The sequence below is a fragment of the Brachyistius frenatus genome, unplaced genomic scaffold (genome assembly GCF_029030835.1).
Source record: "Brachyistius frenatus isolate BFR_SWC_R1_liver_20210118 unplaced genomic scaffold, ASM2903083v1 Contig_144, whole genome shotgun sequence".
NCBI classification, from domain to species: domain Eukaryota; kingdom Metazoa; phylum Chordata; class Actinopteri; family Embiotocidae; genus Brachyistius; species Brachyistius frenatus.
The window spans coordinates 426,119-1,002,834 of NW_027210743.1; the positions used below are offsets into that span (position 1 = coordinate 426,119).

The window sequence follows — 576,716 nt, forward strand, 5'->3', positions numbered from 1 at the left end:
TGTTGAAGGGATACAGAATTATTTCATCAGCAGAACAAATTTTCACTCGCCATCTCACGCCCACTTGCACTTGTGTTTATGTCTCCTCATACACATCGATTCTCACCAAAGCCAAAGGATGAGAAACTTCAGTGGGTGAAGTGATTTGAAGGAAGACAGTTGAGTAAGAAAATCAGGGAGGCAGAATGTCAGAGGAAAGAAGCGTGACTTGGCCAAAAGGAGGTCTGGCAGTTCCTAATCATCCTTGTTATGTTTGATGCTTTTTTGCCTTAATGTCAGACGCAGGACACATACCTGCCAGTATGTAGATTTATAAGATATATAATAGATATCCTAGTATATTTATATCACGTCTGTATGCTTATTTCTGTGAGTATCAGTGTGTCTATACACAATGTATTGCATTTGAAGGGGAAAGGGAAACATTGCTGCCAATTAGTCGTTATATTGTTGCTGTGCTCGGACCAACATAAAGAATGTGTTGTAGTTTTTTAATTTTTTTTTATCAGGACGGCAAAATGACTATCTTAAAGCTATCTGGAGGCATTCAGAGAAAATAAGAAATGGGAATGAAGGTTATGCAGGAGCTCAGATTGATTACCGATGTCCTTTGTTGAAATCTGACCGGATACTGATTTATGGACAGGCTGGGAGTTGATGAGTGTGTGTTTGTTTGCATGACTAATTGTGTGGTCATAAGTAGGCAAGTGAATACCAGTAAGAGATAGCAGGATGTTGTCATATGTGTCATTGTTCCCTCACTGTCATCACCATATCCCGTTGAACGGTGTCCAGGATTCAATCAGCACAGCTTAAATAGGTCACAGTTTGTGTTTGTTTTTCACAGGGTAAAAAAAAGAAGAAAAAAAAAAGAAGAACACGCGTGTGGTCCTTTTAGGAGCAAGTTTCTGCAGGTCAGTAACTGAGCTTATCTGAAGACGCCACAGCTTGGTGCAACAGAAGCCTGTGTGTTTGACCTGCTCTGTCGCAGGATGGAGCAGAGCCGTGGGCCACCACACAGGCTTTTCATCTGGTGGAATGGGAATCCAGGATTACTATTGCAGTTACTTAAATAAAAGATTCCCATATGCATTGGCCTTTTACTTTAAACATGTCGCTTTGTTTTTGTGGCTTCTTGTTCTGTCATAAGCTATGAAAACATTAATATTTAATTGCCATACAAACACGATACTGTAGCAATTGTTTCTTATTAAGGAAATTATTCAATTAATTGATTGCTGCCATTCTTTTTAAATGACGAAAAGAAAACCATGGGAAATGTTTTCTTTGAACAGTTTGTGTACAGTTTATTTTTATATCATTCTGGTGGATGGTCTGGAAAAATGAATCACGTGTTGATGATATAGCTATAAGCATTACCACTCTTGTATATAATGTAATATTGGATTGTAAATTATAAATTTATCCAAGTCATAATGATTGACAAATAACCACTTAAAATAGTTAAGTGAACCACTGAAGCACTGCAGGCCACATCCTCACCTTTTCATTCTCTGATTATGTTTTAACTCACTTGTGCAAACATTCTGTCCTATTTTTTTAATCGTCCACATTTATTGTTAAAGTCAAATATATTTGTACCAGCACTTTATTTCATCAGGTTTTGAGGCAGGTAGTGTGTTTCAGGTAGTGTACAGTCTATGCTGGTGGATTGGTCTTTGGCAGTCACTTGTTGATTATATTCCACTGGGCCAAATCACAAACCTTCATTGTGCAGCAGTTAGTGTTAACCCCTCTCTATTGGCATAATCAAACAAGCTAGTCATTCTCTATTAAATGTCCATGTGAGATTGAATTTATTTGACTGATAAAGTCAAATGTATGCCGCTGTAGTCACATAGGATGTGACACATTCAAAGGAGGTAAATGTGTCCTTATCTAACTTGGCCATTCCTAGCACTATCACCACCTCTGTTTTCTTAGTAACTTTAATCACTATCTAGCCTGATAGCCTAAATGTCCGTCCCATGGTGGCCTACTTAGCTGGTTCCCATCGGGGTTGCTGTCAGGTTATGTTGTCGCAGACTGACTCCCTCTGAGAATAATTCTCTGGGCTTTAACTCATGTGTTTGTTCACAAGTAAGAACGATTATATAAGAAAAAAAAAAAAACATGAAATGATTGTAATATTTGTAAATGATCTTGCTGTAATGTGTAAAATGTGTCCAAGTTATTTTTTATTATATTATTTTTATGAAAGTTTTTCCTCTTGACAGAGCTGAGGTGTCATTTTGTGAATAAATGCATTTAATAAGCAAACATCTATATATATAAAACAATATTATAGTATATCAGTATATTTTTCTTTTATTTCACTGTTCGGTACTGTAAAGTGTGTTAAAAATACAAATAAAGCAAGATTTTTATATTAAATGCAAGATCATTGTCATGTTTGCTATCACTTTCCTTGTATGCTAGTGGATCACTGGGGGGTCTCATGGCAAATTAGTTGTCAGTAAGCATTGTTTGCATTAATACTGTTCATTTATTAACTCGGGGCTGGTAGTGTAAGCTTATTCCTAATTATATATGGATATGTCCGTATGGATGGTTGTTTAAGGTAGTGAGACTATATTTGAGAAGCATATAATGATTATGGGAGTTTAAAATATCATTTTATCTATTTGGACGCTACTTTCCTGTTTGTCTACACCCTATTATTAACTATAACGTGGGTAAAAGCGTAAACAGCTGTGAATACCTTTGTTTGACGCTGGCTGGCACTGGCATGAGATGGCTGCATCCTCAAATGTACCCAGAAGCCTCTGCTTCAGACGAGCGTAACCACTCTCCCCGCTCTCCGCCAATCACAAGAGCTGCACAAAGCGACGTCCAATCAGAACGAAACAAGCGGCGAGTGGATAAAATGCGCGCATGCGCTCTTGTGCGATACAGAACGAGTCGCCGTATTGACCGGTAAGGATGAGCTATTAGCGACCTCGAACATATCATTTACATGTTGTTTTTTGTGTGTGTCTTTGGCCGCTTTGTTTTACTTTGACCTTATATATATATATATTGTCGCTTCATTTGTTTTTTTTTTGTTTTATTTGCGAGTAAACTTGTGGGTTTTTGCCGAAGCGTGAGCTAAATTCGCTAGTTAGCATGCGTTTATTAGCTTCGGCTAACTAACTAAAAGAACAACCGCAGATACGCGACGTCGTATTTTGTCAGGCTGTGACGTCATCGGCGCTTGCGTTGCACGCGTGTAGTTGTCAAATCATCTAATCCGTCTTTTATTTGATCGACAGGCGGTGCCGCTGCAGCTGAATTGTGCTTAACTTCGCCGTGCGGACCGTCAACAATGTCCTGTCGGTGCTTCCTGCTGCTGCTGCTGCTGCCGCCGCTGCTGTGTGTGGGAGTCTCGGCGGTGGAGGTCCACCGTCCCCGCGGTGTCCCTTTGTCAAGTGAGCATCTAATAATCTCACTAAATCTCACCCACGAGTATCGAGTTAGTTTTGTGTTTAATTATGCCTCGCAGTTTTGTTGGTTTCAGTCACACGCGCTTCCAAATTTCGTAAATGATGCCCATCTGTTTTATTACGTCACAAAAAGTTTTGATTTGTAAAATCAGACCTCTGTTTGTTTTGTTTTTTTCCAAGTCAAAAACTTTTGCTTGCACGTTTAATTTTACTTAATGGGCGAGAGTTTCTAATGGTGGGTTTGACCTGGATTCACAATTCCCCTGCTCCCTCTGTTAAACCATGAACATGGGAGGACTGTTGTTAAGCTACATGGAGGGCAATTTACATTATATTGCTCTTTTTCTTTAAAAAAAAAAAAAATCCACCAAAGAATGGCTGCTGCTAATTGGTCTAATAAAAATATGATGACTCAAAATGTTCAATAATTACAAGCTTCAGATTGTTTATCATTTATTGATGAATCTGAAGAAAAAAAATAAGATTTCATGGTTTTCCTAGCGGTCATTACTGGAATCTGGTATCATATCTTGTTAGTTTTCCCTGCAGCTGTGCACGGTCCTGTGAGATGCATGCAATGCACATCAACTTTGGACAACAGAAAGGGAAAATTCTTGATTTTTTTTAATTTATTTTTTTTACCTTGAATGCAACCGCTTCATGAATGAGATCTACCGAACATGAAAACGATCAACTTCATAATGCTCTGTGTCACGACATTTTGTCTTTAGAAGTATTTGTTTGTGTCGGAATTGCTGTGATTTAGGAAGTAGATCTCCATCGAGGTATGAATCGAGATGGCAATTTTTAATATGATTAACCGTGCTCATACGATTCACTGTTCGACTTCCACAGAACGGCAGTTCTATGAAGAAGGGAAACCTTTTACTTGCCTGGATGGCTCCCGCACCATTTCCTTTGACTGGGTAAACGACGACTACTGTGACTGCCAGGATGGTTCTGATGAGCCCGGTATGTGTGCTGAAGAGTCCTGTGCTACTGTCCAAAAATATTCTTTCCCACAGTATTATGCATCTGGTTTTTTTTTTTTTTTTAAATAAATAATTTCTTTCAGGCACTGCTGCTTGTCCAAACGGCAGCTTCCATTGCACCAATGCAGGTTTCCGACCGGGCTTCATCCCTTCTTCCCGCATCAATGATGGAATCTGTGGTACGGATTTTAAACTCTGCTGACTGTGTCTTTTTTAGATGTGCTGCGTGGCCGTGGTTTTCTTTAACATCCGCGTTTCCTCTGCAGACTGCTGTGACACAACTGATGAGTACAACAGTGGTGCTGCCTGTCAGAACACCTGCAGGTGGGACTGCTTTTGGATTATAACTCTAATAACTTGTGTATGATTTAAGTGCCTATAGATGTACTTACAAACACACGGAGTGTCAAAAAATGTGTTTTAGTTGAGTACATTTTTGTATGTGGGATGTTGCAGGGAGTTGGGGCGTAAAGAGAGAGAGAGCGTGCAGAAGATGGCGGAGATTGCAAAGGAGGGCTTTGTGATTAAACAGCAACTCATCCAGGAGGCCAAAAGTGATCTAGAAGACAAGAAGGTGTGAATGACGAGATAACATTTGGTCTTTGTGTGTGTAATAATTGAGATTTAGAGCTCTGACGCGTGGATTATTGCGGTGTCAAAATTTTTTTTTATATTGCGATACTGACACTCCAGCAGAGACATTTAGAACTACTTTACACAAACTACCTTATCAAACTATCTCGCCTGTCTTTTGCTTATTTTATACATCCAGAAACTACATATTGGCCATCTGAAGTCTCCTTTTAAAAAACATTTTAGATTAACAACTTGCCTTTGAATTATACTACAATAGCTTTCTATGTGACTTGTGCTGCTGTGTTTGCATCTAACACATTTTCTATGAAATTGTTTAGAGGAGATGTTGGGCATTGTTTTCTAAATCAAATGGATTTACAGATATTGTGCAGATCACATTTGTTTAAATTTATTATTTTAATTTGTCACAACAGTTCAAACTTGCCGATGTTCAGGCCAGTAAGAAGGATCTGGAAGTGAGGGTGGAGGCTCTGAGAACAGTAAAGGAGACTGCAGAGCAGCCAGAGAAAGAGGCTAAAGAGCGCCATCTGAAGGCCTGGGAAGGTAATTTGAGATTTGAAAGTATATCGCCATCTACTGTTTGAAAAGAGTATCACATTACAGCTTCTGTAGTGAGTGACTTTTATTTAAACATTTGTGGGTAGATATTGTTTTCAGGATGGTGCGTACATTAGAAGTAGTAGACAAAACACTCACTCGTGCAAAGCTTATAACCTGAAATGTTTGATCCTGTATTACTGTATAAAAGTATGTGTGTGTGCTCAGAATCACTGATAACTGAACACGCAGTAAAATCCTATTTTGGTTTCAGATCTAAAAGAAGTCGTCCGCATGGAAAAAGACAAGGCTAAATTGGCTGAAGTGTTTCTTGAACTGGATGATGATGCTGATGGCTTGTGAGTAGTGGCAACCTCCAAAATGAATAGCACCCAGAATGAGGGAAAATGTCCAGTGTAATCAAGCCTACCACGGACAGCTTCAAAAACAATCATTAATTATCTAGTCCGAAGAAGAAAAAAATGCAGGATTTGTAAATATGCCATCGTATTTAATGAAGTTGTCTTATTACTGCTCTTAATGTAATTTAAATTACTGAAATCCAAAATGTTGTCACACAGCCAACTCAAATCTGATGACATGCCACAGAGATCACTACGTTTTCTGAACTAAAAATGTCAATGAATAGATTATCGCTATTTCAAATGAAAAGATTGAACGGCCATGCTTTTTGTACAGAATATAGACGTTGGCTGATCTTTCGTGAGACAGTAACTCTTTTTTTTTTTTTTTTTTTTTTAATTTTTTTTTATTGTTTTCCTCATTGACTGGTGGAGATAAAAAAAAAAAGATGTGGTACTGCAACTCATTGAATAACACATTTTTTTGTGTCAGTGTCTCAGTGGCTGAGCTTCTGTCCCACTCTGAGCTCGACCCAGATTCAGACGGTTCATTCACAGAAGCTGAGGCTCAGGTAAGACTTTTCTCTTTGCATTGTTGTTAAAACGCACTGCGCAGAAAGTGTACTCGTCACGAATGGCAAATGATTCAAAAGCTTAAGGAGGTGAACGAATCAAAGTTGTGAATGTCGTCTTTGGTCTGTATAGGGACTGTTCGGAGGAGTGGACCAAGTGGACTCGGTAGCATTTGAGTCTGTTTGGAACAACATCAAAGAGAAATATATTTCTGAGGTAAGAACCTGTAAATTCCTTTTAAAGAAATCTGTGTTAAAAAAAAGGCGCTGCTCCTCCAAGTTTGTTACTTTGTTGGCATCAGTCCAACGCGGGCACCCAACCAGTAGTGGAGACTCCACCGGAAGAAATGAGCGAGCCAGTCTCCGACAACGACTCTGACCAGTACCCTGAAGATGACATCCCAGAGGATGAAGAGGAGGAGGATGATGAAGAGGAGGAAGATGATGACTCGGATGAGGGAGACTATAAGGCAAGCCCTCCCGAGTTTCTCCCATCAAGCTGATGTTGGATGATTCTCAAGTTTATTTTGGCGCGTCACCTCTAACCTCTGCTTGATTTGCAGGTCCCTCCTACGACAAAGACTCAAGAAAAGAAGGATGACGACGATGAAGGGACGATGCCACCCTTTAACCAAGAAACGCAGAACCTCATCGATGGTGAGTGTGTGTGTGTGTATGAAACTCAGTGACTCAGCCAGTCCTGAGCATTTGGGTCACACTGTAAAATACCAGAAAGACACCACAGATGTGACTGCATAACCCATCAGTTCACATTTTAATGTTTGAATTTAAAACATTTCACTCATTCTGTTCCGCGATAACTCTTTAATGTAGAAATAAAAGGGTTTATTGAACAGGTGTGTTTCTTTTATGTTGAACAGGTTTGTTACTTGTCTTGTATAAATGCTTTCAACAAGAAGTTATAATTTGCTCAGACTTTTGACTGCGTGTGCATGTTTGGGCTGAATTTACTGCGGGGGTATGTTTTAAGTCGCTGCGTCTGATTCCCAGCTGCTCAGAAAGCCAGGGATGAGTTTGACGTAGCTGAGAGAGCTCTCCGGGATGTGGATGATCAGATCAAGTAAGTGCTCAGCCTGAATATGAAGGAGCGTCTGTGCCAATAATGCAATCAGCGTTTGTTACCACAACTGCAGTCTAAATTTTCATTAGCCAAAGTGGATGATTTTTTTTTTTTTTTTGTAGCACAATCAGTGTGTTATTAGTCAAAAGACTGTCAAGTAAAACAAAAAGAAGTTACATTTTGGATTTGGTGTCTTTTTTTTTTTTTTTTTTTGCAGGAACCTTGAGAAGGAAATCTCCTTTGACTTTGGACCAAGTGCAGAATTTGCCTACCTCTATAACCAGTGCTATGAGTTGTCTACTAGCGAGTATGTGCACACAAAAAAAAAGTTCTGTATTTATTATTTGATGCAAGTTCTGACATCTGAAGGACCTAAATCTTTTTTTTCAGGTACGTCTACAGGTTCTGTCCGTTCAACAGAGTATCCCAGAAACCCAAGTATGGCGGTTCAGAAACTAATTTAGGGTAAGAGAATATTTTTGTCGTGGCAGTTTTGCTCAGTTTTTTTTTTTTTTGCTGCAAACTTGACTCATCTTGTATTTTTCATCATTTGCTTTTAGATCATGGGGCTCATGGGCGGGCCCTGAGGATAATATCTACTCTGTGATGAAGTATGAACATGGAACAGGGTGCTGGCAAGGCCCCAGCAGATCCACCACTGTGAGTCTCAGCAAGTCTGCCCTTACTCAGTCTTTTTTTGTTATGCTAACTGTGCTTTGATGCTTGTTTCTTATCGGACAAAGTGCCAAAATATATATTCTTTGTCCGTCAGGTTAAATTAACATGTGGAAAGGAGACAGTTGTGACATCTACCTCAGAGCCAAGTCGCTGTGAGTACCAGATGGAGTTTATCACCCCTGCTGTCTGCCAGGACCCTCCGAGCCTGGATTCTGTGCTTCATAAGCACGAAGAGCTTTAGATCCTCTTGATTTGTGAGTAACTCCAACCTGTCCGTTTTTGGTTTTTTTTTTTTTTTTTTACAGCAAACCTCTTCGGTAATTCAAAGCAAAATCTCTCCGTATTCTGAGGTCCCATATCGATCCTCAAATGGGTCCTCTGGCCCCGAGGTGTTTTAGTGAAGTCATGTTTTTGAACATGGACACAAGGCACTCTTAATCATTACAATGTCTTCCTGTTGCTCACTGAAGCAAAATGAACATCTGTGACAGTCAAAGCTGTACAGTGTGAAATTTTAGCATTTTGATTTGAAGAAAATCCCCTGAGCAGTTACAGCTTCATTTTTAGAGGAAGAGCAGGACAGCAGCAAGACCAAGGTAACAGCACCTTCGTTTCAGTCCATCGTATAATGAACGGGAAGTTGGGTGTGCCACATCAGTAAACTGACAGTAATATTGTGATGCACTCTCCTTTTTCTCATTTAAAAACTAATTTGACCAATACAGGTTCATGTTTTGTTTTTCCATCATAGAGATTGTTATGCTTTATATGACATCAAAATAATGCTATGTTGTGATGTATTGTCAGTTTGCCTGCAAGACCCACAGCTAATGCCGTAAAGACTGAACAGATATCGGGTATAACTTCCCTTAAACTAGTCAATGATCGTAATACTGCAACTTGTGTAACTTTAATAGCAGTTTTAGGTTTGTCCAAGAGTGGAGTAGAGAGGGCCTGTTGCAACAAGAGTGGACTTTTTGAATGTGTCATGGTCCTAAAATAACATGGCATGAAGCCCATGTGCAAGTGCTCATTCTAAAATAACACGAGAAGCGGATAAATCTGTGGCGTAAATGCTTACACCTCGGAAATGAAACCTACAGGGATACATTTTTAACTAAATTGCCCACCCCTCTAATAATAAGAAAGACATGATTTAAGCAAACTGGCCACTGAAATGAACGTGCATGCGCTCTCCTTGCAGGCTGTTCTCATGGGACCACAACCACTGCAGCAAAACGAAGTTGCCATGCTGTGAGCGGCATCACCTCGGTGTCTGTTGACAACTGAGAATAAATTATGGAAATTCCAATGAGTAATTCATCATAGTATCATCTATACACTTCCAACAACCACGGCTACCTGTTGGGTTGATTCTGGTGTTTTCTGTCAAATGTAGCGTCATTCCATTGTTTTCAATAAAGGTTTTTTTTTTTTTCCCATATCGTCTCAAACTTGTGTCCATTTTTACTATTAGTATAGTCGCTTTGTCTTGATCAATGATCAAAACATGGAAGGTAAGCAAACAAACCAGACGTAACGAAGGTGACTACGTTATGGTAAAATACAATTATTTTAATCAGTTTGGTTGAACTTTTATTATTGTTTTGACAGTCAATAAAGATTGGCTCAGTCATATTTGTAACTTTTATTTTATTTTTTTCTGGCATGTAAAGTACAAATAATTAAACAATTCCATGAAAAAGTCTTCAAGCGTCTTCAGCTGAAATCCCAGTAATAAATATCCTAGTCTAAACTGAAAGGTTTATTTCTTTTTTTTTTTCTTTGTTAAATTTTGACATTGTTCATTTGGTCATGTTTGGAAGTATGAGATTTTGTATTTTTTTTCCCCCGACATTGGTGTCGGCAGAACTTGTTTTGATCATTTTCACCTTTTTGATTTGTTCTACCATTCCAGGAAAATGTAAGAAAAACATCACTAAGTTACTGCGTCCCCTCTTCTAAATAAATAGACACAAAATACAGTTGGTTGAGAAACAGAAGGACCACTCACCCCTTTACTACCCTAGAGACTCCCAAGAAAACCTTCCTGCAGCTTGTCTGAGCTCTGTAATATTTTTTTGTTTTGAGCTCTTGGCTGGGTTTCCAAATGCGTCTCGGTGCCAAAGAACGCCTTTGTTTCAATAGCACAAATTGACACTGAAATTGATACAGGTGATTCCAGTAATACAATGCTTTTACAGAAACATTACTCTTGATATCCTTTTTGTAAATCAATCCATCAGCATAAACAGGAAAGCATCTTGTGAGCATATTAAACCGAGGACATCCCCCTCTGGTCCTGGATAGTCGTCGGACCCTCAAATGGGCCAAAGCCTCGCTACAGGGGCTGCTCCATGTCTCAGGGGTTCATCGAGTGGTTGAAAAAACAAGACTGTGATTAGATTAAATAATTAAAAGATTTTCATTTAACAAGACAAACAGAACACAGGCAGTAAAGGCATAACATCTAGCACACAGCATGTATGTTTATACACTTCAATTAGTTAAATATAGCAGTGCATTCTTTGACTATGGAGAACGTTTCCAAATTGTACTTCTAAAGCTGTTTTTCTATTTGTCCCCCTTTTTAAGAAACATAATGGTGTAACCACAATTTTGGCAAACTTAAAGTCTTTTAAACTTGCAAATATAATGAAATAAACCATAAATATACACAAAACATACTTTATACGAGGCAATAATAATAATCATAATAAATAGTTTTTAAGTTAACAATAAGTTAAAACTACAAGCTTAAAGTCGCCCAAATAATACAAGTTTGTTGGCGCTATTTTGAATTTTTTCTGTTTAAATTATTTTATGTTGCAACAAAAGCTACCACAGACTTTACAAACACAATTGAACACAGTTTGATTGAAATAAAAAATCTAACTAAGTCTAAAATCTGCATACACTGTAAAAACTGCAACTAATTAAATAATGGAAGAAAAATAACAAAATGTACCCAATCAATGCAACCAAACATAATCTTTGACCCATGTGTGTTCTCTATGGCAACAGCAACAACACAAATACGCTAATTTAACAAGTGAGTCTTGATATGTAAATGAAATCAATAAATTACAGGGAAAAAAATGATATTTGAAATCGACATGGGCTAAAACTGATGATATATTAGACAGTATTCCTTTCAAGGTCATAGAGAATTGATCTATTAAGTCAGCCAAATAATGCAGTTTGTTTGAGCTTGCATGGTCAGAGCACAAATTAGGGGGCTGAGGAAGTGACAATGAAATTTCTTTTTAAGATCAGAGCTCTCATTGCTTGTTTGATTTAATAATTAGTCCGTTCATTTGAATGTTTTTGTCCAACATTTTTGCTCCTTTCACTATTCCGCAAAACCTTTTCAGTGTGACATTTAATTTCTTTTTTAAAAAATATATATCATTTGTTCTCAGTCAATATAAAAACAAAGCACATTGCACTTACTGTTCCATAGGAAAGTTTTTTTTTGTATTTTTAAATGATTATTGTTGTTGCTCAAGCAGTGTAGTACTGTTTCCTGCCATGGTCCTTGGCTCTCTGCTGTACATCGAGGTGTAGGTTTTTGTGTAGGCTGTGTATGAAAAGGGCATTTCCGACTGTGGGTTTGGTTTGTGGGTGCTGACTGTACTCCATTGGACATGGCTGGGTAAACAACTCCAGCTGCAGTTCACCGCGGCATGTTATCTCGGTTCTTCCTAACGTCTATCACTGGTCTTACCAAGTGCTCAGTCCTACTGTGCTATCTCCTGCAAATTGCTCGACCCAAAAATAGCTCGATTCGTCCTTTTATATGGCCAGCTCTGGACACACCAGCAACAATCATTCAGAGTATTTCAAGGGATGAAACAGTATGAGTGAGAGGAGTATTTAAAGTGGTGCAATGTTGACGGTTTTAAAGGATAAAGACAGAGCAGATGATCTAAATGTCAGGGGAAATACATTAGTTGGATGCAACTTTCCTTTTGTCAATTGATGAATTGATATGTCAAATAGAATTTTGTATATGCCTTGTATTATTCAGCGTCTGCATTAAACGTGTGCAAATGGGATTGCTTGCATCTGTTTCATTTTAGCATTTGGTTTAGTGGTTCCAAGATTTACAAATGTAAACTGATATGCGCAACTTATACGTTCAAAAATAATGATAACTGAAATCGTAGAGGGTCCTTATTCAATAAATAACATAGATTTGTACAGCAATTACTCAGGGAATAATATAGTTAGTCTTAATTTATCCTTCTTGGTACTGACTTGCAAAGCAATTCTTTGGCAAAAATCAAATCTATCTAATCATGAAGACTCATGCTCAATGTTCATTATGAATCTGCGTCTCTGTTTGAATCTGCATTTGACCTTTTTTTTTTGTTCTTTTTTTTTTTTTGCAAGCAGCTATTGAGTTTTTCAGCTGGGCAACGAGCCGTTCTCACTGCAGCGTTGTCTGGGATTCTCAAGTCAAAGAACTTCACTTCACTGCACCATCGTTGAAGCAACACTGTACACAACTTCATGACTAAGAGATGCGAGTGTGTCTAAGCACTCAAAAGTACAGATGTGTTTTGTCAGGTTATACCCCCAACTGTTTAAATTTATTTTATTTTTTTTACATCAAATTTGGTGTTGTTCGGTTCATTTCAAGCGTTTGGATATGGTTAGACAGTTAAGTTTGTATGAGATACATTGTTCCTTCGCCCCCTCCCTAAATCCCCACCCATACACCGCATGCTTGTTCCCCCTTGCTCTGCAAAGATCAGAGGGTTTAAAATAAAGCCATGCGATGTCCCAATTTTTCCAAGCTTAAGAATCTGTAAAAATTCAGCACAAGGTCTTGTTCCTTTGTATGTATAAAAATAGATTTATCTCTAATGTAATCCTTTCAAAGAGATCGTCCTCTTTGGCTAACACAGCGTCATTTAGAAAAGCAAAAGCAAAAATGTCTTGAATATAGTTGACCTTATTTCATCTGTTATCATGTGCATATGTCTTGATATTGAAAGACATTAGCTCTCCCCATGGTAAATCTGAAGTCTGGGCTGTAACAGACATTTCAACTAGACAGGTTGGCCTTAATGTTCCATCAAAGGTGCCATAAATAATTTTCATGCAATTGGGTTGGGGATATTTTAGAAATGCTATTTTTGTGGTAGTGCCAAACAGATCTGAAGCAAATAAATAGATACTTTTCTGTTGTAAACAGAAGTCTAATTATGACACTTATTTGTAAGCTTGATGTTGTACAGTCATCTTTTTGACAGGGCAGGAGTTCAAAGTTTCCGGGAAGCTTTTTAAGCGAATCGAAGGGTTTTTCAAAGTAAAACTGAGGAGCATTTGGCAAAGTTGGAGGAGCTGGTAATCTTTCTCCTCAATAGATCAGTGATACATTTTGTTTTACATCGCCAGATATCGTCACACACACACACACACACACACACACACACACACACACACACACACACACACACACACACACGGCTTTAAGTCAGTTTTAAATGTTCAGTCATTAGGAACTGCAGTCCTCTTAATCTGCTCTACTCCTGTTGTTACTGTAGATCGCATGTACTCTGCTGAAATGTAAAACGCTGACCTCATTCATTCAGGGAGCTTCTATCTGTGCACTAGACTGAAGAAGAATACCGGTGCTCTTTGCGTTTTTGCTCATGTGTGCTGCCTCGACCATTGTTCAGTCCATGGGTGTGGCATTTCACCATTTTTCATAGCTATAATTGCTGCTACTTGAATCGTAATTACATTAAAAAATATCGAATTCAGTCTTAAGACAACGTATCAAAACGTAAGCAAAAACAGCATCATCTGCCTGCCTTTGATATGACAATTAGCATTTTTTTTCTTAACCTTTTGGCACCCAATGACCTCTCATTGTTAAAACAAAATCCCACACCAGATCATGGCTGACAAAAGCCGTGCAAAAATAAAAAAGGCCTTTGGATCATGTAAAGCACAGGTGCAGTCAGAGAAAATGATACAAAAAGGGAGAAAAACACCGGTATTTTCCTTTGACATGGCTGTGTTGTGGTGGAACGGTTTTCCCCTCGCAGTCATCACTCTCTCGCCCAGCAGAGAATTACTAATGAACATCGTCACCATGGGAGCGCTGCCACTCTGCTCTAAGTTCACAGACAGTCTGCTTGTATCGAATCCATCTTGAGGATAGATTAGAAAAAAATACAGTTTTAGTGGACTAAATATGTGTAAATCTTCTACTTACTGAACTGTGTTTCTGTGATACATTTAAGTGTACTATTGTGTTGTTCGGTGTGAGACTGTGAGGGAAAGAGTGATTCTAACGGCCTTCGGACTACTCTTCTGTGACCAGTATTCATTAGTGAGCCTAAATCATAGTGGGTCTGAGCTAAGAAGCTCAGATAGGGTAGAGAGACTGCCTTTACGCTAGGCACCACCTAATAGGTCAGGAAACAGTAGTCAAAGTTTCTAGAAAATGCTTACATACTCGGCTATTATAACCACCTTAAATATTGAATATATAGTTATATTTTAATAGACGTATATAAGAGAACACTGTTTTTTAATTTCATTTTCTTTGATCTAAAAAAATCGCTGATTCAAAATGCCCAAGTGTAAAAAAAGTGACTACATCCTCTCCAGCAAGATAATGGGAGAGATGGCGGGGAAAGAGTTTGGGTAAATTGCACATATTCGTAAATTTTTGATCATTTTGTTCATCAGTTGTCATTATTTGCCTGAATTCAATCAAAGCACTCCGTACACATTCTCCGTCACATTCGTTAGACTGTCTCCTAAATAGATAGCTCTTGCCCCTACCCAACAAAACCAGCTACGTACCCCTTCTAATTCAATCCAGGCAAATATAGGGAAGGACTAGCATGTTGTGTAAAGAGAAAAGAAAAACTCCACGAGTGTGTTTGTTTGGAACTCTGACTTGTGTATGCTTGCGTATGGATTCATTTGTGTCCTGTGTGCATCTATGTGTGCATCTTCATGTCTGTGTTTGTGTTTCCATTTCATGAATTTGCGTGAGATTATGTCAGAGAGAGACTCAGTCCAGGCCCATGTAGAGTGATGGCACAGGGAGCTCAGGTTGCTCTCCATGCAGGTCGAAGGAGCTGGTACCAGCAGCCTCTCTCGCTCAGGCCTTGTGCTGCTTGCTGGTCTTGAAGGAAACCTGCAGCACTCGGTCGCCCAGGCGATAGCCATTAAGGCTAGCAATGGCCATGGCGGCTTCATCGTAGTTGGTCATGGTGACAAAGCCAAAGCCCTTACATTTGTTGGTGGTGAAGTCACGGATGACCTTGACATTGGTGACGGCACCGAAAGGCCCGAAGAGCTGCCACAGGACGCTCTCGTCCGCCTCGGGGGACAGGTTGTACACAAAGATGCACCAGCCGGCTCCAGTTGGACCAGTGAGGTTGACTCCGGCCAGGCTGGTCATGCTGTCAATGGTGATGGGTGAGAATCTGGGGAAGAGAGTAGGAGAACTACCATGGGTGTCATTCTGAAGTTCCACACAGCATTCAATGCTCTACACTGTCTCTTATGAGCATGTGTGCGTGACAAATGATAACGCTTGCAGTCGGGTATGGAGTCAGGGGACCCCATCTCCATCCCCTCGGCTGTACAGTAAGTAGATAGATATGTGTGGGCACCACAGTGGCTCCAAACTACCTGCTTTCATACAAAATGACACCGCGTGCCCTGAGACCAGACACCCACGCAATCTGCATATTTTCTCATTTTCTCTGCTGACCAAAGCCTCTGGAAGAATTAAACACATGAATCACAATGTTCAACTGAAACCACGGTATTGAACAAAACACAGAAACCTAGAGAGGGATGAAAAGCAAATTGGAATCAAATCATACAAAAACTGGAGCAAACAGAGGAGACGCAAACGGAATCTGGTATGTCCATGCTGGTGAAAAAAGGGGACATTAAAGCAACTGAAACTGACAATGTTAGTTCATAAATAAATACATAGAAATTATTTCTATTAATTAAAACAAAAGAACGAAAAGGTTAAACAAAGCCATGCCAGAATACCCTGCTGTTAGAAAGCGTCATCATTGCTTTTTGCAATTACAGATAGTATTTTATTGTCTGAGCTGCTTCCGTAACATGGTTAAATGGGCTGAGGGCGTTAAGAATCATGGCTATTATATCTGATTTTCGAGATGAAGTCAGCAGGTGGTATTCCGGGCACTTTGTTTGAGGTTTTATTTTGGCATGGATGCTTTTGAAAGTACACCTTTGGCATTTACCTCTTGACTCCGTAGCTGGCGTTTAGTAAATTGTCGAGTCTGCAACGCAAGAGGGAGAATGAAGGGGATGCAGAAGTTAGTTATGAGATCTACACGGAAGGGAGGGCTTTCATGTTATCATGTAGCTCCTTCACCAGCTGGCCTCCAGAGGGCATCCTTCACTGCAACGCACTCCCAAACCATCCAACCACAAACTGCTGGTGTGAAATAGTCCTCTGAATACGGTCTCAGCTGGTATTTATTGTTTATTTTGAGTTCCGTTTAAGCTCCCAAAAAAAAGAATCCCCTTTAATAGATTAATTGTAAGCTAAACAAATCTTGAAACTTAGGCCATTTTACATTTACTGATTAAAAAAAGTAAGCGAACATTCCAAACCAAAGGTTATCTACAGTTGTTTGTGAGATTCAATAACAAGTTCAGTTCTGGAAGCCTTTCAAAGGCTTTATTCGTAATTACCCATGTAGATGTGGCTAACATCTGGCAATTTCAATCTTTACGATGCCTATAAAGCCTATGAAGCATAGGCGGCATTTAAACCAAAATTTATTTAGCTTTACTTTTTTATTGTACTTGGAAAAATCTGGTTTCTTACATTGGTTTTGAGCTGTTATTTGGATCTGGTCCCTTTCCAAGTGAAGGGATCACACTGCAGTTTAAAAGAAAGTCAGAGGAAAAAGAGTGAGAAGGAGGGACAATATCATATTGCCATTTCCTTCTTTACTATAAAATAGTGATAAATACTTAAAGGAAGAGGTTAATAGTTAGTGTTATAGTGACAGAAAAATATATGATATATTTTTTTGTTTTTTTGAATGTTTTAAACCACACAGTTTTACGCATTATAAATCTAAATCACATTTGTTGTTTTGTAGAAGTGCCACTCCTTCTGCTGGATTAAACATAGCCACTGAGAAATATTTACTGTTAGCCATTCTCTGGTGTAGTTGAGGCTTGATAAATATAAAAAAAATAATATTTTGCAGACTGACTTTGGCTATTGACACAGTAATGATATTCTTACTAAAACAATGCAACGTTGACACACTTAACAATTGTCATATGCTCAAGCACAGCAACAGAGCAGGATTACCTCAGACTTGGTCTTGAAACAGTATCTCTTTCAGACTATCTGCTGGTTAGTAGGGGACTCATAGGTGGGGGGTGGCATGAGGTTTTTAAAGGTTAGGTACCTGAAACGCTGAGTCTGGTGGTGCAGGGGCCCCGTGTAGCGGCGGGCAGCAGTCTGGTACAGCTGAGTCAGTAAGGCCTGGCCTGTCTTCTGGCTGGGGTTGTTGGCGAACTTGACAGTGATGGGCTCGGCGGCACCCAAAGGCTTCTGTCCATTCAGTCCTTTGATGGCCTCCTCTGCTTCATTTCGCTTGTCAAACCGGATGAAGCCCACTCCTCGTGATATGCCTGCTCCGATTAAGAAAACAGACCAATGTTACTACCTTGGCATCAGAGACTGCCGCTGCCAAACAAGGTTGACTAAACTGACTAGGGGTAATTAGATACAGTTTATCCAGATGTATTGAGTCACAGCAGGAGATATGAATTAAGGCTGTACCTGTGACTTGGTCCACTAGGATGCGGGATGTGATAATGCGACCGTATTGGGAGAACAGCTGTTCCATGTCCTTCTGGCTCATGGTTTTGGGGAGTCCACTCACGTAAAGGTTGGCATCACGAATGGAAGCCGAGCTTGGCCGGGCATATGATACCTATTAAACACAAATTAAAACAATCAGTCAGGTGCATTTTATTTGTCTTAGAGGGCTTCAATCAGAGAAGAATCGTCACTTTAACTTCACAAACATGTTTTTTGGACCCTGTGGAACTGGACTAAGTTCCCAATAGACTTTATTTTAGGTCCTACTGATTCATCCTCATTTGTTATCTCCACACACCCAGTTGTCATTTTGAAGTGTGTGGACTTAATCAGTGCCTTTAAGCTCATGCTCAGCCACAATGGGACTATCACAGACACTCTATGACGACTGCAACCCAAAACCCAAATTGAATCCAATCATCGGTTAACAAGGCCAGATGTCAGCTTTGTTTCGCAGTGAAAAACATCAGCCTCAGTTGATATATTTTCCTGAATTCACCAGTGACTTAATTAGTGCGCGGCCATTTTTCACGCATCTGTGTTTATATCCCATATGGTTTACTATTGGTCTGCTTTCAGACCATTTTCATCTCGTACTGCGGACCAATATCTTAATTGATCGTAAAAGCGATAAGACATATTCTTGTTTTTGTGTTTGTGTTCATGGGAGCATGTGTGAACACATTCTGGGATAGATAGTCCGGTCCGGCGCATTGTTAAGAGTGGTGTGTTTGTGTGTGATGAAGAGACAGAGTGAGTGTTGTCTGAGATAGGCTGAGCTGCCCTCCCTGTCCTGCCTCCTTTCCTTTGTCTCTATTCTCTGGGGGAGAACAGCTCCACAGGCAAACAGCAAACAATATAACTGCATCACAAGACTTGCAAGATCCTTAACAACTTATAAACATACCATTCACACACACACACACACACACACACACACACACACACACACACACACACACACACACACACACACACACACACACACACACACACACACACACACACACACACACACACACACACACACACACACACACACACACACGCACACATTGTTTATATCCATATGCTATGATGCATACAAATGCTTAAGAATTTTTTTTAGACATAGTCAAATTTATTTTGCTTATTGCATCGGCACAAAGAAAGCTGTGATATCAACATATTATCTTTCAAATGAATACAGGTGTTCTGATTTCATCCATCAGCACTAAGCACCAGTGTCTTTTGTGTACACAGACAGACTGTATGAGCAGGAGGGTTGTGTGGTGCAGTGATTAGGGTGTTCTGGACGAGTCAGGGGGGAGTTGCTGTGTTCGGGGAGCAGAGGCTGCCCTATAATTAACCCTCTCCCTTTCGCTCCCACAGTACAGATGGTGCCTGAAGCCCATATGGCCTCTAATCCTGTCATTGGCATTCTGCTCTCTGAGCTACCCCCTACACTTCCACTGCTGCCCCCCTCCCTCACATCCTCACCGCCTCCTGCAAAAATCAGGAGCATAAAACTATGCTACTGACCACAGGAATTATTTTTTTTTTAAATTAGAAAATAGACTTTTAAGGATGTAATTATAAACGGAGCGGTCTGTGTATGGGTACATCACATAATTATTGAATGTCAAAAGAAATGATTAACAATGATGTATAATAATTGTCATGGCAGTTTATGTACATGGTTGCTCCAACGTAAAAGTAATGTATCTTGCATTTGATATCTTGTGCATATTTTTTATATTATATAAATGCCTTTATGTGTTTGTTCATCCAAGTGAGCAAATAATTCTTGACTTTAAGCTCATTGTTTGATCGGTCATGAGTCAGAATTAACGCCTCTTTTCATGAACAGCTGTTGGAAGATCACCTGCTCTTCTCTCTCTCTGAGATTTGATTTTTCAACCCTGCAGTTTTTCTAAATGTTTGATGTACTTTGATCAGGTTCAGGGGGGAGGATGGGAGGAATTAGGGTTTAATAATATGCCCCCTCTTTCCCTCATCTGATTTTAGGACAAAGCGCCCCCCTAATTATCCTAGATTGGAGGCAGATGGGCTAACCTGGACTGACCCTGGTGCACTGCAGTCAGGCTCCCTAATTACATTTCCATCACAATAACCTCTGCATGCTGTCCGCCCCTTGCTTTCTGACCTCCACTTTCTCCTTCTCTTTTCACCCTTTCTCCCACTTCCTTTGTTCTAGGCACCGCTCCCTTCTGCCTCCTCCTCCTCCTTGTTTTCCTCCCCTCCCTCTGTCACGTCTGTCACCACCTCTCCCCACAGCCCCCTTGACAAAATCTCCACTTCCTATCTTTTTGTCTGGCACGCTGTCAAGAATATAAAAAAGAAATAAGAGGGATTGTGGTCGAAAATAGAGGCTTGCTCACCTTGATTGTTTTAGTTTGCAGTTTGAGACCGTTGAGTGTGTTGATGGCCTTGTCGGCGTCATTTGGATCCACATAGTTGACAAAGCCATATCCCAAACTCTGACCTGGAGACAAAGGAAAGAGGCACAGTGATGTTTGAGATGATCAAAACCAGTTGTGGTGATGATATTTTCAGTGCAGAGAAGGTGTTGTACCTGTTATCTTGTCTCTGACTAGCTTGCAGGACTCAATCTCTCCAATGCTACCAAACAAACTTTTGAATTCTTCCTGGGTCATGTTCTGAGGCAGATAGTTGACGATCAGGTTGGTTTTGCTGTCGTCTGTGGAGCCATTTGTGCTAATGACCGGGCCATTAGGCAGACTGGTTCCGCTTGGACCGTTGGACACCTGGGTTTCCATGGTGCTGATTATCTGCTGAGGAAGAGGGTGGAGTTAGATTCATAATTTATAAAGAGACACAGCGGCGATATACAGTGGCATTAATATGCTTCATGTCTAATATTTAACACACTATAATATATATGTAAGTAGAAGCTATACACACAACAGACTGCCCACTTTGTCATTGTCAGAGGGAAAGGTTGGAAATCAGCATTGCTAAAATGGAGATGGATATAAGGTCTGATTTATCATCTCCCCTCCCCCCCTTTTCACCCCATCTTTCCTCATCTCTCGCTCCCTGCCTCTGGTCCTGCAGATGTCACAGTCCCTTTTCCTTACTCCTCCCCTCCCCCCACTCTCTTCCAGGGTCAAACACCATTACATCGTTACACAGGAATGGATAATAGTGATGGTGGTGTGTGAGGCTGCCAAGCGAGTCGGGGGAATCAGGAGTGGCAGAGGTCGAGATGATGGACAAAAGGGAGAGGGACATTGTTAAATGGATTTAGCGCTACGACAAATTTGGAATATCATGCCTTGGTTAAAAAGAATAAATCGGGATTACATGTTTGTTCTTCTGACTGTGTTAAGGTTCCTTTATAATCGGCTGGTTTTATTATTATAAGTGGAGGGTTAGTGTCCTGTTTGTATCTCTCGTGATACTCTGGTGTGCACCATGGTGCTTAACTTGAGCCCCTTGAGGTCAGAAAAAAAATGTGCTGCCCCGTTTTCCCCTTCCTCACTCTCAACACCTTGCTCTTTGTGTCTGATTACTTCTAAAGTCAAAATAAAAGACTGCAAACTCTTTTTAAATACAAATAATTTCAATGTATCGATAGATTACAGGATGCCGTGACTTACTTTGAAGGTGATGTTGATGGTGATAGTGATGGTTATGGTGATGGTGATGGTTCTACTCTTTTGTTCAGCTGTTTGAATTAGAAAATATATCCTAGAGGTATCATTTTTAAACCAGTGACAGTTTCAGCCTCATCATCAACTACTTTAATTTTACTTTCAGTTTCGGATGAACATTTTGAATATAATGATGTGCATTTATCGGTTATTTTCATTTGCGGTTCAATTAATGCTCTGATATCATTAAATATTTAAATTTCACTTATCAAATTTTATAAGTATGTGTGTTCAGAGTTAGAATGTGTTTATTGAGTGATGCAACTCAAATATAACCTCTTCAAAATGGCCCTGTGTGGGCATTTGCAGTATATATTTTTAACTAAACTGCTTGCATTTTATTTATTTTTTTATTTCAATACTTTGTTACAGCAGCTTTGTAAATTGCCTGGATAAACAGGCATACATAATGCTTGTGTGCTAGGGGGGCCAACATGTAAATAGTTCTGTCAGGTTGTGGGATCGAGCTGTTGCAGATCTTTAACTGGTGAGTGCTATGTGAGTCAAAAGGGCTAAATGAGTCTTCTCTAAAGCTCTTGGGGTCTTACAGTGAAGTCCAAAGCAACAAAGGGACTTAATTAATGAAGCTTCAGAAATATTTCAACATTATATTCAGGGAATTTCCCACCTTAGTCCAGATGTCACTGAGACATAAACATCCTTTATGACAGAAATGTTTACCTGGCCAATAGCCCCTGGCTTTTTACATCACGTCCTCTAATAATGCACAATCAGCTTTGTTTTTATTATGTCAGCAGAGTAGGCATTTTATGCTTCTTTAAGTTTGTTTATTTATTGTCAGCATCTGAATTTCCTTCTTTTTACCTCTTATCATCTCTTATAAATCCACTGCTGTGTTGTATCCATATAGGCTGTGTTAATGTGTTATTAATTACATCACTAAAAAAAAAATAACATTTCTTCATTTGTATCTCTGAATGCATTCATCATGTTGTGTTCTCTTTCTTTGTCTTGTGCCAGTGAATGGATCGGTTCAACGAACCATGCTTTTTCCACTCGTCTGTGTAACCGTCAGTCTAGCTTTGAGCCTCACCTTGACTCGCGTTGCCCAGGTACCAGCCCCTCAAAGACTGCATTGTTTCTGCATTGTCTGAATGGCTTCCTTACTTTGAGCTGAATGTGTGTTTGTCTGCGCTTATTATTAGCAGATATACAGGTTAGATTTGTCTGCCTTGTATTCATATTATATGGCTTTGTAGGATCAGAGAATATCAGTAAGTCAAATTGATAATGACAAGGGGAGAAGTAGCACAGTGACAGAGATAAGACGGCCTAAAAATAAGATACTTCAAAACATGCATCTACGCACAAAGGGTGAATGACATAGAAAAGCAATCTGTCACGTAAAGATTTTGATGCACAACTAAAATGCCACCTGAATATCATTTTTGTGCCCTTATAAATGATGATGGGTTACTTGTCTTGATAAAAAAAAAAAAAGGTGGAATTTGGCTGTTATGTTATATTTATGGCAATATAAACCTTGTATGTTGTGATGCGATACATGTGACTAACAGAAATATGAGCAACTGAGTGTGTCCCAAATATAACAAAAACATTTTGAAGGCAAAAAAAAAAAAACAACAGAAAAAAAACAACATATTAGGGCAAATTTGACTCGCCAACTGAAATAACCGTCAGCGTGGCAGAACACACATTCCCAGTGAACAGTGTGAAGTTATATAATTCACAGACCCACCGAGGATGGGCTGGGCACAGAGATTGGCTGACACAAGCAGCAACTAAGATTAAGATTTTCACAGAAATCGAGGGCAACAACATGCTTTGAAGTTATTAGAAACAAATACAATAGATACAAATTACAGAGGATTGCTTCATTATTTCATGTTGTACACCAAATCAAACAAAAATCAAATAGTCTAGACAAACCGAATTTCTATCTACTGAAGATGAGTTATTGTAATGTTATAGAAAGGCCTACAATAATATGAATCATCACAATAAACTCAGTATACTTCAGTTATCAACTCCATTAATTTTCATCTAATGAAGACAATAAATAGGGTGACTCCAGGGGTGCATCACATCCTGGATGTAAATATGGCCCGGGACCTTTGTTGCATATAATTGCCCCCAATTTTTCTCAACATATTTCTGACTAACTACTAAAGACAAAAATGTGCCAAAGAAATAAGGATTTAAAAAAAAAAATTGTAGAAAAATTGCTAAATGATTTCAGTTGTTATGGCAGCTCTGTGTCCCCCTCTGCCTTTTTTCTATTTTGGGGTTCTGTGAGATCTCCCTTAATATTTAATGGACTGCATCAGCATCGCCTCCACATGGGCCCAGACTTGCACGCAAACAAGAGTCCTGCCTCCACTGCCAAACACATGAACCCAGACTTGCACGCAAACAAGAGCCCTGCCTCCACTGCCAAGCACACGTACCACCTACACTGTACACTATTAAATTACAAAACACAGAAGCATTAGAGGACTAATTGTAAATGCATTCTGTGTTGTCTGTCTTCTGATGCATACAAGCAGCTTTTCCATTTCATTTCTGCTCCAGATGCAGTACAGCACTTAAGGCTGTAATGTACAGAAGGAGAAGTCTCTCCCAGTTCGTAATTTTACATACAGTTTTAATGTCTGTAACACAAAAAGATGTTCTCACCGTCAGTATTTAGTTTTCTTATGCAAGTGTTGGGAAAGATAAGTTCATGTAGAATAAATTCAATTGCTGTATGTCTATTATATGTATTTTTTTATTTTAGTGTAGGTAAAACTATAAATCAAAGCACACAGTAAATATAAATTGATATATTTTTTGAATTACAATTTGAACATAAGATATCTCCTCATAACCTTGTCTCTAGTTCACATTATAATGCATTATATCAAGATTTTTTTTTTTCTGGAAGGCATGAATCAAAACTGAATGCTAGGCTAAAGTGTAAATGAGCCTTCTAAATAACACAGATTACAGGATTATCCCAAACAAAGGGCATTAGCCACACTCTCTGCAGCTTAAGGGATCATGGTGGCAGCTGTAACACAACAGGACGACAGGAGTCACAGCTCATGTCAGCCATGCACTGAGACTCCATCCTATTCTCCGCTCCGCAGACTACAAATAAAAGATTTCTACAAGATTTCAGATCCCGGAGTTATGTGGCGCTTTGATAAGACGATGGGAGACAACGTCAAAGGCTGGGGGAGACAAATCTGCCTTGCAAGCCCTTGCAGCATGCGGGGCGCTATCCAGCGTGCTGAAAAAGGGAGTGGCTTTCGGACGATCTTATTTGAGGCCACAGATGGCCGTGAAACAACCAAACATCACCGAGGCCTCCTTATTTATATTTTGTTGATTTTTAAAAGCATTTTAATCCCAGTTATTAACAGAATTTGTTTTTTTTTTCCCCAATCATTTCAATTTGGCAAATGCATAACAGAATCCCTCGATTTCTCTGGGTTTTTTTTGTGTGTTTTTTTTTTTTAAATTTTATTTAACCCCCCCTTCTTTTAAAAGGCAAGACTTGTGAGCTCTGCAGGCATTCATGAACCGGAGCGCCTATTTGCTGAATAAACGTATTGAAACGACCAAACAAAAGAGCCACCCGTTCCTCCTCTTCTCCCTCGCAGAGGCTATGGCAGCACTATGAATATTAATGTAAACAGTGGCGCTTTGTGTCGTGGCCAGGGGCTGCAAGACTCTCCGGGAACAATGATTGTTACAGTTGCCAGCTTCAAGTCCAAAATGCCGTGATATGGTCAAATATAGAATCACCAATTATTTACTATTCTTTATCGAGATTGTTTTCCCTCACAGAATTAGTAGTCTTAAATTAAGTTGAACATTAAAAAGCTCGGTAAACCGGCTTTAACACGGCGAGCATTGGACAATGACCAATGTTATAATTGTAAATAATATCATCAGAGAAAATAATATATTTCCATAACCCTAGTAAAATGATCTATCAATATGAATACTAGTTTTATATATCCTGTGCAATAAATTTATATTGCCTAAAAAGAGGTATGCAAGGATAAACTGTAGTCCAACAGATTCATTTTGCAGCCTCAGAAGAAGGCAGCTACCTCTTCCTTCCCTGCAGGCGTTATATTTGTTGCTGATAATTACGTGAAGTCAGGGGCAACAGGAGGCAAATCAGCGCTTACATAACGTAATTGCATTTAACGTCTCAACCTGGTTGTAGACAGGACAAATCTTAACTGCAAAAAAAAATTAAACATAACACAAAAACAACCATCATTTTATTTTGGACACAGTCTAAAATTGCTCTAAGCTTTTAAATGAATCGTCCCAAAATGTAAATGTTTAATTCTATATAGGCCCGGTAGTTTTAACTTATAAAATCAAACAACTGCTTTACAGTGATGGCCTCGACTGTCCTTGTCCTTGAATTGTGTAAGTGCCTTGGAAAGGTTATCTGACTCAACGCTTTTATTTGCTTGCCACTGCGGTACAGACATGGAAGACTGCGGACCATGTGGAAGGGAGCCACAGTCACTGTCGGTGTGACACTGTGTAGGCCTGCAAAGGACAATAGGTAACGTACAACAAAGAGGAAATAAAACCTGCGACTGAACGTGTCAGGTGGACAATTCGAGCCAGTGCTGCCCAACTCCATAATTTCCGAAGTTGGCCATTTCAAATTCATTGAAATGAGACCTTAAAGTTAATCATGGTCCTATATTTGGATAACCAACTCTCTCGCCCTGTTTCCTCTAAATAATTTATTTTGTGTACTATTATTAGCCGCTGACTGAACAGTCTAAACATTTTATGTGTAAATAGCAGGCAATCCAAATAATAATGGTGTAATTCCTAAAACAAAAAAGAAACTAATAGTGATTTTTTTTACGTCTGACTTTCATAAACAGACTTCTTAACACCTGTGTGTAATATTAAGGTTGCACCATCAGCAGCATCCACGCTGACTCCCTGTTTCCTATTTATTGTCTCACTTCTGTAATTTTATGTAAATGCGTCTGGTCTTAATTGGCCTGCTTAAATAAACTATCTGCTTTCAAGCGTGGAGCGTGTCAAGAGGCAAAGTGGAATAGACCGTTTGAGGCTTCAAGGCCCTCGTTTGGTGCTCAAGTCCAGCAGAGACACGCCCAATCCGGCCGTCGGCGCACAGCAAAGCTAATTTATCAAGCGCTCCCATCTCCTTTTATCCGACAAGCGCAACGCAAGCATGGCCATCTTGTACGTATACGTGATGTGATACTTGGAGAAATGCGCTTTAAAATGGAGATGTCCGTACGCGGCCCGATACTGTCGCGGCCTCTGAGATTTCCAGGCCATTTACTAGGTTGCATCGCAACGAGAACCCTGAGGAATTTGGACTTTGTCTGATTCAATTCTAACCAATGGATGCGTAATTCCCCCCCCCCGCCCCCCTCCCTCCCTCGGAGTGACTCGACCCTTTTTTTTCCTTTGCCTTGCTGGATGGGCCCGCAGCCTCCGAGGCATCATGTTTTGTCTCCGAATCCCGTCTCCAGCATCCTTGTGCCGCACCAGGCAAAGACAGCCTGTCCTCCCCCCACTGAGCGCAGCGCCTCATCGCATCTCTCCTTCTCCACCGCTGTAATCCTGCGGAATTCCTAAACCTTGACTCTTGATCGTCAAAGAAATATATTGAGAGCCGCGATATTTACAGTCGAGTGGCCGAAATGCTAAAACGTAATACCTCTGCTATCTAAAATGGCAGGATAAAGACTTTGTCCAGCGCTGAGAATGACTGCAGGCTGGAGCGCAGCCGGCATGGCGCATCACTCAGTATGAGATTGCTAGTTGCCTGTATCGATCGTTAATCTTATCATAATAATATGGCAACGCATATCGGACAAAACGTAGGACACTAATCCCAAAGCTCCTCTGTGTTTTGGCATGTGGGCATCACCCTGGAGCTCCACTCAAAATGATACTCATCTCCACAAAAGATATGCGAGCAGCAAAGATGGTAAATGAATCTGTTTATGGCCACAACACATGTGTACATGCAGCTAACAACAAATCCAACACAAAAGGGCTGAGATGCAATGGAAGTGTGATGCTACAGCATCCCCCTCACAAAAATAAGAGAAATAGAGTCATACGTACAGTAACCATTCTTGACGTACAATGAAAGAAATCTAGGTCCTTCTTTGCACTGGTCTTGAAGCTGAAGGCTGGGTGTCTTGTATGCTCTTCGGCCTTTATATTATATGGCCCTTCTGTGTTCTGTCAGGAGTCCAAATTAAAAGAAAAAAAAAAGAAAAAAAGGAAAAAAATACAATCTTTGCCAAGGGATCTCAGCCCTCTGAGATTGTAGGTGTCCTCTATAGGATGAAAATGAGGAGAAAGGGGTTTTCTACTGGATGGTGATGAGGGAGAGCGTTCTCTCCGAGTGGCGTGGGCGATGGTTCAGAAAAAAAAGAAGCAGTGATCCTCAGCAGGGTGTGTCCAGGGGAGGGTGTTCTGGTTCTGCTGTTTTTTGTGTGTAATTCCTTGCTCCTCTCGCAGTCTCCTTCTGTGCCTCTGCTGCAATGTTCTTCTTTTATGCATCCTCCTGGCTGGCAGAGCGCGCTGCTGATTGGCTAATTGTGCAGGGAGGGTACTACATGGCAGCCATTGCAATGCGCTCCTCTCCCATTATCCCCTTCAGGAGAGATCACCAAGAGTCCTCCCCCTCTTCCCTCTTCCATCCCTGCCCTTCCATCTCTCCACTCCCTCCTTCTCGCTGCCCTTCCTTTCTTCCTGCCCCCCTCTTCACACACACACAGAGCGGAGTGAATAGGGCTCCACCTGCACTTTCGGAACAGATGGGTGCAGCAGAAGACAGTGGACTTGTCTCTCTCCTTCCCCACACTTTGCACTTACTTCTGCCTCAGCACAGCCCCTTCCTTTCTCTCGTACTCTCCATTTGGGCCTGTCTGAAACCATAGCACACCACCGCACGCCTTTGTCTTTGCAAATAAAAGCAATTTACAGCGCAGATCAGCAGACTTTCTGAGTCCACATTCTCAGCAGAATTAAAGCAAAGTGGAAGATGACAGAAATATGCAATGATTGGGTGTGAATTGTGGCTAGAAACAAAGCATTTAACCCATACTGCCACCAATGAGTGGATGATTCCTGAACCTCCCAAAGCAGATGGTTAGCTATACGGTCAGGTGCGGACATGAGAATAACAAATTAAATGCCCGCTGAATTAATTCATGTCCATTCAGGAAAAAGTTGAGAAAGTCGCAGTTGTAGCTGTGACCACGCTGTGCTGAAAGATGTTTTTTCTTTGCTTTATGGACAACAACGTGGCCATCAATGATTTTTGTCTCACTTTACAGTCAAAGTATCCCCTTCCTGAGTAGTTCTCAGCCCTCTCTGTCCACCTCCTGCTGCTCCCTCCTATGTCCTTAGCTGTGTGGTGAGTGCTCACTGAGACATGCTGTTTGGGCTCATCTATAATGCATCCCCTGCCCCGGGACATCATGTGTGACAAATGACCTATTTCTGTGCAGACCCCCATAGGGCCTTGACCTGGGGGGGTGGGTGTGCGTGGAAGTGTGCATAAATCAGTGTATGTTTGTTTATTTGTGGATGAGTCTGGGTTTTTTTGTTCATTTGAGGAAGTGAGATGGTGAAATACATTTTTGTATTGAATTAATGTCTCCTGTGTCTTTTTTTAATTTTTTTTTTTTTTACTGTTGACTGGACGAGTGGTGCTGATGTGATCGGTTCCTCAGATTATCTCTCCTGAAGTGACCTTGAGGAATCCTCAGATGTCTGTGGCTGTAAAGAATGATGGTGTGAGGGAGGAAATTGTTTGCGTTATTGACGCTGGCCACTTGCTTTTGATCGATCTGTGGATAGATTTTACTAGCCTCACATGAAGATATACCACAGGACACATAACGTATTCTCATTGCCTTATATTCTACTGTATGTTTGTACTGTTTCTCCCACCTTACAGTCTCTCCTTCCTCCTCGCTCTTGTATCGCCCCTCTTCCTTTCTGTCATTGTCCTGCAGCTCTCTTCCAGTCAGATTCTGAACATGGGCCCTGTCTGATATTTTACATAATTGCCTTACATAAGTAGCAAGCTTGGCTCAGAGCTTGGATGATATTAGTGGAGATGAATATTGCATGAGGAAAGCACTCGTTAAGCGTTAATAAGAGGATAGAGATGGAGCCCCACTGTCAGTCTGTCTTAACCCCGCCCCCACCGTTCTGACAAGCAGTGACTCAACTCAGCCTGGATGCGTTGGAGCCTTTGAGTCAGTTTGTTGGAGGGAGGACGAGTGTGTGCCCATGTGTGCAAATGCACACGTGTGTGCTTGTGCCGAGGTGTATGGACGTCTGAGGAGAGATGGCGAGATTCAGTCATTAGGTGCTTATGTTTTTTCCGTCTTTGTTTGCTGAATAAAAGCGGCTCTTGTAACACAAAGGCGCCCAGGTCCGTCAACTGACTGCAGCCCCACTTACAGTTCACACTTAATGTGAATAAATGGGCTTAATTGTGGCCCCTCATTAGAGTCCCGGTTAGTAGCACGGCAGCTGAATCCTCCCCGTGGGTAAGAGGGCATTTGAAGCGCCTATTGTACATCACTGAATCAAAGGATCAAGCATTGGTTTTGCTTAAAAGCCTTTTTGTTATTCTACTGATTATTTTCTTATTGTTAAAGGTTCCTCCAGTAGTGGTGATTAGGAGTCTTGCTGCAATGGTCTTTTCCTTTCAGTATATTACGGAATGCACCTTGGTGCCAGAGAGATGAACAAAATTAGTCCACTGATTTTGAAGTTCATCAACACACAGGGGAAACACTGCTAACTGCATAATTTTCCCAGAAAACACAGTAGAAGAAACATCAAATGCGCACATTTTACATAGAATGTTTGATTTTAATACAGTTATATCTATACAGCACTACCAACACATCAATAGTATGAGTTACAAATTCATAAAATTAGAAATCTGGGCTGTGAATATATGATGATACTTAACTTTTTAAATTCTAAAGACATTAAATCTGAATTCCTGCGCCCTTTCTGTCTCCTCGTCTCTATTATTCTCACAGTATTACGTCAAAACCAAATGCCTGTTGCCATTGCCCTGCGGTAAGGTAGTGGCCTTGTGTGTGTGTGTGTGTGTGTGTGTGTGTGAGAGAGAGAAGGAGAGACAGGAGGGGGGGAGACAGGGAGAGTGAGAGAGTGACACTATGACAGTGTATCTGGGGGATGGGTAGGATGATTCAGCCTCAGGTCTGGTTAATTCAGTGGTCTCTCTACTATAGGCCTGGCTCGTGGCAATTGGGGGGTTTTGTGGCAGCAGCAGTGAAGCAGTTATTGCTTTCAGGAAAGCTTCCAAAAATAAATTAGCCTCTTTTTAAAAGGACATTTGTTGATAATGGCAACTGGCCTAATTCTACCCTTTATGTATTATTTGGCAATTTTCTTGTGGTCTCCCTCCTGGGTTCACTCTTGCACTCTTCCTCTGTCTCTCTCTTCCTCTCTACATCCTTCTCTCCCTCTGTCTGTCTGGATGTGTTGTCTCTGGGCTATTATTAGAGTAGACAGGCTGGTGGGAGGAAGTCTCTGAAGTAGACGCTCTTGTCATTTTTTTTATTTATGTATTATATTCTGCTTTCCATGTGCCCAGTTAATTCTCTGTGTACAGTATCTGCCTTTTGTTTGAATGTATTCAGTGAAGGGCAGGTTATGTCCAACCCTTTTTGAGTTATTATTATTTGATTAGAGGAAAAATCACACATGCTGATAAATATGTGTTAATCATAACATGATCTCCTCCACGGGTTCATGAGTGTGTGAATTTTCATGTGGCTTTGAGGTTGAGTTAAGCAAGACTAACCACTTTTACTGCAACCATGTTTTACTTAAAAACCTTTTTAAATATAAAGCCGTGGATATTAATCTTTCATTTTGTCCTGTCTGAGTTGGTATCTAGGGAGAGACCTTAAATACACAAAGCTCTTAGACATTCTCTTTGTTTTTTTCTCCTGCTTTTTTCCCCTGCTGCCTTCTTTCTATCTGACATGGAAGAAAAAAAAAATACATGTGACAGACAAAATGTCTAGAGGTGCGAGTGTGCCTGTTCTGTTATGCTGAGCTGTAAATGCTTGTAATGAACAGTAAATAATTGAAAACACATTTCCAGCCTTCAACCTAAAATCTATTTGCGCTTTCATGTTGAATTTGTTGTATTTACTTGGCAGTGAAAAAGCAGATCATTAGATAGAGGAGATGAGCAGTCTGAATAGAATAACCTTTTCTAGAAAAGCTCACTGATTTAGCCCTTGTACTCTTTTTTTCTCCCCTTCCATCTCCTCCTTCCTCCTCTCCTCTTCCAGTCTCCTCTCCCTGTAGTCCAGCTCTCTCCCCCTCATGGCCCTTCCCCTTTTCAGTAATAGGAGACTTGAAATCAATAGCACATTAGTCTGGCCGGAAACTCTTGTGGAATTAAATATGAATGACTGAGATTGCAGCTCTACCTGCTGCTGAGAGAGATGCATGATGGCTCTTGGGGATATGGGATTTTTTTTTTTTTTTTTTTTTTCATTCCTCCCTCCAGTAAGCAGTCAGGCCATTTTGTGCTGTTCTTACAGCTTACTGGATCACTGGGCTACCTTGTTTTGTTGGCGATCAGTGTGCAGCAGCGTAAACATGGACGGTTATTGTTCGACGTAGTCATTTCATCCTCTGCACTGAACAGTGTCCACTCCGATAGCATAATTTAATAGAGCAAATGGGATCACGGACGTCACAAAGCCGCGACAGCTCAGGAGGCAAGAAGAATCAGGCGGCCACACCCATCCTCCAAGCACAGCAGCAGCACCATTTAAATATGAAAGAGCACTCTGGTTATTAGCAGATTGCATCTTACTTTTTTTCCCCCCAGTATTTTCTCCAAATACAATGTGTGCCTTCGCTTTCATTCAGCTTTCAGGTTCGCTGCTCTGTAGTTTCATTCTGCAACTTTTTACATGTACATTTTGTTGCTTGCTTGTCTTCCATTTTCATTAACTGGCTCACTGTGTAAAGTGGGACAATTTCTTTTAACCTGCTGATTGGCTTAAAAGCATCATTTTCAAGGAGGCTACAGAGTGCTGTCTGGTGGGAGAACGGTAATATGAGACAAAAAGCCACTGCGTATACGCTTCTGGGAATTGATGGAGGCTTGGGCACCAGTAAGCTAATTCATATCGATGATATAGAGGTAGATGTATTTGTGAGCTATATTTCACTCCATCAAAGATGAAACGGTTTGTGACAGATGGAGTGATATTGTTCCCCTGTATGGCTCCTGAGTGTGGCCCCTCCTGCTTTCCCTCCCTGACAGATGTAGGGGGAGGACCACAGTGCACTCTTCTTTCTTTCAATTGATTTGGGTGCTTGAACCCTTAGGGACTGGAGGATGGTGGTAGGACACGGGGGTGTGGGGTTGGTGGTAATGGTGATGGGGGGGTTTAGTCATTTCCTGCAGCACAGAACCTATAAAAAGTCTAAAGCAAATGCTGTAAAGAACTCAACATATTACATGCATACATCTGCATATATTCAAACATGGCAGCACACTAATGGCTGCGTGCTCTGTGCACTGCACCGACTGGAGCTTGAAGGGATATTTCCATAAATCTTGGTTAGAGAGTGACAGCATAGCATGCATCCATGCATGTAATGTAGGCAGAGGAGAAAGTGTGCCTGCTCATACCAAGAAATATTCAACTGATTCGCTACAATTCATTAGTGAAGAACACTAGAAATATATTTCTTCTGTCCTATTAGCTGAATATGCTGCTTTGTGGCTGATGGAGGGTTGATTACCAAAAGATGTTGGTTTGTGTGTCTCGGAGCAATTAAGCTTACACTGAGTGATTCAGCAATGATTACCTTTAGCCCCACTCTCCAAACCCCAACTGTAGGATCAACATTAGGAGACTTAACAGCTGTCTTGTAGCAGATGTGTCCTGTTGCTGCACTGCACTCTCTGCCCCTGTAGGGGAAAGGTCAAGACAGGGGTGGAGGTTAAAGCGGAGATTTTCCTGAAGACACTACATGTTGATGCTTTGAGAGAAACAAACAAATGAGCATCTGCCTGCCCCTTGTAGGGACACCGCCACGAGATGGAGATTAGACATTTGCATTATTGATTACAATTTTAAGTCCGGTGTAATTCCTCCACGCTACTTTAAGAGTAGATGAATTAGCAAGATCAAGATAGGGTGACTTTTGCAGAGATTTTTTTTTATCATTAAAATTAACATGAACAATTATTGTATTTCTTATTTCCTCTTATTTTCTTTTTTATCTGAAAAAAATAAATGTAAGTTTGTCCTTTCTTTTGAAGTTTATGCCAGTAATGTCCTGGAAGTAGACCCAGTAAAAAAAAAAAAAAGTGGTTAATGATTTTAATAGGACTCCCCGGTGGGGTGGGATAGAGAGGGGACGTGCCCTGGCCACAGGCGCGTGGCAGAGGAGCAGGTGGATGACGGGCAGCTGAGTAGTGGGCTGCAAGGGGGAGGAGGGATGTGGGGTGGGTGGGTGTGTGTGTGTGTGTGGGGGGGGGGGGGCTCCATTTTGGAGGACTCTTGGGGTTGAGAGAAACCCTGAAAAAAGGCAACCCCATCTGGAACTGAGGTGGGGGCTCTGGTGTGAAAGAGATCTAGTGGGTGGTGTCTGACACGCTCTCTTTTGTTCTTTGGTAACGCAGCAGTGATGGTGGTGGTGGGAGCTCGCGCTGCCGTGGGGGCTGGGCGCTCAAACAATAGTGCAGATCTAGGAATTGAAAGCCTTCGATGAACAGAAAGGCAAGAAAGCAGGCAGGGAAGGTGTGGACAGAAGGATAAAGCAGGCACGGGTTCAGCCCACTTATAGTAGGTGGGTTTTCAACTAGGCAAGGACGCTGCAATGTCACACAAAAACACAGTACAGCTACCCAGTGAATTCATATTGAAATGTTCACAGAGTATATTTTGGTTAGTTTAATTGGATATGTCTGGGATTAACTGTATGTACATATGGATGCTGGGAGAGGAATATTATTTCATCAATAAACAAATCAGTTATACTGTGCAATAAATTTGAATTTGCTGAACCTTGGCGCAGCAGAGAAAGAAAGATGAGTTTTGGCATTGTGGTGGAAGCGTGCCTGTATAGGGGGGGAGAGAGGGGGGGATGGAGAGCGCAAGCTTCATTTATTTTCATTAGCAGTATCTGTGGGCCAGACTCCTGCTGCGAACTGTGATGCAGCTCTGAGTGCCGCTCCATGCATAAATATATATCCCGGAGACGTCTGTCCTTGCTCAGCTATAGCCGCGCCTCTGTCATGCAAGGTTAATTTTACCTCCGTCTGCCGTCTCTCCATTTTTCACATGTCTCCCGTACAGTTTGTGCCATTCATCAGCCACCTCACAGAGGACAGTCGAGTACCTGCAGCAGCTCTCCAGGGTGCTGAATAGGACCACTGTGGGGTAGAAGGAGAGAAGGGGGGGCTGCAGCAGTGAGCAGGGCTATATAATTTCTTCATAGTAGGCATGGCAGGGAATAGAGTGATTGCAGGCAGGCAGGAGGGAGATGTAGACCTGCCACTATCATAAACTGACAAGTCCTCCATTATTGGGAAGAGCCTCTGACAATGTCATTCCATATTTACTCAACTAGGACAGAGAAGACCCTGTCAGATATATAGTTTCTGACATGGTTGCTTTGTGTCTCAGGATCCATTGTAGTTATTTACCTTTAAAAAGATTAATATATTATTCATACGATTAGTACGCCTTTCACTCCTTGTACATAATAGGCAAGTAAAGAAGGCTGTGGCTATTTATTATCTCCTTGCAGAGGTCAAATTTGCAGACTGAATCTTAAACAATCACTGACGAGGCATGGTTTTCTTTCTTTTCAAGTCATGGTGAACAGCCCCACCTGCTGGTGTAGTCGCAGTACAACAAGTGCAAGTAGTCCTCTGGATGTTGCTGCTGTGCATTTTGTTCCCTATAATGAGATAACACCCGGGATCAACATGATAACAGTTATTGTAATTTTAAACAAAAGATTTTAAAATTACAACATTGAATCCTGCTCATTTTTCATTTATGAACTTACTGTTAAAGTCAAGTCAAGAAATCTGCTCTGTGAGAGCTTAAAACTTCTGTGGCCCACTTCCTAAATTTTGCACAGAAATGAAAGCATTGAAACCTTAAACTGAGGTTGGATATGCGCCATTATGAGGCCGCTCTAAACCGGTCAGGTGAGATTTCTGCCCGAACAGATGGTGGACATAGCTCCATAGTGCAAATTGGTCAAACCAGTGTGGAAGTATAAGAATGCCGGATGTAAAGTAGTGATCTTCACGGCACTATGCAGAAAGAAAGAAAAAAAAAATCCTCAATATTGTAATTTGAAAGTGCACAAAATGACGCGTTTGAATAGATGCTGTAAAAATGAATGTTGTAATCGTTGCGCGTAATGCAATTTAATAGATTTGCATTTTATTTTGAAATTCTACCGGATGTTGGTGGCAGGTACGACGAGCGCACAAACGACAGTCAACGGCCCCGGTTCAACTCCCGGCCGCTAGGAGGAACAAGGAGGGGATCCCTCGCCCGGTCCCGGCGTGGAGAAGGAAGCGGTCTGAGAGTCCGCATCCCCGCACACACTCACAAGAAGACGGGACCGAGAGCCAAAAAAAAAAAAAAAAAAAAAAAGTACGGCAGGAGGAGGAGGAGGAGGAGGAGAAGAAGCACTTTCAGTTTTGACTTGGGAAGACTTTCTTCACATGGGGGACGAGAAATGACATCGGCAGCGAGCGAGAGGAGGGCGTTTGCTCACAAAATCAACCGGTGAGACAGAAACTGAAGTTATTTGTTCAAGCGGCGACGAGGGGTGCCGCTCGCTGCGCGTAAAGAGTGAGTGACCCGCTTTGGACAGACGGACGGCACGCATAGCCAAGTATGCTAGGATCTGCGAGGTATCGCAAAAACATAACCCGCTTAGGACAAACAGCCGCTGCGACGAAACACAGGTTAATTTAAAGCACTTTGCGCTCTTGCGAGAGGTTTCTGGCACCTCGTAGGACTTTAATTGGCTTGTTTTACAGACCTTTTTGTGTGTGTGTGTGTGTGTGTAGCATCGTGGGAGCATTGTTGTCAAACACGATTGAGCTACTTCAGTTAGACCCTGCCAAGCTGTGGGTTGTTTTTTTTGGTTTTTTTAGGGAGTATTAAAAATTAAAAATAAAAAAAAAAAAAGTAGAAATACTAAGGGAAATGCTCTAATGGTGCCAAGGGACGTTGAACAGATTTATCGTGTCGTGTGAACGCCTCGTAGCGAGTCTGTAGCGACCTGTTTCCACATGTAATAAACTGGTTCTCCCTCTCCGTTGAAAGGTTTGAAGCACTGGAAATCTGTCATGACACTAAATAAAATGTTGATCAGATTCCAGGAGAAATCGTTTAAACGCGTCACACCTGTCAACCGTCTCGTGAAAAGAAAAAAAAAAAAACGAGTTTGTGTGTTGAAAAGTACAGCAGCTGCAGCCGATTTACTTCCTATTAGATGTGATTTTGTTTTTGCACCCAAAAAACATCCCACCTTTCATCGGTTCAACCGACACCCGAGCTCCTCCAGACAACAAACAAGGTGGTAGATTTGTATTCCTCACCTGCAGCTGAACAGTTTCTCACCCGAGTTACAACTGTGGCTTTTTTTTTATTTTTATTTTTTTTATAAACTTTGGTCCAGATCCCATCTCACGGTGGACAATAACACATCCTGAAGAGATATGCTCAGCCTCCTGCTGCTGCATTCCTCAAGTCCTGTCTCCTCAGTGGGACCCGGAGCATTGTTTGGTGCCGGATGCAGGAAAGGGTGGGAAAGGGTGTTCTGGCTTATTGCCTTTGCAGTCGATGGCTTTCCTTTTTCCTGTTTTAGGTGGAGGTGTAGAGAGCTGCAGAGACTGTTTCCACATCGCTACGGATGTAGCTCTGTCTCGTTAAGTTCAATGTGATGTACAAGAAGGTTACCGTCAGGAAAGCTCAGCTATATGGAAATAAGATGGAAGCTGAGGTCGTGGGTCATCTCTGTCGCAACAGCCCTTAAGTATCGATGGGAAGAATTACATGGCCTTCCAGTAGCTATGTAATCACGGACGGAAATGGTGAAGCATTTTCAGCTGTCTGCACGAGAGAAACAGACATGTTGCAGTTTTAGAGGAGCAGCTGCTTGCTGTCTCCGTGAGAGGATTGGGTTTTTTTTTTTTTTTTTTTTTTTTGTTTCCTGCATTGTCTGTCCTTAAGCCTCCCATTCGCCGTTAGTCCGTAAAGGCCAGGCAGAGAGCTCTGGCTCTGTGCCTGCTCCCTGGAGCCAGCTCACCACCTCTCTGCGAGATCCGCTCGAGTCCCTATTCAGAACAGCTGCTGCCCTTCAGCATCGCTGCTAGTACCAGAAAACTGTGCGGTAGGGAAAGGACTTCCCAGTTTGAGTAGGATTTTGTGTGTGTGAAACTTGTAAGCTGAGCCATGCAAGTGCAGGTGGACGTGTCACTTCCCTAATGGAGCTTTTAATACTGAAAATGTAACTCTCAGTGAAGAATTAGAAAATGCGAACATTGGCACAATCTGGGCTCTATGCATGCACACAAATATACGGATTTATATTGAATTTAACTTGAACGTCATACATCTTGACAATTAAGAGGATTTCATTTCATTTTCGGATTGACAAATGTTTCTTTTTCTCAGGACGGTTGCTGCAGAGGTCAGAAAACAAGTGTCCAGAGATTATGGCTCTCCTCAGTTGTCCAAGAAACGAGGAGGCGCACATCAACCTGTGAGTCACCCTGTATTTAACCTGCCAAGAGTTTCAGGCCAGCTGCTTTGAAGCTGCAATTAGCGAGGCCAGAAGTGGATGGGTGTAACTTTGTGAGGTTGTCCTAAGTTTAGACACAAAGAAGATGCAAGAAAGGTAGTGCAGTTTCAATTAGTGTTGACAGCGAGCGTGAAGGAAGGCGGTTTTCAGACATGTATACCTGCTCTCGCTCACCTGCGCTGTTCGGCAGCCGGGCAAGGTTTCATCGTGGATACTCAGCCAAAATAAAATAAGGCGTAATTATATAAAATACTGTGTTTTGTCACGTTACAAGGATGCCAGTATGGTTTTAATTAGACTAGCAGAGAGTCTATATTCTCTGTAGACCCAGCTCCCAATCAGTAGGTTCTGGACTACACCCATGTTTTTCGTTGCAGTCTACTGTAAGAGCACTTTATAAAGTCAACGGAGACGAGCTAAAATTTGTTGTAGATTACTTTAAGGAACTGTAATTTAGAGAAATACCTCTGTGTTCTTCGATTTTTTTTTGTTTTGTTTTTTTGAAGTGGCTTTGAGCAGACGTTCATGTGGCAGATTGTAGTTTGGATGTTGCACATGACTTGTAAAAACTGAGAACCAAAAACTGAAAAAGAAATGGACACACTGCTCAAACACAAATTTAATCCCCCCCCATGCATGTACAGTAATATTACTATTCATATTTTCTGTGATATTAATGAATGTGGGAAGGCCAGAAATCCTGTATTGGTCTTTAGTAAGGGCAGCCTGTCTCCTCACTGTACTGCGCCTTGTAAATCTTTCTGATGCAGCTGATCAGATTATATGAAGTCGTAGTTATTATTACATGACAGTCTAATGCTGACTGACAGTTGCCCCTGACGGAGGTGGTTGAGCCGGTGGATTTCGAGGAGTATGTCAGCAGTCACGCTCCTGGGGTGGAGCCCGGCCCCCTCAGACAGCTCATGGAGTTCCCCCAGGATGACCTGGAGCTCCTCCAGCTGGACAAAGAGTGCACTACACTGGAGCCGCCACTGCCTGAGGAAGAGGAGTGAGTCCAACTACTAATGGCCAATAAAACCCTCATACTTCAACACGCAAATGCTTCTATTTTCTTAACACGGCCACACACGCACGCGGAGCAATAATATCACTGTAATAGAGGACAAACATCACAACAGACAAGAACAAAGCCTTTCTCTCTGTGACACTGAATGAATATAAATATTAAAAGCATGCTTTGCTCAATTATTAATGTGTTTTTCTTTGTAGCTCACTGGACCCCAGAGTGAGAGATGCCTTGGCAGTCTACACTGATGACTGGCTTGTCATTCAAAGAAAGTAAGAGGTTGTGGTTGTAGCAGCTGAACAAACCTCTACGTGTTCTTTGTGTATTGTTTAATAATGTGAACCACTTTTCCCTGTTCATTCTTCACGTGATTGACAGTTACATTATTACCGGGACAACTTTTATTGCTTCATCTCCTGTAGACATCAGCGCTACAGCACCACATACACCCCATGCAACTCAGAGCGGCAGAGGGAGCGACAGCGAGGGCTGGTCAAACAGACCTTTGAACTGGATGAGGCTGTCGCTGCTGAGCGCCAGGATGATCAGGTAGTTGCAATGTTCAAAGGACTTTGAAGCTTCTTAAACATTGAGTGGCACATCGAGCCAATTTAGGTTCATTAAACCAGTTTTAGTGTTGCCAGGGTTAAAAGTTTAAAAGCTGTCTCACTCCTGAAACTTCCGTCATTTAATGGCTGAGTAAAGAGATGCAGAGAATGGATGCCGAATTAGTTGTGTCTCATCATGATGTGGAAAGCAGTATGGGTTGCACCCTGTTCAACCAGTTGACAATAAGGATGAGTGAGTAATAGTTAAGTGGATATACCTTATCCATTACACATTCTCCAGATGAATCATATTAAAAGAGTAATAAGGTAATGGGATCTCTAGCATATTGTTCTCCTCATAGCACATCTGGGCCTGAAAGAAAAAGAAACACATGATCTCACCTCTCCAGTCTTTTGTGGTTCCAGGATGACGCAAAGCGGCGGTCAGTTAGCCTTGATGAGACTCCTCGGGGCAGCTGGGCCTCCAGCATCTTTGACCTGAAGAACTCCTCCCCAGACGCTCTCCTGCCGTCCGTGCTGGAACGGACAGCCGCAGAGGACATGGACCGCCGCAACACTGAGGCCCGCCTGCAGGGGCGCCACAGTGACCTGCTCGGCCTGTACCCCCCCCCTGATGAGGTTCGTATTAAACCCGCCTGTATCTGCCTCTGCCTCCTTCATGGAAGATACTATAATAAAGTTGTTGTTGTTTTTTAAACTGTGACTTCATCATGTTAATAAATGTCTTATAACACTTCATCCTTAGTTTATTTTCGGTAAAGCAGTTTATTAAGCTTTTATCCAGTTAATGCAGGGTTAGCCTTTGTATTTTGGCCCTGACCACAGTCATTGGACATTATTACATTTTGACATGTTTAATATTAGATTTGTTCATCTTAGGGGAAAATAGGCAGTGATGCTTCATCACACAGCAACTGATGCATATTTAATGAATGAGATGATTGTCTGAATCGTTAACCATTAACAAACTACACTGATAATGAATGCATACCACGTACGTGAACCCTTTTCCAGGAAATAACCCTGAAATATAAACGTTTGATTATAAGTACCCTCAGACGAGCACGACTTTATTCAGTAAATCTAGCATTACACAGGATTTAGAAGCATTTTTTAAACGAGTCAAAAATCAAATTAGTTGTTTCCACGTTGGTGTGATAAAAACCATGGCTGAATTATAGATGTACAAATACATCTTTATAAGCAGATCTACTTAGTGAACAGACTGCACTGAATCATAATAGTTGTTGACCGAATCGGTAGCTTTTAGCAGTGAAGGTCAGGTTACTGGTGACTGAGAGCATTATCGTCAGCTCTTCTGTGATGCAAAACAGCCATAGAAACAGTCATAATGTGATAATTCTGTCATACGTAATAGGCTGCTGAGATATCATGGGTGTGTTTGTCTGTAACGCCTGACCAACTCTGGATTTTTGGAGCTGATGCCGATTGGAGTAAAAACACAATTCCCAATAACAATAGATTGATATAGTGTATTATCGAGTTTATATAAGCATACATCTTTTGTAATGGTCCCTGAGATGTGGCTATGAAACACTTTTGACACACGTGACAAGGATATGTCATGGAGGCAGGATATTTACAGTTTCTTTTATCCACACCGACATGTGCACTGAAACGGTAAACTTCACGGGGAAATGAACAGTTTTCGATAACAGCAGAGAAAATACAAACACAAAGAGAACAATTTACCCCATCATCTTTTTGTGCATCATTTAATAAAGGTTTCCACATCGGCCAACATATGCACTGATAATGATATATCGTTGATCGGCCAATTTTGTCCAAGAAGATAATTCGGTCTGGACTCATCTGAGCTTCTTCTGTTCTGAACTGAAGGCGACAGCTGTAATAGAGGCACTCAAAAGTAAACGCATTACGTAGTCAGTAGCAAGCAAACTTTGAACAGAAAGAGACCGGTGATTTTCCCCTCTCGTTTACACTGTGTAAACAACTTATGGAGAACAAAATGAAAACCAAAAGAAGCAGAGTTTACAGCACCGACCGCACAGATTGATTGTAATGACGTGGCAGAAATCACTCCTCAAGAATGCAGGCAGCAGAAATGTGCATGTAGCTAGCAGTTGTTCAGCTCAGAGTAACATCACTGAGCGTTCCCATGAAGTGAGTGTCCATAATGTCTGCAAATCCAGCCACTTCAAGGGAACTGTTTGCGTTTCTTTCCTCCGTGTTTTTTTTTTTTTTTTTTTTTTTTTACTCGCTCCATCCTTTTTACTTTGTGTCTGTGCACACATCATTGTTTCTCTGCCACGACGTTGCCATGACGTCTGTGTAAATGTTATGCTGGTGTGTGGCTTTGTCTCTCTGTGTGGCAGGATGAAGCAGTCGAGAGATGCTCTCTTCCCGAAGTGCCCAAGGAACATTGTGGCCAGAGGATCATGGTCAAGTGTCTGTCTCTGAAGTGAGGAACATTTTGAACATAACGTCTGACATTTAAGTCTTCACGCTCTGATTATTATTATTATTACTAAAAACACATCAATGCACTCAGTGTATTTGATAACCATTGTATGTTTTGTATGTTTTTCAGGTTTGAAATAGAGATTGAGCCAATATTTGGAACACTTGCCCTTTATGACGTCAAGGAAAAGAAAAAGGTATTATTATTTTGTTCCTGTAGATGATTTTTTATTTGATATAATAAGTATTCCTTCATTGACGTTCACCCTGTAAAACCACTTACGTAATGCTGAGCTCATGCTCGACTAATTCAATTTCCCTTGTCTCAAAAAAAGGTCTAAGTGGTCTTGCGGTTTAGATCACTGGGTCCAAACTGAATTATAATCCCTCGACGTGCATTTCCATTATCATCTTTCCTTCCCCTCCCTCCGCCGTTTCCCGCTTATCTCTCCTCCGACAGATCTCTGAGAATTTCTACTTTGACCTAAACTCGGATCAGATGAAGGGGCTGCTTAAACCCCACACACCTCACACAGCCATATCCACACTGGCCCGCTCTGCCATTTTTTCCATCACATACCCTTCGGCTGATATCTTCTTGGTCATTAAGGTACCGAGAGTTTTTAAACACACCATATAAATGACGAATAGATGTGATAAATAATGACCTCATATGTGTTAACCATCTAGTGCATGTGCTGTATTTTAGCTTGAAAAAGTCCTTCAACAAGGAGACATCGGCGAATGCTGTGAACCCTACATGGTCATGAAAGAATCGGACTCCTCCAAGGTAACGGGGCCAAACATGTGTTTTAAACTGTTGCAATGCTCGGCGCTTGCAGCCAGCATACTGTACACATGGGACCCTTTTACTGTCTGGTCCCAAGCATTACTCAATTCTGTCTGGGTGGCTGCAATATTTACCGTCCCCTTTGGCAGGCCAAGTCTGTTGGCTGTTGCAAATATTTCACGCCCCTTCGGTATCTTCTCATCGTGGTTTGTCTCGTTCCGCTGCAGCACAAGGAGAAGCTGGAGAAGCTGCGTCTTCAGGCCGAGCAGTCATGCAGTCGTCTTGGCCGTTTCCGTATGCCTTTTGCCTGGACGGCCATTCACCTCCTCAACATTGTCAGCAGTGTGGGAGGTCTGGATCGGTCCGACCCGGACTCTGACTCTGGTACTGCTGACTCCTAGCGTCCTCAATTTAATACGTTATGTCACATGCGCACATATGCAGAGAATTCAGCTGTTTACAGTAAAAAAACAAAAACAATCCCCTATTCCCAACACGTGGAGCACGCATCTCTGTTATATTTTGTGGTTTGTCTCTCTACCAGAACGAAAGGGCCATGGAACGTGGAATGAGAGAAAGAAGAAGGGCATTGAGCGGATGAGTATCGGAGACGATATGTGTAACTTTGCCACTTTCCGTCCAGCAACGCTTACGGTCACCAACTTCTTCAAACAGGTCAGTTTCAGTCTGGCAGTGATGGCTGAGACATATTTAGTAGCAAATGTTGTCACAGCTATCCTGACCCTGATGTAAAGAAGCCAAATTATCCACATTATTATCCGTTCCACATGTACAATATTCTATTACACATGAGCTGGCTGACTGAACTGTAACTATTTTATAATGCGATTTAAAGAGTTTTATAATGCACAAACTCTTCTGTTCCTCTGTTTGCACATACCAAGGAGGGGGATAGACTGAGCGATGAGGACCTCTACAAGTACCTGGCAGATATGCGCAGGCCATCCTCTGTCCTGCGGCGGCTTCGGCCTGTCACAGGTATCACGACACGCTCTCATCGTCAGGATAATTATGTGAAATTGTCTGGATTCCCATGTAAAAGTGTTTATGGAGGATTTGTGACTCATGGGTTTTCTGTCTTGTTGACTTATTTCACCCCTCTAGCTCAGCTGAAGATTGACATTTCTCCAGCTCCGGACTCGCCTCATTATTGTTTATCACCAGAGCTGCTTCATGTGAAACCTTATCCAGACCTGCGCGTTCGCCCGACCAAAGAAGTGCTGGAGTTCCCAGCTCGCTACGTGTACACGCCGCACACAACCTACAGGTGAGCACGCGCCTATCAAAGAAACCCACAAACTATAGTTTCTTCTATTAAACAAATAAATATTCACACGGTCGTTGTGTACATGACTAGCTGTGCGTGTTGGATTCATAATTTCTTTCTGCGTTTAGTTCAGTGTGGTTTTAAGCAAAGAGGACAGAAGCTTTCACTGCATGATTTTCTAACTGAAACACAATTTTACTGATGCCATTTTGTTGTGTTGATTTTTTTAAATACAAAAACAAGCAAAAAGATTTCAAAAAAATTCTTTGTACAGCATGTATTTATAAATAAGACAAGATGCTCTTTGCTGAAATATTTTTTTTTATAATTTAACAATGGAATTTAAATGACTCTTTTTAAAAACAAAGTTTAGAAAGCACATTGATATCACTGAAGACAAAAAATACAGAAAAATATAATATGAGAACCATAGCAATGAGGATATATTTATGAGGGTACTAACGAACAATATTTTATGGATACAGCTGATCTATAGCATACATAGCAGGGTTGGAAGGGAGTGCAGTGATGTTAAGGAGTTGAGATGTAGATGGACTTCAGAGCGCCGGTGAATCAGTGGTGAATCTTAAAATGACAAGGTCGTCGCTTCACTCTGGAAGAAGGAAGTTGAAAATTTAATTGAATGGAAATATTCAAATGCTGAAAACATGAGATGTTCTGAACAAGTGACCTACCATCTCACGCAGTTTGGAGAGCTGCTCTTCCTGAGTTTCAATCGTCTCTTTTTGGAACTGGGTCAAATGCTGTAAATCTTGCAAGATGTTGGACTGCTCCGCTGCTCTCTCCTGGAAACAGAAATAAAGTTAAAGTAACCTATTTACTGCATGTTAGTGAATCACCGACTGGTACTCAAAACATGAAGTAAATGGAAAGTCTCATGTGCTTTAGGATTATCAGTGGGAGTGACAGTTCTTAAATTTGGGAGTTGGATTTTACTTTTCTGTTACCTGCAGCTCCTTGATGCTGGTGGGTATGGAGTTGTTGAGATACATCTCCAACCTCCTCACTTTTTTCCTCAGCGCCACCTCTTCCTTCTCCATGCTGATGAGCCAGTCTTTAGTAATCCTGGTCTGAGCCTCTTGATTGGTCATCTGGGCCTATGAAAAGAGCATCTGGCCATATTATCCTCTTTCCCGAACAATGGTCGCAGTGCAGCTGGCAGCTGCCGTCCCCAGAGTGTTAGCATGCAGCTTTCTAACACACTTACACCCCCCCCCAACTTTAGAGACAAGACTTTGATGTGTCTTTATTACCGCAGAAAAATAAGTGAAAGAATTGTTTGATGAATGAGTCAATTACAAAAAAAAAAGAGCAAGATGCCTAAGCACTAACAGCAACATAAGATTTTAATGTTAACAGAGTTTATAGGCATTGTTGTTGTGTTTTTGCAGATCCCTAAATAGGCTGCTTTGTTATGTCTGTTCAGCTGTCGCCCCTCTCTGCCTCTCCCTCCGTGTCTGTCTCTCACGGAAGTTTAATCTGACGGGAACTTCAGACACACAACGCACTCCCTCAATCTTCCTCCGCTCCCGCATGTTGTACCAAGATCTCAATTTGATCGTAATTCTCAGTGGTTATCGCTCCTGTAGTAACACAAGCATCCAGCAATCACATGGGGAATCCACTGTTTACATATTTCTGTGTTTTCTTACCTGTAGCAGCTGTATCACTCCTTTGATCTGTTTCTCCACTTCTGCAGCCTGCTCAGTCTGCTGCTCCAGCTTCTGCAGAGTCCCCTCGTGGCTCTTCAAAGACTGGCTGATTTTTGCTATCTTTGCCTCAGTGGTCTCGTAAACATAGTTAAGGGATTCGCTGAACTGTATGACTCCAAACATAAGCACATTGACTTCATCCTGTGGCGCAGCCTTTTCCTCCATCTTGCTGGTTTTCCTGACCGGCCCTGCACTGGCTGCTCTTAAACTCCCGGCCACACAAAGCAGACACAGGCTCCAGATCATTCTGATAATTTCTGTTGCTCACTCTGTTGTTCAAAAGTTTAACTTCTTTTCCAGCAATTAAGTCAGTTCAGAGGACAGTTTGTTTGATGTATTATCTTAAAAATTAGAGAGGGCAGCTACAAAATACAGATTTTGTTATCTATCGTAGCTGTGCAGACGGTAGCATCATCTGCCACTGGGTGAGGAATCTGGAGGGTTGCTGGTGCCCTTTTATATTGGATGTGTACATGCAATACCGTGGTAAAACATTAGCTCAGTATTGGTCTGATCACAGGTCTTGTCCATGGCCTTTGTCTCAGTGACCTTCCCTTGAAATTTAACCCCTGAGGTACTAATTTTGTAATTTAGGTCGCGAACACATGCAACATACATTACAGTGTTTGTCCCACTCTGTCTGATGCAGGAAATATGATGCTAAACAATGAGAAGTATCATAATCTGTGCAGTAAATGTTATTTATCGTATTATACATGTGTGACTGCGTGATGAGTCAGTGCCCCTTAACAAGTGGATCAAATCAGCTGTTTCAAAAAATGAACAACAGTTACCTCTAATATTTAACTTGGACGGGAGTTAAGGTAACTCTCACCAAATAAATCCAGTACAGAGTCACACTCCTCCCACGTGAACTCACTATCTTTTCATTTTCTGATCATGCATCTATTGCGTTTTGTAGGTTGTCAGGAATGATTGATAAAGAATGACCTGTGATATTGTTGACAAATGACAGAACAGAAATTTAATCAAATAATGATCAAACAAAGTTAATTCATGGCTTGGTGTTTTTTAAAATTATTATTATTATTATTATTGTTATTATTATTAATTCTGTCCTTTTTGTCTTTCTCTCTTTCTCCCCTTGTGCTTTGCATTATTTTGCCTCACAGGAACCTGCTCTACATTTACCCACAAACTCTGAACTTCAGCAGTCGTCAGGGCTCGGTGAGGAACATTGCTGTGAAGGTTCAGTTCATGGCAGGAGAGGACCCCAGTCAAGCTTTACCGGTGAGTTAAAGTCAGTCATTATCCAGTGATGCAACCGCAACGTTCTCAGGAAAATGAAATCCCAGCCTGGAGGCAGTGAAATACTATATGATCTGTTCCCTGAAGAGTGAACTTCAAAGGGATGTGTTTTTTTGAGCAGCAAGGAAAGGGAAATTTAGTTATATTTAGTAAGTGCAGAACATCTTTTATGTTATAGTTCTGATTTATATTTATTTCATATCAAATGGTTGATGCACGCTATACTGTACTGGGTAAAAATCATACGCTACCAAAATTCTTCCTTTTAAGTATGAAACAGTCAGCCCCTGTAGAACTGGAAGGAGACAAGCATACAATTAAATTAATGTCAGTTATTCTGGTGACACCTTACAGCAGAAAAAGTCCTAAAATGTCCAAAGAAACGTATCAAACCACTCATCCAATGTAATCCATTATCATTCATGTGCTCCTTATTTTCCAATTTTCACAGCTTGTGTGTAGGCCTGTCACAATTATTACATAATTGCGTGATCGCAATTATTTGAGCTGACTGCAATCTTTCTGAATAATCGTTTGAATCATTTTCCATGTAAAAACAGTTGGATGAAACAGAAGTTTCATATTTCCATCACTGTTTCCTCATTGTTTCCTCCCATTTGAGGTTTCACTGGCGCTCCTCTAAGGACGCCATCTCATTGCGCTCCCTACTTCTGCTGCACATTAGTGGAGAAGTAGCGCCACCAACTGTTTATTTTGAGATGCTTAATTAAAAACATTCAATGGACTGCATTCTGATTAGCATCTGCTGACATGATGGATTTAGTTACAAAGTCAAACACCACAAATGATAAATGTCTCTCCCTCATAGGAGATTTACTTACTTCTTAAAGTCCACAAAAAGTGCCAAGCAAAGGATGACTGACTCAAGATTACTTCCCGTCTTCACCTCCCAAACGCCTCACTAATTTACAGGATGCCATGCTAGCACCACTCATGTTATGCTTATACACCCAATGAAGACTCTACAAAGGCTTAGCAGCAAGGTGAGAGTGTCCAGTATCTCACTGGGGTTATTAAGTGAGCACCTCCCTTCACCGGTGTTGCCTCGAGTTCGGCCCACGACACCCCGGGAAGGCTCAACAGCAGTCCTGGCATCGCAGAACTACTCCCCTCAATACTCACACCCACCACTCTTGCTCCACCTCTTCTATGTATCTAAACTAGTATGAGTTTAAATAGAAACTACAATTTCATGGTTGCCACAGCTTTACACATGTGTTGTAATGGTGAGTGTTTAAGGCTCAAAATGTAGAATTTGGTCTCACTTTAAAATGATTGTCTCATGTAAACTGTCTGGATTTTACAAATGTAGATGACATTAAGATAAAAAAAAAAAAATAGGCCTTTAACTAATGGATACTCTGCCGTTTTAACCAGGTCATCTTTGGAAAGTCAAGTTGTGCTGAATTCTTTAAAGAGGCGTACACTCCTGTCATCTACCATAACAAGTAAGGCTCAGTCATCTGTATCAATAATCTGCCTGGTCGGCCCAACTGTTCTTTTCTTTCACATTGCCTTCCTTAAACTTTGTATTCAAATCTTGCTCGTCAGGTCTCCTGAGTTCTATGAGGAGATAAAGATGAAGATTCCTGCCAATCTGACTGACAACCACCATCTGCTGTTCACCTTCTACCACATCAGCTGCCAGCCCAAACAGAACACTCCTCTGGAGACCCCTGTGGGCTACACTGTGAGCACACTCCTTCAGCTGGCTCACATTTAATACTTACGCCCACACACTTCGATAGCTCTTTCTGTTGTCTTGCCGTTTGTAAGAGCTCGCGTGTCTTCCTCTCCGCCTGCAGTGGATCCCTCTGATGCAGCACGGCCGACTACGTACCGGCTCCTTCAGTCTGCCCGTCTCTGTGGAGAAACCTCCACCGAGCTACTCCGTACTCACCCCTGACGTGAGTGTGTTTAAAAACATTGTGTGCATTTCAGTTCTCCCGCCATCACCTCCTCCTCTGTGATGTGACTTTAGTGCTGAATGAGTTGGATGTCACTCTGCGGCAGGTTCAGCTCCCTGGCATGAAGTGGGTGGATAATCACAAAGGAGTGTTCAGTGTCGAGGTCACAGCGGCCTCCTCCGTTCACACTCAGGTACGCAAATATGCTTTTTGCACTGAGGCTTCTGCTTTTCTGTGGGATTTTTCCACCTGGTTGTAAAACCCTCGATGGCTATTAGTTTGGTGTTACTGGGAGAAGTGTGGATAATTACAATAATCAGCAACAACATTTCTACTTTTGAATATTATAATTATAAATGGCCATAGTATGTGGAAAGAAAACAAACTATGGAGCTTATTAATGACTCAGAACTCAGAGGAATTTTGTCTTTATTTTCATTATGCAGTAGTGCAGTGATTCCCAAACTTTGAGCCGTGCACCCCCTTCAATAGGTGGTACGCAAGAGCCTTCCTGAAAGGCCTTACAATGGCACTCCAACTGGCCCAAGTCCAAAACGAAGCTGTCCTTTTGTTTCCTTTTATTAGAGACAGCAGTTATTACATATACACATCAAATCACAATGATGTCAAAATTAGTTGTTAATCATTTCAATATTTTAAAAATAAAACATGGAGTGATGCCATGTCCAACACAGCTAACATGAGCTTGCCTAACTCTGATTCGGACTCTTCAGTCAAGCCGAATGAGTCAAATTCTGAAGTGCAAGGTCAAAAACACAGTCGAGAGTGAAGTGATAAGGGCGGACCTGACAGGTCAGACAAACCTTTCACTGCTGAAGATGAGTCAGTCAGCAGTTGAGTCGCCAAGTAGACCCCTTTGTTGATTTTAGCAGCCTCATGTTGTCGTTAATTTAGCCTTTCTATTTCTATTTCAGTTAAATCAGTGACTTTTATGGTATTTAGCAAACTGTGGTTTGGTACATATCGGCACATGGTCTGAACGGTTTGGGAACCTCTGCAGTGTATTACAGTTCTGTAGGCGTACATATATTGTGAGCAGTGAGTTAATGCAATTTCATGACACTTTAAATTTGGAAAAATGCACTGGATTTAGCCTTTAAAAGTCTCCTGGAATTCCAAATGTGTAAAAACTGAGCTGCCAAATCAAAACTCAACCGAGTTCAACTGGTTACTGGTACTGAGTGTACATTTTGTCTGTGCCTCTAGGACCCCCACCTGGATAAGTTCTTCACTCTGGTGTATGTTCTGGAGGAGTACTCCTTCCCTTTCCGTCTCAAGGATGTCATCATTAGCGAGGCGAACATGGAGGGGGAGCTGAAGGCCAGCATGGCTGCACTGAGAGGGGCTCTGCTCGATACCTGCGTCAGGTTTCTGCATCAGCTGCTCAGCAAACTCATTCAGCTCATCGTCTACCCTCCGGTCATCGCAGGCCAAATCGGTGAGCAGGTTATGGATGCTATTTTTTTTTTTTATCAATACTGGTTTGGAAATGAAGAGAATATGATGATGATTAATAATTACTTGATAAACAGAACAGTTTCTTTTACTTTTTGCAGCTTACTGTACATCCAAATGTTTATTATTTTCAACTTTAGTGACGCACACAATATGACATCAGATGTGGCAGATGCCGGTTTAACGCAAATAATAAATGCATCAAATTGTATCCGTGTTTTGGTTAAGCATGTGGACAAGCATTGTGACTAAGCCGTAGTTTTAAATTCTACCTCCCATCGTTCTCACTCTCAATTTATTTACAGTGAACTTGGGTCGGGCTGCCTTCGAAGCTATCGCTTTGTTGGTCAACCAGATCCACAAAAACCTGGAGGGGAACCAAGACCAGCACGGCCGCAACAACCTGCTGGCGTCCTACATCCATTACTGCTTCCGTGTGCCTACTGCCGAGCCTGCGATGCCTCCGACAGGTGAGTCATCAGACTGAACTCTACAACCTGGATATAAAAAGCAGCAAAAACGTTTTGTTTTTTTTGCTAACATCTGTGTTCCCCCCCATCGGCATGACTAGCAGGCACCCAGTCCTATGATTTGCCCATGCAGTACGCTACCTTATCAAGGGCAACGCCCCGCCCGAGCAGCCTGCACCTGTCCCGCTCCAAGAGTATTAGCAACTCCAACCCCGACCTGGCTAGCACTCCAATTTCTCCTGACGAAGAGGTGCAAAGGATCATAGGGAGCAAGGTGAGTTGCACCTGTCCTGTCTAAGTCCTTTTAAAAGTCATTACATTCAGTTGTAGAGTTCATCCAGTTTATTGGTCTTTGTTTTAATGTTTTGTGACAAATTTGCACCACATTGGTTCTAACCGTTGCTTAATTTGCACCATTTTTTTTTGTTTTAAAATGGTCTTATATTTTATTTTTGTCAAGCATTAAAATGTAATCTGAATGTTGTTATTGCTAAGCAACACAAAATCATCATGTCTATGTTTTTTTTTTTCTTCTATATTTTAATTACATCCCTTGTTGCATATCGCAAATTTCCGCCAAAATCCCTGTTATTTTGTTGTAATAACAGCGTGTCGACTTTTCACAGCAGATTCAATAAGCTCAGGTGGACTAAGAACTCTGCCAACCGTTTTATCACACTGCTTAGTCAACAATACAAATATGCTTTGTGCCTCAGTCCCTTGTGTTCATACACTACCTCCGTCCTTTGATCTCCCCCGCTTTCCTTTCTTCTTCACTTTTCATGCCCTTAATTTTTTCATTTAATCCTATAAAAATAATGTCTTGTATGGTAATTACCCTCCCTCTACTCACTGTTCCCTTGCCTCTTTCCACACTATGTCTGTGTTTGTGTGTGTGTGTGTGTGTGTGTGTGTGTGTGTGTCTCCGGTGGCTTATGGCAGGGCATTGACCGCTCCCACTCCTGGGTAAATTCTGCTTATGCCCCTGGGGGCTCCAGATCTGTGCTACGCCGGAACCCCAACTCCAGCTGTGAGCTCAAGCAGGTGCCAAATTCTTCCTCCTCCTCCTCACCTTCGCCTCCTCCACCTCACCTTCGCCTCCTTCACCTCCATCCTGCACCTCCTCTGATCAGATCTCGTGGGCCATTTCCTACCTCAGTTCTCAGGGGTTGCATCTCTGTCTGTCTGCCTTTCACCGCGCGAGTGTCATCCCATCTGTCACGCCTTTTTACCCATGACTACACCTTGTCCATCCTTCCCAGTACATCCTCTCTTCTGCTGCCTAACAGACCATATATTTTGTGTTTGAGTGACACAAGCTCTGCCCGGGGCTTGTTAGATCTCTTTCGTGCCTTGCACTCACCAGAGCTCATAGAAAGTTCTCTGGCCCGCACATCCACTTCCATCCGTCCATTTTCACATCACTTTGTGCTCATCTCTGTGTGTTCACCTCACCGTCACTTCATGTCAGGCAAAAGACCGCAGCTGCAATCGCATGTCTGCCTTTCTGGACAGCGTGGCCTTTTCAATTCCCACAAGGCAGATTTCAAAGAAGGTAAAACTGGCATCTAACTAAACTGTAAAAGTGACATTCTTCATGACAAACTAACATATTTTCATTCTAACATTCAGCAACTTTCAGTATCATTAACATTCATCATCATTCATTACATTTTAACACAATATAATATATATTACTAATATGAGTTGGTGTAAAAATTTGAGTTTATTATCTAAAGGTATCAAGACTAAATCTGTGGCAGCAGCACTGGTTCAAGTGTTGCTTTTATTAAATACTAATAAACCTTTATTATGATTATTATTAGATTATGTTTTTTCAGTTTGTATCTAGAGCCTGTATAACTGACAATTACACTTTCTCAAACCACACTTACAGTTCAGGACTAGTGAAAGCAAACACGCACCATTTTAATATTAATAGCTTCTAGCTTCTGAAAGGATTTCCTCATGTGAGCTAAAACTTGATCTGTGTTGGTTCGGGTCTAGCTGCTCCACGAGGAGCTGGCATTACAGTGGGTGGTCAGCACCAGCACAGTGAGGGAGGCGGCGCTGCAGCAGGCCTGGTTTTTCTTCCAGCTTATGGTCAGTATGCTTTTGAGAATAAAGAATGATTCTATACCATTGTCTAATTGGTTTCAAGAAAATACGGCAAAATCAAACCCTTAAAACACAACATGGTGTTGGACACATAATCGTAGCAGGAAAGGCAAAGTTTTTATGAAGTGACTATGTTTTCTTTTTCCTCACAGACAAAGAGCATGTCCCATCACTTATTCCTGACCTCGAAGTTGGAAGTTCTCAGGCGTCAGCGTTTCCCAGACCGCTTTGTGGACGACATCGCTGCACTTGTGTGTGCCATCAGTGCAGACATCGCCGGCCGATACCACAAGGTACAGAGCACTCGCAGCTAAACCACGTCCAAGGAATTAACTGCTGGGAGTCCATTTGAAAACAATAAGATGAGTGTACAGAGTAACAACAAATGAAAGTGGTGTTAGTTTTTCTGTCAAATGTAAAGACGTCTTCTCCCATACCCGATTAAAAATTGATTCAAATAATGTAATATACAGCATTTAATGTTTTTTTTTTTTGTATATATACTCTCCGTCTTGCTGATGCTCTTCCTCTTTCTCCCACATAATGGAATGTTTCCATTCCTTATCTGTCAGGATGTGGAGCTTGTGGAGAGGTTAAATAGCAGTCTGGCCTTCTTCCTGAATGACCTGCTGTCTCTCATGGACCGGGGCTTTGTGTTCAACCTCATCCGCTCCTACTACAAACAGGTGCCCATTGCTCTTCTCCCCATTGTCATGAAATCACAAAAACTCCAATGCTCCCACTCGTACTGTCCCAGCTTTTCACAATTTTCTACAAACTACTGCGTTTAACAGATTGCCAACAAGCTTCACACAGCGCAAAACCCCAGCTCTCTGAACGCCCTGAGGATGGACTTCACTCGTATCGTCTGCAGCCATGAGCATTATGTCATCCTCAACCTGCCCTGTTCAACACTGAGCCCTCCAGCCTCCCCCTCCCCTTCCACCTCTTCCACGACCTCACAGGTACTCAAGCGGCCTGGAAAATGCAATATACCTCATTAAGTTTTGTTTTAGTTTATTTTATTATATTTGTCAGGGATCATGTCCAAAAATATGTATCTTACATAAAGAGATGTGTTGCATTGTATATGGTCTTCAGATGTAGCTGATGTCCATCTGCATTTATATAATGCGGAACCATAGAATATATATATATATATATTCCCTCCCACACACACACACACACACACACACACACACACACACACACACACACACACACACACACACACACACACACACACACACACACACACACACACACACACACACACACACACACACATATTAATGCAAATGCATCGATGCATACACATTAATGCACAACATTAATTTAAAGTGCTATTACATGATATTTTCACATCCTCCCGTCTCATCTTCATCTCTTTCTGTATCCACAGGGTTCAGCATTTTCCAGTATGGTGCAAGACCACGGTGTGGCCACCATGTTTGAGCTCTCTGTCCCTTTTCGCCAGCAGCACTTCATGTCTGGCCTGCTGCTAACTGAGCTGTCGCTCATGCTCGATCCCGATGGTGAAGGGTGGGTTCTTAGTAGTAGTTGTATACATACTGTCACAGATTGGATGTTCAACGTGAAATAGAGCACATCTTAAAGTGTAGGAGCTCAGTGAGAAATACACTAAAGATGACTGATAAACTCTTTCATTACCCCACAGGGTTTTCTTCCTTCACAAGAAGGCCATTAGTGCTGTTCACTCCCTGCTGTGTAGCCACGATGCAGACCCTCGCTACAGGGACGCTCAAGTCAGAGCCCACGTTGCTCAGCTCTACCTGCCCCTCATCCCCATCGTCATGGAGACGTTGCATCAGCTCCACGACTTCACTGGTCAGCAGAACAATATGTGCAACCCGCGAATATTGTGTTCCTCCTCCGCACGATTCTTTTGTTTTATTTGCAGGATTATTGTACCTGAGAGTGCTTTTCTTATTTCTTTGAAGACTCCTCGCCTGCTCGGGTCCGCCATGCCTCTGCCCACACTGACGATGCTGACCCAGACGGTAGCAACACCATCAGTCAGTCTGTTGCCATGGCAATTGCCGGCTCCCCTTTGCCGCATGCCAAAGCCAACCCATTCGCACTGCCCACAGTGGTAAGTGATAGCGACGAGGGTCAGACTGCTCCCCCGGGCGCTACAGGCTGACAGGTCACAGATCGGCCTCTGTGTGGGAAGCTGCTGCTTCACTTTGACAGACGATCACTCCAAACAAACACTGATTTTAAAAAACATTTGCATTCTTCCCATGTTGTTCTTTTATAAAGCAGAACTGCTCCTCTCATACTGTAGGTGGCTCTCTGTACAATTTCTTTTTTTTTTAACTTTTTTGCCATTTTGTTCTACACTGGAGCAGATTACAGGATTGGCACTGAGTTTGTGTGTTTGTCTTCACCAGGCTGGGCGCCAGACCAGCTCTCTGTCTGCTGAGTGCAGCAGGACTCTGCTGGTGTGTTTCCTGTGGGTGCTGAAGAATGCAGATGCAGCCCTGTTGGAGAACTGGGTGTCTGATTTGTCTGTCCTGCAAATCAACCGCTTACTGGATCTGCTGCATCTCTGTGTCTCCTGCTTTGAATACAAGGTACAATAGCCAGGCACTGTCACTGCTGTGAGTCTTTCATCACCGTTACACCAACATGAAATAACATCAAGGAAGTGCCAAACTCACAAAATAATTTGTATGAAAATATTGATCGATGTTGTTTGTTTTTTCTACTTACTGCACTTTATGTGATGATATAATTATCTTTTGCACAGATTAAATCACATCTGTGCAAAAGTGTCTAATAACAAACAATAATGACTATGGTAGCACAAACTGTAGTTACATAAGTCCATTAATGGTGAAATTGCCAGGCTGTCTGAGATTGCCTTCGTGGCTGCTCCTGAAAGGCATGTTTGAAAAAAATACATCTTAAGCTATAGGTCATATATAATATATACATGATGCATAGTGCATTGGGGCCCTTTAAGTTCACACATCATCAGTTTACTGCTGTTTTTTGCATTTCCATTTGCACAGTACAACATTTTAGTAGTTTTTTTCAAGACAGTTTACTGTATTGATCACCAGAAAGTGCAGGATGCTGTAGTTGTGTGTGTGCTTGTTTCGAGATCGAGTTTATATCTTAATTCCGACTTTTAGAACTTTTTTTTTTTTTGTAAATTCCCAGCCTGCTCCCCCTCACTTTTACTGTAGATTTTTACTGAACTAACATTTGTTTTATTTGTCCTGTGATGGTTGGTGGTCGTCGTAGGGGAAGAAGTCTCTCGAGAGGATCAACAGCCTGACGTTTAAAAAGTCTCAAGACATGAAAGCCCGACTGGAGGAAGCCATACTGGGCACCATTGGAGCTCGTCAGGAGATGGTGCGCCGCTGCAGAGGTAAGGAGAGAGAGAGAGAGAGAGAGAGAGAGAGAGAGATGGCAAAGAGTTGTGTGTTTTTGTGTTTATGGACATTTGTTCCCTATAACAGAAAGGAGTCCTTATGGCAGCCAGGAGAACGTTCGGTGGAGAAAGAACATCAGTCACTGGAGACAAAATACAGACAGAGTCGACAAGTATGTTCTTTACATTAATGACATCAGTGCTAACTGAGGAAATTAAATTAAAGACTGACGTACGCATAGAATACAGGAAATGACGAATAGATTTCTGGACTAGAATTTAAATCATGTACACACTTCTGTATAATGCTTCGTCTAAATGTTGCTGTGTTGTGAATTATAATACCGATGACTGTAAAATAACACCTTCCAGGACTAAGGCTGAGATGGAGCAGGAGTCTGTGGTGGATGGAAACCTCGCCACCGAGGCGTCTCTAATAGTACTGGACACACTGGAAATTATAGTCAAGGTAAAACAGCGGGAAAAATAAGATGCCCTTTTCCAACTGTTAACACGCAGTACTTTTATGTTTTTTGTGTCTCTGTCCTCTTTCAGACTGTGGTTGCATCGGAGTTGAAGGAAAGTGTTTTAGGCGGGGTGCTGAGAGTGCTTCTCCACAGCATGGCAGGCAACCAGAGTGCCCTCTTTCTGCAGCATTGCTTCACTACACAGAGAGCTCTTGTTTTCAAGGTAAGTACAGTTTGTATAAGTGTGTCAAGTTCCCATAGGTTCACTGATGGGTTGCTGTCATTTTTAAGACGGTAAAATTATCCTGAAATATTAGTAACTCAACTCCTTAGTTATTTTTCTCCCCAATTGTAATCACTGTTTTGCATTATGACCCTCCTTGCACTGTTTCCAAGGCAACTCAATTATTTCTTGTTTATCTTTTCTTTGTCTGTTTTTTTAATTTTTTTTATTGTGCACAACAACAACAACAACAAACATTTTTTGCTTCAAAATTTTCTAGTAAAATACAGTGTACAAAATGTGTGTACGGAGTAGACTGCATGAAGTGAAAGTGTGTGTTTTCGTGTGTAGTTTCCAGAGATGCTGTTTGAAGAGGACACTGAGCTTTGTGCAGACCTGTGCCTCCGTCTCCTGCGTCACTGCAGCAGCAGCGTCGGCTCCGTCAGAAGTCACGCCTCGGCATCTCTTTACCTGCTCATGAGGCAGAACTTTGAGATTGGAAATGTGAGTTCAGACATTATTTTGCTTTGTCTGCAAATTGCATTTTGATGTTCTCGTGTAGCCATGGACATACCACACACAGGGTGTTTGTGTAATAGAGACTCTGATTACGCTGTAAGTCACAACGTGCCCTATTTTTTTGGTTTTGTTCCAGAACTTTGCACGAGTGAAGATGCAGGTCACCATGTCTCTGTCCTCCTTGGTGGGAACATCACAGAATTTTAACGAAGAGCATCTTCGTCGGTCGCTTAAAACAATCTTGACATATGCTGAAGAGGACCTAGAGCTGCGTGACACACCGTTCCCAGAGCAGGTACGCAACATACCTCACTCTCTTTGCAATGTCTAGATCTGGTAAAGTGGACTAATTGGGGTGTACGCACCTTTAACCTGCAGGTCCAGGATCTGGTGTTCAACCTGCACATGATTCTTACTGACACTGTGAAAATGAAAGAGCATCAGCAGGATCCAGAGATGCTCATCGACCTGATGTACAGGTACAGAGACGCCAATCAGTGAGGCTGGCAAAAATAAATTAAAGTGTCACCTACAAAACTTTAAATGTTCTCTGATTTTCTGTTTCAGGATCGCTAAGGGTTACCAGAACTCCCCTGACCTGCGCCTGACGTGGCTCCAGAACATGGCAGGAAAGCACTCTGAGAGAGGGAACCATGCTGAGGCGGCCCACTGTCTGGTCCACAGCGCAGCACTGGTGGCAGAATACCTCAACATGCTTGAGGACTGCCGCTACCTGCCAATTGGTTGTGTCACATTTCAGGTCAGTGCGTGCTGTTTGATTCTTCGACTTACAAACAATACATGTGGGCAAGCGTATACATTTTCTCGTGCATTTTCTTTCTGCAGCATATTTCATCCAACATATTAGAGGAGTCAGCGGTATCCGATGACGTCCTGTCTCCAGAGGAGGAGGGCATTTGTGCTGGGAAGTATTTCAGCGAGTCCGGCCTGGTGGGCCTCCTGGAACAAGCAGCTGCCTCTTTTAACATGGTATGACTCAAATTCTCTTGACTCTTGCTCGGTGACAGACTGCATGCTGACACAGTACAGTGTTACAGCATTACCACGGCTGAAGTAGGGGTTATGTGCTGCTGTTCCTTTGTGCTGTAACCACAGGCTGCCATGTACGAGGCCATAAATGAAGTGTACAAGATTCTGCTGCCTATCCACGAAGCCAACAGAGACTTCAAAAAGCTGGCTACCGTCCATGGGAAGCTGCAGGACGCCTTCAACAAAGTCTACAACCAAGTGAGTTGACAGTTTGATCCTAGATTCGCCAGTAAATAACAAAGAGGGTCAGTGTTTATCCTGATGCCCTTCTTATATTCCTCTTTTCTTTTCTCAACTTTTCCAGAGTTCAGGATGGGAGGTAACAAACTCATTTCACATATTAAGTATATAAGGTCAAATTATTTTCTATTTTGTGTTAAAAATGTTTTTCTTCTTTTTTTTCTTCATCGCTTGTTTTCTTCTCCGCTCTTGTGTGGATGACATGTTGCTGGTGAGTGATACAAAACTTTGCTCTCACACTTGGATATAGTCGAGTCAAAACAACTGATGAAACAGTTTCCTTTCTGCTGCCCTCCTACTGTGGCAAAACTACATCTCAGCCTAAATATATATTTTCCCTTTTTTCCTACAACTGTTGTTCTTATATCACAAAATATCCTGCCTTCTTTATCCAGCAAAAAATAGGCCGATCATTTCCACATTTTCATCTGTGAAAATGCACAAGGGGTAGAGTCTTGAGTAATGAGTCCACAAATTCAATCAATCGAACGAATCAATAGATTTTCAGCTTCTGTACATTCTGGAGTTTTCATGTAAGCTCTCTTGTCAGCTGATTTTAATTCATTCAACCTATACGCTCTTTAATCATCTCAACTTTTCATCCTATAACTAGTGATTAGAGAATGTTTGGGACCTACTTCCGAGTGGGATTCTACGGCTCTCAGTTTGGAGACCTGGACGAGCAAGAGTTCGTCTACAAGGAGCCATCAATCACCAAATTAGCTGAGATCTCCTACAGACTCGAGGCACGTTAATTCCTCACGACTCTAATAGAAGCGACATCAGTGATTTATGAGAAACATGTGTCTAAAGATAAATCTCTTTGGTGCACAGGAGTTCTACTCAGTGAGGTTTGGGGATGAGGTGGTGGAAATTATCAAGGACTCCAACCCAGTTGACAAAAACAAACTGGATCCCAGCAAGGTAAAGTGATATGTGCATTTGTGACTTGAAGAAAAACATTACAGATTTAGAAAAAAACATCTAATTGTACTCGTGACTGTTTCAGGCCTACCTTCAGATCACCTACGTCGAGCCTTTCTTCGACACGTACGAGCTGAAGGAACGGATCACCTACTTCGACAAGAACTACAACCTGCGTACCTTCATGTACTGCACCCCCTTCACTCTGGACGGACGTGCCCACGGCGACCTGCACGAGCAGTACAAACGCAAAACCATCCTGACGACAAATCACGCCTTCCCTTACATCAAGACGCGCATCAACGTTCTCCACAAAGAGGAGGTGGGTGTCTGCTCTGCAGAGATCAGGCGCGGTCCGAACACAGTGCGCGTTTTCATTCTGTCGTCTTCGCTTCTCCAGATCATACTCGTCCCCATGGAGGTGGCGATAGAGGACATGCAGAAGAAGACGCAGGAGCTCGCCTTCGCCACAAACCAAGATCCCGCAGACCCCAAGATGCTGCAAATGGTGCTGCAGGGCTGTGTGGGCACCACCGTCAACCAGGTGCCCGTTTCCATATCTGCGACCGATAATGCACAGGAATTATATGCCTCTTTAAAATGCCAAAAGCCAAACATATCCTCCCCCCCTCCCCGGAATAATGATCCCATCAAAATGGGGCTTCAAGTCTGGGGCGGTGTTTTATGTAGTGACAGACATTCCTCAGCAGACATGTAACAGTTTCTCCCCCTCGCAGGGCCCCCTGGAGGTGGCGCAGGTCTTTCTCTCTGACATTCCTGATGACCCGAAGCTCTTCCGCCATCACAACAAACTGCGCCTCTGCTTTAAAGACTTCACTAAGAGGTGATGACACACTCCACGCCTCAGACACAGTCTGCCGTGCAACTAATAAGAACAAACCCCGACTCCCTGCGTCTTCTCTCCTATTTTTTTCGTGCAGGTGTGAGGATGCCCTGAGGAAGAATAAAGCCCTGATTGGACCAGATCAGAAAGAGTACCACAGGGAGCTGGAGAGGAACTACCATAAACTGAAAGAATCTCTGGGTCCTCTCATCAACCGCAAGATCCCCCAGCTATACAGAACTCTGCCAGCTCAGACTGCGCTAACACAACGGTAACTTGAGACATTAAACACACACACACACACACACACACACACACACACACACACACACACACACACACACACACACACACACACACACACACACACACACACACACACACACACGCCTATGCACAGGGACACAAAATGAGCTCATGCTGCTTCTTAAACCCCATCAAACCAACACAAGAGCAACATAACACCAAGCTTCATCATACTCCAGGCTATAGCCCGTTTGTCACCACCGAATGAACACGAAAACACATTTTTGTGATTTCAGTTCCGGCAGATGCAAATAGTAAAAGTTGGTGGACTTCTTGAAGTAATGGAGCCTGTTTGACTATGGAAACTATCACCATATGTTTTTTGTTTTCATCATCTTTTGGCTGCAGCTCTGTTTTTTCACGTGACGGTCTGTGGATTTGTGGTTCATAATCAAAAACAGAGCTACAGTCAACAGCACCTGCCAGAGCGACGCTACAGTACTTAGGGACGTGTCAAATTTTAGAGCTACTTTGATCCTCCAAACTTACATTCAAAATCGAATTCTATATTTGAAATAGTAAATTAAGACAAAATTGATTTCCGTTGGTCTTTGAAATGCCAATAGGATTTTAGTTCAGTCTCACTCTTGGAGACTAGATGCTCATTTAAAGCTACGCAGGCCTTTAGTGGGACGCCACAAAGACCAGATTTTTTTTTAGTCTGATGAACTAGAAATGAAAAAAAATTCCTTATAAAGTGTCACAGAATTCCTTATTATACTCATTACATCCACACACACACACAAAACATCCAATACAAGTTGGTTTTTTTTGTGGTTTTTTTAATAATCTTGCTTCTCCCCTGCAGGAACTCCTACAGTCGGTCCAGTCTCCGCAGAGTCGACTGTTGAGACAGACCATCTCATCCCGTCTGTTCCCCCTCCCCCCGCTGCACTGCACACCAACTGTCACACACACACACACACACACACACACACACACACACACACACACACACACACACACACACACACACACACACACACACACACACACACACACACACACACACACACACACACTCTGTCCTCTCCCTCGCCTAGCTCGTTATTTTACCCCCACCACCCTCCGGCCACCCTGTCATGGCTTAACCCCCCTCCTCCTCAGCACTGCCACCACACACACACACACACACACACACACACACACACACACACACACACACACACACACACACACACACACACACACACACACACACACACACACACACACACACACACACACACACACACACACAGTTGTCACCTCTCTCCCTGTTGAACCATCTCCCCCATCACCACCTCTCTCACACCTCCATAGGAAAAAAAAAAAGCCTCAGCTGTTTATACTGGAAGGTTATCTGCTCTGTAAACATTGTCATTTGGAGCGAGGCTCTAAAATGCCAGCGTTTCTGAAGTAATCTATACTGACTGACAACCCAAAGTAATCTCTCTGACCTTGATCTGGCTTTAACTTTTTACCAGGCTGCCTCTACCAAAACACATTTTGCATCCAAATCGTCACTGGTTGGTTCTTTAGCATTTCCACGTTTTCTTTTGAAGAGGCTGTCTGCCTTGTTTTGTGTCAAGGCTTTATTTAATTTGTAAATGTTTTTTTTTAACTATTCCTCGTAGTGTTTAATGCCAGACGTAGTTATTGAATAGTCCCAGGGAGGTTTCCTTTGTTAACAACAGACCAAATAACCGACATTCCTTCTTCACATTTATCGTCCCGACTCTCGTTAGAAGAATTCAATATCGAGAGTTGGTGGGTTCGTTCCATGCAAGCTCAGGCCTCAGGGTTTGTACAAAAAGCAGCATTGTGTGGGGAAAAAAGGCAGGATGAGATGTTTTAAAGGTTTTACTTTTATTGTTTTACTGTGAAATTCTCTTGTAATGCACTGCAGTCACATCAGATGTTTATCACAGAAGCGCTGCCTTCAGCCGGGCCATCTCCTTCACCCAAACAAATATGCTCAAACTGACATTTTACCGTCACCCTGCAGAGCAGCCCCGATACGTTCTGGCTGCGGAGGCAAGTCTTCTTTCTGACTGGATGTGACCTGCTGTCCAAAAGACACTCCAGATGTTTTGTATACGTCCACCACTCTTGCTGTAGAAGATTTGCATTCAGTGTAGCCATTTCCAACTGCTGTATCTATTAAATTGCACTATTGTAAACGAACTGCAGCACATTAACACTGTAACCACTAAAATATCTGTGCTTTTACAAGGCTGGAAATGTTGTTTTTTTTACCGATTAGATAAGCATTTTTTTTTATTTTTTTTTATTTATTTACACTGCCTTCTATTAAATATCTCTCCCTACACTGCTGGTCAGCTTTTATTTATGGCACTATACAACATGTAGATACTGTAAACACATGGAGTCTTCTTATTATCGCTTATTATTAGGGTCCGAGCACCGACTGTGTGAAAGCCTTATTGTTCTTCAAGGAATTATTATTCCGCGTTATTATTATTCTCTGTAAACAACTGCATTTTTGGAGGCTTTATCATATTCAAAAACTCATGAAAGTTGGTACACAAGGTCAACAACAATACAATACAAAAAACTACAACTCAATAACAATAAAAAAAAATCACAAATGTTGTGATATGGTAAACATCTTTAATGCCAATAGATCACAATAATATCACAATATTACATGGCAATAATGTATTTTTCATGCCAAATTTCATGTTTTATTTCTGTTGTTTAATAGTTGCTTTCTTAGCAGCCTCTTAACTTCTATTTATTTTTTTATTATTATTAAGTATTTTGGTAATCAGGTTTTTATATAGTTAACGAAACAGAAGAAAGCAAAAAAGAGGTTACAACAGATTCAGATTGAACTTAGAGTTGTAGCTGACGATTATTATTACTACATTTTTAAGTAGTTTGTTGAGTAGTTTGAAGTAGTGTTAAGTTTCAGACGAGTATTTTTTTTTGAACAGATCCTCATTAAATATCTTTGCATAATAATTATTTAACATATTTGATAAACATTCGCATTTTGTTACTGCAGCAATTGAAATTGAGATTGACATGCTGTTTGTGTTTGTATGGGTTTGAACTTCTCTCTCTCGTCCCTGCTCTCTTTTTTACTAGAGGGTGTTTGGAAGATTTGGCTTTTTCTTTTTTCTTTTAAATGCCGGTTTCTTAAAGTTCTTTAAGAATCCTACATGCTCTTTAAAGTCCTTGCAGTTTCTGCAAGATGCTTGCAGTGTTAGTCCCTGCAGGTATTTAGTGAGGCTTGAAAGTTCTTTGTGAAACTTGATGTCCCTCCACTGAGGTTATTCGATGTCCACGAAACCCCACGGAGGATCTTTGAGGTCTTCCAGACTTCTTTGGTAAGCCTTGAAGTTTCTCCATTTCCACATAGTCTTGTGCAGTGCTGGAAAGTAATTGAGTACATAATGTATACTAAAATGCTTCACTTAAGTATTTATATTTTATGCTGCTTTATATTTATACTCTCCTACATTTCAGATAGAAATGTTATTTTGTTCCACTGCATTCTTTTGACAGCGATAGCTACCAGTTATCGTGCAGATGAAGGCCTTGCATGCAAACTGCAGGACCAATTGATGAAATATGTTGCATTTTATAGCATACACTACCAAACTGTATATAAAATAGTTCAAATGAACTTTAAATTTACCTCAACAACACGAATGATACATATTAAGTAATACATCTGTATGATTGCCTTCATTGGACAGGTTGTCATTGCACATAATGAGTACTTTTACTTGTGATACTTGAAGTAGTTCCACTGCTTTGCTGCTCGGACTTGTTAGTATTACTTCTGTAAAAGACCTGATGTCTTCTACCGCCGCTGTGGTCCTGAAGCCGATGAAGGTTAATGGTTATGGTGCATTGACTGCTTTAATATGTTTATGTCTTCTTGGAAGTCAAGAGGTCCTTTCAGCTACTTGTAAGATCCCTGTGAGACTATGGATTGCAGCGTGCACGAGCCTGCCGCCCGGCCTCGTGGCTGCTGGCCCTTTAAGAGGAGCAGGGGGGCGCGCCGCGGAGCATCTTGGCTGCGGTGTTTTTGTCTCCCTGTCAGTGAGCGCTCCTGGGCCGAGGCGGCTGAAAGGATTTCGGGAGGGCAGGTAAGAGCGGAAAAGAAGTTACCTTTCCTCCGTTTTAAAATTGGTCTCGGGCTCCCTTTTGTCAAACTGTGTTTTAAAGCGCGCCATACGAAGCGACCCGACTTCTTTTGTGAAGCGTCGCTCCTGCCCGTTTCTCCGAAGTAACGGGTCCTTTATCCTCCTAAACCGCCCCAGGCTCAGTTATAGCTTTCCTATAATTTATAATATATTTGCCTGATGTTCTGACTAAATAAGTTTAATAATTTAACGTGAGTGTTTCTCTACCTTTAGAGGAATGTATGAGTGAGTCTCATGGTCGCTCCTCCGGTGCGTGTCTTTTTGTTCAGAGCATCATTGGTGGCGAGGAGCGCCGAAAAATCTCGAGCCCGCATTAATAATAATAATAATAACAACAGTTCGTAATAATAACATTTCTACAGCAAGTAAAAGTGCGTTTGTCATGCTGAAGGGCGAGATTACACTGGCCTCACATGTCTTTGGGTTTCTTATGGACATTTTCTACACAGCAGCCTATCGCTGTATATTCATCACATAGGGATCTGTTACGTTATTTTCGTAGAGGGAGGGGAGGGAGGAGGAATGGGGAGGGAGGGAGAGGGGGAGGCTCGGAGCCTCAACTTTTGTCTTTGGATTAAAGCAGTTTCAGTGTTGCAGCGGACAACAGTAAAAAAAAAAAAAAACAACAACAACAACAACAAAACCCTGTCAATTGCTAAACACCGCGTCATTCCCACAACAACAAAAACACGTTTGCGCGTGTTTTCTCGTCGTGGTGAAACTTTTTCTCGTGTCTGACTCGTGATATGTAGCGACAATCTTTTTAATTTCATCAGAAAGCTGGAAAGCTCAATGAGGACTGCGAAGTCCTCGGGGAGAGGGTGGGTCCCACGCATCCTGCTAGTTTTCATTACTTCCAGATGTTTTTGGTTGCCGCTGCTGGCCCTCAGATTTGCTAGTGTCGCCAGCTGTGGTCACTGAGGACAGTTTTCATGGAAGAGGTGTGATGGAGGTGTGTGCGTGTGTGTGTGTGTGTGTGTGTGCGTGTGTGTGTGTCAGTCAGCTGGACAGGTGAAGTGTAAACAAAAGGAAAACTCCATTTAGCCATATACCTGCTATTTTTCTGAAAATGCTTGGTAAGCCTAATTAATTTCTCAAACTAATTAGTCAGGCCTCAACAGGTTGAAATGCATAAATACAAGTCTTCCTTTTGAATTTGTAATTGTTCTAATATAGTTCTTAAGAATGTCTATAATTGCATGTGACAGTGTGTCTAATGATATATGTGGCAGACTGTCCACGCTCATCAGTAAACACATCAGTTGTTGCTTTCATGGAGGACATGCAGAACTTGGCAGGATATGGGGGGAGGGAGGGGGAGGGTAGTCATCGGCCTGTTACACTACATCATACAATACACCACTGTCCTGCTGTTGTGTAATGAGTCGCTGCCTGTATTAAATCACCTACCAGCGAATAGTTTGCGGCAGCTGCCTGGCACTCAGATGCTCTCTTGTCTTGTCATTTGTGTGGCTGCGTGGACAGGAGTGCGAGTCTGTGGCCATAATTTCTATCATAATATTTAGTTCAAGCTTCATATTGCAGTTAAACAGCACCACGATTGTACACTCTTTAGAATGATCATGAAGTTAGTACTGCAAACAAACAAAACAAAACAAAAAAGGACCATTTTAATCTTTATATTTGTAGATTTTAAACTGCATTAGTTTTAGCTAAGTGGACCAAATAAACCCTCAACGGAATATGTCCTGGTTCATTTGATATCCAGTGCACGTGAGTGTAATAAAAGGGAAACCTGTCTCTTCTTGGTTTGCATGGGGACCCCCTGGATTCCCATCAGAGACTCGTGGGAGTCCCCCAGACTGCACTTTGAGAATCTATAGTCAGGTTTTTCTGCAGCTGGAGTTTCCTTCAACTGTTTTTTTTTTTTTTCTTTCTTTCGCCGAGCAGGAATGTGATTGTCTCATTACAGTTTTCTGACCCAGGGGTGCTGCGGTGGAATGCAGGGGCTATAAACCCCATTTGCACACTGGGCCACACGCCGGGCATTTAAATGGTTTAGCGCGTCTAATGAAATTACACCCTGAACCTGCACGGGACTGTCTGTCACTGTCTGCTGCAGATTAACTTCTCTGGACAGTTTTACTGCATCGTGAGTGATCTGTTCTGTTTAAGCAATGCACACAGTCGGTCACGTCTTTCATTGTAGACACAGAAGGTTTGCCATACGAGGATCTATAATGTTAATATAGCTTTTTCAGTTTATTTACAAGCAGTCAGATTGTGGTTGTTGTTTTTATTGTGGCCGCATGTGCAGCATTTAAATGAGAAATGAACAGAAATCCAAATAGTTTTCCACAAATTTCAGTCTTCAAAGCAGCCTTTAAATGTACATTTATTTTACAATTTAAGAAGAAGTTTTTGCATTAGAGTTGCATTAGTTTATAAGTTAGGGGTAAACATATGGCCCAGTGTTACTGCACTAATGCCGGCCTGAGACATTAAGTAGGAGTATTAGCCCACTGCTAATACTCCTACTTAACTCTCTTGATTAAGGAAACCAGCGCAGTGATATGTATAGGGAACATATGGTCAAAATCTGGCTTTTAAAGATGGTAATTCATTATCTTCCTAAATTAGCTGACTGATCCCCTTAAATACATTAATCACTCAGAAAAGCCAGATGGACCGCTCAGTCCAGTTTGTTGTAATAGTCCGCGGGGGTGATGTTTTCCTGGCCTGCTTTGTTGTCTTTATGTCCACGGAGCCTTTTGATCAACGGTTCTCACTAAATCAGGAAGTAATCGATAAGATCCCTGAGAGGGAACCATTTAACGACATCGTTATTGCAGTAAGATTACTTCCTCTGGTCCGCTGTGCCATCCGCTGTGCACCGACGCACACGCTGACCTGATCTTATAACCCCAACACTGCTCTGACCGGCTCTCCTCCACCCATCTTACTGCTGTCTGGACTTTGTCTTCCTCCCCTCCAGACCCCACAAACCAGAGCAGCACTCTGCTGCTCTGCTCTCCATCAGTCTTAATCCCCACCTCCACAACTGCTCAGGAATTTTCTCCCAAATGCCTTTTTTTTTTTTTTTTCTTTTCCTTTTTGTCTTATTTTCCGGTGCCGCTCCTTGCCGCTCAGCCCCACCCTTGCTCAGTTTCCTGCTGGAGGTCAGCACAATGACCAATGGCAGACCGGCGGGTGTTTACCCCGCTCCTGTTCCAGGAGTAATGTGAGCTGGCCAGCCCCTCCTTTTTGGTCGTACTCTAGCAGGCACCAGACCGCTCCTGCCCAGCGCCGTCTGCTCCTCCACTCCTTAATGTAAAAAACAGGGGTTTGGTTTTTTTGGTTTGGTTTTTTTTTTTACTAAAGGGCACAGAGTACTAGAGGTGACATCCCATCGGGTAATGATTTCACCATCCGAGCTTCAAGCCCATATTATTCCAAACCCACATGTCCCACCAGCAGCACGAGAACACTCTGTATAACCATGTTGATATTAGATCATCTGGCATCTTGACACTTGGTGAAGGCCCTTTCTGTCAAGCAGTGACGTACACCATCGGCCACATCATGCTTGGTGATAAATGGCTGTTGTTGCTTCTACCCATAACGTTCTTCCGGGGAGAGATTTGTTATAATTTTTCTGTGATTTATTATTCATTCAGGACCAGTTGGCTGAATGAAGCCATCTGTTCTGGGGAGTGAGAAGGAAGACAAAGAAGTCTTAGTAGATATATATCATCAACTGTGTCTCCTGTTGTGATCTTTCTGTAACATTTAAAACTCTTCTGCACATCTATATTGAGGTCTTTGCGGTCTCTTAGTCTGAGAAAAAACAACAACCTCTGAACAACAATAAGCTTTATTTAGTGAGAGAAAGTGCAGCTTGTGGTCGGGATTCTCTATTTTCAGTCGATTTTTTTTTTCAGAGGAATGCGCAAATGATGGTAATCTTCTAGGCGGTGCCATTCAAGATCATGAGGAAAGGTCCTTTGAAACTTATTTACGCATCGTGAGGAGCGCTTGTAGCCTGATGTTCTTCCTGCATAAACAGCAGCAGACTCATTCGGGTGTCAGCAGCAGGATTTGCAGTGATTCATACTGGTGGAGTCCAACTCTGAGAACAGGCATGTTCTTCTCATTTGAGAAGTTTCCATCTAAAACTCCCAGCAGCATTTATTATTTTATTCTCCCCCCACTCTTGCAGTTTGGCCTTTTCTTTCCTCGCATTCCCACTCCTTCTCTCCCACCCTCCCTCACATACTGTACTATTCCTCCTCTGCTTTCTCCCTCTCCTACCGCTGCTCCCTTTTTTTTTATTTTTCTGTCTCATTTACGCTCTCCTTCTCCTTGTTACTCTTTTTCCTGGGCTGGGAGGAAGTGACTGGGTTGTTTCTGCATCCTCGGGGAATAGAAAGATGAAGCTGCCTTTCCTGTAACCCTTTCTTAATCAGACCTCAAACTACTGTTTTGCAACATCAATTAGCCTGGTATGATGACAGTGGCACACGAACTGACAAAGCCCTGACAGTTTGAGAGCCTTTATGGGCTCAACTGACTTTAAAAAATGCTGCATTTTGTCATGAAGCTGTTGCTAAAAATTTGGCAGACAACTTAAAAATGGCTAAATCTCTTGAATTTCATATCATCTGTGGCCTTACCTGAATAAATCAACATAATAGCTACAGCTGTGTTTTTTGATCAGTGGGAGTCTTCAGGCCTCGGACAGTGTTGGTGTGTTGACGGAGGGGAGGGAGGGTGTGTGTGTGTGTGGGGTGGGGTGGAGGGGGTATCAGTGTGTTTTCATCTGTGTTGTGTGGGAGTCAGTGGGAGTTCAGTTTGTCTCCTCTGTAATGTTTGGTATTTGTCTTAGTCAAGTATTTGCCATCTGCGCCAACAAAAGGTTTTAACTGAACGCTGTACATAGTTCATTGTCTTTGGTCCCAATAGTTTGAAAGTAGCTTTTGGCATTGATGTATTCGGTAGAGATGCCTTCATGACATTGGTTTCCTTCGATATCTTTCACAAGTAGCCGCGCAGATAACCACGTTTGTCAGCTTTGGAGCCTCGGGCTCTTCTCAATCTCGACGTCAGTCACTTAGTTCGAGTCCTGCCTCTTGTATTCCCACTCTCTGTCAGTGTGTGGGTCCTTAACACCACTTCGTCGGCTGTTTGTTTGTTTTGAGGCAATTTTCCCTGCCACACTGTCACACACACATGGTTTCTCTCCATCTCTCTCTCTCTCTCTCTCTCTCTGAGATGCCCCTCCTTGCTTTCTATTAGAACCAGCTGTGGAAATGGGAGCTGAATGAATGGCTCTTTGTGATTTGGCTGTCGTTCCAGTCTAAAAGATCTGTTTCCCCTGCCGCTCCACCCTTTTTGGTATTGGCATGACAACAATATTAAACAATGGACCGAACAACAGCAAGTCTTGTTATGATATAATGCAAAGGTCACCCATCAGTGGGTTTTTTTAGGCTGCGGAGACCTTGAGACAAAATGTCGACTGCACTTCCACGGCAGTCTGAGTCTGAGCTGCCGGAGCCAAAGCATGAGAATCCGCAGACGGCGTCATGCAGCTGATGTGGTGAACACTTGCGCAGTAGTTGGTCTGTGTTGCAGGGAACGCATTACAAGGCTCATGAAATCAGTGTAGCCTCAGGTGATGTGTGCAGGTGATGGCTTTTCCCACCAAACTGGAGGGTGTGTGTGTGTGTGTGTGTGTGTGTGTGTGTGTGTGTGTGTGTGTGTGTGTGTGTGTGTGTGTGTGTGTGTGTGTGTGTGTGTGTGTGTGTGTGTGTGTGCGCGCGCGCGCACGCCACTGGATTTGGAAATGTTAGTCACAGAAGCCAGAAACACAACACATTGCCCAATCACATGGTAGGGAGGCTGCCGCTCCCAGCCTTGAATTGATTAGAGTGCCTTGAACTGGAGCGAGGAATGGGGTGGGGGAAAGACAGCGTTTCCAGAAATCTGGGAGAGCGGCTCTTACACATGGATCAGGCTTCATCCACGCTGCGCTACAAGGAGGTCAAAGAGCGATGGGCATCTCACGAGGGCATATTGTTTACATCCGGTGTGTCATTCAAAACCACCGGAATGTTTAGGAATGTTTTTTTTTTCTGGCTTTGCAACCTGTGTTTATAGTATTGCGGTAGCCACTCTTTTGTAACCTGTCATAAGTCTGTTTTTTTATCTCCTTGTCGACAGAGTCGCACACCTTTAATGGGGTTTTACAGACGTCTCCTGATGACTGTTACCCCAGATATCTCCTTTATTTTTATTCAAACTGCAGTCACAAGTAGAGACAGCCAAAGTTCAAGCTCCCTTTATTCCTTTTTCCCACAGGTGCTGACTGTAAGAGGGCAAGAAAAGGAAGGGAGAGCAAGGAGCCTGGGGAGGAGAGATCCCGTCCTCGCAGCGCAAGCAGCTGGTATGAAGCGGAAAATAAATCCTGCTTTTCCTAATTCACAAACCATTCCCAAGCATGAGCAGAATAGCAATCACCAGCGGCTGAGAGTCAGGAAGACTGGAAAAATCCATAAAGGTCTTCTCTGGGTGGTGGAAAGAGCGGTATTTCTGACTTAGCAATACTGGGATTTAATCCTTTGTAATGGCAATAATAATAAGGTGACTCAATGAGTGGAAGCAATGAGTTTGATGAACGTGGGAGAGCTGACCTCGAAATGAAGCCTGGCATTTCAGATTACTGCTCAGGGTGGTCTCAGTCCTCTGACACACCAAAGACACAAGAATGTTTATCTGTGCTGTAAATCAAACCCAGCTCTTAAGCCTCCAGATGCGATGCAAGAGTTTGGTTGTAAATGAATTAACCTGAAGCTTCCCTGCATGTACAAAAACAAACCTTTTGCAAGTGGGGAGGAGGGAAAGGTCGATGAAGCTACAGCATTACGCAATAATTCTCGTGACAACTTACAGGACATACCACAGGCGTGAAATTTGCGCTGGATGACCTGCATCTCACCCCCCGAGGGCTGTCTTAATCTTAATAGTAGGGAATGGTGGGAGAATGCCTTGCGATGTTGACTTCCTTTAGTATGGTATGCAGCTGTATCAGGAGGTAGGGGGGCGAGGCATTATTCCTGGATGGGGCTGGCCAGGGAGAGTTGTCTGAAGAATGGCAGCATGAGCGCTGGGAAAGGCGAACACTGGTTTCTGTTCAGATGTCATGTCAAAGGAACTCTGTTTGAGAGCCGAGAGAGAGAGGGAGGAAGGTCAGCCACTCCACCCCAGCCAATACTCAGACACTCAGGGGAGAACGTACAGTACATACATGCCAACACATCTGAAACAGCCAGTGAGCCACTGCTGGGAAGGCAAAGGGGGAGGCCTGGTGGCGTGGGCGGTTCTTTGAAGGGGTGATGCGTGAGGAAAGGCTCCCAGAGAAGTAATAAGGAAAGAGAGATTTTAAGCAGAGAATGAAGTGAGTTTGAGCACGAAGATTTGACTTGAAGGAGTAAAAAAACTGCACGAGAGAAACTGAGTGGACAACGTCAGCCCTCATGTCTGCTGGGCTGGGATGTCGCTAAACTGCAGACTCTAATTATATCTCATCAACTGTCCACTGTCAGGGCTGTCCTCCACCCTCCTGTATACACAGACACGCACACACACACACACACTCACTCGCTGTCTCACTTCTAACCACTCCTCTTCTCTCTGTCCTGCTCATACTTTCTCACACATGTAGTTAGACTGCACTGTTCAACACGCAGCACATAATCAGTCAAACACTTTCCCTGGAGATAAACGGACACTCAGACTGTAAGACGAAGGCATGGCGCCAAAATTCTTCTTTCTTTTTATGTTTCTTGATATTTTCTGAGATTTAGTAAAAACATTTTTATCTGTGACAAGTACCTTTTTTTTTCTTTTTTTTTCCCCATTTCATCTTTTTTTCCCTGCAATCTCCAATGTTTAGCATTTATATATAACACTGACTTAAAGTTTATATCCCGGACGTCTGATAAATTCCTCATGCATAAGCTGAAAGATAGTTGGCTCAGCGTTGACGCTCTATTAAATTTAGTTTACCCGTGTGATTCTTTTTTCCCACCGTGGGGTGAGGAGTGCTTTAATGTTTGCCATTGTTAAAATAGGACCATACGTGCAGGCGCACACAGTATTTCCATGGCTCAAAATGTGTGGGTCAATCTTGGTACGAAAGGGTGATGAAAGCGTGCAGATAAGGGGAATCACAAAGAGAAATTAAACTGACTACAGCACTTCAAAAATACCAAGTCAATTTAGTCAGTGTTTCCAAGTGCCCTACTTTTCACGAACGAGAAAGCACGGGCGAGGGTCACAAGATAGAGAGAGAGAGAGAGAGAGGAGAGAGAAAGGGGAGAGAGAGGGGAAGAGGGGGGAAAGAGAGGGAAGGTAGGTCAGAGAGAGCGGAGAGAGGGGAGAGAGGAGAGAGAAGGCTTCATTTAGAGAAGAGGTTCTCAGAAAAAGACATGAAAACAGCCTTAAACTGAAACAAATTGAGTATGCCCCAAGAAACAAAGTGGAGGTTTTCAGTACAAACTTCTGATCTGAACTCCTTAAAGCCACAGTACTCTAATGATATTTGGCTGGGTAATGCTGTGGATGGCTTAAATATTGCATCCCTAGTTCCCACAAAGTGATGACCTAGAAAGTTAATCTTTTCCAAGCAGAAACCAACTCCGAGCTATTGGCATTGGGGGCCTCTGCGTTGTTGCTGGCAGTGCGTTGCTTTGTGTGGGAGGAAAATGCCCAATCTTTTGTTTGTAAAGAGTCAAATTGCAGTACCTTCGGAATAAGAAATCCACTGAAGTAAGTTCTCATCAATTCACTGTGTTTACTGTGTTAAAGTAATAAACAAGTCAGTGCGGAGGGAAGGAGAGAGAGAAAGAATGACCAGCTCAAACCTCCTGGTCGTCAGCTGACGTGGAGAGTGGGGAGAAAGGAGCAGAAAAACAAAAAGAAAGGACAAATAGAGAAGAGAAAGTGAGGGAGGGAATGAAGAGAGGGTGTCTGTAAACCCTAAATTGAGAGGCGAAGAAGTTAGTGTGCGCGCAGAGAGATGATTCCTAATAAGGTTGCAACTGGCAAATCTCTGTCCTGGAATTAGCTGCCAGGAAACTTTCCCCTGTAACTCCACTTCTCTGAGTGCTATGAACAGACACAAACACACAATAGACTGTGACCTACTACGCTGCGAAAAATGAACGGTGAAAGTTAGGGATGGTGGTAGGAAGGTGACGTAAACAAGGAAACAGTAAAACTATTTCTGACCATCAGATAAAAAAAAAAATTACACGGTCATAAATAGCAATAGTTTATGGTGGATAATCAAACCATTTGCAGAGAAGGACTCACTCTTTAAAGACACTGCACTTGTTAGGTTTCTGTTGGGCAAAGACAGATGCACTAACTCCATCTTGTGATCACTGCAATAAAAGCGATTTCTGTTCTTTTGGAAAATATTTAGTATAATCTGAACTCGTTTGTCGCCCCACAGGTGAGAGTTTGTGTGTGACTGTTTGGAAAGCAGCCGCAGGCTCACGATGGCTCAGGTGCTGCACATGGACCCCGGCTTCCCAGGTACAGCTTTTGTTTATTATTACTGATAATAATCACCATAAGTTTCATTTTGTTTGTTAGAATTTAAACTGTCACACAACTTGCATGCAGTTTAGCAATAATGTTGAGTAATATATTTTCAACTCTTATTAGGTTAGGGTATAGCGAAGCTCACCACTCCACTTTGTACCTAATTTGGTGATTGTTTCAGAGTACGTATATAAATACACAGTAGCTCCGAGCTGATGCTGTTTTCTAAAGTCTGAGCCCAAGATTAGACGCAGATTTCCGTTTGTTTAAAGTTGATTTCCTTCCCCCGCAGGGAAACTCAACCCGCCTGCTCCCCCTTCCCTGCACGCCAAAGAAAAAGAGGCGCCCTACTCAGTGGAGACCCCCTATGGCTACCGTCTGGACCTAGACTTCCTCAAATATGTTAACGACATAGAGAAGGGGAATACTATCAAGAAGGTGCCCATCCAACGCCGGCCGCGCTACGGCTCCCTGCCTCGTGGCTATGGCTACGCCGGCTCCTGGTGGACCTCCACCGAGTCTCTGTGCTCCAACACCAGCATGGACAGCCGACATTCCTCCTTTTCCTACTGCGCCCCAGGCTACCACACATCGCAGAGGCCCAGCTTCAGTACTGCCCGGGTGGAGAAGACCCTGTTAGACGCTCGCAGGAAGCTGGAGGAGGAGAAAGAGGGGCGGAGATTCTCCAACCTGGGGAGCATGCACAGCAGCGTAGCGGGCTCGAACACCTCCCTCAGCAGTGCACACAGCTTCAACCGGGCACAGGGTGGAGGTGGATCCTTCACCCCCATGAGCTCTGGCCTGTCCACCCCAGTGACTCCAACCCCAGCCCACTTACAATATGTCAGGGAGCAGATGGCTGCAGCCCTGAGAAAGATAAAGGAGCTGGAGGAGCAGGTGAAGACCATCCCTGTGCTCCAGGTTAAAATCTCTGTGCTGCAGGAGGAGAAGCGGCAGCTCAGCGTCCAGCTGAAGAGCCAGAAGTTCCTGGGCCACTCTCTGGGTTTCAACCGAGGTCGTCCCCGAGGGGAGCTCTACATCGACATCCCTGAGGAGGAGGCGAGCAATGGAGCTAAGAGCAGCAGCAAGACAGCAGGGCCACTGTCTCCCACCACACCTGAGGGCTACAAGCAAGACTCAGGGTGTGAGATTGAGGACACAGTGATTGTGGGCGGAGCACGGCCAGATGCAAAGCGGGAAGTGCGCACCATCGGAGTCGGACCAGAGGACTCGAAGGCCAGTCGTGAGGTGGGAGTCTGGGTTCGGGAGAAGGATCTGGGCCTGCTGCCTGAGACAGAGGCTCTCAAAGATCACGTGGGGCAGCTTGAGGGCCAACTAAAGAGGACAATGCAGGAGCTACAGACTGCACAGCAACAGGTTGCAACAGTCCCGAAGGTCCCACAGGCAGAGCATCCAGTCATGGCTACCAGCGTGGGCTGGCAGGAGCCACAAGGCTGCAGCCTGCACACTCTCGTCAGCTTCACCCAGCAGCCACAACAGAGGGATCAGAGAACTGTGGGAATCCAGGTGTACACACTGGAGCATCCGACTGTGGTGGAGGTGGGCACGCTGCTCCGAGCAGAGACCTGCAGCGCCCCCTCCCCTCAACCAGCTGCTGAAGTCAAGGAGGGCCCCCACAGAGGACAAACTGAGGGTCTGAGTTCAGAAGGTAGTGAAGGACCAAGGACACACTGAGTTACCTGTTTGCTTACCTTTACCAAAACAGCCTAATGCAGTTCAATGCAAGAGCACTTTGTAAAACATATAATGTTCAGTATTTGTTGACCGTAAAGTTTTGGGATTTGACACCCTCACATTTAAATTAGGAACGTACAAAACATGAGAAACACCTCTCAATATAAATTCTAATACGACACAACTACCGACTGCAGCCTGAAAAAAAACCCTGCATAGCTGAATCGGCACTTGTCTAAAAAATACATTTTAAAATTAAAAGCCAGGATTTATTGCTTTAATATTGTTTTGGATTGCATCAGATTGTTTTTAACTTCACATTTAGTTCATTGTTTCCCTCTTTGAGATATTTGATCAGTTATTAAGGTTAAAACTTCTTCTTTCTGTCTCTCAGAGGGTCCGGTTGAGTTGCCAATTGCAGTCAGCTCCAAGCAGGTACGCGACGTCCTGAAGAGCGAGTTGTCCACCTCGGTACCTATAGCTAACCCTGCCGTCGTTGTAGCATCCGGCGAGCAGATCGGTTTGGTGCAATCTAAAGAAAAGGAGACACACCAGCACACAACCAATGAGTCTATCCCGTCAGAAGAAGCCTCATCTAAAACGGGTACGTGGATTAAACTCCTTAACATGAATGCTGACGTGTTCTAACCACATTATATTTCCACAGTATTTATGATCGCTGGTATCTTTTGTAGCCTCATCTCCTCAGTCTTCTCTGAGATCCATTATGAAGCGGAAAGCAGAAGGTCAACCAGGATCTCCCTCAACAAAGAAAAACCTACAGTTTATTGGAGTCAATGGAGGGTGAGTGTCAGTCACCGTGGACCAGAGTAAAAGAAACATTTGAAAGAGTAGAAATTACGTTGTATTCTCTGCTTAGGTACATTGATAAAATGAACAAAAGTTGCAAAGACTCCGATCTGTTTAACAGTGAACGATGTTCTTGTTTTACAGCTATGAGTCCTCATCATCAGAAGACAGCAGCAGCGAGAGCTCAGACGAGGGGAGCGACTCTAGTGAATATCACGAAGCCAGAGAAAAACTGCCCGAGTCCTCAGTCCAGCACCAGCAGATAATCCACAACAAGGCTTCCCAGCCACAAGAAAACACCAGCGTACCTCAGCAAACTGCCGTCAAACTACCAGCTGTCATTCCAGACTCGCAGCAGAGTCCCAGCCAGTCTGCAGCGGCAGACACAAGACTGTCAGACAAAGCTCCCCAGTCAGCAGCGACAGACACTGTCGTGCAAAAATGCGCCTCACAGCCACCAGCGTCAGACTCAACCGCAACTCCCTCGTGCCCAGCTAATGGTTCTGCCTCTAAAGACACTGTCGACGAGTCGTCAGAAAAACACACCGTCACCCAGGAGATCACGTTCACGTCATCAAGCACTGAATCCCCTCCGGAGCAAAACTCCGTTAAGTCTACCTGTCCTTCATCGGCGTGTGTCACTAAAACCGCTGAGATCACCGAGCTGCAGCTCGCCGTCCAGTCGGAAACATCTGTCCCCTCCAGCCAGTCGGACTCCAACCCAGCGGCTGAAAGCATCGCAAATGACACTGCCACAGCATCTTCCAAGCAAGTCAGGTAAATGTTTATGTAGTCGACAGACAGTCTGTCTACGTAGAATGAAAATGTGAATGAGCAGCAGTGATGGGTGTTGTCTTCTTGTCTGTTGCAGACTGGAGCTGAGCGACATCCAGATGTCAGCTTTGTATGCCCTGCAGAAAGCCCTGGGGCAACCCAACGCCTTCAGCCAACAAGGAGCAGTACGTGTTGAATCTAATTCACTTTATTTAACCGGGTCGATCCACTCTCTATCACTTTCTGGGAAACATCGAGAAGGTCCTCTTTTAAAAGCAATCACGTTGACAGCTACAAGCAAGACACAAGCGAACATGTGAAAACACAGCTCCGAGCAAACAGTGCACAGATTTTCCGGACATGAGGGACACTGTTGACTCTAACGAAAGATGGCAGGCTTTTATTATGTCATGTTTTGGGTTTTAGATTTTCATCTTGCAATCCATAATGTTTTGTTTTTTTTCATCTTTAAGGGACTTATATACTCCTTTTTTTCCCACATTTATTTCATAATTTTTGCAAGCGCTAGAAGCACAGTCTTCACACTTATCGTGTGTTTCTTCAGAGCTTTCCCTTACAAGAAACCCTTTTCCCATTGTTACTCTGAGATGTGCTCTTGCATTTCTCCAGCAGTCTCTCAAGTGTTTGTTTGCCTTAATTGTTTGTTTACCTCATTGTGTCTGATCTCAGAGGGCAGCCTACACTACTGTGCTGCAGGAGTGGCTACGTGTGTCCTGTCACAAAGCGGCCAACACAGCTGTTGTCAAGGCCTACATGGACACCTTCGCCTCAGTCTCCCCCCAGCTGCTGGAGTTTGTGATCAACATGGCGGACGGCAACGGGAACACGGCGCTTCACTACACCGTCTCCCACTCCAACTTCCCTGTGGTGAAACTTCTCCTAGACACTGGTGAGCAGATCACACAAGACACGTGTCAAGATTGTTTCATAAAAACTTAAATTCTCAGACATTGAGCTATGTCAAATTTTTGTTTTTTGTTTTCCTGAAACAAAATCCTATATTTAATATGGAGGATTTAATATGAACGAGTAACCCACAACATCTTGCCTTGAAAGGTACAGTTAAGAAATGATGAAGTCATTTTAACTTATTAACGAGTTCTAATTAAGAGCAGAACAAGTGATTTTGTTCTGCCTAAGATGTCATTTCCAATATCAATCTGTGTCTCACATCCTCCTGAGATTGTCTCATACATGTGACACATTCCTGTCATTGTCTGCGCTGCCGTTGTATCACCTGTCACACTGATGGCCTCTACACCTGACAGGCCTGTGTAACGCTGACAAGCAGAACAAGGCGGGCTACACGGCCATCATGCTGACGGCTCTGGCTGCCTTCCACTCTGACAGTGACCTTCAAACTGTCCTGCAGCTGCTGCGCACCGGGGACGTCAACGCCAAGGCCAGCCAGGTGCGCCCTCTACTGCCCGTTAGGTTTTACTGCATCACCAAATGCAACAAAATCCATGTCACAGAACAAACCGCTTTACAGGAGCTTTTCAGAACTGCGCTCACTCATGTGTCCCATAATTCTGACACCGAAGCGTGTACACAAGTTCAGAAAGATCACAGTAGATATTTTGTATAATGTGTGTCCGTAGGCCGGACAGACGGCCCTGATGTTAGCAGTCAGCCACGGCAGAGGGGACATGGTGCGGGCGCTGCTGTCCTGTGGGGCACAAGTCAACATCCGTGACGACGACGGCTCCACGGCGCTCATGTGTGCGTGCGAACACGGTCATGTGGACATTGTGCGTCAGCTACTGTCCGTGCCAGGCTGTGATGCCACTCTCACAGATAATGTAAGCAGCTCTACTTTTTTTCTTATCATGACAAGTCCTGAGCGCGCGCGCGCACGCGCACACACACACACACACACACACACACACACACACACACACACACACACACACACACACACCATCTCACCATTAGCATGTCATCGTGTCATGCAGGATGGCAGCACTGCTCTGTCCATTGCCCTGGAGGCCAGTCAGAACGACATCGCCGTGCTTCTGTACGCTCACCTCAACTTTGCGAAGCCTCCTTCTCCCGTGAGTATTTAAACACTTGCTTTGACCACAGAGAAGAGATTACCGACTCGTTTCTTCCGCAGCTTTTTCAAAAAGGATTTGATTGTTAAGCGGAGGAGGTTATTCTGGCAAATGTAGGAGGAAGTGTAAGAGGTAGATGAAATGGCAAATCTATAAGGAGTATCTCCTGGAAAAGACAAAACGTCAAAAATGTGATGCTGTGTTTTGTGATAAAGGTGTAAAAGTACCTGAACTTGAGATGTTTCTTGCATTAGCTGTTATTTTTCCCTCCTGCTTTGAACGTAACACGACAGAATGTGTATTTGTTTTGTAACCAACCTCCTGAACACACTAAAGCTCCTGAACTAAATCAAACTTTAATACCTTTTCTTTTCTTCCTCTAGGTTTCACCGAAGTCTCCTCTCTTGGGTTCCTCCCCTCCTGCTGCTGAACCAAAATAAACCTTCACTCCTGCAGCTCACGGGAGCCACACAGCTATTCCACAGATGTTTATTCATCCATGTGACCAAGAGAAACATTGACTTTGTTTGTGTTTGTTTTCACCCTGAATAATTTAAGTATGTCGTAATGTGCAGATAATTACAGGACAGCTTGCACCATTGTTATCCATTGCTTTTTCTACACGGCTTATCTTGATGGCGGTTGAAAACATGGATCTCTGGTGTGGTACAATCTAAAAACTGAACATGCAACGGCTGCGCATACGTCAGTGTAGTCTTTCAAGAATCCACTTGTCAGCACTGTTTTTAAGTGGCACTTGTGGCCAAATTTTCATTATACAGTTAATTGTTATACACTTGTTGTTTTATTCCATATCAGCCTCTTATTAGCTGCATAATAGAGCAACGTGTTTTCATTGTAAGGTGTACAATAGCTGTTACACAGTAGCATCATTATGTGTGACCATCACAGTCCTTTGGAATAACAAAAGCCAGCCCTCTCATGGATAAGTGTCCTTGCATCAACTAGCTCATTGGTGCTACAAAATGTAATACAGAAGACACCACTTCAACACTATTTATACACAAGATTTATTTACTCGAGAGTATTTTTGATATTGATTTTTTTTATTCTGACTTAATTCAGGACCTGTGAGGATTACGGTTTTATTTCCCAGGTAATGGTCGGCCTATCACACCTTTTTTTTTAACCAGAAGACAAACATTAAGTTTGCGTGTCGACCACATTTCCCCCAAATTAAACCCAAAGTTCTGTGACACTGTATTGTGGCAATATTAACAGAGGCCGAGTGTCAGTGTGAAGGAGGTAAGAGGTCAGCGTTATTCTCTGAAGGCCATGGTACTATGGTCTTTCTCTTTTTCTACATGAAGGTCTTTTGGATGGTTGAAAGGAAAGATTAGAGTATATCTATGTTTGTAATGTTCTGTGCTTATCAGATTTAACAAGAGTAAAAGAAGATTTGATTTGTTAAGATTTGTCAGGGAACTAGAAAGTGAGTGATTTGGGTCTCAAAAGGATAGGCCATGTAAGATATGAATATTAGAATAATATATGTCAATATAAACTGGTAATTATTATGCCTAAAATCTTAACTCCTTGAACAAAAAGAGCATAGGCTGTTAATGTCAAAAATTTCTAATACTTTTTAAAGATGTTTTCAAAATTTTCATATTCACTTTTTGAGCAATTACATTTTTGTAAACTTTCAATTTTTTTAATTTAAGTATCTATCTTTTTATACATTTAGAGTTTTTAACTCACACCGGCTTTATGTAATCGCACAGCTCTGTAGTTTATGTTTTTTGATGGTTTGTGTAAAATTCTAGATTGTGTGTCTCCTCTTCTAGTTTGTGCATTTTGTAAAACAATGAATTAATAAATGTGGACCACATATTTCTATTGCATTCATTCAGGATTGCTTTTGTTGACCCCGAGGTTGCCATTAGTGATGAAACAAGGTAAAAGTCAGTTTGCATGAGCTAAGACACCAAATTGGAGGGTGGGGTGTTCTTCAAGGGGAAAAACACATACTAAAAGACTTTTAGTTTTTTTCTGTTGTATCCTCCTCTTGTGTTCACAGGCTTGAGGATGCATCTTTTACAGCAGTGTATGTTAGAGAGGGTCCACTAGAGGGCATCCAACCAATAACAGTTGAGTAAGTTTTCCTTCAATCTACAACCAATTTTTTTTATGTTAAAAAAAACACAAACACGTTTAATAATTTAGTGATGCATTTTATTTAATACTTACATTTTAAGTCAGTGTCATTGATTTCAAACTATGCAAAATTATAAAAATGAGAGAATTCTATCCCATAATATTGCCACAAAAAAATAAATAAAAAATCTAACTTAATATTCTTTTGTTTGCCTATTAGAAATCTTTGGTCTGTAATATTTAATGTTGAAATCTCACCATTTACATGATGGTTTCTTGGAAATATTCCTATACTAATCCCACAATAAATGCTATATGCAGAAAACAAAATTAATAATGTGATAGCATATTAATGGTTGACTTTGACATACACTTCGATAATATAATAAGAATAAAACACTCGACATGGCTGGTTGAAATAGATGTTAAATCTAAAACATGAAGGTCTTTCTCTGAGGATGAATTTAGCTGGAGGACCTGATGCAGGGGACGATCTATGATGATACTCACCTGGTACAGTTAACTCTGTCAGCCATTCAGGGGATAAAACCTTCAAGAAAGGGCAAAGGAGATATAGCTGCTCTAATACTATATTACTACAGAGTCTATAAACAAACACTGATACATGCCAGTGCATGTACGGTGTGGGCCTTAAGTCGCCACCTCCTCTTCATTCATCTGCTCAAGAGGAAAGGAATTCATCATGTAAAATAGCCTGACCTAAAAGTATACTTTTATATTTGCCTTTGGGTAAAAATAAAAGCCTACAGCAGCACTAAAACTTCAGGAGGTGTGTACTTATTTGTTAGAAGTATATTCCAGTGACACAGCTGCTATAACATCTTATTCCAGTGGTTCTGGGGAGTAACGTCACTGTCTGAAATGCTGCTTCCTGCCAAGACAAAACTAAAATGACTAGGTTTTAAGAGGGGCATGGTTACCCTCCAGTGCAATGACTTCATATTTATTTGAGCTATTTTTTCCAGCAACAATGTGATCATTTGTAGCAAGTCTGCGCTGGTCACAATCTCTAAAACAAACACATCACAGCAGCAGCTGGTTCTCTCAGACAGCTGCTCGTCTTTGGGAGGAGCCACCAAGATAAGACGCCGCTGTTTCAATGCCTTGAGTCTGTACCAGAACAATTCAATTCAATTCAACTTTATTTATAGAGCGCCAAATCACAACATAGGTTATTTCATGGCACTTAACTTATTAACGTCCTTACAGCAAGACGTTACAATATTATACAGAGAAACCCAACAATTCAACAATTCCCACATAAGCTAGGAGGGGAAAAAAAAACCCCTCCTCTTTAAAGGAGAAAAACCTCCAACAGAGGGAAGGAAAAACTCCCTCTTAACAGGAAGAAACCTCTGACAGAACAGTGTTGTTATGCACTGTGTGTGAGACAATATGATGTTTTAGAAGATGCCTGCCAGCCAGTCAAAAATGAGCCAGCTATTTTTTTTTTAATTCTCTTCGGAGTTTTACTCACTTTTTCACCCCAGACAGACCCCTTCTCACTGGTTCGACCATTGTAATTCTTCTATTTCCCTTCCTGTTTTTTCTTACCTTAACTTTATTCTCTGGCTAAAGTAGCAAGTGAACAGAACTCGTATGATTAGGATTACAAGCAGGAGTTTGACAATAACATCTTTATGTGGCTCCTCAATCTGTCATAAACAGCCCAAAACAATTACTTTGCTGACTGAGTTTTAATTGACCCTGGACTTTTTTTTTAATGTCAGACAGTAGTTCTCCGTGAATGAAATATTCCCAGTTATATGATATGTTAGCTTCACAACACAACCCCAGATAACAGCTGATCCACACGCTAGAAACAGCTTATCTATTCCTGCTTCTGTGCAGATCCACCCTTACAGCTACGTTGAAGTGGATTAGATAAGCCTTTGAAGCACAACATGTCTTGGCAGGAAAGACAAAAAATGACTTCACTCATCACATTGGAGAGTTTCCAACTGATAAACAAATCCATTAATATTACTTGGTGGCAGAGCCTAGATTTTGAATCTGTTTCATTGAGGCCTGTCTAGTGTCTGTGTGTTTGAAATGTTTTGAATAGACGAGAGTCTTTCATGGGTGGCGCAGTGTGGCAGTGGTTAGCACTCAAAACAAGAAGGTTCTGTGTTCGAACCTTGGCCAGGGGCCTTTCTGTGTGTAGTTTGCATGTTCTCTCTGTGCCTGCATGGATTCCCTCCGGATACTCCGGCTTCCTCCGGCCGTCCAAAAGACACATACGTCAGGTTTATTGATTCTACAAATTGTCCTTAGGTGTGACTGAGATCGGGAATGTTCTTTGTTTCTGTCTGTCTCTATATGTGTTGGCCCTGTGATTAATTCTTAGTTGCTGCCAAGCTTAACATAATGTTAAACTTACACAGACATTAAGTTCAGCTGTGACATGTTTAGATTGTCCCTGTTTTCACAAATCAAAAGAAAGATGATTAAATAGTTGTATATGCTGTTACATATATCCAGGTTGTACACTGCCTTCTCCCAAAAGGATAGACTCCAGCGAACCCGTCACCCTGTTCAGGATAAAGCGGGTATAGATAATGAAAGGATGGAAAGTCTTTCATACCTGACCTGACATGCAGCCACATGCTAAGATCAACTCTATTATTTCTTTCATTTTAGGAAGGTGATTGAACATTTTGCTCTGGAGTAATTGCTGATAGGGTTCATTTTCCTTTAATCAACTTGTTTATTGAACAAATAGTGCTTTATTTCATTATTTTAAATGCATAAAAGCATAAATGCATTAAAAAACAAACATAATAATCTGCAATATAATGGAACTGAGATTGAATGCTTATATTTCAAAGCGGTTTTCAAAACCATGATGGAAATACTTTTGTTTATCTCACACAAACCCATCTCTTGGACCGCCTATCTTGGGGGCGGTGCTGGGTGTGCCCGGGCCCAGTTTCAGGCATAAAAACCCCGCGGTCTCAACTGATCACAACATTCAACAGTCAAACAAAGACAAGATGACTAGTCTCACTTCTAAGGACAAGGACACCGTCAAGGCCTTCTGGGCCAAAGTGGCTGGCAAGGCTGAAGACATCGGCCCTGATGCTCTGTGCAGGTAAATATGAGCCCAAACTGACTGATATAACTTTAAATGATTGATTTATATTTACCCAATCATCCCTTCACATTTCTTACACAGGATGCTGGCGGTGTACCCCCAGACCAAGACCTATTTCGCCCACTGGAAGGACATGAGCCCCGGCTCTAGCCAAGTGAAGAAGCACGGGGCAACTGTGATGGGTGGAGTTGCTTTTGCTGTGAGCAAAATTGATGACCTGAAGGCCGGTCTTCTGAACCTCAGTGAGCTGCATGCCTTCACTCTCCGAGTGGACCCCGCTAACTTCAAGGTGCAGAACCAAAGCCTGTCATAGATGTGAAGTGTCTGTCAAACTGTGATCCATGAGAATTTTCCAAAATTTCCATTTGTCATTACAATTACCATACTGTGCTGTTCAGGATCACCACAGTGCAAGCTTTAGATGTGGCATAGGAATACTGATATAAGGGGTGAAGAGCCAAGCAGTGTGTGGGGAGCTGAAATCTCCATTCATAACATCTGTGTAATTATCTTGTTTTCACAGATTCTCGCCCACTGCCTCCTCGTTGTCTTGGCCATATTGTTCCCCAACGACTTCACCCCTGAGGTCCACGTGTCTATGGACAAGTTCATGTCTGCCGTGGCTCTGGCCCTGTCTGAGAAATACCGATAAACAGCAGGAGAACAATGGAAGAACATGCATGAGTTTACTCTGCGTACGATTAATAAAAGCTTAAATGCAAAATTTTCATTTTCTTGCTCTTTTGTGAAGTCACACGTTTTTCAAATCTGCAAAACACCATACATACTTGAAAATAAGCAAGTCCAGTTTTACAATTTTAGTTAGTTAACTGACAAAAAAAGCAGTCTGCAATCATTTACATTATCATTTTGGGGCAAAGACTGTTTGGTTTCATCTCGTATGTATAAAACATTCATGGTTTTATCCATACCAGATGGTCGGTTGAAAATCTTTTGAGATGGTGATATGCATTTTTCAGTTATTATCAATTGGAAATTGATAATTAAACAATCCTTAGTTGCTGCCCTCCTTCACATATTGTTAAATTTACAGAGATATTAGGATCAGCTGTCACATGTTTAGATATTCTCATTTTCACGTAGTTTCTTTGTACCAATCTTCAAATCAATAATATACAAAAATATATATTGTTTGTTTTATACTGGAAAAAAATAACTGTGTAGTGTTCATCATACACAAAAATCTCTGTAATGTATGAGCAATGTGCAGCTATGTCCTGGAAAAGGAGCTGGAGCATGTGCCACTGAGTCTTTGTTATCTACAGCAGAGGTCTTCAACAGGGGGTCCGCGACCCCTTGGGGGTCCACTGAGGTACTACAGGGGGTCGTGACATTTTTGGTGTGATTAGACAATTTTTCATATTTTTTGTATATATTTTTCCCCTGCAATTTTTCCCTGCAAATTTAAATGTCTTTAAATACACATTAACATGAATCCAACATATTGTAGCGAATGGATAAATGGAGGCAGAAGATGTTATCTTTCAGTCAGAAATGCACACATTCAGCGACACACAGGAGCTCTCAAGCTGGGTACCAGTTCACTCACAGTGCGAGACTAGCCTGGACCTGTCCCTCTAAGCCTCCTGCACTCCTCCAGTTTAATATAAAACACAATTTTATACAATATATATAGTAGGGGGTCCCTGCTTCATCTCTCTATGAGTTTCGGGGTCCTTGCCCTGAAAAACGTTGAAGACCCCTGATCTACAGTGTTATCATCACATTATTATCAGTAGTGGTATTAGCCTAGTAGTGTTGTTTTATTTTACTATGATTGCTATATAAAAAGCCACATCATCATCATCATCATTTAAAGGTTAAGTTGTGTAAAAGAAGAGGTCTCAGAGGCCCCCAAGAGATAAAAAAAAAAAAAATCTCGTGTTTTTCTTGTGCAGCTTATCTTTGAGGTGCGTTTGTTCTGTTGCAAAGCGCTGTGGTTCTATTAATTGACTTCCTGTCTTTCCTCTGTAAAACAGGAAATATAATCAAGACATGATGTATTTATAAATAAAATTTAAGCGGTATGCAACGGTGGTGTATTTCTTAATATTTTGCTTTTGAATATCTTTTTTAACATCCACTGCTAACACATTTTTATCTTCTCTCTGAAGGCCCACATGTCAGTTCAGCTCAGTCACATTAAGTTTCATGTAAGCCACACTTATTATTTTTTTGACTTAAAGATGTAAACAAAGAGCCTCTAAACCAATGATCCTGTTTCAGCTCCACAAAAGTTGCCTGCAGATGTTTTGACTGGATTCTGAAAGAACCGACTATATAGAGTTAACATTAGGTTGTCCTCACATTATGCATGTGGAGGAATGATTCTGAAAATGTTTCGGCAATCGGCCCTGTCAGAGTTGGTTTTAAAGTCAATTCTTGTTTGTTTTGTATCATTCATACCATTTCATCATCATGCCATAATATATTCTTTGTATGTAATCTCAGACAAACATTAATGTGATTATTATTTTACCTACTTTTGAAGAAATAAAAGAGCCCAATGATCGACAGCGATGCTCCTCTGCTGCAGCTCTCTTATGGTACTGCATTCGCAGGCAGGATGCCACCAAGGCCAGGAACTTCTCTACAGCTATCTTTACATCACCAGCAACGGTTTTTTTGACCAGCAACCACAATGGCCGGGCAGTCGGCCCAGAGCTGAAACACAAAAAAACATCAGAAAACATCAAAGGCATGGGAGGTACAGGGTGTTATAATCACTGAATGTGGTGAACACAATGAGTCACATCCAGGCCTGACCTGGTGAAATTTTCAGAGTCTATATACAGATAGTTTTTTGGCACACCCAGCTCTGTATAACTGGCGATGATATCGTCCATGTTCTTTACAGGCCAGTCCAGACTGTGGTGGACAATTTTTTCCATCAGCTGATTTGATGTGATAGCTCAGCATCATAGATGTTTCCAGGATTGCCAAGGTGTAGAATGCTTATGCATCAACAAGACACCTGAGGAAACATGTCAAATCTTTTAAAGTGATAAATTAGGAGATACAAGTTTGAAGAAAAATAACATACACACATGTAGTTTAAAAAAAAAAAAAAAAAAAAAATTCCCCTCGGGGATTAATAAAGTATATACCTACCTACCTACCTAGTTTACCCTCATCCTGAAATGATGGTAATGCAAAACTGTAAGGATGTCCTACCTGGAAAGAGCCGCAGGGCTCATGACTTCATATATAACAGAGGCTGAAACACACTGTTGATTTCGGAAACGAAATACCTGAACCAGTTTCTTCTGTAGATGATGATGGAGCACCTTTAGATTACTCCATACCGTTCCGCGGTCAGTGGTTGCTGGTGAAGCTAAATTTGATTCTTGAAGTACAAATGCGGACAATTTGAGGAAGACTGCTGTCTCACTATGAAGTTTTTGTTTAAAAGTAGGGGCCTCAGAGGTCATCCAAGAAAAATTTTATCTGTTGGAGGATACAATCTCGAAAACGCCCTGTCCAGTTTATCTTGGAGGCGTGTTTGTTCTGTTGCATGTATAAAAGGCCCCACAGTCTCTGCTGACCATCACTGACCAACACTCAGTAGACAAGATGACTAGTCTCACTTCTAAGGACAAGGACACCGTCAAGGCCTTCTGGGCCAAAGTGGTTGGCAAGTCTGAAGACATCGGCACTGATGCTCTGTGCAGGTAAATATGAGCCCAAACTGACTGATATAACTTTAAATGATTGATTTATATTTACCCAATCATCCCTTCACATTTCTTGCACAGGATGCTGGCGGTGTACCCCCAGACCAAGACTTATTTCGGCCACTGGAAGGACTTGAGCCCCGGCTCTGCCCCAGTGAAGAAGCACGGGGCAACTGTGATGAGTGGAGTTGCTTTTGCTGTGAGCAAAATTGATGACCTGAAGGCCAGTCTTCTGAACCTCAGTGAGCTGCATGCCTTCACTCTCCGAGTGGACCCCGGTAACTTCAAGGTGCAGAACCAAAGCCTGTCATAGATGTGAAGTGTCTGTCAAACTGTGTTCCACAAGAAATTTCCAGACTCACAACGAATGTGTCTATTTGTCATTACAATAACCACACTTTGCTACTCAAATTAACCAAAGATCATTCAAGCTTCAGGTCCTACATGTAGCTCGGGATGGGGAGCTGAAATCTCCATTCATAACATCTGCGTAATTATCTTGTTTTCCCAGATTCTCTCCCACTGCATCCTCGTTGTCATGGCCATCACGTTCCCCACCGATTTCACCCCTGAGGTCCATGTGTCTATGGACAAGTTCCTGGCTGCCGTGGCTCTGGCCCTGTCTGAGAAATACCGATAAACAGAAGTTGACAGAGATTGCAGCTGGATAAAGTCTGCACATAATAAATAAATGCATACATTTCAAAAAGTACATAATCGTTGTTGGGCTTTTTGTTAAATGAATTTTATCTGTTTTCTGTTTGACAACAGTAATGTTATTGAATTAGTGGAGTTTTAAACGTGCAGGGATGCACTCTTAGAACTAGTGTGTTAATATCAACACAAGTTGTGTCAATTCCCAACACAATAATGTGACGTTTTACTTTCAACACAACCACTGTGTTGGGAGATTTAACTCAAGATAAGTGTGGGATTTTCAAACACAGTGTTTGTGTAAAATAGAATAAAATAGATGGGGTCTTTATATAGATACTATAATGCGTTAAATAATTTGTTAATTCTAGTCCTAAGGATTTCACATTGCTATAATTTTTTGTACATTAACAACAACCAGTGCCGTTATGGCTCTGCTTATTTTAATCTCATATTTTTCACTGTGATGTTAACGAGATTAAAGTCTCAATGAACTGAGTATGGCTGCAGTTCACCACCAAGACACCATGGTGAGCTGTGGATTATTGTGCCTGTTCAAAGCGGCAGTGCATTAGCCCATTTGGAGAAAGAAGCTGTACATATAAAAGCTAACATTACCTCTATGATGTATTAAATATAAAGTTGTAGTATAGTTAGCCTGCTATAGAATGGAAGTACCCCAGTCAGTCTGGTTAATCTCATTTTGTTCACAAAAGAAACAAAAAACAGCTTTAGACAACTTGAATACATCAGCCAGCTGGAAAGCTAGCACGAGGTCTGAAGCTAGACCTGATGCTGCTGAATGTGTGACCACCATTCACCAGAGAGTAAACGGAAAAAGAACGCCTTTTACTGTCGGCGTACTGTAGCCTATGTCCTACATCATTTTTTTTAGTCCCCTCTGTTTTAGCTTCAATATTAAAAACAAAAAAATGATTCGCCGGGATACATGTGACTATTGCTTTGCTGTTGTCTGAGAACAACGGACTGGCATTTCCATTTAACTCCCTGTGTAGTGTTTATCTCACACACAAAAAAAACTTTAACTCATGAGCAATATGTCACACCTGTTTCTAAATCCATGTAACTATTCTGTGCCTAAAACACACAGTGTTGGTCTCAGAAATGAAATAAATGGACTGTCTGGTCTTTGATAATGGAACACTTTTAGATTACGCCAAACCTTTCAGAGGTCAGTGGTTGTTGGTGAAACTAAATTTGATTTTTGAAGTATAACTGTGAACAGTTTGAGGAAGACTTCTGTATCACTATGAAGTTTTTGTTTAAAACTAAGAGTCCTAAGAGGTGATCCAAGAGAGTTTTTATCTGTTGGAGGATACAATCTCGAAAACGCCTTGTCCAGCTTATCTTGGAGGCGTGTTTCTTCTGTTGCATGTATAAAAGGCCCCACAGTCTCTGCTGACCATCACTGACCAACACTCAGTAGACAAGATGACTAGTCTCACTTCTAAGGACAAGGACACCATCAAGGCCTTCTGGGCCAAAATGGCTGGCAAGTCTGAAGACATCGGCACTGATGCTCTGTGCAGGTAAATATGAGCCCAAACTGACTGATATAACTTTAAATGATTGATTTATATTTACCCAATCATCCCTTCACATTTCTTACACAGGATGCTGGCGGTGTACCCCCAGACCAAGACTTATTTCAGCCACTGGAAGGATTTGAGCCCCGGCTCTGCCCCAGTGAAGAAGCACGGGGCAACTGTGATGAGTGGAGTTGCTTTTGCTGTGAGCAAAATTGATGACCTGAAGGCCAGTCTTTTGAACCTCAGTCAGCTGCATGCCTTCACTCTCCGAGTGGACCCCGGTAACTTCAAGGTGCAGAACCAAAGCCTGTCATAGATGTGAAGTGTCTGTCAAACTGTGTTCCACAAGAAATTTCCAGACTCACAACGAATGTGTCTATTTGTCATTACAATAACCACACTTTGCTACTCAAATTAACCAAAGATCATTCAAGCTTCAGGTCCTACATGTAGCTCGGGATGGGGAGCTGAAATCTCCATTCATAACATCTGTGTAATTATCTTGTTTTCCCAGATTCTCTCCCACTGCATCCTTGTTGTCATGGCCATCACGTTCCCCACCGATTTCACCCCTGAGGTCCATGTGTCTATGGACAAGTTCCTGGCTGCCGTGGCTCTGGCCCTGTCTGAGAAATACCGATAAACAGAAGTTGACAGAGATTGCAGCTGGATAATGTCTGCACATAATAAATAAATGCATACATTTCAAAAAGCACATAATCGTTGTTGGGCTTTTTGTTAAATGAATTTTGTCTGTTTTCTGTTTGACAACAGTAATGTTATTGAATTAGTGGAGTTTTAAACGTGCAGGGATGCACTCTTAGAACTAGTGTGTTAATATCAACACAAGTTGTGTCAATTCCCAACACAATAATGTGACATTTTACTTTCAACACAACCGCTGTGTTGAGAGATTTGGTGTACAAGTCTGGTTAGTCGAGTTTATTTTTTATAAAAGAAACTAAATACAGTTTTAGACAACTTCCATCAATCTGCCAGCTGGAAAGCTAGCATTAGCTCCGCTGCCAGACTGGATGCTTCTACCGAAGGTGTGACCACCAGAGAATACATGGAAGAGAATCCCTTTTACTTCTACATAGGCTACTTTATGTCCTGTATATATTTTTTTTAACCACCTCTGTTTCATCTTTAATGGTAAAAACAACACAATGATATGATACCTGTGATGGTCACTTTGCCATTATATGAGAACAATGGACAATCCTGGTTGTGTGTTTGGGCTGTCTGGGCTTGTGAAACAGTAGAAATGGTGACATTTTTTATTTTTTTTCTTAAAGTGTGTGGACTTCAAGGATTTCTTATCAGCTTCACTCCTCCATCAAAGAAAGTCCTTCTTTTGTCGAAGTCTTAACTAAATCTCCTAGCCTACATGCAAATTTCAAGTGCAGTTCTCTGTGTTGTAAACATTACTTTGTTCTGTGTATTTATGAAAGATATTTTCGAGCACTTCATTATGGTCAACCCTTTAGTTTCATCAGTTTTTCAAAGTACTACAAGTACATCTCTACACTGTGCGGTTGTTATCTTGTTGTATAGTTCGCTGTCGCAAACTCTTCATTGTCAATTAGTTTTTCGAGGAATGTTATTAATCATAAACGATGTAGTATGGGTGTGTTATATATCTTTGATATTACTGTAAAAGGGAGGAGACAAAAAACATAGTCAAAAATAAAGTTTTATTGTGCTGTAAACATAATATGTAGGTCACAGTTACATTGCTGAAAACAACTAACAGTTAAACTGCAAAAAAATGTTTGAGAAAAACACAATATCGAGGGAGCAAATGTTCTCAGAAACATAAAAAGGTACCCCAAAAACAACAAAACCTATTATTAATATTTGAATGTTCAGTCATTGGCATGAAGCTGCCCTCTAGTGGTCATTATTGGTACAGCTTCCATGTGGATGCTGCCAGCTGCAGGCTGCAGGCTGTAGGCTCAGCTGCTCAGGACCCCGGCTGGTTCTGTATGGTGTCATGCTTTCACCACCGATGCTGTGTCCCATTTATATGTTTGTTTGTGACCTATTTTTTTCCGCATCACATTCATTATAAACATATAACACATCATTACACTGTGAATATTTAAATATACGCTACTTAGGTAGCCTATAGTAGTGTAGTGGCTATTTGTGTGTCCAGTGGAGGGCGCTGCAACATTGTAGCATATGTCTAAGTAACAGAGGAGCCTAAAAACTGCTGAAGACAAAATAATCTGCTCACATCAGGTTTTCTACAAGGTGGTATACTCACACGTAAAGATAAAAGTTTGACTTATACAATGAGCATTTTTTTTCATGGGCCTTAACTTGCCAGAATTATGAATATGTTTTTGTGTTATTTGGCATTTCCAAATGTTATAAAAATCAGAAAACATAACAAACTCCGACTGAATTAACATTTACATCACAGCACCTATGAAAAAAAGCATTTTTTTTTTAAGGTCCTAAATAAATGTTTTTAATTTTTACAGACTATGCCAGAAGGAAAATCCCTGCTTTGCGGGTTGGCTGGTTTACTGCCAGAGCACTAACGTCATATAGAAAAATCTGACTTTATCAATGCAAACACACTTAGAAACCCTTACTGAATAGATTTGGATACATTGGATTTTATGCCATAAAATTAGGACTTTTGGATGTTTGCCTGATTGAATTCTTAGAAATATTGCTACTATAGTCACGTATGTTCAAATATAAGCTTTGAGGAAGTCTAAAAATAATCAAAGGGCAACATAATTGTACACTGTGTCATGCAGAACAGAGTTGCAATCCCAAATAAGTGTTTTCTTCAAGGTACTTAAAAAAAATAAATCTAGAAATTGTCGCTGTCAAATCAAAGGTCAACATCAGGACAGATGTGACTGAGAGAAGTGCGAGGTTAAATAATATAGAGACCTACTGGGTTCAATTTACAAACTACTGTACCCCCGAAAATGAACAGTCGTTGTTATATGGTCTAACAAATTTTTAATTTTACCTGGCAAAGATGAGAGGTCCATTATACCTCTGCAGTGACGCTCAGTATCTTACCAGGCAACTTGGGTGTATTCTGACTCTCAGTGTGTCTCCAGATGTGAACGGTAGCCTATTGTTTCAAGCCCCTTGCCCCTCAGAATCCCGCCCAGTTAACTGAGCCGAATCTGCTGTTGGCCTGATGGTCTGATGGTGTCAACATCAGTCCCTAAACAGGACCTAAAGCAGGTTTTAGCACTTGCATCAGACCTAAACAGTGGCAATACTAAAGGATAATTTTAGACATTAGAGCAAAATATCGATGAATTATCAGACCTCATTCGATCTCTGCTGTCCAAGAAAGCTTCAAGAAAATTAGGCTACTTCACTGGACTCCCATCCACATGACTGAAAAAAACACAGTACAATTAAATGAAATAGACACTAAAATCTACACCTTCAGCTACACTGATGAGTCTGCAAAGCTGCTGCAAACTTTCTAAAACATTATCTTGGTCCTCTTTGAGTGGATCCACCCAATGAAGATAAATCTTTAAAAAAACGTACCATGTGTTGGCAAGAAATGTCACCTCAAATGACCATATACTGTCTATAGTCAGCCTAATGGTATCAACTGATGATAATTAATTGCAGAACATTTTAAATCAGTATTTTTAGATTCATTTAGGCAGGTTATATTGTATAGATTTAACTGTATTTACCACATATGTTGTGTTTTTCTTTACTTTTGTTCATGTTCTGTTAACAATAAAACAGTTGAAAGCTTTAATTGCAGGAAAAGTAAAAAGTTGTTTTTTCTACAGGAAAAACTGTTCCAAAATGTCCAAAATCCTATTTCAATTCATCAATCTAATGTTGTGAGCTACGAAAGGTTTGATTTGGTCCAAATTAAAAGTTATTTACTGAAGTGTACCACTGTAGGATCCTGTTAACTCTCCAGAAGAGTCTTTACAGTTTGGCACAGATTTTGAAACAGGTATTTAGGTGGCACACATGAGCCTATGTTGCTCATTGGTCAATGAATTTGAAATTATAACCGGTCCTCCTATTTGTTTCAATACCAGTTTAACTTTTAACTAACTGTCCACTGGGTTTAAAAAAAATATGCCTATTGATTAACTTAGATTTTCATAAGCCGATTTTATAAACTTAGTAGTAGTAGTAGTAGCAGTAGTAGTAATAGTTTCCTTGTGCGCTATAAGCTTGTCCTCAGAACCACCATCGCAATTTGTTTTTGTTTATCTCATGGGAGCTGCAGCATTGTTTGGAAATTTTCCAAATGCACATAGCCTATCTCGGAGGTGGTGCGGGTGTGCCCATGCCCTGTGTCATGTATAAAAACCCACACGGTTTGTGATGATCACAGCATACAAATTCAACATTCAACATGAGTCTTACTTCCAGGGATAAGGACGTAGTCAGGGCCTTCTGGGCCAAAGTGTCTCCCAGGGCCGAGGACATTGGCAGTGATGCACTGTCCAGGTAAATATGACATCAAACCGACTGATACAACCTGCTGGTTATTTTTTTATTATCCATTTACATGTTTTTTCTTCACTTATATATATATATATATATTATTTTTTTTACACAGGATGCTGGCGGTGTACCCCCAGACCAAGACTTACTTCGCCCACTGGAAGGACCTGAGCCCCGGCTCTGCCCCAGTGAAGAAGCACGGAAAGACCGTGATGGGTGGAGTTGGTGATGCTGTGAGCAAAATCGATGACCTGACTGCCGGTCTTCTGAACCTCAGTGAGCTGCATGCCTTCACCCTGCGAGTGGACCCTACTAACTTCAAGGTACTGATGATTATTAACACATGGCAGTATTTCAGCTTTCATAAATCCATACTGTAGCTCTCTGGCTGCCTTCTTGAATTGTCTAAAAACCCTAAAACTTTGCATTAAAGAGCCACCAGTCCTTATTTCAGCCATTGTGGATGTGAACATCCTCATACAGTGTTAAAACTGAAACTTGACCACCAGCCACTGTCATTTAAGGAACAACCCAAATTCAAATGTGTCACCATGTGGCTTCATGTCCTTGTGGCAAATATTTACAGGCAGCTACACGAAAAATCTTTCTTTCTTTATCACTTTATATATGCCAACCATGTCACAAGCAGTATTTCATGAAAGTAAGTTTAGTATAAATTTGTTGCCTTTTTAGCTGCTCATCTTGGCAGACCTGGCACGCACACATTAACCGAAAAACCAAGCAGAAAAAGGTGCCCATTAACTTCCAACATACTGTACAAGGATAAATTGAGACTGGAGTTTACAATAGTCTTCTTCACCCTATAATATCGTCGCACTGCTCATCTCATTTCATTCCACAGCACCGGACACTTTTTTTTTCCATTCATACCAAACTGTATTTATTTATTTATATTTTATATTTTTTTTTTGTGTGCATATAGTCTCTGTGTGTCTGTGTATTTATTAATTGCTTCTTTTTTTTTTCTAAAATAATAATTTTTTTTTAGTTACCTTATTTCTTATATCTTATACGTATTTGTAAAAAAATTTTGTCAAATCAAAATCTATCTAAATCAAAATTGAAGTGCTGGTCGGTCACCTGTGTGCGAGAAGGAAGAGGAGATGTGTTGAAATTTTATTTCATGCATTCATTTAAAAGAACTACATGGTGGCTTAAAGGTCTAGGATATGATGTACCTCCACCTATTTTTCTGAAACACAAACAAATAAATATAAGAATGTTATAAGAATAAGTTAAGTTTAAATGTCATTATCCTCTTTTCACAGATTCTCGCCCACTGCATCCTCGTTGTCATGGCCATCATGTTCCCCAAAGAATTCAGCCCTGAGGTCCATGTGAGCGTGGATAAGTTCCTGGCTGCCCTGGCTCGTGCCCTGGCTGAGAAGTACAGATAAACTGCAAACATGGAGCAGGAACAGACGGCGAATGGCAGCATGTTTGGATACTTTCTGTCAGTCTGAATTTCAATAAAAGATTAAATGCAAGGAAAGATTATTTGTGTGGTGCAGTGAATTTCTGGTGTTTTAACAGGGTGTCAAGTCAGGTCAACAGCACATCTGGCTCAACATCTAACACAGTGTCATATAGAGTATAGTAGCAGTAGTATTGATGGATTAAAATTTAACAAGGCCTCCTGTGCATAAGGTTATGCCTTTGTTTGTCGGCTATACTTTAATTTGACTTGATCTTCTCACAACATTTTAGATGTAACCTTGGAAACATCATTTCATGTCGTGGCTTTTTGTTTGGGTCGTGATTTTTTTTAAATATTGTAATAACATGAGATTTAAAAAAAACATGGTAATATAAACTAATATAAAAAGCATATTTCACAATGTAACAGCGAAAACTGAGAAAAAGCAAATATTTGTCATTTTTGCCAGACTTAATCACATCTTAAAATCTAAATATTTCATGTGTCTTTGCTCCTCAATGTAACATAAATTTCTTGGTAATCTAATATTAACTTACCAAGTTTATAAATTGGATATTTAGATAACTGCGGATATTTTTCGCCGCCTTCCTTGTTCCAGCCGGACATTTTTCAAGGAGACACAAAACAATCCAAACAGTACAGTGGATGGACGTGCGGTAGGGTGAGGACTTCATAGCCGGGCCTTAAAGTTAACTCCAGGTAGACTGTAATTGGTCTCGGGTTGGTGTCTGTATGCGGCGAACTTTATCACGAGCTGAAGCAAAGTAAAACGTTCCCCGTCACACTTTATTGTGTCGCAGGCGGCTAACTCGGCGTTAGCGAGAATGCTAACATGATGCTCAACCCGTCGGCCGGGTCCTCGGACGACCGAAAGTCCATGTACAGTCAGCCCCAGAGCGGCGCATACAAAAGCGGCGACAAAACCAGCCCTATCAGCGTCATACTGGTCAGCTCCGGCAGCCGAGGGAACAGACTGCTGTTTCGATATCCTTTCCAAAGAGTCGCTGAATGTCCGTCGTCTCTTTCAGGTGGGTGTTGGCGTTCAGCATCAAAGCGGAGACATTTAACGAAACACCCGGCTGCTGCGCTCTCTGGAAATCACTTCATTGCACTACCTACAGGAAATGCATAGTGGAACAGACACCTCGCAGTATAATCCCGCAAGGCTCGTTCAGCAGTGACTGTAACCCTCACCTTCACATGTTTGTGTTTAAGGAGATTTTCCTGTGTCTGTTGTTCACCTGTACTTTCACCTGGCCGCTTGTGATCAGCGCCCGGGTGTGTCCTGACCCTCGTGGTCGCCCAACAGCGGTTAAAGCCAGACAATCACTGCCTCGATCGCTGCTGGTGCTTAATAAGAAAGTGGTAGTTTAAATCGCGACAACATGCCAAAACACTGGAAACTGAATTTCCCCCAAAAAGTTTGTGCCCTACCAGCTCTGAGAAAGAGAGCGGCAAACTGCGGCCCAAGCATTTGAACCTGAAAAATGATCTTGCACAAGTTGGTGACCGTGTTATATTTGTTTGTATTTGTTTTCGGTTCTTGACTGGGAACAATATTGTGAACCTAACATGTGTTGTTGTTTTTTTTTCTCTAATGGTTATAATGACTAACTTTCTGAAATTGCCCACAAGGAAAACAACGGAGTCCGTACGCACTGAACACAACTGGGGATATTCCTGATGAACAGGATGGTGATTCAAGGTAATTTATTTGGTCTTCATCTATAGTATAGTATTCATGGGTTCATAAATTGTCGATTGCCTGTTCTGAGATCCAAATGAGCTTTTTGCGCTCATTATGTTTTCCTCCGCGTTGCTTTTGATTTGTTTGTTTTTTTCCCCTCCCACCCAACAACACATTGTTTTTGTTTGTTTTTGTTTTTGTTTTTTTTCAACAGAAATACACAAGCTGGCATGTAGTTTATTTGTGGCTGAGCTTTGATTACAATTTCAGAACATTAAACAAAATCTTGAATGAGTGTGACCTCAAAATGTGAACCTATCACCTCACTATGTGTCTAAAGTTTGTAATAGCTCCGGCTGCTGTTTGAATGTGCTTCGCTTATCTGAACTGGTGAAGAAGGAAAAAGCTTGTAACCCGCCACTTTTAGATGATTTGATATTTTGCTTGCTGTGCCAGTGAGATTGAGGGCGCTGGTCGTTTTTACGTGCCTTTTTAAGCTAGAACTTCATGTTGGGGCCAGAAACTGTCAATCAGAGATACAAAACTTTAAATGTTGACATTTCAGGGTTTTCCATAAGCCAAAAAAATAACGGAGGAGGGAGGGCTTGTTTTACGAAAATACGTTATATCATTAAATACTGTTTATAAAGTTGAATAAACTAGGTTTCATTTGCTGATCAGGACCAGGAAAGTCGTGGGATTTAATATTTTTTGGCGCAAGTCATGGAATATGGATCTTTTTTTTTTTTTTAGCATGTTTAAATGTTAGTTGACATTCATGAAAATATTTAGTTTAAAGTGGTTTGCAGTATTTAAGTGGCTGGTCATGACTGCATATACTTAATAGTATATTTTTTTGATTGCTGTTCGAAATCTTAGTGGTCTTTATGACAGTTTTATTCTGGGTTTTAAGCTCAGTTAAATATAGAAACTGTTCAAAGAAAGAAATCTGTTACTGACATGAGGGCTTAATCAGGGTAAACAAGCATTTTCACATCACAGTATCACATGTTTGTTCGGGTTGTTTTGATGTCCATTTTTATGCATTTAGCCCAACTGTGTGTTGCATTTTCCCTTTTCTTTGCTTTTTTTCTTCTTTTTTTGTGGCCCAATTCCCATTTCAGAGAACAATCTCCACTAACTGACGAACAGTTGGTAGCAGGGTAAGACCAAATAATTATCAACCACCTTTTTCTTCGCTTAGATCACCCCTGTCTTTTTATCCCCTTCTTTTCATGTTTGTGTCTTCTATGGATCTCCAACCCTAGTCCCAGTAAAATCCTTGTGAACGATCAATAGAGGTTGAATGAGGGCTTGGGTTGAAAAAAAAAAGAAAAAAGACTATCAATAAAGTTTTAATTCACATTGATTATATTACCTCTTGCGCGTAGACTCGGCATTACAGAACAAAATTCAAATCAATAGCTCAACTACAATAAATCTGCTGCTGCACATTCTTTCCAATTGTGGTGGTGGAGTAAGTCCGTAGTGTGTTTAATTTTTTTCTGTAAGTTAACACCTTAATTTTTATCCCTCTGATCGCAGCATGAGTTACTTAAGTCGAACCAGCATGAGTCTTTCACACTCTTCATTCATACAGCGATTTCACTTTTTCTGCAAGGAAGCCTCTTCCGCTTTTCTCCTCTCCAGTAGCCACACAAGCTTTTTTTTTTTTTTTTTTTTTTTAATTTACACTGATTGTTCGATTACATTCCAGCCAGATGCATCTGATTAATGCAACCCCTCTGATAGACAGGAATGTGAAAACGTGCAAGCAAACTGAGCTAATTGAAACTTTCTGAATCGTCTCAGCTGTTGTCACTTCTCTTCCCACCCTGCACACTTTCTTACCGAGTCTGTTCTTCCTTCTTTGAGGTTCTCGGACATCATCCTCGCCACCATCCTGGCCACCAAATCTGACATATGTGGAAAGAAGTTTGAACTGAAGATAGACAATGTTCGGTTTGTGGGTCACCCCACCCTGCTTCAGCATCCTCCCATCATTCAGGTTGGAACAAATTCAATTCAATTTTATTTATGTAGCTCCACATCACTACACTGGTTATTTCAGGGCCCGTAACATAGTAAAGTCCTTACAACAGAACCATAAAACATTATACAAAGGAATCCAACATTTCCCATGTCAGCGACAGCTGGAAGGAAAAAAAAAGTCCCTTTATCAGGAAGACAAACATGAAGCCTGATTTTTTTTTTTTTTTTTTTTTTTAAATTCAGCATTTTTCTGCAAGTGTAAACAAGATGTTTTCTCATGACTTGTTAAGAAAATCTGCACGTCATACTCTCTTCCTCCCCATCTGGTGGAACAAATATTGTGGATTCAAGCCAGTTCCATACAGAATAGGAGTGCAGCAGAATAAGTGGGATATACAGTTTGAAGAATCATTACTTTAAAACGTTTTAATCAGCAGCTACGGCAATTTTTAATGAGTGTTTTGCAGTAGCTGTTACTTTACTCTGTGTAACACACTGTCCAGATCATATCAGTGAACACCAACCCTAAATTCTATTTTGATGTCACAATTATTCTTATTCTTATTAATGCGATGCCGTAGACTTGACCCCCCCCCCCCCCCCCCCCCCCCCCCCCCCCCCCCCCCCCCCCCCCCCCCCCCCCCCCCCCCCCCCCCCCCCCCCCCCCCCCCCCCCCCCCCCCCCCCCCCCCCCCCCCCCCCCCCCCCCCCCCCCCCCCCCCCCCCCCCCCCCCCCCCCCCCCCCCCCCCCCCCCCCCCCCCCCCCCCCCCCCCCCCCCCCCCCCCCCCCCCCCCCCCCCCCCCCCCCCCCCCCCCCCCCCCCCCCCCCCCCCCCCCCCCAGCTTTTTAGTCTGATAATTCACTGCATGTGTTGATGAGGGTATTTCACAGTTACAAGATGTTGAAACTTATCTAGCAATTCAATATTCCATCACCAGATCCTCCAGTGAAAGTAACGTGTTGTACAGTCATGCAATACAAGAACTTCTACTGAGACTAATGTTAAAAATGGATGTAGATGTCATTCAGCACTCCTCTTCCACAGTCTCAGCCTGAACTCAACATTTCTGTTGTGACAGTGGTGTATTTGTATACAGCTGGTTTATAGGGTTGTGTAACACCGTGAGGGTGGAGCTTTAATTGGTTCCTCCCCTTTTACTTCAATGTTAAAAAAGTTAAACTTTCTTTTGTCAAATGACAGACAGACTTTTCAGCTTTTTTGGGGGACAAAGTTAACATCTCTGCCTAGTTGTTTTGGCTATTTTGGATATTTCATATAATTTTATTATATGAAAAAAATGTATCTGAAAAAATGAATTGTCAGATCAAGCAATATTGAATTAATTGTTAATATTAACAATTCAAATAATTGTTGTTGCCCTACATTAATGTGCTATTTAAAAATGTCCCTGTACTCTATTTGTCAGTTGAAATATCGACTATATCATATCTAAATGAACAGACTATAGATTGAGACTTTTATTTTTTGATCTTGTGAAAAATAATGTCTGTTTTTGCAGGTTTCTAAAACAGATCCTTCACCTAAGAGAGAAATGCCTACAATGATCTTATTCAATGTGGTGTTTGCACTAAGGGTATGTAAAAAAAAAAAAAAAAAAAAAAAGATTTACATTGTAATTGTCTGTGTTATTAAAAATACCAGTTTGCTGTAAGTATACAGATTAAAATGAAAAGTAAAGCTTAAACTGATGTTTTAATTTTAATTTGGCTGTCTGTGGGTGGGACACTGTAGATTTTGTTATCAATAATATGAATGGGAGGGGTGTGTGTGTGTGTGTGTGTGTGTGTGTGTGTGTGTGTGTGTGATAATATTCCAGAATACTCTATCTGTGAGAAAACGTGAAGAGGGAGGGGACAATTTATTGTTTTTAATCATGCTGTGCAACAAGGCGCAGCCCGTTCCCACCCGTGCTGAGTCATTATACCCAGTAAGACCCGGTGCAGCTGAGAGACAGCAAAAGTGCTTCGTCATGTTTTGGTAGCAACTTTGATAGTTGTACTGAGGAAACCTCCAAAACAACAATAGTCCGTGACAGAAAGAATTTTTAGGTTTTTGAAAACAAAGTAAGCAATTTCGCCACTGCTAAACTATAGAAATATAGAAGAGATGATGAAAAGTAAAGGATAAGGTCATTCTGAATATTATAAGTGAGAGGAAGTATTGCAGGGCTTTTATAGTGTCTTGCACAAGAGTTCCAATAATTCTGTATTAATTATATCCTTGGATACTTATCTTAAGTCTTTCATGCACATCTTTTAAAGTTTCATACATTTTTAAGTGTTTTGCATGCTGCAATCTTTATCTCACATGAGGCGCTCAAAGTCCATTAAAATATTAACTGCACATATATATTTCACAGTTTAATGTTTGACATGAATGTGAACTTGAGTCAGGTTTATTCACATAGTACATAGAAATACTGCCAAAGTGCCGTACAACGTAAAATTTAATTAAAACAAACGGACAGACTTGAAGCGTTTAAGTCATTTATGACAAAACGAAAGAAAGAAAATGATTTATATGAAAAACAATATTAAGCCAAAACCACACGCGTATATACATGAGCAGTAAACAATACTCAAAAGATGAAATTAAAATGAAATTGGGCCAAACCTGGAAATGCCAGAGGAAATGAATATGAATGTGAACTGATGCACTCACATTGTTCCTCCAGAATAATATAACATAATACTGAGAAGTCTTTGTCAAAGTTACACTATTAAAACGGTGTCGGCCTCTACAGGCAAACGCCGACCCGTCTGTCATCAGCTGCATGCACAACCTGTCGCGCCGCATCGCCATCGCCCTGCAGCATGAGGAGCGCCGCTGCCAGTACCTGACCCGCGAGGCCAAACTCATGCTGGCGGTCCAGGAGGAGATCACCACCATGACTGAGAGTGAGAGCCACATGTCACATAGAATGTTTCTGGGCAGCTTAACAGCATGGTAATATTGTTCTGATATAGTTCATATTTCACAGTATATTTTGACAGTGTTTCCTGTTTCTCCTGATGTCAGCAGATGGAAGCCCCCAGTCCCCATTCAGGCAAATTCTTCCCAAATGTAAACTCGCCAGGGACCTAAAGGAGGCGTACGACAGGTGCGTGTTGTGTTTTTGTCTTAACCTGCACATTATACATTTATCTTGTTGTTCATAGAGCCTTTTCTGATACGGATGGTTTTTCAGTCTTTGTACGACTGGTGTGGTGCGACTACATATCAACAACTGGCTGGAGGTGAGCTTCTGTTTACCGCACAAGATCCACAGGATCGGCGGCAACCACATCCCCCCAGAGGCATTAGAGCGCAGCCTGAAGGCTATACGGTATGTTTGGATTTCTTTGTACACATTTCATTTCACTTGAAGTTTCCTCGGAAGTTTACAGTAAATCACACGGGGCAATTTCACAAGTTCCTACTATGATGCTTCTGACAACACCTCAATCAGCAGCAGGATGCTAAAAACGGCCTATCGCCACCAACCAGATACTCCACCCAACAGCCCCCCCCCACGCAGCATAAACACATGTAGGCGTTACTACAAGCCTTATCACAGATGCTTTTTCAGACGCAACCCTTAAAATAACATTGAGATCTTAAATACGAACGACCTCATTAACAATGTATAACTTATTCTATTAGTTATATCTTTCTATTTTTCCCACAAATGTCAGTGTTTTTATGATAAAATTACTTTTTAATTACTGCTTTCCTAAATTTAGCCTTATATTGGTTATGTATGTACACTCTACTAAAAATCGATTTAATAATATTTTAAAAAAATTGTTAAGTCTGTGACAAACAAGTATAATATAACTGACCTGACGGAGTCAAAATAATTATAACAACAAGGGAGAAACTTTACACACACATACACGCACACACGCACTGAGTTGGCCAGTCAGTGTAGACATTTACAAGAGTGTCAAATAGCACAGCCTTGTTAAAATCCCACCTGCTCTGTGTTGTTGGATGCAGCGTTGAACCCACAGGTCGGCTCACACAGTCAAATAAAAATATCTGACCCTTGAAACTGACCGTTTAATCTCCCGCCAGGTCGTTTTGTCTAAGAAGTGTCTTTAACAGCTGGGTTTTAAGCGCTGTGTATTTTGTGAGCTGAGGTTTTACTTACCATTTAACGCACTGTAAGAAACCATGCGAAGGTTTCTGTGGGCAATACTGCCACCTGTTGACACCCCAGCTTAATTGCAAATGTTTGTCTCCTAGTAAATTCAGTCTTTTAAAGCTAAACAAAATGTGCAAAGGGGAAATAAATGTGTGAGTTTCAGCCATGAGATCCTAAAAGATGTGCAGATATATGATGTAATATTTATTTAATCAAAATGGTATGTCTGCGTATGGATACATGTACAGGCTCTACTTGTACATACTGGCGCTGGCTTCTATTGAAGGGGGGAGTCATTCTGTCCCATGTGTTGGTTCCTGCAGACCCTATCACGCCCTGCTGCTGCTGGAAAATGAGAAGGCGCTGCTCAGCCAGCTTCCCCTGGACTGCTCGCCTGCGATGGTGCGCCTCATCAAGACCTGCTCAGCTGTAAAAAACCTGCAGCAGCTCGCCCAGGATGCAGATCTGGCCTTACTGCAGGTGCACAACTGTCACACTATACCTGCATCCGCTTTACTCTTTTAAACACCTGATGTCATTCTCTGACTTTATCGGGCATTTGAAGTCTGTGATGATTAAGCTCATTTAGCAGCAATTTAGCAAATAAAGAACGTGCTGATTGCTTTGCAACACACAAAAGAAAAAAAAAAAAGTCATTCATACGTGCAGTTTATGAATAATATTAGAGGACTGAAAAACCCTTTTGTTTGATTTGGCACTTGATTAGACCAATAATGAAATGTAAAAATGGGGTGCAATTAGTACAACGATTGGAGTGATATCATATTGTATGTCTGAGTGCTATGTACCATTAAAAAATGATTAGCCAGAGAGGTTACTGTACAGTATTGTTGGTGCCGTACTGCCATCTAGTGGACAATGTAAGTCATACAACATCTAACAAAGTTCCCATCTGAGGAGTTCATACATTTTCCTTGCAAAGCATTTGCTCCTTCAGATCCAGTTTCTTTTCACTTTAAGATTATTTTCTCCCTCAGATCTTTCAAATTGCTGCTCACTTGGTCTACTGGGGCAAAGCGATCATCATCTACCCGCTGTGTGAGAACAACGTCTACATGCTGTCTCCACATGCCAACATCTCCCTGTGAGTATTTATGATACAAGGCAGTTACTGAAGAACATAATATTGCTCTGCACTCATTCACCCCATTGCCTCATAAAGAGAAGCTTAAAAAGCACATCCTTATTTATATTAAATGCTGATTTCTAAAACCTTTGCTTCTGACAAGACTTACAGAATTAATGAATTTGAAAGAAAAGCTGCGTTAATGAAAGGTCTCTGTGTTGTGAAATAATATGTGCCACTTCTCCCTGAATAGATACTCCCCATTGGCTGAGCAGTTTGCGCAGCAGTTTCCTGGTCATGATCTGCCCTCCATGTTAGCCAAGTTCTCACTGCCTGTCTCGCTGGCTGAGTTCAGAAACCCCCTGGAAGCTCCTGCACAGGAGGTAGGACTACTGTCACAGTTTGAATACTATAAAATGTAGTAAATATTCATAATAAATCTATTACAGAGGTCTGTGAAAAAGAGAGATAATCACCCCGGTTTTAAAATTGTGTCTTCTGGTTTTTCCCCATTTGGTAAAATAATCAAGATTTGTATATTTTGTTTTTTTGTTCTCAGAAGCAGAAGGGAAAACAATAAATATAAATCAAAATGAACTGATTTATGGAAGTATGAAACTTGTTTGAAGAATAGTTGACTGACATTATGTACAAAACTAAACGTATTTAGTAATTCAGTAAGTAATGTACAGTTTCCTGTTAAATCCTTAGTATATATAGGGACACTCCTGTAAATTAATACACCGGATTATAAGAGCAGGGACCATCTGCTGTTCTCCGACGACCCATCTTGTTTTGGCCCAGCTTCAGGAGATGAATTATAAATGTCAAAGGGACATCAACTCCGGCGTCGGCGTCCTCCATTTTTCATGAGAACGAGAGCCGTGGCTCTTTTCTAGCGGCTCTATTTTGAGCTTGTTCGGTGCCCTCGGGCATGTTTGACCTGGTTACGTGAGCATGTTGAGCTCCACTCGTTCACCGTCTGCCGCTGTCCTCCTTGACCCAGGCCCAGCTCATTCAGATGGTGGTGTGGATGCTGCAACGCCGCCTCCTGACCCAGCTGCACACGTATGTTTGCCTGTTGGTGCCGCCCAGCGAGGACGAGCCCGGGCTGAGGGATGAAGACCCTCCGCTGGCCGCCAGAGTCGGAGGCCGCAGCCTCAGCACGCCGAGCGCGCTCAGTTTCGGTTCGCCGAGTACGTCCCCCTTCAGCCGTCTCCTCTGGTCTTACAGGTGTAACAAGGCGATACATAATGTATGAACGTCTCTCTCCTCCTCGTGTGTAGCCAGCAGCGATGACATGACCCTAACCAGTCCCAGCATGGACAACTCAAGTGCTGAGCTGCTGCCCGGCGGAGACTCCCCGCTCAACAAGAGGATGACCGAGACGCTGCTCGCCAGCCTGTCGGAGCACGAGAGGCAGGTTATTCTTAACATCCCAGCCGCTCAAAATCCAGAGGACCTGCGCATGTTTGCCAGGTAATGGAAGTTCTTCTTTAACCAGAGTGAGTGTGCTTTTTTTTTTTCAGCTCGCCCTGGTTCTTTTGTTTTTACACAATCAGATTACTTCCGCTAGTTTTTGTTTATTGTTGTGTTGCAGTTTCAGAGGTTTGGAGGATGTGAACTGATGACGTCCTTCCACTTTTCCCTTTGCACAATAGTGCCGTGATTTCTCTGCACGGCCCAAATTTCCTCCAGCTGGTGTCGTACAGTGCGACACAGATTGCGAGCAACATTTTATTAAATCCATCTTGCGGTGTAACATACAGTAAATTTCACAATTGCTGCTGTCACTCGGTCGATGTGGGCCGCCAAACATATGGAACATCACATCCAGTGACTCATGACTTTATAAATCACTGTGTAGGCTTCATCTCTCCGGGAATAGGAGGACATTTGTGCAGTGATTTGGAAAGTAAAGTTATTCTAATTGCTCTCAGAGAATATTGGGCAATTTAATCGAAAAATGTTGTGATTTTGTACGTATTGGAAAAAAAAGAAACCGTCTGGAAAGCTAATCAATCTCATAATCAATGTTCCGCTCTAGTCACTGCGCAGTAATGTAAAATGTCGCTGGAGCCGCAAAAGTGCTGTCTCATGGCTGATTTCCTCCGCTAATGATTTAGCGAAACTCATTTTCCGTGCGTGTTATGTTGACTGCTTTCAGGCTGCTGCACTATTTTCGGGGACACCACCACCTGGAAGAGATTATGTACAACGAGAACATGAGGCGCTCGCAGCTCAAGACTCTGTTTGACAAGTTCCGCAGTGTCCTTGTGGTGACCAACCACGAGGATCCCATTATTTCAATCTTTCAGTCACCCATGGAGTAGGGACGGCACACCGACTGGAAAATATGTCAGTTTGACAGCAGGTAAAAAGCCTGCGGCGCTCACAGCTCAAAAGACGTTTTAAAACAAAATGACATGATGGCATTAACGTGTGCAGATTTACAAAATGTAGAAAGTGTTTTGTTTTTTTCTTTCTTCATGAGCCAAATGTTTGTTTACAATATTAAATTATTTTGTACATACCAAGACGTGCCTTCAGGGTTCACTGTGAATATTAGATGGTTTAGTTTGACTTTGTCTTCCCCTGTCCCAGATGTGTTAGATCATCTGTGCTGGCCTTAGAGGGGCACAGTGAGTAATGATCATTCCAGACCTCCAGCTAACTCACCTTAGGAGTCCCCGAGGTGGGGAGAGAAAGACTGCAAGAAAGGGAAGAGTCTAAACATCAGACAGGCTGTTTGTGTTACAAGGGAAACGGAGCGTCCCAAACATCTGTAAAATCATTGAGGGGAGAATCTCCTGAGTGTGAATGTTTATACAAAAAACACATACGAAACAAAAAGTGTGTAAAGGTTACGACTCGGGACAATTTTACTCAAATTCTTTAGTGTAGTTAGTTTTCAGTACTATAAATACAATGCAGCTTACAAAATGGATGAGAAACATCTTGTATAATTGAGAATTTTCGCGAATCATGGACTTCATTCTCCCATCTTGATTTTCAAAGAACTACAAAATTATAAAAATATAATGGATTCATTTCAAACTATTTGATTTCATATGTTTAAGACGTAGTGTATCGCATCAGGACACGGAGGAACTTCTTAAGTTTGTATTCTGCCTAAATGTTTAACTCCACAGACAGAACAGATGGCTGATTCATTTCAGGTCCTTTTTGACATTGTGCTGTCCTGTGTCAGACTGCACATCTGAGGGACCTAAACCGTTCATGGCCTTTCCAGACAGAGACTGTCTCACTGTCTCTCTGCCTCTTTATTCACAACGCTAACACACGTGTGCCCACGTAGATAAAACCGCCACGGCTTCTTGGCCCACTCCCCGTGGGATTCGATCCCGATGCGCGGGGCTGATACTACATCCTGGGGTTTTGCTGGACTCGTGTCCTGATCCCTCTCCAGCCACACCTCTGGGTCTGCGGCTAAGTCGCGCCGGTCAAAACAGCGGGGTATATTTAGAGCCTGGCACAGCTTCGAAGGCCCGTTGCAGAGCTCTTTGTCTTTCAGTTGACGGGCTCCCTCTTTGCGTCTGGCTGCCCTCTGCTGCTTCATGACGTGCTGACCCTGCAGGGGCTCGAGTGAGCGCAGCAGCACGGCAGCTCCGTCCCCTGAGTAGCACAGCACACAATATGCATCAGTCAGCAAGGCTCCACTCCGTCTCCTTCCTTTTGCCCTTTACCCACTGATGATAGAAAACACTGTTGAATGTCGTATGAATGGCAAACACTCTAAACCAAAACAGGCTTCCTAACAACTTTAATTTTTTTTTGCATTTGCATACCTCAGGAGGCCAAAAAAAATATATGAATATGCACACATTAATATGCCATAACATGTATTTGAGTGGGTAGTACTGTTACCTTCACTGGACACGTTCATACAGAGGTGGATGCCATAGATTGTATACACGTAGATAGTGCCTGGCTTCATGAACATGGCGGTGTTCCTCTCGGTGCGTTTGCCTCCCGCTGAGTGGGAGGCCTCGTCCTCCCCTCCGAGGTAGGCCTCAGTTTCCACTATTCTGCCTCGTAGCTCGGTGCCATCTGCACACCTGCGGACCAGCACCTGCAGGGACAAAGGACAATCAGATTCTGTTTGTATTGCGAGGAGTCGGTGCATTAGTTTTGTACTACTACTTGCTACTAAACAATAAAGCAACAACAACAACAAAATCTCTGCTTCAACCTTTGCAAAGTTAAGTATTTTCTGATTTCTGTCACCGTAAACTGAACGTTTTGGTTTTAGACTGTTGATCCTGCAAAGCCAAACATCTGAGGATGGGACCATTTGGGTGTATTTCACACAGTTTTGCAAGGCTGCGGAGGTTTACCTCTCCGAAGGATAGAAGAGGCTGAGCTGACATTAATGAGCCTCCTGTAATGAAATCCAAAGTAACCAGAAGTGGCTGGACTTCCCTGTGAGGCTGTGCTGTCTCAGGTCTGTGCAGCTCTGACAAAGACAAGAAATTGCGTATCATCTTGTGATTTCAAGCCTGGTTCGGACTTTTCCGAACCTTTTAAGCTGCACTGGCACAAACATGAGCACCAGCACACCCCTGTGCAGCGCATTATATGGCTTTCGGGAATCATCCCCGACTCAAAACAACTGCATGTAAAAAGTGAGGTGAGATGACTGCACCACCTTGCCGAGGAATGCTTTTGCCAAACTGACGCAGGGCTGCTGGAAAAACTCCTCTCCCAGTCTGTGCTGCAGGTCGTCCCCGGTGAAATAGTGGCTTCGCTCCGTCTCGACATTTTGAGGATTTTCCCACCGAGAGGATTTCTCCTCCTCCTTCTCCTCCTTCTCCTCCTTCTTCAGTTTGGTAGGTGAAGCTTTTACAGTGCGGTTGTTGTGTTGGTCGGCTGCTGCTGCCGCCGCCGCCAATGTTGGCGTCTTTCTTTTTCTCCCTGCCATAACCTTACCGCAAATTACGAGCTAAAATTGAGCAAAGACAGCTTCATAAACCCAGCAACATATTTATATCGCTATATTTAAAACGTGTACCGAATCATTTATTAAAAGTCTTGTTTTTCCAGCGAAGGAGCCGTCCGCGCACCAGCGCACAGGAAGTAAATGACTGTTATGAATCTCCTTAAAGGGACAGCGCACCTTTTTCTGCAGCTGACGGATATTCAATCATTGTTTGACTATGGATTATGTTGCAATAATTAGCACTTCCTGTTAAGACCGTCACCGAGGAGGAACGTCCATCTTGTGTTATCTCACACATGACGTGACTTCTCCGTCCAGTGGTGCCTTCATGTTTGTAAGCCCAACATCCACTTCGCTGACAGATAAAAAAAAACCAACAACAACAACAACCTGTGGCCCTTTTCCTGCTGCTGTCTTATCTTTTCTGCCTCATTAGGATAATAACATGTTATAAATAGAGCCCGTCGTGCTCTCCGCTGCGTTTGCCCAGGAAGTGCATGGCGCCAAATTGGCCCCAGGCACCGCGGGTCCATGTGGCTGTCTAGAGGAGTTAACAGCGTGTGACATGCTCCTGCTGCAGACTTTCCTGAGGAAAGCAGTAGTGTGTCGTGTTGCTGTTGTGGAGGCAAAGTGCGGATTGTAAACGGCACATGGCTGCGTTGATACAAGAGGAAGACGTGAATTAATGAATCAACTGCAGATATTTTGATATTTCAAACACGTAGATGGTTTTCATGCACACAAAAAAGACAGAAAGTAAACACAGGTTGAGGATTGAAAATGGTGGAAAAATACTTTTATATTAATAAAAAAAAAATCTGATTGAAGCACAGGAGTAAAAGCAATTGTTAAATCTTTCTCTGGAGATTCTTTTCAGCGTTTTGCAGCAGCAGATGGAGCTCTAAAAGACGTCCGTAATCAATCCAGCTTCTTCAGGTTGATCATTTTGCAGCGTTGCACAATAGAAGGGATCATTTTCTCCTTTGCAGCTGGTTTTATTTGAACCTTCTTCGTCTCTGTATTGTATTGTACTGTATTGTGCACACCAGGTCTCTTGGATGGCGAATTTATTCTCTACATTGCAGGAAATTGTCATTTAATACTGTCTGTTCCTGCTGTGGTTTTACAGTTTTAACCTTCCAACACAATGCTATTCTTCACATTTTGGGCCTTTGCTTGGTTCTGATGTTCTTCTCCCTGCAGAACTGTACTTTGGCAGCGTTCTGCTGCAGATCCTCCTGCACATCCTGCAGAGCTCTGATGCACCTCTGTCTTCAGCCTTTGTCAAGGGAGCCTTCTCTGACGCTTCACAGCTCGGTTAGTGCTTTGCTGTTGCATCTTTCTATACCGTCTTTACAAATACTTTACCTGAAAAAACTTTTACAACAAAAAAAGTTGCAAACAGAAGAAACACACGATTTTTCAGGTTTGCAGTGTGTGCAAAATTACTCATGAGCTACAAAGACTTTGTGTTTGTGACTCATCTGTAATTATTTTTGTCATATTGAAAAATATTGTATTGATAATTATCTGTATTACTCTGCATTATGATAGGCCTATATGTAATAATGTATCCCAAATACTCTGTATTTTATACACTATACAATGTATGTGTTCATAAAAATAATCTAACTGGAAAGAGAGGGGCATTTTTTTTTTAATGTGCACTTTTAATACTCCAAATATTATGCTCATAATTAATATCATGTCATAATGGTCCATTTTAGAGTCAACATCATGTAAAGTATTTTTGTAAATGTTTTTTTGTTTTTTTCAGTCATACTTTGACTTTAATTCATAAATCTAAAATAAGAAACGAGAAGCACATATCAAAACGAGTCCTCTCTCCTTTGGTTCCTCAGATCTTCTCTGTAGCTTTGCAGAAATGGATGAGAGGCACACGTCACTGGATTAAAGGTAAATTAAATACTGCAGCTATGCAAAAAGTTTCATAAAATTCCCACTTAAAATATTTTCAAAGCTACTATTCTGTGTTATTTTATTATGTTTTTAAAATGTTATTTCTCTCCAAAATGTAGTTTCCTGAACTCTATAAGTTTTCATTTCCAGGATCTTGTGTTTTTTCTCAATCCGGTCACTCCTTTTCTGAAAAAGTTTTTATTGACAAATAGCAGATTATAACATCATGTTATTGTTGTATCAGTGCAGCTGCATATCTGATGGAAAGATAAGAACATAAAGACCAGGACTGAGCCTATTGAGCCACGATAAATTCCAGACAAAAATCTGCTGAGCATGTTCAGTAGAAGTCTCCTGGCATGGCTTGTTGACTTTGCCGTGGCTGGTGGACCAGTGAGGGCCATTGTTTGATATGACTGTGTTTCCACTGCCTGTCAGCAGCGACTGCTCGGTCCGGTCCAGGCGGCTTTCATTGTTGCTGGCCCTGATAATCTTAGCAGCCACAGTTCAGTGTTTAGTATTCTGGATCGTTTTCAACTCCAGCAGCCACCTCAGCGATCGTGACGCTGAGCAGGGACACCAGAGACTCATCTGTGTGTGCAGATGGACGAGCAGAATGCTGCCCGACTAAAAATATCTTACTACACCATGAGTCAGAGAATCCTACAAAGAATAGGGACTAATCTGCTGGGTTCAATATGCACTTGTTTTGCAGGGTGAGTGAGGAAGTATCTCCTCGTATTCGTGATTAAGTTTATTCACACTGTGGATCATTTCAGCTTGTTTTGACATCTGTTAAAATATATATTTATATACTGTATATAGTTTCACTTTAGTGGCAGACTGACACGGCTATCTTTGGTTTATAACTTGCCCCATAAATGTATTACATCAAACGCATGACTCTAATGAGCTAACTAAAATAATATTTATGATATCTTAGATCTGAATGTCAAAACCATCCCTGCAAAAGTCAGGCAGTCCACCAATTTGATCAAAATATAAAAATACTTTCCTTCAGTCAATCGGCACCTTAAAGAAAATGCTTGATTTGTTTATATTTTCTTAATTTTATCTTTCAAAAAGTATTTTAAAGTAGTAGTTCCCTGCATCAGTGTGGCAGGAATATTAACAGATATTCAGATACTGAATACAAACAATTTAACTAGTAGGTGCTATTATTACTGTGAGAGACTGAAAGTTTGCTTCTCTTTTATATGAGAGTCATGATTTAAAAAAGGATGTCCATGATGTTTGCTGGTGAAAATAAACACAACAAACTATTAGTGGCAACGTGTCATAGCTTTTGAGAAGCTGAGACAACGTCCTGTCTTATAGCCTGTGTTTAAATTTGTGTTGCTTACATGATATCATCATAAAAGAGCCATAAAAAGCATGTTATTATTTTGACGGCAATGTAAGTACCAGCAATCCTTATTTCATTACAAGATGTATTGTATTTAATTGTAATAGTCTAAATGTTTTTTTCAGAGACCTTTTTACCATGGTGATAAAAATATGTTTATGTATTTTGGAAAATATGCATTCTTATAATTTACTTTTTTTTCTTCTTTTTTTTTTAACTATCTTTAAAAATATTTTCTTCTGCAGACCACATGCCCCCCCCAAAAAAAATCATGTTAATGCACCAAAACAAAAAAATGGAAATCACTGGCTTTTGATCATTTAAATACTATATTTTAATTGGATTATTGATTTCCAATCCGTCGAGTGCACATTTAACTTCATTTATTTTTGTGAGCAGAAACATTCTCACACACAAACATGTAACTGTGGATGCTTTTTTTTTTCCTACCAGGACTTTTAGTGGGAGAAACCTGGTAGCCATTTGCATCCTCACTGCGTGATGGCATCAATTATTTACTGATGACAATTAATGATTCATGTGCCTCTTTTCTTGTTTGCTGCAGAGGTGTGCTGTGAGCTGCACAGGTGGCCAGGCTCTCACTGGGAGATGGAAGCAGGAGGATTACTTCATCTGACACACCTGTACAGCTTATGGACAAACAGGTTTGTCTTTTTCCACATCTGGAATCTGACGCCTGCCCATTTTAACACAACCACTGGTGTATAAACACGGGTTAGGGAACACTGTAAATATGTATATGCACCACTAGGTTTTCCTTTTGTATAGCTACACCACATATACAGTGTTTTTCTTTCTTTCTGTTTGCTCTGCATTACAGAAAATGAGTAGTGCATCATTCAGTTTAAGTCTCAGACAGTTCAGTTTCCACCTTTTCTTCAGAGACACACATCAGAGAAACATCTGTAGAACCCAGTTTTAAACCTACCCAGTGCTAGAAATGATCCCAAAGTAGTTTTTACACTTCACCGAAGTTTTAAAGCACAAATATAAGAGTCAGTTAGAGTTTAAGGGCTGCTTTGGTAGATCATTAAAGGACAGAAGCTCCCCCCTCCTGACCTTTCTCAGCCTGCTCTGATAACAGTCTTGTCTCACCTCACAACTGCATAACTGTCGCTCTCACAGAGAACAACCATTGAATCAGGCGGCTGGCGGGCTGAGTGGGGGGGGGGGGGGTCTGCCTGGCTCCCGGGTCTTACTGGTCTTATCATAGAAAACAAGGGAGTTTAAATCTGCACAACACAACCGCACAGCGAAAGCCTTTCTGCCTTCTTTGATTTCTTTAACCGCCTCCTTCTGCTGCAGTGTTTTGTAAGTTTTTTTTGTTGTTGTTTTTTTTACCAGTGATACACACAGTATGGGGTCTCTCATCAAATGAAAACCTGCATGCTCTGTATTTTAATTCAGGGACTTCAGTTGCCTACTGGTGATTGTGTGATCAGTGCTAGTAGCAAACAAAACCTTAAGTTATTTCATCGTGGATTAAAATGTGTTTCTGCTCTGAAAAGCCAGATTTTTGTAGTTGTTGAAGCAAAAATCAATAGACCCAGGAAAGCATCCATTAAAACGTTACATGGTAGTAAACAGTATTTTTTTCCCCCCCCTCTTTGAAGATGTGGTAAACCATGTCAACCATGTACGAGCTAAAAAAAAAGAAAAAAAAGATTCCTCTGGTCCTAACCCAGAAATGATGGTCTCCCCTCTGCTCCTCTGCTCGGCTGAAGAAAGAGGAAGCTGTTTATGGACCGTCTGACTGCGTCCTTTTGGTTAAACATTATCCTTGCACTCAGCCCTTTTATCTCTGTCTGATTGATGGGCCTTTGGGGGTCGGTGAGTGCTCCTACAGGTCCTGCGTCACTTCCTAATTGCTGCAGTTGACCCAGCTTCAACCCTCCTGAGTCCCAGAAGGAATTTTACCATTAATTACTGTGACTCCATGGTATATCAATCAGGCAGTCCTGGTAGGCTAGTGGACCATCCTTACTAAGTTGAGTAAAAGAGTTGATGAAGTCTGACAACTCATTCCTGTGGTGGGAACATTATCTTTTGCCTAGTTGAGGAGCACGTCTTTAACAGGAGCACACTTCATTTTTGACTTGAAGTGTGGCTATCAGTCACGCTGGCAGGGACGACACCCGCGGGTGCAAAATGGGGAGGAAAGTTAAGCTGGGAGGAAGCTCTAGCTTTTCATACCACAAACGCGAGCCGCTGTGAGACCAGTCCGCCGTATGTTTTGGTTTACCGTCACATTTTGAGCTGATTAAATCCAGTCTTGTTGGAGGAATTGGTTAAAATATAATAGGATGATTCTTGCGGCAGAAATTTTCTTGTGGGAGGAGAGCTGCGGAGTAAGTGTTGCAAAATTTTAAAACCACACTATCATATTTCCTGTACCCAGAAATGTGTTATGCGTGAAAGAATGTTAATTAAGGAGTACTGTCACTCCAGTGGATTTTTACACTCATACCAGTTCAAATTGTGAAAAACAAATATACAACAAATCTAACGTTGCTGAACAAGGATGAGCTCCTGCAACATTAACCATCCATTATTAAATGATTAAAGGTTTTATTACTTCTCCTGCCATTAGAATATACTGAATTTATCTGTTTCCATTAGATCAGGAGAGAATCCTATTGAATAGAAAAGTGGTGAGCTACTTTAATGATCCCTTGATCCAGCAATATAAACAAATCATTTGCCCTGTCAGCATAAAATTGGACCAGATCATCCCTACCATTATTTTAATAGCAGAGAGGTGCTGTCAGACACATTCAGTGGAGAGTTTCCTAATAAAGAAGCACTTGTAGATCAAAGCAACTAAGAGAGATACTTTTTCCGGGAACCTGAGACTCCTGTGCCCCGAAACATCATCTGAGGAAGGCTCCGTGCTTGGTGCCCCTTGTCAGCACTTCAGAAATGTTGTGCTCCTGAACATCCATCTCTCTCCTGGAGAATATTCCCAGGTGCATCTGAGCTTTCACCAAAACCAGGATGGAATGCGCTGTAATGGTCTTTTCATTAAAGGTGGAGCAGCAGGGTGTGTTAGTCCTGGAGAGGAGCCTCATTTTCTTAAATTAAGTCTCCACCATTTGAAAACTGATTGCAGTCTTGGTATTCTATCTGTCTGTCTGTCTGTCTGTCCGTCCGTCTAGTTCTATCTAGTTTACAATATTTGTATTTAATTATTTACATAGTTGCACAGTTCTATAATCGCAGAGACGTCTTTTGTCCCATCAGCAGTCAAGATTTTTTTCATGAACATTTTTAGATGTGGGTGAGATCAATACTATCTTTGAGTTGTTGATCATGTCTCAAATGGCAAATTTTTTGAATTATTTATTTGTTGTTTATTGGTAAAGGAATGCAGATACTGTTTGTTGGCTGCAAGAGTTGATTTGATGGCAAATAAGCCTCATCACTGGTGATTAACAAAGCCGTCTAAGTCTACTCGGACAGCCTTCTGGTTTAGTTTAGGCTACAGTCAGCCATTTTAACATCATCAGACCCAAACTCCAGACTGGTATGACACTGCTGTAATGTGCTGTATGTGCACGCTCATTGAGGCAAAGAGAATTTGTGGGATTTATAAAATAGTTAACAAACAATCCATTTATATGAAGCAGGGCAAATATTTTTTCTAAAACAGGAGCACAGGGCTCATGGGCGGCTGGCACTGATAGCATGTGATGTCATGATCATTGTGTCATGTAGCAACACTGCACGGTTTGTCTAAAAAAAACGACCAAAAAGCAGGCAAATGTGAAGGTTTGTGCAACAAATTTGTCAATCAGTTTCCACAATGTAATGAAAAGACTTACTGATTACAGAATTATTCATGTCAGCTTTAGACACTTGTGTAGGCTGGCTGCAGTATGATTGTGAGGCCTTTCCGAATATGATTTAAGGTGGTTGTCTGTGATTGGAAAATCACAAATCCTCATGTTTTTGTGTGCCAATTTCCCACAATTGAAGAAGTCAGTCCCAAATAAACATATTTGACACTATTAGGCAGCATGAAAGAGGAAGTGTGTGTAATTTCAAAGCTCCTTTGACATCAATGATTTCCCTGGATGTACAGTATGCACACTTCAAATGAATCAAGACGAGTTGCTTTTCTTCTGCAGGTGCAGCCACAATTTTATTTTGTTTTTAGTCTGTGGTTGTATCAATTTACATACAGCAAAATTATATAATACTGTCAGTCATTTATTGGATAAAAATTTGAGAATGTACACTTAAATTTTAATGAAAGTACCCTTGTATCAGATGAAGTGCCTCACTGTTTTGAGTCAAGATTTGAGCTGGGCTGGGGCTAGCTTCCTTAAATATGCCAACACAACACAATACACGACACAATATGTTCTTGTCATAGCAACAAAACTGTTGTTTCTTCACATTCTAGTTATCATTTTTGAGCGTTTTAACCTAGAAATCTGTCATAATTTACCTTTCAGGCTGTGCTAAATTCCAAATGAAACATTTAGATAGAAATAGAATTAAAAATGAAGCACAATAAAACAAATTTTGCTGATGAAATCACAAAATGACAATGTACCACCTTTTATCAGTTATTTTACATCACTGTGGCGAATTCATTTTTAGGTCATAAAACATATATTAATAGAACAGCTCTGTGTAGGTGGCATTGATAACCCAGGAGGAAGAGGAGCAGAGACAGTGTACATATTATTTATTACAAATAGCTTGACATCACTGGCTTTTTACAGTCCTCCGGTCCAGTTGGTACAGTAGTATGAGATGCTTTCTATCTTCCTTTAAAAAAAAAAAAATCCAAATTATTTATGGAGCCTATTCCTTGTTTATGGTTTTCATGATTACTTATGCCAGTAATTTAAACTGCACACTGAGTTGTCCTCTCGTTTACTCCACTGGGACATATGATGATTACGAAACGATCAGTATGACTGTAGTGAAATAGTCATTAAACATTTAATGTAAAGGGTCCCACAGACATTGACGTGGCTCGGTGTTGGGACTAGTTGGAGAGGGTTGAAGGTTTCAGTCCCAGGACCCCTCTCTGACGGAGGATATCGCTTAGTCACCGCCGTTAACCGGGAGAAGCAGCGCCTCCCTGTGTACGCACCGATTGGTTGGTGATCTTGACGGGCTCGCCTTCTCCACAGACCGTCTTCAGTCCAGGGCGGGGCTGACTCTCCACCAAACTGAATTAGGCTACAACCGGCACAAGAAAACTTACCCCGGGTCGATCCATGGAGCAGTGCGGGAACGCTCCGTCCGTAGGTGGGAAGCAGAGAACCGGGCGGCAGTCACATTTCGGCTACACCATCCTGGACTGCCTGAGCTGTTGTTGTGACCAGGAGTGACCGGATTGAATCCTACGGCACCGGGATTGGCTTTTAAAAAAAAAAAAAAAAAAAAAAAAAAAAAAACATCTGCTGGGTGGAAAAAGACGCGCGTTTGTTGCTGCGCCGCTGTCAGGATGATGTGACAAATCACTTCTCTGCTGCCCGTGGAAAAATCTGTCACACCGGATTTTTTTTCACTGCTGGAGATCAACTGAGCCGGTTGTTATAAGGGTAAGTTATGTCATTAAATCGTGACTGTCTCCTGTGGTCGCCCATACGGAAGGCGTCTGGCGGAGGAAGCGCTCACGCGTCGGGATCGAGGAGGAAACAAGCTTATTTTAGTCGATTGAATTACTGATCACTTAGTCTACATGTGAATCCTTCACATTATTCTGGCTGTAATAAACACAGCATCATTTAGGACGCGGGGAGTTGTGCCATTTGCTCTTGTGGAGTTTAAAGTGGGCCATTTGAAGTGCTCATGCCGTTTAATTGGGTCCACCTTTAGGCCCAATCACCTGTTTTAAAAAGTGTGATTATAGCCCACGCGTTCAGGGGATATTGGAGTGTAATTAATGGGGTGTGAAATGAGCTTCATGTCCAAAGTGAGAGACAGGCTGAGAATCTAAATTACTTTTTTGTTTTAACTTGAACTTGACCAAGAGCCGAAGGCATGATGGTTTCAATTTCAAGATTTTCAACATTATTTTATCTGATTAAAAGCTTCAGCCTGATTATAATTTTGAACAAAAATTTTAGCCTGAATGACTATGTTGTTGAATAATCATGCAAAACCAAGTCCCACCATGACCTCACTCATCCTCCTCCTCCAACTCCTCCTTTGCTTCCTCTTCTGGTCATCAGCATCACCATCCTGCTCCTCAAAGGCAGCCATGCATTTTTAGTTTGAGATTTTATGTGAATGGCAGCGTCACACATTCCCTTTGCTTTGATATTGATGGCAGTATTTCAGGAGGAAAAGGTGCCTTTAAAAGAGCAGCAAGCAAGCGTGTTCTTGTCACATCAGCTTCCTGTTCTTAACCTCTTTGAACCTGAAAGTGTTGTTTTGTCCTCAGATCTTTGTTTTCTTTTTGAGTTGCGGCTTTCATGAGGCACCAACACACTGACTCAACGTGACTCATGGCAGAAGCTCACAAAAGGGCACAAATTCCACAAAATATCACGTGTGGAGCGGTCATCTAAATGTCTAGATTTTACTCATCGGAGGTCCAGAGCTCCGGAAAGGTGGCAGCACAAACAGCTGGCATATTAACAAACTGCAATCTTGTTGACATCGGAAAGGTTACGCACACCACTGTCCTACAATACCTGGGCAGACTGAAGTGAAACTCTAGACGTACTGTATTAGAAACTGCTGAGTTATTTTGGCAGACAGGACATAGGAGCACATGGCCTGGTTTGTGTGCCCAGTGTTCCTGAAACCTTATCACATGGGGTGGGAGGAGAGGGGGGAGGGAGGGGTGTCATAGCTCAGGGTGATGTAATCACACCAATAAAGCAAGCCCCTGATGTGTGATAGTAGCAGTCATGCTCGTCCTCTGGTCCGACTAGACCCCGGAGAGAATATTCCCAGTGTGTGTGTTTGGATGTTAATGTGGGTGATGTGACACTAGGCTGGGAACAGCTCCGCTCTCGCAGGTCGTCCATCCAGGCCGGCCTTTGTTGACTGCCTGGTATGTGAGTTTTTCAGAGGGCTGCTGAGAGGGCCACACTGTAGTCATGCCTGCATGACTCATGGCGCGGTATCTGTCTGTCTGTCTGTCAGTCTGGCCAAGTGCTCAGTCCTGTGCGACTGCTTCATGGTGTTACGTTCAAAAGAGCTACAGGCCTGGATTTTATGCTCAGCGGTCGTGTTATCAACCCTCGTTGACCTCCATTTTTCAATACATGTTTCTTCCCATACGTCTCACAGCATGCTGCCCTATGCACTGGCACCATAGTGATGTTGTTTTTTTTTTTATATGTGGCCTGTAATCAGTTCAAGATATATCTTCAAGCAAGTCTCAGTTATTTAGCCCACAATGGGCTCTCTGTAGATTTGATGCTCTGGTGATGCAGAGGGACAACAAAGCAGCTCTAGATTTCCTGGAAGGAGCATTATATTCCCGAACTTGGGTGTACTCCGTGTGATTGTTGGTCATTTTCTTCAGTCTGTCTGGACAGAGCCGTCTCTGAGCTCAGACCAAGTGAGCGTCACCGGGCTGAACAGTTCCATGTGTGCAGAACACATGCTTCTCTAAATAACCTTAGGCTGTTACACCAACAAACACATCTGTATCACAAATTAAAAACTTGTTAACTTGAGAATCCACATAACTCGGCAACGCCAAGTTTACATTTATTTTGGAGCAGGTAGTATTTTTGCTCTGATTATATGCTTCAAGAATACTGAAGTAGCAAGTAGCTACCCTGTTAAATCTCCCTGCCCATCGATAATTATTATTATTATAATGGATATATATTCTTAATGGAGTTCACTATTAAATGCATAATATTGATATATATAATTTAGGATTATATTATTACTCTACATGGTTATGTTATTTAAGTATCTTAACTGTTCACTTTCTGTTAAACCAGATAGGATGCTGATTTCTTCATAACTTTCCCCTTAACCACTTTTTAAAACAGCGTTATCAACTAATATTTTTTATTCTGTAGCTCCTAATTCCAACTCCTTCCACCTATTTTTTTTTATTTTGAGGTAAATATCGCAACAGTAGTTTGAAACACTTTTGCCTTTACTCTATGAATACAGAAGGTTTATGCCTTATTTTATTCTCCCTTTGACAAAATTCAAACCTATTTATAATGATTCACCTTCTCCCTGTGAATGTGTGGCATTGAGGACATAGTGCAGGGTTTTTCCCCACCATAATGGTATTTGTTATAATAACACTTAAGTGCAGCACTCAAGTGTTGTTTTTACAGCACCTGAGCCACTATAGCTTCACTACAAGCTTCGTTTTACCAGTATTTGGTGATTATTATTTTTTTATGGCATTTTTAAATACGTATTGTAATGATAGTAGTCCAAAATTACATGAAGATGCATAGTCTTTAGTTAGTTTCCTGTTAGTTTCCTACCACTGCTACTTCTGCACCCTGGGCCCTACTCAAACCAGATAAAACTGATAGTGATGACTGACACGTCACACATTTCTCTCAGACCTTCATGAATCTGTTGTCTCCATCAGTGTCTGCCTTGTCTGAAAACTGTTACAGTTACAATCCGTCTCCCGAGTTGATTTGCGAATGTGTGGCACGACAGCACCTACCTTCCAGAGGTCAAACATGTTAACCAACTCGTTCTGCTACTTCACAAACAATACGCACGCATTCCTGCTAAATATATTGGCTACAACTGTTCCTACAACAGAGCTCAAACAGACATTAGCTTAAAAGCATGTCAGGTATGTTTGACGTTGAGAGAGCTCACAGGCGGTGTTTGATCTCATCCTCACTGGTGCTCGCTCAGCTCCTACCTTCGTGGCTTTGATGTGGGTTTGATGAAGTTGTCAAGTAAGAACAGTGATTTTTTTTTTTTCCAGTGTGTCAAATTATTTGTGGAAAAATAGAAACCGCGCTGCATCTCTAGTGCCTTTGGAATATGAAGACACATCCTGCCTTGTTATTAGAGGAATAAACAAAACAACATGTATGAGTTGTCGTGCGCTAATTTTAGTCATACAGGAAGTGTTTGCCGCTTGTACAGATCATCATCTTATGGCTCCTTGTTTGAATGGAGAAAAAAAAGGCTGTAAGATGACATAGTGCTTCCCCGTGTTGACTGCGTGATGGTGTGATCCAGCTGTCCCATGACACCTTGGTGGTTTCATGATGCAGCGGCAGCCATGACGATGAAATCAGATGTGATGTAATGCTGTAATGCAGCAGCAGGGCTATTTCAGTTCTACTTCTAAGCCTCCAAGGCCTCCATCTGCCAGCATGCCACCCTGCCCTTCTCTCAGTCAGCACCTCATCTGTCATGAGCCAGACAGACATACGTGAAGTGGCATTCAGACTTTACTAGAAACCTTTTGATGCATAGGTTTGGAGAAGAAGAAGAAGTCGTAGATGTCGCTGAATTGAAAATGCAATCTCTCACAGTTATTTGGTTGAAGTCAACAGCAGACTGTAGCAGAGATCAGAACATCTAATTTGGGATTGGTAGTTACGGGGTTTCTGGTCTCATAGCTTGTGTTCTCTCTGGCCTGGTGTCTGAGGCTGGTTAACCTCAGGGCAAAGCTCATTTTCAGGGCTGTGTGTTTTTTTCCCAGAAGCCCTGCGTTTATAGAAAAGCAGCGATAGCTCCTTGACCTTTGATCCTCCTCTCTCGAGTATGAAGAGCTCTCAGAGGTGTGTCTGCAGATAGCCCAATAAATATCTTTACCCGATGCCTCGAGACAGAAATATATACACCAGGTATGTTGCAACTGCAAACTTTTACCTGGGTAAAAACTTTTGACAGTCTCGTAGCTCACACGGTCTTAAATTACAGTTGTGCCACTGGATGGTCAACTTGTGAAAAACCAGAGCAGTCTCCTTGTTAGAAACGGGCTTACGTTTGTAATGAATGCTATCAATACTGTAGTATCATTTTCTAACTTTCTATTGGGAATCAAGCGGTATAATGATTGAAAGAACTATGGTGTTTTCAGACTGTAGGCTAATCGGATTTGTTTCTCAGATCACATCTTTAGGACAGACTGTCCACTCTGTTATTTGCAAGTGAGCGGGTTGGATTTGGTGCGTGCAGACATCACCAACCTTTCTGCGTGGGTTGCTGTGGTAACAATGTACGCGTAGCTGCGTTGGTGATGCAGTTTTCTCACACGGAGGCAAAATGCCAGCAGACAATTTTTTTGGCCGTCTGTCCATGGATTGTAGCTGTAGTTGTCCTCCATAGCGCCAAAATCGACACTCTCCGATAGCTCTGCTAGTGGTAGCATAGATTCTGCTCGGTCTGTCACTCTGAAAATGATGCCGTCATCGTTTGTCACGCTGCAAGTGACGTAAGAAATCCAATCTGGGCCAACAGAGCCTCCAGACTGAAACACATCTGTAGAAATCCGATTGGAATCACATTTCAAATCACCTCCAAATGTGGTTTTGATCCAATTTTTTTGCCTAAGAAAATCAAAAAATGTCTTTTCATTTAAAACATTTTTTTTTTTTTTTTTTATTGTCCAGACTTACAAAAAATGTATCCGAATACAATCTGGATTTGGCAAAAAATGGATTTGGGCTGGCAGTCTGAACAATGTAGGTGCTGGTAAACCTCGATGAAGTGATACGAACAGTTTTAGCAATGCTAGCAAATATTGAGGAATGTACCAACATGGTTTTGCACTCTGCTCTTATTGGCGCAGGGCCTCTGTTGTGTACAACTTGGTCAGTTTTGGTGCACAGCTTGCATCATGTGGTGGTGAACACCAATTAGTAAAATGCTGCTCCGATAGTTTCAAAATGATCTTGTGGTCTACGCCCAGTAGGATGCAACAACAAATAACAATCCTCGATGGGGCGTGCCCAGACCCGTTTATTCATGAAGTGACTTTGGGTCTGGTAATACAAGGCTGGTTCGAGAGGAGGATGTGTACCAGTTTAACACATTTGTCAAAATCTGACAAACCAAATTTTTTTTTTATAAACTGTTATCATGAATACATTATCAGATCAATAACACCTTTAAAAGTTTAATTACAGAACTGTTAGACAAACCAGAATGTAAAATTCAGAATATTTCATGCTTTCTTTGGCTATTACTGTTCCACATCCATTATAGTGACAGCACCGTAAAATGTCTGTTTACTTTTCCTCAGCTCATTGTCAGGCCAGAGGTTCAGCTCTAGGGACACCCTGACTGATACAGTATCAGTATATCCCAGCACTGTTACAGCAGCGATGAGAACGCTGTTTTAAATAGGATAGCCTTCCCCCTGGCCCGCTCTACTGAACCCCCCCGCCGCCCCTCCGCCCCACTACCGTCCCTCTATCTTTGGCACGGCCGGTCGTCACACATAGGGGCCGTGAATCCTCATTGTGTACCAGACTGCTAAACTCCAGTTCCCTGAATGGAAGTGCACAAACAGATCTATCTGGAGAGTTTCAGCAGTCCCACCAATATCACATACCATGCACCAAACTCACTCCAGAAGCTTTCCCAGAAATCAGGGTGTGTTTTGGACTCCTGTGACTGCTTTTCTTTTTTTTTCTTTTTTTTTTTTAGAAGAGGTGGATCTTAGTGAGTGTTAATGCTCTTTTCTTTGAATTCTTTCTTTGAGCCATTTCGGTTAAAATTTCAGTGCTGAAGAGTCACCCAAACTCACCAATGGTGCATCTTTTAAGATATAAATTTGTAGAAAATTAGATGTTAGTTAAGTCCTGGGAATTGGTTTTGATGCATGTCAGTCTCGGGAGGGATGTGGCGTCCTGCCAGGCACTGTTTGCGAGTTTGAAAGTACCTAATCCTCACTTCCTCTGCTTCTCTTCACTCCGGTGCCAACTTTTCCTTTCATTACTGACTGAGCTTGTAACGCCGTGTGCCACGGAAAATGATGTAAAGTCTCTCTTTTATGGTGCCCAGTTGATCACGCCCAGTTATAGTGAAGGCATCATGCTCAAAGCCTAATTTGTGGTGAAATATATTCACTCAGACAGAGGCAAAAGCAAACATTAAACAGTAAGGAAATTGAGAAGTCATTTATTCCTGGAGCCAGTCAGAGTTTGTACACCCAATGACAATTTTTTTTTTTATAGTCTCACTTCTCTTAACTGAAGCAGACATATTGTCTCCTTACTGATATTATATTTCCTCATGATCTGCCACTCTTGCATGACAGTATTTGTCTGGTTTGTCAAACCTTAAACAGACCATGCAAGCGTCCCTTTACGTGTTTACTCTGTGACCTGCTGGGAAAAAGTGACTTTAGCTGCATGGACAAAGAGTCAGTGTGTTTTTTTCAGTTACATCAGGAGTGAGGAGGCCTTCCCCTCACTGGGCCTGTGACTGTCCCAGAGGACCTGCCCCAGCCGTTCCCACTTTTCCTGTGCTTTTGTCAGGAGTTTTCCACAGATCTGTTGGCTCCAGCCGGATGGCTTCATTCTTCCTCCGTCCTCCCCTCCTTCATCTTTACTTTTACATCGCTCTGACCCCAGTTCAGAGAGCACGGCTTCCCCTCCGGGCTTCCCCTCTGTGGGTGTCCCCTCACGTTCTCAGAGCAACCAATTAGCGGCTAAATTCATTGAATTATCATCTCTTGAGTAAAACGCAGCAGTGGAGGGCTTAATTGAAAATCTTGGAAATTAGGTTGTAAATTACATTGATCATTGAGCAGAAGTGACTCTCTTAAAATCCTCTTCAACATAACACTCTGAATGATATGAAAGCAGCACTCTATCCTCTTCATGTTGATTGCACTTTTGCAGAGATACATAGAAAAGGTTAGTTTCGCGTCAAAGAGTGTAACGATAAATAGAAGTGTAAAAGAAGTGAAATTGAGTAATTTAATTTTCAAGTTGAAAGTTGTTGAGCAAAATTTGATTAAATTCCATGTAAAAATCACTATTTTTTATTCTCTGGATCAAGTTTTGTGACACAAATATTGTGGATTTTGTGTTATTCAAGTCCATTTTTATGATCTGTGAACGTTAAGGACTCTCCTAAAGTTTTTTCTGAGAACCGTCCTTGAATACCAGTCATACAAAATGACACCATTGTCACTTGTTTTGACACAGAGACCCAAATCTCATTTTTTTCTGAGTCATTGCTCCCCAATTCTACACTGTTCACTGCCTGTGCCAAAACGTCTTGTGACCCACATTTGTGTCCCACCACAGTGACAGAGTTTAACAGTCAGACCCAGAGATTCTTCCTGTCGGTTGAAAATCTCAAGACATCATAAGCACTCTGTTTGTACAATTAATTTTACTCTTTTTTTTTAACACAATAGTTAAAGCAGAGGGTTGTAGTTGATGTATGTGTAAATGATGTGTGTGTTCTTCCTACCACGTGCAGCAGTGTGTGAACCAGAGCACACACTGCAGCTGTGAATAAGCACTTATCTGTGGGTTAAATAACTTTGTATGGCTCATTTTAATGATGCCTCTTCTGCTTTTCTTTCATCCGGATATTTTCCTGTGTACCAGATGAAAGAGATTCAAATATGGGAGCTTTATTAAAATGACCTAGTTGTTGTGTGTGCAGCCAAAACGTCTTCCCCTCCCTCCGAGGATCCAGAGGGGAACCTGAAGATTAAATAGGTCTTTGCGGCCGTTACCTCCACAAAAAAATAAAATGAAATCCTCCTACCTGTAGAGAATGAAGTTTGTGCTATCAGCCCAACACTGTGACAGCGATATGTGACTATGATGTGTTTTGGTGCAGAGGGAGGTTACTGCTTTCATCTTCACTGTCAGTCAGACTGCACACACCTGCACATGCGTCCTGTAGACACACATTCCCACAGTCTCCCTGCCACATGTGCGCATATATTCACAGCCTGCTGCGGTAGTAATCAATGCAGCCAATCAATACGCAGTATACTGCGCTGTTAAAGGCCTGCCAATCTTTCAAGGACACATTTTTTTAAATTGCATGTAAACGTTGCGTTCATCCGAAGCTTTTTACTGATTTCAGCAATGAAACGTTTAAAAGATTGAATGAGTAAAAACCTTAATTAGACTTTGCTGTGATGATTGAGTCAGTCTATGACAAAATTTTTGAGGCATTGAATGCAATTACTAATAGAGTAGAATAATTTACAAACTGAAGAGAATAATTTAGTCAAACATTTAAATATTACATTGAATGATTAATATCCTATGTTCATGACTATCTAAGCTGTCCTTAACATGTTGTGATTTTCATGCATATCAAGACAAATGCACTGTACATTTTTGAATCTTGGATGACATTTTTTAAATTTTTTATTTCACATCCTTGGTATGGGTGCTCCTCCTCTCTCACTTTAGTGTGCTTTTAGAAAGATGTAACAGCAGCAGTGGACGTGGCAGGTCGACAGCTTTTGAGCAATTAGATAAAAGGAAAGAGCTCAAGAGGAGTTTTCCAAAATTGCTCGGTCCACTTTGACCAATTTTGAGAACAAAAATCTGTGCCCTTGTTTAATTTCTAACTCTAAAGTTCTTGTGATGCTTCTTGGATTACTTTTCTCTCTGGGAAGCTAACTGTCAAAGTCGTGATTTTATAAAAAAAAAAAATAATAATAAATTCTAAAACAGTTTTTATCACCTTTGAAAACTCCCCTAAACCCCAACATGACTGAAGCTCTGTGTCATTGAGGATGAGACACCATCTATTCTGTCCTCTCTGCTTGAATCCACGCTAATACAGCTAATTCCCTTTGTCCCACTGCTACAGGCCACACTTCATCTGCTCTCTTCAATAGACGCGTCAGCTTCGATGTTACACTGCGCTGAGATCTCATGCCCTGCCGGGGCGGAGTGGGCGGTGGGCCTGGTTCAAAAGAGGCCTATTATTTTTGGCATGCAGTGACGTACGCTTTTATCGTGGTCATGGATGGGATGTGTATGTTTACACATGCGTTCCAGTGCATGTTTGCAAAATGTATGTTGTTTCCGTGGTTATGTGGACCGGACACACAGAATGCATACGGTCGGCGTGTTTCCTGCCTTCATTCCCTGTGTCACCCCCTCATCTGCTCAGCATTTCCTTCCTTCCAGCGCTCCTCAGTAAAACAAGCAGTAACCTGACCTCTCCATGCTGCTGGTCTGCCACAAAGGATGTGAGGTGGCAGAGCTGATGGCTGCCCTTTGTGAAGTATTTTTAATCCTGTTGATTGATTAGGTAGTAAAGATAGCCAGTCGTGACAGCATGACTGAGCCCGACAGCCTGCGGTCCCTTTTTTTTTTTTCTTTGCTGTTATTATGATTTGACAAGCTTAACGTGGATATAGCTTCCCATAGGCCACCATCTATACGATGTCTCTGCTGAAGCATAATGGAGTTAACTCGTCTTGTGCCTCACACTGAGTAATTATCCCAGCTGGGAATTTGCTTAGTGCGCCGTTTCCATTGATGGAGTAATGAAAACTTGCCATCACTTTATTTGACTATGATCAGGCTGTACAATGACCCTTGTTCAACCCAGTCCACATAGGCCCATACAATGAAGCCTATTGTGGGCTTGATTCAGGCTGATATCATGCTGGAAACTATTTAGATGGGAATCACATGTTGGTAGGGCACGCTGTCTCTGAGATTCTCCTCTTACTCACTTAACAAGAGAATGTCAAACCTTCTGCAGACAATAGGATGCTTGTATGGAGTCTTAGGACACGTTTGGGAGGCCTGGCTTTCGGGACACAAGTGACTTACTTCCCTTTATTGTCTAAAATGACCTTTCTTTTGAAGCTATAAATTTAAGATGTTGCATCAGATCAGGTCAGGTTTAAGAGGTGAGCAAGACAATGAAACTGTGTCAGACAGTCGATGCAGCCGAGTGCAAATAAAGATATTTGACATTTACACCGCACATGATTTTTGATGAGCTTTGACAACATTTGTGTAATTTGGAAATGTAATATGGAAACAAAAGTATTTCCATGGTTTGAAAAAGTATTTGAGGTTTATGAGACTGCCACTGTCGGTAAAATTGTACAACTGCTTAGAAAAACACTTTAAATTCAATTATATTTATTTCATTATTTACACATAATGACATAATTTTATGTCTCTTTTATTTAATCTGCGTGACATTTCTTTCATAATATTTGATATTCCGGTTAGCTTTAAACAGCTACCTCTGGTCGGGTCAGGTCCTCTGAAGTATCACAGTCTTGTTGAATTTCTTTACCTGCTCTCAACACACATTTTGTCCGCACTGGCACTTACTCTCTACGCCACGGAGCGGAGTTCTGCAGGAGCTGTGGGATTTTCCCACCTTGTGGCTGGCAGCGAGCTTCCTCTAGGCTGGAGATTCAATAAGTATATGATAAGCTTCCACTGCAAACAAACACTGAAGGTTTCACATCTGGCAGCCGGACTCCTAAAAACTACCTGCTTATCAGCTGCTCCCAAAACGGTGAACACTGTGAACACATTACACATACACATACAGGGTGGTACCTGATCTGAAGTGGCCACAGAGTCAACACACAACCTTTTGTTATTGTATGAAACCATATGTAGTTGTCTTAGTATATTTAGCCTGTGGTGAGGGAGTTTTAACTGTCAGCTGCTTCCTGAAGATTACAGACAAAAACACAGCTCTGCACTAAGGCATTACACAGATTCACCAAGTGAGCCGTATTTTTCCAGCCATGTGAAGACAGGCCTCTGCTATCTGCTGATGTGAGCTAAAACAGGCTTTGTTAACAATACTGAGAAAAGAGAGGCCCGAGCTGAGTAGCCTCGGCACACTTGCGCAGATACCTGTAAATGCACAGCAGCTCCAGTATGTTGTAAATAATGTACCTGTGCAGAACGACTAAATAATTCATGTGGAATTTGGCACGTGTCATGATGTTTCATCTTTGCAGCAAAAAGAAAGAAAACTTTGGTTGATATTAAACAGATTACAAATTAAAGTCGTTATATATGTGTGTTTATATTATGTCTCACCTCTCCTTCATATTGATTTCCTGTGCAGGATATTGCTGCACGGTGAAAGGCTCGGTCTTTGTGCTGATAAAATAACAGAGCACAATTTTCTGGCTCCTGCTGCTGCTTACATGAATTCTGTTTTCAGAGTGATGTATTGGTCCGGATGTAAAATTATACATGTTTTTTTTTATTTTTTTAATCCTGAGAGCAGATGAAGAAGACGGCACAAACAAGCTGCAAGTGAAGGGAGAACGGTACAAAAACAAAGAAATGAATGCTATGCTTTGATTTAAAAGGGAAGAAGTCCCGTTTGCTGCCGCACTGGAAACTTGGTTTCAGTGTCTGCAACCCAACAATATATAAGGCTTTATAGAAGACGGGAGAAGGTTGCAGGCTGTGTGATTGCGAACACAGAAATAACTTCTGCTGGTGCTGGAGAGATAATCGGACACATCCAGTTCTATAAAACTAGCTTGATGTGCACAGCTTTTGAGGGGCGCAGTCATGTTTGCTTTTGTCAGAAAACGGCCCGGCTGCTCAGAGATCTGGAGCAGGATGTTTTTTATTTTAGTTTCATCCAGACGTTCACTTACAATTGAGTTCTATGAATATACCGCGTGCACACAGCCCCCTGTTAGCAGGCCATTTATACTTTTAAAAGCTATTCATAGCTCTGGCTCTCGCTCCTGTCATTTAGTAAACACTGTAATGACAGTAAGGGAGCCTGGCATTGGACTTGATACAAACCTGTCACTCCATAATGAAACCATTGTGACTAAAAGGTCTGCTTTGTTAAAAAAAAAAAAAAAAAAAAAAGGAAATCAGAGCAGGTGCTGATAGCCTGAGTTTAAAGATCTAGGAGAAACATTGGAAAAGGCATGAGCTGCTCCACCCTTCTCCGCTGGGCCTGTCATGCATGCCCGCCATCTACCTTGCCAATCACAGCAGCCTTGCCCGCCCACCATGCCTGCCGGCCCCTCAGCGAGCTGTGACACTTGATCTCAGGGTCAGCTGCGACGGATATTTCTGCTGTCTCTGTGTGTATTTTTTTAATGTCGTAAGGGCTGGTTTGGTGTGACAGCCTGTCACATGTCACTAGGGTCAATTCAGATGACTGCAGCTTTTACTGGTGCCTAGTTGCACTTCATTCTCAGGCCTGTGTGTTTTTTGTAGAGTATTTTCTTCCCTGTAAAATGTGTAAAAAGAGGCTTTAAGCTGGGACTGTGGACCACAGCTCACTTTTAATTGCTGTGTGGAAGAGTAGAGTCACACTGCTTTCATAGAGCGGCCGGAAAAGAGGTGACACATTACAGAAATGCTCTAATTACTCCCTTGGTCATATCACACTTGAAACTCTGTATCTAAATCAACTTCCACAACTGGTGAAGTCACCTGACATTAATGTTGGCGCTGCAGTACAACACGTTTATTTTTAGCATTGGTTTCTGTTCTCCTCACCCAAATTAAACATCAGTAGGTTTGTAGTTTTGTCAACTTCATAATTTCTCCCAGTCAGAGGCACAATGTGCTATATAAAAACCAAAAACTTTGTGTTGTGCAAATTATGGGCCTCATGTGCATGTAGGAGCTACACAACATGCATGCCTGCAGTGTTATTAAGTGCAAATGATTTATGTTGGTGTGAAGTGCAGAGTTGCAGAATTTCTGCTCATCATTGGAAATTCCCTTTTAGGGAACTACTAGCTACTGTAGAAGGCTGGTTTCCAAATGGAGGCATTAAGTGTGTCAGATGTTGAGAAAAATGTCTGATTTACTTTGTGTTTATTTATATTACAAATAGCACCATATGAATAGTTATACCAGTGACAGAATAACTTGGGGAGAGTAACTGCCTGAATAGCCCAGTTTCCCTCCATTGTTTTCAGTGTCGAGCTTTGCCTCCAGCTTGGAGGGAGACATAAGAAACAATGGATATTAGGAACATTTATAGTGGATGACTAACTGTTAGAGAATGAGGAAAACCTAACATAACCTGTTTCTAACACAAAGTTTTCAGTGTTTCTGTAATCTGTCTGGAACCTGCAGAGATTACTCAGAACATCTCTCAGTATTGAAAAGCTTGCAAAGACAAAGATACAAAAATGTTCCAAGTAATGCAACTGTATTAATTTGAAAGTTGGCCTCTAGTGGACGAAAGAAAGCAGCAGCCCCATGTAGGAAGAGAAAGAGAACGAAAGGAGGAACGAAGCCCTGAGGCCAGGAAGCACCACAGCTCTTAGAAATGAGCTATCCTGACTCCTCACTACTCAGATTAACAAGGTCATCCATCCTGCCTGTGCATGCTTGGCAGCCCTTTCTTCCTTTCTAACCGTCCACTCTGCCTGCACAGTCCCTGCTGGGAATGAGCAGGGCCCTACTTGGCCACGGAGCCACCTCAGGCTCTGTCAGCCTCAATGACACAGCTTTCTCAGCCACCCTCAGTGTGGCTGCAGCTCGCCCGCCTCCTGCAGAGTAACACACAGCAGTCGAGTACACAAAGTACCCGGAAACCAGCCAGCTCCTATCCATAATGGTTAGTCTTCATGTGGTTTCCGGCTCTGCCATTTCAGCCTGGTTCAGTCTCTGCCAGCGATCTTGTGGAATGTGGGTATGGCATGCGCTGAGATTATAAATGGCCCTGCATAGAGAAGAATCCAAAAGAATACAAATATATCTCAGGACTTACTATCTCAGAAATGTTTTATTCGTTAATTATTTTTCTAAAACAGCTGATAAGGTGAGGTCACATGCACTTAGAGAATGTGTTTAGTAGAAAAAAAAAAAAAACCTCCATGATTTTCTCTTCACGACTGGGAGGGACTGAAGATTTTAAACAAAACATCTGTAAAAAAGATGACATCCAATATAAACGAGGCCGCAGTCAGATTACTATTTTATTCATGATGAATGTGAAATAGGAGGGCAATGCTCTCTTGCAAGCCTCTTGCTCATATTTGAAACTTAAGAGCAAACTCGCTACATTGTACGCAGTGAACAAAAAAAAAAGTAGCACAGTCGCCGTCCACACGAAGCGTCTCCATCCAGTGAGCCGTTGACAACTTCATTGGGCTTGAGTTTGTATGCAGAACGTAATGCAATAGATTGCGGCTCCCCAGACAGAGAAAGAGAGTGCTGGTTATGCCTGTCAGCTCCAGTCATTATGGCCCATTGGACGTCCCTGCACCTGCAGAGATGTCAGCTTGTCTTCTGTGTTTTGTTGACCCGTCTATCTTCTTCTGCCTATTGTGTCCCGGAGAGGCGGTGTCAGCTGCAGAATGAAAAACAATCCATGGAGGGTTGTAATGTTTCTCATGAGTGAGTGGGAAATGTTGGTTTCTTACATGAACCAAATGAGGGCAGGAAGCCAGTCTTGTGAAGTTCTTGATGTGTCTGTTTTCCCCTCTTTAGATGTGAATCTCGAAGTCAAAACAAATCCTTTTTAGCGACCAGATTAAATCACGGTGGTCTAAAGTATGTGAGCCTCGAATCAGCGCTGGGAATGTAAACAATGTGGGAAACTATTACACGCTTCAGATTGTTGCCATACACCATCCCAAGCAGAAAAAAAAGCCCAGTCACCTTGAGAGTGAGATAAGACATTGTGGTGCATTTTCCAAGCAGTGGACAGATTTAATAGTTTGAGTAGCCTTGCACTGATGCCTTTAAGATTGATTTTCTTTTACTGTCAAACGTGAACCATGAACAGATAACATCACTGTCAAGGAGGAGTTAATGCTCCAGTCTGGAGAACTGCCAGAGACAGAGTTCAACTCCTTTTCCCTCAAGGATATCTAATCCTGAAAGACTTCCTGCTCCGTAAAGTCCCATTTTTTCAAGATCAGCCTTGAGCGCGACCTTCTCCGTGCAGCGATTCGTAATTTGCAGTGAGAAATGCGTCGGTGGCTGTCGTACTCGCATCGGAGCAATGAGTGTGCAACTGTTCCAGCTAAAATCCTCCTCAAGACACGAGTCGCGCATTCATGCCAGTTCAACTGCCGTGTTGACTTTGGAGGGGGATGAGAGAGAAAGATGGAGACAGGATGTGAAGGAGCTTGGCTGTCTGTCGAACGTTGAAGGTTTACCTTGGGCTGTGACCAGTCGCCCACCGATCAGCAGACTAATGGAAACCATGACAATAGCTGCATTAATGCTGCAGCATCAAGTTTTTCTAGCACCTTCTGCAAGACTACTTTTGCAGTCTTTGCGTATTTTTTGCACAAGTAGGATAAAGTTCTTGTTGCTTAGTGAAGATTAGATGTTAACTAATTGCTCCAGTCCCACTGTCATCTACCTTCTCACTTCATTTTCTTCATTTGAACTGTTTTTAAATCAATACGTGTGGGATTAATTTGGCTAGCAGGTAAGATATGAAATAAACTATGAAGATATAATTGCCCGTAAATGGCAATCAGTGTTACACAGACCACATGCAAATAGGGATGAGATGAGTGGGAGACAGTAGGCAGAGAGCAGGAGGAGAAGCTCAGTGCAAGAACAACAAAAAAGTCGGTTGAGTTTGCTTCCACCCGACCCTTCTTCTTTAGTTCTCTGAAGGTAGAGCGCCATCAACGCAGCATTCAGAGCAAACACAGTTAAAGCAGGAGGAGCCAAAGCCTGAGCAATCAAACAATGTTAAGCATGAAAGAGAATTAGCTTCCCTTGCTGGCTGCTTTCAGTTCAGTCCCGGTCTGTTCCAATCTGCAACCGTGAAGCGGATGCTTCCCCCCAGCCCCCCTCCCACCCCCACCCTCACTGATCTGCTCTATATCAGAAGCCCTGCTGTTTGAACGAATGGCAAAAGTAATTAAATGTTGGGTATTCCAGCCTGGGGCCAGAGCTAGGGCTGTTGTTGCAACTGTGAGTCCTGCACAGGCTGAGATACTGGTTTCACATTTTGCATTTCTCTGCTACTAGTAGCTGGTCCAGGAGAGAGATGAAATCTGTGGATTTACATGCAGATGACTTTACAATGTTTTTTTTTTTTGGTTTTTTTTTTTTAATAGTGCAAAATAAATCATGAGTAAAGCCACGTTGACACCAAATATTTGGACCAAACAGGGAGAATTGATTTAAAAGTGGTGGTTTGCGTGCTGCCTGCTCACCCTCACATTTCTCTCCGTTTCTTACCCTTGGGAGTTTCTGACTCTGCACCAGCCGGCTTTAGTCCAGCCTGCTCCACTAATCTGGTATCACCGTTCAGACAATGTCACTGGAGGTCAAACAACATTCAGGATAAATACCTTATAGGTGCACCAGGCCAAAACCTTCCAGACAGACAGTGAATGAACAATGGAGCCCGACTATAACAACGTACTGTGCATATAGTTTGAGTTATAAACATACTGTATATTGTTTTTCTATTTGAATGTTAGTATTCGATATAGTAACTACACCAATGTCCTGCTATGAAATCGTGAATTGAGAAGTATCTGTCAGGCAGACTCAGACCGTGTTTAAATGTTAACACGCTGCCGATGACCTCTGCAGCCCTCACTGAGGTTTTTCCTCCGTCTCTGCTGAGATCCACTGACAACACTTCCCATCATCACTTGGGCTAAAACAGAAGCCTGTGGTGCATTAAAATTGCAATGCGAAGCAGATGTGGTCACATGGACTTTTGTTTTTAAGGAGTTGGAGCTGTAACGAGAAGTTATGACATGACCCGTTGTGACTCCTAAAAGCTCCAAACCCCCGATGTGACTTGAGTTTGTGACGATAAGCTTGTGACGCATCTTTAGCTTCATGAGACACTGAAACAGAACTAGTATGAGTACAAGAAAGGGATTTTTCAAATTAATTTGGTTTTGGAACAGCTCCATAGCTGAGGAAACGCCCTCTTTCGCAAGTTTACACATTTACACTTTGCAGTCGTTATTGTATTTCTCTTAATTGAAGGTGAAAGGTTGGTTAACTGATGGTTAACGTGTACAAATCTTTTTTGGATGGAAACTGCTGCATCATTTGAAGTGCAAATGTGTACCATTCAGGGGTAAAGGAGTTCAGTTTTCCATGGAGTAATGGGAATTAAGAAAATGACAGGAAACAAACCTGGAGAAGTGAGGCTGGGTGGTGGGGCAGTAAAATGAAGGGCTGGTGATAACAAGGCTGCAGGCTGTCTGATGCCGAGCTTTACTGTGCACCTCCTGTGGTCCGCAGGCCTCATCATGGGAATGCACACACAGTCATTAGTCTCTGATAGATGTCTGCTAAAAGCAGAGCTACTTTTAACCACAAAGAGGGATTAAGATTGATTTTAACTGTAGAATTAAGGGATTAAGTTGAAGACTTCAAACTTCCTCTTTCTCTCCAGCACAAATATTTACTGCTTTTTTTTTTTTCCTCAAATCCGTTTTGGGGAGGGGATAAACAGCTGGAGAGTATTCTCAGCAGTTTCCCCTTTACTCTCTAATGAACAGAAACGTGAACGCCCATGTTTGAATGCAATCAGGGTCCTTAGCACCCTCTTGTGATACAATCATGCAACACAAAAATCCTTGTGACCATTGTGTTTACAGCAGAAGAAAAAAATTCAGAATGTGATTTTATGGTAACATTGCATTTAATTCATTGAGGTTTGTTATAATAATGCCGTCTGCTCCTTCTGTGTCTGTGCAGCTGGCAGGCCTGGGGTGGGACAGGGAACATGGCTGAACCACGGCGGGAAAGCACCAGCAGCCTGCAGAGGAAAAAACCTCCCTGGCTTCGACTGGACATTCCCACGACTCAGATGTCACTTGACGAGCCTCCCACTTTTGTTCAGGTGCTTTTTTTTTTTTTTTTTCCCCACTGATTGCCCACTCCAATCATTGTTTGTGACCTTGTGTCATTTATGTTGTGACTTGTGTTTTACACTTTTCTGACGTGTCGATTTCCTGTGCAGCCGGTGAAGAGGCAGGGGTTCCTGCGCAGTATCAGCATGCCAGTAGAGACCTCTCACCTCCAGTCCCCACCCCGTGACCTCTTCGACACCCGGCGGCCTGTTTTACAGCGTCAGTCATCCATCACTCAGACCATTAAGAGGTAAAGGCAGCAAGCAACACACCAGATTTATATACTGACATCATATGTGTGTATATATATATGTAGATTAATTCCTATCGCAACATCAAGCGTTAAGATTATAATATGAGCAACTTAATATCGTTAAATGAAGTGCTCCTGGCACCTCTTGTCCCAAAGCATGTAAAAAAACTTTCCCTGATAATTAGAGTGTTTGTCTTTCCTTAACTTTTTCCAAATTTCAAGACCTGATTAACATCTTGATGTCATCTGCCTGGTAAAAACTTTCCAAATTTTGTAAATCTAAATGTAAACCTTTTCCTAACAGTCTGCTTTGCTCTGTGCATGACGGCTTCAGCACTGTCCAGCTGCACTTTTCCTTTTCACCGCCTGTTGTTGTCTCTTCTCTTTTTTCTCTTCCTTCCTTCTTGTCCCTGCTCTGCCTGGTCACAGCAGCAGGAGGGTGCACTTTGAGCGGATTAACACGGTGCCCATTAAGGGGCAGCGGGCTGCTCGGCGCAGCACCAGGAAACACCATTCGCTCTCCAGAACTCTGCTCAGGTATGGTAGGAAGTGCCTCACCAGTGTTCGGGTCAGGATGAAGGCCAGATGTGTACTAATTTATTTAAATTGACTGCATGGACTCATTTCAAGTTAATTATTATATCATTTTGCCTGAAAGTGTCATTGCAGCTTTAGGCTTTTGTTTAATATTCACCAAGCTGACTGAAATAAAACAATTTGCATATGAGATCCATATCCCAAGATTTCCAAGAACTGTTTCTCTTTCCATCACTGGCTGCTCATCTGTGAGAAATGTCATCGCCACACATTTCTTTTTTAGATGAGTCATAAGAGGACCTGAAACCAAACACTATCATTTTCCGGTTACAAATTCGTGTTAATTCAGACTAACAGTAATGACTAAGGGGTCACTCATATCCCGACACAACTGTCAAACAGAACACACAATGATGTTGTTGTTTCTGAATGTTGCTCGTTAGCGAAAACACAATATAAGACTCCCACACCATATCTTTTTAATTAAAACGATTCCCGTGTTCTACAAAGTAAACACAACAGCTTGGTCTAATTGAGAATATTTATTAACTCTCAATTCCTGAGAGGTCTTTTTGTTTATTTTCTTAATTTTAATCAAAACCTGTTATTATCAATCATCTAATTTATCCATATTTTGAAGATTACAGGTTGATATACATTCTCAAGTATACCAAGTTGTTGTCCTATTTATCCCTTTGAAGTAGAAGATTCAGATCAATTTACTGGAGAAGTCACAGCTTCTGATAATTGACTGATTCATTTGTTTTATTTAATCTGATGTATTACTTTTCTTCCTCTTTGTTAGAGGTGTGCCCCAAACTTTAACAAGTGTTATATCTAAAGTAAATTGATTCCACTACAGATTAGATAAGGCTGAGCAATGACAGTTTTATGCTCGAAGAAACCAAGGAGAGTGAGAGCGCTGCTGCAAAGGAAAGCACGTTGTATGCTAAAATGTCAGCTGTTCAGACACATGTTTTAAGAGCAGAGAGTCAGGCAAACTGAAACTTATTCTGTGAAAGAAGCCGTGAACGGAGCTGGTGCTAGATAAATAGAACCGGACTTACTCTGCAGCTGGTAATTAGTGAAGAAACAGCTACAGCTCGCCTGAGCTTTCCTTTGAAGAATGTTTCCACTTCCACTTCCTGGCCTCAGGGGGCAGTAACATTGTTTGCTCTGGTACTTATTAGGCCTCAGCTTGAACAACATGATTGCACGTATACATCAAGGCTTGAAGGAATGTGCCAATCTGTGGAGTGGAGCAGGACACAAATAAAACTTTAAAAAAAAACATCCTCATTGTCTGTGTTAATTGGATTTGCTGTCTGCTGGTGTCAGCTAAGATTAGGAAAATGTGAGTAAATTGGATTTTATTTTCGGCATCAAAACTCCACTAATCCTCTTTTTCTCTCTCTTTGAACATGTAGACTTTGAGAGAGTGTGTGACTGCACCATGTGTATATATTCAGTGTGTGTGTGTGTCGTTCCCGGTTTGTCTGGACATAAACATGCCTCGGCTTGTCCACTGTTCCCATTACTCGCATTATCTAGGGCATCTTTGTATATCGAGGGAAGTCTCGTCTTATCAGTGCCTCGCATGTTTGCTGACACACTCCTCCATTTAAGACGGTCATCAATGAGTAGCTCTGTATGTCTTTGGCACGTTGGTTTAATCTCTCTGTGAGAGGTGAAGCTGAAAGGTCTGTGTCTGCGGTGTCAGGGGAACGGCAGACTGGTTTGGGGTCAGCAAGGACGGCGACGCCACCCAAAAATGGCAGAGGAAAAGTCTTCGCCACTGCAGCCTGCGCTACGGAAAGCTGAAACCACAGGTGATCCGAGAGATGGATCTTCCCAGCCAGGACAACATCTCCTTAACCAGCACTGAGACCCCGCCTCCTCTCTATGTCCCCTCCTCACAGCATGGCATGCAAAAGGTATGGGATGTATAGGTCGCTGCTCCTGTTTAATGTTTTTCATACATTTTTTGACCAAAACCTCTCGTTACATTAAACATGTTTCTTATTTTAATTGACATGCTATGTGTGTCTCAGGTAAAATAAGTCATAATTCATGTTTTTTTTAGCTCTTTGTTAATAACACCTGTTGAACCCCAGATTGTGGACCCATTGGCGCGAGGACGTGCCTTCCGCATGGTTGAGGAGGTGGACGGCTACAGCGTGCCTCAGACCCCCATCACCCCCGGAGCCACCTCCATTTGCTCCTTCACCAGCTCCCGCTCAGGTCTCAACCGACTGCCTCGCCGACGTAAGAGGGAGTCCGTGGCAAAGATGAGCTTCAGGGCAGCTGCAGCGCTGGTCAAAGTGAGTGAGAAGAATAACATCCAATGAGCATATTGAATTCCCACGTTCTCCACCTGCAAAATAAACTCATGTGCAATAAACGAATAGGAAAACAAGTGTGCCAAAGGGTTTCTTCTTTATTCAAACTGTATTAGTACTGCATTACTTTGTTCCCTTCTGTTAGGTAATGATCATATCTGTAAATTCATATGTACTTGTTTGTATGTGGTTATTTCTCAGGGCCGCTCATTTCGGGAGAGCACTCTAAGACGAGCCCACAGACGAAGCTTCACCCCTGCCAGCTTCATGGAGGAGGACTTGGTGGACTTCCCTGATGAACTGGACACGTCCTTCTTTGCCAGAGTAAGGCAGGAATGAGACTGTTGTTACTACGTAACATTTTTATTTATGCTGGAATATAATTCTAATTTTAAAAATTGTTGTACCTCACCATTTCCTTTCCTTTAGGATATTCTGATGCACGAGGAGTTGTCAACATACGCAGACGAGGTGTTTGAGTCGCCGTCTGAGGCGACCATCAAAGAGGCGGAGCAAGACAGCAAGAAGGATGAGACGGAACTGACAGGCAGCGCCCTAGATAAGACGGAACTGGAGAGAAGTCACCTCATGCTGTGAGTTACTATGGCTACAGTGTTAGTCGCTGGTGGCGCTGATACAAATTATTTTTGTTAACTAACTATTCATTATTAACACTCCTCCTTGTTACTGGGGAGCAGTTTTCCCACGAGAAGTTCATTTAATGTCCGAACCGTATGAGTCAAATAAATACCGATGTTTACATACAGTAAATAAAAACAAGATGTACTCCACAAACTCGAGCAACACAAAAAAAAATAGATTTTCTCATTTCTATCAATAACTGATCGGACACAAATATGAATAGTATTGATTGGGTGGTATATTCAGCTGATGCTCAGTAAATGTGTCACTCTTCCCAGTGCTTCTTTTTTCATCATCAAGCTTATACACTTCTCTTGATTTATTTATATCTCTTCCTTTCCTCTCCTCTCCTCTCCTCTCTTACCTCCTCCAGACCTCTGGAGCGAGGGTGGCGTAAAGCCAAAGAAGGAATGCCCGGACCACCAAAGGTGCCCTTGCGACAGGAGGTGGTGAGTGTTCACGGACAGCGGCGTGGTCAGCGCATCGTTGTACCTGTCAAGAAGCTTTTTGCTCGGGAGAAAAGGCCCTACGGGTTGGGCATGGTCGGCAAGCTCACGAACCGCACCTACCGCAAGCGCATTGACAGCTATGTCAAGAGGCAGATCGAGGACATGGATGACCACAGGTATGGCACTTTTCCTCGTATCTCTCTCATGAGCACTTTCTCTCTGCGTCTTCAGTGGCTGATACTGTTGGATGACGTGGCTGCTCTGTTTTTTTTTTTTTTTTTTACTAAAAATAGGTGTTCTCTTTGTCTTCTAGGCCTTTTTTTACATACTGGATCACCGTTGTCCATTTGCTCATCACTATCTTGGCTGTATGCATCTATGGCATTGCACCGGTGGGCTTCTCCCAGCATGAGACGGTTGATTCTGTGAGTCCTGGTTCAGCATTTTCATTGACAATATTTTCATCTCATCACACCTCCTTTAATATTGACAGTTCTCTCTCTGGTTTCGGCGTCATCTGATTTAGGTTTTAAGAAACAAAGGCGTGTATGAAAATGTCAAGTTTGTACAGCAGGAGAACTTCTGGATCGGGCCGAGTTCGGTGAGCACCTTTGCTTGTGGTTTTTTTTTTTTTGCATTTTTTGTAGTGTCAGATTTTTTAAAAACGAGTGCAAGCAAGACTTTTCATTTTTCCCTTTGCACCTTTATCTATCTATTTTTAGGAAGCCCTGATCCACTTGGGGGCCAAATATTCTCCATGCATGCGGCAAGACAAGCAGGTGCATGATCTTATCAGGGAAAAGAGAGCTATCGAACGCAACTCTGCCTGCTGTGTGCGGAACGATCGCTCTGGCTGTGTCCAAACCTCAGAGGAGCAATGCTCGGTGTGTACTAAAAACCCAAAGTGCTCTTTGACCTTCATGATCCAGCTAAAAAGGGAAGCTGTGGCCAATTCTGACTCTTCTGTTTTTCTCTAGAGTACTCTAGCTGTGTGGGTGAAGTGGCCGAAGCATTCCAGCACTCCCCAGTTAAATGGCAAAGACAGGCAGTATGGCTCAGTGTGCCATCAGGATCCCAGGTAAGACGCACTAGTATTTCTTCCATTTAAGGCTCACAGTATTCATTCACTGATATCAGTTAAATTACATTGTGATGGTATTGTTTTACTCTCTCTCTTTACAGGATATGTCTCGAGCCTGCCTCAGTGTCGCCTCATGAATGGCCTGACGACATCACCAAGTGGCCAGTGAGTACATTAACACCCTGTGAGGTCTTTAAACATGGAGAGGACTTGGAGGGTGTAAATTAAATTAGAGATCAGGTTACCTGAAAAATTATATTAATCACATGATTTGATGTTGATCTTTTTTTCCAGTATTTTAAAAATATTTCTTGAAATACTTTTCAAAAAATGAAACTGAAAATACACCAAAGACAACATATCAAATGTTGAAACTGAGAAGTTTTATTTTTTATAAAAAAAATTAAAAAAAATGCTTGTATTCTGAATTTCAGGCCTGCAACATGTTTCAAAAAGGTTGGGACAGGCCAGGGGCATGTTTACCTTTGTGTTGCATCACCTATTTTTTTTTACAACGCTCTTTAAAGGTTTGGGAGCTGACGAGACCAGTTGCTGGAGTTTTGAAAGTGAAATATTGTCCCATTCTTGCCTGATATCGAATTTTAGCTGCTCAACAGCCTCGTATTGTATTAGTAGCATTAGTGATATTTTTTTGTTCAGTGATGCTCCAAAGACTTTGTCTGAACATTTACCATGTCCCAACTTTTTTGGGGACAGGGTTGTATTACCAATGCCATATTTTAGTCTTCTGTCTTAATCTATTGCAGTCATACGGTCGTTTAAGACCAAAGAAGAGCTTTCCTTCTTTTTCAGTGATATGCTACTTCTGTATTACTACGCGAGTTGGAAAAAATAGTTTTCTCTCCTGAATCAACACTATTTTAAATTATGAGACCACACAAATCCACCAAAACTGGTAACCATCAGGATTAACTCAAAATGTATATCTGGGAGAGCCACACTGTGTCCTGCTGTTTGAAATTGTACCAATGTGTTTGGGGTGTCTGATGTTCTAATCTTGTCAACAGATGTAGTATTTGAAATAAACATAAAGAGGTGAATGTTGTTCTTCTGCTCCGGTGTTTAGATTTGTACCAGGTACAACACAGGGAACCATACCAACCTGCCTCACATCGACTGCACCATCACAGGCCGACCCTGCTGCATTGGAACCAAAGGGAGGTGAGGAGAGCTGATTAACTAATGAGAAACATGAATACCGGACTAACCACACACAAAATGGGTGACCGGTTTATTCACTTACTAACTGCTGTTTGCTTTCTTCAAGGTGTGAAATCACATCCCGGGAATATTGTGTTTTCATGAATGGCTACTTTCACGAGGAGGAGACGCTTTGCTCTCAAGTAAGAAACTCTGCTAATTACTTACAAAAGAAAAACAAGAGAAGCTGTGTAATGAAAGTCAATAGTGATGGGATATACACTATGTCTTATTTTGAATGTGGTGCATTATTTTTTTTTACCTTCTGAACACCAAAACAGATTACATGATTAAGCTCATGAAACATTTCCATGCAAGAATTGTGTAGGTGTCTAATTGTGTCTTATTTCAGATCTTTGATTAAACTAAAGCACGGGTCATATTTTTCCCTTTCCTTAATTATACTGTATATGTTTGTGGTTGGTTGTATAAATAAATGTCAGTATGACTGAGGGATGTTACTTAATAGGCTGTGTTCTCTGTCCTTCCTCAGGTGCACTGCATGGATGATGTCTGTGGACTGTTGCCTTTCCTCAACCCTGAGATCCCAGATCAGTTTTACAGGCTCTGGCTCTCACTTTTCCTGCATGCTGGGTGAGTCAATAGCCAGCAGGATTATGGAAAGTAGGTTTGCTTATTCGGAGATTTGCCTGGCACAAGAATCAAACAAAAAAATGTGAGTGAATGTATTTGATTTTATTGTTGAGAGCTGCATTTGGAGAATTTTTGGACGGGTTTTGTTTTGTGTAGTTTTTATTTTATTTTTTATTGGCAGCTTCAAACTAGCCTAGCTCCACCCTTGCTGTAATTATAGTCTGGAAACTGTGTTTGCATTAAGGTTTTCTGGGCCCCTCTGAAGGGAAAACCAATCAGCAACTAGTAGGGGCGGCTAAGTGAAGTAGTTCCAACAATGGCGTCGGTGCCTGAGTTTCTCCTCCTTTCTCAACATATGTTACATGGTGGTCGATATAGATTGAATAAAGGCTGCTCCATTAGCTTCAAAATGAACCTGATGACGACACCCACTATGATGCAACAACTGGAAACAATTCTTAATGGAGCGTGGTCAGACACATATATTCATGCAGTGAATTTGGGGCTGATATTACCAGGCTAGCTTCATACAGTCAAAAGAAGAAAAAAAAAACTCCAGATGCACAAACAACATCCTACCCAATAATACAAATAAAAGCAAATTTTGCCAACCCGAGGCATGATCTAGGAGACAATGCCATATCCTGTGAGCATGTCAAAACAAGCTGAAAGTCTGCTTTGGATCAGCCGAACAGACGGCATCAGTGTTTGGATCAAGTGGAGAGGTGGAGAAAAAAAGATCAGAATCAGAGTCAGATTTATTGGCCAAATATATTTGGCACATACAAGGAAATGGGACTCTGTCAATGTCAGTATACACCAACTTCACAGCAAAACAAACACGCAGATAGATAAAAGACAAACTCAGAAAATGTATTCTGAGTTTGTCTTTTATCTGACAAACAGATAAGAGTAGAGGAAGATACACGGCTAAAGAAACACAGTGAAGGGGGACAAATAGTAGCTTTATAGTGGGTCAACATATGTTTGTGGTTCCAAAGTGAATGTAGAAAAATGTTGAAATAGTGTTAAATAATCTGATGACAGATATCTGCTCTTTAATGTCCTTGAAAGTGATGAGCTTACCGTCCATCTGTGCACTTATCACCGTAGTTTAAGTTGTTCCAGCTGTCTTCAATATGTCACAAATAAATACATGCTGATTAGGTACACTGTGTTACAGTTTAGACCTGTCAGTCAGTCTCTACGAAGAGCTGACCTCACAGTTAAGAGAAGCAGTGCTTCATCCCAATGTCTGCTACCTGTCTCCTGGGTAATTAAACAAAGTGCCCTCACGACACAAACTCGTTAAGCTTCAGTGAGATAGAGACTGATTTTATTGCTGCGCAAAGTCATTTCCGCTTGGCTGTTGAGGGGTTTGTGTCCTTTACGCAGAGGGATAATCTCCTCCACACGTGTGGCTTTTCACACGCACACACACAACCATCACACGCATGAACTCTTTGTCCATGTCTGTCCTCCCAGGATCCTTCACTGCCTGGTGTCGGTGGCTTTCCAGATGACCATCCTGAGGGACCTGGAGAAGCTGGCAGGCTGGTTGCGCATCTCAATCATTTACATCCTCAGTGGCATCACTGGCAACTTAGCTTCAGCCATCTTCCTGCCCTACAGAGCAGAGGTGATCAGCAGTTCATTAACCACACGCTGCAAAACACGACACACATTTATGAGTCACATTAAGTTTCAGAGACTTCTCTTTGGGAGATCTGGTTATAAATGTCTCTGAGCATCTTGTTGTCTTTGTCTCAGGTGGGTCCGGCAGGCTCTCAGTTTGGGATCCTGGCCTGCCTGTTTGTGGAGTTGTTTCAGAGCTGGCAGATCCTGGCACAGCCCTGGAGGGCCTTCACCAAGCTGCTGTGTGTGGTGCTCTTCCTCTTTGCCTTTGGGCTGTTGCCGTGGATCGACAATTTTGCCCACATCTGTGGCTTCATCTCCGGCTTCTTCCTGTCCTTCGCCTTCCTGCCCTACATCAGTTTTGGCCGCATGGACCTGTATCGCAAACGCTGTCAGATTATCGTCTTCCTGCTGGTGTTTGTCGGGCTCTTTTCGGGCCTCGTGGTGCTCTTCTACGTCTACCCAATCAAGTGCGAATGGTGCGAGTTGCTCACCTGCATCCCCTTCACAGACAAATTCTGCGAGAAGTATGACCTCAACGCTCACCTCCATTAAACAAAAAAAAAAAAAAAAAAAAAAAAATTGTGAGCGCAACAGAAAGGCATCAGGTCAAAACACGTGGACTGGATGATGGACCGCCCCCCCCCCTCACTCCCCCTTCCCTCCCTGTGAACTATGACAATATGCTTGTGTTCTTTTACTTAATATGAATACCTATACCACTCACCATAAGGACTTCCTTTAACTGCCTCCCTTTTCACCGGTCGTCATCGTCAGTCCTTCACTGTCCAGTGAAACAAAGCTGTGGCACTTCTGAACCTCAACACAGCACCCAGCTTCCCTTTACATGCGAGGCAGGAATTACAGAAGCCAACCGCTGGTACAGAGAGACGGACTCGTTTTTTTTACAGTCACACTCCAGACATAGGTTTTATTATTAATCAGGCAACCTCATAAAGAAGCAGGGACAACGTAGAATATTGATACCTTTGGTGCCTTGTTGATAAATGTACCAACTACTGCCATATTTTTGTTACATTATGCTGAGCACTCGAATGTTTTCTTTCATTTGTTTTTATTGCTTCTCAAGAAGTAATTATTGTTTTGAACACGGTAGTGTTTTAGCTACCTGTCTACTTACATGTAACTGAAAACAACAGTAAAAATCTACAAAATGAAAAAGCCTTCTACTTTCTGTGAATTGCCAGAAAAGTCCCGCTGAACATCGTTTTGTAGTTTATTGAAATTAAGCAACATAGAAACAAAAACAAAATTTCTGCTACAAACTTTCAGTTGACAATCCAAGCAATTTTAGTAGCCGAATGATCAGTGTCTAGCTCCTCAAACAACAGACCGTTACAATAATGAATTCATCACACCTTTCAGTTTCTCTGGTTTACAAAAATAGAAATGTCTTTCCATCACAACTCCAGATTTGAGATATTTTCTAATAATTGCCTCCTTTTCAGTACAAATTGTGAATGAATGGAAAAAAAAGATTAAGATCACAAAGCTGATAAACTAATGGAAACAGAGGGAATATGATTACATGTCTGATAAGCCACATTATTAACTGCGAAAAGGTTCATTTCTGTTGCTTCAAGAAGGGAATCCACTCTGTCCTCACACAGACTTCCCTCCTTGTTCAGTGGGTCAGGGGAGACGCTGACACTCGGATGCCGAACGCAGGCCGACGCTGCATACTGGCCCTTTTATCTGTCCATCTGTCTGCTGTGTTTTGCAAATCTTCTCTGCCCCGAGCCCGTGTTAGAGGTGAGTGGGTGGAGGGAGGGTGGGGTCGGTGCTGAGGGACTAGCAGCCACTGTTCCTCCGTGCGTACGCCTGGTCGCCGAGCGTGTACTCCATCTCCTGGAATTGCATGTTGGATACAGAGATGGCCGATAGCCCTTTCTTCTTGAAGCCGGCCTTGAGGTAGAAGGGCACCAGGAAGTCTTCGCAGATCAGCAGAGCTCGGCGGAGGCCCGGCCTGCAGCGCAGGTACTGCAGGTAGCGCCACAAGAGGATGGAGCCTTTGCCCTGCTGGCGACAGTGGCGGTGCACGGACAGAACGTGGACGTGCACAGAGCGGGTGTCTGGGACATGCTGAGTCATGGCCTCCTGGAGGAGAGAGATTAAAGAACCGTTAGTGATATGAAAACATTATGAGACACATAAATCGTGTTTTTTCACTCGTATGCATTTTAAACACCAGAGTTTGTCTCTTTTTTTTTTTTTTTTTTCTTTCTAATACCTGTGAAAGCCTCTCCTTGTCCCAGCCAGAGCCGATGATGAAAGCAACCAGCTGCCCCTCTTCAAACCAACCCAGTGACAGCTCGGGGCAATGACCGAGGAAGTTAAGCACTTCATCCAGGGTAAGTGGGCACTCGCCAGACACAGACACAAACGCTGGGAGGTGAAAAGAAGCATTTCAGGCAGAAGGTGAGTTTCATGGAAGAAATGAAGATGAAAGGTTGAAAGAAATGTGTGCTCTCAAGTTCAAACTAAGTTAAAAACCAAAAAGCAGCATTTGACACATTTTGCAATGACCAAATTGAGAATACAGTATATTTTATTTTTCCAAATACAAGTGGAAAGTCTAATTCACTGCCCAATAATACATATTGTGTGGACATATCTGCTTAGTTATTGTGTTTAATTCTAAAGAAACTCACCTTCTCTTTCGATCTCAAACACACTGATGGCGTCCTGCGGCGTGAGGTTCCTGAACTCGCTGGCGGGCAGTGTGTGTCGTCTCTGCTGCAGAGGGCTGATCACTCTGACGGGCGTCTTCAGAAAGAAGGGCTTGAGGAACGGAGAGCCGCTGACCTGCCGTGTCATGATACCGCAAAACTGCAAGGACCGGATGAGCTGATTATTTCACAAAGCTTCTTTTTTTTTTTTTTTTAATGTTCCTCTTTTGTTTCTAGCCTTTTGCAGTTTAAAATTTACTCTGATGACATCAAGGATGAAGTCAGCCTGCTAACCAAACCTGCCCTGTTCTCTGTTCGTCCCACAGCTCTGACTGTAGTCTAACTCACTTCAGTGGACAAGATGCTGCCCTCTGTGCCTCTCCTTGTCTCTCCTCTTTCTGTCTGATCTCATAATGCAAAGTGGTTGTCTCAAAATAGGATAGCTGTGTGTGCACTTGTCTCCAAAGTCTCTAAATCCCCTGATTTCCAAACACTGACATTTTGTTCTTGGTGTAGTACTACATGTTTTTTTTTACTTTGGATTTGGATCAAAGACAGACTATGTTAGTTACAGCAATCATATGCGTATCCTCCACACCTTAAGATAGTATTTGGTATTTTCTGTCACAACGTTTTGACAGTATCTTTTTATGATAATCAGAATTAATGCTGGGACAGATGGGAATAGTTCAGACAGCTATTGTTAAGATGTGATGACACGTCAGGATTAGTTTATACTTGGCACATGTGTATTGACACATGCTACATGCTATATGCACGTCCACTCGGCTGTGTGTTTTTCAGGGTGGGAATGAGCGAGACATGGTGTGACTGAATGTGACAATCCGCATGTTTTCAGAGATCAAGGGCATGTGGACTAATTTAACTGAACCAAGAGGGGAGGGAGATTTATGTGGATTGCAATTGGAAGATTTCATGCCTTACAGAGATTTAGCACAGGCTAATTAAATGAGGGAGCACTTGCTTTGACTGGCCTGAGGTAAACCTGTTTACACAGACTTGTTTGAGTGTCAATACAACGTAGTATAATTTCAAAGGCTTGAGGCTTAGCCTATATATTTTTTTAATGTAGCATCAGGAAATAAAAATAACACTACTGTTTAAAGGATTATATTTTTTTCACCCCACTGCTTTGTTTTGGCCTCAGACTGCAGTGATGAATAAAAAAAATAAAATCTCCTTTATTTCAAGCCTTCAGCCATGTCAGCTAGACAGCTGGCCAATCACAGATACGAGATCATCTTTGCTGATATCGTCAGATGTGAAGGACGAACACGGCTGTCCAGAGAGGAAATTACCTTTTCTGCCCTGGTATTGTGGCCTGAGAGATGCGGGGCAGTCCTTCCCTCACGACCTCTTACAACGGCCTATTATAGCGCACCAATGACGAGGCTGAACTCTGAGAGTCCTAAAAACCTATTTCAGTTTTTCAGACAAATTTTAAAACAGTTCAGGAAAAGGAGACACGACTTTGGTTTAAACTCTGACTTTATGTGTATGCAGTTTAACCTCAGCCACCTGCTGACCTTCTCTATTGCTCGAAGTTTCATAGCCTCTAATCTGTGTGTGTGTGTGTGTGTGTGTGTGTGTGTGTGTGTGTGTGTGTGTGTGTGTGTGTGTGTGTGTGTGTGTGTGTGTGTGTGTGTGTGTGTGTGTGTGTGCGTGCGCACAAATTTTTGTTCAGTGTATTATGTTTTTACAGGGGAGCTTAAAGTTACAGTGTAACTGAAGCCTCATTAAACTTTACACTGGCTTCCACCTGTTGGTTCAGCTTAGCAACAGTTAATCATAACTGCAAAAGAATGGCATTTTTCTCAGCTGCCTGTTCATGCTGACTTGATCTGCGAGTCATTAGCTGGCTAGTGCACATGTATGCATGCTTCCTCTGCATATCATTTTTCGCCTTGGAAATTACAGGTAAATCTCCAGTTGTTACAATCTCTCCCTTTCTGCCTGCTGTGGTTCAAGTAAGTGCAAGTAAATGGGAGGGGCTTCACAATATATATACTGTATAGCCTCTTTCTACACTTGTCTACAAACATTTCTGATGTAAACAAACAAAATAAAAAGTAAATAACGAGTAAATTTAAGTTGAATTATAGTAGTATTAGTCCCTGCATTTAAAGACTTACAGTTATATGAAAGCGGGACATAATCTTGAGCTTTAATTTGGTAATGGTTAACATTTGGATCACGGATTGTGTCTTTAAAACTAAAATAGCCGCATAGATGTGTATGTGTGTGTACGCACGTACGCACACACACACACACACACACATCAGAGCATCATGTCTTTCAAAAATAAATGAAAATCAATGTTATTATAGAACCTTTTTAGATTGTGCAAACATTTTTCCATACAGTCGATATTGACAAGAACATTGATTTACTGAGTTGTCAATTTTTTCATAATTGAAGAACCATCTGCTGAAGATTGACAGATTTGATTTACTGAAAGAGAGGGTGGTGACAGCAAGTGCAGGAACATATCTGAAAAAATATTCAGTAAATGTTTATAAACTAGCCTCAGTCATTCTTATGTGGCCTACACTGCTTGGGACTCTGTAGATATAATTTTGTCACACCTGCTGCACCTCTTCCACTATGTAGTCCTGTTTTCAAAAAAACAAAAAAGTCCTGGATGGATCAGAAAACTGGCAGTTGAAGCATGAATCTTTGCTCTTTATTGTTATACACATGCTGCTATACACACGAGGAGACAGGTATTGATTTTACAGAGAGCCACAAACCACCTACTGCGGAGTTATCCTGGATACCAGGTCAATAGTGGTCAGAACAGGAAGGCACAGTGTCAAGTTGAAATGGCACAGAAGAGGAGGGGATAGAGACAAAAAGAACCACGTTACTAAAAAGCTGCGAGGCGTTCAAGACTCAACAAAATCACATGCAAATGCCAGCCCAATTATTAAAAATGCAAAGTTTGCCTCTATTGCATCGGATGTGTTCCTTCTAATAACGCAAACATTACAGGAATCCACTTGAACCTAAAAATTTATAATAAATGCATAATTGAAAAATGGCCATGACAGTAAATCAACAGTTCAATTAAATATTGCTCAATAACAATATAATTTTTTTTCTTCTCCCAGTAGCATGAAGTTTGCGATAGAAAAAAGGCTCTGTACATCAGCATCAAAAATCCTGTCTGCGGGCTGAGAATGTGGTCTACTGTAGCATCTGTAAGAACACTAACGTCCATTGCAACAAGCAGGCAGCCATAATAATTCAAGGCACATAGATCTATATGCATGGTGCTACACTTACCGGACTGAGGTCAGTAAAGGCGTCGCAGCCACACAAACACATGACCTCTCCGTTTTTGTTTTTCTGCAGCTACATCACAGAAGCAGACACCGGTGTCGCCGCGAAAAACAGACTGTACAGAGATCTGCCACATCTACGACAAGCACTGTGCCATACTACGTCAGCATACATGGAGTTGGAGCGTCTATGCTTGTTGCGGGCTTTTAGCTATCTTTGAGTTCAGCTGTTAGGAATCTATAGCTCTTATTGATTATCAGTCTTAAGTATTGTTAACTGAATCTAGTTTACTGCGATATCATGATTTTCTTCTATATAATATATAAGTGTACAGTTCTGGAAGTAACTACACAGGAGTCTAGTAGTTATTATACATAATATATCACATCATTTTAAAAGAATAAAATGGATGTTTAAGACAGAAGACAACAAGTCTCATCGTATGTTATAAGGAATGGATTATAAACGATTTTGCTGGAGTGCAAAATCACTTTAAATGGACAGACACGTACATAAGTAATATGTTTTCAAACTTCTGCTCATAAACCAACCTGACAGGGAAAAACAAGTTCTTAAGTCATTAACGCATGTATCACTGCTGAATACAATATCTAAAGACAAACTGAATGTATAAATTCCTCTGAATTTAGTGTCAAGAAACAGTGTTAATTTAAAGTAAGTGTGCTTCAAAGCACCACCATGACAGGTAGTGAAATATCTCTGGACTCCACATTACAATTACCACAACTCTGGCCAAGACACAACTGAACACCATGTGAGAGTTAATGAAATCTTTTTAAAGCTGGGGAAGCGATCTCTTTTTTTTTTTTTTTCATTTTTTTTTTTTCATACATCAATCACAGAGTAAGGTACCAAAAACAGTCAAATTTTCTTTTGTAACGTCGCTGATGGAATAAACAGAGTCCTCCCTCGTCCTTCCTTCCAGGGCCGTCTGTTGGCTCTGATCACACGAGCAGGAGACTGAGGCTGGGGGCGTGAGAAGAATTGTGAAGCAAAGACAGGAGGGGAAAAAAAAGCTGGATCAGAGTCAGGGGTTGAGGTGTTCATCTTCCATATGAAGGCTGCTCGTGGGAGACAGGAGAGGCTGGCTGGAGCAGTTTGTGCTCTGACTTTTCAGGCTTTCTGTCGACTCTGAAGACCCTGGAGAGGAAGAATCAGCAGGTAAGCAACATGACTCAAAGGGAAGTTTCCTGTCAAGACTTTCAGTGAGAGAAGAAACGGTTCATTCTTGGTTCAGTTTGGCCTCACGGGTATTTAAAACATGTTTATCACAACAAGTTTCACTCCTGGATACCTACTGGATCTTTTCTTTTTTTCTTTTCTTTTTTTTCCTAGCTGCGATAGTCTGAATGTATTCATTGAGAATCAAGATTCTTTGAGAGCAGTGAAGCTCACACATAGAGAAAGCAGAGCAGACAGGAAAGCCTACATACCACAGTTATTCCTCCATACCAATAGAGCAGGAATCAAGACCTAGAGCTGCCCGAAGTGACGCGATGCGAAGAGACAGGTCGGCAGGGAATAGAAGAGGAGTGTTAGGAAACACACAGGAGCACACAGGTTAGATGCAAAGCACAGGCAATCACAGCTTTAAAGTCTGAGGTTAAAGAGGAACAAACTGGGCTGGAGTGCCAGAACAAAAGATTTAACATCAAGTAGAGAGTCAAAAGTAACCAAGAGGCAGACAACGCTGTCAATTTGTCAACTGATTTTCTCGCAGCTGTCATCAGAATATACACGTAAACAATATTCATTCCCGTCCCGTGTAGAAGAGATTTCAGATGATGATATATGTTCTTTGCTCCTGACAGGCTTTCTCACCCGGCAGAGACAGGTCACCCGGCGGGTCGCTCTCCGTTTTGGTCAAGCTGCTGTGTTCACTGCTGCAGTCTTGCAGGATGTCTCCTCCAGAATGCATCCTGTCCTCTGCATGACCCGAGACAGCAATGTCATCAAGAGCGTCACTCAAACGCACGCTGGACTGTTTGCTCACCGAGTGCCAAAGAGAGAAAACTCACCGTCGTCTGGGGACAGGGACTCTGCCACGTCCTCGGCTGCTGTGGCCTGGAGGAACAAAAGAGGTAAACGTTTTTTTTTGTCTGCAGGAGAGTCATGAGTTTAAATGTCAGCTAGGGAAGCGGCAGCTTACGTCTGTGGGGGCGGGGCTGCAGGACAGATGTGTGTGTGGCTGCGCGTCTGACATCTCGGAGAGCTTCTCTTCATCCTCCTCCTGGATGGGAGAGGATGGAGATCGAAGGGTGCTGGAGGAGGGACAAGCACAAAAATGTATAAATGCAAGCAGAACAAGTAATTCAAGTAATCATGGACAGAATTTTACACTAATTATGCCACTACTTTTAAAAACAAACTATATTGTAGCCTTCAGACAAGTTTAAAGTGGATTATTGACCCAGCCCATTAAAACTGAAGTCCGAGATGAATGTTACACATGACATGCTGTCCAATTTCCTGTCCTGACCTGATTACCAGTAGTAATGTTTTTATATTTGCGTGTATATAAAAAAAAAAAAAAAGTTGGGAGAGTACCTGTCAGGCGACTTGCTGACTTTGCCTTTCTGCAGACCTCCATCACTTAAATGCTCCGGAGAGCTCAGCTGTCTGTTGTCACCTCCCGAGAAGTTGATCTCATCGTAGAGGGGGGCGGACGGGATGGCAGGGGACACTGACCGCAGTCCGTTCAGAGCCTCCAACAGCGAGATGGGCTCAAAGCCTGGAGGAACAGAGTCTGTGCTCTGCAAACAATCATAAACAGTGACAATGTCTTTATTGCAGACCTTTGTCTAACTTTTTTTTATGCAACTCCTTTAGTGCAAATCTGAGATGTTCAGCTGATTTGAATTGATTATACAAGGTGCGCTTGAAACTTACAGAGTGCTCATCGTGGTCCATGGTCTGAGCGAGGACAGGACTGAAGGACACGGGAGAAAGAGCTCCAGGCTTCTTCCTCACCGCTCTGATCTGCAGCAAGGCTCTGAAGGCTGGTGAGAGGAAACCCAGGTTAAATTACACACATTAAGGACTCACTATGTTTTGACTGTACCCACTCTTTAAGCAGCATCATTAAACCTGCTTAAAGACCACGACATAATTCAACTAATGGAACGCTTCTTACGCAGCCGGCAAATCGGACAGTTGTTGGCCTGGTAACGCAGAGTGTCTGCACAGGAGTTGCAGAGACACAGATGTCTGCAGGGCAGGATGAGTGTGTCTCGCAGGTCAGACAAACACACAACACACTCGTTGCTGTTGTCACTGTTCTCGTCATCGGATGGCTAGAAAAAAAAAAAAAGATGAAAAAAAAAATGAACAAAACAAAGTCAGACAGATGAAAAATGGCTGACCTTTCACAGCATCATGATTCATGTTTGAGTTCATATTTCCACTGTAACCTTTGTTTCTTGGTTGTTTTTGTTCTCAATTCCATAGATCTCCTGTAAGAGGTAGCTCACACGGTCCACCTGAAAATATGCAGAAACAGAAATGTGTCATTCATGTTTTAGAAAAACACGTACAGTCAAGGAGCTTGTTTTGTGTATTCTTTTGAGAGCAGTGGTGCTACAGTTTCAGACTAAAAAAAAAACCAAAATTAAAGAGTTTTGTGAAACTATTTTAAGCTCTCTGTAACATCAGTTTACATTCAAGTCTACTTTAGAGATCAGCTGTATTTCCAGACTCCCACTCTGCATTTATTTTTAGTCGTGTACAACTTGCAGTCTGGAGCTCAAAACAGAATGCAGCTGGGATACTAAACATATTTGAGCTGGATACTGCTGAGTGATCTTTTTGAAAAGACTCTAACAGCGCAGCAGGACCTCACTGATGCTCTGCCTTTAACTCATACCATTCAACTGCCCTGCACAACATGCATATAGCACGTGGACTCACTGGATGTGATAAAATACATTACACTTCTAACATCATTAACGTGGTAAATAATACAAAATGTCAAAGTCAAAATAAGAACATTGAAAAACTTACAATTTGCTTCTGCTTCAGGGGTTTGACGGAGAAACTTCCATCAACGTGCTGGAGATGGAAAGAAACATGTTTTAGCTCATAAAAACTTGTTTTATACAGATTACAATCATTTAGTTTTACGTTAATGTTTCCATACTCTTTCAAAGGCTGCCAAAAGCACATGAGCATGTCCTAGGCAATCTACAAAAAAAAACAAGACAAACACCTTATTAAAGTTACTACAAATTTGAACCTTGTGTATTCAAGCCCACATTTCAACTGCTAACATCGTCACTGTTAACAATCTGAATAGGGAAGACATATCGTGGTATGTGGTGACCTACCGTCCCCTTCATCCACCACAGCTTGGATCACCATGGGAAACACTCCTCGGTCGAGGTCAAAGTTTAGCTTGGAAGGGAAAAAAAATACATATATTTATTTATTTAATTGTTGATGCACTGATGTTTTTTTTTTTTTTTTGATGCAGTAACAAAAATCCCCACATTGCTGCAGATACTCACATCTTCCTCTTTCCACTCGCTGAAATCTATTTTGAAAGATGGCATGGAGAACTGTTGGCTCACCCCACGCTTGTAATGCACAGTTTCAGAGACCAATGATGGATCCTTTGGGCTGTACCTACATAGAGCAAGTTAGCGGGACACGAGCCGATCATTCCAGTGCAGGAGTAAAAAAAACATTGTGTAAAGTTAAAGACAACAAAGGGAAGCTGAGCTCAACTATTATTCGAGCACATCTTCTTTTAATGACACGGCAAACAGCAAAAAGTTTATTAGGAAAGCCTAACGGCAGCTGTCACAATTAATTAATCAATAAATTCATGAGTGTCTCTAAAAAGAATGAAAATAAAGACAACTGAAAAACACAGTACACAACAGCAGTAATAGGTGATCTTTTTCATTCTGTAAAAATGTCTCATCTCATTATAAGACGGTAACTTCAGCACAGACTATTGCTTTCATCTTCGTTTAAGTCTTATCTGCAGTATCCATGGTGACTGGTGGTTGCTAAGGACCCGTTCGAATCTATTCTAGACTTTGTGCTCTAAGGCTTGAATCTCACCACCCATAAAACAGAGTTTAAATGTCGTTGGCACAATGGTTCACGATAAAATAAAGGAGCTGTGCCAGAAAACAAAAGATGGAACAACTGATCATCTCAGAGATTTGTTTGTTTAATTCAGACAGGATATGTCATTTCAATTTAAAGAATAAAAGCCCAGATCATATTCTGATAAAGCTTCCTCAGACTCAGTCCAATAAAAAAGAGAATTTATGAGATCATGTTCTTACACAGCCATCCCATTGGAGAACTCCTCAAATGCCTGGCAGTAGAGGGTGATGGCCACTCGAGCATCAGCATCGAAGGTGAACTCCACACCGTACTGAACCTTTGGCTTTCCACCTTCCTCCACCGGTGTGTCGGAGTCATCTTTATACCTGAAATCAAGAGTGTTGGCGTGATTTATGTCGACACGATGACATAACTGGTTTGTACTTTTACTGTGATTTGAATTTTGAAATGGTGTTTACCTGACCAGACGCAGAGAGTCCTTTCTGATGTTCACCAGACTCCTCAGGGTTTTCACAGGTTCGTGCGGTGCAGGGGTCACATACGGAAACTGGTGAAGTAAGAGCAAAGTGAATGATGATATTTGATTATTCCCATTATAGTAGCTTTAAAGCTGTAGAAAATATACAGTGCTGAATTCTGGGTTAAAAAAAAAAAAAATCCGCTCCCACCTGCACTGGCCTATTTCCAAGAAAATTCAGGTCCATGTTTTCCCCGAAAAGGTATCCCTCGGGATGCGGTGTGTCAAATTTCTCTCCGCCCATGAAGAAGTGGCTCGCAAAATAATTCCCTGAAGATAAATGAAAATAAGGTGAGGACTGAAAACACTGCCTGCAGTATGGCACAGTGATACTTCAGCAGAATGAGGTGGTTTAATAACGCAGTCAGTACAGCAGCCTCAACAAAACTTGTTATAAACTCCCATAGTATAGTTTCAGATCCTTTTCTCAGCTTTTTTTTTCTTAAAATGTCTTGTAGCTCTATAATTTAGCTGAGGAAAAAGTTAATGTTTAATAAAGTCACTGGATAATTGACAAACCTATCTCCAGACTGTGGCTTTACTGTCTGAAAATATTTTAATAACACAGTACAAGGGTTATAAAAAAAACAACAACAACGCACTTACAGTCTGCCAAAGACCTTTTAAAACAGCACTCGGCACCGAATAATGTGCTTTAAAAGGTGCTTTGTTGTGAAGGCTGATCATCTTTTGTTGACATGCATGACAAAGCATGTTGACTTAATAACTCCAAAAATATGACATCTTGCTTTAATATGACAATCCTCGGCAGGAGCAGGGTCACCGCTGCTGTAAATATAACAAGATTTTCCGAGTGACATGTGACCTTTTGGTAGAAAACAATGGACTTTTATATACGATCGTACTCAATTGTTGTGTGCATAACAGGAAAATACACTGATCCCCCCCCACCACCACCACCACCACCAACAACAACAAGCTGGGGAGTGCTCGGCGTCGTGTTTACCAGGAATCGGATTTCAGTCGGGTGACACTGCCGATCGCTTACCAGATTTCGGGGGAAATCGATAGGCCGAGTTGGCCTGGATATCGATGTCCTCCACACCAGCGATTCTGCGGCTCAGGATGGACCCCATCTTTCTCTGCTGGATCGCCGACGTTAGCTCCACTTAGCTACCAGCTGACGGCTCGTCAGCAGCTCCTTATCGGCACCGCCTTCAAGCCCAAACTAAACCCGAAACAAATATAACACCAACCACGGATTAAAACAAAAGAAGCTTTGGTTAATGTGACATTTTTGAAACGCTCGGTTTGACGGCGGCTGCGCTGCGAACGAAGCAGGAAACGGGACAGAGGCGAGCTGTTGTTTTGCCCGAGCTGTGCTAACGTAGAAGGGGCGCCACCTGATTGGCTGTCTCCGAGCGAGTCCAGACTTTCAGGGCGTTCGCTTTGTGTAAAGGGACCGCCCGGAGAATAAACACGGGGCTAAGGTGAGGCAGGTCATCTCCTCTAACAATTAAAAAAAAAAAAAAAAAAAAAACATTAACAGAGAAAAATCGAAACTGATAATGTAGCCTATGACTTTGTTTAGATATTTTGGACAACAAGCCTTTTTTTTTTTTTTTTAATGTATTTTGAACGACATGCTATTGTGACTTTTTTTTTTCATATTTCAGACGAGATGCAATAGTATAACTTTTTTTTGTATTTTGGACGACATGCTATGGTGTGACTTTTTTTTTTCTCCATAATTTGGACACAATACTGTAGTGTGACTTTTTGTCATATGTTGGACGACATGCTATAATGTCACTTTTTTGTTCTTATTTTGGACAAAATGCTATAGTATGACTTCCCTCCCCCTCATGTTTTGGATGAGATACTATAGTGGATAGGAATTTAAAGGCAAATTATTTGTTGTCAAAAAATGTTTTGTCCATCATTTGAACATGAATAAAACAAAACTCCTGAATAGGTGGCGTTGAGGAGAATCTCGACTATGACCCTGAGAAATATCAAAGAATTTAAAGGCGCATTTTTTAATTTTTTTTGTCAAAAAGTGTTTTGTCCGTCATTTGAACATGAATAAAACAAAATCCTGAATAGATCCCCAAAGCCAACCTTCAGCCACCACTCATCCACCAACTACTGCTCCTTCCAAATACCTAACTCCCAAATTTGCAGCGCCCAGCATCAGCATGCCCCTGTCCCGGCCCCAGGGCTCGGATAGGAAAGGCCGTCCAATAATGCTCCAAGGGGGGTAAAACCACATGCAATAATTGTCGTATAAATATATTTATACTTTATATAAAAAGTCATAATATAGTATCATCTTTTTTTTGTGAATTTAAAAAAAAAAAAAAACTTAAGACATTAGTATGTCGTATAAAATATGAAGAAAAAGTCATGCCATAGTATGTCATCCTTAACGTCATACTGCAGTATGACTTTTTCTTTCTATGGTATGACTTTCTCTTCATATTTTAGACGACATACTTTAGTTTTAAGTTTTTTTTTTTTTTTTGGCCGAAAGATGCATGATTTTTTTCATGTTGACTTTAATTCCCCAAAAAATGTTGTGTTCGTTAGCATTGTTTTATGTATGCATGAATGCCACTTTAACTAATTTAATATTACAATTTCTCATTATGACCCCTAAATGGGAACAAACACTAGTGATTTTAAATAGCCTTCTACATCCACGGCTCCACCTAGAATCTTCTGGTGAGGGGTAGAAATATCTCCACATCGCAAAACGTCTTGTAACGTACCAAAAAATTATTAATCATTACAATCCTGGCTTTTCTATTCCTCTACAATGAGTAACATGCAGAATTAATATTGAAATATTATTGATGATAATGAAGTCATAATAATAACAAAAGCAATTACAGAGTTCGGGGTACTGATGTAAGGTATAATAGCAATATCAGAAATTACAATAACTGATGTAGTTGAGTTGTTTTATTTATGCAAATTGTTTTTCTAGGATGGCAAGGCAGTCCCGCACTCTGATTGGCTAGTACTCGTTGATTGACTTGGTTATGTTTCGGTATGAGGAATGATGATTGGTTCGAGTTAAGTTCTCTGATGACTCTGCAGTGGTAGGGTGTATAAGGGACGGACGGGAGGACGAGTACAGGGCAGTAGTGGAGGACTTTGTGGAGTGGGCGGGAAGAAATCACCTGCTCCTGAACATGGCCAAGACCAGAGACATGGTGGTCGACTTCAGGAGGAAGGCGAGGGCTCCACAACCGCTGAGAGTTCTGGGAGAGGAGGTGGACATGGTGGAGGAGTACAAGTACCTGGGTGTCTCCATCGACAACAGACTGAACTGGAAGACCAACATCAACGCTGTCTACAAGAAGGGGATGAGTCGACTCTTTTTCTTGAGGAAACTTCGATCCTTCAATGTGTGCAGCGAGATGTTGGAGATGTTCTACCAGTCTGTTGTGGCCAGTGCATTGTACTTCGCTGTGGTCTGCTGGGGGAGCAGCGTTGGAGCCGGAGACACCAACAGACTTAAATAAACTGGTTAAGAAGGCCGGCTCCATCATCGGCTACAATCTGGATAGTCTGGAAAAGGTGGTGGAGAGGAGGACGCTGAGGAAACTATTATCCATATTGGATAATCCTGACCACCCTCTTCACCACCTGCTGCAGGGACAGCGGAGCACTTTCTCCAAAAGATTCCTCTAGCTCCGCTGTCACAAGGACAGATACAGGAGATCATTCCTGCCGACCGCAATAAGACTGTACAATAACTCACCTCTGGCAAAATACATCACACAACAATAACACTGTTGTCTGTGTTTCTTGGTTGTTTGTATATAATATATATAGATATATACTGTGCATTTTATATTTATATTGTATATTTTTACTGCTATTTTACTGCTTTTCTATTGTTCTATTATTATCTTATTGCTTCTGTAGTGAAAACATTTCCCCTCGGGGATTAATAAAGTAACTACCTAACCTAACCTAACCTAACCTAACCTAACCTAACCTAACCTATGTGACATCTCAGCCAATTAGAAGCAGAGTAGGGCGGGTCATGCCTTTACGATCCTAGGGAAATATATCCCTGCAGGGCACACCAAAGCTACCGGGAAATGCTTTCATATTTAAAAAAAAGAAGAAAGAAAAGCTTTTTATTTTAAATTCTGTTATTTTATACTTATTTACTTTCCAATATATTATGTTTTAATGCAATTTAGATGAAAACAACGTGGAATAAAGTGATGTATGAATTTAACATTTTTAAAGTCTTACGGCCCTTAACTTTTAGAGTTACGTATGTTCAGTATTGTCTTTCTTAACGAGGGGATGTATATTTGTCAGCTTTTTGATCAATCTAAAATAAATAAATAAATAAATAATAATAATAAAAGATGAATGACGTCAGGTGTAAATCCGTGTCAGCGGATGTCGACTCGTTCTCAGGAGGGACCGGAGCTGCTAACGTCAAAACAACTTCAGTCACACCGCGGGCTGCTGTCGCCCAACAGCCAGGTAAACATTTACCATCAAACACGATGCAAAAAAAAAAAAAAAATATTCCCTCCGATCTTCTCGACGTTTCCTCTCGGTCGGTTTCCCCGGCGGCCCGAGCTTCTCGAGTCGAGTTGTCTTTCTTGTGTGAAGAATGGCGACGCTTAGCGCGGGCGAGCTAACGGCTGCTAGCCCCCGAAGCAAAGATGCTTTCCGTGCGCTTTTTTTTTTTTTTTTCCAGCTGAACAAACACGTCGTTGTTGTTCACGTTTACCGAAACAAAACACTACTACGCTTTGCTCGTCGTCTCTCCGAAAGAAAAAACAAAAACAATGCGGGGCCAGCTGACGGTTAGCCAGCCCGAGCACCGTTATCGGCACCGCGTCAGTTAATAACCAGCTGAAACGCTCGTAGTGGATGTAAACATCATGGAGGCTCGTCTTCTTTGCGTAATCGAGGTATTCGTGGTTAGTTGTGCGAGTCGCTTTGAGCAGATTATCTGCAAACAGGATTGGGAGTGGGGGTGGGGGGGACAACAACAACGAGTTGGTTCGCTGGGGGGAAGCTGTTGGCAGTAAATTTTAGGAGGCAAACTTTTAAAAAAATGTTTGGTTATTTATGAGAACTACTTTGTTGTGGCCGAGGTGTTTCGCTTGTTTATTTGTTTGAAGTTCAGATTTCCAGCCACAAATAACAGCAAAGTAAAACACTGTTCCTCTTTTTTTTTTTTTTTAATTGAAAGAAGTGTTGATCTTGAGAATTATTAGATTGTCAGAAATCTTTAATTTGTGCACTTATGAATCGACATTTAGATTTGTCTGATGTTTCCTCTGTTCGATGTTTTAATAACATTGACCTTTGATCCTATTACAGGTTGTGGATCATTTTTCTGACTCCTCAGGTGGAAACTCTTTTCCCAGTAGCACCAGGTAAACCTTTTTTTTTTTTTTTTTTAATTATTTTAAAATCAGGTTTATAGTTCATATGAGGCCATTTCACCAAAGTATTTGATTTGTGTTGCATTGGTTTTACATTACATACAGATTCAGCTTATAGCTTCTCTCTCTCATTTTAATTTTTTTTTTAGGACTGCTGCTGCTTTCATTTCTGAATTAGTTTATTGTACATGTGACTCAGGGACTCAAAACGGTGCGTGTTTTTTTTGTGTGTCTTCTTTTTTAAATCTTCAGAGAGGAAGTCCACCTGATAGAGCTGTGAGTGGAGCTCACGTGTCCGACCCGTCTGCCAGTCCAGATATCCGGCCAGTATGTCCAGTGATCCTCCCCCGCCGTACCCTGGAGGTCCCAGTGCTCCCCTTATTGAGGAGAAGAACGGACGGCCTGGTAATACAGCCGATGAATGTCGATAAGCTCACGCGCAGTGTTGTTGCCGCCGCCGCCGTCGACATTTCAACGCGAGATCGGTTCAAGGCGAAGTACATTTGAGGCTGTTTTCTTTCTCTAGCCGAGTCGCAATCCACGATTGTTTTGTCGCCGTAGATACTTGTCCGATTCACAAGTTTGAGAGATCTCCGTGAACATCTTGGGTGGCTTTAATGTAACACTTGAATTTGAATGTTCATTAAAGTCATTTGTCAGGAAATATTTCATTTTGTTGACTCAGACCCGTCTTCAGTGCCTTTTTCTTTTCTTTTTTTTGTCCGTGTGCTGTCTTTTCAGAAACAGTACGAACCGCTCCTCCACAGGGACAGCCTCTGCCTCCAGACTACGGCCCTCCACCTTATGAGGCCACACAGCCAGGCTTCCTGCCCCCGCATGTCCCCGGAGAGGGGCCCATGCCGATGCCCATGCCTCTACCACCACAAGGTGCTGCACGCTGCCTGCAAACACAAATAAACACGTCAAACATCACACTGCCGCGACATGCGATTGGCTTGTAAAGTTATCAGGGCAAATGTGTTAGTGAGCATTTGTCTTCCTCAAGCAATGACATTTGGAGACATGTTTCTGGACTCGACACGATGTAATCCCAGTATTTACTCACCTTTTTTAGCCCAATTCAGACCAGCTCCAAACTCTTAAAGAGACTTATTTGGGTTTGGCTTCAGTTTTGGAAAACCAAATCAAAGATTACAAATTGCAAATCACTTCACGATGACCCAGTGACCTCGATGAACCAAGTTCCCGCCTGAATACCATGATTGCTGTTCATACGGGAGGGTCAGTCCTGTCCATCCGAATGATTTATTTCAGATGTATTGTGTGCAGGTGGGCCCTTCCCCCTGCCACCCGGTCACTATCCTCACCCGATGGCAGGGCCGATGGGTCCCGGTGCCAGTCACTTTGTCCACATGGGAGGTCAAACGGCGACCGTCCTGGCTCCTCCGGGAGCAGCCACCACTGTGACCGTACTGCAGGGGGAAATGTTCCAGACCTCACCGGTGCAGACGGTGTGTCCGCACTGTCAGCAGGCAATCATCACCCGCATCTCCCACGATGTCGGCCTCATGAACACACTCTTCTGCCTCTTCTGCTTCTTCGTAGGGTAAGTAGACGTCAGGCAGGCTGACTGCGGTCGCCGAGCATCTGTTGGTGCTGCGTTTGTTGATCTAGTACACTCCTTTATAGATATGTGTGTCAAAGGAAGTACAGATGTCCTGAGCGTGCTTTTTTTTTTTTTTTTTTTTTGCCCCCAATACTGATCAGTCATTCAAGTGTTCAAGTGTCTGCTGATACAGACGCCTGAACCAAGACTTGAATTTTACTAAATAATGCAGCTGCATAGCGCTCATTTCAAGTTAATAAAAAAAAATATGAAAATCAATCCAATGTACAGGCTTGACAACTGAACAAGTCTGTAAATTTCTGTTATCGCTCATACGCAGCCTGTTCTCCAGTTATATGCAAAGCGAGTGCACCTGTTGTCGTGTGATAAAATCAAATGAGACTGCGGGATTCAAACTAAGGGCGTGAATATGCAGACATCTGGACTTTCGCCAACATCATCTTTACATGTCCGTGTCCCAGATCTTTTGGAACAACCTCATCTTTTCAGAGTGCTGACTGTGCATATATACGCACACACACACAAAAATGTGGGTGTTATTAAATCCGCTCCGTCTTGTTCCTCGTCCACAGGTGTGATCTCGGCTGCTGCTTGATTCCCTGTCTGATTGACGACCTCAAGGATGTGACACACACCTGCCCTTACTGTAAGGGCTACATTTACACATACAAGCGTATATGCTAACCACCGACAGCTCTATGCTAGAGACATGTACATGCACACGCATTGAAAACTCCCTGCTCTTCCTGCTGGTAGTAACACTACTCCCCCCCCCCACTCTACACCACCACCCATTTTTTTTTTTTTTTTGCAAAGTGTTGTGTAGCCCTCTTAAATTGTAAGTGCAGTTTTCTCATTAGTTCACACAGTATTTACTGTATATATCTTTCAGCATAATACTTTCATGTATGAACATGCAGTTGAACTGTACAAATCTCTGACTCGAGTGCAGAGGATGAAGGGCACTAAAAAGATCCACAGAGATGGAGAGGCCGCAGAAACCGGCTCGTGATGCTATGCATGTGAATGAAAAAAAACACAAAAAAACAAAAAAACCATACAGATAGCCTCAGTTTAGAGAAAGCTGTGAAACTGGTCACTTTACTTTTAATTTTTTTTTTTTTTGTGACTTTAGCTGAGAAGCAAATTTATTCAAACATGCTAAGTTAGCATTCATGTTTTGTTTTTAAAAAATTATTTCAGATATTTTATCTGCACATTTAACAGTTAAGAGAACTGTGGAAAAAAAATATTTCTCTGTCTAATTATTTTGTTTTAACAGATAGTTTTTTTTTCCTTTTTATCATTATTACCTATTGAATGTGAGAAAATGAAGTATCTCCATAAACTAATGTATTTGCTTGTCTGGGAATTCCCAAGATCGATGTTACTTGCTGGAATTATTCTTAAACTTCTGGGTTTCAGTCGGTCACATAATGTGCAGTGACTCTCTGGCTGTGTTTACATGGGCACTCGCGTCCTGGTTTGGTTATATTCTGGATATGACATAGAACTTAATAAACCTGTTTATTAATAGCCCTTTGTGAGTGAAGCCAGATAAACAAAGATATCCTCGACGTGTTGAAGCTACTTCATAGAACAGGCCTCCGGTTTCTATTGGAGCACTCGATGTAAATCTTAAAACCCGGATAAATTCGTACCCACGTTTACGAAACCAGGAAAAGATGCGTACTTGCACAAAGCACAACCAGGACACGCAAAAGCGCGCATGTGAGTGCACTCATTGTTGAGCGGTTGCGCACCATCGCCCTCTGTCCACCATGTACTTCATTTTGATAATAAAGTCAACATTTGCACTTTAAGTTGAAATCAGCGTTCCCCCTCTGATGTATTTTTAAAAAACCTTTCGAATCATTTGCTCTCCATCTCGATGAGCAAAAGCAGCAGGTTTCGTTGTCAGCCGAGTGAACGCCAACTCGCTTCTTTAAAGTGGAGGCGGCGGACTTGGAGGCTTCTACTGTTCCCGATAGAGAAAGAACTGCATGACAAGTCAGTAATGTAGAGTTCAGCGCGTCGGTCTGACGCACGCCTCCGCTCAGTTATCTTCTCACCAGTATAACAAACATGTAGTTAGTTTGTTCTAAAGTAAAAAAAAAAAAGTATAAGGAGAAGGTCCAGCGGTGGCACCATCATCACAGCGATGTTCAGCCTCTGACTCGGCACTCAGCCCTTTAAGATTATTTGCATTGCTCAGATGCATGGTAGATAACTTGACTGATAGTAAATAGTGAGCTCTCTGCTAAGATTTAAGCTTCATAGAAATGATTCAATCAGACCAGCTGACATTGTGAATTTATTACCAACGGTGAGCCGACATCGTTCCTCTACAGCATGCCCAAACTCTGTCGTCCATCGAGTGCGGCTCGTCTGCATGAGCCGCACATCAGGGCGAGTAATTCTCACTGGCTTGTTTCCCTGACTCTACGTGCATTTTATTTAATTTTTTTTTAATTTATTGATTTTTTTTTTTTTTTCTCCTCCTGAGGCTTAAAGCTGTGCAAGAAAATAAACTTAAGAGCTGAAGGATTGCACCGAAATGTTACTATGAAGTACTGTATGCAACTGTTGTGGATAACTGCCGGTCTGCATTGCTCTAAATGTCTGTGATACGTGTAACGATGTCAGTCGAAATTTGTTCGTTGTATACAGTTACTATTTTATCAATAAAACATATTGAAGGATACGCATTCGAATGCCATCTGGAAAGTAAATATTGTACCCAGTGAAAAGGGGAAACACAAAGATCTTCTTCAGCTGAGCCTCCACACACACACACACACACACAAAGAGCAGAAACTGGAAATCACCGGAACGGTTCCCGTGTCCAAACACGCAAAAGCGTCAGTCCCTCCATCGATGGCCGCACTGAGCGTTGCAGCATTTGTAGAAAGTGGTCATCGGCTCGTCCGCCGACCGGGTTTGGATCTGCATGAAATACGCCCGGGGATGCTCACACTTCGGACACTTTTCTGTAAAACGGGAGACGCAAAGTGGAATCACAACGAGTGCCGTGGGTGACACGTTCACATTATGCATGAAACGAATAAAAAAACAACAAAAAACATTTCAGCGACAAACCGAATGTGAATAGTTTATTTTGGAATTTAAATAGCTCAACTTAAATAATAGCATTAAAAGAACTGAATTTGAATCGAAAGTTGAATAATTCAATTTGGGATAGTTGCATTGAAAACTGACTGTGAAGAGCATAATATGAAATTTAAAAGTTTTTATTTGATTAGTTCCCGAATTCAAAACAAACAAAAAAAAACTTTAAAAAAAACAATGGCTCTTTAAAAACATTTGTTAGAACAACAACCATATGTTATAAGTGACTTTTGATGACGTAAATAAAAATATATTCACGAGGATTAACCAGTAATCTGTAATCTGATCAATTTGGAAACAAACCTTCCAAAAACTGCAAATAAATGACAGTTACACATTTAGATATGACTGCTTGGTTAATTTGGTATTTTACACTCGGTACTTTCAACAATATGTCATGTTTTTCTCTCACTATTCTTAATTCCAATGTATTTATTAAAAGAGGAAAGCTGCACGAACAACATTTTTCTGTCAGTTCATTTAAAATGTTTTTTTTTTTTAAATTTTTTAATTACAATAATAAAAGTGCAGCTTTATGACAATAATAAAAGTGCCATTCACTGTTTCGACGACACTTACCGGGAGTCGAGTCCACGTTCTCCCACGCTGCAGCTCCGCCGAGAACATCGTCCACCTCTTTCAACTTGGGATACTTCCTGTTGTTTACCTGTCGGGACACAAATAAAAGACGTGAACCGAGAGCAACATCTTCAATATTCAATATTCAAAATATGCAGTTTCATGAACGCACCTTTCTTGTGATGTTGTGGACGTAGGGGCAAGTGTTGCACGCGAATCTCATGCACTTCTGTCCTTCCTCGACGATTAAAACATTCCCGCAGGTCGGACAGAAAAGAAGCATGTTTGGTGGGACGTTTTGCTTTGTCGCTCGCTTCGACTTCAACTCGACTAAATGTCACCGTCGACCACGTTGAAGCTGTTTTAAAGCGTCTCCGCCGCGGTGCGCGTCGAGGAGCGGAAAGGACAGCGCACGACAGCTGTTGCTCACTTTGGTTACGGCTCGGTGGGAAACAAAGGAGGTGGAAGGGACCGGGACGGGGGTTCCTGTTAAAACAACGACCACACGCACACACACACACAAAAAAAAATCATATGTGTCATAAAATAGTAACTGATACTTGAAATATTTTAATGTTTAAGAAAATGATTAAGCAGTATCTGCATTTATTTTCACCAAGAGGAAGTTTAAGTCCTGAGCTACGTTTTCCCTCCGGTATATCATTTATGACGGACACACTTTGTTTGCAGACACGGGTTCTCTTGAGTTTCCATTTAAAAACGTTTGCCAGTAGTTTTTTTAAAAAAAAACAACAACAACAAAAAACGAACCCCTTATTTATAATAATATAATTTAATATAACTTATAATAATTTTTTGCACAGTTGTAAAGTCGCCCTGCAGATAAACCAGACCGCTGCTTGTTGGATAGTTTTAGTGGCTTGGCAATGGAGGAGCAGCAGAGTCCAGGCACTGCTGCTGCTGCTGCTGCTGGTGGAGGAGAAGAAGGAGGAGGACGGTGTTTGAAGGATGACGAGGTGGAAAAGGAGATGCTGACGGACATGGCAGCTCCTGATGCAGAGGAGGAAGATGAGGAGACTCTTCCTCATTCAGAGATTCTGGATATTTTCGAAGAGGGACTTGCTCGACTTGTGCAGGACCCTTTACTCTGCGATCTGCCAATTCAGGTGTTCTACCCTTCACATAAACACGGTGCTTTTGCTTTTTCAGACATGTACATCTATTTGTATTTATCCTGCACATCCAGCATTTGGAGATATATATATATATTTAAAAAAGCAGATTTTTGTATTCTGGCGTTAAAGCCAGTCTCTGCTTTTGTTATATTGCAATTTTGATCTCAAATTCAAATACCTAAAAGGAGCATAAACATAATTTTCGCTCTGTTAAAATCTTTTTTGGAGGATGCATTGTATCCCGTGTGGTGTAATCAGTCTGGAAATGTATTTAAAATTACACTCAAGTGCACGACCTAAATCTTTGCATGTTGGTTGATCTGCAAAATGTCAGGAAAAAAAAAAAATCCTCACAACCGAGAAGCTGGAACCATTAAATGTTTTTGCAAAAAAAAAAAAAAGATGGCTGAAAAGCTTTTCTTAGGATCTTGGGAGTCATTTCAGCTCTCCTGGACTGGGAACTTATCCACATGACATGTCACAGCACACATCAAATAAAAACTAAAGCATGAACAGGGACCTCTCTGCACACCTGTGAGACGCCATGAATTTATGTGCTGAACAAGGGAAGTTTTTCTTATTCTGGATCATGTTGATCTTCAGGTGACTCTGGAGGAGGTCAATTCTCAGATTGCTTTGGAGTACGGCCAGGCAATGACAGTCAGGGTGTTAAAGGCAGACGGCGAAATAATGCGTAAGTGTTGAGATTGTTTTGCTTTGTGTATTCCAGGTTTTTTTTTAAATTTCATTTATGAATATTATACTTTTTTACTATTTGTTTCTCCCTCAGCCATAGTCGTGGTGCAGAATGCTACGGTCCTTGATCTGAAGAAGGCCATTCGCAGGTTCATGGAGCTGAAACAACAACGTGAAGGCGGAGTGAAACATGTCAGCTGGTAAACGCTTTCACAAACACAAGGACATACAAATCCAAAAAATATTTGTCTATCGTTTATTAAATCTCTATTTAAATTTTTTTTTTTTTTTTTTTTTTACAGGAGATACGTTTGGAGAAATTATCATTTAGTATTTCAGGGCGAGAAGCTTGAGGACGACAAGACGAGGCTTAAAGAGTAAGTGTTTATGTTTAGCACTTTAATTTAACTGTTAACAACGGCACTGTGTGACTATTTCTTTCTCTTTCATGTTGTTTCATCTTCAGCTACGGGATCAGGAACAGAGATGAAGTGACGTTCATGAAGAGACTCAGGAAAAAGTGAAGGGTCACAGCCAACATTTCCCACATCAGAAAATAAAACCAACCATTGTTGCCTGAACTGTGTGCTGGTGTTGCGGCATAACTTTGACATGATAGTAAAACCCGTTTTAAACTGTTGTTAGTTCAGGACATTCGTGTTGTAAATATTTCTCAGCAGAAATAAACTGTGCTGCCTCTCAAAGAAGTCACAACTAAATACATATCTGGACTGCTGGATATAAAGTCCTCTCTTTTTTTTTCTTTTTTTTTTTACTCATAATGTGCAGTGTTTTTTGTATAATTGTCTGCAAATAAAAATATATATTACTGTATGTTTATTTGATATTCATGTGTCTGTTTCACTTCAGCTTCAACTAGAGCATTCTATAACATTTTCCTAAGGGGGCAGTTGTAAAAAAAAAAAAAAATCCTGATGATTTGAATAGTTCCTGGTAGAGGACACTATTCCATTGTTGAGCTAGAATGCACACAGGATACCACGGGAGCAGCTTTAAAAACTAGGTAATGCAGTCTTTTTCTCTTTAATATATTATATTCCTTTTAATACAGTTTTTGTGGCACTTTATGAAGTTATTAGATGAGTTGTTGGATTATTATATAACAGTGAGAAGACGGTGTAGTTGCATTAGATTTGAGATTTGTATTACATAAGTTTGCGTGACTGGTGTGGTCACATAACGACATCAAACTGGAGATATTTAAAAATAATTAGTCTTTTTTCCCCCCCTTTTTTCTATATTTGAGTGATTATCAAAGTTTGGCTTCATCTTATTTTTGTTATTTAAGTAACCGAGTTGAAGTGAACGAGCACTTTTTATTTTGTAACGGATAACAGTTGATATATAAAATGTTTTGCATCACTGAAACTTTGAAGATGCACAACAACATTTTTGACTGACCCACTTGCTGTTTTGGCAAAACAGTGTTTAACTTGCAGACAACCCAACAGGCAGCGCAACAAAGACACATTTTTGACAATATACTATTGGATGACTTTTTGGATGATATACTATAGTATGACATTTTTCTGACATTTTGGATGACATACTAAAATATTACTTTTTTATGAAATTTGACTACATACTATACTATAGTATCTTGTCCAAAATGTCAGAAAAATGTCATACTATTCGGACAACATACTATACTATGACATGTTTATGAGATTTTTGGATAACATACTATAGTGTGAGATTTTTATGACATTTTAGAGAACTTACTATACTGTGACATGTTTTTCACATTTTTGACCAAATATGATATCAATACATTTTAATGACATTTTCAATGACGTACTATACTATGCAATTTTTTTGGGACATTTTGGATAAAATACGATACTACGACATTCGGTGGTTGTAATCAAAGACAAGATGAAAGATAACTGAATGCACTGCTATCCAGATTTTTGGGCAAAGAAAAAGGCCACATGTATCGATGAATCTTTAAATATTATCTGAAAAAAGGAGCAATTGTTTCAAAGTTTTAAATACTTTTCATCATATTCTACATGATTATTTATCTACTGCAGAATTAATGCTTTAAATGGGTCAAGATAAACATTTTACACACAAAACAAGTATAAACAAACAGTAAATAGAGGCTCCAAAATATCAGGCCATAGTCCCTTCACCTTCTCCCGTCTGTTCTGCAGCCACCATGACTTCTTCACACAACGAGCTGAAGAATATTTCTACAGAGCTGAAACACCTTTCACTCAAAAGGCAACAGCTTCAGGAGAGGAAAAAAATCCTGAGCATATTTGAAGAGCTGAGGAACCGTGCAGAATTTGGGCAAACAGGTGACGAAGGACAAAACGTCTATAAACTTGATAATAAAGTTTCTACTCAACACAATTAAAAAAAATAAAAAAATAAAAAAGTCTTCTTGCTTCTGCTGTCTTCTATGTGTGATCTATGTGCATATTCCATATTTTCTACAGATGAAGTCGCTTCCAATAAGTACGAGATCCAAAACATTGATGACAAACTGAAAGAGCTGAGTGAAAAGAAGCATGAACTCCAAAAAAGCTACGACAAGCTCCTCAAAGCCAAAGACATGAGGAACGGGAAAGGTAAGTCCACATTTATCGCAGCAAATCATGACTCATCATATTTTATTCTTATGACCACATGTTCTTTTCTTTATTAGGGGTTACTTTCAACTACAGTCAGAAGATAGAGCCCATTGCTGGTTCGAATATTTTCTATGTTGAGGCTCCACCTACCATCGCAGGTGAGCCAGATCTCCACAAACAGCTCATCGGAGCTGCTCAATCCTAAAAAAGCAAGACATGAAAGAGTGAATAACAAGCTCTTCACAAAAATCACACTTGTTGATGCCACACCTTGTGAGAACAGGATGCAGATGTTTTGGGGTTTTCATCTGGCCTACATCTGGGTATTTATTTTGCATTCATCAGCTCATCAAAAGTCTCATCATTTATTTGCCGGAGTGTAGCTCAGAGACGACCAGATTTTAGCACCTGCACACACAGCAAAAAAATAAAAATAAAAATACATGAACAGCAACTGGCATTCGCTCCATTTCCTTTTGCAGTTTTGAGGGGTTAAATACAAAAATTCTGTCAACGTTTTATGAAAACTACTCATTCATTCATCTGTCGTATTTAGAATAAAATGTTCTTGCTTTTATCTCTGTAAAACTGAAGAAATAATGGGTGAAAATGTAGATTAACGCTACATAAAGTTGTCTTCTCTTTACAGCCCCTGCAGTGATTCTGGACCTGGAAGACCTCCCGCCATGTCCCTGCAGGACTCAGTGCCCAGAGTGTCGGCAGTTCATCATGACAGAGACGTTCACCTCCGTCAGCAGCCTCACCTGGCTGGTGTGTTTCTTAACAGCTTTGATTGGGTATGAAACTCTCGTCTGCCGCCGACATATTTGCATGAGAATATAATCACACCTTGTTGGGCCCGTTTCTGTTTGTGCAGTCCGGTGTTACAGTTGCATTTCTTTTTCTTCCTGTTCCTTCTTTTGCAGCTGCGTGGCCGGTTGCTGCCTCATTCCCTTCTGCATCGAAAACTTCAAATCCATCACACACAGATGTCCGAAGTGTCGGACGTCAATCAAGACTATTAAAAAGCTCTGAGAGAAAAAAAGCAGGAGGTAAAAGATTGAAGCTCAGACTCAGAAGACATTAAACATCCAGTTCAGGGTGATGTAGTATTTCAGCAGAGTTTTTCTGATAGTATTCACCCTTCATTATGCAGGATGCTCTGAATGTCAGCTGCAGAGGGGTGATGCTCAGACATTTGGTTGCTCTTGCTTTGGTTTTTAAATGAGGCACATCACAGAAGAGGCCTTTATGTAAATGCGTATTATATTAGGTTTTCAGGACATATTTGTATATCAAAATGAACTCTCTCTAAATTCAGCATGGTTATAAGTATACTTATGAATGTTTTTTTTTTTTTAATCATGAACATTCCCATGTTCTATTTGTTCAACAAAACTACAAAATTACAGACTTTCTTTTTACAGTTCTTTTTAATGAAAAGCAGAAGACATGTGGCGATGCTCTGACTGACTGCGACATCCCAAATAATGTCTGTATTTACAAAATGACTGCTTCATTTGTATAAAAGGTAACATAAATACACAATGTGAAAAAAAACAACATACATCATATGCATTCCAACGATTCTGGTGTTGAGCTATTCTAATATAGTAAAAATAAAATCTCATTCCAGCACATATCTCCTTTTAAAAGGGCGACATTAGGATTGTCAAATGAGGCACTAAAATCTGACAGGAAAATAAAAATAAAAATACATTTCGCTTAAATCCTTCTCATAACAAATCCTTCAACATCCAGGTAAGTTTGTCAGCGACGTTCCAGAGACAGACAGTGAATCCCTAATAATTTGAGAAAAGAACACAGTAAATAAATTGGCCTTTACACTCTAACACACCAACCGCATGTTTGTGTAGTAGTGGGTATATTTTCTTCATACCAGAATAAATCTTTTCTGGAAAAGAAAAACTGACAAACCAAAGACTTAGTTTTTGTGCAGCTGATCAAATCAGATGTGGCCAGCAGATGTCACTAAAATACAACCTGACTCCACTGCACGATGGTTACGAGAGTATGAAATGATGGTAAAAGTAAAAGAGTCCTTGGTCATTGTACTTTTTTTGAGTCGGTTGTGTCTGTTGTTACACAGAGATCATGCCACGTGTACATCATTTGTACTTAAATAAACTGCTGATGAAAATCATACTGACCTTTTTAACTATTTGGACCCCTTCAGTGTCAGTCTGCCGGACTTTAAAGCAGTCATAATGTTAAATACTGCAAAGTATTTATCCCTTACTGTGAGTGAGGCTTCTCTATTTTTTTTTTAAGCTCTGTGTTGTTGGTCTTAGTAAACAGTCAGTTCTGCACAGTGTACAGACGCAATATGAGCTGTATCACAGACTGATCTGCACGGTGATAGAAATTACAGAGCTGGCAAAGAGATGAAAACATGTTTACACGAGTGATTTGTAATAAATAGTGAGGCCGGTGTAGTCAGTGCTGCTGGGCCTCATACCTGTCACTGTTGTGCTATCATGTTCATGCTCCCAATTGAGATCTGATTTATGCTTCACAATTCACACCCAGGAAGATGTAGCGGTTGCGTGTTTACAATCTGTTTTGATAGTAATAATCATTCCAAGACAGGGTGGAGTAAATGACAGCCTTCAGCTACATGCAGTATTTGTCAATCAGTTCTGTAACCAGCTTCAGGACGTTTTCCCACTCTTTCCACGCCGAGTGCGACGCTCTACATTCACTGAGATCGGAGGACAAAGAGAAATCAATAACACGAGAACAGACTGATGATAAATCGCTGGCATAACTTGAGATGGAAATCTTAAAAGCTTCTTCCACTTTTAGCTCGAACTGACAGTACCAGTGCCACTTAATCTGTCTCCCCATACAATCAGAGGGTTTAAAGACCTCAAAGGAAGCAATTCAACCACTTTGAAACTGACACGGCATGATTAGATCATTACTGAGCTCATCTATCCATCCAAAAAGCAGAACAGAGCTGCTCAAACCTCCGGCAGCTCTTATTGTCTCATGGCAACCAAAGAAATCTTCCCTTCCACTAAAAAGAAATATTTATCTGAAATGGCCCAACAAGAATGTAAGGTGTAAGAATTCACCTCGACAGCACTCAGTCCCAGTTCAAGTGCAGTTCCTGAGAGTCCAGGAAGTCAGAGGAGAAGACGCCCACTGGCATTGACACGTCCAAAGGGTTAACTCCCTCGGCTGGCACAGACAGAGTGAGGTCCAGCCAGTCCATGTTGTCCATGTTGGTGCTGTGTGTGTCTTCATTAAAGTCCACCTCCATGGCAACCAGAGGTGAATTTAACCCCTCCAGCAGCTTCAGTTTTTGTGGCTCGGTGTCCGGCGTGCCGTCCGGCTGCGTGTCGGAGGTCAGGGCTGCCAAGCCGGTCGAGGGGTCGAGGGGTGCGGCGGGCGGCCGGGCCACCTGGACTAGAGGCGGAGGACGGGACAACGCTGTGCTGATGGGAAGGGTGGTGACACTGGCTGTCACCGGGAGAGGCTTGTCCACGCTGGGAGGATCCTGTCTGATGAAGGGGGAGATCTCTGAAAAAACAAATGCAGAACACGATGGGAGTTAAAACCTCATAACGAGGTGAAGCTCTTCCAAATTACCAGTGCGAAAAAGATTTCCCACCGCCACTCTCGATCAGCACATCAAACAGGTCATCCATGTGCTGGCTGGCTGCAGTGGGACCCTGCAGAGAAACAAAAGACCCTCAAATGTTTTGAATGACAACAAAATGCAAAGGATACGGTTTCATTTCTATTTGATTCTCACCTGAACTGCTGTTAACATGCAGCGCGTCTGTTTAACTGCGTCCTCGTAGCGGGGCGGGTCTTTACACCTCGACACATGGTTTGTGAATTTCGACTCCTGCAGGATTAGAGAAGATTTGCTGAAACGCGGAGGCCGGTCGACAGGAAAAAAAAACAACAGTCCCCTCCACTGAAAAACAGGATACAGCTGACACGAACCATCATTAAAGAGTATGCTATAAAAATAATCAAACCAGGGATCACTTCTAATGTGCTTTACAGGAAAAAGAAAGCAGAAGAGACTTGAATCTTCTACCTTATTGGCAGGTTCTTTAGGGACAGCTTGACAAGAGGAGGATCCTGCAGCGCATCCACTCACTGGGAATGTATTGAGTAAGCTTTGTGCTGTGGTATCCACCCTCCATGTCTGCAGAGAAAATGAGAGAGGTCAGGATGGAGGCGTCGGTGCGATCAGTGTCAGTAAAATCCATCGCACCACACCAAATAATCCATTTAGCTATAAGGAGACTGCTCTGGATCACCTTCTCCAACACAACTGAAATCGAGTTTGATTTGGGCCTTCTGCAGCTGAAGTAGCTCTCCTCTTACGACACCACTGTTTGCAGAGATTTGCAGAGTAGCTCCTCAGTGATGTGTCTGAGTCCAGCTGTGGGTTTTTGTTGCTAATTCGGGCTGCACGTCGGGCTCAAATCAGAGGGATGACAGAGGGCACCGAGGGCACTACGCTCAGCCTTCACTCAGCTGCTGCTCCACTAACCCAGCCTTACACAGGCTTTCTTTTGATGTTGGGGGAAAAAAAAAAAAAAAAAAAAATTCATCACCCCATCAGCTGAGGCCTGTTATTACCGTGGCAACAAAAAAAAGAGGCATTGGCTGTGGTAGTGCGTAGCTGACTGTTAGATGTGATATGTGATATGTTGGGCAGTGCCACTGAAAACACTGCACCACGTTCATGATGTGCAGCTTACCTTTTATTTATTGCACACAAAACTGGAGTTACGATTTCAGGTGCGCACAGGCTTCACGTACGAAATCCAAAACCACCACAAAATCACAGCCAATCGATGACTAATAAGGAGGCAGACCGAGGCAGTCTGCGCAAGCAGTCGTTTTCTTACCGTTGTCACCGGCTGGGTTTGAGTGCTGCATTGCTGCTGTAATGCTGCCGAGGCCTCTGTTTTCTGTGGCACCTGTCCAGAGGTCTGGATGAGGCCCGGGGCTGCGCTGCTAACGGCGGTGTGTAATTTGATGCCTTTGGCGGGCAGCTGGATCGTCACCGCTGAGGCAGGAAGGGATGCGGACAGGAGGATCTGAACTCCGGCCCGGACAGGCTGCAGGGCTTCAGGCTGTGTGATGGTCCGGTGACCGATGATGAATTGATTTGGACTGGTTACATGGCTCTGATCTGCACACTCCTCCTGCTTGACCAACACTGGCAGACCAGGAGAGCTACAGGACACCGAGCCGTTTGACGGGGTCCTGCTTTCCTCTTTCACCTGAAGGGGAGCCAGAGGACTGAAGTGAGGTGGGGAGTCTCCCTGCTGACTCCTTTTCTCCACCTCCAGTTGCATCTTCAGCTCCTCCACCAACCGCTGCTCCTGCTCCAGCTTCCTCATCAGCTCCTCAATCTGAAGCTCCTTCTCGTGGAGACGTTTGTCCTTCTCGGAGTCCCTCTGGTGGGACTTTGTCTCTGTGGGACACTCCTCATGCGGTGCTCTCAGTGGGGAGCTCATGCAGGGAGCAGCAGAAGCTGAAGAATCTACTGTACTAGTGTCCTCTATGCCCAGACTGGACACCTTGGAGGCTATAGGGGACAAAGGCGGGGCCAACTTTATGTTTTCAGACTGTGAGGTTGCCGTCTCCGTGGCAGCAGTGGTCTGCAAATTAGAGTTCTCCTGATACAACTTCAGCCTCTCGATCAGCTCTGTCTTGGTCCCAGAAACAGGCAGTGATCGGAGTTTTAGCTCCATTTTCAGCTCAGCAACCTGTAAAGACAAAAGGATAAAAACAAAAATGTTGCTTTTCCACCGCTGCGGCATTCGTACATAAACATACATAAATACAGTCAGACTGTGTGCAGGCTGCAGTGTGTCACCTTCATCTCGTCCAGATTAGCTGGTAAATGATCCGGCTTGCGGTTGGTCTGAGTGTGGTGAAGCTGCACGGGGGCAGACGCAGTGTTTCCACTCAGAGCAACGCTGGAACAGCTGGTTTGTGCCTCAGTTGTTGGCCTGTTGTAAGAAGACGGCAGGAAAAGGGAGTATAGCTCAGAGACAGAATCTGTTGTCCATTTTTCACAATGAACAGCGATTTTTTTAGGGAAGCTGTGGGCAGGAAACACAAAGCAATAGAGACAAAAAGCGGCTGTGGGTAAAGAGACATGACAGTAAACACACTCTATGAGACAAGGTGTGAACTTTAGATTGGGTTTTAAAATGGATATCAAAATAATAATTGGTGGTAGTGGTGATAACTGTGTGGATGAGAATAATCCTGGCTGTAATTAAGGGAAGCATTTGTTGCTGAGCAGAAACATACTTGAGTGTGGCCGGTAGGACGGCCTGGTAGTTGTACTGCTGCTGTTGCTGACTGAGGATCTGGAGCTGCAGGAACTGCTGCTGCTGCTGCAGGAGGCGGGCGTAAGCAGAGTCCATCGGCATTTCACTTAGCTCTAGCTTCTGGTCCGGCGGAATGTACTGGTGGTACTTCAACTTTTTCACCCGTGGCTTGGGCTCTTTGCTCTTTTTGCTGCGGATTTTATCGGCCGGTAGCTTGGCCAGAGTCTGCTGCAGGGTACAACACAGTAAAAGGGGGCATGTAAAACTGGACAGGACCATCTGGAGGATATTCGATCCCTGTGACTGATCTCAGTCCAGTTTATCGGGGAATACAGGTTGCATTGCCAGGACCAACACTTCAAGGCTTGGAAGTGATGCTGTATTTTTCTATAGCCGGTTGGATCGGCAGGATGAGGAAACGGGTAGTGGAAATGTGACCCTTATTGTTTTACCACCTGCAATTACAGGATATACAGTAGTACACATGAAAATTGCTATGCATAAGAGCGGGCGGGTTCTAGCTACGAAACAAGAAACTCCGGCACACGTTTGTCAAAGTCATTCCTCTATCGTATTTCAAGGAAGGGACACTTCATCTTGTTCTCAGAGAATAACTGGATGGTGATAAATGCACAAGTTATTGCCTCACTCCCGTTCTTTGATATTTGGCTTACATTTGAGAAAGCCTGAGTGAGGAGGGCCGGTCTGTCATTTGACCCTAATTGAAGAAAACCTTCTGCTGGTGCAGATTTAAGCCCTTGGATGCGTGAAATGGTTTTAAACGCTGTTGTTCTTTGACCTGCGTTTGACTGCGGCTGAACGCTGACTCGTCGTCCATCCCTAAAACTGATGTGATTTTCAGTATGACAAAACGCAAACTCTGACACCGTCTCTCTCAGCCCAGCAAACAAAAACACAACACAACACAACACAACACAACACAACACAACACAACACAACACAACACAACACAACACAACACAACACAACACAACACAACACAACACAACACAACACAACACAACACAACACAACACAACACAACACAACACAGTCAATAAATCAGAAAGAAAGAAAGCTCAGTCATTGACCCAGAGGTCAACGCCATAACAGCTCGTTATAAACTTAATAAACAAACCTTCTTTTGAAAAGCTTTTTAAAGTTTGAAATGAGCTGTTTAAAAACTCATCTCACCTTCACAAGAACTGGCCCTGGTGTGACACTGGGGACAACCGAGGTGATAGACTGAGGTACAGCTGCCTGCTGGTTGCTCTGTTGCTCGCTGCTGGAGACGAGATTGGCTGACTCTGATGCAGACTGTGAGTTGGGTGGTGGCGAGCGCTAAGAAAAGCAAAGACCGAGAGAAATTCCATCATCTTCTCAGTAAGAACAGTGAAGCTGCTTCGCCTGCTAACTATTAAGAGGAAGAAAAGAAAAGAAAAGGAAAGGCACCTCGACTGGAACAATACGACTAAAAATAGTTAAATAAACACGAAGAATTTAAAATGAGAACAATCTGTTTCGATGAATTACGATGAATACATGAAACATGGTTAGGTCACTGTGTGCGTATATAGTGAACTATGTTTTTTTTTCTCATTTAAAAATGGCATAATATTATCGATACATATGGTAATACTAAAAAAATAAAAATAAAGAAGTTTCACAACACACAAACTGATGCGATAACTTGCTTGGCTTGTTTGTCTTTCTGCCACCGGCAGTTCCTGTTTTATTAAATGTAATGATTGGAGGTGTTGGTGTACCTGCATGGGAGTGTTTACGTCAGAGGATGTAGAAGTGGCCTCAGTGCCTCCAGACTCCCGCGGAGAGGCCGAGGTGGAGCTGGGAGATTGTTGTCTGGCAGGATGTTGTGGTGATAATGCATCACTGCTGTCCTCATCAAAGTTGTACACATCTGGTGTCTCAGAAGGGTTTTCCTTCCCACCTATGGTGCCAGCAGCATAAGTAAGCAGAAACCAGTTGTTACTTATTTCATTACATTACATTACATTTCATTTAGCTGACGCTTTCATCCAAAGCGACTGACGATAAGTGCATTTCAGGGATAAGTAAAAAAAAAAAGAAGCATTTTCCAAACTGAATTTTGTAGGAATTTTGAGTGAATGCTGCTCTGATAATATCAATCTTTCATGATTACAAAATGAAAACGTAAATTATTAGTAGCTGCAGTCCGCATGCAATACATGCATATAATAAAAGCTTGTGATATTGCTCAAGTGTGCAAGCATGCTAATTTGCTAATCTGCAGGCTTTTATCTTCTCAAACAAAAGTGTAATAACAATAATGAATACAAATATGTCTAATGCTCTTGACTTAACTTTGACCGTCTGTCACTGAGTGGTGAACTGATATATAATGGTGTAGAGTATCTACCCTTGACGGTCTCTTCGACGGTGGAGTCAACAGGCAGGATGTTCTTCTCCACCAGCTCCATTGGTCCAGGCCGCAGGGCAATTTTCTCGTTGAGATCATCCGCCAGTCGGGCCCTCTTCAGCTTCATCTGTGTGGCCTGCAGTGAGGGCTCTGCCTGCGTCTCTGATAAACACAGAGAAGATCTTCATCTATGACCTGGCCGGCATTACTGAGTCGCTCAGCTGCTTTGTCACTGTGACTCACCACAGGCTCAGCCAGAACTCTCACAAGTCTGTCAGCCTTGATGCCATTTATGTGGTTATAACTTTGTAAAACAAGCAGGCAATGAGAGCAGATAGATGGATAAGCACCGTATTCATCTCTCTTATCTGTTACTCAGTAAGAACATACAGGAGGATGATTACCTTGTAGGATGTGCATACGGACCAATTCAGAGCGCTCAGGTCTTCTGCAGAGTTTGTGCTTCAAGAAGTTCCCAGTCTGTAAAAAATAACAATAGTTTAGCCCATATATTCTGGAGACATCGTTTAGATGTAGAAAAACTGAGTCATGATCAGCAGCAGGGTTGATGACATTAGTTAATGTCTTACCCTGGCTCTCTCCAGGCTGCGAATCTGCTCGTGAAAGGCAGCAGGTGTTTTCAGAGCTGTGAGAAGATAAAACCATCAAATTTCTTGGTCAACACATTATATGTATTACATGTATTTCCACTCACAAACAAAATGTTTCTTCCATTCTTAAATACATGATATATAACCCTGTTTCCAAAAAAGTTCCTGACCTGTCACTCAAATTGCAGCATCAGGAAACGAAAAACATGACAAAGGAGACCCCGAACTGTTGAGCAGCTGAAATCCTATATCAGGCAAGAATGGGACCATATTTTACTTACAAAACTCAACAGCAAGTGCTCTCCTCAGTTCCCAGTTGTCAAAAGCAGAGGTGATACAACACAGTGGTAAACATGCCACTGTTCAAACCTTTTTGGTTGTAAGTCTTTTCTCTTCTTTCTTTTTCCAAAGGGAATTCTCTTTGTCTGGTTTTGATGTTACAAAGTACTTTCATGTAGCCAGCTATGTATTGATAACAGTCACTTTTATAACAACAGAAAGGACGGTGTCACAACTTAAGTGTTATACTGTAAAAAAAAAAACCAACTGTATTTCTACTGTACATACTCTTGGTAACGGAAGAAGCAGTTTAAAGTGATTAAGTTGATTCTTCTTCTTCTTCTTCAAAAAAGAGATGTCTTTTTTGCATCGTTTATGTTAATGTATAAACAAATCAATATAAACTGCATGAGCTTCATTTCAGGATTTATATTGTACTCATCTTGAATATGAAAAAACTTGATTCCACACCAACTCAAACACTGAGTAATCCATTTTTCATTTCATTGTTTTCACGTTTCTGGTCTGCATGAGTGTGGAATTATTAAGCAGGAGCTCGTGGGAGACAAACAGGAAGTGTCGGATCTACTGACACAAACAAAGAGGTTGTTCCGTGCAGAGAGTTACTCTTTGATCTCTCAGAATAAACTCATCCTACTTCAGTCGAGGTCTGGCTCACTAACTAGTCACCTCTGCTACGATGAGCTTTGTTTGGTTTAAAGATACAGTTGCCGGGAGGTGGGGAGGTGGTGGGGGGGCTCCGAGGAGTGTGTCAGAGGCGCAAAGCAAAACATTCCTGCTCATCATGCAAACCTCACTGCATACCTATCATAAGCCTATAAGTGTAGCGGCAGCAGAGTGCTGCACAGTGGAGAACGGCCGGGGAGGTTTGTGTGCAGGCTACGCTTGGCCAGGCCGCACAGGAGGTGACTGACCTCCACTGAAGGCCCAGTCGATGACTCATGTGGCTGCGTGGAGCCAGAGGACCTTAAAAATCAAACCACAGGAGGCCTCTCAGGACAGAACAGAAGAGTCTTTTTCCACCTTTCCAGCTATCAGCAGGATTCTGTCACACTTTCAGCTTGTCTTTTATCGGCTGTTCTCTAAAACACAATGTTCACTCTGGGGAGGTTGCACAGGGACTGAGTCTGCTTCAACCTTTGTCATATCAAAGGATATGGATGTGGATGGCATTGAAGAGGAGCTTTAGGTTTGGCACCATGTCTGCTGCTTAACTGTGTTAAGTCTTACGTACGATGATGCAACTGTTAGCAATGAACCTCACTATTTATAGAAGATCTATGTGCAGATATTGCAATTAAATAACTAATTTAACTCTGTGAAGCAGTTTGATGTGCAAGTGTAACCTCTTCAAAGCAAAAGCCCAAACGGGACAGTGTATGCTAATCTTTTAATACAATAGAAGTAGCAATACTGCGCAATAAAACAAAGTCACTGCAAGTACATGTTCTACATTCAGAATTTGACTTAAACCTGCAATAACAGATTTTTTTATGGTCATTGGAGGAATGGAAATAAATAGTGAACTCTACATTGACATATCTTCATCTTTTATGTTGAACACTTGCTTGTTTACACTTATACAAGTTAACATTAGCATTTATTTGAAGTCATATTTCGGCAATATAAGTCCATCATTCATTCTCTTTTAGCTCTGATTTTGGTCTCCACCAACTCTAGGTTTAGTCACTAACAGTTTGTTTGGTCCTGAGCAAGTAGTGGGTTTTTAACAACTGAAAACGATGCCATTAGAGTGATGAGAATGAAGTCGAGTTTGGTCTTTACTGTTTGCATTTCCGAAGGTGCTTTTCAAGCTAATGGATGAAAGTTGTAATTGACATATCAATACTCACGCGGCATGATGCCTTGCTCCACGAGCTGCTCCCGACTTCTCCTCTGCTGCAGACAGAGCTGGAGGACTGCGAGAGAGCAGATACACAGAGGTTAGAGTTAAACTTTCCGAGCCAACTCCACTGAGTCACCTCACATTCATCTCTGGCTTTAAACTGTGAAACCTGCAAGACTTCAAATGAAACAAGCTACTTATTATTTCTCAATCAACATGCGACCCTTAGCTCTCAGGTTCACCACCACAGACATTTTATTCCCTTCCTGTAAGGGTTTTAGCCGGGGTTGTTAAGAGTACCACACGTTTTACAAACAGTGTGATTGGCCGCGGGCCTTCCCAATGAGAGGCAATATCTGTGCGTGGTTTGCAAATGCACGGAGGAAACAAAGTAACTACAGAGCAGGACGCAAAACAGATAAAAGAGGGATTAATGTCAGGGCTGCAGTCACGATAAGGAGCAAAACTAGAGCGGGTCGTGACACTGCAAGAAGCCAAGTGAGTCTAATAAATTGTTTTCAAAATGTAATCTTGCGTAATCTTGGATAAGCAGTGATCAGTTTTGGTACTGTGGAACATCAAAGACAAGACGGTTGAGTCTGCAATGAGCATGCAAGCACCACATACAGCACTTGGATGGTCCTCGCTGTCATTTTCCCAAGAATATAAACTGGTGTAAGATCCTAATTTAAACATGTATAAACAAGTGAGCGTGGACTTGTTATTTCAGGAGAATAACACAGTTCAGTGCACATAAAAAAAAACAGTTTGAAGAGTAGGCGATGGGTGATGGTGATGAATGAGGCGGCGGTGTGAGGTACATGAGGCCCTCATCATCACCAGTGTAGTGGTGAGAAGTCGGCTTAGCTACATTTATACAGTGGCTTGGGGGAAACAGCTCCCACTCACACACACACACACACACACACACACACACACACACACACACACACACACACACACACACACACACACACACACACACACACACACACACACACACACACACACACACACACACACACACACACACACACAACATCAGACCTGCTCAACTCTCCTGGGAAAGGCACAGCGTCTGAACAGGCCTCTGTGACTCACTCCAGCAAAAATAAACCGGGCAGCTGTGAGAACAAGGCCTGGGAACCATGCAATTTGGGGGTATTTAAGGGGGTGGGATCTCCAGTTGTACACAGGGCCGAGGGGACGCTCACGGGCTTCTACTGTTGGGCAAAGGGAACACAGAGTGACGAGAGCCGAGGCAAAGGGTGGGAGGCTGAATCCACTCTCACAGCCGCCCGTCAACTGTGGGACAGAGAACACAGTGTGCCTGCTCCGCCTGCTGTGTTTCCTATTACAAACCCAGGCCAGGGGGGGTTTCGGTCAGCTTCAGACAGATCATACTAGGAGATTGTTAAAAAAGAAAAGAAATCAGCGTTGGTTTGCCTCCATATTTAGATCCACTGTGACTTGGAAAGAATGCCACAAGCAAGAAAATTTATGAGCGCATACTACTACATATCAATAATATCAAAAGCTGCCTTCCAGCGCCAGGAGAGAGTGCAGGGTTTAATTTGAGCATCACTACGGGGGTACAACTCAGGCCCGGGGTGCTCCTCATCACTCTGAGTCATCTTGTGTTCAACCTGAACCCTGGCTAACCCCTCAGTGATGCAAACTGGCTCCGCACTCCTGCTCACCAGCAAAGCATAAACAGAGGTGGTGAAGGAACACAGAGAGAGGGCTCTGCTGAAATCCTTGTCTACTGATGTAATCTCTAATCTCATACCCGTGTTGTTCTCAGCACGTCGTTCCTGGAGATCTCCCAACAGGCCTTTTTATTTTATTTGACTATTTCTGTTTTTAAGGAAACAGTACATATAAAACTGGTAGAAGCAGAGAAAGCTGAATTTAGTTTAGAAATAGACTGACTGGGTTATGTTGACTTTGCTGTCATAAATACCAAAGACTCTAAACAGGATCCAATTTGAGCAAAGATTTAGCAATCTACAACCAGAGATAGACTAAAACAATAAATATACACATAATATTGGTTTATCACAAATATAATTTGCGTGCGCAGCAGCTGATTCAGTCAGATTTTCCTTTACTGCTTTCATGTTTGGTAAAAGTTTACCTGAACTTAATTTAACTGAACGACTGTGTTGTATTGTAAAAAGATTTAAGGACACAATGACCCCATCAGCTGACTTCAGTCAACAGAAATTGCAGTAACATTAATGCAGCTGACCTGAAGTATCAAACTGATTTTAAATGAAATACACAACTCCTAATTTTATCCTACAGTTCAACAAAGCAGAAAACTGACCAGCAAGGCTTCGGCACTACAAATGAAATGATCGTTACATAACTGATAAGAATGACTGGAAGGGAAGATTTGTCTCTTTAATACGGAGTTTTTAACACTTTATAATTATCATCTTATTCTTCCCAAAACAGCCTAAAATAAATCCAGATGGAAAGTGATGAGAAAACACGTGTTTCCTTCCTCGTGAGTGGACGCGTCCTCCAACTCTGTGTTGACAAGCTTTCATGGTTTGCTTAGAAATAATTATATTTAGTCGGGCTCTTGAATAATCATTTGTTAACATTGAGCTTAAATGTTTGACGTGCAAATCTGTCTTCATAATGGAAATTAACTCGTATATAGCTTACTTCCACATATCCAGTATTTATCATTGGAGTGTGATGTATCTTCTTACAACAGTAAAATATTATATGCATTATCACTTTTGCAAAGTGATAAGCTTAAAACATCTTTTTGACAAAGTTCACAATTAGTGGAAGCCTGAAAGAAACTTCGTTTTCATTTGCAGTTTCCTGTGCTAAATATTTCCCTGACATTCATATTTTAATGAGTTTGTTTTTTCTTTTTTGTGCTTGTAAAATGTACTGGGACCTTGCTACATGGTGAGTTTGCATTCAAAATAACAATTGAATTGAATTAAATCCAAAGCAAAAATAAATATCACAAAATGCACCGGAGATACCTTAATTAAACTTGGTGACTGGCAAATATGTTCCACAAATATGCCTGCACAGATGTTATATTAACTTAACCAAAATGTAGTATAGATACCAAACACCAGTAACAAGACAGCTGTGTTGTGTTTTATTACTGGAGGCTTGGTCCGATCAAAAGAATTTCCTGCTGATGGCTATAAACCAGGAAGATTAAAACTATTTAAATGATTATCAGAATCTTGATCAGCAGCATATCTGACCATTACATTTCATTTGGATGACACTCATTGTGTGCACGTACTGTACCTTACAAGAATGAAGTCATGCTTATATCACGTGACAGAAAACCATAACAGTACATCGACAGAGTGCCAAGCAAACACAGCCAACATAAACTGACAGGGTTTCTTTCTTAACTTTCTATATTTCTCAGTCTCCTCTAAGAACGATGCTTAGCATGAATCATGGTGATGATCTCTCCTGTCATTTCCTGTTAGGGCTGCGTCTATATCACTTCACCCCCCCACACACACGCACCACTGCTGCTAGCATCAGTAAAGATTAACAAGAGTAATAAACGGGACTTTGCGTTATGTCACAATAGAAACACAGCCAAGGAGTGCATGCAGGTTAGACAAGAGGACGAAAGAGAAAGCACCTGATTTGAATTTACCCCTGCAGATGGAGGGGGTCTCCACATCGAGGCAGGCCATGGAGGACAGTGGTGGTGTGCTTGGTGGCCAGGTCTGGAGTCCCATGGAGTGATGAGGCCAGTGGAGAACGTGGGATTCAAGGAGAGGAAGAAAAGAGCCAGCTCTGAGCGAACGACAGCTGGCTCGCTCTCACTTCGTCTCTCTGCTGGCCTCAACGGAGAAAGTTTGAGTGTGTGTGTGTGTGTGTGTGTGTGTGTGTGTGTGTGTGTGTGTGTGTGTGTGTGTGTGTGTGTGTAAGTACGTGTGAGTGCTCAGTCAACGTCAGGAGGAGGGAACACAGTGCTGCTCATATTAACCCTTGCTGGGTCACTTTGCTCTACTCACAGAGCAAAGCAGAAAACCGCAGGGACATTTGAATTCTATTGTGAATATAAAACAACAATCAATATTTCTTGTTTTGAGGAAATTAACTCAGCAGGGGACAAAATCATTTGCTGGTAACTAATAGAAAGCCGATCAAACCAGGCTGTTGGGACTATTGACTGGGCACAACTCCATGACAAACAGCAACAGTGTTTTTTATTTGTGTGGAGATTTTTGTAGCACAAATTAACAATGACGGGAGGACACTTACTGGGTGTTTAGGGACTTGGATGCTTATCTTGAAACATTTTTTAATTATTAGTAATGAGTTTTCATTGTTATTTTCCATTGCGTTGCCACTGATTTATAGCAGTCAATGTCATCTTAGCTCTTATGTTGATTTCCAAGAAATCTAACTAGTGTGTGACTTAATTCAAAAATGTAACGAGAAACATCAGCACTAAACCGGAGAGGTGTATAGATATTCAAAGACAGGACAAAGAAGAGCAAAAAATGCTGTGGCTAATCCAAACAACATGCTCAGTCGAGGACCACCATGTTGGTTAGATGCCGTCCATGACAACAAACACGCTAACAGGAAATGAGATAAAAGGGAATTACACTAATTGTGGTGAGTTCTGTGTGTCTCACTGGATCCAGGAAGGTTGGTTGTAAAATATATCAGAGGTACAGAGCAGACATGTGATCCCGAAGAAGATCAGATGTCAAGGTGAAGCTGCAGAGACGGGGTGCCCTCAGTCCTCCTGTGTCTGAACAATGCATGCTGGGTCGGACTGAACTGCTGTGTTCTGGATTAAAAAATGTGGGATCAAAAAAATATGCATGTCAAGCAGTGAGGGACACAGGAAACATGGCGTTGATAAAGTAAACAGGATTGGTCCAGGCACAACATGTTATGACAGCTTACCGATGGGGTTGAATGATGGTGAGCAATAAGACGATGAGAAATTTGGGAGAGTAGAAGAGGGAGTTTTAGGAATGTGGAAAAATATCATCTTGCGTGTCACATCTTCCGTAAATAAGAGTTTGAATTTCCTACGTCTGCTGGCCACAGATACAAAACAACAGATTTTATGAACGCCTCATACACCTGTTTGGTCCCACAATCAACACCTTTCCCCTGCATTGAAGTCTGCTCTCAAACTCCCACACAGTCACGAACAACGCTGTTTCTAATCATCAGTAACAATTAAAAAGTCTAATCGCTGGTCTTTAACCGCACGTTATCTCAAGATGTTTTCCATTTGGCAAAAAACAAACAAACTCCGAAGCAATACAATAATAAATATCTCATCTGTATTCAGATCATCCCTTTCAAAGACAATCTACAGTTTTGAATATTTATAGCACTGCAACAATTTCACTATGATTGTTGTTACCAGTCATTTTAGCCAGATGATTGTCTCACTCGTTACATTACTACGTCCGTCTGTTTCCCATTGACCAGATGGTTTCACTAACTTACGACTTCATCATTATACATTTAGAATGTCGTGAATGAGTTTGCAGGTGCAGTTACTGAGCGTTTGATTCATGATGCACGTTGATGTCGACAAGGTACCATGCAAGTACGACATGATTAAAGATACATTATTCATTGTTGAACTTTAGTTCTGGTGCGGTTTACATTCACACCGACTCATTACAAATGACCCCAGGAGAGTAAACATCAAGTTATAAGGTCAGTGGAGAGTTGAGGCTGCCGTCGTCCTGCATCATCAATGCTACATATGAGGAAATGACAGTAAGTCATGCTGCAAATTCTACGCAGTTTATGGATTTATGTATTGTTTCTCTGGTGGTTAAAAGTGGTCAGGAAGAAATATACGTCTAAGATCTGGATCAAGTAAAATATAAGCAGAAGGCCTGATGAACAATAAACAACTGAAGGACTGAAGATTTCAGCAATTTCTTTTTAATGATTTCCAGACCTTTTTTTTGTCGAGTGCATCTCAAGACTTTTGTTCAAAGGGGGTAAAGAACCTATAAAATACTTATCGTGGTAATTGTACGAGAAGAGGAAAACACTTTAGAGTTTAAAAAGGACAAAGAACCGGAGCAATGAGTACTTCTACAAAACATACCATGTGAAAAGGTCTGTAGCATAACAGCCACTTATTAATAACACTAGGTACATTAATGGTGTATTCCAGTAGAAAAGCTACAAGGAAAGTCAGGCAGTCAGCTGATGTGTTTGGTCACATTTTAACTGAAACAAGGAAGTCTCCCAAATGTTTACTGAAGAAATGCAGAGGACAACTCATTTTCTGGCTGGAAAACTTGTTATTCAGGCTTATGCTCAGGGTTATATTTAGAAGCTTCCACTTGCTAAGCTAAGCACCACATATCTTTGGGTTAATGCTATGGGAAAAAGTATGCTTTAAATTCTCTTGCATATAAGATAATTATCCCCTTATTCTATAACCTTTGTTGTCTTTCTGTGCCAAAATGTTTGCATTTTACTTGATATCCTATGTACACAAAATGTCACTATAGTTTTACTGAAAGATGCCTCGTATTAAGAATAGATTATAATTTATAACACAACAGAAAATTAAAAGTGATGGGTTTCGGCCATCTTTGTGAGAACCATGATACTCTGTGATTGATACAACCACATTAGTGTGCCTGTCAGAGGTCAGAAGTCAACAGAAATTATGACGCCACTGAATAAATGGCACAATGATGCAAAATAGTTTTGTGGCATACACAAAACAAATTGCCATTCCCAAGAAAAACTTTGATTTCAGAAGCTACTTAAGATGTGATCATGTGTTGGCCTCCAAAAGCTAAGCTAAGCACCACATATCTTTGGGTTAATGCTATGGGAAAAATTATGCTTTAAATTCTCTTGCATATAAGATAATTATCCCATTATCCCCTTAACCTTTGTTGTCTTTCTGTGCCAAAATGTTTGCATTTTACTTGATATCCTATGTACACAAAATGTCACTATAGTTTTACTGAAAGATGCCTCGTATTAAGAATAGATTATAATTTATAACACAACAACAGATAATTAAAAGTGATGGGTTTTGGCCATCTTCGTGAGAACCACGATACTCTGTGATTGATGCAACCACATTACTGTGCCTGTCAGAGGTCAGAAGTCAACAGAAATTATGACGCCACTGAATAAACGGCACAATGATGCAAAATAGTTTTGTTGCATACACAAAACAAATTGCCGTTCCCAAGAAAACCTTTGATTTCAGAAGCTACTTAAGATGTGATCATGTGTTGGCCTCCAAAATAAATTCTGATTTAATTCCTCACATCATTCCACAAACAAATCATTGAAAGAGTTTTCCCAGAGTGGCCTTGCTCTTAAATGGTCAATGTACAATATGTGTTGCCAAACCCAGTTTAGGTCAACTCACAACAGCAGCAGCAGCAGCAGTAGTCAGGGCTGGAGCAAGACCTTGTGGGACATCAGGGAAACTGGACTCCTGGTCATCCAGAAGCTGTAACTATGCCGGGAGAGAAGAAATCAGTATTGTATATATTTATACTACATCGCATATTGTTTGTGTGGGGGGAGTTCGTGTGCTGTGGAGTTTATTGAAGAAAACATGTGTATTGATTATCCATACAGCAACGATTGCTGAAAACATACAATACACCGTATTGTGTCCTGTATTATATTATTTTTGACTTCCTTGTTTTGTGTTCATGTGAAAGACGTAGAGACAGTGGGATGAGTAATTTCGGTGACACACAGCCAAACATTGCACAATTTCAGTCTGGGGCCTCCCCCTCTAACCAAGAAACTGTAATTAGGATTCCCAGAGGGTGAACAACGCCATCCTCTTCTCTCCCATTACCACAGTGGAATGATTTTTCAGTGAGGAAGCGGCTGGAGTTACGACTCCTGACGAGAACTTCGAAGGCCAACGTGAATATTGGTCCCAAGGAGAGTTAAAATTTGCTCTAATATCCAAAGCATTTAGTAGAAATTAAATGACCAAAATAAAATAAGCAATCAACTATTAGAAAGCAAAACCTAAATGTGACTACAAAATTTGTGTACAACGCAGTGATATTGCTGTTGTAGAGCAATTTGTAACAGGAGTCTTGCATCTCAGATGAGATTAAGGGCAGCCTTCAGTGTGCTGTTAATGCTAAATCCATACTCTCATTCCCAATTCCTCTTTATTTACATTGATTATGTCAGTTCCACTACTTACTGTTACCGGAGACTGAAAGAACATAGATTATGATTTTATGGTGTCTATTTCACTAAGGACGTACTGTGGCTTAAAGAGAAAGGCAGAGAAACAATCACTTCACTACCATACATACCACTTCCAGACACATATGAAGTTTGTACGCCACTTGTGTTCTTACAGAGGCAGAAATTGCTCAAGTATTTTTTTGTTGTTGTTTGAATTTTAAGGTTTGTTTCCAGAGTTGACGCATTCTTGGATTTATTGTGATTTTTTTCATGTATAATTTGTCTGCCCCATAATTTTACAAAGATAAAAATAACTGAGGACAGTATGTTCGGGTGTATCTGATCGTCCATTGATCGGGGAGGCTGAGTTATTGCTATTTGTTCTTTGCTTCAGGGCACACACTGCACGGGCTGAAGGAACTAAACTGTCCTTCATTTCTGTAATCTGTTGAGCTTTTAAAGCATCACTCAGCTGCACGCTATCGAGACTTGAACATTACAGATTTTTGGAAAGGTTGAGTCTCTCAGGAGGTCCAGATACATGATATTTTATTAAAATAGTGGACTGTGTTAACAGTATAAATTTCAAATTGTGAGGTTAAACTGCTGTGCTGGACTCCACGCTGAACACCTGTGATGCACTGACAGCTAGTCAGCTAAAGAAGCTGAATGTAAAACAAATTTACTCCATTCAAATCTTTTATAATCTCATGCGCATTCCTTTTAGTCGATTTAATAGTCCAGATTTAACTGCTTTAATGTCTCTGACATTTTGTTTGAGATGCAATATTACTCTCCTGTTACCTCACATCAAGTGTTTATCAACTATATATATATATGTATGTATGTAATGGAAATTGGAATGATTTTTGCAGGTTTCTGTTGTGTAGTGATAAATAAAAAAAAAAACGGTGTGTGTCACAAACATGATTATCTATCAGTTCACAGTGTCCTGGTGTTATTTTTAACCCAGATGTTAGACAGTTTATGCTGCTGTGCCGTCATGATCTTGTCATGGTGAGAAAGTGCAGTGAAACGCCATCATCACTGAGATCCCGACAATCTCATTAGACTCTTGACCCTCGTTGCCAAATCATTCTTCAGAGCCAAAATCCACACTTTTTTTTCCCCAGATAGAGTTTCTTTGAACATCAAAGCACTCATTAACATCAACTCCCATGCAAGGCTTCAAACTAATAGACGTGCGTAGATTTACTAAATCACACTCAGCTTATATTTGCTCACAGTACAGTGACGAGGTCAAACAGCATTTAGTGGCAAACAGAGTGAGTTTGACTTCCATCGCATAAGAAGAAAAAAACACTGGAGGTCAGAAAACACTCTCAAAAGACTAAGTTGATTTTCAAATCACCACTTAAAGGCTTTGGGAGTAACTTTGTCCTTTTCTGGTGGTGCCTGCTGATGGGCACACTGTAAACAAGTTCAGGTGCACGGTGATGAGGGAGTCATCCATACAGCCCCTTTAAGCTCACATAGGTATTTCCTAAAAAAAACAAAACAGACTGCGTTAAATTCCTCGTGGATTTTCACTGTGGTGCTTCCAGGAAGAATCCTATGGAAGGTCTGGGATAAGACGCACATTAAGAGTAATCTAGGTGCAGGTATGCACGGCAGATAGCTCCCTCCACAACACGCCGCTCACTCTTGGCTCCGCTCTGAGCCGAGTCGTCAGACCGAATAAGATCGATCTGAATTTAGTGAACATGTTGTTCAGCATGTGTCGCCGCAGCAAAGACAGATGTTCAGTTTAATCAGAGTATGAATCTGTTAAACTATTTCTCAACGTATCAGGTGTTGGGATATGGATGACTGATTGCACGGTTATAAAGCACTGACGTTTAAAGCCTCCGAGTTTAGTTATTTATCAGGTTTGTGAAAAGTCTGGGTGGTTGCCATAGCATTCATTTTAGTAAAGACATCAGGTGTATCATATTACACTGGGCTCTAAGTTTAGTCAAAGAAAATCAACCAAGAATGCGCTTTAACGATGGGATGTACTTAAATGTTCTGTATGCTGACTGCTCCCTGGACATCAGCTTTTAAATATAAAAAGTAGAATAATATTTATTGGTGTTGAGAGAGTTAGCATTCAGTTGCAGGGGTTGTTGGGTATTAATTTTTCACAGGGGAGTCTCCACAGCACCCACTAACATACCATCCCATGCAGGCCTCTGCAGATGGTGGGAAAGCCGGAGGGAAATCCCTGTGGGCCTCCAGTTTTCTTTGAAGCTGTGCTACATGCAGCAGCCATGGGAGGCTAAAAACAGGCAGGCCTGTGGCAGCTTTGGGCCACATTAACATCATCATCCAAAACAAGCTGTTTGCACACATTTACTGAAAAGTAAAAATGCTCACAGCTGCGGGCACACAAACTGTAATTACATTTCATTACACATTACACGTATCATTTGTACCGCATTTGCACTCTTAGGTGAATTACATTAAACACACACATTCCTTCCCACGTTTTAATATTCACACACAAGGACACGACGGGTTTCGACCAAGTGTTTTACCAAGTTTAACAAACAGTCAACATTTACAAGCGATAATGGAGAAACTACAGCTTGCCAAAAGTTTTGGTTTTCCATGACAGCCAAGTACCACGGAAATTGTATCGTGGATTGAGTTATCGTAACTGACTCAGACACAAATGGTGCAATACACCGAGTCATTGAGTCATGTCACAGCATCAGATGGACACATTTATTGATCATTGTATTGAGAAACATCCCATGAATCCCATTTTCTTGTGGTTAAAACATCACAGACCTCTCAACTTTTAAAGTCACTGTATCCTTAACAAAGTATAGTACAAATGCAGTAATATACCGATATAATTCAATTCACATGATCAAATATGTATTTACACCTGAGTGTTAAGAAAATGTATTAACGTGTTTAGATATCTCCGTTTCTTCTCTGTGAAGATGCATCACTTTATCTACTTTGTGGACTAACATTTCCACCAGTGTGATGCTTTATGGAAATGACAAAATGAACAGACAAAATCAAAAGGCTAAATGACAATAATATGTATGCAATTATTTTGACAAATGTACAAACTGTGAAAATAGTTGACATTCTTGAAAGGTGAAGACAACTCTTCCTAATGGGCATCTCTCACTTGAAGTCACGTGTACAGAGGCAGCCAAAACAAGCCTTCATAAAGTTCAATTAGCGGTTTCAAAATGGATTGATGTGTATGAAGGGTATGAATGGCATCGTACCCCTGAACAAGTTTTGAATGAGTGATGTGAACAAAGCTGCGAAGGATACCATGAAAATACAGGAGGTACGAAAACCTCACCATGAACAAAAACATGAACCGCATTATCCAGCGATTAACTCATCACTATAAAGCAGAAGCAGACTGCTGCTAAAAATAGCTGATCGTATAGCCAGAACAAGCAGCTGGATAAAGGGGGGAAAAAAAAAAAAAAAAAAAAAAAGGTTTCCGTTTGTGTGTGTGTGTGTCTGTGGTGAAGCTGTGTCCCCTGCAATCTGGACATCATGTAAAACAAAAACATATTACAACTGCAGCAAAGGGTGTGCAACTCCTTCACACTTCCCCTCAAACATTCCCTGATTTCAATAACCATAAAGTTCCCCATAAGTCTAATTAACCCTCCAGTGGCCCCCCCCCCCCCCCCCCCCCCCCCCCCCCCCCCCCCCCCCCCCCCCCCCCCCCCCCCCCCCCCCCCCCCCCCCCCCCCCCCCCCCCCCCCCCCCCCCCGTTACTCAGAGCAGTTGCACACAGCAGAGCCCTCCCCTCCCTCCGCCTGGTTGGACCCAACCAGCAGTGTGCTTGGCAGGGGGTCGGTTAGGGGTCGACCACAGACAAAAATAACCTCTTGTTTGCTCACTGGCATGCTGCAACTCGTGGTGTTGTTGAGAGCCAGACAGGGACTGTGTTTTTGTCTAATATCATAGCAGATCTACAAAAGCAGTGACAATGTTTGTTTTGTGGATGGCAGCTTCAAGGAAACAGAAAACAATCATGGTATGGCTAAAGAGGGCTTCAAATGTGTCATCAAATACATTATTTTTCATGAGGTAAATTATCGGTTTTAAGAGGTCAGTTTGAAAGGATTTCTATGTTGCAGTAGCAGGAATTCTTTGTTGAACGGCTAAGCTATATTATACTTCATTTCAAACAATCACAGGCCCGCAGCTCTACTGAGGAGACAGAGGAAAGCTCCCTACTGTATCTCAGCTATAGTTTTCACACTGCATTGGATGTATATGCTTTTCCTTCAAACGACATTAACAGAAACCTGGTTTTAAGTGCGAGCCACAAAATAAAGTGATGAAGTCATCAAAAAAAAATGGGATTTGTGGAGTTCCTCAAGTGTAAAAAAGTCATTACTCTAAATTACTGTTAATGCACCAGACTTACACAGAGGCAGGGTGGCACCACAAAACTTTTCCATGCCCGAGTGGAAAGCAAAAAAAAAAAAAAAATCCCTCTCCTTACTCAGTATCAGATATCAGGACTCCAGAAGTCTGGAGACTCCTCTAACCCTCCTTGCTCTCCTACAACGGAGTTACAGAGTTAAAAAAAAAAAAAAAAAAAAAGAAGAAGAAAAAAAGAGGTTTAAAAACTGATGCAGCAGGACAAATTTGTCTTTTTTATTCTGAGCATATTCCTCGTAAAAAAATGTACTCCTAGTACCCACAAATGTCGCCATGTTCAGTCGCAGATTCAGGTGTGTTGTGCCAGTGGTATAATGTAGCCTCCAATTGCTAACCTCGAGCAGACAAGGTTTCTGGGAAATTCACTTACCACAACTAAATATTGAGAACCAATGCTGCCTCAAATGACATCATTTGAAACAATGTATGATATTCAGGGACGACAAAAGGTTTTACTTTATTCATGCAGTATAACTCAATGTAAACACATGTAAACAGACTTTGGTGCATAAAACTGGTAAAAAGCTATAGTCCTGTTTGCAGAAGCTCTGTGTTTCCTAAATCTTAATTTTGAACCCTTTTCTTCCTGTGCTCTCCATCAACACAGTCAAACGGTATGCATACCATTTTTTGGTCCCCAGAAAAAGAACAGGGATAATATTTGTTCATTGGAATAACAGGTAAGAATAACAGTGTAACCACGGCCGCAGCCTCCAGAGAGACAGACAGTCAGAGCAGCAGGCTGCAAGAACACGGTCCAGACCACAAGGGAAGCATTAACTACCTTATAAATGCCAGGAATATAAAGTGTGCAGTGTTGTTTTCAGATGGACAACGTATAATGCAGCCTACACACTGAAGGCAGCAGAAGGGGAAATCACCGAAATGTATTTCGTCCTTTTAGAAACGTGGCAAACGTGCATATCTGAAATCAAGTATGACAAATTACAGCTAAAAAACTAAAAGCTTACCTAGGACCTCTCCCTTTTTGTGTCTGTCTGATATGGTCCCTCTATTCATCTACTGTCATCTCCCTGCAACTGATTTACTTCCTGACTCAGCTATGGGAAACAGTGAAGTTACCCTGATTACAGACATTTCCTTCCTCCACCATTCACAGCAATGCCTGGAATGGCTGCGCTATTTACTCAGGCCCGAAGCAGTAAACTGCAGATCCCACACCCACATGGCATATGCATCATGGGTTACAAAGGCCAAGGGTTCCTGGGAGAGTACTACTTCTTGATCCACACGGGGAAAAAAAAGAGATATTCTTTCACAAGAGACACAATGCAGTTCAATAATCTGGCCAGGTTATGTTTTGGATTAATCGATGCTGCTGCTGTAGGACCCCTGACAAAACCAAACGACTGGATTTACTGTTCAAATCTGTCCAGGAACACTCTGCCTCTCTGAGCAGCCCCCTTTGATTTGGGGCCCCCTGTAAAACCCCAAATTTCCCCCCATAGCTACTAACAACCAGCCCACTTCTGGTGGTTTACAACATGAATAACAATGCATGTTTTTTGAAGCCTCACTGAGTCCTGCAAAAGGCTTCAAAACTCTAAATATGCAAGCTCAAATAATCATCACAGTCTTCTCCACTGTTAACTAACCAAAACCTAGGATTAAAACAAAAAAAAGTCTAACTCCTATATGGACAAAACAAAAAGTGTGGCTAAATATATTTTTCATGTTTTTACACTTTGAATGGTCACAAACAATCATCTAATTCATTCGCTGCAGGAACATTTTGTTTTGTTGAACACAAATGGAAATGGATTTCTTTGCTTACTATCACCACAAGTGTCCTGCATGCTTATCTAATTATTATTGAGCACTACACACTGTTCCACATTCTTTGTGAGCCTCACCAGAGAGGAGGTGAGGGGGGGGGGGGCACTCAGAGCTTATGCCTCTTCTTTATTTGTGTACATTTCGGTGTTTTTATTACGCACGGGCATATCAGGAATGCTCGGCTCTTAGACGTGAGGTAATATGTATTTTTTTACAACCACATTCTGATGACAGTTTCGTTTTCCAAATAAATTTAAAACAATGCTGCATACAAATAGTCATCTCTGTGGAGAAGGTGAAAAAAACAATACTGCACCCTTTATCTTGCTACAATTATGAGAAGTACAGTTCTTATAAAGAAGCATGCTGATACTTTTCTTTCCAGTTTTGGTGTATTTCTCCCAGGATCGACTTGATTTAATAGTACGGGGCTACAAAATACAGCAGAAGGATAGAAACATTACAGATTCCCAGATTTGAGTTGTGTAAATGAACTAATGTTATCTCCTTGGAAAGATCTCGGTTTTTTAAAATCAAGATGAGTAAAGAATACTGCCATCATGCTCTCTGGAGCTATAGGTACATTAGTACATCACCGAGAGCAGTCACTTGAATTACAATGCCATCTAGTGTAATAAAACATGACTGCAAGATGTGCCCTCAGCTATTTTCCAGTGTAGTGTATCTTATGAGGTATCGTTCCAAACAGTGAGGTGCCCTGTTTTCAGTTTGGAGATTTAAGTGTCCCTCAGAGATACATGCTGACTGTAGCAAGACTACAGCAAACAATGACCTTCAGGCAAAACTTAGTAAGAACAGAAATCCACAGCAGCTGCAGCCTTTATCCATCAGAGACACAAGAGGCCAAACACATTTTTTGCTTTTTAAATTAGCATGTAGAGCAACTGAGTCATGTCACCTGCTGTGTGCTGGACAGCATCAGGTAAAATCTAGTCTGTCACATGACAAAGATGTTGCTGGTGTTTGTGCGTGCTGAGCAGCTCGGCCTCATCGCCTCTAAACTTCGGAACGGATCGTCCAATGTTCAAACTGGTGTTTCTTGCCAAGTCGGGCAGCTGTCAAATCCAGTTAGTGTCTTAAACCAGATGCAGCTGAGCAGAAACAACCGATAAAGATTCAGGGATCGGATTCAGGAAAATATTTCAGACTACCAAAGTTGATGCTTTCCTTTTTATGTACATACAGACACCATAAACATATACCATACTATTCGACAAAATATTCCTCTGAAGAGTACAGACGGGATCAGCAGGCTTAGTTTGAGTATACCTTGGGTTTGATAGTGTGATAACGAAGCTGTTTGTGGTAGCATTATCTTTTAGTAAGGAGCTCATCTTTCTCAAGAAAACCTTCAGCAATTATCCACCAAAAGGCCCCTTTAAATACAAGTTAAACCTGGTTTACATACACAAATGAACACAAAGAACAAACTAATGAATAAGCCTATAAACCTCCTTTTTTTTTTTTTTTTTTTTTAAATAGTGGGGACTGGATAAAGTTTGTATTTAATCACGGACACAAGGGGGCAGCTAAGTCTTTATGCACAGCAGCTAGTCAGTTGGCTCTTTTGGATCGAGGAGGTTAAAGTTATATCTGAAGTGTTGCTTCACAAGCACTGTGATAATTTAAAAAATCTTTTCAGTCCATATGCGCTCAGTCAGCTCTGCCCCAAATGTAGAGCCAAGTATGAGGCTATAGCTGTAAGAGAGTGATAACATTAGTCGGTGATTCTGTCCCTGGGAGGCAAGTCAGTGACTCTGAATCTGCAGGATTTTATCTGGTCTGAAATGTCCAGCTTTATTGAAATAACAGTTGCTGAGGTATAATTATATCGAAATTTACATTCACATCTATTTTACTCATTTTTATGTATTATCTTTATAAAGTGTGAAGGGGAAGGATAAAAAGTTTTACTAAAGTACTTACTGTATTATATAAGTCAGTGTAACTCCTATTTTCAGAGGGGATTTGATAAACTGGGGGATGGATGTCAGTTCCTTTCAGCACACTGTGCTGCTTCCTACATCAAACACTGTGAGGCCCAAGCTCACGATTTTGCACACAAAACAACTGCAAACAATGTAAGCTTTACATTATGAATTTAAGGGGCCATTTGGAGCACCATACACAACTGCCTGTCGATCCAGGAGAATAATAATAATAATAAAAAAAACTAAGTGTGGATATTTTAGGGAGTATTTGTGCCACATTAAGGAAATAAAATAAGAGGAAAGAGGAAAAGTTGAAATGTTGACAATAAAGTCAAATCAAGAATAAATGAAATCCCTCTTTATTGGTAAAACTAGACTCAGTCAGGAAAAAAAACACTGGATAAGTTAAATCAGGTTTTTGAAAAGCAATACATTCTAAGTGAAAGAGTAGCTTGGATTAAATAATTTCATTTTCAAACAGCATGCTGCTCTCTTGCTAAGGCTGCATTTGCGTCCCTTGACTTAACTGTCACTGAATGTAAATGTCAGAACAATTTGAGATGTGGGACGCTGTCATTTGGCAAAATGTAGTCTGGGGCCACAGAGGTTTCTGAGCGCTATTGTCTGGAGAAGCATGGTGTTTGTATTAAACAGATAAGCGTTGACAGGTTGATATGAAGTCCCCCCCGAGTAAAGCTTATTAGCCCCGTTCTGTATTTTCCATTTACAACATTTAGTTTATGGTTGTTCATTACATCCCCACAACAATCCAATGCTGACACAAAACAACATTGTACAATTCAGGTTTGTTTAAATACTGTTTGGCAGATTGTGATTTTTATGTCTCAATGGAAGTTTACAGTTAATTTAATCCAAATGACTAATGAGTATAATCAGTATAAATACCACTTTCCAAGAAGCCCTGGTTACATATATATATATATATTAAAAACATTACCAACAACTCCAGTCAAAGGAAAGGTTGTCTATAATGTCACAAAATTGTGAAAATAGCTAATTACAACAATCCATAGACCAATCCAAAGCCCAGAATGTTCAATTTACAATGCTAAAAACTAATAATATTAACTGACTTGATCAATGAACAAAACCTTTATTTTAACTTATCAGTTAAAAGACTGAGTTTTGGCCAATTAAAACGAATATAATGGCAGTAATCTTTAAAGTTTCCCCAATAAAGTGGACAGTTTTTGACAGTTTTTCTGCAACTTCTTGTTTTATCCGTACCCTTATGTTCAATAGGGGCAAATGATGAAGCCGTCCTACAGAGTTCCAGACTACAGCTCAGCTTAGTTTTATCAACACTGGTATCAAGTCAATCGCTTTCAAAAACAGACATCATCTTTAGCAAGTCAATTAAAAGGAATGCTTTTTATTTTAATTTTTTATTTTTTATTTTATTTAATGTGTGTAAATATTTCACTGATTAAGAATTCAGTGGGTAAAAATTCAAGTAATTCAATATAAAACAGAAGTGTCAAGAACATCCTTCATAAAAAAAACCAACCCATTTTGGAGAAGATTTATGGCTGAGATGCCAACAGTTGTCAGATTCAATTTAACTCCACCAAACAACGTATAAGCAATAAAGCTGAGAAAGCTGGGCAGAGGGAACGGCATGGAGAGATATACGACTTGAGGAAAGTAAATTTGCAGAGAGAAAGAAAACAGCAACAAAATAAATGTCCATCCTTGCTGCCGTGAAATACCATCCTGACACGAGCGCCGGCGAATGAAAGCACTGTTTGTCATAAATACCAAAGTTGTCTGGCCGCGACACAAAATGGGCCGCTTGATCATGTTGTCATAAACCATGCTTTGACGTGTAGTGGCAGCTTCCCCATCTCGTTAAAACATTCCCGTTGTATGAAAGACATATAGAGAAATCTGATGCCTGTGGTCACTGCGGTTCCTCCATTGAATACAAAAACAATAGGGATGACAGATAAATAAAGACAGACCAAATAACTCCGAGATAAGTAGGAGATATTAAAGACTATATAAATTTAGCCGAGGTACATATCCGCTCATTGTCTGTTAATGTTAACGTTGATTGCCTGCAGATCGGGATGTTTTCAGATACTATTTGCAGATTATGATCGGGCCGTGCAGACCTGAGTCTTTCCCTCAAAGGTCAAATTTTAGCCTCAATTTGATTTGAGTAACCCAGCCAAGTGTCTGCTCTGTGCGTGTGTGTGTGTGTGTGTGTGTGTGTGTGTGTGTGTGTGTGTGTGTGTGTGTGTGTGTGTGTGTGTGTGTGTGTGTGTGTGTTTGTGTGTGCACTCCTGCCAAATTCTCCCAGAGTGCATGTTAGGGAGATCAGCTTTTCTCCAGTAAAATGTGTGGGCTGAAAATAGGCCTGATCGAAGAATAGTGTTTCATATTACATTGCACAGGAGACCCGCGCAGCCAAAGCGCTCACTAATGTCCTCTTCACTTCTCCAGACTGAGGTCTCTTCTTCTCCTGAACAGCACACAGTGGACTCTTTTAGGACACGAGTCAAGGTCACATTATAACAACAGTAAAGTAACTGAAGTCAACTGCACAAATATTTAATGTTCTGTGAAAATTGAATGATGATGTGGGGAGTATTTTAACATTATTTTAAGTGTTACTGTTGTTTTTCCCCTGGCCTCAAATAGTAGTAATGAATTACTATACATTTAATATATGTTATTATAAAAGTTATATGCAAATTTATTATTACTCAACTAACTTGTGGGGGTCATTAACATCTTGGTCCTTTGTGCAACACAATGCCTTCTTTTTGGCAACACTCTTGTCTATTCTCATTAAAATGTTTTTATTACTTTGCCTCTTGCACTCATGCTTTGAACGCCGCTAAAAATAATCAAAGAAGCCACAAGCACAGTACACATAGTAATGGTCATTTTGCGGGCTTGCTCACCTGTGACCGGCCTGGACGGACATTCAGACACTTTTTTGCTACAGTTGAGTCACAATTGTCTGGGATGTGTGCCAAGGCTGGCAGCCCAATTCCGGATATCTCTGCTGTGGCAGGTCCACAGTTTTTCCCCTCCAAGCAACGAATGTTCCCACCACCAAAAAGCATTATGCCCCTCCCCTACGGACCTACATATCTGGGTCTCTCACACATAATGCATCACCTGCAGCAAGAGTGTTTTTGAAAGGCAAGGTGAATAGTCAATGACATCTGAAAATAACCACCTACAGCTGTGATTCTTGAAATGGAAGGAAAATTGTCTAGAGTGAAGCTATGATTGTACATCTCTTTGTTTGAGTGGTGGTGGGCCGTTCTGGGCTGCCGAGTTTCACGGTCCAGCATATGGTGCTACTTTGATGTCACGAGTTTGAATCCAGTCAGTTATTCTGATCATTTACTTCCCTGTAATGTGTACTGTGTAATACAACAGCAAAATGTGAAAGAAAAAAAAGTTTTAAAAGACCGTTAAAATTCGGACATTTCAATATTTCAATGGCAAATATGCCAAAGAAGTATTTTGTTTTGGATTGAACATCTCCCACCCAAGTGTAAAAAAACACTAAAATTTCTGTTTTACAGGTGGTAGCAGGACTATTTCACCCCAACTAGTAATTTCCTGTAGTCTGAGCCGGAAGACTGTAAACTGAGAAGAGACGAGAAATAGTTCTGGTGGCTACGTGCTTCTTCCTGTTTACAGTATTTATGCTATGCTAAGATAGCCAGTTGCTGGCTGTAGCCTCATGAACGTGGTATCAATGTTGTTATCTGTCTCACTGCCACAAAGTAAATAATTGTAATATTTTTTTAACTGAGAAAAAGACTGTCATCAAATATCATGAAATTAATTTATCATAGTACATATCAAATATTCTCAAAATATTATAATCAGATGTGATATATAACACCAGGCTGGAAGCTATAACATTAACATGTTAGGAATGATTTGCAAGTCCACATCTCACAAAGTATGATGATGGAATTCAGGAGGAAAGAAATCCCTCAGCTCGAAGCAGACACACTGGAGCAGCCAGACAAGCATTTACTCCCAGTGGTCAGGAGGCTCATTATCCCCTGTGAAGCTCACATAGTTAGAGGAGAAATGAACTCTCATCCCGCTATAATGAGCCTGGCATCCCACTGGAGAGTTGCATGAAGCTGGCCAACTTAGAGCGAAACAGCCACCCTGTTGCTCCACAGCTGACTGAGGAAAATGATGGGAGCTTGAGGTGGTGTCCTGAATGAGCCGTTAGGTATCCGCTGGCAGGCATCGCTGCTCTGACTGCTCCCTGTGAGCAGGATGGCCTCATTTTTAATAGGCACGCACAGGTTATTCTTTTAGGGTTTTCTCAGACTTAGTCGAGAGATCTGTTTAATCTCGCAGTTTGTAAGAAGAAAAAGGGGAGATTTAAAGATCCCTGCTGACGTCTCCTAGTTCTCCTTTTGGTTTACGATCCATCTGAAGCCCCACGTGTCAACACTGTCCAGATGTCTGTAATTCATCAGCTACATTTTTCTGGATCTTTAGAGAGGAATGAGGTAGATTTCCCACAACATTGGCATCAGCCTCATTTTTTGTTGTTGTTGGGTTTTTTGAAAGGACATTTTCACTTTCATTTTTTTAAAGGAAGGCAAACATCCACGTTATGTTTTGGTTTTAGTATTTTAGTTTTAGGTGTTTATTTACTTATTGTACTTAAAGGAGCAATGTCAACCCAAGGACACAAAGGGCTCCTTTTAAGGTAATGAAAACGAAAAAAAAATCATAGTTTATATTACATTTCTGCCAACAGATACCCCGAAATCTAAACAGTACAACTAACTTCAGGGATTAGAATTTCTGATTTCCCATATTTTAAAAAGTTTTTTTTTTTAATTTTTTTTTACATGAGTGCCACGGTAGGATATTCACAATTAATACATTGTGTATTGTTTATTTAAAGAAAAATACTGATATGTAAATGTGTTCAAGCCTAAAGATTTAAAGATGAGTAAGCCGTGATGATTGATACATGACAATGTGAATTTTCTGCACCGCTCTTGATCAGTAATGTTACACTGTTATTTTTTTATTGTGATTCCGATTTATTTTTCTCCAGAAGAGAGACAAATGTGCTTCTAAAATAGACATTTTTTTTTATAAAAATAACAAAACTGTCCAAAAGTTTCTTTTTAACATCAGCTTTAAACTCAGAAGGAGTTTGAAGTCTTTCCAGTTTCTATTTCCAGCTATAGAAGATTCAGATATCATTTCGTACCAGCCTTTGTCTGAATAATAAGCAGACACACCTGCAGTTATGTCAGTGGCTGAACACTTCAACGAAGTTCAACTTGTCACCGCAGTGACTCTTCTGACAGATTCTGGTTTATGTGCCCCCAAAATTCCAAAAGCACCGAGATAAATGTGCATAGAGCAGCATTTACAACATCTAAAACATCGTGAAAGGTTGAATAATAATCTTCTTATGACACCATACGTTATAGAACTAAGTTCTGTCCAACTCCAATCATGGGTGCAAGTTTTCAAGTTTCTCTTTCTTATAACAAAAACTTGTATCATCTAAACACAAAAGGCCAGTTGATCTCAAACCCGCTCAGCTCGGTGCTGAACTAATCACATTTCCTGCTTTCTTGTTTGAGAAGACGTGTCCAAAAGGCATTCAGTTGTACATGCTCAATTTCATTGGTTTGTCTTCACACAAAGCTATCAGTGATAAATCTGAAGAATGCTTTGGACCGGTCCGTCTACTGATTGGTGTGGACTACACACAAAAAAAAAATAATTTTGCATTTTTTTTCTCTGCCACATAGCGTGAAGTCAATTTCCAGAAAATGCACTGGAAGCGCAAAAAGAAAAAAGTCATTTGGAAAATTGGCCAGTTTGACAGAAGGGACTTCAGTGAAGACGAACCAAGCTTAGAAATATGCTGCTTTGCCGAATGCACGTTTGACAGCATGAGCAAAATTGAAAATTATTAACATGTCGGAGCCACGACAGCCTTCAAAATGCTAGTTTCCAACAGAGTAGTGACCTTGAGGCTTGCACCACTGTCTCACTTATTTTTTCATCTACAGAAAATCTCAAAGCAATATCCTGCATCAGGTCATGAAATACTTTGCACAGTACAGTGTTCTATCAGGTCTGTCTCACTCATGGTCATCCGGGCTATTTTTTTTCCCGTTGCCATGACAACATTTCTCTGCACTCCTCTGTCTCTTGATTGTGTGGAAAATGAACAAGAAGACAAAGGGAAAAATGTCAGGCGCCGAGAAGCAGGGATTGAACAGAAACAAACAGTCACCACTGGCTGCTGGCCTACTTTGTCTACAAATTACTTAAAAGGCTCAGCTTGATGTTTTTGAGATGTTGCATATCTAACCAACTTTCGTCTCAGTGTAGCTATCTATCGAAGTGTGTCGCTAAATTTGAGAGGCCGATCCTTCACTGCTATTGTACATTAATGAAACCAACCACATGGTGTGAAACTCAGGTCTAGTTAAAAGGTTGATTGGGAAGTGCTGCAAACCCTTGTTAGCTCATAGAGTGGAGTACCATCAGCTACACTTTACGGTGCGACCTTCGCATTTTACACTCATTAGGCCCCATCATTTCCAGCATCCTCTTCTACTTCTCACAATTAGAACGAAAGAAAAAAAAAAACTGAAAACAAGCACACCGGATATTCACCAAGGCAAACTCTGGGTCCAAACGCCTGACGTGAGAGCTTACAGCTTTTTGAACCAGTAAGACTTGATGAGCATTCCTCAGAACCAGGTGGCCTGAGGACAAAGGAGGAAAAGTTGAGTATGAAAGTTTGGACCTGTATTTATCAAGTGCTTCAGAGTCCTGCACTAAAAACTAAACTAGGACAGAAAACAACTCAATTCAGTGACATCATTTGCATGGATGAGTTTTAAAAAGGAGTTTTATGTGATTGTGTGCATTATGGAATAAATATAGGTTATAACACCAAAAAGGTGAAAGAGCCTTTTGAATGCCGGATTTAATAACAGGTTTAGTTAATGTGGATGATTGAGCTAACTGTGAGATGTTTTACTCTTATTTAAAACGATTTCAAAAGTCGGAGAGTGTCACTGATGCCTGACAAATATGTTTAAGGCATATTTCCTTCTTCATGAGGCTTTTGAAAACCAATGCACATGTTCACTGAACACTGCTTTGCACTTTGTTGAAATCCTCAATGTGCTGCAGATCTCACAATAATACCTTGCAAAATAACTGACTCCTTTTATATCAACTTACTATTAGTTATGTGTTGAATAGCAGGCTTGCTTGTTCATATTAACGAAACAAATGTGGATGTACTTGTCCAGTGAAATGTGAAAAAGTTGTATTAACCTCTTTCTGGACAGCAAACTTATGAAACCTGATTTAATTCGACCTGATCAAGACACTGATGTTAAACTGATGTGAAAAGTGATTGCTTAAAAATAACTGATAAATATAGATGCCTAATGAGCAGAATTAGACAAGGCTGGCCTGAAAAAAACAAGCAGACAGACATGAGAGAAGCAATTCAAGTGTAGATCAAATCTTTTGTCATATAAAAGTATTTAAGTATAAAGCTGCAGACAACTGAAGCAACATCAAACCCTCTTTAACTTAATGTATTGTCACCGAATAGAAGTCCTAATGTTATTCCCAACACATTTCTTTAACGGTTTTGACACTATCATAATGTACTCGACCAGATCCTTCACTCCATTTATAACTAAAAGAATAATCATGGAGCTTAGGACAACAGTCAGACAGAAATGAATTATCCTAAAACATTTTTATATATCTATAATAAGTTTTTATTTTTTTTATTTTTTTAAATTTTTTATTTCTGCAATGGTAAAAGAAAAGTTATCTTAATACACTTATATCACAGCGACCATACAGGTGGTTTCTGTGTTTCTTTCGGGGCAGACCCCCTCCATCAACTGTACCAGCAGACTGTTTCTCTGCCCTGAGCTGCTGCGTGTGACAGTTGCATTACTCAAGTGTAACAAAACAGGATTGTATTAAAATTCCCCACTGGGTGAGGATTTAATTAGGCTCTCTCCCCATCTGAGCAGAATTACAACCCTCTCGTCTGCCCACCTGCTCCCACCTAAACCATGGCACACAATGACTTGTGCCTCTAACGTTTTGGCAAAGATGTACCTGCAGGAGTTGTGCAGTTGTCATGCAACGGGTAAAATCTATAGAGAAGCTACATATTTGATTACTGTAGAGCAGTCCTGCAGAAATACGTCACCTGTCCCAGCTTCAAAAACAAGACTCTATCAGATAGAGCCCCTTCATCAAAGCCGTGGACATTTTTTAATGGTGCACCAAGTCATTTGACTATTTATTCACTATTTTCTCACGTATAATATTGAAATGTCAAACTTTGTGCCTTCTGTAGAAAAAACAGTGATAACACAATATATGCCAAAAAACAAAAAATTCACAAACTAATTAACACCATGGCTTCAGCAATTACTTCCCGGCAGACTGTGGATTTCTAAATTTAATTTGTAAGTGGTGTTAAAATATATAAAACGATAATTGGTGGGTGATTTTTAACTTTGGTTTTTAGTTATATTTGTCTATCATCCAAATAATTAATATATAAGAAGCAAAGGGTTTCTTTTTTTTAAACTGTATAATGTAAAATATTATTAAAAAGTGGGTTGTCAAAAATGTTTCAACCCCACATCAAAAATACCACCCTCTGAATGATACAAACAACAACAAAACTATAACACGTTTCTTTCACTTGATAGTTATTTGCTATTTTACACTTTACAACTGGACTTTTAAATGAAAAGTCTCCATCCAGAGTTTGTCTAGTCCTCATAAAACTGCACTGTTTTCACTTTAAAGGAACTCTAAAGTTTCATCCTTGGGGGCTGCGCAAACTATTTATAGGGAACTTTAAAGATACACGAAGACGAGACAAGCAAAAACTCCCCTGACAGCCGATTGTAAATAAAAGTAGCCTCCCATAGCTAAGATGATTCAACATCAAACAAAAAAACGGGTGAGATTTCTCAAGTGGCAGATGGTAAGCCTCCTTTCGCTAATCATAATTTTAGATAAAAAGGTTTCTCTAAAAATAATTTGCCAACAAGCTTTTTTTGTTGTTGCCGATCCATATTTGTCGAAGCCCCTTCATCATCTGTTACTGTTACAAAATGATCAGTAATGAATAGCTCAGGTCAACACAATCTGCTGCACGAAAGGAACGCTGCGATAAAGGGCTCTGCATATGATTATAGTACCCTGAGATAATTGAAAGGTTAATCAAACCCAAATTCAGATCATCATATTTACATACTGATTAAAAGTACTGATATTTAATCTGCAATATTAAATAATGCTGTATTTTTGGTGTTTGATCTGTTCTAAGTGGAGTAGAGAAAACTGAATAACTTGGATATCACTTGTGTTAAAACAGTGAGGGAGAAGCGACAATAACAGGCCAAGATGGTAACAGCTCTCATGAAAAACTGCTTAACTTTAACATATTCTCATTGGATAGACTTTCAGGTAATGAAAACTAGATAGGTCTATTTGTACCATATTTTGCTCTGTATGATGATATTGCTATTCATTTAAATCTTTATCTTCTTAATTTCTGATACATGGTTTTTGAGATACTTTGGTAACTGATCAAGTGTGTTTTTATTGAAGCTGGTGCAAAAAAAAAAGGTTTGTGGAACATCAACATCAGTTTCTAAAAGCCAAAACTGTTAAAACATAAAACATCTGCTGAAGGATAGAATATATATTGTGCAGAGTGGAATGCAAGGCCAAACACGTTCAATAACACTTCATCATCAAAATTGCAGTGCTACTTCAAAACGCGCATTTTGTGTTCTCTGAATAAAGAAAATGTTCATGTTTTACTGATGTGAGTAAATTAATCATTAATAACTTGAATTTAGTTATTTCTATTATTATGTTAAAGTCCTGTCATCAAATCTTGGAAGGAATGTTAGGTCAAATCATGTGCGTTCAGTTTTGTTGTTGAGTTGATCTGGATCACAGATTGTACCTTTACAGATGATTTGATGATACAAAACAATTGTAACTGGCTGTAAGGGGTTGTAATTAACTACTGCACACAGCTCTCTCTCCCATTGGCTGTCCCCCGATTCCCTCCCTCATCGGGTCCTGTGCGTTGTCTTTCTCCCCCACTCTCTCTGTCTCCGTATCTGTGACGGACTCTGTGGAGTGAAGCAGCCTCAGAGGTGTCAGACATCCTCGAGCACAGCCAGTGGCACGGCTTCAGTGATCCAACCATTCACTATAGTGGGCTGCCTTTTGGGTGTCTGAACTGCCTTTCCACAACTACCAATATTTTGTTGTGCATGGAAAGGAAAGTACAGGGTGGCACCGTGCTTTTACGCATGGAGGTTGGAATCAGCCTCACATTTACGCATGGCTGTATCTCATCTCTTCGGAAGATGCTGCCGGGCATATGAGAGCTTGTCAGGGCGTCAAGAAGGGGCGTAAGAAGTGAGCAACGATGCGGGGCACTGAGCTGCTGCTCGGGTACTTTCTGGTGGAAGTTATGGTCTGCGACGCGGATGGTGAGCCGGGTCAAAACGTCGACGACTTCTTAATAGTAAACGGGTTCAACGAGACGCAGGAATTGGAGAGCGAAGTCACGGACAGCCCGCACACGGAGGACAAGTGCCGGGGCTACTACGACGTGATGGGCCAGTGGGACCCGCCGTTCGTGTGCAGGACGGGCAGCTACCTGTACTGCTGCGGCACCTGTGGCTTCAGATTCTGCTGCGCGTTTAAAAGCTCCCGGCTGGACCAGACCACCTGTAAGAACTACGACACCCCGCCGTGGATGATGACAGGCAGACCCCCGCCAAAAGTGGACGTGGCGCTGGACTCCACAAAGGATAAAACCAACCTCATTGTGTATGTCATATGCGGGGTCGTGGCCATAATAGCACTGATAGGGATTTTCACCAAGCTTGGTTTGGAAAAGACGCACCGTCCACATCGAGAAAACATGTCAAGGTCAGTTGGAATTTAATTATTTTGTATCTTTTATATTTAAGAGTAGTAACTTCTGTGTCCTACCATCACTCTGATTGAATCTGTCAAAACATCTAACAGCTGATCAGTCGTGTCGCCACTGGGTGGAACAAAAGATGCTGCAACTTAATCAAACCGAGTTAAAAAGCAACACGTTGTTTCGTAAATACCAACGCAAAATAAATGCACGTGCATACAAAGTGCATTGTTAAAGTGAAGTCAACCAATGGGTTAAACTGGTTTTGCTGCATTCCAAACGCATAAATTATAGAAACACACTAGATACACTTACATTTACGTTTCTGTCAACGTGATAAAAGTGTGTTTTTGATGTTGATGTTTTTAAGAAATTAAAAAGGGTCAGTATCAAAACTGGTTAAATTCTAGACTGAGCTTGGAAATCCTCTCTCTATTTTCAGCATGCTACAATTGAAACCAAACACAGGGTCAGCTCTATTATTGCAAAGGTTTACAATTACAATTTGCTGAAATTTGTTGAAAAGGCCATTTATTTGAACTTTTAAAAAAAAACATTCCTGGGAGCACAATTGTGCCCAAAATGCCACATAAGACATGCCTGTGAGTAACACACACACACACACACACACACACACACACACACACACACACACACACACACACACACACACACACACACACACACACACACACACACACACACGTAGAAGTGACTTAAAATGCATTACCACAGAGAGCCACTCAATTCACCGCTGATCAGTATTCTGGTGGTCCATCGGTAAATTCATAAGTAAGTGGATAGTAGGCCACAGAAAGCAATATGTTTGTGGGCGTGCCTGGTTTGGATTCCAATAAAAGTGGGCAGGCAAAGAGTCCTTAGGTTCCATATCAGATCGAATCAAATCCACCCCTCGTCCGACACTTGTGGCTAAAAAAAAAATCAAGATGGCAACGTCTAAAATTCCAGACTCAAGGCTAGAAAACAGCGGTTCACGAACCAGTGGGTGACAAACTTAAAAGCAGTTGAAAGTCTTGTTTTTGCAAACCTCCAGCAGTTAAAGTTGTCATATTTCTGCAGTGCAGTGGAAACATAGTCAGAGTATGCCGTAATATCACTGTTGCCTTGGTGTAGTTAAAGACTTAGATCACTCCCAACTCTCTAAACAGGGATGCTGATTGTAGTTAGAGGTGCCAGATTTGAATCCTTAAAGAGGCACTCATGAGGAGTGTGACTAAAGTTCAGATTGTGCTTGATCAGAACTATTTTCAGCGGCGCATCAGAAATGAAATGTGTTCAAAGTTCTTCCGAGAGGTTATACAGAAAGGTGGTGTTGAGAGCCAGCTGTCACAGAGAGTGGGGTAGAAGCCATATTGTTCAAACATGAGGGATAGCGCCGCATGTTTTCCTACAGTATCTCCTGCAAGTAATTCATGGTGTTGCACCTGGTTGTTCCCATTAAAAGTGACAGACTGTTTTGTCAGGAATGAAAAAAGTGAACTGGAGGGTGAAGATCAAATCCTGGCTACTTTGTCACCTCTGCACAGCGGGGCACTCACACCATTAAGTGGATGTGAATGTTAGATTGTTAGTTCTAGAAAGTTACAGAATTGCTCAGATACAGCCCTCCCTAAACCAATGTCGGAAAGGGGTGTGTGTGTGTGTGTGTGTGTGTGTGTGTGTGTGTGTGTGTGTGTGTGTGTGTGTGTGTGTGTGTGTGTGTGTGTGTGTGTGTGTGTGTGTGTGTGTGTGTGTGTGTGTGTGTGTGTGTGTGTGTGTGTGTGTGTCCAATCGGAGCAGAGACTTGAACATGAACAGAAAGCCCGAGCTACGAACTTGTGATGAGGGAAGCAACATTTGGCATTTTAGGAGGCAGAGATGCTCTGACCAAAAAAAAAAAGGGAAATGAAGGATCAAATGTTTTTGGAGTTTAAATCAAACTCAGAACTAGAAGTCAGGAAGCAGCAGCCTCTGCTGCTACAGTTTTGACTTTTTTTTTTCAGTCCGTCTCCAGTGAGGTCCCCAAATGTTTGGAGGTGGAACACTTAATGGCCTTTAAACCACAGATAGTACACAAAGCTTATGACACTGTGGGTTCTAACATGTTTTCTACCAAATGTCTAAGGTGTTTTCTGTTTACCACCATGAAGGCTATCTTTCTCCAACGTTAACCCTGTTTAGTAGTATGAACTTACAGGTGGCAGATAAAAAAAAAAAATGATTATATGGTATGTTTCTGAAACGGTCACATGGATCTCTTTAGATTTCCTCTTTTCCATGACGGGCCTGTACAAAATCTGTTTGTGTTCATATTTACTGAAAGACGTTCTCTCTAAAATTATTCTTCATCTTTTCAGAGCTCTTGCACATGTGATCCGCCATCCTGCCTCGGATCATACGGATGACATCGGACTTGGTCATCACTACGAGAACATACAAACCAGAGTGACGCTGAACAGTTTCCGTAAGTAGCCACACACCTACATACACAATTACACGACGGAGCAGTTGGATAACACACACCATATCTGTTCACTAGTGCTGCTGTTATGCGCTTGCGGTGCTGCCGACTACTTCCTCTGAGCAGTGCCTGCCACTGCCCTGCAACCTGAATCTCACGTCCGAATTCCTTGATTGTTTAAACAAACCTAAATCTAAAATGGTGAGCCCTGTATATATGATCACCTATCCTGAATTAGCTGTGGAACCGGATGTGATGGATCCCGCCAAAATCCTGCAGGCTGGTGAGGCAGTTAAGTCATATCCTCAGCAATCACTTAACATAGACACTAATTACCACTGACAACCCAGAGCTCCTTCTTAGCCAATACTTATTGTAGGCTGTGGCTTCACGCATTATATTGCACCCTCTCATTCATCAGCACCGACGCCTACACACACCCACACAGACAGAAAGAGTTCTTATTAAGGCTAACGTGCTTACTGACAACCTGCTTACTGCCTTGACAGCTCAGCAAAAGGTCTCTGTTTCCCCACGTCTTTGCTAGCTGGATAATTATGGCAAATGGCATTGCACTTAAAAAAAAAAAAAAAGTTTTGCAGATACAGGCAAGCAGCATTTTTTGCCTATGTTTTTAATTAATGTAAGCCAGCAGCAGCCCAATATCTGACTTTTGTAAATGCTTAATTCTTTGGCTCAACTGAGATATACTTTCCTGATACATACAGTCCAATATCATACAGTACACAATGAAAGAATTACAGCTCACAGCATACAGCAGAAGTTAGGAGTTCACTCACTACTACCTACTGAAATTTGTTTGTATAATCTAGGCTTGAAATGAAAATTGTCCTGTTCCTGGCACACATGGTGAAGGACTGCTGTAATACACAGGGGTGGGTGATATGGCCTTAAATTAATATCAGCATATATCTGGGTGTTTTGGCGATAAAAATATTCTTGCCGATATGGCAAATTATGTATCAGCATGCAGGAACAGTTTATCTTTAAATATTCAGAAAAAAATAAATAAAAAATGGTGCCTCAGTTCTGTAGTTTGTAAACAATGCCAGTAACTTCAGTGCACTGTGTATCAGCAGGAGAGCTGCTGCTCTGCCAGGACGGCGGTGATCAGCAGCAGATCTTCTAACTACTTCCTCACCACTGTCGTCAGATTCAACAATGTTTTGGCCTGATTTTCTGAAGTTTGAGGTGGATATTGTCCATTAATAAACACATTTTGGGCTTCTGTTGCACTTTTATTTCACTTACAGTAACACAATGAGTGAAATTGTTCACTTGAGCCTCTCCTTTGCTGCGTATGTGTGGTGAAGCACACTGAGGGCAGAGAGGAGAACATCACCCACTAAGCTGAAACCCTGTAGAAGTCTTTCAGCCTTGCTTGTTGCTGGATAAGCTGTGAATGTATGTCCTGCGATTATGCTGCATAACAGCATGACGTTATTACATCAGCAGGTCCTAGTATTGCCATTATTATGATATAAAAAAAAAATGTATCATTAAAAATTATACCGGTATTATCGTGAATGATATAATATGGCATGCACCGAGTAATACACCTAAATTGGGAAAGAAAATCAAGAAAATTACAAATAAGTATCAGAATTCTACAAAATTGCAGATCAAAACGTTCTCCTCAATGTTTAGTTGCAAAAGAGTGCGAAGTCTGTCCAATTTTGCAAAAATGATCTCTGCACCTAAAATAAACTCAAATAATAGTTCTTGATGAGTGATCCCCAACATTAATGGGAGTCTACATTATCTAGCTGCAGAAATGTTACGTAATAAGATTTAATTAATGATAGGACACCCACATCGACAATTTTCTACATGCTGTTTAACTGCTAAAAGTGCTAAATGTGGCTGCCACGAGGTCACGAGTGCTTTATTTTTTTTATTCCTTAAAAATCAGCTGAGATGCGGTGTCATCGCTCACATGACAATAATTAATCATTCTAAAATCAGTTACTTTGCACCTTGACAGAATAATTATCAGTTCGTTAAAAACAGCCATCAGTCCTTCCTGTCACCTGATCTTCAGAAATAGATACGGTGAGCTTTCTTCAGGGCAACAGTCGTTTATTTTTTTTTATCACCTATGGTGGTGCTACTTGTTATACCACAGTCAATAATAAAAAAAAATAATTCCTTTTCATTGCCCATTTTGTCCATATATTGGGATGATCAATACTTTGAAGGAATGCTTGTAAACTGCTATTCAAAATCAGTTTCTGTCCTAACACTGTGCACACTGAAGGTGAACACGTCTCCTACCAGTCCCTGGATTAAATAAAGGAAAATCATCAATGGTGTGATATAACAGAACATCGCTGTACTGTAAAAAAGCGGTCGAGCCAATTAAAGTTGTCACCTTTGTAAAAAAAAAAAAAAAAAAAAATGAAAATTGAATTGCTTTAAAAAATGAGCAGTTTGATCCTTCCTGTATCCTTTTATTGAAAAAAACAACATTACACATGACGATCATTGCTTATGTAGTTTTAATTTGGTAGACTTCAATGCAGAGTGGCTCTCATCCTTAACAATTTGAATAATATCTTACAACGTTGTAGCTACATCCACAATATTCCAACATCCAGAAAATGTTAAAACCTAGTCAGAGCACATTTGCAATCCTATAGTGTAGGTTCCCTGGTGGATGTCTACCGTATCAACACGGGAGAAGCTAGAAGATTACTTTTATGATGAAGTTTGGTATCTCAGAAAAAGAAACGGGGAAGCACAACGTGAACAAAAAGTAAAAAGGTGATAGGCAGCAACTCTAAATGTGTTTTAATCTCAGCGTTCTTCCACAGACTCATGCTGCTTAAATGTGAAACATTTATTTTTGGGACAAGATGACTATTTGGGATGTCATTTATACATGATTATACTAAAGAAGGTAAAGATGCAGCTTTGTTTTTTGTGTTGTGACCTTGAACAGGGAGATCTAGGGCACAGTGGCTTACAGAGAGGTACAAGAGGGATGCTGGGTAATTGAGTTGGCAACAGCACCGTGACAATTGCTGTTTTTTTGATAGCAATCCCTGGAAGGTTACAAGAGGTGAGGTAATATTTGTTTTTCTTGCCACATGGCTTGGTCCTGTACAGCTGTGCTTTCTAGTGCCGGGCCCCAGCTGTAGTAGTCTCCATATATTACAGACAGTGGTGCGAAGCAGTGATTGAAATGCTCCAGTGGGAGCCCCTGTTCCTCATCTGTCGTCTGTCAGATATCACAAAAATCTGTTATGACTTGACTGTGAACTCTTTATTTTCCACAAGTCACCAGTAACACAGATTGTGCGAGCTGGGTTTCTTTGGCTACCAGTACTATCGTGTGCATGTCCTACTGGACATCTGTGTGCATGGGGCAACTGTGAAGTGTGGCCTCTTTTTACACCAGGCAGTCAGCCGGAGAGAACAAAGTCTCCACTCACAGCCAACACTTCACTGGTGCATGACAGTCCATTTCCTCACTTCCAGATTGAAATGTACTTCAGCTGCATTACTTCTTACAGCAGCAGAGAAAATAGACACCAGATGTAGAGTCTGCATTTCCACCTGCCACGTTATACTCTGAACATCGTACTGAAGCCTCAAATCTTCAAGGAGATGATTACGAAGTGAATACTTAAAATAGTTGGGTGGCGACAGAAAGTTGGGTTGTAGCGTCACTCCTAATTTCTTGTTATTTATAGATGGCGAGCTTAAATTTTCACCACACTAACAGCTGACAACACAGATGCAGTGGGGCCATTAGTCAATGAAATGCATAGAAAATGATTTTTGTAGCTTTTTAAAATTTCACCTGCTGTGAAAACCTTTGCTAATAATTTATGTCTTCACTGTCATGATGGACCTGAAGAAAACTACTTACATGTGGCTCATTATTGCTCTCTGACAGACAAATGTGACATGAAGTGGAGGAAAAACTCTTATTCGGAAGGTGCTGGCTTCATTTTAAAGTTTTGGATTACATTTGGATTAGTGCCTCTCTGTTCTTTACTCTCAAATTAAACTGAGCAATTGTCACCTTGAAATGAATCTCGGTGTACACCATTCACATGCTGCCATATTCTGATGCTCCAGCTGTTTCATACACCGCTAACAAAATCAGAACGTAAGATCGACAGGGTTGTTCCAGAGCAACATAGGCTACTGTACTTTACAAACATTTTGCTCTCACTATAGAGACACTTAGTTAAATCAAAACAAAACGTTGAGGCATTGTGACTAAAATAGACTGAAATGTCTGAGGTACACTTTTATTGGCACATAGTTTGTTCCAAGTAACTTGGAGAACTTTCCACATTTCGTCTGTGGATTTAGACTGTCTTAATTGCTTTCTGTCTTTTCATGTAATCCCTCAGTGACTCGATCATGTTGAGCTCAGGACTTTGTGTGGACCATGCAATCTATTCCTGGACTGCTTGTTCTTCTTCTGGCTGCATGTTGTTGCTGCGGAAGGATTTTGAGACCGAACAGATGCCGCTTTTTTTGCATTACATGATTGATAAGAACACCTATAGTGCTATATATAGGTTAACTGTTACACAGTACTGTATAGACTCTATTTTAAAAACTGCCGAAAGGACTATTTTTAACATAACAATCCCGTAAACAAAGTTTACGTCATAAAAACGGTTTCATTGCCAAAATAAAATCTGATTTAAAAGTTTGGAAAAAGTGTTATATTTCTTGATTTTAAAATAAATATAAAAACACAAAAGTTTGTACACAAAGTGAGTATTCTTACCAAACAAATAACAGGTTGATCTATATTGTAAGTCTGAATTGTAAAACAGATTTGATCAAGTTAATTACAAATACTTTAAAGAATAGCTAGGCTAGGCTGAACTATAAATAAGTGACATACAATATAAATATATTGTTTGCTGTTAAGGGCTTCAGAAGTCTAAAGGAGAAGACAAGATATTGACTCGGAGAAAAAAGAATATTTTCATCATGAACCTGAAAGTAGGCTGCCTGTAAATAAGAGCGCCCTTCTCCTTGTGCCATTTATTTCGGGGCATACAGCTCCCAAAATACTCTCTTAAATCTTTTATGAGTTCCAGGGAGGTGTCTGTCTGGGGTGTTAACTCGCTTATTTCCTGCAACAACCATGGAGTCTTTAACCTTACAACTCTCCAGAAGTGGCCTACTTTCTTGCAGCAGCTGACATGAAAGCTGTGACTTTGACAACAGTACAAGCGCAAATGACACTCAGTCAACACAAAAGTCAGATAAACATTAAAGAGGAAGATAAACAACTACACACATCAGCAGCTCGGTTTAAACTTGCCGTTCTGAAAATAGCAAAGCAACACCAGATGTTAAGAAAAGCATCGTCTTAATTTATCAAGTGCAGACAAATCTACTACCATTTTAGATTTGAGTTTTTAGGAGGAAATCTCATTTTTACTGGCGACAAACAGACAGCCTGAAACAGATCAAATATTTTTCACAAATATTAGAATACTAAACAGTTTGGCCAAAGCCTTCAGTGAATGATGAATATTTCAACCATTTATTTCTGGTTTCTACCTTTAAGGGGATACCCTGACTTTGACCTTGACTGGAGTATCAGATAAGCACACTGGACACGGGAGACCGCTCAAACGGTGTAACTTACAAAATAGCTCCTGAGTGGGTTGTCGACTTAATGAGGACATAAAAATAATTTTCCATGGAATGAGTTTGAAAGGAAACTGCGCTGGATTAAATTTGATCTATACGAGTTATTTGTGTTGTTTTAAATAAACCTGTAACTGGTTCTGATTGAAAAGCAGTATTAATGGACTATTCTTGTGGTCGAATTAGTTAAAAGTGAAGTAAATTCAGTTTATGTGGAAGCAGGAGATCTCATCTGACTGTCAGCTGAAACAAGATCATACTGAATGAGAGCATGCTTGCATGGCCCACTTACAATGAACTGTATGAAACTGAAGCAGGTCAATAAGCTCAGAAAAAGAACTTGACAATTAAACACAGACAGATTTGAGGCAGGGACTTGATGTTTTGCAAAATCTGCTTGTTTGTTTTTACTGAGTTAAATGACTTTTCTGTACATGTAAAAGTGCTGTGCTGTCATCTTTAAAGATTTGTCCGTTAATAAAACTGGATAATAGAGGAGCTTTTTTATAAAGAAGTTCTTATCATAAAGCAAACACTGTGCCTACATCAACGTTTTGCCACTTAAAATGACCTCCAAATCTTATCTTGCTCATTACACCACCCACTTGTGAGGTGTGGTGAAGTCAACGATTTGTTGAGGCTGCCCTCTGCATCATATCATGAGACAGCATTGATAATTTGAGACTTTCCAAATTAATTAGCACAGTAATAAAGTTTCTTGCTGACCAGTGGGGAATAAGAGCCTAATTAACCTATTTTCTGTATTAATGATCTGTTTTTATCAGACACATTCTAGACCAAGGACTAATGGACTCATCACATTTTAAACTTTGTAAACTTTAACCATCAACAATCCTTCTGAAGAGTGGACATTTTTTTATTTCTATCCGAGTTCTTGGTGGCTGGACTCACAGTAGATTAATACTGCCACTTGTCCGAACCCAGATCACCTTTAAAGAAATGACAAATTACAGAACAAGTGCTGATTCATGACCTCGTGGCATTTAAAATATCGTGATTTTGCGATTGGTCACACTTGGAGGAAGCATAAATAAACAACAAACAGCTCTACTCTAAAATACAGAACATATAACACAGCAAATGCAGCAGTCCTCAAACTGCCGCCTGTGAATTTGTACGTTCCACGAATCTCCTCCAGTCTAAACGAGAAGACACTCTGAACATCTGTGTGCTCTGTCATGCCAGTAGGCAGGGGGCCAGTCTGTTTGCTGTGCACCCTTTAATTTACCAGATGTCTACCGTAGGATTAGTACAGTTTTACAAAGAGCCGTCACGGCTCTCCAGCTGGGTCCCCAGAAAAGCCTACTTATAGGAAAGTGACACTACCAAGTTAAAGAAACACTTATTGTGTATTCACAGTCATCCAAAATACAAATCAGCTTGATGCTGATTTGTATTTTTGGACGATGACATCATGCAACAGTCACTTTGAAGAAACCAAGCGAGTATTAATTTAAGGAAAAACAAAATGATCAAATATATAAACAGCCCAAAAAAAGGACATCATTTGTCAGTACTTGTCATTTCTATTTCATATTTACAGTACATGATTAATGTAATCTGACCTTGTAAAAGCGCACATTTGCACATATGACCTCAGTACTTAAAAGGAATTTGTTGTGCAAAGTGTTGCTCGTTTAACTGTTTTTGATTTTGTGGACCCCAAAAATGTCACCTACACATAAAATAAGAAACCGTCTGAATTTCTGCATTAACAGCTTATGTTTCCCCTCCGTTTAGACAGCCCCCAGATGAACAACGTGGCTCAAGCAGCAACTCTGATAAGTCAGCCGTACCCAGCAGTGGGACCGATCACCAGCCCGTATGAACAACAGATGCCCATCAAGGATCTCAACAAGTACGCCACGCTCAAGGCTGTGGGTAAGAACTTCTTGACCATGAACCATAATGATTAAAAAGCAGTTGCCATTCATCATTTGATCTGATTAGGTAGCATATTACATGCCGTATATATAGCACTTGCATAATTAATCAGGATTTCCCTTCCACTGTATGAGGAGTTTCAAGGTTGATTGAGTGAACCGGAAACAACAGAATCTGAAATATGGATAACCATTAAGAGGAGTTTAGAAGGAAATGAGAAAGACATTTCAGCTGAAATACTTCATGAAATGTTGTTAATTTTGTTGCTTGTCTCAACAGATTGTAAATATGTTGTTAAAATATTCCACCAGCTGTAGTTATTAATAAGCTTCGCTGCCACTCTTTTTAGTTTAACTTCCAAATTATGTAAGACATCTGGCTTTGTCAATTCTTCAGTCTTTTTTTTCTTATCTACTTCAGATGGACCAATAATTCTGTTGGCACAACAAGGCATTTCAGACATGAACTTCACAACTGCCTCTTTTCTTTAAATAGGAGCGTAGTTGGTTTGAATCTCTATCAAATCTTTGGCTGACAAAAGTCCTTGTGAGTTAATCCACAGTCCATCAATGCCAGCAGAGAGCGGAAGTGAAAGATTATTTATAGAAGCAAGTTTGTTGTTCTTCTCATGTGCTAATTTTAAAGTCTGCAGCCAGTGCCTGAACAAGGAGCAATCGAAACAAGAACAAATAGCAACTGTCAAATTAGTACGACTTAATAATGTGGTGCTGAATGATTTATTTTTATGTCTTTTTATTTTTTAAGTCTTAGATTAAAAACGTACATATATTTATTGTGTCAAAGTAAGTAAGTAAACAACATCTCAGTTCCCTCTTTAATGTACATTATTAGTAGTAGCAGGATTTGTTCAGTCAACATAATTCACTAAAGGATCTTTGCTGATATTAAAACATCAATGACAGTCAATAGATGTGATGGCACTTAAGAGACTATTTCACACCAAATAAGACTATCATTTTTAATAAACAAGTCACATGTACTAAAAAAATGAACAACTAAAGTCTAAACTATGTAATAACTTTAAACCAGAAATGTAGATTTGTTTTTTTGTTTTTAACTAATATTAAAACCTTATCAACAATCTAAATGAATCTAGAGTATTTATAAATGGATTTACATCTTAAGTAAAGTTATATTCCACTACCTTTTATACTCATTTTTGGAGCAGAATATTAATTGCAGCAGAATTTCTAAGAACTTTTGGCGACCAGTCATCATTACCCGCTATCCTGACATGCCTAATATGAGCAGAGAAAATGTATAGTGAAGGTACTTGTAGATGTGTACTTGATGCTATTAGCACAGTGAGATTGGAGTCTTTTTTTTTAGATTTCTACCTGAATCAATTAGCTGTGTTTGACAGACCTGGCCATGGAAGAGATGACAGCTATCAGCCTGCTCGCTGTCTTTGCAAATCACACAAGCAGCTGAAGCTTCTCCGCCGCTAATTCATTGAAGTGCCGTGAAAACAAACTGATCATTAGGGAAAATATAAATGGAGCAAATCTTAGCAAATGAGACCGGGAGCAGGAGACAATCAAGAGCAATCAGAACACAAACGAGTGGGAGGCGTGGTGATGGCATGCAACTCCACGGCACATGCTCAGCCACGAGAACCCCTGTCCTCCTAATACATGTGCTTATCTACCCAACAATGATGCAGGCTTCACTGCAGTGGATGCTGTAAGGATATTCTGATTATGACTACGGCCATCTCTCGTCTCTATTCCTGTACAAAGTGTGATCCCGGGTGCAGATATAGGCTGCTTCTAACGATGAGGCCACATTAGAGGTCATCTGGGTAACATTTCATTAAAAAAGTTTGAAACGTAAGGGGGGTGGGGGGTGGGGGGGTTGAAGGCTAACACCGGAGCTTCAAGTGCTCAGGCTCAATTAGTGCTGAAGTGTAAAAAAAAAAAAAAACAGTTTTCACACATTGTTTGGACTTGATTAGGGCCATTGAATCCATACTGTTGTTTGTTTTGAGCAAATTATAGCAGATGATTACAGCAAGACAAATGCCAAAAGACAATGAGCTGTGGTGTATTGGCAAATATCATACCCATTGTTGGAAAAAATACATCATTTTATACATGGAAATGTCAAATATTTAGTAGAATGAGACTGGATGTGCAGTTGCAATATTCTAAATAGCACAAATTTAACTTTACCTGATATGAAAATACACATTTACTTACGTCCTGTAATAAATGATATGACGCTGCCACACATTTATAAACAGTACTCTGAAATACATAAAGTAATCGGTTAAAATTCAAGGATTATGTATCTCATTCATAGGGGGAATACAAACCGTGACTTAAATTCAATTTAAAGCATTATTAGCTATTCAAAAATGTATTTTAAGTCACAGACTCAGCAAATTATGTGTTGCTTTTAATAGTCTTTTAATAAACCTTCATTTCTGACCATGTTTTTGCTTGAATGAAAATTCTGAGAAAATATGAATTTGACAGGATGGGGAAGCCAACAGTGGCGTAGACTATAAACCAAACATGGTAGAACAGAAATCCGCACACTTAGATCGATGCAGTATATCACTTTTATTGAAGCTTTCAGTCTGTCAGATCTTCATCAGAACAATGGACAGGCATATAAAAAGCAACCGGTCCTGTTTTCATTATTGGCGGTGTGCATGACACCTGGGCACATCCTGCTGGTAGAAGCTCGACCTCCCGGGAATTGTAGTTTTCCCAATACAAGCCACTGGATTTAAGTTTATGGAAATCAGTGCCAAGTTTGTGCTTACTGAGGGTTTCAGGACCTAAGAAAAGATTCAGCTGGGTCGGGTGGTGGTATTCCTGCATTATGAACAGTAAGCCACACATTTATTTTTTGCTAATTCAGGCACATTTAAAACAAATATATGGATTAAAAATGTACACATTAAATTCCTATTCTAAAAATTAATGAGGTGATGATTACAGAAATTGTATCATTTTGGGTTTTTGATCATTAGGAGCGGTGTCTATGGAAAAAAAACAAAAAAAAAACTTATTTATTAATGTATGCCTCTTTTTTTTAGCTGTCTGCAGCATCGCAGTCAGGACACAATGCAATATCTAATTAAGGGGGAATGACAAAAACTCTCACGCTGTTTATTTATGTATTTGTTAGCAGAGAAAGCTAACGACAGCTTCCACTGCAACCGGCGGCAAATGATCGAGATGGCAAGCAAAGGCAGCCTTCCAATGGAGGGTGTGGATATGGAGCCAGAGCCGAGTAATCCTTATAGCCCACCCAGACAGCTGTCGTCAAAGCAGAACGGACACAAGTACAAAAGCCACAGGACCCACAGCTCGCAGTCCCCGTCCTACAGCTCCAACACCGCTGCCAGCCCTGGGGTGCCGAGATCCTGGGAGGGCAAGGACACGCTGGCACTCCGACAGAGCTACGGCCCAAAGAAACTCTGCATCATCGAAAAGGAGCTGCACACCACTCGCTACCTGCCTCCACAACCGTACTTCGTCACCAACAGCAAGACAGAAGTGACAGTATGAGGGACTGTGTAAACATCAGGCTTCAGATGAGTCTGCATTGAAGAAAGTCGGTTCCTGCAGGCGGCGGGTGGGAGTTGCAAGAAAGCAGCGTGGACTGTAAGTATGTGCGTCTGCGTATGTGCAGGCAGCGTTTCAGACACCGTCGAAAAAGGTGAAGGGTACCTTAACAGGTCTTAACACTGTGCCACAGGAGGGCACTGTGACGAATGGGTTGTGTTTGATATTCATGTAATCCAACTGCTAAAATGACATAACTCATATATTACAGTGATGACATGTGACACAAAGTACTGTTGTCAGTATCAAAGGACCTCGAAAATAAAGTATATTATGTAATTTATATCAAATCAACATTGTGCAATTGGAAAAAAAATAAATCCTTATTTATCTAACCAAAGCCACGTAGTTGGGTATCGATGAGTCACTGGTCCATAGATACTGTTTAACTGTATATGACGCGGAGTACAAATTATTGCATTAATCCAAAAGGTGTTGGCTAAAGTGCAGATCCATTTGCAATGCAATGTTTTTTTATTTTCATTTTATTGTACCCTAATCTGCAATATGCTCTTGATATTATCCCTCTAAATCACTACTTACATGTGTCTTGTCATTTAAAATGTCTCCAAAGTTCCACTGAAGTAAGAAATGTACCAATTTAAGAAAATGATTTTCAGAAAAGAGTAAGTTATTCAGATGTGCTTGCAAAATGCCATCCATTTAGGAGAGATTCATAAACAAAGCCTATCATACTGTATTTTTTTTAAATATAGTCTGTAAAAGTGTTACCGTTGACTTAAATGACAAAAGACCTATTAAAAAGTCCATTTAAATTTTGTGAATGTGGCGTCACTTTTTAAAGTGGTAGATGTCTCATTTCAAAGGAAAACGTTTAAATGCATTGAAAACCAACAGATATCGTACTCGTACATAATTAGGAGAAACATTCAGCGGCTGCAGAGTGAACACGCAGTGTCGTATTGGTGTAATGGTGCCTCTCATCAGTATCAGCATGTGTGTGATTATCCTAGAATATACTGTATGTGGAGCCACAGTATTAGCACAGTGATTGGTTTTATTCTTAGTAATCCATTATGCTCCCAACAAAAGTAATTTTCAGTGGGAAGATGGTGGCTCAGAGTTTGCATCAGTTAGACCTCTTAGCTTTTATTAAATATGTTTGTTATTTTTGCAACTCTAATTCCAAATCTCACATCTAATGAATACATCTGGTCTGATTAGCCTAAAAGCAAGTGGTAGCAGTTGACACGTCCGTTGTTGGAGGTTAACAGTTAATTAAGTTCTGCCAGGATGAATGTAAAAGTGTTACGATGACAAGTAAGCTTTGACTTTCCTTTTTCGTTACGACACAAATAAATGGGTTCACTAAATACATCCAGACAATATCTTTGGACGACTGACCATAGCAAGCAACCTTCTACACTACAATTTATCATCTGTTTTGGTGTTCAAAAAGTTTACTGGGAAAATTCTGCCATTTAATGTACCAATACCAAAAAAACTAACTTAAATTGGACTCTGAAACTCTTCCTAAACCCGGCAATAGGTTTTTAATAACCTGGGTTTTCAGGTGTAGTTGACCATTTGTCGCACTTATTTCCCAGCCAAGCAATATAAAAGGATGCTCATGCCTGCCTGCAAGCCTTCCTCATGCAGTTGAGGAGAAGGCTGTACTCAGAGCTGCTACAAAAGTGGGAAGTGGGAGCTGCTGGTGTAAAAGTATATTTACGTCTTCTCAAGTTCATGTCGTTAAAAACTAAAAAAGAAATATACCAAGGCCAGAAATGATACACATTGTTGGTTCAGAGTGGTTGTTAATATTCTCACAAACTTCTGGCCAAGGTTTACGCACTGTTTTCCAATATACATATCTAGTGGACCGAACTATCCTGTCACATAAGTAATCAACTGTGTCAGTGTTTATTTTACAGTCGTATGAAATCTGTCACAATATTCAAAAGGTCAGCTGAGTTTTTTTTTATTTCCACCAATATTGTATAGGCCTTACCATTGACTGTTCTTGTTTTGTGGGTGCAAATTGTTTTATTTCCTCGTCACCAACATTGAAACCACTGTTATTGAACTATAGCTCACTGCATTTACACATGAAGATCTACTGCCAGTTGAAAACAACGTGTACAGTATGAAAATGCTGAGACTACAACATTCAGAAGGAGGACGGTAGCAGCAATGTTTTGGTCAAGTTTAAAAGAAGGCCTCACTAACACACTTTTACTACGGTGGCTATCGTTTCTTTGTCTCGCCGTTATCTCAATATCAGATTATGCATTTGATTATTACTCTAATGCTTGTTATGCATCTCTATGTACAAGGTCATTTTGATTTTAAGATTCCCTGCTGTTGAATATATTCACAATCTCTGTGTTCAGACTGTTGACCTCCTCAAATTGTTCTGCAAAATTACTGAGCTGAGCATTTAAATGTTTTCCATCATTTTTTTGTGCTGTAACATATAATCCCCTTGTTGCCTGTGTACTGCAAAAACCTTGAATCTCTAAAATGGCACTTTTGTTGGTATGAATTATCTAAAATCACAGTAAAAAACATTGTTTGGTTTCATGGTGGTGCTTTGAAATACTCGCTGTGCAGTCTGGGGAAGTCCAAGGTTCATGAAACATTTTCTAAATGTGGAAAACCTCCACTGTGGCTTTTACAGCGATACAAGGTTTCTGCAAGCTAGTGCATGCCAACAATGTAAATTTATTTCCTAATTTTATATATATATATGCCCTACAAGTGTAGCCTTTATTTTATTTATTTTTTACAAAGGAAATGGTCTTTGGAAATGAATAACTTTAGCAAGTTAGCGCACCTCATTTAACATTCCTGCAACAACTGTTGTAAACAATGTCAGCAAGTCTACCAACAGCTTTTTGCATTCTGTAATGTTCAACTGACTTACCTCTTTCTTTTGAAACAAACATTTGACGATGGCAGGGCACAAAACCGAGAGCCCATAATCACAAAAACAAAGACACACATGTTTATGGAGATGAGTTGTCTGTAGCAGTTTTAGTGCATAGTAAAAAAAAACATTTGGCTTTTCTGTCTTAAATTAAAAAAAATTCTAGCTGGCTCTGCTGCCCCCAATCTCTCTCTCTGTCTCTATCTCTATTTCTCTCTCTCTCTCTCTCTCTCTCTCTCTCTCTCTCTCTCTCTCTCTCTCTCACACACGCACACACACACACACACACACACACACACACACACACACACACACACACACACACACGGTATCATAACACAGAAGAGCCCTCGAGTGCAGTCAAAAGACCTCTTCCACTACAGTTTATGGGACTTTCTGTTCAAGAGTGCTCCAGCTGTATAAAACGTAAAGTGTCATTATACTGTCAACATTAAAATTATTTTTTAATAACTCCGTCTCGTTTCTCAAACTCTCTTAAAGCCACACGTGTCCTTGATTGTAATGATTCCCAAACCAAAACTGGTTGATTTACTGATGGGAATCCCAGTGACACCGAATCTGTCAGTGGTAATATATTAACTTCAAATCATGCTGGCAATTTAGTTGATTGTCGTAGCAGCAACATGACGTGTTTGTGTTGAACTGCACATTAAGAGAAGTTATCTTCGCTTTGATGTTCAGTGTTGATGCCTTACTGATTAAGAAAACAAAATGCAGGTCTAAGACATATTCCTCCAGTGCATGGAAAATCTATTGGATGTACTTTTTTTTTCTGGCTGCTTATTTCATGCCCTAAATTTGTTGTATTGGACTCTCACATTTTTTTATTTGAATGTTAAATATATCAGAAATAAGACACTCTTTTGTCCAAAGCTCAATCACTTAGGCGGAAAGATTTAGAACTTCTCACTCAACAGCTCATGCTGAAAAAGATTGTTTCGCTGCATTAACACAATAACAGTATGAGGCAGCTACAACCTTTCATTCACTCATTCAGTCTGAGCACTTGGTTCTATTCAAATTGATTTCTTCATTGTGGCCTTACTCACTACTCTCATGTGAAACACTCGATACATGCTCATCTGTCAAGATGAGGATAAGTAAAGGAGCTGAATCGATTCAGCCAAGTGCTAATGCCTCATTGGATTAGTTCAACTCTTTGGAGAGTCTGAGGCTCGTCTCTTGTTGATAAGTGAACTGCATGATTGAATAAAAGGATAATAAATGTTGAAAAGAAAAACAATGAAAGAGAACAAAGCTGAACATGGAAGGAGGTACTTTTTGTTATCTGAAACTTGTGGTTTGCTCTGTTTATGTGTTTGGTGGTATAACCTTGCATGAGAATCCAAACATTCTTGAAACAACTAAACCACAAGACATTATGTTTTACATGGGAAAAGTACACAACCCGCAAAAATGAAAGCACCAGAACCGCAGAAGGTTGACTTAGGGCATATTCAATCACTTTGTACACTTTCAATGGTTAGAGAATTCAATCCATTCTGGACTTCTTACTGCACGTTACTCCTGTTTACAGCTGTACTTTCAATCAAAACTCTAGTTTTAATAAGCCTCTGGGAGGACTGTCATTCTCTTTAAAAAATGCCAGGAGACATTTTTGTTAATTAGCAAATCCTGTTTCCTACCACCAGGGTGGTTCCCTCTGGAAATGAAATCAGCACGATAACCCAATTCAGTCAGACAGAGGTGCACAGCATGTACTGGTCTATAAGAAATCTTGATCCTACAGCAATGAAATAGAAAAGTTGCATTACTTTTTTCAAACATGAAGTAATGCAGGGTTGGACTCTTCACATGAACTAACAAACAGTCAATTCATGAATAAAAATAAGTTTAAGAAAAATAATATTTTGGATTTACATACTGACAAATGCACCGCAGGAAAACAATAAGTGAGACACAGGTTAAAATTTAGAGAATCCTGTGGGAGTGGACAATGACATGCAGTTACCTTTTATTTCATAAAAGCTACTGCCATTAACTGACAAGGGCTGTTGAATTAATTGTCATACAAATAATTGCGATTCATGATTTAATAGAGCAATTTCATTTCATGCCACTATTACAGTCTAATGACCTTATAAATAATTTAAAAAAAAGAATAAAAAAAAAAGCCATTTATGGCTTAGGACATAAAATATATAGTAGAAATAACAGCTTTGGCTGCCACTTTTTTGCAGCACATTTGATAAATCGCATCCTCGAAGTTGAGAGCCTCAACATAAACAGTTGGTGAAAGGAATCAGTGGATAGATGGGGTGGTCATTTACTTTTAATCTTTGATTTTTCAGAAATATTATAATCTTTAGTAATCTACCCAGAATTTGCAGTTTTGAACAATTCGTTACAGATATACTTATTAAAGTTCCCTTTCTCTGCCATGATAAATAAATAAAGCTCATTGGACACCACAGTTCATGTCATCAGGATATTGACATGCGTGTAATGTTTACAGAAGTCTTTTCAGACACACTCACATGCACACAGTGTCTTGGCGAAGGCTGCAACCTCCGTCAGCAACATTGAATCTAACAATTTCCAACTTTGCCATCAATCTCACCAACAACAAGCTAATGGAACAAACAGCTGACTCTGCTAGTTTGAAACAGACCTGCTGGAGTTCTCAGCGTGAATTCATCAGCAAGCTAAAGATGCAATTACACCGTGAATAGACTGTGTACGGGGGAGTCATCTCTGCTCCCTCAGCCGCCAACAACAATTTTGAGGGGTATATCAATTATAAAGTATTATACTAAATGCAAGTTTAACATGCCTTATTAAATTACTTCATCGATCTGAGCCCTGCAGAATCTGTTTCATTTCATCATCAAATATAACATTGAAATGTCTGAGTAGATGCATTCACATACAATCATACACTTCTTTCACTCAAACAGTGAACAGAGAAGGAGCATGCCAACTTTTTATTTACATGACTGCAATAGAAATAGGAGCTCAGTGAGAAGCTTCAAATGACAAGCTGTCGATTTCTTAGTCACTGATATGAAAAAAAAAATGGACAGGCTGCTTATCCTGATACAAATGCATGATACATGAGCTGTGCTTTTAAAAAAAAACCATTAAAAAAACAAGTGATTAATTACCCATTTGAGTCCCAATTCAAAATAATGAGAGATTTCAGCATTTTACAAGAAAACTGCAGTTTATACACAATGGCTTGTAAGCAGCAGCATGTTGTTCCTAGGTGAGGTGTATCTGGAGCTGAAGCCTTTTAAGATATGTTAAATTTTGAATTCTTAATTTACAATCTGAAGCTTCATTTAAACAGCTTTATGATGAAGTTAATTCAGTTTTGCCTTTTGTGCTGTCAAGGGAGAGTTCAGGACAAAGAAAGACGAGGTCCACTGTCCAAAGATTGCTGCTCTTCATGAATACAATAAGCTAATAACTAAATCTACAAAGACTGTGCTATACTCGTGAATCTACAGGGAACTACAATATGTTAACTATGAAAGGAGAGAATACATTACGAGATGGTCATAATTTTCCACTGTGCTGCAGTCGAGCCAGATGGTTCATGAGGGACAAAATTTCCTTCACATAAATAGATACCAGAATAGGCTGTCAATGTTCCAAATTAATCCATTATCCAAGCCAATACAGAGAAAAATAGTGCAGATTATTGTGCTCCTGCAAAAGCAAGCGAAGCAGCTTGGAGCAAAATCTGAGAGTTTCTGAAAGGAGGCGCACAGAGATTAGGAATGGGGAGCTCCTCCAAGAGCAAGACAAGCAGACAGAGACACCGGAAAAGTCTTTCTTCCTGCTCAAAGCAGAAAGAAAGGTCATCATGTTATTTTGCAATAGGCAGTGTTGAGATACTCTGTATATTTTCACTCAACTCTGACTTTACGAAGTTTGTGATAACTTGGCCTCAAATAATTTCCCCATATTATTACAATTTGTATTATTCAATTGCCACACTGTATTCGGTCAAATTAAAGTTATGATTCAAACCTGCACTTCGCTATTTCTTGCTTAATTCACGAGGATATCAAACCGATGCCTCCAACACAGAGGTCACATAAACCAAGAAATGTATTAGAAGTCTCCAGGGAATAATGGATTTGCTTTAAAAAAAAAATAAAAAAAAAAAAAAAAACTGTTGCAGTTGCACACAATGTTAACTGCAGCAGAGACTTAGTTCAGTGACTGAGATGGAGATGTAATGAATGAGTGAACTAATGACAGATAAGTCTTAAGCCTTCAGGAGAGACCTGTTACTTCATACGAAGCTTGACTAATCTCATTTCTATTAGGTTTCGTTGGTGAAACAGTCTAAGTCTTCAAAGTAAAGAGTAACCTTTCATGCTTTGGCTGTTCGAGATAGAAAGGCCACTATCTTAGTGTCTCAGATCCTTTTTTTGAACAGCTCAGTGAGTAAAGCGATTTTGCAGCTGGGTCATGAGTCTACAGTGACCATTTCATTTACAAAATCTCTACTTCAATATGGTTTTGGTTCCCACAATTAAACATCAGTAGATGCAAGCCTCAAATTCAACACAATAGCTTCATCAAGGAGACATCTTGCAAAGATTTAAGACAAAAGTAAATGTGAACTGATTCCATAAATGTGTCACTGAGGTGCAGTCAACAATTGAAGCTTAAAATCAGAAAATAACTAAGGTTAGTCTGATTACATCAAAACTATAGAGCTCTGAGTTTGATCATGGTTAATCAAGAAATGTTATGGAGAGTGGGACTAACGGCACAGATCAAGCTGATGAAATACTTTCAGATACTTGGTTGGAAACCTTCTGGGTCACAAGGAAATTAAACTGGAGACTAACAGGCTTTCGGAAAGCAACAAAGGGCACAGTCTTCCGTAAGGTTTATTTTTGTTTCACTACTTCTCCCCCTCTGATCTTTCTGTTCAGTACATGTTCAGTACAAACACCTAAACTAAAAAAGAAAGATTCCTCAGTGGACTTAAAAATGTCATGTGTATTAATTCAATCCCCTTCCTTTTCTTGTCAGTCTCTGTTTGCTTCATTCGGTGCTGACAGTTCAACTCGGGTCACAGATACAGCTTATAATTTTTCGGTCTCAATGTGCTCGGAGACTGGCCAAACCTCTTTATCTCATTTCTTTCTTTCGCACTCATTCCATGAGGCCTCTCACCTTCGCTTTATCAGTCCTCTGTGACGGATCTGTCACAAAGTCACACAATACACTGAACAGTATAAAGTCCTCGACTTTCTTTGGAGATGAAGACGCCAAAAAGGCATTTATGAAACCTGGCTTTAGTTCAGATTTCAGATCCACAAATCAACCTTGCCTCATTACAATTTACACCTCAATAGATACTTAACAAATAACTAAGATTTAAAAAAAAAAAAAAAAAAAAAAAAAATGTAAATGCACATTGCTGTTATTTTGGCCTCCACCACCAAAAATAATCCCTCATTAACACGACAAACACAACTTACTGAGTGCAAATGAAATGTCTCAGAGAAAACAACATGCCTATTTTATTCATTAAAAATAACTGACACCAGCCCGTTACAGAAACCATTCTCAGCCAGGAGGCCAACAAAACTGTGAAGATTACAGCCCAAATAAAATGACATGGAATGAAGCAGCCTTGTATTGCTCCAGAGGAGCTTAACAGTTGCCAATATTTAAAAAAGGCAGAAACAGGGCCAATGTAGTCAGCCAAAACAAGGTCTTCTGCAGTGAAACTACTGTTGGACTATTAAATAATTCATTTATTCACAATCTAAAGTGAATTCTGTTTGCAAAAGTAAATCTGACAAAAAGGAAGAGGGTGTTGTTAGTTTCTAAGAATATCCTCCCTCAGCACTCTGAAACTTGAGCTTTTGCTCACTAGGAATCCTCGTATGATCTTTGTTTGGGTAGCTGGAGATACAGTAAATTGATATTTTGTCATGTAGTTGCATGAAACAAAACTGCTTTGTTCAGCTGCTGAGGCTCTGTTATTAAAGTTTCAAATAAAGCTGAAGAGAGGACAGTTTTACTGTATGCAATAGCCTGTGGTGACAAGTCTCGTCATGAGCAATTAGAAACAAGAACAGTGGCTTTACAATAAAACCTTGTTGGAGTGATAATGTGTGTGCTACAATCCCTGTCTTAAGAAAAGGAACTATTCAATTATTCCCCTCATCCCACAGGCACAGTGTTATTTATTTTTATTATTGACCTACACTTCCATCCACATTTATTCACTCTACTACCCTAAATGTGGAGCAGGAGCCGTGGGCTACGGATTGATAACACACAACCATTTTTATTAACCTGCAATGACACATTTTCACCTGCTTATATGATGAACAAATAGGTCATTTCAGAATAAATGGTTATGAGGAATTGGGGTGTCTTACATTTCCAATGAATTGGAGCATGTACTAAAAGAATTTAATTGACATTTGTCTGCAGACTTGCTGTGCTTTATGTGGATTTATATGTCGCCCTGATTATTGTACAAACCTGAAATGATGAACAACAACTTTGTCTAAGCTACAGAAAAAAACAACCATAATCTAAAAAATGCTGCTTAAATATCAGAAAAATAGACTGACAGATGTTTTGTGCCAAACTGCCGCAATCGCTAATTAATATCTGCTTTAATCACAAGAAAAAAAAAAGCCAGTCACACTTGACCTCATTGGGAAGAATACATCTGCCACCAATATGATATGACAGGTGCACACAGAGGAGTATGTCAGATAGTATCATACATTACCACACTAACATACATATATAGACATACATTTCCAGCTGAGAGTGAGCAATGAAAAGTTCCAAGAGACAAAATATCAGATATATGGGTCACAGTCAAGTTTTAAAGCGGATAAAAAGGAAGTATCACACTATTATTGTTGAGAAAAGAAAGGTATTTCAGAAACATTGGTGTTTGTCACGGCTGTTCACTCACTGCTGAGGGCTTGTTAAAAAAAAAAAAACAAACTGAAGTCATGGCTGTTGACAAGTGAAGTAAAGTCATAAAAGCATATAAGAACATGAGTATAAAGGAGACATAGCAAATATTTTTTTGCTATTAGAAAGGGATAAAGATAAAGATAAAGATTTTTTTTTTTTTGGAGGGCTGTTGCAAAGATTATGTTCAATTTTGACAAGAAGTCGCAAAAGGCGGATATTTCCCTGTCATTTGGATAATTGATGTCAAGTGCACAAACATGCTGATCCACACTGGTGGACTGGCCCACTAAAAGTAATGTTTTGGTATTATTAAGGGAGCTGTTTCCTGATATCACAGTGTCTCAAGAAACAAAAAAGGAAGAGTTGCATAAGTTTAACAGTCAGAAGAAAAGCAGCGGTTCCTGGATTTTGTGTTCAGATCAGGACTGTGGCTTTACTTTTCGGATGCCACTTGAGCTGCAACTGCTGTCAACTAAGCTTCGAACCCAGATCTGCTCTGCATTCAAAATTGCAGCAGCATGGCAAAAAGGCAGAGGAGCTGATAACTCACGTTAGACATAGCAAGTTCATAATATGTCATCAGACTTTGACAGATGCTTCAGCTGAGCCTGTTGCTATGTTTGTGCATTTGCCCCGCATAAATCAAGATGTCGATGGCCCTGACTCCAAAGTGGGATCACTCTAACATGTGGACACATCTGCAGTGGAAAATGAAAATCTCACTGTTCAAAATAACATTCAGTGCAATGCATCTGAATTAAATCAGTTCTATAGACAAAGTCCTGTAAAAAAAAAAAAAAAAAAAAAAAAACATTTCCATATAAGAATGTAGCCGTGTACTTGTCAGCCCTATGTTGGGCTCAACCTGCTTATAAGACTCTGTATTTTTTTCACATAAAAGATAACAAAAAGTATAGCTTCAAGCTTCAAGCACATAATAAATAAAACGTTAATTTAATTTCACAATTAATATGTTTGCCTGTCATCCTAAGGTGTTGTGACATATATAAACAAATGAATAAATGAAAGCGATACCTGAAGGAAGCTATGGATTTTCTAAGACTCTACTGGGATTCATCAGCTGCTTTTTCTTTCTTCCTCTGGAAGAGATCCAGGTCTCCTCCTGGCTGCTAATTCAGACAGACTTTGAAATGTATTTGATTGTGTGTGTCTCTCTCTCTCACTTGTGTTCTTCAGCTAACATTGCCTGGGCGTCTTCAAGGTTATTCAGCAAAGTCAAAGGTTTCCTCCACATTAGTGAATCCGCTGGGCATACCTTCACAAGAGAGGATGATAGAGAGAAAAAAGAAAAGAGTTTCAGTGGAGCTTTAATGACGTTAAGTTGGAAAAAGCATTTTTCTTGAAAGCCAACAAATTGGCAGTTTTTGTAGTTTACAACAGTCAGCATCAGTTTAAAGTTACATTCAAATTAAGTACATACACAAAATAAAATATATTTCAGATATGCTCCTAACTTACTGAGAGTGTAACTTAGCTGGCTAGAGAGATGATGCAACTCTGCAAACAGGTATATTTCATCATAAAAGCACACAATAAAATGTTGCGTAAACACTACTTCTGAATAAAAAGAAATCACAGAAATAGGGACAGTGTATCTAAAAAGTTATTAAAAACTGTTGTCCACTATTAAATGACTACTTAAACTCCCAACATCCTCATTAATCCTTCTGGGAAACAAGCTCCTGAGATTGTAAATCCTGAAAGCCTTTTTCCGTTTTTTGTTTTGTTACAAAACAGGCTCTTTTCTTTTTCTTAAGAAAAGTTAAAATTCTGTATTTTTAAGTATTTACCATAATCTCTATTTTAAATGTACATGAATCTGACTTGCAAAGCCTCATTATTATGTACATATATGAGGTTTACAGGTTAGTACTATGCTTAGGCACAATACTGTATAGTCTGCATGTATTTTGTCTAATTATTTACCACAGGTATTAATGTTTTAATGTTATAGCTCAAATAAGATTTAGCAGCAGCGAGGCAGGAATCCAGCTGTTACAGTCATTAGGCTCAATCTCGTTATCAGCTGCGATGATTGGCTCTGGTCGCAATGATCACAATCAATTTACGAACAGCAGCTGAGTTCCATCACCTTCCAGATGTCAAGACAAAGCCAATGCATTCTCCTGACTGGCAGCCGCGAGCGTTATTAATAGCCACTGCAGGGGGTTGCTGAGGGTCTTCTGCTGTCCAAGGGTGAGGTGGCACTATGGGGTTCGGAGCAGCACTGAACCGCTGTCACCTCGATGGGTGAAAGGCCACTGAACAAACGTGCTATGAAGCTGGACTCTCTCGATAAGGACATGTTTGTCTTTGTTCAGTTTTAAATTATTGGGACAAGTTCATAGCCCAACACTCTACCAGTGGAGGGCACTGTTGACTGAGCGTGCTGTCATTCAATAAAAGAAACTTAATGTATGTGTATGTATGAAGTATGTACGCAAGTATGAAGCTGGACTGTTCTCACTTTCGGTCTGTGTTAAGGACCAGGAAAATAATTGCGGTCAATTAAGTCTCTCTGCTTGGCTACTACCAGCGAATAATAAAAGAGCTCCATCCTTTAACCTTTCCTTTTCCTTGTTCGATGTTCTGGCCCTTTTAAAGCAACACAACACATGAAAGTAATTCCTTTGGCTGTCCTCCATGCACTACTGTACATCATGTTATGTGCAGCAGATGAGACCAACAGGAGGGTCCAACATTATGCGTATCCAGAAGCCCACTGCACCATCACAGGGGGAGTAATCTGCCGCTTTATATGACTTGTTCGATGATGAGGTTCAGTTTCCTACATTCAGCTGGCTTTTATGTACTTATCTGAGGCTCACCTGGGAATGGACGGTGGTGTTTGGCTGTCTTTGTACAAAAACACATCAGGTAATACCTTAGTGAACCTTTTTAGTACTGATTTTTATCATACACTGTTTTAAGCATGACAAAGCAACAGGAAAAGCTGTACGGTTTCAAAGGCAAATCACCGCTGAGTACAAACACTTGGACAGAAGCTTATTTATAAAATAATAATAATAATAAAAAAAACAAAAAAAACAAGCACCAACATCTGAGTCAGTGCAGTGACAAATTTATATCTCCACCTGCCCACGCCAAGAATCCATTCCCACCAAAATGAATATGGAATTTCTTACCGGTGAGATAGGCATGTTTGGACATTATTCCAGTTAGGAATGGACACATATGGCCACGTTCTGCAGATGATATGATTATGGTGATTCTGTGTTTTACGTGAGCGAAAGTTAAAGTTGACGTGGAGGATGGGTTTATTAAAAAGATCATTTACCTCATTTGTGAAACAAGACTTTGACTTTAATCTACACAATGAAATAAATAAGTACACTGAATATACTACACATAAAACCTTGGATGAATACCAATGATGTTTACAGACAATCATTAAACATGCCTGACCTAAACAAGCCTATGAAAGCTAAATATATCCTGGGGTTCATTATGCTCAGTTAATGTTTGAATGGATGCTAAATGTTTGTAATGAGCTTCCCTGGCATTACATGTCGAGCGATCCCTGACATATCTTTGCAGAGCAGTTGAGTGACGGACTGGGTACGAAGAGTTTCAGCCCTGATCAGCATGCATCTATCCAATTTAGATTGACATCATGCCTTTCAGACCTGTTCTCCGCTGATGCGGAGGCACAAAATTTATCCAGAATTATTTGAGAAAATGATCCTTCGAGAGGCAACGCAGGAGGAGACTCCTCTCCTCCACTCAGAGAGCCCACGGCAACTGACAAAGCTGGAAACCTTTGTGTCTGGTTGAGTGCCGGGGAATGAGCCAATTAGAGATGTTTGTTAGGGGAGCAACAATCATGAAACAACTCACAATGGCAGCCATTCTGCATGGCAATTTATTTGGACTGAAACAGCAGTAAAAACTGCACTGTTTTAATTCTTTCTATGTAGAATGGTTTGATATTCAGTCTATGAAACGAAAAACTAAAGAAAACCGAACTACGTTTAAAATACATCTTCATTGTTGAAATAGTGCGGCCTGTGAGCGGTGGCCAAAGACATCAACAGTTACGAGAGCAACGTCTAGCATGACGTCTATAAATGAAATATGTTTAAAAATCAATTTCTTATCACTTCTGCTCATATTCTATTTAGCATTCAAGAAACTGTGTTTCTTGAGAAGCTTAGGAGAGCCCTTTACAAACAAATGATACAAGCTGCTGGACCAAGATATGACAACAGACCAGCAGTGCTCCCTACTGGCAAGAGAAATAAAAAAATAAAAGGAATTTCAGCTCTCCGTCTTCTCAGTGCAGGTTCGAAATTTCATCAGGATTAGAGTGTTTAAAAAGGACAATGAAGACATGTCGTGTTTACATATGACATAATTGATATGACACACAACATTTGATTATTTTTGGAATAAGACATAAATGTGTTTTATCACGAGAAAAAAATTCGAAATTGTTGCTCCACAAAAACAGAAAATATACTTGAGAATCAGTCTGTTTACTGTCATATGTATTATTTAATAAAAAATATGTTCAGCAAACATTATCTGCACATTTAAAAATGTTGATTTTTAGATCAAATCTGAAACATTGAATTCAGGAAATCTCAATCTGATTTGGACCATGACTTAAATAAAAATAACTACTATCTACCATGTAAATAAAATGTTTTGATAAGATTTGTAAGTAAATCTAAAGTGTAACTCTAGGAAGGAGGTAAGGGTGTGTTGTGCTTCATGAATCGTACCTACCTGATAACAATTTGCCAAGTCATTCACCAGATTTGTGTGACAGACATTAGAAACTTAAGACGATGTATTAGTTCCTTCACAGGGTTACAAATCCAGTGTGGGCAAGTCAATCGATGAAATTCATGTGCAAGCACAATGCAAAGCAAATATTATCTAGATTTGGTTGTCCTTTAGAGCATGACCAGTTCATGGTTATCTAAAGAACCCAGATACCAAGAAGAAGAGTAAACAGAAAGTTAGTCATTACAATAACAGATGTGATTAGGAAATGGACCCCTGAAACTGAACTCATCCTGCACTTTCAGCCGAGTGGATGAAGCAGTGATGGCACTGGCATTTTAGTTTTTATGAAGTGTCAGTCACATGCAGCTGCTGTCATTGTGCAGACAAGTGTGTGTAGTTGATAATATTCAAATATAATAATATATAATAAGGTGTTAAGGCAAAGGTGATGCTTGAATTCATATTTAATACGTGGTATACACTTCCAAGTTTGAATAAAGCCATTAAAAACAATCTCGCGTCATTTTATCCTTTGTCAAATGTTCCTTTGATCAAGTGTTAAGTACAGGCAAAAAAAAGGAGACAGTTATTAACTCAGTCAAGGGTCCAGGGCACTGGGTTCATCTTATCTCTTTACCACTATATCAGTTAAAACCTACAGTAAATACACTCAGTGACAGGACTTTAGTAAATACCCAAACGCCACTCATGGTGAAGGCTTTTTTGGGTTAGTAACACTGTACATGGGAGGAAAAGTTATGAATAACAAAAATACATGTGTGTATATATATATATACATATATATATAATATTTTACATAGGAATTAAATTCAGGCCTTACTGAAGCCATGTAAAGTATATTTTTCATTTTACAGACTATAATAGTATAATCAGTAAGGACATCTGTTTATGGCACTGAATTGAGCATTGATATTGGTGAAAGGCAACCAAGAAAATGTAACAGAGAACTCTGAGAAAAAGGGTCAGTATATGGACATTTACTGTCAAGTCTAAAGGAAATGAATGGGTTAATAGTACACATTCAGCGCACTTCACTTAAAAAAGGTTTGGGGGCTTGGCAGACTTTCCATTCAGAATGCAAACAATTGCACAAGCGTCAGTCTTTCAGTATTCCACAGCCTGTCCACCTCAAATTAAGACCTCTGAGACTTAAAGGTAAGCAATCTTTACACGTGAAAACGATAAAATTTTTAAAGTTCTTTTGAAAATGACAAAAATAGGAAGGTACTTGTTTCAAAGACAATATTTTTTTCTGTTTGAATTTAAGGGCTATTTTAATTATGATGTTGATATTCTATCCACAGCTGGTATGCAAACCATTGTGCTGCTGGTTGTGTGGGTACTGGGAACATCACTGGTGTTGCCAGACTCCGACACAGCAGGGGAGAAGGTGGCCGAAGATCCCGTTCCTTGCTCCAAGGTGTGCACCTGTCTGCACGATGACTACAGCTTGGAGCTCAACATGTACTGCAGTGCTCGTAACCTTACCCAAGTGCCAACTGACATGCCACCATCCACTCATACTCTCTGGCTGGATGGCAACTTGTTCACCTCGCTGCCAGCGGCATCTTTTAGGGACCTCACCAACCTGGACTTTCTGAACCTGCAGAATGGTCAGCTGATGACCCTTGACCCTCAGGCTTTCAAAGGCCTTAGGTCGCTGGCACACATTCACCTCGAGAGAAACCGTGTCAGGGTGTTGCCAGGTATAATCTTCCAGAATACACCCAACCTTGCTTCACTTAGTCTGCACAACAACCAGCTCGGTCGCATTGAGGAAAGACTGTTTGCAGGACTCTCACACATGTGGCTTCTCAACCTTGGGTGGAACTCAATAACAGTCTTACCGGAGACAGCTTTCCATGACCTGCAAGGCCTACGAGAGCTCATTCTCGCAGGGAACAGACTTGCTTACTTGCAGCCACAGCTCTTTCAAAATCTTGCTGAGCTTAAAGAGTTGGATCTGACTGGAAATTATCTCAAGGTCATCAAAGCTAATGTATTTCTTAAGCTCCCTAAACTGCAGAAGCTTTACCTGGCCCAGAATCAGATAGTGACAGTGGTACCCAGAGCTTTTGTGGGCATGAAGTCGCTGAGATGGCTGGATCTGACGAACAACAAACTGACTTCTCTCCATGACGACACTTTCCTGGGCCTGCACAGTCTTCATGTGCTGCGTCTTTCCAACAACTCGATCACTGGGATAAGGCCCAGGACTTTCCGTGACCTGCAGTACTTAGAAGAACTGCGACTCAGTTACAACAGGATTCGAACTCTGGGGGAGAGGATCTTTGAGGGGCTTGGCCACCTGGAGGTCCTAGAGCTGGAGTACAATCAAGTGCAGGAAGCACAAGTGGGTAGTTTCACAGGCCTCTCACATGTAGCTGTCATCAACCTCTCTGGGAGCTGCTTCCAAAGTCTGCCAGACCAAGTGTTCAAAGGTCTTTCCAAGCTTCACAGCCTACATCTGGACAGAGGTTGCCTTACAAGGATCACAACTCATGCTTTTACTGGACTCTCGGGTTTACGGAGGCTTTTCTTGCAGCACAACAATATCTCTGCGGTGGAATATCAGAGCTTTGTGGATCTGGTAGGCCTATTGGGACTGGACTTGAGTTTCAACAACCTGGAGGTTCTCACAACCCAAACATTCTCTGGCCTTAAGAATTTGGAGTACTTGCTGCTGTCCAACAACGAATGTCGACAGTTTTTGCAGAATGGCACAAAGCAGCTTCTTCCAAGGCTGCGCTATCTGGACCTGAGAGCAAATGCCTTGACAAGTATGACCCCTGATTTCTCAGAGATCATGGAAAAACTGTTGCTGTCAGGAAACCGGTGGAAATGTGACTGCGGCGCCCTCACACTCAGAAACTACAGCTTGAGGAGTCCGCTTGTGATACCTCGACGAGTGGAAACTCACGCTGAGGGTGAAGAGCCGGACACAACCATAACCATATACAACAACATCACGTGCACCAGCCCACCACGAGTAGCTGGTCAAGACCTCCGGGATGTGGACAGTGAACATTTTCAAAGCTGCTAAGAAGACATGTTTAGGGAAATGGTTGGTACCCAATAGAGAAACTTGCAAAACTGCTTCCTATACTATATTTTCATCAGTGTAAATTTATTCACATTAATTTCAACATTTAAATTGTAATACTGGTATATGTTTCAGGTTCTTATTTCATATCAATTAACAACAGATACATTTTAAACCATCTGATGCCTTAACAGAAGATGTTCTTTGTTTCTAAAAAAAAATATTTGGGGGGGTGCTGAAACTTTTCTCCAAAGAAAAGATCAACCAACCTATATTTCTTTTCCATATGTTAAAGTTAAACGTGAACATGTAATTGTAGATGTGGGTGATGACAGTTGGCAAAATTGTCAACACTTCAGAAAAAGAGACAATTTGATGGAACCAATCCACAACAACTGGTTTGTAACAATTCAATTCATGTTAATATTAGAGAATATGATGGACTGTAAAGAGTTTCACTTCTTTGGTGGAGTTGCTCGATATGGAGATGGATTTGCTGGATTTATTTAATAAAAACAGATTTAAATGTGATGCATTGCAAAGTTGTTGTTTTTTGTTGATAATTTGGAGCATTTTAAAGTTTTACTTATTTTAAATTTTGTGCAAGCATCAAACTGTAATGGTATTTTAATGACTTTGAATTTGAAAAACATTAGGCCGTAACACAGTTTAGTTACCTATTAGTGGGACCGGGCTGTCACTGCTGAAAACAAGTGAGCTTTGACTTCCTGAATGACGTCGGCTAACCACAAAAGTGCGCAATTTCATCCAAGAATGTATGTAAAGAGCAATGGCCAACGGGTATACATTTTATAGACTACAGAGTTTAACATACCTCGAACATGTCACACACACACACACAACACAAGTTTTATGACGTTTGGGTAGTCGTTTGTTCAGTTATACTTTCCTGCGTTTCACGAGCGCGACGCGTTGAGTTGCGATATATCTGGCAGCACCTGAACGCAACACTGTTGCGGAGTACACGTGCACCGGACTGGAAGTTTGCTGTTGCCAATGGTAACCAAGAAAACGTTTCAGCGCGGCGCATCAACGGTAACGTTACAAAACGTAGTTTTAGTTGACTCGCTGACTTGTTTTTGGGCCGATAGACATGGATTTTAATCATTCTTCGTGTTGGAATTCAATTTCGGAGAAAGTTAAACCGCATATACCCTCCATGGACTTCGATTTTTCATCAGTAAGCTGTTTTTTTTTTTTTTCTTTCTTAAAATTGAATTTCTAGTAACTGATCAAAAAAAAAAAAAAAAAAATATATATATATATATACACGACTTGATTTACAAATGTAAATAACCAAAAGATAATAATGTGTCCCTTTAACGTAACAGTCTGAGAAAGACAAGATTGTCACCATATATCAAAGACCGGCTGGGCTTTCCCTAAAGGTCCCTGAAAACTTTGACAGTTTTTCAGTGGAAGATGCTGAAATACAGGTTAGTTGATTGTAAAAGTCATGATCCCCAAGCAAAACATGACCGGTAATGATTGATATCTGTGTGCGTTTTCTCAATCAGGAGCTGTTGAAACCAGTGAATCAGACATGGCGAGAAGACATTTGCAGACAGCTTGAGGAAGATGACTTAGTAGAAAACAGCGCTCAGCGCTCTGATACGGATGTTGAGGTGTGTTATAGGTCTATTAATCTGCGGCCACCGTCAAGCCAAGCCATATGCAAACATCCTTTCCTTTCACCCTTAAAGGCTGGTGCTTGTGAGACCAATAGTATAGCGTTGAACGATGAAGCCAGGCTGACTGCCTCCTCAAAAGAAAATGTGGACAATACAAAATCTGATGAGGGTTTCCATTTTCTCTCACTCGCGGTGAGTTTGAAAAGTTAAAAGAGACAAATAATCTTACACACTTAGGGTTCATAAAGGTAAATATTCTCTATTAACTGTACCTTTTCATAACATACACTTTTTTTTTTTTTTATTTACACGTGACACTTACATTCAGAGGCTTGACCAGTGGGATTTGGATGATGTCCTCCAAAATCTCAAAATGGACGCGATGTCTCCGCAACAATATGTACCCGATGCACCTGTGGAAACACATGCAGGCAAGTCGTTATAACACACTTCACTGGAGCTACGCTGATCAATAAAAGATGTGGGACTATGAAAGGATAATTTTGCGTTGTTGTTGATAGATGGTGACAGAAAACGGTCACAGGAAAATACAATGAAGAGACTTCTTGCTCTCTGTAAGAACCAGTCTTTGTCAGAGCCTGTGAAAAGTCCAAACTGCATCAGGTAAGTCAAATCACTGCTGAGGTTTTATGACCAAAATTGTCAGATTATAATAACAATTGCCCTGTTTGTTTCTTGCAGACAAAATAATATGAGGAACATATCACTGGAAAAGTCGGCATCAGAGTTGCAGCTGAGCCACCAGGAATGTCCCACTGTTTATATTGACTTGCGTTCCCCTGATCCTTCAATAAAACCAGCAAGAACATCCCCAAATCTTTCATCAGAGCCTGAGTCGCCAGCCAAACACAACACGCACCGGGCATCACCACCTGCAGAGAAACACAATCTTAAAGTGCACACTGGATCACAAAAGGGCAGCAGGTAAATACACTGTGTCCTGCATTACAAATATTTGTCATGCTTCAGTTCAGCTCATTTTGTTTCAGGTCATGTCGTCATTTCTCTGCTTGCAGGAAAGGGACTGGCAAGAGCATGTTGCTTCAAAAACTAAGGGAGAAGAACTTAAATGGGAATAAATATTGGGAGAAATGTACAAATCTTTTGGAAGCAGAAGAAATGGAAGACAGGCCAACTCAACCTGTAGAGTCCACAGGTGATTATCACTCCCAACATCTGTGTGGAGATCAACAGTCAATTGTAAAGTCCAGAAAACCTGAAATGGAACCCACACCGACTGTCGAGCAAAGTTCAATCAAAGAACCAAAGCAGCAGAGGTTTGGGTTTTTCTCTTTTTTTCATTCAGCACATCATTAGCAGTAAACAAATGTCTTAACCATGACGATGAATGTGTTCAACAGTGACCTACAAAGACGGCACGTCAAGCAGACGTCTGAAATCCTTAAACAACTGAAAAAACATCATCCAAACAAATCTGTGACTCTGAAGCGGCCAGCTGCTGAGAGGACTGATGTTCTGGATGAGTCTGTAAGTGCCAAAGAATTTAAAATGATACATTTACAGAACATTTGCATACACTTATTATCAATTGTTTTTCAGGAAGCATCTCATCCAGAGTCAATCAGCACGCTGCCAGCGGCAGATAATGAAAGCAAAAGCTGCATGCTGCTGACTGTCAACCTCTCCAGTCCTGGTGTGGTCAGTGACAGAGCTGACAGAAAAAGAAAACATCTGCATCCAGCTGCAGCCAAGTCACACATCTACAACGCTTTAGTGGCTTGGTTTCTGTCTCTGGTCAGTGAGCTCCTGATGCATGTCATAGTATATTGTTTGTGAAGGTGAGTTCATGCCTCGCCGTGTCAGGTCAATTATTCATGCGTTTTGTAGGCTGACCCGGATCCGAGTCACGATGAAGACGAAGTCCCGTTCTGGGTTGCAGGACTCCAGCAGCGGTGGACGGAGGGCGAACTCGCTTTGCATGTTCTAGCCGTGGCTCATCACTGCTATACACCACGGGTGAAGAGAAAACAAACCAAAAAGCACTGACTTACATTGTCCCTTGAGTTTGACACTTACACAGATTTTATTTTGTATTTTTTGTTTGTTTGTTTGTTCCGCAGAAAAGGGACAGCGACATCCGTGCACCTTTCTACAACCACGTCTGCAGGTTCCTGTCTGAGACTTCGCTCACCGTAATTGCCAACTGGCTACCTCAGCTCACAAAGCTGCTGGAACAGCAACCCCATGCCTCACCCATCCACCTGCCTTCATGCTGCTTGAATTGTTTCATCTCTGCCACCTCCAACAAAAAGGTGGGTTGCTACGGAGAGTGCGCTTTAACGTACAGTCTTTCTGAGCACTTACATGATGTCGTGTTTTGTTGACGGCATATTGTTCCCCCGGCTTTGTATTTCAGGTTATAGACTGGTCATTTGATCTCGGTCCGGGGTTTTGCTGGCAGACTGTGGAGACTCAGGAACATGTGTCTAAGGGGAGAGAGACGTCACAGGAGCTGCACACGGAGGTGAGCGCGTCGTCCACTCTTTGCTGTAGTTTATTTTTTTTTTTTTAAACTGTAAGTGAATTTGTGTTATCTTTCCCTTGGTTTTTGTAGGTATCAGTTGTTCTGGGTTCCAGTGGCTTCTTTCAACATCCTCTCATAACACACTACACCCTCCAGCTGGTCCTCGACTCAGGACTCGATGTGTGTGGCCTGCGGCTGCTTTATCCACCTCAGGGGCTCCTGAGCAACAGTGTTGGTGGGACATAATGCCGTCTGTTCTTTAAATTACTCAGTACCTCTACTCGCCTCACTGGGTCTGGCGCACATGACGGCCTGGATATGTGTCTTCACTGAATTAAAATTTAAAAAAAAAAACTCTTCCTCTCATTCAGGCAGTGTCCCAGGTAACAAGAGAACTGATGAGACCTGTCGACCCGTCCTCGCGCTGGCTGTTCGGGGTCCTCATGCCCACTCACTGTTGAAGGACTTAACTAGTTCCTTAGGACCTCTGCTCGCCGAAAAGGCAGAAAAAACGTCCGTCAACCCCCGGCACTGCGGGAGTCAAGAACCTCTGATCGTCCACTCCCCTCAGCTGGCCAGTGAAGTCCAGAGAGAGCTGTGCTTGTGGTTTTCAGGAAGACTTGGAGGAGGAAGTCCACAGAATCACAATCAGCGTCTGAACAGGTCTGCCGTCAAAATCTCAGAATGGAAAAGCGTCATTCAACATCAACACAACAACAGCTTGCAGAGTGTTTCTCTGTTCCTGATTTAGGAATTTTCTCTCACTAAATATTGTCAGTGATGTTAAAGTCAGGGGACTATGAGGCTGGCACATACTAAAGCACAATCCCTTTATTACCCTGACACTGCTTTTTCTTTCAATTTCAATAATGTTCTAATCAGTTACTCTATGTTTTCTCTCTTTTTTTTTTTTTTTTCTTCTTTTTTTTCATAGCGTTGTACCTTCAGATGACAGAATCAAGGGCAGCCTGTCAAACTCAAGCAGAACATCCTCCTTTCTGTGTGCTACAACTAAAGGTACAGTAATCCAGTGAGTCAAAGCTGCCACACAGTAGAAAACTGGCTTGTGTCCACATTTAATTTTCAACTTTCGCATTTACTGTCCTGAGGGGAATTGTTTGTTTGCAGCAAGCAAGGATAAAAAGATTTTCACTCGAGTGCAGCTGCTAATCCCTCTTTCCCCCTCCCCGATGGCCAGCTGACTTACTCCTCGTGGTGTCACCTGTTGTGCCTCCGTGTTGCTACGGCCAAGTGTTGGCTGCATGTGAACGCAGAGGCTTCGGTCTCATCGGGCTGCAGAGGCTGCAGCTTCCGAGCAACAGAGCCGCCGTTCTGGGACTCACCAACCTGCAGGTAGACCTCCTGAGATACTCCTTCGGAGGACAGAGTGTCAGAAGGACTGTGTGTAAAACAAGGAGGAACAAGATGACATGTGACTATGAGACCATTCGAAGGAATCAATCAAAACAACAAAACAAATACATATAACCACACGAGAAAAAGTCAGATATACAATAATAATCATATATTTTGCACTTGTGAGTTTGGTTCTTGCCAAGGCGTAGAAATTACTCTTATCATGACATTCATCTCAGAATGGAAAACGTAGTCGAAATTGTGATCTTGGTACATATTTGCTTGCCTTTTTCTAATGATGAGCCAGGTGTCCAGCCGTTCGGGGGCGAACCGTACGCGCAGGACTCTACAGTGAAGGAATAGGAAGAGTTACTCTTTTACTTATTTGTCATCGTTGAGTATGGAAGCCTTTTGCATTTATCTTTCTAGACGACTGTGTTCTGCGGTCCACCTGCTGCCGTCCCGGATCGGGAGGAGCTGAAGTTGCCCTCTCGCTGTCTGGTGTTACTTCTGAGGAAAGAAAATGCGTTGCGCCACAGTGTTAGTCTGCCATCAGGTCTCAAATCCCATCTCAAGTTATAGCCACAGCACAATTCATCTCCACAAATCATGTAATGTGTAAAAATGTGCGCGTGATAATGCAGTCAGTCGGCATTGTTGTCTGCAGGTCTTTCTTTGCTCCTAAAATAACCTTGTCTGATTGTCACACCGTTTCAGCCCTAATGAGAGAATTCAAAGCTCAAAAGCTTCTGAGTTGCATCCACTCCAGGCGTCACGGTGTTCACACAGTAGAGCCAAGATTGTGTTTCCACACTGTGCTGTACAACAGCAACTTGTACTCCTTCTTTGGTAAGCAGCACTATAGATATACGGTCAGAGCAAATTCTAAAAGATGATCCTCTGCAATATACATGTTTTACACAAGTTTTCTTTTTAGTTAGGTGTATGTGGGCAGTGCCAGATCCTTCCGGTGTGATCCTGTCCCGTGCGTCCACTTCTGACATGGAGCAGGTGGTGATTCTGACCCTGTGTGGGAAGAGCATGAGTCAAGGCCTGAGCCTCCTGCACTGTGTGCTGACAGAAGGGCCCGAAGGTGATTCAAGTTCACTGTATTTCTGAGAGCCCAGCCTGTAGTGGAGGTAGCAGTAAACAAACACACAAACCCTACAGTTGAATAAATGAACAAATTAGTATGAGTAAATTATTTCAAAAGAATCCTCTTAATTTACGCCACTCAGTAATTACAATGCTTTTTTTTTTGTTTAACTGATATTGTAGGTGATGCAGGGTTTGAGCTGCTGGGCCTGAAGTGGCTGCCCGTGTTGACACGATTTCAGGCCCAGGAGCTCAGTCTCTACGAGGTGGGAGAGCAGCTCTGCTCCGGCAGCGTGGACGCTCTGATGTCATCTCCGGCTCTGGTGTGCGCTCTGAGAGGTTTTGATGCTTTTGCGTCACTGAGGAAGCTGCTACCGCAGAACCCGCCTCAGCATGTCTTGACGTCACCCACACCTGAAGTGGCCCTCAGACAAGTGTCCCTCTTCTTCTTTGAGCACGAATTGATTCCCGGTAAGCTTGTTGTGGCGTGTATTCAACTACTGGTGTTGGAGGACAGTTTAAAGCAGTTCGCTTTCTGCTCAGATCCACAGATGCTGCTCACCGTCTGCCTGTTCGAACCGAGAGTCTGGGATCACGCTCTGGCTCGAATACTCTCCAAACTCCAGCAGAGCGGCTTCACTCTGGTGAGCCTGCGGGTAATGAGCCTGGACAAAAGTGATGCTACTTCACGACCGCCTGCAGAAAGTGTGCAGAACAAGTGCTCCTCACTGGCTCTCTGCCTCCAAGGAGAAAACGCTGTGAGGAGTCTGCTGCACTTGCTGGGCCAGGAGGACTCGTCCCCGTGGACGACCTGTTATGGTACGACCCAGTCATAGCACCTGTGATCAGTGTCCTTTGCTGCATAGACGGAACACATTCAGGAGCAGGATTTCTATGTATGCTGATGTCAGTAACCGCTGTTACAGGATCAGGATCATATCAACAAGCTATCGAGGATGTGAAGAGGTTTTTCCCAGAGGGGCTCTGCTGCACTGAGACCAGCACCATGAGACGGGAACAGGTTTGGATGATGGAACACCGGACTGTGGGTGAAAAGACATTGAAGCTGCTCTATTTTGAGTCCTGATAAAAGACTTTGGTTTTGTTTCAGATTCTCAGCTTGTGTTCGGACCCTTCAGCCTCTGTGGAGCGTGAACAGAGCTGCACACTGACCCACGCGGCCCAGGGAAGTCTGTCAGTTTCTGTGGCATCCGGACCAAACGGAGGTCTGGATTTACTTTTCTGGGTTTGTTTTCATAAGCAGGCACTCTACGTAATGGCCATTTTTTTGCTGGGAGCAGCTATGCCCTATACATAATCAAGGGAATGCACATCGTCCCGAGGATTGTCATTTTATTGAACTCACTTTAAAGCGTTAAAGATTGCACGGGTCTGTTTTCTTTTTTAGCTAAGATTGCTTCCTTTAAATTATTTAATCATTTATTGGGTTTTAGCAGGACCTGCGTAGGAAAGCGTATTGAAACATGACTCAGTTCCAGGTGACCTTTGTAAACTGTACACAAACCAAATGTCCTGTTTTGCTTGTTTATTCGTACCAGGGTCCCAGATACACAGAGCCCGCTGGCAGACAACCTGCCTGCTGATAGCCTTAAACGCTCCACCACACAGCCAGGCGGCGGCCCGGCTGGAGGTGGTGGAGCAGCTGCTGAGGTCAGGCTGCCATCTGGTGGCGGGGAGGATGAGCATACTGGACAACGAGCAGCAGGACCATATCGCAGAGACACTGGCGGTGTCACAGAGTGGAAGAGAGAAGGTGGGGGAATGTAAAGTGGCTTTTTGAACAGGTTCCTTTTAATGCAGGCGGCGAAATCAAGCTGCTGATTTCCTTTTGGTCTCTTGTGTCTTTAAAAGATGGCTCGTTTTTACACGGCTCCGTGTCTCGTCATGGCTCTTCAAGGGGAAAAGATTGTGGCAGGTTTAAGCCTGATCCTTAAAAGGTATAGGAAAAGAGAACGAAAAAAAAGTAGTGTGCGCGTACATTGACAATTTTTTTTTTTTTTTTTTTTACACATAAATAACTTCTCTTTCATTGTCACTCCAGCATTTACAAGGAGAGGCCAGACTTACAAAACATGGAAAATATGATCTTCTACCCAGAAAGTGACGAAGAGGTAAAACAAAAAATACCATGAAATCATAATTTAGCTTTGATTTTTAGGTTTTTATTTATTGTCAACACATTGAATGAACACCCAACCAGGTATATTAAATATTGTTTTGTCTTTCAACAAGTCACTTATAACCTGTTAATGCTGTGCTCTCTCCTCCAGGCCAAGAAGCTGACATGCTACCTATTTGATGCCCTCTCCCCTGAGAGCTGCGATACCATAGTGCCATAAAGTAATAAATAATGTATGTAGATTGTCCAACCATTTAAAAAAAAAAAAAAAAAAAAAAAGTCTGCTCTGAAAAAAAATATTTACAACTAAAATTCTTCAGGAAATACTTGTTTTGATGCTATAAACATGATTCATGCTACTGTTATGAAATAAATAGCTTCTGTCCATCTGAGTTCAAAGGGACAAACTCTTTTTTTTTCTGTTGGTTGTGTTTGAGACAAGAAGTATTCACACGTTTCAGATGAAAAATTATTTTAATTCTCAAGATGATAAAAATAATTTTGTGAACTCTGTAAACCATTGCATAACTGTAGTGTAACAATTTAACAAGTGTTAACAAACTAGTAATACACTACAGTAAATATGCGGCACACAATCCTCAATGTAGAAAAGAAACATCTAGTATTCTAAGACTTGCACCTGTTTTTGTGTTCACAACACAAAAATATCAATATACCAACGGAATATTTTCTACAATTATCAGTATAGAATTTCCTACATATCCATACAGCTTGTCACAAAATAAGGGACATATTTTTTTTAATCTATAAATAATGTCTAAACCCACTGACATTTAAGTAAATAAATCCATGAAATGCAGTTTCCTCAGATTGAACACATTCTCTATCAAATCACTGTTTTCCCCTGAGAAAAATACATTTCTTTCCTTAATATTTTCTCATTATGCTGACAAATAGAAACTTGAAAACTTGCATTTGTTTTTTTAGTTCTAATAGATTTTATTGAATAGCAGTTCACAACTAGATGCTACATCATAATCAATTAACTGCGCTCCATAATATCCAGTGACCTATTCATTGAATATCTAATTTAGAACAATACATTCAATATTTCAGGGCTTCAATGTTATAATAACATTTCTACTGAAATTTTCTAAAGTACGTGGAACAACTAGTTCCACATTCAGATTCTTTACTTTTGACTTTGCAATAGCATTTTTACTTAATTTGAACAGCTCCATACATCATACTCATATACATGTACAAGATTGCATAAATCTTCTGGCTCCATTTTCATAATGTTAAAAACAAAGAAGACACAACAACTAACAATAATGCAAAATAGATTAAACTATTCCAATGCAGAGCATAGTGACACATCTAGTACAGTTCATTTACAAGATTCTTCCTGTTTGGTGCTTTTCCTTACAAACAACTGGTTTTTTTTTTTTTGGTGCCAAATGACTAATTGAGATCAAACTTGTGTATTCAGTGGTTAGGTATTGCTGGGTTTTCTTGAATTTTATGGCAAATACAGACTGAGAAAAGACGATTATCATTCAATTGGAACCCCAGCTTCGTCCTGTCAAACTGGAGAAGCAAATCTCATTAGATTAGCATTTTCCCTTTCAGCTCAAGTGGCCTGAATGCACAGGACATTCAGCAATCACACTGTGGTCCACAGAAATATTGTAAGGCACTGGAATTTTGATTCCAATTAGACACGTTATGTTTTGTATCTTCAATCGATCCACATTATGTAATTCTTCAAGGCACAGATGTATTTGAAAGAGTAATTGGTCCGTTCAGAGATAAAATTCAACAAATCTGAAGAAATGGAAAGAAATGGAAGCTGTGCTTACCAAGTGAATGTCTGTCATTTTTTTAAATTTTTTTTTTTTTTAAGATAACTTGAATTGAGGGCGAGTAGATCTCCAGAGAGACTGAGGGCCAACTCAGTTGAAATTATGTCTGTATCTGCCATTGATGCTTCACAATCATCATCTGTCCCCGTAATAACAAAAACTAATTTGGACCACGGCTTTCAGAAACATAAACAGAGTCAGATAAAAAAAAAATTAAAAAAAAAGAAAGAAAGAAAGCACCTTACAGTCACTGGAGGCCTATCATAACAGTATATAATGCATACCTATCAATTTCAAACTGATTTAGATATTGTTTTTAAGCAAAATCTACGAATAAAATTGACTTCAAAACAGTACTGTAGTGAAGTTTATATGGCCACTTCAGAAGCACAAATGTCATTCTGTCACTTTGACATTCCTTCACTGGAGACAACAATTAAACTGACACTGAATCCTCGTTTAAGGTCAGCATGTGCGAGCCAGTATTGCACAATCTGCCATAAACGCCAATGTATACTGAACACAAAATCAAATGTACAAATACACAATTTGTAAAGATCTGACCCATGCATTTTTGATCATCTGTGTATCAACTCACTATAACTAACTTTAGATAGAAAAAGATGCAATTAATTACTGTTAATGAACAAACATTATCTATTTAAGGTACTAGGTGATTTTCTTGTCTTTTTTTTTTTTTTTTGTTAAATCAATTTAAGTTTCCTAATGAAGTAAAACAAATGATAAAATGTAGTAGAAAAGAAATAACAACAATACAGGTCTTTGGTAAAACTGCAAAAAATGGGCCTAAGTCCATTTATGTTGTAAGCAAAAGCCATTGGCATAGTCCTGTTGTTGAAGAGGATATACAGTATGTCCCTACTGAATGAAATGTTAAAGCAAAAAAAAATCCATCCAAAAACAGAATTCCTGCCACTCAATGCTGGACTTTGTGTCAGTTTCCTGCAGATGACCTTGATGTGCCGACTGTTATTAATAGCTTTGGGCACGCCCGCCCATGTTCACAACTACAGGCTATCTGTCCAACACCGGACCAACAGTTCGGCCAGCCATGCCCGTCGCAGAGTGAATAAATGGTCAAAGTCACGCCATTGGTCGGCCAAATGCCACGCGACTGACAGATAAGGTAACCAACCGTTGGTCAGCCAAATCCTGTATCGGTTTCAAATAAAAAGCCCTCATTTCAAAATAAAAGCCCTGTAGAGTTCCATCCACAATACAGTCATATACTAGGTTTTGACCGTGTCTTGTGTGAATTCTGTTCAAGGGTAAAATTTTCCCTTTACAATATATATTTGGACAGCTACTAGAACACCACTTTGGTTCATTTTTAGATTTTCACACCAGACATCATTAATTTAGTCGGCTTCACAGGCTAAATAAAATAGACCAAAGAACCCTGTGAATTAGCTGCACCGTACACTGCAATCCCAGTGTGCGCGGGGAAAAGAAAGCCAATAAAAATACATTTACCTTCAATCAATTAAAAAAAAAAAAAAAAAAAAAGGGACGATCTACAGTAGTACAGGCTAATGACATCATTCTAAGTGATTTACAAAAGCACTGAAACTCTGACTCAAAAAGATTTACAAATTAATAATTCAATCAAAAAAAGATTAAGTCAAATTAGATGAAGACAAATTATTTCGGAGTTTCTGAAATCTGAGCTGTGGATGCACAACAACATTCAAACACCTAAATGTATAACAAGAATCTACATTAATACAATTTTCCAGTAGCAGCGAAGCTTGCAGAAGTTATTAAGCCTTAACTACACTAAAATAAGTCAATACAAATATTCTGGCAGTGTGACACAGTGCGACCTTTTTTTTTTTTTTTTTCCTTTTTTTTGTGTTTTTTGTTGTTGCTGGTTAATATATCGCATAACATGCAATACCAGAAGTGTTTAGCCTGCCTTTTATGCTGTAATATAATCAAAATGCTAAAATACCATAACTTTCAGGATATTTTTCCTCTGAGTTGCTTAATTGTCATTTGTGTGAATGTAAACAATGCATTTTCCCATATTTATAAGTAGCAAAAAGTGTACCTGGCGATACATGATTTTCTACTGACTTTAAAGCAAGAATAAAAAGGTTTTTTTTGTTTTTTTTAACACAGTAGAAGGTCATTTCAATCAGAGGAACTATAAGCACAAATCCTATGCAAAATCCAACCTACAAGTTCACTACGGAATTCTTCATTCACTGCAGGATTATTACAATAAAACAAACAGAAAGTTACTGAACTGTCTCAAATGCATTTTGGATGTTGCTATACAAATGAATGTGTCCTATGTTTGCATACTCCCAAATGTTAAATTGAAAAACCTAATTTCAAAGACTGAAGCTGCACCAAGAGAGCACCACAACCAAGGAATGAGTGGGCGGGTGGGCAGGTGAAGAGTTGGGAGGGGAGAAGGGAGGTTCATTTCTAAGGATGAAGTCAGGACACAGGCACTGACAATGTTCAACTTCAATTATCTTCTGCAGGAATACTCATTGGGATTTGGCCAAATACACTGGCATATATTCATATATACACATTATAGTCAATGCTCCTGCAAAGTTAAATACACATTTTGCAGAAACCTCTGCACAAGCTTCAACTACTTGTGTTTGCTCTGACAATTCTACACATAACCTTTTCGACTAAGGCAAGGCACTTTAGAGTTAGAGGCCGATATGTTCTAGAGAAGGTCAAGAGGCTAGATTCCTACAAAAAAAAAAAAAAAAATCACCATTTCAGGCTTGTAGTAAATACAATACATGCTTCTCTAATGGATAGGCTATAGAAATTTCTACAAAACAAAACTAACTGATTGAATAATAGCCTTAACATGTAGCATGTGCCTTACTGATATTACAGCTGCTGGTTATGCCTAAAATGCAGTTTAAATGTGCACTTATTTGATTGAAATTTTATAAATCTAACTATGAAAGTAGAAACTATTAAGTACTTCTTCTATGAAATCTTAATATGTAGAACCATGCCATGATTTAACAACAGGAAACATTAAATATTCAAATTATGTTTCACAGAACACACAAAAAGCTTCAGACATTAGCTTATGTAGAAAAAAACAAAACAAATGTATAAATCTAAAAAAGACACAAAAGAATACCTACAAAGCAGCTGAAAGCAAATTTCTATTTACCCTTTAATAAAGTCCCAGGTCAACAAAGTGCTTTTAATAAGAAATCAAACTTCTTCAGAAAGTTGGTCAAAGTAATGATGCTTGACTGTTTGCATTAAACAAAATTTAGATTTAATTTTTTTAATTTTTTTTTTTGGAGGGGGGGGTGGTTAAAAAAAATTGACTTTACTTAAAGAGGAACACTGCAAATTTACAGCATTCACATCTTTCCTTGGTTTGTCTGATTCAATGCTGCAGATTTAAAATTAGCACTAATACCTCAATGGATGTGAAGCATTTTTTTTTTTTTTTTTACAAATCTGTGTATAAAGTTTCAACTGTTGTGCAATACTCCCCCCCCCCCCTCTAAACTCCAGACTAATAAGGCTTATACAAAATACATGATTCTGAATTCAGAGACAAGTGTGTACGATTTAGGAGGAAGTATTGGCAGAAAAGGAAAATATATTCATAATATTTTCAGTAGTGTATAATCATCTGAAACTAAGCGTTTTTACTATGTTAGAATGAGCCCTTCATATATAGGTGCCATGTTTCCACAGCAGCCCAGAACAAACCAAACACTGATTATGGAGAGTATATGAAGATTCTCCTACAGGCTTGGAAAGAGAGGGTGAGGCGGGGGCGGGGTGTGTGTGTGTGTGTTATACTGCAATATAGAACCTCACCACTAGAGGCCACTAAATCCTACAAACTGCTCCTCTATATATGTCACAATAAGGTGTCTAGATGTCCGTTTTGTTGATTTGCTCACAAATAAAGCCTTTGACTTTAATGTATTCCTCTTTAATTAAAGAAAACTCTGCTTTGAGTTTTGCCCATTTCATGTTGAACATCACCAGATTATGTTTTGAGTAAATTCAGCATTTTCTGGCAGTATGTTTCAAACATTTAAGATCAACCATCCTGAAATGTCTATAGCACTGGCTGTTATGGTAAAATACCAACAAAGGCCTTGTCTGAGTGCCTGGGTTATAGTGTGGGACTGTTTTGATCCACAAAAGCAGAACATTTTATTTTGATATTCTGCTATAAAGATTTACTCTTTCATCTTGGTTTTTTTTTCTTTTAATTCCTGAAAAATGGGAATGGGGTTGTGACCAGGGATATTTTTAAAACCTGATATAACATTCAAAATTTAAGACTGAATGAAGTTGGTGTGAAAGAAACAGATTCACAAAAACTTTTTTATGAGTTTTACGCACACTTATGAAAAGTTGGGTTTGAAATGCCTTTAAATTTGCTCAGGGGCAACTTTAAATGCATCAAATTGAGAAGACGGTGCCACAGGAGATCCCAGATTTACCCACACTAATACCCAGGTGCAGTAGAGTATAAACATGGGGAAAGAAATACAAACTCACACTCATTAATCTCTTCGTGTACTGAGCTTTCAACCAAGTTTATCGTTTGCATATTTTACACTCTATTTTTATATTTACCACAAGAGCAATATGTAAGGTGGGTGGTGCATATTTGCATTTCGATTGGGAAAACATTCTAATTTAATTGCATGGTTTTCACAGAAAGCAATTTGGTTGACCGACGTAACGCGGACATAAAATGAGCAAAACCTATAATGATTGAATCCCTTCTATGCAATCTGATTTATAATACTATTTGTTGTGTCAGTCAAACACCATTTTATCCTAAAGTAATTCAATCACGGTACGAAACAGACATTTCTGTTTAGAAAAATGGAATATCTATTAGTAGTTTTTCAAAAGGGCTAATCTTTAAATAGTACCTCGAGTTATTGTACATCACCACTTCAATATCTTTGTTCTACAGTAGGGACATTCTGTTTTACTAGGTGCACAGTTCTCACATAATACATAATGTTGGCAAGGCTGCAGAACAATGCAACGATCATGCTTTTGGCAAACTATACATTTCTTTGACTGAAGCTGATATATTACCTGTTGGGGGAAGAAAAGAGTGTATATCAGCTGCAACTTAGGGAAACACGGTGCATGCAGACTTTTCAAATAAGCATGCTTGATGACAAACATGGATCTGAATTATAGTCTGATAAAACTTTTGTTGTTGTTGTTGTTGTTGTTGTTGTTTTTTAAACTACGCAGATGCTACTAATGAAATGCTGTGTGTGATGATCTGGGCTTTCTTACCCCGTCTATAAGGTCTAGGTCATTACGCAGCTGAGTCTGGATGGAGTGTAGCTTTGACAAGGGGAGCTGGTCCAGCTCTCCGTAGCTACGTAGCAGAGGTGTTCCAGGTGTGCGACAAAGCACATCAAAGTCCCCCTGGAGCTCTTTCAGCTTGCGCTCTGTCTCTTCCCATTTCTGTTCTGCCAGCTGCCGCTCCGCGTCGGACGTTTTTGCTTGCTCCTTTGCTTCATGGGCGTCTTTCTGGCAAGCTTCACAGGCCTGGAGACAAAGGAGAGCGTTGCGATTAAAAAAAAGGATCAATGTAAGGGTAAATCGTGCGATTAGAGTTCATTAAGAGCACTGACTTGTTTGACCTGATGCCAGGCCTCCTCCCACTGTTTGATCTTCCTCTTGGCCTCATCCAGCTCTCTAAAAAGGCGCGCCAGATCAGCGCTGCTGGTTGTGGAGGTTAGGCTGCTGAAAACTGGGGATGGACTTGGTGAGAAGCTGCCACTTACAAAGTCCCAGATGTTGCTCGCTCCTCCATTCAAGCCTAGGTGAGCAACGTGTCAAAAATAAAGACCGAGCACAAAGAGAAATTAGTTAGTCGTGGAACTTTAAACCGTCTGATAATTGAAAAATATTTTTTGCATAAAACCTAAATTGTTTTTAGAATTTCTAAGTGATAGTAGTGATTTAGGTACAAAAATGTCTTTGTTACACTTGGTTGTTTCATTGGGAAGAAATTGTTTCTTACACAGTCTTCCTCTACTGGTCATACTTCTGAGCTTTACGCCCACATAAGGAGCTGGATTAATATTTAAGAAAAGCCGAGGGAAGTAAAATCCACTGTTAAGCGAATGCTTTCCAGCTCACTACGGGGAAAACGTCTGAATGCTGTTGGCTTACCCAGAGAATTCTGGGAGGAGGAGGTGGGTGTTCCCAGGAGGCCGTGCTCCTGCTTGGCCAACATGTTTGAAGGTTGATTTTGCTGAGATATCGTCCCAGACAGCAGGGACTGCGACAGCGACTGAGAGAGGGAGCTCAGCGGGGAGGTGGAGAGGGATGACGAGGAATTAAAAGAGGACGATCGTGCCAGGGAGCCGGGAATGTTAACGGGAGCCGATCCACCCAGCACTCTTTGACCTGAAGGACAGAGCACGCGCATTTGTTGCATTAAAAATGTGCAAACAATGACGAGACCACTTGTGATCAACTGCTTTTAACAAACTGGGTGCCCTTACTTGCCAGTCCTATGCTGTTATCTTGCTCCTCTAACTCCTTGTCAAGAGACGCAACATTGATGTCACTAAAGTTGAGGTCCAGCGCAGATCCTGATGGGAGGCCAAGTAAATCTCATTGACATTTTAAAAACAAAAAACGAAGTGGAAGCCATGAGCTCAAGCTGTTTGGCTGTGCTTTCACGTGCACGTACCTATGACAGACTCCACTGTGTTGCTCCCCGGATAGAAAGGAGTGGCTTTTGCATTCATCGTTGATAAGGTGGTGGGTGAAGAACTATCTGAGCCAATACTGGAGGCCAAGCTTGACGTTATACTGGAGGTAAAGCTTGATGCCAAAGGGTTCACCGCAGAGAATACAGTATTATGTGTCTAAAAGGGAAAGCAGAGAAAGGTGTTAAAATTCTCCAGGTTGTTAATTACAGGTTTTCTAATGAAATAAATAAATGAAGTCATATCATCGGCATGAAGTGATGCATTTAAATGCAAACCTGTTTTTCTTGGTCCATCAATTTTTGATCCACGTGTCCCTTGTTCTTAATCTACAAACAATCAAATGACACAGACATTTCAGGAACAAGCCTTATAGCCACACAGCCCCTTTCATTTAACAGGCATCTTTATACTACACCTAGCCGCAGGATGAGAAAATGAAAGACTTTTGCTTTAACCATTATCCCTGACAGAACTAACTGTGATGCGGCAGACTCCGAAGCGACTCATTTCTAGTAGCGCCTGTTATTGTGATGATTTACGTGCTAACTTTTCTGCTGGAAGACATCCAATCAGCATCAAAGGTGTGTAAAAACTGATCATGTGACTCCCCTCTGCCTGCAGTACACCCTGAATGAATGAGTCACATTTAACTGTGAGTGGGCGCCGTTCTTCTGTAATTACATCATCAGAAAGCAGTTAAATCAACCTGAGGGGAATTCTTAGAAAATACTCTTGGCTACGTGAGCGGTGTGAATATATATATATATATATATATATATATATATATATATATATATATATATTTCTTTAGTCAGGCTCATCATAAGACTGGGCCTCTCGGATAGAGAAAATGCAACATCAATTATTAATTCATCCCCAACGACTGAGAAAATGAGAAATTCAAAGCTCTCCAGTAGAAACTGCTCAATACTTCATAGACGCTTCATATTTTAAGAACTCTCATCAAAAGAATAATCTCACCACCACGACAATCGCAGTTTTATAATTCAGAGATACAGTGTGCAGTGCTACAAATACGAAATCTGCACTATTTCACAGCAATTATGAAACACATGAAATGACCTAAAAAATAGTGGAATTCATGAAAATAATGGCTCGAAGTGATAAAATTAAAATGACATGGCAAAAAATTGAACGAGACATAAATCAACAATGATACAAAAATAATTGCCAGTGATACAGTACATTAAAGCCCTGCGTTGTTTATGTGTTTTATTCTTCCTAAATCTGAAGAGAGCAGACTGTGTACCTGATCCTCTCGTTCAAAGCCCGGAGCTTTAGGATAGTTAGACGTCAGAGATGAGACACTGGATGTGGTGGACTCTGAACATAAACTACTATTAGTTAAGGGTTTGGGCCTGCTGATGGATCCCACTGGGGATAACAAACTGTCGCTTCCTGAGCTTGGCGTTACAGTTGAGCTATTAGAACATGAAACCTGAGAAAGAGAAGTGCACATGATCTTAATAAAATGATGATCAAAAAAAAATAACAAAGTTTAAAAAGAACATTATCCCGGGTGGATTATGAGAATCCTGTCAGACAAAATATGAAGACTAGCTCTTTTGAATGAATTATCCTTCTAAATACAGCTTGCGATAAGAAAATTGCCTCCCTTCTTTTAGAACAACATTGTCATGACATGTGGGAAAATCAAAGAAAATAGCAATAATGACATGTAAATGTATAAAATAAACACACAAACAGTGAGAGCATGGTAAACATGTCGACAAGTAAATGGCAGCTATGCATCAGCGGAATTGACTTAAGCAAATACAAAACATTACATTGAAAGAAATTTGACTGCTGTTGATATCCGACAGAATACATTTCCATTGACACACTAAGAAACAAAAGACAACATACGCTTCCTACTTGTCCGTTGCTACTGGTTGCGCTGCTGGTGGAGTTTCCTCCACTGTTCCACTCAGTGACTGGACACTCTGAATACTGCTGAGAGCCCAGCTGGGACTGCGAACTCGACTGTATCGCTGTTAGCAATGAGCTCATGGTCTCTTCTGTCGAGGGAATTCCTGAAAGGATCCAAATCAATATCAAGTCTCCATATAGCTTGGGTAACATGTAAACAACCACAGGGCATCCAATAACAGTAACATCACCGGTGACTATTTTCAAATCAATCAGAAAGTTAACCGTGCTTACTTTGAAAAAAAAAAAAAAAAAAAAAAAAGTTCTTGCGTCTTTTTAAAATCCTTTATCAAGATACATAATGTCAAAACACACTTTCACTTACTTTCTACATGTGCAAATGCACAAAATGGTCCTCTGGGACAGTATCCAGTTTGTCGCATATCATTGCATTTGGTAGATTTGTAGATCTTGGGAGAAATAAAAACAAATAAAAACTTTTGACCACAGTGCTACATCAGCGACATTACGATGTCATCAATGAGAAGATGATTGAATCCTGCGAGTATGTAAGGGTTCACATGTCAAAAGGTTTCCCGTTGATATATATAAAAAAAATGTTTTATAACTTGCATTTGTAGGAGCTAAGTGAGATACAGACTATATCGTATAATACAGACTATAAGCATGGACTTGATGCCCAGAAACTTGTTGCAGCACTCTATTCTTGACCATAACACATGTAAAAGTCCACTTGCTTTTAGAAGAAAAATCATCTATAGGCCGGTAGAGTCGTGACAGTCTGTTTTGTGGCGTGATGAGACTGAACTGGGACTGGCTGGTGCAAGGTGCATAAAGGTCAGCGGATAATATTATTAAATACTGACTGTGAGGGTTGAATCATTTTTCTTATCGGCCTTTCTGAAGAAGATTGTTTATAAGTAAGTGTTGTTGTTTTTTTAAATCACTGAAATACATTTAATCAAACTTTTTTCCTTGACTTGTTTACCATGGCTTCAGCTCATGCGTGGTCACTGTACAATGTCTTGCACTTTAAGGAGGTTGAATAGTTTTGGACTGCGAGTAAACAAATTTCACTCACCTCTGGGTGAAACTGCTGTTCGGTGCGAGAGTGACAATACTGGCAGCTGTCTCCACTGTCGCACTTTGAGGGCTCTCCCCATTCATCGCCGTGTTTCACATTGGGGCAAGGAGTCGACCTGAATTCACAGAGTGAAAACATTTAACACTCCGCACATACACAACTTCCTATCTGAACGTCAACTTGAATCGCAGCTCACCTGTACTTGAACTTCCGTGGATTTCGCCTTCGATCTCTACTGTTGTGATAGTGGGGGCAAGCGTAGCCCTGTCTGCATAGTCTTGGGGGCTTAGTACACTGATCTGTTTTATAATTGGCTAAAACAAAGTTGGTATCTACAAATAGAGGGACTCAGTATTAATATCATCTCTTTTCCTTCTTTCTTTCTTTTTTGGGAGGGGGTGGGGGGGGGGGGCAGAAAATGAAGAAAATCACAATTTAAGTGAGTGTTACTCACCCTGCCATCGGGGGTCTTCGGTCAGAGTTTTCTCAATCATAGCTTGGCTGGCTAATACACCAGGCTGCAAATCAGGAATACCTTCCCCAGATCCCAGCTGTCCATTTTGGAGGGCCTCTTGTGCTTGGATCTCTCTGTTGATCAAAATAATTTAGCCGATTATTTCTATGTTCCTTGAAAAGCAAAAGAACAGAAAAACACCCTTGAACTTAACATCTTGTTAAGGGAAACTGTGAATGCTTGTTATTGAAAATAATTTCATAGAGCGTGAAGAAGAAATGCCTCTCGGCCACCCCTCACAGAACCCATCAAAACCAAGTTACAACCAAGTCTAACATTATTTCTCCCAATTTAAATCTTTAAAATCATCTACAGAAAAGACCATAGACATCTCATCCTGGACTACCTGCAATATAAGATGTAGTAACATTAGTTACAGGCCAGTGTAACAGCATAAACATATAATTAATACATAATTTACATAATGTCAAATATTATGAAAATAGAAAGATACTTTTGAGGGCTTCATTGTGTTCACACTTTGCTCCAGAAAGCCTTTAAAATAGTCTGTATCAGCTGATGCGAGCTAACCTCACCCATGCTTTGAGCTAATACAATTTGTTAACCTAGTTTTAGGTGTTTATGATTATTTTTTATTTTTTTTAGAAGTGCATTGAGCCAAGCCCTGAAAACCACTGTACAAAACAAAGATTCAGTACAAACCCATATAATACAGCTACTCTGTGCTGTCGGGCTTTAATGTGTGTCTACATCGGCCGATTTGTTCATCGCATTGTGAAGGATTGACTGAAAAGTTTGGCAGAGATACGAGAGGCCACTATTTGCTTTGCGTGTCACCTGATATCATAGACTGGAGGTCGGAGATCATGTGGCCCGTGAGCAAAAGCACAGTGGAGGCCATTCTTCACACAATGCCCTCGAGCATCCGTCTCATGGATACAAGTTCCCGTCTTGTAATATCGTAGATGGTACTTGCGCTCTGTGTCACCAGTGGTCCGGTGTAAATAAGGACAGCTGAGGAAACAAAGATACAACATATTATTTATACGTAACATAAATATTTCATCAGTTTATCCACATAAAAATGACTTGGCATTAAATAATAAACAAAAAGTGCAGTGCAAACCTCAAATATGCCCAAAATATAACAGAATAAATAATGTATGTTTTTTGAATTGTATCATCCTTCTTCAAGCGCTAAATATTATTGTAAGAGCAACTTTAAGGCAGGGTGTTACACATGAAATTATTTATCCATTTATTTCTATTCACATTTTAATATCTATTATATCTTTCTTTTAATTACTTTTACCCTATTTAACGCCAACTAATTTAGTTTTTTTTTATTACTGCTTTTATCTTTTTCATGTCATTTCACTCTGTTTTACTACTCTTACTGTTATTTTAGCTTTAAAATCTATCATTTCTATTTTCATCATCCTTATCTTGCGTGCATTGGTCTCAAATTGCTTTTTGAATTGTTTTTTAAATCGTCTTTTTGATGTCGTTTTCTATTTAGGTTTTTAATTGTTCTTAAATTGTGCAATCTTTTTTTAATTATACACCTGTCTTATAATTGGCCTGTCAACCATCTGTTAAGCCCTTTGAACTGCCCTAGCCTGATTGAAAAGTGCTATATAATGAAGTTTGATGGATTGATTGATTAATAAAAGCATTAAACTGGCAAGCACTTAAAACATTGTCCAAGCAATTCATTATAAAACCACAAGGATTTTAGATTATTTAATACAAACAGGGATTTCTTATGGTTGCACTGATTCTTACAAATAAGATCCACTGTGACTGTTGGGCTGATACACCAGCAATGCCTCAAGAAACGTACGGCCAATAAGCCTCTTGAATAAACCAAATTTTCCTTTCTCGAATAGCAACAGTTGCTATAGCAACACATAAGGTCATACAAAAATAGCTTCCATTAGGAGAGGAGGAATTGTGAGGATTGCACTTGTTCATTTGCTATTAGATTAATAATTGTATTTCTTTTTTTTCCATTTCTATGTGGCACTCAATTAATTGCTCCATCATTTTTTAATTCCCTGTCACACAGACAGACGGCTGCCTTTATTATACTACCTGCTTCAAATTAAATAGGAATGGCGTTGCCACCCCTTCTGAGAGTTCTTGTATCTGGTTTCTGTGCCACCAGATAGTCAAACCTTAAATGTTCACCTCCTCTAAAAAAAAAACACAGCTAAATGTTTAGGAGCTGTTTTCCCTGTGACGGCCAAGGACAAAATATTGGTCCCCAAAGAAAAGAAGCTGTGTGGTCACATATAAGAAAAATACAAAATTGCCATCTTATTGTAAACAGGACACGATGGGAAACTGACATTTTGAAAAATATGAAGCTCGGGACAAAAACATCTGTGTGTCATATTACAAAGTCATTATCTGAAAATAATAGAAGCGTCACTAAATGTAATGCTGGAGAGCAGAGCTGACCAAGCAGTTCAACAAGAAATGTTACATACTCTACATAGAAATTGCATGCAACAACAAAAAGGAAATGTGAGATAGAGCGGCAACAACTAGTTGATTGACAGAAAAATAATTGCAAATTATTTTGAAACAGAATTAATTGTCTTTTTTTTTTTTTTCTTCTTCTTTTTAAATATGCAGAAATTCTCTGATTTCAACTTTTTAAATCTAAATATTTTCTGGTTCCTTTAGTTGTCCACGATAATAAACACAATATGTTGTGTGGTTGGGGACTGTTTTTGGAGACAAAACAAGACATATCAAGGCTACATATTGGGCTTTAGGAAACACTGGTTGACATTTTTCACTATTTTCTGCCATTTCTAGACCAAACAGCTATTGAATTAATTCAGAAAACAATCAATAATGAAAATAATTTCATAACAGTTCATAACATCAGTTCAGGCAAAGTTTGACTGATGTGCACATCCTGCAATTCAATCAAACAGAGAGCTAGCTCATCCTATGCACTTGGATTTCTGTTGCTGCGGAAAGCTGGGGAAATTAATTTTTTTTTAAAAAGTTTAAAATGCACAAACATAGTAATAGTAATTTTTTTTTTTTTTTTAAATGCCAGCGTCATTGCTACGGAACAGATGGACAGCAGTACCTCTTTTAACTGGACATGACATAAAGAAAAAGTTCTACAGTTTCACAAAGTTTGTTAAGGTCAATGTAAAAGTCACTACATTTGAAGTAGGGGTGGGAAAAAATGAATACAGAATAGTATCACAATATTTTGTATTGACAGTTTTTTAACAGTGCTTTGCTGCAAAGTGATTGCAGTGAGATGACCAGACTGAAAAATGTATTCTATTAGATTAAACCGAATTTGCAAATAATCTGCAGTTGAAAAGTGGTAATGATTCACAATATATCGCAACATATGTTATGCAACAGGTTTACTATCAAAATAATATCATATTGTGACTTTTGTATCGTGATAATATTGTACCGAGGGCTTTCTGGTGATTCGCTACCCTCAATATGAAGTCATGTTTTAATAAATACATAAAAAAAAGTATATCCGAACAATTCTGCCCAAAAGTCATTTAAAGCCAGCTGACGGAAGACAGAAAAATGAAATGACCTGTTGAATAAATGTCTTTCGTTTACCATCTGTTCATTAAAACTACAAACGGTCCACATCCTAAAACATCTGTCAGCAGCTGCATCACAACACTGACATGCATCGAGACGTTGGGGGGACGGGGACAGGGACGGGGACAGGGGACGACGACTTACTCATCTCCATCTGGGCAAATGCCTGTGGTCTCGTCGTATTTCGTGCAGTACACGTCGGGGCTGTAGTTAAAGGTCCCGTCTCTCCTCCTTATGGGTCGTCTCCGTCGCTGGTTCAGAAAGTGCCAGTGGAAGCACGTAAAGGGTCTGTGCTGCGTGCACTTGTGCTGGAGGAACAACGGACACTGCTCTGTCCTGAACTCCTTCAAGTATCTGCAACAATGAAGGGGAGGGAGGGAGGTGGGAGGTGGAAAAACAAACCGGCTGTAAGTGTCAAGAAGCGGCCTATAAAATTAAAATGGGTTTCTCCTCACGAAGCGAAGAAAGAAGAAGAAGGAAAAAAAAAAAGTTGAGAGAGAGAGGTGTGTCGTGTTTCGCTGCTCGCGCTTTTGTAACCTACTATGTCTTTTTTTTTTTCTTCTTTTTTTTTTTTTTTTTGGGTCACTAACGTCAGCTGCGTATTCTCGGCGCGAACTGCGCCTGCGTTTTGTCGTAAGGCCGATTCAAAGCCCCCGAGCGTACGTCGGGAAATGTGCGTAGCGAGAGGGAAGTCAAAATAAAGGCCGAGCTATTTACAAGCAGGCTTGGGTTAGCGAGTTCCTGGCTAATCGTTTAGCGGACCGAGTTGACGGCGTTAATGGTCGATATTTCACCCCGAAACCGCTCTTTAACTCGGCCAAACAGCCGCGGACGACCCCGATAATGGCTGGTTTTCCGGCGAAGTGATCCAAGACGTCCGCGTTTTTTTTTTTTTTTACCGTATTAGCGCTGGTGTCGTTAGCCAGTCGCTCGTTCGCCCGTGTTACGTTAGGTAGTCACAAAGCCAGGAAAAGCACCGCGTTTCTAACGCGCGCACGAGAGTTGAGGAATGCAACAAATGCAAAACCCGCGCCGACGTGCAACGTGCGATCGGCGTTTTCGGGCGACCGGACGATTTTCGGTTGTTTCTCCGCGGCGGCTTTACTCACGTATAGTGGGTAGGTTTCTCGGTTTGAGGAGACGCGTTGGCCGCCGTTTTCGAAACCGACGGCATTTTCAGTCAAAACAATGAACTGCGCATGCGCCGGGATCTGTTGCTCGCGCGTGCACGCACGGTCCCGCTTTTTGCACGCCGGCACGCTCTTTTTTTGCAAAACCACCAAACACGGCTGCAGGAGGGTGGCGCTGCAAAACCGAGACTGGGACACACTTCTCAGGCTGTTTGTGTCTTCTGGTTTATTACACACCCACTCTCTGATTCACTTTACTGTTTTTTTTGTGTGTTTTTTTTTTTTTTAGTAGAGCCCGAGCACCGATGGTTCGAAAGCCCTATTGTTATCCAAGCGATTATTATGATTCTCCGTAAACAACTGCATTTTTGGCGGCTTTATCATATTCAAAAACTCATAAAAGTTGGTAACACCCGTCTCTCCCGGCTTCCAGCCGAGAGGCAAGAGTGCTCATCGCTGCGCCACCAATCTTCCCAGGCGATGGTCTGCATTATGACAAATCTTTGGCTCACTGCAACCTATAACTCCACCATCCACAAATATTCATTCAAATGTGACCAAAATTGCCGCAGACATTCTTTAGATAGTAGATATACGTGTTTTCAAGGGGGTCTGCAGTGATATTAAATATCTTCCTGCAATGTGTGCAAAACTTTTCCAATTTCTCCAAACGTTTCAAACACACTAAAAGTTTAATCACCATCAACAGGCCAAGGTGGAATTTGAACCATTAATAGCAACCTTGGTGAAGTAGAATCTTTTACAGTTAACCAGACTGTCAGTCCAGTCTGAGTGAACTCACTTCCTCCTGCTCATCCTCCGGCGCCGAAGATAGTCCAGCGGCCTACGACGCCGACTCCGGGCTGGAAACGACCTCGAGCCCCACTCAGGTATCATACATGGTTTAAGGTTTACTGAGAGCAAGTCCCCTTAATAAGCCACACGGGTTCACGGAGTGCAAATCCCTGTGAGGGTAAAAGCCACGTGGTTCACGGAGGGTGAGACCTCCTAAGGCAAGTCCCTCTAAGGGTAAGCCACATGGGCGAGACCTCCTAAGGCAAGTCCCTCTAAGGGTAAGCCACACAGGTTCAGTCATACTAAAACAACAATACAAAACTCAAACAAAAGAAAGTCCAAAAGAGACTTTTTTTTTTCATAAAAAAAAAAAAATGTCCAAAAAGTGACCCTCACTTTGAACACCTCACTTTAAAAAAAAAAATCTGAGCTTTTTTGAAGGCGTGCGTAGTGGAGGAGACATGAGAAGCCACATGTCTCTCACAGGTTTTCTGTGAGAGACAGTATTGTTGTCTTTGGTCATGTTTGTATTTTGTATTTTATGATTTTTAAATTAAAACAACAGTTTACTAACTCATTTAATAAAAGTACAACAGACGGCAGACTACATGTGACGTGTGCATCTGCTTTTACATCAGTTTCTGTACTATTTCACATTATTTTATAATGTGTTTCAGTGTGAATGGATGGATTAAAAATAAAGTGTGATCTGGCTTGGTAAAAATAGTACCGGATGCTTTGTCCGCTTGTTTATTAGGAGGAAATGCAAAGTATTTATTTTTGTTTTTTGTTTTTTGCTTTACCCAACATAGAATTTTAGCTTCTTGTTCAACAGTGAATTTGTTGTATTGATATTTTGAACTATTGTATTGACAAAAGCAGTTTTATTTATTCTGTCTCATCAAAACTGTAGCATATGAACCTCTAATCGTTTTTCTTTGCTTCTGTATCTGGGAAGCTAATCTGTTCTATTCATCTTATTTTTGTCTTGTGAAGGATTTTAATGTACAAATGCAATTATACGTCTAATCCATTATTCAGCTGCTGAGGTCCATCGAGTGCACCGCCTTATAATTATGCATAAACCCCAGACTATCCAGTTGTAATTACTTTGACATGCCCCACCCACACTCAGCTCAAAGTTAGAGGATGTGTAGCACCTTTCTTATGTAAGAAAAACATTTGAGGAAGCTCACCTTTACGTGGAATCTATTTCATTTTAGTATTATTTTAAGGTCATGTCAGAGAAAAGATTGTTTTAAATGTCACAGACCATACAAAATTTGTAATGCAATGTTTGCAATAAATAACAATGTTGTGAAGTCAAATGCAATTTACACATGACTATTAAAGATATGTTCATGTTTCGTTCATCCTCATTAATCATGAGGAGAATTGCATATCAGAAACATAATGCAGTTCAATTCAACTCCAACTCAATCTACAGCCTCTAAAATGATTATAATGATGAAACATTACCTGTCTGCACAAACACTTAACATTATAATGTATTGCAGGATTCTCATGCTTGAGCACATGCTTTTGCTCTCAATAAACTCATCACTTTTATTTGCATTCTAATGTTTTCACGATGAGTTTATTAATACAAATGTGGGGCCTGCAAAACTACTGTGTCTTTAATAACTTTGCAAACAGCTTTTTCGTTCAAGTTAGTCACTAAAAAGCTCCTGATTTTGCCTCAAGATTACGTTCTTCATTATTTGGCTGCATGAACATGTTCATCTCCCTTTTTAGGAATGAACAGCCCCATATGAATAACCTAAAGAGTATTATGTTCTTATATCAGATGGGGTTTTTGCTTGAAAATAGTTGTCTAATCCAGCATCACCCAGAGGAAGTGCTGAATGTAGGCAGGGGGAAAAGTCACACCCTTTTTTCCTTCGGTGACGTCAGCCATCACAACCCTTTAACCTTGCTCAGTAGTCTCAGCTGCTCACAGTTCACTGTCGAGCCCTTCTCACAGTATCTCCGATGCGTGTGTTTGTCTGTGTGCAGATGTGTGTGTATGGGTGATGTAAAACGAGGGTCTTGCCTCTGGAGTTTAGATGTTGCTTGTTATTATCAATGAACTTGACAGCCCACATTGCATTATTACTCGCATGTCTTCCTGCTTTTGTGCCACGTGTGGCACCAACAGAGCCGTCTGCTGTTTACAAATGACTACATAGCCCGCACGCACACACACACACACACACACACACACACACACACACACACACACACACACACACACACACACACACACACACACACACACACACACACACACACACACACACACACACACACACACACACACACACACACACACACACACACGTGTAAATCCATGTATAAACTTGCCTTTGTTAAGGTTAAAAGATTTAAAGACAAAAGCAAAAACATGCTTAATGCCCTCCTGCAAAATGAGGATAAAGCACATAAAAACAGTGTAATGGAAACATCAATCAAAAAAAATCTTTAGTTTTGCATTTTTGCAGACCTCTAATAAACAATCAGTGAAACAATCCTCTGCGCTGCTTTCCCAGGCTACTGGGACTGTTACAGCTGGAATAACAGTTTGTGGTTTGGACTCCTGTTTTTCCCAGTCACGCCATTATCTCGGGCTGCCTCATACACAAACAGACCCGCTGCAGGCTGGCAATACACACACTCTATATACTGATGTATAATCTTCCACCCAGGTGTGACACAGTATATCCTCTACTCTCTTTGTCTTTGCTAATAAAACACTCACACCTTCAACATTCCCAAATACACAGAACCTGTTGAACATGATAGTGTTTGTTTGTGCAAAAAATGAAGTGAATATTTTGTCATTTCTGTCACACTTCATTGTCAGACAGATGGCTGTGGCCACTATTGAAATTAAGAAATCAGTGCAATACCACAGAAGAAGAATTTACAATGTTTGCTGTGACAGATCAACAAACAAAGAGGCTGTAAAGCTTTATGACAGATTTTGTGGAACCTCTGCTATTGAGCTTCTGGTGGGATCCAGCTGAAATTGTGTATACTGCACCTGTGTAACCTGGTAATCTGCATTACATTAACCTGCGGTCAATATCTTAACAAGCAGCATTTATCCATTTGGAAGTGATTATTTGTTTAAAGAGAATCCTCATGTCCACTCCAGTGATTCAGCATCTGGGATCACAGTGACAATAAAGTGACAATAAAGACATGTCTGACCGACCAAATTAAGCTGTCGCTGTTTTTATATGTTTGATATTGGTATTTGTATTCACTGGATTAAAAAAAAAAAAAAAAAAATTGATTCAGCTCACAATCAGGAAATAAGAGTAAAACAAGCCACTCATGTGCAGATGAAGTATGAAATAAATGAAATACTGTTTGTCCCATCACTTATATCTGATGTTGAGCATTGCTGTTCATCAGATTAATACATGTTAAAGAATAAAAAAACAAAACAAGTAGCTTCATGTCAATTCTGAATGATGTGTTTACTTGGTCTCTCACCCTTCTAGCAAAACAACACCTGCCTCTTCGCTCCACCATCACACTAATAGGAACTGACAAGCGGGGTCATAACTCAGCAGTTTGTAATCACCTTTGAAATGAGCACTCACAGATTCTCACATTTGCTTCAATATAAATGAGCTCAGATATCAAATTTGGAGATTAAAATTCTGTTGCACACTTAACTCAACTCAAAGCTCGCTTGTGACCAAAATCTTCCTCTGTGTATTACAAGTATTAAATAAAGGGTGTACATTACCCTTTATTTAAGTTTTGAAGACATGATTGGTGTCTCTGAAACAAATTTGATCAACAACTTCATTTTATATTCCAGGAAAAGTGGGATATCTTCTTTATTTCTAAAAATAAAACAAGTGTGTGAACATTTGTATGCACAGTCCAACCACAGTTGAACTATACATGATTAAGATTTTTTTTTTTCAGCAGACGTAAAGAAAACTAGAAAGAAAAAATAAAGTGGTAATGTATTGTGTTAGACAGGGTCAGAGAAAAGGCAGCCACTGCTACTTGTTATGTCTATGTTTGCTCCCCAACCATGATGCCCTGAATTAATATGACCTTGTTTTATGTTGTGTTACTGATAAATTCCATCTTTAATTTTAACATTGTGTTCATATATTTGAGTTTTAACTGCCCCTCATCCTGCAGCTCAAATGCACAACCTGATCGGATTCAATGCAATGCAGCTCCTCCTCTATGCATGCTGCTTTAGCAACCTTCATAATTTCTACAGGTTATCCTACAGAAAGTTCTGTAAGATTTGTGTTGTAATCACATAATGTAGCATGTTTCCCTCGTGGCTATCCTACACAAAAGCTGTCCTCCCATTGCTCCTTGGCTGAGGGTCAAAGGTCAGGCATCATTTGCTGACGTCTGCTTTGCCACACAGCCAACTTTTAAAAAAAAGAAAGAAAAGAAAAGAATCTTATTTCTGGATGAACATGAAAATCACATTAATGTACTGTATGTGCGTTTTTCATCTATGAAGAAGATACACACATTATGTTATCTTCATCCTTCACTGGGTGTACTTTCTCAGTGCTTTTGTGTTTTTTGTTCAGAAAGTGAGCAGATTAACTGAGACACTGGTACAACTACATGAGGCGAAGCTAAAAAAAACAGTAAAGAAAACTGGTATATAACTCTGATTTGAAGACGTTTGCGGAGTCAGTTTTATAATGATTGTCTTTCTGATATTTTAGCAGTCACACCTCTGACACCTCGTTCCTGACAGGGAGGTGTAAATCAAGGCCATGGTGGCAGAATCGGTTTACTACTGACCAGCTGGCCTTCTGCTTAATGAAGAGACGCAGCTTGTCCCTGAAGGTTTCCCCCAGAAAGCTGTAGATAATGGGGTTGAGGCAGCTGTTGGAGAAAGCTGCCAGGTTAACAATGTGGCCCGTGAGCGGGTAGTCATGCCACAGGGTGGTAACAGTCCTCTGCGCCGGGTCAGCCGTGCCCTGCAGCAGTTGGATGCTGATGAAGACGTTCTCCGGCAGCCAACAGATGAAGAAGACCAGAACCACCACCACAATCATGCGCAGGGCCTTTTGCCTGCGTGGCCACAATCCACGGTGCTTCTGGGACCTCATGAGGATTCTCCCAATCAGAGAGTAACAGAGACCAATGATGGAGAAGGGCACCAAAAAGCCAATGGTGACCTCCAGCCACTGAATCTCAAAGACGTTGGCGAAGCAGAAGTGCACCTCTCCCCTGTGCTGGGTCTGGACGATGGTGAAGGGGAGGAGGGTGGCCAGGATGGAGGCCATCCAGATGAGGCCACAGCTGAGCTTGGCATGCTGCATAGTCCTCAGCGGACTGCTGCTTATGGAGCTAGCCAAGGCAATGTATCTGTCGAAGCTCATCCACGTGAGAAAGAATATGCTGCTGTACATGTTGACCTGCAGGAACAGGGACATGAAGGTGCAGAGGACGGCGTAGTCATAATACTTCTCATTCAGATTGAAGACCTCGATGAGAGAATCTGCCACCAGGATGAGGTCAGCTGCAGCCAGGTTAACGAAGTAGAGATCGGGGATGGTCATCTTCTCTCTGTGGTTCAGGTTCACCACCAGGATCAAGATGTTTCCAATAAATCCAATTGGGAAAAGGAGGATGGTGTACAGGCAGGACAGGAAGAGACCAATAATGTAGGATTGGGAGGAGGAGTTCTCACTCAGATCTGTAGTGTTGTAATCATACGAAGTGTTCACTTGTTCTGTGCTGTTGACATATAACCAGACCAAAGAGGTCGTCTGCCCTTCCATACTGGCTCTGGTTCGCCCGTCTTAAATCAGAAGCCACATGTAAGTCACCTGTAGCTGCTACATCATGAAACCCTGATAGTTCCCAGTTTGGTCTCTTTAAAGGGTGAATCATCTATGCTGTGTTGACATGCTGACAGAAGTCAGGTGAGTGGAGCGAAACATTTACGGCCAGCCCCCATGTCGACATCAAGTTTCATCTACCGATAAATTCTTGATGCAAAACAGAAGCACCTCCATGCCGTTAGCCTTTGGCTCTGATGACTCACATCATCCAGACTGTGAGGTCCTGAGATTAGAGGGGGGCTTCTTGTTTCTCCTCTTTTGAGTCATCTGATTCGAGTTCTGCTTTGTCTCTCTGAGTCCACATGCATCTTTATTCAGTGAGCCTCGGTGAGTGACGCTATTGCGGTGACACCTGAGCTGTGGAGTAGAGAGGAGAAAAAAAAAGTCACAACCTAAAAGATAATTAGGAGAAAAGACTTGAAAAAAAGAGCAGTTGTGGCTCCAATTATGACACAGAGGAGGGGACGATTTTACTTATTCATAGAAAAGTATAGTCAGATATGAAAAGTTGAAGTCCACCTTTATGGATGTTTTATAAAGGGTATAACATGGCTGGCAAACAACAAAGTAAGCACATTAACATTCAAGCTTCAGACTTAAACAGATGCATTGAAATCCTCCTTCAAAATCCTCAGCCAATCCAAGCTTCCTCGATCCAGTTTGTCCAGACTCGATGACTATTAACTCATGAAATGAAAAAATAGTTGCCATTAACATTTAACAAACTGATGTGTTTTGATGGCTACGGTCAACACGCCACACTTTGTTTTGAACGTTTATAACACAAAATTCACAGAAACTATCTTAATCTTTGTTGATTATCTTCAGGCCCTCATATTTTAGATTTTCCCTGGTGATAGAACGACTACGTTCTGTTTGGCAAACATGACCTTTAGCAAACATTCACAGCCCTCAGGGTTTTATTTCCACCAGAGGAAATCCTCTGCAATATTGATGCAGCCTTAATAAAAGTGCTGCTGACAACAGTAATACAAGGCTTGTACGTGAAATCAAATGAACATATATACAGTATAGCCGAGAAATCTTATGAAGCAAAATGTGTTTTATAGTTTTTAAATCCTTGCTGCAAGCCTCTCTACTCGTCATCAAAAATTATCATAAATATCACATCATGAATGGACGTTTTTCTATCATTTTCAAGGACACAACAAACAACAAGAGCAATGAGCTCAACTAGTGTCATGACCCTATATGTCACACTGCATTATATAATTTTGGGCAAAATATTCATGTTTTTGAAAGATTATTATCATTCAGGATACATTTTCTTTTTATTTAATATTAATAGATACACAAATTGTGTGTTATTTTGTAACACTTAAACAACAATATCTAAAAACAATTTCCCACATGTAGTGATTTGCAAATTTCCCTCCCAAATCAGAGACCTCACAATGCAAAAGTATTTTCTAAGAAAGTCTAAAGAGCTAGTCGATGACATAACATAAATTAAGGAGCTGAATTCACATGACATGAGAAAAATGACTCATCTACACTGAAACTGAACAGATTCCATGTGAACTATAAATAAATAAATACATACAGTATAGTTGGTGTATCACCTATCACCCAGTACCACCTGTTCTTAAGACATGATTTGACATAAAACATATAAAGCTCCGCAATATAAGCACAAATAGCAACAAAGATGTGGAGATAAAAAACCCTCACTTACTTTAAATTTGGTATTTAATGCTCCTCCATGCTTGTCCGGTGAAGAAGTCAGAGAGCCAGAGATTTGTAAATCCCATGTCCGGGCTTCTCTTCTGCACCACCTGCTGTTTGGCCCAACCCTGTCTGGAGATGAGAGGAGGGCGGGAGAGGCAGGCAGGAGACAATCTGTCACCAACGGTTTGTCACTGCGCTTCATCGGACTCTCTGCCTCTGATGAACATCTAAACACATCCAGTAACTGAGAGATGATTTCAACAGGAAAGTTTGGACAGCAGATAACTGTAGTGTGGAGTTTGCCTCTGTCAGGTTGTGTTGTTATGGAAACCACTTAAAAATGTTTGCAATATTTGTTCACCTCGGTCGTCCGGCTCTTAGTCTTAAGGGCCGTGTAAACACATGGCTCATGACCTTATTTTTCCACCAATGTTTGTCAAAATAAATGTAAGAAAAATATAAGCACACCATTTTTGTTCCCATGTTCCATGCGTTGAAGTCAAAGATCTTGGACTTCGTCTAAGTTTTATTTATCTCAAATTTAGTTCTTAATTGTGTTCAAATCTGTGTCAGTGAGCACTTTACCTGTGTTAAGATAATCCGAACAGATGTGACACATCGAGATGCTGAATAAAGAGCATGATTTTTGCACAGGTGTGCCTTGGACTCGCCACAATAAAATGCCACTCTAAAATGTACAGTCTAATCTCGCAACACAATACCACAAGTTGAGAGAGAGGTTGTAATTGGCATGCTGACTGCAGGAATGGCCACCAGAGCTGTTGGCCATGAACTGAAAGTTAATTTCACTACCATAAGCCATCGCCAACGTTGTTTCAGATAATTTGAAGTACAACCAACTGGCCTCATAACCACAGACCAGGTTTAACCATGCCAGGCCAGGACCGCCACATCCAGCAGCTTCACCTGCGAGATCTTCTGAGACCTGCCACCCGGACAGCTCATGCAACAGTTGGTCTGCACAACCGAAGAATTTCCGCACAAACTGTCTGAAAGAGTCTCAGGAAGCTCATCTGAGTGATTGTCGTCCTCGCTGGGGTCTTGATCTGACTGCAGTTTGTCAGTGTAACTGACTTGAATGGGAAAATTCTCACCTTCAATGGCGTCTGTTACATTGGAGCAGTGTGCTCTTCATGGATGAACCCTGGATCACACTGTGCTGTGCAGATGGCAGCAAACATTTATTGGGTTGAAAGAACTGTACTGAATTCCTGGAAGCTGAAAACATTCCAGTTCTTGCATGGCCTGCATGCTCACCAGACATGTCACCCAATGGGCATGTTTGAGATGCTCTGGATTGGGGTATATGACAACTTGTTCCAAGCCAATATCATGAGCTTTGTCATAGCAGATGTTGTAGCACTGTGACTCTGACTCATGCCTCCAGAAAAATGCATGTCTATAACTATAACTATAACTATGCGTGACATTCTGCCTTATATTGTAAAAAAAAGAACAACAAAGTCAAGATAAAACTGCACATTTTAGAGTTCCCTTTTATTGTGACCACTCCAAGTCCCATCTGTGCAATAATCACATGAATGAATTTAATTATTCATCCATAAGATGGATTTTTTTCGTGTACATAAAAAAAAGTAAAACTTTTATTTCAACTAATGAAAAATAGAATCAAAAACCTCAAGTGTTGCATTAATATTTTTAGATGAATAACTGATTTCCAAGAAAAGACAATGATCCCTGCTTTTTTTATTTAATTTTTTTTTTTTATGTTCGTCATCAATACTACCATTACGTTTGGATAAGGCTGTGAGCTTTCACTCTCAATAAGTGTGAAACAGAACAGGCTCTTTGCTCATGCTCAAGGGGTAACGTGAACATAGTTTAAACTAATTTATGTGACCAAACTGTGACCATGGGGAACTGCTTGTCTCTTTGTCAGCTGGGATGCATTATCTCCTGATGCCTGCAATAATTGCGTACATCTGCTACAATAACGCTTTATTCTGTACAATATATTGATACTGAACAGACATCATATCAAAGCATAGTTGCAAAATGAAATCATGTTGGATAATACTCTTAATTTAACTTTCCCCACATAATCTATTGATGCCACAAGCTTAAACCTCAGTTCACTATAATCAAGGCCAGGTAGATTTATTCCCAAATGATCAGTAAGCAGATGATCTAAAAGCAGTGATCAGGGAAAATAACTATGATCATTAAGAATGAAGGTATCTAATGAGGGTTAAAGTAAATCAAAGGAGGAAAGGGTTCATGACAACAAGAATTTTCACTTTGCCTCCAAAAGACAGATTCTGACTGGAGGTCCTCATGAGGTGGGAGGATCACTTCCTTCAGAGACAGCCAGAAGGTGTGTGTGTGTGTGTGGGGGGGGGGGGGGGAGAGTCAAGGCCAAGGGTGCATCACTGCCTGGAGGTATGGGGTTGCAGTTTGTTTGGCGGTGCAGTGCAGCAGCCTCAGGGCTGTAAATGGGACATGAGCAGCAACAGAGAGCCAGTGGAGTGAGTGGACTTCAAGGATTTCAAGACAGATCATCACACCTTCAGGGGTCCATGCTTCCAAGTTTGGGCATTGTGACTTCTTGGCATGCTGGGGTAAAATTTATGAGGTAATACAAGTTAATTATACAGAACTGATGAGTACATCACTGACTAGTTGAGGCAGACTTCTGTGTTGTAGTTACACGCATTACACACTACTTGCTTCTGTATACTGTGATGCACAGTAAACAGTAAACTGTCACTAGCCTGCCCACTCATATGCTCTGCTGTAGCTCATGAAGCATTTCACGACAGCCAACAGTCCAGTCAATTTGCCTTGATGCGTAGGAGTAGGTGTATATTATGCCTCTGTGCCAGCGACAGCTGTGACCGAAGGCGACGCATTTTCAGGTTGTCTGTCCGTCCCATTCTCATGGACGTGATATCTCAGGCACACTGTTAGGGAAATGTTCCCTTGGATTAAATGATCAAAGATTAAAGGTCACTGTTACCTTTCATGAAAGGGGGGGGGGGAGTTCATGCACTATTTATGAAAATATTTCACACACATTTCTAATAGGATAAACTGAGGAAGTGACTGCTTTTAGGTCGAAGGTCAACTTCAGTGTGACATTATAATGAAAAGCAACAACACTTTAACTGAGGAGCAAAAGGGGAGATTTTGACCAGATTTGACATTTGGTCAGATATTGAACTGGTGACACAAATCTTGGGTCTGTGCAGAAACATCCACATTTGAAGCTTTGTCTACTGTCATGGCTCCAACTTTGTGTTTCATCACAATCACTTGGACCAAGCATGTGAAGTCTTCACTACATACGACTGGTTAGGCAAGGCATCCAATGGTAGTAGATAAACTGAGACCAATCAATCTCTTCCCAAAGTGTTTACTTCTGAGGAGGCAGGTGTCGCTGCCTGCTTGATGTTTGTGCTAACCTACAAATCACAAGTTGACGCCTTTGCTTTGTCCAAACCTTTTTGAGGCTATTCTTGATTTGTAATGCTCTCAGTATGGCCCATGTGATCAGGTTGAGGGAAACATAGATATCTCTGTGCTGAAGGCAGCACAAAGAAAGGCAACGAGGACTCAGGAAAGAGAGGAAATTATTCTGTGTGGAGTGACTCAACGACTCAATGGATCACAGTATTTACCATGTTTTTAATAACGTAATAGTAGTGGTAATTACCCGTAGTGGAGTCAGTATGTTTTAGTGTGAAAGGAATTTTTGACAGATGGGTCAAGGGCTGGCTTCACCTCGGAGGAGAGCAGTATCTGGTGTGCAGTTGGCACACAGCTTTACGTCAGGGAGAAGCTGATTCTTGCAGCCAGGATCCAGAGCAGCAGAACAGCAGTGACAGTCTGAAGGAGCAGACGGGGTCAATACGGCAGCCGGCAGCCCTGCTGCCACAAACGAGTTAGGGGTTCTTGACGAGCAAGAGAGGACCTCAGACTACCTTTTCTGTAAGTCAGGAGAAGGGGATTTTAGTTTTGGTAGAGGGGCGACTTAGCAGATGAAAAAGAAGAGAGAAGAGAGTCTGAGAGGTCAGACAGCGAGCCAGATTTGTGTGATTTTTCTCCCAGCTACCTGAAATATGAGTTATTCAGTCTGCATGACTTCACACAGATAAGGGGAAATTGGGGATGTGATGGTCAGTGTAGTGGAAAGGTGCTTAAGACTGTCAAAGAAAGGAGGTGGAAGAAAGGAAGGAAAGTGTGTATATTTCCCTGAGTGGCGATGATGTGAGATAAGACCAAGTTAATGAAGTGACTGTTTCTCAGACACAGCACTCAATAAAAGAAGGTACAATTATATTTAAATATACTAGAAAATAGATATTAGATGTTTAAAGCCCAGTAGAGAACAGATAACAAAAGACTACACAGAAGAGTTGTGACATTGACTGATTCCAGGAATTCTCTCGACTTTTCATCACTTCCAAGAAACTGATGAAGTAACTTGAGGTGTACTGTGAACTTCATCTGATAAATATAATTCCATGAGTAGCTCACAGAAAAAGGACTTTGCTTTTGATCACAGCGACTGAGACATTATGTGAGTTGGAAACGCAAATATAAACCACTTATACCACTATTACGAGATGTGTCGCAGCAAAATAATGTATAGTATGAAGATGGAAAAAGTAAGTATGCCTTTTGCCTTTTTCATGATCTCCGTGACTCTGAATTTACACACTGCACTTCAACTACTTCCTTTGTAAAACAAACTAACTGGATTAACATCCTCAGTGCTGAGAGACAGAATGTACTTCCTATTTATGTCCACTGGGGGGCCCACTGACATAAACAGTGAATAGTCTTTGGTCACATGAAGAAAATATGAGACGTGCCTTCACAAGCCCTGGCTTCACAAGAATCAGACAAATGATTGATGTGATTACCAGGATGATTTATGAAAGGAATTTTTTTTCCGCAACACGTTATCAGGGTGACATGTTGAATTTTGTATTCTAAAAGACGTAGAAGGCAAAACAATTACATTATTCAGTAAGTGAAAAGGAGAATCAAAAATATCCTTTGATTTCAAATTTTTGTTTCTATAACATAAAATCCAAGCATAACTGTGGAAAAATGCGATTATTAGAACCCTTTTCTTCTTCTGTAAAACTGGATAAAAACAATACTTCCCCATATGTGACATCCAATGAACAAGATAATACGACCGGTGTTGTTAATGGGAAGTTGTGTGGTTTAACTGCTTGTGGTTGGGGGAGTGAAAGTGGGAGGTCTGGAGGAGGGAGGGAGGGTACGACACCCTCATCTGCCTCCACTTACCAGTCTGATGTGCTGCTGGCTCTATCCAGCATCTCCCAAAGCCTCAACCACAAACTCTGAATGGAACATCCTGCCCAGTCCAGCTCCTCTGTCTGCACTGCTTCCAGGGCCATTTTTGATATTTAGCTGATGCTGGGATTTTATTGTTAGTCTATTTTTTTTATTATTTTTTTTTATTCTCTCGTCATCCTCTCTAAGGAGGAAAAGCAAAGAACAAGATCTGCAAGAGAGGAAGGGTGGATTGTTTATCAAACATCTGCCCTTATCCACTTGTTTCCCCTTAGAGCTGCAGACATGTTGTGGGTAAAAGATGAAGGCTCCACCCTGAAATCGTTGCTCCGTTCTGTAGGATTCATTATGGAGAGAAAATTCAGATGCGTCAAAGACAGCACTGCCCACATGTGAAAGGATAGCTGGGTTACTCACCAGTCACAGCGGAATTTACAACTTATTTTAGTTAAACGACAGCGTGTAATCATATACAGCATTGTCCTTTTTACTGTTGTTCTCCTACCTGCATGTAAATTCCCAGCCTTTGCTATTTGATCTCTTTTTCATGATAACACGGACCATTGTTCAGTCTCCAGGCATCTGACACTTTCACTCCTTCCTTCCTGTTGCCTCTTTGTTTCAGGAAACTCCACTTCTGCCCTCTCTGTGACACTGTAGATCACAGTATGAGATAGATCTCCAAGCCACTAACTGTAACCTGTCTGGTATTGTTCTCGTCTTTACATCGTGCAGCCCAGTGTTGCTCGTATTAAAAAAAAAAGAAGAAGAGTCTGGTCTGAGGCCGCGTGTGAAATGAGGTTGACGGCCAAATAAAACATTTAAAGCCGCAAGCCAAATGTTCCGTCTTCATAGGTGGTCTGTTGCCGTTTGATGCCGCGTGCACAACTCGAGTTGACCCTCATACTTTTGGTCTGGCTGAACCTCTAAAAGAGAAAAACAACATTAAGACTAATGTACCACGTTAAAAACTGTGCTTTGTCAGCACCGCCCCATTTCCAGACAGATGGGAGTGCAGTTAAGACATTTTTCTGGTACACTTTGACACTTTGCAAACAATAACAAACCCGTAATTTGACACGCAGGTTGTTTACACTGCATCTAGCTTCACTTTTGTTTCTTGCATCTTGTTAAAGATTAAAAACATTAAGACGTTATGGGAACACGTCTTGTGTTCTGTTTAGTTCATGCACCTGCAGCCTTGCAGCGTTTGTATGTTGTTGCCCACATCCTCTTTGATACGCAGTGGCTTGGTTTGTACCTCATTTGTGCATCACTTTGGTGAAAATCAACTTCCACTGAACGAGTGTAAATGTACTGATAAGAATATTTGGCACTGTAATGGATTTTTTTTCTAATCAGTGAGATTATGACGCGTCATGTCGGTATCTGTATCACATCTCGGAACAATCGACTTCCTTTTGCATTACCAGCTTCCTGTTAAAGGAAATGAACAACAAACTAACTAAATAACTACCTGATGCTTTGTGTTCTTTGTGTTGAAAGCCTTCCTGAAACTTCAGTCCTCAGAGGGGGAAACGGCAACCATGACAACCATGTTTAATTCACTCCATTATCGTATCATTTCCAGATGTCATACATATAATTCAGCTTTCCCCCTCCTCCCTTTGGAGCTGCTATGTTTGCCTCTGTGTTTTGGCTCCCAAGATGTTATTAATGCGCACTTTTACGCACGTCGTTGCTTTACTGGGTCTGACTGTAAGCTGAACAGTGTGGCAGCGACAACGGCTAATGCATTGTGATCACCCCCTCCCTGCATTATGGCACCTTCCCTCTGCAAAGAGGTTCACAGTTAGACTGTTACAGTGTGATCCTCATCATCCCGATCCTGCTGCAAGCTCTCTGTGTGCAGCATTGTTATCTGACGTAACCTACGCAACGTCGCCGTTTCATCGAGGACGGCAGCGGTCTTCGGACTGTCAGACCCACAGAAGACAGAACAATTCCCAGAATGCTGCGGTCTTCCCCAGTCAAGTGTGCCGTGGTGGTTGAAGGGTCCTTCGGCTGTTGGCGGCGTGATGAGCTGGAGGGGAGCGGTGGCATCCGTGTTCACACCCACCGTCACTGCAGCTCAGAGGGAGCGGACAACCGCAGCTATCTGCCCATCGCCCCGAGCTGATCGGGGTTGACCGGTTCAAATTAACAGTCGTTTCTTTGGATGTACGCTTGAGTTGCAAAACGGCAGCCAGTCTTTTTAAAAAAAAATAATAATAAGTAAAAAAAAAGAGTATTTTTTCCACTTCAAGCACCGGTCTGTAAACCGGTGCTTTCTGCCAAGTGTACGTTTGTGCCAAGTTTGAAGAAATTCCTCCAAGGCGTTTTTGAACTATTACATCCACAACAATAGGACGGACATGAAGTCACAGTTATCTTGACCTTTGACCACAGAAATCTGTTTATTGCTGAGTCCAAGTGAACGTTTGTGCCAAATTTGAAGATGCTCCTTCAAAGAGTTTCGGGAATATGGCGTTGGACTTCAAATCACGGTGACCTTGTGACCTCTGACCCCCAAAATATAACAATTTCATCCTCGGAACCAAGTGAACATTTGTGCCAAATTTGAAGAAATTCCTTCGAAGCTCTTCTTAAATATCTCATTCACAAGAACTGGATGGGCAGACTCAACACCTCCGGTCAACGGCACAAAGACCAAATAATGTTTCACAGCCGTTATACGAAACAGCTTTAAAGCAACAGGCTGCACAGCAGATGTTTCAGCACATGTTCACATTATCGTAGCGCTTGTCGGAGATAAAAAAAAAAGAGGAACGGTCGTAGCCATGTTAGTTAATCGTTTAATCAGTCTTTGACTGAGCTGACAGTGGAGTAGATTACTTGCAGAATCTAAATATATCTCTCAGAAAATAATACTGTATTTTTGAAAGAGTAGCTTCCTGTAAATCTTTCACATACTATATATACACATTATTTTGCATTATACATATACACTTGTATACACAGTCACAAAAGCATCACATCAGAAAGTGGATTCAAGTGGCCTGTTGAGGTTTTGCTGTTCGAATGGCGAGAACTTTAAGGTGTGTTTTTACGCTCGGACCGTTTCAGCGATTAGGTGAATTTTAATTTCTTTGCACTGATGGGAGATTCAGGCCCCTCTGAAATAATAAACCAAACTCAGACTTGAGCACTTGTCTGAGGTAGGTATGATTTTGAGCTTTGATCACGTTTTATTTTCAAGTTCTGAACATGACGCCGCCGGTTCGTGTGTTTCATGCTAATTGTCATCGCTGCCGGAGAGTTTGTGTTCCGTCCCGTCTCTGAGCGAGATTGTTCAAAAACAGCTGAATGGACGAACTCAGGGCAACGACTGAGAAAAACTGACGTTAAAAGTCAGACTTTCTGGGAGTAACGGAGACCAAATTTAGACGTTACATGCACACGAGCTCCGCATAATCCCACAAAACTTGATGATATTTTACTAATGGGTGGTTTTACAGTGATCAGTTAAAAAAAAACATCTTATTTAGCTACTCTGCACAAAATCAGAGTGATTGCCATTCTTTCTGTATTTTGATTCAGATGTAAATGCCTAAACAATTTTCATTTCCAATTTACCACATGCTGATTGCCCTCTATTTGGACATATTTTTGTAAAATGAATGTAAAACTGCTATTATTTCCAGATTTATGTTCAAGTGCTGTGTAATGAGGAGACTGGGAAACACTCAATTCAATTCTATTATACTATTTAAGTATAATTTAGGACCTACTGATTAAATAATAATCAATATTTTGATAAAAAAAATAAATGTAGCCACAATCTCTTGACAAGTCAAATGTACAATTTCGGGGCAGAAAATGAACAAGCTTTGATCCAAACCACTTATCATCTGACCATGCAACTACTGTCCGCTCTCCTCAATGAATAAGGACTTTGGACCGAGTTGAAATAATGATTAACTGTCATGATACGTACAAGATTTTTGTGGGGCAGCACATACTGTAGCACGCAACGTAAACACAGTCTCGGTTAAAAGATATTTCCTACTGATTGATTGCAGATGTACGTGGCGGGGGTGGGATTATTCAATAAAAATGATCTCTTGACTCAAAATAACCCCAGTACTTGAAATGCAAAATACACAATGTTCATTTATGACTATCAAATCACCGTTAGTACGTTTAGCGATCCTTCACATTTTACAGTGAAAGCACACCCATGGAAATATTCCAAAATGTTATCAGGTTAACATGAACAGAGATTTAACAGTGTGGCCACCTTTTCATTTCTCTTCACGTGAATGCCCCACCTCGCAGGCGTATCCGTTCACAGGGTGATAAATAAACTGGCCCTCTCACTCAGAAAGCTAATAAAAAAAAAACCAATAAAAAAACCAACGATCTAATGCAGTGATGCTACAGACCTCATGCAAGAACACGTTATTGCATTTTATCACTATAAGAATGATCGGTTTGCTCCTGAATAATGCCTGGATTCCACCGGCCTGTGGTCTATGACGGCTTCGTGTCCCACCGGAAGCACGTGTGTGGGGGTGCGTCCATGTTTTCATGCCTTTCCTGTGTCCCGACTTCCCTGCCCGGCAGATCTGCCCAGTGCAGCTCGACCTGGCGTCCGTCAAAAATAGACCGGGTGCGTATATTTTTAGAGGAGCGGAGCGGTAATCCGTTTCTGGGACAACTCTGAAACACGCTGCGGCGGCCGGTGAAATCACAAGCATTGTCTAGAATGACTGCGATCGGCACCGGCGGCCGCGACGCAGCCGGTCCCGGTGGGCAAGCGAGCAAAGCAGCTGTGGCAATAACGCGCAGATTACCTTAATGCATCTGAGCAAGCGCTGCAGCTCGGACTCCTCTGTGTGAAAGACTCTTGTTTGCAGGTGTTCGGCAGGCAAGCCGAAACACCTGCAAACGTATGCAAAGATGTTTCTGAGACGGGTTTTGAATTATTGCCTCTGGAGCGGCCGAGTGAGTCCGCGTATCTTTACCGGACAAAACATCCCAACCACTCGTGACTGCTCATAATATGTAGGGAATGAACATGCCAGCTCCTCGGGCTGCTCTCTGTCACCCTGTGTGGACTTCACTCACTCTCTGCATGCACTCCACTGCACGAGTGAAACACACTTCTCAAAATCACAGTGAGCTGCGGCTCTCTCCTGACCTGGGTTTTGTTCAACGTGTTGATTTGAACTGCGTCTGGTTAACAGGTAATGTTATTTCAGCAGATTACAAGAGGTATACTGGTTATGTCTGAACCCTGAATACAAGCTTTAGTTTTGTTGTTTTGTGATGTGGTGTGGATGTATAAAAAAATGGGTCTGCTGTGGAGCTAGAAACATCAAAATAATCTCTTCATGCCTGTGAGTGGATGAAAACCATAGGACTCCATCTATCCAAGAGAAATGAGAACATGACTTCACGCCATAAACTACTTCTAGCTACGCGGTAGTACTGGTATGGACAAAGAAAATAGCTACAGTTTCTGTGAAAGACCTTTAAAATGTGAAGATTATTTCATCTGATAATGAGGAATCACTCCCGATACATTTATAAGTAAAAAGAAAACTGAGCTGAAGTGTTTAATCAAGCGACCGAGGCTTCTAGTTTGAAGGGAGTAAATGGTGATATTTACTGGCAGAACAAAATGTTCATTAGCTGTAGTGGTTGTTGATAAACCAGCCACCACCCATCAATGCAAAATAACTTGGCTTCACTTGCTAATTAAAGTTTACAGCTTATTGGTTCTGCTTGTGTGTTAGCGGGAAGCATTGTGCCGTAACACTATAAAAATGTCAAAATACATCACATCGCAGCATATTGAGACTTTACAGTGAAATCCAGACAGTCAAACTTCTTTTTCTTTTTTGCTGTCTGCAGAGCTTTCGCAACACAAAAACACACGCACGCAACGGCAAGGTGCTCGGAAGTCGCTCACTAACAGGCTATTTTGTGCTTGTCTGTGTGAGACTTGAAGAAAACACTGCACTGGATGATTGTACCCAATTTACCACCCTTGAACTAGAAGCCCGAGCGTCTCGCTGGAGAGCTCCACTCGGTGTCAAACAAAACAAAACAAAACAAAACAACAACAAAAAGCAGCACTTAGTGGTTTTTTTGCTCGGTTTGTCCTCTCACTGCTCAACTGGATAGATCAGATCAAGTCCTGGAAGGTGACAGGAAATTCCACAGTCAGCTATGTCGCTCCTAACACAGTCCAGAGCAGTGAGGGAGCCCAGCCAGATATACTGGCTCTGTAGGGGAGGAGGGGTGGGGGTGGGAGGGGAAGATAAGTGCTGGCTAGGCCAAGAAGTGGGAGGGGGGGAAGAAAAAAAAAGAGAGGGAGTAGGAGGGCCATCTGCGATCTCCTGACGGGCGATATCACGTCGCCACTTGTTGCACTGTCGAGCGTTCGTGAGGGCAGGACCGGTCTCTGCAGTGCAGCCTCCTGAGCAGCCGCTGGAGCTTGTTGGAGAAGTTTTTGTTCATCTGCCTGTACATGAGAGGCATCGCGAAGCTGCTGGAGAAAGCCAGCAGCTTCGACACGCATCTCAAGAAATAATAGGTGGGTAAGTAATGTGCGTTGCCGATGTACCCCGGTGCGCCAGCGACAGTGTGCACCAACAGGGTCATGTAGTACGGGGTCCACAGGACAAACTGCACACAGACCGAGGCAAGCAGCAGCCTGTGTATAGACGGGTCCAGGCGGCCGGAGTCCTGATCCAGAGGTGTGGACTCCTTCCTGATGCGCAAAATGAGCACAAAAGCATAGAGAACAGCGACGGCCGGAACCACGTAGCCGATGAACATCATGATTGCGTCCGCCGCCTCCTTGTTCTGCATCTTGGAGCACTCGATCATCTTCGTGGAGATGTGGTTGCACACGTAGAAGAGCAGCGAAGAGAAGCTGGTGAGCACCGCGCCGCCCCAGATGAACCCGCACACGTGCTTGGTGTTGTACACGCTGGACATGTACGTGCGAGGCAGCGCCCGCTCTATGTAGTAGTCCAGACTGAGCAGCGTGGTGGAGTACATGATGACCAGCGACGAGATGTTGAAGAGGATGAGCAGGGTGATGTAGACCTCGTTGTTGTACTCCCACGCGTGCCAGCGGGTGAAGGTGGAGCTCAGGAGCTCCACGGGCGCCACCGCGTTGAGCACCAGGCCCGCGATGGCCATGTTGACGAAGTAGACGTCCGGCATGGTCATGGACACCTTGTTGGAGAGGTTCACCACGACCAGCAGCACATTGCAGCACAGCCCCAATGGGAAGCACACCACGAGGTAGATGAGGGAGAAGACCGACAGGATGAGGCCGAAGTCGTGGCAGAGCCGGAAGTCCACGCTGGTGTCCGTCTCATTGTAAACCATGCAGATCCACATCGCTGGGCTCCGACGCTGGTCAGGCGCTCTCAACAGGTCAACTGCAGGCAGAAAGTCGGGGAGACAGGAGTTAGTGACTGAGAATACTGTTTCATGCATGCCATTACCACCACCAAGGGAGGTTATGTTTTTGATGAGTTGCGTTTGTCTGTCAGTTGAAATAAAGACAAAGTACCGGCCAAGCAGATTTTAAATTTTGTGTGGATTTGAACTGTGGAGCAAATCCACAAATTACTTTTCACCCTCACTAACGATGCGCAAAATACCTTCAAATCCAGTAGATGATAAAAGTTTAGCAGTGACAAAACATAGGCCATACTAGAAACACGATGACGTCACGGTCCAAATTCACAAGTACCAATAATTCTCTGAGATACACTTCGTTCAAATTTAATACAGATAGCAGTCATAATGGAGCTCTCGGGGACAGTCGTTTCAACATTGCCATTGTTGTAAATATATTCAGACATATAATGTGGCTGCGATTGCAGATTTGCAAATCTTGCTGCACCTCCAGTTGCATATACAGTTGTCTTGTAATTCAGCTTTAAATGCCACGAGAAGAAAAAAAAAATATTCAAACAAAAGCTCAACTATAAAACAACCAGGACATTGTAATCGTTGTGAGCTCATTCAGACATACTTTGGATGCATCATTTATGTCTTCCAGTCACACAAGTCAAGACTCTGTGCGTGTTCTGTATTTTGTCATAAAAACAGCGAGTTGCTTTCTGTCCTCGTCTGTTATTGGTTGCTGTGCTGGCTGGAAGAGTAAGCAAGGCCTTGACACGAAAACACGTCAGCCACGACTCAGCTATTATGCACTGTTAATTTCCTTTCATTGCATCTGACTGGCTGAATACAAACGTCTCTCGATATGTTTTCGTTTGCGAGCCCAGCCTCAAAATAAAAAAAATAAAAAAAACACTATTTCTCTTCGCTGGCCCGAACAAATGAGCCCCTTGTTCTGGTGGAAGAACACAAAACTGCATTTGTCTGACACTTTGGCAAGCTTCTTCTTTCTTGCTCGGCCTCTCGTTTTCTCTCCATCACAGTGATGGAGTGAAGTGCCGCCTGTGCGGAGCCGCCGGCGTCCTTTTCGTACGGCCGCGCGGCAAAGATCACGCAGAAAGAACACTTCACAAGACGGCTTTGGCGCTCCCGCTCCGAGTGAAGCGCGTTCACCTTCTTTTCAAGCTGCTGCCGAGCGGACCGGGGGCGTGCGGTGATGGGTGGATTTATAGAGAGCGAAATGTGAGGCAGGCGCCGGTTGAAGAGTCGCGCAGGAACGAGTTGAGGGTTGGAGTTCAGGGTAAGGTAAAAAAAAAAAAAAAAAAAAATGACCAAAGCACACGTCGGGAGAATTTGGGATCAAGGCTGATGGCGCTGCAAATCTCTCTAGCAGCTTATATAACGTTGGCCTTACATAATTAACTCTTAAATAATTTAGTAAAATAGCTCTGGTCAAGGAAAAGGAAGATTATAATTATTTCATAGGATAGCAGTGATACGTCACCCACTTCCGCTGTATTTCATTTCCTTAGAAATGATTTGGTTGTGTTTCCACACGTTTGGCTTCATTCCCAAAACTGCTTTAAAAAAAAAATTTCCAGTGAAAAATGAGTGTGGCAATTTGGGAAAAAGTCCTGTGCAAACCTCTTCCCTGAAAATAGCCGAGGACAAAGTGCAGGAAGGCAGTTTTGTTTGCAGGAGGATGAGTAACGATGCCAGTAAAAGGGAAACATTCTTCCGTTCACTTACGTAACACCACTACTGAGAGGCTGTTTTGGCCTTAAGCCTCAGACACACATACGCACACAAGGGCTCCGTCCCTCCTCCGTACTACCCAAATTGGCCGTAATGAGACTATAGTGGAGGCTGGAGCTCAGAGCTGGACTGGAAGCGGATCAGGAGGAAGAAAGTATAGAGTTACTGTTTACAAAAAAACAAACAAAAAAAAAACCTGTCTTCACCAAGACGGGAGCACCGGTCAGCCCTCTTGTAAACACGGATCTCTAAACACCAGCAGCGAGGTGACTCATCGGCTCAAACAGACCTTGACAAAAGCACGGCATTTGCAATGATCCTCTCCCATTGATTATGTGCTCGTCTCTGAATGCACCGCACGTTAACATGAAGTTTGTTCGCCCTTCCCTCCTCCTCCGACAACCTCTCATCACCTCGGGAGAAAATGACTTGAAGGGGAGGCCGGCGATTATTAAAGGGGGGGGGGGGGGGTCTTCGCTGCGTCGGGGCCGGCTGTCCCCATTCATTAGCACCTGCTGTATACCGACGTCTCTGCCAGCCTTTCATTATCACACCGGCTGCACTCTGCAGCTTCCGGTGGCTGCAGGGCATCTCCTAGTTCGCCATTAAAACGGCGTTCATTGTTTCAAGGGCTGCGGGAACTTCTCGGTTACGACAGAATGACTTGCGATGCTTCCCGTTTCAGCACAGTTTTTAGCCATAGTAACGAAACACAGGACCTTAATCTCAGGCCGCTGCCTTGTTAATCAATACTGGACTGTAGGTACGTATTTGCCACCGGGACCGTGACCTCGGCGTTATTATAATATCTACATAAGGTTGGGTATTATTTCAAATATTTGAAAGACCAGCACTTGACTTCAGTTTCTCAACAATACTTTTTCAATAAAAATGTCATAAAACTCCTTTTGAGAGAAAAAAAAGAAAATTACAAAACACATTCCAGTACTAAACGTCAGCTTCCATGCAGTTTAGAAGGGGAGAGAGTAACACAGGTTATTTTGTGTTGCGACAATTCACAGATGTCCCCCGAACAACCCAATCCTGGATGCTCCAATTTGTCACAATTCCTCAGCGCCTCGCAGTAGATGCTGGTCAAAACGAAACTGTATTGGTGTGGGTGTAGCCAAAATATCATAATCTGCCACCAAATGACAAGGATTTATTTCTGTAGACCACATCAAAGCGAATCCATCTGTGCCATTAAGTATATCCCTACATATTTGATTTGTTGAATGCTGAACCTTAAATACCCTCTTAAAATAAGGCCAATCCAATCAAGGTACAGTTGTTGCACGATGTGGTTGTTGCACGTAAGTGGAGAAGTAAATGCCAGTTGAAATAGCTTGCTTAATATTGGAGAGCAGTTTGTCCACTCTGCATACCGTGAAGGCCACACTCGATGGAAAACACATCCACTCGTGAAATAGTATTTAAAATCGGGCTTTTCGTATGTAGCTTGTGAACCGCTGGCGTTAAAACTGTCTGCATCTATTCTCTCTGGTCCACCTCTCCCTGGGTGTTGTAAACACCATTGCACTTTAGCTCTGCACATTTTGCCAGCAGCGCGTGATAATGAAATCTCTAGTTTTCCACTCGGCTGAGGGAAAGAAAAAAAAAAACAGGCAAGGTGAAAGAATAGTCTCCCACTGACTCGGAGGCAGCGCGAGCTCCATTCTGTATGTCTGTTTTAATGCAGAGTAACGAGGACCATTTCATTTTCAAGTCCATGTTAGAGTCTGTCAGGCCTACAGCTGGATGTGATGTAGCAGGGGTTGAGTGGAGGTCAGAGATGCACTGTTAACTTGAGCAAAACAACAGGCACTGTGCTCTGCTGTTATCGCAGCGTGAGTGCTGTTGGAGGAGTTGTGTCTTAAAAAGGCTAAATTCGTGTAGTTATTGAAGTACATAAATCATGTTTTATTATTTGTCAGGTTATTTTTTTCTCTTGTTGGATTTTAATTTTTATTTTTTAGGGCTGTTCCCTTGAAAACATTTTTCCTCATGTTGCCCCGTGTTTATGCTATGTAAATGCAGATGCCCGGAGTTACAAGAGACATAACTATTTCCAGATTTGTGTTCTTGCACATCTATGCATACGGGAGAAGAAACCCCCGACAGCCAAGCTGAAAAATTGTTTGTCTCGTTCTTCTTGGACATGACTTTGACGGCCGCGGTAGACTTGGTTAAGCCTCATCTGAACTTTTTGCACTACTCCATGTCAAAAGTGGTTAGGTTAAATATTCCCAGAGGGGGCGTCCCTGCTACAGCATGCTTCAGCCCCTCATAACGTGATCTCGGAACAGCGTGCTTGACGTCCCAGCGTTTTGAGGCCAGATCTCGCAGGCTGATGGGAGCAGTGTGACGTACTGGGCCCACACCCCTCATATATCGTTACTGGAATTTACAGGCCCTTCTCAGAAAACACTGGGTGATGTCACATGATTCGCAACTCCTGTCCGCAAGCAGTGGGCAGTAGCAGAAATACTACAGAAAAGAAAATGAGATTGCATGACTCACTTTTACGCATGTTGCGGCTGCGCAGAGGCGTCAGAAGTCAAGTGGAACAAACTGATGGTGTGCAATTCAAAGTAAGAGGCCATAAAACTACTTTCAGAATGAGAGACCATTATGATGTAAATAGTTTATCTAAGAAGGTCACTAAATCTCTTCCTGTTCTAGTTTATTTCTCAGCTGCCAATTATTTCCTTGAAAGGAGCTCATTGACTGAGGGGATCAATGAGGGATCTCAGTTCAGGTGTGGTAATTATCCATCAACCCAATTTCAGTAGATAGGTTTTCTATCTTCCACAACATTTACCCCAAATGGTTTAGCGGGGCAACATAACTTGTGTTAAGGGTTGTTGCCTTGCAAACTGCAGAGGTTGTTATACATTTTACACAAAGGTCTGTTGTCTACTTGTCTTATTAATCAGTTAATCTACAAATCTTAGCTGACTAACAGCAGAGTCCCTGAAAGAAAGTCTAAGGGACTTTCTGCCGCACAGAAGTTGTTGAACAATTTCAGATTTCCTTTGGAGAAACATCATTTCCTCTTATCAAGTGTGATAGACTCTGATCAGTCTCAATGGCCTCCTCGGCTTCTTTCAGGCAACGTGTTTTAACTGTCACAGGCATCAACAAAGTCGAAAGTTCAATGGTCAGCACAAAGCAGGCTTACTGCCATTAAGCCAGGGCGCACACGCCCATGCCCCCTTCGGTCACATGGATGAAGTTGAAGACAACAAGTGCAAAGCCTAAATCTCGAGACGCATTTAATTCGGTGAGCTGTAAGACTTATCTGACAGGGGCTACTTTGTGAGAGAGTAGCAATCATTCAGTCTCGTAGCTGAAATACGATCAAAATTAAAATAATAAAACATTACCATCACCATTAATAGTACTGCCGTTCACACATCAATTTAGTAGCCACTCAATATTAGTCATTAAAGGAAAGAAATGAATGATCAAAAGCTTTGATATGTATGATTAAACTAAGATGTAAGCTGTGTTGAACCCTCAGGATAAAAAAAAAAGAAAGAAAACTGAACAAAGTGGGCGAGCTACACTTTAGTCAGTTAATAACCTTGTATTTTATGAATGATTTAACATCATAACAAAAAAAAGTGATCATAATGTATTGATGACTTGGGATATGAAGAAAAGGCTGTCTTCATATTGCAGCCTACTAGTTATAAACATTGCTTAAGAGTAACTAAAGACATGCCATTAGTTTTAGGTCCCAATTAAAGACATCTTGTCAAAAAAGACTATTATTTACTACAACTTCATATTACCAGTCATGGAGTTGTTTTTTTTCTATTACCTGAGAGCTCTCTGATTAACCTGCCACAGCCTTTTTGCCCTGAGAAAGCTGATGCCGTGGGAAACATCTTCAGGTGTTGTTTTCCAAATATAAAACTGTGGGGCTTCTGCAGCTCAACACAGCTAAGAAAACAACAACTTAACGCGTTCTTGTTTTTTTTTTTTTTTTTGCGGAAACCGTGTCATCACAGTTGATGAAAGCGTGTGTAGCTGTCACGACTTCACCCATTATTCAACCATTTCTGTGGCTATTGTTGGCACAACGAAAGCCCCCCCTCCCTCCCCTCCACCCCCCGCCCCCCTCTCTAGCCGTCCCCAGCGGGGTAAAGTCACTTCTACCCGCTTTCAATTGGCAACCGGAGTACTACTTTTTTTTTTTTTTTTGCAATAGTGAAGAGAAATGATAGAGAGGAGAAGAAAACTCACCGCAAACGTATAGGTTTGGGTCGTTGACAAACCTACGGAGGCATTGGGTTTGGATGTTGCATTTCCACTGGCATTTCTCAGTCGTCTCATTTGGGAGTAAAAAAAAAATAAAAAAAATAAAAAATAAAAAGACGTATTACAATGTAGCTCCCCACGCGCTCATGAAGACTGCAAATTGCGAAAAGAGACGTTTGAGTGGATTTCAGTGAAGTCGCTCGTTATCTATGAACTTTTCGGACTAGGCTTTCAGCTCAAAAGGGGCCGACCGCTGCAGAGTTTACTACTGCTGGAGTACTGGTGAGGTCTACGGTGTGTACACACGTGACCCTCCCCCCACTGTTTCCCTGCTCCACTCTGCGAGGCCCGATTGGCTGTTCTCCGCTCTGATTGGACGGAGGGCGGAGAGGCGGGGCGGCGAGGGGGGGGGGGGGAACCGAGAGGAGCGCACATACAGCCAAGTCGTGTTTACATCACTTCAGAGGACATAATGGAAATGTGTCTTATTCTGAACCTTTAAAGCCACAATATGTATGATTTTTTTTTTTTATTTTTTTTTTACTCAAAAACATTCATAAATGAAGAGAAATTATCAGTCCAACGGGAAGAAATAGCAGTTTTGATGTCATGTCAAATACGTCTGTGTATTATGTTGCAAAGATAAGTTAAAATGCTAACACACAAGTCCCTTCCTAAAATAGCACTTATTGTATATGTTTTTGTTTTTTTTAAAAAAAGGTCCTAGTATTTCAGTAGCTGCATAGAAACCTTTTATTTCTTAACAAAGCTTTTATTGCAAAAAGGATCCTGTTGGGACAGAAATCTGATGATATGACTTTAGATGAGTAATTCAGAACAACTTTTGAAAATAGCATGATTGCTGATTAAATTGAAGTGACAGATTATTAACTATAGGAACAGTGATTACACAATCTTAGAAAAGAGACACAAATCTGTTCAACGTACCACCTTAGCGACACATGTAGCGATCCAGACTGGCCTTATAGTTTCTAAAACTGGGCAAACAGTTTCTCTTGAGAACAACATCAGTCTTTTGAACCGACATTACATTTGAGATATTGGTGACAATTCACAGGTGTGGACCCAGGCTGCAATTATAGGTCCATCTTGCAGTACCAGACCCTGCAGAGCACAATACATCAAGTGCACAACCTTATGTCATTTTCTCTGCAATAGTGTTTGTTACAGTATCTGTTCTGTCCAGACTTTTTTAGGAAACAAAATGCTTCCTATTGTGTTCAAATGGGAAATGTAACGCAACTTGAATACATTTCTTATTAATCATTTTCATCCTTTTTTTTAGGTAATCCCCTAGAGAACAAAGCCATGGTTCAGACAGTTGTCTGATGTTGTTCAAATGTTCTCTGCAGACCAGCTTCTCTTTAATGCAGATGAAAAGCAAAGCTCCTGTCTCTCAGAAAGAAAGAAAACTATTATCATATTCAAAAGTCCAAAGGCAGAGTAATGGTGGCATTCTACACTGATCAACACATGAGGGAAAAATTGTAATGAAGCAAAGCTGATAATCACTTTGGAAGGCATTTTAATAAACAGAGTATGTTAGAATGATGAAGTGCCTTTTTGTTGTGCTGTTGAATAGAGTCTTTAATAAAGCAGCTAAATTTGCTAAGAAGATTAAGGATTATGATGTAAATTCTTTGCAGTTTAGAGCACATATCATAATCCTGAAATAGAGAACAATGTTGTTCAACAATCAATTCAAACTAATTCATAAATTCACAATAGACTATCCTGATAATGAGTCAAGTCAGTAACTCCTTTGTATTTTGATGCAACATACAACCTAAAAGCAACAGTGTTTCATGGCTAAATAAACTTGGGGTCATATTGTATTTTAATAACCCAAATACATCACAGCGATTTCAAGGTCCAATAACAATACATACTATTTACAGTCGAGTGCCACCAGAGCTTTTAGTCGGTGCAAATGAGTCATACAGAGATACCAAGTGAATGTCATGTTCTTGTTTATTGCCGTTGTCACTGGAAACCTAGGAAACTGTTTTTGATTAATACTAAGCTTTATCCATTGGTCAGCGATAAGAGGGATGCCTGCAGCATGGTAACATCGGGTCTTAATCAGTGCTTCACTGTGTACAGATCCGTTCCTTAATTTCCTACTCAGCACTTGAGGGGATGGAGGGATATGGAAACAAAGCCCTGACCTGAAACACTGAAAGTCAACAGTGTTAAAAGAAAGCAAGTAGATATTTCCTTTCACTCTAAAGAAATATCGGTGTGCCCCTTCAGCTCGCCATGCAAGTAATGGATTAGTTATAGGTCAGTAATAAAAATGAAAAAAAAGTACTGAAAGATTTTTGGAATGCACAGTATCATAACAAAATGCCTTGCCACGGCTCAGTGAGCACACTTAGGCTTTCTGAGAGTGCTGAACATTAGTCTCTTGTGCCACTTTGAGAGAAATGAAGTAGAAATGTTAGAATGGAGTAATTCAAGAGCTGCACTTTTCACTGACATTAGGTTTAAACATTAACATAGCGACCGCACCGCTAATACTGTAGTTAGCCTTTTCCTTTGTTGGAGACACGTGTAGCCAGAGAACTGTGATGTTTGAGAGTATAGTGTCCAATCTGATAAGGGAGCTTATAGGAAAATGCAGAGCAAACTGTTCCTTGGTTGTAATTAATACATTCCCTTTATCATGTTATCTAAAAAAATAATAATAATACATGTACATTCCAGGACAACAAATGGTTTGTAATATAAATGACCACAATGGTAGAAACAGGAGAGTTTTGCAATGAAAACATACAGCCTTTCCTTTTGTTGCACTATAGGCAGAGGTAATAAGAATTTTAAGGCCAGAGAATAGCCTAGCTTCTACAACATACGTTATATGTTGGTCAATGCCAATTGGTTAAAAGCTGCGCCTATAGTTTCAAAATTAACCTGAGGTCTATGACCATTAGGATGCAACGACTAGAAACGTTCCCCAGTGGAGTGTGCCCAGACTCTTATATTTACAGGGTCTGGGAATACCAGGCCTCGTTTGAGGTAGATTTTTTTTCAAAGGTTCCCACAGTCACTGAAACACATCATCAATGTAACATAACTGTTCAAAAATAAGTATATAACAATTGCACTGGACAATTTTAGCTCTCTGTTACATTTGTAATTACAATGGTTTATCTGGCAGGTGCATTTCCCACCTTTTTATTGGAAAAGGTTTTTGTATTTATCCAGTGTATTGCATTGTCAGAACGCTCATTAGCCTGGCTGGCGTCATGACCTCATTTGCTAGCAACCGAAAACAAATCACACATTGTCCTGTCAGTAAAGCCAAAGTCAATACTATATCATCATATTTTTGGGGTTGATTTGGGTTTTCTTGTCACTTGATAACAACAGCTGTGGATTTAGGAATTTGTCCAAAGTGAGCAATGTTCCATATAAATAGTTCACTGAGCATCCAGCATAATGGTGTTTATTGATGTGCAGTATCAGAATTTCCACATTCTTAATGTCAGCACACATTACAAGGGTGTGTTTGTATTATGGCGCATAACGGCAGGGGTGTTTACATAAGTGTCATTTTATGAGTATGATCAGTCTTATTAGATATTAATTGATCTTTGAAATTATTATTATTATTATTATTATTATTACACTTTGAGAACCCCTGCTTTCTAGGCTTTTGACTGAGTAGAAAGATATGCACAATATTACAGCTTTAACACAAAACAGAAGCAGTGCAGTATGACACCCAGATGGAAAATTGCCACTCAGTAAATGCAGTGTCACTTTAATCCTCACAGTCCCCAAAAGATGAATATTTTTCTTGTTCCTGGCCAACTAGCCTTGATTTCTCTCTTTTATATTTGCTTTTCAACTAATTGAAGTGCAGCGCAGGAACAGCAAACACCTCTGCACCTCTTGTGAAAGCGTCGCCTTGGAGATAGAGACGTACTTTCAGCTGACTGTGTTCGGTCCACTGACATTTTAAGACCATCATCGTTCAGACTTTGTCATGTTGATTGGAGAATAGTGGTAGGTCAGTCATGTATCACTTCTGCCTGCTTTTGAAGAATGATAAAACTAATGGATTATTTTTTAAACAATTTCCAGTATTACACCCATGTAAAACTCACAACACATATGACCTCATTGTCAATCTGTTTCTTATTATGAAATTACATTAAATGGTCAATATGAGGGGCCACATTCCTCTAAATGGTATTACAAGTTCTTGAGAGCTCTTCACAAAGCTCACAAAGGGCAGCAATGACCTTGCTGCTATGGTTGATATCATGTTTACTGTTTTACCCTTAAAATGTAACTTAAGAGTGACAAACCTGTTTTATTGAGAAGTTCTCCTAACTCGCCTGTTAGGAGCTCCTTTAAGCCAAAGGATTTTGTGAATAATATAATGTTTTAAATTTAAGGAGATTAAAACTTTTGATTGAGTGTTTATAGAACAATCTAATGTTGTGGAGATCTAACTGAATTAATTAAACTTTATATTAATTCAACTGTGCGCAGTTGAGCTTGTAAGACGTGTCCTATAAACTGACCAGGTGCTTCCCTGGAAGAGCTATTATATAATTTACATTTGTTGCCTTTTTTGTTTAGCATACATCATAGCATTGATGTAAATCCAGACAATATGACATAACTATGGCATGAGAAAGACCCCAATTAAACCCTCATATTGCCTGACTTTCTTTCTGTTAATGCTTTTAGTGCTTAGTGTTTTTTTTCTGTGTACAATCTATTGCATTTCCAATTGTTTAGACTGTTGTGCGTCATCTGAATAACACAAGTCCCCCTTAATTCTTGAGTGCAGGTCAGATAGTGTGTGTGTTAGAGTTAGGGGCCGAGTGGGTCCTCGGTCAGAGGACTAAATCACAGTTTATCCCCAATCAAGCTCAGAAATCTGTTTCTATTCTTGGAAGCCCCAGAGCCACTGTAAGGCTCTGCTCTGCCTTTACTTTCCCCTAAAGACTTTAGGCTGCATGACAACACATGGCTTGCTTACAAACGATACTCCACACTTAGCCTCAGTCAACCCCGGATGCATGTCAGCTGTTTGCACAGTCTCTTTGGCACCAGATGCTCACAGACACTTAATATGAGTCTAATGATAATGAATAAACCACAGTGTCTGTGGGCACACTGAAACTCTGATATATTTCATCAGATTATCTTCTTAAATTGTGACGCTTCTTTACAGAGAACTACCACAAGATCAAATAAGTTACTAAAAGATAATGTTGTTCTGATGTTTCATGTGTCTGACTTATGTGGATAATTACATGCATACAAACACAGGCAAACTGTACAGCACTGCGTTACAGTGCATGCTGTGCACATATCTTTAAGCTTGGGGGCCTGGGAGTGCACATTAAGCTCATTAAGTCTGTGGTGGAGATTATGGTGTGTTGCCAACCAGGCACCAGCATCCAGCAGCTTGGACATCTCCTCATTTTCAGAGGAAAGAGAGGAAGTAAATAGAGAAGGGTGGTAGAGCTCCTCGTATTCACTATCAAGTCGACATTTTCAAACAGATGGATGACTGAAGCCCCTGCACTAATGCATAAATTTGACTTCATAAAGATGGAAATAACAAATCTTATCTAATTTAAAACATCTTTTAATAATGGAAAAGCTGCCTAAAGTACAATATATAATATGACTGGACACACCCACACTAACAAAAACAAACAAGTACAATGCTTTGCATAATGTTAAAATGTACAGCCAGAAAGCATACAGCGAGCTTCTATGATAATGCAAAACAAGTTCACAATATAAACATCAGTGTGGACCCTGCAGCTTGTTTTTGTTTTGCCATCACAACTGATTCGGCACCACACTGAGCTCTGTCAGCCTGTCAGACAGCTTCCTGGAAAAATACTTCCCATGTGACAAATTGTGTTTGTGCCATCAGGATTGACTGGTGCAGGCAGCGAGTGCGTGTGTTGGTTATGTGTGCTATCAAATGTTCTACTAATACGAAATGTGAGTCTAAATAACGTATTAAAATGTTTGAATGGTGGACTAGGAAGGTAGAAAAATACAAATTATAGTGTTGCTGCAAAAAGAATGCAATGCCAGTGAAGCCTGGATTAATATAACACTACATAAGCCTATCCCTTAAGCTGGTGTCTGCGTGTTTCCCTGCTGGGACAAATTACGCTTTGGAAAGATTTTTGATGACAATTTTTGGTAGTCCCCTCCCATCTGTCTGTGTCCTACCATTTTTCTCCAAAGATTCATTAACCTTTGGGCTTTGTGAGCCAAATAATGTCATGAGCAGTGGTGCTTTTTTCTTGGTTCTGGCTCACCCTCATGTTTATGATGAAATGAGCAGTGTGACTTGGCGGAAGATGACAAATAGCACATCTGTTAAACCAGTGAAGCCTCTTTTACATTACTGTAGGCAATGCTGAAAGAGCTGTAATAGCTATAATGGATCATTTGGGAAGCTCCAAAAACTCAACCAAGTATAAAGGTCTTCATTCACTGGAGCGTTTTTAATTCGCATGTCAATCTATTTTTGGGAATTTTTGTTTTTGCCTGAGTACTTTCACGCAGAACACGAATATTATGCGAAGCAGATCGATTTTTTTTCGGAGCTTTCACACCAGTAGTAAAGCCATCAACCAAGTATAATTGCCATAATTTGGATGTTTTTGTGTTGTTATTTGTCAAGCCTCTGGTGTGTAAAGGCCTTCAGCCTGTGCCATATGTGGTAATATAACATACTATTATTATTATGAGACAATGCTATGATGAGTGTGAATCTAAACCGATAATAACTTTTTTTTGTCTTATTCTTACTTCCCTGACCAGATCATTAATGTCGAAACACGTCTGTATAAATTGCTATGCAGATGACATCCCACTATATATAGATGAACTTAAACTAAGTTTTTGAATCAAGGGAAAAAAAAAATTTCTTGAGTTTCTTATTTGTGTGACAGAGGCTGTTTCGAAAGTTGAAACAATGTTCTTGTCTTTACTAGTAAATGTCATCTAAAATTTTTATTTTTTATTTGTTTTTACCATGGAATATGCTTGGTCACTCTCTATGACAGCTTTAGCTATTGGCTAGCCTCTCATATCTTATAAACCAAGTTGTGCTGGTTGACTCTAAACCTAGGCTAAAACTCATAGAAATCATACTTAATCACTATACTTAAGATCCTTTCACTCTGTGGACAAATTACTTTGCTAAAATTGTTTGTTTTCATGTGTGTAACATCAAAACTTTGCATATTTTTTATATTTTCTTATAAAGTGCTATCTAATGTTATAGTAAGTCATTCCATAAAAACTAGTTGTTGTGTAAATCATGACCTGGAATATGCAGACATCAGGACACAAATATTGTGATATAATGCAGTACATAGCAGCAGAAAGGCCTGCATAGCTCACTAACATTCCTGGAGTAAGTAAAGACGACTGATGACTCGGTCCTGGGCGTGTTTAAAAAGGGGATGCATGGTAACTGAGGTGGTGTTCAAGTGCAGGCAGAATAGCATGCGGACAGCTGCTTCCACCCACTGCTCTGCTGTTAGCTTGTCCCCAGTGAAAGAATGAGCACTGACCTCAGGTCAACCTTGTAATGTATCCTTTTCAATAACATCCACCTCAGCCATATGCTTTAACAGTAGTTTTATGGCACGTTCCTCGGATTTTCCTAGTCTCTCAGGGGAAATTAATTTGTTGCCTTTTGTCACAGAATATGACTCCAAATGAGGTCAGATGCATTAAGCTTTTCGTGTTAATAAAATCCAGAAGATTGAGGTGACCTCCATTAGGAATGTGAGTGATTAAATAACTTCATAATCATGCGCTCTGCCTCTTGCTGTCAAATTGATTATCTTAGTGATTTTTGCCACGTACTCTGAGGCATCAACTAGATGCACTAATCTGCTTTGTCATCATCCTTGTTTGCAGTGATGTGCACAACACATGTTTTGAGTTGCTTATGAGTTATTAGTTAGTGGTAACAAGGCGTCTCTCTGTTGGTGCTTTTCAGTGCCAAAAAGACTGATTTACAGAATTGTATTATTGAAAGTTAACTGCTTAACTCACAGGAAGGTCATAAAACAAAGCAAAAAAGATAAGCCGTGTTTAACAGATATTTGTCATACAGTATATTCTGAAAGCATGGGTGAAGTAGCTGTCAATGTAGTTGCACAAAAACATAAAAATCCAATCCAAAACGAGTTCTTATAAAAGTAAAACTACACAATCATCTTATGAGTGATCACACTGCCTAGTGCATTTGGGTGAAGTCATATTAAACTCTCCCATTCCATTCAGCTGTTTGCTTTTATTAGAGCTGCTAAGTTTGCGGAGGCCATGCAAATCCTCTTGCACCTAATCTAGTTAAGAATTTATTGGGTTTAAACACTTCCATCGTATAACAGCCTTGTTGTTTTGCACCTTTTACTGTTGTTTATTTAAGAAAACAGAATAATAACTTGGGAATGCCAGATAATGTGTTTGAAAGAATATAATTTATTATACACTCAACAATATCCTTATATATTGTACACTAGAGAAAAGAGGAAAGAAAAATATTCTTAGACATATGTGTAAGGTTCGTCCTCCTGATAGCTTTCCATTTTTATGGTTTCTCTCTGTGGAGCGGAGGAGTGGCTAGGCAGCAGGGGATCCAGCGAGGGCCCCCAGGACTCCTGCCTGATGGGCCCCTGTTCCATTCTGCTGTGGCCGTAAGCCAAGATTATTCCGCTGTTTGGTTCCACCAGATGCGGCAGCGCCACTGGATGGGCACTGTCTAGTCTTGCTGAGCAGATCTAAGCGGGATTAGTGGGCTGTTGTGGTGGATCGGCAAGAACAGTGGGAGGCTGTCCACACACAGCTGTGTGTTTGTGTGTTTCATAATGATCTGGCCTCTGGTCTGTCTCTGGCTTTGGCTCCAACCCCGAACCACCTTTCCCTCCCACTGACCTCACAGTTCAGGGAGCTCTCGACTGCAGACAGCAGGAATCCTGAAATTTCTGGAACGGCATGAAAGCTTTTAAAGAAACATGATTCTCCCTGAAGAATTGTGGGAGCGAAGTGCCGAGACAGACACTCTCATCTCAAAGTGTTGTCTATTTTCAATGGCCACAACTGCTTGGGATTTATAAGCTTTGCAAACATTTCATGCATTTAACAACAACTGAAACGATTCAGAATGCAGAATAATGAGGAAAAATACACGCCACTGTTGTTTCAACACAGTCTTAAAGATGTTTTCTGAACAAGAGGTCAGAGAAATTCCTGGCTACAGTTAGCTAATCTTCTCATACAGAAAGAAATCCTTCTTTGGCCCAAGAAACTGCTCCTACATAGACTGGTACCCCTGCTGGCACAGATAATTGTTTCTACGCAGGTGAAGGCTGAGTTGTGTTTATGTCCTTTCAGAGACTGTGGTCATATTTCAAGGCCCCATAGCAGGCACTGTTGGCTGGTGACAGTTTCTATTTACAGAAAAGAATCCCCACAGACAAAGAGTTGGTGGAAAATATCAGATGATAGATGTATCATGGAAAAGAAGCAGCATCAAAAAAAAAAAAAAACTGCCTCAGAAATATAATTAACACAAATCTACGTTTATCACAGGCTCTCCAAGTGTTGGAAACCAGTATATTCCAAATAAGTCATGTCATCTTGGAAAAGTTATAAAAAACAACAACCGTGGTTTCATTTTTGGAGATAAAAACTGTGTTCTCACTTTTGTGGTATGTGAAATGGAAACATTTTTATGGACGGATTTTTTGGAAGACTCGACCTGACCTAACCCGGCCTCGAAAACTCTTAAACGTGACCAAACAAACTTACATAAAAGTGTGAAATAATTACTATCAAAACCTGTGTATCTATAGAGCGCTGAGTATCCATTGCTCCTGTTTATATTTAATTTACTTAACTAGCTATCATGAGACTCACACTACAATACGATACAAAATCCAGTCGCAACATCCGTTCAAAGTCGTCTGACCTCATTTCTCTGATCCAGAGTTTTGTTTTCGACATTTTTTTCCCCAACCTTTTTCTCCAAACACGTTTCTTCAAAGACTTTCCCAATAAACTGGAAAGTGGTCAGAATAAATTGCTGTCCTTCTAAACTTTTTCTAGAAGGCCTTGGTCTGCACACAACATTGCTAACAATTCTTTGGATTGAGTGTCTCTTTTCTCTCGCTCTCTGTGTGTGTCTGTGTGTTTGATGTCGTGGTTTGGCTGCCCTCTAAAGTGTTCATTTTAGAGTGGTTACTTTGGGCCTCATTTTGACTGGCTGGCTGTCTGCCTACACCCTGTGGTCTCCCATCCACTACAACAACTGCCTGTGTGCATGTGTGTGTTAGAAAGTAAGTACAGTATTTCTTCATGTGCACCAGTACTGTAAATTCCACAATAAACTGTCTCTCCTATGTACTGTATGTTCTCTCTACAAAATAGACTTGTTTAGTCTGGAAGTGGACGTAAACTATAAAGAATAGCCCCTGGCTGTCAGCCAACCAACCAACCTCCAGTCAGCTGATATTTTTCAGCTCCACTCATCATCCAGAAGCATACAGTATGCTGCAGTCATCTCATAAGCCTATTAATGGAAGGATGATGAAAGTACGCAGAACATGCTCGTTACTTTTTAATGAAATCCATCATCTTTACTCACAGTCAGAGTTGCATTCTATGCAGACTGTTCATTTAAGTGCAGAGTTTATCTTGTTAAAAGTGTTCTTCATTCACTTAATCAGATAAAGTAAGTTTTGCTGCACTTTCCTAATGCCTTCCAGGAACAGATAAGCCTTTATAAAAGAGGAGTGGCCAGATTTATTATCAGGACAGCCTGTTTATTCATTACTAAATCAGAACATTGCAGCTTTATAGAAAATAGTATCAAAGTTATAAAAAATCCATCTAACACTGCATATGTTTCTATCTCCTCGGTCTACATGAATCCTGGTTGTAGGTGGAAGCAGACAGGTTGCTTTTACTGCTGTGGCACCTCACTTGTAAACACGTGCACACTCCGTATGTACTGTTATTTCCACAAAACTTGTATCACTCGAGGTTTCAGAACATGCTACTTTACCAGCCTCGCTCACAATGCTGCATGCAGCTCACTGTAACGTGACAACAACGGCAACTGCTGTAAAGTTGCTAATTATCGTAGCAATTCGAGCCACAACAGTTGTGGCTCATACATAACATGTATGAGGTGCGATCAAATATTTCAGAGATTCTGACCGCTATTCCATTCAATGGAGTCTCCTTGTGCCGCAATACACATTCCCTGTCCAGTTGACAGCTAAGAACAAACAATCTGCCTACATGTGGCCAAAGGTGACACTCTTCCTCTTGTACCGTGCTGCTTTCTGGCCAAAATTACACTTTGTATAAAATTTTAAGTAATTCCCGCATGGTTTAATTAGCTTCTCCACACAGCACTTTAACATGTAGACTGTGGAGGAGGAATACAGGCGGAAAGTTATTTTATTCTGTCATAACTGATTTAAGACTGGATTTTGGAGTCTCAGGGTTGCACAGTGTACCTACATCTTTCGGAGAGGGCAGCTACCGACCGTGATGAACCCAAACATCTCTGCTTTCCCTGTCAGCGTTCAGTTCCACTGTGCTGACAAATTGTGGTGCCGCTTGAGACACCACACATAAACACATAAATCAGCTGCCAGATTCATCTATATTTCATGTCATATCGCAGTATTCAACAGCTTTCCACAGGCTTAGCGGAATACTGAAGGCTTATTATGCTGAATGTGCTGTATAACTATTTAAAATGCGAACATTTTCTTCTTTTTTTCCTAGTACAACCCTTTTCAACAGAGACATGCATTGTTTTAGAACAATGGTGTTTTTTTTTTTGTTTTTTTTACTGTGCATGTATGATGCCTGAAGGGAGTTCAGTCCTGTTGCTTCTGAAGACATTTTTAGAATAACTGAGGCAGAGACAGACAGGAACTGTGTTGGGACTGATTGGAAGAGAGAAAGGAAGTGAACTAGTGTCGGGAACGTTTTGAATCGAGAACAAAGAGCCCATGGACCTCTGTGTTTATGAGTCTTGATGTGCACATGGGGTTTGTCTCTGTTGCATGGCTCCGGCCAGCCTCTCTGAGTGTGGAGAATTGAATTGCTGTGGATGTTTGTACAAGGGAATGGAAAACGACAGGGGAGGAAATGCTAATGATCTTTATGGGCAATAAACAGGGCATATATCTCCAGGTTGATAGATGCACATGACCTTTGGCATGATTTAGTTACACTGAGTGAGTGTCTGGGGAAGGTTGGCGTCAAAAGGTCTTTTGGAGTTCCAGTGAAGCAGAGACAGGAAAACACTTACGTTGAAAAGCTCTCGATCAGAATAAACAATCCACTCTTTATCTGTTCTTTTCTTCCCAGGGCTACACAGTTTCTGTATCACTTCTAGTCTAAGAATTGTTGACACAAAATAGTATCCCAACTTCCACTTTCTTCCAGGCTCTCAATGACTTACTAACATTGGTATTTCCGATTCAGAATGCATCAGGATGTCATTTCCTGTAACAGTATCGATTGTGCTGGTATCTCCCTATCACTGACCCGTGTGTATTTGTGAGTGTTGAAACCTTTAAAGCGTGCAGTGTTGTACTATGTGATCAAAGGTGAGGATATTTTTTAAGGCTGTTGACAGTAGCTTTCATGGTGGATATGCATACCTACTGCTGCAGGTATTTATGGAGCAGAACATCCCCACCTTTTTTAGTTTTTCTCCTTCAATTCTCATCAGCCTGTTCTGCCAAGCCCACGTGAGATGGCTTAGAGGTCTTTTCAGCAGATAATTAAACAGCTGAAGGTGGAGGAAACTTCGGAACCTACCCTAACACGCAATAATATCCTCAAATATTTGACAAAACAACAGTGACAAAAATGTTTTTGACACCTGCTGATGTCAGAGTTGGTGGATTTCTGGAAGGCAATATTTTCTACATCGTTGTACTACAGATGAAGTTCATAAAAATTCTCTTTGACTCCTTGTTGTGGTTATGGCTCATGTTATAGCTTTACCACGAGATCAGGCAAAAAAAACCCCATAATTTCTAAGAGATTTATCTTTCTACACCCTTGTGGTGTACCAAATGGAAGCCAGCAGGGGATTCAATGTTAACCAGGCATTTGTCAAAAATAAAGCCACAGAATAGGACCACATGTTACATAGTCACACAAGGTATATGTTGGCTTGTAACCGTTTAAAAAGCAACAACTTAGTTGTACATAATGGTTTCTTCATGGGAAAAATATACTGCATAATATCAAATACATCAAGGAGACCTCAACCGTTAGCTAATGTAAACCAGCATGGCCTTATTTATGTCACCTCAGCCCCAGCCAACACTGGTAGGAATATCAGATGAAAGAACACTAATATGGACCATAGTGTATAGTTTCTGAATTATTTGGCAGAGTTCTTTTGCTCTACTTGTCTATATTCACTTTTGTTTTTTCTTTGCATAGAGTTGAGGCAATATAATAATACCAAATTTCACCATACATCTGATATCACATTTGATATGTGAGGTGGGAGCTGCTTATAAGTCTGAATTTATTATCTTGAACCACTTTCCAAATGATAGAATGATTTCTGAAGCCATGAAACATACAGCGGGCGTTTTTACATAACCGGCTTCAAACACTGATAATCCACGTTCCTGCATTAATGTCCTCCAGTGTTCAAAGAGTGCCATTCCTCTCTGAGCTCAAATGATGTGAGACTACATGAGCATGTAGTCTATTGATCTTGCTCTGATGCAAATGATATGGGTGACTGGCTACATGAAATCTCTTAGTGCAGTGAAAAGCAAAAAGGCTGTATTGGTGCACAAAGGACGCCTAAATTAAAACATCTGCTGTGTCTCAGTCATTTCACCCCCTGTTCCAGCTTGATATATGGAGTACATCGAGAGACACCAGTGAACATTTGCATGCAGATTTCTGCAGGTACAAAATTCAATTTAATATTATCTTTGGTGTATTTTCTTAACTTAGCCTCTTCCAAACAAGGAGATGCTTTTTAAAAGGTGCAACCTGCAAAATTTAAGTCCAATCTTGTCATGCCACTTTGTACAGCAAGAAGTGATAGTGAGTTATGGTAGCGTCCCGTCTGCTCCGAGTTTTGGCGGTTTGGTTGAATCTTGTATAATGTAGCCCTTCCATTAGTTAGTTGTTGGCTTTTATATTACTCATATCCAATGATTGTAAGTTTAGGATGCATTGACCCAGAAGTGGATTGACAATAGGTGATCGGTTAAGCCTATGGCTTACGTTAAAGCTTGCATCTCCATTTTCAGCAAGACTATTGTCGCAAGAAATGGCAAAACCGTATATCGAACGCATTCTGAAGGATTTTCAGTACAGTTTATGTTGTCATTAGTTGCATTAAAGATCTGGTTGTTGTCCAATTACCAAACATTTCCTCAGGTTGGTAGATGTGTATAGACGACGAGGTAAATGAGCTAGTCACATGCAGCTATTCTGACTGGTCTGAACTGCATATTGACAAACAGCAAACATAATAAATCTGCCAGTAACATTTAACAATTAGCAAACTTTAAGCAAATGCTACACGGCATAAGCATTTACAGCTGTTCACTCACCAGTCGAGAAAAGACTTTGCGAGTTCAACATCAGGCTTCATTCCTTTAATCACCCAGAGTTGTCTCCAGCTGCGGAAAGTAGCACAAATGTTAACTCTTGTTTTGTGTCTGTTATGTGGAGTGTATCAGCCATTTACTGTCCCAATGACGAGTGCAAGAGGTTAGAATACGCTTAGTCTTTCTTTCTCCCATGTTGGACTCAGACTGGACGCTATAATGACTTACTATCGCCTTCAGGGTTGGCATTACAATATAGGAACTGACATGGCGAGCTGGTTAGCATGTTAACTTAGCAATATCGTTGACGTGATGTCTACACTATTATAATTCTTGTTTTTGAATGTTTTAAACCAAAAATGTTTTCCTATCGTACCATTAAAGAGAGAAATAATAATTACAACAGACGGAGGAAGACAAATGGATGTGAAAACATGAACAAAAACAATCTTTCTGTATTCAGCAGAGACTGGGAGGGTTCATGCTTAAATGGTTCCAAAAGATTAATCATTAGCTTCTCAACAGAGTACACAATGCTGTTCTGCCTCACATGAGGATAAAAAGGAAGGCAAAACAACATCAGCCTTTCTGTCATACGTCTTTCTAAAATCTTGGCCGTAGGGAAATCTTTGATTACCACGCCTCAAGCCACAATCATGGAGGTCTGGAGAAAGTTAGAAACCACAGCTGGTAAGAAAACGTCACTGATACTGTGGGCTATTGTCATTATTCAAAGTTGTCACATGTCTCTATTGTGTGGTAATAAAAAGTTTGATATAGTGAAAGAAAACGTACGTCAAAATACAAACAACATACATGACAAATGGCTCAATGAGCTGTGTTGTATTTCGTGTCTGCCAGAATTTCTTCTTAGATACACTACAACCATACTATTGTAACTCGGTGTCTTGATATTCTGACCATAATTATTATGGTGTGTGAGATTTTTAATGAATCAAATGTTTTCTGGATGGTTTTTGTTTGTTGTAAATCACCAGACATTTCAAATTCTACTGATAACTTTGTAATGATATCATGCTACTCATCAAATTGTTGTGGCTTTACCAAAATTGGTTTGTTTGTTGTAATGGGTCAAATGAAAATTCAAGGCCAAAAGCTGCTTCCTTATTTAGGTGGTGGATCCACCTTCACTCACTGTGAATGTGGCTCAGACTGTCCAGAACGATCTGAAATGACCCTTTCTCAGGGTCTGGGCATTTAAGCAATCTGTGTAAACATATATAGTGAAAACAATGCCAAGTTTACACCAGAACAATGATCTTGAAATGCTTACAAACTTTGGGAAATACCCTTTTTTGCTTTTTTTCCCCAAGGGTTAGATGAGCAGACTGAGCGACTTAAAAGGAGGAAAGCAGAGTCTGCAGGAAGTTACTGTTTCCAGCAACATCCAGCAGAACTGATTGCTAATTGTTGTTTTTACACTCTGTTTCTTGTACAGATTAAATAAATCATGTTTAAAGTGTTAACTTCAGATGTGCTTGTGAACAAATTTTGTTTCCTTTGGACAGAGGTTTCTATTTCTTTGTGCTAATTGAAGTCAGGAGGCTGCTAGGAGTAATGTATAACTTACTGTACACGAATAAGAGAGCTATCAATCTTCTCATATGTAACTCCCAAGATAATTCCCAAACCTTAGCAAGTCCCGTGAGTGCTTAAACATACAAAATATCAAAGGTTAATAATGCTATAACCACTGTATACATTGTATATTGAACTGCAAGTTGTTAATTAACAACACTTTCCCAATATGGTCATGGAAAATATAATCCAATTACAATTACGTTTCTTTTCAAATGTATCTGCTGTTGCAGTTTAGCTAAAAATAAATGAAATTTTGTGTCACTAGAAATGCCTGAAGAGGAGATTCTGTATAGGTACACAGAGGAGGAAAAGCAAACATGTGGCCCAGCTCAAGACTCAATAGTTTGCTAGCCCTAATCATAACCATAAACTTCCATGTGGGTGATGCAATAAACACCTTTAATGCAGGCCCGCGGGATTTTCAGATTCATTTGATTCATTCCAGCTTCCTGAGTCATTTCCAGAACAAAAAAAGCATGTTGTATTTATATTTTTGTTACAATATGTCTGAATAATGAATAATAACAAATGTAGCAGCTGATCTGTGAACTGGTGGCACAACACATTTACTGTGCTGTTTTCAGAGCGGTGCTGTCGGCATGGCGCTGTGTGCCTCCCTCTCTCTGCCGATGCTACACTGTGGGTCTTTCAGCTGCCCCTCTCTGGGCCCCCTTCCACTCCAAAGCCCTCCTACTCTCTATTGTTCTTCTTTTTGGTGCTTTGTTAGAGGGCTTCTCTTATCATCTGTGCAGGTTCCAACTATCCTATGTGTAAACATCTCAAATATTCCTCCCGTGAGCTTTCTAACCCCAAATGCAATATCAAATATAACATTGAACAGAGCTAATTGGCTGACAATTCATCGAACCATTTCTGTCTGCCTCCATCACATATCACCATCCTGGCTTTACTCCGAGGACCTACCCAACCTTTGCCTGCCAGCAGCCCTATTTATTGTCCCTTTTAAGGCATTGTGGGAGGTTTGTGTGGAGGTAGAACCGAGGTGGCTGCCCTTGTCTGGAAGACTTGTTTTATGGGAGGTCTGCATTCACCGCACAGGATTTTCTAGAGACATGCAGAGTTTAGCAGATGACAGAGTGGTGGACATACCCACCTCACTTTCCCACAGTGCTGACATCAACACAATGTAGGAGCATAATCTATTGTTCTTGCGTTCATCATGTGCACATTATTTATGTGTTTAAGGGATGAGTGGTGTGAGCATATTGAGGTTACATAGAGGTGGCACTCTGTGTTTATAGTCAACACAAGGAGGATCTCGGGTGGGGTCACTGAACCACAAGGGTGTCATTACACAGTTTTTCTTACATCAGCCACAATCCCTTCACACCCAAAAACACATGACTGTAGTGCAAACAAAGAATACGCCTCTGTCTCTGTCCAGGAGCACCAAGACAGATTGACTGATCCAAAAAAAACGTCACCACAAAGTTTAATTTCTACTGGGTTTGTCTAGGTGACATCTTGAACCGGAGACTCTGTACGATCAGCTGCATAAGAGGGCCTGGCTTCAAGCTTAACCAGCTTGTAAAAGAAAGCCTGAATAAATGCATGGGCCTCCCTGTGCTTTCAATCAGATAAGAGTAAGTCCGGGTAGCAGGCATGGACTTCCCTGAGCATTCCACTGCTGCTGCACACAAGGCAGCTTTTGTCCTCCCTCCATATCTGTGGCCCCTATTCCAGTGGCAGTGGAGGATGTATGCTGTTTATTAGATGTAGAAGCCTTTATTCGCTTGTACCGAACTGGATCTCACAGAAAGATGATGTGATTCGGCCCGACATCTACTGTATATAATTGACCAACCGGCTGTAGTATGTGGCATTAAATAGCATGGAGATCGCAGAGTCAGTTGCTGCCTCTATATTAAAGGAACATATCAAACGTTTTCATTCTGCTGCAGTTACATAATTAATGTTGACCATTTTCTAGCTGTGTTTCCCCTGCTGCAACTGATGTGCACCTGGGAAACTGCATCAGATAATATGTGTGGATTAGAATACATTTTAAGGGGTTTATATTTTGCATTCAACAAGAGCTACAAGGGGTTAATGTTCTATACTGAGACTCAGGGAGAAACAGTTATGTTTGGGACCCTTTGGGGCATTTATGAATTTCTACCTGGTTACATTAAATTGAAAGAAAATATGCAACGCAAGTAAAAACACAAAAATGATGTATAATTATTGCGGTATATTGAAAGTCATTATTGGGGCCTTCAAAGGGCAAAATAGCATTTTATCACTTGTTTTAGGCTCTGTGCACAAACAAAAGGATGAAATATGAGCTTTAATTTGAATTTACAATATTACAGTGGATACATGGTACGATAACCCTTTAACAAGCCTTTAATGGATTTATTTTACATTCAAATGCAGATGCAGATCTGGCAGACAGTGGAGAATAAGATGATTTTAACAACCTTAAAGCAAATCAAAGAATAAGAGTACAGTAAGAGTCTCGCTGCTTCACGGATTTGCATCGTTTGAAATCACATTGACTATAAACGTAGATATATTTAATGTCCAGTTCTATCTATTTCAATTGTAAAATAAAGGTTACATAATAACATAGAGGTATTTGAATATGTAAACTTAGACCTCACCATAATAACATAAAAATGCATGTGTATTGTGCTGTAGTTTTAAAAATGTGGACAGAATGCAGCAACAATTTATTCTCCATCCATTTTTATAATCCATGGATTATACCTAATCTGCATATCTGACTCACAAATAATACACAAATTAGCTGCTTTACTGTCAAGTTACATCTGTACATAAAACTGTTTGCAGAAACCAAAATGGTTTTAACCTCTTCATTTGAGTCTTACCTGCTGCTTTCCATATGTTGGATCCAAATTTGTGAAAATGTTGTCTTCTAAACTGAGACTCAATTTTGTTGTTGACCTGCTTTTATCACAAATTTTTACTGAAACTATAAAATGATTTCTGTGTATGTTATGTGTTGCTCTGAAGTTTGGCTGATGGATGAATTAGTCATGAAAAGAGTTTCCATCCCATTAATATCTGATGTCATTATCTTGGTATTTCTCTCTCCAGAATTAGCCCTTCCATAAATAATACTTCATTATGTCTAATGGTTTGTTTACTGGTTTTGGCTCAGTGCTGAGTTTGATGTATGGTTCTTTTAAACCACGCACACTACACTGTAATTCAGCCACGGCAGAGATTTATGACACAGATAACTTTAGAAGTCTGCAACCCCCCCCAAAAAAAAATAGCTGGTCCACTGCGGTGTGCAAATTGTTGTCTTTGTATGCTGAGACGCTTGTGGAATATTCAAATCCGACTCTAACAAATGCATTGATAATTGAATGTTTTCTATGTTTTTGACTTCTTATTTGTGAATAAATAAATATAACTTATGTTGTAAATATAAAACAGGACCAAGTAACCCAAACTATTTGTTTTCTGTCTACAGAAATCTGCTGCTGCAAGAACACCACTACAAATGTTGGAGGAGAGAGATTTGAGATAGATATAGATAGGTGGATGAACAGACAAACAGACTGACAGCTCAGTTTTACCGCAGGACTTCTTCCTGATATTGCCACGAACCCTCAGCTCCCTGCTCCTCACTTCAAAGAGAGCAGTGCATTCTGGGGCAAACTGCAGGATTTTAACTGTTGTGTAACGACCAAAGGGGTGTTTCTAGGATTTAAGTCAAAGGGAGGCTGTGTGTGTGTGTGTGTGTGTGTGTGTGTGTGTGTGTGTGTGTGTGTGTGTGTGTGTGTGTGTGTGTCTGTCTGTCTGTCTGTCTGTCTGGGCTGATATGTGTGAGTGTGTGGGTGAATGCACTTGATCTGATAAAGTACAGTCTCTCCCCGCTCATGCACTGATTCTGATTATCTGTCGTAGAAGGTTCTGACCAAACGCGCACAAACTGCGATTGGTTAACCTCGTTCTACATTACACGTTGTGTTGTGTGTCGGAGCCAAAAGTGGAGCAACGAAAGGGATCTTTTATCAAAGACTTGTGAAAGTTTACCTTCAATATAATCTATCCTTTAATTTAAATAAATATGAAACAGTAAACTGGGATTGATCTCATCTTGGTAGAGCATGTTTAGACTTTTACTGACTCTCATCATGTTTTGAAAATGAAGCATACAAATCACTGAGAAACACCCTCAGGATAGGAGCTTGATTTTTGGAAGGACTGACAACTAATTTCTGAAAACTACTAATAAAGTCAAGATGACAGAGATCTGTGCTGCCATGTGAGGACTCGGCCATGTTCTTAATGGAATCCAGTCAGGAGTACAGGATGAGCCCGTGCTGGTGTTGCCAAATAGAAGGCATCTGGATTGAGTTTCACCCCGCTGGGGACTGGTCCTCAGCAGATGGTGCTCGCCAAACAAGCAACACTGATTAGAACCAGAGGGGGCGGCCCTCTCACTTACGTGCACTCATTTCATGCATGCTTATCAAATGACCAGTTTTAATAACATGTACCTAAGAGAAGCGGAGTGCTTCTACACTGTTGTGTGATCAGAGCAGTCAAAGCTTCATTTACAGTAAAAGCTTGTGATGACTGATCAGCACCCCTTCGCTCAGTTTCTGTTAACGTCAAGGAGAACCTTCAAATGCTCGGTATGAATGTACAATTTAGGATTTAAATCGTTTAATGTTGGGTTTTTGCTGAGAACAGAGGCCACCAATTTGTTTGCAGAAGGAATTCAGACCAGATGGTGTTGAGTAAATAGTTCAGTGAACCACTTAAATTTCTTCATCAAGCCTGCCAGTAAGAACAAACAAGCACAAGGCGACATAAGAGTGAGATGTCACCTCGCTGCAAGCTGGCACACAGACTCACAATATTCCCCTCTTTCATTCAGACTGAGTGCACTCTCGAATTACCAAGCATTAGCTCTGGATCATTTGCAAAAGGGAGGTGGGGGCGCCCTTAGCTATTCTACTGGAATACAGGATGGCAGGGCTTTTTCTTTTTTCTGAAAATCTCACCACATGATGACCACATGATACAAAAGCACACGGCAGCGATAACCCACAATGGCCACACTAGCTGTGTTGCGAGCTGATGAGAGCAGACTGTGAGTGTTGGCAGCTGCCATGGTGGTCCCAAGGCCTCCACCACGACATCCATCAGGCTTTGAGCTGACTAAAGAGGTTTAATGCGGAATATTTGGTGAAAGCCGGGCTAGGTGTTGGGCAGTTTGCCATGTTGAGGGCCATATGGTTTGCTGTCTAGTAAACTGTCACTTTGAATTTCTTCCTGCAGTGGCATCTTTGCTCTCCTGACTCACACTCACACTTGGGTGTGACAGCATTGGTCATAGACTTTAACTGGACACAGCTGAAGAAATATCTGGAGACAACATAACTATTTAACATACTACGTTTGATGGCCATCAGTTTTCTTTTGGCTCACGCATAGACTGTAGATAAAAGTGGGTCTGACAAGTGAGGCAAATGTGGAGGTGCCATAATGTGCAATACCACTGAGGGCCACTAGAGGTTGGCTCTAAAAAGCCTCACGGAATATAAAGTCAGTAAATTCAAGCAATCTGAAAAGGCTGTCATTGGTAAGAAAAATTTATCTGGAGAGCCTCATTTTTCATCTGCTCTGATAATTTATTATGTTCATTTCTGGAAAGGTAAACAGGCTCTCAAAGTTGAAGTCAAGATCACAGGAGACATTGAAACAAAACATTGGACAGCTGAGCCAGTTGTGAAACACTGTGGTTGGCCAGAATAGTAGGATAACATTTTAACAGCTGCTCCTGTCCATGAAAAAACACACACAACTTGAAAGTGCCAACACCCCCATAACTGAGACCCCACTATCCAGGGAAAGTTGAAGATGGGATGGTATGTGAAGGTCTGGGGGCAAGAGAGAGAGGCTGATATTACACACTGTTCCTCTAACTCACATACTGTACCCACAGGCCCGGAGACCACAGAGCCTCTCTTTGGATTTGTGTTTCTCACCCTTATTGTCTATTGGGACAATTCCTTCAGTCCATTCCCACAGCCTCCAGGCCAAGGTCCAGTCCAGAGAAAGAGAGCGAGCACTACATCCAGCTGTACCTCCCACCCTGTGAACTTTGACAGAGGGAGGCTTTATGGTACTTTCAGTGACCTGCTGCAGAAATAGTCTCCATTTTCACAAATGTGTTCACTGTACATGGAAAAAGAATGTACTGCATTGTCCCATCTGTAAATTGCTAAAATAAATCAACTTTTCACTTCTTAATATACTTAGACTTCACGACATTATTTACACTATGCCCTGCACAACCATCCAATTAATGCATGCAATGAAAGAGGGCATGGGATCCTTCATGTGAACAGACTGGAATTCTTCCAAGGAAACTGAATAGTTGGCACTGAAAAATAAGAAGCCTCTCTTACATTTATTTTCTGAAAAATTTGCAGTCATAAAAAAAGCAAATGAGGGTCAAGAGCACATTGTGTTAAAGTTTGCTTCAGCAGTCAACGTTTCCTGAATCATAACATCAGTTTACAAAGGAGCTGAAAAGGTCTGGTACATAATGTGTTTCTTGTCCAACAAAGTTTGGAAAGTGTAAAAAAAAGTCTGCTGACCTTGAAATGAACCAGGAGACTTTAGCTGAAGTGACTGATCACATTCTCCCTCTTTCACCGCTGGTGGCCATGGATACAGTCGTCTTTGTTAGTTAGTGGCCATCAAAGACTTCAAAGACGGAGATGTGAACACTTTGGTTTTGCGACTGACCACTTGACCCTCGAATGCCCGCTCGTGGAGAGATGTAATAGGAAATGAACTAAAGATTACTCTGACCACAATCGGTCAGAGGACAAAAAAAGGCCTTCCCACCAGAGGATATTAGTCTTTGTAGCAAGGAAAGGGAAGAATACACCAGCCACTCAGAGATAAATACGAGGGTGGTGGTCCTTCAGATTCAATTAATACTGACTTTGGGTGGCATGGCTGCTGCTTTGAAGAATTCAGACTTGGGCTCTGTTATTTCTTGCCTCTGAAAAGGGCAACAGTGACAAAGAATGAATAACAACAGGACTATACAGTTCTGGTCAAAATGTCATCTTTAATGTCACCCTGGTCAGTGATGCAGTGCTATGCGTGCTTCCAGTAGTGGATTCAAATCATGTCCCTCTGATGCCATCTTCACTCTTCGTGACCTTCTTACACTCTGGGTGGAAAGAGAGAGGATGCAGTTTGTATATTACTTTAAGGGAGAAAAGCAAGTCACCATATGCCCGAAATAGTAAAGGTGTGCCTGTTTAATTGTAGTAAAAGTAAGACTGTGTCACAGTATATGACTAATGTGAAGAAAAATGGATGGGGTGCCAAAGGAAAATGATTCTGTTTGAACTGTTTTATCAATGCCAGATTACTGGCATGATCCCTAAATACAGCTTTCCTCAAAGACTGCCATTTTGCTCTTGCACTGCCAAAGCAAACAGTGTGGAAAAAAGTGCACACTGTGTTGAAATACTCATGTTTATTTTAATAAACAGTATTGACTAAGTTGAAGAAATAAGCCATCTAAAACTATTAGGAGAACAAATGACAAATTAAATGCCTTTGAATTTGGTTTTTGCTTTTGTAATAATGAGCAGACTTAATCATTCTTGTCTTCACTTACACATATTAATAATTTAAGGTATGAGCATTACAAAGGTCTCATGATAAAATACATTTCTCCATGCATGTACAACCTTAAATACAACCTATCATTGAACAAGATATTTATATCACATGCATTCCGGTGAAATTACCATACTTTTTTTCATGCAGTGTATTCCACACCGAATGCAGTGTTATGCATATTCTCATGCCAAGCTCTTTTTGATTCTCTTATTTCCATAATTTAAAATTGTACATATCCTTTTTGGATGACATGTTGCCTGATCCACATTTTCGCACCAACTTCCTGTTTGCTTGGAGAAATCTGAAGCTTCTTGCATGTGAAGTCTTACCATGTAGCAAGCAGCAAATTGTGCTGGCCAAATGTAAAAGTAAGGGCTTGTTTTAACACCACTAGACAAGTTAAGAACTGTTAGTTTCCCCATATAAGCATTAAAAAAATGCTGCCAAGAGAAAATCCAGTATCAATGTGGATATCACACTTTCCACAGACAAAGGAGAATAACAGGGGAGCTGACGAATGATGCATAATGGTTGCTTTCAATCCTGTAATTATTGTAAAAAAATACCTCCAACAATAATTTGCAGGCATGTTGGTGTCATCGGTCCTCAATAAAACACACATGAACTTGGACCGGTTTTTTTTGGTGTTTTTTTTCATCATTGTAATTTGTTTGTGAGTACACACTGCCATGGAAGTTTTTATACTGTTGCAGAAATAGCTGGGGATAGATGTGCGTGTTTGTGACCAACTGAGCGAACCGCAGTTCGAGTGCTTGCTGAACTGAGTGGATAAACAGAGGATTCATGTGGACATGCTCTCCCACAATAATGACTTCTTCACAAAGCCGTCTGTGAGGAAAGAAAATGGTTCTGTTATTATTTAAGTCCCAAAATGAACATCGGTCTCAGACATTAAACTATGGGGTAAGCTATAGCCTCCGCTGTAAGCTTTCTATTTTAACTGACCCCCCTGCAGTGACTCAGGCATTCATCGTCTACCAGAAAAAGAGTAAATTCACAAACAAGATGTCTAGATATGTTGCAGAACTAGCAATGATGAAATGATCAGTGTTGTTAAAGGAAGCAATGAGCCTCCCCTGGGCTGTTGTTGGCAAAAACAAAGATTGGAAGAAAATCAGATGCTGTTCATGTGAAAACCTCTCAGTCTGTCCAAAAAGCCCATAGGCTATTGTTCTTTATGTACTAAGGCCTTGCACATTTGTGTCGCTGTACATAATCTACTTTGTACAACTGTCACAACTAATAATATAGGACTCTCCGCAGCCTACAGCACAATTACTGTGTGAACACACTGAAGACATTTGAACAAGAGCATGAAGAGAAAGACGGAAGGAAGGCTAGAAAACCAAACTTTGGAAGGGCACCAGCAGGGGAGGAGCCAGATGGTGGGGTGTCTGCTTGATTAGATTGTTCTTTAAACTACTTCCAACTGTCACTCTTTACAGGGAAGTTAATTATTATTGGAGCCCTTTTCATGTGATGCATCTGTGGACAAAGAACAAGACAACAATAAGATACAAAGCTACGACAAATGTTCACTGGTGGATGAATATAATGTTTATACACCACAATGCTCGTTGAATTGTGCTGCAACAAACAACCAAGCTGAAAGTGAATGTATTAATGTGGCAGAAATATTGAGTAGGTCAGTGATTTTGTCACTCACTGCTGTCCTGATGAATACAAGTCCACCAGTTACTCTTCTTTTTGCTCTGTTTTGGTCTCTCACAAATGTCTGAGGGAAATTTCCATCTTCAAGCAGCAAAATTTGATTGCATTGCCTTGGCTTGCATGTGACTTTGGCTACTGAAGAATTAAGAGTCTAGGCTCTTTTTGCATTATCAGAAGTCATTTGATCCTTTGTTGATATAAAATATAAAGCAGAACAGCTTCAGTAGTTTTCTTGATGTCATGCATCTATTGGACTTTGGAAGACTGTAATCTATATAAAGGCTGACCATCAATTTTTCATATTGACTTTGCTGGTCAGCCATGGTAGTTGAACCTTATCATCTTTGCTCTGAGCAGTGAACTGCGTGCTCAAACTGATGTCACCTGCAAGCGTAATGCATGAGAACAATAGGTCAAAATAGTATATTGTACGAAGCACAGGACAGCACTTCGTAGTGACCGGAGCAAATGCATTTCTGTGGTCACTAAAGTCAGGCTCATGTTTCATATATCCTTACATGAGAGTTCAAAGAAGCAAAGTCCCACTGTTGTTGGCTTAAATCTTATGAAAATAGTGACTGTACTTAGCTTTGTAGGCCAAAATCTGGGGCCGAATCTTGGATTTGGGTTTCCCCTGTTGTTAATGTTAATAATGTAACCTAGCCTATGAATTCGAGGTAATTCTGTTAAACAGTGTATGCTTGATTGTGGACTTTTGTGCGTAATGTAGGAGCCCTCAAACCCTCACTGGTTTTACATTGGCGTAAACCTGATAGGAATGAGTCAAAGCCTGCGTGTCCATATTGATAGACTAGTACTGGACCACTTACTCTCCCTTTCATTAGGATCAGTCGACACAGATCTGTGTGAAGCTAAAGGCATGATTCGGGCAATGGGTCTCGTTAAAAGGCTCAGAAAGCCATTGGCTTCAGCCCAAACACTGTCCCATTTGCATTCCTCAAGGGCAAGCTGTCCAATATTATCTCCTCTCACTCCAACAGATGCCCCTGGAGCCACAAAGGCCTTGCTGTGTCGGCCTCTTCCCACATCTCTTTTGCTGGAGAAAAGAGGCCAACTTCAGAAGAGCCTGATTACGCCGACACCACAGCAAAGCATGCACCTGCAGACAACAGGTGTTTATGTCCTTAACCCTGGAGGAACCTTCCTTTATTCTAAAGGAAACTTCTCAGGTCCTGCCAGCAGACATATGCTATGTCGGATATAATCACATTTTTCCTGAAGTCCCAGGACATTTCTGTGGAAGTGCATCAGCAGTATTCATTCCTTTCATTCTTTGAACTGGAACTTTAAAGACACTTAGAATAACTTCATGCCAAAAAGCAAGCACATGCAGGTTTACAGGCACACACGATAGCTTGGTTTGGTTGAATTAATTACACACCACTCCTCCCTCGGCAGATGTGTCATGCAGTGCCATGTCAGAGAATCTGCAGGTGTGAAATCGTACATCTAAGAAACACGCGCGCGCGCGCACACACACACACACACACACACACACACACACACACACACACACACACACACACACACACACACACACACACACACACACACACACACACACACACACACACACACACACACACACACACACACACAAAGGGGATAGGGTGTATGCGTGGGGGATCGGTTGAGCTGCTGCAGTGGGAGGAGATGGGCTCTGCAGTGTAACATTTCTGTGGTGAGGATTTGGGTTGTTTGAGGAGAGATAAGACATTGCGGGATCAGCGCGCTGTTAAATGTGTCTGCCAGAGCCAGCAGAGGAGCAACAGCAATGCAGAGACTCTGCCAACATTCTTGGGGATCAACACCAACTGAAGGCTCCCACCTCTCTCCCCTGCTGCCAAAACTTAAAGAAAACCTGAGAGGGAAAGCTCTTTGTAGCCTCTCGAACCACGAAACCATCGACAAATGAAGAACTTTTTATTTCTCGGTGGCTTCGTTTTAAATCGGGGCATTTATCAAAGTGTGAAGTGATTATATCAGAGGAGGCAAAGAGCTTTTATAGCAGTTTTATGCAACTACTTCCATCCATATTTAGGGAACACTATTGTCTCTCCTTTAAATTTAACAGCAACAGTTAATACTTTCAAATTAAGATTTAACACAGAAACATGATATATTTTATAGTATAACCTCTAGTAGTCCATAAAATCTTTAAAATTAGCTTCAGGCTACAACCTATTTTCACATTAATAAATCTCTAGTGTTATAATGAACAAATAACGTCATGGATTTTTATGCTCGTTTTAGTTAAGATACTTCAACCTACTTAAATTACCACTCAATGCAAGACTTTTACTTGCAAAGTAAAGTATTCACATACTTTGCTCTGCAGTAATTGATATGTTTATTTGTCTCAGAGCACAATGTCCCCGCTGCTGGGAAACGCAATCTGGGAGACACACCGTCTCCTTGATGGAGGCAAATGACCATGAGCCTCAGGAGGATACCAGAGGGTAGATTTCTAACTGAGCCGATGTCACTAAGTGGCAATGTTGTAAATAAACAAAGGTCTGCATGCATAGTGCCAGCAGCACGACTAAGGGCTGAGGATTTGTGAAATTACGAGGACATCTAGTGGTTAAAAATTGGAAATCCTCATGAAAATATGTCTCGATCTTCCCTCTCACACAAACACTGCTCGTATTGCTGAAGTATAAGAAGCCCCCAGCTGCACAGAGACACTAAAGGACCAGAGAGCTGTCACACAGTGAGCGCAGGCACTGGCTAGAGGGCATGATGTCTGCATTGGATGACAAGGTCTTCTCCACACCTGAGCCAACGTGCAATTCAATACCCTTCAGTCATCACCGGGCTTCTGATTTAAAATGTATCGACTAGTACTCAGTAGAGTATAAGCACTCATGGACACCCGCGTCCTCCAGCTGTGAGGAATCCTGGTCTAATCTACCATTCTCACAGCTGTTTGAGAAACCTGGATAGTAAAGTGAATGTGTCGCTGGCCCTGTAATACCACAGTGGACACAATGAACTGTTCTGTTTCTGTGTTATTTTCTGCAGTGGCTGCTGTGTTACAGGATGTGTTTGAGCTCCAGGTAGCTGCTGCAGAGGGGAGGTAAAATAATAAAGGTCAAGGTAAGCCAGAGACACAGGACTGAGAGTAGGAACATAGGAGATTGATTGCGAGGATGATGACATTGTGGGAAAGATGAAGTGGACAAATAGGTCAGCGTCAGCCTGTGGCATTTCTACACATTAAATACACCTGCTGAGTTGGAACAACATGTGCACATCTATCAGGATCAAACTATAATTCAAACCCATACAAATTTAAATACAATCTTTATTGGGGTCATAGACATCTCCCAAAGGTATAATCCAGTAAACAGCAACACAGGCATTTACAATTCAAGGACAAATAATTCACTTTTACAATAACAAATTGAAGGTGTTTCGCCTCAAATACTTTTCACCGGCTGTTGCCTTTAAATCTCAACGGCAGACCTCAAACCAAATACTCAATTCAACGATAATTCTATATAATACTTTAAATAAAATATGTCAGCACTGACGGTCATGAAATAAGTCACGGTGAGATTCTGTTAATTCAGTTTTCACTTCAATGCGATCTTTAAATCTGAAAAAAAAATGTTTTTTTACCAGAACAAATCAGTGCACTCAACAAATAATGACCACATTGCCTGTCTAAGAGCAACATAAGGACATCTACAATACTGTGACTTAGAATAGACAAGTCTTAAATAACTGGAAAAGACACTTTTTTACTTTCTCAAGTAAAAGAACAGGAAATGTTTTTTCAATTAAAACTATCCCGGTGAAATTTCATTTAACTTACAATGCTGTTAGAAAGATGTTAATTACTCCTGCATTTCGATCCTCTTCTATAGTTTACTATACAGTATAGTATTAGCTTTATTTGACAATATAATGGTTGCATTTTTCTTTGTAAACATTTTTCCAGAACACCTGCTTTTAAAATAATAGAGATAATAGAATCGCAACAATGTTAAATATTTAAATCTCACACTGAAATCCTTCTGTCCTTGTTTGTATATATATATATATTGATAAAGTAACAATTCAACAGTTTTGTAACAATACTCATGGAAATTCTACCTGAAGTATCTTAAGAACAAAACGAACGAACAAACAAGTTCTGTTCCGATGGACTGAAAGAATTCCCCGCTCCCTGTAAGTAAGGCAGGCTTCTTGAACACCTGAACAATCCCTGTAATGCAGCACACTCCCCAGGCATAGATATGGTTTCTGCGTGCTTCATCCTCTACAGACTCCACAGGATAAACGACAAAGCACGACACACAAGCAGCTACAGTAAAGGTACATCACTGTCAAAATGCTGTCGGTGTGAAGGTTTTGGTGCCGAGTTCTCGCTACTTGCTACAGTGTTTCTTCACGACACATCTGATCCTGCTTTGTGATCCGGTTGTCTCGTCTAAAACGGTCGCTTTCAAAGACAAAAGTGTGATTTTAAACACATAAGCCTGATTGTGTAATTCCTCTTCATAAATGCATTTTGACACACAAGCAAAAACTCCAAAAACATCATAACCATGTTTGTTGAGGGTTTCAAGGATGGAGGAGTCTACCTAATTTTCCCAACCTGTATGTTTCTCAACGATAAACTTCAAGCTACATTTTCAACAATAACGTCCAGTTTCCTCGACAAAAATAAACCTCCCGTTTGGAAGGACAGATTTTCAGTCAATAAAAACCTTTAAGTACTTTTTGTTTAGTCTGTATTTATGCTTCCTGTTCCTATTTCCTTTCCTTCACTCGCGCTTGAACGAGGAGGACTCAAATGAATTCATATTAATCTTATTGATGAGAGTTGGATTCACAAATGATTGAACTTAGGCTAATTAGTCCATGACTTCATCCTCAACAGTTACAATTTAATATGCTTCAGAGGGCCTTTATCTTTTTTTTTAAAACATTATTAACTATTCTAGAGTAAGGGTAGTCCTTGATTGGTCATGATAATACTGAGTAAAATGAAGGATACTCTATTAATTAGTCGTAATTTGTGATTTACTTTTTTTTTTTTTTTTAAAGGTTTTGTCATCTTTCACCTGCATAAAAATGCAACTATAATTCATGTTCTTCACAACACAATAGTGGTGGGATTCCAGGTTGTATTTTGACCCTCATCTTCTCATTGAAAAAAACATGAAGACCCAGCCTCACAGACACAGCTTTGGGAGACTGGCCAGAGCTACTGTTGAATTATGCCTGTCAGGCCAGCGATAGCTGCAGCAGGGAAGGAGGGCTGGCCTAGCCCATTAAGTATAATTATGCCACTGCACAGGTTCATTATGCGTTTCTTTTCTCTACCCCTCAAGAGATTAAGCTCCACAGTGCGACACTAACTTAAAGTTTCATCCTTGCAGTCCTACAAAGAGCATGCACAACTTTGAAAATGGGACGGCAAAGGCTTTGGTGAACTTTGATGGTCGTTTCATGAGCCGTGTGAACACCACGAGCTCATTAGCTGCAATTAGCTCGGTTTCTCCAAATAAATGTTTTTGAAGTGCTACCATCTAATCATGAAGCCACCCACTGCACCACACACAGTATTGTCTTTGAGGACGACACAGTTCTTCTTGCTCCCTTTCAATAATGAGAGATCAAGGTTTTTGGAGTGACCATGAAAATATGAAGGATTCTGAATATAGTTTCTGTTACTGTCAGAGAAGAAGTACAAAACGGCAGTGATTAGTGATTTCATAAGTAAAGTATTCATTCAAAGTCTATTAACAAATCTATTCGTCATGTTAATTAAATCCAACTTTTAAATCTGTTCTTCTTTCGTTGGACTATTCTTTTCGTAAGTCAACATGCATGCACTATGGTACGAAGAAGACATCATAGTTTAAAGTATTTTTGTTCCGAACAAAAGTAAAGAAACAAATTGAAAACATAACTAGCATAAAAACGTTGAGCTGACAATATCAATTCATGCTGAACTAAAGGAATATAAAGGTAATTTATTCCCTCATTGGAATATCTGTTCTTTAAATGAACCAGTTCACTAGGCAACAACATTTTCCATAGTCACGGATACATTTGCTTCTTTCAATGTGCTACTGTAAGTTCAAACAACTCACTTGTATTTCTGTAAACATGAAAACCAACTCTCTGCTGTCACAGTCACACAAGAAGAGGCTAAAGCTACAACAATTGGTCCTCCCACCACCGAGGTAACACGGTCTTTGGCCTCTTCAGTGACCCATCATAAACTTTGTGAAGAGCAATCTGAAAAGTTGAATGAACTCGACTTGTGCCGTGTGCCTCGGGGGAGTTTCAGACCTCCCTGCTGCTGATCTGTCTGACTGACCTTAAAACACCAAGTCTCAGAAAGTGCACTTCCCCCAAAGCCATGCGTTGCATCTTCATGATTTCCTCCACAACACATATATGTTTTTAAATCATAAAGAGTTTGTTCGTAAGACACAGTATGACCTGGAAAATAAATGTGGGTTCAGGCTTTCACATCCTAAATACGCTTTCATGCATTTTATCTCCACAACTTCTGTGAAGAATGTGAAAAGTCTCAACACCCGTTTAAGTCCCCTGCAACTAATGAGCATATCTGAGGTATATATTAAGACTTTGACGGATTACTATTGGATATATAAGCTACTTCCACAAAATAGTTCTGAAATGTTAAATCTATTATATCAAAGATTATACAGCAAAGATAACAATTACCTCATTACAAAAAATATAGACTACTAACATTTAGGATCAACTATCCATTGAATTCTGAAATATAGTTTAACTGAGACAGCATAGAGTTGCACAGTGGCAGGATATTCATCTCCCAGTGAGAAAACAGCGATAAGCTTCACTGTATTCCTTTTTTTCCTCTTTTCATTTTGGTATATTTACCGAACAAACAAGAACATTGAAACAAAAAAAAATTAAAAAAAATCTAACATTGTAAACATTGTACCAGTACAAAAGCACATGTCGCAAGACGTGGTCAGAAAACACCAACACGGGCAGCGCTGACAGCTTCTACTCCTCCTCCATTGACTTCTCAATCTCCTTCAGCCTGCGGACAAACTCCTGAGCCTCCTTGTCTCCGACGCGGGCGTCCAGCATCCTCATGATTGGCTTCTCTGGAGGGGAGACCAAACAGATGAGAACAGTTTCTACACCTGACACAAATATCTCCAGATTGAATGGCTTTTCATGTCATATTGGAGAAATAATTGGAAAACCAGACCTACACCCTCTGGTCTTACGAGAAACCAATATTATGTGTGTGTAAAAAAAATAAAAAAATAAAAAAAAAAAAAAAAGAATAGATACAGCCTGGAGCTTTATGTACCGCTGGGTTTACTGCGAGACAGGTGCAGGATGACAGGCTGGACGCTCTTGCCGGCCGCGGAGGCGTTTGGTCTCCCCGGCCAGCAGAAGTCGCTGAGAGGAGCGATGGCTTCGCCGGCGAAGTCGTTGGTGGACAGCCAGTCATAATCCATCACAGTGAAGGTCAAACAGGCAAACCTGTGTCTGTACTGCTCAGGACTGACATGGCTGGAATACAATGGGACCAAACACGTCAGGCGCATGGGTACAAACATCTAAAGAGGGAGCGAGAGGAAAGAACACTCACAAGTAAAAGACTTCATCGAATACTGGGTGCAGCGTCTTCAGCTTCACTTGTGTGCGCTGACTCTTGGTCATAGGGAAGAGGTGGTGAGGGCACAGCTCCACTATGACGAACGGGTCACTCAGACCTAAAAAAAAAAAGGCCAGAAAAACTGAGTGAAATTTCAACTTGGGAATTTTTTTTAATTTTTTTTTTAAAATTAATTTCAAATTTTAGAGTTTTACCGTTGGCATCCAGTGCAATAATATCTGCAGCATGCAGAAGCTCCACCGCCAGCCTCTGCTCTGGAGCATCGTAGTAGCACTTCACACTGATCCGACCAAAACGGGTATGTTTCAGTGTTTTCTGCAATATTAGGTCCAGTTATAATATGATTTAAAAGCAAAACTCATTACGATAATCATTTTTAAATCTCATCTGACAGAAAATACTCAGCATATATCCATCTACATGTTACATTACTTGATTGCATCATGTTTTTCAAGAGTTAAGGAGAAAGCAGATTTTCAATCAGAGTAGTGCTTGCTGTGCTGTCCAATCAATACTTCTCTGTCCACTTTAAGGGGCTAAAGGGAGATTGTCAGTCCGGTAAGTTGAAAAGCACCTGCAGGGAAATCTTCTCCAGATAGTACTGTTCAATCAGCTCAAAGGAGGAACATTTATTCAGCCTGAGCTCCTCGTCCAGGACCTAAAACAGCATCGAAATGGTCAGAAAGGGAAACACAAATGACAAGGTGGAGAGGAAGTCATAAATCTGGTCCCGCAGCTGCTCATCAAGAGACTCGGTCGACAGATTGCAAGACTTCTTACCTTGTAGTCGCCGCTCTTCATTTCTTCCAGGCAAAGACCCTCTCCCTTTGCATGAAAGAACTGCAGCAGGGTCTGAAGCATTTAAGGAAAAAAATAAAAGTAAATTTTGAGCTGTGACTCATCAGATTTATCCCTCTTACTTTGATGGATTTAAGTCTCAACATACAAAAAAGACTTGTTGTTCACACGAACAGCATGAAACCTCTGACAGGCAAACATGATATCTTCCTGCTACTCAACCCACTCATGTGGCGTGCCACGACTTCTCCAGCAAATCTGTCATGTCCTCTGCCAGCTGGTTAAATTGGCTTTAGAATATACAGCAGTCCTCACATTATCATTCATAAGGGAACTCACTTTAGTTCTGAACTTCTACCCAGTGGCTTCATGAATATCTGATATATGCTAACGATTGCCTGACAGCAGGTACACAGAGATAATTACAGACGGATGGTAACAGCACTGATGATCATCTTTACAGAGTTCACATGTTTGTTTGTTTTTATAGCAAACTATTCTTCATTAATGGACATACAGTCAAACTGAGCTATAAAATGTGTCATGCGGTAATCACTGACCTCCACTGTGTACTGGAAGCGGTTGTAAAACTCCACCTGAACGCCCCTGTTTTCAGTGACCGTGTCCAGGATCATTCGCAGGAGCACCTCCCACATGCTCTGAAGAACCCTACAGCCGACACAATGAGACACAATGAGGCACCCACATGGCTGTTTACTCACTCATTCTCCTCTATGTTTTCATAGGTAATTGCTTGATAATGAATACTTGAGTGTAAGTGCTAGGAGGTATTATTTCTGCTGAAAAGCTTACATTCATGCAATGTGTTTTACATAATTGAATCATTTTATATGGAATGTTTATTTAATCTTGTATCACTAGCTGCTCCGTCAAACTAATTGGAAATAATCAATCATCTAGATTGTGACAAAATTAGGACTCAGAAAAATTACCAACATTCAACCCCCCCCCATCTTTTCTATCCATGTTTGTCCACACTCAAGATATTCCTGAGATATTGATTTCAAAAGAATGGAATGGATGATAAGGCACAGTGACATTGACCTTCAACCTTTGATTAGAAAAATGTTGTCAGTTCATCCTTGAGTTCAAAAGAATGTTTGTGCCAAATCAAAAGAAATTCTCGAGGCATTCCTGAGATATCGTGTTAACAAGAATGTGAAAAACAGAAGGAGCAGATGTGAGGTCACAGTGAACCCCAACATTTAATCAGTTCATCCTTGAGTCCAAGTGAACATTTGTGCCAAATTTGAGGAGGCTCCCTCGAGGCCCTCCAGAGATAACACGTTCAATAGAAGGGGATGGATGTGAGGTCGTAGTGACCTTTCAGCAAAACTTCATCATTTCATCTTTGGGACCGAGTGAATGTTTTTGCCAAATTTAAAGAAATTCCCTGAAGTCATTCTTGAAATATTATGTTCAGGAGCTTGAGATGGACACGGCCACGTCTGTCACCGGCGCAGAGGCAATAAAATAAATGAAGTCATATCTATAGGTGAGGAGAGAAAAATAATTACCTGATCAGATTTTCCTTGACAAGGTTTTCAGTGAGGATGACCATAGTGTCTTGTAAGTACTTCATGAGAGGGGAAACAGCCTGAAATAATACCACACATTACATAAATCCCGTAGCTGAAACACCACTGATGCAGGAATACAAAATGGTAGACGTCCATTGCTACATACATCATCATTGTTGATGGAGTCTGGAGACAGACTGATGTGCTGGATGTACCTCCGCATCTCAGGAAACATCTGCACAGAAATATTGACTCACAGATGTGCATGCAGGTGCATACATATACATAAACATATACATAAACTGTGCAGAATGCTTATACAGATACAGAAAGCACAACAGGCTAGTGAGAAATGGAAGGTTGTATTTTCCCGACCACAAAAAAAAAACACAACAATGGATCAAGAAAAGGATTAATGATTAATTTCTATTATTGACAAATTGGAAGCAAACTTCACAAAATCATCAAGTACAGCACAAAGTTTAGAATCTGTTTTTTAATTATGAGAATTAAATCATTTTTCTACATTTAAAGCTACATAACGCTGTCAGCAGGTGACATATTACATACACCTAAATGTCCGTTATTTAACTGCACGTGTTCACCTTGTCTGTGAGCAACGTGATGAGGCGTTTGGCTTCTCTCTGCAAGTCCAGGTCCATGTTGAACAGCTGTCCATTCAGGGCCTTGTACACCTGCTCCTTCCCCTCCACCCCGCAGGACTCCTCCATGGCCCGCTCCACGCCTTGCCAGTCCAGGTCACGGGGCAGGTGACCAAGGAAGACCCGCACGTTCTCCGTGTTGTTCAGGGCGATGCAGAGCTAGCAGAAAGCCAGGATGAGCAAAAGTGGAGAAACAGAGGGTGGAGGTGGAGAGAAAAAAAAAGAAGGAAAAGAAGCAGGGCTACAGAGAAGTAGAGGGACGGGGTGTGAGTGTAAATGATTGATGACGACAAGAGGCAGCTGCTTTGTTTTTGTGTGTACACATATCTGCGTTCCTGCTGAGCCCTTTGTGGTGAAAGGGAGAACACTTGCTGACATTTTGACGTCACTGTGAGCCCTCCTCCAGTTCTGTCTTGCTACAGGCGCTACCTGCACTGTGAAGCTCTTGTGGTCTCGGCCCAGCTGGTTCCGCTCAATCTTCCGCGTTATCATCTCTGAGTAGCAGACAGCCTCGCTGCAGAAGTTCTGCGATAAATAATAGACTTGTTAGTTTCCTTTTTGATTCCGACGGCTAAAACCTTTCAGAATTCATATGTGTGTACATGTGTCTTCTCGGTGTCATGTTTGTATGGGTACAAAAGTTTAGTGCGTGGGAACACGAGAAATGGCACTCACGTCTGTCAAACGGGTGACAAAGATGAAGGCCCCCGCAGAGTCTGGCCAGGCCAGCTGTAACCAGATCTCGCGTACCTGGCTGAAGCAAGTTGTCACTTCCACTGCTGAGGAGCTGTGTTTGGCTTGCTGCAAAGGCTCGAGCTACTCACAAAACACACACATTTCAAAGACCTAAATTAGTTTCATAAAGGTCGATAATATTTTATTTCACATTCTGATTTAGGCTCTTTAGGGTGTAAACAAGCAATTAATAAATGCTATATGACACATAAATCTAGCTATAGCTATGAAGGCAAACACATTTTCTAATCATGTACTTATTAACATGTATAACTTTGCCAATCATTTTTCCATTTCTACTTTGGCAATAGAAAATTAATGCTGGATGACAGCTTTTATAGTCTTCAGTAGTTTTAAACACATTTAGACATTTCAAAAACCTTGTTGATTATTAGAAAGTAAGTTCATGCTTTGTAACATATTTACCAAAGGTGAAAACACTTATTAACCATAAAAAAAAAAGCAAAATGCAGTTAATTACCACTTTACAACACACTATTATTGTTATAGGTGACTCTTTATTGTTAGCGCTTAAGAAAATTACAAAAACAACTTTAAAACCATATTGGGGTATTATAAAGCATTTTACATGTTTAGGGGATAAAGCATTTATCAAAGCATTCATTCACTGATGTACTCAATTAGTGTATAAGCGTTACTTTCATAAGCAATCGTATGTCAAAAACATTAATAACATCTCAAATATATACTTTAATCCTCTTACAACTACATTATAATGTGTTCAAGTGGGTTATAAAGATGTATTAAATGTTTATATGCTGGTTATCAAATGCTAAATAAGTGGTCAAGTGTTACAGTGACTAAAAGTTCCTCTAGATGAACTAATAACCATCAAAGACCAACTTACATTCATTTCATGTTATTATTGTATATTTTTAAGGACAGGATCACCTTGTCTGTTTCCACTGCTTTACGGATCCTGTCAAGGGATCTGTCATGAACGATCTGCAGCCACTTGTGAATGGAGGACTTGAACCAGTTATGAAAGCCTGTCAAGGCCAACATTTTAGCATCCCTGTTAGAAGAAGAACACACATGTTTTACTGAACAACAGAGGGTGACCATGAGTCAGAGGGTTTTTATGCTGCTATATGAAGAGGCATTAGAGTCAAACTGATAACCAACTTGAGAGGAAGGAACTCTCGAAAGCCTTTGAGGATTTTCAAGGAGATGAAGAGCTCAAAGATGGTTTCTCCCATTGTTTGAGTCAGTCTGGAGCTCTCCTGCTCCAGAGTCCCACAAACCCGCTCCATCGCGACATTCACATCATCAGCTACCTGTTACACCAAAGAGTTTCATAGTGTTAACCAGTGTCAAACACCAATTCCAATGTTAGCATCAACAATAGTAAGACTCAGAAAGACTTCACAAGACATCTCGACAATACCATCGAACATCATTGTTTCATGACATACCTGTTTTTCCAACTGCCTGTACGATATGCTGAAGAAGTCTACTTTCACTGCACTGTGAGAACAAACAAAGGATGAAATGACATCAGTCCAACAACTAAACAAACATCTCAACATAGCTTTGACATTCACCTGGAAAAAAAGTCTGATACTGACCTGAAGAAGAGTTTGTTGTAGATGTTCTGAGCTCTCTGGATGTCTGCACACACAGCATCAATCACCTGAACCAGCTTCTTCAGCTGCTCCTCCAGAGTCTGCATTGTCAACACACAACATGCAGCATCCCAGATAAACCTCAAAGCATAGTCAGCAAAATTGTTTGATGTCTATCATGAAGACTTGTATTGAAGATTATGAACTTACCCCCTCCTCTGGTTTGTACCGAACAATTAAGCTCTCGTACCACTCAGATGTTCCTTTCTGTAAATCAGTAAAAAAAAAAAAAAAAAATAATAAATGGGTCGTGGTGATGGTGAGTATTCAGTGTTGTTTACATTCAGCATTTCTCACTAAAACAAAATTTATATTTTCTTACCGCTTAAAGTATTTAATATGTTAAAAAAAAAAACAATCTGTTTCTGGTGTTTTATTTCTTCCTTTTTTGGTATTTTAACACCAACAACAACATCAACGGCTACACATCACATCACTGCTTTCTGTACTGGGCAGAACTGAGTCCTGTTTTCACGCAATACAAACTATATCAGCAACAACATTAAAACCACTGAATGCTGACGTGGATAACATTGATTACCTTGTTGCAATGGCACCAGGTCAAGGGGTGGGATACATTATGAACAGAATAGTCCTTGAAGTTCATGTGTTGGGAGCAGGAAAATCAGACCAGCGTGAGGATCTGAGTTACTTGGACATGGACAGTGGCAGATCTTGTGGGGTTTGTCTGATATGCAGTGGTTACTACTGACCAACAGTAGTCCAAAGAAAGAGAACTGGTTCACTGTAGCACACATTGCTAGAAACCTTAATGCCGGCTATGATAGAAAAGTGTCTGGACACAGTGCATCAGGCACCTGTGGGATGTCCTGGAAAAACAGATCAGATCCATTGAGGCCCGACTTCACAATTTACAGGACTTAAAGGATCTGAGTCTAGCATCTTGTGTCCTGATAACACAGGAAACCTTCCGAGGTCAAGGCTTCAAAAGGTCAGAGCTGTTTTGGTAGCTTAAGAGGGACCTACAGAGTATTAAGCAGGTGGTTTTAATAGTGAGGTTGTGTGCGGTCAAAAACTCTGTGGGTCAACTTTACTGTAAAAATAGTTTTTGTCATTTTATGCCACATTTTTTGTTACCTTGACAGCGGTAGTGATGTCCAAGTGCAGCTCATTGCGAAGAGGACATACGGTCTTAAATGCCCGCATGTTTTGCATGTAGCCAATCCCCCTGGCATACACAGACAGAAAAAAATAAATTATAATCCAAGACTGCTATCAACTCATCAAACAGTCACACTCTGTTCTCAGACATCATCGGGTAGAACAGCTACAAGCTCAGTGAAATCCTTTCACTCTAATTGTGTGCAGGACTCAGTATCGCATGTGCAGGAGTACTTTAACGGTTAGGTGAGTCACTGTGTTTCTCTCTAAAAAGTGTAGAAAAAGATGTCCCCCGGGGTACTGATCACTGGGCAGTGCTCGACTTCTTACTGCAGAAGTTTCTATAAAAAGGCGCTCTCCTCCAAATTAGCCCAACACAGCAACATGAACTTCGATAATTAGCTGTTTTTACTGGCTGGCATTTACTGGAAGAGAAACAGACTCCCTAATTTGGTCCTCTAACTTCCTTCTTTTTGGTCAGTGCTTAACTAGGAGCTGAGACCGCAGGATGGTGATTTCCGTGGTTTTGATGGTATCTGGGTTTCTATCTAATGTTGTAAATCCAAAGAGTGCTTCTCATGGTTTTATGGACAAAGAAGTCTGTCACTCTGTCTCTGTGTTTATGTCTCTGTCTACAAGCTGGAGAGGATGTGGTTCTCTCCACCCCGGGCTCCTGGTTCTTCCTCACCTGTTCCTGTTCTCCTGACTCCCCTAATCAACTCCTCCGCTTGAATACCCCAGAGTATCATCCAGTCTTTTCCAGATCGCTGAGTATACCAGTGTGGTATAGCTCCTTCTCAGCTGCTTACATCGTAATCTAAGTTCTCCTCATGTTCAGAAGATGAACTCCTGTTTTTTTTTGTGCTCAGGATCCTCAACTGCACTTCAGCCTGCCTTTCTCCACCAGTTTCTTCCCTCATCTTCACATCAGCCATCCACTTCCTCAGCCACTCTCCTTCCTTCACTGGCCATGTCAACTTCTCCTCTACCTCACAAAGCCTTAATACAAATAATTTACTCTTTTAATTTCCTGGTCCTTGTCCTGCATTTAGGTCCTCAACCAAGCTAACACAAAAAAACATTCCAGTCCATATTCACGGTATTCACAGGGATGAATGCTTTTGACTTTTGGTGACGTCCTCTGGAGAAAAATGTCATGTGTACAAACAAATCTGTATTTTTCTTTGCTTTCATTTCATTTCATTCTCTTGAAGGGAGGTCATCCTTTCAGATTTTCATGACTGCATGTCCGCCTTACCACTGACAGGATTTGGTCAGTGATTTTTACAAGTACAATGGGAGCATAGTGTGATATAAGGAATAATATGTGGGGTAAAATACCAACATATCAAAATGCTGGCACAAACAGCCGCTATGTTTCAACACAATGTGTAGTGAGGAGCAAATGTTTAATATCTCCTTTGGCATGAGTAATGAGAAATGATCAAGATATTTGTGTTTGAGTAAGGAACCCAACACTGCTTCCTCCACAGAGTGTGACTGACTGCTTGTAGTCTTTCTGTGTCTGTTGGGGTGAAAGATTGGATATCGTCTTGGCATGGGAGCACGGGCGAGTGCGTGATATGATGGCAGTGTGACTTTACCTGAGCATGAGCTCGTAGCGTGTAATGGCAGCAGCGCTGGTGCAGGGGAAAACCTGACGCATGTTCTTCATCAGGCACAGGCAGTGCTCTGTGTACAGCCTGAAGCTGTCTGACAGCTGCCTCTCCTGGACACAGGAAGGGCCCTCAGTTATAGCTTCATTGGCTGTGAGACATTTTTGGCTGAACCAAAAACCTTGATGAATGTCAGTGAAGAGCTGAGCTAATGAGGTGACAGTTCTAGATGATGAAAGGTCTTTTCCTACTGGGAGGCCTGAAGGTGATGAAACCTACCAGGTCTCCCCGCACAGTGGGAGGGTCCCACTCTGCATCGATGGTCCTCAGGAGGCGCAGCAGCAGGGAGTAGCACACCCTCTGGTTGCGGTGGTGGCTGCTGTAGCACTGCCAGCGACTGCAGTAGTAAATAAAACACACACCTTCCATCTGAGGCAAGCGCTTTCATATTTGATCAATTCAATGCCACCATCAATACTCACATAATGGCCTGTTGGAGAGGAGAGAGATCAGTTTGCACAGCATGGTGAGTTAGCACCGTCCACGCAGGAGGAGAAACCTGCCCATTCCAGTTGTACGGCTCTCTCTGGGGTTGCATGAGGAAGACTTTAATGTAATTTCAATCATACTTAAGAACAATCTGTTTGTACTCATCCAAAAGCCTTCATGTTTTTTTTTTTTTCTAAATTCATTTTTGATCAATGAATGACACAGAATATAAAACAGCGGTAATAACAGGCTGGTAAAATTGGCAGCTCAGATCAGAACACATTTTTTTCAAATTCAATTCCACCCACATTAACTATTATATCTGATATGCAGCTACTGCAACAGCTGTCTGGGCCAGCAGAGGAGCTCTGAATCACAGCAAAATGTGTGCAGGTCTGTGTTCAGTCTTTTATCCGACAATTTATGTTTTCTTTTTACACGACAATAACTCAACTCCAAATCTCATGCCGACACAAAATTAAGTTCCCTTCAGCCAGAATAAATCAAAATAACTTTAAATACAATATATATACAATATGCTGGTTTGTATCAACAGGACAAGCAAGTAACTGACTAACTACTATTACAGCTCTGTGCTTTTTATTATGGTGGCAAAATTCAATAACACAAAAAAGAAAAGTAAAGTGACTAAATGGTTAAAGAAAAGACATTTTACAATTAAAACCTAACTTAAGCAGCTTTACTATAAATATTTGTTTTGAATAAATAAACTTGAGGAAACTCACCTTAACATGAGCATGCTCATGCTCCACAATCTGACTCAGCAGTTTCTTATGAATGGAGACATTTGTGTCCTTCTTAGACAAAGTTGAGTCCCTCTGAAGGTAAAATAAACATTACAAGTTGTAATTCTTGATGTCATACACATACAACAAGTATATACGCCGAGTAATTGTTCTTCTGTAAATACCTGGCAGGTGAAGAGCTTCAGAATCAGGTGGCATTCTCCCTGAACTTTAGACGCACTCGATCGGGGCTCCAGCTTAAACCAGGTGTCAAAGCCGATGACTGGAATCTCCTGCAAGAAGGAAATCGGTCTGATTTATGACAATGAAACACTTCCAGGGAAATTCTTCATATTCTGCCCTTTATTATATTTCCGTTTGTGTTTGATATCTCAGTCACTCGGCACCGCTGGCTAGAGAGATTTCTCCACTTTGAACACTCACATTCAAAGAGATGTTGATACATCCGAGGAAGTCGTCTGCGTTCTCCTCAGGGCCTGAGGATGCAGATCCGTTGGAACGCACTGACTTTGCGATCTGCTTAAAATACCTGAGAAGAAGAAGGAGTGTGTGTGAGGAAAATTGTCAACTTCCATAAATCTTCCCTGTTTGCCACAAGTTTTCAGTTTTTAGGCATTTAAGCTAAGGCTTTCTTCTTTAGTGACTTGCAAATACAGCAACAGTAGGTTAAAAGTAGGCTTTATATCATATATATATATATTTTGCAATTGCTGAAATGCAAGGTTCTCACCATCAGGAATAGATTCTCACACACACACACACACACACACACACACACACACACACACACACACACACACACACACACACACACACACACACACACACACACACACACACACACACACACACACATTCACTCGCCAATGGTGCAAGCCTGCAATGCAAAGGGCAATTCAGGGTTCAGTGTCTTGCCAACTGCCAAACTTTTGATGAGTGGGCAACCCGCTCTACCCTCTATGCCACTGCAACGTCTGGTTTATTCAGATGAAAATGACCCTCCAATGGACAGGGTAATGACTCATCTCTTTACTGTTCCAATGCCAACTATTTGAATTAAATACTTACACATAACTGTGCTCCAGATTGTAACCCGTTTCTTGTTTGCATGTCAGAACATTGAAAACAATCCTAATAAAATTGGAATTTTAATAATTTCTTACAAAAGTTGATCCTCCTAAGACATTTCCATCGTTACACTGGAAATCCAGAATTACATAATACTTTTCATTACCTGCCCATTCCTCGAAGTCCGCTGACTTCATTGAGCTTTTTGCAGGCTTCAGCAACAGATACGTCATCGTCATGATCCCTGAAGGAAAGAAGATCATTCAGAGGCTGTTACAACCTCTCATTTCCTCTAAGAACAGGTTTTATTGTGTTTTAATAACGATATGCAGGACTGAGAGGTGCAGATCGACAATCAACATCAACGTTCAAGAGGAGCATTAGCCTTCAAACCTTTTATTGAATCAGCGCTTGAGAAAAGAATCCTGTAAGAGCTGAGTGATTAAAACATTTTTATCCTTTAGAGCATCAAATGCAGTTAAATGGCAGTTAAGTGTGTATAATGATAATATTCATGCTGATGGACATAATGGATGCAACTGTCAACTTTAACCACAACCAGAACCAATGACTAATTCGCTCCACCTACAAGAAGAAACCTTTTTTGATTGCCTAAAAAAACCTTTAATTTGCTACAACTATGAACTAAAATAAAATAAAGACGCGGACCTGCCAAACCTTTAAAGCAAGAACAAGAAAAGCCAAACAAAAACAAGTTTACATTTGAGAAACTTAATCTATCAAAGTAAATTGAAAATCATTGGATTTTGGACTGTTGGTTGGTCAAAATAAGACATCTGAAGACATCAACTTGTGCTATGCTGACAGCCCTGTTCTCATGGTTTTCAAAAGTTTTATCGACCAAATGATTAATTAAATATTTATTGAGAAAGTGAACAACAGAATTTAATCTTTTGTATACATTTGTAATTATTCATAATAACCTGACATTAATCCTCATCTCATCCACTGAAAATTCTGTTAATGAGATTGTAGGTGTTCCTTTGCTTGAATCTTACCATATGTCCAGATGTAAGAGGTCATTGTGGACATCATCTATTTCACTAAAAAAAAAAAAAAAACAATAACAACCAAAAAACAGGAAAATCATTAATCAAATGATGATCTTGATCATGAGTAACATTGATAATGACCAGCTCAGACCTTCAGTGCTCCTTTTACAGAAATGTCAGTGTGCTGCACTGGTCACATAACTAACAGCTCTGGGCGTTAAGTGTGAAACAAGCAAAACCGTGAATTCTGCATGTCACACATATCAGCATTTGCAGCACTTTGAAAAAAGTTATAAATTTGTCTTGTACTCACAACACAAAGTGCTCGTCCCACACCGGGTTCAGAGTCTCTGGTTTGACCCCAGTCACCTGGATACACCTGGCAGGTAACACCTCCTTGGTGCTGGAGCGTTTCTCCAGCTTGTCCTTCCTCTTCCTGAAGCTGAACTTTCTCTCCTTCTTCTCCTCCGTTTCCCGAGGGCTCTGTCCCACCAGGATTCCCAGCATGCAGTAGGGGTCGCTGTACCCTGGCAGGCCACAATACAACACACAGAGGAAGTTACAGTATGATACTCATGAACTGTGTCGGCTCAGACTGTCTGATGCAAGAATGATACAAAAAGCCCAATAATTCACAGATCTGCTTTTTATTTTTTATTTTTTTTATAACAGCGTTATTGTATTGGCATGTTTCATTTGTGATGGACCACTTTATGCTATACAGTACATATCATAGTAGCAATAGTTATTATTAATCCATGGGTTTATTACCAATTTTCTATCCACCCTGAGTTAATTATAATCTGACAAGTGTCAACTCATTACATACATGCATACTATACACACAGATGAGAAGACAAAAGTTTGTACACAACATATTCACATTAATGATACTGTGTGTCAGACTTAATTAGAACACAGGGTTTAACATTTGTCAGTGCATATTTTATTTAAAACTTCCACTCTAAAAGCTGATAATATGGTTTCTAATTTCAACATGAATTCATGACCAGGTTGAAAAGATTCCTAATCATCAAGCATTGCATCATCACTGGTCAAAACCTAGTCTAGTATTACGAGACAAAAAACTCTGTAAATAGTGAAGGCATGGGCACATGGACTGTTTCCAGATACTGCATCCTACTGGGCAAGAACCTCAGATTAATTGTGACTTTAACTGATCAGCAGTGACCATCATATGACGCATGTTGTGTGCCAAAACTCATCAAGCTGTCAACAGCAGAGATCTTTCACCAATGTGAGCAGAATGCAACACAATGTTGGTAAACGACCACTGCAGACTTTACAGACTCCGGCTTCAATTCCTCGTCTTTTGCCGGCATTACTGCAACTGTTTGTATCGCTTGATCTAGCCCTACCACCACCGTTATTGTCTGAACTTCAATTTAAAACAAACAATGGACCTCAATGTCATCGCACTGGTCCCTGATTGGTCCACCCTTCAGAGTGGGCTAAACACACCTTTATATGAACCGGGTCTCCAGACTATAACAACAGCGATGACTGAGGCTGCAAGCAACAGGCGAGCCTGTTCTGAACAAGCCTATTGAGATATGAAGTGCTGAAAACTATATGATGTCAGTGGACAGACGGTGAATCACTTCACAGTGTACAGAGCGAGTGCCATGAAAGGCTTTTCAGTTCTGTACTCTGTACTGAAACTGAATAAGAAACTATTATTTTTCAAAGAAGGGCTAGAAAATGCTTGTAAGGTCTCACCATTTGCATCCTTGGCCATCAGATTCTTGGCTTTCATGACAGAAACTCTTAAGGAAAAACTGGCTCTCTGTGGAGAAGGAATCCACAGTCTGTTCAGTATAAAACTTTAAAATGCAGAAAAATCAAACACTGCGTACATTTCAATTAATCCTATTCAACTTGATTCTCATGTAACTCTATTTACTTCAAGTAAACATCAGCATGCACTGCAGAAGAACGTAAGGAGTAAGAATGTAAGGAATCCATTTCTCTAAGATTATTGTGTAAGTTGCAAAGAAGAAGAACCTCTTTGTAACAGCATTTCAAAAGAGCTTACGGCATTTAATAGACATTGAAAGATCTCTGGCAGTCAAGTAGGAGGCACAACATCATATAAAAATGAAGCCTTTGGCTGTTATATCTTCAAGGGCATCAGTGCATTCCAACTGTGGCTCTCCATGCCACACTTTCACCTTATTACTACTGCAGTGTTCAGAGTAAGACCTCGAGAAAATATCGGCAAATGCATTAAAACACCACCTATGACTACACAACTGAGGATTTAGTGATTTTTCTAAATCTGCACTTCATGACCTCTGAGGGGTTTGATTTTATTGCATTTTATTAACTTGCAACTTGGACTTGGTTTCCACTTATTTTACTCTATTAGGGGACTCTAAATTTGCTTTAGTTCTGAAATGCATCAACACAACAGACACAATGTCTCACCTTGGACTCTTGAACCTTTTGGAGGATGATGTCCTGTTCCTCCTCCCCCATATCAAACACCTTGGAGAGATGGTTAGTCAAAAAACAGGCATTTTCTGCAACGATGACCTGCATTAAACTTTCTTTTGTTTTAAAAGCAACACTAAGAGCCAAATAGAAAATACATTTGCTTTTCAAAGCTGACAAAAACCCTCTGAAACTTTTACAAAAGCTTTAAGTCTGTCACAGTTCCTGCTAGCAGCTGACCTGCTGGGATCACGAGCTACACACTTTGCATAAAGACACACACTCCAGACCAAAAAAAAGGAGGCTACAATCCTTAGCATGACATCATCTGAATGAATGTAATATCACAGCCGAATATTAGTACACGGTGTGACTCGGCTTTGATGTTTAATCAGTTGTAAGCCAAGAACATCTGCTCAGATTCTTACAACAAATAGCCCTTTACGAGGCTACCATCAGTGTTATTATTATGGGATTTGAAGGAGCTAAAGAAATACAGTCTGGTTTTCTGACATGTTCATGTTCATTTAGAGGGATACAGAGATGGGTAGAGATACAGATGGTGATAAAGACATAGATGGATAGCAATATATATATATATGACCAGATAAAGATAGAAAGAGATATAGACAGATAGAGACATAGATATAGATGAACGGCAAGATAGCAATATAGAGATAGATAGATTGAGACATAATGATATAGAGGAAGATGTATACATAGAGACAGAGTGAAATATAGATAGACATAGAAAGAGATAGTGATAAATATAGAGATAAACACAGATATATATACATAGATAGATATCGAGATTCTGATCAATACAGATAGAGACATAGATGGATGGCAAGATGGCAATATATAAAGGGATAAATATAGAGAGCTTGAGATAGAGATAGAGAGAGATTAATACACAGATAGAGAGATATAGAGGAAGATATACATTATACTGTATATAGAGATATGGATAAATATCAATATAGATAAATAGATATAGAGATCGATAGACAGAGAGACAGACAGACAGGCAGATACCTTCAGTAGGTAAGCGAACAGCTCATCATCACTTTTCACATTTTCTGGTGAAGGCACTCCGACCCTGTTGACCACCGTGTACACAGCTTCCTCATAAAGCAGGTCCAGCTACATGAAAACACACCACTTAATAACTACCTTTCAGAAAAAATAAAAACTTGTGCTTTTTTGCCTTCATGCTTTCTGCTCCACTGAACAGGAATAAAAAGCTACAACTGTGTCATAACTGTAACTTTTCAAATGCAATCACTGCTGAAATACGATGAGAACAGAAAAGCTGAGCTGACGCACCTCGGCCCTGCTGATTCGGTCAGTATTAAAGGCCTGGTCCACATCCTCTTGGGGCGGCGGCACAGTGCAGGCTCCTTTTTGGCACTGTAAGGGGACAAAACCAGTTTAGCCAAATGAAAACCTCTGTCGCAAAAAGTTGTGTTGATTGAGAACAAGTTCTATTAAATGAAAAATAGAGTGAAGCAAAGCTGAGGAAACAGTAAGCTATTATTATTCATCACTTGACCTCCTGTAATTTCCTTTAGTCTGCCTTCAAGTGGTTGAAGATTTACTTAAGTAACAGCAGCCATACGGCATTATAAAAAAACAACAAGTAGTAAGTACAACACTAAATTGAAAATCGTATTATTGTACTTTATGTACACTACAATTATGTTGTTTAGTCCAGTGGTTTCCAATCTAAGACGGCCCAATCAAAAGGAAGGACGTATTGAAAAATGTTTTAAAGTGTGATGCTTCTGAGGGTTTAACCTGGAAGTATAAGAAAGACAGCTTCATTTTTGGTAAATCTTTATTTAAAAATTATCCTAAAGGGGGCAACACAGGCGTCTATATAATTTTTAGGTCTAAATTTGTTTCAAGGAGGACTAAATGTTAGCTTTGCTAAATATGTCAAAAAAGGCAACAATTTCTTTGGGATGTACTTATTTTTTCACATTACTGTCAGTGACAAAGTTACAACCAAAGAGACATCTCAGAGGTAAATCCTCCACAGTCCGAAGATAACTCTGAGGAACCCGAGATGATTAACGGGGTAGTTAATGGTGTTTTAACAACACTGGGCCTCACATACTCCCAAATGACTGCCAATAGACATCTAAAATATGCCCCAACAGGATAAAAGCGTTAAGTAAGGAATCTCAAGGAAAAAAGAAAACTATTTATTTCCAGTCTAAATAATGCATTTCATTCTTTAAGATTGTCATATGGTTAATAAAATAAAATAAAATAAAATTTTAATCTGAAAGGTAACTAGTTACGATAGCCGTCAATAACAGCAATTGAGTGAAAAGTGCAATATTTCCCTCCATTTTAGTGGAGCGGAAATTTGAAGTGTCATAAAATAGCAATTAAATAGAATATCTTTCCATTACTGCAGCTTTCATACTGATTTAACAATAATGAATCACGAAGCAAAAAGAAAAAAAAAGAAGAAAAAAAATCCACAATTCGGAAAACATGCTGAATTTTTCAGAAGATAAATGTCTTTCCAATTAGAACATCTCGTGTTTTGATCAAAAGCAACACTTTGCTTTTTGCTTGGGTTTGACTTTTTTGACATGCAGCAGTTTCAAAATGAAATCATTGAGCGCTCTCTGCAACTATTAATAAAGCATCAATGCCTAGCTCTGGCAGTGGGAGGAACTGAACATAACCATCGACAGCAGCTTGTCACAGCTGAGTCCAGTCCTCCGAGCACCCTCTTTAACCCAGTCCTTCTGCCTATGGACGTCACAGTGGCCATGGCGGTGGGCTGAAAGAGGGCACCGAGGCGTGCTAGCTACACATTTATGTTTCAAGTGTGTAACAGACGGAAAGGTGGAAGTTGGGTGTGTGTATGTGTGTGTGTGTGTGGGAGGGGAGGGGGGTTACCTCGGCCTGTGCCGCCCGCATCATGTTCTCCTGTTTCTGCAGGATGGCATTCATACGCTCAAAGAACTCCACGCTCTCCTCTGAAACCCTGCCAAGAAGAAGGAGCAGATTGACAAACAATCTTCATCTCTAAAAATAGAGACGGAAAATCAAAAGAGGTGAAATGTACGTCGCACTTTGGCAACAAATTCATCGTCGGATCAGTGAAACATCAGAATATTTAGGGACAGTGATTAAAAACACAGCGTGCCATTGGTGGGATCACACAGCATCCTGTTTACAGACACTTTGGAAGAGCGTTTGTCAATAGAGATGATCTGTTTCCGTTTTATGTTGAACTACTGGACTCCATCGCCTGCAGTTCAGCTCTTTATTAGTTATCAAACACCATCTTGTCTTGAGTGTTGGAAAAAAAAAAATCCAACATGTATGCACTCTGCATGAACCATGTTAATCTAGTGTGATGAGCAAGGCTGTGTGCAAAATGCAAATGATGTTTTCAGTTTCCTCCAGGTGTGAGTGGGTCTCCCGGACTCCCGCCGGCACCAGTTGTCATGGTGACATGGGCACATCAGGGAGGGAGTAGCTGGCTGAACACCTTGGGAATCCCCACTAACACCAGCTTCGCCCCTACCTTCTTCCTCCTCCCAAGTCTCTCAAGGGGGCACCTTCCTCCCGGCCCGTATGGAAATCATCGGGCCGGGGCAGCAGCTCTGATGTGAGCTGTAGCAGAACCGTCGGGAGCCGCCATGCTGTCTGCTTTCAAACTCCTAACCCCCACCCTCCCCACCCTCCCAGGCTCCTGCTTCATCTCTCAGCCAACCCCATCACATTATACCAGGAGAGAGAGCTGTCCAGAGAGGCCCTGACATGCTCATTTATTAGCATCATCACATCACAGCAGGCGTGTGGCAGCCCAACCCAGCACCCACTGACTCTCACCATGGCGGGGGAGCGGATGGCAAACCCATGAGGTATTGATGAAGACTAATGGCAGCCATGGTGGGAGAGTTGGTCAGGTTTTCACCGACATCAAGCTCAGTAAAACTTGATGTACTTAGTTTAGACGGATGGCATCGTCTATCAATGCCAGACTCACTGTGAGCTACAGTTAAATCTCCTCCTCTCTGTAAAAAATACACCACACCACAGCTCTTTAATCACATTTTAAGCTATAGCTTTGACAACAATTTTTTTTTTGGGGATAAAAGGGCTGCAGCTAACAGTCATTAATTTTTATGAAGCTCAAAAAAGTGACTAATGAGCATTTTAACTTATAAAAAAAATGGGTTAGCAGTTAATTCATTACTGACTAATTGTTTAAAACTTTAAAACATCAAACATGCATACAACACAAGCCTTAACTCTTCAGCCTCCCTGGTGCATTTTCATTTTGCGAAAGGTAAATTTAGGTGCTATTCTCATGTGATACTTGTCAGTCAGCGTTTGAAAGCCAGAAACCACAAACCGAGTCTCCAATCTGTAAATGACTCCAGAAACAAACCCTCTTCGACTGCCAAGGGATTGGGAGCTTTGTTTTTTGGAGCTTACGGTTTTCATTTGCACATGTAATACAAATAAGTTTCATTTCATTGCAAGACTTGTGTTATGAGACTCTCAATTCTCTCCGTCTTCAATCGTCCAAAGCATTCTCGTATCCATAAATCTGCCCGGTCGTCTGCCAGTCAGCTTGAGGATTTGTCGAGACAATCTGGGATCTCTCTTTTTTTTTTTTTTTTTTTGGAGCTTGGAAGCAGTATAAAAGCCCAAATGATGAAAGTCCAGTCAATTTAGATTTGATATATAAAAAAAAAGGTGATATCTTTCAACCTTAGTATCTTTCTTATACACACACAAACATGCACACACAAGCGGCACCAGAATAACAAACTGATTTGATGTTGCTAGGAAACACCTCCTCTTTTTAAACTCATTGTATTCTAATTGACTTTTCAGAATTCATTCAAATGCATCAATTATGTTTTCCCGTCTCTGGAGTAAATCAGAGGGAAAACATAAATAAAAACATGAACTTCTTCTGTCTGAGAGAATATGATTAAACGTTACTAACCGAGAGTGTGAAGGTGACAGCAGCGCCTCACTTCAAACTCCAATATAATATGGCAGTGCATACATAGTAATTAATACTGCAGACATCACTGTCATCTGCAGCATGAAAAATAATGTGACGTCTGTATGCATTCTAATAAAATAAGATGATTTTTTAATCTGATTTATCACGCTTGTCACTGCGTAATATGAGACTGCGACTCCTATCATAAGCAAAGATCTCAGTCACAAGGATCCCCTTCACTGTAACACACAAGACTGTTTGTTTTATTCTAATTACACATTTGATTAAGCAACAAAACATTACAGGTGGAAAGGCTTCAGTGTGAAGCTACAATCACAAAAGCAATGATTGAATCTCTCCATTCAATAACTTGTGAAAAAAAAAGAAAAAGAAACAGCAGTCTCCCAACGAGCACCACTGACAGATACAGCAGCCCAATGTGAAATGCTTTCCAAGTCAAGTCTTCTTGGGTGCTTCTCAATTATGTTTCACAGCTTTTATGACCTGCACAATTCCTGACTACAAGAGAAAAAGTATTTACACAAAAATCTGTTCCTTTATCTTTTACTCATCAAACTACACGGTATTGCTCAATTAAAAGCACATAACTTTTGGATACTTCTCATCTTGTGGACAGTTAAATTTGTACAACCCATTATCACGGCGAAGCGTGAAATAGACACGCCTGTCCACTACCACTTGCAAAAGATTTGATTTTCCTGTAAATCACATGGCGCCAAGAATGTAGTAGGTTTTATTTTTGTCCACTCCCGGAAAAAGTGTTACTTTCACGGCTAGAGGCAAAAGCGTTGTGTTGTAGTGGACGGGCGTGTCTATGTCACGCTTTGCCTTGATACCAGGTTGATGTGTAGAATGACAGTCACTGACAATTATACATCTGCATTGTGATTAGGCTGTTGATGATTTTTCTTATCGTTATCCACAACTAAAACCAAAACCAACAATTAATTGAACTTGCTATCTGAAGAAGTATTGTTGGCAGAATACATGTTCACAATTATGCAGTATATTTCTGAGCACTTTCAAATATTCTCCTCAATGTTGGCTTAAAAGACAAGATATTAATGAACAACTTAGCATTGTACTTCACAGTGATGGAAGATTAATTCAGATCTTTATATGGGCTAAAAGGAGCCATAAAACAGTATAAACATACTCAAGTAAAAGCATCCAAAATCTTATTAGAATAAAAGAACAATTCGGCAAGAAAATCTACTTTAAATTCTTAAAATACTTCCATGCGTAAACATACTTGGCCAATAAAGCTGATTCTTATGCACCAACATGGTAAAGTAATCAGGAAAATACAAGGACAGATTTTCACATCGTTGTTTTGTTTGGTTTTTTTATTCAGTGGATTCATTAGAAATAAGAAAAATATAGAATAACACTGGCCTCGAGGGCCTTTGCAATGAATGTTATTGCATGTGCGTCAGGGGTTTCTGTTTAATGTTCTTCTGATTGTGTAATTTTATATTATTAAAAAATAAGAGCCTCAATACAGTGACACTGAGGAGCCAAACCCATTAAAGAAACTGCAGGGAGCTCAAGATTCAAAACAAATCAAGTGTAAAGTATAAAGCCCACCAAAGCTGACAGAGATGGAAGTGAACTGCGAAATAAGCAAACAACAATAAAACTTAATCTAAATTTAAATACATATATAACCAGTCAAGCTCATCTGTGACGGTGTCTGACAGCATTTCCAGCGACTTAACCACCTGCTCACATAGCGGTAAAAACATAATTTGCTCATCTGAATTAAAAAGTTCCCCTCTAGTGTGCCAGAGTCTGCTCGGAAAGGCTCAGCGCTGATAGCCGACTGTACCACTGGGTCAACAACTGTGGACGGCGCAACTCAAATCTACCCGGCCTCATTTGCAAATTCTCAATTAAAGTGAGAGTGCAGGGAGGTCAGCAGCAGTCTGAATGGATGACAAAGGTCAACAGCCGGCCTCTAATGATGAGCGCTCATGTTATATGTAAACGGCTGAGGCTCGGTGGGAAGGCTGTAGCACCGTGGAGCTGGCATTGGAAATGAGAAAAAGGTGAGATACTTATGCATCAAATCACTTTTTAATGAAGACCACGAGAGCTGAGTTGATATTAAAATGCATAAAAATATCTTTAAAATTGTAAATCAATAACACATATTTACACTATTAAATTACACACAAAATAAATAAATATATACAGTATACGCGTGTAAATGGGCCAAAAGTCATCTGTAGCTCACGCATTAGTCTTTAAAATGGATGAGTGCTCCACACAGCATCTGGGGTTATCTTCCACGATAAAAATAGACTCGGTTGTCATTACAAGTATAACTTCACATCGTGGCAGCGGGCTGTGTTTAGGTTGCTATAGAAACCTCAGGTTCATACTATTACTTTTGGCTTCAGATGAAGCTTCAAAACAAGCCTGAAAAAAACAAAACAATCAGATGACTGGCTTTACCTGAGCCACTTTATTTGTTGGAAGGAGAACAAAATACAACCGCACCCCACCCACCAACCCAACCAATGCCTGTTTAAAAAAAATAATAAAATAAAATAACAACAACAAAAACCTTCAAAACAGGAAGAACATAGTATAAGCATCGGAAAGATGAAATCAAGACACAAGCTCATGGTGACAAAATAAGAACACATTAATTAAAACAATAACATTATAAGAGCTGTACATGTAACAGAAAATGTAAAAAAAAAGATAGAGGAACAGAGCATACAATATATTCTCTCGATGTCATGAAAATGACAAGTGGATTTTGTCTAATATGGGGTAAAAACTGATAGCAATTTTTAAGATCATTCTGTCAATTATTTTCTTGATTAAGTGAAGCAGAAACTCCTCACATCTGAGAAGACGCAACTACAAAACTTTTGACATTGTGTCTGGAAAAGTGACTAAAAAGATGACTGAAACCAGCTCTAGATCACTAGTTATATCTCAATGATGCAGAAAATTGTATCACTTAAGTTTCCTATTCTTGATTCTTCACACACAAAGCATCTAAGTTGGTCTTTTATTGGCCTGTAGAAAATGTTTCTTCCTGCTACATGCCTAATGATACATACACACACACCATGTAAAACCATGTGCATTTTTGTATATATTTCTATTCACATTCACCAAACATGCAGGGGATTTTATAGCCTGCTTTATGACGCAGGAAAACATATTCAGCGTTCAAGTGAAAGCAGCAGTTTGCCATACAGCATTGGGCTCATATATTGAAGGAGACATTTAGACATCAGAACCATGTGGTGTAAAAGTGATATACAAGAAAGCAGCATTTGTGACTCCCTCAGAGCCTGCCTGTGCATGTAATAGTGTGGTTTATGTGTCTATGGGGGGTAGGCAGCTTGTGAATGGCCTTCTCAGTGCAATTTAAACATCGTGTCGACTAGAAACGGTGACCACTGGCTTCAGCAGGACAGCCAGCGGAAAACAAATGAATAACAGACTTGAATTATTGCTTACAAGCTCGTGTCGCTGTTTTCCAGAGGATGTCATTATCTTTCTGAGCTCCCCTGACTACATGCTCATTTCCTAAAACAGACTTTCGGCTTTTACTTTTACTGGCCGTAAACTACAACAATCAAGCAAATATTAACCGTGGCTAGAATCAGAAATGTATTAAAAAAAAAACATCCAGTCCACAGATTTTTTTTTTCCTCAAACTTGAGCAGGTCTAACTTGTGTCTGACAATAATACAGTAGATAATCTAAAAGAAAAAGCAGAGAACGCATCACAACCTGCTTGTTTTGTCATTCAAAAATGCAGGCTTTAAATTGTTTACCTTCACTACATTTTCATCACATAAATACTGAATGACAGCAACGTATTTACAGACAAGCAACCATACTTAAATTATTCATGGCATGTTTAATAAAACAGCACAGAGTACAAAGTGTCTAAAGAATGGATACCACATGTATGAACAACCATCATAACCCCGCTACAGAACAAGGAGTCATGTATATGTGTAGACCAGTGGCTTACCTGCGAGGTAAGGGTCCGGGACAGTGTGTGACGGGGCTGCTGGCGGTGGGAGGCGGTGACTCCCTTCGGCTTCTCAGCGACTGGCTCCTCTGCACCTGCCTCAGCACACTACTCTTTAAGTCTAACAGCGTTGTCATGATGGTTCACTGGCTGAGCAGACACAAAGAGCAAATCAAGACACCGTCATTCAAATGCAAAGTCTGATTGGAAAGAAAGGGAGTCAAAATGCATTTGATAATATCTGCAAAGCAGGAGCCTTCTCAGCTGCATAATTTGGGCGGCACAGTGGTGCAGTGGTTAGCATTGTCGCCTCACAGCAAAAAGGTTCCGGGTTCGAATCAGGTCCTGGGCCTTTCTGTGTGGAGTTTGCATGTTCTCCCTGTGCTTGCGTGGGTTCTCTCTGGGTTCTCCGGCTTCCTCCCATCACCCAAAAACATGCACCTCAGGTTAGTGGGCGCCGCGGTCGTGGCAGCCTGTTGCAGCAGCTCCCCTCGGGATGCTGCTGTAGCAAAATAATTTCCGCTCGGGGATTAATAGAGTACAATAAAAAAAATAATCTCCTTCATGCACTTTTAACAGTTATAGTTTTCTTCAACAATGTGGTTTCCATTTCTGTCTGAACCTGACTGATGCTGCACAGCATGCAATTTATCTTTCACCTTTTAGTCTGGTCAGTTCATAGTCAATCCACCACTATTTATGGGACTGCAAATTCATAATAATAATAAATAAGCTTTGCACAGAATATGTGGGAAGAAAACCTGCTCAGTTAAAGCCATATTAGGTGAAAACAGACAAAGACTTAAATATATTTTAAAATGTTCACTGTGATGTAGGCTCGCAGGCAAACTGACAGCCATATTTTAGTTGAGAAGTTAGTGGTAGTTGAATATTTAGTGAAGAAATACACCAGAGGTTGAACAAGAAACAGATCCAGAAATAGTTTTTACTCCTATCTGTAAAACAAAAGTGATTTAAAAGAATCTTGAAACTTGTATTCACTGTAAATTGTGATTCACACTTTCATTGTCTTCATGATACAATAAACATTTAAACCAGTGTTAACTGCGAATCTGCCATGTTTGACTAACAAAATATCAATAGTGGCATGAAGACACTGGGATAAAAAACAACAACTTCCATGCAGTGAAACTATAGTTTTCTTTCAAATTGTGGTTTCTTTTTCAACTATTGATACAGTCAAAAATTAAAAGCTGTTCACAGGGGACCAGTTCATCTGAAACAGTTGGGAGGCTGACATGCTTTGCTTTGAGGCACGTCAACAGCAGGTGTTAATGCTTCCCAAAGGCAGAATGAAGACAGGCACTTCACTGCACATCTGGACTTCACTTCAGTTCAGTTTTAAAAGAGATGAACACAAGAGTTTGAGGTACTTTTAATAAGTGAATACTTTACTTGTTAAATACTTAAAAAAAAAAAAAAGAATTCCATGAAGTTATTTTTCTAGTAAACAGAAAAATCAAAAATCCAGTCACTATTTGGTGTGACTACATTTTGCCTTTAAAACCACACCAGATGTCCTACACACTTGTTCTTGTGTGGACTTAGCCTCTGTCTCTTCATGTACTTTCATACTCACTCCCGAGATCAGGTCTCTGGGGGTCAAACCTTCTCCTTGTTCTCCTGTACTCTGATTTTATCTTTGGGGTTCACGCTTCAGACTGACATTTAGACCGATCAGACACCTGGCTGATAGTCTTGCGTGATGAATAAGAATCTAAACATCTGAAGTGTTTCAGACTTTCGCACAGTTGTGTTAGACATGTTAGGAATGATTGATCTTTTCATCTAACTTTTGGCAAGAAAGCATTTATTTCCCAAAATCTTTTACTTTTAAGGACCACATTCCAGCTCTAGTGGCCTTCAACCTACCCCTGTATTATGGATATTAAAAAGAATTATCAGCTCTGTGGACGTGGACCCGCTCCCTCTCTACTGTAGATATGAATGGCTCATTTTAAGGCAATGAAAACACAATAGTTCACAGTTTCAGCTGATAATGAAAACATCATTATGCATTTGTATTTCAGCTAATAGATCCCCCCCCCAAATCCTATATACTAAACCTTTAACAGAGCAAGATGTTTGTTGAACATTTGTAGAGAATGGTTTCCTCTGGTTATTGTGAAGGTGAAATATGAATTTTGGAAAAATGAGCCTGTGTTGCTAAGCAATTCACTCAGACTGAATAGGTCATTCTCAGCAGCACTTGCCATAAAGTGGATTTTCATTTTGGCTTCATGGTCTCTTTAAAGTATAACTGAATTATATGATCTAATGACAAAAGTGTGAACTGTCACTGTGCCCCACAGAAGAATAACCAAAGAATTAAAACAAACTTCTGTTTGGAAATCTTTAAAAAGAGAAAATATTTTTTTTTTATGATTAGCAAACTTTAGTTTCTTTGCAACATCAAATAATTTTATATTAGCTAATTTTATAATTAGTACAACTGCTTCATTGACTGGAAAACATATTTTCAAGTGACCTTTTTTTTTTTTGGTCAAATGTCAGACAAGGACATTACGCATGTGCGGTATCTACCTTTTATTAGGAGTTAATCCTTTTAATCTCAACAGAAGGTTGGAAGTCTTTAGAAACCTGCAATTCAATATTCTCTAAACCCTCACAGGAGAATAAGTTTATTATCTGCCATATCTCTCAAGGGCAACACAAAATTTTCAATCACAGCATAGCCGCGAGACTGTTTACAATGCCATTTAGATTTCATTTTCTTATTTCAAGTAAAAGTACGACAGTGATCGGATTGCAAGGTCGTTAATGATGTAAATGTCATTAGCTTGTACAGCAAAACACTCCAGGATGCTCGCACATCTGCTTAGCAACTGAGGAGAGAGAGAGAGAGAGAGAGAGAGAGAGGCTTAATTTCGAAACAGAGAGTCTCCAATCACTTCTTTCACTGCTCGTCCAATTTACAATCTTTTAACTGTGCTATGAAGTTTGTATAAATGGGACTGTGATACAGGCTGGGTGGCCTTTGTGAGACTCGAACAGTCAGTGAGCCATGAACGGCGGTGAGAAGAGGAGAGACTGAACACACAAAGAAAGAAGACAGAAATGACAAGGACACAACAGAGAGCGGCTCTGATTGATGGAGAAGTTGTTTCGGCAGACAGTCTGACAGACAGACAGACTTTTCAATAGATGACAGACAATTTCTGAACATCTATGTGAAAAAGAGGCAGTGGGGCATGGGCTGGGAGTTTCTTCGGACTTTTCACAATAGTAATCTTTACTAACAAACTGTAATTGAGGACAATTAGCTGGGTGTGCTTGTGGGAAAAAACTCTGAGCTGATGCAGCCCTTTTTTTTAAATTACTATTTTAGAGCCTATGTTGACTGAGCTTTTTTCCTCGTTTGCTTTTGGATGGCACCATTTTGAATTAAAGTGCTTACACCAAATGGATCCAGAAAATGAAACATATTTCCCTGTGTGACTGCAATCATTCAGTGCTCTGGCCCAACAGCGCGGAGAGCAGCGTGCAGTCGGCTTTTCAGCCAGAAATTCAGGGTACAAGTTGCATCATTGGCTGAGCCAGAGGACAGTATGCCATCGATCCAGGAAGCTGACATCTATTATCCACTTGGAGTATCCACTCTGTTAGACTTAAGTGTCGATACTCCTTCCCTGTCAGATATCATCAATGTCTCATGTGCGCCTCAGCGGGAAACTCTTGGAATTTTCTCCATTTCTAATTCACTTAATGATTTCCTATATTTCTCCAAGGGAAAGGGATGTGGTGTAAACTTCCTATTTTCAATCAGAGGGATAAACAGGTCACTGTGAGTAGCTGTTGTTACTCAATCAAGCTGATAAATGATGGAATTAGTATAATTTTTGAATGTCTCTGTGGCAGAAGTGGAAATATGTCATAGACATAAAGATATAATGTTACGTTTCGACATTTATCCAGAGGTATAGCCAGTTACCTACAAAGAGTGTTTTTACCTCTGACACTGACATAAAAGGAGTAGTTTGCACTCTTGGTGTGTCTGATCAGATGTGTCTTGATTTGCAAAATGTGTCACAATCTGCCACATGACTTTTTTTTTTACTTTATGAGAATTATGTATAAATATGATGTTTCAGAAGTTTATAAAGTAAAATAACAAGCTACATCTTTTTAGGGTCTCAGAGAGCCCAGCTGTACAAGTTAGTTCAATAAAAACTCTGTTTTGACATCTGTGATTAGTGCTGTAGTAGCAGCACTAACTCCCCGAATACCAAGAAGTCTAGTTTTGTCATTTCAGTTTTACAGAGGATATAATGAGTTGGACCTCTTCTATGTCTCTCTGACTCCCAACAAACATAGATAATGACAGACTGCACATTTTCTGTGAGTGACTTTTTTGGCAAATATACATATTATACAGTAAACAAAACAAATAAACAGTATATATATTTTTATACATAGCCCCTATTCAAATGTGACATTTTTTTTACATTATTTGTGTCACCTTTATCAAGCCCAATCAAAAACCCAGTTTGTTGCAAAAGTTCAATATTATTTTTTGTATGTTTGGTTTTGATCAAGTCCAATAAAGTTACAGAAAATTGTATTTTAATTGGAAAAGGCATTTTCAGTTTTATTTCTTCTTCATACTACATTGTAAACTGGGAGTATTTCAGTACTGGGAAGTCCAATTTCCCACATTTCCTGTTTGACAGTTAAAACGAGTTAGTTATAGTTAGTTAGTTAAGCTTTGTTCATTTAGGAAGTCTCAATGAGATCAAAATGTATTTTGTGAGAGACCCAAGAAGAAATTAAATATGCACACAGTCACAACAGTTAAAATAATTTACTCCAAACAGCCCCAACAATCAAAATATTAACAAATATCATTATAAATATAATCTGGTAAAGCATTAAAGTCTCCAGCTTCAGGCTGTGTTGCAGTTGCATTTCGTGCCTTTTGGAAGGTGAGCAATTGTTCAGCGTTTCATGCGCCACTTGACTTCTGTTTAACAGCGTTATACTCTGTTCATGACATCTTTAAAAGGCCAAGCAGCTAAAAACAAATTGCCTGTGACATGTTTGCTCGCTGTGGTAAACAGGAGACATTTTTCCCAACTTCAAAAGCAGCGGTGACTCCGGTCGAATACCTGCTCGGGCATCATACAAATCCACTAGATGCCAGCTAGTAAGCACAGACTGTTGACAGCCAACAGGCAGCGCGGAGCAGCTGTCTCCCAGGTGAACTCATTTCAATTACAGGAGTGGAGATCTCCCAGCTGGATTTCACTCTGTCTCAGCCGTCAACCTGTGGTGACAAAACAGGTCGACATGCCACCAATGACGGGGCACCGGCTGCCAAGGAAACATTGTCAAAGCCAAGTAAATGCCTCTCTCGCTACATCGGTGCTGAAGTCATGCCAGGGAAACACTTCCTCACTAGTGTCTCTCTCAGTGAGAGCCAATGAGCCCGGCAGCCAAAGGCGACTTGCTGATAGGGATGGAGTGTCTCTATGGTAACAGCAGAGGAAAAGGAGCTGGTAAATGCAGGTAAATGGAGTTCTACAAGGGCTGAAATGAAAGAAAAAAAAAAATCCCTTGATGTTATAATGTGTTCACCCTTACACAGCAAAACATACACATTTCCCACTGACAAGTGCAGCAGTCACCACAGTCCACAATGTTTTAAAATCAAACCACACCACTATACTGGAATAGAGAAATACATAAAACAATCTGTGGGGGTGCAAATGACACACCTCTTCACCTACATAGTAGCTCAATATGCCAGTCACTCACTGTTTAACCTAAAGGTGTCAATCAGCCCACACAACACTTCAATATGAGCTTGCAGAACTATTTTCTTATTGCTTTTATTCGATGATTCAAATGTAAAGCGGCAAAAGACAGCGAGATATTAAAGATCAATAAAGTAACAAGGTTTTCAATGTGTTCCAACACGCGTGCTAATTAACAGCTTCAAACAGACACCCAAAGATTTGTCTTGAGATGGTCATTTAATATTACATTCCCCCTGAGTCTCCAAAATAAAATGGGGTGATATTAACCATCTAAATTCATGAGGACGTTAGCAGTTTATGTCATTAAATTAAACACGACATGCCATTTTCATCTTCCTCAAGACTTAATTCAAGCTCGTCAGCCAGAGGGAGGTACACATTCAAATCATAACTCCAAGTAGATTATTCTGTAGTGTTTCTGATGCTTAACGGCACCTTGAAGACAGAACCAAGAGTCTCATCCTTCACCATCAGCGTTATTATGTGGCCGGGCCCTCAGGGGGAAATCAGCTAAATGGATCAAACTGCCAGGTCTGTGTCAACTCTTTAACAAGCTTTCCAAAGGGACTGGATGGGGAAAAAGTGTAAACATCGCCGTGATCATTGTATACAATATGCACCTGGAGATAATACATAATCCAGCAACAAAAAAACACTACATCCAGTTGTCTATTCCCAGAAGCTTATAGAGTCTGTGTTGTCAAGGCACATGACAGGCACATTGGCTCGGGTAAATTGATTGTTGGGAGAAAATCCCAGGAATTGACGATTGTGGAGCTTTTGTGAAAGGGCGTCTGCAGCAGAGCCAAGCAGCAGAACTCACTGACAGCAACGCACAAAAAATATAAAACTTAAACAATGGCACAAATCCGTGCTTGTTATGGCGCAGATAATAAGTCCTTTGTCACCATAAAATTAAAAAAAAAAAAAAACGCAATCCAGCAAGTCAGAAATAGCAGCCCATTGAGTCTTTATGAAGAAGTAATAATGCCTCCTCCATAGTTTACGCAAAAAACATCAATCTGCAGCCACAATACACTGCGCTGCAATACGATGCTCTGAAGTCATACTACTGCTCACAAAGGGTATAATTAATGGCGTATACTTCCGAACACAACAACTGAGTCCTATCTTTGGGCAGCATTTCCATTTTTTAATTTCTCTTTGAATGGGTGAAGCGGTTTTTCGAGTAGTGACCACAAATCTACTGTATAATATGAAGAAGCAATGATGAATTAATGACTAAGAGACTCATAATGTTTAGCCTGAAGTGGAGCTCTGACCTGCACCAGCCACATTCTGAAGATAATAAGTGGAGATCCACAGAGCGCAGGAAATTTTCTATTTTCTATTATTCTACAGTTTGATGCAGTTGATGAATAATGAAACACAATCCTTTTTTTCTTACCCATTTAATCTCCTACACATGTAATTATTATCAATATAAATAGCACAGGTAAATTACAGGCTCAGAACTGCTGCGACTGTCACCAGGGGGGGGAAGATGCTTCGAGCTGAGATGTGTGAGTGAGTGAGTGAGTGAGTGAGTGAGTGAGTGAGTGAGTGAGTGAGTGAGTGAGAGAAAGAAAGAGAGAGCAAGACAAGCTTCAGCAAAGCAACAGATTGATTTGTACACAGTGTGAACCTCTGTAACCACCATCAGCTGGTGAAGGGGTTAAAAACGTGAAGATCAATAGGTCTGAACCTAAACTGCCTTTATATTCTTATTTTAACAATTTTTTTTTTCGAAAACCAACAGCAGCTAAGCAAAGCACTGCTTTTAAAATGCATCTGCAATTGTCTCAAAGAGTAGACTCCAGATGTTTGTAGCAGGACTCAAAGCTTTGTCTTTCCGTGATGTGATACTGCTCTGTTGCACCCGTTTGTGTTTGTGTGAGTGAGTGAGTGAGTGAGTGTGTGTGTGTGTGTGTGTGTGTGTGTGTGTGTGTGTGTGTGTGTGTGTGTGTGTGTGTGTGTGTGTGTGTGTGTGTTTCCTGATGGGTATGGGGCGTTTCCAGCTTTTGAAATTTGCAGAGTAACAGGCTTCAAAAACACACGCACAAAAGAATAGTAAAACAATAGCTCAAAACCATTCAATCCTATCCACCTGTCACAGTTTTGGTAAATCAAACACATTGTGTAACATTTTACTGACGTGTTTTTTTTTTTTTATTATTCTTTGTCAGTGTTTTCTGCCTGAATCTGGTTCCACTCTACTGGAACTTGAGCTGCTGATCAGGCTTCAAACATCATGTTTAAGATCTTTATGATAAACAGAAGATGAACTTTTGGCCATTTTGCGGGCAGACTGCAGTATTTATGATATTTCTTCTCACAAGAAGTGGAGCAGGTCTGATTCCCGGGTTACACCTGAATCCTCATACATCTTCATACTTTCACATTATCTGGGCATCAACAGAACTTTATCATCCGTTAAAAACACGAATTAAAACGTATTTCCACTTGCAGGAAATTCCGATCAACAGGTGCCAATTAAAACATCCTGCTGACTGCATAGATCAGTACAGCTCATGCATATTTTGGTTTTAATTAGTCTAAATTAGTCTCTCTTTTTTTTTCATAATGGTGAACAATTTCAAAAATTTCAAAATAAATTCAATTTTACCTGCGTCTCCTGACAGTTTTCCAGCGTGAAATGTTTTTGCAGCTGCGTGTGTCAGAGTTCCTGTGAATCAAAGCTCTGATCTCTGCAGCAGGACTGTTTCCTCCAGTGAAACGTGGCGCAGTCAACTTCTGTGAAAACAACGTTTGGATTTTTTTTTTCTTCTACTGACACACGACAGACAAACGCTCATTTTAGACCCTCGAAACGCTTTTCTGGGCTCACGCGCCAACGATCCTCGCCCAAATATGGACATGGGAAGTGCGCGGTACTTCACTGCGCTTGATTAGTGTCGGAAATCTCGCTATTAAGAGTTGACCGCTACACATCCCTCATCCCCATCATGTAATTTGTTAATAACAAAACATGTATCTATAGTAAATTTTAATCCATGTATCATGGCTATTATATGCTATACTGTAGTCTACATGCAACAAGTAAACAATTCAGTTTTACTTTGACACACAAAGTGCAACAAAGTGGCTAATGATATATTTTTTATAGTCAAATCTTTTGGGTGATGCGTGTTTGGTTAGTGGCTTTTACTTTTTGATGGGAAGTAGGCTATGTGCTAGTAGTTTTCCTCAACGTGTAGCAGAATTTGTTTTATTCATAACACAAGAAGCTAAATAATAAATAATAACCAGAACAGCTGGCTATGAAGGAAAAGGTGAGAGCATTCATGGTTCTACTTTTTAAAATATATATTTTTTTTAATTATTTATTTTTTAACATTTTTAGAAAGATTTGCTGTCATCACATGAGAATAATTCAATCCAAGCCTATAACTCTCTTCTTTGTAAACAAACCTTCATTTTTTTTTTAAATTTTTTTTTAATGTTAAATGACCTAAATTATCAGTTCACTAAAGTTTTCCAAACAGTAAAATTGTTCTTTTCCCATACTTGACTGTGTTACAAAGCTGACTTCTTCCAAACAAAAGGCACTGAGTAAAGAGAAAGTGGGCATTTACGGTGTGTACCTGAAGGCAACATTTGACTGTTGCTGAGGATTGTCGCCGAGAAAAATCCTCTCAACGGCAGAGGGGAGAAACTTCAGCTGTCAATCAGTCAGGATGGGATTCATGTTCTTTTGTCTTTATTCTTACTAATTAGCTAATTCAGGGCCTTGACACTGTTGTTACACATAAACAGGACTTTAATAGAATATCATTATGTTGGTGGAGTATATGAAGGGGAAGAAGCCATCAACGGCTTCTCATGTAGGTCTCTGTGTCCATCTCTGTAACCGAAAAATAATTTAAACATATTTCACATTTTTAACAGTGGTTAAATCGTACATTTACTGTTTAACAAAGAAACATGAAACCGTTTTAGATATATAGTGTTCTTATCAACAATGACTGAACGTTGAAACAAGAGTCAATGGCCAGAATGTTTATTCACATGTCAACCATGACCTGTTATGTTGTCACAGTGCATAATGATAAACAAATCCTTGATAAAGGGCCTGACAACAAAGCAAATCTGCATATAGCCTATATACTTTGGCCTTTGGAGATAATCCCATTGATAATAGGATTAACATTCAAAAATGGAAATCATTTCCTTTATGCTGCTCATGTAAAATTGACTCCTGACACCTGTTTTGATATTATCTTCTATGTCTGTATTTCAGTGAATGATAAACGTACGTATATATATATATATATATATATATATATATATATGTATAATACTGTGTTATAGTATTATAACATTATTATAGTATAGTATTATTATGAGGCATTTTCTCGTCTTATTGCTCATTAGGACTTGAACGGAAGGGTGTGTGCAGAAATGCTTTAAATAGGCATAGGGACATTAATTATATGCTTGCAGGGGAGAAGTGGCTTTCTCTAAGTGTAGAAATAATTTCACATATGGCCATTAGAACAGAAGGTGCAAGCAGGCACCGTCTCAGCGTAGGACTGGCATTTCATGAATGGAGCTTCTCATGGGCACCAACAAAGTCAAAGCTTATCGTATCAGTGAGTTTCCTCGTCACAATTTACCCCCTGTAATCTACTTCAAGCAGATCTACAAGAGCCAGTTCTGAATCACTTGTTGTGTTGCAAGGAACGATTTAAAACAAAGAGTGAAATTTGTTTCTTATGCCCGGGTAACATTAAATCATGACTGATCTGTTTTGTGGAAATAAGCGTGGCATTACAAATGGTCAAAAGGTTTTAAAGCCATTTTGGTGCCTCGTGACATTCCTATGAAAGTCAAAACAATACCACAGTAATTCAGCTGTATATGGGTAAATGCATGAAAACACAATAGCTGCAGTTCCCTATTCAAAATTAATCCAACATTGACAGGTTTCCTGCTCAAATCCATTAATAATTAATACTTGATCTTTGGGTTGGTCATGATTGGATAATTATACATTTTAAGGGTCTGAGTTGTTTGAAAACATTTTCCCACAAACTCATGTTAAGAGAAGTAATTTTCTCGATGTGAGAGCCTCCTGAGCGGAGTGAATAATACAGACGGAGAGGGACTCAAAAGCAGATCTGTATAGAGTCGAGCAACAAAAGCCCGATCCAGTGCACTAATGAGAAATAACAAAAAGGCAGACTCCTCCCTCCTCCTTTCACATGTTGTGACATCATTTTAAAATCATGGAGAAATCAAGCAGGCTTTTCCTGTGTTGACTGATAAGACACATGTGATCCCTGGCCTTTTTTCCATGGACACATCATTGGATAACTTCCCCAGCTGCCTCCAACTGCTTGAAGTGTTAACGGCAAATAACAAGTGAAGGATTTGGTTTGAAAGGAAAAATGACTTTTTAAATCTGACTCTCAAACAAATTGATGCAGCTGTGATTTTAATTACAGCAATTACAGTAAATCTCGATTATGTGTTTGGAAATGGATGATTCTTTTTTTTAATTAATTCATTTCAATCATTTATACTACTTTGATGGACTTTAATCTTACAAAGAATGCAGTCAATGTTCGCACAGCACTTTCTTTGCTTTAAATCACGATGTCATTAATCTCCCCAAAACTTGTAGAGACCACAAGGAGGGCATCGACCTGTTTCCAATGGTTTTAATCATGTATAGGAAATCAAATTTTTAAAAAAAATTACCTATTCAGATCTGGCCTCTTTGCTCCTCATGTGAGGAGCTCTTCTCAAATCTTCAGTCAGAATGGATATCTGGAGAAAAAAAAGTGGAGTTATAAATGCATGCACAACCACCCAAATTGCATTCAGTGATGAGAACGTTGCCTCAACAACAAACCTGTGCATAAATAACGATGCACAAATCACTGTCTGTTCTGTGGCATAACTGCAGACCACAACATTAATAATTATGGTATGATTAGACACATTTAAGTCATGTATTTTCAGATATGGACACAACCTCTTTCTCTCTATTGTTCTTTTCCCATGCTTGTTGTGCCTCCCTCAGGCAGGACAGTGAACTGATGAACAGTCAAAAACGATGGTGTCTTGTAAACTTCTCGACTGAGCATCTTATCACCTCATTCAAAACACAAGCGGATATCACTGAAACAAAGGTGATATCTGCTGTTTTCTCAAGGCCAATCACACCTGCTTCTGTCACTGTGGGGCTGTATTAGACTACAAGTGTGCAGCCCATCTGTGAAAAGCAGAATCAAATGTCCTAAATTTTTTTATATGGAGCAGGAAGGGACACTTTAAATCTGTGGTGTATTTACTTGACGCAATACAGGTTGAAATTAGAGATAAATCGCAAATGCTGAGGACAGTCAGACAAATGTTTGTTTCATCTCAAGCGTAAATACAGCAAACATCACACAAAGGAAGGCTCACAGGAATAGTGAGAGCCTAATAAAGCCTGGTCAGCTCGAGCCACTCTTGCTCTAAGAACAGCTAAAAGCTGCTGGTATAATAAAGCTGAGCAAAGGAGGGGTGCATCAGGTCAGATAGATGAGCTGCTCCATTTAAGCACATATATGCAAACAGTCATCAATTGACAGGTAATGCAAAGGAAAAAGCAAGCCTACTCGAATTGTAAAAAAAAAATAATTCAAGGCCTTTTTCATTTGTCACAGGAAGAATTATAGCATTAATGATGACTCGGTTACATTGTGTTACAGTGAACTGCATGCAAATTAAGAGAACCTACACTAAGTGGAATACAGCCATCATTAATACACCTGAAGGACTGCCTTTGCTGTGTCTATCTGCATGGGGAACAGATTAAGATTAGATTAAGATTAGATTTAGATTTAGACTTTATTAATCCCACAGTGGGGAAATTTAGTCGTCACAGCAGCATAGAAAAGAAAAAGGTGCACACGATATGATTTTTTTTTTTTTTTACAATTACGTATAAAATATAAGAAATAAGATAGATGCAAATTATTGTTTTAGAAAAAAATAAGAGCAATGAATAAATACACACACACACACACACACACACACACACACACACACACACACACACACACACACACACACACACACACACACACACACACATATGCAAATTTATTCAGATTATTGTGGATATATTGTTATCCAGATTGTCGTCACTAGCTGGGGAACAAATCTGCACATTTCCTTTCTTACAGAAATGTAGCTCGTAAAAAAAAAAAAAAAAAAAAAAAAAGAAACTTTTTTTTTTTTTTTTTTTGAACCTGACATTAAATTGATTTATTGACAATCAAAACACCTGGGTGTAGTAAAAGAAGTCAAGACTGCTGTTCCACCTCCAGTCCAGTAGGGGGGAGGGGCGTCGCTGTAGCTGTAAACAAGCTTATCTGATTCTCACTCGCAACCAGAAGAAGAGGGAGAAGTAAAACGATCCTGCTGTTTTGGTAGCTTAGCCCGAACGTGCCTCCAAATGCGCTAGAAATGTGAGGTTAAACTAATTTGGGACTCGCTCTGTTTTTTGAACGCCATTGCCTGCATACCATGGCGGACGCCCGGGTCCTGTTGGGCTTCGACATCTCGGCCGAAAAGGCCCTGTCGCTGTTTCTGTTGCTCTTGTTGTTATTGTAGCTGGCGCTAAACGTTAGCTAAATTAGTCAACGCTGCTGTTTTTTGTTGTTGTTGTTGTTGTTGTTTTTTTTTTTTTTCTTCCCCACTCCAGCACAACCGATGTCGATTCATCGCTGCGGGGCAGCAAAAACAAACGCAAAAACCGAGGTAACTGTGAAGGCGTGAGCGACCAACCGGGAGCAATGTTTATGTTAAAAGGCCTTAGCCGGTCGTTTCTGAGCAGGGTTTGTGATGCCCGATGCGCCGACGTTATTTTGGAAAAAAAAGAAAAAAGAAGTGAAATGAAAAGATTGACCGACGCGTGCTTTTGGAGAGAGACGACTCCAAATGTTACGACTGCCTGAGGTTCACGCCGAAAACGCTGCAGACACGCTTTTAACCAGCAGCCGGCCGTTTGAGAGCTGTCTTCACGTTTTGAGATGGAGCAGCAGACAGCCAAGCGAGATGAGGACTCCTGCTCGACATCTGTCTTAAGTTGAACGTCTGTGAAAGAGCAGGGGGGGGGGGGGGGGGAGAGAGACGGGACATTATGTCTTGCAAAGCCGCAACCAAGGACAAGAAGTCGAGCTTCAGCAAGAAGCTGTTCAGACGAGGCTCCGTGCGCTCGGTGGGCAGTTTTATGAGCAGAGTCCTGAGGACGCTGACCGCGTTGTCACACTTTGGATCCGAGGTGCAGTCCGACGACGACAAGGACGATGGCGGGTTTTCCACTTTTAAGTCCGGGAGTAAAGATGTGCCCATGGAGGACGGGGACCTGGCGGGCTTCCTGTCCGGGGAGAGGGTCCCCGGGGTGTCGGGTCTGAAAAACCACGGGAATACCTGCTTCATGAACGCCATTCTGCAGTGCCTCAGTAACACTGAACTCTTCGCCGAGTACCTCGTTTTGGAGCACTACAAAGGCGAGGACGAGCTGGACGAGGACAGACCGAAGACGAACGGTCTGCGTTTGCCGAAGGGTCCTCTGGGCAAAGCAGAAGTCACGGAGCAGCTGTCGGGACTTGTGCGGGCTCTGTGGACGTTTGAGTACACCCCCCAGCACAGCAGGGACTTCAAGGTAAAGACCGACTGCAATGAAGCAGATAATGTCACAACACGAGGGTATTGAGGTGACTGAGATTGTAGTTTTGTAATCAATCATCATGTTCCTCGAGGATATCTATTTCCACATGCTGTAAACCTGCAAAAAAAAAAAAAAAAAAAAAAAAAAAGTGGTCTAGTCATACTACTTGAGATAAAACATTTCATGAAGAAAATGATCAATCCAGCAGGTGTATAAAGCTTTGCATTTTGTTGCAGTTTTTTTTTTAATTTAAAAAATATGTGCATAATAGAAACTATTTGAGAATTGTGTTCAAAATTTAACTGACACATATTTCACTTCATGATCCACAAATTTAGGCTGCTGTAAACGGTGCCGAGATACGAAGTCACCCGTTGTAACTTTCGGTACTTCTTTCATGCCGTTTCTTGCAGAATGCTGTGTCTAAAAATGCCACTCAGTTCAAAGGGAACGCTCAGCACGATGCTCAAGAGTTTCTTCTGTGGCTGCTGGACCGAGTGCACGAAGACCTCAACACAGTGAATCCCAACTGCAGGCCTGCTATAAAGGTGAATCTCCAGGATACTGGTGGTTTTTTTGTGTGTTTTTTTTGTTGTTTTTAAATACACTGAATGCATGTAGCCTACCAATACACTCCTGAAGGTTCCCTGTCATACACTCTACGGCAATTTTATTCCAAAGCTGCTTTGTTACATTTTTTTTTTTTTGTAATATCTTAAAAGTGTTTGAAGTTTTCTGGTCGCCTTGTGTGTCTCGCAAATGTGCTGCATTCACAGTCTGACTAAGCCAAACTTGCCTGGTCTTGTTTCCCTGGAACTGATCAATAACAGAGTGTGTGAAGGCTATATGGCTTATGAACCCTGATAGACCAGTATTATTTGTTGCGTACAAGTCAGATTAATAAAACCTGTTTGTGTTTGTTCAGCCACCTATTGAAGAAGATGACCAAAGCATAGAGGGGCCATCTCCTCCCCTCTCTGCTGGGTCGTTTGTACAAGAACTGTTTCAGGCTCAGTACAGGTAGGAGGCTCAGTCCAGTTGAAGCTCTGTGTTCTGACAGTGCGGCCACATTATCTCTCCGCCATATTAAGAGATGTAATATTTTCCCCAACAGGTCTTCTCTTACCTGCCCACATTGCCAAAAGCAGAGCAATACGTTTGACCCCTTCCTTTGCATCTCCTTACCGATCCCGCTGCCACACACACGGTGAGTTTCTGTCCTGAGTTCTGCTACAGGATGCGAACAGTTCAGGATTTTACATGTTCATGACTAATTATTGTTTGTCCCCCCTACAAACACATTGTATTTAAGGTCTTCAAGGTGATCACACCTTTCATTAAAGGTCAAACTGAGTGTGTGGGCTGGAAGGTTTCGAGGATATTAAGAAAATATCTGTGTGTGTGTGTGGGAGGGGGGAGGGAGGGCTGTGGCTGCAGCTGCAGAGCAAAGAATGCAACTTGCTTTGGCAGGGGTGTATGTGGGTGGGTCGGGGGAGGAGGTGGGGTTGAAGGTGCGGGAGCAGAAAACAGGTGTGGAAGTAGTATGTGCTTCGAGTTTCAAATCAAAACAAGCTTGGTGATTCAGGGCTGAAAAAAGAAGGTCAATAATCCTCCCCTCAGTGATCTAGTGAACCTGACATGATTCACAACAAATGAAAAAAAACACCTGTTAAGCCTTTAAAACAGAAAGGCTAACGTGCAGTTTGGAAAAACACACAAAAATAAACTGCCAGAGTTGTGTAACAAAGTTCAGGGGACTCGTGAAGCAAAAATAAACCTAGATCAAAATGATGGAAGGAGAAAAGTGTCAGCAGGGAAACTACAAAGTGTCTAAAGGTAGAATACTTCAGGAACTCATTGACTGCAAAGGATTTTAAACAAAATACTAAATATGATGATTTTGTTTGAGTTTTTGTGTCTGTCTATTTTGGTACTGAGATGTGCTGTATCTCCCTTCTTAGTTAACTAAGTGTTTTTTTTTGGTTTTTTTTTTAAATTCATGTTGCCTCCTTTTTGTCAGGCCACTGTATGTGACGGTGGTCTACCAGGGCAAGTACTCTCACTGCATGAGGATCGGAGTTGCTGTTCCTCTCAACAGCACCGTCTATCGCCTCAGAGATGCTGTGTCACGTGAGACCAAGATCCCCATGGACCAGGTGCTATTCTGGTCTCTTTTCAGAGTCTTGACACAGTGAGGCTATGTTACAGTCACAGGGTGTCAGCTCAGCGCTCGCAAAGCCGCTTCTACCTCTGAGCTGAAGTTTGTTATAAACCCGGGGATTACAAAGACGCAATTGGAGAGTAATGTATAATTCGAACATGTGTGTCCTCAGTGCTACTACAGCTCAGTGTCAACATTGATGAAAATTGCCTCGAGAGTAAAAGTAAATGACAGCTAGGGCAGCACAATGCATGTTTTTGAGATGACTGTATTGCTTTTGGAGTAACAATAATAATAATAATAAAAAAACAACATACTTCAAGTGCTCATTCGCATTTTTACATATACTCTCTTTTTATTCCTCTTTTAGTTTGTTTTGACCGAAATGTACTACGACGGCTTTCATCGATCATTTTGCGATGACGATGATGACCTTGACATAATTCAAGAGAGCGACTCAATCTTTGCCTTTGAGACACCAGAGACCTTCAAACTGGAAAACATACGCACAAAAAGAGGTAACTCAAATGTTATATTTTTTTAATCTTGCATATTATACTCTGCCTTTTTCACTCTTGCATTAATAAACGGGGGGGATATTAAGCTGTGCCTTTGTCTCTGTCACAGGAAGTCTTCTGGCAAACCTGAATCATAACAACTTGAAGTATGGGACAGAGATCAGCAGGACTCCGTCTTTCATGCAGGGAGCCATGACGCCTGTAACAGCATCACCCAATAAAAACCTGGGACCAGAAAAAATTATCCTTCTGGTGTGCAACAGGGCCTGCAGTGGCCACCAAGGAAAGAGGTACTAATTTTATGTTGTGTGATTCTAACGTGTCTTTTTTGTTGTTTTGTTTTATGACCACATAATACATGCCCTGCTATCATAAAGACTGGGTATTGTCATGACACGTAGTTCGTCTTTGCCAGTTCCCTAATAATAGGTTAACAGATTATTGGCCTCTTAGAGAAACTGACAGCAGCTAACTGAAGCTATGCATGCATTTTTTTGTTTTTGTTTGAAGGTTTGGCCTACCTTTTGTACTGTACATGGAGCGCACTGTGACCTGGGACGCTCTACAAAAAGAGATTCTGGAGAAAATGCGTCATCTTTTGAGGCCTGGGGTCTACATTCAGGTAGGAAGAGGAACATTAAGTCCGCCTCATATAGTTAGTCGGTTATGTAAAGGTGAATAAATGACCTCGAGCATATTCAGCAGGTTTATGATAGGATGGATTAATGCTTCTATTTAAAAAGACAATGACGTGAATTTAGTTACATTGGAAATTGATGTATTGACTCTCTCTCTCCGTGTAGGTTGGACCTTTCAGTCTTCGGGTGGTTGGTGTAGTTGGTATCACCTACCTCCTTCCCCAAGATGAGCGACCACTGTGTCACCCAACTGTGGAGAGGTCAGTATTTAACATTGGTCATCTGTGTTTGACGACCGACAAGTGAAGAGTCGTAACCAAAAAGAATGCACATGATTTTTTTGTTTACCCTCGTTCAGAGCGAGATACACAGATACCGAGACACACACACACACACACACACACACACACACACACACACACACACACACACACACACACACACACACACACACACACACACACACACACACACACACACACACACACACACACACACACACACACACACACACACACACAGAGGAGAGATAGAGAGGGCGAGAGAGCGCTGCCCTTCACCTGTTAAATTGTCACCATGATATAATTGGAACCTACACTGGGATTCTGCTTCACATCTATATAGAGCAGAAGTGATCACGGATCTTTTCCCTGGATATCTTCGCTGGGAACCGTGTGTGGCACGTGTGAAAAACAGGCCGCGGGTCTATTCTCTAGATGATGCAACACACACGCGAGGCGTGACGTGACGTGTCAGGTGGGCTGTGTTGGTGTTCTAATGTGTTAACACAGGTGCCAAAAATGAAACTCGAGACACCACGCGGGCAGTGTGTCTCTTAGAAAATAAAATGTATACTTGACATTAACTAAGCATGCATATGTGTAAACAGTGCTCGCTTTAGTAAATCACAGTAACTTCTTGTGCCATTAATGATGAGATGGTAAAAACTATTTATAATGTTACATACCCAGTCGATGAAAAATACTGTTTTACTCCTCTGAAGCCAATTTTAGTTTGCGCATTGACGTGAGATCTCTTCACCTTTCGAAGGAATTTTACCATGTTGCACTTTAAACAGACTTACACAGCATTTTAGAAAGGGTCGATTACCCATGCCTGGTTTTATTCATGTATACCTGTTTTCTCAGCATTAATGTACGTAAAAGGTGACAGTGAGATGGTTTGAAATCAAAGCAAACACTGTATATCCACATGTACACGAAGGTCAAAACTACACCAGTCCTCTGCTTTAATCTTGCCTCTCCACATCAGCTCCACTCCTCTCACACACGAGTCGAGGGGCATGCCCCAACAGGATTTTGATTGTTTGTTAAAATGCCAGTTTGACTTTCGCAGTGATAAAAAACAAGTCACAACATTGCTGGTCTGTAAAAGGTGCATAAATCAAAGTGAATCAAGGTTGTTTTTGTTGTTAATGTAATTGATTGAAGTGCTGTCATGACTAAGGGTGTGTCATCTTGTTCTGTGTAAATGCTTTTGTCACAATGTCACAACGGATTAAACCACCATTGAAAGAAATTTCCTTCACACTTTTAAATTACACGTATTTTAATTGAGATGATGTGACACCTGTCTAAATGACTTTTGTTATTTCTCACTGATATTGTTTTCACTGCAGATCATACAAGTCCTGTGGACAAGGGGGCCCGCCCCATGTGAAGATTGTGGTCGAGTGGGACAAAGAGACCAAGGACTAGTGAGTGTAAAAAAACAAAAAAACAAAAACAAAATATATATATATACAATTTGCTTCTGTGATCAGTCTGATTTGTCTGCAGTATTTTTGTTCTGCGCAGAATTTAATGTTTTGCCATTTGTTTGCTTCACTGGGATCAATACCGTGACGTTTTCAAAATGTTGCACTTTGTTGCAAAACTGGCAGAAAACATTCACCAAATGACATTTCATTACACTTTTGGTGGACAGAAGATAAGTCAAACTGTTCATTTTTAAGAACAACCTTATAGACATGACCTGTAAGTGTTGGTTATAGTTTTGATGTTGAATGCGAGTCAGAATCTTTAATCAAACTGACGGTGACAGAAGGTCATTACTTTGTGCAGGATTTCTGAAAAGACTTTGTATCTGATTGTCTTAATTCTGTCTTGATGTTGAACGCCACTTTGGTTCAACTGACTTGACTTGTTAAACTTAACAAAGGCTATTTTATAGGATACTTTACAGGACTCTGTGGGCCCTCGAGTCCTCTGTGGGCACCTCTCAACATTTTTCCTTAACTGCTTCCTGCTTCCTTCACACTATTTGCTTCGAAAAAACAAACTCTCGTGATCCCTTATAAAGCCTTGCTTTATTTGAAACGGTTGTGGTTTTAAACCGAGTAAACACACGGTCTGAGGCTCCACCTACACAATCAGACATGTCTGCTCCTATTTTCTTGCCTAAAGCCGAATACTATGTTGTGTGGTTAACGCACAACACCTCTGCTGGTTGAACTGGAGTCACATCTTCATCGGAAGTTCATTGACTCAGTGTTTCATTTTGGTACTTTGCTGTTGATGCTGCTGGTTTTGAATGGAGCCTCTCAAGTTCTCGTGTAGTTCTTTTTTTTTTGGGGGGGGGCAAATGCTGATTGTCAAGCAGCTGAAAGTCTTCGGTGATGCTGCTGCCCTGCTGGGTATGAACCTGTAACGTAAGGACAAACTGCGCTCCTGTGACATGTTAAACAATTAAGTGAACCGTCTTGCAATGAAACACTTGGATACACAGTTTGACTGCGATGTCGAGGCCGATCACATGACCCTCACATGCTGCTCAGTGAATGGACGTCTGTTCCTCGTGTGCCCACAGTCTCTTTGGACACACTGAGGAGGAGTATATTCCCGATGCCGAGAGCGTCTATCTGCACCGGGAACAACATCATCAGCCGCAGGCCTGCACCCTCGCTCAGTGCTTTCAGCTCTACACGAAGGAGGAGCAGGTAACGCATGGCTGCTGCTCGCATGCACAAGCACCCAGTCGATTACCGCGCTGTCAGTAGTTCGACATGAGAAAAGAAATCATAGCTTTGCCTTGGCACATGTCAGTGGTGAGTGTGTTTTAAAGTGTAGGATCATATTTGTCTCTTCCCTTCTGGTTTCTTCTTCTTCTTCTTTTTCTTCTTCTTCTTCTTCTTCTTCTTCTTCTTCTTCTTCTCAAAACGTTTGCTGTGGTTTTACTGTCTATTGAATGCCATGCTTGGAATAAGCTAGAAGCAAAACCTACATGCACGTTTGGGTTCAACGCGCCTGCAACGGCTCTGGAGGAGAATGGAGAGAAAAGTGAGGGCCTCATCCTGCGTGAGGCCTCTTTTATAAGCAGTGTGGTCGGAGCTTGTTATTGATGGCTGCTCCTCGGGCTGTGTGTGTTTCAGCTGGCCCCGGACGATGCCTGGCGCTGTCCCCACTGCAAGCAGCTGCAGCAGGGCCGCATTAAGCTCAGCCTGTGGACGCTGCCGGATGTGCTCATACTGCATCTCAAGCGGTTCAGACAGGTACTTTAGCGCATGTAGACACTTTTAAATGAAAAATGTGAAGTCAAACATAGCTTTGTGGTTATCAAGAGCAAGAAGAGTTTGTGTTATTTGCACCGTGTTGTTTATCTTTTGATGTGTTTGTGGGTTTTGGACTTCATGTTGGTACTCTGAGCATCTTGTCGTTAGGAGAAATGCTGGGTATCAAATCGTAATGTTTTTTTTATTTGGTGCTGACTAAAATGTGTTCCTTGACTCTGGTAACCAAGCAACCATGTAAATATTTGTAAACTTGTTTTTTTCTGTTCTTTAATGACATAGTTCCTGATTTCCGTATTAGTTGTAGAACGGTTTATTTTGGCAAACTTTATACAGGAATGATTGTACCCTGACAAAATGCATTTTGTCAAGGTACAATTTTGTCAATTTAATTTCTGAGATTACCTGAAGCCACCTGATGTTGTTTTTGTGTGACAGCGATTTGCATCCATGTTAACGTTTCCAGGTCATTGTTATAAGGACTTTTCTTCACAGTGAAACCTCTGAACAACATAAAAATGGCTAAATCTCTTTCTCTTTGTCCTGAGTTGCAAAACTGCACATCAAAAGTAATATCCAGTGATGACAGCCATCTCACAATATCATTATATCCTGGTCTTAATAGAAGCAGGTTGATGAAAATGTTGTGCTATGATCAAGGAGAATCATTTTCTTAAATCTGTTGCTGTGATACACACATTACACCTCCTCTTAATGTCCTCCTGCTCTCTGCCGTACTGCCTTTCATTGCAACTCCATGCACTGTGTACTTTTTCTTATATGCTAACATTTCTCTTTCTGTTGTCAACTGAAGAAACATGGACAAATCAAATTATTTTTGCTTTAATTGCAGCTGATAAACACATTCACACGTACATTTTAACCAGTCCTCCCCGCACCGCTAAAATCCTTATTGAAATAATTGTCCGTAAACATCAACATTTGCACACCCTGGAGGCTGTCTTTTTTTTTTTTTTTTTTTTTTTCAAAGCTCTGTTTGGAGGGAGAAACACCGAGATTAAAAACAAGCCTGTACAAATCTAACCGTCGTCTGTGTCTGGGCTTCAGGAGGGGGACCGGAGGGTGAAGATGCAGAACATGGTGAGGTTCCCGCTGATGGGGATGGACATGGCTCCTCACGTGGTCAAGAGAAGCCAGAGCAGCTGGAGTTTACCGTCCCACTGGTCGCCCTGGAGACGGTCCTATGGCCTTGGAAGAAACCCCGATGACTACCTGTATGACCTGTATGCTGTTTGCAACCATCATGGGAACATGCACGGAGGCCACTACACTGGTAATGCTAACCTCTTCAGCGGTTTAGATGTCGTATGTGTAAACGATTCGGATATAAAAGACGAATTTAGTGCGTTTGTTGTCCGCTTTAACCCTTCGTTCCCCTCGCTCCGTCTTCACAGCCTATTGTAAAAACTCCATCGATGGTCAGTGGTACTGCTTTGACGACAGCGAGGTTTCACCAGTAGCTGACGATGACGTGTGCCAGCAGACGGCCTACATACTGTTCTACCAGAGGAGGACAGCGATTCCCTCCTGGTCGGCCAACAGCTCTGTCGCTGGTCAGTCTTCATCTTTTTACTGTTTATCGCCTACTTTATTTAAGATGCCGATAAAACGGTCAAAAACTACTTTACATTTATTTAATATAATTCTTTGTATATCAGCCGATATTGACCTACGACAGGTATATCAGTCTCAGCGTATATCTTGTCCAATAGGAAAACCGTTTCTTTTACAGAGCATCATGAAGCAAAACATGCTTGGGATTCATTTAAAATTGTTCTATTCAAGTTTTTTTTTTTTACTATTTATAATTATTCAATTCCTTGTGAATATACAGTTTCAGTGCTCTGATGTCATCTTTATGGTCTCTTCCACAGGCTCCACCAGTTCATCCCTGTGTGATCACTGGGTCAACAGGCTGCCTGGCAGCAGGCCGGCCAGCTTGGCCTCCGGAGCGTCGTCCAGACGAACTTCTCTGGCTTCACTAGCTGAGTCAGTAGAGTTCCCAGCAGAGCGTAGTGAGGATGACGGTGAGACAGTGCTTTTATTTGTTTTCTTTTAGTTGATTTAAATTTACATATGTCAGGTTGTAGATTTGAACTACTGTCCTCTGGCTTGTTAATTATACATTTTGGGTCATAGTTTTAGCAGAAGCACAAAGTTCAGAGTTAGGTTTTGATTTTGACTTTTATAGAAACGCAACCATGGGAGTGTAAATCCACTTGTATGTTTTTTTTTTTTTTTTTAATTCACAAGACCAAAAACTGTTAAAAACAATATAAACATGGCAGGGCATTAATTAAAAGATGAAAGGAAGTAGCTTCAAAGAGACACATTTTCAATCCCAGTGGCTCATCATATTTCACCTTTTATAATAAGAAACACAAATAACTTTAATACTCTTAATACTGTCTTCTGTGACAGTGTTGGAATCAAAAGATACCATCAAGGTTTCCTAGAAGTCTTGAAATTCCCTCACTTTATCTTTCAAAAGCAATTTATTACCAGAAGGAAAATGTCACAAGGACAGGACAGACATGGCTGAGACATCTGAGTGGGTCGAGCCACTCGGATGTCATCGATCATGTCAGATGGGTCGATGTTTTGTTGCAAATGTAGACTGTAAATGCTTTTCAGCTCTTGCAGGGAGCGAGAGTTCATCAACACGCCAGCAGAATACAACAGAACAATGCCAACGCATAAAATGAGAATTAACTTTTATATCGACATGCAGTATTATGCACGTTTGTAATCTGCAAAGTCCAGCATGTGGAAAATAATTAGAAAAGGCTTATGACAGGTTTTTTTGTTGTTATTTTGTAGTCCATTGCATGTTTTTTTTTATTTTTTTTAAAAAATTATTTCTTTTATGAGCATTAGCGCTGTTGTAATGTGGAGGAGTTCATTATTTAGGTTAAAAGTTCTTCAACAGGAAACGTGTTTCCTTGTTTTTAGGAGGATTCTCTGTGCGGCCTTTTGTGAGAAGCATCCAGCGTCAGAGCTTGTCCTCCAGGTCATCCATTGCTAGCCCTCTGGCCTTCAGTGACAGTGGGATAAAGCCTTCCTGGTCTCTCTCTGCCAAGCTCCACATGAGATCCAACTCGCCCTCTCGTTTCTCCCTGGACTCTCGATGCTCCCCTCCTCTGGAGAGGATAGGAGAGGCGTGCGATGACAAGGTTTCAACATCCTGTTTTGGCAGCTACAGTAGACATGAACGATACTTCGGCAGCAGGACCCCCTTGTCTATGATGGAGAGCAACTTCAGTGACCAGGATAACAATAAAAGGTTCATGGACACGATGTACTGCAGGGCTCCCACTCCAGTGGAAAAGAACACCACCAAAAACGAGCCAACTGAAAACAATAACCAGATTACAGCTATAGACCAAAACGTACTTCCCAGCCAAGCTACTCCCTCCAAAGAGCAGAAACGTAAGAGTAGTATCGGAGGATTCGGCTTAAAAACAGAAAGCCCGAGCTCCACGAAGGGTTCCAGCAAAGTGGAGCCAGAGAAAACCTCCAAAAAACGACTTTGCTCAACCCGCAAGACCTCCGCTTCCGAGACGTCTTCCAGCACACCTGTGAAAGGCAAAAAGCTGAGCAATGCTAAAGAGAAGAGTGTAACTGCGAAGAAAAGCACCTCTACACCCAGTGGAACTCCCTCCAAAACAAAGGAGTCGACTCTGGAGTCAACACCACAACATAAGCCATGTGTCCGCTCCACACCTCAGTCCTCGGCTTCTCCTTCACCAACCGCAAAGAAGAACTCCAGCGTCTCGGATAAAAGCTCCACAAGCAGCCGGAAACGCTTGGTAGAAAGGAGCTGCAGCAGAGATTCTATGCACACCAGCCCTCTGGTCGACAACCTCCGAAGCAGCTCGGTAGCCCGCTCCTCGCTTTCTAAGAGCGGGGAGAGCGCCCGGCCTGAGAGGAGATTTTTGAGGAGTTCCAGCAGCAGCTCTTCTGTCACGAGCCTGCGTTCGCCCTGCGTGTCCACCCGGGACCTGCAGCGAGGCAGCAAGTCCGAGGAGAAAGGCTTGTCCTTCTTCAAGAGTGCCCTCCGACAAAGGGAAAGCCGCCGGTCGGCTGATTTAGGAAAAAGCACCATGCTTGCCAAAAAGGCCTCGGAGAGGACGTGCAAGCAGAACGGACAAGCCAAGGAGATCGGCGGTGAAAACGGAAAGAAGGGAGACGCGCCGTCTTCGCAGTCCCCTGCGGAGACTCATGGAGGTGAGACAAAGTCAAAGGAGTCTTCCAAACCCCCCAGCTCTCTCAGTCGCACTCTATTGGGCGTTGGCAAGTCCAAGTCTTCCACTTCTGAAGTAAGTTGCAAGTCTCCCACAAACGCGAAGAAGCCTCTTGAAAGGATGGCATCTTCCCGAAAGCTGACATCAAGCATGCAATCTCCTGCACGAACAACACAGAGGCCTCAATGATACATCACTCGTAGTCATATTCAACAAACATAATGCAGCTAATTACTTTGTGCCTAAGTTTCAGTGAGCACCAGATGTATTTAAGACACGTTTTTTTTTTTTTTTTTTTTTTTTTTGATGTTACGGTTTTGTACGCTGGCATTAGAAGCGTATGTTTGCTTTGAGATTTGAATATTGGCAGCCGGCTTTAAGTATTTCGAGCTGTCGTACCTCGGTGCCGAGCACTTTCTTGGTATGCTGCCAGTTTTGGTTTTCACTGTAGCGCATATTGTTACTTCTGAGCATTAAGCAGGATTTTGATGTGAGAAAACATAGCGCAGGATTGCTGGCGTCCCCCCCCACGTCTTCCAGATGTACAGAACGCCTGTACCGAAGGGCTGTACGACAGAATTACACACCGGAAGAATGAAAAACCACGTTCATTTAAAATGCAGCAGCTTATACATAACAACAACAAAAAATAAAAGTTAAGACTTTAAGAAACATTCACCCACTATGGACCAGCAGTGCACAGCTCGCCTCGTCTTGAGGATCCTTTTTTTTTTTAACTGATACCGACTCCCATTTCGTCAGTTAAAGTGGACACAAGGTGGCTGTTGATGCTCGAATCCCGCTGCTACTCTGTAAGCATTTAAAACTCGACGGCAAAGAAAACGGAACCGTAACATCAAAATTAGCCTCTTGACAAATACTGAAACACAGTCGTTGTTTTCACAGACATGCGCACAGATGTAGAAGAGTTTCATTCCCAAATAATTTGCGGCTCAGCGCTCGTAGCAGTTTTCATTGATTGTTTTGAGCCTCGGTAAATTTCCACTTCACTTTTCTCCATACACTGTACGCATTGGTCAAGAAGGGTCCTACGACAAGTTATTTTTTGTGAAAAGCGGTGGACATAAGTACACTTTATGTACTCGTAAGTCATTTCACACTATGTCTTTAGAGTATCTATGTGTATGATACAGAGCAGCAGGAACAAATGCGACTTCATTCTAAATACTAAAAGAATAATTTGTGAAATACACCGATGATGGCAGGGCCTGGACCAAAACAGAACAGAATAAGAAAGCATTCGATTCGGTCCACAAATTGAGAAAGTTTTTCCAATATTTTACAACTTTATTTTTTTGAATACTTTTTTGATAGAAATGTATTTTATTAAAAGTTTATTGATGTTAAGTACTTCTTCCTCCAATAGGATGGCGTGTTTTGGAATGAAACCCTTTAAAATCCTAGTATATAAATATACTTCATGTAGATATTGACAGAAAGTATATGGTATGTAACCCATTTTTTTTTTTTTTTCCCTTTTATGAGCAAGATGAAAATGATCTTAAGCGCCTTTCAATGCTGTACATGGAAACAGATAATCGCCTTTGGCAACATAGTAGTGTTCTACTGTATGCATCACTGAGTAGGAATGTTTTGTTCGCACTTTGTATAGATAAAGTACTATGGTAACTATTATGTAATTAATTATTTCAGTAATTTCAAGACACATCGTAAAGTAGAGTCAACGGGCCTTTGACTTGAAATGGTAAAAGGGTACATTCATCTCAATGTTTCAGGGGTCATTTTACAGTAAGAAGTCGCCCCTTTATTACACCTGGTGCTGTAACAGGCCACTGCTCCTCTGGCACTGACACTTCTTACACACTTTCACATGAGGATGTTCAGAACTGTGACCACACACTTCAGTGAAATACAACCCTATTCACAGTGTTTATCACAACCTGTGGTACCTCATAGGAGAATATTATACTTTGCCATTTTTGTTCTTCATCAGCCTGAATCAGAATATCTATAATGAGCCATTTGATGAAGCATAGACCTACATTTATCTTGTCTTCTTGGAGCAGTTGTTGTCCAAATATGGACAAGACGTATGCTGCGCTATCAGACACTGCATGGCACATTAGCTTTTCAATAACACGATAGAAGCAAAGGCAGAATAGTATCACTACAGCCGCCATGAATGAAGCTCGCCGGCCTTGTTTTCAACAATAAGCTTTATCAATGTAGAACTGCCCCACTTGTAACGGCAATACTCGCGCATTGGATACCAGCACAGAGTATGTTTTTGAAGAATGAATGTGGTTATTACGCCGTTAAGATCCAAAATCTTAAAATCATTTTTTACTTTTAAGCATCGACATAATCTTTTGAGTTGTAGATCTACACTAGTTGTCTCACTGTTTGTCTGTAGCATCTATCAGGTTTACAGTGGTTCTCAGATGGTTTCAGAGGAACTGCCACTCAGTTTAAACAACCACGTGTGTTATTTAAATGGCCTGTAAGGCTTTTCAAAATTAGACGGCGGTTTTCTTTTCTGGTGACATTTCCCAAAAATTGGACGGCGAGTCGAATGTTACATCTTGTTTTGTAACTGCGCTGCATTAGTATTCGTCATTACGCGGCACAACGAGCTGTTTTTTTTTTTTTTTTTTTTTCCGGTGCACTATCGGCAGGTAAAATACCCCAAAACAAATCCTACCGCGCGATCTAGTTTAAGCACCTGCTTCTCGGCATTAATTGTTAAGTACAGACAAACACAATGTGGTGGAGCTAATAATACTCAATGTTTCAAGTCCTTAACTCGCCCATTCAACATTCACACCGATGGTGGATACAGTAAGTGAAGGCTTGGATTTAATAATATTGACAGCAATAAAACAACAAAACGTTGCAAACAATACATATTTTCCAAGTTTCCTAATAAATTTCTCTCCAAAAAGTGAAACCAGAGTCTCAAATCTGACATTTAGACAAAAGAAAGAAACCTTAAGCACCTTTTCAACGTTGTACATGAAAACAACTTAACATAGCGTGCTGTCTGTAGGTGTCAATGTGGAGTTCCCTGATGCAGATTTTTTTTATGTCCGTGTCCTCGTCACTTTATGTCCTTTCAGCACAAACAGCTCTTTGTTTATCGTCCAACTGTTACAGGCCATAGAAATAACACACGGCTGTTTAACTGCGCTGGTGCTCCTGTAGCTGCTCTCCTCTACTTCACGTTATACTCTTATCAGGAACCTGTGCATGGCACTTTGGATCAAAGCAGGACACCTTTATGTACGTTTGGCCTTCACTGTCTCGTTTTCCTGTTTTAAAGTCTGTAATGAAGTTACGGTGGCTTGTGTGTATTCTACAGCTGGATTATGCCATTACACTTACTTGTTTATCCTTTCATCTACTTGCTAGATAAAAAAAAACAAATACGTTTATTGGGTTTCTAAATCCATTCATGTAGCCAAACTGAGTGCATTAGGATGTGATGCCCCTTCACTTTTGACTTTCTTATTTTTTTTTTGAAGGGCATCGTAAACGAGGTTCGGTAGACAATCTGAGTCATACGATATATTGTTAATAATGTATAAATATGAGTCATCTTTTGAGGTCACATTATCCCCAAACAAAAAAGGTTTTGGGCTTTTTTTTTTTTTTTTTTTTTTTTTTTTTTTTTTTTTATATGTACAGAACTAAACACTTAAAGCTGCAGCCTGTTTCACCACTTCTCAGACGTTTTTAAAACCACAACATTGCCAACATCCTTGTTTGCTTTTCGCAACATGTCCGTCAAGATGACACCTGGTGGTTAAGCCGGTACACGTCAAGGCTCTTCATGCTCCTCCAGCAGAAGTTAGGTGGTGTCGTACAGTCTCGCAAAGCTGTTTATAAAGTTGCTGCAAAAATGGGAAACCTGTTAATCAGTGGCTTCCGATCATAAAAAAAAAAAAAAAAAAAAAAAAAAGATTTCAAGTTTATTTTTCCCTGAGCAATAATCCAGTCGTCATTTCATTATTTTGCGCCCGTCGCCCAGTGTGTCGTGCTCGACTTTTGCGGCCTCAAAAGGCCTCGGATGACTGGAAAAGATATGTATCCAGTGAAACGCACACCAGTTGAAACCAGATGTCAAATTCAGTGTACCATGTAAGAGAAACCGAATCACCGCTTTTACATGATGGACTTTCCTCCCTAGCTTTCTTCACCGCAGTTATTGTCTGTATTTGCTTTGTAAATTTGTCGTCCTTGTACAAAACTGAGAACGATGTAAGGAATGCAGTATTGCATGAAAACGCTAATGCATGTATTTTATTAACTATGCAAAAAAAATCTGCAGCTGTGTAAAGTAGACGGCAGAGCATGGCCGGTAATATCCCATCGCTTAATTTGCACACCATTCCAATATTTACAAACTGTAAAAATACAGAATATCTCATGTACAGTTTAAGGGATTAAAATCCTACCTATATGAAAAGCAATGCCATAATTGCTTTTAAGCATTGTACCATTTAATGTTTTTTTTTTTTTTTTTTTTTAAACCGTTTCCCCCCCCCTCACTTTAGTTTTGAATTCTGCTGATCTGTGCTCTCTGGGTGCTCCCACCAAACCGGTGGGTTATTGTCTTTGTTGTTTAATATTTACTGTTGTACACCAGCAGAGACAACACTATGGATGCGATAATCTCTACTAAATAGTGGTTACTAAATAGACTCGTATGTATGTCCGTGTTGTGACGAAGCCTTCCATTAGTTCACTTCAGTGATAACAGTTTGTGAACCCTTGTTGCCATGTTCTCAACTGCATCAAAGATGCGGTCAAATATTAAGACTCAACTAGATATACTGTGTGTAGGTAAATGCAATAAAGAAAGATAGTAAATTTATAGTTTTGTAAAACAGTACGCAATGAACAACGACATTCAAATATTCAGTTGATACTTTTTGTAGGACTTCTGCCACGTCACTCATTTCCATTATGATGTGATTTTTATCATTTTTTTTAAAAAAATTCTAAACGGGCAGTTTATCAACAAACGGGCAGTAACGTTCACTGTTTTAAAGCAGTGTCACTCGTCTTTTCTTTTTCTATTGACTGGCGAAGCGGCTCTAAAATTAATCACTTTAGTTGTGAAAATGCGTAGAGGCTTCCCTGCTGACGATAATTAAGATGAAAGAGGTCCTGCATTGCCTCGTTATTGTGACGCAGACGTTTTTTTGTTGTTGTTGTTGTTGTTGTTGCCGTTATTAGACGAAAGCTTCCACTTTTTCAAGCTGCGGTGTTGAAGTGAACGATATAAAACATTTTAAAGTTACAGTAACCACTAAACCTAAATTGTACATTTGAGCCACAGACTTGAGCTGCAGATGCTGTCGTGCTTCAGTAACGCAGCTGCATGAAGTGGTGTCCTTTTTAATATTAAGCGGCTTTGAGAGTTTTTTTTTTTTTTTTTTTTTTCCAAATGTAAACACTACAAATAGATGATACAGAAACTTTTCAGAAGCCTTATGCAAAACAAATTGTAATGGAGAGTTTGTATCTTTTGATGATACAGAAACTAAGGAGCTGTAATGAATGAATGTCATGAGTCTCGTTTTGTTTTTTAAGCTATTACAAAAAAAACAACAACACTACAGTGTTAAACAGCATGTCGCTCATTTGACTTCTTTGTCTTTTACTTTTTGTATAATTCATAAAGACTTTTGTAAAATGTTGCATTTATTGAGATTTGTTTTACCTTTCAAGCCTGTTTTGCTGTATTTTTTTGTAGGTCCAGGAGGTTGTTATTAACTTCTGCATTGTCTGAACTGAACAAATTCTTTTTATTATTATTATTATTATTTTATTTTGCATTAGAGGCTCTCTTCCTGTTCATTTTTTCTTATGTTTTTATATGGCTGTTTTGGCATTCAGTAGTTTCAAGGTCATTAGACTGTGTCAAAGTCTTCTGTGTTAATTTATTTGTTTTTTGTATCATCTTATATGCACTTTTCTTTATTGTATTTTCTTCAAAAGGACAAATGTGTATATACTTTGTTGGTTTATTCATGCAAGTACAAAATGAAAAATCTGATTAAAAATATTGAAACTGTTAAATCGCTCCCGTCATTTGAAACAGTTTGTTTTTGTATTGTTAAGCTATCTTTCTTTCTCCACTAGAGGGAGCCTTTCTCTAACAAACTAGCTCTCAGCATGGCTCCATACAAACACGCAGCTCTTGGTGTTTTTGGTGCTTTACAGAGACTCACTGATGCAGCATAAAAAGATAGAACTTTAAAGTTGGACAGTTTTGTTAATGTTTCACAACTTGAGCTCGATTAAATTCTGAAAAGCCTGTGATCTCATCTTGAGCCAGAAATGAGCGCAAACACCCATTTGTGAGCTCAGTTTTCAGATCTGCAGCGCCGGCCTCACATTCTGCCACCACAAAAGCGTTTCTATTCTCGCAGCTGTCACTAAATGAATTGCACCAGCGTGAGACACATTTTGAAGGTGCTGTATTTTAATGTTCAAAGATCCCCTTTTATCCGGTTTAGATGCAGCTAAGGTTTGGGCGCCAGAGTGTACGAGCACACACATCTACCGCTTACTGTCTGGTTGTTGCGGAGACCGTGTATTATCTGAGATCTCAAGGCTGTGCAATACGCAGGTGACTCAAAATTTCTGAAAGGGGTTATTATTTCATGTTTTTTCTGGTCACGGAGGTCCAGGAGCTGCAATGTGCAGACAGAAGCACGTCTGAGCTTAGACTTGTCATAATTTAACACCTTTAACTCGGTGAGAATGATGGTTCAGTTGGAAAGTGATCTTAGATTAGTTTTGTTTTAATGAGCTACATGGATTTCGGATTGTGCTCTGTTAATAAGACGTCTGTCATTTTTTGTGAACACTTTGTAACAAATCCGATAACACACATTTCTCTCAGACAGGGGAATCAAAGTAATGAAGTGTTCAACGGTGATGTCCTCGACTGCCTCTAACCCCCTGCTTTGAGCCGACTATTGCTCCATGTCCTGTTATTTCTTTGATCGACAGATCATTCTGCTTTAAAAGCTCATGACAAGTGATAGTTGCTGCTTGTAAAAGTAGAGAAGCACAATCAGTTTTAAATTGTATCCACTTCGTACAAGGGGGCCTTTTATTTTACTTTGGTCTGCAGTCAATGTATTGTAAAATCATCCAAAGACATTAGTTACAATACAAGTTACAATAGTTACTATAGTGATCAGATACATTTTGTATTTCCCATCAGCATATGATGAAATGCTGATGCTATATACAGAACTCGGTTGATACTCAGTATCAATACTGTTATTCTGAAATAACTATTTGATTACTTGTTAATATAATTTCCTGTCAAAGTAAATGACCTTTTAGAGGCTGGTTTATCTTCTGTCACATTAAGTTGAGGCCAGCTTTTATAGTTCAGTCTAAACAAGCCGATCACATGAAGAACATTAGAGGTCAAAACTAGAAGAGGCCAGGATGACGTCTGTCATTATCTTCCACCACTCTGCTGTTGTCTAATCATTAGGTCATCTTACTGCAGCTCCTGGCCACATTTTTGTCCTATCTAACTCCCACTTACTCGTTGTGTGTGCATTTGATTGTCATCAGCATGTTGGTTTATGCTACGAAACAGAACAGCCACTCAGCTCTTGGCCCGAGATCCACTTCGTGCGTCATTTTGAAATTTCCTGGTAAGCACAGGACGCCATTAACTTTTACTCTCCAGCGCTTTTTAAACGGAGTCGAATCAGCATCTGACTCGACTGTCACGATAATATCAGTCCCTCGTGGTACAGCGGAGTTACTTTAGCAATTCGCCTGTGGTTTTATCTCCTTTGTCCCCTCTTTTGACTCCACTCCGTAGAGTGCAGAAAAATCGATAACAATTGATTTCAGAAGGGAGGAAAAGGAGGTTAGAATTCAGAGGAAGAACCGCGGTGAAGACAGAGACAGAGAGGTACTGGCAGAGAGGTGCGAGACCCTAGGCATAATATGCATGTGCTGGCACAGGTAAAGGTCACCAACATGACCCTGTATGTAACAACACATTATAAAGTGTCTGGCCTCAGCTCCTGAGGTCTCACATGCAGTATAACAGAAGAGGAGCTGCGAACGAGTGACACTACCTCTTAACAGTAAGTAATCCTGTTTAATAAAGAGGAAGGTGTGTTCAACTGCAGCCAGTGTTTGAGATCTTTAAAAAAAAAAAAAAAAAAAAAAAAAATGAAAAAGAAAGGCTTTCTATAGCTTTGCTTTTGTTCAGCTCAAACACTCAAGGATTTAGTCATTTTTAACCCTCATGTACCGAATCTGATGTAAAATCCGCTGCCTCCCTGTGAGAATTAATTTGTCATGTTCCTCCTTTTAGCAGCCAATTAATTGCCTATTTTCCTGTCTGTTTTCACTTTCACGCTGCTTGTTTGTTATTCCTTCTTCTCCCCCAAGACCACTCAATCAAAGCTTCACAGGCTAATGTTCAAAGCAGGACAAGACAGCAGCAAACTTTGACAACAGAGAGAGAAGGGCTGTTAGATTTCTGTTGCAGGATTCGTCCGGGGTGCGGTCGGTCAGCGTGGCTGACAGCTTTGGAGATTGATAGTTGAGATCTTTCCCAGGCGGAACAGTGTTGGACAACATGAGCGGTGATCCGAGGCACCAGCTGAACAGGGTGGAGGTGGGGCAGCTGCAGATGTGGTGGATCCCTCAGTGAAGTGTGTGTGTGTGTGTGTGTGTGTGTGTGTGTGTGTGTGTGTGTGTGTTTATGTGTGGTCTTTTGGTTGAATGCCATGTCCCTCTTGTCATCAGGACATGCTGAATGGTACTCAGTACCTGCAGATTTAGATCCAAGCACCTGGGGACCCATCAATGGCTCAAGGCGAGTAAAACCTCAAAGAAAAAAGGAACTGGGTTTCCCCCCCCCCTCCTCTTTTTATTCCTTGTTTTCTTTATTGAATTTTTTTTTGTATTATTCCCTGCAGTCATTTCCTTTCCTTCTTTATCTAGTGTTTTCAGACAAAGCAAATACCCCAAGATTAGCACTGAGAAATCGTCACTCTTCCTGATTTTCATCAGACCCATCCGAACGGTGAGTTGATTTTAATATAGATGTGTGCACACGTGGACATCCAGTCACAATGCTGTTACTGTGTTGAACTGATTTCTCTCCTCTTGTGAAAATAACATGCGTATAAATGTATTTGTTCAATGTCACAATGGTGATTTTAAAAGCTGATATGGTGTGTGTGTGTGTGTGTGGGAGGGAGGGAGGGAGGTGGGGGCAGTCACCGTTTTATATGTTTAGATGCTTATGGCCAAACTTAGAGACCTGATGTGCATCTCAAAAAATAATTATTCTTTTACCATAACAATTTGAATTAGTTCAGCCAGAAGCTCGTGTTGCTGAAAATATACCTAAATATTAAAGCATCTGTACTCGTCAGCCTCTTAAATGCTCTAAAAGATGCAGTAGAATACAAAAAATAATTTCTGGTCAGCGTTATTAAGCTCAGCAGTGTGGACCAGTGTGTTGGCATGGCTGTGAATCCCAGGTGTTTGCAGCAATAACACACTGTATGTATTAAATATCCCATTCTTGTGTCGTTATGGTTGCATGACCAGAATCAGACAAGTGTAATGACCTCAGCAGATTTCTTCTGACAGCACTTTCAGTGTGCTCACAATTACTCTGATGGCATGTTTCTATGTTTGGCCACATTAGCATCAGTGTGGGATAAAACGTGCGTGAACCTGTCACCGAGCGAGTCAATACCCGAGCGCTTCATTTGCATACGTGCATAGATGCATTTGCATACATTACCGGAGTACCAATATGACATGAAGATTAAGCTTGTGAACTATTTCTCTGCACGTGACGTGCTTATTTGTTTATCACAAGTGCTGCAGCTGCTGCTCTACTGCTTTTCTCATGGAACAAAGATTGGAGAGTTTTCCAGGGCTTAATACGGAAAATATCATGCATAAGTTATCAAAAAAGGACACTCCTAGAGCACACAGTTGGACAAAGTTCAAACTAAAATTGGAAATTTATTTTTATCATCTCAAAAAAGAGACCACCTTAAAGGCTGAAGGGCGACCAGAATTGAAACCAAAATAGTACCACTGCAAGAAGGAGGTAGAAATCCGTTAAGCAGGGATAACGGGCCTACCAGCTATCTTACACTTGGTATACTGCCCTTAAAAGCTGACAGACATCACTAGAGGTAATTTGCCGTGTTCCAATTGGCGTGCTTACGTTCTAACACGCGCTATTTTGAGTGCATAATTGGGTTCACACTTACAAGTATGGAAACATGCACCCAAATGTACATGTACCCAAAAATTTGGTGTGAAAACGTTGGGACACTTTTCACCTGAAAAGGTTACCATCTTGGCTTGACGTTTGAGGAAACTGCAGGTTTTGCAGAAGCGACCCCCCCCCCCCCCCACTATGTACCACCATACTGCTGTTGGACAGAAAACATTAGTATGTTTATTGTGTGTGTGAAACAGAGGCCACGAGAACATGTTAATTTATGTGTAAAATAAAAATAAATAAATAAATAAGTTACAGATACGTGGGCAGGTGATGCATTCATGTGCTGCAGTTATTTCCAGTCACTGCAAACCAGCAGTGTGCAATTTGAGACAACACTACCCTTTCAAAATGAGAGTCACAGCCATTCCTGTTTTTATTACCTGCCATGATATGTTATGTGATCACCTGTCGGATGATTTATGAGAAAGACAGAACAGAGGAAAAACTGTGAAAGTCACATTGATGCGTACACAGGCTTGTTAAGTATGAACGAGTTTACAAACCGTCTGTGTTAAGACGAAACTTCTACAACACAAACATCCTTTCTTCTTACCTTAACCTAAGATGTTGTCTACTTAAATGAATATCTACATTTCTGCTGTGAACATTATTGGATTTAGAGAAGAAATATAACACAAATGTTATGCTTTCCTACAGGAACAAAAGGCTTGAAGGAACCATATTTTACAGAGGCTCAGTGCTCATGAATCCTCTTTATCATGATACATGGTTTTTCATGAGCGAAGCAGCTAATACGAATATAAAGCCAGATGCCCTCATAAGCTGTTTCGCCATTATTTATTTATGAATGAATATTCTCCAACTGCAATAATATGTCCCTGGGCTTAAGGAAATGGTCTAATATATTTGTTAAGCTTGGTCTGGGATTCTTTATTGCCTGTCAAATCTCTAAAAGTAACACTTTGTCATGTGGTTTATTTCTGTTTCTTTTCATGCTGTGCGATGCTGAGAATCTGCAGAATCTAACGCGGAATGAAAATTGAGCCCACCAAGATCTAAATAAATGTTATCATTATGATTATCTGCCGTTACTGCATTATCAAAACTGAAAATACAGTGATCCTTGTCAAAAGCACGAATGTTATTTATTGCACATGAAGGCAGACTGTCTATATTGAACAAATTATGTTTTGAATATGAGGAAAATGGAGCTTGTTCACAATAAAACAGGTAAAACGTGCATTTCTTTATGACCTTGATGTAAATGCTCCGTCTCCACTCACATATTTACATCATAGAAATAACCTTGTGCGCTGATGGGGAGTGAGTGGTACCTTAATGGAGTTTGAAGGGGATTTAATCATGTTCATTTAGCTCTATTTTTGCACATTTGGACAGGAGCGGTGTGTTTGACAGAAAGATAAATTGAAAACTGCTTTATTTTGCACAATAATCTCCGGTGAATTCAGGTTTGTTGGTTTAAAAGAGGAACAAAGTGCCTCCCATGCTGGGATGAGCTTATTTCTTCTGTTATGACGTTTTCATGCATCCTTGAAACCCCTCACATAAACACACTCACAAATCCACAATGGGGCAGTGGACAAAACTAGTATGATTTTTGAAGCACTGAAGGTTGCCTCTTTTCTGCCTAGAGAAATTTAAAAACATTTTTAAAAGGAGAACTGAACTTTATGGTATTTCTGCAATGAGTCAAACTTCCCCGTCACCTAATGGCCCTGTGCCATGTTCATGACAAGTTTTAAAAAAAGCCAACCTCTCTGCTCTGCTAATTAACAGCAAGAGTCTCTATCACATTCCCCAGAGTCTCCTATTCTCCAACGAGAATAACAATGAATCCAGCAGAATGAATTATAGATCTCCCTACGCTCTGAAGAATAATTTGAGCGCTTTCGTACACAGTAAATTTCCGTGATCATTCGAGGCACTTTTTAAGCTGTTTTCAGTGCCCATAGGATCTGACTAACGAGTGTAGTCACAGTGCTGTAATGAGTCAACCAAGCGTTGGCTTTGACCAGAGCAGCACCTTCAACCAGAGCCCTGCTGCTGCTGCTGTTGTTTCTCCTTCAGTCTCTGGCCGGCCTTCCAAACAGCCTTCCTTTGGAATTTAAAATGAAAATAAGCAGCGCTGTAATAACTGCAAATTCTTGACACAGAGATCCCAAGATGAAAATGCATAATTAAGCGATTCTTGATTCCGTTTGAAACAAAGATTTTCAGATTCTCAATGGATGGCATGAAACAGAATTTCATATTGAAGACGTTTTTTGGTGTGTGAAAAATGTTCATTTCCATGTGATAAGTAATGTATTACCGCTCATTCTACAGATTCCTGACTTCACTATGAAGGCTTTTATCGTCTGTGTAAAGCCCGAATGTCCTAAAGATTCATTAAGGTGTTGCTGTAAGCGACGAGATGGAGCCCACATGAGCTGTAGTCGGCTCCTTGTGAGGTAAGAAATGTCAGCCTCGACTTTGAGGCAAGCTCCTCAAGTCTACCTTCATAATTATGACGTGAGGAAACACATTAATGAATAAAATATCAAACTGTGCCTTGAGTATGTAAACTTGAAAACCCCATGGCGACTCATGAGGATCTTGAAACGCTTACTTTCATGCATTTTTAATTGGTGGTAAAATAAAGGGAATGGGAAAGAAAACAGACCAAAATGAACCCCACAAAAAGTCTTTACATGTAATGCAGAGGCAATTTACAGCAATTTAGTGTGGCTGGAATTCAGCAGCCTTCTCAGGCACCTCTTTTATTTTAATAGAAGATTCAGTGACAGCACTGAATCATAGTTAAGACCATACTGCAGTGTAAGCTCGCAGTTTATTAAACAGTCAGCAGCACATTGCTTTTGATCCTTGGGAGCGTCATTGTAATAGATTACAGTCCACTATGTTGATAGTTCTCCGACCGATCCTTCTCCGGCATTCCTTCCCCTCCACATTTCACACTTCATATTTCTTCTCGGTGAGCTCAGAGGAAAAAAACAACAACACGAAAACAGACACAAGGAGCCCTGCGTTGGAATGTGAATGCAGTGACCTTGGCTCGCGCTATCCTCTGGAGTGTTGGGTTTCTCTGTGGCTGAAGGCAGGAATTTAATCACTGCATTCTTTTCTCTCTGAAACGGGTTCAATGTGACATTACGGTGAAGGACGAGATATGTTTGGAGAGTTATCAGGTCTTACACAGAAGCAGAACACTCAGTTTCCTCTGACTCTATCGTTTATCACCAGATGATTGATACTTATATCTGGTGCTGACATGCAGCCATTCTTCTTCATTCTTCTCAACATCTGCCATTAATGCCAGCGCTGCGAGTCAGAGTGTTGTTATGTTGTTGATTAGTGTGCACCACCAGTATTACTGAGATTTGTGACATTGACGGTTCCTTTCAAGTCGTGGTGTTAACACTGAACGACAAAAGTGTTGTTTTGTCATTCAGAAAATGTAAATGCAGAAGCTGAACGACACCACGAAGTGCCAGTATACCGGGAAATTTAACTTTGAATGACTTTTTAAACGTTACTTGAAATGTTATTTTTAATCTTCATTTTAAAGTTTCCTCTTGTAAGATAATATTGGGTGCATTAGTTCGTGGAGGTAGCTGGAGGAATCAAGATTTCCTTTCAAAAACACGTCAGTAAATGCTGCAAATATGCCTTAAGATTAGCTGTACGAAAACCGAGAGAAAATGTATTCTCCTTAAATGTCTGAATGCATGAAAAATGGATGTGGAAAATGTACCAATGTCATGAACTTCATGTGTTCTGGCACAGCTCTTGTTCTGACTGCTAACAAGTCTCAAAACAAATATTCGAGGTAATCCTTTGCGAGTGCTTGTTTGCATTTGCACAATACTTCAGGAGCTCTTCCCTTAAATCTATTTCCGCTCTATTAGCTGACTGATCCACAATAATGTTCTTTTCATATTCAGGTCAGATATTTCCATGCAATAAATCACTTGTATCATACTGCAAATGTGTAACCAGAAGCAGCTTTCACTTTTGCCCTTTTGCATTATCCAGTGCTGAATAATATAAATTACCTCCGCAAACAATGAATTTAAAAACAATGAAAAAGTACATGCACGAACTAAAAAATGAGGTTGCAGATACAAGAAAATATAGAAATAAGATACAAAAAAATGGCTGATAAAGATCAGTAGGATGAGCATATCTGCAGAACACATGAACTGATTGTTCTTGTGAATTGTCAATCTGATTTGATTTCAGATAAGGTTTTAAAAATATTTTTGGACACTTAAGCTCATCCAAATAGTCTGATACTCTGCTAAGTAATGAGCTTTTTGAAAATTAATCTGCAACCAGGTTATTGGAATTTAGCTTCTCTAGCTATATAAAGTCCAAAATAAGAGCCAATGAATTCTTGATATTTTTGGGGAAAATGCAAACCTTAAAAACCCAGCATTCAACATCTAGACCTTCATCAGGGCAAATATCTGACAAAGGAAAATCCAACCCTTTATAATGGGACCAAACTGAGCACACCTGTACTATGTCATGCAATTGGAAATGGAGTTCAGCACAGATATTGCTTTAAATACTTCCCATGAGCACAGCAGAGTACAGGTGGATATTTGGTCCCATTATAAGATTTTAAATTCCCTTTTGCCCTGAAGAAAATCTGAATACAGCGTCCTTATTTTTAATTGGTTGCACTGTTCATAAGTGTGCTCCGCTTCCTTCTAGAGTACTGCATTTATTTAAATTGTGTCGGATTCTGGACTGTGTGAAATAGTTTCGAGGCATGTTGCAGCCACCGGCTGCCCAGCCCTGCCTCCATCCCTGGTGAGAAGATCGAACACAGTCCAGGACATAATGCGTCACAGACTGCAAAGCACAACACACAGAGACTCATGTTGAACAATGAGGAGCTTACATTACATAACATACCAGGTGCTACTCTCTCCTCTCCTCTCCTGCAGCTCTCCCAGCATGCATTTTCCTCTGGCAGTGTTCACAGTGGGGGACTGGGTGGCTGAGCCGGTCCAAATCGGTCAAAGCCTTCCCTCTAATACATGGAGGGTCTTCGATGCTGATACTGTAATGGCTGCAAAGAAAAGTCTGCAGTTAATTGTTGTTGGTTATACTTGTATTCCGGTTTTTGCATGCATATTTCATTGGCACCAAACATCAAAATTTGAAGCAAAAATCTGTAGCAACAAAGAGGCAGAGTTGTTAACAAAAAGCAGCTTTGTGGAGAAACATTCATTGCCTACTTGTGTCAGCGTGAATAAAACATCAGCTAAATAACCTAAAACTGAAACGTTAAAGAACATGAAAAATATGCAGCAAATCTTGTGCAATGTGATGCAAGATTTGCAACAGTTATCTTAAACTGTAAAACAACCGACACGTTAAAAGTACAAGATGAACATTATGTTTCTCTGAGATCTTTTTGTTTTTCTCCTCAGGGAAGCTGCTGGGAGCCCTGACAAAACCTCTCACCTCAGATAACTGCCAGCAAAATGGCGGAAAGTAACTAAGTACAGTACAGTAAATCACGCACTTACTGATATACTTGCAACACACAAGTATACACACTTCCGTCCACTAGAGGGTACGGCGTCTTGGTTTGCCACAACTAGGCACTTAAACCTAACCATGTGGCTTTTGGTGCCTCTAAACCTACGGCACCTTACTTTACTTTGAACACCTTCGTGGGGCCAAACGGGAACCGTGACATCAGTGATCATCTAGTGTACTGATGGGTGTATTACATGTTTTGGCGTGATATATCAGGTTGTGCATTTGGCAGCTATTGAGACGGATATTTCCCTCATTTGGGAGTTTAGTTGGTAGAGACCAAAAACAAAGCAAAATAAAGGTGAATATTGGACTTCAATTAGTGAGGTGGCCATAAACACAACCCCAAATTAATGATAATGTTGTTCCGTAAGTACTGAATGTGAGCACCAGATTGTTGTCATTTGCTGTATTATTTTTAAAGGTGACTGTGTGTCAATGTGTACCTAACTTGTTTCCACTGCCACCCCACCCCAACTCCCTCTATAGGTTCCCACGGTCATGTCTGCTCATACTGTCTCGTATGGGGGCCGTTGGACCCTCGGATGTGCGTCACATTACACACAGGGGTGTGGTACATTGTCTCACTGACAGTAATGACTTATTACAAAGATAAGGGGACCTCAACCCCCACCTGACATGCAATAAAAGTGGCTTTAATCAGTGTCATCATATCCTGAGCCCTCTCTGCCAGGTATTATCAAGCCCACAGAACACAGGAAGACAGTCAATCCCATGCCTGCTTTGCTCAGCATAAGGATATGTGAGTGCAATCTAAAAGCTGTTCCACTAACTGAGACAGAGCATCTATAGCGCCCTGTTCCTGGGGGCATATAATTTCCCATTTCAGCATATTGGCCTCTTCTGTAATTAATCTTAATTTCGGGGCAGGAAGTAGCAGGGGTGGGTATTATATGGAGGCTTCAGAGATTGGTCTGCTGTCAGGTTGGACCGTGTTCGGGTCTTTTAATAACGGAGAAAAGTAGAAATAGAACACGACTGGTTGCCATCAAGGAAAACTGAAGAGGCTGTAGGAATGATTTACAGTCACTGTCGGGATCCGGCTGCATGCAAAAGCAGCAATAAGTTAGTTTAAGACGGGCTCGCTAACTATTCTGATAGGATAGCTGACTCCATAGGCGATGACTATGGAGCCTTATTTAATCCTTTTCACCACAGTTTACTGTATCATAAATCACCACTGGTTTTATTATATTGTTTCCCAAAGGAAAACAGAGAAATATATTTGAAACAGCGGTGTGCGCTCGCTCCTTCTTTATGATTATCACCACAACAGAGGCAGGAAATAGCAATATTATCATTATCATGTGTAAGCGCAATGAGCACACCCTGACTGGGATGACAGGAGTGTGGCTTTAAGGAGAAACATTGCTGCCATATTTACTTCTATAATCACATTTGTATTCAGTAGAAAAGAAGATGTTTCTGTCATTTTACTGTAAATATGTGACCTCTGACCTCCAGATATAATTGAACTAAACTCTGTAATTGAGAAGAGACAATGCATATGGAGTTGAGTGTGTTCTGCTGAGAGCAATATGGCTGCACCTGTTAATACAGTATCTATTTTCTGTTAACACAGGAGCCCAATAGATGACTGTAGCATGAAATATGATTTGGACCTCGGGGACCAAAGTCGATACGTGTCTATATTTAATTGCGGCAATTTATTTATTTAAATCTGTTAAAGGACACGGTGCGCTGTAGGATTCAGCGTCAGGTATTTTAATGGCCCACTGCTTAAAGGATGCAAAGGAATGCTAATGAGGATAGTAAACACACTGAAATCATAGACCAGTTTTCAATACACCTTTCAAATACAGCTTTGGTAAAAACTGCAGGGACGGTTTTCCATTTGAACTGGGAATCAGTTGCTCTGTAAGGATACATCCTCCTGCTTCACCAGGCAGAAGAATGAATGTGTTTTTTAGTATCACCAAGATTATTAGACAGCTCCGTTCACAAGACAGCAGCTGGTTGTTCTTCAATTTACACCACAGTCTCGAGTTCAGGCTGAAAATCCCTCTGACATGTTTAAAATATCAAGCAGCTCCAAAACTTGCAGTAATTGTGCATATTTGCATTGACTTGCTGTTACTTCACTTGGATGATATGCAGGATATGTCGTATGGGAGATATTAACTTCTCGCCTCACTCCATCTCTTTCTGTCTCTCCTCAAGTCCTCTCTCTCCGACTCTCCCTCCTCCTTTCATCTCTCATTTGCAGTTCTTGGCTGATCTGCCACCATCTTTAAAGTCGCTCTGGATCACTGAGACTATTCCTCTCTCGGCAGCCACAGACGAACACATCCTCGCACTCTGCTGCAATATAGAGGACAGGTGAGCGGGAGATACCTGCAGTTTTACCCACACACTCGGTGTCACATTTATAAAACATTATACATGCACACAAATAAAAAGGCTAATCAAATGGAAACATGAAAGTAGCCATTTCCCTTGTGAGCGCAGGGTTTTCGATGAGAAAACCGTTGTTTTCTATGAGGGGAAAAGCAGACCGGCTTTATTTTAGTTACCGCTCGCTGAAAGTCAACATGTCTGGTTTTATTTGTTCAAACACTGGTAACACACAGGCCTGAATACTTTAAAAGATCTGATGTAAGGCAAGCCAAACAAGATAGGCCCTTTCGTCTAATCAGGGTCTTGATTGTTATTGATCTTCTCTCTGTTCTGCAAACAGAGGTTCAGGAGTATTTTCATCATTTCAAAATGAAGCGACTCCTCTCCCCTGACTGTTTTGAAGCGATTTGATTATTTTTCTGTAGGCAATAATTTGCCCTCTGATTGGTTTAAAAGGAGTAACAAACATTTACATGGCTGTGGGTTTATTAAAACATAAAAAATGATATAGAAAATAATTATTCTAAATATCTATTCCTTGTGTCGAAATCTCTCACATTTTTCACACCACAGTTTGCTGATTGTTTTCCTAACCTCACGTCCTTTGCTTTGTAAAAATGACAGTCATTAAAGGTAATGATCATGAATCTATCAATTACAGTCGACAGTAATTAGCAGACAGAATTCAGTCCTGCCAACACTCAGCAATTAGTCAGTCCTGCAGTGTTTTAGCTGAACATGTAATGTCCCTCTGCAGGCTGTTCTCAACATCAAACAAGTCAATCTATATTTTATGGACACGATGCGGCTCTTCTTGGACACATCAGTTCAAAAGAATCTTCACTACAATACCCTGCACCCATCTCTTCATAATAAGACATGAACTCTTGATGAAAAATCAATGAAAAGCCTGACCTAAGTCTATCTAACTTACTTTATATGCGACTTCCCGTTTACCTCAGTTTTCCCTTATTTGTTTTTCAGTTTGGATCTGACAGAGATGCACTCGAGTGTTTTTGAGGGCAGTGACCTGTCTCTCTTCACTCCACATCCTGCCAGCGATCAACGTGTGACTGGGATATTTTATTTACCAGACTGTTGCCGTTTCTTTAATGCAACACTAGAGCGAGACGTCCCACAGATGAAAGGAGTGTTTTCTCATCGTCTGTGCCCCGAAAAGAGACATAAAAGCGAAGGGGTAATCTGTGGTGCCTGTCGAGCATTTTCCACAATAATACAGAATAAGTATATCCTGGTCTGATTTCTGCTGCAGCCTTTAATTTTAATCCACGAGGTAGCCTATTATTATCAAACCACTCACACTGCCTGCAGGTTACTCTGCAATAATTGCAAAACAAACATTACAGTAATAATCTGAATTGTAATAATGACATATGTGGTGTACCTGGCATGTTTTTACTACTTCTCACTGGTGCTGTGTGTTTTCAGGGTCTACCCGTGTCTGCTGGAAGCAGCAGCATTCAGTCAAAGAATTTCACTCTCATTGGTTTGAATGAGGGTTTATACCTCATGCTGGTTCTGCAACCAAGAAACGCAAGAGAAACAGCAGAGCTTCATTTTTAGTAACTTGTACCTCACAGTGTTTCTGTATAATGGCAATATATGTAATTGTATAATAACAGAGTATAATACAATTGTAAACACCTTTAAAGGCATATATTCGTAATTTTTCTGCATTTGTTAACAATAATTAAAGTATTCTATATTATAACAGGTGGGTTTTTCCATATTGTCACACTTTATCAAAAGGAGTAACTGTTGTTAACATATAAATCAATAATTGTCTACTCTACTACATGTGGATGCAACATTTTAGTTATGAAATTACCATTATTTTACACTTTGGTCAGCAGAAGAGCAGTTTATTATATTTCATAATTTGATATCTCATCAACAATAGAAATAGTGCACAAATTGCTTAACTCACAAGTCTGTATTTTCAGTATGTGTCTATAAAGTGAATAATATCTTTACTAATGAACATAAAAGAGTTTCGTGGCTCATTTGCTGTGTAGTAATTTACAAAAGACTGAATGAGCGGGAGGTTAATTGAGAAATTAAAAATACCACTTGAATAAGAAGCAACTGCAAAACCAGAAATGGTTCAGTGTTCCTCGATTTGCTGGTCAATTAAGCTCAATCATGACCATTAGCCTCCGGAAATTGCAAATTCAAATAAGGATGAATGTAGTTTGAAAGGAGGCATAAGAGTTTCACTGAGGAAATATTTATTATTTTTATGAGGATCACCAGATTTCTTTCTTAAACGGTGAGAAACAAGCTCATATCAAACTTCTTTGCACTGAATCCCAATCACTGACTATCTGACTCTAACTCACTAGAGAATCAGGGATATATTTTTTTTTAATGTGGATGTATTTATGCATTTCCAAACAGTGAAATGTTTTGCAAACAAGAATCATGTTCAATCAGAGCAAAACAAATTAAAAAAAAAAAAATCCTCAGCTGGTTGCCACAGTGCTTACAAGCTTGTTAAAATGTCTGCCCACCATTACTGGAATGGAGATTAGTGTGGGGCTGGAGGCTAAGGAATTGTCAGTCAGTATCAAGGTCACTTTTTGTGCCCTCCGACCCGCGTGGCACCACACGACGCATAGCAAAGTGACCCCGCGTGCTTCATTCACATCCTCGCTGCACTCCCTGTCCCCTCCGCCTCTGGATTCCTCTCCGTATGAGTCGACAGCTCATGCCGGTGATTTAGGTGAGGACACAATGGCTGGAAAGAAAATACAAGAAAAACACACATAACACAGAAATTCATCATGCATGCTGCAAGTCACACCACTTGTGCAATCAGAAGTGTGAAGCCTGTGCAAATGAGCAGCTTGTGTGTGGCTGGTGTGCAGTCGGAGAGCTGCTATCTGATTCCTGCAGCAGAGCCTTCTGATTGTTCCTCCAGGCCAGTTTGTGACATATAAATATTCAGCCTCATCCTCATGAATCTGCATCTATTAGATATTTTAAACCACAACCAACTTGTTCTTTTCTCTTTCTGTACATCTTATCAAACTCTGATAATTTATTAGATCTATTTTGTTTCATTCAATTCACTAATTAAGCTAAATTATGTGACAGTGTCTTTGGTCCCTGAGTGTTTGGCTCAAACTCTCATTCAACTTGAGACATTTTCATCCACACCAACTGGGGTGACAGTTTGGTGCACAGACTGTGGAATGGATTTACAACTCCTCCAGGCTGTCCCGTTTTCTGAAAATGTTGAATAGTGATGATAAAACTGTCAAGGAGTTTGCCAGAGTGCCTTTGTTTCTGGACATGAGGCAACTCAAGGCTACAGGTTTCTTCAGCCTTCACAAAAAACCCAACCCACTGCCAGGGTGGCCACATGTGACCCTGTGGGGGTCAGGCAGACTGACCTGAAAGCAGAGACTTCTGTGGGGGAACTAGAGTCCTTCTCTTGACTATTGACGAAGCTACTATGACCAACTCATTCACCCCAGTCTAGGATATTGCTGGTTAGAAGTGCTCCTGTGTTGGTTGTTTTCCCTCAAGTTTGCATCACTTTACGTCAGGAGAATTTATTTAGTTGACCAGCTGCTCTTTGCACATTACCATCTCATATATTCTGATCAAGTGGCAAATCCCCCCGTCATCACCCGTTGGTTCATGAACTTTTGAAGCCTTGGGCCTGCATTTAAACCTTCACTGTCTTGTTGTTGTTGTTTTTAGACAGAAGTGACCATATTTGCACAAGAGATTGGAGCTGGGGATGAGTCAGGATGGATCTGACTTAAAAACCAGAGGATTGCACACCTGCCAACCTACTGCAGCACAGGTATGTCAATCAAACCCCCAAACATGCCTATTTTTGAGCCCTAATATCTAAATAATTAGGAATTTATTTCAAAAGGACCATTGGAGCCAAACATTTATTGGAGCCAGCCTCTAGTGGCCATCAGTGGTGTTACACTCAAAGGACCTCCTGCATTGGCTTTAATGCTATACAGTCTATGATTCTGACTACTTATAAGTGTACAGTTATCAATGTATTGAAATCATTATTTTGTGTGATTACCACTTGTGGGCAAAGAGTCCGCTGTTGCTTCTGCTCAGCACAAGTTAGATAACATTGTTTTAAAATATAATGTTACCCTGAAAAACAAATGGAGTGAGTTGGTCATACTTACAGGGGAAAGTTGAGGTTTTACCACACACATTATATTACAAGTCTGTCACTGTTTCTTATTGAAGTCAAATCAACTTAATCTATTTTATCTGCTCCACAAAGCTGTTGTAGTTTTTAACTGTCTGTGAGTAATACTGGTATTTGTTTCACATTAAACACTGAAATAACTCTCACACAGTGAGGTGTGACAGTGATTATCAAAATTAACCCACTCTGTCTATTTCTGACACAAGACGATGTAACTGTTGATGAGAACTGTAGAGAACGGCACAGCTGTACAGGAAGGACATGTGCTTTGTACACAAGTCTGAGGAAGGGCACCTCTCTTGGATATTCAGACTTGTTGTCTCAAGACTCACAACCTCACAAGAAAATTGTTCAAATGCAGCAGTTTAAATGTGTGTAACACCTGCTTGATGTTGCTAGAGATAAAGCAGGTTTAGAAGCTTTGTGCATGAAGGTTTTTTTTCACAAACACATTATAACACTCAAATCTTAAGTGCCTTTAGTCAGCCAGAAACACCTGTGTATATTGCTGAGTTATGATTAGTGGGTTTAAAGTGTAGGTGTGATGATTTTAAAGACACAAATTGTTCTAAATGCATGAATGTCAGTGTCACAGATGTGTAAACTTACACTTACAAATGGAGCTGTCACATTTAATAGCACTAACTGTACCAACTGGTTTGCCAAGTGTCCATCCGACTGATTTCATCATCAGGCTGTCAACGACTAACTGCTGCTGCACAGGAAACAACTTAGTAATTGTGAGAAAACAGACAAATCCCGCAGCAGATACTGTACTGTACAATCAGGGAGTTATTTGAATATGTTTTGCCATTGATATTACAATCACATATTTCATGGCACATTGTTTGAAAAGTTTCTTAGGGAAGCCTGAAGCATAAATATTCTTTGAACACAAAAGATCAATTGTCTCCAATGATCAAAAACTACAGTGCTGGACTGATTCCCTTTGAAGTTTAAGGCAGTCCTGCTGAAGGCTCCTGATTTCAAACACTGCTGATTCAGTGACATTTCATAACCTCTGCAGTGCATTATCACGCTCTAATCTATTTTGAATGAGTCAAGGATGGCATCTTACGAACACTGCCTTATTCATGCTCATATGCAGTAATCACATCATAATTCCAGTAGTGAAAACATATATGTTGTGTCTGTATTTACACATTCTCACTATATCATTTCCAGCCAGTTCAAAGTATAATTGTGGTAGATTTGTGAACAATATATTCCTAATTGGACCATGTATAACACAGTAATGCTGGTATCAAAATCTTTGTATATTGGCTGGTGATCCTTCTCATTAATGGTGGCAGCTAAAATGTAAATGTCTATAATTTGCTACAAATCAGACCCCCCAAAAAAATCGGCTTCATGTTTTACTCACTGCTGTCTGTCCTCTTAAAAAATGTTGATGTTGGTGTGAAGAAGTCGATTGTTAGCGCTTTGTGAGGAGGAACTAGACATTGGATGTAGGTGCAGTTCAATCAATCAATCAATTCATTCAAAGTGCAGAATCACAGAGCAACATAGTCCCAATATACATTGCAATTACAAAGAATATATGGACCAGAACATATAGCAAGGAAATAAAATCATAAAAGTAAAACTGCCTCATTTAAACATCAATGTCAACATAGAGAATATAGAGCAGAACATATGGCAGGCAAACAAAATTATAAAGTTGAAATAAGTCAACATTAAAACATCAATAGTTCTGTTCACAATCACGTCTGCAAATTATCAGAAGTAAACTTGACAGTTGAAATAAGTCAACAACAACAATCTCTTTCTGGAAATAAAAACACTTTTTGGTGCTTTGAAGCTGCTGTGTTTGTTGTGCTGAGATGACCGCAGACGTCTCTGTAGAAACATCAGCAACTTCACCCAAAACTATCAGCATGATTAGAGACTACAGCGGTCTGGGTAACTCTGTAAGATATTACATTTATATTTTTGGTGAGCAGGCCTTCTTTGTCTCATGCTTCCATTTGTTGTATGACTGCTGGCTCAAGAATGACAATGTCAGTATTTCAGTTTGTAACACCTCATTATGCTGAGTGTAAACTCTGTGTGTTATGTGTGACTGAGTTTTCAGGCCAGATCAAGGTCACCAAATGGAGAAATTACACTGGCAGGTGTTTTAAAAGTGGAATTACAGTGTGAAATACAGGAGCTCAGAGTTTAAGACTAAATCGTGTTTTGTGATAATCTGCACCGAACTGTAGCTCTGTGTTAAAATGCAGCTCCTGTCGACTTAAACGTGGTCTCTCTCTTTGGATGCTCATCAGGCCTTCGGTGCAGAAAGATGTGTGACCTTTACATGATGAACCATGTGGGGCCACGGTTCTGACATATCGTTTTGTCTTGGGAGTCTTTGGCAAAGAGGCTCAACTCTCTTCAGTGCAAGAACGCGTGACAGAGTTCTGGGGTTTTTGAAAGGCCACTATCCATTTTCAGAACATTTAACAAGCAACTAGGACACACTGTGTTTGCTTGGCCCCGTGAATCATATCGGCCCACCCACATCATCCCCCCTTTATTTGCTCTAATGCGTTCTTAGCTTGAGGAAAACATTGAGTTGTCTCGGTGACAACACAGAGTTATGTCTGTGCGCAGCTCTAATTTCTTTTGTTACCATCTGTTGCCAACATGATTACTATAAATTATTTCGGGGACTATGGTCTTCACCTTTTCTTACATTTTCTTTTCAATGTTTTTTGATGCACAGTACTGGATGCTGGAGGCTGGGTAAGAGCCTCGGATAAACAACCAAAGTTAAATCACCACACTATCACAAAACAAGAACTGTGATATTGGATCAGTTAAAGGGGATAATTCTTTTCTTTGTTTTTATCTTCTGGTGTATCCTTGCATGATTTACAGTTTAAATTTTTTTTTTTGCAAAAACAGGCCTTTTTAACTTGTGCCTCTGATCTGATTGGCCAGATTGTTTTCACTCAAAATGTCAACTTTTAATATACATTGGTAAATGCTCGAGCCAGAATTAAACCTGACATATGTGAACAGACAATAACAAAAAAAACCTGAACAACCTTAAAAACAATCTCAATGATTGATAAAGTCAGTTCAATTGGAAAGTAGAAGTACCACTGTAGATATGGAGTACAGAGCAGGCGGGAGACTGGAATAATGTTTGTACCAAATCTGTACATGTCAAATGAGATATGATTAAAGGAATAATTTAATATACTTTTATTTTTTTCTTGTGTTAGCCGTCATCAGAGACATTATGTTTCCAGGTGGTCTGTTCTTCTGTTTGTGTCTTCAAATTTAGCACAAAAGTTCACTTAGTCCCAAGGATGAACTTGTTAGATTTTAGGGTTTAAAGGTCAAGGTCAGTGTGACCTCACGTCCTTCTCATTTCTTCGTCCCACACTTGTTGAACGTGATATTGCAGGAATACTTTTGAGGGAATTTCTTCAAATGTGGCACAAACAAATCACTTGGACTCAGAGATAAACTGATTTGATTTTGGTGGCCAAAGTTTCCTCCCACCTCACAAAAACATGCTTTTGTCCTTAAATCCAGAACGTTAATCCTTTCACACAAATAGCTGATAGAATATAATGATGAAGTGATGCTAGTTTATATTTATACTGTCACATCAAAATCTTCTGCAAAAACACTTTTCTGATTATTATTCAACGCCATAATAGAAGAATAAAAGGGCAGACAGTGACCATGTTTCACATGAATGGGTGACACCTATCTTGGGTGTCCACCTTTAAACTATAATGATCGTGGAGCTCTTCTGTGCTGTCGGGTTGAAAATGTTTGTGAAGCATCCACATTGTTGCTTCTATACAGCAACATCAACTTTACTGGCCAAGCATATGAACACATACAGGGATTCCTTCAATACAGTCTATAGTCACTATATATGAGTCTGGATGGAAATGGATATAAACTTGGTTGGTGGAGGCATACAACCATGAGGCAGTAATTCTAGTTTCTATTTATTTATCTACCAGAATTATACACTTAAATGTAAATTTGTTCAGCAGCAAGTAAAGCTATGAAAATATCTAAACTTAGAAACCATGAACCTTCGAGCTCAAATTATTCTCTTGAACATGATTTTCATACCACACCAAGATGAAGGCATACCAGCAATCTGAATAGTAGGAAAAACAAACCTTGCATACCATAAAATCATTGCAACGTAGTTGACAGTGTTGATAATTATGTGATTTGTTCTTTAATGACCTAAAACAGACAAAGACTTGTGCGGTCCTTGAAATCTGAAGAGCCATCAGAGTGTTCTTTTGTTCTGATTTTTGCTGCCGGATGCAGAACACAAGTCACTGAGTTTGAGTGAGAGAAAAACACATTCGGAAACCTTCAGCTTCGACTCCTTGAAGAAATGTGGAAGCGTTGGCGTGTTGAAAAGAAAAAGACATTCACTTCAAAGTCAGGCAATGATTTTGGTCTGTGTCAAAGCCCCGGCACGACTTCCAGAAACAGACAAAACAAATCAGCAGCAAACAGCATTGCACATATTTGTTCTTGACACTTTGTGGTAAGTCATCACTCGACAGTTACAGATAACACAGACAGTGTTTATTTAGAATCCACACAGAGTGGAGTGGTAACATTGTAAAGATCTCTGTTTCTGTCTCAAGAAAATCCAGTACAAAGCTCCAGCTCAGTGGGAGCTCGGTTTCATCTTTTTCTGTACAATATTTATTTACTGAGTTCAGAAAGGTCTCTCTAAAGCCTCCTCGATTCATTCTTACTGGACATGTCCTCAAATGGATGATGATTGACTGAACTCTCAGCATCATTTAATCACCTCCTCTTCAGATGAAAATGGATCATTGCCCAAACTACATGGCCATTAATACAGGGGGGTAATGTCCCTGCTGTGGTTTTCTAGTTTTTTGCGTATAAGCAAAAACACTTCATACTGAGGATTGCTGATAGTCCAGTTTAATAATTAAGCAGTCAAACAACTCTGATGCTGTAAGACACAAAGGTTGACAATTCCAGTGGAGCTCACTAAGTCCCAGTTATGTCAGTAATCATTACTTGTCATCTTACATTTTGAACCCATGTAGTGCAACTTGTCATGCATTTCAGATTAATTCTTTGTTGTCTGCATATAAAATAAAATGTCTCCGCCAACCATGAGCCATTAAGCTCTGCCCATTTCGCCCGGCTGAGAGAACAGATGAGCCTCGTGATGTCTTTTACCTTTTCTCTCCGATTTCAAGGGTTGGTGTGAAGTCGTTCAGACTTCAATTACTTCCACAAGAAGAGAACTGTTAAGTGGGCATTTTTCTCTAAATTACCAAGAAGATGACAGGCTTGTAGATTGTTGTTTTAAAGGTGCATTAACACACCATTTTCAGCTCTTAGCACATAGTCTTGAGAGATGCCAAATTGAGGCCCATGTCCCTGATTACAGATTGCCCAACTTTTTTTGGATTTAGTTATAATTTCCTCACAGCAAATCATTGGATATCGGCAAAGTTTAAATGTCTTCTTTAAAATCACGTGTTGTATTGTGGTCAGCATTCTAGTACAGCAGAAAAATCCAACAACATATTAGATGTATGAATTCATCAAAAACTATCAAAAACCGTCGACTGAATTAATCATATTCCATCTTTGGAAGCAATGTAGTAGTTGACTGCTCAAAATATAATTTAGTTTCACTCCACTCTTTAAGTTGTCTCTCTTGATAGCATAGAGAGCACGATAACACACTTTCCGATGATCAAAACCTAAATGAATCTTTGCCAGTGACATACATTGATTTATTTTCCCAACTGCATTTTTCCTTTATTAAATTTGAGGATTTTAGGGAAAAAAATAAAGGTTCAAACTGAACTATACTTTTTGAATGCTGCCTACTCTTTCATGTCTATATTTCTTAAATATAATTTTATAAAAGCTGTTGATTTGATGTATATTTAAATTCTAAAGCATTGCTGAGGTGCCATTGTGTTTGAATGTTGCTATCAATATGACCTTAACTCGCATGACCACAATCAACTTTTTTGGAAATGCATGTGAACTCAAGGTTTCGTTGGACATATGATAGTGGACAGATATGGCTGTAAACTGTATCTTGACTGGTTGGCAAAAGCATACAACTGCGAGGCGACATTTCTCATTCTGTATGAAACCAACATGTACAAATTATGACAATCTGTTTCTTGGCTGGGGGCAATGACTTGCTGAAGTCTCCTCCTGTTGCTAGGTCAGTGTTCTTCTCACAGTTCATTTTTTTGCACTTTTGAAAATGTAGTTTCTTAAATAAATTACATAATGCTTTGTTAATTTTGGACAGAGCCAGGTTAGCTGTTTCCATGTTTCCAGTCTTTGTGCTAAGACAAACTTAGTGTCTGTCTATTTTATTTAACAGAAAGATACAATATTGATAGAGTTTTTTTAATTAATTAATTTATTTTTATCTTACTCTCTGCAATAAACTAAATAGGTATACAGTTTTTCCCCATGTTAAACTTTTCCTTGAACTTGTTATCATTTGGATTTTTTTCAGCTATAGCAGACTCTTATTATCTGAGTAAAGTTTGCAGCAGATGGCCACATATCACATTAGAAACTTCACTTTCTCTCTTTTATTGTCAAAATAAGGGGAATTCTCTTTGTTCACATAAATAAATATAGAGCAGACTCAAACAGTAAAGCTCTATGAGGAAGAGTAATCAAAGCAGAGAGCTGGCTGGAGTGAGCAGCAAATGTCTTAAAATATTCAATATGTGGGTTTGGGGTTGAGGGTCGCTGAAATAGGAGCCCTTAAAAAAGATAAGAGAAGGAGTTGGACTGACACTGACTGAATGAGCCCATTTTCTCTGAAAGCATGAAAGTAATGACACAATGGAAAAGCTTTAATAAGTCCCATTACACTAAAGCAGAGCCAGTGTGATTGCAAAAAGCTTCGCTACAATCTATAATAATTTCACTTTGAGATTCTATCCCAGGCAGGTAGAGACAATCTCGATGGCTTTGCATTTGCTCTGATTATTGTCTCCTGTTCTCCAAAGCAAGGCCATTCGTTCCACAATTACAGAGAGTTATGTTCAAGAATGATTCATCGTTTTTTTCCAAAATGCCTACACATTAAGGGTCAATGAGGTATTATATCAACAGAGCAGGTCCTCCATCCATGTTTACGATGCTGATGGTGTTTTACTCACAACCCCGAAAACAATCACGACAGCTTTATGGTTCCATTTCATTAGAGACGCCTTCATAAATCCCAACCCTACATTCATAATTACATCTGAACAAGCAATACAAATATAGAGTATCGATCAACAAGGCAAATGGAAGCATAATTCATGTGATACATAACTGTAGAGCTGAGATTATAATAGTTTAAATACTGTGCAGCTGTGCAAACCTTTTCTTTATCTTTGGCCCACAGTGGTGCCAGAGGTGGTAGGGAATATATTACAGAGATCAGTTCTTAATGCTGCACACTTATAACTCGAATTTCCAAAAGACTGAAAACAAAACAACAACTACACATAGGAAATCAAAACACTATTATATTGGTATTTGTTTTATATATTAAATGTGTCAAATTAACAGAAAAAAATATGCTGCTTGTACGTGCAACTTGTAAAAAAAAAAAATAAATAAAAAAGTGCCAGACTAATTAATGAATAGCAGTAACAGCATTCAGATTACTTGCTTCGTTTTCCTTTTTTCACCCATTAGCAGTAAAGTGAATGTTTCAGCTGACGTACTGTTAGTTTTCACCACCTGCTGGGTCTTATAACTTTCACGATCTGTGTGCTTCAGCTGCTGAGGCTAGTGGGCTCTGGGGTTTGGCAACAACGACAAAAGTGTTGAAAGTCTGGGTAAGTGGTGGTCATTTGGCAGAGCTCCTTATTGTGCTCTGCACTCCTGAACACGCTGCCAGGCACATTCGCTCAGTTGAATGAGGACTTAATTATCTAAGTTACAGACTCAGACTGGCTGCATTTATCAGGCATCCTGAGTGTGTCTGTTATCACAGATTACCCTTTCTTTTCCTCTGGGGGTCCCTTGGGCACAGTTCTATACACTGAATTGACCTATGCTGTGATCCCACATTTAAATGGAAGGCAGTGGGCAGAGCACAGTCCTCTGCCAACACTGAAGAGTTGTCTGACTTGCAAAGCTCCCGCCTCCATAACAGTTTGCATATTATCATTTGTCTTCCAGATAGACTTTTTTTTCCCCAAACAAAATTGCATTTAAATATAAGGTTGCTTTGCAGATGACTTGAAGTTCTGGTTATTGCAGTGGATGAAAGCTTATGTAAAGGTCTGGTTTGATATTTTGGGAAACCTCTCTATTTGCCTTCTTCCCAGGACTTAGATGAGAGGAGTGATACCACTCTGATATCTGTTTGTTCAACCTGTTCTCATCCCCATGCATTGTCGTGCGCTGGCCTCTCACACATATGACCATGGTGCCTTAAGTTTAGGCACCAAAAAACGTATAATTAGTTTTACGAAAAGATGATGGTTTAGGTTACAATAAGTAATTTTACATATGTACTGTTACGTAAGTTAAATACATTACGCAAATAACTTGCATCACTTAGAAGAAATTGACTTTGACTTTTGCTTCCTCACAGACATGACCACCAGTCCCTGCTGCCAACACCAAAGGACATCTAGTGTGTATTTCTATGACACCAACAGCTCTGACAAAACATCAGGACTTGATGGCAAGGGAATGACAATCCTCCAGTCTGTTAAAATCAAAGCTACATCCACTGGCTGGAAAACAGCCTTAGCACAACGACCTGAAATATGAAAAACAGCTATCCTATCTCTGCCTGAAGCTGATATAAATCAGCACCTCGAAAGCTCATGAATGAACATGTTCTATCAGATATGATTAATACAAAACTGGAATATACTTTTTTACAGGGGTTTTACGTACCAGACACCCTCATGGCCGTGATCCATAATGTTTTTGAGTTCACACACACAACTGGTCCTGGATGAGTTCAGCACATAACACAGACATGTGAGTAGCATCAAAGCAACCCTGTCTTTTAGAAATTATGTTTCTATGTAATTCAATTGTTTTTCAAGTTACTTTTATGTGCAGTGTTTTTTGCTGTCTTTGCTTTTGCTTACATTAACCAAGTGCTGTGAGCGCTCAACCATAAAACAAATTAATGTTGATGTCATCACTACTGGATATTATACTGCAATATTTTGGCAGAAAAATATGTTATCAGTTAACATAATACTGCTACATTTAGTAGCAAGTTTGGGACTTGCCAAATACATCAATGTAACATTTTCTCATCTTGCTAATGAAACATTTTTTAATCAAAAATCACAAAGACAGGGAACAAAGTTCACAACAAGTTTTCTTTTAATGAGATAGCAGTTCAATATTTTGCAGTTACATTCCCTACTTTTATTGCCTGATTACAGTGCCAGAATGCAGAAAGGCTGTTTTATATTTTCATGAACAATACTGTAAATGACTTGTGCTGCCAAACAGGAATTGTGGGTTAAAAGAATGTACATTGTTACCTTTTTTTTGTCACCATACAGTTGGTTTCTTTCCTGTGGTCCTTTATATTTCACATGAGAACAATGTAATGCAAATCCCTTACCTTGCTTGCATGTGAAACAATGTGTTTGTTCCCCCTGAGGGTGGCTACCCACTGCAGCGGTATCCCAGGAGCTCGTACGCATCTTCCACCACTTAATTAGTTGACTGTGTGCCCGGAGACCTGTTCTGCACTTGACCTTTGTGAAGGTAAGGCAAGCAGCACATGTTCAACAGACCACAGGAAATGAGGTGAGAGGAAAGGTTTTCAAAGGTGTGTGTGTGTGTGTGTACATAGATGTGCATGTGTAGCTACGTTATTCCTCTTTCCTCAAGAATGCATGGCTTCTTTAATGGGAAGCTTTTCATTAGTGTGGCACAGAGCTTGTCATTTGAATTACCTCAAGCATGAATACATTGATACATACCGAGAAAATACCGAAATGCTCCTGCAGAGGAAATAAAACCATTTGTTTTGGAACATCTTTTAATTTAGAGGAACAGCTTGAAGTACTTGAAGATGCACAGCGATAGAACATGTTCCAGGGAAAAACCTTGGGGAATGATGACACATTCAAAAGGTGCATCGATGCAGGTAGAGGTTAGCTCGCATGCCATTTTAGTATTTAATGAGATTTCTTCTGGAGGCGTTTCTGGCTGGCAAGTTTCAAACCATCTAAAAGGAAATCTGCTCTTCTCATTGTCCATTGGAGAAAAGGAACATCCTCATTATCCTGCATGGCTTTGGCTCACTAAAGGGGACAAGAAGATGTTTCAATATAAAAACTTCAACACTGTCCCCAAACTGCAGAAATCTTCTTAGAGAAACTGCACGTTCTAGCAAAAATGTCAAGTGAAAAAAAAAATAAAAGAACAGAAAACACAACAAGCCTATAAATATTCCATCTTATTTTTAGCTTTTTTTTTTTACAATAGTGTTTGAAATTTCTTTGTTATTGATGGATTTTTTTTTTTTTTTAAATCAGCTTACAGTTACTGTTCTTTCTGGGACACAGCACATTCGCAGCTGTTTTTCTTTAGATGTCTTCCCCAATACTCTTTCACAATACTGAAATTGCACACACAACCATGTAAAGTGTGTGAAGTTTCAGGGTTGGCGTATCACTGGAACTTCAATAGGTTTCCGTAGCAGGAGTTATAAAAGCCCTCTACAGCTTTCGAGTCCACAAGAGGTGAGTGCAAAACACATATTTGAATGCTCCCTCATTATTTATTTTTATTGAATAAAAAGGGAAATGTGTGGACTCTCTTGTAATGGATTTTAGTGTGTACTGTTAGACATTTCTGATGAGTGGCAGAGGTGTATTTTACTTCAGAGTCTTCCAAAGTTCATGACATTTACAACAGCTTCTTTGGTATTTACTTTGAAGGTTAGAATGGTCAGTCAGACAGCTTTTAGTTACCAATTCAACCTTTGTTTCTTCATAATTAGGATTTAATACACCAGCCTGATACACCAGATCCAAATTCACTTTGTGGGTCTGGTCACCTACGTTGGGGATTGTTTCCAGTTGCTGCCTAATGGGTGTGGACCTTGTTTTAATTTTGAAACTATTGGAGAAGCCTTTCACCAATTAGCATTGTGTTCTCGTGTTCCCAATCAGATGGAGATTCCCGCTTGTTTGTCCCAGCTCATCCGAATATGGTCACTTTGGCCTCCAAAATAACAAGGTGGTGACGGCTGAAATCTGAACTTGAGGCTTCATAACGGTATTTCACAAACCAGTGGGTGACATCATAGTTGGTTGCTGCTTGGTTATCACAGTTAAAAATCCCCACTGGTCACTGATTGGTTTGGGCTTCAGTGTGGCTGAGTGAACATTAATGAGAACAGGGTTTCTTGACAACAATCCCAGCGAAGACTGAAGCTGTGAGTAGTAGACAGGCAAAGCCAGAGTGACAGCATGTGTTTTAACTGCTGCAACCTCATCTGTGACATTGCAGGTGCACACTGCCTTCAATACTAAGAAGGAAAAGTTAATGAGCACAAGCTATGCCATTTCCCCGCATGCAATATGCTGCATATAATGAGGCATGGATATTTCCAAAAATGTTAAACTAATATTAGAAGTCACATGGAAAGAAGCCTGATAACACATCAAAGTATTTATTGGGTATCATATGGTTTTAACAGGGTGGGAGTTTGCTTTGTCAATGCCATCGAGCTCTAAGCATTCTTGGGGAAACGTTCTAAGTAACTGAGCTGAGACAAAGTTGAGCTTCTTGCTAAACTGGCGTGTCTCCTGATGGCTCACTGAGTAGCAGGCAGCTGCAGACAGCATTGGCAGGTTAATCAAAAATGTATGGAGGATATCACAAATGAGAGTTTAAATACTGCTGTTGGCTTACGGACATGTACTGGAGGAGCACAGTCAGAATGCAAGTGAATATCTAATTTCCTTAATATGGAAAGTCACATTGTCACATTAGTGTGAGTGTGACTAGATAGGGCTGCTGAATTCACAGCCTTGCAGCAGGGGATTAAACAATGAAAATGAAACACCTTTGGAAGAAGGCACGGATGTTTTTCATACTCCAAATATGCCAGAACTAGTTTGACCATTAGCATAGCAGCTTTACTTGTTTGATTCAGGTTGCTTTCCTTAGATTACCATCTTTTCAAATCAAATATAAAAATACATTCTGCAATATTAACTTATATCATTTAAGTTATTTATTATACTTACACAGAATAATATTAGTATAGTGTACATTTGTATACAAACAGTTGAGGATTTTGTTATTTTTCAATCCTTTTTACTTTTTGCAGAAATTGAGTCCTTGTTTTTCTGTACTTTTCCTTTTCTTCGGAGTTTTGGAGTCATCCGTAGAAATGATTAATGATAACTCTGATTGGCTTCAGGGTGAAAATTCAGGAGGTTAATGGAGCTGCTTTGCAAAGAGACCTATTCAGAGCGGAAGCACAGTCAAACCCATCAAAAAAAGGAATCTTGAAAGGTAATGAGATCATTGGCAACATTTGGATCTTTCAACAGGTGCAGTACAAACCTATCAGGGCATCTATCTAAAATTACCCATGAAATGTGGTCAGTAGATAAGATTGTAGGTTGAATATACTGGTCAGAAGAGTAAGTAAAAGTTATCTTGTTATGATCTTGGCTTTACAGCTGGTACAAGTTGCAAGCCTTGATTTGGATGTGTTTATTATGAGTCATCAAGTGATGAGCTGAAAAGCCTGTACAGTAGGTCTCTAGTACATTAAATTTAAATAGAGTGTTGGTAATGAAAACTCCTAAATGAGTGTGGTGCACTTGTTGGGTTAAATCTAGCCCAGTATCACAACAAAGTGTGTAATGGACTCATCAGTCTACTAGAGGATACCGTATCAGTGTCACATTCTGTCTCATGGAAAGCAAACGTATGTAAGATGAGAGCGTTAGGAAGGTCATGTGACAAAGTACAAAGAGTGTTGAAATCTGTGTAGGGAGGCAGTCTGGGGTGTTTAGATGGAACAAAACACAAGACTTTTGCCCAGGAGTCTGTGAGAAAACAAAACATGGATTTCTTGTGACGTCAGTAATTTACTTACATAACGTAATATATGTAACTTTCATAGAGTAACTTACATGAAATACGTAACATTACTATTATTGCATTTTTTTTTAGCCCAAACCATGATTTTCTTTTTCCTGACACCAACCAAGCAGTTTTGGTGTTAATACCTAACCAACTGCTGAACGCATCACATTAAACTCAAGCCATGTTTTTTATTTTTCTTATACCTAACCACATGGTTTTTTGTGGCTAAATCTAAGACACTTTACTTTCCATGCCTTGGCGAGGATAAGCATGACAGTAACATGGTATTGTCTCGTGGACTGATGGGTGTTTGATCATAAACTGATCAATATTACAACAAGAATCCCTGAATACTGTATGGCTGTGTGAACCATAACTTGACACCACAAAAGCAAAATGCTACAGCTCACGTTTACTCATCTATACAACTGACAATAAAAAAGAAAATCCCCAATAAATACTTGCATTTCAGATGTTTGCCTTTTATTTTGATGATCACAACAAAAATACAGAAAGAGTTTAAGTAGAGTTTAACAAATGGTAAAACTTTTTCAGTGTAAAAGCATCTGTTTTGATAAAGCTGGTATTTTTTATTCTCATTTTACAGTACATTTATTCAGTAAATTTGTCACCATTGCCTGTGAGATTTTCATTACGAGATAAATTTCATTGCAGAGTAATTGACAGACTGATTTTATTATTCATTTGACATTTCGATACAACTTCCTGTTGAGTGTTCGTTTTAACAGTAAAGACAGTGGTTCATTTTCAACGGAAATAAATAAATAAGCAATCTAGGTAATGAATATTCAAACATTGTCATCATTGTTTGTCTGGTGAGACTAAATGACACAACGGCAATGAAATGGTTGCTTGTCAATGAACTGGTTAATGAGATAAAACTGGTTGCCTGCTGATGAATTCAACCCATAACATGTGTTATGGGTATGGCAAGGAAGCTGTTTTTTTTTTTTTTTTTTATACAATTTTTTTTTTTTTTTGTGTAATATTAAAGAAATTACACTTGTCACCAGAATGACCCAGCATGATGTGAAACCATTTATATAATTTGATGTGTAAGACTGAGTTGTATACTATTTTATATTAATCTTGTCAATTTATATATATATATATCTTGATAAACTTGTCTTTTAAACATTTTGTTAAAGATACCCTCTTTTATATTTCAATGTGTCTCCCGAGGTAGCCATTTCAAAAACAGCAATGTTTCTGTATGGTACATTCAGTCCCACTTGAAGTCTTGTCCCACAGTTTCAAAGAATTTGATATTAAATGGCCTATAAAACTCCTGCAGCTGCTCTATGACCTCCCGGTCGATCTGTACATGAGTCCTGCCCTTGGATTTGCCAAGACATCGTGGTTGGCTGCTGCTCTCTGGCTTCTTCAGGCAGGGGAAACCTTTGGTTCGATTAAAGTAGAAGTGCTTGTCTGTGATTATTCGTTTCAGTCCCAGAAAGTCCTGAACGCGACCCATTTCCCCTGCTGGATCCGTTATCAGTCGCTCACCACTCACAAAGTGTATCTGCGACAGCCGAAAGTACTGCAGCCAGTTCTCCAGGTGCAGAATGTACATCCCAATCCGAATGGCATTCCAGGAAGTGTCAACAATACCTAAACTTCTGTTCTTAAACGCCAGCTCGTCGAACGTAGGGATGTCGGGCTTCTTGGAAAGAGTCTGTGTGTAGTCGGAGATGGCTCTTGTGACTGGGTTACGCACTACAACAATCAGTTTGGTCTCGTGGGACATGCTGGAGATGCGTCTGGGTGCCTCTCTGGTGACAAAGTAGCTGGGAGTCTTCTCTAATGTGATCTGGCTGTCGAGGGTTCGTGGCATTAGTCCCCTTGTGAGGAAAAACACAGAATAAAACACACGAATGAGTCAGCAAGAGTTGTATTTTTCTGTCCAGGAACATTTCACCATGCTTTTCAGTTTTATGAGTGACAAATAAAAACATATCCAGCTCAGGTAGAAGTTTCAAGAGGAATGTGAACAGTACTGCGTGTAACTTGCATCACAAGAGATCTAGGAAACAGTGGTTCAGAATGATTTTTTGCAGTCGAAGTAGCAACACCACAGTGCAGAAACTCTGAAACAAGTAAACTCATGTTTTAAAAATTTTACTCAAGTAAAATATTACCATACAAATGTAATTAAAGTATCAAACTTAAAAGCACCTATTATGCAGAATAGCTCATTTCAAAAGGTACTGTATATTATGTTAACTGATTATAGTCTCACACGCATTCATCACTTCTAGCTGGTAAAAATGGGACACATTATTTATTTAGTACTTAAGTAAAAGTACTAGTAACAAAAATACAGAATATATTAGATACATATGTAAAATTCTGTAAAAATTCATGTACCATCAGTCTTAACTTTGGTATAACAGCAACAAGCAAATACAATCTTTACATATTCAAAGGATTATGGAGAAAGCTGTGGGTGTGTTAAATAATTGCAAGTCTTTTGTAATGCATTAATATGTTGACACAAACACCTAAATAAAAACACAATGTGAATGTATTTGTTAGACATTCAATGGTGACAGGACAGCTTGTAAAACAAAACCATGCATCATAATTATCATCATCAAGCTGCCAAGTTAGCGGCTTTACAAACCACAGGCAAATGATTGCATTTGTCATATTTGTCATGAGAGTTTTCCTTCCCAGCGTAATATGTCATTCTGTTTTGGCACTTTGGTTCAATAACAGTTGATTAATAACCATCTTGTGTCGGCTGTTGAGACAATGAATGCCTCGTTCACAATTCGGTGATCAGCCATACTTTTTCACACATCCGTAGTTCTCTGCTTCCTCAGAGGCAACTCTGCTGTAGCATCGGCACAATAACTTGGCAGTTTGGGAAGAATAATTCCAAGATGGCTCTTTGAAAATTATCCTTAACGTTTATGATTAGAGGAGATATAGTGGCTGAATTTTTACAGCTATATATTCACAGCAGGTGAATCCGCTCCTGGACTTCAGGAACATTCCCACACAGTTTTGATGATAAATACCACACTTTCTTTATTATTACTGGAGGAAGGCTTCGATTAAAACCTAACCTTTCTCGTAGCTCTCTCTTTCAAGGTAGGGGTAGCCATAGGTTACCTCTAAAGTCTTGGAAATATTGATCCATTTAGCTTTATTTATGAATCCTGAGTTGCTGGCTTGGGTGCCTCAGGGCCACCAGGGAACTATTAATCTTTTATGAGAACAGCACCCTTTCAAGCAAACAGCTTTGCTACACACTAAAAAACTTGCAGCCATTTTCCAGATGGTGCAGAGTCTAAAGTGATCTTTGGTTGTCTGCTGAGGGAACTGTTTGTTATCTGGCTTGTCAAGTCCATACATTTCTACCATCCTCAGAGATTAACATTGTATAGATGAGTGAAGGATCGTGTATGTGCTTGTTCAAAACTGCAACTTGGCATATTACAGAACTTAACTGCCAACATTAACACATACAGTGAAAGGTCTCAAATGATCCTTCTAAAAATAACATACACAGCCAACCTGGTGACAACAACCCAACAAAACAGCAGCATCCTGCAGACAACATCTTTACACTTTCACCACACCAGGAAGGAGGAATTCAGGAAAAACAATTACGTTAATTTTAGACGATATTTCACACTGGAAGTTTTTCACTCACATTCGTTGTTTTTGTTTAGACACAAAAATATAAAACTCCAAGTGAGCCTGTCAATCAGATGTTGTAACATCTGCTAACGTACCTTGACTTATTGATTTTTACAGCTGTTAGTTTTGTTTACTCCCACTTGGTGTCTTGGTACCAGATACATTACAACAAAAGCTATACAACACTGAGAGGACTGATGGATGGGCATGATGGAATATGGTGTGTAAGAAAATGCATCTGAAGTTGGGAAGCAAGCTGCACTATTTAATTATCAGGAAAGTGTATAAAAAGGTTAATATAACATTATGGTGTTATTTTACCTAAAAAAAAAAAAAAACACTTGTGGTTTGAGGCAAAAGTTTTGAACTGAATGTAGAAATAGCTGTTTGAATATTCTACAATCAGTCCCATAAAAAAAAAAAAATCCCATGGCTCCAATAAACAAGTCCAAGTAAGCAAGTTAGTACATTCAACTACTACTTCTGGGCACAATGTCATTACTATATCAACCAATGTGCATATGACCAAAAATGAGGATTGAATGGGAAATATTCAGTGAACAATGTCTTTGATCCACACTGAAATAGTGCAATCCTTGAGAAGTATTGTCATTTTTAACCAATAAACCCAAAAAGTAAACTTCCCCAATAGCAGAACTTCAAGATGAGAACAATTTGTTACCAGTTATGAGACAAATTGTTTCTTCCGTATCTGTTCACACAAGATGCAAACAACAAATGAAAATGACTCTTTAATCCCACCTCCTGCCTCATTAAACCAATACCTGCAGCACCTGTATCGTCTCATTTCTGTTTCACCTCAGTTGTCTGTTCAAAGGATTGTTTAACTTTGCTGTAATTGCAGCCAATGTGAAGAAAATTCAACCTAGTGATCAAAGAATGTTAATCTTTATTTCTTATTGAAATTGGGGCTATTTAGAAGGGATGCTTTCATGTCAGTGGGAGCAGCCTGGACCAATAAGTTCCAAGGTGCCTGTCTTGGAGTGATGTTAATGAGGAACATGGCGGGGGGTGCCTGTAATATCTACAAATACTTTTTTTTTGATCTACAGTTCGTTTTGTAGTCGGGGCTCGTTCAGGTGCATTTGTGTGGTTATCACAAAATTAGCAGCCACATGTGAGCTGGCTGATATGAATGATTTTAATGGCTGCATATTAACCTTTAATGACCATATGTCCCCTTTTTGAAATGAGGGGGATAAAAAAATCTGAATGTGGATATGTTTTTGTTGTAAATAATGCACCTTTTGCTCACCCGAACATGCGGCAGCAGCACAGCAGCAGCCTAATTTATGTGTCGGTTCTTTATTAAGATAGCAGGAATCAGGCCAGAGGGAGAACATGTGATACCGCAGGCAGATGTCTGAACCAACCATCAGAAATGTACTTTTTAAGGGATTTTTTTTTTTTCTCTCTCAAAATGCCCCCAAGAAACTATCAGCACTGCACACAACATCTGAAATGAAAAGATAAAATTTAGGATCTTTTACTGCAGCGTGGTCTGGTATGCCTTTACCAAATAGCTGTTCAGTCCTCTGTGAATAATAATTATTTGCAATTAGAAAATCGACACAATTGTAACTCCACTGGAATTGCTTTGAGGGTAATCACTGTTCCTGGAACTTGGAAACAAACTTTGAATTACACTTTAATGTGAACATCTTTCCTTCTGGACAGCCACACTATGAACACACACATGCACATGCCCAGGCACACACCTTGATTAACTGACATTTGAGTGAAGTGCCCTGATTGATTACCAACTTCTCAATCAGGATCAACACTAAATTCTTCAGGGTAATTTACAATCTTCTTCACAATTCTTGGTCAAACTTTAAGTCAGGATGCATTACAGGCTTGGCTGTGACATTTTAATCACTCTGGGAAAATGAACTCGGGTGTGGAAGATCTGCTCAATACTGTAAATGAGATCTGTTCTTGGACAACGTGGTTGAAAGTTAATTTGTTCTGGATGCTTCAGCGGTGCATTTAATCCTGTAAAAGCACTTAAATTTATTTTTTTTAAATCAAACTTTATTTGTTTATGTCTGAATTTAGCTGATGTGTACCTCTTTTTTTAGTTAGAAATTAGTTATATTTTTTTACAAACTAGATTGGATGTGGTCTGATCGGTGAGCATCATTATGAGTGTGACACAAAAGAGATTGTTTCTTACACATTGTTGTATCCAAACCAAAAAATGTAACACAAAGTACCACCTCAATTTGTTTAAACACAGAAAACATCACAGGAATTTCACAACATGGAGATTTAAAGTGGGCGGCACAGTGGTGCAGTGGTTACACATTAGTCGCCTCACAGCAAAAAGGTTCCGGGTTTGAATCCGGGACTGGGCCTTTCTGTGTGGAGTTTGCATGTTCTCTCCGGGTACTCCGGCTTCCTCCCACCATCCAAAAACATGCACCTCAGGTTAATTGGTGATTCTACAAATGTCCCTTAGGTGTGAAGGAGAGCGTGAATGGTCTTTGTTTCTGTCTGTCTATAAGTGTTGGCCCTGTGATAGACTGGCGACCTGTCCAGGGTGTACCCTGCCGTTGCCCAAAAGTGAGCTGGGATAGGCTCCAGCCCCCCTGTGACCCTGTTCAGGATAAAGCAGGTATAGCTAATGCATGGATGGAGATTTAAAGTAACTCAAGTAGTCTTCTGTAGAATAGCACCCACAATTAAAACATATGAACTGTGCACACACTAAAGTTAAAGAAACCTTTCTAAAAGTTGCTTTATACAAGTTTATACATCTATTATTAAATATGACAGAATAGAATAGAATTTGAGCTCTGAGGTTAGACATAAAAAATAATTGGGTCAGTTTTAAATAAACTATTTCTTATTCCTACCACTGTAGTCAGTTATGATTTAATGAACGTTTTTTTGTTAGCCTCATGCCTACATTATGAGTCAAGAGAAAAAAAAGAAGCCAGCACAAAAATGAACATCCTTCTGCAACTCTTATCTCCAGGTTGGTCAGGATCAACGGTGGAAAGCACTGCAATCGTTGCCTCATTAATAAAGTGCAGTGTGCCGAAAGCTAGCCCACATACTGTGGTAAACCTGAAAGGGCCTGCTGGCTATCTCACTGAACGATTTATCTCTGCTGGCGCAGTGGAAGCAGGAGGTCTGGAGCTCACACTTAGTTTCCTCTCGACGCTGGTATGTCATTACAGAATGAATAAGCCACAAACGTGGATGTCTTTATTTCAAAGTACCAACGATTCCCATTAAACCCAGATACAGCACTCTTTTCCAGTGTAAAGTCAGAGCAGGTCAATAATTAGACTGTTACAGTTTGCCCAATCAAAAGTAAACCTCAAGACAACACTACAAATTAAAACTGAAAATGCAGTATTATATAATGCAAGTTAATGTAAGTGCATATATACCTAAAGCAAACTATTAGCCATCACTCTATATAAGAATACTTGAAGTATTCCAGAACACTTAATATCTGTAAATTGTCCCGTTGTTCTATTAAACACAATATTAAAGTTCTCATGGGGCTCTGAAGGTACAGGGAGTCTAAATCGACTCACCCAGTCAGGATGAGCAATTTCAACCCAGTAGGTCTGAGCTCACACAGGTCTGGAAGAAATCTAATAAAAAAAAAGGGATATTCACTCCTCAGGCCTTTGATTCTCATTTTGGTGTGAGTTAGAACCCACCCGTCTCCAGAAAATCGTCAGTTAATTTATGGTTGGGTGTAAAAGTTACCCATAGTGCAATAAACAATATTGTGTTGAAGTTTGTCTAGTATGCGATGGTCATTAATGTATTGTGTACCTTTTATTCTTTTATTGAACTGGTAAACAGTGATCTGGCCACATCAACAGAGGGTAACATGAGATTAATTTTTCTTGTTGGGAGGTGGGTTGAGTAAATGGTTCAATGGTTAGGTGAGAGAAACTGAGGTTTGCGTCCCCTTGACATAGCTATTAACGTTGCTATGACGGCGAAGGTTGTGTAAGACAAAGTGCAAGACATTACTGTTTATTTCTGGTTTCCAAACACTTGTTGAGGCAGTTTATTTTAAAAACCTGTTTACTGTTTCCATGACAACGCAGGTTGCACAATTTTAAGAAAAATTTAACTTAAATGCACAACACGATTAAAGGCATCCTTTAAACCCAAACAAGTATCTTTCCCTGAGCCCAACAACGTGCTTTTTGTGCCTAAATCTAACCAGGGTGCTAATTTAGGAAACATTCTTGTGGGTTGTATTTGAGGTTTGGAACAAACAACCTATATGGTTATATGGGTTGAAGTACTTGTTCTAATTGACAGACTTCACAGAGTGGACATTACCCTGACACCCCAGGACAAAAACTAAACCTTTTCAAAATATAGATATCAAATTAGTTTTTCCCAAACTGCTTTCCAGTAGAATCAAACAGAAAACAAATACCACAAAGTACCTCTCTTAAACACAAAAATGTCATATTTTTATGATATATATATATATATATATATATATATTGTATAAAGTATTTCGCTGCAAGCTGCTGAATCACTTCCATCTAAGCTGAGAGACGGCGGAGATGCAGACAAGCTCCAGACAAGTCTGTCTTGTTGAACAACTTAAACTTCTAAAGAGCAATGGGGGTTCATCAGGGATGCAGACCATCAGAACGATTAAAGGTCAGCTTTGAATCATCTCCTTGTGAACAATCAATGAACTCAGAATTTATTACTGTCATTCACTTTGCTCTGAACCTAAAACAGACTGTTGCATATTGTCAGTTCAAGGCAAGTTTTCGGTAAATTTTTCAGCAGAAATACAAAATTGTGCTGAAATCATGCATCTATCAAACAGCATTAACATGTTGTTAGTTGTTTCACATAAATATACATAAATGGGACAGCCTGTACATGAAATTTAGACACAACACAAACATGAGATTAATATATTTTTAAGTAACAACCACAAGTTCATTGACTTCAGTCTCACCCTGTCAAAAGTTTCATTCATATTTAAAAAAAAAATCGCCTCCACAATAATCCAAACCCCTTTCCATAATATTGTGCAAATTAATTAATTAGTAAATTACGTACTTTCACAATTTATGGTGTCACATTACCTGCAATACTGACTGTGATTACTACTGCACAAGCACTGTTCCGGGTGGCTGAATCCTAAACAGGAAATTATTGGGTCCTATACGACATAGTGCAGTTTGCCTTGGTTTGCATTTACTATGCCAAACTGCATTTATTGTTTTTCTTGCTCCAAATGTACCCACTTGAAGTTGGTAGAAGGTCCACTCCTGCTGATGGTCACACAAATTGCAACAATCAGTTGGTGACATCAGTGTGTCATTGTGCTGGGAGTTTATTCTTGCTCTCAGCGTCAGGAAAATAAGACCCTTTGAAATTGTTTGGTTTCATTGGAACCATTGTAAAACGGTATGAACCTTCTAATGGTGTATTTTGTTTTGGGAGAAGACAGATATCAGTCAGCTTGCTTTGACTACACAGAGTGGGAATGAGTGGCATTCCTATTTGCTTTAAAGTTGCATTGAGGTGCTGTATAGTTTTGCCCCTTGAATGTGATTTTTTTTTCACCGTGTTTGTGGGTGTGGTGATGGCCCCTGCCTTTCCCTGCAGATCTGTCTTGTGTCTTCTTGTTTTAGGTTGGGGGATCGATTGCTTTGGTAGCTACTAAAGACATTTTCCCACCTGAAAGGCCGTACAAAGGTTCCATGTTATGGTTCCATCATATACATGTAATACAGTTTTGGTTTCACATTGAAACAAGGAAACTACATCCTGATGTCTTCACCAACGTGGGCTACATCTCCCTGTACTGGATTGGTTTACACTGGTCTAACTTTGGCTTGAATTGAGATAAATGAAAAAAAAAACATTGATTTTGTTGCTACTATACTATTACTACAGGCACCTATTTCCCTCTAACGAAATGATTTATATTTTTCAGCATTTTATGCGTACTTTTTAAAGATGACTTCTGATTTCTTTGACCAAATTACGGAGAAATACTTTGCCTTGTTTTTTTTTACTTCTCTGTTTTTTTCTTCTTCTTATATTGTTTAATGGATAATGATAGACAGACTCAACTTCCTGTAATCAGTCTGAATGTCTGAGTCACCCTGAAAGTGTTTTCACACTGCAAACGAACTGAAACACATCTGTTGGTCAGACCAAATGTTGATCCTTCGATTTGGACCGTAGTCTTTAGGCACTTTCCAGACCTGCTTGTGGTTCAGACTGAAGTCAAAATGCCTGACCATCTTTTGTTAGGGTGTTTCCACACATACTAACCAGTCTTCTTCTCTCTCTCTGGTATTGTGCTTTCCCTTTACAGGGTCATCCTAATTGTTTGGTCCGTCCCATTCAATCAAAGGCCCGGTCTCACCTGTATGGGAAGCCATAATAAGCCTGCTTGCTTCCAAGACTTTTTTTTTTTTTTTTTGTTTTTGTTACTCTTTGATGCTCTGGCTCCTGTACTCCCTCCTTATCTGCCCTCTACGAAACTGGTGCCTCAACTATGTGTCTCTTTGGTTTATATTCTCACTTTAGTTACTCTTTTGAGTTGTGAAATACATTGTTTTGTCTTCAAAGTTGCCAATGGGGTGTGTATCTCCCCTCTTTGTCGAGGCCTTGCGAGCCAAGTTGTGACACTGCCCATTAATAATTTTTGTCTGGGGTTTATGCAATTTAAATACTGCTTAACTAATTCAGATGTAGAAACAATGTCATATTTCACACATTAAACATGAATTCAAATGTGCTTCTTTTTTCTGGACTGAAGTATCTCAACGGTCACAATGTCAATATTATCAGCAAGAAAACACATTTGAATGTGTAAATTCAGTTGGAAACTAACCAGTGTTTTATGTGCATCATCCTTCCCTTGACTTTTAATCAATCAAGGTATTGTGGCAACAGACTATTACTAATTAATCAGTTTAATGAATCAGAGGAGGAGGATTTAAAGCTAACACTGATCTGTTTGGGGTTTAACTTAGAAAACCATTGATCACAATGTGAAGTGTTTCTGCTGGTGCAGAGAGGTTTTGTAAATGGCCTTTACCTCCCACTGGACAACAAATGTTTGTCATTATAGGGACTAATAATGAACCCTGCCCATTAAACAATATGCAGGCTCAAAGGCTGACCGCGAAGAGGCCCTAATCAAAGTGTCCATTACATGCTGTGTTTGTCCGGTCTCTGGAGTAATTTAACAACCGAACAGTTAACACGATAAATTATAAGACAAATTCTCCAGGGATCTCATTGCCAATGTGTTATCACAGTAAGCAGCATGCAGAGTAATGATGGTCACAGTTGTTGCAATACACACAAAACTGTGGTGTTAAAAACAACATTTTCTATGAGGCATCCAGTTGGAAACTTTTTCGAAAGTTAAAAAAAACACAAACAAATACTGTAAAAATGACATGCTTTGGTTGTTGGTTTTTCTGTCTAATTTAGTAAATGTTGAGGTCTGGTTAGTGAAAACTGAGGCTTATATAATTAGTGTCTGAACTGTGCACTGGTCTGGAAGCCTGTCAAAGAAGCTTCAGGATAATTGCTTTTTTTTTTGGACACAATAGTATGTTTTCAAATGGAGCTTTCAAGCACTGTGTTTTTGTCTCATTTGAGCAGCAGCAAGTTATTTTTGTTCAATTTGCTCACAGGATTTAATATCATTTTTTTTGTTAAATATGTTTTTTTATATTCAAATGCTGATTTCAAGGTTTTATAATATTTGTGTTTGCGAGCAGACTGACCTGAGGAAACTCTACACACCATTTGCCCTGAAATGTCCTGAAACGCCAAAACCACACATAGACCTGCACCCCACCGTCTAAACCCATTACCAGTTTGTATTACATAGGGAGACTGTGCAGAGAAGATGTTCTTATGCTGTGTGATTCTCATAATGTCTGCGCCACTGCACTTCCTAAAAATGACATCTTCCTCCTTCCTGATATGACAGCATAGCTCCAGTGTGCACTGGTGAGGCCGCTCCATTATTAAACTATCACTCACTTAGATTACAGCTGTGATGACATCTGATCATTAATCACCAGCTACAGAAGCCTGCCACCTCAAAAGTCTATTAAGAGTTAACAAAGAGCAGTCCAGGCGATCACAGCAATCCTGCGGCCAATTCAACGAGGTGAGGAACAGAGGTGAATAACAATTCCGCGTCCTGAGAATCAAGCATCCATTTCTCTAATTTAATCAGAGACAAATTGGCTGAAAATAGCAGAGAGGCTGAGCCAGATGTGTTACGGCCTAGGATCTCTTTGACATCAGGCATCTTATCAGCCATAATGGAATCAAAACATATTTATAGCAGGACAATGCAGTCCCGCTGCACTGTAAAAAAAAAATTGCATAAAATATTCAACCTTGAACAAAATCCTATTTAACTGCTGTCATTTCAACTCAAGGCTCTTGTTTTCCTTGAAATAACAATTATTCATGGTTTGGCCTGCAGAGGCAAATGACTGACACTTGCTCTCCTTGAGCAATAACACGTTCAATTGAACTGAGCTACGAGCTGTCACATTAACATGTGGCAAGGCTGGATCTACGGACACTGAAATGAGGACACTCAGACTGACAGAAAAGCCTCTGAAATTCTGAACGGCACATTTTCAGATGAGGATCAGCGCTCATTCTGTGTATTTTGCGTAATTTCCTTTTAAATGAAGTTATAGCTGTTGGGCTGCTAGCTGATGAACACATACAATCTAGCTTATAAAGGCTTTTGCAGTGTTGTCGTATCATTCGGATGGAAACAAAAATGAAAATGTTTAATAATCTTATAATTCACATTAAGTGCCCTTCATCGTGACTTTGTGAAAGTAATAATCAGTGATGGGCAGATGTTGTTCCCATACACTTCCCCTAAATTTCTCCTCCTATTTGTGCAGCATCTTAACTGACATTAATGGCAAGTCCTTAAATTTACATCCACATTGCAGCCCTTAGCAGTTCTTTCTAGGTTTACAGTATAGCCTCTAGCAATGTGACAGTCAAGGATATTTATAAATGGAGTGCAGACGGATCGCACCCCCTCCGATGTTTTTCCTCTACACTTAGGTGGTGGGAAAGTACAAAAGGAGACAGAAAGGGGAGACAGAGGTGAGAAAGCTCAGACAGGATTTGATCACTAGTCAGTGGGGACACACTGGGTTCGCCAACGGGGGAAAGATAACAAGCTGACGATCTCTAAAAGTGAGATAAGGATCGCTGACTTATGGATATTTCCACAATCACAATGTCTGTAAAATTATACCACCATTGGCAGAGGGACTCTTGGAAGCCAAATTTAAGTCTATTTTTTATAACTTTCACATAATTGTCATGAGTCGTGCAGTGCTTGACCTACTGCAAATTTTGGGGCTGAGAAAAAAATACAATAACAATAATGACCTCATGAGCAATCTAGTTGACTTTGAATCTGTATACTTCTAATGGTTTTCCTACAATCCTAAATGTACAACAAAATGTGCCATTATGTTCATATTTTCTGCAGTATAGTAAGTGTGCATTTTTTTTTTTTTGCTGTAGAGGCAGGAGGTGTTTGGGGCAAATGATGGGTTCCCTAAGTGCAGTACAATAGTCTTTTGCAGCATGAGCATTTAGCGATTTTACATGACAGTCTGTGAATTTTTTTCCAGGCAGCATTATAGAATGTTTTTGCAAAATGTACTTGCTGTTGCAGATTAGTAGTTTTAAGAGACTGTGTTGTTTCCAATGTCATAAAAAATGTAAAGGAATAATTTGCATTTCACATATGGCAGGAAATTATCCAATGTGTTTAACCAGATCAAGTGGCAACCATATTTCATTAATTTGCAAATTGGGTCAACAACTTCTTAAACAATGTATTTCAAGGTACCCTGTGGAGTGTGTGTGCTCTGCAAAAAAAAGAATGAAAAAAAAATAGGTTCCCACTTACAAGATAATTGCTCCATAGTTTTACTAAAAGGGATGCATTGCTGTGGTTTCAGTTCAATGCTAACACCAGTTTGCTAAATGCAAAAAATGGCAATCCTAACATGTAAACTATACACTTGTAGTTTACGATGCTCACTGTGTTCAGTTAGCCTGCATTTTCCACCAAAAACCTAGTCTGACTCACAGGATGTAGAAATGTTGGTATAAACCTGCCTTTGGTTGACCGTTTAACGTGACATTATCCTCCCCTTATTCTATTAGATTTATATATGTAGTGCCAAATCACAATCAAATCTGCGTGTTACTGTTTTCTGAAATCCCCACCACAATAGGAAACCATAACAACCTCCAAGTTAGCAACCTGTATGCTGAAAATGGCAAGTTTTGACAAAGACTTTGTACCATGTAGGCCTGCTCAGTCTTGCCAGTGCTCATTTTACACACATGCAAATGTTCCACCAAAAGAAGCCCCCAACCCCAACACTATTTTGTAGGACTAGTGTTTCTGCATCCTGGACGTAATGCCACCGAGGGTACTTTCCTCCGCGAATACCAGAATGATATCTGCTATGAGACACTTTACACTTATGAACACTTAATATAGAGAACTTAACACAAAGCTAAGGCTGATAGGAATAATCATTTCCAGGTACTTGGTCATAAACTGAAGTCTTGAATAAAATGAAATTTTGACCTGACAGTGGTGCTACAGGAAAGTTAATACATTATTTGATTTGTTACAATTTCTCTTGAGGCTAATATGAATGTGTGTACCAAATGTTACAGTAAACCATCCAAAGGTTGTTGAGATGTCAACCTGATGGTAGATAGGCAGGTACTTTATTAATCCCAGGGAAATCCTTAAAATGGCACCTCAGAAAAAGTCGATCAGTAAAATTGTTACAACATAATATCTGGGCGTCATGGATGTCTGTACAGAACTTTATGGCAATCCATCCAATAGTTGTTGAGTTATTTGTCTTGAACAAAGTGGCTCATTGACCGACTGTATTACTGGCTAATATGTAAGCAGTGTAAAGTGTGATGACTCTTCGTACCATCAATGTTACAATATTGAAGTGGCACTGTTGGTTGTTTAATTTCCTATACAACATCTTAAGCATAATCGGTTCCCAATATAAGCACATGATTAGTTTATTTCCTGAACTATTCTATGAAATAAAAGCACAGCCCCTTTCTATTTCAGACCAGCCTCATCGGAGAAATGTCTCAAAAAGAGTTGTTTTCTAATTAATGTTAACCACTGCATGTCTCTGAGCTGCGAATGAAGACAGCTCATTAATAATGCAGAGTGGGCCAGACCATCCCTTACTCTATAATGTGTAGTTTTCTGCGCTAAATGAGAACCATCTAACTTTCTGTCCTCATCAACCTTTCTGATGATACTGTTCCAGATCTCTCTGCCTCCCCGAGCCAATTAATGTGGACCTGGAGAATATTCGGCACTGCAGCCTCTCATACAATTTCAACACTTCTCAGGGAGGCAACTAGAAGTGCTTCTGACTCCTGTGAAATCAATAGAGCTGAGATGCCCTTTTAAGTCCTGATGGTGTATAGCAACGTGTTTATGTTTGATCTTTATGATTCTGTGGAGAACGGAAAAAGTGGCGAGGAACGTGTGAAGAAATTGGTGGCAGAGAAACGTCTGTCTCATCAAGCCCTGTGTGGTTATGTGAATACCCTCACACAAAATAAATGAGGCCACATGTGTGTTCTGTTCAAGAGGCACAGTAATGAACACTGCACCATTTTTCTTCTTAGCCTAAATGGTCTGTCACACGCTTAATGTAACAAGACTGTGCTGAACAGCTGGCTAGTACACTGAAACGTACGAGAGTTAATTAGGTGTTTCGTGTTGTATGTTTTTGACTGTTCAACAGATAAAAGCTACTGAGAATTACAACAAAAAATTAATTGAGGTGTTTTGAAATGTATCATAAATTAAGTTTTATTTTTTTGTAGTACAGAAAATGAGAACTCAGTTGATTAATTTAGATGATCTTGTGATCACATGCATGTGTTAATGAAGACTGAGATGTGATTGATTGGTCAAAAAAACACACTTTGCATTTAGAATATTTTGATACACATCCAGAGGTCAATAATCAATTTTCAAGGGCAAATATATCAGTTAATAAACAGAAAATCAATAAATGGCAATTTCAACTTTTTGATCTCAAATTATGATGGAAATATTTACGATGGGAATAAAGTCAATAGTTGTAGAGATATTGTTACGAAACTGAAGCGGAAAGTTTGACCAGTTGGTGTCACTAAACAAAGGCTTTGCTCAGATAGCAGGCAAATCGAATGTTTCTCAAATCAGATCTTTACGACAGACTGTCCACACTGTTATATGCAAATGAGCAGATCAGATTTGGTGTGTCCAGACATGACCAACAATTTGCATGGGTTGCTGTGGTAACATCGTACTCATAGCAACGCCAGTGAGGTGGCTTTCCAACACAGAGGTTGCTGGTACAGAAGTGGCAGCAGACAATTTATTTTGGATTCTGTCCACGGACTTTTGTTGTCTCCACTCTCTGATAGCGCTCTGCCAGTGGAAGCATAGATTCTGCTCACTATGAACGTAGAGTAGCGTTGTGATTGACGCAATAAATCTGATATGAGCCACCAGAGCATCCGGACTGAGACACATTTGTAGAAATCTCACTACAATTACATTTCAAACAACCTCCAAATGTGGTTTGGATCAGGTCAGGGATAAACAAAGTCAGGATTCAGCCTCTGGGGAACATAAATATCTGCTACAAATTTCATGGCAATCCTTAATATTTGATTTTCAAAGAAACACAGCAAGTTACTTAAATTATTGAAAGCTCATCAGAACAATTGTACACTGTATACACATCCATGTTTCTATTTTGGGTCGGAAACATGAACAGGCTAAGTCTCCTGAATTTCATCTTTTTTAGTGTACTTTCTATTGTATTCTATGGATCTTCAGATACATCGCTCTGCTCTTTCAGTTTTTTATGATTGTAAACTGGCTGCTTTTCGAAACAGCTGTTTCAACTTGTGGATTCAACACAAATATATCCTGTATTGTGTGTTTACTGGATGACGAACACAAGTCTCTTTTAAACTCTACGGCGTGTAAGAGCTCAGGGGTTTACTGTTATCTTCTATATTTCATGGCTAAAATGTGATTTAAAAAGATAACCGATGGATTATGGTTATACAAACTTTTATTTGACCCACATTGACAGACCGATATGCCAAGTGATAAATTGGGTTTTTGAAGCCAGCTCAGAGTCGCTCATTGCAACAAGGCAGGGCAACTCATGCAGACTGTACAAATACATTATGCTACTTGCCTATGGAGACAAATGTCACAGTTAAATGAAATGGAAAGGTACTTTATGTGAAGTGTTGCCAACAACCCGAAGATTGTGACAGATAATCACTGAGGGCCAGCCTTAAACAATGAACATCCCTCAGTGCCTTGTCAGGTTGAATAACTGTTGTTTCAGTCTCAAGTCATTCAGTCTTTGTGTCCAAGGTATGGTTAAAGTATTTATCTTGACTATATGAACTGTCAACCTGTGAGAAGTGTGCAGTATTCCTTCTTTGTAATTTTCCACAAGCGGCATCAAATCAGCATGGGACTTCAATTTATCTTAATTTAAAGTGACACAGTAAAAAAAAAAACTAAATCAAACCTCTACCGCCTAAACCTCTGCTCTCATAGTTTGCTAAGTGAAGTAAATAGTTGTTGTGTCATTAGGCTGTTTAAAAATGGTAGATTTTGATGTAAATGATGAAAGGTTGCGAAAGCAGTGGGCTAATGGTGAGGGCAGGATAATGTCTGATGTGTTGATGTCTGATCTGGTCGGATGTGTCGAGGCAGAAAAATGCACCAGCTGTTTGTTTCAGCATATTTCTGCTGTTTTGGGTTGTAATTCAGATGTTTAACTGATGTTTGGATCTTCTGTTGCTTTAGTGTGCTGTGTGTTAATAAAGAAAGGCCGGTGATGTACAACTGACTCAATTACACTGCCCACATTTGGACATGTGTGTGCATGTCTTTCCATAAAACTCACACATCCTCTGGGCCCATGTAAAAAGTGCACTGAGGTATTTGCTGAAGTACTTAACTGGCTTTCCAGCTCACTCTGTTAATTGATTCGAAGATGAACACCTTTTGTTTGGGAATTAATTGTTGTGTTTGTTTCACAGATTAAATTGATTTAGAAATAATAAAGACTAAATGATCATTAAGAAGCCCCTCGGGGAGTTTTCCTCAACTATTTAGAAAGCAGAAAGCACCTTACCATGCATGCAAATGAAAGGAAATCACAGCGTAAGTGTGATAACCAAATATAGTAAATGGAATATTAAAATGAATATCAGAGATGGCAAAAAGTCCTTAATAACATGCACATTATTGAACAAGTGTTTGGTGTCTAAACATCCCACCAGGGGAGGGAAGGGGAGGAGATTTCATGTCTTACAATGGATTTTTATTATATTATAGCCTCTGGTTCATTAGTTTGAGAGTGAAACAAATTCTCGTTATATCAGTGGGAGGCTGCTTTTGTGATACAACTCCATTGTACAACCATTCTTTGCGTAGCTGTATATGTGTGTGGTGTCTGCATGAGTACACTGATATTATTTCTAGCATCATCAACAATGCAATATTTTATTTCTTCACATTTGACTCTACATGGTCAGCCTTGTTCTGTCAGCTCATTTTAGTTAAATCAAACTTATATTTATGTGTAACAGATATTACAAATAATAAAAATAAACTTTTTTACTTGAGGAAAATGTTGCGTAATCTGATCTGAAATGAGACCCTAAAAACAAGCAGACTCAAAGTGTTGTAATGACTTTACTTACAGATGATTGTTGTGTGTGTTTACATCACAACATCACTGGGCAGTTTATTTAAGTAAAAAGACAGGCACACTTTCATCCCAAAGATGTTCTATACATATCAAGTATAGAAAATATAGCTCAACTTACAAGCACACAAATTTAGCCTAGTGGTTCTGAGAACCAGATGGTGATGGAGTCCCACCATTTTGCCATCTAATCTGTGTGGTTTCAACAGTTCAGTCTCAATAATAACCAGTGTCTCAGAAGAAAATAAATATCCCTGCATTTCTATAATTTTTAACATCATGTAATCAATCACTAATAATGACAAATATTCTAACTTTGGCTGCTCAAAGCCAAGGTCAATCAAAAACACCTCTTAGTGTGCATGTTTGCCAAAATCTGAGACAACTATTAGCTGGGCCTTGATGGACAGGCACTCATATGATAATTCACTGCAGCCTCTGCTGTTCATTCCTGCAGTGCAGACTGAGAACAGACTTCCTCGCTTGTTTTGAAAGCAACGTCACAGACCCCACTGTGGGGAAGTGAGTGGAAAGCTCCAAAAATCACATGTAACGGAACACAACACCATCCATCTTCTGAGGAAAACATTTTGCATTTTCAGTTTGTCAGTTTGTAGATTCAACAGGGGTCATCCAGACAAAAATGTGTGTGTGTGGGGGTGGAGGGGGTGGGGGGGGGGGCACCTTGTGAGCCCCTTCACCAACCAGTGCAAGATGATTTTGTGCCCAGCTGAAGCCAGAGGGCTGCCTGTGTCATCTCTGGTGTTTGCTCAGATTATTTGGTGTGTGAACTGCATCAGCCGACATCAGCCTCATGGCGCTCTGGGCTCAGCACCATGGAGCTCTGGTGACAGCTAACATGTGCAGTGCTGAGATAAAAGAGCATTGTACTGACTAAAAAGTAGTAAAAACTTGTGATCTCAGTGGTGACATGTCAAACTTGGGCATGAGGATGTGTGTGTGTGTGTGTGTGTGTGTGTGTGTGTGTGTGTGTGTGTGTGTGTGTGTGTGTGTGTGTGTGTGTGTGTGTGTGTGTGTGTGTGTGTGTGTGTGTGTGTGTGGTCGCCTCACCAAAAAAAGTCCCTGATACTGTACACAGCTATGTGCCTCTTAAAATGATTTATAGGACATTGAGACATAGTACAATTTATGAAAAGTGCCTTAGACTTTGCCTTCATATTGATCAGAAACTAGGTTAAATAGCCTACTACAGGACCTCTCATGACAAGAGTCACCTGTCAAGCAGAGCGGAGGGGTGACTGCACTGTGACAGAAGTAAGGGAAACGGCACCATCTATGCAGATATAACAAGACAAATGTCCATCATTTAACTTGGTAGCTCAATGAAATCGAACATTTGTATTTCATTGTTTGTTTCCTATTCTGCTCACCTGTACCAGTCCAGCCCTCTGTCATAGTTTCTGTCGAAAAAGTGCGGCTCTGTTCCGAGTGCGCGCACATCTGGATGTATCCGGATGAACTCCAGCACCGCCCTGGTTCCTCCTTTCTTCACGCCGACTATTAACGCGTTAGGCAGCTTCTTATTCCCATATTTCTGCGCAACACTCATGTTTCTCAACTTCGTGTCAGCCCAGTGAGTACCCAGCGAGGCAGGGGCTTTATCTTGGTCGCGGAGATCACTTGATCCCCGCTGGTCAGCAGACTCATGCAGAGCGGACTTGACTTCCAGCGAAGCGCAATTGTCCAATTTCCCCAGAAGTTTCTTCCCTCCTGCGTTCTTGCTCGGTGGGCATCGTTTCCCCTCGTAACCGTGGTTTGTCATGATTGTGCTGCGACAAAAAATAATACTATAGCATAAATAGGTGCAAGACAGTGACACGGTGAAGATGAAGGCGAATCTGGCGCTGAATCTGTTCGCAGATGAGAGGAACCTATGTGCCATGTCTCCATGGGTTCAAAGTGCTGCATGATTTTCCATCGGAGTCTTCCTCCTCTGTTGCTCTGCGGTCGGAGTCTGGCAATAATGTAGGTTCCAAAGTCAGACAGACTGGCATATGAGGATAGGGGTGGCTTCTTGGAGGCATCAACTGCGCATAAGTCGCATTATTTCTTCTCATAGGCTGCTGAACTGTGAGAGGAAACTTGAGCTGAATATGATTACAGCTGAGGAAAATTGGGTCAGTCCTCCTTTAAACAAGTTCTTCTTAAGTAGTTTGAAGTGACTCATTTAGTGATGCCACAGCGGAGGAATTTGACGCCCATCGTTCTCCTCCTTCTCCTTGTTGTGCGTCGATTGAGAGAAAAGGAAAAAAGTGTCCAAGTGTCCTCAGTGTCCCTAAAAACTCTCACCAGCACGATCGTTCTGCTCGCCTCTGAGGGGATTTCGATACTCAGCCCTCCTCTCCCTTTCATAATGAAGTTGTGAAGATATATGCACTTAGGCTACCAGGTATAAATATTTAATCAACCCCCTGACGTCATGCACATGCTCATAATTCTATATGCGTTTATCTTTTAAAGGAACATCCCAGATATTTTAGGGGAGATCATTTGGAGTTTTTAAGATTCAAACAAATTGTGTCTGGGAATCATTTAAGTTTTGATTTCATTACTTCTGCATGGCTGATGTGTAAAACATTTTTACAACACGTGCAGCATTCAGAAAAACAAATGTGATAAAACAAAGTGAGAAACATCAGATACCAAAAAGTGATAAAGACAGCTGCACTTGTTGTTACAGTGGTGACTCATGTTTGTTTGTTGAATCGTTGAAAAGGGCTGATTCAGATATTTTTTCAGATATGTGCTGTTCCACATTTAAAGTTGTGTTTTCTGCATGCGTTGTCAAATTGGTGGCAGATGTTTCCTTAGTTTTCTTGCATTGTCCTTTGTTTTCTTCAATTGCAGTGCGTGGAACTCTCAGGGCCACTATGATGAGCTACATTCAGACAGCCAATGAGAAGCCACCTTGGTTTTGAAAGCACCTGTAAAGAGTTATGCAATCAATTTCCTGCTGTGTATAGCATGTTTGGTGTTCACTTAAAACATAATGATTAAGGCTGAGGGTCACTCTCTACATGTTGAGTAATTTCTGTACACATCACCTGGGTATTAGCCGCCTCTGGAAGTCCAGATCACAATTGATCCCCTGCGCTGCTATATTGCAAGCCGGAGGCAGACTGGAATGCAAAGATTTCAGCTCTTTCAGAGGTTAAAGTTTGTTTAATTATGGAAGGGTGAATGGCTTTTTCAGCATGAAGATAAACAGCAGCAATATTCATGTCCCCTCAACTTTGAAATGTACAAATATCAATGTGTTGCTGTTCTGTTTCTTTCTCTGACCTTTATAACAACCTGAGTATTCCTCTTTGCCTCATATTGGCTGTCTCATGAAGTTTAGGATCTATATGCAATGATTGTGTTTTGCATGGATGTTATTTGAAGCACTGTCCAAGCAACAACAAACGGTGTAAAGCAGTGGAAGTGAAATAATTCAGCACAGTTATATGGCAGTATACTGCTTGAAGGATAACAGCTCACACCAAAGAGTAAAGCACAAAACTGAAAGAAGTAATTTTTTTAAAAGAGTATAATGATAAGTGTTCTTATTCTGTATTAGCTAAAAGTGAAACAGACGAGGTGCAAGGTGACAGTAAAACCCCTCTTAAATTGAAAATGCAGATACTCAAAAACCACTAGCCTCTGCCTCCATCTAACTCTTTATTTTTTCAGTACTTCTGCACTCAGAGCTCATAAAAGTCCCATTTTATATGAAAGCAGCAGCAGAGTCCTCACATTAACACAAAATGTTTTGAAACTGAGACTGTTTTCATGACCAAAACATTTATTTTTCACTTTCTTGATCATAAACTCCTGTTTACTATGTATTAAAGAAAGATGTAAAGCAGTGTTATGTTGCACAGACTTAATCGCTTTTAGAAAAACATATTCAGAGGTGTAAATGTTGCCACAGAGATTCAAAGAAGCATAAAAAAACACACTTGCCACTGTATTCATAGAAATATACATATGACAGTGTTTTATTCTGCTAAAGCTGTAAAAAAAAAAAAAACTTTTATATATATATATAAAAAAAATCTGTCAGGGCCATTAAACTGCCTTGCATTCAGTTTTGGTTCACATGCTCATGTTTGATGATGTCCAAAAATGTAACCAGCCCCAAAATATTCATCATTTGAATGGCAGCCACCCAATTGGGTTTGAGCTATTTTCATTTTTATCTTTTTACTTTCACTTCAAAGAAACAGAATAGGAATAAACAAATAATACATTTAAGTAAGATTAGATAGCCACATTCCCTTAATCCTATCAGGCAATGCTTCTTTTCGAAACAAAGCAGTGGAATGAGACAGAATCTTTTTAAAACTTAATTACCAGACCTTTAACATAATTTCCTTTTGCTCTTGACTCCTGACATGGAGCTCAATCTACCACTGAATTAGTCTGCAACCAGCAAACATGCACATAACATGAGTTGTTTGAGGTCAAACGGAACATAAAAGAAGTGACAATGAAGCCTATAAAACTGAAGAGACTCCACTGAAGACAGTTCAAACACTTAATGTCACTCAAACCTGTACTGGAGAGAAGAGTGCTGGTCTGCAAGGACACTCATATTTGTGGCTGGTATGAAAGAATATGAGCTGAGAACAGAAATTCAAGGACCAAAGGAGACAGCATTTTTATATCCATATATGTTCTCGCACTGCTTGTGAGGGCTTCATATGTTTTTTCATTTCTGTCTCAGTCTGTTTGGCTTTCAGAGCAATAGTATTAATTTCTTGTTTAATTTAGGTGATTTTTTTTTCTCACAAAGTTCTAACATGCACTTGTAACATCACTGAAATATGGTGCTAAAGTTTAAACCCCTCACTACACACACAGAAACACACACTTTCTCCAGGAAAAAAACTCCTTGCACTTCTGATTGAACTCTTTCAGCATCTCAGGACAGTGAACTGACCGTATACACTGATAAGGGAAACAAAGAAGAGTTTGACTAGAAGTTCATAGCTGTATGTTGAAAATCAATGTACAACTTTAAGAATGCCATAACTATTCTTGCCTTCCTTATTGGGGAGAACTTTGATGAAGGTCAACTCAGGAGGTTATTTGTAATCTGTAGTCCAACAAGTAATAGAGCAGAATATTGTGAAATGTTTGCTTGACAAATGCACATATCTCTCTTACAAGTTTCTGCAGTATGTGATGATGTGTTTGTCATGCGGCATGTTTTTGGAAAATCTGACATTTGTAGGGCAGCGTTCTGACTTTCATGCTGTGCCTTTTGTTCATCCTGATTCTGCATCACAGCAAAAGCAACATACACATACACAACTTTCTGTAAACACCAGTCCATTCATGTTTAATCAATAATATATCAACATAGCAATCAAAAGCAACACCTTCAAAAGAAAAAGCAGCCTCTTATGTTGACCAGTTGCTGCTATGTCCCAATCAACCTCATACTATCTCTTGGCTGCTATATTAAGGCAGCTAAACTGCCAGATGTGCCCTGGCTGAAGCTCATGTCTTCAGCAGAGAATAATATCCCAGGGGATTTAAGTAATCTGTCCCTTTTAAGTTGATATAAACCACTGAGAATAAGCAACCTTGCCAAGCTTCTGCAAAGCTTCTGCAAAGCAGCGCCCCGTGGTAATGAAACACCTTCCCTTTCTTCTTTCCATCTTTTTTTAATGCCAAGGATATCAGGATATCTCACTTTTTCATTTAGTTTCTTGCTATTGAGAGATTACAGGATCACAGCGTCAGTGTGATATCAGGACTTGACAGCATTAAGTTATTCCACCCACTCTATGTGGAAAACTTGACATTATATGGGGTAAATTATGTGGCATTCTGCAGTTTTGTAGGTAAACTTGAAAAAGGTGTCAGTGCAAGGACAATAACTATTATCTCTCAGAAAAGAGTGACAGTGATGAGTTTCAGAACTCAGGTTATACAGTAAAATATGTCATTTTCATTTGTGGTGAACACCCACTCAATGTTTCCCACATCAGTCTGATGGCAAATCACATCGAGAGTCAACTTGACTGTGTGTCTTCACAATCCTCCTAAAACAAAAATCTACTGCAGAGCTAAAACATTATTAAATCAAAACTACGCTGTGTCCTGTGAACTCAAGACACTGTAAAAAGAAACAATGGTCAGATAAGACGAAGAATATGTTAACCATGTTGTGTGAAAAGTCTTAACTTCGTTTTTTTGTTATTCAACAACTCACATTGATTAATTAAAGTAATGACACAAATGATGAACAAAATTTAAGTGAGGTAGAACAGAATCTACTCAATGATTGGAGCAGTTACGAAGCTCTTTAGGGAGAAGAGCACAACAAGAAGCCTGGGAGAAACAGTAATGTTTTGTTGCTTTGAGACTGTCTCTCCTTCTCAGGATGTCAAATACTGCAGTTACGTCCACATACTGTATGTGGATCTGTGGTTACACAGAACTACATGACACACCCACTTCGGTTAGGGTCAGTGTGGGGGTTAGGATTAGTTATCAGGGACTGAGACAGGTATTGAAGTAGGTGTGTTATGTGCCTCTGTCATGTAGTCTGCAAAACTATTGATAGAAAGACTCTTGTTATGTCAAAGCTGTTGCCGTCAGAGATGCACACAAGACGGCCTTTGGCATCAGCGCTGTGGTCCAAATAGGAGGTCGTGAGACGGAGTAGAGACCGGGTGGTTAGATGAAGAAAAACAGGGCTTTCACCTGGGAGACCGGTGTTGCAGTCTGTAAGAAAGCCCAAACGTAAATTAACTTATGTGACGTACATAACACGACTTGCATAAAATGACTTATTTCAACTGAAACCATGATATTTTGCAATTCCTAACCATGTCGTTTTGTCGTGTCACATTTAACCCAAACCATGATCTTTTCCTAAACCTAACCGCATGGTTTAGGTCTCTAAAGCTGCTTGTGTGTACGATAGAGAAGCCAGCAAGCTGTGACAAAACTGCTGTGGAACTCCCGGATGTTTATTCCCCTCCACCGAATCCATAACACAGTGTGATACAAGCGCTGAACAACCCTTATCACGATGTCCTAGCAGTGATGTAAGTGTGAACTGGTGTAAGTCTGCAGAGTGTGATCATCTGCTGCTTCTCCCAGTAAAGAAGTGAGACTGTGTGCTTCTCCCTCCTGTTCTAGGTGAAACTCATCTGCCATCAGTTACTCTTGCACACTTTCATTAATTCAACTGGACCCATGGAGTGACAAAATTAACACTTAGAGGGCAGTAAAATAGCAGTTTCCACACCAATGAACCACTTTTACTAGCATAATACTGTGCTATCAAAATGAATTTCAGGATGACTAATGAAATGAGTGACTGTGTGCGGGATGTTCTTTCACAGGAGCGTATATATACGGAGCTTAATTTGCAAGTTGGTGTTTTAAGGTCAGAAAATGACACGTGAATTGTGATCAGTAATTGGTTTACTAAATTTATCAACAGTTTTATTTCCACCATTTAATTAGCACATGTGCAGAAGCTCCTTTTGTGCTCGGGAGAAGGGAGGTAGTCATGATTAACATGAAATAAAATTTGCTGACTTGCTCAAACCATTAAAGATAATTAAATTGTGTCACTTCTACTCCACCACCTGCTGTGTGATCACAGGTCTCTGAGCACTCCGTACTGCCAAACAAACATGCTGTAATAAAATGTATGGTGTAGTACAAGCTCTGTTTTTGGTGTAAAAAGTTGGAAAACATTTTTTTTCTTCATCTGCTTCCACATGCTAGTGCAGTAAAGAGGCTTTGACTATGAAACCTGCACTGTTATGAACTTTTGGGAGCGAAATCTTCACACGTTTGCTCATAATGAAGTTTTTCAGACAAATTTATTTCCTTTTTTTCCCCCTGCAATTTAAACTTTGACTGCCCTGACAACCACTTTAACAACTGATCCTTTTTTTTGTTTTTTTCCCCCTCTCCATGCTCTTCTTCCTATTCTTGTGTGTTTGTCGCCGATCCACCAAGAAAAGACAACAATAACAAAAGCCAAGCACCCGCTAAAGGCCGTTGAACAGCAGGTTACCTCTCTCCTGTCAACCACGGTGTGAGCTAATTGCTGCTGACATTTTGCCCGTGTTGTTTAAATCCCAAACTATCCTGATGCAATTCTTTCTTTTGTCTCCTCACAAAAAAGGGACACAGTTTAGAAATACCATCTTTTCTGCTGTCTGCTGGGCATTTCAATATTTGACAAAATCTTCGAATTATCACACAGTTTGCGTTGACGGTACTCAGCAGTTTCCTGAATGCAGCAAATATTTCTGATCCTTTAGCACAGAGGGTAAAAGTCAACACCCCCAGATCCAGCTGCTCGCACATAAAGAAAATACTTTTAGCTGCTGAGAAGAATCCCAAAGTTCAAATTAGCTACAACTTTAGCAGAATAATATGAGAAAGGGGCTGGCTTGCTGCGATCCCTCCATTCTTGATTCTTTTTGTCACAGTTAAAAAAGAAACCCGATAGTAAACCGCTGCACATTTAATAAGAGGATAATAAGAAACATTGATTATAAGCAACTGGAACTCTTGTCACTTGCATTAGTGAGTAATTTTCTAGACTGATTTTAGAAATAGAAATGATGAATTATCCATTTTTGCCATCTTTCAAATATACTATAACCTATATACTGTATATGTCAAGTGTGCCTGAATCATAGAAATATTCTCTGCCTGAATTACATCCTCTCCACTTCGATGATAGACAGCTGTCTTCAGAGAAGGACATCAGTGATGTTAAAAATGAAGCCATTTATTTGCTCCGAACACGGCTGCTCATTGATAAAGACAAACCACATTGGTGATGCATTTTTGGGTTATTTATTTGTGTCTCAGTGACACAGACAAAGGGCTGCTCCGGTGAATGATTGATGGCCGTGTATGAGACTACGCCACCGTGCCTGTTGCCAAATACAATAAAAGTCTACTGATGGCTGTGGTGGATTTTGATGTCCTCTTAGTGGCTCTCAGATTTGTATGATTTTATTTAAAAAAAATTCCCCTCGGGGATTAATAAAGTAAATACCTACCTACCTACCTACCTACCTATTGCATCACAGCTTCTTTATTCTGGATGGCCAGCACCCTGTGAAAATCACACAAACCGAGAGTGTGTAATCCCTGCTGTTATTCTGAGGCTCAGCAGTCCTGAATCCAGACAAAATGAGAACTGTCCCTCAGTGAGCCAGTGAATCACAGAACAGACATGAACTAGGGGAAAGGAAAAAAGCACTAATAATGACACTGGACACAATGAGTCTCTGCGTACTTGTTGCTATTGCTTGGTTAAGAGAAAAGTTCTTGTAAGGTTCTGGCTTGAGCCAATATAAATTTAATCAGTCAGTGAATTAATTTAATCCAATCAATAAGCAGTGTGTAGCACCTCTCTGTTAAAGTTAAGAACCTGTGTTGTCTGAAAAATGTCAAATTTGGCTCCACAAAGTTAAAAACTCCTATGTCACTTGTGGCTAACACCCCATTACAAATATGGATTGGAATGTCCTGCGGCATTTTACGTCTGACAGAGAGGAGAATATTTAATTTGCCATTATTCGGCTTAAAGCAAAACTGGAGATCGTTTAATTTCCACACAGGCTGATGTGACCACATGCATAGAATAATATGTGAAGCATTTATAAGTTCTCCACTCTTTTCAATCATAGTTGTCCCCCATGCAAGCATACTGAGCAGGACAAATATGTTCTCGAAATGATGGACTACCGTGTGAAAATTACTGCACCTGAAAATATAGATTAAAAAACCCTAAACAGAGCCAGATGTTTTATGTTATTTTAAAGGGTGCAGGGTTTTAGGTCATGTAACTGACAAAAATACCCATTATACAGTAGATTACTAATATCGGGTCAGTGCCAACAGATTTAAACGCAACACTCAAAGAGGCAAAAGTAAACACTGAAGTGGTACATACTGTATATTTCACCTAATAATCATCTTATCCATAGATCCAAAACATAACATTGGTGTGGCTCAATAAATTATTCATTGCAAGTTATGTAATTTATAAGGGTGCATTCAGCAATAAATGTTCAAATGGTAGCCATTCAGATTGCTCCTACGTGGTGAGTGCATGTGTTTAAAACCAAGACACCACTGATTCCACTTCAGAAGCCAGATTTCCATACTGCAAATTGTTCTTTAGCAAGAAAACTGAAATAAATTACTGTGAATCAATCCTCAAATACACAACTTGTTTTGACACAACACTGGAACTTATTGGCAGGTAAAGCCATATATTAAATTACACTGTTTGTTTTGAAAGCGAACACACAAATGTGTTTTTGTTTTTAATAAGATTTTACACAACGCTGGTGACACACTCTTAGTTGAAGCAGCATGGTTCTTGCACCTTGCAGTGCATTGCTCCCCTGTTTTGTGTAAGTCATGATGCATTTACTGAGTCTGTTTGCATTGAAATATATGGCTTTTTGTTTTTATCACTGCTTTTGCACAAATGTGCATACCTTGCACCATGTGGCTATTTTTGAAATACTTAATAGTATTTTTCCCTGTGGCCTGAATGTACCAGTTGACTTGAATTTATAGTAGATGGGGCTGCCGCGTTAATTAAATTGAGAACACCAAGGCCCAATACTTCCACAGCTTTATAAAGATTCCCTCACATTTTCTGTAAAACCATTTCCATACCACATTCACAGATACATCACTGATTTCCATAACGCTTGCCTCCTGACAAGTTTGTATTTTTCAAACCAAGTGGTTAAATATTTCAACATGTTTAATTGTCTGTTTTAGCCATGGCACACAAGCCATTTATCAAACCCTGAATGTGGTTAAAAGAAAGAAAAACACAATTACTATTTTTGGCAGCTTGAAAGCAACTTGTGTTTTGCACAAACTGAATTGGGTTTGGCTGTGTTGCAGAGAAATTGCTGGTCATGTTGGCTGTTGAGGAGAAGTGTGTGTGTGTGTGTGTGTGTGTGTGTGTGTGTGGGGGGTAATTTCCAAACTGGCCACGACTCAACCCATTTGGACCCTCTTAGAATTACAAAAAAGGAATAGTTACTCTTCACATATTGTGGTTGCCGTTTATTCTTGTCTAAATCGGATGACGCTGCGAAGAGAAGTGGAATGACTGCCGATATTTTTTCTCTGGTTCACATACATTTTATTCCTACTTGGTGTCATGTTGTAATGCACAAACCGGTGGACTGTCAACTCCTGAATTCTCTCCCTGTGGTCCAAAACACAGCAAAAAGAGCATGTTAGTAGCTTGCTGTCAGCCTCAAGTAAACAGATAGTTTACATAAGATTAAAATGATCTGACCCAGGAAGACATTTCAAGGAGGCAGGAGTAGGTATATATAGTATAGGTGGTGTGTAAGCATGAGTGTGTGCTTATGAGTGATTTCTACTTTCCTGCACAGATCTACCAACAACCTCCCATCGAAACTTCTGAGCATTTCATCTGTGATGACTGAAGTGACTGAGATGGACAGCATGCCTATCTGCCTTTATCCATGCATTCATTTTTAAAGATACCTTACACGGGCTCCTCTACAGCATACTCTTCTTTGAACAGTAATTTTTGATTTTCCTGAGAAGCAGTTCATCAGACATCTCAGCATCTGAGTGCTGTCATTGCTGAAGGAAGCAGCTCTGCTCTTACAGAACATCCTGCTGTGAAAACAGAAGTGTGAACAGAAGGTGTTTGTTTAAAAAAAAAGTAACTTTATTGTTGCCGTGTATATTAGAAATGTGAAAATCCAGCAACTACACAGAGATAACAATGAGCTCAGTGGAAAGAGCCAGTGCTCAATTTCTTTGATATATTTAGGAACAAAGTTTATTTGTCTGTGGAAGGACACTATCATTTTCTTTCCAATGATGCAGAAGGTTTGCTGTTGAAAATATTCCACCTCTACACAAACAAAAACAGCTTACAAGCATAGACCATATACATGTATAAAAATGGATTTTGATTCCGGGTCTGAAAACTTAAGCCAATGCAGGAGGTTCCTTAAAGAACAATACCACTGAGTGCCCTGAGGTGCTGCTCCAAAAAAACCTCTGGCTACCATAGACTCCCATTCAAAAAGTGTCAACTTCTCTCATAAAATTCTAAATCAATTATTTTTTTCCATTCAGTCCTTCTGATCAGTATTCTGGTATTCCTTCTGAAAATAATTCCATAATTAATTCCATATCAGGCCTCAAAGAGAGGTATGTTTGGGGGTTTGATTCACATGCCCTGGGTGCGGTCAGGTTTCTGGTATAGGTGGGCGGTCATAGTGTCCTCAGGTTCTCAGGCTGATCCAGTCCTTGTTCCTCCCCAGCTCGTTCAAATATGGTCACTTTTGGCAAAAAAAAAAAAAAAAAACCAAGATAGAGATGGCCAAAATGCAAGACTCTAGGTTTCCAAATGACAGATCACAAGCGTTGACAGCGTTGACAGCGTTGTCATTCGTAATTTGTGTTTACAGTATCAACTTTTTGTGAAAGGACTCATTCCTTTTAGTATATTTTAAAAATAAAATAAAGTGTCATAAGTTTGATTTTAACATTTTATTAAAAGTTAAAACAATACTGCACATTTCATCCTCAGATTGTTTGGCATCACTCCCATAAACACCAGTGTACAATCCATATGGATTGGTTGAGCACCAAACCATATCTATTATTCAGGTGTGATAGAGAATTTTTAGAGCACTCAGAATTTCTGCCGTATTCATAATTTATATTTAAATCCTTCTTGGTCCCCACTACATATTCCGATCTCATTTACTGTCATCCGTGCAGACTCGCTGCCTTTATCCTCCCAGAATCTTGTCTCAATTAATGTTCTTATTGGGATTTGTGGGACGATTTGAAAGGAAAAGTGCTTGGCTGTGACCATGGAAACAGGTAAAAGAAACAATCTCTGTGTTCTTACCCAGACAGTGGAAGGATTTTAGTTTGTGGCACAGCTTTTGCTGCTTTTTCTTACTATCATTGGGATCACACTGTTCCTAGAAAAGCCCTGTCTGTTTATCAGAGGTTGGGGAGATAAGGAACCACATACACAATCTGGGGAAGCTTTAGACGCAGAGCATAAATATTTCAACAGTTTTTAAATATATTGTGTGTTGCAAATACTGATGGAGGGGTTCAATTTTCTGCCTAGTTTGTCTTTTCACAGAGGGCTGACTCTGTATCTATACTGTTCCTTCACTGCTCAGGGGAAACTACAGCCACACACAGCCAGTGTCTGTCAGAGGAGATAGTGTACCTCCATATAGAAGAATGAAAAAAAAATGGTTGTGGGTTAAGGGATTTCAATCATTCATCACCTTACGCTGCACCAGTGTCACAGGGGTGAAGATTCAGAATACAAAGAACAAGGTTGAAGGATGCTAAAACTGCAGAAAGAACAGGGGTTGAATTTGGTAATTTCATGTTGTACATGTGGTAGACAGAACTGAAGTGCTAAAAATCGGACTCTCTGAGAGCTCATCCAGGACCAGAAGATCAGAAGTGTCAGATTCATTTCCACTTGTGTGCTTATTTTATTGACAAATGTACCGGTTTTCTTGTTTCTATCTCTCAGCATTATTGAAGGCCATACACAAAACATCAACAATAAAAACAAATAAAGACACGTAATGAAAAGGTTTCTGTTCCGATGAAGTCAATCAAGGGCATGCCATGATATTGACATATGAGAATATTTCAAAATATTTTCACCTTTTTATTTACATGAAATCTCATTAACATCATTAAAATGTTTTTTCTTGCAGCTGTAGTTTGCTGTTTGATACTTGTTACCTGATATAGGGCACATCAGTAAGTAATATTAATTATTTAACAATAAGCAAACGTTATGATGTTTTTACGCCTCTGCCTGACAAAGGAAATCTGGTAGATAAAAGTTGTGCTGCACGCCAGCAGTCCGTCTCAGGACCTTCTTGAAGTGACCAGTCACTAATACATAAAGTCATGAAGGGCATCTGGTGCGGCAAGCACAACCTAAAGGCGATCTAAATAGTAGTCTGCTGCAAGAACCAGAGTTTACACTCTCTGAACACAACACTGCCAGGACACATCCACTGTTGAAGGTGAGACAGCAAGTCAGAGAGACTTGGGCACAAACTTGAGTGAAGTGACGCAGCTATAATATGTAATGAAAAACAGAATGGTGATGTTGCCTCGTCTTCCCAGCAGGTTGATATTGTATATTATTGTCTACTAATAAAAGGTTGATATCAACAAAAGTATAAAACAGCTGGATACAGCAGTTAGAATATGTTTTAATTTTATGCCAACCTGTCAATGGTGCAGAATTTGAAAAGTCAGTTGTATGTAATTTGTGTTTGAACAAAGGAAAATGGGCTACACATGTAACATTTAAAAGGAAACCCATTGTGCTGCATCACTCACCTCAAACTGCCAATTTATTTCCATAAACACACAACAAACTGGGGACTAATGGCAAGGTTGTGTGCCATATATAACCAACAATGCTCTCAACTTAGTAAGCGCCTGCAGGGCCATCCTCTGAGAGGGAGATGTATGAGAGCAGTGCATTCACTGTGCACTCCACTATGCAGAGGTTAACTGGACCATATTTATCAGCTGAATGTTTCTGTGATTTGTACTTAGTAGAATTACCATCTGTGCTCTGGAGGCAGTGAAATCAAGTTTGCACTTATATAGTACACAGTATGACTGGTGTAAAAAGTGCATATTGCATTTCTCCAAACTGTTCAGATGAGTCAAGAGCTCAGTTTGTTATGAATAATCTTCTATGTTCCTCTTAAAAATTCACTGCTGAGTTTTTGGAAATTCAAAAGTAAAGATCAATACTATATTCAATGGATTAATCGTCTAAACTTAGTTTACTGTTTAGCATCTATTCTTAAAGATTGTAAATGAAACTGGATATGTAAAGACACTTATTGCTATTTTTACAATTACAAAATGAAATCACACATCATACTGTGAAAGAGGTTGCCCATAGGGAAGATTCTCATGTAAATCTACCACAACTTTTACAAAGGTGTTATCTCATGTTTACCTGTCTGGCCCACAACTTTACTGTTTTGGTTCCCTCTCACTGCTCTAATAATGTCGTCTTAAGCTGCAGCAGATGAAAAAAGCTCTGAAAAGCCTTTATATCCACTATCTGCCCATCACCAAACAGCAGACAGACACAGATATAAAGAGATATATTTTTCCCAACACAACTGCAAATGCTGATGCAAGTGCTGGATGCTAAAAATAAGCAACTGTTTGCCATCAAGTTGGCCATAAAAATGGAAAGGGGGGTTATGATCTGTCAATGTTGTGTGCTCGACTTGTTTTAAGTCTCAGAACAAACTGCAGTGGAAGTATGACTGATAAGCTGTGTCACCAAAATAATTAAAACTGAAGTAAAGCTGGTGGCTTCAGAAACATCTGTAACATTTTGCTCAAATGAGGCAAAGGGAGCAAGTCAAGACCTGATTATTAATCTGCACGACACAGGTTACCCATTATGTTTATTCTCTGCAGCGGTAAATACGAGTAATATATGTAATACATGATGAATTATTCTCCTGTTGTGGATCTTTAGGGAGAAAGTTACAGCATAGAGAGTGACAAAACTGTAAATACAACTGAATGCAATTTACCCTACATTACAGTGCTGTCATTTCTGGAGCAGATAATGAACCCCCTGATGTATGTGTGACTGTTCACTCTGTGGGAACAATGTACCGCGGATCTATGTGCGTCTCTTTTCTCCTAAAAGAGAAACCAGTGACGTGCATGTGAATGAAGTTCTATACATGATCCTCAGCACATTTGACTTCCTAATGCACAGACTAAAATATCGTTCTCTATTCCCTATCTCAGTCAAGCTGAACACATCCTGTTTGAAGAAGATGGCAACTAAGAGGATCCAAATGATGGAGCTGGCACATCCAGAGAGTGCAGGCTGTGATGTGACCGTACTGAAGCTTGAATTTTTGCCACACTATCAGCGTAATACTTGCTTTTGAAGTGAGTTGAAAGAATTTAAATCCAATGACGACTGGGTGCACTTCCTTATCTGTGACTGTGGGTACTCGGCAAACCTAATGAGGATGCTCATATTTTACTTTTCCTCCAAAACAACCCTTAGACAGATACTGATTATGTTTTCATCATACTTTTGGAACTTGAATATTATCAAATGACAAAAAGTTCTCGGTAACGGCAACCCTGGGTGATGCAAAATGGCAGAGAAAATTTTATTCTAAATTATTTTCATTCATCACTTCATTAGTTTCTTTATGACTAGTTTTGGCAAAATTCAAGAAAGTAAAAACATTTTTTAACCTCTTTTTCTTTTTTCGCATTGGTAATTTTGGACTTCCAATTCATCTGTAACATTACAGAAAAATATGATTTACTAACCTGATGTCCATTTTTAGCAGAGTACTATCCATATCAGGAACAAAGCGACACATGTTCATCATTTATGTTTTAAGATAATGTCAATATTCAACCTGTTGGCTCATCAGTGAGCACAGATGAAACCAGATGGGTCTGTCAAGCCCAGCGTGAACAAAAGAGCAATAACATTACTCTGGCCCGGGGAGACAAAAAAAAGTTAATCACACTCTTATTCGGCCTCTAATGAGGAAATGAAAGATAGCCCCGCGTTCATCAAATCACATCATCTTGCTATTTTTATGTTGTTCAGCATGAGCTATATTTGTACATTCACATTTACTTTTACATTCAAAGCAGGTTTTAGCTCATAAAAATGCAACTGTCCTTCTACATCGCGTTCCTCTTTGCTTTACAAGGAACTTTTATCTTACATCCATACACCTCTGTGACCTCTGTGTTTTTTTTAAAAAAAGATCACGTCATTCCTACAAATATTACCTGGACTGTCCATGACTCTAGAAAGGCCAGACGGTCTGTGTTTCATATTTAAACAGGCTAGTTTCAGCAAACAAAGTTTGTTCTGGAGACTATCACCCCAGCAACTTCGAAATTGACTCATGCCAAAAAAGAGTGCTGAGATTTTGTTTCCATGACCATTGTTTTGAGCATAACACTGACATTTTTATATTGAAAATCAGAAAGGCAGCATATGCCAAAACTGCTCATAGTTTTCCAGCTAAAAACACATCAAAATAAAAGCTGTCCATCTACACATCTACCCTCCCATCAATTTGTAAATCCACACCCGATGCAATGACTGGAACAGTTGATGTCTAAATTCTTAGACGACTTACACAGTGCTTCCGTGTCCTAAATATTTAGTTTTGCGCAATAAGATTTCTCTCAGGTAAGTGACGCGTTGTTTTGTATTTCAAGGTGTATTGAACGTGAGAAGATGGAGGGCGAAGGAGCAGAGGAGGAGTTTGGAAGGCAGAGTGCAGGAGCAGAACCATAGACAGCTGAGAGTCAGTGGTGCTAATGTGGGGTCTGAGTGTGTAACCTCACTCTGAGTGTGCTCTGATTAAAGAATGATTTATAGGCCTGCTGGAGCGCCCTCTCAGCAATCCGTCTCCTCAATGAGATTTTTTTTTTCTTCCCCTTTCGAGGGCTTTGGTAAATCAAGCCATCTTTGAGAGGATCTCGGGTGGACAATGTCAACGTGTTACTGAGAGGGAGCCATTAGATGCCATAATCATGAAAGCATGGACGGGGGTTCACAGGTGCATATAGACACTTATTTGTCACATACAGTGTTAGTTCTGACTCCTTCTGTGGAATAAATCAACCTATGGAGACATTTACGCATTTATCATTTCCACAGATGGATCATCAGACTAATTTTAGGCTCTCAGCTTTAGGGCTCATTTGCATGTGAAGATTTGAGATGTGTTTGCTAACGAGTGTGTTGGCATATAATATAAAATGACATTCCTCCATATTCATACTACACTTAGTTTTCACCGTGTTCACTGATTGTTCAGATCTAAATGTATAACCTGTCAGTGGACAGCTATGCAACAGGCCATACACTACAAAGAACCCTGTTTATGAAGTCATTTTTGTCTGTTATTGAGCACTAAATGCCACGCAGCTATTCTTGAAACAGTCTACGCCGTGCTTTAGCAGCTGAGTGCTAACATTAGCATGCCAACTTTCTCAGTGCTAGACAATGCTGACACAATGATGTTAAGAATATACTTAGATTCACCAGCGTGTGAGCACGCTAACATTTGCCGATCAGCCCTTAACACAAAGTGAAGCAGAGGCTAATGGCACACATCACTTGTTTTGTTGGGATTCGGTTTTGGGCTAAAGTGTTGTGCCAATGGAAATTTAGACCCGACGAAAGGTCAATTTAACGGATTATCAAATGATTACAAAAAAACCTTTAGAGGAACACAATGTGTGTATAACACATTTCATGACAGTAGTTAAAGGGAAGTCACTTAAAACCACACAAAAAAAGTCCACCTCATGGTGGCAATAGGAAAAAGTCAGTCTACGTTTATCAAGCACCTATAGATATGAATGTCTTAAAAGAAGACAGAATAAGGCAAACAAAAACAAAAATCTCCTGCAATCGTATAAAATTACACTTGAAATATTCTGATTGGTATTGGAAACAAGTTAAAACTCTCTCTTTGTATCCTTTTAAGAAAATAAAACAACAAAAGACTTCATAATATTGTCAGAAGTTACTGGATAAGGTGGAAATTTCACTTCTGGTGTGAAGACGTTTGCACAACAGCAGAATAACGGCAGGAGTCATGATGTGAAGTCACCGAGGAGTCCTCTGACATGCCCATTAATCATTAACAAATCATCCGCAGACTGAATCCTATCTATCAGATGGTGTCATGGTGCCATTTGTCCAAAGGTGTGCTGCATAAAACAGGTCAGAATTACAAATGCAACAGTTATTGCAACAATGAATAGCTTTTCATTTCCATATTATCTCTGAAGGGTACAATATGTCTGAATTGGGTCACAATATTAAATTTCAGGTAGCTCGCTTGTGATTATGCAGCATTAAAGTTTGTATTCCATGACCGTGACTCTTTTATTAACCGAAGCACCCAACCGCTTTATGTGATGTTTCCCAATTATCTCTTCCTGTTTACCCAATTATATTAATTAGAATGCATAGTATTTACATAACCCAGAACAACTAAGCCATTGAGCTAAACCTATTATTAAGATTGTGTGAAAATAATTACTCCACCTACCGTTGCCATTGTTATACTTTAGCTGCATTCAGGAACAGAGAGTTACAGGCTTCTTCTAACAAAATATTGTTATTGTTATAGATTGTACGCTCATAGTTAAAGCTCAGTGTGGCATAACCACGAGTAAAATAAAAGCACTGCACTCTGTGATAGAAAAGATCCTATATGTATGTAAAATTACCTTTACAGCCATGTGAAAACTACATGGAAAAGGGCATTGGCAGCACTTAAAGTAAAAGTAGTCGTGTGCAAAAAAATGTCTGTTCAAGAACTTCTTTAAATTCTTTTCAATTTTAACAACCCTTACAGAAAAAAAACACATCAACACTTTGATGCTGTAATATGTGCAGCCTAGATTCCCACGTGAAAACTTCTCCACATATTTCCCCCATGTTATCTTATATTGCTACATGTGAGTAGTACATGTGATCATGCTGGGGTTTTTTTTTCTGCCAGACTACATCTATTTATTTTTCCTTATTCGTGTAAGGAATTGTGAACAACAATGTGTTACAGAGCACCAAACATGAACTGCTTTATGTTGTTGTTTGTTTGCTTGCGAGAGGCCCCATATCTCATCACAGGTTTTCTGTTTAATAGAAACTTAATCTGAACCACAGCTGTCAAATAAATGTAGATGAGGCTATATACAATATTTCCATCTGAATTGTTGAGGGGGATTTGTATTATATACTTGAGTATTTCATATGCGACATTATACAAGTGCTTAAAAAGAATAAGTACAGAACCTGTGTTAATGTACTTTTCTACCACGTAAATTCTAAAGATAAAATACAATAAAATGTATTGACATATATGTCCTTAAAGATTACTTTGAGATTTTTCTATAGCTTACAAGCATCACAAAAATCTTTACAGGACTCTCATTAATACAAAATTGTCCGACCTTCAGTAAGAAACGCCCATATTCCAGTGTGATAAAGACTTTGTCCCCGTGCTGGCTTTGTTTACATTGTTATTGACTGGATCAAAGATGCTTCCACTGTGTGCCTCAGTCTGCATTTTCAGATTTGGCCTTTAAGAATGTAGCCCACGTACAAAGCTAACCTACCTGAATAACAGTGATTAAACCGGGCAAACGGCTTGCTCATCATTATGGCACAAGGAGAGGGCAGTCAGAGAGTACTTGAAGGAGCTTAATAGTCACAGAACACAATATTTTTCTCTGCTGATTAGCTTACATGGAGCATGGGTGGTGATTATCCCCGAAGACGACAGAACATTTTGAAATGCGATGGAGCTGTGCCGACTCTATAACTGTCGAGGCGAGCATCGTAATTCAATGTTTTCACCACCACTTTCCCCCGTTGCATTTTGCTGCTGAATTGAAACCAACTAAAACATGATATCCTTGACTATAAAACAGTGAAGAGTAGCCTTGGCAAAGACACAAGGGCACCTCTCAGAATGCTAACTCAAAAAAAAGTTCCACTTGCTTAGCTCGTTCTGTTAGTCACATCACAGTATTGTGTCTGTGTGATTAACCAGGTAGTCCATATTGGACGGATATGACAGGACTGCAAACAGTTTGTCCTGAATGTTTAATAGATTTCTCTGTAGAGAGTTTGTGTAGCGCCTTGAAACTGAGAAGTCTCCCTGGAAAAAGTGCCAATTATAATATTAAAGCTGTCTCTACTAGTGACCTTTTTGCATTTGCTCTGTATGCTATTACACTCAATCAAGAAAGGTCAGTGGAGGACGTGGGCCCCATGCAAAACTATTTTTTCTCATATTGTGTTAGCTGTTTATACAAATGGATTTTATCACTGCAGTGCAAAAACACATGCATTTGTTTTACTTTGTGTTACAATGTCGATTGGGTGTTGAATCACAACATGTACTTTGTGGTGTTTTGTGCAAGTGTGTAACTTTCCTACACTTTTCATTGTGGAAATAAAATTAGGATTGTAGATTATCAGAAGTGTCAAAATATAAATTTAATAAATATATAATTATTTATTGAAAATGTATATTTAATTATTTTGGCAATATAAATTGTGAGTGTTTTAAATATCAGTTTCATAGAGTCCATAAGTTGTAAATTTACTTTTTTCTATAAGAACTATTGAGCTAAGTTCTTTGGTTTTGGTAACGAATGGTTTTCGAATACATTCAGAAGTGGCTATCATTTAAAAAAAAAAATAGTAATAGGATAATAATTTCTATCCTACATAAGCAAGTATAAAAGCTCGTCAACTTATTTTTAAACTCTTTATACTGAACTATTCTTGCTCGATATTGCTGTTAAAATAATGTCTACTTTTTTTCTCAGCCAAAATGATCACACAAAAATGAACAAGCAGCACACTGTGACTGAACGTGCTCTAAAAGGCTGAACCTGCTTTGCATAGTCACATCATTGTTAGAGGAGGGAGCCCCTTGCTGGGCAAACTCTGAATTTCTTTCTGAATCTTCCTGTTGGTCATAGAAAGATGAACAATTTAACTGAGTGATATTTCTCATCCATAGGCTATAGCCCCCCCCCCCACACACACACACACCCCACCCCCCACCTCGTGATAAAGCGGGTATAGATAATAGATGGATGGATACTTCTCATCCATTTTTATCCTCGGGGGGGGGGGGGGGGGGGGGGGGGGGGGGGGGGGGGGGGGGGGGGGGGGGGGGGGGGGGGGGGGGGGGGGGGGGGGGGGGGGGGGGGGGGGGGGGGGGGGGGGGGGGGGGGGGGGGGGGGGGGGGGGGGGGGGGGGGGGGGGGGGGGGGGGGGGGGGGGGGGGGGGGGGGGGGGGGGGGGGGGGGGGGGGGGGGGGGGGGGGGGGGGGGGGGGGGGGGGGGGGGGGGGGGGGGGGGGGGGGGGGGGGGGGGGGGGGGGGGGGGGGGGGGGGGGGGGGGGGGGGGGGGGGGGGGGGGGGGGGGGGGGGGGGGGGGGGGGGGGGGGGGGGGGGGGGGGGGGGGGGGGACTGAAAGAGTTTGCAAACACTCAATTACAAAATGTGTGACAGATTATTGGTACGGTATTTCTGGACCGACTGTAGTTTTAATTTATTTTGATCTTTTATACGTTTGGGAAAATCTTAATTTATTGTGCTTTGCACTCAGTGTCTAGGAGTCAAAATACAATATAAACACGTTTTGTGAAATAATCTAAAGGTTTGTGCAAATACATGTGTCATATATATTCAAAATAAACATTTATATTCATGTCTTAACTATACTTGCACTGTGGTTTTATATAATAATAAGCATTTGCCAGATATCTTCACAATTATTTTGTGTACACTGGCACAAACACAATGTAATATTTCATTCTCAAATATAGGTTTATATGTAAAAAAAAAAGAAAAAAAAAGGCAAAATTGTTTGTTAAACGTCAAAAAACATGGAAGAGTTTTATGGGGTGCTCCTATTTGAAAATGGAAACATCATTTAAAAACTGAGCAGTAGGGTGTGCCACAGATGGCAAAAATATGTCCTTTTATTTTCCTGATTCGAGTTTCATCAAATCAGCTGCACACATTTTGGCACAAGGCCTGTTTGAAAAATAAGTTTAAAGAGCATCATGAAGGCCTGGTCTATCCCTTTGTCGCTTGCAGCTACTTTATATTTCCCTCTTTGAGAATACATTTTGTTAGTGAGTGCAGCTCCCTGTCAGTGGAGCGCTCACTGTGTAGACAGAAACTGTTAAAATTTGATTCATCATTTGCTGTGGGCAAAGAACTGTCCACTGCCAAACACAGAATTTCATTTTAATAACAAGGGTGAATCTATTGGTCTCGGTGGGGAAAAAGACATCGACGCTAAAGTGCTATTTCACAAGTTAAGCCACTAGCACAAGTACACTCAGGCAAAGTTGTGTGATGCTCATGCCGAGCGCATATATTGAATTATAAACAGGCAATGCCACTGAATAGATTAATAATAAAGTCACACAATAAAGTACATACGAATTAGCCTCCAATATGACAAAATAAACAAAACCAATTATTGAGAAGCATGGTTTCTCTAAGTCATTGAGTTGTATTTCGTCTGGCTCATAGTAAAGCAATTGTATTCATTCAAAATGAAATCTACAACACAAAGAGTGCAATCAGTGAAAGGGTCAGAATACTTTCTGAAAGCGAAAAAAAATAATACAGTTTTTGGTTTGTAAAGAACTTTTTACACATTTTGTACACACCCTACGCTATCTTGGTTGCCGACGCTGACACAGAGAGCCCGGGTGTGCATTGCTACACATGACGTTTGGACATGAAAAATACTAGCAATTAATTGAAATAGACAACCAAACCCAGCAGGACTAAGAGGGCAGATTTTTTTTTTGAGTAAGTATTTTTGTGACTCAACGGTATGTTGGCACAGGTGTTTACACACCTCAACACGTTGTGTTGCTGGCACACAGGTACACGTAGGCACTGCTGGCATGGCTCTGTTTCAGCTGACTATATTTATTATCGACACTGAGTGGACATCCATAAAAAGTGTTGAATTTTTTCCTTTAACTTGAAGCTTAAAATGGGCAATGCAGAGTAACATTCACACAAGCTATTGAATTAAATTATTATCCTTGATTAGCTGACTACACACATAAAATGTGCCCTATGAGGTACTTTGTGATACTGAACCATTATCAATGTTTCTATAATCTATTACAGAGGTTTTTTTTTCTTCAAACACAGCCAAGAATTTAATTAAAATTTTAATTATATGACTTTCAGGCTGCCTTTGTTCATTAGTTACCTTCATAAATGTTCATGTTCAATATACCCATTTAAATAGTAGCAAAAGAAACTCAGCGTACGGCAACTTTGGTGGGAAAATCCAACTACATACAGAAAAATGATGAAAATAATGTAGCTGTAAGCAGATCAAAGTGTTAATTCATATATATGTGGGCACCCATTAGGGGAAAACAGATCATGATGTTATAAATACACAGTTGTAATAAGCCCTCATATGAGAAGTTATGTTCTTATATCTGCTTACAGCTAGATAATTGTTTTAAAGGTCATATGTTAGAAACATAGGTCAGAGAGATGATCTGAAAGTATAAGGCCAATTGTCCTTGTTATAATTGTGTTGATTTCAGTGACCTCTGCAGGGCTTCATTCATGTCTAATCAATTCACCGATCAGAGCAAGCTGAGCTCGAAATAACCCCTGCTATCACATCCCAGGCCCTCTCGTACCTTCATACAGATGTCAATATAAATAAATGCTCATAGAAACCTCTCCATAAATCAGCAGACTGCTGCTTACTTCAGTGCGCGAAAACTTTATGAAACAGTAAATCCAGAGCACTTCATGCTATGGCTGTGGGATGCACATGCAAAGAGTCCATAAAAGATGGGACTTGTACAAAGTGAATATATGAGTTGATAGTAAAACATGCTCACAGTGTTGTTAAAATGCCTCATCCTGATATGATATGTGCAGTGCATAATGAAGATAAACTGAGATTAAAGATACTTCAGGATTTGACAGCAATAGCCTTTTGACCTTGAGCAACATATTTCTTCTTTGCATCTCAGGATGTGAAGCTGTGAAGTACTTCAGTGGGTCGGATGCTTGCTGACGCTGGGGCTTGAACACGGGAAAGGACAAAGCCTTAGATCCTGATGACAAATTACAGCAGACTAGACATCAACCATGCTTTGAGCCATTAGACGTTTAAAATTATTGGATGCAAAGTGGCTTAATGGAGTGTTTGATTGATTTTTAATGAGCTCCCATACAGCACACTTTACAATTACTGTCAAACAAACAGATATAATGGTAGGCATTATAATGTGCAGCTATTCTTCTACTGTTGATGTTGATGTAGTGCCACCCATAGACAGGTCAACATATTACATCTTCACATCACAAATACCAGACGGAGGAATTAGAAGCAGCAGTATGGTGTTTGCAAGCTTTTTTCTACTGTGGATGCAACATAAGCGTGTGCAAACATCACGAGGTAAATGCAACAGAATTGCATCAGAATAACAAATAGAAAAGCACTGAACTGATGCAAGTGCTACTGATGCATGACTGTTCTGCTGTTTTTCATTGGAAGTTCATGCTTTAGGGCAAATATTTGACCAAACTAACACGGTAGCCATGGTTGTAAAATAATATAAAACAAAATAATTCGATTATTCTCGCATTATTTAACCGGCACCAGACCGACGGGTATCTGGACCAGCAACATGTGGTACACAGGCTAAACAGCACTGTGGATCTGTGGTTCACTGTGGCTTAATGGAGAGACACACAATGAATTACCATCTTCATCAAGCTAGCAGTATTTTATATCTGACACAATATCAAAATATTTCTCTAGAATTCACTCTAAATGTTACTCTCCAAAACAATAGAAATATACAGACAAGGTCACGTGAAATATCAAGAATTAGAAAAATAAATAACAATAGGGCTTTCGCACCATTCGGTGCTCTGGCCCGAATAAAATTCATCCTGTTACTCAAATGTAAACTTATGAGTATCAAAATACCAGATTTACAATAAAAACAAACAATGTGGGTATTACTGCATTAAGACCCTTGTGCTAATATTATCTATTCAACTCTATTAGAGTAGTTATCTAAAAAAAAAATAAGGGGCGTATCTGTTTCATAATAAAAACTTAACGTATAGCATTTTCAACCTATTGCAATTACATATCAAGATGTGTAGTTGTATGATTTGTTTTATAGAGGGAATACTGGTGGGAATAAGTTAAGACAAACAAATAAATAAAGCCGAGCTTCAAGCATCAGCCGGATGTTTCTAAAACAGTGTGAGTAAATTTATTTTGGAAAGCACTTCACTTTGACTCACTTGTGTTAAAGTATCAATCGGAGCTGATTCTTTGACCCTCAGCGAAACTCATATTTGTACATGTTTTTGTGTTCTTAACCCGGTGTCATGTAATTTAAGGGAAGGGTTGTATTTACTTTTGTAGTGAAATACATCAGAGTCCTTCTTCTTTCTAACAACCAAAAGCAAGTATGGTGCTTTTATTTTCAGTTGCTTGAATTTTTTTCTAACAAAGTCATTTACACTACATATGAAGATCTGAAACTCCAGCAACAATAATGGTTTAACAAACTCATTTCTTTTATCTGATTAGCAATCCATAACCCATACATTTACATTATTAAAACAAAGACTCTAGGTGGTAATTTTTTGCTTGACAACCGACCTAAACATTTAATCAGTTATGAAAGTATTTGATTATTTTTTTGTATTGATTGACTAATGGACTTGCCATTTGATATGCATTAGAATGGATTTAAAGGAATGACTACACCTTGACACAGTTGCACTATTGAATATGCAGACGTGTAACCTATATTGCAATCTATGTAATAATACATTATAATGTTATTCTTTTGAATGAATGTATTTCAGCTCACATGGATCAGAGGACTGAACCGTAACAGCCTGCTTTCACGGAAACTGGTTTCAGATTACATCCTTCCATGAAGATTCACACACCAGTGGCTCAAATAGCTGTTATAGACATGTCCTGTCTAGTGAAACAATAGTGTCTGTTTGCCACAGATTGTGTTGGACAGCACACCTAAATAAATGTCCACCATACAGTATAGTTTCCTCAAAAACATACATATTTCTTGTCAATTGTCTGCACTTCCCTCCAGTGTGGCTGTGGATTGATCTGTTCCAGCAGTAATGTGGGAGCGTTCACTGTCAGCCTGCAGACTGTCTGTGGGTTCCACCACATTGGTTTTGCTTGATGGTGGATGTCAGCAAGACCACAGAACAAAATAGTTTTTGAATGAATGCTGGCAAATTGAATTCCTTCCCCATTTGTTGGGATGCCACTGCAAATGGATGCTTATTGACATTCATGCTGGGGAGGCAGAGATGACCAACCCTCAACATCACAGATCGATGATATTAACTAAGTCGTCCCTGCGGTGAGACTGTGTTAATAAACAACAGGGGGAAACAGCAAATACAGACACAGAGGTACAAGTAGTATGAAATATGATTTTCAATGGGCTCGTTTCACCACATGGACTTCAGTGACCAGCAGTCGTTCTGTCACCTTGTTTATTAAGTCCTCTCGTTCGACCTATTCATCTTTGTCATCTCAACGACATTGCCCATCGATCAATAACCATGGAACAAAGTAGTCAACATGAATAATGTGCCAAATTACGATCTTTAGCAGTTATTGATTATGAATTTGCCCCTGCCCTTGAACTCCCTCACACCACTTAACTGGTTTATATGCAAAGAGGGCATTACGTCCTTTTATCACAACAACAGAAACATACAGTATAGGTCAAGCTCTACGACGTTCCATCTTTTTTCAGGGATTGCAGATTGTGTGCATGTCTTCACAGGGAGGCATCCTTAAGCGCTGCCCTTTAAAAAATGAAGAGGCGAGTAAAGCATACAAAGCTGCGGTGATTATCTCCATCCTTTACTCTGGTGGTGAATGCAATGCAGCGTGCCAAAAGAGAAAGGCCTGATCAGCCCAGAACATTTTGTAGAAAACTGGCTTTGCAGCAATCACTGCATGAAGCTTTGGCGAAATGTGACCAGAGACATGCAGTCAGAAATTATGTCTCTGTCTCCCGAAGTAAACAAGCCAGCACACATTCATTAAAGAGCTCTTGACTGGACCTCAAATGTGTATTGACCAGCTGGGGACAAATGGGAACCATTTCCCTGTATGAATTGAAGCCATTTGTTACAGTTTAGGATTGATTCTTTGTCATGGCAACCACCAGTGTGTGGTCCTGAAATAAGAAATTGCATTATCTCTACAGAAATTGATTTAAGGTAAAAGAAAATTGTTGCACTTTGACAGAGTGAATGTCCTCATCAGGATGTGACCTGCAGTACATGAAGGTTCTCGTGCTCGGGGGCTGTGACAGTTATTTTACTTCAACATATTGTGTTATTATTCAGAAATATTCATATTTCAGAATATTCCTCGGGAAATTGATTGACTGGGTTAAACATTGTCCCAGTTTTGGTCAGTCCAAAAGTAACACACCTTTGGGAGAAACAATGTATTATCTGTAGTTTTAAACAAACAACAATCCCAACTTTCACCTCAAAGTAACACAAAATGTTTTTTTATCCTCTTGCAGATCGTCTAAACTCTTTAACTAATGATTCTCTGCCATGGTTGCCATAGTGACAGGAATCTAACACGTTAATGTCACCCATCCATTAATCCATTGGCTACACTCGCTCATTCTTGGAGGTCACGGGGGGGACCGGAGTCTCTCCCAGCTGGCATGAGGTGAAAGGCACAGGACAGCTCACCAGTCAGTCACAGGGATGACACATAGGGACACACAGTCATTTGCATTCACACCCAAAGGCAATTTAAAATTAATATATTCCTCTATGATACATACTTTGGTGTCTAATAAAGTAATTCTTTCATATCACAATAGTCATACGTAAATGCCTGAATAGAACCTGCTGCAGTTGTACACACATAAATATGTACAGAGTTTTCACAGATACTGTGACAAAAACAGATGTTCCCAGAGTAGAGTAAATACAAGAAGACTAAATCGGTGCTACATTTTTATAATGGGGTAGAAAGCTTTTTCATTTTTTTTTTTTCAGAGGCGATGTGTGGAATCCAGTAAACATCCGTGTCTGCATGTCTAGAGAAAAAACCTGTGCCACCCATCAGGAAAGTAAAACTGTAACCATTTAATAAATCTCTAAATTAGGAAAAACTAAAAATATTACATGACCATACAAACCCTGTCAAAGCACTGACTACATGTCTAGCACTCAGTGTGAATAAAATACAATTCATACAATGCTGTAATATATGGTGACCTTCTGATTTTTTTTTTTTAATGCAAAACTGGCTAAAACTTAATAACACCTTGAGAGTATTGGGCTGCAATTCCCCTTTGTGCCTTCAGAACTGCCTTCTTTCCTCGTAGCGTAGATTCAGGAAGCTTCTGGAAACTTTCCTCAAATATTTTTATCCATATTCAACTGATAGCATCATGCAGTTGCAGCAGAGTTGAAGGCAACAACTTCATGATGTGAATCTCCCGTTCCACCACATCCCAGAGGAGCTCTGCTGGATTGAGATCTTGTGACTGGAGGACATTTGAGTGGAGTGAACTTAATGTTCAAGAAGCCAGTCGGAGATGATATGAGCTTTGTTTTTTGTCTAATCTCCTATTATCCAGTTTGGTGAGCTTGTGCCCACTGTAGCCTCAGTTTCCTGTTCTTAGCAGACAGGAGTGGCACATGGTGCAGTCCTCTGCAGCTGTAGGCCAAGAGCTTCAAGGTTCGACGTGTTGTGCATTCAGAGATGATCTTCTGTGAGTTTCTGCAGCTTTCCAATCACCTCCAACCACTCTGGCAATTCCTCTCTGACCTCTGCCTTCAACAAGGAATTTCCAGTTCATTTTCTGTAAATCCCAGACACGGTTGTTCATGAAAATCCCAGAAGATCAGCCGTTTCTAAAACACTGAAACAAGCACGTCTGTCATGCCGCATTCAAAGTTACTTAAATCACTTTTCCTCTTCATCATGTCTACATGCATTGATATTCTGCCACACGATTGGCTGACTAGATATTTGCTTTAACAAGCAGTTGAACAGGCGTAGCCGGTGAAGTGGCTGTGCAGACTACGAAAGCATGGCTTGTACATGTTTCAACACACAATTATTCAGATTCCTGCAGCTTTAATATTTGTTCTTCTTGTTGCCCATCCATTAGATTATTTTAAGCCCTTCTGCTCCTGGTGCGTTCAACAACTGAAAAGGAACATTTTTGGGGCCCCTGCGGACCAAGAATAGAAGCAATCTCTGCTGGAGCCTTAAATGCAATGTGTGCAAGGCTCTCCTCCTTCAATACACTAGACAGAGTTATCCAACAAAGCAACACTGACACAGAATCAGTATTACATTTAACTCTGGTTTGAGAAGCCATTACCTTGGCACAGACTAGACAGCTTTATTTAATCTAAAAGCTGCCAGCTCTGTCCCCTTTCCAGACTGGCACAGCAGGTGCTTGTTCATTCAATCTGTAAGGGTTGGCATGATTCGGGGAATTTGATTATATCTGGAAGCCTGAAAAACCTGGCAAGGATCACAGTTCAAACTGCTGCCTATCTGCACAAGTACTGTGTAATCAGTGTTTTGGTTCGCTGATGCACAGCATACATTGAACTGTAAACTGTATTTACAAACTTGAGGTAAAAAGGTAGAGTTTGATCCTTTGTATATATAAGAAACAATTCTGCATTAATTCTTGTGTCCTTTTTCTTAATATATTTCCTCTGCACTTACCTATCAAAATGTGCAGATGTTAGAAATATGTAGGTGATTGCAATGTTGACAGCCTTCCGCAGCCAATGAATAACATAGATCTTATCTTCACTGGCACCTCCAGGATTCAAGAGGCAATTTATTTTATTTTCAGATTTAAACAGGTGTAAAAAGCGAAGATGTCAGAAAGCACATGTGCAGCATTATGGCAGGTCAGAGGTCGATAAACTGTGTGCAGACTGGGTTTGGAGGAGGGTGAGGGTGGTGAGGGAACACATCCAGGATAGAGGGTTTAAATCCCGACAAAGAGAGGTGTCAGAAAAAAACACATTGGAGTCAGATAGCGAGCTGCACTACAGATTTATCAGTCTTAGATGGGATTGTGGTCATGCTGACCTGCTCTGTCAGCCCGTACGTATACACAAACAAGGATTAAACCCACACAGGATTACATACTGTGCAGGTTTGGGGGTTATTCCACTGATTTTGAGAGCAACACAAAGAAACACAACTATTCAATATTTTAATGAGCCTCCATCCTCGTGAAGAAGGCTTATTTGTTTTGCAAACTCATTTATACTGCAAATGCAACAATGTTAAAGGTTTTATTATCGTATCAACAACACCAAGCGGAGTTATCAAGGTCACCAAATAGCTGGTATAAGTGGGAGATTTGGCAAAAAGCAGCGAATTTGCTCATTAGCGTTGCATGAGAGACACAGAGGCACAGACAAATACAATGAATATTTCTAGACACTTTTGGTTTTATACTGACAGATATTCTGATCCATGTGTCTTCACAGCATTGCCACTGTGGTCCCATTTCTTTGATAGACAGAATATAAATTGAAAATTTATATTGTCTTCCCCTTTAGATTCTGATTTGTGAGAAGAGACATTTCTTTTGACTCTTGAAAAAAATAAATAAAAGCTGGTGTCAATTGTCGTGCCAGTTTTGGGGATTTTTTTCCCCCTGAATAAACATCTTGAGCCCCCACTGCTCAACATTTTGTTCCTGGATTTTCGGAGGCAGCAAAGTTGATGTTCAAGGAGTTGCCCTTCTTATACCATTACAGGTCATGCCTCTTCTCATTCTGTTCACACAAATTACACCGGCCTGGCACAGCAAATAGACATAATAAGGTCTGTTTGTCTAGAGGAGGACGCTGAAAACAAAGTCAAGGCTAAATGTTTGTTGTAGCTATAAGGTATTTCTCTGCAGACTACGCCTGAGGTCTGCTTATTTGGGTTGTAATTATTCTGTTCTATATTTCATGCTTGTTGGTTCTGCATACAATAGAATCTGATCACCGAGCCACTGCACATTTCCTGAAGCTGTAATTGAATAGAGAGAAAGAGGCAGCTGTGACTGCGCTGTACTGCAGATGGCAGTAGTTGAACAGGCACAAGCAGGTAGAGGCATGTTCTGTTTTCTCCAATGTTAACTCCTCCACAGGTGACAGATGAGAACACAGAGCTTCCCAATAGTGTAGTGGTATTTTTAATCTAGCTCAGATTTATGATGTCAACAGAGGAAAACATTCTCCTTTGCTTCCTCTCTGGAATGAAATGGAGAGTGTGTGCAGACATTAAATAAAGAGGAGGGTGTTTTGGTGGTTGATAGGGGGAAAAAAGAAAGGGTTTGCCTCATATTCAACAAAGTCAATGCCCCATGTGATTCATCCCTCAACCTTTTACAAGTCTGACTGAGGAGAGGCATGAGGTGAACTGATAACCAAGCACTACTTCAGACACGAATGAATTGAAAGACAAAGTGTAAATTGCTGCAACTCCAGGAGAGATGAAAGGCAATGCCGAAGAAAGTTCAAATTGGAACTTAAAACAGGGCAGAAAAAAAAGAAAAGAAAAGATGATGAACAGCCAATATACATTGACTCTATCTAGTGCCTCATTCAACATGTATACCCTGTGGCTGGGTTCCTCATTTCCATAAAAGTCTAGGCCTTCATCTGACAAGACGAAAAAAAAAAAAAGGACGCTGCTGCTTCAAGAGAACACAAAGCATGAAGAGTATTGCATCATGGGTTTATCCTAGAGACACTCCTATGTGGTTGCACTTGACATATCCATTCAGGCATTAATGTACTGCATAAGGACAGTTCCATAAAACATTGAACCACATGCAGTCAAATCCCTGTGCTGTTGCAGTGCAAAGCAAAGCCAATTAAGTGCATGTTTCTAAGGAATAAATGAGGAGCCAATCAGCCGAGTCAATGTCGGCCACAAATGAGGGGTCAACCTAAATAAAAAGATGAGTTCTTAAAAGCGCTAGAGAAGCCAGGGTATGAAAGATTTATGCCATCGACTCTGCCAAAGATTTACAGCCCTGTCTAGACTCAAAGTTTGTCTGTCTTGTCAAATGCTGCACAGCTAAATCTGACACAATGAAACATGGCCATATCATGCTGGCAAGACCAATTGTTTGTTGCGTCTCCAAGATCTGAGCATGACCTTAATGATCTGTGCAACATTGAGTGTTGGATTACCGAGTTACTTGAGCCAGCCACTGAAAGGCCTGCTGCATGTTATATTTTGATTGTGTGGGCAGGAGCTGATACCGCCTCTGCCCTCCCCGTATGGAATCCGACGCCAGCATCGGGACACTCAGGGGAGGCTTCAGCAAGACAAGGCATTCAGCCAAATAGCAACGCCACACAGCTCTGCAATTTGTCTTCCTCCTCCTCTGGACACACCTCATGAAAACAAATGAACTCTCACCTTTGCTGCTACAGCCAGAAGGCGCGCAACATTGTTAGAGGCAACAGTTCATTGTACGATGCCAAGATTGTTATGGGTTCTTGAGCACCTCTCCCTAAGGGGTGGATCCAGACTTCTCAACACTTGTGATTGGATTCCACAAAAATTGTCCGAGGCACAATAAATTTATAAATAAATAAAAAGTGAATGATACTCAGTGACCTCTGATGTCCAGTGATGTTAGGCCTTCAGGGTTTTTGGACTAGATAAAAGACAGGAACGGAAAGCAAGTGTTGGAAATCCACTTGAGGGTCAGAGGCCAGATGCTGCATAAGCACTCCTGCTGCACAAAGATCACAAAGCAGAGGGTGGCCTATTGATTTTACTGTCTTTATCAGTGTTTTCATGTGGCCAGTGACCGAAACACTGCGGGACAGACTTGTCCGTCATCTTTATGTGTACATTTACCGTGCCCAAGAGAAACAATGAGTGTTGCAGCCTCATCTATCGTTTTCTGTCACCCGAGGAAGGAATTTGTCTTTTTTGTTTTGTGTTTTCCACATCAACAGTGTTTTTCTTCATGTTCACAACTCCCATACTATTGTGCTATCAATATACTGGGTTTGAATTGCTGTAAATTAGCTCCCAGCATACGGAAGAGGAGAACAGAACTACAAAAGCTTTGATGCTTTTATTACAACTTGGATATTATTCCATTAGCTTTGGAATGAGGTGACATAGCTAGCCATCAAAAAGCCATACAGGTTGCAAACAAAGTGATTACCCTTTGTTTTGAAAGTAACACTGGGAGTTAAAGCACTTGTAATGTTGCTAATAATCCTTCATTGAATGACAAAGCTATAGATGCTGTGATGGACAATTTGGACCATAATTTAACTCTTCGCCTTTGTCAAAATGTGGGGCTTCTTTGATTGTCTGACCAGAGTTTTTTTTTTCCCTGTTGGACTTCCTCAGAAATGTTGCATCACTCCCAGAATTCATCAGTCAGCTTGGTGAGCAAATACCCGTCGCTGTCAGACAGTGTCAGTTTTTATTTCACAACTACACTGAATAAATCAGTGACAAGAGAAAAAATGAGTAGCTACTGTGGCCAGTGCAGGATAATGGGATAATGGTAAATGCTAAAATATCAGTGTGACAGTAGCAGATGTAGAGGGGTCAGGAATTGACTCTGATAATACAAACATATCCATAAAAAGATTGTTAGCTGATATTAGCCACCAAAAGCTAAAGGGCATACCATACAAAATAATGCTCTAGCAGTAAAATAACTTTGTATATCAAAACAAGCAAAATGTGTTATATACCTTATAACCATATATATTTTCATTGATAGGTTGGTCTGTTTTTTCTGCTTTTTAGAAACAAGACTTTCTATGCAGTGTGCACAGCATAAACCCTAAAATGTGTATAACTGGCACAATTTAAATTATACTCCTTAAACTGCATCAAGTGCAGCCAAAAAACACAAATGACATAGACAGCTGCAGTAGGAATTATGATGGCAGTAAAGAGGAAAGCGAGGTGATGTTGTTCTACTGAGTATCCACATTGGGAGGAGGTCGGGGACGATGGGTGGGTCAACAAAACACAGGACTTTAATATAGAAGACTGCTGTCGTTATCCTGTTTCACACTCACAGTCAATGTTGTTTTTTTCCTCAGTGACCATGATAGTTCTATAACCACACCTTCATCATTGCCACTGTGACGAAAAAGCTCTTCTAATTTTACAAGTAATTTCAACTCAAAATACAATGTTTTCGTGACTTTAACACTGTGCTTAATTTGTCCCAAATCACAACCTTACCTGAACCTTACCATGTTTGTAACTCAACAAATCATTAGACAGTGATTTGGGGCAGTTTCTAAAGCATGTGCTGTTCTAGAGGTGATGGACAAATAACAAATAATGTTCAATTTGGAAAATACTTTAAAGTATGTCTTTAAACATCAGAAGAAATAATACATTTGTACAAAAATAAAATTTCAACTGACATTATTATAACTGACAGAAATGACCACATTTATAAGAATTGTAGCTTTGGAAGTGCTGGGCTACATTCAGCTTCCTTACTGATCTGCTCATTAACTTAAGACAGACACAGAAGCTTATAATGTGTGATTGTATTGTCAACTTTGACGTTACTGGTCAGCGTGGGGCTTTGTGTGTGGACATTTTCTTAAATTTAAGATCGAATATGAACAGCAAAATGTAAAGGTGAACTGACTTGCTTATGGATATCTATCACAAAGAAGCTTGAGCTTCTCTCAATGACGCCTGAAACAGAATAAGTTCAACAACCTCAGTTCATATTCAGGTTAATTATGTCTGCGTCCGTAAATAAATGCAGGTAGTAGCCTCTGTAACCTGCAGCTGCTGCTCGTACTCATCGTGATTGACTTCCTTTGTAGGCTTTGGAGATTAGGTTGACCTGGTAGATGAGCAGATCAACTGTTTCTGTGTATTTCAGGGGTGTAATTACGGGGGGAACATCACAGCTCAATTTATTGAATACCTCAGCGCTGTCATAATTTTATGCAGCGATTAACTATCGTGACTTCTTTTCTCTCCTGCAGCCTCACAATCAAGTGCAATGTCATCGCCACTTTCTCCCCAACAACCACATGACTCATCCTATAATCTCTTTTCATCACATGCACTCAAAGGGTGTATCAGTACGGCATTATGCACATGGCATTATAGTGATAATGTTTAGGTAAACTGCAGTACTAGACAATATAATTCCACCTATGTTTACTGTAACAAGTTATCTCAACATTACTTCTGAAGAACTTTGAGCGAAGAATTTAAGTCAGAGATCTGTGAGCAATTTCCAAAAGAGTGAAGTATGTACAGATAGATATAACCTGGCCATGCTTTATAATAAATCAGCTTTACTGTGTATCTTACACTGAATAAAGTGAGGGTAAATTAAAGTAGTAAGTAAAAGTGCACTACAGCAAAAATAATTTTGTGCTTTCCTTCTATTCATTACATACAGTAGATCTTTCTGATAGCTGTCTCCTTGACCCTTTCACAGTTCTATATGAGTAATGGATATGCTCTTCATCCCATTAAGATGGTAGATAAGGTACTTAAAGGCCACTGAGTGTAGACTGCTATCCGATTTTAATCCGCTTCCCCATTTATTGTAAGGTAGCTCAACACCTGGCTTACTAACTGGAGAGAAAAGATTAAAAGAGTCAAACAGGGAGTAAGTACTTCATACTTTGAATGTTTAATATTTCTGTAGCCTGTATTTCTAACACGGAATAATTTAATTTGTTTGTTACAGAAATATTAAATGCTTTAAATTAGGTTTTAGGCACATGAAATAAACATTATTTGTCTAATCTCACTGTAGAAGTTAAAGGCAAAGGCGGAGGAGCTAATGATAGTCATACATTAGTTTCTACAAAGACAATGCACACTGATTCACCAACAATTTTATTTAAAATGTATTTGCTATTAGTATTTAAAAAATAAAATTGAGTATTTTCGCTTTCAGGCCTATTACGGTTATTATCTGGTTTTACTCCAGATCTTATGTTATGTTGTTTGGTGATGTATTTGCTGATGGAGATATCAACACAACGATAACTTGAGTTTTCTTGACACAGAAAACTAAAATAAGAAAAAAGAAAGAAAAACAAGTAAAACAATGGCAGACTCACAAAGTGTAGTGTAGCCTTGATTGTAATAGTTCAGATAATTCAAGTCTTAAAACCAGCAGTTTAATTTGACTGAAATATTATTATATAAATCTGTGATTTATAGGTTATCGTTACTTTGCAGTGAAAGTGCATTTTAAATTGTTTTGCTTGAGAGAAAAATCCGGTTCCGCACTTGTGACTGACACCGATTTCAAAAGAGCACCTTTAGTAAACACATTAAAATATTTAGCTTTGGTCTGTCTCTTTCACTCACCTTGGAGTCAGAATGAATGGGATTGAATACGGAGGAGTGGAAGGTCAGTGGTAGTGAGTGTGCAGGTGTGCATGTGTCAGAAGTTAATAGAGGCAATGGTGGCTCTGTAACAGATTACAGCAGCTCTGTCAAAGGAAGAAGGGAGGCAAGGCCTGCAGCCCATTCATCACCAGCCCTGTCTTCTCCTCAGCCTCAGTCTCCTTAAGCCATGTGATAAAGGTGCATGTCAGCTCCTCTCTGCTGCTCAACTGCATCCAGTCCCTGCAGAATACAGACACAGGATCAGGTGCCTTCACACAGCTTGACACTGTAGCCATAGCAATAGCTACCAACACCCGCCGCCTGCCTGATAATGTAATGTGAACGGGACTGCCTCATATACATGGGATTTTACCTCTCAAGAGTACTTTACTTATTGAAATACCTTGAAGTTCAAATCAAATGTGTGCAGCCTTATTTATACAGTACCTACTGTGTAACTGAGCAATCTGTATGTTTTACTATAGGAGATTATACAGTGCATGCCTGAGCTTAAAGTTTAGAAAATCTCCAATCAGCTTGACTGCTCAGGGGACTTTGGTATTAATCTTGCCTGAAATAGACAGACACTGTCTTACTGTGTGCTGTTCTTATGGCATTGAAATCAGAATGATAACTTTATTCAGTCTAACAATCACTTGGAAGTCATTTCTGTTTGACCTAGATTACAACATCAGGGGATATTTCTCCCCCCCATTAGTGACACAGGCTTATGTTTGCTCTCGACTGGATGTGTAGGTGGCTGTTGGTTGAGTCATTTCATGAAGTATAAGCCATTCAATTGCACTATGTTTCAATACAATAATTGCATTTCCACGTATTAAGTAACAGTTATATTTTCTATTGTTATCTTAAAAGGAGAAAAAAAAAAAGCAGAAATCCTGAAAAGACGAGTTGCCCCTTTCAACAACAACAAAACAAATAAGAATAATCTTGTAAGAGCTACATATGATTAAATCAGTCAACATGTTAGTACAAGCCACCTTTAGTTCTGTTTGTGCTGCTCCAGATCGTTTCTTATCTTACAGATTAATAATTAGATTTCACCAAGAGCAACCTGCGCATCATGACCTTCCTATTATCAACTGCAACAAAGGAGACACACATCTGCTTGTAGTATTCAAGCAGAGCTTATCTTTAAAAAAAAAAAAAAAAAAAAAAAAAGTTCCAAGATAAAACACAAAAGCCTGTTATGTTTCCTAACAAATAAATTACTCAGGTGAGCAGTTCAAGCGTAGCTGAGGGGACATCTACAGATGGTTAGTTACTGAACAAGCATTAGGTCATTCAGAGAGTTCAAGGTATTCATTGCCCTGCACGATAACTAGGCTCAAAACTGTTTTTATTTCAATACATTATTATTCATAAAAAGCTTGAAGTTAATAGAAAGTTTAGTGTGCTTTAATGTTGAACAGTGAGGGATATTACTGCATTGGAAAACATGAAAATCTTGTTCAGCATCTGTGCCCTCACACAGTAAGTTATTTCTTTGACCGTAATCTCTAAAACTCATGGTTTTATTATTTTTTTTTATATTATAACAAGATTAGATCCTGACATTGACAAGTTCAAAATAACAGATTTGTTGTCTCGATAGAAAGTGTGGGGGCTCTGTATAATATTTATTTTGCAGGGGAATTATCCAAAAAAATGTGACAATCTACAGTATATTTTGATGCCTTGAAACATATAGATTTTTAAACCTTCATGCTAATAAAGCTTTTTGAATTTGAAAAAAAAATATGTCTTTTTGTTGATATTTTAAAGCAAAAGCAAAAGGAAAGAGATGTGTAACCTATATGGACAAGATATGATAAACAATCAAAACTAATCTTTGGCGCTGCATTAAATCCAGGTTCATAAAACATTCAAGCTATATTGGAATATACATAACTGGATACTATACAGTCACGGGAATATTAACAGCCATTGATTAGCACTTACAGTCGCTTCATAATTACTGGTTCTTTTTTAAGGCTCACGTATTGGACCGCTATTACCAACGTTTGCCAGACAGTTAAAATTCCACTGTGCTTTGATTAAGTGCATGCAACAGCAATCAATAATGTCACGCTTTGCTATTTTAAAATTGAGCTCACCCAATCTGACACATCATTTCCTCCTTTGTTTATGGGCCTATAGGTCTGAAATTATTACCAGATGACCAATATGCTGCACTGTGTATTTGGACTGTTATACATCCATCTATTTATTTTAATCCTCTCATGCTGCCTTGGCGTTGTGTCTCTCCATAAACCTGAGAACCACAGACATTAAGCTTCCTGCATTTCAATAGCAAGAATAGACGTGCGTCATAACTTCACGACACAGGTCATACATAAAAAGCACTGGATTCATTTACAGATAATAATGGAGCTATTTTTCTCAGAGAATACGAACTGATTCTCTCAATAGACAAGAATAGAAGTATAATCTAACATTTCAAAGGAATGATAGAGTCTGGCATGAAGGCGGGCTGCAATATGATGCTCACCTCACAATGAAACTTTACTTTTCATTCTACAGTCCATTTCATTTTCACCCCTGTACTATGTCCCGGGTCCTTGAGGCACGCCAGATGAAATGTTCCCCCAGAGTGAATAAATGTCGTGCAGAAACCTGGTTAGGCTTGCGTTCATTTTGCAGTCAGTTCCCTTCTGTGCCTCCAACACAAGAAGGGTACTTCTGTTAACAACTCTGCCAGATGAAATCTAATCCAGCTACTTGAAGTCTGCGCTGAAATGATATTCCCTCCTCCACCGAAAAAAACACATGGTCTTAGAAATGCACCACATTTCAAAGTAGTGCGAGCAACAGAGACATTAGAGAAGAGGCGAGGTGTACTGTCCTCCAGAGACAGCAATTTTTGGACTGATGAGGATTAAGCTGGAGGAAACTATTTCTATGATGATGGGGATCAAACAGATCATATGAATTATTAATCGCAAGCATTTTGTCCCTGATACCCTGAGGAAAAAGCAGCTACTGCTAACACAATCCACATCTCATTTATTTTATGGAAAGTTATTAAAGTATATACTTGAAATCAAACTGTTGGTGCAAGGAGGAAAACATGAAAATAATGAATGTCAGAGCCCTGCTATCAGAAAATATATATTTCAGAGAGAAAACAGTTACTGCTAAAATATGTCCAAAATATTAGAAAAGGAAGACCATCCATAGCTTCGTACAAAGACCTCTGTTGCCTCTATTACAGAGGAAAACATGGGACTCAAACCTCTATGAAAAAAACCACAAAATATTTAAATGGCTCATCTGTGAATCCATAATGGATGCTGTTAAAGAAGACTGTCCAGCCACAGCAGGGCTTTCAGCAAAATGCTGATTTCAGCATGCAAACATGTGTGTAATGACAATGAACATGAACTAAAATGGTGAACATTGAGCCTGCTTACCATCATAGGCAGATTTTGACCTAATGGTGGCGCTGCATGACACAATTACCACAGTTACCGCGGTTCATCCTGAGGTGAACATGATTGTTCCTGCCAAATATTAACACAATGAATTCAATAGTTCTCAAGATACTTCAGTTTTGAACCAGAAGGATCAACATGGCAGTGTTCGAGGACATTTTAGAAGATCACATCATGAGGAGACATCAAACTGTAGATGTCTGTATCAAATGTGCCAATTCATTCAGTTGACATTGAGATATGTTCACTGGTTAACTGAAAACGTTGACTCCCTGGCTAATGTGACATGACAAAATGTTTCCTTTGACTACAATTATATACCACTAATTGTCTGAGAAAATTATTTTTGAGAGAAAGATAATGATTCTTGTTTATAATTTCTATCAACATAATGCGGAAATGTTGTTAAATGTTGCTTTGTTCCTAGTTGTAAATTGTAGCTGCTGAACCTATAATTTTCTCATCAAAAAAAATTGCAAAAAATGTGTTTTTATGTTTTAAACTTAATATAATTAGCAAAATAATAGAGGCGATGGCTCATGGATGATAAATTAGGAGATCACCAAAGTCATTAAGACAAACATACCAAATCCTCTAAATGCATCCAGTAGTTGTTGAGATTTTTACTAAAACACAGAGACACTAGAAAACCAGAGTAAATGTAACCTCTTAGGAGCATGAATGTCTTTACAAAAATATGTAAGTCTGAACTGTAGTGGGGGCTTATTGGGAAAATGAAACTTGAAAGTCCATAACGTAAAGCAATAAGATGGTAAACCAGATAACTTTTTACTCTTTCACTAAAAGCAATATTTGTTTCTGATGATAAAGGTTCTCAGAAAATGTATCCTGAGAATTGGTGCTGTTTTCAATATTCTTTCTATTGCTGTTATTACTGCACATTATCTAGATTAACACTTATTTTGATTGTTAAAAAAAATAACCCAAAGCATGTGTGTAAACCCTCACTGCATCACGGAGTGCAGCAGAACATCTCTGAAAACCATTAAATCAAATTGCTGCTGTCTTGCTGAATTAACGTCACCTCGCATTAACTGTGGAACTATATATAGTCTGTGTTTTTCTTCCATATTCATTAATATCATAGCCTTGAGAGAAATATTAATGTGAACCAAACAACCAATCAGAGTGGCCCAGCTTGCTAATGTTGATAAAAGCCTGTGCCACATTACAGTGTGATGTAAACTGACTGCAATCAAATTTTGTTTTTCTACCTCAACGCCATGGGCACTTGGGCTTAAATTTTGCCAAGGAAACATCACTACAATTCAAAAGCTTCGCACTCCAGAGTATAGAGTATGTTTTGTGTCAGCCGGAGAGTTTGGTGCTCCCCTCTGGTGAGGATGTGGATGGTGCCCTCAGCACTCGTCTGTGATGGGGAGAGCTGATGAAGAAGTACAGTGCCATGGCCAGCGGTCAGCAGTGTTTATGAGGAGTGTCATCACGGCTGACAGCCTTCCTGCTCTATGATTTATACACTTCCAATCACAACAGGCACCTGCCGAGAAGTAACAACTCGCCCGCGGAGGAGTGTAGAATTGTTTAGAGTGAGCGCTGTCCTTGATGGCAGCAGATGTAATGACACTGTTTCATATTTGAAATTCAACTACAGGAATACTGTGCAAACATTTGCATAGACACATCTCAGACATGTCTATCATCTGATAGAGAGGCTGTCCTCTTTACAACTGTCCATTCAGCATCCCTCATTTCCTTTAACTCATTTATTATGGCAATTGCCATTTACTTCTGCCTGATATCAGACTGGATATTTGTAATAGCTCTGATGACATGTAGAATATACGATTATAATCTGGATTTTTAATGTTCCTACTGAGATTGAATTTAAAAAATATTAGTTAAGATTTAAAAAAAAAAAAAACTCCTTATCATATAACTCATCCTCTCTTCATTATTGTGCTGCCCATTAGGAGTTTGATTCATCTCGGGGTTTCACTCACATGACACTTTCTCCGGCAGTTTGATGCACTATTAAGGATTAAATAACACATCCACTAGCTCTGAAACACTGTATCTAAAAGACAGAGTGGTATCATTTTCATTCTTGAAAGCCATCTTTAATCGAAATCTTCATTTGTCATTTTGGCCACAATCACCGACGGTGCCCCATAAAACAGGCAGTGACAAAAGCAGAGCTTTGAATTTAATATAAAATTAGGCATTAAATAGGTGATATATTCTGTTCTTGATTCTTCGGACAGTTATAGTTACACATTTCTATCACATTTTTCTATTAAATGACACATTTGTGTTCTTGCAAAGCACAGATAAGACTAATTGGACAGTTGAGAGTCTCATGAATTGATGGTATGGCTTGAGTTGCTTTTCATTCAAAACGTGGCATGAATTGATAAAGGTCCCTCTGCTGCTTCTCCGTTCCCTGTGACCTTCACTCGGCTTCAGAATAATGTTTTTGTTTTGCTACTTTTGGTTCCTTTTAATGTGTGAGTCATTCAAAAACTGTTAAGTGCACTTCACTCACACATTGATTGTTGATGCGAACAATAAAATAAGATTAGAATATGTTTTTGAATAAAAAAATTAGTCAGTGAGTCATAGGATGGAGACAAACATGCTCTTTAACCACACGTTTGAATTTGTACTCAACTGGCTGCGTTGTGATGTTACTGGGGGGAATAAACAAGAGGGCAGACCTGAGACCTAATAATATATTACTTACTGGTTTGCATGACATAAACAATAAACTTGGCAACACTCAAGGTGGTTACTACTTTGCTAATTTTAAGAGCACTGCGGAAAAAAGCTGCGTCATCGTAGATGGTACGCAAGACCTCTCAATCAAGCACGACGCAACAATAGCGGCCGATATGTTCCTCTTATACGCCACACCACACTCTAAGTTATGAAACATTGTGATTACGGCGTTGCTACGTGAATCGAAAGATAAACAAACACCTGCTGTAGTATTTTGTGGAAGAATGGTCTCAATAGGCTGCTTACTGATAAAATTGCTTAGCGAGCTCAGGCGTCTGTTGACCGGAGGACAAAACATCCTATCGGCAACGTCCCCTTTGCGTTTTGCCAAAAGTTTCTGTCGTGCGTGGATGTAATCTGTGTCATTTGTTCCATTTATTTTTGTAGGTTTCCATGTCAACTTCTAAAATGGTATCGGTCTCACACCAGCTATTCTGACAACCATATTTGTTCCTGTGGAGCAGAAAACTTTTCCGCCATTGTTCTTGCTTTTATTTGCTTTTGACCCCTGACCCTGATACATCCCTATACTCCCCCTACACTTCGCCTACCATCCATGTTCATATTCAATCTTGTGGATGAGGCGTGTTAATTTATGATGACGTGCACAACCAACGCTCCAAACGGACGCATGGCACACGAGGGAACCATCATGCACACGCGTACTTTATGGATGAAAATGTACTTGCTTGTACCTTCACCTTCGTTTAGGTAGCACCACAAACAAGATTCTGTCTGTACAGTGCATAATTCAGAATTTGATTGGTGTTAGGGTCACTTTGTTTGTTTGTTTTGTTGATTGTGCTATAATGGGTTTTCAGTATTGGTATCAAATTTGTGCCAGAATCATTGATATGATTTGTAAAAACATTCACTTATCAATACATGTATCATCATACTGTGTACACTTGCCTAGGAGTGGAGTTTATTTTTTTAAAATCTTTTTAGTATTTTAATCATGTAGAATTAAATTGTAGTTAGGATAACTGTGTATTTCTAAAACCATTTTTGCTGATGAACAGATTTCCAACTTTTAACATTAACAAAAATGTGTTTTCACTTGAGGCACCAATACAACAGCTGGTATCTCTCAGGGAATCTCAACCTGCTTAAGATAAAAGATGCATGAAGTGATTTTGTTTGTAATATTATGCAAATATATGTAAATGACACGATTCTTTACAATTAAATTAAAGCAATCTGTGCTCATCACCTTCAGTTATTGCAGTAACACCGACAGATTGCAGTGTTTAGTAAATAAGCCAGAAGATGTACATTTAAAGAAGTGTTTTCTTCATGCATGTATATGCTACAGTTAAGTATCAACACTTCTGATTAAAAAGAGGAACATGGCAATTTTGCAATGAAAACGAATAATTCAATAAAATGTCTAGTATAATTATGGCATATAGAGTTTAGCAGAATTTGGCAAAAATGTAAATATTGCACATCATCATTTGAAAAAAAAATAATCTTAAAATGGCCTTGGTCTAAAAATAACTGATATGCAGTAACTGCTATATTGCCTCTACAACACTGTTCCAACAACTTTGGGCTGTTCTCCTGTTTTTCCACCATGTCACCCTTTAGTGATAAGGACTTAGTATATCGTGGAAGAAATGGAAAAAACCAAACCAGAATCTTTATCTCTCGACATAGTGGATAAACTTAACCTCTGCCTGGATGTTATCAAACACCAGTGAGCAGGACCATAATTCTTGTCCAAGTGAACAGTTCCCCTCTGGTTTTCTATGAATGGAAAGGTATCGTGTATTCTGAATCTCCCATCTGGACAAATGTTCCCTTTGCACCCGGAAAGCCTTGCCCATGACAAATCCTTTAAATTACTCCATGTGTGTTCAAAAGGAGGAAACATGACATTTGTTCTACCACTTCTCCCAGCACAGACTGAAGGAATATAACTTATATGAAACAAACTGTGGTGCAAACAATCTGATTCCTAATGCAAGACACATTCAGAATCTTTTTACTACACACTCATGAAAACTAATAAATTAAGATCTTCAAATGAGAAATTCAAATTAAGAAATGTCCTCTTTAAAGTACTACACCACAGTGAAGAGAAGACACATGATTTCAGATTCCAACAGAGTAAAAAGGGCATAAAGATTAGAACTTGTGTGTTTAAAGCTTAAAAAGGTACATAAGGGGAAAAAAGAACATGTGAAAACCTAATGAATTAAAGTAGGGTTTAGGAACAGTTCACTATTGGCTGGGCTGATACTGTAGGGACAATATTTATATTTTATAGTCTTAGGGCTGCCACAGTTAAAGCTTCATCACCTGCCAATCTTAACCAAAGAGAAAACAGAGCAGGGTAGTTTGAACTTTCATCCCTAATTAAGATGTAATGTGATGTGTGCCAGTTGCCATCCTTAAGACATATGCAGACAGTATATCTTAACTGTGTGTATTTCATGCTCAACAACATCGGACTACATGGCGGAATGGCTGTGGAAGAGAAAGAGGAGCTGTTGAGGAAGACTAGAATCAGATTTTGAACGAAGCCACCCAAAAGGAAACTTGAATTGAACAGATTTTTTTTTCCCCCCTGATGCCTGCAGTAAACACTGACCCTGGTGTTTTCCTGACATCTGATGCAGTGTGTGAAACTAAATCCCGGCCCAGCAGAGCAGAACAATTGTGGAAACTCGCTCTGCATGTCAGTTATTGGTAAATCAGGTGGAGAATCAGAGACAGCTGCCTCCACTATTCGTCGTGTGCATGAAAATGCACAGCTCTTCACAGCTGATCTGGGCCTCTGTCTTTTACAAAACACTGCTAAGTCCACATTTAAACAGATCACAGGATATATCTTTTCTGTGCCAGATGCATTCTGATTTTTGCATTTAAGTGTATATATCATTATCAGTATATTAGTATTGATTACTATTCATTATAGTTTTTAAAAATTTAGGGTTTATCCAAAAAAATTAAAAGGAGTGCCTAATTATGATAAAACAAGAGTGATATAGTGTCTCTCTTTGAGGCTGTGTTTAGGAACAGCAGTGCTTTGTTCTAAACACTATGCTCAGCATGCTAACATGCTCCTACAATGTTTACCTCAATTAGTATATGTTAGCATGCTAATATACTAAACTAGCATTAAGGAACAGCTGAGGCAGATATGAATGTCCTTTGATTCGATGATCAGATTGTATAAAAATGGACTGTGGGTCTGAAGAGTAAAGCCAATGTGGAAGTGCATTAAAGTGCAACGCCACTGATGGCCACTTGGGACTGGCTCCAAAAAACCTCCGGCTCCAAAAGACTAGCATTTAAAAACCGTCAAGTTCTCTCATGAAATACAAAAGCAATACATTTTTGGTGTCTTTAGCTAAAGTCGCTTCTTCTGATCAGTTCTCTGGTGGTACATCTGAAAATAAGCCATAAATAATTCATTAGAAATTAGGCCTCAAATAGAGGTGTTTGGGGGCATGTCTAGTTTGATTGACATGATTGGTGTGCAGTCATGCTGCAGGTAAAGGTGGGCGGGCATAGCGTCCTTTGGTTCTTGGTCAGATTCACCCCTCACTTCTCCCCAGCTCGTCCAAATATGGTAACGTCCGGCTCCAAAAAAACGGCCATAATATCAGACACTGGATTGCCTCTTGGTTTGAACATATTTGGTCCAGACAGAAACATCTCAACAACTATGGATGCACTGTAAATACATGTATATGTTATGATTTTATCCAAAGTTGTGGCAAATTGACACTGTAATGCCAGTTTAGCCACGTATGGCTAAAATATCTAGCATCTTTAACGTGTTTCCTTAAAGATGCTGTCACAAAATGTACACTATCTAAAACATCTTCCGTTCTATCGGTTCTAGCTTGCTGTAAAGTGCTGGTCAAGAGAAGAGATCAAATGATTATCCCGGGGTTGAGAGACCCAATACCATTTTAGAGAATGAGTATGAGTAGTCATGCATTATTATAGATGCATTTGTGTTGAACCAGCTGAGTTGACCAAACACGCTGCACCTGTTTCCAGCAGAAAGAGTAACACCATCCTGCTTTTCAAGCTGACTGTGTGCTCAATACTGACCAAATAAAATAAAAGCAAACAGCTTTTAGAGCTTTTTACAAATGTGAATGACTGAGTAAACTAAATTTACACATTTACTAGGCTAGAGGGTGAAATATATGGACATTATAACAGACATGTTAGTCCAAAATGATATTTATAATAAATATACGTATAAATTTGGCAGACACATTTATAGTCAGCTGAACAGGAGTCTGCAAAAAGGTCAATTATGAGCAAAGGTTTAATCCTCTATGGATACTCTGACTTCTCTGCTGTGCCTGTGGCTGGCAGCAGTGATACCAACCATTACAAACGCCGAAACTTATCTCACTGTATAAAACAATTTGACTTAACAGCATCTTTAAAAAAAAAAAAAATCTTATTTGCAAGGGTTATTGGCCAAGTTGCCCTGCCCTACCTACCAGCCATTACTATGTGGAGGAGAAAAAGTAAATTTACATATGCATGACCAGCAGAATGCAGATGCATTTCCCTGCCAGCGCTATTAGAGGTGTTCTCCATTCACTGCACATGGTTTGTGAACAGTATGGCATTCTAATTTGGTCATTTCAGAGGTATGGTGCACACTATGCAGCTCGATCCCCGGAGTCATAGTCTACATGTCTCATCTAATGCAGGAGTCGAGGCCACAGAAATTATTTGTTAGTGAACCCCATCATAAAATCAACGGAAAGTAACATCTCACACTGACTTATCTCTTGCTGGGTCATTTTATCTCTCAGCTCTGAGGAATGATAAAAAACATATGGTGTCATTCAGTCTTGCTGGAATGTTTTCCTAAAAATGAAAACAGGGTCGAATTAGTAAATAATTACCCTGCAGCCTCAACGACTCCGTGGTCACAGTTTACAGATGGTGTGCATTAACAAAGAATCAGCTAACAGGTGTAACAGTGGCACAGCCATGCTGTGGTGAGGTGTTTGTAGAAGAAGATAAGATTTGTCCACCTGTTGCCTCGTGTTTTTAGTCACTCGTATTTATTGATTTAACAGAAATAAGTGTTACTTTAATGGCTAAATTAAGCCTGCTACATCTCTATAGTGTTTTTGTCACTCAAAGTGAGAGCTCTAGAATCTTTAAATTTCATATCTGCCAACTAATAATGAAGATAGAATCCACATGGCATCACCCATGCACCCACACAGGCACAGAGAAATAAACACATGGTTAAAAACTACATAGAAACATACAACCACCCAGAAAATACCTTTTCTAAACATAGTTGCCAACTCTGATTCAGTAGCTTTGTACCACATAATGCACATCCTTGTAATGACATATATTTTAGTCACAAATTATGCAAATGCTCCATATTGGAAGATTTTTTTAATACTGGAGGAAAACATTTTGACACAAAGCCAATTGGAAAAACGAGTGGTCTCTTGTTCCTTTTTACAGATCATTCAGAAATTGTAAAAGTACAAGCTGCAAAATGCTACATTTTATAAGTATTCATGCTGTGCCAAGTTTCTGATGTGCTCTGCTGCGTATTTGTTTATGTCTTGGAGACAGAATATGTGATTTATAGTTAGACTGGTGGGGGTGGCAGCAAGGGAAGCTGTTATGTTCTTCCTTTGCTGCTTGTCGTACGCCGCTGCTGTTCTCTCCAGCTTGCTGTACGTTCACCCCGATATGCACCCTCAGGCAGTATGTCTTTCATTATTTCTTTTGAAACTTTCATCTGAAGTCTCTGAGGGATTAGCCCTCTTGATTCCTGACACAGTCAATGAAAAACAAGCCTCATATACAGGGAGGCTTACAGCCAGAAAAGCCGTGCTCAGCCCTCCCCTCGTATCTCCCTGTGAAACTGTATGATGGTTCACACAACAAGTGGAGTCCCCTCTCATTTTAGGTCACCTTGACCCATTCAAATATGTATTTGGATGTGTTGTATGCTTATGTGTTATTGCAGAAAGTTATCATTCCATATTCTAACACGGTGTCATTTTATATTTTTTATAAGATCTAGGTATTGTTTCTCAAAGAAATGACTGTTATGTAATATGACGTTGCTTGTTGTGGTGCTAATGATTCTGTATTTGATGCACCTTTAAAAATGATGGAATTGAATAGCTATCTTATGTGAGAATAAAATCTACTAAACGCATAAGACAATGCTTAAATGCTTTTAAGGTTATCAAAGAAGCTAAATTAATATACAAAATTAAAAAAAAAACGCATCACACGTAAATCCAAAAACAAAGACAGTGTGGAAAGGGTTGATTTATAATGATCGACATAGAATCATTAACTGACTTTAGTGAGTATAGTTTATAGTTTAGCTGTCCGACTTGCAACTGTACAGCAAATAAAGCTCCAAATGGCCACTGCACACTACACGCTCAGGAGACAAATACAGTTAACAAACAGCTGATGAACACGGAGCAGCATGTAACAGCTACAGAGCCAGATATTTCTCTCAGTAGTAGGTAGAGACCATAAACCTAGCTAGGAAACAGCACAAATTTGATTTGTATTTGCCAGATGCCCAGAAATAAGGCTCCAAATGGATGCTAATGTTTCTCCATAACTGTAGGCTATGTAAATAAGCAACTAACAAATTTGCCATATTAATTATAGAGGTGATAATATGTCAGTGGTGGGAGCTTCACAACTTGTTTTCATTTGTCCCAAGTGAACAAGAAAACTGTTATTACAGGTTTCCTTTTGAAAGGTTAATTTAAAATTATAAGTTTACCAGAGCCCTGTTTCTCAAGATTTGATTTTTCATCATGAATTAATTGCAAAAAGCCCGTCATTAATGGAAATAATGAAATAAAATATATATTGATTGTACAAAGTTACTGATCAGTCTGGAAACAGGAGATAATAGTTAAACCATCTTTCTGGACATCAGTCGTTCTGTTGAATAATAAAATATTAGGAATGTTTTTACTTTCATTATATTAGTTTAATATTAATTTCTGTGCTGGAAGGTACGACTCATTTCAGACTGTGTCTTTCTGTAGTGGTGGCACATTATTATCGGCTAGATCAACTAAACCATGCTTGAAAGGTGAAATGTTGCAATCTTGACTCCTTACGCTGTAAAAACTGAGTTATTAAACAGAGTATCTGAAAGCCGATGGGATTTACATGCTGTGCAATGACGCACTCCCTCCTCGTTCTCCTTTCAGCTTACTTTTGTCAGCAGTTTCATTACTTTGCACTTTGCTACTAAGCAGGTGGAGCTAATCTATCTAGTTTGCCCTTCAGTTATGGTTTACTGTCCGGGGGACTGGACACAAGTGTCTCCAATAATCCCTTAATTAGGCAATGATGGACTATTCATTTAGTATGCAAAGCTGCAAATCTCCCCATCCACTGAGCGGAGCCCTCTGCAGTCATACGGAGGCCAACACTAATGATCTCAGCAAGTGGCAGCAATCCATTGGAGCGCTGCAGCAAGTGCACATTAATCTTGCGGGTGATCCAGTTGATGAATGACCCCAGCCCACAAGCCCTGGCAGATCCCACCTTAATTATGCTGAGGGAGCCACACCTGGGAGGCACCGGGGGACGTTGCTAACTCAGGAACAACGACTCAGGAGAAGACCCGGCTTGCTCCAAGCAGAGCCGGTCCAAGCATCACTGTATCGCCTTGGGAAAAGAGAGCCTTTACAACAACTCCGTGGAGGACATTATAGCCAGGACTGAGCTCCAAAGCACAAGTTGTGGAAAGGACAAATGGATGTCATCAATTCAAGACACTTTCCACTGATAGATCATTAGAGGAATGTGATTTTTAGGCCAGACCCAAAAGGAAACTTGTTCAAGACGTTGCAGTTTCTGTGACGAACGCCTTCCAAGGATCATTTTCACCACTGGCCTAATTGTACCCCATTATCTGGCAGTGCTCTGGCATGTTTAAAAAAAAAAGAAAAGAAAAGAAGAACAGCAAGCCAAGTGTTGCATCAGTCTAACATCAACACCCTAAAGATAGCACACTGGCACAATGGGAGGATGAGTAAAAAAGAAAATACGATCAAAAAGCATGAGTAAACAATAGGAGGGAGAAGGAGGAAAAACACCAAATCCTCTGCAAAATATTTGACTGGACATTACAAAGGCAGACCATCTTCCAAACTCATCAGAGTCGCTTTTACAAAATTCTTCATGTTTTACAGAGCCTTCAATGCCATTAGAATCTTTATTTCTATGAGGGATATTTGATAGATTTTCATGATCTAAAATTCTATAATGACATCAATGTTTTGGATTCACCACTTTTTGGCTTAAGAACAATGAGTTTGTATTTTTACTGTACAGCTGACAATGGACAGTGTGTGGGGAGTAGATGAGAGGAGGAGATTGGGAGAGACTTTAAATGAGTTTTTGCTCCAAAACATTTTGTGCTATTGGTAAAAATTGAAATCTTGCTTTTGTTGCTGTAAGACAAAACTATTTTGCTTGCTCCATCCCTAATACAAAAAATATGCTTCACATTTTCACAATTTAGGCAGCAGACACCTTGGAAATTACCTTGATCGTAAAAAAAGAAAAAGAAATGGCTGAATCAAAACACTCTCCACTTTACTCGCCGAGTCGCCTATTGCCGATCCTGCTGGGAATACCCGGTCCATGTGATTTACACCTTCCTCATTTCCCCTCCAGTAATGAACGACTGGTTCTCATGTCCTCATAGGATGCTATTGAGCATATGACCCACTCACAGAGGTTATTGGATTCTCTGACGCAACAAACTCCAGTAGGGATAATTTGTCCCTTTTCATGCAGCAAAGCCACTTTGACTTATCTGCGAGCAAATTTGTGAAATGTCACTAGCTTGTGTCTTGAAATGAGGATCAATAGGGATTTATGCTTTGTTTTATTCCCGTAGGCGGGATGTGAAAATTGGCACATTGTTCTATCTATCTATCTATCTATCTATCTATCTATCTATCTATCTATCTATCTATCTATCTATCCATCTATCCATCTATCCATCTATCTATCTATCTATCTATCTATCTATCTATCTATCTATCTATCTATCTATCTATCTAGTGAATCGGTGCACACCTGCAGTCACTGCATCGCAAACATCCAACAAATTGATGTAACTGCATTCATGTACAATAAAGTTGGGATCCAAAAGGTCAGCTGGAAATGGTACAAAGCCCAAAGGAGTTCTCTTAAGGGCCGGCTGAATTTAATCCACATCCATCACTTTTTATCATCTAATTAGTCCACAGTGTGGCAGTCTGGTCAACATTGGACGGAAGCAGAATTATTGATCAAGTAAAGGATAGTATCTATCATTTCACCTCAGCATTGACTCTCCAGTCACTTGAAAACGGGGAAGACAATATCTCTGGAGCAACATGGGATGGGAACCATGAATTCCATTCACAACAGAGGCAATTATACTCGTTCTCCTCAGCTGGGCCTATAGCAAATACACTTGTACTGACGCAGTGCAACAACTATTGCGGTAATAAACACTACAAACATGCCAAAAACAGAAATCTCCATTTAGAGTCATCATGTGAAATACAATACTGTGTGCAACTATACTGTAGCCATCTTCAGACAAACACTGTACCTCACTTTTGCGAATTCTGATGTTGGAATATGCCAACTACAAATTGGATCATAGTGGAATCATATTGCAGTCCAAAATGTTCAAAGGCTTAGAAATAGTATTTGAAAAAAGTAATAATAACTATTGCATATATAGAACTATTAGGGAATTTCTTTATTGATTTTTGGAGCAGCCCCAACAGAAACCATGAAATGGTGTTTTGTAATGGATATTGTTATGAGACTATATAGTGGTATTAGAATGGTAGGGTTATATGAGCAGAGGTATTCGCTGGTATGATTATGATTATTTAAAAACAAGTGGGAACACCTGGAACATGTTTATATTTAGATATTTACTTTCTTTTACTTTGCTTTTTAGTTAATGAAAACAAAAACTGGACATACAGTCTAGCTATTTCTCTACTCAAATTAAGACATGTAATGATGTTGGTCACATTTGTGCCTTGTTCAACACTGCAGGGAAATTCTCAGTAAATTGGATCAATGGAAATAGTGCACACGACCATAATCTAAGCTGTGAGACTAAACAAACAAAAACAGAGATGAAGCATGAAACGGGTGAGTGGGCACGTCAGCATGAAACATTTTTTCCAATAAAGTAAAGGGCCAAAAATGTCCTCACAAATATCATTAGCAATTTCTGTAAAGCCATAACTGACTATATCTATAGAGGAAGGAACATATTGAAACATTATCCCACTCAGAGGTCTAAAATGATGTGTGTGTGTAATAGACCCCCAAAGTAATTGTGTGTTTTGGTCTTGCACAGAGTTGAACTTTTCAGAATTTACCACCAGGAATCTGCTGTCAATAGAGGTATAAAATTGGGAGTTTAGCAATGGAACGACGTTTACACTGTACATTGAAATATTTGACATGAACACATGAGAAACACTTGGAAAACAATGCACAAGATTAATAATGTTTGAACCCCTGTGTATATGCAATTCCACATGTACCAATTAACACATTGTGCCTGGCTTGTTATTTACACCTCACGGTTGGCTTTACTTCAAAGTAAACTAATCAGAAAGTGAAGGCAGACTATCCAATCAAAAACCCTTAGATACATATGTTGTGGTTACATTGTAACGTTGGTTCTTTGAGTGAAGAGACTATCTCTGCAATCCGTCACATATTTCATAGGTATGAGTTGGAGTCCCGAGATGATAGAGAACGTGTGGTTCCATTTTAACCTTGGCTCTCTGAGTGAAGAGACTATACATATGAAATATGTAAGAGTGGAGAGATCGCAAGACAATAGAGAACATGTGGTTATCTAACAGTTTTCAACATTACAATTAACAGAACAGGGTTTGCTATGGTCCATGATGATGTGACCTCTAAATTCAGGACAAGGTTTCCTATTCATGGTCTTTGAAACAGAACAGGCCATGTCCACCCACTATGATGGATTTGGTCTTAGAAATGTGATTTTAAAGGTGGCAGCACCTGAACTAGGACGCGGCTACAGTCATTTCCACTGAGATTTGTAACGTTAGAACAAACAAATCAATACTGTCAATTAGTCATTCTGACAGTTGACCCTGCTGAGTTATGCCGGCAAATTCAGCAATTCAAAAACAGCATTGTAGCAACAATAACAGGCTAAAGTGGCAGCTAGCTTGTCTTTTGTCAAACAGCCCACTCAGGAATTCTTCAGCAGTTTTTGCAGCCATGTAAGAATTACGACAAGAGGATGGTGGACAGTGTACTGTAGGTATCCAGTTAGTGCAAATGTGCATGTTCTGCAAAAATTTGCTCCTGAGTTTTTATTTAAAGCAAGATCACAGGACTTGTCAGGACATAAATATTTTAATGACCAAAGACCAGTGTACACATCAGGGGCAAACATTCACAGACACTTCTTCTCAGTTTATGAAACTATCTCATCAGTGCAAATAATCATTATAAATCACAAAATAGGTGAAATTGTAAATTACAAAGGAAAAACCTTAATAGTGAAGCAAATCAATGGCTAGCAGTTCCTACATATAACCATACAATTGTTATTACTTTAAATGACACATTTCTTTCTGTTTAGCTTTCAATTTTTCACCTCATTTCTTCCTGTTAACAAAATGCACATTACTCACAACAGCAATCCCTGAGCACTCAAACCTATGTTCAGCTACAGCAAATCATATGATGATTCGATGTGGGTGTTCACAAAAAATAAAATAATAGTATTATTATGGTTTTGGTCTTTCTGCTTTTCTGTTGTTCATTTTGTTCCCTGACTCACTCCCTCCACTTTCCTCCATCTATCTATCTCTCTCTTTGCCCAGTCCTGTCCACTGCGTCCACCTCACCTGCTCCCGCTGTCTCGTCTGCTTGGATCTTAAACTATTCTGAGAGTTTTATTTCATTGTCAGTATTTTGTTCTCTCTGTTTTCCCACCGGTATTGGGTTCACCTGTCTGAACTGTAAAGAAAGTCTCTGTTTGCTTTAATCTGACTCAATGTCATGAATTTGGGTCCTTCCTCTTGTTAAACTGTAACAAATTTGACATATTAATTTGGTCAAATGTGTCTCAGGTTTGTCAAGTAGTTTTTTTTTTCAAAAACAAAATTTGTTTGAGAGCGAGGGCCAAAATAGAGCCAAGACGTCTGAATCCACTTTCTTGCCAAAGTCTGCCATCATTGCATTTTATACTCCTAAATATAAAATGACAATGATTTCAGTACAGGAAACAAACATATACGTTTATTATTGCGGTAATGTCAGTTCAGCAATTATATGTAATTCTAATTTCAATGTATTTATTTTTTTCAGATTTAAACCTTTAACCATTGACATGACCCATCTGAACCAACCAATGCAGATCAAAAGCTATTCATCTAGCATCATTTTCACCAATTGTTAGGTTAAAAATCCATCCATAGAGTTTTTGCATTTGACCTTCTGAACTGAAAAAGGTGCCTCCGGACTCCTTCATGTGCTATGACATGCTGAATGAAAACAAAGAGGACCACTTTACAGTGCAGACCTTGAGATCACCAGTTGGTGTTCCAGCAGGGTGATGACTGAAGCATACTGCCAAATTCAGGGTTGGAGCTCGGCATAATGGGTTCAGAGCATTAAGTGGAGCTCTAGGTGGCCTCTGTTTTCTCCTATTCAGTAACTTCAATTACTAATCACTCGCTACATTTATTTTACAACAAACAATAACTGACTCCACCGTCAAAACTAAATGCGAAATATGTTCAAGGAAGACAAATATCTAAAAGTCGGCAGAGGAAAAAGCAATTAATTGAATTGTGTTATTATTTACTCAAATTTATTCAAAACAATAAAAGATTAAGAGCACATTCACACATATATTTGCAGATTACCAAAGTCATGTTAGTGCACTTTTGATAAGCAGTTTGTGTAACCTCTTACTCCATAATATTAATATTACAAACATTACTGCCAAAAATTATTTGAAAAATATTTGTACTGTCCACAAACTTTTAGGGGAACTTCAAAGTGCTTTTGCTTTCATTAGAGAAACTTTCTGTCATTGCTGTCATTCAACAAATCCAAATTAGCATCAAAATGTGCCCTGCATACCTGTGGTGTGCAGCTGCAGAGTGGGACACATATTTGCACATTGTGTTTGTGTTTATACATCCCAGGTTCTGTTTATATGCAGGGCCCCAGGCTTCAGGTCTCTGGATGCATGGAATTCATGTCTTGGCTTTGCCCATTTTGTTGTTTAGCTTCTCTTCACATATGCATTAACCAGATTTCTGATTAGGTTTGGTTTGCTTACAAAAAAAAAAAAAAAAAAAAAAATGCTTTCCACAGGAGGTTTATGTGATACCAGTCCAAATGCATCTGCCAGGCCAAAAAATAAAGCACAGAAAGTCTCACATTTTTTTGGCAGAATGTAAAGGTGATTTGTTGCAATAAATGTGTCATACCTACTCAAATTCCTTCTTTTCTATGAAGTCTGACATTCTGTGCTCCACAATGTTGTTGTGCATATTTTTTTTTCTGAAAATCATCTCGTAACAATCCATCTACCCCAGGCTAAAGAGAAGAAATCTTCATTTTTCCAATCTTTCTGCTGAGAATCTCAAAAGAAATACGTGAGGAAATTGCCTTCAAGTGTCACTCAAAGGCATTTTCCTCATGAATTTTGTTATCTTCATTAAATGCTGAGCAAAAGAGAATATTGTACTGAACCTGAGCTATTGAGTGTAGAGCGCTTTCAAGGTTCCTATCCGGATTACTTCTCCACTTTAGATTTCTTTAACATAATGAAACATGTTCTTTGTAGTCTATAATACATTCAGATCATGTAAGAAAGAGAGAGAAATAAATTACAAGGTCATATAAATACGTACTCATTATTAGACTGTGCTGCATTTGAAGCCAGAGAGAAGTTTGTTCCTTTTATGGTATTTTCTACTCTCTTTTTTTCATTATTTAGTAGTAAGATGGGTTCACTAGGATCTGTTGTATCAATTCCTGTCTAATTGCAGCCTGATAAGCCTTTTTTTCTTTTTACAGGTAGGAGCCCTGACGGATGGATAGGGTGTGGTTTTGCTGGCCTGGCCACCGTACTGTGACTTAAATTACACTGAGCACTGTAGCAGTCTGCACGTCTGTACCTGCCAAAACCTCCCTACAATAGCCGTTCATCTCAGCTCCACCAGACAAGCTCAGACTGTGGCAGAGTTCAGAATCAGGTCATTTCATATTAGAAGACTCAAATCTCAAAGGTGGTGCAGCAGCTCCTGAGCAGTAACTATATTGAAAAAGTGCCACAGGCCTGATGTATTTTGCACTGACAGCACAGGAAATTCATGTCTGTTGCATCTTACAAATTTGGACAGCAATTATTTTACAGTGGTCTGGGTTCCAGTATAACACAGTCCCCAGATTCCTCTGGGTCGCACCTTCTGATGCTCAATCAGACACTGAGGGGGCTCCGCTACATTAATTCACCATAGAAGTGGTTGTTGGTGACGTGTAAGATGCTATGCCTCCAGGCTAACCGGGCTGCATCCCCAGCACACCTCCAAAGACAGACAATGCACCGGGCATCAATAAAGCTGATTGGTTTAGATTGTAGAAGCTAAAATATTCTGAAATTTCTCACGATCTCTGCCATGATGGACAAAACAAGTTATGAGACACATTGATTTTGCATTGCATTTGCATTGTTTCAGATTATCTATTCAGTTGTAATTCAAATAAAATGAAACAATGGCAGTGAGTACAGTAAAACATGGTGAACCAGATGTGTGATACATTTATGAGACACATGAACTCTGCTACCGTAAAGTAGACTTAACGCTGAAGATAACGCGAAAGGCTGTCAGAAGATATTTATAACAAATTAGATGAATAATTTTGCATTAACTGCGAGAGGATATTGTTGGGATCGAAAATCATAATTGCAGTGGAACTGCAGACACATTGGATAGATGAGACACATTTTTAATTCCAGGTGAAAATGTAATATGGATAATTCATATCAGAATACAATCTAGACATGAGGCGAATGTTAATGTGAGCTGTAAAGCGGGCCAATGCTTCGTGTGGCTCAGAGTCTAATCCTCATGAACACTGAATATTTGCTGGTACATTGTGACAGGGGAGGCTAAGTTGTGGCCTGGTTATATGAAATAAGGAGATAAGGAAGGAATCTTAAACCTCCCGGAGTCACAAAATTACTGTTGGCTAACTTGAAGGGGCAAATAGTAATGTTTTGAAACCATTTTAAACCACTTTAAAAACCTGTTAGGCCATGGTTGAAAATTTTGATTTAGCCTTTCGACACAACTAATAGATTCTCCTTGTAACAAAGCAGCTGTCTGGACTTAAACTGAACTTCAATAAACACCGTTTTTCCTGAGTGACTGCTTATTTGTAAATGCAAATAGACACAATCTGAGCACTCAGCTTCCACAGGGAAAGACAATGTCTGAGCGATTTATGAATGGCTCAGATAACAGACACAACAAAGGGAAGATAAAATGGCTCAATATATTTTCTCTTGCACTCAGATAATAATTCATCATCGCCACTGAGTAGCAGCAGCCGTCTTAATACCACTTCACTTGTGCTGTTTACACCGAAACGTTCTGCTGCAACTGTTCCGCAGCCTGGCCATCTGAGCATGCTCAGAAATCTCTGACAGGGTGACCCTTTGACAGGTAGGTAGTCTGATAGCGGTGGGAATTTACAAACGGGGCAGTTGGTGTTAGAGAGCTCTCTGCTTTTTTCTGAGTGGCAATTTACGAATACAATTTCAACAAACCCATTGAGCTCTCCTACACTCTCTTGACTGCCAAACACCCAGTAGTCATTGTGCTCCAAACACTTGTCCATGCTTTCCTCCCACTCACCCAATCACCTGCATTGCTTACATATAGTTCTGGTTTGCCAATTACTTGATATTTTAAATTGACTGATGCATGAAGTCGGAACTAAAATCCGAAGGGAGGGATTTTGTCGAACTCTGTTATGGATCAAAGAAGATGTAGGGTACAATATGCGGAAACTAGTGAAAAAAATTTCACAACGATGACTCACATTTGTCCTTAAAAATATTTATTGTTTAAGTTGCTTTGGTGACGTTATGAGCAAACAGTTTCTTATTTACACATCCAGCTCTTACAAAGCAACATTTTCGCTATCATATTTTGTGTTTGAGCAATTGATGAATACAAGTTCAGTATTCACCCTCTTTTAGCTCAGTTTTGGTCTCCACCAACTCCTGAGGGAAATATCTGGGTTTTTAACTGCTAAATGCTCTACTAACTGTACCTGTTTGTCTGAGCTATTACTCTAGAGTCTGTTTTCAGAAATAAAAAATGGCTAGAAGTTAGACTAAGATTGATGTGAGACTCAACAAAAACAGTAACGTTGTTGGTTGAACAGCGAAAAAGTGAGCTGTAACTCCGGAAACTCCACAACGTACAGATGAGCTTAAGGTTTGGGTGATAATTCTCTGTCAATGTATCACTGTGGGTAGACCCCCTTCTATGTTATCATATTGTTTTCATCATCTTGCTTTCACCGTGTCATTTAACATTCTGTTATTATGAAAAAATATGGATCATAATGGTTTTAAGTTTAGACAGCACCTGAAACAGTTGTATTTTTTTTGTTTAAAAAATCTCAACTATATGTTATGAAAGTCAGAAATGGTAATGTATTTCTTGTCTGTACTGGTTACTCCCATGATGGCAGAGATTTTATGATTCTGTGAAAATGCATTGGCTGAATGCTAAAGAGCTACTGATATCCTCTGCTAACACTATAATAAAAGGACTTTGTATCAGCCCTAGTTTGCATACCTCGCTGGCTACAGGCACTTAGAAATGACAAATTTGGTCAAGCAACATATACAGAGGAATATTTTCTCCATTTCAACAAACAGAATTTTAAATATAGCTGTGGCTTGCTGTTCTCAGAGCCAGGCTCTGCAAATTATTTGTGACCCAGTACTTATTGTGATGATGGCTCTGCTGGTGTGTTGGAGGTGTGTGATGAATGAGATTCCCTAATACGGGGAGACATTTCTGTGGCATGCAATTTTAGATCCTCATATTGTGGCAACAGAGTGTACAAGTTAAGGTCTACTGCATATTATCATCAGTAATTATAGTATGCACCCATGTATAATAAATTCAGTGTTTAATACTCCAAAGCAGCCTCCCCGTCTTCGGCATAATGCAGAAGACAGGATCGTTTTCTGCATGTATTTTCTTCCATTTAGAGATGTGTAGGGGAGAACTGACACCCCACCCATGACTCATCAGTTTGATTTAAAACCCACGTTTTATATCAAATGTTGCTCTTTATCCACTTTGACTCGTATTTGAGGATAAACTTTTCCCGTATTTCTTTTGGAAGTCCTTTAATGCAATGCTCCACTAATAACCAGCAGGGTGCAGACATGAGCTTTCTGTAAAAATAATCTCTACCAAAATAATCATAAGATTTAGTTTAACAGTGAACTTTATACTATACGAAGCATTTCACGTTGTAATAAGCCCTCACATATGCCAGCTGCGTGGGTCCCATGTCTGCAAGTGGAGAGGAATGACGAGAAGCTTCCCCATTCCACACAACTGTCTCAGATTAGGACATCTAACGTTTATAGCCCTACTTGTGCAATGACAGAGGAAAAGTGGGTGTACACACACTAGTTGTGCCGTGTGGCTCTACATTGCTTCAGCTCAGATGAGCTCACCCAGCCGATGCGCACATCGTAGGATCCTACCAATGTGAGAAGGCGCAAGGACGGCGAGCAGCGGCAGCAGCAGCAGTCCGGGAGTCAGTGGGAAGTGTGGACGCTTTTGTGCGAAGGCTGCTGACTTTCTACTACAGAAAGTAAATAGAGAGGAGCGTGAAGGATTGTGCGCTCATGCTGGGAACATTTTTATGGATTTGTAGGTTGTCTAGATGGAGGGGAATCCACTCTTTTGTCGCAAACCCGGACTGGACTTAGGGCTGAACGGCTGATGAGAAGAAGCCTACTTTAAACACTCTGCTATTCGTTTTTCTTTTTTTCCCCTCCCCTCCCCATCCCCCGTCTTGCATAAAATGCCAGGCTTTCGTCCATCATACACTGTCCAGTTTAAACCAGGCTGCCTCTTTGGAAGGACGCCAGACCGCCAGCCTCTCAAATCTACAAGTTCAGTCCAATAAATTGTGACATTGTCTGTCAGGCTTGGAATAAGAAATCGATAACTCAAGAAAGGGGACGCGATATTCTTCCGGAATTTTAACGGTCTATTTCCCCCGCTATCCTTATAAATATGCGATTCGGTTGGATTAGGATGGTTTGGTCCAGCTTCTCGCTTTTTTAGGTGGAACAGCGCTGATAGTGACTGATTATTGCTGTTGATTTTGTCCATGCAAGACTCGGGGTGGAAACATGTCTGGCCACTTCTTTGAGAGGATCACTGCTATCAGAGATGGCATTTTGGTCCAGCACTTCGGTTTTCACCTCTAAAGTGCCCCGGAAAATCTTATTCATGTTCACCCTCTCCCTCTCTGTCACCTACTTGTTCTATAGCTTGATGAGCTGCTACAACTCGCTGCAGTTCCCTCTGCAAGAGAACTACGTGTATCAGGGGAGGCTGGTGACAGAGGAGACAACTTTTGTGACATTGAGGGAGAAACTTTATTCCACTTCCCAGGGTTTTACGGAATTCACCGAGGCCGAGAGAACAACCTCGGTCTCCACCGTAAAGGAGCATGCTGAGGCCGAACAAAGGACAGTGGAGTGGATTAGGACTCAGGCGTCTCCAACTAAATCGGCGGCGGCGTATCACACCACCGCGCTGGAGAGGGAGCACCAGGAATTCAGCACCACGGACAGCGAACTCAGGGTGAACTGCACCTCGGATTATGGAGAGAAGAAACTTCCCCAAGCCATCATCATCGGGGTGAAGAAAGGGGGAACCAGAGCCCTGCTGGAGGCTCTCAGGGTGCATCCGGACGTCAGAGCCGTTGGAAATGAGCCACATTTCTTTGATAGGAACTACGAGAGGGGGCTGGACTGGTACAGGTGAGTTACCACTTCAGTCCTGTCGAGTAAACCTGACATATTCTGCATAGTTTAGCTGAAATACCACAAACCACGTGAACTTTATGTTTCTGTTTACAATTTTTTTCAAGAATATTTTTGGGGTTAATTACTGTGAGGTTCAGAAATCAGCTTCCAAGAGACAGAGCTGACATGCAATCCATCACACGCCTTCATGGTTGTCAAATTAATGTTATTGCGTTGTAATGCAAAACTTTTCAACTTATCAATCTTCACTTGTAGTTGCATTTCTTACATCCAAAAAAAAAAAAAAAAATCAAAGGAGAGACAAAAAGGAAAAGTCTTCCACTGTAATAAATTGCCCTAATTCCCTGTCTGATTTCCATACACATGAATGGGAGCCAACGGCAGTCAGAAAGTCGTGAGAAAAACTAATATTTCAGCTTTGGAAAGTGGTCAATGCACACGCAATTTATGGTAACTGTCTAAAACATGATAACATGAAAGATAAAAGGAACAAAATTAATGAAGAGGGCTCTATAATTCTATGAGCATAGCATGCAGTGGGTGCACTGTTTCCATTTGAAACTTTCCTTTTCCTAGTCATAGGGTGAGTAGTTAATAGCTACATATTGAACCCTATTTACAATTTCCCCAGTGGTCTTAAACGCAGAGATTTTCTGTCACACAGTATGGACTAAATGCATGTGGTGGCAGCACAAACACACACAGAGGAGTGCCACAGTATAGTTTAATGTCTGATTGTAAATTGTTTATCTTCTATATCAGAAACACGTCAATGAAAACATTTAATTTGAGTTTTCAAGCAAAATCCTACGATGAAGACATTTTATTTTGGCAAAAGTGAAATATGCAACACACGAATAGTTACATGATTTTTAAATGAATGATTATTGCAAGTAATTTCCAGATATTTTACTTTTGACATTGAAAACGAAACTTGTCTTATTATTTAGTTCAATATTTTTTTGTTCTAGAGTTCCTCACACTATCATACAGTCACACACACACACACACACACACACACACACACACACACACACACACACACACACACACACACACACACACACACACACACACACACAAATCCATAGTCATGGTTACAGATTCAAAGGGACAAATTGTTTTCATAGGTGCACATTTGAACTTTAAATCTGATATTATGAAATAAATACTAAAATATGTGTCAAATATCATATGATATGCAGTTAAAGTACACAGTCAGTATTCAAGTGATAAAATGTAAGATAATTGTTTTCCTGGCGTTTACTCTGTTCTGATTTTACAGGTCAGTCATTCTGCCCTGACGCACATTCAACCTGTGATTTACCGGAGAATCTGGTTCGCACCAACAAGCCTATAATCTAAATGTGAAATAACTGGTTGGTTTATTGAAAACCCTTTCACCTCTGCTTTGCAGCTGGCTCTCAAACGTGTGTGTGTGTGTGTGTGTGTGTGTGTGTGTGTGTGTGTGTGTGTGTGTGTGTGTGTGTGTGTGTGTGTGTGTGTGTGTGTGTGTGTGTGTGTGTGTGTGTGTGTGTATTGTTTATCCTACCTTTCATGTGTGCGATGGCTGACATTCACTTTAACTCCAGGTTTATTAGCCAAATAACAACCTGTTTATCACTAATGTGTTTATGGGAGGAAAAAAAAATCAATTTGAGGGTTCATTCATGGTCAGTTGGTCGCGGCTCGGTTAGGCGTTGTTCTCGCATAATAATGTTTGACCAGGAGAATTTGCTAATGGAGTCAATGAGCTGATGAGAATGACGCTGACTCAAAGTCCCTTCTGTTCTTCTGGAGAAGTGAGTCTGTTACACCGGTGTTTGTGTTGTGGAACATCTGCTTTCATCTTGTTGCATAGACATGGGAGCTCTCGGCTGTTCATTTAGGCTGTGTTAATGCAAGCTGTTTCATTATGCTTACGGTGAAAGGCTCATTAGACAGGAGGACGACATGCTTACATAAATAATAATAAATGCGCTTGTGTGTTTTTGGGCCCCTGAGCCAAATAATTTCTGAAGGAGCGTTTGTTTTATATCTGACATTGTCCTGTTTAGAACAATCCGCTCAGAATGAAGCTTTCAGAGAGGAAATGATCACACAAACAACAATTTACAATAATAGGAAGGATACGCCGAGGCTTGTTTCAATGGTCAATGTGAATGGTTCGAAATAATGATGAGTTGAGTCGCTATTTCTCTCTGATATAAAAATTAATTCAGGCAAAGTTTGTTTGTTGCTAAACAATACATTATGCTGCATCTCTGTTCGCTGTCGTCATCTCTGATGGTTTGGCTAATGTGCACTTAATGGGAGTGAAATTATGATCACTTACAGATGTTTGCAACCATTTGACATCGGTGTCGCCGAACGAGACCGGTAATCTCATAAAATGTGATTCATAAATTTTGGCCTGTCGGAGTAACACCTGCTCCACATTTAATGGAAATGTTAGAAGAACTATTGGGAATATAATTCATCAATATCACAAAAGTACATACATGGAATGCCTGTGCAGACTTTTCTGCCTGTGTAAAAGGGTGACAGAAGTATTCAGTTCCTGTCCTGCAGTAGAAGTACTGATACAGTAATGTAAAAATACTCAATTACAAGTAAAAGTCCTACATGAAAAACCCTACTTAAGTAAAAGTACATAAGTGTTAGCAGCAAAATGTAGTTAGAGTATTACAATAAAAGTACTATTTTGATCCCTGTGATCTGAAGTACCAGTGTTTAAGCAGCATGTTTACATACCGGGGTTTTATATCCAGAGACAGCAGATTAATCTGAAGGGTTGTCAGATGATTACTGGGAGAGAAAAGAAGCTCTGATTCACAAATCTCTTTTCAGCTTTGGAACTTTCTCGAATCTTTAGCTTTTGCTAAAATAATGGATTATTTAAACGTTTTTGAAAGGAAAATGTGTGAAACGTTTAAAAGGAAAAATCACTATTTGTTGAAACTGTTAAAAACTCAGACATCTGAAACGTGACCCTGACTACACACTAATTTTTGTAAGACCAATGTACTAGATTTTAACAGCTTTTATATTATCCATTGTGACAAATCAGTATAAAAGTAACAGAAGCTGTCAAATACATAAGTAGGAAGTATAAATAAATAAAAGCTCAGTACTTGAGTAAATGTTCTTACTTTCCACTAATGCTGAAGATATTTGTTCTTTCCGACACACACACATAACAGAAACACACAATCCCAGTTCTTTCAAAATAACTATTAACTGGAATATGAGTCGGACTATGTTTTGGTTGTTTGTTTGTGCGTTTGGAGAATATTTTTTCCGTTGCTTTGTTACTTAGTACATTAGCTCAGAAAAACAAGCAGCAGCTTGTGAACTGGTCTTGATCAAGTTTCATGGTGACTAGACGCTGATTTTGACAAAACTGGAACAAAAAAATGTTCTGTTGTGGTTTTGTGAGAAGATACGATCTACAGTCTAGACTCCATCACATTTTCTTTGTAACGTGAAAATGAAAAAAATGAAGAAAATGATATGTACTGTGGGCTGCTGTTCAGGATGTGATATGCCTAAAATGGAGACTCCTCACATCTGAGGAGCTGGAATCAGATAGACTATTTTTTCCTTTATAAATGACTTAAACTATTGTTGTCAAAATAGTTGAGGACTATGTTTCTGTTGATTGAGATAATTAATTAATGATCTGTAGTCATCAGTAGTTAAACCAGGTTCTCTAATCTATCCTAAGTCGTACTTTTACGTGATCTAATTAATATATAATTATGCTTCAAAATGCTGGCTTTACTATTTGTATTCTCAAATAATCCAAACTGAAAAATGTGAGCCATTACTGACATCTGTAGCAACTGGAGGGTTTTAAGCACAAAATAAGACAACATAACTAACTCTACTAAGATTAAAATACCAGGCAGGTAACATAGCATATGTATCACAATAAACACTGAAAGTTTTCCCATTCCAAAAGAGATTGCGGAAGGTCAATAATGAATTCAGACTTTTTTCTGTATTTGTGTAGAACTTTATCCATTTGTTGGAAGACTAAGTGTAAATCTGAAACTTTAAGTATTTCACTTCTGATTTCAAATTTGAGGTTTTAGTTTCCTGTATAGGCAGGAAGTTCCATGTCTAAAAGAATCCTCTGCACAAATCCACCACATATCAAATATTCACATCAGGACTCCAAGTTTAGTATGGGCCTGGTATGAGCCTCCATAGACAGGCCCAGATTGGTGATTGGTGCTGTGTTCAAATTTTTTTTTTTTAGCACTCTTGGATAGTTCATCCTGTGTGTTTTGGGCTTACTTGAACAAGCAATTTGCAATGTAGTGCCATCATTACTGCACACAGAGGACTTTCATCCGCCAATTGGCACTTCTAATGTTGCCTCTATTTCTGAGGAAAGAGGATGAGCCATCACCGCAAGGATTTAACTTATCTGTTCTCTTGAGCTTGCCTCAACGTGGTGCAAATAGCAGTCCTGGAATAGGAAATATTTATGCATCATGACCAATACAGCAACTGTTAACTCCAGCCCGGTGCCAGTGTTCATATAGAGTGGAAAGAAACTGTGCCTCATAAATTGTGCTTAGGAACGTCATTGATTATCAGTCGCACATTAAGATTTGTGCCCGTTGTGGGTGGACATTGTGAGCAGGAATTTTGCACTATTTAGATCGGCTTAATGAGGCCCCATTAGGGGGGTGGACTGTTTGACATTTTGCAAAAGTGAGGAAACTACCAAACAATCATGTTTACATGAATATCAACTAATAGAGTTTGTAGAAAGAGGCTTCCACTGGAAGGATCTGTAAACTGCTGTCTGAAAGACTTTGCCATGTATCGATAATCAAGAGAGAAAACAAGCAGGAGCAATGTTATGTTTCGGATCTAAAAATATTTGAACGATTAAATTCCAAAATAGAAAAAAATACCTTTTCTTTCAAGCACTTTAACATGTGAGTTAACTGGGAGATTAACAGTGGCAGTATCAGCCAGCACCGTGTTAAAAATAACACCAGTTTGAAAAGTGTCAGATTGTCCATTTTAGATTAATTCCAGTTGAAAAGCATGTGAGGCCAGATTGAATAATACAGCAGGAGGCATGAGGTTTCTCATCTATTGAGGCTCAATGGAATTCTGCTCTGCATTGATGTGTGCACTGGACAGTCGGCAAAGTGGGAGCCGTTATATTAGTCTTTTCACAAGGAGCAAGAATGGCTTTCTTCACACTGAAAGGACACAGTATGGACCGATTGTGTGGAGAAATATACTGTGTAATAATGGAATTATGTCATAAATATGTAATGTTAAGTGCTGAAGCAAGAATGCAGTTTGCGAGCAGATTCAAGGTAATGAAAGTGCATTTCACAATATAGGTGTTTGGTATTCTGAGTTCGCACTTTGGTATCACATGTATCTGTTAAGGGTTTAAGGTTGAACTGATACCAATCGAAAAATCTATAGAAAATTCAGAGATACAGCTACGTGGACACAAAACCACGGTTCCAAACCGAATTCTGGGTGAAATTCGTCAGAAATCAATACAGCTGTGAAACACAGATGTTGGGCAAATGTCTGTCTCTGTCTCCTTGTGCCTGCAACCCATCCCCCTCATGCTTGGATACCCTAACACTCAGTACGACAACCATTACATGTAAAATGTCCTACACAAAAGGAAGAAAGACTCCACCATGTACAACATTGGATCTCAACTAAAGGATGGTTTTATGCAAAACATCCATCTGAAAGATTTACAGTACTGACGGCACCACTGACTCCTCCATTAATGAGTCATAATACAGCAAATAGAGCAGTGATAGAGCCTGTTGAATCAATTTTAAATCGCAATGAAATGTATGCATATTGTTGAATCAAGACAATGGACCATATAGTTAAATACTGATTGAATTATTTGAGAGGTACAGACACACACCCCTAAAATCAACTTGGCATTACTCATACAAAAACACATCCCATGCTTTAAGCTTTAATTTTTCCCTTTTGATATACCATAAAAGAGTTCATTCATTAAATCTGTGTGTATAAACAAGCCAGTTCATAGTTTTACACTCATACCTGCCACCTACAATAACTGCCCAAAAAGCTATAAATTATCCTTCACTCATTACGTTTATCAGCTTAAGACTTAACAGGGTATAAAGTTGATTTACATACATAATTTAATCAAATAACTGGTAGTAACTCAAGCTAGCTCCATACTCAAAATAACAGCAGGAAGAAAACAAATACAACACTGTAACAGGTGTGGTTGTTCCTGCTTATGAAACTACAGGTTTCTTGAATAGCTTATAAAAAAATTACAGCCTCAGAGTTGAGACTTGGCAGCAAACTAATCCAAAAACATTATAGTCACCTAAACTTTACATATCGTTGGTCAACATGTGAGAAAACCACCAGCAGCAAAGGTCTGATTGCATAGTATTTCCTGTATATCAATGTTCTCCTGTGAAAAATATTTAAACATGAGATAAAATTGCTACCTGTGAACCAGAACCAAAGTTTTACTGAGGTTTGCAGGCTCTAATATCTCTGTTTTATTAAAATGACACTTGAACCCCCTATGCAATAAAAGCTCAGAGGATGTGCTCATAAATCTTTGGGAACTGTGTTCTTACCCTTTTAGGGCTTTCCTGTGCTAAGAAACAAGTCAGTGATAGCTGCAGGATTATTAGTTGTGACAGAAGCTGTGTTTTGTTCCAGCATATTCTGAAACTATTTTCCTTTTTTTTTTCTCTCCCAGACATCTTTTCATGATGCTTTATAAGTAAACATGCCCTTTTAAAAAAAGGATGTTAGAGAATGAGCCTTGCCATTTCCAAGGACATTTCACTTTGTGGGAGTTGTGTGATGTGCTCTAATCAATAGATCCTACACAGCTACAAACTTTTACCTCAAACAAGGTCATACAATAGTGTGTTCACTCTGCACACCAGAGGTTTTTTTTTGTGCACTGTATTTGAAAAAGACATCTTTTTGATATATTAAAGACTTTTCATGGAGGCAGTGCCACTGTATCATGTCTGATTTAGCTGCTGTGGGATTTGGAAGGAACAGTGCATAATGCGGCGCAGGCTTTGGTGTACCTACAACCTTTGGTCGTAAGACAGGACTTGGTGACAGGAGGTGTGTAATGGAGACATGGATCCATGGCCAAGAACAGCAGCAGAAAGTCTAAATCCAGCGTTTATCCCTTGTTTAGCCCTGCTTTCCCTCTCTCAGCTGCTCCATGGGCAGCTTAGCCCCCTGACTCTTGCCACCTGACTGGGAGCCCATGACTCCACTCAGTGGGGAGATGGGAAAAGAGCAAGGTGGGCCAGATCCCCAAGTAGGCAGGATGCCATCCCTTCCAGCTGGGCCTGTGTGCTGCTGCAGTGCCTCCCTGTCCCGCGCCTTCCCAACATGGCAGAATCTGCCTACGCCTGATAAGACAGCGCCAAGACTCACAAGGACGCACCTCTGAGTGCTCCGATGCCAGTGCTGCAGTTGTGGAATTAAACTTTTTAATTAGCAGCACACTCCTGTGCTGTCAAGAGAGTGGACCGCCTCACTCAGGTCTCTCTCATTGCCCACCCTCTTTCCACTTGATTAAACTTCCAAACATCACAGAGCTCTGAGGTTTCAGTCACCACTGGATCAATCATGTTTATTTCTTCTTTGAGAATCTCTTCAGATTAAGCAGTGCACAGAAAATGTGACTATATATATACAGTATGTATATGTATTGAACAGTAGGCCAACTACTAGTTGAATCAACAGTACGACGAAGTCATTGACTCTGTGAGTAATACATGACTTGTTAAATATAAAAGGGCACTCCTCAGTGATTATCAAACATTCAGCTGATTGTCAAGTGTAATGGTAGAGGACCAGTAAGTGACTGCAATCTAAAAGAGGAAAGTGCACATTCACATATTTTACAATGTTAATAGTCTCTTGTGTGGAAGAATTTAAACATCAAGTCACATGGACCATTAAATGTATGCATGCTTGACGTGTATCTATTTATACATTTATTTAAATCGGTGAGAATCAGTTCAAAGGCTTTTTTTGTTGTTGCAGCGCCGTGTCTGGTTTCTGTTGATGTCCTTACTAGGGAATCAGATAGTTTCTTTTAAAACCGTGATATTCTATTATAGATGTAATTTTATCCAATTATCTTATACTGCTTTGCGCTACACTAGTGTACACTTTAAAAGGACCTATATTAAAAGCATACTTGAACATTTTGAGAAATATGTATTACTTACTTATTAAATTATTTGATATATCTGTAAGGTTGATATCAATATCTACTCCCAGCAACAAAAAAGCATGTTTTTACATTCTTATAGTTATGTGTAAACATCCAAAACACTCGTTTAACATCAGAGATTGTGATATTGGTTAGGTTTAGAAAATCTATCCCAACTTAAACAGTGCAGAACGTTTGTCTCCCTTTTCTGCCAGTGAGAGTAATTACAAAAACACTGTCGATATGTGCTTACGTCACAGGTTCTGCTCTAGTGTACTCCATTGCTACTGTTGCGGCAGTAAAACAGTGGATAAATTATGTATCAATTAAATAAAAAGGTGTCCTTGGGAGCCCTGGGAAATAATTCTCTCCAATAACATTTGGAAAGTCTAGAAGAGCTGCATGACTGAATTATTTTATCCCTACTGAAGTTAACAGGCTAAACTGGAAGTTAGCAACTGGATGAATGCCCAGTATGCATTAATCCGGCCAGCGTGGGAATGTCTCACCAGACACCAGATTTAAAATACCCTTGTATTATTAAACACAGAGATTTATCTGGTGGTAATTGGGTTTTTCAGCATTGTGTGAACTAATTTTACAAAAGTCTGAATGTAATTGACATTCATGTAAAAGTCCTACGCTATAGCTTTAAATCACAAGACATAATGCCTACATTCTTTAATATTTTGCGAAAATCCTGACACTTCCCTGACCTACAAGGAATAGTACAGCTGGGTTTTGTATGTCAGTACAAACATTTCACCACTTATTTTCATATATTCATTAGAAATGCTTCCTCGTAATGTAGCTAAATACATTATTGAGGAGACAAAATACATTTCTTGCTAAACATATGTGCTGTTTATACAGCATTGTTTCAACATCATCAATTAAGGAATTCTTTAATCCTCTTTAGTTTCAACGAGTAAAGCCACAAAGCTAAAACTATTTTGGTATAGCTAATTAGTACAACCATCACCACACTGTTCTCCAGGTTTCATATTTTCAGTAGCAAATATCCTGATACGGTGGATCAACACATGCTGTACAGAGCACCGTGCTGCACTACCTTTCTCATGTCCCCCCCCCCTTTTCACTGGTGATTTGTTTTGTCTGAATAGAAGCATTTTTCATTCCAGGATTACAGATAGGTTTGATCTTATTCTAGCAATCTGTATTGTAACATGAGAATTATGGAAGAAGTAATAATGCCCCATCCTTTTTGCATATCGAGGAAAAAAAAAACCCTCTTGAGAAGTTAATGGGTATAGCCAATTTCATCCTGCCTTTGGTCCTGCTCAGAATTCATGCACATTCCTCCTCTCTCGCTCACACATTCGTCTTTCTCCTGCCCTGATGTAGTTACACTCCAGTGCTTTCAAGTGGAAGTCTATTTTACTTATGTTTAGAATTTAATTCACCATTTTTCCCCCCTTCCATTGCTATGAAGTGGCCGTGGGTTATGGTTCACCATCAAGACTCATATTCACTTTTTTTTTGTGTCCATCAAAAGAGCTAGACAAAAATTAAAAGCAGGCTACTCCTCTGTTGTTGCTGGGATAGAAAGAAGGACTTAGGCTTGTGATTTTGTTCCACAACATGGCCAGATTGTCTGAGAATGAAAGACATAGCTTCATCGGTTAAATTATTTATTTTGGACCCAAAATAAAGTATAAGCTGAAGTCATTTTATGCTCAAAGGGATTCATTCCTCCCAAAAGATGATTTGCATGCGACAGAATTGCTGTGATGTGCTTCTAGTCTGGGAGGAACAATGACTCTGTTCGGTAGAATGCCGGTTTACAGACGTCTTTAAATCTCTGCAAATAAGACTACCTTGGGACAAATACGCATGTCAATCATATTTGTCAGTATTCCAATTTCCCTTCCACATCTCCTGGAGCACTTGTGCTGCTCATGCTCCTTATTGGCTGCAAGCAATATGGTCTCATGACACAAGCTGATGCATTTGTTCAGTCAAAGGGAAAACCCTGACAGGAATGGTCATGGAGCCAAGATACGGGAACTGTAGGGAGTACGTTTCCAATGTGTGTCCAGGACCTGATAGGTGTTTCTGTTGTGTGTTATGCTAAATGATGGGGGGGAGGGGGGTGTAAAAATATAGGCTTCTCCCTCTAGTATGGGCACCATTATCATATGGCTATTATACAGTAGATATATGCAACCATATGCAGCACCTGTCTTTTTTTTTTCTATCAAAAAAAGCCTTGGCTATTTTGTGATAGCCCAGAAATGAGCATTTAGCTCTGGATGCTGAACTTTAGCTGTCATTTTCAGGATTCTTTCAGGAAGTCAGGAACATTTATAGAGGTGGTCTTTGGAGCCACGAGTATCTTGTGCTCCTCATAACATCTACAGTTCAGCAGCAACCTGACAGAGTTAATTCAATTATGGCTGTGTGATGTGCTGAGACTCCGGAGGTGTGAGCTAATTCCTCTGTTTACACCCCTGAGTCACTGTCACAAACAAAGACAAACACATTCATTGGCTTCCAGGATCTTGTTTGCTGTGATTGTCCCATCGCCTTTGAAGTTTCTCATCGCTTTATGTTGTTTACTTATTCATGCTCTCTTTCTTTCCCTCAAATCACCATGGGGTATTCCGTTAGAATAATTTTAGCACAGTGTGAAACAACGCATGAGCCGAGTATTAAATGTGTACCCTGCACTCAACACACTTTTAACATACAGTAGAGATGCTTCTGTGCTAGATTTACTGTTAACAAGAAATCTCAGTATAATCCTGATGTTGATCATGTCTCTGCCACCAACACTCAGCGATTTTGGTATGCTGGAAGTCATAAACACAAGCTGTGGTACTTGCCAAACTCCCCTGAGACTTGGATTTAGCCAATGAAATGCAAAATTACGCTTTTAGGGATTATGCTAATTGCTAATTGCTGTATCAGGAGGTGATTGTTTTTTCCTGGGTAATTTGGATTATTGGTATTAGATATGTAGGAGAGAGTTGACGTGTTCTGCCTTTCTAATAAGGTTGTTACCTGCTCTCAACCATGAAGCCAACGCTTCCCTTGTGAGGCCTTTGACATGTGCAATATATTGTCTGTGGGCTGTACATCCATTATTTACAACAAAACTGCACATAATAAAAACAATGAGTTATGCTTCAGACAGAGTAAAACTAGTAACAATTTACTTTTAAATAGTGCTCAATATACAATGTTGGTGCCTGACGGGGGAGACTTCACCTGGGCCTCTTGTCATTAATAATAGTATAATATAATATAATTAGTAATAGTGAACATTCACAAAGCATGTTATAAAGTAGTGTGGAAAATTTAAAAAAAAAAAAAATCACACAATTTGAATCATATCAGAACATCACATTTATAGTTCCCCTTTAAACATCCTCTCAGCACCTCACTATGGGGAACAACATAGTGAGATACCTGACTCTTGTTATCAGAGAACCGGGGTTACCGCCGTAATCTAAAATTATTTATCATATAAAACAAACAGCTTTGTTTGTTTGACCAACAGAGGGCTATCTTCAACCTCATCACAAAGCAAATGCACTTTGCTTCAGCGATCAAACTCCTCCTTTAAGTGTTAATATACATAGGCAATGTGTTCTTCACACTTATTAATCTTATGTGAATATTGAAAAAAAAAAAAAGGTCTATCTATAAATCTGTTCAGGAACTGTAAAGTAATTAAATTCAGATTTTATTTCTTCAATATCATAATTTCACTCCGTGTTCTCTAACTGCTCATTAATGCTGTATTAGTGCAAATTCACCAATTTGGAAGATTAAGAAAACAAACTAACAAACCAAACAACGGGGCTCAGGTTAAACCCATAGTTGACTATTTGGTATTTGGCGTGATGGGATTCTGAGTAATCAAATGTTTTGAGAAGAAAACATTGTGTGGAGTGAATAAAGCAAACAGTGGCAATGCCATGAACCTGTAATTAAAGGAAAACTTTCCTTAATCTTTACAAAGGTGCTCATGTTGCCTAAACCTAACCAGAGAATCTGGATGTTTACCCTGGTCTAAGGTGGGAGAGTTTTGTATGCTTGCCATCCATCCCAACAACCCCCCTCTGATGCCATTCAAAATTGTCCTTCTTCATTCATTCAAAACACAACACCGCCTCTGAACATAATCCAGCCCCAAATTGCATTGCCACCACAACGTGATTAGGAAAGCAATTTAGTTGCAGTTTATGGGGGACAGAGTAGCTTTTAACCACAAGGATGATCTTTTTTCCCATCAAACAAGTAGTTTGTTATTTTAAACTTTAAACCATGCCTTCAAAGAGTACTCCATTGATTTAGCTGTGTATTTATTTAACTTGGTCAGATTTGTGACAAATTGCAAGTAAAAAAAAAGTAATCTTCTTCCCTATCAACACCTGGGGCCTCTTTTATAAAAGTTACAAACAGAGCCTGAAACAAACACACTACTTCACCTGGATAACTTGGCATTGATAAAAACAAACTTGACAAAGGAACGTGACGACATTTTCAAGAAGGATCGGGATTAACAGAAGGGAAATTAGCATGGGGCCTCTGTTCACACAATTTTATATTTCTGATCAGTTTTTTGCCGAGACCATTTCTGTCTTCTGGAGTACTATTGTGCATAAATTATCTACAATGCAACTGCATGGTTTGTATCAGGTTTGGGTGTGTTATACTAGTTAGGGCTAATGTTATGAACCCTGAAACATTACAGCAATCAGTAAGATTGTATTGATTGCTAATTTTATTCATGTTTTTCAACTTTTTTCTAAACTCGGTTAGCTTTGATTTTTTTGTCTGCAGTAACTAAGCAACTTTCAGACACAAGATGTTGCTAAAAACAATAACAAATGGATGAATTATGAAATCAGGTCAATAAGAGGGTTATTTTCTATATTTATCTATTTCCTATTTACAAATCCAGAACCCAGCCAGTGACAGGAGCAGGTTTTGCCGTTATGATCTCTTTAAAAACACCACCACCACCGAAATTGAGTTTGTATTTTACTTGAGTCGTCTGTCAGTCTGCTCCGTTTGAATCCTTGAGTACTCTCTGGCTCTTTTTTCATATGGTATGGGAACTGCACTTGGTTATTCATTCCATGCATTTTAAGCATGCCCAGGGTGAATCTCCCAGTAGTCACTTTCTACTCTAATCGACCTCTAGTTTGTTTCATGTCTACAAGACGGGAGGAGGCAGAATCCCTAACTATGAATTGATTTTTGAATGGGCATACATTTACTTTTAAACACCTGCAGAACACACTGAGGCTGTGCTGTGCAGCAAGCACGCTGTCCTAATTGATTTGAGTAATGAACAAGGACATGCTTTCTGTCTTTTGACTCAAGGTCACTTTGTCATCACAGTCTTAGGCTGTGTCCTCTGGTCTTTATAAAAGGACCAACTTACCATGAAAGTGTATCTGGGCCGAGGTGAGAAGGTAGCTGCTGTAACTAATGGGTTTATTTAATTCAATTTATTGCTCCGGCTGCTGCATCATATGAGACATGCTGGTCACTGTAAGATTGAGGTTTCTTCGTGAAAGAAAGAGAGATTAACCCCGTTTTCAAAAGGGCAGAATATACTCTCATGTCATGCTGGATTTTCGTGCCTAGATAGCTGGATGTATAAATCTGCAGAACAAAATGAATATAGGTTTGTGGTGAAATGGGGCTCTCAAGCTTATTTTGTACAAGCCTCCTAATCAGCGTCACGCTGGGGCTATGTTCTCTGGGCTGGGAATCAGTAATAAATGAAGGCTTTGTCAACATGTCCACTGTTGGATGCCGGGAAGCAGTGTATTTTGATTTCAGTGTGTCAGCGAAAAGGCACTCCAGCATGTTTTTTTTCCAAGCAAATGTTTAACATTCACTGCTATCTTTGTCATTTATTATGTATTTCTATGGATTGAAGATGGCATTCTGTTTTTGCCCTTAGCATATTGGGATAATTAATTCATCCTTAATACTATTATGTTGGCTATATGTCAGAACATATCTGCCTCTTAACACATTGTCTCCAATTAACATTTCCCAAATTTCTGATACAATCTGTAGCATACAAATGAAGCAGTCCCGGGCAGCTGCTAGCTCTGCACTGTGTCAGCTCAGAGTACATAGCTTTCTCTTAAATTTGTTTTATAATACACCTCATCGTTACAAGAATAAACATGTATGCACTGCACATGGGGTAAACTCAACAAAGGCCCCGGGTTTGGAAAATTAATGCACCATGATAATTAGTTAAGCAATGGAGCAATGCCAGAGGAAGGAATTTCACACCTTGAGTTTAATATATAGTGCAATTTTCCTTGGTTGTCATGTGCATATGTTTCTTCATGTTATTTCACGGTCTCAGAGCATCACATACTGGTGCAATGGCAGCTACTTCTTTCACAAGGAATGCATGTCACCACTTCAGGGCTGAAATCCTACGTTTACACATTTTTCCACAAAACAGCTCACTATGAAAATGAGTTATGGTAAAGTATTTGAACAGAAAACACCTTGCAGCAGGATGCACCCCTACTTTCAGAGTAAAACTATTTGCTACATCTTGGACAACCCTGAATGCAACACTGAGGACAGAGCACTGCTTACTTATATGCTGCCAGTTAGTTGATTACAGGTAATTGCCTTCACCTGGCGTCCCAGGTGTAGACCACTTCCTGATTACATTTTCAGAGCGAAAACCAGCAGGCCTTTGGGTCTTGAGGGCTTGGAAAGAGAACTACTGCTTTAAACACTCAACTGCTTTCAAAACCATCAACACTAATTGCTCTCTTGCATTTCAGTAAACGCTTTCTTTTAAAAACATCATTTAGAATCTAATTTATTTTATAAAAGAGAGCCTGAACAGTCCGGAAAAAAAAAGTACAGTTTTGATTTTTTTTTAGTCCTGACATTCTTGACTTCACAGAGGAATGTCTGTGGCGCTGCGGTGGCAAATTATTCTGACGTATAATGAGACAGTGGGTTGCACAGACACTTTGACATCAGAGAGGCTTTGCCCCCTGCCCTGTATAAGTGCTAACCCACAGTGTCAGATATGGCTCCTTTTCTCCATGAATTCATGACTTTTTGTTTCCCCGAGTCCCTTTTTTTACTTTTGAAAGCTCAACATCTGAATAGCACAACAATGTCCACCGCACGTTCTGTCAATTTTTGAAAGTCGCCAGAGAAATCATGCAGTGAAAATTAATGTAATCATGCAACCCCCTATTGTTTTGACGCAATTACAGAAAAAGGAAGTCAGGTTTAGGAGCTGCAAGCGTGTAAAACAGGGTTTTCTGTATATGGTAATATCTTTAACTGGGGGAAGTTTAGGGAAGAAGCAATGTTGCTGGGTTGAAGAGATTGTTGTTTTCTTAAAAAAGTAAACTGAAACATAATTATATCTCATGTGTTTGTGTTTAAAATGTATGGGCACCATAACTGTCCTATTAATCTCCTTCTCTGCTGTAGACATTCCAAATTATTTGACACCACATCAATATGTGGTGGAAAAAAATGTTGACTGACAGTTAATGACACTGACACCCACATGTTAAACATAATTTACTTTAGCCAAGATACAACATTTATTTTGTGTGTCAGCCACCTTTTACGTAACATGCTTTTGATTATTATGCACAGCCAAAGCTAAGGACAAATACATCCTGACAAGATGTGAGGTATGGTGAAGTATTTAAGAGCATTTAGTCATGTTCCATCAGGCCAAAGTTGCTTTAATTTTTCTCCTCAAAAGTGATTTTTATCTTCATTGAAGTTCACATATCTGATTTTTCCTAGACAGCTTACACAGTTTTGACTTCTAAATTCTTAGCCATTATGCACAAAGAGCTGATTGGCAAATGGAAGGGCAGCATAAATCTACATAAATTCAGCCAAGGACAATAAATCATCCAAATGTTGGCATTGCTACCAGGAAGCAAACTAAATATACCAAACCTTTTTTGATATAAAAGCATTATTGGCACAATGTCTAAATATAAAAGTGTATTTTGCAAAGGCGCGTGTAATCATTGTGAGTTGCGAGACAGATCAAGTACATGGGTACGTGAGTGGGAGTCAAGAGACTGTTTGGCTGTGTGGGTGGCTGCATCTGAGGAGTGGTGTTTGTGTATAGCTCCGGGGAGGTACAGTGACTGAAGTGCACGATTTTGACCATAACAACTAATAAATCTGTATGTGGGGAAGTTGGGGAGTATAGACCTTTTGCTGGGTGCCCAAATTAAATGTACATCACGTCAAAGTCTTGACAGCTGAAATACGGATTTTGAGGCCAAAACAAATGTCTTACCACAGCAAGGACTCCTTGTTTTGCCACCGTGTGCATGTCGGTTATCATAATATTGCAAACATTATTTATAATTCTCTCCGTTGTTTGAGTTTACTGTGAATGACATGTCTAAGGAAATGCTGCCTTTATCGCCAGGATGCAACTTGTTCAAAAAGCTTATGTGTAGGAACAAGTGGCCATTATGAAGCCTTGAGTTCGGATTTTGGCTTTTGCCGTCTTGCTAGTTAGCAGTTTGGAGCCAGAAGTCCCCATATTTGAACAAGCTGGGAAGGAGCAAGCGGTGGATCTGACTTGATCCGATTGGAAGCCTGAGGACGGTACTCCCGCCCACTAGCAGGAACCTTACTGCACCACAGGACTGTCAATCCAACAGACACGCCCCCCAAAACACAGCCGTTTGAGGCCAAATTTCTAATTTATGACAAGATTATTTTCAGGTGGACCACCAGAAAACTAATAAGAAGGGTGGAGTTTAGCTAACAACACCATAATAACTTGTGAAAAAAAAAAATCTATTGACTCTGTATTTCATAAGAAAAGTTAAATTGGGAGCTGAAGGCTTTTTCGTGCCAACCCCTAGCGGCACTTGGTGGTGTGCACTTCCACATTGGCCTAATTTTCCAGACCCATAGTCTAAATCCACTTTTATATACAGTCTATCGGTAGGAAGTTAAAACAGAAAAAAGCTTCCCCTCTTAGTTTTATCCATTCCCATCAGATGCACTTCTACTGCTAAGTTCTTTCCATCTCTGAAATGATTTGCTAATATTGACACGTTTTATCACGTTCAGTAGTGCGCTAGCCATCGGCTACTACGACAAATCCCAATTGGCTGCCACATCTCCGGACCAATGGACCATCAAAAAAAAAAAAAAAATCTATAATGTTTTTACTGTCCTCTTCTGTCTCTTCACCATCAGTTTCTGCGTACCTGTCATTCAGGGTGCACGTGAGTCTGCTGTGGGCAGTGCAGTCCGAGTGAATAAGTCTGTGGCTCCGCAGTAAAACCCATGATTGTGTTTCGTGTCAGACTCTATATATGAGCCTGTCTTCCATTTTTGGTGCTGCTTGTCTAATGCAGAATAATATTTTCTCCAGGAATTCACACGAATGAATCAGGCTAAATAGCTGAAAGGACATGAATGCGAATCATCATTCCGATGGGAACGCCTTTCCTCTGAAATGACCAGTGATTGGCTTGAGGTCTGAATACAGAGCCAAGCCACGGTGTAGGAGTTTTGTGTTCTCTCAAACCTTTTGAATAACAAAATGGCCTATTTTAACAAGCATCATTTTTCAGACAGATTATATAGTTTTCAAATTGGCACCACTCCATATTCAGTGTCTGAATAAATAACAATCCCACTCTTTGTATTCGTTATATGTGTAGCCTTTGCGTTTGTAACTGCGGCGGCACACGTCTGCCTTTACATCACCGTGCTATCAGCTGGAAACACTTTGGTTTATGATCAAATGCCTGTGAAACTAAGAGTGTTCCCATCAGCTTTAGGTGCACTGTGTTTGGTGCTAATTAGAGAATGCTATCATGCCAGCATGCCAAACTAAATGGTGAATATGGTAAACCAACAGCTGCATGGTTGTTGTCATGTTGGCTTCTTCAGTGTGAGATAAGCCTTCGGGTGTGATTCCAGCCTCCTCTAAGCTAGTGTTGTGGTTTGTTTGTTTTAGAGTGGGTTCATTGCCTTGCCCGGCCTCTTTATTACTGCATTCCCTAATGCCTTGATTTAATGCACTCTCAGAGGTCAGATATTGTGCTGGCAGCCACAGACCACTTCCTTCAACACTGCTCCATTAATAACAGCAAATAAATCAGGGCACACTGCGATTTTCCTCACTTGCATATTGGACCTATTTCGGGGTGCTATGGGGGCATCTTTATTATACTGGAGCTTCGGTGGCAAATGCTCATCTGTTTACACTTCAATCCCACGTCCAAAACGTGTGGTCCATGTCCAAATTAATTAAAGGTACTATTCCCAGTGGGATGTTTACATTTACAATCCTCTAAGGACCTTAAATTGATCAGTAGAGGATTCAATGTTACTCATGGAGCAAACTCTACAACAAATGATGTGCAACTGAAATGAAAAAAAGGAAATCAATTTGTTTTTGATATTTTGTGTAAGAATGCAGACTGGCACACAGTACATACCAAGCATCTACAGTATCGTTTGACTAACACGGCACTAATAGGATAAAAAAAATGTGCTCACATGTAGTCCAGTATGTGCAAACGGGGTTTGTAACTAACCTGTTTGAAATGAAACAAAGGGTAAAAATGAGTTACTCTCAGCCAGCAGTGCACCGCCACAAATTTGCCTTTGCTGCAGCCTGCTTTCCGCGCATACATATCAGATTTCGTTTATCATCCAACGATACGGATGTGGTCAGACAGAAAAATTATTATTGTTGTCAGCATGTGTTTATCTTGATTTGGCCCAGCATAATCAACTTTACCCAGCAAGTCCCTTTCATTTTATTTCCAAGTGCAAATGTGCCATCGAAACCCTTGTGTGTCTTGAGATTAAACTTTGAATATTGCCAGATATCCTCATGTTGCCTGTGCAGTCAATTTCTTTGTAGCACGGATGCAAATTGGGATTAAATCATTGTATGGAAAAGCTGTGCATCCCTAAATAACCAAAATTAATAAAACTGGATCACCAGACATCAATTGAAAAATGATCTAATGACTTAAGATGTTCACCATTTCCTAAACATACACCTGAGTGACTCATATTTGGCCAGGAAGCGTGTGTTTGGACGGGTTCTAGCTATGGTCATAAAACCCAATATGCCCTCCTAGAATGATTTTTTTTTTTTTTTAAAGTAGAAATTTATGGCAAATATTGAATTGGTGAAGGGAAGGTCTGCATGTGCATGTGCGAGATAGGTTGCATATTTCACTTCCAGATACGTTGGGGAAGCAGACCTCTCGGCAAGGTTTCTGTCAGGGCTTATGCTTTACAGAATTGCCCGAGACTGACTAAATAAATAAATAAATAAATGCATGAAGATAAAAAAAAAAAAAAAAAAAAAAAAAAATCAGGACACCAGTTCTATGCTTACACAGTCATCTATATTGTTTATGTACCATTAATCTCCCACAGCATTCTCCCCTTCACTTTTCACATGAAAGCATAAATCGCTCGGGGCTACTCTCATGCAACAGCGGCTCATACTGTCCGTGCTGTAACAGAGGCAGGCACCATATTCACACAATACTCCCTGAGAGTAAAAAAAACAAACAGGAAACATAGGACACCATTGTTCATGGTAAAAATATAATGATCCTGTTGTGAAAATGCATTTTGCCAAGGGTAGAATATTACTTTCAACCTTCTCTAGAAATGAAGCTGAAGTAATCAAAGACTCAGCATTAATTACATAAACGAACAAAGGAATCTTGTTAGTGGGGATAAACACCATCAAAGTTACAGAAGGAACTTCATGCAAATGGGGTCCTTGAAGACATTTGGTACACGTGCATGGTCAGGTTGACATGGGCAACTCTATATGGGAAGCCGATGATTTGAAGATGATCATATGATGGTCTGCCCGACTGAATAATCAACATCATGACCCATGTATTCTATTTTTTTTCTCCCATTGCTATTAAAAATGTACAAACCCACTATAGCTGCAAAACTTGGCAGCTAGGACGGCCAATGAAATGTCTTAGTGGGTGGGCATCCTCTTAGATGTTAAGATGTATGAATTATACAGCGAGCAGCTATTCCAATATTTATCACTATATGTGATATTCTTTATTGCATAGGGCGAGGTAGGTGTATTATGTCATATATTTAGATTTCACAACTACCAGTAGCTGATAATGCAAACACTGCAGTGACACAAAAAACTGTGTCCAATTGTCTGTTTTCAGATGTTCAATCACAATAATCGCATTACAACTCTGCAGTCAACTTAAGTGGATGCTAAGAATGCAACTGGGGGAGTCAGAATGAATGGATCTCATGTTTTCACCACCATGCTCAGCTGAATTATGCACTGGAGCATTGTTTATCCATCAAACTAGGCACTGTTCCAGCAATTCACTCACAAAGAAATTCTGAATTAATTGGCAACACCAAAGTAGAGTCGCAGCAAACAGACAACGTTCTTCCTCTCTGTCCACGATGCAAATAATATCCAGTAAAAAGGAAAAAGCGGAGCTTGCAACATTTCACGTCTCATCCCCCTCGATTGTTGTGCCAAAACACAGTTGCTCTGTGGAGTGTTTAACCTCTCAAACCCCGGTTCCCTACGGCCCCAGCAGGAATATTCAGACAACATTTTATGCAGTATAGTGAGCGGCAACTGAGGAGGTAAATGAAGGATTGTGAATGACGGTCTGATGATTGGGGTCTGCTGCTGGTGCTCTCCGTCCTCTCTCTGATCTGGGGACGGGGGGGAGGAATGGGAGTCAGGGAGGAGGAAAGCTGTACGGCTTACTCAGCACAAGAACCCATTTGAAGTAGGGACACACGCACACACACACACGCACATCCTTCCTCTGCTCCTATAATAGCCCTTTAGTACACTCTGAAGTGACTTGCTTGGATACATTGCGTGTGGCTTACCTGTTTTGAAAGTTGCTCTTCAGCTGTGCTATCAGTGGACCTCGTGGATAAAACTGCTCATGCTTGAGGGGGAAGCCGGGGGTGGGGGTGAGGGTGGAGGTGGGGGTTGGGCATTCGGGGACAGGGGCTGCTAAGTGGTGCACCTTGGCGAGAGAGCAGTGTTTACCCACGAGCCACTCAACGCAGTGACACATGCTTTCCCTTCGCCTAATAAATCATTGAAGGTCTGATGTGCATCGATGGGAATGCAGTGTCAGTTTTGATACTTGATTAGCATTTCTGTCACTTCGCCTTACGTTTAACATAACTCCAGCTGTGCGACTCAATTCACGCTGCCCATGGGCATGACTATGACGAGCTATTCCTCAAACTGACAGCTGGTCGTAGCAACACGTCAACCAAATGTGCTATTTCGCTGAATATTTGAAACTAAATGTGCAGCAAGGGTTATTTACATGCTGTAACAATTAGCGCATTGGGTCTTCAATTTCATCCGTCCCCTCTATTATAGTGACACGTATACAGTGTATCATTGCCAGTTTAGCTTCTACGATATATTTATCATTTAAATGTGTAAAACCATAAAAGTTACCTTCATTTTAGCTTTACAACTATCTGAGAGTTCAGCCCATATGAAAGTACTGCACGCTTATTGAGTTGTTATAACAGAAATGCGTAAGGTTAATATGGTGCTAAAAGCAATTTATAAAGCAAGTTTCATACAGTAGGACTATGATTATGTTCAACAAAAGCAATGAAGAAAAAAAAAAGACTTCCAAACTACATGTCAGGCTCCAGTCCTTCACACACACTCTAAAGTGAATAAAAACATATTAAAAAAAAAAAAACTCAGTAAAATCTCATTGCCGGCTAAAGCAACTCAATCCAAACTACTTTATTTGTCCTTCAAGTGGCAATTTGACAATGCATTTACACACAAAACTACAAAACTGCAAAGATGAAAATGTTGGAGTTGAAAGACAGAAGATTTAAAGAGAGTGGCCAGCCCACTTAAAACATCAGAACAAACAATGTATCTAATACTGACAAGAGCCTGCAGATATTTCAAGGAACAGAATTAACACGGTCGTTTGAATGTACCACAAGCGAGCGATGAGCACCCCGCTGTTCTACAGATTTTTGGCAGAACATGTTAAAAACATGTTTCGCCTGATCTCTGAGTTGCTCTGTCGGGGTTTTCTGACAACTGTCGTATGAGGTGAAAAAGGTCATGTTTGTGTTTGCATTTTAAGACAGCAGCACGTCGCCCTACTTAAAGTACCTTTCCAAAGTGCCACACTTTGGCTTTAAAAGAATGTACATAGTCAGCGACACTGCATAGGGAAGCAGCAGTGTTTATACTACAGAGCTTGACGTGTTTATCCCTGCACCATTTCATCCATCACGCTGCCCCGACTGCTTGTTTATTTCAGTTTATCACGCAATTCAGTTAAGTTTAGACACAACAATGTGCCAAAATCCATGAAGATCAGCTGTTTGCGAGAGTCTGGTTCACCCAGTCATGACACGTTAAAAGTTGAAATCGCACGTCCTGCCTGTTTTAACGTTTCGATGAAGAGTAGCTGAACCATTTAACCCTGCCTGCATGTTTTACACTCATGCTTTATTTATATACTGTATGACTCACTGATTAAAGTGAGCTGTTTGCGTACCTAGTAATGTGGTAATAGTGGAGTGTATATTAAGTAGCCTGCAGTATGTGGTTCACGACTCCCTTTAGAATATTATGTAAACAGTGTGCCTGTGCACAGATAAGGGACTTAGCATCCTGCCTTAGCGTATGTTAACCTACACTCAGCTCACTTCTGCCCATCTGTCAAACTCTGCTGTTCAAAACAGTGAAGGGGACGAATATGTCTGTGACACCGACTGTGAAAACATCAACAGTCTTATTTTAGCTGTCACATCCCTGATAATATTACATCTTTTTTTCACTGGCAAAATGAAGTATTTAATCACACCTTCATAATTTTCAAGGAATTAGCCTGTTTCATTTCTCTGAACTTCTTACAAGGATTTAATTATTTCCAACATCTGACAAAAGTGATCCCTGCTCCCAGCAGAAGCACAAGAAAATAATGGTAGAATAGAACAAACACCCTCACACAAAAAGACTCCTCTATCTAACTGATAAAATAACACCCTCGCATTGTTGACCTCCTCCTTTTAGAGTGACTATATATCACATATTATACTTTTGAAAAATTGAATCATTTGGACTTTTTCAAGGGTTCAGAGGTAATATAGCAGTGACCTTGGAATTCAACTATAATTTAATTGAGGTAAGTGCTTGGGCCACATTTTCATGCACACTGTTAATATGGTAATGAGAGGATATGTTAATATCCACCTTCATTCTTGTCCTCACTCATCCTGTCTGTAGTGATACCTGTCTGCGGTAATACCACGCTGCATCCCTCCTGATAGAGGCCAGCCTGCCCGGTCACCGTTAACAGTAGAGCTGTCAGGTCACTGCCAGAGGCGGTATGCACTTAACCCTTTCATGGATGTTACTGTAGAGAACAGCGCAGTGCTACATAGCAGTCGTTCCTTCACCGGGGAAAATCTGGGCCCCAGGTAATGTCATTGCATATATACCCATGTCCCTTTTGATTTTTCCATTATTTGTACAAGCACTGACTCACTTGTATCTATAACTAAATTAACAAGCGTTAACCTATTTATCTGAGGTGGTTATGAGCTGCATCAGCAATCAAGTGTCTGAAATGCATTGCAAGTAAAATGCAAGTAAATAGGCACAATCTGCATACTGTAATTACTGTGTGAAGCTTCACTGTGACTTTACAACATTAGTTCTGTCAGTTGTTCAGGTCGTCTTAATACCCTGACAATCTTCCTCTGGCCCCTTTACTGAGAAAGGATTACTGTATTGCTATATTTCATAATAAAAGAATATCAACTAAGGCAATGGGCTGCAGCTCCATTTACACAGAGCGTTTCAAACAGAGGCCATTCAAAGTGCAGTTACATAGGCAAGAAAAGCATTAGGTAGACATTCAGACATAAAACACAAATAGATGAGGTAACTTCCCCTTCAGAGTTTTGAGAACGGGATCCCATGTAAGAGCAGGTCATGATGAGGTTAGGCTGATCGCGGTAGTTAAACTTCTAGCTCGTGTACTTATAAAACCATTTTGAACTGGATTGCTGCCACTGAACTTAAAAATTGCAAAAGGGGTTCCTTATTTGAACTCTGTTAGAGGTTCTTTAGTATCACCCTGTTTTTACCCTTTCATGTTTATCAGAACACTTGAAAGATTCGTGTTAAATTACAATTCTTAAGTATTTTTTTTTATGAAAACCAGCATTGAAACCAAAAAGTTGTTATCCAGCTGGTGGGAAAAAAAACAACATACAGTTTTAAACACTAATAAAAATAAAATGTTTGGGACTTTTGATATTTTGCTCATGGTTGTCATATTATGGCTTTAATGATGTTTAGGATACAACAAATAGTCAAACTTGACATGTTAGTGTCATCAAATATAGACATTCAAATGTTTGAATTCCAGGCTTCCCATGTCGGGGCCTTGGTAGCATAGTTCCACGTCTCCGACCTTGCACCTTGTCAACAAGTCAATTATCCTTGACCCAGCACAAACTAAAATCTACCCCTAATTAGCAAGATATAAATAAATGGCAGTTTATTATTGTTTTTGTAAACTAAACTTGCAGTGTGGAACTTGTGTCCCCTCTTTCTGCCACTGAGAGGAATTACAAAAACACGCTTATGTCAAATGATCCACGGTAGCCTACTCCATCGTGTTAAAGGTGGATAGATGGTTTTGAGCCTCAAAACTCCCAGAAAATAATGAATTTCACTCACATGTGGAAAGTCCAGAAGAGCATTTCATTTTTTGTATCCCTATACAGGTTAGCATTGGGCTCAGCTGGAAGTTAGCCTGCTCGGCTGGTGGAATTCTACAAAATTCCCAAATTAATGAATATTTGGCCAGCATCTGAGTCACACCAGATGCCAGATTTAAAAACTCTTTGTCTGGCGGTGATTTATTAGCATAGTGTGAATTCTTTTAGCAAGGGCTTGAACATGACAGATGTTCATTCATATGTAAATGTTCCACACTATAGCTTTAAGGTGTATTTTCATTTTCAAAACACATAACCAACTCTCTCCTTCAGCTTCTGCACTATCTTGTATTTTCTGTTGGTGTTGATCCTGAGTTTTGTCCAAACGATGAGCACAGAGTAACAAAGACAAGATAGCGTGCTTCTTGCTGCCTTTTTTTTTGCACGGGGCATCTGGTCTCAAAATGTTTTGATCATTGTGATTACTTTGATTGAGCATTGTTAGAACTTTACTGGAACAAAATCCTGTTTTGAAATGCGAGATGATCAATGTGTGGAACACAGTTTTCCATGGCAACAATAAACTTTTCTCACTCTGTAAGCCAGCTAATCAAAATCAACTCTTGACACTGCACGACAGATTAGCAAAAGAACTACCCTTGAATCAAGGAAAGTAATGAGTCTCACTGCTGGCAACATTATTCAGCTCAAGAATGTTCATGTAATTTACCACTCTGTGACGGTGGGTAAATAGTGCTGCATATAAATGTGCCAAAAATCCCTGGGATCTCTTCTATTGTATTTTTAACTGACTACATACTGACAAGTGTAAATTGTTGTGAAGTTGACTAAAATTGTCTCATAATTGTGTGGAAAATTAGGGATAACAAAGATCAGCAAGGGAATCAGAATGGATACTCAATTGTGTAAGCTTTTAATACTATTGCCTAAACTGATCCAATGGTTTAAAGTCCTTAGTACTGCCATAACTAAATCTCAGTGTAATTTTACTTTATTTGTATAGCACATTTCATACAAAAATATAGCTCAAAGTAATTTATAGTAGAAAATTACATCCAGGGTTTCACATAAAAATAGATATAAAGGAACGTAAAACCATGTTAAAATGCATTTAAAAAAAATATAAAAAAGATAAACCAAATATAACCAAAACCAAATAAGATTTGTTCACTAAAAGTTCAGAATGAATCAGACTATTCTTCTCTATATATTATATATAAAAAAAACCCTCTACACTCTGCTTGTAGCACTAATAGCCCGCAATAATGCAGAAAACATAAAAAGAGTGAGAGAATAATTTGCATTGCTGTAAACAGTCATTTGAAAAAATCTTCCAACCGTGGTGACATGAAAACTGCTCAGTAACTGCCGCGGTGATGAATGATCCGACTGCTGTTTTCTGATGACAATCGGACTGAAAGTGGCTTTTAAAAATTAGCTTGTATCAGCTGGACACTAGTTCCATTTTACAGCCTGTGTCCACATGCCACCTGCAACCAATTTTTTTTTGTGCCAGATATCCATTTCATTTAAGTCTGACTGAACAGAGACACCTCAGTTTTTGTTAATACACCCGTTAGTACTACCTTTTAAAGGCTATTTTATTTCATCTTATGCTTTTAACTAAATTGATTTAGTTCTGGGATGTAAACAGTGAGTCTCCTTTAGCCGTGCCATGACTTCAGGTGTAGACAATTCCGTGAGACATTTTTTAAAGTGGGCTTAAAGTCAAGATGTCCTGAAGGGGATGCTGGCATTGGAGTGATAATGCGTTATCAGAAAATACGTGCCATTGTCCAATATCTGAATAATTCACATTACATTTTAATTTCAAAGGAACACAATGGAAATGCAGTTTTGCAGCACCTTATTTCCAACATGAAGGAGATAAAAAAAAAAATTCTTCCTAGAGTAACTGATTGCTGCTTGGGTTTATTCCCAGATCACATTCAACTTAGTCAGTGAGAATTTCACTGTAATTAAAACTCTCTTTTTAACAATATGTGTTGAATGAATGTGAGTGTGAACAACAACTGATAAATCATTAAATGTTAATACTTGTGGGATTAGCACTTTTCATAGATTATATATGTCAACACATATTTTTGCCGAATTAGCAATTAGTTACATCTAAAAAAAAGATGGAAGGATGCAGTTTTTAACGATTTCCTAAACTTGTTGATTTTGTTCATTTGTGAGTAATTATTAGTTTTTGATTATAGATGTCTTCAAAAAAGGTTTATATTTTCTTAATTATGTACAACAAATGTAGGAACACTGAAACAAATCTCGCCACCAGCACTGGTTATGCGTCTTTAAAATCCTTGAAACCCAGCATGAATCTAGGGTTTCCATACCATGCCATTATTAACATAATTAGCATCCAATAATCAACTGAAAGAGAGGTGGTGAAAATAACTTTGAATATTTGAATTTAGGAATTACAATTAGACAGCTAACCCTCAAGAAGAACCAAATTAAAGATAAAGAAATCCTTTGTTACATAACAGAATAAGAAAATGTTTTTCTCACATGGATTTGTTTGTTTTACCACTGTGTGTATTACGAGCACAGTGTGTTAAAAACCCCACCAGACAAGTCTGGGTTTGGTGGTTTTCTCTGATTCTCTGCTAGAGTTTGTCAGGGAATACTCACTGAGGCCTGACCCTTGCTTTAAGGCTTATGGCCTACATTGTATTGAACAAAGTAAATCTTCTTTGTCTTCCCCTCTGTGGGTCTCTGAATCAGAACATAATGGATACAAAAAAGAAATGGCACTGGAAGTAAAAAATGCTCTCGGGTATGTCCTCTTCATGTAGCTTCTGTCTGCATTATAATTATATGTTAGCGTGTCGTTGTTTTGGACATGGGGATGGATCTATACAATGAAACACTTAAATTGCAGCTGTATTCACGAAGACCAGCCTGTGAAGTCAGTCAGCCTGAGATGAAAGCGTGATATAGCTTTCAAATCTTCTCATCTTTACAACAAAGACAAATCAGACTCCAACACAGAAGTCTACAGTCAGTGGTAAATCTGGCAGCCTTTTAATGCGCCTGAAAGTCTTGCTGTCCAAACTTTGAACACAGTTATCACATTGCATTAACATCAAAGGCTACGAAAAGCAACAAAAATCTATTAATAAGTCACAATATAGAAGATTTCATTAACATGGACCATATTTAAAACAAGCTGTATACTGAGTGGTTACTTCTTTACTATGAGGGTTTATGAATCAGTTTTAATTGTGATCATCTTTGCATGGCTGTTGATTGAAGCACCAGTAATAGCATCTTGGAGCTAGCAGCTGTACATCTGTCCTGATGTTACAGGCTCTGACAGGTTTAGTGGCACAACTGCATAAACCCAATACTGAGGGAAAGAGCTGAGTCTGCCAGTCCCCGGTCCCGTTTTTTCAGACACTGATCTCACACCGGACAAAGCCTCACACACTTTGATTTGTAGAGCGAGGTCTGACTGAACATCTTAACTGCCTCCGTCTTTCCTCCTCAGTCTGCTCCGCGGCTCAGATGTGCACTTGTTTCAGAAAAGACCCAAAGAAGAGCTGAAAGATTTAGGTCGAAAAGGTTTGACTGCCACTGCAGGCAAAATAGTAATTCTCAGGTAATGTTCATGACTATTACAACTGACGTAAATTCAATTATTTTATGCCTCGATTACCATCTATTACTGAAGGTGTAAAACTCGTATCATTAGCTCATGATTTAAGTCGCAGCAAAATGCACTGATAGTGGAAAGTCTTTGGTGGTGCACACTTTATCCTTCCTCTGTTGTCACTCTCAGATTTACTTAAATTAAAATTCTTAGCACTCAGATTTTTAACAAAATGGTACATAATCATGTTAATGCCTTGTCAATAAGAGACCGTGTCTATTACTGTACCGGGGTTAGTCTTCTCCATTTCAATGAAGCCAACATTTTAATTTTGTATTTGAAAATAAATAATGATAATAATAAAATAACAATGATTAAAAAACTGATTTTTATGCAAAGCCAGTCCAACAAGTTTTGGCTGTTGGTGTTTGAGCCACAAATGGAAGCAAAGTCAACGAGTTGCAAACTAAAGGGGGGAAGAAAAAAAAAATCCCCTCTCCCCTTGTCCTCACATTCTGTCCTTTACCATTTTTAATGAAGTATAATTTCATTATAGAATCATTTATTTTCTAAGGACACCATAACTATAGAGTTGCCATGCCAATATGGTTACTGTTAACAGCACTGAAGGTCATATATTTGGAGTAATTGTTACTCAAAGTCTGTGTAATTATATAGTTGAATAGCCAATTAAAATCCTTGTTAGAGGTTGAGATATTCCTTTATTTACCTTCTCTCTGTGGACTTCCCTGCACTTGTCGTTCCCCACAGCCTTGCATGAGTACACCCTCCACACACACACACACACACACGCACACACACACACACACACACACACACACACACACACACACACACACACACACACACACACACACACACACACACACACACACACACACACACACACACACACGCACACACAGAGCACCACCACAGCTCTCACGTCTGCTCTTGTCATGCTGGTCGGATAAGAGATAGTGCAGAATTACAGAAAAGACAATACTGGGTGTTTGCACTCCCCCATAGTGGGGTTATGGTCTGGGGAAGCTGATTAAATACCACGGGAGCTTCTGTCCAACCAGCTTAATCGGGGCATACAGTATGTGGGTGTGAACAGTATTCCATAGTGTTCACACCCGCCTGTACTAAAGAATTAAATCAGCCACACATCCCACATCTTTCAAGTCTTTTCTTTCTCTGCAAATTTGTTACATATTTTCTGTCACATAGCGTGTTTATATCAGTTCCAGAAAGCGATATAATTGTAGTTTGTGTTATTTAGAGAAGCGCAGCCACCAGACACTTAAAGCTACAAGAATACTCTTCCAACTGCGTCATTGCGTGCACATTCATCAGCACAGAAAAACTCATTCCCAGGTGGAATTGTGAGACGGTATCAGAGAATGTGTAAACCCTAAAAAAATATCTCATTGTGAGTTAAAAAAGGACCAAAAAAAAACAAACAAAAAAACGGAAGAAATGTGAAAACATCACTCAATGTGTGACATACTGTATGCAAGCGAGCGTAAAATAACATGTATCTGTCCACCTGTTTCAGTACCGCAGTTAGAGACAAGTGGGTTTGTGATTATATACTATTTCACTACAGTACTTTAGCTCTGCAGAAAAAATGGATATATTTTCTGCTTTTGCTTTTAAATTTACAGAATTTTACTGTAAAACTTTAGTTTTGGTATGAGTACAAATAACACAATATCATGCTGTTTTATACATCAACAGCACAAACTGCTTTGTTTTTAAAAGTGTCACATATTTAAATTGAGTTTAACTCTATGAAATTATAGGTTTCAGAAAAAGGCTGCTGTATTGGATTTCTTAAAAAGCCACCACTGTTTCTGTGTCCATCCCTTGTTTACTAAAAAGGTACGCTGTCGTATTTGCCTGGTTTTAGCCAATAACAACTACACCACAAATGCACTGCCACCATCGCCCCAGGGGTTCTCCAAAGATGCCACACATGCTGCACGGCCCGTGACACTATAGAAAAAGTTAAAAAGCCGCAGCTGATCCTCTCTCATTTCAGTGCACTCAGCACGTTGGACCCATAATGCCCTGAGTGCTTGCCTGAGCAACATGACATCACTCAACGCAGCCACTCTCCAATTCTAGTTTCTCCTCCGATATCCAGGGTAACAAGAATAGAAGAACTGGAAAAAAAAGAGGTGGAATAGGGGTTTTTGGCAGGCAGTGGGGGAGGCAGAGTGAGAAAAAGCTTGCCCGGGGCAGAACACGCCAGAGAGCTCTCACTGGTACACTACTAATCTGGCCACCCACTATTGTGACTTCGCGTATTCCCTGCGTGAGCGGCCTACTCCAGGACAAGCCCACCCTTCCATCACTGTCGCATGCTGCACTAATGAGTGCAAGAGGGCATGAGGTCAATGACTAAGCTGATTTGCCTGCTGATAAGTGATCGCCAGGAGGTTCTGCAGTGGAGAAACTGACAAAAGAGGTCTTCCTTGCATTTGCCAGGACAAAAAAAAAAAAAAGAAGTTGCCCACCTCGGCCTTGTTCCAACTAGGCAAATGACCACAGATAATATTGCATTTTTTATTATTTTGAGAACATTGGTGTAATCACATCGTAGATATTTTTTAACCTCAGGAAGTGTTTGGTGCTTTAAGGACCCAACTCTACCATTCTCTGTATGCGATTCTTTGTTATACTTAATGGCAGAAGAAGTGATTTGAAAGGATAAATTGCCCCTCAGTGGTTTCAGCATGCCATTCACATAGGTAAGTGATAACAGCCCCAAAACTCATTTACATGTGATTATGCAGCTGTTGCTGTAGAAAAGAGAGTATAACTGTAATTGTCTAACTTTTGGCGAGCAATTACATAGCAATTTGCTTTCTGTAATCTGAGATGCTAAAGTGAGAGCTGTGTGGCAGAATTAATTAAAGAGAGAGGTGTGTTGTCTCGATACACGCTCCTGATCTTTGTTCACATCTCATCACTCTGCGCATTTGTCTTTTTAATGAAGTGTATTTTTCACCTTCATATAACACTCGGAAAGTTCTTAAGGGGCACAGGTACGACTCGCAGCTTTGCTTTTATGATGTATTGGACTCCATATTCTGTCAGAAGCAACAACTAACACCGCAGTGGATAAAAGGAGAGGGGAAAAAAAAATTCGGTAATTATCCTATACCTTGTTGAGCAGAGAAGATATTTTCTTGTTGCGTTTTATTTTTAAACCAGGCCCAGATTTTAGAGGATGGAGCATTTGAAACATTAGTGATCAGGTAAAGTTGACTGTGCAGTCCACTTACGGAGGATCTTAGCTTTGTAATTGCAGAGGCACACACACTTGATGCCTTTATTTTGGCAAGACATTGGGTATTGGCAGTTCTCAGGGAGACTGGCAGTAGCTGTAATCAATCAGGTCATCGGGTGTCAGGGGGAGACAGCCGAGTCCGGGGGCGGCCTGTCCATCAGGGAGCATGGCAGCCATCCGGGACAGCAGGACTGTACCTGCACCTACACCAACAGTACACATGCGCATAAATGAAAAGGTTGAATTAGTTGATGCCTCCTTGATGTTTATTCAATTTTCCGATGCTTAGCATCATTAGAAGGTGGTTCAATAATACATCATGTATGCAGAAGAGCAGGTTTTTGTGCTTCCACTCAGAGGATTTGCAAATATCTCTGAAAGATTTAACAGTTCGGAGTTGTGAAGCTTTTACATCAAAATGGGTTAATAGGAAACTCATGCAGATATAAGTTTTATTAGTTTCCTGTTATCTAAGAGCCTTATTTGGGAAAGAACTATAGTGCAAACTTTAATTGAAAAATCAAATGATGACTAAATATTGGCTGTTTTTTTAAAACATTATTTTATTTTAAGTCCCACAGAGCTTCTGGCTTATAATTCAGCAGTTTTGTGTTGACTTACTGTTGCTACGAACACCACGGTACAAGTTGTATGCTCATTTTGGAGCCTGTTGGAGGTCATTGCACTTGATTTATTCAAGCAGGAAGATGGGGAAAACATATGCCATTGCAGGTGGTGTTTGTTATGAACATACCCAACAGCAAGTCAATAAAACTAAATCCATCAGAATTTACTCGAGTTTTGTTGGTACTGAGCAAATACACATTCAAACATCTTGTAGCTGCAGCTGTGAAAGTACCACTGAAAATAAAGATATTTGTTTTTAACTGGTTTTTTTTTAGATGCTGTATCCCTGCCATATATTCAGTTTGCAAATTAAATTTCTTTGAAATCTTTGTAGACTTCCTCTTCTATTAATACAATAAATTCTTACAAGCTTGTAAAGCCTTAAATTACATGTAAAATCCATATATATATATAGAGAGAATATACAGCACGGAGAAAGTTACACCACCTGTGTCGACAAAAAGAGGTTTGATTTGTGTAGGTGTTTGTGCCTACAGTATTTTTTTTCTGAAATCTCAGTTTCCAAAACTGTAGACAGCTGAAGTTTTCATGAATCTAAGAACTGTGCCAACACTGAAGGTCTAGGACAGACAGCAGAAGGCTCAGGGATTTAAAAAAAAAAATACTGTATTTAATTTCTTTCGTACAAAACTACCATCCAGTCCATGCTTTTCACAGTGTTTTTGCTTTCAAGAATCACAATTCTTTTGTGCATGTTGTCACCAGCTCGTGAATGATGCATACACATGTCGAGCTACAGGGGCTTTCTAATAGTGACGCTGCATCGTCTCGCTCCCAGGACTGAAAAGAGGAAAAAAAAAACTAAAAAAAATAAGTGTCCGCCTGGAAGCGTGTTGACATTTTGGAGTGAGTGATCCACAACGAATGTCCACTAATGGTGTGTTGCATTTCATGGAAGTCTGTTGTATTACTTCGAGCCGAACACAGGTCATCCTCACCGTGCCAGCGGAGGTGACGCTTCACCAGCCCGCAACAAATCAGTTTTCCATTTCACTCTGCATGACAGATGCTGTTTAAAAAAAATGGTTCAGTTCATAAGTGGCTGCTCCCCATGATGGAAATACAAATAAACCTTCCATTAGCATTAAACAACAAACACAGTGTTCCACACTGCCATGATGGTGTGTCGATTGTGCATCCCACCTGCAGAGTGTTTGGTAATCAGTGCTTAGAACTGGAAGAATGGGAGTCATTAAAGTTTAATAGCTATGGAACACGATATTATTATTGTCCTTCTGTCCCACAAGGAAAGGACACTTAAGGAGATGACCTCCAGAAATGTGTTTTTAGCAACGACTGGCCGAGTCCCTGTACTTCAACAATGTGCTCCTTAAAACATCTTCAGGGTAACAAAAACTCTGTTACATAAAACTCTCGGGCTGAAAACTGCAGTCGTCAATCTTAACTAGTGGTCCTAGATGATACAGCAACACCCACACACCTAACCTATTCAGAGCTGGCAACTAATCAAGAAAACCTCTGGCAACAATTAAACAGGCTTTTAGGCATTGGTGCCTAAACCCAAGGCACCTTGTGCATATCTCTGCAGGCTGTGACAGAATTTTTCTTATTTGGGATGAGAATGGGTTTCGAGGGCTCCTTCAAAGGTCATAAAGGCGAAACGATTCTTAGTTTCAGGTGATTTTGCACTAATGAAAATATTATGATATTCCATTTCTGCCAATAGATCCCCCTAAACCCTACACACCGAACCTCTAACGCACCGTGAATGAAAGGGAGAAACAGAGCGAACACATTTGCCAGCTTTTATAGCCTGGAAGGCCCCAGGTGAGTCGCATTAGCTGACGAGCCTCGAAAGTCGGCCAGCTGCTCTCCAAAGTCAGCTAGAACCGCATCCAAGACAGTGGGCAGGGCCACACCTTCCCAAACCCCACCCACCTGGTATAATCAAGTTTCCACTTTGACATCTGAAGATAACCAAACACACGTCAAAACACTGCAGGGCAATTTAAAAAAAAAAAAAAAAAACTCCACAAAAATAACCCCCACTGCATTAGTCGCTGCACACAAACTGATCCATATTTCCAACCTCCTCCACCCGTCCTCTCCGATCTGATTTCCCCTCTGAGCAACCTTGGATCCAGGGACAAAGCAAGGACAAATAAACTACAAGTAAAGAAAAGCAGGTGAATGAGCAGGTACAGTTACATAACATGACAAAAATGGAGCTTGGAGCACGAGGTGGTTTCTAAACTTAAAGCTGCTATCCAGAGGAGTGTATTGTACCTCAACCTCTCATTTAACCCCATTTTTAGATGCTTAGAGAATTTGTGTCATAAAAGGTCACACTGTTGATGATACATAATGTACAGACAATTAAGACTGAAACTTTGAGTTGGTTTATTCGATAGTACATTATTGTCAGTCATTTTATTTCAAGCTTTGCTGTGTTTTTTGTCACACATCGTGTTAGGCTGCTTGCCTGTCTATCCTGTCTACATCTTCTAGCTCTGTGCCATCAGGTTAACTGGGCCGGGTGTTTCTTTACTATAGTTCCCCGCCCTTCATCAGGCCAAGTGGAGCTATTCTCTCCTGCGTGTCTTTGTTTGCTGTGAACCATGTAACTGAAAATCTTTGGGTTGAGGATAAGACATTTTGTAGGTGTCACACTGGGCTCTGGGAAATTATTATGGATATTTTATAATGGGTATTTTGCACTATTTTCAAACATTTAATAGACAAAATGATTGCTCAATCAATTAATAATATACTAGATCACTACCTGATGCTGGATTACTTTTGATACTAATATTAAACAGAATTAGTACAGTATGAGGTAAACTACATTCACAAGAACCAGATTTTTCTGTGATTTCTAAGAATTTATCTTCATCTAAGTAAAGCTGATATATTATGTGCTGAAAATTTCTGTAGAGTTCCACTCTTTCCACGGCTGTTCATGTCACTATATTATGTCACCTCAGAGTAACAGATTTGACAAAGTCATGTCCTAAAAGAAACGGGTGTGATGCCGGCAGTAGTTAATTTTTTTCTACTTTCTTCATGCGCACGCTACAACCGCCTGCATCACTTATACCGAACCACCATTGGGTCCTCAAGCTCAGACACCACATGCATATGAAACCCCTACCTCCTAGGTTTACACTTAATTTGTACCATTCATCCTCTGGGAAAGACGCATTCACACATTGTATTTCTTGAAAAGCTTCAGATAAATCATGATAATGAGAATAATGTCGTCATTTTTGAATAAGATGAAATAGGATTCCTTCTCCAATTCAGCCACCGAAAGGAGTAAAGGCAGATTTCTATCTAACACCACGCCCATTCTCATGGAAAACCCTGATTCTTAGTAGACAATTCATCTTATTGGTTTTAATTGAACACATCAGTAATGTCCAATTGGAAATTCTAATTGTTAACACATTTTAAAGAGCGAAGATAAAACGAAGCTTCAGGTAGTGGCCCAGGAGGCGACTCCCACTTTGCTCAGTGTCTGAAAGGAATTCGTACCTTTTCTGCCTTCATGCATACAAATACAAGCAGCACAGGACATTATCCTGCCAAAGGTCCAGAAATACTAATTACCTGCTGTTTACTGGGCTTTATACACCCCACCTTTCTCGGGGAAATCAATAATTACACACAAAGGCCGAGGGAATGAATTCACCCTGATAACCATTAGCATGAAACTGGATGAAGTTCATTAGCGATTCCGTGGGCATGGCGTGTAATATCCAATATCGGAGACAACTAGCGGTTATGCCTCTTTGTCTTTTGTTCTCATCCTGTGAAGAACGTACACAAGTTGGTATTCTGTGACAATCCATTACGGCCTTACACAACATGCAGTCTACATGTTGCCTTGTGACAGCCAGATGAGCTGGTTTTGATACACCTCTACGCTCTTTGCACATGGTCTGTCTCACATGTTTCCTTTTTTGATCAGCCACCGACACTTTTCGTGACCTAAAATAAAACAAATGTCACATTCTACAAACTCTGATTAAAATGTTAATGTAGAGGTGGTAATGAAGGAAAAATAATGACAATCATGGAGTTGGGATCACAGTGGAAGATGAAACTGGCTAATTTTGTACCTCCATAATTATCCTGGTGACATCCGTGTGCCTATATTATATTTCCATTATTATGTGACAAGTGCAAGGATCACAATTGCTACTTTTTGCTGGTGTCAGAGGGCCTTCAAATGCATTCGCAGCCATTTAAATGGATTACTAACAGACACATTTTACATCTCTCCATTATAGAAGGAAAAAGGCCAAACAGGTGATTTTAACCCAATTTCACAAATATTTTAATAACTGTGGCATAGACATGTAATACTTGCTGCATCTGTTGTGAAATCAATTAAACTCTCAATCATGTGTCCCAGCGTTTATACGGTGTAGATTTGTGTTCTTTATGTATTAGCATCTTACTGAGTGTCACACAGGCCTCTTATCTACTGCATACTCTAACATTACCCTGCATGACTAGTTCCCTATGACAGTGCAGAAGACAGCTACTTTCAAGCTGGGGAAGATGTCACAAAGGAACCGCACATGCAGAAAATAAATAAATGAAGAGAGATGTTAAAAATTAACCTCTGCTTTTCCCTCAGCTGACCAAGTGCCTTAAACTGCAGCTAAATCTTTACGTAAGCTAAGTAGGGCCCACGTTCAGGATCATTTACTTGAGCCTCACTTGCTCTAAGATAACTGCGATGACAATGAACTCTATAACTCATTTCCCAGTCAGCACCGTTGTTCATCATCTACATGTGCAGCTTTTATATATAGAGATATATCTATCTATCTCTCTATATATATAGAGATAGATAGATATATATCTGTATATATATATTTATTTATTGTGTTTGTTTTTTAACAGTCCAGGCAGTTTTGCACTCAGTACAACCCACTGCAGTCCTTTTTAATTAGTTTGTGAAAGCAGATTTACATTTACTGAATATTTATATTGAATTGCATCCTGTTAAAATATTTTTATCAATTATAATAATGATATGCACATCATGCTCATTAAATCGAGGAAACTGTAAGGCATAACTGAGACATAAAATAAACACAATTCAAAACATTAGAAAATAAATAAATATTTTTAGACATACCAGCAGCATGGCTCAAATGATCACAATGTTCCCATAGAAATTGCCATGCTGCCCATTGGTCCACTTTGGTCCAGACTGGACTACTAGATGGAATAGTACACAGTAAAGACACTCATAGTGCCCACATGATACATTCTGATGGCGCAAAGTCCCACAGCTTCACATCTTCTCAAATATGCTGTCTATGCTGCTGCTGACAATCATGTTTTGCTTGATTTTCTAAACACTGAAAATCACATGGATAATGATGAGAACAGTAACTTGTGGCACACACAAACAAACAAAAAATGTTACCATATCTTATTTCATTTTTCTTTTCTTTTTTTTAGGGAGCTTGCATCCTATATATGTGAATGCACATGCACAGAAATGAAAACTACAGCAAATACAGTGGCTATACTATTAAAGCATTAAAACAAAACAAAAAGCCAGGATAAATACAATTGATATTATGAAAGAATCTTTGACTTTGCAGAGTAAATGGTTTGAACTTGAACTAGAATAAAGTTGAATGATATAAAAAAAAAATCTTCTGACAGCTCTGATGGAGCGCAGGACTTGACCTGAGGATGGCTGCAAAGTAACAAATTATTTGACTGTAGCCTAGAAACTGTAAATGCATGTCTCACCACTCACCTGTCTGAAGTCTTAGCACACAATGTCACTTGCCATTAAAACATGACAAGTGCTGTTTCTGGATGTCAGGGAGAATTAATAGTTATTAATAAATAATGAAATTACCACTGTGCTACTTGCATAAAAACTTTGTCTCTCACTTTGGAGACGTACATATCAATCCTGCAGCTGGATGATGAATACGTCTATTTATTAAAGTCAGAGAAAAGACTCCTCTTAAAGACAGTTGCAAGGAAGACAAAACTTCAGCGTTTGTTTTTGGCAAAACTTAAATTACATTCAGTGACACATTATTGGAGCCACATTAATCTAACCGGTTAAAGTCTGTCTTAATCACATTAAAGTTGCATTTTATAGACATTTAACCGATTTTGCGCTGGGCGAACGTACATTAAAGGTATTTGAAATGCAAACCGGATGTTCTACGGGCAGGGCGTGACATCAGCCGGGCGTGCTGGCCAACTTCCAGTTTAGACCTATGCTAACATAAATGGGCTAAAGACTGGAATACTTTTTTAAACGTTATAAGACCAGATGGATAAAATTCTGATGGTGAAACAAGTCCTTTCACAGAGTTTGGAATGCCTGTTTTCATTTATCCAGAATTACTCCACCATTTTACAGCATGCCAAAATTTGTGTTTAGCTTAAAGTATTGTAGTAAGTGCCAGCTGAATGCTCGAATAGCTTTAGAGAGCCCTCCCTATTAGACACGTCTCAACATCAGTATGTGGAGGTGTGTCTGGAAACGATGACAATCACCCATATTTACATACAATAGTTTGGCTGTTGGGAACAACTATACATGTTTGTAATTTTGGACACGTTTAGACAGTTTTTCAATGTTTCTGTTTGTTTGCTCATCCTAAAAATGACTTGAATTAGGAGACAAGTTGAAGCAAAATTGGTAGACTGTTGGTATATTGTTTTACAACTTATTATTTTTATGTAGAAAGGCTCCTGTTTTATAATATCAGAAACATTCAGTGTCTGATTAAGTAGACAACTCCATTCTTAGCTGCATCTGTGTTATCAAACTGCATTGATTGAGTTTGAAATGGGATAGAACAGGAGCATTCACATACTTATCATGCAACTCTCTGTATACATTAGGGTGAAGACATTTGCTGTTGTAAATGCTTGACTGGTTTTCCTTTTCTTTTTTTTGAAATGCCTCTTGCTCCTGTGAATCTACTGGGAACCACAATCAGTTTGAAATGTTAAATTTAGAGAACGTTTACCTCATCACCACATGTCAGGAATCTTAATTTATCACAGGAAATGCCTCTCACCTCCTTTATCAGCCACTGAAGAGATATTAATAAACTGGTCATTTATAACAGGGAATTTCAGGAGAATATAAATATTTTCATGGTAAATGTTACTTTTGTTAAAATATTTATTGGATTAGATAAAGTCTCTACATTTGTGCTGTTAAGCTTTAATTAGTGACCTGGGAGTTAAAAAAAAAAAAATAGAACATTGTCCTAACACTGGCACATAAGAGGCACAATCCAGTGCACAATTTAGCTGCAGCAAAAAAGAGTTTCACTCCCAAAATCAGCAAAGAGTAACAATCCTTGTTAAATGTAAAACATTCAAATGGTATTTGAGTTACAGATCAATGTACAGTGTTGAAAAATATCACAAGGTCTGATGCAACTAAGGATTTGCTCAACAGAATGTATAAAAAATGGTTCCCAATTTAAACTATATTTGATAAAAAATTGTACTTAGTACATAAAAAAAAAAAAAAAAAAAAAAAAATGCCAGGTGACATTTCAAATGGAAACATATACAATGTTTTTCTATCATAACTATATCACTCTATAACAGATGTCCATCTTTCCCTCAAAGGCTTGTTTTTCCTAGTTCTAGTTCTGCCTCTAAATTTCAAAGTGAAAAAGATAATTTACTGTGCGCCGGGGGAAGCCTTGCTTCACTCTAGTAAACCTGTGTCTTTCAAGTTTTCTTCCTCTGCCATCTCTGCAGTAAATCAGATGAGCACACTTCTCTTTTCCGTCTCTCTTGGGATGTATTTTGTTTCAGTTTTCTGTAAATCACACAGTTTAGTCAGTCTTTGAGGGTGTTGTTTACTGCAGTAGAAACACAGCTCAGGAAGAAATCTGTCATGAAACAAATGTACACTGAATATTCACATTCAATGTTCTTATATATTTGCCTCTGTTAAAACACCACCACATTAACCAGCTACTGGTGTTTGATTTGTGCTCAGGGTGTTAACTTTTAATGGCCGCATGTGATAGCCACAGATAACCTCTTAAGAGTGCTTGTCCATTTCTGTTTGGATACTTGATGAGGGAGAGTGTCTCAAGAACAGAGGGAAAGGGGGGTGGGGGTGTTAAAGTGCTCAGCATACCCTTCTACTGACACTGTCTTAAGTAAGACTTACGGTGAGTGGACAAGAACAGTGCAGAAAATATCACAGAAAGAAGGAAAGATATCATTGATCAAGGAGAAAAACTGGGTCCTACTTTAGTCGTTCATCATCACCTCGCTGTGCTACTTGTGCTGCTCCAGACAGCTTGGAAGGATATGTAACACTGATTACGGTTTCGAATAACAATGTTTGAAACCTGCTTTCTTTCGTGAAACCAGAATAATTAAATGATCTTATCGGTTTATCACAATATCTTTTTAATTTCTACAATTGTACAAAACCATTAAAGTAACCATAATAATGAAAACAATCAGTATGGCCCACCGTGTCATAGTTCTCCCTTTTTTCTTTTTCTTTTTCAATAACTCACCGTGAGTCTTGTTTTATGTCACTTCCTGCCCTGGTGTCTTTCACAGGTGATTATCTACCACAACCTAATTACTTTCATCTGTCCCTCGTTGCTCTCCTCTCCATGTGTTGTAGTCAGTTTGTCATTTTAGTTCCCATCCTTTTGTCTCCTATTTTATTTTATTTTTTGGGATATTACCCTCGGACTCAGACATTACAACTTTACATTAAAGCTCAAAATATGAGTGAATGGGATATTATAACCCAAATGCAGATGAAGGAAATGGCTTACTGTCCATTAAAAAAACATTACCGTAACCTGAAATTCTCCTTGAAATAAAATAATCTAAAACTTGAGTTTACATATTTTTAAATGGACAATTATATTAACTGGTTTGTAATTTACTGAATGATGAATTCCTTCTTCAGGAATTTTGAGTCAAGTGGCTTTCAACTATTATTAGTTTAATAGAGTTGCATCAAGACTGTTCTGCATAATGACTGAGAAACACTTTCGTTGTGTAGAGCAGGCACAATAATTACAGTTGGTAAACCTTTGAACCTACTTCATTTTATTTTTTTTAATTACAACACCTAAACCTCAACAAACAAGTACAAAAAATATGCCCTATAATCCTTTTGACCTCATTAATTACTCAAGCACATATCAGATGAGATGCTCAAACCATTACCAACACAAACATGTGACCTTCAGTTTCCATGTCATTAAGCATACTGTGGATCAGACAGGAGCCTTTGGGCAGACCTTAGCTTTTATCACCTTTTCACCCTGGGCATATTGCGTACAATAACAGAACAGAGTATTTCTATAAAAAAATGTTTTAAAAAGACAGCCTTATTCAAGAGATATTTTCAGCCATTTTGAGCCATCTGTATAAAATGTTCCCTGTCAAATAACAACTAAAACATTGCAATAGATAAATAAAACAATAAACTGGTTTACAGTTTGCCCACCCAGTCTGAAGTGAAATCACTGTAGTACATTCTCTGTTACGAGGTATGACAGAGCAGCTCTCATGCTTTGACGGGGCTATTTACTTTAAGACATGATTTGAGCAGCAGCTAAAATTGTTTGCTTGCTCAGTTCTATTCAGTGTTTATCCATTCAGTCTCCCCGTCTCACCCGGATTAGCTGTAAGTCTATGTTCCAGTTTAAAGGGGGGGTTGACAGATTTTCCTATCTCTCTAAAATGACAAATGCCATCAAAGAATCTGGAAGCTGTGGTAATAATGTTTGGCTTGCAGTTTGCCGGGTAATTAAAATGGGAGGGCGGCTACCTCCCTAATGTCAGAGGGATTTTGTTATCAGTTTCGCAAGGTGCTATGAAATGAGTCTCTGTGAGTCATAGTCTTAACCGTTCATATCTCCTTCCTCACTCTGCCTTGAGTTGCAGTTTTAGACAAGACTGCTATCCTGGGCCCGTGACTCGATCATTAGAAGGTCAGAGGCACACAAAAAAAGACAGATTGTGCAGCCACCTCTCAACAGGACTCATCTCATCTCGTTTACAGCACAGTGGGTTGCTTTCACAGCGCTACGCTCAGGAATGTGACATGGCTAACACTGACAACTTGAAATGTACATAAAACGCAGCGAGAGTCGGCGTCTCGTCCTGCCCACGAGAAAAAAAGATGTGGTTTTTGAGATTCAAATTTTTCATTAAGCGCAGTCACACCTCACATTCCTGACAGCGTTGTCACATAGCTGAGGACTGCTCCCAACGCCTTCCGCCTAATGATGCTGCCGTTAATGAGGCAGCGTTTGATGACATGATATTTAACGCCCGCTGAATACGAGCACGTTACATGCAGCTCATACAATTTGCAGGGAGCTGGAATGGAGAAACGGGGATAAAAGAGTGTGTTTATTCAGACTTTTAAAAGCGTCCTAATGTGTTTTTATAGCTGGAAGATAAAACATATGTTTCAGTTAGAGAAGTAAGTATGAAGACGGTATTAATGAAAGCTCTGTTAACATTAAAATCAATTACAAAAACATTTTCTTACCTACCTTTTTGGGTATTAAGTCTTATGAAGAGTTGAACAAATTACATTGGAAGTAAATGGAATTTAGTTTATGGTGCTCAGAGCATTAAAAAAAAATGACATTTAAAAATGTCGTTCCAGGAAAAAAAATGCTCTGTTAGTGAAGATTAATCCACAAAACTCAGTGTCAGCAGTTTTAAATACTTTTTTTTTTTTCCTAAAGAAAGTTTAAACATGGTTCACATCGCTTCAACTTGAATTTGGGTGGAGGCAAAAATCTCAGATATTAACTCTCAGAAACCAAACTAAAAACTCTACATGACTGTATCCCATTAAGGGCCATTTAGGGTGACTCAACCCTTTTTGTCAAACGCAAGTTTAAGGAGGGCACAGCCTCCTTGAAGAAGTGAACACTTGACATGCTGTTCATTGATCTGTATGTTGTGTCAAGTGCGTGTGAATAACACTTTTACACTATACGGTCTAAATATCACATAAAGGTTCATCAGCTGAAAATCTGAAGCGAAGCTGTGATTCAAACTGTCAAAGAAAACATGCAGCGAGCTTTAACTTCCTCATTTCATGTCTCCGTTTTGTATTCTCAAATCAGAGGCACAAATTCACACACATGCTGCTCGCTACCAAGAATACCCTCGCACTTAGTAATGACTTGTAACATGTCAAGTAATGGCTTTCCCACCCAGCCAACGTCTAGCTCATGGCCGTGGTTGTTGTAATTTACACTGCAGGTTTCTGGATCTCAGTCATGCTCAAAGTGAGTCCCCGTAAGACACACACACACACACACACACACACACACACACACACACACACACACACACACACACACACACACACACACACACACACACACACACACACACACACACACACACGCAACACTGTACTGTGACTACCAAAGCTGAGCATCATCCTACAAAGTGCTACATCACCAAAAAAAAAAAAAAAAAAAAGCAGCTCTCTTATCTACAGCTTTGGGGAGTAATTAAACCTGCTGCATATGTTGCGACAGAGTATTTAATTATAACAGTTGTACACTACGAGGCACTGCTCCTGTGGGCTAAATTGATGTTTAAATAAAATTAGCCCTTATTGTCCAGTGTTTAGTAGACACTCTGTGTTATATTTATGTGTGTATCCTGGCTACAAGAACCCAGACATTTTTTAATTGGCATTCAGGAAGGGCTGTCTTTTGTTTCCCATCAATGTTTCATACTTGTGCCCCAGTCTGCTGTCAACCAGGGAGGGGAATTAGCTGATTGGTGAGACACAAACTGTCCAAAATGAATGTCCCACTTTGGGATTAAGAAATAAGAGGTTTTAGAGATAGAGGTGAGATAGTGAGCAAAAATGAGCATCTCTTCTCTATTCAGTTTTCTATTCCCCAAACCCGTCTTTTTCTTCCCTCGAACCTCTCTAGCAGTGTTTTTTTTTTCCTCTCTTGCTTTTAGTTTTATATGAAAAAAACCCTCTCTCTCTACCTCTCAGTCACTCCGCGTTTATAAAGCTTTTAAACATTGATAGCGCCTGCAGAGGGCACAGAAGCCCACGTGGGAGGACAGTTGGTGACCTCAGGTGATTTTTGAGCACCTGGCTCTCAGAGGAGATGTTCGAGGAGCGGCTCCACAGCTTCTACTTTGCTTTTAGACTGACATGTGCTGCAGACCCCCTTTCTCTGACTGACGATTTATTTTATTTTTATTCCCTTCTTCTCACCATCCCCAGATGTGCCTTTGATCACAGTGTCTATTTTTACAGTCTTTCATTGTCACCAAGAAGTAAAACTATTATAACAGTATGGAAATCTAGAGGAAAAGAGTTTTGTATTCACTGGATCTCAGGCTTATCTCAGATGTTTGACATCAGCCTTGTAAATTTGTGATAGTATTTTCATCTCTATTTCCTGTGTCTGAGTGCCTTCGCTGCTCGTTTGAAACATAACAGACAGCACATCACGATGTAATGAAAAGGACAGGCAAAACAGCACACAGCTGATTTATGATTTCCAGCACATTTAGAAATCATGGGGTTGTTCCTTGGCACTCTGTTCTGCGGATTGCTGTTTTTATGTATCTGGCATGAAACCATATGCCTCAGTGTTGAGCAGTGCTCGGTAAGGGATGCATTGACTGTTTGTTTTCCAATTCTAACCGCAGTTTCATATTTCCAGGGATGCATTTAGTCATACCTCATTTGGTTTGAGGACACTTTTCCATCATTCATTCTGATAATAATTGTTGTTTGCTTTATTCTTCAATATTTTTTTTATTTTTTTTACCAATGATCACATGTAAATATTTTCCAACTCACTATCGGAACTGCACGTCACAGCAGACTGTCTCCCCACACGTGCTAACAAACAGTTATTTAGATGTCAAAACTACCTCTGGTCACTGCACGGTTACGCTAAAGCAGCATAGGCATATCGGAGCGGTCAAGCACAGCATTAGGTTTACAAATTCCCTGAATTTGTTGGGTTTTAAAGGATTACCAGGGAGTACACAGCTCAGTGAGGCTCTACAATTCCCAGATTTTGCATTTGTCATGATTGATATTTTCAGCCTTATTTTAAATCTGTGGCTGCTTTTAAACGTCCGGTAATCTACAGTATTCAGGTTATGTATCATTAGTGAATCACCATTTCCCCCCCCAACATTTTTTAGTAATGCCATGAAAATAAAATATGTTATTGTCAAACAAATCTGGTTGTAAAGGGGAAAGGACTGTCTAATTTTGTAATGTTGCTTCTGATATCTGTCTGGACAAAACTAATATCTAAGATTAATAAAACACTGATAGTTACCATGGGTGATTTTGTCTGAAAATGCTATACCTTCATGACACAACTTTTTAAAGAGAGCGAAAGATAATTTCCATTCTAACTCATCTTTTCAGGAAACGATAGTGTTTTCCGTGTTGGCCACTGGAATAAAATCCTGCTCTAAGAAAATGTAAATACATTGTATGCACTACATAATGCATAAAATGGTCCTTCACAGCCATACTCATGAAGGTTTCTAATTCAACAACAATCCATTGAATGCTTTCTCTAAGGTCTTGCTCATTAATAGTTGCTGAAAAATTCATGGTGTTAGCATTTAAGCATCAGTTAGCAATTAAGGGCGAAGTAGGGACTGGCACTACAAATTTGCCTCGGGCTACGAATGCTACAGTACGATACAGGGCTGTAGTCAAGTCAATGGGTATTCTGTGTTTATGTCCCTAATAAAAATATACGATCTCTCATATTGATCAGGGCTTTTAATTAACAGAAATAATTGGGTATTACAGTGTGTTTTTAAAGAGCTTCAGTGTAACATGTGTCCCAATGGTTCAAAAGGTCTGTTGGCTGTAGATAATGTTACAGCAAAATTCTCCAGCAAAGGAATTCCTCATCAGAGGATTTAATGTTTCATACTGTAATATATATATATATATATATATATATACACTTCTTTGTCAAGGTTGGTGACATGACCTTTAAGTGAAGAAGAATTCTTGACAATTTTTTTTGACTTTGTGAATATGTGGGCTTGTTTAATATCTTTTAATGTCTATAATATTTAAATATAATGCAAATCAACTCTAAACAGATCCTTTGTATGCCACTACTGTTGTTGAATTAATTACTGAATATTATAAATGCAAAAATCTCAATGATTATCAATTCAATAATTCTACATTACTGGTTAAAGGCCTTTATTTTGAAAAACTTTGGCCCGGCTTTGAACCTTATATCTGCTGAATTTTACATGCACATCAAAATACACGTTTAAAGCTTTCTCTCTTTCTCTTAATGGCTTTTTTTCTCTCCAATAAATAGATGGCCTTAGTATGATCCTTTCATATTGTTGCTATGGTAACCACACAGTGTAGGGACAAAGTTATCCCTAGGTCTTGGTGGATGGTAGGCCTGTGCAGGTTTATATATACAGTATAAATATATTGTTCTTTCTTAAAACTTTAGTCATGCTTTTCTTATTTCAAACACAGCTGCACATGTCAGGAAACATGCATTTATGGTGGCTGCTATTATCAGGCACATTTTTTCATTTTTGTATTTCTGTTTCTCCAGATGAAGCACTAAGAGCTTATAAGTGTTTATAAGGAATAAAAAGCTTTGCACCCTTCAAAATAAAACTGAACAGAGGTTACGCTATCCCCAGAGATGAATCAGGCTATTTACTTGTGAAGGAACATAAGAACATGCTGTTTTTCACCTTGATGTTAAAAGATAAAATGAAAGGAAGAATATTTATCGTGGTGGCTGTGTTGACGCTGTATATTACCTTGAAACAAAATATCACACCTCATAAGCAGGAAGGAGGCATTGACTGATGGCAGATAGATCCATATTGATGTCACTGACCTCTGACCCCTATAGTCCACAGCTTTGTCTATACCTTACCTCATGTGAACTGTAGAAAATCTTAGTGTGACACTGTTGCAGAAAATCCTTTATTAGAGGCACATATTCTACATGTTTTGCTATATTTAAAAGAAGCCTGAAATTGTCATCTTCTCCATTGATCTCCCATATTTACACCTTTCACTATCACATTATTTGAAAAATCTAAATATTAGCATTTATAAATATCATTCAGTGGATGTTTTACTGATGCTAATAGATGGGTTTTTGTTTGACAATCAAGAAATCCATATTAGATGGCTGCACTGTACACATTACAAACTCCACCCATCACTATCACCAAAGTATTCATCGCATAGTCTGAAAATGACTGCACTCAGCCTTAAACATGCAGTAGCAGTGTGCGCTGACTCAAAGCTAACATTTACTCCTTCAGTTTTAGAGCCAGTCCATCCACAGCCTTTACCAAATCCAAGCCTCCAACCAGATTGCAGTAGCTAACAGCTAACTGTGCACTCTGAGCTACTTGGTGAGATTTTCTTCTGACAAAGAACATTTTCACCTTTTGTGATTTGTGCAGTTCAAGACACAAAAACAACTCCACATGTTGATCTTCTCGCAAGCTTTCAGCCATTACCTTTTGTTTTCTACCCACTGCCTGCCCATTCATCTCACTGATGAAGTCATGCAGGAACCTGTCTGAAAGTAGACGAAGAGGAAAATGGAAAAGGCCTTTTGGACAAAAGCACATGTCTGTAAGAGATGGTTGTAAGTAGCCAACTTGATGAACATTAGACAGTAGAATAAAATATCAAAGAATCCCCGGTTCATCTCAAGTTAAAATGTAACAGCTGTAGATAAGGCCACGTGTGCACAATTTTCCAAGCACTTCTACTATCCTCCCACTGCTGTAGTAACAGTAATGCATAAGATACACACTATTTTTTCACTTTGATCGTATACTCTCAGAGGGCTGCATTGTTTTGCTTGAATAGCCTTTGTCTTTGTGACTCAATTGCTATGTGAACAATCCATTACTTGGTCAAATACACTGTTTTAGAAGAGAAGACAAACATCCATATTTAATGACACTGTTTTGTTTTCGACTCTATTGTTCTCTCTCTCTTGAGTGCCATCCTGGCTACTGTACTGCACGTATAGCCTCAGATCATCCAGGTTCAACTGGATGTTTTTTTTCCCTGCACAAACCTGTAAAAATCGGTGCTTTAATGTGCCTGCGTCATTAACCTGTTAAACTCCAGGCAGAGTGGGATGACTGCCTCGCAAAGCTGACATAAGGCATCAATAATTCAGTATCTGGTGTGCTGAAATGCTACAGGCTGGAGATTAATGTTGCATTCTTTGTTTAGTTGTAGCGACTACAGTACATAAACTCTGATATTGCACAGGGAACATCAGGTTTTATAACAAAACAGCCTCTGGAGACCTTTTTCGCAGGATTCAATGCTAAGATGATTTTGAATGAAATAACAAACAGTCATCTATAAAAAAAAAATTCTTATATAACATATGTAATCCTACGTCAACAGCAACAACAATGTTGTTTAGAGATGATTGAAACTAAAAAAAAAAAGAAAAACAACCCTGTTTACTAAGAATTCGGGAAAAAAAAAAAAAAACTAGTGTAACTCAGCATACATAAGCAGAACTGTCAATTGAATCCTCTCACTGGCTCTTTACCTGTTTAATCCCAAATTTGTCCTTGCAATTAAAAAAATGTCAATGGTTAAATAGTTTTTAACCAGTTAAGTTTGGGAATATCAAGTTTTAAACAATGGTGACCATTAACCAATTAACACCTCTAATGAGCAATATGTATATGCAGGAGTAGGATTCTCAATATATCAGCTGTAGATCATTTAAATAGTTTATGTACAAAATATAGTTCTGTTTATTAAGGTGTTTCACTTCCTTTCTTTTGTACTTGTGCAAGTAGGAAGTAAACTGATATGGCCACGGGACCTTTCACACTAGTCAAATGAGATTGATACATTTCTATTAACACCATAAATGTTTTCATATCAAATTTTAATTTCTTGCCCAAAGCAAATAACAACACTTTTACAGCTTCCAGAAATGCATGCTCGCTATTGTGACAGGTCGAATTAAACAGGTTAAACATCGGTCCAATATTTCTTTCATCAAATGTTATTTTTCAAAACATCCGCTACTTAATATCCAGTCAGTTTAAATTGTCGAAAGGATAGCATCCTCTTAGTCTATATTTATATACTTTTATCAAGCCAGATTTTTATTTCCATCAGCTGATTGTTAATCAGTTGTTGCTTTTAATGTCTTTTCCCAAAAAACAATCGCTTCAAGAGCAGTCTGTGTCCTAAGTATTAAATTGTTTGATCAGATAAAGCCGTTAAAATGACCTTTTTCTATACTTACGTAGCTGTAGACTGTTTGCCACTGATGTAATGAGGTCACATAAATGTAAATATGTAATCACTTCTTTGACATTCATTATCTGAGAACTGTGCCTTACAGCATCACGGGGTACACGTTACATATTGGCCTCGCTACACTGTACAAATTCCATTGCTGTTTCTATATTAGCAATGTTAGCATTGCATTTTACACATGAGCAAAGGTTAATTAAGTACAGAAAATAGGACGATGTGAAACTGAACACACTGCCTGGCTCACATTTTGATCTCTCCTACCAAGGTCAATAACGCATGATATTTCTGCCTAAGTTAACAAAGTAGAGAAATAATGACCTCGCTTTTTTTTCAATAATGTCACTATGTGAATCAACTGCTAATGCTACAGTTGTGCATTAATTGACATTGTAGCCCTTATGTCTTTAAGGTGTTATTTTTTCCCGGAGTCATTTGTGCTGGAAGACAAGGAAGGGAAATAATTGGAACCGCAGGTCAATTTGAATGGTAGAATATTCAAAAGGTCATGCAAGGTATTTCTTTCTTTATTTTTATTTTTTAGTGTGTAGTCTGTAAAGGCCATGTTTTGTTCGACATTACTGAAGGGCATCAACAAGCAATGGGTAAAAAGTAGCCAGCGCTTTAACCTCCGGGTCATGAGATCAGCCCTCACTGTAATATGTACAACCGTAGGAAGCTCTGTACAGGAAACTCAACACTCTTCGAGGCAGCAAAGGTCAGACACTTTGATTCGAACTAACTGATGTCATGTGCCAGGTCTGCGGAGCTCCTCACAATGTGGCGAGGAGCTCAGCCTTCACGAGAACTTCGACTCTGCTGTAGACTAATTGCTGTGAAATGGAAGTGACCTGATAACCTAACGCCTCTCGTATCAGTCTGAGGCGTATTTATCTTTAATTGGCTGCAATAAAGTTTTGGGCCCTGATCTCTTCTGCATGTCAGATGACATTTAACTGCTTTGACTGACATTTTCTTCATATTTCTATTCACAAGATTCTATGAGGCCACCTTATCGAGACAGTTATCAAAACACTTCCGCCTGTGTGTGTAATAGCCTCATCATGTCCTTTGTGGAACGTCTGAAAAAGCTCTGCTCGGGATGAATGACAGCCATTTAGACAAGATTTATCCTTATATTAAAGTACAACAAGTAGTTCATGCAAGTACAGGGAAGAAAACCTGGACTTAAAAGGAGTCTAAACACTTTACAAAATTACATTGGTATTGGTATTGGATAAAAAAAAAAAAGACAGGGAATTAATATATCCAAGCTGTCAATAAAGAATAAACAACACAATTCATTTAATAAATATGCACTTATCTGAATTTTTATTCTGGCACAAACTTTTAAAAGCACGTCTTTGGATTTTTTTTGTGTGGGTTAAACACACCAGATATAATGTGTTAATTAGTAAGCTTTACATGTGTTTTCTAACTGTGTTCGGAGCCTAGATAATAGTTTCTCCATTTTAAATTTTTTACAACACATCCTCAACTTGAAATGTCAAAATAGATCAGCTAAACAAGATATGGGTGTTTTAAGCTCCCTCTATAGGACCAACACGTTTTCACCCCTAAATGAAACAACAGGGGATTTCACAGTTGGGAGTACCAGCGAAAAGTCGTACCAGACCTTTGTCGGCATAGTATATTGTTTACATTGTGACACAGTTGTAGTTCTGTTAGGATAGGCACCAAGCTATTAAAGCAAGAAAATAACTTTGTTTATTTGTTCAAAATGTTGAAATGCCTAAATGGGTGTTGAAAGGTAATGTTAGATTTTCTTTTTATATATATTTTATATATGTAATATATATTTTATATATATATATATATACACACTTATGGCATGCTTATCCATAACAAGGAAGTCGATTTACTTGTTTTCAAATAACAAATGCCCTTTTAAAATGGTAAATGCCTATATTTTCCTGTGTTCTTGGTAGAGATGACACAGTTAATTACTTTGTCCTCTGAGGCATTGCCCTAGGGTTGGTATTAAAAAATAATGCTGTTCAGCATTAGAAGCAACAGCTTTCTTTGTTGAAACAAAAATGTGACAATTAACCTAGCGCCCTGTTTCTTTGAAAATTATGTACTGGATTAAAGTCAAATTTTAGAGGTCACTGGGACATTTCGTTAATCCCAACATGTTGACAAAGTTTGGTTTATCACTCAATGTGACAGAACCTGTGCATTGAAAATTTTAGCATATGCTGTTTCACCTAAAGCAGTATCAGGCATTTGGGAATGTTGGCATTTGGAAGTTTGCTGTTTCTTTATATGAATTTACACCAAAATTCCAGCTGATGAGCATTTAACCTGTCATGATGATGGTGGTGGTGGTAACAAGTGATGAGTCCTCTTAAATTTCAGTAAATATGTTATTTGAGAATGTACTTCTTCCAGAGGTAGTGGAATTACTCTATCGAGTTCCAACGCTGGTCTTGAGAGCAAATTCTAAACTACTGTTATTACACACAGTAGCGTTGGCATTCAGGGTCTGAACACAGCTCATTCCAGCTGAGATAGAGTGTCAATGTCGTTGGCAGATTTGGCGCAGAGGAATGTGTATGCAGCTCACAGTCATGTGCTGCTCTGTCATGGTCAGGGCCAGTGACAGCCAGGACGGGACTCTGTCACATCAGCTCGCAGCGGAGGTGGAGGATTTTCTGGGGCCAAGAAACACGCATTCCAAAAACACGGCAAGAGAGTGTCATATCATCAGAGCATCATCAACACTCTGCCTGCATGCGAAAGCGACATTTTTAAAGCAGAGGGGACCTAATGTAGACCAAATTTACTCGGCAGTAAATAATCCAGTTGACCAGTTGGTACTTCTACAGTTTGTCCAAAGTTTAAAGTATCCTCTACCTTAAGAGTGAGGCAAACTGTTGCAAAATATAAACATTACAGCGAAAGGCCAAATAAAATATTGCTGGTCAAAATATATTTTTCCATAATTACCATTCAAAGGTTTTGTTAGAAGAAAGATTGCATTAGTACGATAGCATTGCAAGATTAGGATAATAATACGAATTCTGTTCCTTTATTTCAGTGTCTTCTACACAATATATCAGCTGGTGAAGGTGCTCATTTAGGTATTCTCATCATATATGTAGCCATTAAATGTCAGTGTTCAAGAGGAGTAAGGACCGAAACGCACAACACGGAGACACGAGGATGCGGCAAACAAAAGAAGTTAAGTTACAAATTGAAGACACAAGGAACAACATCCCAAAAAAATAGCTGGCAAAGTCTAATACAAGAACTAAACAGGGAAAAACAGCCGCTCTGCGACTGAAAATGACATGACACAACTTGTAGACACTGACTTAACAATCTGGCAACAAGGAGAGAAGGAAGGGGGGGGGGTGTATATACTGGCTGGGTGATTGCCAAGTGACTGCAGCTGGGGCTGATTGAAAAGCTAGGAACAGGTGAGGTGGGCATGGCAGGCAAGGGACAGGAATGAAGGGAAACAGACGGGGAAGCTCTGATGGGTGGAGGCAATGACACACGGAGTAAACCAAGAAACAGAGCTAAACAGACAAGAACCATGACTTGATATGCTGCGTTCAAATGGGGTTGTGTTCACCATGTACACGAGAAGTCCACATGAACGGTGCCCTCTTGTGGTATTCACGACATCGGAACGCAAAATTCCCTTTAAGCCTGTTCATGAGTTTTGACGTGTTTACTGACGTTTACGGTAATGGAAAAGGCCAAGGAAGTTCATTTTTCGTTGGATGTTAAGATAATATATTATAATTTTAGACATGTAGACTTTGCCTTCATAACTCAGGTAATAGCCAACATCTGACGAAAATTTTGCTTTTCCCAACGGCCTCATCATTTTCTACTTTATCCGTCTGTTAGCTTGCAAAATTGTTAGCCTTTGTGACTTTTAGACGCCATCCATGTTGCCGTTGCCTAGAAACAGTGTTTTTACGACTTAACCACTTAAATGCAAAGCATATGGTACCCACTACTATTCATGCTGTAACCACCAGCTCACAAGTTCCATTTGAACGCAGCATAAGTGCATGCTAAAATTCCTTTCCAATCTTCCGGTGACTCCTCATTTCACGCAACTAAATCTGAAGTTGTTAGAGGTCTCAGTGTAAAATGAAGGACTCAATGTTTTAAAATGTATTCAAATTTTCATGCACAAAACCTGACATGCATGCAGAGCTTAGCAGTGAATTGTGTTCTTACCAGACCTCAGAAAAAGAACAGCTGAATTTTTCAGGCATATATTGCATTTTAGTTTGCCTTCTCATCTTCTGTTTTCTCCGGGACGATACTGAAGCTCAACACACTGCATGCAAAAAAATTACTATCATGACTACTACTTAATTCTGAAACGCGTGGATTTCTTTTCATTTAACACAATATGTCTCAATCATACATTTGCACATCTTATACACAGAAGCTCTTTAACATTTGATTCAACAGCTCCTTCTATTCCTGTGGCGCTCCATCAGACTGCACTGAACATCTGCTCTGAGCATAACAGGGAAATACCATGGGTACACCATGTTGCTAAATAGTAATCAAATCAACATAATAGTTGTCTGATTGGATTACAAGCATGTCAGGGACATCAAAAAACACAGTCTAGGATAACAAAATTAACCTTTAAGGTATACAAACACACTCGTTAGACATTTTAATTACTGGTGGGCAATTAGAGAAACCAAGAACTTTGCGCCATGCTTGTCAGCACCTCACCACTTGGTTTTGAAAACACTTTTGGTTTTGTCTTAAGTAGCAATTTTATATATAAGGATACGTCAGCATTGAAAAGCCAAACAATCCAAATATCTGTCTAGCAAGCCTTAGTAAAGTTAAGTGGAACCAAACACTTTTCGCCTTTGAAGCACTTAAGCAACATGAATAATGACAAGCTTTATTATTGGAATGTGTGACAACGTGGTCATGAGATTGTTGTGCTTGTCACAAGCTGCACATTAATTCATCGTGAATATAGAGCTGTCCAACTGGGACTTGTACCATGTCTTTATCAATAATATAAGTATTTCTCTCAGACTTCACCATTTCGTCCTAGAAATGCCTGAGGCAGTTTCTAGAGTTCATTGTTTCCTCCTCATCACCACTAGATTAGACAGTGATCAGTTTAAGAAATGCAGTGTTTAAAAGAAGTATGCTTGTTTGCAAAAATTACGTTATCATCACGGTACCTCATCATTTTTTGCTGGGGAAAAAAAACGTATGCATATGAGGCTTATCTGAATTCCCTCTGACAGGCCTGAGGCTGGTCACTTGAGGGTTTTTGTTTGAGATGTCAACATCCTTAGCTGTGAAAAATAATGAACATCCAGAAGGAGAATAAAGCATCTTTTAATAGCCCTGTGTCTCGCTGAGGTAAAGTCAATGTGGAGGATCGTTTATAATGAGGCAATCATCAGGTGGAGCTTGCGATAATATTGTTTCTCATAATGCAGCCTGAAATTCTCCTGGCTCACAAACCTTCCCCAAGACAAGCAGCAGAACTCTTCCTCAGCTTGTTACAACTGGTAGAACCGGCAACACACTGAATGCCTCTACAGTGTAGGAATATTACCATGAATCATGGAAATTGCCGAGGTTTTGCACACAACAATCAGCTGGCCTTGTAAAGATTAGTATTGCCAGTTGACTTGAAAACGTACATTTGAAATGTGATCATGTGAACAACCGACCAGAGGATTAATTGAGGAGAAAATTCTTCCTGACAGGCTTTTAACTGCTCGGCTCAGACATATAAACTGTTCACTGAAAACATTAATAACTCTGTACCCATTTCACTTTATCTGAGATTATCCTTGGTGAAACCACGCTTAGTTTCTTAATTTATTCAAGATTCAAGTGGTGGGAGAGGCCAACAGTTGATATTTCCCGTTAAAACCAGGAAGCATTAATCCTTGTGTGAAAGATGGCTGTAGTGTGTAATATTAATTACATCAACATCTGCTCAGAGAAACTACAGAACTGACAAGATGAATGCAATTCTACTAAATTGTAGCAAAAGCAGCATACTCTGCATAATGATTCGATATTAAAAAAAAAAAAAATGTGCAGGAGTGGCTGAGCTGTGTACATCATGTCAAATATTGTCTGTTCCTCTTTTTTTTTTCGGGACACTTTTTGGCCAAACATTTGTGGACAGTGACTACCGTGCTTGCATGTGATTGGTAAACCTGCCAATCAAAAACCAAGGGAATTACAATGCTGCTCTTCTCTGAGGGATTTTCACCAGATTTTGGAGCCTGCCTACAGGGATCTTTTCGCCTACTAAGCCACAAGAGCATTACTGATGTTGGGCTATAAGGCCTGGCTCACATTCGGCATTCCTGCACAAAACAAATGTGTTGGATGGGGTGGCTCTTTGAAGGCTAGCCCAGTTCTTCCACAACAGACCATTTCATTTTGCATCTGGTTTTACAAACCTGTCTTAAACAAATTACTTTAATAAATAACTAATGTGTGCTTTCAATTATTATAGTGAGACATAATAGCTCCCTGAAACCTATGTTTTTTTTAAAATATTGTTTGTATCGTGACTCATTGCTATGAAAAGCAAATATACTATTAATTGATCTTTTTAAAGATTGTTTTTGTGGGTAATTTACACCTTTATTTGCCAGTAGCAGTGGAGACTGACAGGACATAGTGTGTGTGGGGGAGGGGAGGGGGGTAATGACATGTAGTTACGGCCCAGTTGGGGACTTACTGTTATTGGGTTTGTGTGCTCGTGTGACGTGTCCTAATGACTTGGCTATCTGGTACCTCGCAAATACATTGTTTTTGTTTATCTTTATACAAAGTGAAATGTAAACTCTTTTGCTTTTGCTTTGTTGGAGACAATGCAGACATTTGCTGTGATGGATTTGTCACACAGAAAAACAATTGGTATCATCAGAAAGGGGAAGTGCTGCTGTTTATTTTGACATGCGGTACATTGTGAAACGATCATGAGTTGTTCTACCGTGAAGCCAGAGTTAGAAAATGTGTGAAGAAATTAGTGTCGGTATTACCTTGAAAATGTTTTAACTGTCCTCATCATGATTACTTTGGTGTACGAATATGTGACTATCATCATTACAAAGGTCCAGTTCTGCTATTTCTTGTGATATGTGGTCCACATCTATGCAGTGACGAGTTTGTGAGTAATTCTTACAAGGGTAGTGGGTGTAAAGATGGATGCGGGCTGTATGTAGATTGTAACTGTGATTCAATTTGATGTAACTTCAAAATTATTTTTCTCGCCAACACTTTGTCACAGACAAGCAGCTTGTTGTCAAGGTCAAGTCGTGCTGCTTCATTGATGTGTGCCCCACATCGCTGTGATGAATGCCTCCTGAGCAAGTCATCTCAGAAGAAGGAATGTGAATTTGGACACATTGTGCATGTGTTTGGCTGCAAGGGTTAAAAAAAAAAAAAAAAAATCTAACTGCCTATACAGAAGGCATTGACTGTGTAGGCAGTGCAAATAAGTACTTAGTGCCTGCACTGTGCTTGTTCTCAGCCATTTTATGTGCAGAGAATCAAACACATGATCTACTTGAAGGTGTCATTATATAGTGATTCAGGAAATAAATTCATACAGTATGACTTCAGAAGCAGTATTCTCGAAAATCATGCCAGTAACACAAACAGCTGCTTTCCTGGCAACAGTTTCCTCAGGGAAAAAAAAAATAGGCAAAACACTTAATTACTGCTAAATGAAATATCAGCTGGATGTTCCTGCCCTCCTTTTTTATACTTCACACTGGAGCCTCGTTTACACTAAATGTCTGACTGCGAGAGATAATCATACCTCACTTCACTTTTCCTTTAACACATTTCTGGGATTTGAATAAGCTGATAAAGTCACTGGAGAGGGCCTTCGGCGAATTTGTTTTGAGCTTTCCTCAAACATTTATTACCCAAACAGATTCTTATTGAGGAAAAATTTAAGTCACATTGTGTTGTGAATTATATCTGAGCTGCCATTACAAGAATACAAAACATGTCTGTTAAAAAGGGAGCTACAAAGAGCTCTTGTTCCCTGCTGTTGGAAACACTCAAATAAAGTCTAAGCCTCTGTTCTAACACTGCTATCATGAGAATATATTGCTTGTATGCAAGAGTCATTAAGCAATTCATTTATTGTATTACTTTACACACCCTGGTGTCCAATTCGATTTATATGTGTGGACTGATAGTGAAATTAGATTCTTAAGACGAACAGTGCTTTTCTTTTGTATAAGGGGAGGGTCCATATTCACTGCAGCGTAACATGGAGAGTTCGAGGATTGGTCAGCTTGGTGTGCACACTGAAGACGTTTTTTTGCAGATGATAAATTAGTAAAGAGCGCACAGTGGTTAATGATGTATGGTAACACAGATCTCACTGCACTGAAAGAAAACTGAAGACTGACATATAACAAAACATCTCAAGGTCCACTGTTTTTCACAGATCCAAATTGGATTAAAGTGAGCATAATATTGAATGTGCCATGTGTTATTGAAAATGGCATGTCTGAGATTATTTTTTTAATCTATATGTATCCACATTCGTTTGAAAAGAAATACTTTTTTTGTAATACACCTTCAGCATGAGAGTCGTTGCTTTACAGCTGGAGAAGCACCAAAAAGCCGCAATGCAGTTTGCTCTGCCAAATCATCTGATCTCACTGCTTAATTGAATACTGATGTGAAATGCAGAGTGTTAGAGATAGCAGAGCAGGTTTCACAAGTAATTAAAACATGCTACTCAGCCCATATGGATAATTTGCTTTAACTCATGTATCTTCTGTGTTGAAAGTGTACCTGCTTTGAGTTTTAGTTTTTGATAAGGTATTTTTATGTCAGCAGTACGCTTGCTTCTCAGAATATTGATATCAAGTCAACTAATGAAACTCTGCAGAAAATGAGCAATAGATCTGTTGTATAATTCAACAGGATTTAACCAGGTACAATATGAAATATTTTCCATCAGAATATAAAATCAGTACTATTACCTCTGAATATAGTTAATGTTCAGCTACATCAGTGCGAAGGAATTCGGTTTGTAGCAGAGGCTCTCAAACAAACTGTTATTTTACATTTTAACAGTAAATATTGGCAAACATGGTACAAGGACAACGGCAAGGTGGGCTCAACACACCGTACAGTCTACACATTAATTTGCAAATATGCATTTATCAGCTAATATGTATGTGCATAGGGACAGTGGTGCACAGTATGTCTCTTAGTGCATTATCCAGTCAGCAACTTTTCTTTGGCAGAGATGTGGTCCAAATAAACAGCCAAGCTGTGGCACAGATTTGGCAATGAATAATGGCCCAAAGGGGGTTTCATATCATTTCAGCCAAATTTGATTGCCACGACCAAAAGCAAACGTGCTGGGAATAATTTATGTGGCCTGCACCAGGGATTTCGGCAGAAATAAACTGTATCATCCATGAATCCTCAACCACTGGAAACTCGTTTACTAATACTGCACTGATGTGCACAGAGGGAAGCTCGGGATTTTTGAATAGTTTATGCGACTATTGTCTTGTCTGGTTTATGTGATATTGTCTTGTCTGGTTTATGCGACTACCGTCTTGTGAAGTTTATGTGATATTGTCTTGTCTAGTTTATGCGACTACCGTCTTGTGAAGTTTATGTGATTACCGTCTTTTCTGGTTTATGCGTCTACAGGATTGTCTGTTTTTTGCAAATAACTTTTTGTCTGGTTTATGTGACTAAAAGCTTGTCTTATTCCCTTTGTTTCTACCGGCATCTGGTAGCAATGCATTAGCACTGCCAGAGGGATTGACACATACCTGCAAGCAAGTGGTGCAGCTACAGCAAGCTGTGTAGTTTCCTAAGTATCAAACATACGCTAACTGAAAACTAATTTTCTCCACGGTGCTATTTTAGCACAATCACATACATGTGGCCCTGAGCTGCTTGTTCTCACATGGGTTGTTTACTTTATAGTATGGTTAAACAAATAGGGCAATTTCCTAATTTCTCACCTAACTGTGCAATTTAATGATGTCATACTATAACTCAGAGCCGATTTGTGTTTTCGTTTTATTTCTCAGCCTTGCTGTCAGAGAAAATGTGATCTCTTGGGGCTCAAAGCAGTTTGTGTGAGCGATAAAGTGTGACTGCTTTGCCTAAGGAGTTAATCACTGGCTATATTTTGAAATTCCTTGCCCACTCCACCACAACCCCACCGACCCCCACCATGCCCTCTACCCTCTATGAGGAATACTAAAACATTTGGTAATCCTGGTAACACATATTGGACATTTAAATAATGGAAAATGTTTCCTGTTTCAAAAGGGGAGACACAGTATGAAGCAAACATGAGCGTATAATTATTAAGGCAAATTTCACAGCAATAAATTTGGAATGTATTGATGTTATTCAGTGTTTTGCCTCAAACTACATGACAATAAAAGATGATGACTGCTTTGTTTTTCATCACTTTGCACTTGTCCAGTTGACACGGCAGTGAAGTGGCTGAACATCTCCAAATGGAATAACTTGTGTTTATGATTTAAATGCGGCAGACACCTTTTTTATGTTCAACAACTGTCTCCTAAATTAATGATTTATATAATATTTCTTATGCAGTTCTGCATTTTAAAGAGAAATTAAAATAATTGTCAGTTCAATGTTTGTTTGAATTCTTCTTCAAGATAACTTTAATAAAATGTTTTTAAATGACTTACCTCATTACCACATAAATGCATTGTAATTGATCCTCCTCATACTCCCATAATAGAACAGACCACATGAGGACAACAATAGAAAGAAAAAAAAATGAAGCATTTGGAGATTAAGGTTTAATATTGAGTTTTATTCTATCTATATACATTTGACACATTTCTCTTTAAGCTCTCCCGTTGGCAGCCTGGATTACACGAGCTAATCTGTATATCTCTAAAACATTATCCTGCATTTGTGATTTGTGTTCATGGCAGATTCACTTGCTGTGTCAAACTACCTCTGCTGGGGAGATTAAGGGTGTGTACAGGGGTTTACTGGAAGTGCTCAAACAAGCTTCTCAAAGGGCTGAGGGCTATACCACGATCCATTCAAGGATTACATCCTCATATCTCCTCCCATCTAGTGTATTGAAAACCAGCGAGATGTTCAATGGCTTGCAACAGCCATTTCACAGTTGAGGTGTTGTCTGTCCATTTCCTCAACGATAAAGAATATTGTTCTGTTGGTTTGGCGCTGTAACCAGAAGAAATAATGCAGAACTGCCATAATAAACAGGTCAGAGGTCTTGCAGAAGGTTTGTGCGCAGTGAGATCATCAGTTGCTGTTCAGTTAATAGTATGGCTGCGAGTCTTTGAGTCTGTGAGAGTGGGAAGGAACTTGCCTTGCTTTGATCTTGGAAATGATTAAATATACATGACAAACACCAGAAAGCTCAGATGCCATGATATGAAGCCATTTCTCTATAAAGAGAGACATTTAGTAGAGTGGTTGTTTAGTAGGTATTTTCATGTTTTCTCACTGACAGCACAGTGAACCCACTCATGCTGCAGAGTTTGAGCCCGTTCGTAGTGGACCCTCACTAATCCTGCCTCTAATCCCTTCAGTCGTCGCAGGTATGAAAATCTGGGAGGAGAGGAAACCCTCTGAGATGAATGTGTTAAATTAAATCTAACAGTGATTAAATAACCAACCATTATACGGCTGTGGCAAATTAATTTCCCCAGTATCGTGTCATCTTAGGTAACACGGTCTATCTATGGAGCAAACTGTGTGCTCCTGATATTAGATGTAGTCACACCACGCAGACTTGGGATAAAACAGCTAACCTAAAGGCTGGCTTCTGTACAAAAGTCATTGTAAAATAAAAACAAAAGCTCTGTTAAGACAAAAAAGAATTCAAAGCATTTTCATCCCCTGAAATCCAGAAGCGCCTTAAAAAACTTTGTGCCAGAAATGAGAAAGAGCGTCCGGGTGCCGCCACATGTAAACAAAAAATAGTTCTTACATATAAAGAACCTTTTCTGTGCTTGATCCTGTCTACAGTTGTAAATATAACTGTCACTCAGCTGATTTGAACACAATTTAAGTACGGAAGCCGGGGCTAAAAAGCTTGTGTCAAATGAAAGCATGCTTAAGGCACTTCGAACTGGTCATAACTGACATTTACATGGCAAGCAAGTGGAATATCCATCACGGAAATGAGCTTTTCTAAGTGAAAAAAAAAATAGCTTGGCTCTTGTGCATATATGATACTGGCAGATAAATATCTCAAATGATAGCCGCTCACATGGCAGGTGAACTGTTTTAGCTTTTCACCCGTCCCAACAGACTGTCTGAATTGAGCAATCTCTGCCAGCTAAAGCACAATTTGGATTAGCAAAAGCTCCACTGATAGGTCAGCTTAGCCCGTAATGGAGCAGCTTAGGCCTTGTCTGCATGATTATAACATTCTTAGCAGCCTATTTCCTTGCATCCAGATGTTGCGGCACAAACATCTCTGCCTCCCTTTTACGCCCAACACAAATATAAATCATAAAATGATGTGCCGTTACAAAATATCTTTGCATATGTTCTGTATTTTGACATGAAACCTAATTGCAACTGTGCTGCTGTTTCCGATTAATGTCTATATCTTCACAGCTATGAAAGATTTCAAGCAATATTTCTCTTTTATTTGCCACATTTAATTTATTGCAAAAGTTATTATCTTTGACACAATTTGGGTTGTTTCATCTGTTTGCAGAATCAAAGCATCGTAATGTCAATTATAACAACATTTTAACTACTTCGGATGCAGCAGACATTTCGGCTGTGACACTTCATTTAGAAATGCCGGCATAAAAAGAATGCTTTAAAGTTAATGGATATTTAGCAGCGCAGTTATTTTTCACTCTCTTTACATTCCAACAACCATGAGTTCAACTTCAAAAACCGTGTTTCTCCGACCTTTCAGCAGTAATTCATTTTCAACAGTTCAGTTTGTGACTGCTCTTTAAATTAGCGCTCCCTCCAGACGGCTCCAACTGTTCTCATGAAACACTCTGATGACAAAGTGAATTTCCTCAAGTCACAGACACCACTAGTCTGAAAAGCCTCAGAACACTTCCCAACACCTAAGATTCAGGAGGTGTATTGTTAATAATATCACATGGTGATTATCATCTCAGCACAATGTGTGTGTTCTCAGCTCGATCGATAAACTGGTACAACAGGCCAAGACGAGGTCAGAGGTTTTAAAGCTTCATAAACGCTGTTGTCAATGATGGAAATTAGTTGAAAAGGAGATGACTTGAAAAATCAATAGTTTACTTTTTGCCAATGACAGCTTAAATGTTTATGCAAACTGCTGTGCAGTTTAGTCATTTCAAAGTGCTGTCTGGCTTAAAACGTCTCCCCGGCTCTTCTGATCACAGGTTTCACTCAGAGGACTTTAATCTTTTACTTTACCTCACTTTACCTTTCCAACACTCACACTTGCACGTGTTTTATTTCTGTGAGAACATCTCCTTTAATATCAATAGAGGGTTGGCTTGTCCTTCTCACGCAACACACTTTTTGTTTATGGGGTCATTACTGAAAAGTGTTTTTCCTGCTAATTTAATTCTCAGGCTCCCAACATTAAAGTGGAATGCTATGAGCAGCGCATGCAGGCAGCAAAAGCCTCTCCACCAAATTGCTGCAGGGCAGCCCGAAGCTTTATGAATGCAAAACATCTCGGAGGCAATGAGATAAATATTGTGCTTTTTGAATGCATCGTGTATTTCTCTGGCTCGGAAAATCTGTGGCCAGTTTTTGCAGTTTAAAAATAATAAAAAAAAAGTCACTTTAATCTATTTTTGTTGATGTGTTGACCATAGAGTGCTCTGTAAACTGAATGTCACTTGGATTTACAGTACATACTCACTATTATGCATTTTTTTCTTAGGGGGTGAATCACTTATTTTTCTTCAAAAACTATTTAATTAATTGTTCTCACAGAATAATTGCACAAATTAGTACTAGAATAAAATATCTAATCAGTGTAATGTATTAACTATTTTAGGCTAGACGTGATATTTTCATAGTGTTAGAGATTTATCTTTACACCTCCTTGGGGCCACAGGCCACAGCTGATCAGGGTTGTTGTTCTTGTTTGCAGTTCCTTCTGAATCCTAAATGCTTGAAAGATGCATTTTGCCTGGAGTAGGTTTCATTTCAAACCCATTTGTTGGGGTTCAAAAAAACAAGACACAAGTGAAAATCCTGATTGATTGGTTGATGGTGATCTGACCTGCTGTTTAGAAACAATAACCTGAATTTAAGAAGCTCCTGGAGATGCTAAAATTAGCACTGATAACCACTTTCCTCCCGATATCACTTTCACCACATTTTAGCTTCCCCCTCATATCACTGAGGAATCATTTCCATCTCTTTTCTATTTTCTGTCGCCACAGCCGACATTAATATTTTACAGTGCGTAGTAAGATGGGCCAACCCGTCCAGATGACCTGCCACAGCAGCTGAAAATAATTGAACTCAGGCCACTGTGTTTGATTGGTATTAAAGGTGCCTTGGCAGCACATTATACACTGTTGCACTGTGCATAAACCGAGACAGGGAGTCAATCTCTCTTACAAAAGGTATCAGATACAGTTTATTTTCCCCTTTTTCTTATCTTTTTTTTTTCTCTTTTTGTCTGCTGGGAGCAAAAATCTTCAAGGCCTTCCGAATGCAAAGACAAAAGTACGACATATTCCCAAGCACACAGGAGATGCACATATTTCTCAATATAAAACTACATATAAGAAATACCTCGAGCTTAGATAGCATTAAAAGGATTAACACATCTGCAGTGCAAAGTGATCCTGACATTAGTGGTAATAACACCGACAGTATCAACATGCTAAGCTGTAACTTATCATACATGCGTCACACTAGGCTATTTACAATGAAATACAATGTTTACAAAGGGCTATCAGCGCAGTATCATAAATATGAGGCGTCTACAATCACACACACCAGCAGGCTGCCAAACTCGCCAGACAGTGGACTCACACCCCTCCTCAAGAGAGAGAAAATCATTTCTGTTTGCCACATTTAGTTGCTGACCAATCGTGGCTATAAATTGCTGATTTTAAAGTCCTTTAAGTTGCACCACAACCGAAACGGGATCAATACGCATTCTAGTGCGTTTCCATGTCAGCGTGCTGCTGTTCATATGGACATTATAAGCAGGGGTCAAACATGAGTCACAAGGTATTGGAAGTGACGGAGACAGTACTGCAGCGGAAATCCAGAAGAATTATGATTCAATGACATTTTTATTCAGTTATTGGTCCACTACTGTTCTTCATTAAATCACCTCAATGATTTAATTAAGAAGCAAATAAATGAAATAGAAAAGAGCAGGAAGGGACACTGTGGATAAAAGCCATAGTGTTAATGATCTTAATTGATGCAGAAAAAAGAGGTAACACACATCATTACTTAATCTTCCAAGGTTTTTTTCTTTTTTTTCTTCTTCACCAGACCAACACTTTAGAGAAGCTGGTGCAGATAATCAAGACCTGACCTCGTCTTCACTGGCTCAGGGATAAAGGAACTTACATGCTGGAGGCACATCTCAGCACAGACCAGTGAGGAATTCAGAGAAAGACTCAACACTGCAGATTCATTAAGCACAGACATTTAGTTGACAATTCAAAATTATAGAAACTTGTGAAATTCCTTCAATTATAGATGAATCAAAAGTTATTGAAATAGGTTTTATTTAGTAATGGCAATGCTCACAAATCAGGTCAACCTGGTATCAAGCCAAAGCATGTAACACACCCATCAGTCTACAGTGTCAGTGTCACGCTTTGCCTCTTCTCAGCGTGAAAATTGAGGCCTTAAGGTTAAGGAAAACCAGGTTCAAAATGGGTTCAAATGGGATTTTACATCACGTAAGTTGCTTAGCGTATGTTGTGTGAATGAAATACATTAGCTTTGTTATGAACTTGAACACCAGTCTCCTCATAAATAGTGCTGTGTTTGTTCCATCGAACTGCCCTTTGTACGGGCTGGTCTTTTCACGTCGAGCCGAGGCTAAACATGACGCTGACAATGTACCCTCTAGTGGATTGACGGGTGTATTACATGCTTTGGCGTAATACCAGGCCTCTCTGGGGTTAAAGCTATGTTGTGATTTTATTTACATTTCTGTAACAGTCAATATATATAATGTTAGAACATATTTTGAAATTGAATGTGCACTTCAGCAGGTCATGAAGGGGCTTTCTTTTGGACACAGAAAAGGAATGAATGGACATCTTTTTGCTGACTTGCTTATTTCTACTTTTGAATATCTGGCATGTAAGGAATGGATACTAATGTGCCCTGAAAACGGCATTTTAGCTTTTAACTGATGTATTGAGTAGAGAGAGAGAACTGAGGTTGGAGTGTTGCTATGATTGGGCTTGAATTAATTGCTCTCATTTTACTAATACATCTCCTAAGTGTCTTATATTATTCAAAAGTGGCTCTGCAATATTTATAGTCTGTTTGATACACGATTTAATTTGAGGCATCGGCCTATTTTGTGTCAACTAGATATTTTTTTGTGCATTTACACCGGCTACGTTTTGTTTACTTAGTTCTCAAAATGTTGGGAGCTTAACATGAACATTGAAGGGCGATAAAAGTCATGACTAGTAATTAGTCACCTCAAAGGCTTGCCTGCCTTGGTGGAAAGTGTAAATACGTAAAGGTTGGTAAAATATATAGCGGCCGACACTGACATTTCTCGAACATTTTATGGCAAACATTACCACTTTTATGAGAAATGGCAATTGTAACAACTATGCCTGCTTTAAATTTGGCCTGATATTCATTTTGACATTTAGTTACCTTATACTCCTCTCAAAGGAGACAGCTGCCAAAGTTATGTCTGTATTTCTGGATATATGCACTAATGTCTTGCACGGAAAACAGAAAGACTTTGTGCAGCCTTCTCCTTTGTGGTGTCACACTGACCTACAGCTTCATAATGAATTGGAGGGGGGGAAATGGCGGAAAAATACAGACTGTGAAAGGTAATATCCTGGAAATGTTCAGGTGTTGAACTGATAGTGCTGCCAAAACTTTAACTCTTGTATATAAAATCTTTCCTTTAAGCTTTTACAGTAGACACAGTAAAGTGCATTATTTGCAAACAACCTACAGTCCATAACATTCGCCAAATTAAACAAAAATCATTTTTGCTCTCCTGATACAGAAAATAAAATCACACACAGATGCGGTTTAAATTGCTGACTTTAATGATCCATTTTATTCCATTTGTTTCCGTTAATGGCTTCAGCCATATGGCAATGCTCTGACAAAAAAAACAGCAGTTTATATCTTCTGTACCCACTTGTTTATCCACACAATAATTGATGCCCTTTAGTCTTGTCGCCTTGTCAGATGCTGTATCACTACAAGCTTGGTGTGGAGTGTGTAACTGGTAATCAAAAATACCAAATGGTAGGAATGCTCTTCTTTTGAAAAGTACTTCTGGAAAAGGTACAGTACACATAGTTTAAATTTGGACTTCAGTTGCCTCGTAAACCCACTTAATACAAGTAGTTATTGTAAAATCATATGAATATGTCATATAACCAGTAACATAAAGATAACATATCGAAAATGTTGCCTTATATACTGAAGCCAAACAGAGTTTTGTCAACTTAAAATGATCCGATCCTGAAGTGTCGGACATTTTTCTCAGGCAAGGAAATCTATCATGTTCAAACTGTCATATTAATTGGTTCTGCTTAACTGAACCGGATCTGCAACATTTCCAGGATGTAAATTTTAGCCTTTGACTCCGACGTATTCAGGTGTGACTTTCAATTAGAGCCGGCCGTTTTGTGCTTCTCTTTGAGCTAATACGCATTTTGATAAGGTTTTATCACTGAGAATGAATCATGTTTGAAGATGCAGAGATAAATGAAAAAGCCTTTGTTGTTTCATATAAAAGAGAGTACAATGCTGTATATTTTTAGACTGAAGCAACCAAGGACAAAGAATTCAGAGCAAATGTAATAATAACTTTCTATCGAGCAGTTAACGTTGATAATCTATATGCTATCATATCACATTAAACAATATGTAGTTGTAATATTGTGTTTCAGGTGTGAATTTTTTGCCTGTGTTGTAACTTTGTAAATAAATGACAGTGAGCGTGGTGAGCGCCCTTGTTTCTAGGAGTGTGTTTTGCTGCTGCTGCAGTGCTGGGACCAGCATATCGCGAAAGCTTGTTATTCTAGGGGCAACATCAATAACCGAATATTGAGGGCAATTGTGATCAAATTGAATGAGTGGAGCCTGAAGTGCTCTCATCAGCTCATCCAAAAGGCAAATAAACAAACAAGTGAAGAACAATAAAAGAAGACAATCATCTTTCAGAGCAGTGGCAAACTGCTGTTGTTTTATTGGAGCACAGATGAACCATTACATAAGGATATTATTTTAGGTTTGGAGTCTGCATTGTATATTTGTTTCTAGATTTACGAGGAGAAATCAGGGGCTTTTTATAGTCAGTAAAGACTAGACATTGAAGTTGAAAAAAAAGCAATATCCTTGGAGTCTTTGATTTGAGATAAGATTGCTTCTATTCTCTCCCTGGACTTTGATACAGTTAAAAATAGACTAATTGCCTTGCTCATACATACTGTTATGGACTAATGATGCAGAGTGGTACCGCATTCCAAACATCCACATAGTTTCCCTCATTGCTGCACTTTATTTCATGATGTTTTATGTCCAAAGGGCATCTGAACACGGCGTCAGATCTCAGCACTGCAGTCTGGTGATGTGGGGAGCGGAGTACCTGGCTTGCCCACTGTTGGAAGTGGGACGGTCTTTAGGGGATCTCAGGAAGAGAGTGGGGAATAAGGTTTTGATCAGGACCAGCTGTCACTTCTGTCCTCAACTATGCTGCTGAAGCCCACAGTGCTGCAAAAGTACAAGTATAATGGGGCTTATTTCGAGTTGGGAGTCTGTGTTGTGTTTTAATTAGTCTCACGCTTTTAGTCTGCTTGCCATTTAAAAGACAAGGCTTGCTTGTCACTAAAACCAACTTTCCTCAGGAGAGATTAATGATGATAATGTATAACTTTGTGACAGGATAATTTGGCACGAATCCCAACCACCGGGCTCAAAACATTTCATTAATGGGAGATGTAAAGGGGAATTCATGTAGACTAGATTTGATGGACTCGTCTTGTCTGTGATCCAAGGTCATGGATGCTGAGGTGAGGCAAAAGCACTGCATTGTGACTCACTAAAAGACAACATGATAAACATTTCAACTTCAACTTCTTTGATGTCAATCTACCATAATGACATGCAGACATACAGATGGATTAAAAAAAAAAAAAAAAAACGTTTCTCACAGTCCCACTGTGTGCAAACAAAAAGACAAAACAAGAAAGGCACAAACATGCAACAACAACAACAACAAACACTAAAACAGACAACGTAGTGCAAATATGGGTACACAGTGCAAAAGTTCAGAGTCCATGGGTCAAGGGCAGCCGACAGCCTCATGGGCGAAGCTGTTCCTCAGTCTGGAGGAGCGTGCACGGAGGCTGCGGCACCTCCTCCCAGGAGGCTGAAGAGGCTGTGTGAGGCATGGGCCGAGTCTCCCACCATGCTGACTGCTCTGCGGGTAAGGCAGGTGTTGTAGATGTCCAGGAGGGAGGAGAGTGCGGAACCAACGATCCCACCAGCTGCCCTCACTATCTCAGTCTTGTTGTCTGGTGTGAACAGTGTCTCCAAATAATTTAACCAAAGGACCATTTTAGACCTCAGATACATTAAAGGCCCATAAAAACATGGTTTTAAGTTTAAAGTACGTTTTAATAATTTATTTTAAAAAAAAAACCTCATCCGGTCTGTGTGGGTGCGGTTTAATTTGATTTGATTAACAGTAACCCCCCCCAAAAAAAATTATTGTCCTCAGATTCTGATTCATATAGTCCTATATGGTGCACAGAAGGATGTGACATCACCTCTGTCCAGCAGAGTCACACCCACTTCAAACCAGTGAGAAGTGCCGAGAGAAAAACTGAAATTGATTGTATAAGTCCACAAACAATGTAACTATAGCAAAACTGTAGCAAAAAAAAAAAATGCCTTGCAAATGTAGGGATGTTTTTTTGATTCATCAAAATATCACAAATACTTCTCAGTATAACACGATACAGTTCAACAGTCTACAACAAACTACAACCTCAAAAATGACTATGGAGTTGAATCCGCATGTCAGTGGGCTGTTGTATTAAACTGCTTTCGTGTTCACTAAATATTAAGTTATTTGCAGAAGAACCACCAGAAAATTGGTCAGAAAAATTTAATTTAGCTAATGACACCGTAATGACTTGAGAGAAAAAAATATTGACTTTGTATTTAATGAAATAAGTTGATGTTTTTTTAAATGGGATTCTATTGGAGCTAGAGGTTTTTTGGAGTCAGCTCCTAGTGGCCCTCACTTGTATTGCACTTTGAGGCACTTTCATTTTTAGGTTAGGTTAGGTTAGGTAGTTACTTTATTAATCCCCGAGGGGAATTTTTTTTTCGCTACAGCAGCATACAGAAGCAATAAGATAATAATAGAATAATAGAAAAGCAATAAAATGGCAGTAAAATAGCAGTACAAAATATTAAATATAAATATAAAATATAAAATGCACAGTATATACAGTACAGTATATATCTATATATATTATATACAAACAACCAAGAAACACAGTCAACAGTATTATTGTTATGTGATGTATTTTGCCAGAGGTGAGTTATTGTACAGTCTTATTGCGGTCGGCAGGAATGATCTCCTGTATCTGTCCTTGTGACAGCGGAGCTGGAGGAGTCTTTTGGAGAAAGTGCTCCGCTGTCCCTGCAGCAGGTGGTGGAGAGGGTGGTCAGGATTACCTAATATGGATAATAGTTTGTTCAGCGTCCTCCTCTCCACCACCTTTTCCAGACTATCCAGTTTGTAGCCGATGATGGAGCCGGCCTTCTTAACCAGTTTGTTAAGTCTGTTGGTGTCACCGGCTCCAACGCTGCTCCCCCAGCAGACCACAGCGAAGTACAATGCACTGGCCACAACAGACTGGTAGAACATCTCCAACATCTTGCTGCACACATTGAAGGATTGATGTTTCCTCAAGAAAAAGAGTTGACTCATATCCTTCTTGTAGACAGCGTTGATGTTGGTCTTCCAGTTCAGACAGTCTATGGTTCAAATATAAAAAATAAAAAATTAAAAAAATTAAAAAATTGAGATATAGAAAAAAGATTATCAGGAAGTACAACAAAGAAGGTGCAAAACAAACTACTAGCATCAAAGCAAATAAAGGACACAGGAAAGAAAATAACAAGTTAACTCAAATGTCCATACTAGTCCCGGCCTGATGTGATAATTGTGACAAAGACTGCTCTGCCTTTGCTACACGACTGTGTGCATGTGACACACAATGTAGGTGACATGCATATAAAATATCAAATACAACCACATCTCCTCTCTTCATGGCCTTAGAAGTTTTTACACCTATTTAATTTGAAAGGGCTCTTGGATTGGAAAGTAACCAAAGAAAGAGATACTGGATAAATGGCACAGGGGGAACCATAAAGAGCAAAGAAATGGATTGACTGTGTGAAGAATGCTGACTGGATAAAAGGATATGAAGTACTAATGGGTGTGAGGGCACGGTGGCCTTTGTAGTTGAATTGGCAAGAGAATGTCTAATATCTGAATTAAACAATGGAAAGATGGAAATGCATCAGAAGGATCTATCATCATGTGCTATTGCTTCATGTCCCTTTAAGAGTCTAGAAAATATTATAGCTGTAGTTGTTTTTGCAAATGTATGGAGGAGCAGTCACTTTTTTACATGACATTTAGCCTGTAGACAATATATTACATAACTAAATCCACTAGATAGCATAAGTGCAAAACCACCAAAGAGATACTTCCTCTACTCCAGTGGCAAGGTCAGATTTAGGTTGAGAAAAACAAAAACAAACCAAACTCTCTGCTCATTACTTGAGTTTGATCTGATCACTCCGAATGGCAGCGTACCCTGCGTTTGTTTTCCTAACAAAAAAACTTGCACCTTAACCGTGACAAAACAATGCCTCCCACTCCACAACAGACCCACCAGGACCCCTTCGCTCTGGCCTGTGGGCTTGTTTTTACGTGTGCCAAACATGTACGCATTCACTCGTTGCAAGGCGAGCGAAGAATGACTCATTTGACCAACCTTTGTTTTTTTTTTGTTTTTTTGTTTTTCTCCACTTTGCAATATACCGATGCTTTCGTTCTTTGTGCTGCTGTAATCACAAACATGTCACTCAGGGTGAAATAATTGGATTATTCATTACAAACTGACCACAGTATCTCTCACTTCAAATGTCCCGGCTGACTGTTGTTGATGAATAGGCGCTTGCTTTACACCCTCTATTGATATTTGCAATCACACTCAGAGTAATACCTTTAATACAACTGCCATTTGCTTTCCTGTATATTCTTTTCCTGCACTTCAAGTTAAGGCACCGCTTTATTTAAAATGAGGCTTTATCAAAAATTATTTTCCTTCAATCTTTCATTATCTCTAAAATATGTTTTTTCCCACAAATGGCAAGATGGAAAGATTGTGACTCCTTCATGACAGAAGGATTATTCTCTGTTACTAAGTCAATACTGGTAGACAACAACACAAAATTTGACATTTCTATAATTAACACCCCAACATCATCTGCTCTCCAAGTCCTCAGGAGCTTATTATGAGTGGACTCCTCTGGAATAATTGATTGTATTTGACGTGACATGGAGGAAGCTCAGCAGATTGATACTCTGCAGCTGAGATGTGATCAATCCAAATGAGAGACCCGGGGCAGCTTTTTATTCCTCTGCCAGACTTTATTAGAAACAACTTAGCTTCTCCGGAGAAACTCCATTCCTCCAGAAACAGCTTGGACCTATTAGTATCTGCGAATGTAAATTAGCGCGATCCCTCACCTCATCATGCTTCGAAACATTCCCAGTGCACCAGTTTGACGGAACATAATGAAATATTTGAGTTAAATGCTTGGGCATGTTCCAGATGCACTTTTGCGGTGGGTGTTTAGGCATGAAGAGTTGTGATTATCTGCGAAGATTAGTTTCTGCCTTAACAAACACAAACATTTGATGTGATTTGGTTATACGGCACGGTCGGAATGATGAATCAACCTTCAGAGACGACTGGGCATCTTCCAAATCGGAATTTCATGTGGAGTGGGTGTGAAATGGATTTCCTTCCGAGATTAGGGTACGCAATCTCAAAACAACCAAAACAATTTTGTTTCAAAGGTTGGTTTTATCTCTTATTATTTCTTTGGCTGGCTTGGATAATTTTGTATTTTTCTTTTTTTTTGTTGCTAAATTTAACAGATCTGGTTACAGATAAATGTATTTTATTATTATGTCATGCACAAAAAAATAATCCCAATATCCCAAGTTTACAAGATTACAACATTATTAAGAAGAAAAAAAAACGAGATCAGCAAAATGTATTTTCAAGTGATTTTAGACAAATAACCATCCACACGTCACACAGTTCATTTAACTCATCATAATAAGGACTGTACAGAAGAAAATGCAATTCAATCTCAATTTCTCCTAAATCACATAATTCACTCAGCCTGTTGTCCTCCTGGATGTTTTTAAATCTGCCAACTTTAAGAGCCAGAGGAAGAATCTGCTTCTCAACTGTGCAACTAAGGATCTTTGATTGTAGGTTTGCTTTACGATCTGAACTCAGTGACAAAATTATACTTGATTTGATGTTCATAATTTTGGTTTTAACAATATATCTCACAATGACCTTTCTTCCAAACTATCATGTAACTTTCATCTAATTTACTTGGGATTGTCTCAGCAGTTGGTGTTGAGATTGTTCGCTGCACAGAAAATAGTTCCAATGCAATCAGTGACTCACATTGCGCTGTTGTTAGCTGCTCCGTATTAACTACGATATCTCGATACAGTGCAGTTAATTAAATTGCAGGCATGCCTCTTATGGTACAGATCATTATAAAGTTACTCCAAGTATGAAGCACATTTACAGTATCTTCACACTTCTCTTTGCTATGTAAATAAAGCTTTGGACATGTATTGAAATGCAAGAAAAATAAATGTTATGTGGTATGTTCTCGGTCTGAGGCAGTAAACAGCAGATGGTGAGCAGGGCCTCTTTAGCGCTATGGTTTTTATGTAGCTACCCACCTGAATGACCTGTGTCGAGCTGAGCAGCTGATGTGGAGAAATAGAAAAAAGCAAGAGTTAACTGTTTGCTCTTGTTTACTTCAGTTCCAGCAGACTGCAAGGCCAGAGGAGTCGTTTGCCATGCACGGAGAAATTAGCTTGTTTATCAGCATTTTGATTTCCGTCCCGCCTTGCCGTCCCACTGACATTTTAGGTGTACATGATCCATGACTGATTCCCAATCAAAAGCACAACAACAAAGCGCTTGGCTTCCATTGTTTTGTAATTAAATGTATGACGATTAGCGCCGAGCCCGATTAGGACAATAGCTTGTTGTGTGCACGCTTTCAAAAAAGTAACCTTGGACGCTGTACATCTGTCCTGTCAATTGGACATGCTCCAAAGATTGCCAGTGAGACGCTGCAGCTAATGTCTATACATTCGGATACCAGTTGTTTCAAGGTGATTCGCTGTGGTGTATTAGAGTTTTTTTTTTTTTTTATACTGCACGGTGATGTTGCACCCTTAGACCACCTACTGCACTTTGGAGTTAAATAGCAGACAGAGCTGAAGACCTTGAAAGGTTGCAAAAATCTTTAGCCATTCATTAAGGGGGGGGGGGAATGATAGAATATAATGAAAACTAATACTCTTTCTAGTCACTATGCTATCTGAAGATATGTTTAATATCCTATTACAGGCCCAGAAGTAACCACAGTTCTATACTATCAAGAGACAAACATAATCCAGAGGGAAATTACCCATCAGGAAGGCAATACTGTTACTGAGATGCAATTACCAGTCCACTTGTGAGACTTTCAGCTCAGTATCCATGGGTGCATGCGTGTGTGAGGGTGGTCGATATGTGCATACCAGCTCTTATGTTTAGCAGAGTAAATTGGATTCTTTGCTGAGAACAGTTAATTTAGAATATGTCCAAGATGCAAATGATTGATGTGACTATATCGTTACAACTGTAGGTTTGTGGGCCAGGGGCAGCCTAATGGAAAACAAAATATTGCAGGGAGAAGGAAATAGCTTTTTATCCCAGAATTATGGAGAATTTCCTCCAACCAAGTCTGAAGTGTCCAGATGGAATAATTTGGATTTTTGGTTGGCTGTTTATACATTAATTTCCGAGCAAACATGACTTAATTTGGACTGAGAAAAACAGTCTATGCTCACCTTCTGCTTCTTTTTACATTACACTGCAAGAGCTCCTGTGCTGTGTATTTGTTGGTAGTTAAATAATCTGCATGTCTCACAGAGGATTTAATGTACCAATTTAGCACTGAATCACATAGCCTACAAACAAAGAAAACAGTACGGGTTGGAATGAACATCAGCGTAAACATTTGATAAGAATTCGCTCCAGGCGAATGCTATGCTTTATTATTGATACAAAAATATAAAACTGCAAAAACATGATTTGCCTCTGTGCCTGTGATATACTTGCCTCTGCACCGTCCTATCCTACAACTTATCCTCCCAGACTTCAACAGTTCAACATAATATTTGTGGCAACAGCAAATTGCTTCCTGTTACCCCCCTCCCCTCCTCCCTCCAGATACATTTCTCAAGTTGGGGACATTTCAACTGTTCTACAAATTATCACCTTGAATCTGATAATTAATCACTGCTGCCTTCAATGCACAGCCCCTAACCTTAAATGTAGCACAAAAGAGGGAAAAGGAAAGAGCTGGCTGCACCCATTGCCGGGGAAGTGCATGTGCGTTAGTGTGAGCCTAGCATGCATAATAAATGTCTGACAAAACAATACCCCAGGCACCCCAGTATTAATGATATGCAGTGAACTCATTATTAAAGTTCCAAAACAGCTCCTGGAGTAACACAGATGGAGTCAATTAAGCAATGAGCATACTTGCTTGCCTGCCGTTTCATCTTCCTTCTTTTATCTCTTGCATATTACTCCATGGATGTAATTAGCTGTATGTTTCTCCTCACAACATAATGTCCAGTGATAATAACAGTTATAATTTCGAATAATGTACTGCTTAATAAATGTACCAAATTTGCTTGCACTGTGTCCTTGAGTATTTTCATTTGCACTGCAAGAGGTGTCGAGGATAATACTGTGCTAAGCTGCTTTTTTTTGTTTCCCTCTCTCTCTCTCTCTCTCTCTGCTATTTCTGTTCTCAGAGACCTGATGCCTTCAACGCTGGAGGGGCAGATCACCATGGAGAAGACACCCAGCTACTTTGTGACTAACCATGCCCCGAAGCGCATCCACTCCATGGCCAGGGACATCAAGCTTATTATTGTGGTGCGTAATCCTGTCACTAGAGCCATTTCAGACTATACACAGACTTTGTCCAAGAAACCTGAAATCCCCACCTTTGAGGTTCTGGCTTTTAAGAACCGGACGCTGGGTCTTATAGACGCCTCGTGGAGCGCCTTGCGCATAGGAATATACGCGCTCCACTTGGAGAGCTGGATGCAGTACTTCCCTCTCTCCCAAATGCACTTTGTCAGCGGGGAGAGGCTCATCGTGGATCCGGCGGGTGAGATGGCCAAAGTGCAGGACTTCTTGGGACTGAAGCAGATCGTCACAGACAAACACTTTTACTTTAACAAAACGAAAGGATTCCCGTGTCTGAAGAAGCCAGAGGACAGCAGCACTCCCAGATGCCTCGGCAAGTCGAAAGGGAGAACTCACCCTAAAATTGACCCAGACGTGATTCGGCGGCTGCACAAGTTCTACAAACCCTTTAACATGATGTTCTACCAAATGACTGGCCAGAACTTTGAGTGGGAGCTGGAGGAGGACAGTGAATCCCGTAGCTCTCAGGACTAGCATGGCACAGCGCAGCCTCACCACCAGCCTTCTCACCTAAAACTACTATTTGTCTCGCTTTCATCTACAGAGAGAGTGCTTGAGCACGCCAATCAATCATGGCTGTCTTTGCAGTGTCTGTATCCATTAGCAAGAGTTTACTGACATGCTTTTTCTTGACGATGGCAAAATCATTATTGTACATACTAAACATAAAATATATTTATATTTGTGTAAAGGAGATGATTTATTCATTTAGTTTTTAAAGCATAGAACTGATATAAAAATCATGTTGACTATGGCAATGCATGCGATGAGTTAAGTGTCCTTACCTCATGAGCCCTAAGGGTAAACTCTGCCTGTTTCTTCTCCCTTTACTTTCCTGCAGTTTGTTTGCCCCTCACACCCACACACCAGCATTCAGCACAAAAAGAAACCCTATATCAATGGCTGTGGCCATGAAACGCTCTGTATTGTTTCTTTTAGCACTGTCCTGCTGCTTTTAGAAGAGACAGAAAAGAGAACATGATAGGTATATAGTACTATAACCTTTTCTGACATGTCCTCATCTTTTTCAGTTGACCATATTCTGAGTGGAGACAATCCTTTTTTAAGTTTACCAAAGTGTTAATTTACTCTGTGTCACTGTTCTGGTTGCTCTGCACTCATTAACTGCACACATATTCAATAAGAGAGCTGATGTACGCTGGCCATCATTCAATAATTGGATTGTTTCACTGCACAGTTGAACATTAGCATACTGATGACCGTGCACTCTGATGTGGTGCAGTATCAGTGGTTTTGGGTATCATTTTCAATTGAATCCATCTCCTTCTCCCCGTGCATCAAATAATTCTGCATCCTGACAAAAATAATTTCCTGCTGCCAAAAAAAATAAAAAAATAAAACCCAAAATATAAGTTAACTCCAACGGTCCCGTTTGCCTTGTGACCCTCTTCTTGTCACAGTAATACATGTCAATGAGGGTGAAGAAAAACACAGAGCAGAAGTTTGTTACCAAACATCTGCTGCGGCGCGGTCTTCTGTCGTCAGAGATTAATGGTGTGTTAAATAAACTGCTGCCGCTGGAACAATGTCAATGTCAGAGAGAATTTGCTGTCAAGGAAAAGCCACATGCACGCCCCAGGTAAATTACCCAGCCATTACTGTATGTGCTTAACTTGAATAGAGATGATGTCTACCAGGGAAATGTGCTGTAACCAGAGGTTTACTGGCAAACACGTTGATCACGTGATCAGCAGGGCTAACCGGGCGGATGCTTGTATGGAATATTACAGGGTTTTGCTGTGAAATGCTCCTTTACGCAATGAAATAACCACATGACCCATCATCTTTACTTTATTCCTTTTTTCGTTTGGGCTTTTTGCATAACTCGCTGTGCGTCTGTCTGTTGTCTCTGGACTTTTCATCAATTGAGACAATCAATACAGTCAATGAGTCAATAAATACAGTCTGCTCCACATCACTGCTTGCTATAGCTATGATGCATTGCTCTGTTAATCCTCCCTGTTCTCTTGCCATGGATGGCTGGATTGGTTCACTCTCTGCAGACCCCCTCTGTCACCCTGGGGAGACCGGCACCAGCAGCTACTTACACAGAGCAATTGATTCAATCAAAGTAAGCACTATACTGCCCTTTGTCGCGCCAAGCCTGAACACTTTACCTCTGAGTCTCACTATCCCAGAGTCACAACTTACACTTTGAGGCTTTTTTTCTGTGCGGCCATCCCTTGGTGTTTTCTTGACAATCTCTCTGCACTTTTAGCCCCGCTTCTCCCCTCTTCCTTCCCTCTCTTTCTCTCTCCTCACACATGTCGTCCTCTGAGCCGATGCGGTGTGGTGGGAAGCAGCTGTTTCAGGAGGCTGCAGCGCTCTGTGTAAAGATAACTGAACTGCAAGCAAGACATGCTAATCATACATTTAAGGACAGCCTTTTGCCATCATTTATTTATTCACGTTATTTCCACCCCAAGTTGTAGAACATGTCTAATCCAGCTGCCAAAGCCAGACGGTGCCTCACACTCAGTACAGGGATGCTCAAATAAATCCACAGAAAACCCCCTCCAGTGTTATTAGGACAGATGAGGACTCTATTTTCCATCTATGAATATGCACGCTGCTGTTAATTTGCATTTCCAGGGTCGCACGCTTAAGGGAATTCCCCTCCAACGTGAAAAACGTGGATCCAATCCCTCAGTAACACAAACACACACACACACACACACATACTGTTTCCGTTTGTTCCTCTTGCTTGTTTTAGGTATGGGCGGAGTACCGTGACACATCCTGCGAGATTCACGACGCATGAAAGACATGCTAAGCTGTCCTTCATGTGTTCCTCCCGGTGAGGGTCACGCTGTGTTAACGTGGCTCAACAGTGTTTCCAGCATCAACTAGAGACGATTGCGATGAAAAATTAGCATCACCTGCTCATCAAACTGTCGCTGCTTAAGTGCCATCGTTTACGAAATGAAGTACAAATTCCTATTTGTCAGTCATTACTAACAATTTAGCAGAGATGAAACAGTAATTCCTACCTGGATGTACCTAGAAATGACTTGCGATGGCAGTTTGTGTGTTTACTTGTGCTCGAAGGGCTATAATCAGTGCACACTTAAGTGTTGTATTCACTTGTCTCTCCTATGAGCTACAATCATGTTCTCGGGTGCAGCAAAAATAAGCTCAGTTTGAACGAAACCGGAGTAAATCGTTTGGGTGTGGAAACATGAATGTTTGCAAAGATGTAATGGAGTCTCCATTACTACCAACTAATTGTTTTTTCACTTCATTTCAGTGAATGATTACCAGCTGAGTAAAGAGGCACAATGGTGTCAACTTTTACAGCTTTGCACGACACCACTCAGAATTTGTCACTAATGTGTTTTTTTTAAATTGCTCCATTTGATGCCCACTGATGTCCACATTAGTAAAACACAAATGCATTTGTTCATTTGGTTTAAGATAGGGGTTTCAGTTCTAAAAAATGTTTTTATTTATACATTGTTTTAGGTATGGGCGGAGTACCATGATACATCCTTCATATAGAAAAGGCATGAAGGTTTTCACAGCTGTGAATCATTGCAAAACAAATATCGACAAAATGAAATTAGGTGAAAACAGCAGGCAACTTGAACCCTAACCTGTCCATCATGCTCATCTTCTTGGTCCGCAATGAAATAATTTATCCACGTTGCATTTGTATTTGTATTAAAATGTTCAAGACCTAAAAAAAAAAACATCAGATGCATTTTAAAATTAAATGACCCATTGTGGTCGTATTAATAACAGCAATCTGGTGTCCGAGGGAAGTAACGCAGTTCAGTTTTTCCGTGTTAGCAGGAGGCAGGTCATATTGAAGTTGGGTGGACACTGTTGTCGTGACAGTGAAGGTTGCATAACTTTAAGGAAGCAGTAACTTTAATTCACAACACGGTTCAAGTCATCATTTTAACTCAAAACATTGTCTTTCCCTAACCAAGTGGTTTTTGTGCCTAAATCGAACTACGGTAACTAATTTAGGAAACACTCCCACGGGTTGTGTTTGAAGGATGGAACAAACAACCTATATATAGTCATATGGGATTTGTCGAAATGTTCCCAAGGTGGTTTAAGCTGTGGGTTTAAGCTGTGTTCAGACTTTCACTCAAATTGATTTATGTGCATATCCAATTGGGATCCAATCATATGTAGCAAGTCTGAGCAGCCAAAAATGAAACCAGAACAGAATCTGTTTCAGACCACGTTTATACTGACTGCTGACTGCTCTGGATTTCAGGCATTTATTTTATGACTGTGACTTTTGATGCCAGTTGAATTTTTACGTGGACATCACACGTACCAACAACATGCTAGTTTGGATGCGGGGGAAGTTGATCACAGCTTTTCAATTTGGACCACGCTCCTCGTCAGATATGGTGGATAAGACCGACAATGATGATTGCCACCCAAAGCTCAGATCTGATCACTCCCAATATATATAATGTGAACAGTCAATTAGGAAGATTGGATTCTGATCCGATATGTAAAAAAAAAAAATCAGATTTGGACTGACAGTATGAGCATAACCTCAGCCGCTCGTTGAATTTAGCTGCTAGCCATGCACCAGTATCTTATTGAGGACAATCCCTCCCCCGCCCTCTACAGTCATTTCTTTTTTTGTCTATTTTTCAATATCTTTAGCTTCAGGTGTATAAACGGGTGAGGGAGTGTCATAAAATGAAGACAAAACATGCACTGCTTGCCAAGGACAACCTGTACTGTAGTAACTGAACATAATGAGATTCACGAATCAAACTTCACTCTCTGTTTCTT

General features: G+C 40.2%; 29 protein-coding genes and 1 long non-coding RNA gene across 61 annotated transcripts; 18 read left to right on the forward strand and 12 right to left on the reverse strand.

Moving 5' to 3' along the window:
- The first annotated feature begins 2,919 nt into the window (after window positions 1-2,919).
- prkcsh (PRKCSH beta subunit of glucosidase II) lies at window positions 2,920-9,703 on the forward strand. The gene is made up of 18 exons (XM_069715570.1): window positions 2,920-2,937; window positions 3,273-3,428; window positions 4,299-4,415; window positions 4,519-4,614; window positions 4,702-4,759; window positions 4,892-5,009; window positions 5,446-5,575; window positions 5,844-5,928; window positions 6,425-6,503; window positions 6,637-6,720; window positions 6,806-6,973; window positions 7,067-7,160; window positions 7,515-7,584; window positions 7,802-7,891; window positions 7,975-8,049; window positions 8,145-8,244; window positions 8,357-8,516; window positions 9,467-9,703. The coding sequence occupies exons 2-17, from the start codon at window positions 3,326-3,328 to the stop codon at window positions 8,501-8,503; spliced, it is 1,614 nt and encodes a 537-aa protein (XP_069571671.1). The 5' UTR covers window positions 2,920-2,937; window positions 3,273-3,325; the 3' UTR covers window positions 8,504-8,516; window positions 9,467-9,703.
- Window positions 9,704-9,895: 192 nt separating this feature from the next.
- Window positions 9,896-28,427, reverse strand: elavl3 (ELAV like neuron-specific RNA binding protein 3). 15 transcript variants are annotated; one of them, XM_069715573.1, is made up of 8 exons: window positions 27,925-28,426; window positions 20,709-20,928; window positions 20,515-20,618; window positions 18,092-18,245; window positions 17,715-17,940; window positions 17,117-17,170; window positions 16,524-16,562; window positions 9,896-15,743 (listed from the first exon to the last, which is right to left on the reverse strand). In XM_069715573.1, exons 1-8 carry the CDS (start codon window positions 27,931-27,933, stop codon window positions 15,395-15,397), a joined length of 1,155 nt encoding a protein of 384 aa, XP_069571674.1. In that variant the 5' UTR covers window positions 27,934-28,426; the 3' UTR covers window positions 9,896-15,394. The 15 variants fall into 15 exon arrangements, with proteins under 15 accessions (XP_069571674.1, XP_069571675.1, XP_069571672.1 ...); XM_069715574.1 differs by having other exon boundaries at window positions 9,896-15,722; window positions 17,715-17,943; window positions 27,925-28,425; XM_069715571.1 differs by having other exon boundaries at window positions 17,715-17,943; window positions 27,925-28,425.
- Window positions 28,428-36,414: 7,987 nt separating this feature from the next.
- On the forward strand, window positions 36,415-64,082 carry dock6 (dedicator of cytokinesis 6). 4 transcript variants are annotated; one of them, XM_069715523.1, is made up of 50 exons: window positions 36,416-36,659; window positions 38,559-38,646; window positions 39,516-39,694; window positions 39,916-39,984; window positions 40,135-40,261; window positions 40,687-40,899; window positions 42,639-42,724; window positions 42,854-42,920; window positions 43,184-43,333; window positions 43,433-43,513; window positions 43,741-43,897; window positions 44,058-44,188; window positions 44,419-44,512; window positions 44,639-44,801; window positions 47,668-47,785; window positions 49,202-49,272; window positions 49,376-49,514; window positions 49,630-49,731; window positions 49,838-49,924; window positions 50,959-51,190; window positions 51,513-51,677; window positions 51,779-51,951; window positions 52,620-52,721; window positions 53,149-53,232; window positions 53,685-53,780; window positions 53,948-54,088; window positions 54,368-54,481; window positions 54,590-54,760; window positions 55,198-55,337; window positions 55,474-55,643; window positions 55,757-55,908; window positions 56,210-56,392; window positions 57,069-57,195; window positions 57,287-57,371; window positions 57,571-57,667; window positions 57,754-57,888; window positions 58,240-58,392; window positions 58,544-58,702; window positions 58,786-58,886; window positions 58,975-59,167; window positions 59,254-59,397; window positions 59,524-59,655; window positions 59,762-59,776; window positions 60,318-60,443; window positions 60,532-60,621; window positions 60,707-60,943; window positions 61,022-61,165; window positions 61,359-61,465; window positions 61,563-61,736; window positions 62,580-64,082. In XM_069715523.1, the coding sequence occupies exons 1-50, from the start codon at window positions 36,610-36,612 to the stop codon at window positions 62,620-62,622; spliced, it is 6,357 nt and encodes a 2,118-aa protein (XP_069571624.1). In that variant the 5' UTR covers window positions 36,416-36,609; the 3' UTR covers window positions 62,623-64,082. The 4 variants fall into 4 exon arrangements, with proteins under 4 accessions (XP_069571623.1, XP_069571624.1, XP_069571621.1 ...); XM_069715520.1 differs by lacking the exon at window positions 53,149-53,232; XM_069715521.1 differs by lacking the exon at window positions 52,620-52,721.
- On the reverse strand, window positions 45,114-46,970 carry angptl8 (angiopoietin like 8). Its single transcript, XM_069715524.1, has 4 exons — window positions 46,475-46,970; window positions 45,770-45,919; window positions 45,497-45,607; window positions 45,114-45,414 (listed from the first exon to the last, which is right to left on the reverse strand). The coding sequence occupies exons 1-4, from the start codon at window positions 46,778-46,780 to the stop codon at window positions 45,388-45,390; spliced, it is 594 nt and encodes a 197-aa protein (XP_069571625.1). The 5' UTR covers window positions 46,781-46,970; the 3' UTR covers window positions 45,114-45,387.
- Window positions 64,083-65,802: 1,720 nt separating the features above from the next.
- On the forward strand, window positions 65,803-82,720 carry kank2 (KN motif and ankyrin repeat domains 2). The gene is made up of 13 exons (XM_069715590.1): window positions 65,803-65,874; window positions 72,253-72,337; window positions 75,410-75,492; window positions 75,794-77,170; window positions 77,591-77,800; window positions 77,892-78,000; window positions 78,151-78,783; window positions 78,878-78,965; window positions 79,471-79,690; window positions 80,070-80,212; window positions 80,403-80,603; window positions 80,757-80,855; window positions 81,239-82,720. Exons 3-13 carry the CDS (start codon window positions 75,456-75,458, stop codon window positions 81,293-81,295), a joined length of 3,174 nt encoding a protein of 1,057 aa, XP_069571691.1. The 5' UTR covers window positions 65,803-65,874; window positions 72,253-72,337; window positions 75,410-75,455; the 3' UTR covers window positions 81,296-82,720.
- Window positions 82,721-85,987: 3,267 nt separating this feature from the next.
- On the forward strand, window positions 85,988-86,754 carry LOC138630933 (hemoglobin embryonic subunit alpha-like). Its single transcript, XM_069715595.1, has 3 exons — window positions 85,988-86,085; window positions 86,170-86,377; window positions 86,612-86,754. Exons 1-3 carry the CDS (start codon window positions 85,988-85,990, stop codon window positions 86,738-86,740), a joined length of 435 nt encoding a protein of 144 aa, XP_069571696.1. The 3' UTR covers window positions 86,741-86,754.
- A 2,920-nt stretch (window positions 86,755-89,674) lies between these two features.
- Window positions 89,675-90,479, forward strand: LOC138630932 (hemoglobin embryonic subunit alpha-like). The gene is made up of 3 exons (XM_069715594.1): window positions 89,675-89,780; window positions 89,865-90,072; window positions 90,295-90,479. The coding sequence occupies exons 1-3, from the start codon at window positions 89,683-89,685 to the stop codon at window positions 90,421-90,423; spliced, it is 435 nt and encodes a 144-aa protein (XP_069571695.1). The 5' UTR covers window positions 89,675-89,682; the 3' UTR covers window positions 90,424-90,479.
- Window positions 90,480-91,889: 1,410 nt separating this feature from the next.
- Window positions 91,890-92,636, forward strand: LOC138630914 (hemoglobin embryonic subunit alpha-like). The gene is made up of 3 exons (XM_069715553.1): window positions 91,890-91,987; window positions 92,072-92,279; window positions 92,502-92,636. Exons 1-3 carry the CDS (start codon window positions 91,890-91,892, stop codon window positions 92,628-92,630), a joined length of 435 nt encoding a protein of 144 aa, XP_069571654.1. The 3' UTR covers window positions 92,631-92,636.
- Window positions 92,637-96,337: 3,701 nt separating this feature from the next.
- LOC138630935 (hemoglobin subunit alpha-1) lies at window positions 96,338-97,973 on the forward strand. The gene is made up of 3 exons (XM_069715597.1): window positions 96,338-96,463; window positions 96,576-96,783; window positions 97,750-97,973. The coding sequence occupies exons 1-3, from the start codon at window positions 96,369-96,371 to the stop codon at window positions 97,876-97,878; spliced, it is 432 nt and encodes a 143-aa protein (XP_069571698.1). The 5' UTR covers window positions 96,338-96,368; the 3' UTR covers window positions 97,879-97,973.
- A 556-nt stretch (window positions 97,974-98,529) lies between these two features.
- nprl3 (NPR3-like, GATOR1 complex subunit) lies at window positions 98,530-109,369 on the forward strand. Of its 4 annotated transcripts, none has more exons than XM_069715525.1 (14): window positions 98,530-98,947; window positions 99,555-99,624; window positions 100,731-100,769; window positions 101,482-101,614; window positions 103,118-103,192; window positions 104,363-104,516; window positions 104,638-104,719; window positions 104,807-104,944; window positions 106,069-106,225; window positions 106,744-106,850; window positions 107,086-107,215; window positions 107,839-108,028; window positions 108,119-108,311; window positions 109,000-109,369. In XM_069715525.1, exons 1-14 carry the CDS (start codon window positions 98,752-98,754, stop codon window positions 109,163-109,165), a joined length of 1,830 nt encoding a protein of 609 aa, XP_069571626.1. In that variant the 5' UTR covers window positions 98,530-98,751; the 3' UTR covers window positions 109,166-109,369. The 4 variants fall into 4 exon arrangements, with proteins under 4 accessions (XP_069571626.1, XP_069571627.1, XP_069571628.1 ...); XM_069715526.1 differs by having other exon boundaries at window positions 104,641-104,719; XM_069715527.1 differs by lacking the exon at window positions 100,731-100,769.
- Window positions 109,370-109,749: 380 nt separating this feature from the next.
- On the reverse strand, window positions 109,750-112,163 carry mpg (N-methylpurine DNA glycosylase). The gene is made up of 3 exons (XM_069715529.1): window positions 111,502-112,163; window positions 110,721-110,925; window positions 109,750-110,468 (listed from the first exon to the last, which is right to left on the reverse strand). The coding sequence occupies exons 1-3, from the start codon at window positions 111,772-111,774 to the stop codon at window positions 110,098-110,100; spliced, it is 849 nt and encodes a 282-aa protein (XP_069571630.1). The 5' UTR covers window positions 111,775-112,163; the 3' UTR covers window positions 109,750-110,097.
- Window positions 112,164-112,216: 53 nt separating this feature from the next.
- On the forward strand, window positions 112,217-119,137 carry LOC138630898 (uncharacterized). The gene is made up of 3 exons (XR_011311675.1): window positions 112,217-113,109; window positions 113,655-113,709; window positions 115,644-119,137. It is a non-coding gene; the product is annotated as an uncharacterized lncRNA (long non-coding RNA).
- Window positions 119,138-120,219: 1,082 nt separating this feature from the next.
- On the forward strand, window positions 120,220-148,739 carry rhbdf1a (rhomboid 5 homolog 1a (Drosophila)). Of its 2 annotated transcripts, XM_069715550.1 has the most exons (19): window positions 120,220-120,660; window positions 138,652-138,796; window positions 138,917-139,056; window positions 139,489-139,596; window positions 141,317-141,530; window positions 141,711-141,917; window positions 142,137-142,259; window positions 142,365-142,528; window positions 142,951-143,202; window positions 143,340-143,451; window positions 143,553-143,627; window positions 143,749-143,910; window positions 144,004-144,104; window positions 144,209-144,272; window positions 145,195-145,289; window positions 145,396-145,471; window positions 145,822-145,922; window positions 147,408-147,561; window positions 147,693-148,739. In XM_069715550.1, exons 2-19 carry the CDS (start codon window positions 138,680-138,682, stop codon window positions 148,110-148,112), a joined length of 2,685 nt encoding a protein of 894 aa, XP_069571651.1. In that variant the 5' UTR covers window positions 120,220-120,660; window positions 138,652-138,679; the 3' UTR covers window positions 148,113-148,739. The 2 variants fall into 2 exon arrangements, with proteins under 2 accessions (XP_069571651.1, XP_069571652.1); XM_069715551.1 differs by lacking the exon at window positions 139,489-139,596 and having other exon boundaries at window positions 120,221-120,660.
- Window positions 148,740-148,761: 22 nt separating this feature from the next.
- aanat2 (arylalkylamine N-acetyltransferase 2) lies at window positions 148,762-150,395 on the reverse strand. The gene is made up of 3 exons (XM_069715552.1): window positions 150,230-150,395; window positions 149,809-149,963; window positions 148,762-149,675 (listed from the first exon to the last, which is right to left on the reverse strand). The coding sequence occupies exons 1-3, from the start codon at window positions 150,393-150,395 to the stop codon at window positions 149,370-149,372; spliced, it is 627 nt and encodes a 208-aa protein (XP_069571653.1). The 3' UTR covers window positions 148,762-149,369.
- A 2,534-nt stretch (window positions 150,396-152,929) lies between these two features.
- Window positions 152,930-160,521, reverse strand: mgrn1b (mahogunin, ring finger 1b). Of its 3 annotated transcripts, XM_069715539.1 has the most exons (17): window positions 160,174-160,521; window positions 159,316-159,434; window positions 159,106-159,194; window positions 158,866-159,012; window positions 158,074-158,191; window positions 157,894-157,960; window positions 157,707-157,750; window positions 157,571-157,618; window positions 156,982-157,050; window positions 156,705-156,864; window positions 156,461-156,570; window positions 156,119-156,324; window positions 155,721-155,832; window positions 155,590-155,635; window positions 155,393-155,497; window positions 155,005-155,050; window positions 154,623-154,711 (listed from the first exon to the last, which is right to left on the reverse strand). In XM_069715539.1, exons 1-16 carry the CDS (start codon window positions 160,259-160,261, stop codon window positions 155,010-155,012), a joined length of 1,569 nt encoding a protein of 522 aa, XP_069571640.1. In that variant the 5' UTR covers window positions 160,262-160,521; the 3' UTR covers window positions 154,623-154,711; window positions 155,005-155,009. The 3 variants fall into 3 exon arrangements, with proteins under 3 accessions (XP_069571639.1, XP_069571641.1, XP_069571640.1); XM_069715538.1 differs by lacking the exon at window positions 155,005-155,050 and having other exon boundaries at window positions 152,930-154,711; window positions 160,174-160,520; XM_069715540.1 differs by lacking the exons at window positions 155,005-155,050; window positions 155,393-155,497 and having other exon boundaries at window positions 152,930-154,711.
- A 4,358-nt stretch (window positions 160,522-164,879) lies between these two features.
- On the forward strand, window positions 164,880-168,859 carry cdip1 (cell death-inducing p53 target 1). The gene is made up of 4 exons (XM_069715547.1): window positions 164,880-164,962; window positions 165,299-165,445; window positions 165,848-166,124; window positions 166,718-168,859. Exons 1-4 carry the CDS (start codon window positions 164,887-164,889, stop codon window positions 166,827-166,829), a joined length of 612 nt encoding a protein of 203 aa, XP_069571648.1. The 5' UTR covers window positions 164,880-164,886; the 3' UTR covers window positions 166,830-168,859.
- Window positions 165,369-170,225, reverse strand: polr3k (polymerase (RNA) III (DNA directed) polypeptide K). The gene is made up of 4 exons (XM_069715549.1): window positions 170,026-170,225; window positions 169,854-169,941; window positions 168,974-169,135; window positions 165,369-165,459 (listed from the first exon to the last, which is right to left on the reverse strand). Exons 1-3 carry the CDS (start codon window positions 170,134-170,136, stop codon window positions 169,008-169,010), a joined length of 327 nt encoding a protein of 108 aa, XP_069571650.1. The 5' UTR covers window positions 170,137-170,225; the 3' UTR covers window positions 165,369-165,459; window positions 168,974-169,007.
- Window positions 170,226-170,535: 310 nt separating this feature from the next.
- snrnp25 (small nuclear ribonucleoprotein 25) lies at window positions 170,536-172,513 on the forward strand. The gene is made up of 5 exons (XM_069715548.1): window positions 170,536-170,980; window positions 171,593-171,683; window positions 171,780-171,885; window positions 171,988-172,062; window positions 172,152-172,513. Exons 1-5 carry the CDS (start codon window positions 170,741-170,743, stop codon window positions 172,207-172,209), a joined length of 570 nt encoding a protein of 189 aa, XP_069571649.1. The 5' UTR covers window positions 170,536-170,740; the 3' UTR covers window positions 172,210-172,513.
- Window positions 172,514-173,741: 1,228 nt separating this feature from the next.
- LOC138630907 (lipopolysaccharide-induced tumor necrosis factor-alpha factor-like) lies at window positions 173,742-175,652 on the forward strand. The gene is made up of 5 exons (XM_069715546.1): window positions 173,742-174,009; window positions 174,151-174,282; window positions 174,360-174,443; window positions 174,935-175,082; window positions 175,212-175,652. The coding sequence occupies exons 1-5, from the start codon at window positions 173,868-173,870 to the stop codon at window positions 175,318-175,320; spliced, it is 615 nt and encodes a 204-aa protein (XP_069571647.1). The 5' UTR covers window positions 173,742-173,867; the 3' UTR covers window positions 175,321-175,652.
- Window positions 175,653-176,149: 497 nt separating this feature from the next.
- mrtfbb (myocardin related transcription factor Bb) lies at window positions 176,150-189,611 on the reverse strand. Of its 2 annotated transcripts, none has more exons than XM_069715534.1 (14): window positions 189,437-189,611; window positions 185,786-185,851; window positions 183,612-183,667; window positions 183,426-183,501; window positions 183,022-183,183; window positions 182,390-182,571; window positions 181,818-181,964; window positions 180,604-180,851; window positions 180,161-180,389; window positions 179,184-180,050; window positions 178,361-178,471; window positions 178,067-178,162; window positions 177,923-177,983; window positions 176,150-177,831 (listed from the first exon to the last, which is right to left on the reverse strand). In XM_069715534.1, the coding sequence occupies exons 1-14, from the start codon at window positions 189,519-189,521 to the stop codon at window positions 177,395-177,397; spliced, it is 2,823 nt and encodes a 940-aa protein (XP_069571635.1). In that variant the 5' UTR covers window positions 189,522-189,611; the 3' UTR covers window positions 176,150-177,394. The 2 variants fall into 2 exon arrangements, with proteins under 2 accessions (XP_069571635.1, XP_069571636.1); XM_069715535.1 differs by having other exon boundaries at window positions 180,161-180,296; window positions 189,422-189,611.
- Window positions 189,612-212,362: 22,751 nt separating this feature from the next.
- On the forward strand, window positions 212,363-230,149 carry shisa9b (shisa family member 9b). 2 transcript variants are annotated; one of them, XM_069715591.1, is made up of 4 exons: window positions 212,363-213,176; window positions 215,529-215,635; window positions 223,046-223,186; window positions 226,349-230,149. In XM_069715591.1, exons 1-4 carry the CDS (start codon window positions 212,668-212,670, stop codon window positions 226,729-226,731), a joined length of 1,140 nt encoding a protein of 379 aa, XP_069571692.1. In that variant the 5' UTR covers window positions 212,363-212,667; the 3' UTR covers window positions 226,732-230,149. The 2 variants fall into 2 exon arrangements, with proteins under 2 accessions (XP_069571692.1, XP_069571693.1); XM_069715592.1 differs by having other exon boundaries at window positions 226,352-230,149.
- A 12,367-nt stretch (window positions 230,150-242,516) lies between these two features.
- igfals (insulin-like growth factor binding protein, acid labile subunit) lies at window positions 242,517-465,365 on the forward strand. 2 transcript variants are annotated; one of them, XR_011311676.1, is made up of 3 exons: window positions 242,517-242,587; window positions 242,737-245,002; window positions 465,352-465,365. XR_011311676.1 is itself a non-coding variant. In XM_069715600.1 (2 exons), exon 2 carries the CDS (start codon window positions 242,742-242,744, stop codon window positions 244,473-244,475), a length of 1,734 nt encoding a protein of 577 aa, XP_069571701.1. In that variant the 5' UTR covers window positions 242,517-242,587; window positions 242,737-242,741; the 3' UTR covers window positions 244,476-245,006. The 2 variants fall into 2 exon arrangements, 1 of the variants encoding a protein (XP_069571701.1); XM_069715600.1 differs by lacking the exon at window positions 465,352-465,365 and having other exon boundaries at window positions 242,737-245,006.
- Window positions 246,180-253,618, forward strand: LOC138630942 (dynein axonemal assembly factor 8). Of its 3 annotated transcripts, XM_069715606.1 has the most exons (25): window positions 246,180-246,319; window positions 246,456-246,558; window positions 246,649-246,751; window positions 246,830-247,072; window positions 247,165-247,425; window positions 247,510-247,636; window positions 247,709-247,903; window positions 247,997-248,125; window positions 248,230-248,421; window positions 248,526-248,633; window positions 248,724-248,868; window positions 249,005-249,296; window positions 249,568-249,650; window positions 249,832-249,986; window positions 250,419-250,545; window positions 250,707-250,838; window positions 250,927-251,082; window positions 251,268-251,555; window positions 251,628-251,903; window positions 252,011-252,105; window positions 252,196-252,310; window positions 252,644-252,858; window positions 252,957-253,042; window positions 253,147-253,216; window positions 253,376-253,618. In XM_069715606.1, the coding sequence occupies exons 2-25, from the start codon at window positions 246,501-246,503 to the stop codon at window positions 253,442-253,444; spliced, it is 3,720 nt and encodes a 1,239-aa protein (XP_069571707.1). In that variant the 5' UTR covers window positions 246,180-246,319; window positions 246,456-246,500; the 3' UTR covers window positions 253,445-253,618. The 3 variants fall into 3 exon arrangements, with proteins under 3 accessions (XP_069571707.1, XP_069571704.1, XP_069571706.1); XM_069715603.1 differs by having other exon boundaries at window positions 251,268-251,903; XM_069715605.1 differs by lacking the exon at window positions 246,180-246,319 and having other exon boundaries at window positions 246,454-246,558; window positions 251,268-251,903.
- unkl (unk like zinc finger) lies at window positions 259,274-270,037 on the reverse strand. 4 transcript variants are annotated; one of them, XM_069715516.1, is made up of 16 exons: window positions 269,973-270,037; window positions 269,008-269,217; window positions 266,101-266,277; window positions 265,243-265,376; window positions 264,985-265,120; window positions 264,786-264,903; window positions 264,069-264,153; window positions 263,690-263,847; window positions 263,064-263,252; window positions 262,069-262,119; window positions 261,772-261,949; window positions 261,581-261,670; window positions 261,246-261,482; window positions 260,702-260,889; window positions 260,358-260,615; window positions 259,274-260,147 (listed from the first exon to the last, which is right to left on the reverse strand). In XM_069715516.1, exons 1-16 carry the CDS (start codon window positions 270,035-270,037, stop codon window positions 259,992-259,994), a joined length of 2,430 nt encoding a protein of 809 aa, XP_069571617.1. In that variant the 3' UTR covers window positions 259,274-259,991. The 4 variants fall into 4 exon arrangements, with proteins under 4 accessions (XP_069571617.1, XP_069571616.1, XP_069571619.1 ...); XM_069715515.1 differs by having other exon boundaries at window positions 263,681-263,847; XM_069715518.1 differs by lacking the exon at window positions 263,064-263,252.
- Window positions 274,316-276,822, reverse strand: gper1 (G protein-coupled estrogen receptor 1). Its single transcript, XM_069715565.1, has one exon. The coding sequence runs from the start codon at window positions 276,575-276,577 to the stop codon at window positions 275,516-275,518; it is 1,062 nt and encodes a 353-aa protein (XP_069571666.1). The 5' UTR covers window positions 276,578-276,822; the 3' UTR covers window positions 274,316-275,515.
- On the reverse strand, window positions 289,494-297,312 carry gpr146 (G protein-coupled receptor 146). Its single transcript, XM_069715589.1, has 2 exons — window positions 297,041-297,312; window positions 289,494-291,063 (listed from the first exon to the last, which is right to left on the reverse strand). Exon 2 carries the CDS (start codon window positions 291,020-291,022, stop codon window positions 290,021-290,023), a length of 1,002 nt encoding a protein of 333 aa, XP_069571690.1. The 5' UTR covers window positions 291,023-291,063; window positions 297,041-297,312; the 3' UTR covers window positions 289,494-290,020.
- On the reverse strand, window positions 325,967-361,894 carry baiap3 (BAI1 associated protein 3). The gene is made up of 34 exons (XM_069715557.1): window positions 361,684-361,894; window positions 353,260-353,409; window positions 347,159-347,246; window positions 345,566-345,649; window positions 345,275-345,382; window positions 344,234-344,293; window positions 343,526-343,592; window positions 342,099-342,312; window positions 341,792-341,836; window positions 340,939-341,016; window positions 340,128-340,233; window positions 339,869-339,976; window positions 339,684-339,776; window positions 338,931-339,034; window positions 338,728-338,845; window positions 338,437-338,561; window positions 336,809-336,899; window positions 335,861-335,917; window positions 335,654-335,751; window positions 335,501-335,552; window positions 335,211-335,362; window positions 334,977-335,100; window positions 334,005-334,145; window positions 333,759-333,854; window positions 333,273-333,488; window positions 332,834-332,902; window positions 332,665-332,744; window positions 331,687-331,795; window positions 331,109-331,180; window positions 330,903-330,986; window positions 330,523-330,643; window positions 330,302-330,425; window positions 330,017-330,222; window positions 325,967-329,804 (listed from the first exon to the last, which is right to left on the reverse strand). The coding sequence occupies exons 2-34, from the start codon at window positions 353,394-353,396 to the stop codon at window positions 329,701-329,703; spliced, it is 3,531 nt and encodes a 1,176-aa protein (XP_069571658.1). The 5' UTR covers window positions 353,397-353,409; window positions 361,684-361,894; the 3' UTR covers window positions 325,967-329,700.
- usp31 (ubiquitin specific peptidase 31) lies at window positions 366,751-382,487 on the forward strand. The gene is made up of 16 exons (XM_069715554.1): window positions 366,751-367,740; window positions 368,160-368,294; window positions 368,672-368,766; window positions 368,861-368,953; window positions 369,767-369,902; window positions 370,278-370,425; window positions 370,535-370,715; window positions 370,936-371,047; window positions 371,229-371,323; window positions 372,703-372,780; window positions 373,893-374,022; window positions 374,455-374,574; window positions 375,661-375,886; window positions 376,008-376,166; window positions 376,488-376,640; window positions 377,566-382,487. Exons 1-16 carry the CDS (start codon window positions 367,216-367,218, stop codon window positions 379,044-379,046), a joined length of 3,867 nt encoding a protein of 1,288 aa, XP_069571655.1. The 5' UTR covers window positions 366,751-367,215; the 3' UTR covers window positions 379,047-382,487.
- hs3st2 (heparan sulfate (glucosamine) 3-O-sulfotransferase 2) lies at window positions 413,664-435,299 on the reverse strand. The gene is made up of 2 exons (XM_069715598.1): window positions 434,325-435,299; window positions 413,664-416,262 (listed from the first exon to the last, which is right to left on the reverse strand). The coding sequence occupies exons 1-2, from the start codon at window positions 434,834-434,836 to the stop codon at window positions 415,644-415,646; spliced, it is 1,131 nt and encodes a 376-aa protein (XP_069571699.1). The 5' UTR covers window positions 434,837-435,299; the 3' UTR covers window positions 413,664-415,643.
- Window positions 465,366-494,082: 28,717 nt separating the features above from the next.
- Window positions 494,083-575,406, forward strand: hs3st4 (heparan sulfate (glucosamine) 3-O-sulfotransferase 4). The gene is made up of 2 exons (XM_069715596.1): window positions 494,083-495,416; window positions 571,751-575,406. The coding sequence occupies exons 1-2, from the start codon at window positions 494,821-494,823 to the stop codon at window positions 572,403-572,405; spliced, it is 1,251 nt and encodes a 416-aa protein (XP_069571697.1). The 5' UTR covers window positions 494,083-494,820; the 3' UTR covers window positions 572,406-575,406.
- Window positions 575,407-576,716: the final 1,310 nt, after the last annotated feature.

Excerpts from the sequence above, each read along its gene's own strand:
- prkcsh (XM_069715570.1), top strand. The coding sequence starts at position 3,326 with ATGTCCTGTCGGTGCTTCCTGCTGCTGCTGCTGCTGCCGCCGCTGCTG. Across the intron at positions 3,429-4,298 it reads CCGCGGTGTCCCTTTGTCAA|AACGGCAGTTCTATGAAGAA; the intron begins GTGAGCATCTAA and ends CGACTTCCACAG. Across the intron at positions 8,050-8,144 it reads GGTTCAGAAACTAATTTAGG|ATCATGGGGCTCATGGGCGG; the intron begins GTAAGAGAATAT and ends ATTTGCTTTTAG.
- elavl3 (XM_069715571.1), bottom strand. Across the intron at positions 17,944-18,091 it reads CCTAGTGGACCAAGTCACAG|CAGGCATATCACGAGGAGTG; the intron begins GTACAGCCTTAA and ends TCTTAATCGGAG. Across the intron at positions 16,563-17,116 it reads AATAACAGCTCAAAACCAAT|ACTCGACAATTTACTAAACG; the intron begins GTAAGAAACCAG and ends CTTGCGTTGCAG.
- dock6 (XM_069715523.1), top strand. The coding sequence starts at position 36,610 with ATGACATCGGCAGCGAGCGAGAGGAGGGCGTTTGCTCACAAAATCAAC. Across the intron at positions 49,925-50,958 it reads CCTCCTCCGTTCACACTCAG|GACCCCCACCTGGATAAGTT; the intron begins GTACGCAAATAT and ends CTGTGCCTCTAG. Across the intron at positions 58,703-58,785 it reads ACACACCGTTCCCAGAGCAG|GTCCAGGATCTGGTGTTCAA; the intron begins GTACGCAACATA and ends TTTAACCTGCAG.
- angptl8 (XM_069715524.1), bottom strand. The coding sequence starts at position 46,780 with ATGATCTGGAGCCTGTGTCTGCTTTGTGTGGCCGGGAGTTTAAGAGCA. Across the intron at positions 45,920-46,474 it reads GAGTGATACAGCTGCTACAG|GCCCAGATGACCAATCAAGA; the intron begins GTAAGAAAACAC and ends CTCTTTTCATAG. Across the intron at positions 45,608-45,769 it reads CCAGCATCAAGGAGCTGCAG|GAGAGAGCAGCGGAGCAGTC; the intron begins GTAACAGAAAAG and ends TTCTGTTTCCAG.
- kank2 (XM_069715590.1), top strand. The coding sequence starts at position 75,456 with ATGGCTCAGGTGCTGCACATGGACCCCGGCTTCCCAG. Across the intron at positions 80,604-80,756 it reads ATGCCACTCTCACAGATAAT|GATGGCAGCACTGCTCTGTC; the intron begins GTAAGCAGCTCT and ends CGTGTCATGCAG. Across the intron at positions 80,856-81,238 it reads TTGCGAAGCCTCCTTCTCCC|GTTTCACCGAAGTCTCCTCT; the intron begins GTGAGTATTTAA and ends TTCTTCCTCTAG.
- LOC138630933 (XM_069715595.1), top strand. The coding sequence starts at position 85,988 with ATGACTAGTCTCACTTCTAAGGACAAGGACACCGTCAAGGCCTTCTGG. Across the intron at positions 86,086-86,169 it reads GGCCCTGATGCTCTGTGCAG|GATGCTGGCGGTGTACCCCC; the intron begins GTAAATATGAGC and ends TTTCTTACACAG. Across the intron at positions 86,378-86,611 it reads TGGACCCCGCTAACTTCAAG|ATTCTCGCCCACTGCCTCCT; the intron begins GTGCAGAACCAA and ends TTGTTTTCACAG.
- LOC138630932 (XM_069715594.1), top strand. The coding sequence starts at position 89,683 with ATGACTAGTCTCACTTCTAAGGACAAGGACACCGTCAAGGCCTTCTGG. Across the intron at positions 89,781-89,864 it reads GGCACTGATGCTCTGTGCAG|GATGCTGGCGGTGTACCCCC; the intron begins GTAAATATGAGC and ends TTTCTTGCACAG. Across the intron at positions 90,073-90,294 it reads TGGACCCCGGTAACTTCAAG|ATTCTCTCCCACTGCATCCT; the intron begins GTGCAGAACCAA and ends TTGTTTTCCCAG.
- LOC138630914 (XM_069715553.1), top strand. The coding sequence starts at position 91,890 with ATGACTAGTCTCACTTCTAAGGACAAGGACACCATCAAGGCCTTCTGG. Across the intron at positions 91,988-92,071 it reads GGCACTGATGCTCTGTGCAG|GATGCTGGCGGTGTACCCCC; the intron begins GTAAATATGAGC and ends TTTCTTACACAG. Across the intron at positions 92,280-92,501 it reads TGGACCCCGGTAACTTCAAG|ATTCTCTCCCACTGCATCCT; the intron begins GTGCAGAACCAA and ends TTGTTTTCCCAG.
- LOC138630935 (XM_069715597.1), top strand. The coding sequence starts at position 96,369 with ATGAGTCTTACTTCCAGGGATAAGGACGTAGTCAGGGCCTTCTGGGCC. Across the intron at positions 96,464-96,575 it reads GGCAGTGATGCACTGTCCAG|GATGCTGGCGGTGTACCCCC; the intron begins GTAAATATGACA and ends TTTTTTACACAG. Across the intron at positions 96,784-97,749 it reads TGGACCCTACTAACTTCAAG|ATTCTCGCCCACTGCATCCT; the intron begins GTACTGATGATT and ends CTCTTTTCACAG.
- nprl3 (XM_069715525.1), top strand. The coding sequence starts at position 98,752 with ATGATGCTCAACCCGTCGGCCGGGTCCTCGGACGACCGAAAGTCCATG. Across the intron at positions 103,193-104,362 it reads ATGTGGTGTTTGCACTAAGG|GCAAACGCCGACCCGTCTGT; the intron begins GTATGTAAAAAA and ends CGGCCTCTACAG. Across the intron at positions 106,226-106,743 it reads CAGATCTGGCCTTACTGCAG|ATCTTTCAAATTGCTGCTCA; the intron begins GTGCACAACTGT and ends TTTCTCCCTCAG.
- mpg (XM_069715529.1), bottom strand. The coding sequence starts at position 111,774 with ATGGCAGGGAGAAAAAGAAAGACGCCAACATTGGCGGCGGCGGCAGCA. Across the intron at positions 110,926-111,501 it reads CAAAAGCATTCCTCGGCAAG|GTGCTGGTCCGCAGGTGTGC; the intron begins GTGGTGCAGTCA and ends TTGTCCCTGCAG. Across the intron at positions 110,469-110,720 it reads TATGAACGTGTCCAGTGAAG|GGGACGGAGCTGCCGTGCTG; the intron begins GTAACAGTACTA and ends TGTGCTACTCAG.
- rhbdf1a (XM_069715550.1), top strand. The coding sequence starts at position 138,680 with ATGGCTGAACCACGGCGGGAAAGCACCAGCAGCCTGCAGAGGAAAAAA. Across the intron at positions 144,273-145,194 it reads ACGACATCACCAAGTGGCCA|ATTTGTACCAGGTACAACAC; the intron begins GTGAGTACATTA and ends TCCGGTGTTTAG. Across the intron at positions 147,562-147,692 it reads TCCTGCCCTACAGAGCAGAG|GTGGGTCCGGCAGGCTCTCA; the intron begins GTGATCAGCAGT and ends TCTTTGTCTCAG.
- aanat2 (XM_069715552.1), bottom strand. The coding sequence starts at position 150,395 with ATGACACGGCAGGTCAGCGGCTCTCCGTTCCTCAAGCCCTTCTTTCTG. Across the intron at positions 149,964-150,229 it reads GTTTGAGATCGAAAGAGAAG|CGTTTGTGTCTGTGTCTGGC; the intron begins GTGAGTTTCTTT and ends TTCACCTCCCAG. Across the intron at positions 149,676-149,808 it reads ACAAGGAGAGGCTTTCACAG|GAGGCCATGACTCAGCATGT; the intron begins GTATTAGAAAGA and ends TCTCTCCTCCAG.
- mgrn1b (XM_069715538.1), bottom strand. The coding sequence starts at position 160,261 with ATGGGGTCCATCCTGAGCCGCAGAATCGCTGGTGTGGAGGACATCGAT. Across the intron at positions 157,619-157,706 it reads TTTTGGCAGCCTTTGAAAGA|CACGTTGATGGAAGTTTCTC; the intron begins GTATGGAAACAT and ends TTCCATCTCCAG. Across the intron at positions 156,571-156,704 it reads CTGTCCGATTTGCCGGCTGC|CCTTCAGAGCCTTGCTGCAG; the intron begins GTAAGAAGCGTT and ends TCCTCTCACCAG.
- cdip1 (XM_069715547.1), top strand. The coding sequence starts at position 164,887 with ATGTCCAGTGATCCTCCCCCGCCGTACCCTGGAGGTCCCAGTGCTCCC. Across the intron at positions 165,446-165,847 it reads CATGCCTCTACCACCACAAG|GTGGGCCCTTCCCCCTGCCA; the intron begins GTGCTGCACGCT and ends TATTGTGTGCAG. Across the intron at positions 166,125-166,717 it reads CTCTTCTGCTTCTTCGTAGG|GTGTGATCTCGGCTGCTGCT; the intron begins GTAAGTAGACGT and ends CCTCGTCCACAG.
- polr3k (XM_069715549.1), bottom strand. The coding sequence starts at position 170,136 with ATGCTTCTTTTCTGTCCGACCTGCGGGAATGTTTTAATCGTCGAGGAA. Across the intron at positions 169,942-170,025 it reads TCCACAACATCACAAGAAAG|GTAAACAACAGGAAGTATCC; the intron begins GTGCGTTCATGA and ends GTGTCCCGACAG. Across the intron at positions 169,136-169,853 it reads GAACGTGGACTCGACTCCCG|AAAAGTGTCCGAAGTGTGAG; the intron begins GTAAGTGTCGTC and ends CCCGTTTTACAG.
- snrnp25 (XM_069715548.1), top strand. The coding sequence starts at position 170,741 with ATGGAGGAGCAGCAGAGTCCAGGCACTGCTGCTGCTGCTGCTGCTGGT. Across the intron at positions 171,886-171,987 it reads GGAGTGAAACATGTCAGCTG|GAGATACGTTTGGAGAAATT; the intron begins GTAAACGCTTTC and ends TTTTTTTTACAG. Across the intron at positions 172,063-172,151 it reads GACAAGACGAGGCTTAAAGA|CTACGGGATCAGGAACAGAG; the intron begins GTAAGTGTTTAT and ends TTTCATCTTCAG.
- LOC138630907 (XM_069715546.1), top strand. The coding sequence starts at position 173,868 with ATGACTTCTTCACACAACGAGCTGAAGAATATTTCTACAGAGCTGAAA. Across the intron at positions 174,283-174,359 it reads AGACATGAGGAACGGGAAAG|GGGTTACTTTCAACTACAGT; the intron begins GTAAGTCCACAT and ends TTTCTTTATTAG. Across the intron at positions 175,083-175,211 it reads TTCTTAACAGCTTTGATTGG|CTGCGTGGCCGGTTGCTGCC; the intron begins GTATGAAACTCT and ends CTTCTTTTGCAG.
- mrtfbb (XM_069715534.1), bottom strand. The coding sequence starts at position 189,521 with ATGGGACTCCAGACCTGGCCACCAAGCACACCACCACTGTCCTCCATG. Across the intron at positions 183,184-183,425 it reads CCGTATGCACATCCTACAAG|AGACGCAGGCAGAGCCCTCA; the intron begins GTAATCATCCTC and ends TGTGTTTATCAG. Across the intron at positions 181,965-182,389 it reads ACGTAAACACTCCCATGCAG|CGCTCGCCACCACCCAACTC; the intron begins GTACACCAACAC and ends TGCTTTTCTTAG.
- shisa9b (XM_069715591.1), top strand. The coding sequence starts at position 212,668 with ATGCGGGGCACTGAGCTGCTGCTCGGGTACTTTCTGGTGGAAGTTATG. Across the intron at positions 213,177-215,528 it reads CATCGAGAAAACATGTCAAG|AGCTCTTGCACATGTGATCC; the intron begins GTCAGTTGGAAT and ends TCATCTTTTCAG. Across the intron at positions 215,636-223,045 it reads AGTGACGCTGAACAGTTTCC|ACAGCCCCCAGATGAACAAC; the intron begins GTAAGTAGCCAC and ends CCCTCCGTTTAG.
- igfals (XM_069715600.1), top strand. The coding sequence starts at position 242,742 with ATGCAAACCATTGTGCTGCTGGTTGTGTGGGTACTGGGAACATCACTG.
- LOC138630942 (XM_069715603.1), top strand. The coding sequence starts at position 246,501 with ATGGACGCGATGTCTCCGCAACAATATGTACCCGATGCACCTGTGGAA. Across the intron at positions 247,426-247,509 it reads AAAGAACCAAAGCAGCAGAG|TGACCTACAAAGACGGCACG; the intron begins GTTTGGGTTTTT and ends TGTGTTCAACAG. Across the intron at positions 253,043-253,146 it reads TTAAGCCTGATCCTTAAAAG|CATTTACAAGGAGAGGCCAG; the intron begins GTATAGGAAAAG and ends TTGTCACTCCAG.
- unkl (XM_069715515.1), bottom strand. The coding sequence starts at position 270,037 with ATGCCGTCGGTTTCGAAAACGGCGGCCAACGCGTCTCCTCAAACCGAG. Across the intron at positions 263,848-264,068 it reads TGCATTTGCACATGTAGAAA|GAATTCCCTCGACAGAAGAG; the intron begins GTAAGTGAAAGT and ends GGATCCTTTCAG. Across the intron at positions 261,483-261,580 it reads TAACAGCATAGGACTGGCAA|GTCAAAGAGTGCTGGGTGGA; the intron begins GTAAGGGCACCC and ends TCTGTCCTTCAG.
- gper1 (XM_069715565.1), bottom strand. The coding sequence starts at position 276,577 with ATGGAAGGGCAGACGACCTCTTTGGTCTGGTTATATGTCAACAGCACA.
- gpr146 (XM_069715589.1), bottom strand. The coding sequence starts at position 291,022 with ATGTGGATCTGCATGGTTTACAATGAGACGGACACCAGCGTGGACTTC.
- baiap3 (XM_069715557.1), bottom strand. The coding sequence starts at position 353,396 with ATGACAACGCTGTTAGACTTAAAGAGTAGTGTGCTGAGGCAGGTGCAG. Across the intron at positions 336,900-338,436 it reads CGCTACGAGCTCATGCTCAG|GGGGATTGGCTACATGCAAA; the intron begins GTAAAGTCACAC and ends TGTGTATGCCAG. Across the intron at positions 330,644-330,902 it reads TGGAGAAGATTTCCCTGCAG|AAAACACTGAAACATACCCG; the intron begins GTGCTTTTCAAC and ends CTAATATTGCAG.
- usp31 (XM_069715554.1), top strand. The coding sequence starts at position 367,216 with ATGTCTTGCAAAGCCGCAACCAAGGACAAGAAGTCGAGCTTCAGCAAG. Across the intron at positions 374,023-374,454 it reads TCTACACGAAGGAGGAGCAG|CTGGCCCCGGACGATGCCTG; the intron begins GTAACGCATGGC and ends TGTGTGTTTCAG. Across the intron at positions 375,887-376,007 it reads GCACGGAGGCCACTACACTG|CCTATTGTAAAAACTCCATC; the intron begins GTAATGCTAACC and ends CCGTCTTCACAG.
- hs3st2 (XM_069715598.1), bottom strand. The coding sequence starts at position 434,836 with ATGGCACATAGGTTCCTCTCATCTGCGAACAGATTCAGCGCCAGATTC. Across the intron at positions 416,263-434,324 it reads AGAGGGCTGGACTGGTACAG|GGGACTAATGCCACGAACCC; the intron begins GTGAGCAGAATA and ends TTTCCTCACAAG.
- hs3st4 (XM_069715596.1), top strand. The coding sequence starts at position 494,821 with ATGGCATTTTGGTCCAGCACTTCGGTTTTCACCTCTAAAGTGCCCCGG. Across the intron at positions 495,417-571,750 it reads AGGGGGCTGGACTGGTACAG|AGACCTGATGCCTTCAACGC; the intron begins GTGAGTTACCAC and ends TTCTGTTCTCAG.